At 41.1% G+C, this 576,716-nt stretch overlaps 1 protein-coding gene and 2 long non-coding RNA genes across 3 annotated transcripts; 1 reads left to right on the top strand and 2 right to left on the bottom strand.

Moving 5' to 3' along the window:
• Positions 1-32,180: 32,180 nt before the first annotated feature.
• Positions 32,181-80,260, bottom strand: LOC115654814. Its single transcript, XR_004001272.1, has 5 exons — positions 80,168-80,260; positions 51,764-51,840; positions 50,274-50,550; positions 47,845-47,958; positions 32,181-32,215 (listed from the first exon to the last, which is right to left on the bottom strand). It is a non-coding gene; the product is annotated as an uncharacterized LOC115654814 (long non-coding RNA).
• Positions 80,261-95,957: 15,697 nt separating this feature from the next.
• Positions 95,958-534,888, bottom strand: ATP2B2 (ATPase plasma membrane Ca2+ transporting 2). Its single transcript, XM_030569615.1, is given in 24 exon segments — positions 95,958-96,939; positions 119,582-119,764; positions 124,287-124,394; positions 128,116-128,327; positions 131,935-132,148; positions 139,922-140,113; positions 140,969-141,075; positions 156,326-156,413; positions 157,532-157,711; positions 181,148-181,382; positions 182,119-182,360; positions 221,958-222,012; positions 222,014-222,195; positions 224,203-224,417; positions 228,319-228,483; positions 230,209-230,250; positions 240,988-241,080; positions 245,833-245,958; positions 267,764-267,889; positions 270,246-270,503; positions 315,936-316,133; positions 438,477-438,960; positions 534,442-534,526; positions 534,623-534,888. Coding segments are annotated over 22 exon segments (3,732 nt in total). The 5' UTR covers positions 438,676-438,960; positions 534,442-534,526; positions 534,623-534,888; the 3' UTR covers positions 95,958-96,627.
• LOC115654815 lies at positions 526,235-526,938 on the top strand. Its single transcript, XR_004001273.1, has 2 exons — positions 526,235-526,470; positions 526,791-526,938. It is a non-coding gene; the product is annotated as an uncharacterized LOC115654815 (long non-coding RNA).
• Positions 534,889-576,716: the final 41,828 nt, after the last annotated feature.

The raw sequence follows: 576,716 nt of genomic DNA, 5'->3' as shown, positions 1-576,716 counted from the left end.
TTATTTATATCTGAATGTGTTTAAAAAGAGGAAAATGGTCTTTCTTTTCATGATCAGCTTTTCCTTGTGTTCAGTGGATTAGGAAAGTCACCAGGGCACTGTTACAGGGCAGCTGCTGGGGCCTTTCATTCTGTGGCCTAGGCTGCCCCACAGCATTTCACTCTCTGACTTGGAAATGTGTTCTTGGCATTACCCACAGCTGATAAGGAGTTTCTTTTCATTTAAGTTACAGGTATCTGCAGAGAGTCCCAGCCCAAGTCCTCGGAGGCACAGAAACTTTGAATTGTGTGAGAGGAAGGTTCACGCCATCAGAAAGAGGTAACTTTTCTACTGACGAGCGTGATTTGTAAGTTAGCTGAATCTGCTAACCACATCAGAAACCCTGATTATATTAAATTTAACTTTGTATCAAGTAGCATTTCCCTAAAGTGCTATGATTCAGGAAGCCTATGTTTCTTACTCATACTAGACTGGCCTCTAAGGTAGGGTGACCAGACAGCAAATGTGAAAAATCAGGACGGGGGGTGGGTAATAGGAGCCTATACAAGAAAAAGACCCCAAAATCAGAACTGTCCCTATAAAATCGGGACATCTGGTCACCCTACTCTAAGGGAACAGGCCCGTACTGGCTCTGCTGCAGAGCTGCTCTGCTCCAGAAAGTATAACCCCTATTGGAGCTCCTGGGGAGCAAGGATGCTGTGACAGATGCAGTGTGTACACAACCTTCCACAGCCGCTTTTCTCTGGTGATAGGCATCCTCTTCACCCCTGTTGGGTGACTTGCATCCGTGTGAATGCCAGCAGGGAGCTGGGAACACTAAGGAACACCTGAAATTGGGGGTGGCTCCTACACAGCCTCTTGACCCCCTGCCACCATCCTTGTGTATCCATGCAAGGGCCAGCCACAATCTGCCCTATATTTGGAAGCTGGCTAGTTAGCTATTCAAAGGGTACTATAGTAAGGCCTGTGGCATAAAAACCTAGACAGAATATCTCGGCAAATGTCTAGAGACAAGCTAGAGACCCCTTTGAAAATAGTGCCCGCATGGTGTCATAAACAGATAGCTAAGGGTTAATGTCTCTTTCACCTGAAACACCTGACCAGAGAACCAATCAGGAAACCGGATTTTTTTTCAACTTTGGGTGGAGGGAATTGTGTGTCTGAGTCTTTTGTCTGTCTGCCTGCTGTCTCTGAGCTTTGGAGAAGTAGTTCTGTTTTCTAATCTTCTGTTTCTAAGTGTAAGGACAAAGAGATCAGATAGTAAGTTATATGGTTTCTTTTCTTTGGTATTTACATGAATAAGTGCTGGAGTGCTTTGATTTGTATTCTTTTTGAATAAGGCTGTTTATTCAATATTCTTTTAAGCAATTGACCCTGTTTTGTATCATCTTAATACAGAGAGAACATTTGTATTTTTTCTTTCTTTTTTATATAAAGCTTTCTTTTAAGACCTGTTGGAGTTTTTCTTTACTTCAGGGAAATTGAGTCTGTACTCACCAGGGAATTGGTGGGAGGAAGAAATCAGGGGAGGTCTGTGTGTGTTGAATTGGCTAGCCTGATTTTGCATTCCCTCTGGGGAATAGGAAAGTCCTTTTTTGTTCCCAGGACTGGGGAACGGAGAGGGGGAATCACTCTGTGTAGTTTCACAGAGCTTGTGTCTGTGTATCTCTCCAGGAGCACCTGGAGGGGGGAAGGGAAACAGGATTATTTCCCTTTGTTGTGAGACTCAAGGGATTTGGGTCTTGGGGTCCCCAGGGAAGGTTTTTCAGGGGGACCAGAGTGCCCCAAAACACTCTAATTTTTTGGGTGGTGGCAGCAAGTACCAGGTCCAAGCTGGTAACTAAGCTTGGAGGCTTTCATGCTAACCCCCATATTTTGGACGCTAAGGTCCAAATCTGGGAATAAGGTTATAACACATGGTACTTACTTGGGCTGTGTATGCAGGTTCTGTGGCATCTGTGCTTGCTCTTTCACAGGCAGTTTGCACCAGACAGTGATTTATGAGCTGAACATTTTTTATTATGGTATTTCAATTGGTAGATGCTGGTTCTGCTGGTAGAGCTTTCCTTCAACCTGCAAATGGCTCCTTGAGCAACAGAGCGACACATCAAAGGCCTGATTGAAAAAACAATCAGATGTAAAAAATGGAACCCTGTATGCTCCTATTACTACACATATGAATAAGGGGCCCGATTTTGTTCTTACTGAATTCAGTGGGTGCACGATGACCTAAAGCCATATACCTACAAGTAAAACTTCAACCATTAGGCTAGACACAATTCAATTTTTATTTTTTAAATAACTACAACAGGTAATATCAATACACAATCAAATACACTAAGTAAATATCCTTAAAATCAAACTCTAATAAGTTCCCAAGCAGCATTTTTCTTTCTTTGCCTGTCTCTACATTTTGATTATCCATGGAAATATTTTTCATTGGGATGTGTGTGTGTGTAGTGAAATTAAGATTTACCAACAAAAACTCAAATCCTTCCAAGCCTAGTTATAATCCACTTCACGGGACTAAACTGAATATGCAGCACGGCATGTTGATATGACAAAATCAAGCACTGACCCTACATTACTTGTGTGCTTCTGTACAAACTTGCTCACTGACTTTAATGGGACTGCTCATGTGGTTAACGTTAAATGTGCTGAAGTGCTTTGCTGAATCAGGGCCTCTACCTTCACAGTGAAGACGTTTTGTAGTTATTGTAATACTTCTAACTGCAGAATTACTGTAATACTTCTCCTAACTGCAAAACATTTGTGCAGCATCACTACAGGAAAATTCCTGCTATGGCACCTTTTCTGCACAGGTTTTTGTGTTGAATAAAGAACACATATGGTAAAATCTGGCTCTTTTCATTAGCATTAATGGGCTACAACATGCCTGTTTAGGTGAGAGCAAAAAGTACTTAGGAGTGAGGAGAGTGACCATTTAGACTTGGAGCTTGCTGGGTTAGGGTACCTGTAGTCTCATGAGTAGAATATCATAGCACTACCTGGGGAGTGATCTGTAAATTCTTCTGATATCCCTAGATTTCAGGGAAATCCTGTGGATTATCAAGCTGTTTTCCAGGGCATGCGTATGCTGGGAGTGTCCCTCGGTCATGGATTTGATTTCAGGTCCACAGACTGAGCTGAGGGACACACAATTATTTGAATTCTGTAGTACTCACTATACATAAAGTCTGGTATCTTACATTTTCATTATGTTTTTCTTGCCTTTCTGGGATTCTTTTAGTATGTAACTGAATGGTTGTAAATTTCCTTAGCTGCAAATCAGACAAATTGTGGGCTACTTGATTAAATAATATGAGATAAGAGGCCTGTGAGTTAAAATTGTTTTGCAGCATACCTTTGATTAAAACAAGACCTATCTTTTCCTTGCATGCAAGAATGATTAACTTCTTGCCACAGTTGTTTTTTATCTATAAAATATGATGTCACTTGCTATAAAACATTAAGAAACCTTTTCACTGGAAAAAGTAGACCATAGTAAGAACTTATTTATAATGATTATGAATTAAGGAGTATACTTTGTTTGAAGTCTTTGCTAAATATAATCCAGGTGCTGCTGGAATAGTTGTATGCATTTCTGTGCTGAAATCCAGTTAGCATCAAAGCTGCATGGGAGATGGACTTCCGCTGAATACATCTAGTCTCTGAAGTAGCAGCAAAGCAGTTAATTCACTTTTTAGCCAATATACAAATTGCTGTAGCATGCACAAGCAATGGAGGCTCCCTCTGGTGGCTAATTTGCCTACATGCTGGCTTCATTTTTCAGAAAGATTCATACATTCCAAGGCCATTAGGGATCATTGTGATCTTCTAGTTTGTCCTCCTCTATAACACAGGCCACAGAACTACCCCAAAGTAATTCCTGGAGCATATCTTTGAGAAAAACATCCAATCTTGATTTTAAAATGGCCAGTGATGCAAAAAATCCACTACGACCCTTGGCACATTGTTCCAGTGGCTAATTACTCTCAAATATTAAAAATATATGCCTTATTTTCCAGCTATTGGATTATATTATACCATTCTCTTCTATATTGAAGAGCTCATTATCAAATATTTGTACTTATAAACTGTAATTGAGTCACCTCTTTGCCTTCTCTTTATTAAGTAGACTGAGCCCCATGAGTATATCACTAAAAGGCATAGTGTCTAATCCTTTAATACGGAGGTTCTCAAACTGTGGGTCAGGACCTCCAGTGTGGGTCACGACCTCATTTTAATGAGGTTACCAGGTCTGGCTTAGACTGCCTGGCTTCAGCCCTGAGTAGCAGGGCTCAGGTTACAGGCCCCCTGTCTGGGGCTGAGGCCCTTGGGCTTGGGCTTTGCCCCTCCCGCCACAGGGGGTGGCAGGGCTTGGGCAGGCTCAGTTTTTAGTTCCCCCCCACCCCCCGGGGTCCTGTAGTAATTTTTATTATCATAAAGGGGACACAGTACAATAAAGGTTGAGAACCCCTGTGAACTCCTGCTTTGCTGATCTTACCCTAATATATCAATATCCTTCTTGAATTATGGACACCAGGATTTGACACAATAGCAGTAAATTAGCAATATTCAGCATAGGTTAGTGTATTTGGATAGCTTCTTGAGTAACATTGATATATGGTGCATTTTCCCCCTTACTTTGAGTAATAGATGATTTTTACTTTGAGGGCTGTAGTAAGACTCAAGTGGTCAGATGGCTGGTGTTACCTCTAGTCTCAGGGATGAATTCCCCAATAGAAATGTATTAAGACTTTTAGTTTTAAATGAAAACATAGAATTTTTAAAATGCTAATTAAAGAGAAATTATACAACCTGTCACTTCAAGACTTTCAAAAACTGAACTGGCACTTTAATTCTACCTCATTTGCACATAGAGAGAGAAAAAAGTCAGCTTCCAGCCATTCCCATTTGCAGTTCAGAGTTTTGGAGATGTCCCAGTAAAATGAGATTTGAAAGCCTATTAGAAACACTGCAGGAAAGCTATTCTCAGTCATACAGTCCAGTTAGGCAGATATCCCTATTAAAAGCTCACCATGATGACTCTATGTATTACAACAAAAATGTAACGCAGCACCTAACATCAAATTGCCCTAGAACTGGCTATGCTATTGCATGAGTCTGATCCTGCAGCTTTTTTCTTAGGCAGAAGCTCAGATTAGGAGTGTGCCTGTATAAGCAACAAGACACATTTGTTTTTCACTGTGTATCTAAGTCTGTTTAGTTTTGGTTTAAGTGCTTAGTTAAGATATTGTAAATGGCTAAAAATATCCTGCATCTCATTATGCTGCTTTTGTGTAAGAGACTTGCAGGAGGTCAGAAGCAAACACTCCTAATTCAGATAGGCTGAGGCAATTTTAGTAACTCTGCTGTGTGTTTTGCTTCAGGCTAGAAGTCATGGTGACAGCCTATGAGATGAAGTCAAACTTAGTCTGACAGCACCTAGTGTCTGCACAGCTGGAAATGAGATTTGCAAATAAAACTGTGTGTGTGTAGGTAAGGCCTCTAAGTGTTGGATTATTGATATAAGGCTTATTGGAACCACAAAGATAGACAATCAACACCAAGAGTAATCAAGGCTTTATAGTGCCCGCTTTTGTTTACAAATATCTTTGCAAAGGTGAGTGAACTCTATTGGCTCACCTTTAATTTCTTGTACATTTTCAGTCTTGCCAAATACTTCAGTAAATGGCTTGTCAAAGAATCTTTCTCTGATAAATAATATGCAATGCTTTCTAATTCTGAGATATTAATTTGTGAAGCTTTTCTCCTTATTCAAATAGTTCATAGCCATCCAAATCTGTAAATGATTATTCCACGAGTCATCCTTACCTTCCCCGCCCATGCTGCCCCTGTTAGGAATTGCCAGAATGCAGTTAAAGGAAACCTGCATCTTTAAGAAATGCTCCTCTGTCAGTTTGTTTCATCTCTTAAGCCAGTCTCTACCAGCATCCCTACCTACCCTTTATAGTACAGGAGAAAGGAAAATCAGACATGGTTGCTAGGATACTAACAGAAAAGGTAAGTCAGCAATACTAGGAATAAAACAAAATTAATTAAAGTCACCACAGATTTTGAGTCATGGAACAGAAATTTCTAGAGTGAACAATTGCCACAAACTCATGCATCTTCATTAATAAGAGGAAGAACACACTGAAGCTGCACCTCACACTGGGGAGGAGTGCCTCAACATCTGCAAAGCTACCTCTTTATCCACTTTCAAATTCCTCCTTAAAACTCTTCTTTGCCACAATGCCAAAAAAAATAGATAAAAGAAAAAAGAAAAAAAAATCCTGACAACACCTAGGCAGTTGATGTGCTGAGACCACTGCCTATCATGCTGACTAGTATTGTCTCATTCTCTTCTCATGCTCCCTTGTCTTTCTGTCTGTATCCATCTGTTGTTTCTTGCCTTATATTTCCTGTGATTGATAGAAGGCTTTGGAAGCATGAATCACATCTGCCACGCATCGACTGTAGTCTCCTTGGGGCAGGGGACCATCTGTTTGCTCTGGGTCTCTACAGTGCTTAGCATAATGTGGTCCTTGTCTATAACTAGGGGTCTTCGGTGCTATGGAAAGACAACGTATGAGTTTTTAACACATTACTTGAATGCTTTCATAGCTTGGAAGATTTCAAGGCCAGAAGGGACCATTGTGATAATCTAGTTTGACTTCCTGTCTTAACAGGCCATAGAATTTCTTTAAAAAAGTTTCTAGAGAATAGCTTTTAGAAAAACAGGTAAACTCCATTTAAAAAATGAGTCCTTTAAGATGTCAGATCATACTTTGCTTGTTCAGTAGTTGTTAGGTCATGGGGATGAAAGAAATTACAAAGTTTTGCTGTGGGAGGGAGGGACGGGGGAAAACATAGATTATATAACTGCTCTATGCAGTTAAGAAATAAAGCATTTAAAATGTGTACTGTCTCTAGAAATGGTCTGGAACTGCAAAATTCATATCCAGATTAAGAATTACATCAAGGTCAAGAGTTTTGGTTCAGCTTGTTTTATATTATGATGGGGTCAGCTATGAAATTCGGATCAAAATTTTTGTTTAGAATCTTCAGATCCTAATTCTCATCCCTAAATTGAAGGGTGGACACAGGTTTTACTTTAGCTTTTCTATAGTTCTTACTTTAAGGTAAAGTTTGTGCTGATCTTTGAACTCTTACATTCTTATCAAGTTCTGATCTGTTATAGGACATAGAGAGGAGCCTGTTAGTAGGAGTAAGTTATTCCTAACTGCACAGGTGTGATAGGTTTGCATTTGGCTGCTTTGCTCAAGAAAGTCATGTCATATAATGTGTTGCAGTCAAACAGAGGTATTCAAGTCAAAGGTGGAAGTGCTGAATAATGTGCCAGTTTCTAGCACCTGCCGTCTCACTCATTCACCGGAAAAAAAAATTCAGTAGGGAAAAAATGTTGTGAATGCTTTTTCTTTTTCCATCTGCAACAATTCACACAACTCTGTATGCAAGTTTCCAGTTAAAACCCTGGAGAGAATTCAGCCCTTCTTACATAAGACGTGCAAAAGGTCTTGCCCATTTAAAAGGAAATAAAGCTTTCTGCATGTGAATGTGTGTCTATAATATACAGTAGTTAGGGACAGGTAAGCATTCTATAATTGTCACCACAGCACTTTAGTACTATAGGTGGTGCAAGTACCCACATAATGACCCTAAGTAAGTCTAAAGTGCAGACCTATGTTGGGAGCTCTTGAAGATCACTCTTTAGGAAGGTTACTGTGTGACCACCCCTCTGTAGCCTGCCTTCCTTCCACTGGAGTGGGGACCCTTTTGAGCAGCCTTGTGATTAGGGTAGTTCAAAGACCACAATTGTGGCCATATGTACCCACCCAGAAGCCTGCCACAAGCTGGCCCCTGGGAAACTCATGTGCAGTCATCCTTTGTAAACTATCAGTCTATGACCATTAACAGTTGTTTCTACTATATTTCTTCCTTCTACATAATGTATGAAGTGCAGTCCCTGCTCTAGGGGAATCAAACACAGTAATGGTTCCAAATCCTTTTCTCTGATTTTTCTTTCAGTCTAGCTGTGGAACTGAGCTCTCAAAAGCAAAGGCAATTTGTAGGACTGATCTCCTTGGGAGCTTAGAGGCTCTCCTGAGCTTTTGTTATACTTTTGTTTAAAGAGTCATCCTATACATAGAGGAAACTCTGCAAGAAGTGGCATTCACTGGCTGGGACTTTAGAGAAGAGTTTGCTCACAACAGTGCTCTGAGGATTCTGATAGTCAGTTTTAGTGCAGGAAGGTTGGAGTTAAAGTGGAGTATATTTTTCCTATGAAAATTCATAAAGATCTCTTTCTATTTCAGTCCTGTTATCAAGCTGTAGCTCAGACTGTAGATGGGAGCAGTTGCTGCCCTCAATACGTAAGTTTAAGACTGATGATTGCATGCCAGCTTTCTAAACTGCAGATACTGTAATAGTAGAATACACCTATATGTTTTCCCACATTGCTTGGAATTGTCAGTTTTAATTTTTCTTGCATGGCTGGACATAACCTTAAAAGCTTAGAAGAAAGGGTTATTCTGTGGGGAAGGGATACAGAGGCAAAATCAGTCTTGCTGCTTTGGAGAAAAATAGACTTGCAGTTGGAAAATTATAGACCCGTTTCAGCATGAAACGTCTTTTGGAAGAGAAAATGGAATGGACGCATATCCTAAAACTAAAGAGAGAGAGAGAAAGAGAGCTATAGTAATGTGTCAGGACTGTGGCATCTCCACAAGGCAGACTTTTACAACAATCTTTAGGACTAGATTGTGCCTTTACAGCACAGCCCCTTTTAAGAGGTGGTGTGAATGTGACACCATCTCAGTGGATGTTGGGAAGCATTTTGCCTCTGCAAGGCACCATGCCTCCCAGAACTTCCTGCCTGCCCTGGGAGGAGAGTATTTTGCATGCAGCTGACCAGGGCCAGGATCCCTATGGATTCCCAGCACTCCATTCTGCTTTCCAGTCCCATTCTCTGCCTACCCCACATGCCTGTCGATTCCATGGATCTCAAGCAGGGATGAGAAGAAGGGGATTCTTTGTCTACATGAACAAATTGTACCAATTTAACTAAGTTGAGTTAGAGGCTGGTGAGAAGCCTTATATTGATATAGCTTAAGTTGATTCCAGACTAATTCAAGCTAAGTTAATATAAGGTGCTTTTAAACCAAAATGAATCTCCATACCAGGAAGTTGCTCTGATTTAACTAATCTAGTTAAACAAGACCTGTCACTCCACTTGAGCAAGAGTTGGTCACTGTTATTTCCTTCCATTTGCTCTATGCAAGAGAATGAGTCTATGGTTTATTTATTTTTAACCAAGGGATAACTGCAATAAACACCTCACTTAAGCAGGCAAGCTGCTATCACCACAAAAACAGCTGCACAAAGAAGGCAAAGATGGGTACACAATGGGAAAACATTTGGAAAATTATAAACATGGCAAGACAATGAATGTAAAGATATGCCAGAAATGAAGTGTTCTAATCTTTTTTGACTTCCTGCAATGCCTGATGGATTGGAAGTATAGAGGCTGTAACACTACAAAGCATGAGACCTGAGAAAGAAGAAAAAACTTTGTAGTGGGAAATCAGCAATGTGAGAGGCAGTTAGGTCCAATAGACAGGGCATTGAACTGGGCCTCAGGAGCTCGGGAGTCTGATCCAGGTTTTGCCACTGCCAGATATCACTTCTCTTCTCCGTACCTGTGTTTCTCTCCTGTGTCCATCTTGACCATTTAGACTGTATGCTCTTTGAGGCAGGGTCTCTCTCTTACTATGTGTTTGTACAGTGCCTCTCAAAACAGGGTCCTGATCTTGATTGGTTCCTGTGAGCACCAATGTAATACTGAGAAAAGTAATGTACCAGAAAGAATAAATCAAGTCTGATATAAAACAATAGGTTGGGGCAGAACAACTTTCATGAAGAAATAATCAAAGGCCAAGAGTTATTGATTGAAGGCAGAAGAATTCAGAGCTTGGTTAAACTGACTCTGCAGAAGCAAGATTATCTGCAGAGACTAAGATGGACAACAAAATAAATTACTATGAAGGAATAAGTGATGGGATTTTAATTTAGATAAAACCAAGAAATTTTACAACTTTCATGTTGTCTCATTCGTTCTTACTTGAATCTCATTTGCTTGCATTTCAGATCTGTCTAAAGCGTGGCTCAAGTCTTCAGAAGTATGTGTGCCTGCCCTATGCATGTCCAGAATCCAAGGTTCACACCAGGTTAGGTTTCCATGCAAGAGTAGGCAGGTGTGGGAGTGCACAAATCCCTGGTATCACACTTGTGCCACTGGGTTAAGTGGAGGTCAGGGTTCAAACAGAAAGGTGCTTCACTGTTGTAGGTCTTAACCGGGATTTAACCTCAACTTTTAAAATTGTCAGCTCACAACACTCTACTGCAGGATTGTGCACTTTGGGGCTTGTATTTCTGTAACAGTTTAATAGATTTTACAAGGATGAGGATTCCCCCCACCTCCGCAAGTCCTGCGACTGTTTCCCCTAATCTGAAACAGCCATATATCCAACCCCAAATTTTGTTGTCACCTAAAACCAAGCTCAGTTCTAGAGGTAGAAATTGCCTGTAAAACAAAATTAAAACAAAAATCACTAAAACTAGCAACAATGCAACCTGAATGCCAGTGGGAAACACTGAATGAGTTTGTATATCTAAGTAAAATTTTGGTATAACAGCTGTGGGGACATAACCCTGCTACAACAATGTGGATTACAGATAACTGAGTTTGAAATAAATCAGTGCTGTATTGTATAATCCACCCTCCCCCACCAAAAAAAATTGAATGACATTGTCATGAGAAATTAATTCAGGTATTGAAATTCTTCCATCAGATAGTATAATTTGTTTTTCTACATACAGCTTTCGTTTCGGAGATAGCAGAAGCTATACAAAATGCTGAGGCTGTTGCAGCCTGCAGTATGTGATGGAATGAATGATTGATATAATGTGGCTTTGTGGGGCTTTTTTTTTAAAGCTCAGATAACGTTATTCACTTCCTGTAGAATATACTAAATATACAATGACTCATCAACTCCTCAAAATACAAGGAAAAATAACCAACCCATTTAAAAATACTTACGGGTGAAGCACAATTGTTTATCTTTCAAATTTCTTAAGTGAGAAATCCATGAAATTCATTGTATCTTTATTTAGGAGGCAGAAGTGATATTTTTAAAGAGAAATATGGGATTTGTTGAAATAATTTACTTAATGATCCATGTTTCATTAAATATTCTGTATACACAAGTTTCTCAACTTTTTTTTCGCAAATTACTCTGAATTATTTAATACAGAGATTAGGTAGTTTGATAGTCTATTATCCTCCTTTCGGTTAAGACGTGTAATTTAAGGAGTATTATTAATAACATAACTAAGTGGCTATCGATGTCCAGTCTTTGTTTGGTAACCCTAATAATTCAAGTTTCTGTAATTCTAGATTAAGACTGTAGCAGCATCCCTGCAAGGCCCTCTTGGCTCCTGCCCAGACTGGACTGAGAAAGTCACACAGAAACCTTTTGGTGCAGTACCCACTTGGTGCTTTTATTTACAGGCTGTGCTCCCACCATTTTTCCACCACACAAATAGTCCCCTTCTTGCAGTCAACCAACAGGAGAGGGAGGGCAAGCTATCTCTCTCTGCTTCTCCTCACTGCCTTTCCTCTACTGCAGCTTTCCTCTGTCCAGCTCCCACCTGGCTTCCTTCTCCTGGGGCTCTTATCCAGCCTCAGCCTGATAAGGAAGCAGCTGTTCAAGCTTCCCCAGTCAAGGCCAGGTGGTCTACCCAGCTCCAAGTCACCTCCCTTAATTGGAGCTGGAGTGACAAAGGGTTGGCTAAGCAGTTTTCTGCTTAGCACCCTGTCACATGACTCAAGAAATTTCAAGTAGTTTTTTTGATAAATGTAGTAGGGCTGTCAAGCAATTAAAAATTAATCATGATTAATTGTACTATTAAACAATAATATATCATTTACTTAGATATTTTTGATGTTTTCCATATTTTCAAATATATTGATTTCAATTAAAATACAGAATGCAAAGGCTATAGTGCTCACTTATATTTATTTTTATTACAAATATCTGCATCATGAAAGTTGAACTTACAAATGTAGAATTATGAACAAAAAATCCACTGAAATATAAAACAATGTAAAACTTTAGAGCCTACAAGTCCACTCAGTCCTATTTCTTGTTCTGTCAATCGCTAAGACAAACAAGTTTGTTTACATTTGCGGGAGATACTGCTGCCTGCTTCATGTTTACATCACCTGAATGTGAGAACAGGCATTCGCATGACACTGTTGTAGCCGGCATTGCAAGATATTTATGTGACGGATGTGCTGAAGATTCAAATGTCTTTTTATGCTTTGACCACAATTTCAGAGAAGATGCGTCCATGCTGATGATGGGTTGTGCTTAAAAATGATCTAAAGTAGTGTGGATGGATGAGCATATGTTCATTTTCATCATCTGAGTTGGGTGCCACCAGCAGAAGATTTATTTTCTTTTTTTTAAAGCATGCTCCACATCTCGTCTCTCTCAGATTTTGGAAGGCACTCCAGATTCTCAAACCTTGGGTCTAGTGCTGTAGCTATCTTTAGAAATCTCACATTGATACCTTCTTTATGTTTTGTCAAATCTGCAGTGAAAGTGTTTCTTAAAATGAACATGTGCTGAGTCATCATCCAAGACTGCTATAACATGAAATATAGGGCAGAATGCAGGTAAAACACAGAGCAGGAGACATACAATTCTGCCCCAAGGAATTCAGTCACACATTTATTTACTGCTTTTTTTTTTAGTGAACGGAAGCATGTCCTCTGGAATGGTGACCAAAGCATGAAGGGGCATATGAATGTTTAGCATATCTGTCACATAAATACCACATAACATTGGCTACAAACGTTCCATGTGAATGCTTGTTCCACTTTTAGGTGAAATTGTAAATAAGAAGCGGGCAGAATGATCTCCCATAAATGTAAACAAACTTCTTTGCTTTAGCAATTGGTTGAACAAGAAGTAGGACTGAGTGGACTTGTAGGCTCTAAAGTTTTACATTGTTTTGTTTTTTAGTGCAATTATGTAACAAAAAAATCTACATTTGTAAGTTGCACTTTCACAACAAAGAGATTGCACCACAGTACTTGTCTGAGTGAACTGTGATTGAATTAATTGCATGAGTTAACTGTGATTGACAGTAATTTTTATCCAGAGTATGTTCATAATATATGGTCCTATGGTCCAGATGAGACTTGCCTTGCTCAGTTTAGCATTTGACCAGAAAGCCCTATGTAGGAGTAAAAGAAAATTTAAGTGGTTTAAGCTTATCTAGATAGCTGGGATCTCTTTTGTCTATATAGGTTTGTCTTCCATACTTGTTACAAGTAAATACATTATACAGATTTTAGATTTATTAGCCTGGATAGCACTGAAGCTGCATAAACTGCCGACATAAAATCAGAAAATGAATAAAAACGGTTGCAAAAACACAGGAAGTTTATAGATGAATTTTCATGGATAACTTTTCAGCAATATGATGTCTTGTGGAAGCAAATTCAGACACAACCACTGCTTTTAAATAAACAAACAAACAAAGAGCCGAGCAACCTACCCTATACTCTTAAAGCAGCTCTATAATACTATGGTATACTTAAAGGGATATATCACTACTATAGTCAACTATCAAAATTATTATGTATTGTCATAGACAGATGAACTGACAGAAGGTTTGGGGAAGCTAGGTGTTTGCAGCCATGAAAGGAGAATGTGGTTTCTATAGTTATCAAATCCTTTGAATGTAAAGGACAAATGATAAGGAAAATTAACTCTAACTAGATGTTAAGAAATACAAGTTTTCCTATTGTAATTTCTTCAGTTTTATTGTTTCAAATGATTTTTCCAATGAGTGTGGACAGTGAATGTACAGGCTATTAGGGAAGTGAATTATTATCATGCTAAATATATTATCTGAGGTATGGTGATCACTATTATTGATTCTTATTTTAGACTCAAGGATAAAATTAACAATTGCCATACAAATTTGGATTAATTAATAGAAAATGCAGAAGCACAGTAATTGGCTCCTAAATAGTTTATTATCTTAGAGATGTTTTTAAGGGAGCAGAATACAACAGAAATGTGCAATGTATATTTTGATGGATGAACTGTTTTTGCAAACCAGAGTCTGAGATATTTAAATAGAACCTTGAAAAAACTTTGTTCTGCAATTAAAAACAAAAAACTAAGCAAGAACACCAGCAGCACACAAGTGAAAAACTTCAGCGGTCTCCTAAGTGTAAAACTACAATATTTTGATTTTGACTAAAATCTCAAGGATAATTAAGTAGTATTATTGGAACTGTGTCATATGCATCTCTGAAAGGGATAAAATTATTGCTGGGGGAAGACAAAATACAGAATTACTAAACCATTTTAAATTATTCAGCAAATACCACGACTTTAATCAGTCAGATGCTTTTCAACGGTAATCAAGAGCAGGTCCAAAAAAGCTTAGTGTACTGTTTGCCACATTGATAATGTTGCACAGGGATTCAGTCACTGTTGTCTGACAAGCCCACATAGGACAGGTATAATTGTGTGAATTATTTTTTTCTAGATGCCTTATTAATTTTTTATAAAGTCTAGACTTATTCATGAAATGAGTTGCTGATTTAATGCATAAATCAAACTTTTGGAATGGAGAATCAATTTTTCAAAAGAGTCCCAGGCGAACATTCAATGGTGGTTGGGAATTCCGGCTGAGGCAACTAAAATATTTCCTTGAGCTCCCACTGAAATATGGCCTGTCTTCATCCCACAGAACACAGGTGGGAGTTTAAAGTTACACTATTGAGAGTATAACAACAGTTATAGTAACAGCAATTAAAGACTGTCTGGAAAGCAAAGGTAAAACATTTTCATTAGGAAATGGATATCGTTATTACAAACCAATGTTTGAATTTTGACAAAGTGGGTCTGCAGATGGCCTAACTATGATTTAAAACCATGACTTGTCTGTTTTGGAGCTTTAAAAATAAGTTTTCCCCCTTCTTTTAGGTCCAAATGCTGGTATTCTTCATTGTTTCTCTACTATGGGTGAACATTAACACTGCATCATATCTGAGCGCTAGCTACCCATAATCTCACCTGCTTTACCACCCTGTGGTACAAATTGTTCCCATTTTGGGGAGGCTAGAATCTGGATAGGAAAAAAGGATCAATTTTTCTAGCATGCTCCTTGATGCAGTCTCCAGCCAGAATTTGGTTCCTTAGCAACTCTTCTGGGAAGCACGGTATAGAGCAGCCTTCTCTGCAGAAATAGTCTAGTATATTTAATGTTAAATATCCAGAAGAAAGAAGTAATCTCATCTCAGTTGAAATCAAGAACCTACTTTCAGCTTTGAAAGAAAATAATGTGGAAGGCCAAGATGGAATTTCAAACTTACTCTAACTTAATTATCTTTAATTTATTACAATGTTTGACCCTCTGTATACATCTATATCTCAATGCCTTAAGCCCATTAATAAATTGTTCTCGAACTGTCTGCATATACTGATATTTTAAAAAAATTAACGTAGAAGTACACAAGTGAAGGCTATGTGAAATAAATTGTTCAAGAACATGATGACGAGCCCATGATCCGAAGGACTATGTATGAATTCTTATCAAATCCATTCTGGAGCCATTTAAAAACATTCTGCTAAGAATGCATTCATTCTAATTTTTCCCCAAACTGTATTTGTAGAAGTTTTCACATAGTGGTATTAATAGAAACCATTCTCTAGCTGAATTAAGAATGAGCAAAAATCTCTCTGGAAAGAGGTTTCTGAGAGAGATTGAATGGACTAAGTGTCTAAAACAATACACTTCAAAAAGGGAGAGGAATTGGCCAGGTCCTTTTGGCGGGGAGGAAGTCCTTCAAGTTGCTAGAGGAGCTAGAAGTCATTAAGATCACACAGAAATCCTGCCAGAAATTCAAATGCCACAGTACATCATAAATAAAAGGCTGCAATCTACTTGGAGAACTCTCAGTGCCCTATGTCTGGTATCAGTACTTAGTAGAACCATAATTAAAACCTGGCAGCGGATACATTAGATCAAAGGTTCTCAAACTATGCCCTCCCTGGCAAGACATGGATATGCACCTGGGGAGGTTCCACAATGGCTATGCTCTAGCATTTCAGAAATAAAAATCTGTGCTGGATGCACTCCAGCCACTTTCACAGGCGGTCTTATGCCTGATTGATGCCTGCTGCATTAAATACCCTTTCCACCAGTCACTTAAAATGTTGTGCTCTGGCCCCACCCATTTCATTTTAGTCCCGCCTTCTGTATTAATGAATCACTGCTCATCCCTGGGTTCTCTTTCTGATCTACCACAGCTGTTCATTTCCTGTTAGGTGTCTCTATCATGGCTGGCTCAGAGCTCTGCAGAAGCCCTTGATGCTGCCTTCCTCCCTGTTCCCTGGTGCCAGAGCTTGGATGCTTGCACCAGGTAGGAGCCACTTTGAGCGCATGGTCCCTGTGGCTGGTCAGGTCAGGTCCCAGGGGAATCCAGGCCCTCACATGATTCCTGCCTTTTCTGCCTTCCCCTTCGTGCCCGTGCAGCTGGAGAGGACCAGTAACTTGGTCCCTGGCCAATGGCTATCCAACCTTGGCCTTGGGAACTGCAATAGCCAGTCACGGCTATTGGCTCAGCACCCTCACTGACTTCCTGATGCACTGGATCTATGCTGAGCACTCATTGCTTGCGGACCTGTGAATGCCACATTTTGACCCCATCCTCATTCCCAGGGACCCTATGCCCACCAGACTGCCCTCTTTCTTCCTGTGAGCCCAGCACCATGAACTCCCATCTTGAAGCTCAGTGGAAGATGATTTACATCTCTACCTATCTATACTGCAATGCTGAATTCCACTACAGCAGAACCCTGTTTATCTGATCCACCTGGGACTGGGGCCAGATCAGATAATCAAAAATTTGGATAATCTGGAGAATGGGAAAGTGCAAGGCTGTAGAGCCATCTAGCAGCCACAGCAGAGATCACCCGCTTCTAGATCTGTGTGCACTGATTGTTTGGTTACTAGGGAGAACTGGATAATGGAGGGTCGGATAAAAGGAGTTCTACGTACTTTGTACAGCTAGGAAACAGGCTCACTCCTCCCACTGATAAAGTAAGACTGGTGGATGCTGACACAAAAGAGAGGGGGAGATGGGAAACACCCTTCTTGTCATAAACAAAATTCATTATTCCTAGATTCATAAAGTCTAGGGTCAGAAGGGACCAAATGGATAGTCTATGCCAGAGGAAGCTTGCAGTCTAAAACTGACACAAAGCACTGGACATCTAAGGTAGCGTTTTCAAAAACATTCAGCATTGGCCTAACTTTGCTCCCATTGATGACAATGATTAAACTCCCATGGAGTTAACAGGAGCAGTTAAGACAAGCTCAGCACTTTTTGAAAATCCCACCCCTGGAGCATGGGAATAATTTGATACATGTAATTGTTCAGTGACAGTGCTACTTTGATGAGCTTTGATGTCAGTAGGATTCTCAGATGGGCATTTAATAGAGGCTGGCATTCTTGCAGAGTGAGATATTGTGGAGATTGCCCCAGAGATAAGGAGTGACATGGAAAAAAGACACAGATGAGAGTGGGAGAAGAGAAGAGTGACGAGACTGGCATGTCGCAGAGAGTGATAAGAAACAGCAGATTTGTAGACAGGGATAGAATTACAAAGAGCCTGGAAGGCAAGGACAAGAATTCTGATTCTGTAGGCAAAGTTATGCAGTAAGAGCCTAATTATTTATTAAGTCATTTCCAACTTGTTGCAATTCAGAAGAAATATAGAAATGAGCCTTTCAGTTAAAAATGCCATACACAAATGTGTGTTTATATGTGCCAAATACCACCTGAGGATGTAAAAGAGGGAGCAATTCAGGACTGAGTTCTTTAAAAAAATGGATCCATCCAATTTTTTTTTTCCGGGTAAGACACTCACTTTCTAACAAATGAACATAACAATCCTGATAATACTTTAAGGTGATATTTATAAATGTACATTAACCAGCAAGGAATCAGAGACTAGTATCTTAGAGGTTCAAGCCAAACAAGCTAAACAAAACAATCTTCTTATGTGTTTCTTAATTCTTTTAGATCAGCCATTCACTTCAGTAGCACAGGCATTGTTTAAGAAAGCTGTTCTCTCACTGCTGTCGCCTTATAATTTGCCAGTAACAAGACTTCCCTATTTGCTTACATGCCTATGTTTGATGTCTTTGAAACTAATCAGAATTTGAAACACAGAACACTTCTTGTGTTTACTTGCTTACCAAACCATTGGTTGGGCCTCCTTGCCAAACCCTGGGAGACTGGGATACATAATATGAAACCTTAATCACCAAGTTGATGGGAATTAAACATTTTGAAGTTCATGGAGCCAGGGAAACATGAATTAGAAATCTACCGTGTGTTTAATTGTGCTGCCACTAGGAGTAAATTGTGAGAGACTGAGGGGCACCCCCAGGGCTCTGTCCTTGGCCCTTTGTCATTTTCACTTTCCACCTGTATCTAGACAATCTCACCTACTCCATGAACTTCCATTATCATCTCCACGCTGATGACACAAACTTCTCTGTCCAGCACTAGCCTCTCAGTTCCTATGCAGGCACAAGATTTTCCCAGCAGCTCCCATTGAGATGCCTATGGCTAAATTTTCAAAAAAAAGTGCTGTACCTAGTGTGTTGAGCATTGTAAATCTGACCTCTTATATTGGTGCTCAAATGGGAGCTGAGATCTGCCCCATGAGCAGTAGCTGGTCTCCTGGAGGTATGTTATAGGGGATGGAGATACCGCTAATCTTCAGTAATTAATGTGGAAGATACCACTGATGTGGGAACTCACTGCTGCCTTTCCTTCGTATTTTATTATTCAAGTATTTTTATGGTAAAATTTGTTCTGAGTCTCCAATAATCTATTAACTGTTTCCAAAGCAAAGATGATGACAGTTTTATCTCCAATTATACACATATTAATTCATGCCCAACACTGTAGCATTTAATTTCAGAAAGGGGAACTACAGAAAAATGAGAATGTTATACATATATATATACCTGCCCCTGGAAATTTCCACTACATGCATCCGATGAAGTGGGTATTCACCCACGAAAGCTCATGCTCCAAAACTTCTGTTAGTCTATAAGGTGCCACAGGACTCTTTGCAGCTTTTACAGATCCAGACTAACACGGCTACCCCTCTGATACATGAGAAGGTTAGTTAAACAGAAATTACAAGGTACAGCACCAAAAGTAAAATCCCTGCAAGCTGCATGGAAACTTTTTAAAGACACCATAATAGAGGCTCAACAATATATACCCCAAATTAAAACACATATAAGAGAACCAAAAAAGAGCCACCATGGCTAAACAACAAAGTAAAAGAAGCAGTAAGAGGCAAAAAGGCTTACTGCTTCTGATGTACTTAAAAAAATGCTATTACTTTTTGAGTCTTTGACTAGCTGTACTACAGATTCTTTTTTGGCCTTCTTAATTATATTTTTACACTTCATTTGCCAGAGTTTATGCTCCTTTCTATTTTCCTCACTAGATCTAACTTCCACTTTTTAAAGGATGCCTGCTAAACAACCAGTGGAGCCACTGCACGATCAAGATGCTAAAGGAGCACTCAAGAATGATAAGGCCATTGTAGAGAAACTAAATTAATTCTTTGCATCAGTCTTCACAGTTGAGGATGTGAGGGAGATTCCCAAACCTGAGCCTTTCTTTTTAGGTGACAAATCTGAGGAACTCTCCTCGATTGAGGTGTCACTAGAGGAGGTTTTGGAACAAACTGATAAACTAAACAGTAATAAGTCACCAGGACCAGATGGTATTCACTCAAGAGTTCTGAAGGAACTCAAATGTGAAATTGCAGGACTACTAACTGTAGTCTGTAACCTATCATTTAAATCAGCTTCTGTACCAAATGACTAGAAGATAGCTAATGTGATGCCAATTTTTTTAAAAGAGCTCCAGAGGTGGCCCTGGAAATTACAGGCAGTAAGCCTGATTTCAGGACTGGGGAAACTGGTTGAAACTATAGTAAAGAACAAAATTGTCAGACACATAGGTGAATATAATTTGTTGGGGAATAGTCAACATGTTTTTTGTAAAGGGAAATCATGCCCCACCAATCTACTAGAATTCTTTGAGGGGGTCAACAAGCCTGTGGACAAGAGGGATCCAATGGATATAGTGTATTTAGATTTTCAGAAAGCCTTTGACAAGGTCCCTCACCCAAGGCCCTTAAGCAAAGTAAACAGTCATGGGATAAGAGGGAAGGTTCTCTCATGGATTGGTATCTGGTTAAAAGACAGGAAACAAAAGGTAGGAATAAATGGTCAGTTTTCAAAATGGAGAGAGGTAAATAGTGGTGTCCCCCAGGGGTTTGTACTGGGCTCACAAATGATCTGGAAAAGGAGGTAAAACAGTGAGGTGGCAAAATTTGCATATAATACAAAACTGCTAAAGATAATTAAGTCCCAGACAGACTGTGAAGAGCTACAAAGGGATGTCTCAAAACTGGGTGACCAGGCAACAAAATGGCAGATGAAATTCAATATTGATAAATGCAAAGTAATGCACACTGGAAAACATAATCCCAACTATGCATATAAAATAATGGGGTCTACATTAGCTGTTACCACTCAAGAAAGAGATCTTTGAGTCATTGTGGATAGTTCTCTGAAAACATCCACTCAATGTGCAGAGGCAGCCAAAAAAGCGCTCATAATGATAGAAAATGTTAAGAAAAGGATAGATGATAAGACGGAAAACATCACTTTGCCTCTATATAAATCCATGGTACACCCACATCTTGAATACTCCATGCAGATGTGGTCACCCCATCTCAGAAAAGATACGTTGGAATTGGAAAAAGTTCAGAAAAGGGCAACAAAAAATTTTAGGGGTATGGAATGGCTGCCATATGAAGAGAGATTAATAAGACTGGGACTGTTCAGCCTGGAAAAGAGATGACTAAGGGGGGATATGATTGAGGTCTATAAAATCATGACTGGTGTGGAGAAAGTAAATTAGGAAGTGTTATTTACTCCTTCTCATAACACAAGTACTAGGGGCCACCAAATGAAATTAATAGACAGCAGGTTTGAAATGAACAAAAGGAAATATTTTTTCACAGAATGCACAATCAACCTGTGGAACTCCATGCCAGAGGATGTTGTGAAGGACAAGTCTATAACAGGGTTCAAAAAAGAACTAGATAAAATTAATGGAGGGTAGGTCCATCAATGATGATTAACCACAATGGGCAGGAATAGTGTCTCTAGCCTCTGTTTGTCAGAAGCTTGGAATGGGCGACAGGGGATGGATCACTTGATGATTACCTGTTCTGTTCATTCCCTCTGGGGAACCTGGCATTGGCCACCGTTGGAAGACAGGATACTGGGCTAGATGGACCTTTGGTCTGACCCAGTATGACCACTCTTATGTTCTTATAAAGTTGCATTTTTCCTTAAAACAAAACAAAATAAAACAAACCCCTGTAATACAGTTCTGCCAATAGCCCCAAGTGCTCCAAAAGTAACAAGAAACTAAAGCCATGCAGATGTATTTATGGTGTGTAAAACTTTCTACATCTTCGGTTTTATGGACACTCTTTCTTTAGCTTTTCCAGACTGCCCGTTTAAGTTCTTTATCAAACTGTACAGACATAGCATAAGTTTTAAGGACTGTGGCAGCTGTTTATCAGGAAACCATTCCAGTATCACCCATGGCCATGGTATCAACTGGGCTGTTCTTCCATGAATTATTTGATAGCTAATATACTAAGAACTGATCCATTAGCTGGCCTGATTCTTTTCAGTCCCAGTAATCCCTAGATCTGCTACCATATCAGCATTAGCTCATTTTAATGTCTCTAAACTAGATGTAGTTCAATTGTGTGTGTTTAGGGATGGGGGGCAGCAGTCATGCTTCCAGGGGGCTCTGTGCCTCCCCCAGCGATGTTGCCTCTGAAACTTGCCACAAGGCCATGGCACTTCCACACAACTCCTAACTCAGCGTTGTGCCCTATTCAAAGATTTTAAGTCCAGAAGGCACCATTGTTTAGTGCTCATCTAGTAGGTGGTACACCATATCCCTGGATATCAGTGAAATTCATGGGCATAAGGTGTTTTTCTAGAGCATCTGGTGTATTCAGTAGTACAATTTTTAGGAAGGAAAAAAAGCTGTTTGCATTTCAAGCAGTCACTGGGACACACTATTAGCTGTTTCATACTTAAAGCTGTGTTCAATTTTTCTGTTTAACTAAAAATTGAATTTAAAAATGACAAATGTGAGATGAATATAATCCAAGCTAGCAATGCAAGCCATATGTCTGTTAAATCCAATAAAATGGCTGGTTATGTTTATAAATCAGCATTTGTTTTGGGGGTTTTATTGCTCTACAGTTATAAATAAAAATTCAGTTTCTGCTGGAATATTGTACTGGGAAAAATTGAGTAAACATCAGAGACGAGCTCTTCAAAGAGTTACTGATTACGTTGCAGCACCTGCTCTGCAGCACAAGCTGCCAAATGGCACAGTTAAATTGTATATTATGTTTAAATTATTTCAATCTGGATTTTAAGAGGTCCATTTACTAGTGACGAAAATACCACCAGATAAACAATTGTGATATGTTTTTATGTATCAGTAATGTCTCAGATATACAGACTATTTTATATTAATTAAAAATGTAACTACACTAACTTCACAGAACACAATATTATTACAGCATAATACCTTATCAAGACAAATAGCTGTATCCCTCATCATCTGCACAGTACCTCAATCAAGCATAAGGAACAATCCCAGACATGTCCTGGAATGTAACTGTGTTTATTTCAGCAGTTATATCTGGAAATTTTACCAGAATTAAGAGAGATGCATCTTCTAGGGCTGTAATTTGAATTGTGTATTTACATCACAAGATATTATAAAATAGTTTTTGTTAGGAACAATTAGAAAAGGTATATAAAAAAAGACAGAAAATATAATGCCACTGTATAAATCCATGGTGTGCCTACACCTTGAATACTAATCCAGTTCTGGTCACCTCATCTCAAAAAATGTATAGTATATCTGGAAAAGATTCAGAGAACATCAACAAAGATGACCAAGGGTATGGAATGGCTTCCATGCGAGGAGAGACTAAAAATATTAGGGCTGTTCAGCTTAGAAAAAGAAATGACTAAAGGGGATATGATAGAGGTCTATAAAATCATGAATGGTGTGGAAAAAGTGAATACAGAAGTGTTATTTACCCCCTTTCACACAATACAAAAACCATGGGTCACCTGATCAAACTAATAGGCAGCAGGTTTATTACAAATGAGAGGAAGTACTTTTTCACACAAGGTATGACTAACTTGTGGAACACATTGCCACCGGATGGAGTCATGGTCAAGACTATAACTGGGTTCAATAAAACTAGGTATGTTTATGAAAGATAGGTCCATCAATGGTAATTAGCCAAGATGGTCAGGGATGCAACCCCATGCTTGGAAGAACCCCAAACCTCTGACTTTCAGAAGCCTGGAGTGAAAGAGGGGTGAATCATGCTGTAATTCCTCTGTTCTATACACTCCCCCTGAAGTTCTGGTATGGGCCACTGTCAGAGACAGGATACTGGTCAAGATGGACCATTGGTCTGACCCAGTATGGCAGCTCTTATGCTTATAGACAAAAGGAATGATTATGACCATTCAGGCCATAGACTTTCACCTAGTAATTCTTGCATCAAGCCTAGCATCTTGTGGTTGAGCTACAGTATATTGTTCAGAAAGAAATCCAATTCTGATTAAAGATTGCAAGTGATGGAGAATCCTCTGCTTCCCTGTGGTAACTAGAACTGTGCAAAGTCATATTTTTGTGACACTTCACTGGAAATCTGTCATCCTTGTTTTCATGCCGTTTTGCAACCCAGACGTATAATTTTTCATATCAAAATCATGAGAAATCATTTAGATAATGGTAGCACCTAAAAGGGCACATCACACAGAGAAAGACAGTCCCTGCTGCAAAGGTCAAGGTCAAGGGAAGTGGATGCTCACAAGTGGAAACATCAGACTCTCTGCTGCTGCCTCCCTGGACCTCTTCCTAAGGTAGCAGGTCAGGTGGCCTTTCCCACAGTCCCTCTAAGTTCACCCATCTTTGCAGGACTCTCAGGAGTCCCCCAAGAAACCTGCAAACCAAAAATACCAACTTCTGCCTTCTTTGCGCTTGACCGTCTTCCCGCTTACATTTCCCTTACTCAGTTCTTCAATAGAATGTCTCCTGGAACTTTCTCCCTGGAAGTCCCAATCCCACCTTTTTGTCATTACTCACCGCCAAAGCTTGCTGTACCCCCTCCCCCAAGGGGGTGCTCTGAGTGTCTCCTGGCCTCTTGCCAGACTTCTCTACTTAAGGAAGGATCACCCGACATTCCTCCTTGACTCTCCCAGTCTCTCTAGTTCCTCCCTGCAACCCTCTTCTGTTCCACACTTCCCTTCTTTATAGTCTTCAGTTCCTTCCCCAGGTGGACTTCATCCTTAATTAGGCCTGGGCCACCCTCCATGTACAGCTAGATGGATTAATTGGCATCTCAAGCCTACATTAACCCTTTTCAGTGTCTTTGTGGGGCACAGACCCCATGACGGTATTTACCTTCTTCGCAACTGCATCACAGTGATAGCTCACGTTCAATTTGTGACCCACTATAACCCCCAGATCCATTTCAGCAGTATTGCTGCCTGGTCAGCTTGTCCTCATTTTGTATTTGTGCATTTTATTTTTCCTTCCTTCCTTCATGTAGTACTTTGCACATTTCTTTATTGAATTTCATTTTGTTGATTTCAGACCTATTTCCTGAGGCCATTTTGCATTCTAATCCTCTCCTCCAAAGTGCTAGCAACCTTTCCCATATTGGTGTTGTTTACAAATTTTATAAGTGTACTCTCCACTCTATCATCATTCTACTCTCCTGCACAGGGAGCATGCTTTGTGGTTCTAAATCCCTGCTCCTTAGAACAGGAATGATTTGAAAGCCCTCAAACCTTCAAAATGGCTTCCTAACACTATCTCCATAATGGAGTATCTTCATACTTTAAGAGGTCAGCCAAATCCCATGAGAGGTGTTTTAAATCTCTGCCTTTTCAAAATCTTTTTTTGTGTGTGTGTGCGTGTGCGATATATAGGAAGTTAAGATGAAAGAGCAAACCAGCCTGGTACTTTGCAGGAGTGTTTTGCCATGTCTTGTGAAAAACCTAGGTTAGGAAGGTCTTTTAGACTCCCATTCCCCTGACATTGTTACTGTGGTGAAAGTTTGATCCTGGGGTGATGTGAAGGGGGACTGCCCTAATCTATTTAAGCGGGTATCAACTGATTCATGAAGGGTCTGGGCTCTTGGCTAGAGACAAATCTGCCAGCAGTGGAGGAAAGGGAAGATATGGTCTGGGAAAGATTATCATTGATTACAGTGACCATGTAGATTTTATCTTCACTCCTATATATGTGTATCCCCTTTGCCAGGTGGAGCCAGCAGCAATAAGGCCTGGTTCAATATCTAGGGGTTCCTCTCCATCAATAAAACTCAGAAGTGGCTCTAGCCCCCACCCAGTAACCTGGGAAAATAACACACCATCCCTGGGTGTCTCTAGAGGCAATACTTTCCCACTTGCAAGCACAGAGTTTGAGTATAGAAAAGAAACATTTTAATAAAAGGACGGAAGTAACTCCATGTTAATTTGAGAAAACACTGCAAACAGGGTTTATAGACATAAACCATGTGCAAAAGACCCATCCCTAAGTAAGTTGGGCAGTGTCTTTTTCCATTCAGGTTCTTAAGTCAAGCAACCCAAAAATCCCTTTCGCATGCCTGATCCTTCTCTGCACCCCACTGACAGTTGCTGTCCTTCATCAGTGCAGACCCAGAGTTCAGAGGTGCATCTGCAGAGTTCATCTCCCATGATGGGTGGGAAGGGTGGGGGATAAAGAGGCTCCTTACACATTTCACTGTTTGAGCACTCGCTCACCGCCCTTCTCTGCAGGGCTCTGCTCCGGCCTTCTCCACCAGCCCCCTGCAGGCCACTCACTGCACCTCTCTGCCAGCAATTCTGCTGGTCGCTGGCCATACCTTTCTGCTAGCTTTCCTACTGACTGCTTGTCAGGCCTCTCCACCTCACCAACCAGCTATCAGTCTCCCTTCCTCCCAGCTAGCTGTCAGGGAAGAGTTCATTCAGACCCTACTTACATCTGGGCTTTTCCTAAGATCACACAAAACCCCATGAACAACATAATTAACCATTGGTTAGCCCTAGAAATATGCCCCAAAATGGAAAACTGGGGAAGTTTATATTTTTAACACCAATGAATATTCTTAAATTATTTCAACCAAATAGAAGACATTTAGGGCGTATTTTATTGCTACAACACAGTTAATATGATCAATGCATGTAGTTTTAGGACTATTGTGTCAGGATAGTATAATTTCAGTTTCACAATATTTTTACCTGATGCAAAATGTGTTCTTTTGGGGAAAAAGGGAAAAAAAGTCTCATTCTACTGTAGAAAATGTATCTTCCTATTAACTTTCTGGATCTGCTAAAGGAGAGGAATTATCTCATTGTTTGAAAAAGCTTGACACTGGTTCTTCATTGAATTGGGAAACATTTTCTGTGACTGGCTGCTGGATAGGATTGTTTAAGACTTAAATTAATTGTAGAACACCCTACCAGCCATAGGCAGAAGGTTATGACTCCTCCATTAGTCAAATCCTATTGCTGTTTACTTTAGACAATGTTTAATTTTTCTTGGATTTATTTCATGTTGATGTATTGAAGGTCACAACCTTGAGATATATGCAGTTTAAAATTTTCATTGCTGATGACAATTCCAACCTGAAAAAACATTCTGTATAATTATATGTGGCAATAGTGGTATAATATAACATTGTAATGACCCATGCAGCAAATTAGTTAAGAATTAAAACCGTGGCAAATCAACTGCAAAATTAGCCACGCCTATTGTATTATGCAGGCACCAATAAAGGCTTCATATTTAAGACTGAGCCAGTATTTCATTTTTAGCAAGACCTTCTAGAAATGAAATAAAGACTTTATTTAAGAAAACTAAAAGTGAGAGTATTTTTTTAATAGTCTGTTCATTTTTGACCTGTAAGAAGTATTAATGGAAAAAAGTCAATATACCTTTTTCTGGAATTTTGCATGGTGTTTCTCATCAACTTTCACAGTCCTTTTACACAAAACCTATAACACACAACTTAAATTCTCACATGTCAAAATTCCCTTCTGTTGAACTACAAACCCTCCTCCTGGAATCTCTGTGATGTTCTTTAAAAATAATGGACAGTTTCTACTTTTAAAAAAAGTCTTAACAAAGCTGCCATTTTCCAGTAATATGTTGAAATGCACAAATCAGCAGAACCTGGACTGGTTACATCTCCCATGATTCACTGTGCTTCAGCCAAAGGGTGCATTATGGGAGATGTAGCACAAATAGGGAACCTGACCTAGAGGGGAAAATGGGGCACAAAGCACCCAAACTACAGCTCCCATGAAGCACCACTGCAGCTTAAGGGAGAACAGAATCATGTTGTACTGACCCAAAATGAAACATTTCTACCCCATTTGATAAACGAAAATGTTTTGATTTGGGTTAAGCTGACCCACAACAAAATATTGGCTTTGTTGTTCTCAATGGAAAATCAAAACATTTCAGCAAAATCTACTGTCCCACAGAAAACACAGTTTTTTGTGGAAACTGTATTTTCCATAACCAAATCCAGCGTATAAGTCATTCTATTCAGTAAGAAACTTTTCTATATTATAGAATTTATATATATATATATGGGTGTGTGTGAGATTGACATTTAATCAATGTTTCTATGTTCCTTACAGTGGAACCACACACATATAAGAGTAATTTTTTGTCCACTGTCTCTCTGGTACACAGAACTTGTGTTTGCAAAGCTCTCTATTGATGCACACAAAAATGGAAGCTCTCTGTAAAATTTGGTCCTGGAATGTTACTTTAGGGGAAAATTCTGTAAAAACTTGCATCCCATGCAATCCCATTCCTTACAGGGGGATTTAACAGGATTTAGATTAGTAAAGGATTTGGCCTGTAAATGCTAGTGCAATACAAATGAAAGCAGAATAATGTTTGTACATAAACCAGAGTAGTTTTTTGAAGCATGAAAAATGTCTGAGGAGTGAAACTAGATAGGGAAAAGTTAAAGGCAATTTTTTCCATTCCCCCCTCCCCACACACACACACGAGACAAATAGGAAATGACAGTAGAACTCAATATGCAATGTCGCTACGTATGACTTCTTAAACCTGGTAAAATTCACTAAGGATATGTCTACACTACGAAATTAGGTCGCATTTATATAAGTCAATTTTTAGGAAGTGATTTTATACAGTCGATTGTGTGTGTCCCTGTCGTGGTATAATACCCCACTCTGAACCTTAGCGTCCAAAAGATGGGGTACCAGCATGAATTCCTCTAAGCTCAATTACCAGCTTAGTACTTGTAGCGCTGCCACCAACCAGGAATTCCAGTGCCTGGTACACTCTGGTCCCCCCAAAACCTTGCCCAGGGACCCCCAAGACCCAGTCCCTCTGGATCTTAACACAAGGAAAGTAAACCCTTTCCCTCACCATTGCCTCTCCCAGGCTTCCCCTCCCTGGGTTACCCTGGAAGATTACTGTGATTCAAACTCCTTGAATCTTAAAACAGAGAGGAAAATCCACCTTTCCCCCTCCCAGACTCTCCCTGAGAGAGAAAGTAATCCTAACACAGAGAGAAATTAACCTTTCTCTCCCCTTTCCCTCCTTTCTCCCCCACCAATTCCTTGGTGAATCCAGACCCAGTCCCCTGGGGTCTCACCAGAATAAAAAAACAATCATGTTCTTAAACAAGAAAAAGCTTTTAATTAAAGATGGAAAAATAGTAAAAATTATCTTTGTAAATTTAAGATGGAATATGTTACAGGGTCTTTTAGCTATAGACACTGGGAATACCCTCCCAGCCTAAGTATACAAGTACAAATTAAAATCCTTTCAGCAAAATACAAATTTGAACTCCTTCCAGCCAAATACACATTTGAACTCCTTCCAGCCAAATACACATTTGCAAATAAAGAAAACAAACATAAGCCTACCTCACCATATCTATCTAGTACTCACTATTTTGAACTTATAAGAGCCTGTATCGGAGAGATTGGAGAGAAACCTGGTTGCACGTCTGGTCCCTCTGAGCCCCCAGAGTGAACAACCACCAAAAACTAACAGCACACACAAAACTTCCCTTCCTCAGGATTTGAAAGTATCCTGTCCCCTGATTGGTCCTCTGGTCAGGTGATAGCCAGGCTCACTGAACTTGTTAACCCTTTACAGGTAAAAGAGACATGAAGTACTTCTGTGCTATTAACTCTTACTTATCTGTTTATGACAGTCCCCCCTAAGTGCATTAAGTTGGCAGAGTGCATCACAGTACCGTGGCTAGCATCGACTTCCAGAGCATTGCACTGTGGGTAGCTATCCCACAGTCCCCGCAGTCTCCGCCGCCCATTGTAATTCTGGGTTGAGTGTGCAATGCCTGATGGGGCAAAAACATTATTGTGGGTGGTTCTGGGTACATGTCATCAGTCGCCCCTCCCTCCATGAAAGCAACAGAAATCATTTTGTGCCTTTTTTTCATGGGGCCACCATATTGCTTTCAGCAGATGGTGCAGAAGACTGCTAACTGTTGTCATCAAACAACCACTTCCACTGCCATTCTGCTCTCCTGCTCTGGCGCAGACAGAGCAATAAGTTGGAAAAACTGGCATTCCAACCACTGCTTCCACTGCCACTCTGCTCTTCTGTCTTGATCGATAGCAAATTTCTCCATGTTGGCTGTCATGGGCTCCCGCTTCTGCTGCAGCTCTGCTCTCCTGCTCGCATGAATCCACCTCGCAAGTCCTCTCATCATTCTCTATAAATATCTATTGTCATGGCATCTCTCTATAAATATCTATTCCATCATCCACCGCTTCCTCTGCAACTCTGCTCTCCTGCAGACATCCTACCACAACAAGCATGGAGCCCGCTCAGATCACCGCGGCAGTTATCACTGTTGTAAACACCTCACACATCATCCTGCAATATATACAGAACCAGAACCTGCAGAAGCAGGTGAGGAGGTGATGGCAGCGCAGTGATGAGAGTGGTGAGGATATGGACATAGACTTCTCTCAAAGCACGGTCCCAGGCAATGTGGACATCATGGTGCTAATGGGGCAGGTTCATGCTGTGGAACACCAATTCTGGGCCCAAGAAACAAGCATAAACTGGTGGGACCACATAATGTTGCATGTCTGGGATGAATCCCAGAGGCTGCAAAACCTTTGCATGCGTAAGGGAACTTTCATGGAACTCTGTGACTTGCTTTCCCCTGCCCTGAACCGCAAGAATACCAAGATGAGAGCAACCCTCACAGTTCACAAGTGAGTGGCGATAGCCCTCTGGAAACTTGCAACGCCAGACAGCTACCGGTCAGTCGGGAATCAATTTGGAGTGGGCAAATCTACTGTGAGGGCTGCTGTGATCCAAGTAGCCAACGCAATCACTGAGCTGCTGCTATCAAGGGTAGTGACTCTGGGAAATGTGCAGGCCATAGTGGATGGCTTTGCTGCAGTGGGATTCCCTAACTGTGGTGGGGCGATAGATAGAACACATATCCCTATCTTGGGACTGGAGCACCAAGACAGCCAGTGCATAAACTGCAAGGGGTACTTTTCAATGGTGCTGCAAGCACTGGTGGATCACAAGGGACATTTCACCAACATCAACATGGGATGGCCAGGAAAGGTACATGATGCTCGCATCTTCAGGAACTCTGGTCTGTCTGAATGGCTGCAGCAAGGGACTTGCTTTCCAGACTAGAAAATAACTGTTGAGATGTTGAAATGCCTATAGTTATCCTTGGGGGCCCAGCCTACCCCTTTATGCCATGGTTCATGAAGCCATACACAGGCATGCTGGACAGTAGTCAGGAGTTCTTCAGCTATAGGCTGAGTAAGTGCAGAATGGTGGTAGAATGTGCATTCGGACATTTAAAAGCACGCTGACACAGTTTACTGACTCAGTTAGACCTCAGCAAAATCAATATTCCTATAGCTATTACTGCTTGCTGTGCGCTCCACAATATCTGTGAGAGTAAGGGAGAGACATTTATGGCAGGGTGGGAGGTTGAGGCAAATCACCTGGCAACTGATTATGCGCAGCCAAACACTAGGGCAGTTAGAAGAGCACAGCAGGGCACGCTGTGTATCAGAGAAGCTTCGAAAACCAATTTCATGAGTGGCCAGGCTACGGTGTGAAAGTTCTGTTTGTTTCTCCTTGATGAAAACCCACCCCCTCGGTTCACTCTATTTCTCTGTAAAACAAGCACCCTCCCCTCCCCCGCTTCAATCACCACTTGCAGAGGCAATAAAGTCAGTGTTGTTTCAAATTCATGCATTCTTTATTAATTTGTCACACAAATAGGGGGATAACTGCCAAGGTAGCCCAGGAGGGGTGGAGGAGGAGGGAAGCACTGGGTGGGAAGGGGGAAGGAGGGGAGGAGGGAAGGACAGGACGACACTGCACTTCAAAGCTTATTGAATGCCAGTCTTCTGTTGCTTGGTCAGTCCTCTTAGGTGGAGTGGTTGGGTGCCCGGAGCCCCCCTCCCCGCGTTCTTGGGCATCTGGGTGAGGAAGCTATGAAACTTGGGGAGGTGGGCGATCGGTTACACAGGCTGAAGCAACAGTCTGCGCTCCTGCTGCTTTTCCTGCAGCTCAACTATATGCCAGAGCATATCAGTTTGATCCTCCAGTAGCCTTAGCATGGCAGCGTGATGAGGCAGGAGGCAACCACCTCTCCTCTTGCTCCAGCCTCCTGTCCTTGCATTCATTTTGTGCTTTCCTGGACTCTGACATTGTCTGCCTCCATGCATTTTGCCGAGTTCTTTCAGTGCATGAGCTCAGAGAACATTTCATCGTAAGTGCATTTTTTTCACCTTCTTATCTGCGCTAGCCTCTGGGACGGAGACGATAGGGGAAGCATTGAAACATTTGCAGGTGCTGTAGGAAATAAAAATGGAGACTAGTACTTAAAAAGACACATTTTAGAGTATAAAGTCAACTTTTACCTCTTATATTGAGGGCTTGCTGATTTGGTGTGAGAGATCACACACGCAGGGCCAGGCAACAGAATTCGGCTTGCAGGCAAACATGGTAAGCCACAGTCTTTTGGTTTCTTTAAGTCTTTAGGGCAAATTAAGGATTAAATATGCTTGCTTTTAAACCATGTATTATATTTACAAATGTTCACTTACCAGAGGTCTGGTCTGACCCAGAGCAGCAGTTTGCCTCTTTGGTTTTTTGATAGGCTTACCTCAGCTCCTTAAGTTTCACGAGGCACTGCTGCAGGTGCCTGTTATAGCCTCTGTCATTCATGCCCTTGGAGATTTTTCAAATATTTTGGCATTTTGTGTTTTGGAACGGAATTGGATAGCACAGATTCATCTCCCCATACAGCGATCAGATCCAGTATCTCCCATTAGGTGCATGCAGGAGCTTTTTTGCGATTCTGGTACACCTCTGCTGATGAGATCTGCATGGTCATCTGTGCTGATCACCTTGCCACGCTGACCAAACAAGAAATGAAATTCAGAAGTTCCTGGGGCTATTCCTGTGTACCTGGCCAGCACATCTGAGTTGAAAGTGCTGTCCAAACTGGTTACAACGGAGCACTCTGGGATAGCTCCCTGAAGCCAATACCGTCGAATTGTGTCCACGCTACCCCAAATTCAACCCAGCAATGTCAATTTCAGCGCTAATCCCCTCGTCGGGGAGGAGTACAGAAATCAATTTTAAGCATCCTTTAAGTCAACAAAAATGGCTTTGTCATGTGGACAGGTGCAGGGTTAAATTGATCTAAGGCTGCTAAATTCGACCTAAACTCATAGTGTAGACCAGGACTAAGTAACATCAGCTTTGTATAGCATGCCTGCTTGATGTCATTAAGTACACAAGGTATTTGGTTTAGAATGTCTGAAGTAGAACAGGTTGTTAGAAAGTAAGTGGAGTGGAGAGTTCTAAAGCTAAATTAGGGGAGACGTCAGTTCAACATATTTGAAATCTAATGGATTGCATGGCAAAAATATGTTAGAAGAATGGAATGTGAACCCACAAAAGGTGACATACACGTTTATATTCCTCCTGTTCCATCATGTTGCATTTTTTCATAAAATTTCCCTTACTTCTAATCCTTGATTTGTGATTTTTTTGTTAACTGAATAAGATATTAATGACCTGTGCCCAACTACTCAACAGATAAATAAGGAATATGGGTGTGAAGGCAAGTCTATATTAAGAAAAATCATATTGCCTGAAACTTCATAGTTCCTCTAGTAAATACTTACCAGTAGAAAATAAGCCCTTAAACAGGGAAAGATGGGTTTTGTTTTCATTTGTTTTTTAAGTGCGAGAAAGGTACAGTATGTTAATTTAACATATGGGGAATATTCCTTAGATCAAGAATCAATGCAGATAAAATAAAAAATGATCCTCAATTTCATTCACCTTTCAAACACCACACTCATTCAGCTACTTGGCACCATTTGAGGACAAATCTTCTTGCAGAGTAGGTGGGTAGTTCAACTTCTAATATTCACTAAGGAACAGAACAATGATGCCCTCTTCTCTCCCATCCAAGTTTGCTCCTATCCTGAGGGACCCAACAATAACCACTACAATGAGCCTGTTGATCTCCTCTCTTTTATACTTAAACATTTCTTTAAGCTTTGAGAAAATTATGCTCCAGAATGCATTGCAAATTAGAGGAAAAAAGCCTTTCCTAAAGCTTTCCGAACTGCCTCAAGAGATCACACTCCTCTTGCAACAAATGCTAATCTCACAGGATGGTCTCTCACATGCTTGTTGCCTTTTACCATCTCCTGGTATGCACACTGTGCCTTTTAAACTTTAAGGAAATGAGATCATCAGGCTCAGCTTCCCAGCAGGGTATGTAAACAAGGCTGGAAGAGTGTAGCAGACCATTCCTCCTCAAGTGAAGAAGACAGCAGGTGAATAGAGCAAAGATTAGGGAAGGAGATACCTATAATTTCTGGTAGCTTTAGATAAAATTTTAGCATCCAAACATATGGAAGCTTCTTAAATTGAGTTTCCATTCATTGCAACATTCACCCATCTCTAATCATTGCCCTGTGCTAATTCAATACTAGCAGCAGTGTAGTCTGCAGAAGCATGTGGAGTCTTGCACCACTGTATCAAACAATGTAGACACTCTTTAGTATTCTGAGGTTTTAGTGGTGCAAATTCTCATACTTTGCAAAATGCCATCACACTTCACAGAGTGCTACCAGAGCTTTTCCATGGAAAGGTTTCCTGTTAGCCAGCAGTAAATCAGTTTACAACGTACTGTTGTCTTGCACATTTCACCCCATATTGTATTGTGGTGGATCCCATCACCTGAGGCAGCATTACCCAGTTCACAAAACACATGATGTCATGCAGTCACACACAGGCTCATGCAATGTAGTCTAACTCACATCAATTTATATAGCACACAAGACCTCGTCAGATTAGATGCTAGGGGACAGAAAGGTAGCTGAACCCCACACTGGATTTTCAGAAAGTAGGGGAGATCTGTCCCTAAAATACTGCCAACACAGAGACAGAGAAAGTGTAGGTGTTTCTGAAACAATTTTGGTGGGACATTCCAACTCATCCAGAAATTCCAGGTCTTGGCCAGCTCAGCATAGTTCTCCATCTCCTGTTTACCAAACACAGATTCTAGCCTCATTACTCTCAAAGGATCTGAGTGAATGTGCATGGCTGCATCTTACCATGGATAAGAGTGACATAACTGTTGGCAGGGGGAACTACTGAGGAGTGGGCAGACATCATGTCTGCACCATCTATGGAATTTGAATACTCAAATTTTCTTTAAAAGACTTGCAGTCTCAAATTCCTATTGGATTTAGCAATGCTCCTAGATTCCCAGATCACATGATATCTTTCAGATGGCAGCCATTCCTTTCAAGCATGAATACTGCACAATCATATCCATCCTGGTTAATTCCAGGTTTGATTACTGCCATGTGTTCTAATCAGAGTTAACTCTGGACTCTGCCACTGCCTCCCTCCTTAATAAAGCAGTGCATGCCAGCATGAACACAGCATGTGCACTCAGGTTTGCCCTGTATACCTGTTTATTTCCATTTGGATTTCAAGATGCTGGTAATATTTTTTATAAATGCTGAATACATTGAAACCTGAATAATCTGAAAGGCTGCTTCTTGCCATGTACCCCTGAGCAGCTGTTAAGATTGGCTGGGAAAAGCTTTTCAATAAAGACCTACCTGTTAACACTCCATATCCAGTAGAAGAGTACTTCCACTTGAGGGCCCCATCTTTGGAATTTACTCCACCTGGCAGGTTCTTGGAACCTGGCCCTAACATATCCCAGAGAATAAGGCAAGAGTAATTTGTTTTGTTTGGCATTAGAGTAAATGTTTAGTGTAGGGTTTTGTTTTGGGTGGAGGGGTTGTTTCTAATTAAAGGGTTTAATGCTGTAGATGCTCTAGAAATTAAATAAATAAATATGCCTCTATCCCTGAGTTTTCACAGTCCCACAACCTGGTAAGAAGGGATTTAGAGTTACAGATGCTGTTGTTTATGGAACCTTAATTTTAAATTCAATTCTAAGGGGATTGTTTCCTTTAAAAGGTTAGCCTTGAATTAAAATTTACTACCTTTAAAATGTTCTATGCCTATGACATGCTAACATACATTTTTCAAAAGTGACTAGTGATTTTTGGGTGCCTAGTTTGAGGTGTTAAAAGGGGCCTATTTGTCAGATGCTCAGCATTTTCTGAGAAGCTGGTTCTTTTAAGATGTACTCAAAAAACTTAGGCCCCCAAAATCATGAGTCACTTTTGAAAATCTTGAACATCAGGTTTATTTTTTCTTAATAATTGATTTGTTTACAATATTTTTCCTGAAGTTTCTTGATCCAGGAGTAGAAGAAACTTTTTAGTAAAAATATGGGGATATGTGCACATGCTTTTAGGATTCAGTGCTTTTAATTATTGACTAGAACAGAAACTATTATAATGCAAACTAATTATTTCAGGCAGCATGTGTCAATACAGTGTGAGTATTACATAACCACTGTAGAATTGCACAGAGAAGATGACATAAAAAGGTCTTATTTATACTGGTGGAAGTTATTGTACTGACATTTGAACCAAGCAATTTCCCCTCCAGACAGATGACCCAAGGAGGAGTGGGGAAGGGGAAAAATGGAAATTCTCTCATTCTAAAGCTGCCTCCCATTCACTTTTACCTTGTGCTTATGCCAAGAGCCTGGAGAACTTTTAGATTAGGCTTCTGAACACTGCATTCTATGATTTTCTTCCCAGTGAAGAACGTACTTAAAACTTTTAGTTAACTTTGCCTTCTTGCAATATTTAATTCATGCATGGCAGGCAGGGAGTTGTTCGCTGCATTTGAACATTACATTTTCAAATTTTTTCACTTGCGCTGGCAAGAACAATCTGCTGCAGATGAAGTGGCAACCAGAATTTAAAGAGCACCTTTGGTCCAAGCTAATCCTGTTCTCACAGCTCTTTTGCTGATTCTGGAGTGTAGTGGGAGAGCTTTCTATTCCCACATAAGAAATCCAGCTTTCACAGTGACCTCTTACTTGTGATTAATAGACATAGGGCTAGATTCCCTCTAAACTGCTCTCCATTGAGGGATTTACCCTGGTGCTGCTGCATGCATTCCCCCTGGGATTTGGCCAGCAGAGGCCTGTTGGATCCATAGGAGCTCTGCCAGCAAATGTTCTGAATCATCATGGGTTAGATTTTGAAAAGCACTTAAGTAACTTGGGAGCACAATTTACATTGAAAGCCAATGGGACGTGTGCTTCTAAGTCCCTTAAATGAGTCTGAAAATCCCACTCCACATCCCCCTACTTGTGTTGACTACTCCTCTTCTCAGCATGTTGTCTGCCACTTTAGAGGCACAGCTGACCCATCTGGCAGGCACACATGGGGTAGAAGAGTTATGATGGCTTTTCGCTGCTGCAGCCTCCTCCCCCAGCATACATTCACCTGTCAGAGTTTCTGCCATGATCTACAGTATACCAGATGGCACTGGGTTCCACTCAGAATTAGCGGACTTAATTATATTTGGATAATTGCTGTTCTTTATGGCTCATACAGCACCTCAAGTCCAATCTCTATTGTTCTATTTTCCCACTCTTGCAGGGCTTGGCTCTCTGTTTATAACCATGACAAAACTGTGCTGCTCAGAAGTTTGCCTCTTTCACCAATAGAAGTTGGTCCAATAAAAGATATTACCTCACCCCCACACACACGCACTCTTGTCTGTCCAGGGCTTTCCAGAGGATTCAGGGCAAAGTAATTTTGGGGGCCCCTTACATAAAAAAAAGTTGCAATACTATAGAATACTATATTCTCATGGCAGCCCCCGCAGGGCCCGGGCTTGGGGTAAATTGCCCCCCTCCTGCCCCTGGAGCAGCTCTGTGTCTGTCTGAAGAACTAGGTATGATAAAGGGAAGGAAAATAGGGATGGTGAACCAGGACATAACTGTGGTGAAGATCAAGGGGAATGTAGACAAAGCAACTGTCATGGTATAATTCCCCACTCTGAACCTTAGCATCCAAAAGATGGGGTACCAGCATGAATTCCTCCAAGCTCAATTACCAGCTTAGTACTTGTAGCACTGCCACCAACCAGGAATTCTAGTGCCTGGTACACTCTGGTCCCCCCAAAATCTTGCCCGGGGACCCCCAAGACCCAGTCCCTCTGGATCTTAAAGTAAACACTTCCCCTCACCATTGCCTCTCCCAGGCTTCCCCTCCCTGGGTTACCCTGGAAGATCACTGTGATTCAAACTCCTTGAATCTTAAAACAGAGAGGAAAATCCACCTTCCCCCCTCCTTCTCTCTCCCCCTCCCAGACTCTCCCTGAGAGAGAAAGTAATCCTAACACAGAGAGAAATTAACCTCTCTCTCCCCCTTCCCTCCTTTCTCCCCACCAATTCCCTGGTGAATCCAGACCCCGTCCTCTGGGGTCTCACATCAGAATTAAAAAACAATCAGGTTCTTAAACAAGAAAAGCTTTTAATTAAAGAAAGAAAAAAACAGTAAAAAATTATCTTTGTAAATTTAAGATAGAATATGTTACAGGGTCTTTCAGCTATAGACACTGGGAATACCCTCCCAGCCTAAGTATACAAGTACAAATTAAAATCCTTCCAGCCAAATACACATTTGAACTCCTTCCAGTCAAATACACATTTGCAAATAAAGAAAACAAACATAAGCCTAACTCACCTTATCTACCTAGTACTCACTATTCTGGACATATAAGAGACTGTATCAAAGAGACTGGAGAGAAACCTAGTTGCACGTCTGGTCCCTCTGAGTCCCTAGAGTGAACAACAACCAAAAACTAACATCACACACACAAACTTCCCTCCCTCAAGATTTGAAAGTATCCTGTCCCCTGATTGGTCCTCTGGTCAGGTGACAGCCAGGCTTACTGATCTTGTTAACCCTTTACAGGCAAAAGAGATACGAAGTACTTCTGTTCTATTAACTCTTACTTATCTGTTTATGACAGCAACTGTATCATGATTCTTGCTAGCTCCCTGGCTAATTAAGCACAGGACCTGCTGCCTGACATTACCACACAAGGGGGCTTAGGGAGTTGCTGACATCTATGCAAACAGTGTAAAATGCTACCATCTGTGAGAGCAGAGAGTTCCGACTGAGTAGCAAGTTACACCCACTTAGTGATGTAATTGACTACACGAGGTGTAAGGCAATGTCGATTCAGAGCCAGGGTCTAAATCCTGGAAGAGGTTGCTGACTACACTACAGCTCAATCAAATAAAATCAGAATCACATATTCAACCACGGCTATAAGCACAAAAACAATCATGTTCCCATGTCAGTATTAAAAGCCATGGGGTACAGTGTCCATTTGGGATACTGTAACACCTGGAAGGTCATATTAGGACATAAAGGCCTGGGAAGTAGCACTGTTCCTAAAAGGTTCCATCCAAACTAATGTGTTAAATTTCTGAGTGGAGAGAGCCCTACAGTAGAATACATTTAGAGACAAATACTGAGTCTAAGATAAAGTAGTGTTCAGCGAGATCAAAAAGGCAACCACTAAGTCCAATGGTTATTGGCTCAGCTATCTACATATAAACTGGTCAGGTGTCACAATGGGGGGAAGGCTTAGAGAGGCTGTGTGTCTAAATGTGTCTTCCTTGGAAACAGCTAGCTCTGGAGCAAGCAAGAGGAGAGACTATTCCTGACTCCATCCTTAGTAGCACACAAGAGGGATTTCAAGAAGTAGATGTAGTTGAACCCACTTACTAGCAGTCATCACAGTATAACAAAGTTCAGCATCCTCAGGGGAGGAATCAGATCAAAAACTAGCACTAGATTGGTAATCTGTAAAAGCTATTGGTAATCTGTAAAAAGTTCCCTTAAACAGGACTACAGGTTATTATGGTGGAAACAACATAGCCTTACAGGACAATGAAAACTTCCATTCAGGAGATGAAAACAGAGGAAACTGTGTTTGCCTTGGAAAGTGCAGTGAGCTTGAGTCCCATGGCCTTCCTACATGGTTTGAATTTAAAGAAGTGATACCTAAAGGACAGCCTCAAGTCCAGGCCTCGATCACAGGGGAAGAAGGGCACATGGAATCTCCTCTCCTGTGCCTCCTGTGCAGGAATCTGTGCCTCCTGTGCAGGGATCAGTGCCTGAGCACAGAAACTACTACACCAAAAGAGGCAAAGACAGGGAGAAAGCCTGGCCCCTCCTATTCCCTCATGCGCCTACCTATGGAGATGGCCAGCTGCAAAAGAGACTGCATACTCAAGGAGTGGCAGAGAGCATATGGTCTTTGTGCTGGGGAGCATCAGGAGGGCCTGGGTCTCCCTGCAGCACAAAGCTTTCCTGGTTCATTTTCTGGGTGGCTCAGCTGTGCCTTAATAGCACAGTCTTGCCCTAAATGAATGGACCAGTGTAACAGAGACTTTGAACAGCTCTTCTCTTGCGGCAGAGGATATACCACTGCTACTTAAGCTGGACCGTGACCCTTCATACATGTTTATATAGACCAACATCCCAACAGAAATAATGAATTCAAAATAACTGCTAGTATTTCAGCAGTATTTCTGTATAGGAGCCTGGAGAGGAGGGCACCACTGATCATACGTAACCATCTTCCCCTGTACATCACTACATAGAAAGTGGAGATATCTCAGGCGTTTTCCAAGCAATCAAGCATTTGGCCACTCCAGCAGTGTGGGACTTGAGGGTATGACACCACCAAAGCCATCTCAAAAGAGACAATGTAGGAAATAAATGCTACTTATGTTAGCAGCTCACGGTAATCACTAATACACACTATTGTACTGTAAAGAATAGCAGTAACTGTGGCGTCTGTCATAAAACAGAGACCCTTGTGAAGTAAGGGAATTGATGGACATTTGATGTGTTGTCACAGCACAGACTCCCATAATCTTCTTGCAACACTTTTCTTAGGGCAGCTTCTCCTTTTGCAGATATTACACAATTATATTTACCTCTTTGTCGGTGTGCTTTTAAAGGCTTTTGCATGTGAAAGCCTCCATGGGCTGGCTAACAGGGACAGGAGAAAAAGGCACAAAGAGTTCTCTCTAGTTATTTTCATTCTGACTCCTAGATGATTTATAAAGCTGTACACACTGTGAGTAGTTGGAAAGCATATGCCCAAGCTCTAAGGAAGAGCAAAATAACAAAAAGCAAACCATGCCAGAAAAGGGAGACTTCTTAAGTGAAACAGATTCCTTCTTTAAAGAATACTTCTTTAGTTTCCCATGTCATTGCCACATCTAGTCTGTCCCAACAAGAATTATAGGCATAGTAATCTCATTAGAACAATTAAAAATTGAAGATTAGCAAATATTGTCCTTAAGGACCCTATGGCAATGTAACTTCAGAATCAATCTCTTTATTTATATATAAAATCAGCTCCAGCTTTGGCTATTTTTAAAGGACTGTCAATTATCTCTACCACAAATTAGCAGAGAGAAACCAGCATGATTCAAGTCAGCTTCAACAGAGGTCTTATTCTTCAGGGAGATCAGACTGGGTATGGACTTGAATATATTCAGCTTTAAACTCCACCAGGCTGTGGGAGTCTGTGAAGGACTCATCATGCATTCTAGACACACTGTTGCATGCAAATGCCAACCAGCAGAGCTGCAGCATAGTGATCAGCAGAAGAATTCTTTTGTATCTTAACCAGTCATTTCTTTTCATTTTTTAAACCATACAACAAAAAAGCAAAGTTGAGCAATGCAATTATCTTTTTCTGTGGATTATCCTTCAAGTGTTCGCGTATTTTAACTAGAGGGGAGAAAACAATCAGGACACTGATACTTACCAGCAGGAAAAAAAAGCAATGCACAAGAGGCTTCAAAAGACCAAAACATCTTGTTTAACTATTTTGATAGATGAGAACTTGCTGTTGTGATTTGTAGTTTGGCTAATTTTCCCCCCTGAACAGAAGAAATTACCTTACTGAGATTTTTAGAAGTGTCTGTGTTGGGAGACTGAACTTTCCCACTGAAACAGAGTGCAAATTGTTTTGCTCTATATTAATCTAGGTTTTAGCAGGCCCAATACCCAACATGACCAGTCTCCTGTACCATGTTTTTACATATGACACACACAAAGCATTTGTCTCAGTTGTGGCTACAACAGGAAACCTAAGAGAGATTTCAAAACAAAGGAAGAATAATGGACCTTACTTATTCACTCACTGGGCATGCTCCACTAGCATTTCGTATCATGTGCTTGTTTCCAAGGCAACAGCTATGATGCGGAGTACACAATGTCCCATATTTAAACCAGGGTTTTGATTATGATCATTGTAAAAATGCCCACAAACCTATCATTTTCATTTGTGACTATATACTGATTCATGTACTAATAGCTCATTTTTAGCTCATCCTGAGCACAGTCCAAGATATTACAAATCTAAGTTTTTTGGTACACCAGTTACAAGATATTTAATGAGAACAATGTTCAAAGAGAGTCACCAAATTATATTGAAATGGAATAGTCTCAGGCTGCTAGAGAACAAGGATGCTGCATTATGCTGAATTATGCCTTTATCTTAATTCCCTACACTTTAACAAAGGGATTATTTGCATGATGACTGATTTATTGTTCAATAACATAGAGTGACTATGCAAATCCCTCTTCTCTGATTAGCTACTGCCTATGGCAAATGTGGCTAGAACACCTTCTCACCCCACCTACCCCCAGATATTAAGCACAATATAATAAGGAATTACTCTTGGGAGGAGGGCCCGGAGCAGCAGTAGGGTGATGTTTAGAAGACAGGGGTTAACTTGGACAGGATGGAAAGGAGGGCAGAATTGGAAGAGACCATGTTTATGTTCACATTGGTGGGGAATTCTGAAGGCTGGGGTTTATAGAGGCTAAAGAAGATAGTTGAGTACAGTGATAATTGCAGAGGGCTCCCACTTCACTTCCCTGACCTAATTGACAACTAGGTCTTCAGCCCTGGAGTCAAGATCAGAATGCAGTTTTTGCATTGTGAGCCCCCAAACTTTCTAAGTACTCTACCATAGGTTCTGATGGAGTTGTGGTAAGTTCTTTGCTCAGTTACTGCAGAGGCTACAGTATTTTAAACTTATTTGTTTGTCAACCTGTCAATTATTTTTCTTTGAGCATTACTAATAAAGCCTCATTTCATAATTAAAGCATACCTCAGCAAAGGGACTCCAATAGAAGGCAAAAGCTGAAGTGAAGAAGGCTGCCACAGAACATTAAACTGAAACCTTCAAACCTGATCAAATCTCCTTTCTGTATCTGATCAGACCACACATTTTAGGTTATCTCTAATTTGCATTATTGCAAGCACTTACAGTATGGCCATCACTGTGATATGATTTTATAGAGAGTTCAATTAACAACAAGCAAATATAAGGAGCAAACACACCCCACTCCACTCCAGCACAGTGACAAGGCAGAGATGGAGAATACCCAGAAGACTAACTGCCACTGATGGCAGCATCCACAATTAGCAAAGAGTGAGGATGTATATTGCAACTTATTCTGAGTATAACCATGTTTGGGCTTGGAGAAATTTCTGATGGGAACAAATGCCAGTGGTGAGTGGTTCTCTGCCCAGAAACAATGTCAGCAACTCCATGAGCACCTCTTTGTGCCCTGAGAGCAGAAGTATTTCTAATGAATGCATACGGTGCTTGCGATCTGATAGGCACATTCTATTAGTACCCTGCAGACAGTAAGCAGTACTTTGATGTAACCAGAAGTTGAATGGCAGCCATTGCTGAGTGCAGACATAGGTGTAGTAGCTGAAGCTTCTGACGGGTCTGCAAGGATAAACTATGTATGTGGACTGTGTTGTAGTTTCCCAGTACAGAGGCAACAACAGTGAGGATGATGGTGGTGAGGGCCACATCTGATTGGAAAGGATGTAATCTCCTGGCCAACTCCAGATGGAAAAAAGGCATATCTGGAAGCTAACGCAGTTTGGGAATCTAGGAGCATTAATGAGTCTAAGACCTTGAGACTGCAAATTGCTTAGACAGTAGGTGGGCAAACACCCTCAACTGAGGGAGCAGTTATAGATTCTACCCATTGCTTACAGTGCTTCTCCCAGCCAATCTGCTTCACCTCCACTTAATCTGGGTTAGGTTTAAACCATCTGGTTTTTATCAAAGTTGCAGAAATTGGGACAGCGTGGAGACTCTGGATACCATCTGGAGTGTCCTGTTGACTTCAGTGGGAAATAGATTGAGCCCTCTAAATCTAGGTACAATGAAAATGAGACTATGAGCCTGCTTCTGGTCTCAATTTCATGGGTGTAAATCAGGAGAAAAGACTGGAGTTATGTGGGTATAAAATTATGGTGAAGAGAATTGGACTCAGTTGTAATATCCCCTGTAACAGGGGAGATCCTGGGACTAAAATAACCCTGATTACAGAACAAGCCCCAACAGAGGGAATCAAGTGATTCCAGTATAAAAAGCCCAGGAGACTGCAACTATGCGCGTAGACACTGCAGGGAGTAGTAAGAAGGCCTCATTAGGGCCCAGGCACCAGCTGAGAGAGCCTGAGGAGAAAGGCAAACTCCAGGCAGGAGATGCTGGGAAACAGAAAGACTGACCAACCCTCAGAGAGGAGGGACTGTGCCCAGCTGAAACTGAGATGCAGACTCTGAGTTTGTGTTCTGTTTGAAAGACTCTCTTATTTGGACTTCCAGGAAGGAGACCCTGAACTTGTGTACCCGAGGACTCAATAAATTGGACCATCGGGAGGGTATTGTTTGACCTATCTTGGAACTGAATGAGTTCTTATGGGACCTGCAAAAGGGGGCAAACGGGCTGGGTGACTGTGAAGTGACACCTGGCCATGAGAGGGGACTCAAACAGCTACTCCACTAAGTCCCAGTACAATAATTTGAGAAAATTAGCAATAGATTGGCTTTCCTAAACCAAACTATGGCTTGTCTACACAAGGAGTTATTGTGTGGAGAGCTAGGGTGTGAATTTAAAACATACTAGCTATTCTGCACTAACTCTCTGTGTGGACACACTTCTTGTGTGCTGAGTGCCCTCATGTGGTTTAGCTTAATACACTTCCAAAGTGCAATAAGCTAATGAGCACAAAGGCACTCTAGGAGTGTCCGCAGGGGGACTTAGTACACGTCAACTACTGCAGGTTTTTCCCTTGTGTAGACAAACCCTAAGGTGATCAGAATGTATCAGTGTACTGTATGGCAGGTACAATCTTCTCTATTAGAGAGTAACTTAGCTACACTTTGTCATGTTCCTATACCAGATCTGTACTGGCTAGAGTGCTTACTCATACACACCAGATGTGTTCATCATGAGATCTTTTAATGCTCTGCCAGGCACAGCTGAGGTTTGTTTAAATAAGGTACTGTATATTACACACAGTGCTACTTAATGGCTGAACAGTATAATACAATTTAGCATTCTATTACAGCCTTAAAATCCATGTGCACTAAATATATTCCTCTAAATCCTCAGCTGGTGTTAATTGTCATAGTTCTATCAGTGAATTTACACCAGCTGAGGATTTGACCACTGTGCCCTTGCCTTTTGGTGGCTAACATTGTGGGTAACATTTTCATAGCAGTAGGGATTATACTAGTTTGAATTACTTATAACAACAATCTGGGTCAAAATAAGAGTCAATTTCTCAAAATTAAGAGAATCTATTCAGTTCAGGGCCTAAATTTTTGACACCTATTCTATATCTGTTGTATTTAAAAGTTAGAAGTAGTCTTCCATCTAGACAAGAAGGTCACTGTCAGACAAAAAAAGAAACAATAAAAAATACAAGGTTTAATCAGAAAAGAACTGACTGGTATCATACTTAAACAAGTTAATATGCAGCAGAGAAAAATCCTAGAGTTAATTTCCATTTTTTATAAGCAATACTGCTTGTATTTGTAGATCACATTCAACTGCAAATGCCAACAGCTTCCTGGGCTTATCTCCAATTTTAAAAATACTGTTCATCTGTCTTTGTAAAACAAATTCTGCCTTCCTGGCCTGGCCATCTCAGCCTTTGAGTCTACTAATTTTAAAAGAAAGTCTGCCCTTTGACCATGGATCTTTTCTCTCAATCATTCGTTCTAAGGGTGGAATCTGAGTTCTATTTTCTTTGAGGATATGATCTGATGAGGAACCCCAATCTCAAAGTTTCAGGTACATCCCTGCACACACTAAAGAAAGGTTTATCAGTGACATTCATCCATCTACACCTGGGGCTTCAGGAATGGCTGAAAGGAAGAGTTGCTAAGCAAGACTGTATGAAGAGGACACTCAGAGGATAGGAGTTGACAAGGATGAACCAACTAGCGAATGTGCTAAAATCGACATGGTCTCAAAATCACATTTTAAGATGCAAAAGAAAAATACAGCTTGCAGGAAAGTATAGTTTGTCTGTAAGCTCACTGTCAAAAGTAAAAAGGCCTGAAAAAAAATGACACAGCTCACTTGGCAAATGTACAGGGTTCTCTGGCACCCCATCCTATCAGGAAGACTTTCAGAAACCATTGTAGGCCAGATTTTTAAAAAATGTCACTGTCCAGGGCAACTGCACTTGTATTTCCCCACAGTAGTCCAGCAAGGCACTAGCTGTCAGGCTTCCAGCACCCCATGCTGTTGCCAGGGGCGGCTCTAGACATCTAGACCCAAGCACGGAGGGTCCGCTGGTCCCGCAGCTTCAACAGACCTCCCAAAGGCACGCCACGGGACCAGTGGACCCTCTGCAGGCAAGCCGCCGAAGGCACCCTGCCTGTCACCCTAGCGGCAACCGGCAGAGCGCCCCCCGCAGCTTGCCGCCCCAGGCACATGCTTGGAGCGCTGGTGCCTGGAGCCGCTCCCGGCTGTTGCCTTACTTGGGTGGAGAAGACACACATTCCCCCAACTCCCCCTTCTGAGTTGAGTATCTCCAGGCTGAACCATTATGCCTTTATTGCACTGTTCCCAGCAAAAGACAGACTGCCTAAGCAGACCTGTTTGCTTTCTCTTCAAAGTCTAACAACTGCATAATTGCCCACAATTAAGATACCACACAGCACTTTCTATGAAATTTTATTCTTAGGATAAAAGTATCACAGAGAAAACATCTTAAAAACAATATGAGAGAACCTATGCACTTGCTCATAACCTTCCCAGAGATCACCCCAAATCTCACCTGGGTTCTGACAGGTAAATAGTCCTGCAAACCCCTCAGAGGGGGTCTCTCCTATGGTCACAAGTGCATAACAGCCTCAGCACAGAATTAGAACCCTAATGAGAAGTTTATTCCCACTTTTATACAGTTTTAGGTCTTTGATCTGAAGTTTCCAAGAGCAAGTAATCAGTAGACAATGGGTTTCTCTCCCCAGGTGTAGCTTGTAAAGGCTTTCCAAGTATGTCTTAGGAAATTCACTTCATATGTATTGTCCCAAACAAGTCTTGGAAGTTCCTATCATTTCCCCAAGGCGTTAGACAGTCTCCTAGAAAAGCTACATATAATAACACAAACAATTGCATTTTAATACAATGGACCCAAAGGTATTAAACCTAATTCAATAAATTTTAACTTAATTCAATAAGATTTGTCCAGGAAATTGCTCTTGGTCACACTTAGCATGCACAGTCAAGACTCACTTTTCAAAACAGCTCAGCTACTAGATAGGTACTTTAAATAGAGACCAAAGTTTCAAAAGCATTCAACACCCAGCAGCTTCCATTGCAACACCCATGGCTGGATTTTCAAAAGAGCTCAGCAAACAAGGTCCTGCACCATAGATGTTAATTAACACATCTAATCTAGATGTGCTAAATAAGCTAAATTATTCAAGAAAACAAACAAAAGTATACACAAGTGGCCAGATTTTCAAAGTGCTTATTATTTGTTTTCTGTAATAACTTACTGCAACTAAAACTTTAAATAATCTAAGTGTTCTACAAGCATTAATTAGAGCAGCTAACAACATGCTTCTGGAAAGAAGTCTGTCCGCTGAAAATAAAATAGCACCACCAAGGATATGAAGAAACAAATACTAACTGAAATTTCTGCGTGAACTTTCTTTTGATTTTTTTTTTATCAGTCATTACAAAACACTTGGATGGATTCATTCTTCAGAATCCTCTTTCCTGTCTTCAGCATTCAGTGAAAACCCTTTTGAGAAAAGGAAAGAGAGCTTGAGATTAAATGAAACAGAGATTTGAATCCAGAGTTTTTACTTCCACATCAGTCTGAGGGTGATATTTAGAAATCATATTCCCATATATTTCTATACTTTTAAAAACCAATGCATAGCATTTCTAAATTTGAAAAATCACTAGGACTTAAACTTTCCATTCCTAGGAATTGTCCTTTTGGTGGTTGTGTTTGTCTTGACCTTGAACATTCCAGACTTGATGGAAAAGTCACCCTCATCACAGTCAGTAGGGTTACAGCCTCTTATTAGTGGTATATATGGCTCCATTTGCCTTTCTAATGTTTAGTATATTTACTTTTTCCTGAATAGGAACATTTGGGTCTGATGGAAAATCTTATCCAAGTTTTAGATTGAGTCTAGCAACTTAACACAAAACACAAGGAGACAGAACTAGAAAGCATGTTGTTGGTCATTAACCCACAGTTCTGGTGCTTTTCTTGCTGTACAAATTGAGTCCCTGGTTCTTGACGGTTAATTCTGAACAGGATTTTCTACTGAACCAATCTCTGTTTTAAATGAATGAGATTTTTACTATGTTGTTACAAATTCTACTTCATAACACTTCTCTTATGTTTCACATGTGCTGCTTTATGTTATGTTTACTTCAAAGAAGTACAAAAAGGTATACATATTTTAAGCTTCAATACAGCTACAACTGCATTGGGAACTTTATGCTTCAAAAGACTCAACAAAGTAACTAATTGCTCACTGCTTTATGTAAAGCAAACAAAATATATTCCAAAGATTAAGATAAATCGTCTTGAATTGATTAAAAACCCATCAAACTATCAAGCAGCCATTTTTCAGCAGTAAACAAGGTTCTATTTAAAATTACAATATATGAATGTTTAGTGACAGTAGCTGACTATTTGGGCCTACACTATATTATGTGTTCCATATTGATTTACAGTACTTCCATAATTAAAGTTTGAAAATGTGCTCAACTTTAATAATGTATTACCAAAAAGTTGCTGGTGTTATAAAAATGTATACTTTTGGCTATCCTAGTTTCACTAAATTTTGTATCTCAGGTCTGGTTGCATAAATCATAATAATGATTTCTCTGGGTCAGAACAATGGTCCATCTAGCCCAGTGTACTGTCTTCCAACAGTGGCTGGTGACAGATGCTTCAGAATGAACAGAACAGAACAATTTATCAAGTGATCCATTTCCTGTCAACCAGTCCCACCTTCTGGAAGTCAAAGGTTTAGGGTCACCCAGAACATGGGGTTGCATCTCTGACCATCTTGGCTAATAGCCATTAATGGGCTTATTGCCCATGAATTTATCTCATTCTTTTTTGAACTGAGTTATACTTTTGGCCTTCACAACATCCCCTGGCAATGAATTCCACAGGGTGACAGTGCATGGTGCAAAGAAGTATTTCCTTTTGTTTGTTTTAAATCTGCTGCCTCTTAATTTCATTGAGTGACCCCTAGTTCTTGTGCAAGGGGTAAATAACAATTCCCTACTCACTTTCTCTACATCATTCATGGTTATATAGACCTCTATAACATCCCCCCCTCAGCTGTCTCTTTTCTAAGCTGAACAGTCTCAGTCCTTTGAACCTCTCCTCATATGAAAGCTGTTCCATACCCCTCATCATTTTTGTTACCCTTCTCTGTACCTTTTCAAACTTTCATATATCTTTTTTGAGATGAGGTGACTAGAATTGCACACTCTATTCAAGGCATGGATGTACCATGGATTTTTATAGTGGCATTATATTTACTGCCTTATTATCTATCCCTTTCCCAATGGTTCCTAACATTTTATTAGCTTTTTCTGCCTGATGCAACACATTGAGCTGAGTATGAAAACAGTATTTCAATGCAGCTTGACCTGCAGATCATTTACTACTTTAACTTTTGGACACTGATCTGCAGATGGATCCTATAACCTCACAAGTAATTACAATTTCTTTTGGAGGGATATTAGCAGAAATAAAGTATCGAAGGAAGAAGAGAGACAGATTTTCTTTTCCAGATGCTAGGGAAGTGGTGGTTTGCACCCAAGTGGATGTTAGCAGGGAGCAGTTCCTGTACAGAAGACAGCACAGAGTCTGTCAATGATTTGTCCATTCTGCAGGGGAAGGGTCTCTGGTGCTGTGTGCTCCCAAATGTCCCCCAGTATCCATGTTAAGGCCGGGAAATCTGGTCATGTGTGATTTACATTGGTTATAGACAGGATAAGTAATGCATAATTAGTAGGACTCTCTTCTTGAAGAATCAGAATATCCCTCCCCTTCTTCTGCTCCCTCAGGCATCTTACCAGATTTCTGGGGTTTGTGAAATGTTATCACTAGCATCTCGGCTGTTGGTTCAACATTCTAGGATGCATCCAATCTTAGATTTTGCCAGGTTCTTTCCATCTTTTCGGTTTTTAACTGCTCTCGTGAAACATGCTTTTGGCCTTATGTTTTAGTATATCAGCCTTTGGAGCTTTAATTCCTTAGGACTGAATCAGCCAAGCATTTCCAAAGTGGCGAAACAAATCACATCCAGATTGGTGCTGAGCAAGCTTGAGAAATGCTCACTTGTGAACAAACCTGCATAAAAAAAAGTATTTTGAATTCAGCTCTAGTCTTGTGAGCTTAATTAGATAAACAGATATTCAGAAGCAAAAGTCTCAGGCTGGAAAAGAGCTTGAACACATGAATACAAAACAGCCATAGATACCTGAATATTTCAGTAACAGTTTATTATTCAACCCGTGTTCTCTCTTTTTTTGGCTCCTTTATCTCTCAATGTCTCTGATTCTTTTTCAGGACAAATATACAACAAAAAGTCAGAGCAGGGGAAAATGCACAAGAAGAAAACCCACTGAAGGTAGACTTGCTATTATTATTCAGTGACATCTCCCTTTATAAAACATTTGGAAACTTTCAAGAGTTCTGTGGAGACTTGATTCACCAGTGCATTGTTCCAGTTTTAAACCAATATAATTCCTTGAATTTCAGTGGAGTTACACTGGCATAAAATGGGAGTAACAATAGAAGTGCATCAGATCCTTACTATTCTGTTCAAGTTCTTATACTGTGTCCCTCTCTGTGGTATTTGAGTTCTTACTGTACTAGTCCTAGTAATTCATATATTCTCTATAGCCCTGATTTTACCTCTGGCATTAGGTTTGCTGCATTAAGCCCCGTTTTGGCAAAGCATGTCAACATGAGCATAAATCCATCTCTGTTTGGCAAGTTCGTTAAGTAGGTGTTTAATATGCTTAAGTCCCTTTTCTGACTTCAGTGGGATTTAGGCATGTTGTTAAACTTAAATGCATTGCTATCTTTGAGTAAAGATGGATATAAGTATATAAAGTTTATATGTTATGCTCAATCTGTGCCTTAGTTTTTTCCTTTCACGGATATTAGTGATCACCTTACTGCTATGTGGGTGGTTAAAGTTTGTGGGCACACTGAATGAAGTTTATTTGTACTGAAAGGCATGTGATAAAATTTTTCTTGTACCTCAAGTGAAGATATTATATAAAATATAAAATTCTCTTCAGAACATCTTAAGATGCCTTGATTGTACCACAAAGGGGCACTTAAGAGAGGCATTTAAACTTGTAGGCTGAGATGCTCTATGTATTCATTTTGCAAAGCCAATTATTTTTCTGACTCTGTCTGGTCCAAAGAAGAAAGACTTTGAAATCTATGTACAGGTTTGTCTTAAATAAAAACTAACTTAGTCTTTGCTTGTTTAGAAGAGCTTGGATAACTTAAACTTCCAAAGAACATCCCCAGGCTTTTGTTTACTTACCCCAACATTTATTGCAGTCCGAATTTTGGTTGATATTCCTGGGAAGGGGTCATATTTCCTTTTTTAGCTACTTAGCCCTGAAATAGAAAGGGTATCACATGCAGAGAGGGTATTACAGGTAGTGAAAATAGCTTCAGAGCAGGACCTAGCACACCCAGTAGAAAGATCTGTAGACTTGAAGCGGATGAGATTCACTAAGTGGAAGAACAAAAGACAGTTACCTTTTCTGTAATGGTGTTCTTTGAGATGTCCATTCCACAATAGATGTGCGTGCTCGCCACGTGCAACAGGACCAGAAGTTTTTCCACTAGCAGTACCTGTATGGGAGCACCCCTAGTGACACCTGGAGTGGCGCTGCTATGGCATGGTATAAGGGGCTCTGTGTGCTCCCCGCTCCTTCAGTTCGTTCTCGCCAGACAACTCTGACAGAGGGGAAGGAGGGCAGGATGTGGAATAGACGTGAGCAACACATCTCAAAGAACACCAGTTACGGAAAAGGTAACTGTCTTTTCTTCTTCTAGTGATTGCTCATGTGCATTCCACAATAGGTGATTCCAAGCTATATCTGTTGGAGTTGGGTAGGAGTTCACAGACACTCAGGACGGAGTACAGCCTGCTGAACCCGGCTTCCTCTCTGGTTTGGAAGATGATTGCATAATGTGAGGTGAACTGAAGACCATCTGGCAGCCCTACAAATGTCCTGGATGGGGAGATGGGCCAGAAAGACAGCCAATGAGCCTTGTGCCCTAGTCAAGTGTGCCCTCACAATTGACAGTGGGGGGACTCCTGCCAGGTCATAACAGGTACAAATAGACAAGGTGATCCAGCTGGAGAGCCACTGAGTGCAGATCGGCCGGCCTCTCATGCATTTGGCCAAGGCGATGAACAGCTGCAAGGACTTCCTGAACAGTTTTGTACATTCCAGGTAAAAGCCATAGCTCATCTCACATCCAGCATGTGGAGGCAGCACTCCTCACTAGATGGGTGGGGCTTGAGGCAAAGACCAGCAAGAAAATGTCCTGACCCATATGGTAGACAGAGACCACTTTGGGGAGGAACGAAGGATGTGGTTGGAGCTGGACCTTATCCTTATGTAACGCTGTGTACAGTGGTTCAGAAGTCAGGGCCCGGAGTTCCGAGACCCATCTAGTGTATGTGATCGCCACCAGCAAGGCTACCTTCCACAAGAGGTGCGACCAGGAGCATGTAGCTAGCGGTTTAAATGTGGGACCCGTCAACCATGTCAGCACCAAGTTCAGGTCCCACTACAGGACTTGGGGGCTAACGTATGGGAAGAGACGATCCAACCCTTAAGGAATCAGCCAGTCATGACATGGGAGAGCACCACATGGCCCTGCGTGGGCGAGTGGAAGGCCGATATGGCCGTGAAGTGCACCTTGATGGAGGAGGGTGCTAGGCCTTGGGCTCTAAGGTGAAGGAGGTAATCTAACATGAGCTGAATCAGAGCAGACACAGGCAAAACGCCCCAATCAGTTGCCCACTGAGAAAACCAAGACCCAGGTGGGCCCAAAGTGTGGAAGGCTGTCTGCTTTCCAGGAGGATGCGCTGAACCCCTTCCGAGCAAGTCCTCTCCTCCAGGCCTAACCATTGACCAGCCATGATGTGAAGTGGAGTGCCACAAGGCTGGGGTGGAGGAGGCAGCCATGGTCCTGGGATATCAGGTCCAGGTGGGATGGCAATGGCCATGGCGAGGCAACTGCCAGGCTCATGAGAGTCCCGTACCAATGTTGCCTGGGCCATGGTGGGGCAATCAGGCAGACCCGGACACTCTCCGTTTTTATCTTTTCTAAGACCTTGCTAATCAGCGGGATTGGGGGAAATGCATAGAAAAGCCAGCCTGACTAGGACAGAAGAAAGGCATCAGAGATGACACCTACACCCAGCCGGGCCCTGGAGCAGAAGCGGGGATACCAGCAGTTCTGCTGTGTCACAAACAGGTCCACCTGACGAGTGCCCCACATTTGGAAAATCCTATCCACCACCTCTTCCCCAAGGATCTGCAAATCTTGCAGCGATCACCCAAAACGCGTAAACAGTCCATGTGCGGATCACTCACGGGCATCAGCAGCTTGCAAGTGTGGCACAACTTAAAGCCCAGGGCATGCCCCAACCCAGGCACACTAAACTAACTCTAACTAAACTACTTTTAATTACAGGTACTACTAACTATGAATTAACAGAATCCAAGAGGGAAGCTACAGCAAAGCTGGAGCAGAGCAGTTCTGAAGCACCGTCACTGGAGGCAAGAAGGAACCGAGAGCATGGGGAGCATGCAGCACCCCTTATACCATGCCATAGTGGCACCACTCCAGGGGTTGCTAGGGGCACTCCCTTACCAGTACTGCTAGGGAAAAAAACTTCCAGCACCAGTGCACATGGCGAATACGCACACCTATTATGGAATGCACATGTGCAATCACTCGAAGAAGAAATCTATGCAAGAACTTGAAGTGTGGGAAGGAGATTTTGTGTTGAACATAAATATGGAATAAATTGGGATTTCTCAGAATAGGATAGAACAGTGGGGAAATCTGACTCAAAACCCAGTTTGGCCAACTTCATGCCACGGATGATCAGCTTCTAATGCACCTTGATGTAAGGGGAAATATGTTGGAAACCTCCAAAACCATCCTGTATTCTCTCTCTTTACTTTTAGGCTGAGCTTAGATACATTGGAGATGGTTGCTATCTGTGTGCCATACCGGAAGTGTGTTGGGTGAGTAGATATTAAAAAAAAATGAGTGCTTATGACAGTGAAACTTGTGTTGCTCTGGGGTGTGTTTTTTCACACCCCTGAGCAACATAAGTTTTGTCAAAATAATGGATAGTGTAGATATGGCCTAACCCATTCATGGGCATGCTAGTTCTGCGCTCAGGCTGTTACACGCTTGTAACCACACAAAAAAACCATTTGAAGGACCGACTTCTACCAGAGCCCTTGTTGAAGCTGTGGGATGCTCTCTGGTAAGCTTATTAGCATGTGTGCAGGGTTTTGTTTGTTTGTTTGTTTTTAATATGTGTTTTGTATTGCTTTCACCTTAAGCATAAACGTGCTTGCCTAGAAAGAGCTGTGTAGTAATTTATAACTGGTGGCAATTACAGCTGTTCATAGCCTCTGGGGAGAAAACAAAGCATAGACACTGGCCTGTTTAGTCAGTCTGGCTTGCTGGGAATATCGTAATGTAGGCAGCCTGGAAAGACCCCAGTCAGGAGTGAGAGATGTGGGTCTCTGCTCAAGAGAGGTGACGGCTGAGGAGCTAGGTGCCTAGAAAGGGCGCTCTCAAGGGACCAGGGTGGGGCGGGTGATACAGGTGCAATTGCCCTGAACAGTGGCATAAGATAGGAAAAGGAATTTTCACAGTTACTTACCAGCTCCTAGGGTTTTTAAGTCTAAGCAGTCATAGATATCTCAGAGTTCTGAGCATTGTACCTGTAACTCCTGTGAAAAACCACTACAGCAAATTCCCTCTAGCTCCTCAAGCATCACTTTCAGAGTAGAACATTACAGAACTGTTATTCAGTGGTGGTTTAAATAAGCCACAGCAAGTCCCACTAGGTCTTGAAAACATCCACTAGAAGTTTAAAGTGGGGTCCTTCAGGGATAAATTCTGGGTCTGGTTCTGTTCTATATATTCATCAATGATTTAGATAATGGCATAAAGAGTACACTTATAATGTTTGCAGACAATATCAAGCTGGGAGGGGTTGCAAGTGCTTTGGAGAATAGGATTAAAATTCAAAATGATCTGGACAAACTGGAGAAATGATCTGATGTAAATAGGATTAAATTCAATAAGGAAAAATGCAAAGCACTCCACACATAAAAAATGGGAAATGACTGCCTACGGAGTCCCGTGAAAGGGGACCTTGGGATCAGTGGATCACAAGCTAAATATGAGTCAACACTGTAACACTATTTCAAAAAAAGCAAACATCATTCTGGGATGTTTTAGCAGGGGTGTTGTAAGCAAGACACAAGAAGTAATTCTGCTCTACTCTGCACTGATGAGGCCTCAGCTGGAGTATTATGTCCAGTTCTGGGCACCACATTTCAGGAAAGATGTGGACAAGTTGGAGCCAGTCCAGAGAAAAGTAACAAAAATGATTAAAAGTCTAGATTGAAAAAAATGGATTTGTTTAGTCTGGAGAAGAGAAGCCTGAGAGGGGGACATGATAACAGTTTTCAAGTACATAAAAGGTTATTACAGGAGGAGGGAGAAAAATTGTTCTTTTTAACCTCTGAGGATAGGACAAGAAGATATGGGCTTAAATTGCAGCAAGGTTAAGCAATGGAATAAATTGCCTAAGGAGGTTGTGGAATCTCTGTCATTGGAGATGTTTAAGAGCAGGTTAAACAAACACCTGTCAGGGATGGTCTAGAAAATATTTAGTCCTGCCATGAGTGCAGGGGACTGGATAGGGAAGACCTCTCGAGGTCCTTTCCAGTCCTGTGATTCTATGATATCTTGATTTAAATTGTGTTTGATACGAGTTAATTCACACTGAAAAGCATTTTCTTTGACCTTTAAATAAAGTCTCTGATCTGATAACATATTGTGGAGGACATATAAATGTCACCAACGCAAAAATCAAATCCCAATGCCAGTGATTTATCAACCATCCAGCAAACAAGGAAAACATGGATAATAGGGTAACTAGGAATAAACTACTTCAATATGAACTAGTGATTAACTCAGCTACTACTATTCTATACAGAAAGCCAATAATAAAATCAGCTAGTATTGGGTTACAAAGAAAATTACAACCTTCCTAGGTAAAACTGGGATCAAACATTAAAGCAATCTTGGGGGGGGGGGGACCAAACATTTTTTGTTACAGTGCTAAATAAATAAAATAAATAAATAATTAAATAAATGATCTAGAGGAAAAAGGCCTAGTAATCCTTTAAATAATGAATATTTTTCAACTATTATACAGACAGATTTTCCTGCTGGGTGGCACCGGGTGGTTTAATAAATGTATCATACTGCTAAAATGTGAGTATAACTTGCTATATTCTGAGCTCCTCTGTATGTGTGCAGTACTCCACTGCATGGAACAGATTTACAGCCATGTAACAGAGAGAGAGAGACCTGGACCCAAAAGGTTTGTGCCAGTGCTGTGCATTCCTTTATGATGTGTCAGTAGAGGGAAAAGTTAAACAAGGCTCTCATCACGCTTAATAGGAAGGTATGAAAAGAATGAGGAATTATTTGAAAGAAATTTGTGAGGTTGTCTTGGCACCAGTAATATCTTCTGTGAAAAGTTATTTAGGGATATGTTTTCAGCAGAGGTGAAAAAGATTTGCACAAGGGAATATACAGAGGAAAAATAGGATGAAATTAAGAGAGGAGAATTGAAGGCAGAGCTTAAGGAAAGCAAAGAGATGAATTATGCTGTGGAAAAAATTTCCTAAGGGAAACAGTGTAACCCCTGCCACTTGGAGCAATTTAAATACTAGACTAGAACTCTTCCTTGTAAATGTACAATAGGAAACAATCCTGCTTTGGCAAAAAAACGGACTAGACGACTCTCTGTTCTAGACCCTTCTCATCTCTAAGAACATTCTACCTTCATTACTGTGAATGGCCAAATGTCCTTATTGGCCAAAGTCTGATTTCAAATTTACTGCATGTCTTCCTTGTGCTAGTTTGAGTGCTTCAAATGATTGCAACTGTAGCAGTGGGACAGGCAGGGAGAGATGGTCAAAGACAACACTTGAGATTTTGCATATTATTTAACTGGTAGCCACCAAAACACAAGCATAATGTGCTCTCTATGTGCAGAGTTGGGCCACTGAACACTATACTTCCTGTCATTTCCAAATGTAGGAGATACCATAATATTGAATTGTGAGATGGCCAAGCCAGGGCTAAGTGTGATGAGGTGTGACTCTGAAAGGAAAAAAACAAAAAAAGACTCAGCCTCATTGCCAGGCAGCAGTCATGGCAGCCTCTGATCTGGGTCACCAGGCACAGATGGGGAGCCAATCACAATGAGAACCTTTGAAACAAAAGGCAGATCTATCCCCCCAGTTAGGTGTGCTGCTGTAACCTCTCCCATTTGCGTCCCCAATTATTATGTTGGCCATATATGGGCATGAACAACTTAAATAGAAGTGGGGTTGCAGTTACTGCCACAGGGAAACAGCTAGGCAGTTATTTAGCCGGTGTTTTAATTAAAAAATGAGTGTGTTCAGAAAAAATCGATTTGGCAAAGTAGTTCTTTAAAAGAAAAAAAGTGCTACACCAAAAACTTTGGCCTTCTAAGGAAACTGAGTTATAATCAAAGATCTAGAAAATAGACCCCTTCCATTATGGGATCTGACCTAAAAGCAAAACCCTAGAACAGAGGTTTAAACTTGGGAATGCGCTACCTTTCTTCTCAGAACACCCTCAAAAAGTTGAAGTGCAAGGAGAGGCACATTTCATCTTCTGGCTTGGGCTATCTTTAAGGTACATTTGTGTTCACTAAAAATAGTATCTGCTGCAGCAGCTGCTGCTGAAGAAATGTACCGTACATGCCTTCAAAACTCAAACGTATCTTTCAGAAATTTGCAAAATCTGCACACCAAGCCAGATGTCAAAAAATGCTCTGAAGTTATATAACATGTCAGTGTCAGCAGCTCAAAAATGCAAATGTAGGACCCAAGTTCTCTAAGAGGAACAGAAATGAACGAATAAAATTCCACGATGCTGAAAGTGATTACACTGAGACTCAGATATGGCACATATTCTAAATCAGACCGCTCCGATGAGAATTTGAATGAGGACTGCATCCTGGCTCCCTGTGGTTGACGTAGTATGAAACAGCTTCCTTGATGGAGCTCATTACTTGATTAGGAAGTGGGAAATCCTCTTCCAACAGTATTTTTAATATAACTATTCAAAGATTAGACAAGATACCTTTCATTAGACTTCGTGATGGTCTAGGGTGACACTATGTGGCTAATCCAAGCACTGAAATATCAGCTGCATTTATCTCATGAATTTTTTTATTATGAAGCTGCTAGATCTAATCCCTTTATTTCTAAAATTTAAAAAACGATATAGCACATCAAGCTTTAAGAATAAAAACTATAAAGTAATAAGTTCACCTCATCTTTGCATCCTATCTTAAACCTTCATGCAATTTTCTTCAATGTTAGTGCATAGGGGAAAAATATACATGTGAAAGATGTGATCAGATTGAGAAAGTTAATGTTGTTATCCCTTTTAACCTGAATGGTTAGTAAAGTTCAGAGTTTTGTGGGTTGGTTCTGTTAGGAGAAGATATTGAGGAATGAGTTGAGTATTTCTCTGATGCAATTTTGTGTTTGTTAACAAGGAACAGACATAATGTCCTGCTTCCCTAAACACAGGAGGAATCATTCAGCAGGATACAGTTTCTTTACTCACAGTTCCAAGCATTTTTCCAGCAAGCACTCTCTCCAAAAACTCTCAGCTTTTTCCTAAGGGTCATCTATGCTTTTTTCTCTGGGACTTCCTTGCTGTCTTCTCTGTCTGCTTCTCTAGTGTTTCTGCCCCCTTCTCCCCCACTCCCTCTGTGTGTGTGTGTGTGTGTGTGTGTGTGTGTGTGTGTGTGTGTGTGTGTGTGTGTGTGTGTGTGTGTGTGTGTGTGTGTGTGTGTGTGTCACTACTCACTCTCCCTGCTTCTGTGGTCCTTCTGCTCCTTCTCTCTCTCATGCACAGCTCCCTCAAATAATACCCTGTCCCCTGCATTTGCATTCAGCACTGTGTGAACACACCTCCCCCCCACACACACACACCTCAACTCCATCCATCATCTCAATATAGTCCAGAATGGTAACACCCTCTATGATCCATCCCAAACAGAAAGAAAAATAATTTACAATCACAAATGATACAAGCTTTAACTATTTACGTAGTGTTTTTCTGTCAGGACATTTTCACATTCGTTTTACTTCCATCAAAATCTCCTTGAAGTTCTCCTCTCCCTGCCTTATTTCCTTTCAGCCACCCAAGAAGGGCCTCTTTCAATGAGTCTCTGGAGAATCCATTTTGATTCTGCAAAATCTGCTGGCTGCAACAGACCCTGCCCATTTTGTTCTAATGAAGAACTCTTCTTTGTCACAGACCTTCCAGCCTCATTTTTCTACAGCTAAATCCTCAGGTTCTTGGGACAGCCATGCTGAAACCCTGTCCCCCAGTACCTTTTCAGCTGCTCCTTATGGATAACTCTAGGTTCCGTTCTGGGACACAATTGTATTCTGTACACCACTTCATTTATTCAGGTCAATACTGTATATGGTTCCTATCAAGGTTTATCCAGCTTAGGGATCAGACCGTTCTTTCTCCTAGGATTGGGAGTCAGTTATACATGTATCAAGGTATCTGATCTCACATGAGACTTCTGATTTGGTGACGAATTCATTAACTAGAACCTCTGCTATTGTCGCAGTCTCTTAATTCTATTTTGGGTGAACTTCAGGCCATTTCTTAAAGTAGTTTTTAGCTACCAACAAATATTCATTGCTAAACTCCATCTCAGATTAAGGCCCAAGCATATTAAGCAGCAATGTGTTTCATTTACGCCTCCAGATATACTGCTGCCTATGGGCTTTCCCTGTCTTACAGGGATCCTGCTTTGCAATACAAACATCACATTTCCTGCATCAGTTTTCTATATCCTGCCTGCATTTTACCCCATAGAAATTCTCCCTTATCTTGGCTAAGGTTTTTGCAACTCCAAAATGTCCAGCACCTTTAAGATCGTGATGTAACTCTGAACTTCCTTTTCTCAATGTATGTGGTATAACCAGCTGATACCTGTACCCATCACCTCATCACTCTTTGGTTTTTCCACAACCTCTATACAATATTTCATCCTTAAATTCCAAGTTTTCCAACTGTAAGCAGAAAGCTTTTGCTGTGGTATTCAGTGACGATACTACATACTAAAGGTCGCTGCATTTGCCAAATGATATTCCAGTCACACACTATTCTGATAGGAGGATCCTCTCTTTGGCAAGCTTTTAGCTGCTCTGAACTCCATTCATGCCATCCCACATTCATTGGGATAAACAAAGAACATTTGCACTGATGCGAGTTGTGGGAAGAGAGGAGATAGCCAGTTTTTCCTGAGTACCCTCATTCCCCTCAGCAACCAGTTCCTTGCTGTCCTGCTTAGAGCAGGTTTACAGTTAGCCTCTCAACAAGCATTACTATAAACTGTACCATGCCTGTGCCCAGCCTCTGAAAAATCGTGAAATAGCACTGCAGTTTTTCCAACCACTTGGTAAGTTGCTCCTCAGGATTTCTGAATCTAAAGAACCATTGCAGGAATGAAAGGTCTGTCCTGACCACAAACTCTCCCCCAAACAAATATAGGTGACAACGTTCTATAGATTTAACCACTGCCAGAAGTATTTCAAGTGAGGTATAATGATCTCTCTCCAAAGAACATAGACTTTTGCTGTAATGAACTACCATCTCAAGTCCTGTATGTTCATATCAATACTTCCATCAAACCATAAGTGTTAGAATCTGTCTCTAACATAAAGGTGTTTTGAAACACAGGCTAAGACAGGAGCAGTCATGAGTCCTGCTACATCACACTCTGCTGATCACTGAAATGGTTTCTGTTTCTCATCCAACCTATACAATGGTTTTGCAGTAGTGGCAAACCCACAAATAAACCATCTGTAATAGGAGCAGACCACTACAAAATGCTGCACATCTGAGAGTATCTGGGCAGTTCTTCAAAGTGTCAATTTTCTTTTTGTCTTTGAAAATTCCACCCTCACTGATTGTGTGTCCAAGGTAAATTATCTCTTCATAAACAACTAATTTCTCTGGGTTCAATTTTCAGAGTGGCAGCCTTAAGCTTATCACAGACCATTTGTGAAAGCATCAGTTCCTGTCCATGGGTTTTAGTATGTACCAAGACATTATCTAGGTATAACACACAAGCGAAGGGTGGGAAGCCATGCAATACCCTCTCCATTAGCCTCTCAAAATGTGACAGGTGCATTGCAGAAGCTGAAAGCCATCACATGAAATTGAATGCCTTGTTCTGCGGGGAAAGCAGTCTTTTCCTTGGCCCTTGGGTCCACTTCCACTTGCTGGTACCCACTTTTAAGACTCAGTGTAGTAAACCAGTTTGAACCTCCGTACAGAATCAAGCATGATAATGGATAATAATCCTTGTGACTTCATTTAGTTTTCTGTAGTCCACCCAGATTCTGGTATTGACATGATTTTTCTTAACCAGGACTATGGGTGAGGCCTCACTGAAGGCTCAGTTATGCCTTCCTGATACATTTCTGGAATGGCCAGTAATGCCTCTTCCCTCTTAGCTACAAGTAAAAGCTGAGGTGGCTGTTTAATGGGCCAGTTTCCTTTAGTATCAAGTTTGTGCTGGGCCAATGCAGTCAGTACACACTATACTTTGTTGGATTAGGAGAACAACTGCTGATTCCTAACCAGGAAGTCACTTAAACCATTCTCCTGTTGTTCAGTTAAATTTACAGCACTGTGCCAGAACATGTCCTGGGAATTCACCTTCACAGCATTACCTCTTGTAGTTTTTTTTTGTCTATCAGTATTTAACTAGATCCACTGGTTCATATTTTTGAACCATGATTCTGGTTTTACTATTTGCTCTGTCCCATATTTGGGGGGAAAAACAACACCACACCATGGTTCCTGCTTCAAATCCACAAGGACTTTCGCAGCTAAAATTCCCTTGAGATCCTGGATCTCAAGGCAGGTTTCAACAACTTCTTAACTTTTCTTTGCTGAAAAGCTACCATACAGTATAGCTGTTATAATTTCTGCCCCTGGAGGCAGAATATCTTGTCTACTGCAAACTGTTTGCATACAAACCATGTGTTTCACATGGGCCACATCTTTAAAGGGAATTTCCACAGACTGAATTTGTAGGACAGCATTCCTGTAATTTATTACACAGTTATAAGCAATAATGAAATCCAAACCTATTAGCTTTCCATTATTTCAGCTATCCAGACATCATGCTTGAATTCCAGAGGTCCAATTTTCAAACCCAATTTTGGAGCAGGTATGTTCTGCGGTCACTATCTGAATTTGAGACCAATTAGGTGGTTTAATTTTGGATCCCCTATTCCCTAGCATTTTTGGCATGTCTGGTCTAGCACCTTGTGTTTGAGCTACTGTCCATTATTCCTATGCATTTCATAGATCTTATCACTCACTCAATAGCCAAACTCACGTTACTGTTGCTTAATTGCCCAAATTTAAACAAAATCGGTGGGGATGATCCTCCAAACTTTGCCCCTTCAGCTTGGCGTCCCTCTATTTCCCAAACTGGGTGATGAACTTTCATTAGACACTTGTGATGTTCTGTCCTGTCCTCCTTTTATTGATAAATCCTTTTTGTGGCCTTTTTTTCATGGTACCCGCATTTAAAAGAACTGCCTCCCTTAATTTTTGCATTACAGACAATTTATCTTGTTTTATTAACTGAATTCAGCACTTTTCTTATTCATTCTAAAATGTCGTGAACCAGATTAGAATCCTCTTTTCCATCACATGTATTAGACACAAAAGTACTTCCATCTTCTTCACGAATGGCTGCTTCCTCCTCTGGTGAAATGTGACAAGAGTAGATTTAAATTCCATGTCAAAGTGCACAGCCTCTTGGAGTGTCTTTGGCCTCCTTTTGCTAATCTTGGTTTGTAAATCCAAGTCCAGCTGAGCATCAATAAAGCAGTCCATTGCCAGTTTATCCTGGAAGTCCTCACTGGTATCTGGATATACCAGGAACACGTGTCTTTGCAGGCCCTCTACCACTTCGGGTGGAGTCTCTTTCCCTCTCCTTCTAGTTAGGCAGTGGCCAGCTCAGATTGATGGCTAGCTCTAAACTGCATGTCAAGGCTTGTACCAGGTGTGAATATGTTCGTCTGCAGCACTGTCACAGCTAGGCCCACTCAAGTTGGGTGCTAGAAACCCCAGTCCTGTTCATCTTCCCAGCTATTCATCTGAGTCAAATAAGCCTTTCAGAGAGTTTTCCTTCACAAATAGTGGGGTTGTTTGATTATTTGAGCTGGAATAATCTGCCCCCAGAGTTACAGATGGAGCAAATGTCTGGTCTTACTGCACATCCTCTGGCTGGCTCAATATCTCATCCAGACAGCAGACTTCCACTTTGGTTTTTGTCCCTTTGATTTCCTTCACAGCATGATTTCTCAGTACTTTAAGACCTTCCAATAGCTCATTTCTGTTAGCAAGGTCCAAGTTCACCAAAGCTTTCCTGGCCTACCCTATATTGTGGAAAACCTTCTGGAACATGGCACTAAGTTGTTGGCCATCTCATCGATACGTCTTGCCCTCCAGACTGGAAGTGTTGCACCTCGGCTTCTCGGTCTGTCCAGACACTTTGTAGTTGCTTCCCCAACAAAGATTTCATCTTCACCTGCAGGCATTTCTAGGGCCTTTTCGGGACACCTTCAGATGATATTTGAATTCCTTTTCTGAGGGTTCCACCTCTTGATTTAGATTTCATTCTAACTCCTTTCAACCATTTGTAAATTGTTCCATCTTGGTTCAACAAGAATACTGGCTCAACATCTCTCCTGGAAGTGGAATGCCACAGTTGACATCAGTGCTCCCCTTTTGACTTGAACAGTTAGCCAAAATTCAGGGTCTTGCAGGTTGTTTCCAATAGGAAGTGAAATTGATGAGGAAGGTATGTCTCTGATGCATGCCTGTTTATATATATGTACAAATAATGTACATAAAGTCCTGTTTCTCCAAACACTGTGGGAGTCAGATAGGAGAAAGTTTCACGCCTCTTTCCAGCCAACACTTTTCTTAAATGCACTCTTTTAGCTTTTTCCTCAAAGTTATGCTACCAGTTCTTCTTTGGAGCTTTCTCTTGCCTTCTTTGTCTGCTTCTGTGGTCCTTCTGCTGCTTCTCTCTCTCATGCACAGCTCCCTCAAATAATTCCCTGCCCCCTGTATTTGTATTCACATACTTGAAACCCCTCCTCCCACATTGTTCAGACTCCTGATTGGCCTCATATGTGGCCTGTGGTTTGGGCAGTATTGTTTCAGTTACCTTACTCCCCCAAAAGGAGCATTTATATTTGTCCTGAATGAAGAACAACTATTACACTCAGCTTCAATGAGGTTTCAGCCAAACCCTCAGAAGAATAATACAGCTAAAAATAAAAAGAATGAGGAGTACTTGTATTTTCCACTGCATGTATCCAATGAAGTGGGCTGTAGCCCATGAAAGCTTATGCCCAAATACATTGGTTAGTCTCTAAGGTGCCACAAGTATTCCTCATTCTTTTTGCTGACACAGACAAACATGGCTACCACTTTGACAGCTAAAAATAAAGTTTAAAATAAACAGTGACATGAAATACTAAAGACTGATTTTCATCCATGGTTAAAAAGGTTGTGATAAAATAATGTGAAGTGATTGTCTGTAAATGCAGAATTCTAGCCTGTTTTAAATGATCAGGAATGGCTCTATAATTGTTGAGCAAATGTTTATTCAGCTACCTGGAAAGAATCTAGCAGGGTACTAGAGCTGAAAGCATGGCTCTAATGATTTTATGCTGACATAGGCCCTGCTCCTTCTACTGGGGCTTCACATTGGCAATAGTTTCCAATCACATGGATCCAGTTTGCAATATTGGGGCCTTTATGCACTGAGGAACAATTGAGTAGCTCTTCCTTGACCCCCTCTTCTTTGTTCTTCCTCCACCACCCACCAGCTTTTCCTGGTCCTACATCTTCCCCTCCATAAGTCTGTGGACTGCTCTGCTGCAAATGGCCCATCCCCATTGCCAAGTGAAATAAGAGAAGGACTTTGATTAGTCATTATGTACCATGACTCTTCTCATAAGGTTGGCAGGTCCAGATGATGTATTAGATATATTGTGAATTCACGTGCATGACATTCAATGCTAAAATATAACAAGGTAGACATTAAAATTAATCCTAAAATAGGGTGTGAGAAAAAGACGGTTACTCACCTTTGTAACTGTTGTTCTTCGAGATGTGTTGCTCATATCCATTCCAGTTAGGTGTGTGCGCACGCCGCGTGCACGTTCGTCGGAAGATTTTTACCCTAGCAACACTCGGTGGGTCGGCTGGGCGCCCCCTGGAGTGGTGCCGCTATGGCGCCGGATATATATCCCTGCCGACCCAGCCACCCTTCAGTTCCTTCTTGCCGGCTACTCCGACAGAGGGGAAGGAGGGTGGGTTTGGAATGGATATGAGCAACACATCTCGAAGAACAACAGTTACAAAGGTGAGTAACAGTCTTTTCTTCTTTGAGTGCTTGCTCATATCCATTCCAATTAGGTGATTCCCAAGCCTTACGTAAGCGGTGGGGTCGGAGTGAAATGTGGCAGAATGAAAACTGCTGAGCCAGAGGCTACAGCATCTCTTGACTGTTGAACTAGGGCATACTGCGAAGCAAAGGTATGGACCGAGGACCATGGAGCTGCGCGACAGATCTCGTGGGTAGGTACACGAGCTAGCAAGGCGGCAGATGAAGCCTGAGCCCTGGTAAAATGCACGATGATGTGGCTTGGGGAAATATGAGCCAAATCATAACAAGTGCGGGTGTACGCCATCACCCAAGATGAGATTCTCTGAGAGGAAAACAGGTAAGCCTTTCCTTCGGTCTGCTACCATGACAGAGTTGGGGCATTTTACGAAATGGTTCTGTCCGCGCAATATAAATGCGAGCGCTCTACAGACGTCCAGGGAGTGCAATTGTTGCGCCCATTACGTTGAGTGTGGGTAACATGAAAGGCTGAAACCACCTTAGGGAGGAAAGCTGGGTGCGGTCGTAACTGCACCTTGTCTTTGTGAAACCTAGTGTATGGCGGAACCACTGTAAGAGCTCTGAGCTCGGAGACTCGTCTGGCCGATGTAATGGCTACGAGGAAAACTGTCTTCCAAGACAGGTATAGCAGAGAGCAGGTCTCTAACGGCTCGAATGAGGGAGACATAAGTCTGGTTAAAACTCGGTTGAGGTCCCAGATTGGGGCTGGGCGGCGTATTTGAGGGTGTAAGCGCTCCAAACCCTTGAGGGACCTCGAACCCATAGAGTGTGAGAACACGGAACGACCACCTTAGCCTGGGTGGAAGGTAGAGATGGCTGCCAAGTGTACCCTCAGCGATGACACCGCTAGGTCCTGCTGTTGAAGGCCAGAGGTAGGCCAAATAGAGGGGATCGAGACCTCAGTAGGAGTAAGATCGAGCGTTTTGCCCCTGTAGAAGAAATGCTTCCACTCGGCCAGGTACTTTGACCAGGTGGAAGGCTTCCTGGCACCCCAGTTTAGTCATGCAACAGCCACACTGTGAGGTGAAGAGACTGCAGGTCCGGGTGATGAAGCCTGCCGTGGCCCTGAGTGATGAGGTCTGGGTGGAGTGGCAGGGTAATTGGGTTGGTTATTGACAGGTCGAGCAACGTGGTGTATCCGTGCTGCCTGGACCACGCTGGAGTGATCATGATGGATGTGCGCTTTGCCTCTGCGGAGTTTGAGCAGGACCTAATGAACCAGCGGGAACAATGGGAAGGCATAAAGGAGTTGGCCTTTCCACGGCATCAGGAATGCATCCGAGATCGATCCCGAGAGACCTTGGAAGGAGCAGAACATCTGGCATTTTCTGCTCTCATGGTGAGCAGGATATGTGAGGAAAAATCTCCACTTCTGGAAAACAGAACGCCTCACATGGGGCAGAGTGACCACTCGTAAGACAGGAAAGACCTGCTCAGTCAAAGCGCCAAGGCGTTCCGAACGCCTGGGAGAAAGGACGTCACCAGCTCCATCGAGTGGGCCATGCAAAAGTCCCAGAGATGGATGGCCTCCTGACAAAACGGGGGAGGACCATGTCCCTCCCTGGTTATTTATGAAGCACATGGCCGTTGTGTTGGCTGTAAACACCGAGATACCACGGCCTTGCAGCTGCCGCTGGAACCCCTGGCATGCCAGACGGACTGCTCTCATTTTTGGGGCATTGATGTGGAATGCCAGCTCCCGAGAAGACCAAAGGCCTTAAGCTTGGAGGTAACCATGAGCACTCGAGCAGAGAGATGACGCGTCCATCGTCAGGAGCAGTGAGGGCTGGGGCGGATGGAACCGCATCCCTGCCCACACCAGGGAGGGAGTTAGCCACCACTCTAGGGAGCCTAAGGTGCTCGAGGGAATGGTGATTACCATGACCAGGTTCCTTGTCCGGGCGGTACGCCGAGGTGAGCCAGACTTGGAGAGGACAGAGGCGGAGCTTGGCATGTTTGGTTACAAACTTGCGGGCAGCCATGGACCCAGGAGACTGAGACAAGTGCGAGCCGAGGTCGTTGGGAAAGTCTGCAGACCTCGGATGATTGTTGCCATCGCCTAAAACCGCGGCTGTGGTAAGCAGGCTCCGGTTAGGTCGGAGACCAGGATAGCCTTTAGGAAGTCCAACCTCTGCGTGGGAACCAGAGTGGATTGCTCTATAGTAATCATCAGGCCTAGACCTGTGAATAAGACCGTGACGATGCCCACGTGCTGAGTGGTTTGTGTCTCGGAGTCTCCTTGGATAAGTGAATTGTCCAGATATGGAAAAACGCATATCCGACATCAGCTAAGGTAGGCGGCGACTATGGCCATACACTTGGACAATATCTGTGGGGCTGTAGAAAGGCCAAACAGCAAGACCGTAAACCAGAAGTACTGACGGTTGGCTAAAAAGCGGAGGTATCTCCTGTGTGGAGGGAAGATGGCGATGTGAAAGTACGCGTCCTTCATATCGAGGGTGGCATAGCAGTATCCAGGAGGCAAGGATGGGATAATGGTTCCCAGGGATACCATACGGAACTTCAACCTTATCCTAAACTGGTTGAGTCCACGCAGGACTAGGAAGGTCTGAGACCTCTGTTCGAGTGGAGGACTAGGGCATAACGGGAGTAAACCCCCTTGCCCCTTTCGTCCGTCGGCGTCTGCACCTCTTGTACGAGGAATTGCTCATGAGAGGGGTCCCTGAAGGGGGACAGGGTTAGAACAAATTAGAGGTGGTACCCATGCTCCACCGTGCGCAGGACCCAGCGATCTGAAATTAACTGGGGCCACGCCAGGAGAAAGCGGGATTGGGATCCCGGCCTGTGACTGGTACACCGCCCTCAGGCGCACCTTGGAAGGTTTGTCTTTGGTCCCAGTGGTAATTGCGAGGGACCTTGACCTTGGCTCTTTAGAGGTCCTGACGTTTGTCTGTGACCACCTTGGCCTCGCCGTTTGCCAAAGTCATGTCTCTGGCTAGGCACAGAGTATGGCGGCTGGGGACAGAAAGGCCTGCGTTTGGTCGCTGGCATATGCATGCTGAGAGAGCGCATTAGGACCCTATTGTCCATCAGGCTTCACAGCCTGGGGCTGTCTTTGCCATGAAGAGGCCTTTACCAACAAAGGGTAAGTCCTGAATGGCATACTGCAGCTCTGGCCGGAGGTTTGAAACCTGAAGCCATGAGATGCACCTCATGGCAACAGCAAAGGCCAGAGTCCTGGCTGCTGAGTCTGCTGCGTCCAACGAGGCCTGGAGGGATGCTCTGGGTACCTTTTTCCCCCGTCCTCCAAGACGGCAGCGAACTCTTGGCGGGAGTTTTGAGGGAGAAACTCCATAAACTAAACTACCGTCACCCAGATGCTATAATTATAGCAGCTAAGCAAGGCTTGTTGCTTTGCTACCCAGGCTGCAGGGCCTCTGCAGAGTACACCTGGCGGCCAAGTAGGTTCATTCGCCGAGCCTCCTTCGGTTTCGGCGCTGGCGACCGCTGGCCATGCCAATCCCTCTCCTTAACAGACTGAACGACTAGTGAGCAGAGAGGAGGACGGACAGACGAGTAGTCGTACCCCTTAGAGGGCACCATATCGGGTCCTCTACCTCCGGGACCTCCTCCACCTCAGGTTGTCGGGGGACGTATCAGAATCGTGGTCCTGAGCATAAGAGCTGCGCACATGGGATGACAGGGAAGCGTGTCTGGATGGCCATGGAGGTACTAAAAAAGGCATGGGTAGAGTCTCTGACTCTATCGGACCTTGCCCAACTCGGCACTGGGGACCGGCATCAGGAGGCGTACTGGTACCTGGAACGAGATCCAGACCTGCAACCAGAACGGTGCTGGGAGGTCGACCGAGATCTCGAGGCTCGGGGAGAGGCTACGGGAGTCGCGGTACCTGTCGCAGTGCCGGGAGTCGGAACGGTGCCGATAGTAGCGGGTTGGCAAATGGGATACCGACCGGTGCGGCGAGTGCAACCAGTACCGAGAAGGAAAACAGCACCGGGACTGCAAGTGGTGTCGGGTGTGCCGACGGGACCTGGAGCGTCTGCGGGACCGTGATCATGAACGGTGCCGCTCTGCTGTGCCGACAGAGGACAGTCATATGAAGAGACTGTATTACCCGCACCGGCAGTGCCGGGGTCAGGCAGCATTGACTCTGTCATGGCAATGAGATCCCTCGCCGTTGGTAATGTCTCCGGCGTGGAGGGAACAGCAGGCTCAACCACAGTGCATACTGGGGAGCTATCAGGCACCGGATTCGACGGCCCTCGTGGGACCGGGATCGACGGTACCGAGGTTGTCAGAGCCTCGGGAGGTGTCGGTGCTGGGCGATCTGACTTAGACGAGCTCTCTGGCTGCGGTGCAGTTGGCACGGAAGCAGCAGGAGCAGTAAGCTCAACCACGGCGCGTGCCGGGGAGCCATCAGGCACCGGATTCGACGGCCCTTGTGGGACTGGAATCGATGGTGCCGACGTCGTCGGTGCCTCAGCAGGTGTCGGTGCCGGGCGATCCAACTTAGACGAGCTCTCTCGCTGCGGTGCAGTTGGCACGGAAGCAGCAGGAGCGGTAAGCTCAACCACGGCGCGTGCCAGGGAGCCGTCAGGCACCAGATTCGACGGCCCTTGTGGGACCGGGATCGACAGTGCCGACGTCGTCGGTACCTCAGCAGGTGCCAGTGCCGGGTGATCTGACTTAGACGAGCTCTCTGGCTCCGGTGCAGTTGGCACGGAAGCAGCCGGAGCAGTAAGCTCAACCACGGTGCGTGCCGGGGAGCCAACAGGCACCGGATTCAACAGCCCTTGTGGGACTGGAATCGACGGTGCCGACGTCATCAGTGCCTCAGCAGCTGTCGGTGCCGGGCGATCGGACTTAGACGAGCTCTCTGCCTGTGGTGCAGTTGGCACAGAAGCAGCGGGAGCAGTAAGCTCTACCACGGCGCGTGCCGGGGAGCTGTCAGGCACTGGATTCAATGGCCCTGTGGGACTGGAATCGACGGTGCCGACGTCATCGATGCCTCAGCAGGTGTCGGTGCCGGGCGATCTGACTTAGACGAGCTCTCTGGCTGCGATGCAGGTGGCACGGAAGCAGTAGGAGCAGGGGGCTCAACCACGGCGAGTGCCGGGGAGCCGTCAGGCACCAGCAGGAATTGTAGGCTCTCTCGACCTCGGAGGGAGGGAGCGGTGCCGAGTCGACTTTGATGCCGGCGACAGCCAGTGCCGAAAGGCCTTGGCAGTACCGGCGGGGTCCGGTGCCGTGGAGGCGCTTCTGCCAGCCGCTTGATCATCGCTCGGTGCCAAAGGTGGAGGGGTAAGTGAAAGTCCCGCTCCTTTTTGTTCTCGGCTTAAAAGCCTTGCAAATGGGGCACTTAGCTGTCAAGTGTGATTCTCCGAGGCACTTCAAACAGGAGTCATGTGGATCTCCCGTTGGCATCGGCTTCTGGCAGGCGGAGCTCATTTTAAAACCCGGTGAGCCGTGCATGGGCTCCAGCACCGGGTGCGAGGAAGGGGCTACTTCCTGAACCCCGCTAACTATTACTAAACTAACTAGGTTAGCAAAGAAAAAACATATAACTATACAAATATATATATATAAAAGGATTATAACTGTATACACGAGAACTACGAGTAGCTAGGGAAGTGGAGGTCAGCTAAGCCGCGCTCCACTGTTCCAACAACCGACACGGGCGGTAAGAAGGAACTGAAGGGTGGTTGGGTCGGCAGGGATATATATCCGGCGCCATAGCGGTGCCACTCCAGGGGGCGCCCAGCCGACCCACCGAGTGTTGCTAGGGTAAAAATCTTCCGACGAACGTGCACACGGCGCACGCACACACCTAACTGGAATGGATATGAGCAAGCACTCGAAGAAAAACTAAGGGCTGCTCTACATAGTGGGGTAATGTGGACTACAGGAGAGTGATTTCTAAAGCACACTAACATGCTGCATATTAATTGGCCCACGTAGACCCAGCAGTGTGCAGTGCTTTAGAAATCACACCCCATAGCACATACTAACCTATCATGTTACCCACAGGATAATAATGATGCTAATATTTCACTTCCAATGTAATTAAGGAAGAAAGTAGCATATGTATTTGATTTTTTTTTAATCGTCAAGATGAACAAATTCATGCCTTTTACCTTAAGGAGAGATAACTACTATTCCTAGAGACGTGAAAAAAAATTTGTTCAGTCAGACTACTATTACACTTTCTCTGCAACCATATTTTAGCTGGCTATAATACAAGAATCATGAAAAATGTTGAAATGTACATCATTGTCTACTTTGGTAGTTGGCATGGTTTCAAAACACAAAAATCCTTTAAATTGGAATTTAAGCTAATTTTTTAATATTCAAAGCTGCCAAAAAGAAAAAAAAAACTCAGAAGCTAATAAAATCAGTGAAGGAACAGAACAATCTTAAATGCAAGGATGGAAATAAATGTTTTTATTTCTAACAATTACTGTGAATCTCCATTCTCTGATCCAAACAGATGCAGAGTAGCCTGAAAATCTGCCAGCTCTCAGTACATACTATGACAAGATATTTTACCTACTGGACCATGATTCATTTTAGCAGCCAATAAAGTGGCAATCAGAAGAAAACCAACACTGCACTTGGGGAGTGAAATTCATTTTTATTCTGTTAAGAAAGCTTAAACAAATGGGCCGAAGTACTGCGCGCTTGGATTGGATTTATAATGTTTCAGTTATGTTTGTGCAGTTTCGGATGTCAATTGGGTAGATAAAATTCAAAACTCTAAGCATATAGTAGGAACTATAACCTCCAACAGATTTATATTGGCCTACATTCTGAGGTCAAAGAATGCCATCTGCCATGATTTTTAAAACATTCTTCAACCTGGATTGCTTCAGTATCCTCAGTCGCTGCTTCTCAATTCCACCTAGTTTGTTTTCCTTAAGGGTTTCTTGTTTCTGAGAACTTGAATAGTTTGTAAATAGTCAGTTAGTTTTGGATTGGCTTTCAGCATAAGGCTGAATATCATTCTGTATGCCTAATGTGCCAATTAGCTTAGCTGACCTCCAAGATGATCAGTTTGAACTGCCTTGTTTTTCTAGGTGAATTGCTTTTATCATTATTAGCTGCAGCTCTGCTCATGACACAAACCTCACTGACTAAGCAGAGAAGAGCTTTCTGATGTCTTTCTGCTTGTTCAGTTAAGCTACCACTTGTGTGTTCTGTCTTAATAATAATGATTTATTCCAGAAGATAAAAGTGCAGGGCTAAAGAACATACTGTGCCTTTTCTGCTATTGACTTCTGCTTCTAGAAAGGAGAGAATTGCTAATAGGTCCAGCAACTCTTCCCTTGGTTGTCTACACAGTTTTGAATACTGCTGCTGATGCTTTAAGAACAAATTTGGTTAATGGAAGACACCTATCCCCCTTGTGGCTGTGTAGAATTAATGCATTCTCCCTGCTGGTTAGGGTGACCAGAGAGCAAATGTGAAAAATGGGGACAGGGGTGGGGGGTAATAGGCACTCATAGAAGACAAAGCCTCAAATATCGGGAATGTCCCTATAAAATCAGGACATCTGGTCGCCCTACTGCTGGTACATGCCCCTGCCCCCACATTTTTGAAAAATGATATAGCAAAACAAAGAAACGTTAGGATTCCTATCTCTTTACAAACTGTACCTTGAAAATGCTGCTTGGAGCCATTCCTGTTAGTGAGTTAAAGATGGCTGCTACAGAGTAACAAGCTATCTGATCAGTCTCGGACACATTGGTTCTCCATTTGGTTTTTTGCTTTTCTTAGTTTCAAATAACTCATCCAGACTAAAAATCTGTGTTTTGGTCATTATGTTAGCCATCTAACAATAGTAGTTTTTCCCTTTTTAGTGACACCAATAGTGTTCATGTAATATGTATTGTGACGAAGTTCCTCCTCTACCTTGGTGGGTCCTACGCTTATTGGCGGATTTGCTTGCCTCAGGGTTCTTCCTCTCTGGTGGAACCCACAGTCTGGGTCAACTCCTCCTGTGTCTGATCAGGAGTTGGGAGGTTTGGGGCGAACCCGGGCCCGCCCTCTATTCCAGGTTCCAGCCCATGGCCCTGTGGATTGCAGCAGTCTATAGTGCCTCCTGTAACAGCTGCATGACAGCTACACCTCCCTTTGCTACTTCCCCATAGCCTCCTCCAAACATCTTCTTTATCCTCACCACAGGACCTTCCTCCTGGTGTCTGATAACACTTGTACTCCTTAGTCCTCCAGCAGCATAGCCTCTCACTCTCAGCTCCTTACACCTCTTGTTCCCAGCTCCTCACACGCGCACCACAAACTGAAGTGAGCTCCTTTTTAAACCCAGGTGCCCTGATTAGCCTGCATTAATTGATTCTAGTAGCTTCTGATTGTTCTGAAACCTTCCCTGTTACCTTACCCAGGGAAAGGGGAACCTACTTAACCTGGAGCTAATATATCTGCCTTCTATCACTCTCCTGTAGCCATCTGGCCTGACTCTGTCACAGTATCTATTTTGAATCATTCTCACCCAACGTAGTCATTTAGAGGAAAATTTGCAAAGACACAAATGGATTTAGGTGCCTAACTGGGACTAAAAGTCAATAGGAGTTGGCACCTAATTCCTTTTTGGTCCTTTATTCCTCCTTACCTATATGATGTCCAACATTGATCTGGCTTTTCTTATTCTTTTAGGAACCAAATTAACTTTTTTCTCTCCTAGAACAAAAGCGATGGTCAAACACTATTTTAGGTGACATACCCAGGACCAGGGAACTTTGATGTAGTGAATAAAATACTTGAAATGGAGGTAGTGTCCTTTCAGAATTCTTTAGGGAATCCTGAGACACAATTGATAACTGCTCACTTTTCCAGGGTAGTGGTCTTTAAGTACATTTTAAATGAAATCTGGATATACTTGAAGAATTCTAGAGGAAAGACTCATATCAAGAGTACTGCTACTCTGGGTTTTCTTTTATCAACATAAACATGAAGAGGTCGTGGTCACACATTCACCAAAAAAATAATGGACCTTAAAAGGCAATGACAATGCAATCTAACTTTATAGCATCACAGTTCCATTGTCATTGCACCATTACATTGTTTAAACTATAGAGCCTAGCTCCTTTAGTTATTAAACTGCAAGATTGAAACTCTCAGTTTCCAGGAAGTTTTAATATTTTCTTGAATGCTGGCTGTGGATCAAACTTTAATTCACTAAGCAAGACCATAGTATCTGTTGAGATGCAGAATCAAAAAATAGCAACAGTTAATGCTCCAGCCAAACAACCATATTGCCAGATATGTTGTTTGGAATTCAGTTGGAAGTGCCTCCTTTTTTATTACTTTACTATCAGCTCAGAATGCTGCAAAGACAGAAATAGAGCTGGCTGGGAAAGGTGAGAAAATTTTCCAAATAATTTCTTCAATCTTTTCTCTCCAACTTCCAAAAAAGAAATAAAAAAAATCAAATCCATTCTAAAATTAAGTCCCATTCTCACTGGAAATAACTTAATGAATCCATTCTTCTGTTAGTTCTGCCAAACTCTTCCACAGGCATACATGCCTTTACTGACATTTGGAATATAATACAAATTAAGTGCTCTTTCTCTCTCTTTGATTCTTTATGTCAGTTGTTCCCAATATATTACATACTGTCACCTCATTTTACAACCAACCTCCTCTCCCGTCTTGTCATACAGAAAGGGAGGAAGGGTGATAGAATTGAGAAGCCCAGCTCTGCACTGTTCCAAATGTTTGGGTATGGTTCCTCCTGGCCAGCAGATGGACACAGTACACTGACCCTTATTAAAAATGTCATCACCTGTATATACAGTGCTTGCAAGCTCACCACACTCAGTGGGTGCTCTCTCGAGAAGATGGAGAGATCAGTAACTTCACTGGCTGAGACTTGAGATTGAGGAGAAGAAAAGCTCCCAAAACTATACAGAAACTTCTCTAGGACTGGAATTCCCAATGGCTGTCTTTGAGAGGAGTTACCAACACCCTTTGAGCTATTAGTCACCTTACTCTGTGGATTTCCTGGTGAAGGGTTCAGTGTATCTGACTTCCAAAAGATGCCTAAAAAGACTCCCAGAGGCAGACACTGGGACAGTGATACCTGGCTCCTGCTGGCAGTTGCTGAGGATCCTTCTCCTCAAGGGGTCCAGTGATCATGCCCAAGAAACAAAGGGGAGGAGGACAGGCTTCTTATTAGCAAAGCAATCTGATTAAAGTGTAACCCAGCAGCAGTCCCTTCTACTCCCCGCCACCCACATACAGAACCCCTGGCTGGGCCTCATACTGTTCCCTGCTTTTTGCCTTTGACAAAGCCCCAGGGCCCACTCTTCTAGCCCAGAGATCAGGGTTGCCTCTTCTAGCTACCCTTTTCCCCTCTGCTGCCACATCTCTCTTAGCCCTGGAACCCAGACACACAGCCCCACGCCCTTCTCTTGGTGCAGCGGGAATCTTGGGAGTCATGCCACCATCTTAGGATGGCAACACATCACATGGCCACTTCCTCCTTCCAGGTACACCACTGGCAGCTGGGATCATTTCTTTCCCACTGCCTTACCTCCTACCATGACCCTGTCATCCCCTGTAGAAAGGCCACATCCTCCAGTGGGAACACTCTTGGTCCATCTTTCCTTTCCCCTGTCTGACAAGTGGTTTAAAAGGGGACCAAGAAGCATCAGCTGCTCCTAGCCCACAGTTGCAGGGAGTCCAGCCTAGCCTCTGGCTCTGCATTTACAGATGATATTTCTTGGAAGGCTCTGCACTGACCATGCCTAAGCCATTTGTAGTGTTCTCTCAACAGTTTCTAGCACTAAGAAATCTCAACATTCTGATTTTTTTCTTTGTTGAAGCTTATTCTCTAGTTATCAAGTTTATTTTAATGGCTCTGCGGTGATCAGTCCTTCTACTTCTGTTTAGGTAGCCATAAACTATATGTGCCTTTTCATCCTAGCGTATGACTTCAGTTCAATTATTGACATTTTTTTCATTTAGTGAGCAAACCATATACTCAAGGGTACCCGTTCTGTACTTTATGCAGTTACATTTTGCAATTTTGTCCATGATCCACCAGTAGTTCTCTTCCACTGATAGTTCTGGAGTGAAAACAAACTGAGTAGTTCAGAGACTATTATCAGTCCCTGATTTTCCAGTAGAACTAGGAGTAAAGTGGTGTCTGGACTGGAGTGCTTTAAAGTTTTGACATCTTTAAAACCAACCTACTGACTCACCAGCATATTACCTTAGAAGCCCCATGCAGTTTCCAGAGCCAATTAACTAATAAAACACACCAAGTGAAGAACTCAGTTCAGTGCCGGTCTCAGTTCCTTATGAGTGATTGAGTAGTAGCAACTACTGGAAATACTTTAGTTCAGAGTAGTCTAGAATTGTAAGAATTCTCCTGTGCTCCTATAAAATTGTATCTGAAAATAGAGACACCACCAGAAATCCCAGTGTATCTTGCTCTTAGACCAGCTCACTAGCAAATGCTCTGAAATAGCCTGAATCTGATTACTTTGGTGCATGTTTCAAAGCTCAGAATTTTTCCACTCAGCATTTAAATTGTGAGGGTGATTAAATGGTGGGAGAGGAAGTGCTGTTTCAAATCGTGTTTTGTCTGTTTTGCTGGCTGGGAGCTCCATAGTCAATCCTTGCATTTCTCTTATAATGGAGTCGGTATATTACATTTGTTACACCTAGAACAGATGCCCTTATTTTATTCTGTATAAATAAACTGAAGCCAGTCTGCAGAGGGGATTTTCTGTAACAATCATGCATTACATATTCCCCACAAATAAATACTGCAAAAGATGTGGAAAAGCCCGAAACTTTTATCATCTGCCCAGGAATAGGCAGAGAGAAGAATTGTAATTTGCTTGAAGCTTTTTGCTGATGTCTGCTGTTCTCTCACGCTTACATAGGCTGTAGAGCAGGGGCAGGCAAACTTTTTGGCCTGAGGGCCTGTGATGAAGTGGAACTGTTCTTAATGTTTCCTCTGACTATTGTGTGGGTGCCTCAGTTTCCCCATGCACTTCTTAAGTCTCCAGCATGCATAAATGGCTGATACTCTGTCTCCTGGCAACAAATGTCTGGGGCCCTTCTCCACTGCAAGGGGATGGCTAAAGATGAACAAAGAGATCAGGTGACCTCCTGGCCTGGGAAAGAGACAAAGGCCAGAAAGGAGGGGCTGGAGGGGGTTTCAGTTTGGAGCTGTCTGGGGATGGGAAATGAGAGCAGATGGGATTGTCTGGCTCGCTGGGCCCGAGAATGGACTGGGCTGAGGGGTCCCGTTCTCTGTACCTACAAGCTCTATTTTAGACCATGTTCCTGTCACCTAATAAACCTCTGTTTTGCTGGCTGGCTAAGAGTCACGTCTGACTGCGAAGAGGGGGTGCAGGGCCCTCTGGCTTCCCCAGGACCCTGCCTGGGCGGACTCACTGTGGGAAGCGCACGGAAAGGCATATGCTGAATGCTCCAAGGTCAGACCCAGGAAGGTGAAGTCATGTGAGCTTCTTGCCCTGAAGACAGTCTGCTCCAAGGGAGAGGAGGCTCCCCAAAGTCCTGCCTGGCTTTGTGGGGAGCAGTTCCAGAGCATCGCCCGGGGACTCCGTAACAGGGCTGCATTGGGTTTCGGAAATTGTATGGAGGGCCGGTTAGGGGGAGGGGGTCGTGGCCTGGACCCCACCCCCTATTTGCCCCCCCGGGAATCCTGCCCCACCCATCCCCCCAGCTCCCTGTCCCCTGACTGCCCCCCGCTGGTCCATCCAACCCCCCTCTCATTCCTGACTGCACCCCCAGGACCCTTGCCCCATCCAACCATCTCTTCTCCCTGCCCCCATAATCCCGCCCCCGATTGCCCCCCGCCACCCCATCCCCCCTCTCATTCCTGACTGCCCCCCCGAGACCCCTGCCCTATTCAAGCAACCCTTCTCTGACCACCCCCGGAACCCCTGCCCCTGACTCCCCCCACCACCTCATCCAACCCCTCCCTCATTCCTGACTGTCCCCCCAGGACCCCGCTGTTCCCCAATCTCTGACTGCCCAACCCCTATCCACAACCCTGTCCCCTATCCCACCACTCCACTCCCTGCCCCCTTACCATGCTGTCTGGAGCACCGGTGGCTGGCGGCACTACAGCTGCATCTCTCGGCTGGAGCCAGCCACACTGTCGCCACCGCACAGCGCAGAGCACCAGATCAGGTTGGGCTCTGCAGCTGTGCTGCCCCAGAAGCTCACAGCCCCGCCACCCAGAGCATTGTGCCAGCAGCTGAGTGAGCTGAGACTGTAGGGGTGGGGCCGGGGGCTAGCCTCCCAGGCAGGGAGCTTAGGGGCCGGGCAGAAGGGTCCCATGGGCCGGATGTGGCCCGCGGGCCATAGTTTGCCCACCTCTGCTGTAGAGTCTCAGGCATGAGTTACAACCATACATATTTTACAGCCTTGCCATCTATTGTTATTCATAACAGACAATTTAGCTTGAACCATTTTGATTATCTGTTTTCAAGTTTTATGGAGGACCTCCTGGTTTGGTGAGAGGTCTTTTATGTAACATGGACCATCACCAGCAAGGAGAATACTCATCCTCCCAGAAGCACACAGTGCCAGAGGATTAGGACTACAATATACAAAAGATGAGTCGATTATATTAGAGCATCATATCCGTTTCACCCCTTTAATTGCCATTCTACACAAACGCTGGACCCATGAGGTACTGAGTCCGGTTTGTTACTCTCCCATGCTTAAGAAACATGCCTCACAACTTTCCTACGAGAGTATAAAGTAGCCATAACTCAGGCTGCTTTTAGAGGGCAAGCTCACCAAAATTCACTTCAACAGTTTTTCTTGGGCCAGCTTGATGCTTCTGCCCATAGATGTGGTGGTGTGTTATTAAGGTTAATGAATGGTGTACAAACATCACATCCCTAGAAATCTTTGCAGTGGCAGATAGTGTCTTCCCCTACACTGAGGAAGATGTCAGTAATCAACCCCAAAACTCTGAGGGCTTCTCACAATGTCAGAAGCTCCTGGAGTAACAGTGACCACAACAGCTTCTGGGTTGGAGCACAGCTTTTCTATTCACTTTATAATTTTATATTAAAAGGAACATACCTGTGTACTAGCAGCAAAGAGATGACGAAGTGGGTATTCACCCACGAAAGCTCATGCTCCAATATGTCTGTTAGTCTATACGGTGGCACAGGACTCTTTGCTGCTTTTACAGATCCAGACTAACACGGCTACCCCTCTGATACTTGATACTTATGTACTGTGACCATAAATAGCTTATTTGATGTGAGTGTTTGACAAATATCCCTGGTGCCTGGTATTGTAGTTCTCTGTAACCACTGCCAAAACATATTAGTCTCATTACGGCAATTAATTTCAGGAAACTCAGACTATAGTGTTATGTTAGTTTTAAATGCCACAAGAAGTAATTAACAGAACATGAGTGACATACTTCCTGTCACTGTGAATATTACAGTCTGAAGAATGGGTTGGCATAGCTCCTGCCAAAAAAAGATACTCAACAGAAATAATAAATGTGAGCTGATGCTCTGGAGAGAAGTCTGGTAGCAGTACTCCAGAAGGACAAATAGATCCACTTTGTAAATGGAATGTCTGCAAAACCTCCCTTTGCAGTTATGAAGCTACAACAGCATATCTACAGTACTTTCTTTCACTTATATTGGCAGATTTACTAGGATTAGCTGTCAAAACCAAACACAGATATAGCTATTGGGTGGGGGGGAAGCTCATTTTTATAAAACAGAACACTAAATGGAATATTGTTTGTAAGTCTCCACAGCTATCAAATGCAGGTTGGAGGAAACGGATGTCCTCTTTATTGGGTAATAAGCAAACCACAGTACTGAAAGTCAGGAGGATCTTGCTTTTGCTCCCAGCTCTGGTTTCCATAGATTTGTAGTTTTTAAGATCAGAGGGACCATTATGATCTAGTCTGACCTCTAGCTAACACAACAGTTCCTGCTTCAAGCCCATTTCTTCTTGCTGAACTAGAGTATATCTTTTAGGAAGGTATCCAGTCTTGACGTAAAGACTGCCAATGACAGTGAATCTACCATGTTCTTAAGTAGATTGGTCTGATGATTAATTACCCTCACTGTTAAAAATTCCTTATCTTGGAGTGTGACAGTGGGTAAGCCACTTGGGGCCAGATTCTGATTCAGTTGCTCATGTTAATACCTTACGCTACAAATTATTCCCATTGGAGTTAATTGGAGTATTCACAGAGCAAGATATTACTCAGCTGTACTAAGGGAATAGTCCACTCCCATAAATTCCCTGCATTTTACATTCTCCTTCTATAAAATGGAGATAATGCTTCACTACTGAGCAGGGATTTATATTTAATTCATTAATGTTTCCAATGTACTTTGAGATCCTCAAATTAGAACGTGATGGAAATTCAAGAGTTATTTTCTTTATACTACAATCTAACAATATTACTAACAGGCAAGATGTATAATTATTTTAACTAGATCAAATTTCCAACCTCCAAAGGATCTCATTTACTTATGATATCTTGTCTTGTAGATCGTAAGGTCTTTGAGGCGGAGACTGTCATAGAATTACTTAACCTGCCTTCTCATGGGGGGTGTGGATAGTAGGTGACCTCCTGAGGTCCCTTCCTTCCATACATTTCTATGATTCGCTGTATATTTGTAGAGTGCCTAGCACATTAGGGGGTGGGAATACAACCTGTCCGGCATCTTAGCCTTACAGCAATATAAAATGCTTACAGCACCTAGCACAATGGGCTCCTAGGTGTTACGGTAGTATAAACAATAATTTATAATGCAGCACTGGAAACTGCACCAGGAAAATATTTTTCCCTGAGGCCATACTTGGGGCAGTAATGTTCCTGCATTTCCAGAAGTCTTCTGATGCCAACTGGTAGTAATTTAAATCTGTATTTCTAAGAAGTCCTTTCTCCTTAGCTACTGTGAAATATTCAGGTTTTGGCTGATGCAGGCTACAAGACTGACCTACATGAATGACTTCATAGCTAATATTACATAATATGTTAACTGGCAAGATCATGTGGTTCTACATCAACTGGGAAAATAATGTGCCACCAGTGTGTCACATTCCATCTCTTCCAAAGGTACATCTATACGTATGGCAGTATGTAAAGTACATTTACTGCACACCCAGATAGTATGGGAATAAATAGCAGTATAGATGGTGAGGCACGGCTTAGGCAAGTAAAGTGCATGACATGCCTGATCCCTAGGGGTACGTACTTTACGTGGGTCGCTACATGCCAAGGCAGTGCCTCCCAGGTGTACACTGCTATTTTTAGTAGAGAAGTGTCCCACTGTTTCCTCGCTGCCAGAGCCTTTCCCCACTGCAATGAAAGACTCCAGCAGGGAGGAGGCAGTGGGGAAAGGCTCCCCACTGCTGGAGACTTTCTCTGCTGCCTCCCCCAGCAGAGCCTTTCACTGCCACGTGTAAACATTGCAATGAGTGTGGCTGCAACCTGTCTTTCATTACAGCACGTAGCTACACATATCCTACACATGCATCCAACGAAGAGGATATTCACCCACGAAAGCTCATGCTCCAATACGTCTGTAAGTCTATAAGGTGTCACAGGACTCCTTGCTGCTTTTACAGATCCAGACTAAGACGGCTACCCCTCTGATACTTGACAGCCTACACACTGCTACAAGTGTAGATGAGGTCTAAGAAGCTGCAATATCACATCCCTATATGCTAAGTACCGCAGTGTTATTTTCTTTGCAGCCTTCCACCTCCACATGCAGATTTGGTTATTACCCCACTGCACCAAGATCTCATGCTTCTGCTGGCCAAGAACACCTGACAAGAGCTACAGGAGCAAGCTGTAGCATGTCAGTCTTCCTGAGCTCTGTCTGCTTTGATACTGAATGCAAAAGCTCTTGGGCCAGCCTTTGCAGAGTAACCACAAACACTTATTAACCAATATACTGAGAATCCACAGACTCAATGTGGGGCTCCACCTTACTTCATGAACCTTGTTTCTCTCTCTTGGTCTAACTACCAGTCTCCTCTTTGTACATCCGCATAATCTGGTCCAGAAGGAGCTCTCTCATCTACATCTTCTGCCATTTTGAAAAAAAAAAGCCTTCCTATCTGCTTATATGACCCAATTGCTTGCTGTAGTACTTGAATATCTCACAGACACTAATGAATTCATTTGCAAAACATGCATCTGAGCTGAGGTAGAGAATATTGTCACAGGAAACTGAGTCACAGAGAGAGCAGATGACTTGTCCAGGATCACCCAGTGAGGCTGTGTCCGTTTCCAGTGCCCAGCCTTCATCTCATTTGAAATAATTCTTATTAGTATAACACCAGGGCCCTGTTACTGCAGGCACTGCACACGGACCGTAAAACACAGTCCCTTTCAGTTGATAACATTGTCAACAAGTTCTTAAAATTCAGGAAAGTTTGAAGCCCAGTGACATGCTCATAGAAGAAATAAAGTGGCCATGGCTTCAGGATACTTTATCCCTGTCAACATGTATTCACAATATACACAATTTGGAAGAGAGCTATTAAATAGTAGAAGTTAAACACAATTTATAACTGAGAGGGTCTGCATAACAGACAGAGTTCAAGAAAGTGGCAGTGTTTGTCTGTTGCCAGTTCATTACTTTAAGCTGCTTTGAGAAGTCCATTTACTCCAGTGCCTTCACATGATAGCTTGAGTGTCACAATGCTGCAAATATTGTTTGTCCAAAATCTTGAGCTGCTGGTTCAGTTGTCCACCAAAGCCTCAACAAAGCACTTGTTTCTGTCTGAGGTAGTACACCTCTGTGTGTTCCAGCATAGAGTTTTACAAAAGATATTGCAAACCATCAGTCTGTATTGTAATTGAGAGGGACTGCATATTGGCTGACAAACACCACAGCAGAGGCTGTCAAATCCACTCTGAATAGTGTAATTTTGCAGAGGAGAAAAATGTTGTGTGTCTCAGAGATTCAAAGTGGTCAGTCATACACTCAAATGCTTGAAAAATTCTACTTTCAACATGACTGCTGCTTGTGCAATAGGGTCAATATGAGGAAGGTGCCCAAGAACTCTTCCAAAGCCTTACCAGCCAGCTGTTAGGAAATTCAAATTACCTGAAGTGCAAAAGGCAGCAGTGTCAGTGAAGATAGAAAGCTGTGAAAAGAGAGTAGGCCCCAGGGACAAATTCATCCCTGGTTTGACTCTCTTGAAGTCAATGGAATTACAGCAGGGGGTCAATTTGGACCCGAAGACAAGTCATGGAATAATAAAACTATTACCATCTTGGTTATCAACTGAAACAGGAAACAAGAGTTACAATAAATGCGACAGGTTTCAGAGCGGTAGCTGTGTTAGTCTGGGTCAGCAAAAAGAATGAGGAGAACTTGTGGCACCTCAGAGACTAACAAATTTATTTGGACATAAGCTTTCGTGGGCTAAAAAGTGGGCTTTAGCCCACGAAATCTTATGCCCAAATAAATTTGTTAATAAATGTGAATTATTTCATCCTAGAGAAGATTCTGGTACGAATTGGAGCAGGTTGGGAGCCAGATCATTTGTTCATTATTTATAGAAATAACTTGGATAAACGGTCTTCAGGTGTAATTTCCAAGTGCATAGATAATACAAAATTGGAGCGAATGTGAGGAATAATGAGAACAAATGATATCAGATTCAGAAGGACAGATAATTGTATATGTATCTGGGCTAATAGGCTGTAGCTCTCATTGCCGATGATTGTAAAAATGGTGACTCTTGGATCAAAGAATAAAAGTAGTTGGTATTTCCTCAGTACAGTTTTGCTGCAGAATACTGACCCAGAAAGCTGGAAACTGAGGAGAAAGTTTTTCAAAGCTGTCACTGCCAACCAACAGGAGTTGGTGAAACAAGGTGTATTGCAAAAAGGGACATACTGAAGTGTACGTCAAAAGAGGCAGTGTGGGTGCAATATAGGCCATTGTTGACTTCACCTACCATACTGCCCCCTCCCTCCTAAAAAGCAGTCATTAGGCCCCATTTTCATTGCACCTACAAATCGGGTACTTAGCTAAACGGGAACACATGTACCAACAAAAATAGAGGGTAAGTTGGGGCTTACCAGTCGCCTCCCGAATTATCCAAACCTTTAAGATGTCTGCAAAACAGGCATTTATATCTATTTCCTGCACCTCATGCTTCCAATGGGACTGGAAATACCATGAAAATAGCTTCTGTCATCTAGGGTGACCAGATATTCCAATTGTATAGGTACAGTCCCGATTTTTGGATCTTGTTCTTCTATAGGCTCCTATACCCACCCAACCCCCCCATCCCCATTTTTCTCACTTGCTGTCTGGTCACCCTACTCTTATCTCTGCAGGTCAACATTTCCACTTCTGGGCTTGAACTAAACAGTGACGGAGTGGTTGGCAAGAGATGAGTCCAATTCAACTATCTTTATATTTACAGTATGTTGTTTTCACCTGTTTATTCTTCTCTGAAGATGGTTTGTGCTTTGTGTGTTCCTCATAACCTTTAGTTAACAATTTTTTAAACCTACAACTGATTAGCCCATTGTAGATTTCTGAGGTTGCTTAGCTCTTCAACAGCTCTTCCCCTGGTGGTCACAGTAAAAGCTCCAATCTTATGACAAACGAATGAGGATGCTCCATGCCTTTAAGGTTTATGGCAGAATTCAGCTGAGAGAGAGTCCTTTAAACAAACAACAGGAGGCCAAGTTCAGCCCTTATTTAAACACTGCGTGAGCCTCCTGACTGCAGCAAAGCTGCACATGCTGTAAGATAGGGTGGGGATCAGCCCAGAGAACTTAGCTTTTGAACACCTTTCCCTGTTGGCTTTGTCTTTTAGTGAATTCTAATTGGCTTTGGAAACAATTGCTATTGGGTTTAGGCAATAAGATAAAAGCCAACCCAGACAATCCCTTATCTCTTGAAATAAACTTGTGAGAATGGTTAGGCATTTTTGTTTTTCTTGTCTGGTTTCAGTCAGGCCTAGGAATTAAAGTATGCAGGGCTGTATACACTATGAAAGAGCTATTTATGCAATATTTTCTCAGCAACTCATAACTGGGAATATACGTAAAAAAACCTCACAAGCACCTTTTTCAGGGTATTACTAGAATATAGGTTTTCAAACAAGCATCTATGCCTTACAGGTATAGAATGAAACCTGAACGAAATCTGTGTAATATTTTGGGATTTATCCATAACACTAGAAGTATCTTGGTACTGACACAGATATCACACTCCCAGGGACGATCAACACTCTTTTAGCTCCTAGAAAAGCTGTAATACTCTCCCAAATAGAGAAGAATGCAGTCATACAGAAACCATTCCTAAATTTAATACAAAAATTCCCAAAGATAGAGCACAATCTGTCACAGATACAATCTCTCCTAAACAGCCCTTCTCTAAGCATCATCCTGTCAGATTACCTTGGTATGTATCAAGTGGAAGGACTATATATGCTGGACACTTTCCTCTCATTCTGATGCCAACTGGTTGCAGCAATTGGATATACATTATCCCATGTTGTGGCTGTGATGGAGAGAATAGTAGCATTTTTTTTTCTTCTACCCTGTGAAATAGCATCTGCCAGGTCTCATTCATTAGAACTGTTCTGGGTGGAAGACAACGTGGTGACTGGGCTGCCATTTTCTGGCAACAGGATTAAATATTTCTCATTATGACAAACTTTGTGGCTGAGATTCAGCGGAGACCATTGTCATGGGGATCTGTCTCTGTAGGGTTCAAATACTAGTGTTTGAGATATTTTTCCTCACTGAAATTTTAGAGATGCTGGGGGATTTTTAGGGTGTTACATATGAGCTAGACTTGAACTCCTATCCATGGCTTATATTAAAACATAGCATGGAGGTGTTGATTCCTTTTATTGGTGGAGATGATTCAGTCATCCTTTGGGATGGAAAGATTGCCCGGGTCCCCCAAATAAGCAGTAGTAAGTTATTTGCTCCATCTCTTAGTAATTAATCATCAGCCTGTCTCTAGTCTTTCTAGCAAGGTCACTCCAGTGCTGCTAGCACCAGTGAGGTTATTGTAAGAGGGACCTAGAGTTCTCCAGTTTCACTGATCTCTCTAGTTTCGGGTGTGGATGTAGCAGAGACTGCACTGGACTTGTTTGTTGATGATGTCTCAATAATAAGCAAAAGTCAGTTGTCCATGCTGATTTTTTAAGATGTCTGTAGACTTTAATGTTATTGGCCATGAGGTTTTATTGACTCGACTACAGACATTGGCTGGAATAGAGGGTATCACTCTTAAAAGGCTACTTTCTTTGTTTTCAGAGAGCCCTCTGAGAGAGGTTTTAGGTAGTTACTCAAACCCTTCGAGCTGTCTTGCAATGTTCTTTTTTATCACCTTTGCTTTTCAATATGTACATACTTTATGAAGTGTACTTTACAGAATTGGGGAACTAGTTCTGCAAGCCTCAGGTTCACAGTAACTCCTGCAGTCTTTGTAGGGAATCAGCTGAGCATGAATAATAAGGAGACCATGGCAGCCAACGGCCTAGGAGACATAACTGGAGGGAGGAAGCTTAGGAATTAGCAGAACTTTTACTGCTTCCCACCATAGTGGGAACCAAGCAAGAAGAAAATAGCGAGGGACCCTCTGAAGCTTCCAGGCTTTGAATACTCTCTAGAACATGTGTGGGGCATTATTCTTGTGAATCTCCTGAATTATACAGTTGCCCCTGCACACACACAGAAAGTCTGCAGGAATGCTGAGTAATAAGGGGGGGCAGTAATGCCACAGGGGAGGCAAGGGTGACTGGGGAGCAGAAAGGAGCTAACTTAGGGAAGGCTGCTATGGAGGTAGAGATGGTCCTTTCCATCTTTGCCCTGGTTCACGTTGCCTTTGAAGTTAAGATCTCTGCAGAGGCCCTGCCTTCCCCTGACTCCAGTGCCTACTCCCATGAATTCTCATGCAAAATAGTGCATTCTTCCTGCTTATTTTGTCATGTGAAATATATACACATGATCCTTCAAGCAGCATAAGCAAATTTTGTTTAAATTTCTGCAACAGCTTCAGCCTGCTCCATGAAGCGGGTGTGTGTATACACGTGCATACTTACAAACAGTTAATTGAAAAGTGGCATTTCTTCCTTTATATGCTTCAAGGACAGGGATTCAACCATTCGTTGGGAACATTGTTAATCTTTGATTTACTATTTTCTCTCTAAGAACCTAGCCTATGCATGATGTAAACTAGTGAGCAAGTGAACCAGGTTAAATTTTTCTGGATTTTCACTATATAGAATTACAATGGAACACTACTGACTTCTTAACCACAGAGAGACTATTGATCTCTCCATTTATTAAGAGCATAAATTAGAGTCAATATTTTAAAACATGAGTGCCAAAAATTGGCATGTAAATTCATATTTAGCTCTCTAAACAAAAGTGAACTAATATTCTGTGATGAGGAGCATCTGTGTCTCCAAATGAAGTTAATTGGCATTTTAGGTGCTCAACGCCTCTGCTAATAAGGTCACTTTTATTTAGGTACTCAAGGTTGGCAAATTTGGGTCCAAGTGCCTCCAGGACATGGTCTGTGTGGATGCCTGCAAAGCTGAAGGTTCCTCAAATAATGCAACTTTGGTTGCAACCTTAATTCTTCATAATAAATGAATGCTTAGAACTTGCATAGTATTGCAGACTGGAGCAAAAAAAATTTAGAAGGACTCTAAAATCACATGATCCATAATTTATATTTTCCTTGCTTTTAAATAGTGCCTGAGGTTAATCCAAACTCTCCGCCCTCTCCCTTTTATTGGTGGGATGGGGAATTTCACAGTGTGTCTAAAGAGGTACTTACAATCTTTGTCAAATCAGGTCAGTAGTAGACCTGTAAACCGTAAACAAAAACTAAACACAAATATTTTCATGAATACAAGTACTGTTAAGTTATGTATGATTCTTGGAGTAATATTATTTGAGGGTATTAAGACAACCAGAATGCATTTGTGAACCGTAAAAAGGCTTACAGAGTTTAGTGCCAATGTGTATTATTCTTTTCAATTATTGTTTAAACAATATCAGAAGCCATACCAGGTGATGATGGCGATCACCCAACATACACAATCAACAGTCAAAATAAATATTTCTTGAAGGACACCATAGTATTGAAACTGTCATTTCCAATCACAATTGGATTTACTACCTTCAGGATTGTTTCCCAGACCATTCATTACCAAACAATCAGCTAAAACTCATAAATATTATTCTCAACAAATAGTTTGCCCAGCTCTGCTCAGCAGCAGCCAATGCTGAAAAGATGCCTATTAAGAAATAGTGTTAATTAACTTAAAAGAGTGGTAACCTGAGATATACAATGGTGCTTTTACAAAGCAATCTTATTCATATGGAACATCACACCTGAATATGGAAGATGTATAAAACTGGTGCTGTCAACTTACAGAGTGGAACAGAGCCATGAGAGACATTTACTGTGCAGAATTTGAAAGAACAAGAGACCAAGGAAGCATGCTTTAGGGCACGCAAGGTTTACACCTTCCTTAATCAATATTCTGTTATTAAGATGTCAGGTTCAACAATGTACATTTATCAAAGACTTAGCCAAGATTTCTCTTTCATTCCCTACGCCAAATTGTTGTAATTGTCGATGGTTACATTAGCACATACTCACAATCAGATATTCCAAAGATAAGGAGTAGGATTTTCAAAAGCAGCTCGATGACTTCCCATGGGACTTGTGCTCCTGTCATGTGGATGCTTTTGGAAATTCCACCCTAACAACATAAAAAGTCAGACTGTGGAGGAAGTGGAGACAGGGACAATATCCCAGATTAGATTTTAAAACAAAGGTAGAGCAACCAAAAAGTGTTTCAAGCCTGTTGACTGCAGTCAGGGGAAACATAAGGAGAGCTACAAAAGCAGGATGACACTAGATGTAGTGGCTTAGAGGAACTGAAGTTGTTCTGGGAATGCATGAGTTCTCCAAAGAAGCTATTAGCCTGTCAGTAATTAAATTACTTAGGGAGTTTTCATTTTGAAAGAGTAATTTTCCTCTATAAATTTTTTCAGAACCAAGCATGTGTTTACAGCTTATGGGTAGACATTTGTGAAGTGCCTAATACCCACTGGCTTTCAATGGGAATTGATCTTATAAATCACGTAGATGCTTTCCAAAAAGGTGCTTTGAGACAGCATTGCCAATTTTATTCCCTGCTTTGGTGAGTCTTATTTCAGCCTGCTAATAATGAAAGCCAAAGAAGGCCTTCTCTAGAAAGTGCCCATTATAAAAATGGATAGACTAGCCTAAGAGAGAAAACAGGACACAATTTTTTCAAAGCCTTCTCTTCAAGAGAGAGAGGCACTTTTACATTTCCTCTGTAAAGGGATATATTTTTTCAGCAGCTTGGATGAGAATTATTGTCAAGATACTTGGATAGATTCACTTTCTCTGCTTCTGCCACTTGGAGGGTGCAAAGCAGCAGAGTATTCCTCTGGTGTGAGGGAATTCAAAACTGGTAAAGCCAGCTTCTATATCAGTTGCCCTCTACTACTCCTGACATGGGGTACACCAGGGAGTAATAGTCACCCTCTTGCCCTTAAAGGGACATACATTTTCCAACCAGCCAGACAACATCCCCCACCACTTCATGTGCGGTCACGGTCTTCAGTCAATCACTTGTATTTAAAGTGCTTTGCTGCCTCAGGGCTTTATTCAATTCACCCTTCAGTTTTCCCAAAGTAACAGGGAGTAAGAAAATTGAGAAGTGTTACTGTAAAACCACCCAAATTGGCAAGGAAAGGGTGGTACCTGAACTTAATGTAACTTCCTAACATTGACTAGATTTCCAATTGATAGTATGTCATATATTACTATTCATAGTATATAATCTATACTATAAAAATGCAAAACAGGCAGGTTTGTTTGAAACTAAAATACTTTTCTCAGTTTCCCAAGAGGCATTAACAGCATTGTCAATTTTGAGTGGTGTTTGAATTTTTATAGATCAATTTTGAATATTACTCTGATTATAAAAATAATCAGACTTATCAAAAAAGGTGGCAATCAGGAAAAGGTCAAATACAGGCGCACACTTCAGAAACTGTAATGGAGATTTAAGGCATTTCCTTGAACCTGGGATTGATGTCTGACATTAAAATAATGAGACACTATAACAGCCTGTTTCTTACATGGCCAATTGCAGGATTTATCAGTGGTCACCTAGTCAGTGTCATTACTATTGCATTCCATATTTCAAAATAAAAATATTTGTTTATAATGAACATTATCTGAGCCTTATAATTGCAGTTCCTCTTCTGTCATTCAATACTCCATTTGCAAAGGATAGGGAATTGGTAAAACAATGAGCCGGACTCTTGATTTTACACACACACACACACACACACACACACACACACACACACACACACACACACACACACACATAAAATAAATTTCACATCACACTCTTGAAAATCTGCAACTGATAATGTATGTCCCCCAAGGCAACAGAATGTTAAAACATGCACTACTCTTCAAAACATATTGAGGAATTCTTTGAATGATCTTAAGCGCTGATCTTACAAACACTTAAGCAAATCCATACTTTTGCACACATGATTAATCCTATTGAACTCAATGGGGCTGCCTATTTAAATAAAATTATATTCATTGCTTAAGTGTTTGCAGGACAGGGGGCTGCTAACAGTGACAGAAGGGGATGGGGGGTGGAAATCTTCATCCAGGGTACTGTAAGTTCTCAACACAGAGTCACACCAAAGATTTTTCCCCAAATCAAACCAAAGCTCAGTGAATCCAACAAACCTCTTGCCTAGTGATAAATATGTAACTTACGGTAAAAGAAAACACACCGTTATTTTCAGGTGTTCTGTAAAATTTTCAGAGCTTTATTCATTGTGTTTCCCCTTTCCTCCATCCCATTTTCAGTACTTACTTCTGTTTTACAACTATTGACAAACTTGCCAGAGGTAACTCGTCTTTTCCTAGTATATTTATCAGCTCATAAGAACCTGAGCTCTAGGAAAAGGAGGGGAGGGAAACCTATCACTAGTACTGTACTGCTTTTTTAAAAGTGTGGCTATAGGACAGTTACTTACCTGGAGCTTCCTATATCTAGGGAAGTTTGACACTTGAATTTCCAATGGGATGAGAGGTTAACCTGCATGAATCTGTACCTCAGTGCCAGGTATCTTCCTGTGTCCAATTTGAATGACAAACTCAAGTATTATATTTAATGACAAATCTGGTATCAAAGCTAGTGAAGCTCACGGAGTAGGAAAACATGCAGAACATTAGCAGATGCAGAGAAAGCTTCTACACCAGTGCTTAATTTGTGCCAGGGCTGAGCCTCAAAACATCTAGGCTTGGCAATTCATAGCCCCAGTACCTCTGGTTGCTTGAGCCCCTGCACCCCTTTCATTACAAAGTAAGCACTGTTCTATGCTGTGTCTGCCATGCTAATTTCAATACTTTATTGCTAACAGGGAAAACAACTGTCATAGAGCTTTCTTACAAAGCAACTTATGCTATGACTGTAGCACTCATTAGTTGGAACACCCCTACCCCCACCCCACTCCATAAATTCTGGGCTGGCTCTTACTCCCAGAATGGCCATATCCCAAAAGCTCGAGGGCCTTTCTTCCAAAGGGAGGGATTCAGACTCTAGATTGAACCCGATGGAACAGAAAAAGCATATGATTATTGGGGCCAATATGGAGGTGAAGAGCAATGAAGAAAAAATATCAAGACAGATGTACTAAAGCTACCACCAAGAGTGCAAAAGTGGTAGGAAAATGTACCTAATTTGTATTAAAATGTATACTCAATGCAGGGCTAATGTTAAACTACACAAGCCTCCTACGCAGGGGCTTCATCACTACCCACACACACATAATCAAAATAATAGCCACCTCTTACTTGTGATTCCCAGTACCCCAAGCCACCACGACATGGACAAAATGGTGGAACCAGACTGCAAAAATCTCAGTTAGGAATTGCAATCTCTGTCACTGACTGCTAGCACTACAGTTTGTTAGGAGCAATGATGCTCTGGGCTGGCTTGTCAGGGTGTGTAGTGCAGACCCAAGAGTGTCATTGCAAGCGCTGTATGAGAGGCTTTCACAATCATTTTCATACCACTACTCAAAAAAAAAGCATGCACGCGTGCAAACATCCACCCCCCCTTGCATTAAAATATGCCCATTGGGTTCAAGTTATGTTTTATTGATTTAAAGTTAAAATAAAGAAGGATGTTAAGTTCAGACCATTATCGTTCATGCTGCTTTGTGAATTTATTTTTATTTAATTTTCCACTTGTGCTCCTGCCAGGAGATATCTATTAGACAGTAAGCAGCAAGAATAAAACTTTATCATTTTGTTTCAAACTATAAAATAATTTACATCACATGTTTTACTTACTTTTGTCTTTTTTTTGTTTTGTTTTGTTTTGTTTTTTAAACCACAAACATTCCAGCATCACACTGTAGGAATAAGAATAAACAATAGAAAGCATAACCTTTTGCATAGTATTAAATGAACAGAGACAGTAAGTTCTTTATTTACAATTATTGTCTAGATAAAAAAATTCATAAAAACAGATGAATTAATATATAGTAATAACCCCTAATGGGACGGATTGCCAAATGTACCACTGTATTTTTTTCCACAAATCTCATGCTGCTAAGTACAGTATGTAGAGAGCAAGCATTTATATATTGCAGTGAATTTTAAGAAACTGATCATTTTGGTTTTTTGATCCATTGTTCCCATCAGAGAGAGGTCAAGCAATAAAAGAAATGAATTGTGATGCATGACTTGTTGTTGAAAGGTCATAACTATTCTACTTTTTTTTTTTAAAAAAGTCTATCATTTATCATATACATAAAGCACAGTCTCTGCTCACAGAAGCCCAAGTTTTCTATGCATCTCAGTTTATATATGTTTTTACTATATATACACACACAGAATACTGTGTTCATTTATTTTTAAACAGTTTTTCAAGTCTGCAAATGGTACCCTATTGATATTCTGAATGGGTTCTACTAGAGGAAAATTAAATCGAATGAAAAAAAAAGAATCTGATGAAAAAGACGGCTTGAAAATAAAAGGCAAATCATCATTAAGTTATTGAAAATTACGTTCCAGTACTGACAGATTTTGTAGCTGCTCAAGTCCAATGCAATGACAGAGGCTCTTCCCTATAAATAGAATAGATAACTTTTTTTTCTGAACACGGTATCCCAAATAGGCCATAGAAACCCAATACACGTTATACAAAGGTCAGTCCCTGTATTTACAATCCAAGGAACAATGCTGACTAAGTTTCAATCACTCTGCTACTAAGAATTAGTTAAATTCAATTATGTGTTCATGCCAGCTTTTACTGTTAAGAAACGGGTAACGGTATCTGTTGAAAACAGTTCTGTAAGCCTTGAAAGATCTGCTGTTCAGTGAAAAGTTTGAATCAGACAGTGAGCTATGAGTCTGAGCCAAAAAAACATTCAAGCTTCTGCACAAAAGTCCGGAAGCTGGCAATTCAAGCTGATTAGAGTTTTACCTGGCTGAATAGTCCTGATGCACCCTGAAAACTCTTTTATTCATTTCAATCTGCAGTTTGGCCATGAGTCTAATATTGTTTGGAGAGTTCTCCGGCTTGGAATAGTTCTTGTGACTGCAGAGATGCACCGCTTTCTTAGCCAACTTTCAAACAACATACAATACAACAAATCAATTTTTCAAGCTAGCTTGAAAGTGTTTTTCTGGCATAATTGGTCATGTTATTCAAAATGTCTTTTGCACTGTACAAGATTATGGAAAAGATCATATGCTTGCTGAAAAGTCTTGAAGCAAACTTTGCATTAAATACAAAATTATTTATGAAAAATCTGTGACCCCAAAGTGCTTAGCATTCAAGTGGTTGACATAGCGATTATATAAGCTCATACATTTAAGTTACCAGGGCTGTTACCATCTTGAAAAATATTTCTCATCCATGATACTGCAGGTTTTCAAAACGGCTTCCCTTGTAGAAAGCTCAATACATAGGTAAAACAACATTGTTAATTAGCTACAGTATATTTTGTGACTACAGGAAGACAAGCTTGATTAAAAAAAAATCACACAAAGCACATTTCAATATACACTTCATAAAATTTCATTCAGATCTAAATAGTGCAGAAAATGATTATCTTTTCCTTTTAAAAAGTCAAAGCAACAAACCATAGTGATTTTCCATCCAAAATGCCAACAGCCCCTTCTCTTGTAATTAATAAGGAAATGAATGTCTAAATTACTAATGGAAAAGAATCAACACAATATATCACAATATTTCAACATTAGTTTGATCTCCATACACAAAGCCAAATATAACTTATCTTTGAATTGTTATTCATAAACTAAACTGAGTTTCATATAACAACTTTAAAAAAAATACTTTGAAGAAGCCATTGCAATACACTGAAACAATGAAATGGCCTCCATCATTGAGTGTTGCACCAAAACAAGTTCAAGCAATTTATTAAAAAAAGAAAGAAAAAAAAAAGGGAAGAAAACCTAATCATTTCAACTTTGTATTTGAAACAAAGGAAGCCTGTTCACTGCCCTGTATATAGGATAACAATGCTACATCCAATGTGTTATATTTTGGCTTCTTTTGTTATTTGCTAGCAGTATCTACATTATTTAACCCCCTCCCCCCAAGAAAAAAAAGGCAGGCAAAATCAGAACACGGTTGTAATAAAACATCCAAGGTGCAATATTACAGAAGTTTTCAAAGAGCTGAGCAATTTTTATACTACTTCGGCAGGAAGTGCTTTCTTAACCCTACAAATAGTTAAGGATATTATCTACAGGTTTGTAAACAAATTACATTCTTTTTTTTTTTAGGACATAAATAAGTTATAATAGTCAGAGCAATTTGAGCAGAAACAAGGCAACATGCCAACAAAGAAACTTTATATATAACTAAATATATAGATAGATATATACATATATATGTATATCATTAATTATGTATATATTTATATGTATGTATCTCTATATATAATCTCATAAATGTTTATTAAGTTTCTCTGTCCAACTGGTGCAAATCTACTGTGCAAGTTAAGCTTTGCAACTTCAAAAACGTTATTTAAATTAATCTATACAACTGAATTCATGCCACACAAGCATTTCAAAAAACTCACAGACCAGTGAATTGGATAAATAGCTTCAGAAAAAAGTCCTCTGCATTTACTGCTTAAAAAAAGAGAGAGAGAGACAGCGCGCGTGAGAGAGAGCGGGGTGGGAGCTGGAAGTGCACAGCACATTCATGCAGGAGGGTTCTTTGTTTTTGTTTTTCTGCAAGGGAGCAAAAAGGGGTATGTAAATCAGCCATTCATTCTTTCCCCAAAACCACTGTGGTCAGCAATTCATTCACTTGTCACAAAGTGAATAAGAGTTCAAACAGCTTCTCAGCCAGTACAGTTTTTTATATATCTCTCTCTATATATATACTTCTGTTGCTGTTTTTATTTATATATATTTTTTGCAGTGAACTTTCAGCTAAAGTGATGTCTCCAGGCTATGTATTGGGCTTCCTGGACTAGAAGAGGTAGCTGATTTACTTGTGTCAGTTGTAAGATTTATTCCACTGTCGATAGCACTGTTGTTCTTGTTCAGCGAAGATGGTGGGCTAGAGTTTTGCTTGAGAGCAGGATCTTCCTCTAGGTCTGTGTCATCAATGAGTGGGATGTGGGGTTGGGAATCTTCTATCCTAAATTCAGGATGAGTCATAAAGTTGTGAATGGAGGTTCTAGATTCTGGTTTTTCTAACCCTTCATAGAGAGAGCTACGGAATGCCTTCACGACGCGGATCTGAGGGGAAAAAGAGGAAGGAGATGTCAGAGGTAACAACCTTTAGAGAATAGTGCTAGAGAATACTTTTTGAAAAATGTAGCATATGGTTAGGGCAGTGCAGGCAGCTGAAGTCCATAGTCCCTGGATGTTATATGCATAAACGAGTGGCTCAGTTTTGTGCATTTAGAGTGTCTGTACGAACTGCAATATTAAAACAAATTGAGTTTAAAGCCATCAAAGAACTGATGGGAAGCACTGGTTAAAGAAAGCGAACATCCACTCATGTGGTACATCCCTAGTAAAAGACAAGCCATGTTAATTTTAATGCAAATGTAGAACCATGCATGTTGATAGTTTTGCAGTGAGTAAGTAGAAAGGCTTTTTTTTTTTTTAAAAAAAAGTCTCATTTGTATAATAAAAAACCAACATGTAACATATCACACTTCACAAACGGGAAAGCACAAAACACAGACACAGTCGGATAGGTACGTATGAGACACACACACACACACAAAGAGGAGCCAAATGTACAAACAGAAAAAAAAAATGTTTTCAAAGCAAAATCGAAATGAAGGCAGCCAGGAGCACAAAAAGCCAAGCAGACAAAATACTAGGCAAAACCATGCCACCACAGAAGGGGAAGTCACAGTTACCACATGAACACAGATAACTGGCACACAACAACTACACTTGGAAGCCTGGATAATGTGAACATAGAATTGTTGATCCAACTTTTATTTTTCCTTCATGCATATGTGAAGTAAACACTCGAGTATAGACCCACTGTTTAAGCCGTTTAATTTTTTATTAATATACAAAGACCTTCTATAAAATAATGTATTGATTGTTGGGTTGCATAGAACAGCAAGTTCTTTCTTTTTCTGTGTCTCAGTTGCAAATACCCTTCATAAGGTTAAATTCTGAAAGCTGTACATTTTATGCCATGTCTGCAGTCCTTAAATTATGTCAGTTTATTATGCTAAGATTACTATTATTTTTAGCCTCCTATCAGTAAGAAGACAGGTGAAAGAAAGCTACTGACATCAGCAACTAGGCTTTCACAGTAGCAGTGCTGTCAGTAGGAACTGATAGGAGCAAAAGGAGAGAGCATTGCTGAGGTGGGGCAGTCAGTGGTCTGTGTTTGGGGTGGGGAAGAGGAGGAAGCTAGCTATAGCCTGTTGCCCAATCCATCAGATTAGAAAAAAAGTGAAGGATTGCACTATGTGCTATTAGTGAGAAAACAACTTTTTTGAGGTAAAAAGTCAAAGGAAAAAACAAAATGGCAAGAATATGAACTGTTGGCAATGTTTTATGACTAAGTATGAGTTCTATTTTTTCACTCATCCCTTAACTTATGAGTGAATTTTTAGTGTTTATTAGAGTGAGACACCAATGGCACAGGCAGAAAAGGTGTGAGCAGGCATTGTGAAAGCTTCTCCACACAAGTTTGAAATGTACTGGGTGATACACATGCATATTACTGCCCCATGTTTGATTACCCAATTAGTGTCTGGCCTACAAAGTAGTTATAGATAAACTTAAAAGTTTTTCTTCTAACTGTGGAATGGTTCAATCAACATGCTGGTGTGGTTTAGCTGGCAGTATCTATCTAGGTTCTTATACTATCAACCACCGGAGAGCCTGTCTAAGGTTCAAAGCTCCAACCAGTAGCTTATGAATGTGTGGCAGTACTGGAGAAAGACTGGACAGATTTAGAGGCTGATTTGGATTTGCTTTCTCCTATCTTTTTTCCTTGCTCATGCCCTCCAAAATGATCATTTATCACATATCTAAACTCTTATCAATAGCACGGGGTGATGGACACCTGCAAGTAGATTGCCCTCAGTCAGTCCACACATCACTCCCTGCTTAGCCAAATACACATGGTAACAGCAGGGAAACAAGCACAAAATAGAATGTTAATGTGATCATCTCCTCACCATGGCTATGTGTTTTAGAAGGGAGGAAAATAGACTGGCAGAGTAGCACAGAAGAGCCTAAGCAGTTCTAGGGTGCAGGAAGAGCCAGCCCTCCAAGAGGCTGTCAGGGTGCAGGAGAAAAGCAGATCTTCAGGAGGAAGCATGGCTAACTTGGTCTCTATGTAGGATATTACAACCTCATTATATCTGCCAACATACAATACCTAGATTTTGACCTGTATAGTCCCTGATATTAAAGACATTGGCTTTATTTGAGCAGAATACACGAATTGTGCCATGGTACATGATGGATTTATAATGTGCACAAATGGAGACTAGGCTAAGAAACACATTTGCACTCATAACTTAAGATAGGATTTGAACTACATTTCCAGAGCAGAAAAGCTGGTATGCTAGTTCCCTAAATTATCTCAGCCCTTCTGTCCTTTTCTAAGGTGCAAAGCTGAATGCAAAACCACCACAGACTAACAATAATTAACAACATATTTCTTATGGTGAACTATAAAATGGGAGTCTGGTAAAAATCTTATATTGAGAAATTTTTAAGCATGCCTATTGTACATTGAGTTCAAAAGGTAGTATTTATTTTCAAAAATGCTGTTTATCATTTCTTTCACATTTTCTTGATAAGATACTCCAGCTGAATACAAAATAATCTTTTTATCACTTAATTATGACAGCTTTCCCACCTTATCTATTGGTGTGAAAAATTCACTTTCGTTTTCTTGAACATAGTTCATTCTGATCTAGTAGATTGAACTTCTAGTCTGTCAGGTAGATTTTTTTAAAATGTGAATTAAATTTTTATGTAAACAAAAGTAATCCAAGATTATGCTTGAATTGACCCAGCAACCTTTACTCAGGCAAAGGCTTTATTGCATGGTAATCTGTACTCAAGTCTTTACAGGTTAGCAAAGAAGGAACAGATTTTCAAACTACCGAACTCATATTAAAGTCTTTCACTAGACAAAATGGGAGTTCTGCCGAAGTAAGTACTGCAGGATTGGCCCAAACAGAATACTGTGTGTGTAGACAAAATTACTGAGCAGTTTTAAATTGAAGAGGGTTCAGAGAAGAGCCACAAGAATGATTAAAGGATTAGAAAACATGGTTTATAGTGATAGACTCACCAAGTTCAATTTATTTAGTTTAACAAAGAGAAGGTTAAGGGGTGACTTGATTACAGTCTGTACGTAGGTATAGGAGAAAAAATATGTAATAACAGGCTCTTCAGTCCAGCAGAGAAAGGTATAGCACGGGGGTCAGCAACCTTTCAGAAGTGGTGTGCTGAGTTTTCATTTATTCACTCTGATTTAAGGTTTTGCATGCCAGTAATACATTTAAACGTTTTTAGGTCTCTTTCTATAAGTCTATAATATATAACTAAACTATTGTTGTATGTAAAGTAAATAAGGTTTTTAAAATGTTTAAGAAGCTTCATTTAAAATTAAATTAAAATGCAGAGCCCCCTGGACTGGTGGCCAGGACCCAGGCAGTGTGAGTGCCACTGAAAATCAGCTCACATGCCGCCTTTGGTACACATGCCATACGTTGCCTACCCCTGGTATAGCATGATCCAATGGCTGGAAGCTGAAGCTAGACACATTCAGACTGGAAATAACAGTCAGAGTAATTAACCATTGGAACAATTGTCCAAGCGTCATGATGAATTCTTCATCACTGGCAGTTTTAAAAATCAGGATTGGATATGCTCTAGGAACTATTTGAGGAAGATCTATGGCTTGTTATACATGAGGTCAGACTGGATGTTCATAATGGTCCCTTCTGGCCTTGGAATCTATGAAACAGAATGTGTCCAATCTGCATTCCATACCAAGACTTCGATTTCAATGGGTGTTTTACCTGAGTGTGAGAACTGTAGGATTAAATTTAGTATTTGAAAATCACCATCTGTTTAACTGCCTGTCAAGATCCAAGTTCAAAGTGCAGTGCTAACCCAGCTATGATTGATCTAACACCCACAATATTTCTGGAATGCAGTTCCCTGCTCAACTGCAGATAGTAACATGGTCAACGGCAGCAGAAGAAACACAAAACACTGAACTTGGGTCTTGGCATATTTCTGTAACTTAGATATTTGAATGAAACCCATCAAAGAGGTGTTGAAGCTCAAATACAAAAGAATTTTCTGATAAACATTCCACATGTACCCATAATATACACATTTTAAAAATACTGTTCTCTTCTGAAAGTGACTTGGCATCTTGTGGTTCTGTATGTATCTCCCAATGACTTCTCATGTACAGGATTACTTTTACTCAGTTTAGAAATAGAATTTTTTTTCCTGACTGCAGCCCTGCAGATTCAGCCTGGGATCTGAAAAGCAATATTTGTTCTGTCTGGTATGTGCCTCATAACCAGTAAAATATTCTCCAGTAGAAATATAATTCAAAATCCTGTTAGTTTATGTGAGGCACAACAGAACTCAGCTAATTATCCCAGAGCTATACTGACTCCGGTGCTAGCAAGAGAAAAAATATTTTTAATATCGAAGTCATTGAAAACAAATCTGAATACACACAAGGGGTGGGTCTGCTGAGTTCATAGGTGCCATTTTAATTGCACTTCCGTTTAAACTATCACTAAGCTACTAATTAAAAATGTTTTGTTCAAAATAATATAGTCCCAATTCAACAAAGCTCTTAAGCATGTGCTTAACTTTAAAAATTTGAGTAGTCCAGAGTAATGCTTAAGTTTAAGTGCTTTGCTGAATCAGAGCCCACGTGTAAATATCATCATCTATAATTCTATAACATTTTATTCTTTGAAGTTTAGCATTACACTACAGAGATCTATACAAGCTTGCTTTCATTGTGCAATGTGTGAAAGCTGGTGACATCTGCTGTGGATATCTTGGTATGTTATGAATTGGTACGTAGAATTCATGTCATGATTTTTTTTTTATGATGCAGACAATGCCAAGGGAAGACAAACAATGAGATACAGCCCTCGTCTCTCACATTAATGGAGACAACAGAAAAAATGAACTGCTTTTAACAGAAGACTGTGGGAACAACACTTCTTGACATTTTGACATAGCTATAAGTTTCCACTTCTTTCTTCTCTGTAGCTGTAATAAAAAAAAAGCTCTTCAGTTTCGTCCCACCCTGAAAGTTAGACTTAAAATACTGCATCAGGCAAGAAAAATAAAAGGAATACAATTTTTAAATACTTCAGAGTTTTTCCTCAGAAGAAGAAGAAGATTAAATAGTGGAAATATCACCCCTGCGTACAACAGTATAAAGGTGAAATACATAGGACCTGTTTTAAGATCAACAGGTACAGTACGGTTGGTAGCGCATGGGCTTATACTCGAATGTTTACCCAGCTTCAGATAAGCCAAGTATCTTGAGTTTGGTTCACATTCATTTCAGGCTCAAGGTTAAAGACTCACAACCTCTTTTTATTTCACTCTCTCCTGCTGAACCCTTTTGTCCAGTGATCTCTAGCCCTCTGGGAAAACAAACACATTTAATATTCAGACAGTAGAGAGTAGGATACTGCGAAAGCAAATAAATTCAATTCTACTAAAAGGTCAGTAAGGTGATTAGTATAAAAATGTAAACAAGAGGTCAATTTTGCAAAGAGATGCCAACTCTTAGGTGTACCTGGCAATGTCAAGAATCTGGTTGTGCAAAAGTTACAGTGATGGTGTTTGGTGAAGTACTGTAGCTGGTGTGAAGCTTTGAAACTGAACACGAATTGTGTATGGGACCTTTTGTATGTGTTCTCTTGTGGTTTCTTGCATTTTTAGGTGAGCAAAATCAAAAAGTCCATAAACGGGGATGATGTATGTGCTGAAGTCACCTTGTAAATGCTCTGAATAAGATATTCTGTATTGCAAGCTGCTGAGATTGTGAAAATTAGAAGCTACATGAAAATGCAGTAACTTTTAGGTGGCAATTTTTATGTATTATTTTTTACTTTTTAAAGAATCAAATTAATACAAAGACTATGGGGTCCATCACCTTCTTTCTGCATGCACATACAGTAACGTCAGTTAGAGCTCTTAGAAGTCACACGTGTAGCAGAAAGATGAGATCAGAACAACGGGTGTACTATTATATAAACACAGAGAGGGCCTGATTCTGATCACATTGATGTTACTCTACTGACGTTTATGGTGTGAGACCTGAACCATGCCCAGAGTATCTACTTTCTACAGCATATCACACACTTGTCAACACAACCCTAACATTTTGAAACTTTAGTAGAATATATAAACACGGTTTATATTATAGCTGTCAAATGACCAAAAAAAAATCACAATTAATCGTGAGATTAAAAATAGTTGCAATTAATCGCAGTTTTAATCACATTGTTAAACAATAATAAAATACCAATTGAAATTTATTATAAATATTTGTGGATGTTTTTCTAGATTTTCAAATATATTGATTTCAATTACAGTATAGAATACAAAGTGCACAGGGCTCACTTCATATTTTTATTACAAATATTAGCACTGTAAAAAAGAAAATAAATAGTATTTTTCAATTCACCTCATACAAGTAGTGAAATCTCTATCAAGAAAGTGCAACCTAAAAATATAGATTTTTTTTAATAACTGCACTGAAAACCAAAACAATGTAAAACTTTAGGACCCACAAGTCAAAGCATGAAGGGGCATACGAATGTTTAGCACATCTGGCACATAAATATCTTGCAACACCTGTTTTCAGGTGATATTGTAAATAAGAAGCAGGCAGCATTATCTTCTGTAAATATAAACAAACTTGTTTGCCTTAGTAATTGGCTGAACAAGTAGTAGGACCAAGAGGACTTGTATGAATATATGTGTATCATTATACATTTAAATTGATATTCTATTACTGTTTAAACTCAATTAATCATGACTATTTTAATCTAGTTATCTAGACATGCATCCAACGAACTGGGTATTCACACACGAAAGCTCATGTTACAATACGTCTGTTAGTCTATAAGGTGCGACAGGATTCTTTGCTGCTTTTATCTAGTTAATTTGTTTTGCATTAATTGCATGCATTAACTGTGATTTAATTGACAGCCCTAGTTTATATATTAGTAATTTACCATTTTAAGAAACTTTCTACATTATGGGCCCAAACCTACTGATGTTGACTTCAGTGGAATTACTGTATCTAGATAAATTGAGCAGGATTTGGCTGTATATTTAGTTTTTCAACCTAAATAGTTTCACCATAGGGGAACCACAGAGGGCCAGCTTTTGATCTCAGGTAAACACATGTAAATCTGCAGTAACTTTGTTGGAGTCAGTAGACTACTCCCTCATCTTACAGCAGTGCAACTGAGATCAAACCTGGTATCATCTTTTCCAATAACTAGTTTTTCAAAGGTAAGAAGAATGCATGTAAAGTCAGTAAAGTCACGAGAAATACCTTACACAGGGTGGATTCTAGAATTCTGCAACATTTACACACAAGCTTTGAGATTTTAATTCATTTTAAAATCTAATTCTGCTTATTCTATAAATCATGTTTGCTTTACTCATCTAAATAGCCTTTATATAATTAGCCTTGTACAAATCAAAGGGACTATTTGTCTAAGGCTGGCAATCTCATTGAACTTGTGAGTTAAACGAGCAGGACTTGGTCCATTATCTGAATATGATTTGATACTGATGGCTAATCTCTGCTTTGACATTTAATTTAAAATTAGAAGGTCTTGATGGGGAACATCTCCCTATGGAAACATACTGTAGTTCTATCTATTTTTAGAATATTTTATATTAGATATAAAATGCGCCCACATGTGCACACTTCTCTGTCTGCACAGTGTGTGTAATTACAGAAAGCTCTACGTGCATGGAACAGGTAAGATCAAAGCTGGAAAATGTTAAATAATCACTCTAAACAAAACAGAAGGCCAGATTACACAATTGGTACAGGAGCCATTCTTTATACTACAGATGAAAAATGGCTACCGTAAACTAAAATTAATTCTGTGTCAGAGAAAGAAGACTATTTTTAGCACCAAATGCTGGATGAAAATTTTAAAAAATGAATTAAAATTTATTTTAGAGTTCACTATCGATAAGTTTCCATTATAACCCCTAATATAGTTTGCATACACTCATAACCAGTGGTGAGCTCCAGCCGGTTCTCACCGGTTTGCAGGAACCGGTTGTTAAATTTAGAAGCCTTTTTAGAACTGGTTGTTCCAGGACAACCGGTTATAAAAAAGCTTTTAAATTTAACAAAGGCTCGGGCAGCTGTCCATCCAGCCCCCGGCCCCAGCTCACCTCCCCCGCTCCCCTGAACGCTCCGCCCTCCTTCTCTTCCCCCTCCCCTGCTTCCCACGAATCAAATGTTTGCGGGAAGCCTGAAACAAGCAGCAGACAGGTAAGCCGGTCCGGGGGGAGGGGGACGGCGCATGAGGCCCAGTCCGGCTCCACCTGAGTGGCTCCCTCTGGCCCCGGCCGAGCGCCGCAGCCCGGTCCCAGCCAAGCAGCCCCGGCTCAGGCTGGTCCCAGCCGAGAGGCTCCGACCCGGCCCAGCTCGGGCCCCGTGGCACCGGTCCCGGTGCCGGCCGATCGGCTCTGGCCCGGGGAGTTGGGTCCTGCGGCGCCGGTCCCGGTGCAGGCCGAGTGGCTCCGGCCCAGCCCAGGGAGTCGGGCCCCGTGGCACCAGTCGCGGTCCTGGCAGAGTGGATCCGGTCCTGGCCCCAGGCAGTGTGGTAAGGGGGCAGGGAGGGGGTGTTTGGTGGGTTGTGGGGGGGGGGATTGGGGTTGGGGCAGTCAGAGGGTAGGGAACAGGGGGATTGAATGGGGTCAAGGGTCCCGGGGGCAGTCAGGAAGGAGCAGGGGTTGGATGAGGTGTGGGGGGCAGTCAGGGACAGAAAGAAGGGGTGGCTGGATGGGGCAGGTGTCCTGGGGGGCCATCAAGAATGAGAGGAGGGGTTGGATGGGATGGCAGGGGGCAGTCAGGAGACAGGGAGGGGGGTATGGGTCAGGGGTCTCCGGGGTGTGTGTGTCAATGAACGTGGAGGGGTGGATGTGGCACGACCCCCTCCTGAGGTGAGGAGGAGGGAACCTGTTGTTAATATTTTGGCAGCTCATCACTGATCATAACTCTCTAGAACATTCACCTTTTGGATCAAAAATGATGCATGCATGGTATATATGCCTGTAGATAATTTTTTCTGACAAATCTGATCACAATCTCAGCCATCTTGGAATTATGGGAAAATGACAATTTCCCTCTCCCCAATCAGAATAAAGAAATTTAGCCCCACTTTTGAATAGGACTGCCACAAAGAACAGCTGAAGGTTGAAACTTGGCATGTACTTGGTCTTAAATTGAAGGCTATTGGCCATTAATTTTCTTTTTGAAAATGTAAAAAACTCCAAAGATAGAAGTGTATATTCAATCACTTATAAGCACACTCAATGGCCACCTTTTAAGATTGTAATTAGAAGCTAAATGGTTCTGGTTCGTGATCTCATTGTGGATTTTCCCTGACTGACCTTTATAGTTGATAAAGGCCAGTTGTACACTCCAAAGTTTTGCCATCACAGCTATGTCAGTCTAGAGCGTGAAGAGGTATAATCTCTGACCAGCATAGCTATGCTGGCAAACCCTTAAGATAGATGCATTTATATTGGCAAAACTGTACTTTTGCTAGAATAGCTTATTTTGCTTGGCTGGGTCTGAAATAAGTGATGCCATCAAAGCACAGTTTGGCCAGTCTAAGCTGTGTCCACAATGGGAACACTAAGCCGATAGAGTATACAGGTATAGCTCCACCGGCAAAGTGCTCCTACAGTATACCTGGCTTCAGATGAGGCTGCTGCTAGCATAATTTACATTAGAAATAGTGAAAATATTTCAGTGAAATCTACACAGAAAATTATCCAAAACTTCCAAACAAAGATAATAGCCCTTACGTAACCACCACTGGGAGAAAAAAAACAAACAAACCACAACCTCCTGCAAGCACAGAACCTTCTGCAGATTGCTTGAGCATAGGGTTTTTCAGCAATTTTGCTGCCTTTTAAAGTATTTTGGAAGTTCTAAACTTTCATCAAAGAAAATTTTGTTACCTACAGTCATCATGAACAGAAAACGAGTCTTCACTCAGACAGCAACTTTATGTATCACCTGCCTTATATACACGTTTTTATTTTCTAGGGGTTTTTTTAGGTTGGGCTGGGTTGGGTGTGTGTAAATTATGTCTTAAAGGGAAACTGTCAGCTTAGAAATCACACTTGTGTCAGAAGATTTATCTGCTAATGATATGAGTAATATACAAGTACTATAATTGAAAGAGATGAGAAAAAAAAGCTTGATTAATTTGTGTACAGTTGGATACACTCTTTCCCTCTTCAATTATTCCCTGCTCCGCCTGGTCCAGGTAAAAGGGTTTTTTTCCAGCACTGACTTGGATCTATATGGCCCCTTCTCTCTTCTGGTCACCAGGGATGGGAGTGGGGAGGAATGGGCCAGCGTCCCCACACTGATGTGGTCTGCAGCTGCAGGAGAAAGTCACCCTCTTGCCTTTAAAGGGACACAACTTTTCCAACCAGCCAGACAACAGCCTCCACTACTTCATGTGCGGTCACTGTCTTCAGTCAATTGCATGTATTTAAAGTGCTTTGCTGCCTCAGGGCTTTATTCAGTTCACTCTTCTGTTTTCCCAAAGTAACAGGGAGTAAGAAAATTGAAAAAAGTGTTACTGTAAAACCACCCAAATTGGCAAGGAAAGGCTGGTACCTAAACTTAATGTAACTTCTTAAAATTGACTAGATTTCCAATTGATAGCATGTCATATATTACTATTCATAGTATATAATCTAAACTATAAAAATGCATATAAAGCTTGGAACATGGCCAAGTTAATGCTGCATATAGAACCTTGGCTTGTACATTTCTTTCCTATTTGCAATTTCAAATATGTAAACATTGTGATGCATTTAAATAGCTGTTTATGGGTTTTTTTGTGTGTGGGGGGGTGTTTGCACTGTTATATAAAAGAAAAGGCTTTATCTCCGCTTTAGATTCAGGTTGGTTGGCGTATGTACCCAAGCTATATTATTGTCTCAAGCTAAGATCAAGAGAGGTAAGACACTGGTACTACGGGCCTTCTCTCAATTAATACTAAAACATTGTGATAACAAAAGAGTATCAGTATAATTTGACATCTTGAGAACCAAAATAAAGTATTTTTCCTATAAGATTACTTTTAATGAAAGTACTTTATAACAACTGAAATATTCTTATGTTCCCACATCTATGAGAGGTTGAAAACCCACAGGCTTTCACTTGGAAATGCATCTCACAAAGTATTCTGGGTGTGGCAATATCTGTTTGATCTGAGTAATATAATATAAGTAATTATATGTCATCAGTGAAATAATACATAGCTAAGTGCTAACAGAGAAAAATCTCTCTATGTATTAGAGCATCACTAATAGCATGCACTGTATGTGGAATCATTTCCATCACCATTTGGGCATTTTTAATATGCACAGTCAATTCTGAATGGCTCTTACATTACAGACTTCAAGCCACGCATATATAAAATTGGATAAATAATTTCCCCTCCCGTCTATGTAGTCTAATATATTGGCTGGCCACTATTTGGAAACTAGGGATGCTACTAATCCTACAGTTGTGTGGTTGTTCAGAGCTTTAATGAGTAAAGCACTGTATAAGTGCTTAGTATTAGCTATGCCATATGGTCCCTGATAAAACCTATATCATCATGCTTAAATTTTCAAAGTTTTTAGATTTCTAAATTTTGGAAACCCCAAAATGACATCTATAAAGGATCTGATTTCCAGCGAGTGCTTTAAGGCATCTCATGTTGGCCACCCAAAATCACCAGTGACGTTTTACAATATAGACCTAAAAGCCATGATAAATTGAGCTGCATTAATGGATGAATGGTCAGCCCACTGCTACAACTTCAATACATTTATGTTAAACAGGTGTTTTTTATACTCCTAGGGAACTTAATGTGTAATCCTTACTGAATGTCACAGAAAACATTCTCAAAGAGATTCCCAGAAATTAAAAAAACTGGAAGTTCATCTAAAAATAAACAAGATACCCCCAATACAAAAGTAAGAACTGGGTATTAAAGCCTCTCTCAGACTCAGTTATACCTTTTATAAAGCTATCTCTACAGAACACCCTTAAACATTCCAGTGTCTTGGATGGTTAAAATACGTTACTTCTCAGAGACTGAGGCACCATTCATCCAATCAAAGGAAGAAATTATTTATCTTTTAATTTACCCTAGGTACTCAGTGTGATGGAGGACAATTCTGGAAATCACACTAAGAACCAAGACATTGGGGGCTTATAAGGAAAAGCAAGCAAAACGTAGGATATGTGCTGTGGGAAATATACCTTCCTGCTGAACATTGGTTTTATTCTCTTTGATTTGTTATGCCTTTTTTTTATTTGATTTCATTAAGCCTGAATTGGAGAGGGCTTCTGCAAGGGAGGACAGGAGCATCACAACTGCAAATTTGCATCAAAAAGTGATCTGGTTTAATGAAGCAAAAACAGTTTTATTCAGTTGCTGAAACTAGCTAACAATCCTACACATATAAGGCTTTTCATAACCAATACCTAACCAGAGTGCTTCGCAAGCAGCACCATCTACTATGACTAAAATATTATTTTAAAAAACTAATGTAAACAGATACCCTAATTCAGAAATAAAGCCTTACCAGTCTACACAAACTAGTATCTAAAGACCACACTCTAGTTGCTCTCTGACATGCAGGTGCACATCCACAGTTATCTTGAAACATGAGCCACTCTGTTTTATTTTTTCAAATGAATACAAAGCTAGCTTCATGGCCCTAGAGTCCAACATACTCTATTTATCCACAGAACAGGTACAATTCAGTCAATGACAATCTAAGCTTCTCCATGCTGCCCTGGCCAGGTGCCTCAAGCATGTCATGATGAGAACCATCTGTAGGTGCAAAGGGGGTGTATGAGAATTTAGACTCCCTGCCATCCAACCTTTAGTCTCTCTGCTGAGATTGCCAAGAGGAGGGATGAGGACAAATTGCCAATGCTGATTTTATTGGATCAATTGTTTGAGACCACTGATTATAAGGTACTGTTGAAACATTTGTGACCTACAGCAAGATGGCTTTTTTGTGGCTCTTCTTCTATTTGCCTGAAAGGACCTAGAGGGATATCCCGGGAAATTGTTCATCAGATGAGACAGTTCTTGTATTCTGTTCCCCATCCTGTTCAACACAGATACGCATTGGTTAGGGAGGTTAGTAACTAAACCCTGGATGAGGCACCTTCAGTGTGTTGGCAATATTCAGCTCTATGTCTCCATTTCTACTGCTGATGCAGTGGAACAGATGAGCATTATTTTGAATAGAGCTAGCGGACTAAAGCTCAATGAAGATGAGACACTGGGCTGGGAGAAGCAACTGCAGAAATTGACAAAACTACATCTGCACCCAAGTAAGGGTGCTGCCATTTGTGACACAAATTTGAAATGCAGGAGGTAGTTTACCCCGAAATCAGCTACTGCATGGAAGGGTAGCAGTCTCAGCCAGCAACACCCCTTTTTAACTGTGTGTTGTGAGGCAACTATTCCTTTTGGACACAGATCTTACTGCACTTCTCCATGCCCCTGTTATTTCAAGATTAGGCAACTAATCCACTGTATGTCTTGAGAGCACTCAGAAATTGAAGCTGGTGTAGAATGTGGCTGCCTATTTATTGAGAGCACATACAAGTTTGCTCTGGAATCTTCATGGGTTACTCTGAGCTTCTGGGTGAAATCAAGTTGCTAGTTTTGACCTTTCAAAGCTTTAAATGCTTACCTAAGATTGCATCACTCCTATATTACTACAGATGAGATCACCAGAGGCACTCAAGTTTGAACCCTTCTATAAATAAGGGGGGAGGGTTTTTTGTTTTTTTTTTCCTGTGGGGGCTCACGGCTTTGGAATTTACTTCCCTCTTTGATCTGCCAGATCAATAGATTTATTAAAAAGTCAGACATGCTGCTAGGCCCAACTTTTGTCTCAGGCATTCAGGAAGAAGACTGACAAAGGGAGATTTTTAAAGTATTTCTTTGGAGGTTTATTTTCTATTCAGAATACTGCAGGTATGGAGCTTTAAGGCAGGATAAGACTAATTTTAAGCACTGTAAAGGCAACAAGACTACCTGATGAGTGCCTATTGCATGTGGTTGTAAATATAACAAAAAACAGAGTGACAGAGCCAGTTTGTAAGAGTGATGTTTGGTTCATGTGAAAAGCTGCTCTTCACTAAGAAATGGACTGAGAACGTCACTGAATTAATTTGTAAAATAAGCATTGATGTGCACATGGATTGCTGACAGTAGAATCATTCCCTAAATATTTAAATATTCTTTCTAATCTTTGCTACAATATAAAATGTAGCTTGACATACTTTCTCTTTAAGCAAAAGAGCTGTAATCATTTTTGTTAACATGAGGCAACAACTGAGTGATTTTAAGGAAATCTTTTGTAATACAATTAAATAAATCAAACATGATGAGGAAATATGTTAGAGGAAAAATTCACTGTTAGAGAAATCTGTTTACTGCATAGTGGGTGACCAGAAACTGGTATCCTACTGATATGAATAAGGACATGTAAAAAAAAGGTCAAAGAAGTGTATCTACAGTTTACAAAGTAATTCAGCTATAAAGGTGTATTAGTGGTGGAGTTGTGTGTGGGTTTTTGCTTTGTTTTGCATAAGTTGATAAGTGGGAAAAGGGCAATATAAATAAGTCCTGAATGACTAGGTGAGTTGGCATCTCTGTAGATCTGATGCATTAAGAATACACACTCACGCCCAGCCGCAGCAGCAGATGTGCTGGTAGGAGAGGAAAGAGCATTGGATAACGATACGTGACTAGGGCTAGAAATATTGGTTACATCCTGGTTCTGGCTTGTGACGGAGGACTGTCTCCTTAGAGCCCCCTGAAAGGAAGTGCCACTCTTGAAAGTATTGACTACTTCGATCTGCAACGGAGGAAAGAATGAGACAAGTTGCTTAAGGAATGGACACAGTTGCACAACTGACAGGAATAATAATTAAAAAAAAATACTCAACCATGCATGCAGTTTTACTTCAGTTGAACCAATCTAAGTCATGAATGTTCCCTTTAACAAGCAGAAATAAATATAGCCAAATTCTTTCCTGTGGTAAACTGAAGCAGTTCCATGGAGGTCAGGGAAGCTGCACCAGTTTACACTAACACAGGATTTGGACCATAATTTTTGAAATTTAAACCATCCTACATATATGCACACACCAGCTGACATATTCAGATGGCATTGGTCAATAACACTTAGTCCTGCCTTCAATGAAGGAAACTGGACTAGATGACCTCTCAAGATCCCTTCCAGGCCTACTATTCTATCCTAATAATCTCCATCTTTTCTACTGAAAATAAATATTGTTTGATTACTGCCATCTAGATTTTCTTCCAGAGGGGAAACAAAATTCAGTCACACAACTATCTAGTAATAAAGAAATATTAAAAACTATTCAAAACAATTGGATTTGCTTTTTCAATTTAGAAATTTCAAGGTTGCTAACATAGTAGCTCAATATAATTACAAGATGCTTTGATATTTATTCTGAATTGTATTATTATTAATGAAGGGTCATATAAATTAGGCCCAATGATCAAGAATGATTGTATTTTGTAATTGCTGATTAGAAAATAATTCTCTGAAGCAGAATGTTTTTATTTTCGATGCAGAGCAGATAGGAATTACTCAGAAAATAAAGTTAAGCTACTTTTGAACTACTAGTTACTTGTGTTTCACATTGCAATGTTGAATTTTAAATTACAGGGAAATATAGACATGTTCCCATATGAGCTGGAATACTGCCTGTCAATATTAACCATTGCACACTTTATGAATACTCTTATTGTTGGCCTTAGAGGACAAGCTGATGAAATGTTTAACATTTTATACAGTCAAATTTTCCTTTTCCCTCATGTTTTATATTAGAATACAACTGCTTTTAGATGTGAAATCTGGTGACAAATACAGTCCTATACTTTGCAAGCATTTGTGTCATTAATATAGAAAAGTTTGCAGCAAGGAACTTCCTAGCTAGTTTAACCTACAAAAGAGTGAGCTCTGAGTTTAGAGGGTCTAATCTCCCTCTGACAGCTGATGATAATGAAGGATGAATATTAGAGACAAAGCCCTTTTAGGAATAATGCACCAAATTCTCCTTTCAGTTACACCAGTATAACCACAATGCAATGGGGTAGTATTGGTATACATGACAAGAAAATTCATCCCATCACTTCTTTAAACCCTAGTTTTATATTCCTGAGTCTCCAGTTTCTGGGGACTCCCAAAGCTAGAGTCATGACAGCGGGTCCCCCACACACATTGACACATGTTTTGTCAACCAGTTTTCAGAAAAAAGTATCATTGTTTTAAACCTCATTTTAACATGCAGCATTTTCTTTTTGCTATTTGCTGATAAAATATCTACAAGATCATTGTAACCAAAATTGACTCATTCTGATGTTCTTCTTCCTGTCCAGAGAGAACGCCATAATTTAGGTAAATCAATAATACCATTGTAAAAACAGTTTTAAACAATTATAAACAAAAAAACTATTGTATTTTTTTCAAACCCAAAGAACAAAAAATATCATTGACACTGGAATCCTGATTTCTTGCCTCGCCTAAGTAGACCACACAATGAAGGGCACCATTATTCTAGCTCAGTAATATAAGTTGCTAGTAGTAATGTCACCATTTGAAAACACATCATAAAAGTGGAACTAAAATTATAAAGAAAGCCCTGACATTATCACACCAATGAATATAACCATGCCTCCTCAGCTACAATACGTTTCAGATTCCTCATCATTTAAAGAGTGAGGATGGAACTTCAAAACACTACATCCAAAACGAAACAGCAAGCCTTTTCCTTTTAACTGGAGAGAGCTACATTAATCAGCCAGGATGGTAATGGTGCATCTTTACTGATTAGATATCTGCTATGAATTTAGATGCAAGTCCTCATTGTTTTTCAGAGTCAGAAGTATTAAAATGGTATGGTTAGTCTACAATACCAATTTTAGAAATACCTTCATCCTCTTCAACTCGCTTAGGGTGATAGCTGTTTGTTTATGATTTCTAGTATCACTTTTTACAAGTGGTTTTGAGATGGACATTCTATATAAACATACAGATCTTATGTAATACAGAGAAATAAAGGGTTTTGGTGAAATATCATTGTGTTATAAGTGCAGCACAGTATGCATTTCTATATGCAAATAACCAACAGTTGGTAAGGTCACTGACTCATTGTTTTCCCATATGAATCAGTGTGATAGAGCTAGCCAGGTGTTGGCATGGAATTAAAACGTATAAACTTTCTATTAATTCTTAAAAACTCTGTATTAAGCAAACACAAATCAAGGCATTTTGCTGTGCATATTTTCTTCTGCAGGCAGATTCTGGATTGTAAGCCTGATACAAAGAGCAAAGTTATAGAATAGAGCATCAGGTGAACCAGTAAGTGGAGAAGGGCTGTAGGTGAGTCATTAGCTACAGTACATATTGGCATCTGAAAAGCAATCCATGGTTCAAAACAACATTAATCACACATTAAGGAACATTGAATTACTTACCTCAAAATGTTCATTCTCCAAAGGCAGAATTAAATACAGATCCTGGCTTTCCATGTTGTGACCCAAGGTCATGGAGCACTCTCCAAAAGAGAGAATTCAAAAGGCTTTTAAGACTCCCTACTGACAGCACCAAGTGTAGACCATTGGGGAAGATATTGATGGTAAATTCTAAACCTTCAGATGTCAGTTTCTTTAAACATGCCTGCAATGAGCCTACATAATAAGCCAAAATGAAGATCTCCACTATAAAGACAGGTGGAAAGATGAGGGCAGATCTGTATTTAATATGGTCTCCAGAGAACAAGAATTACAGGTATGTAATTTGCTCTTTCTCCTAAGGAAAGTAACTAAATACAGATCTCTTTTTGTGGAATCTACAGACAGGCACATCTAACAGATGACTATCCCTGCAGAATTCCAAAAGCTGACATATGTGGTCATGTCCTGCCTGAAGTCAATAAGGACTACATGAAATGCAAAACAGGGAGGAATTTGGTCCAGAATGCCTATGGCAAAAAGAGGAAACAACCAAGAATGGAGAGTTACTGTTAAAAAGTGAGTATGTTTCCATCAAGATGCAAAATACTCTACATTGTTAGAGCAAATGAAACTGATAAAAAAGAGAAAGGTAAGTATAAGTAACGTCACTTTTGCATTGTCTTATTTTGTATCCATTCAGTGTTCTCTTTTTAAAACCAAATTCACAGGAGTTGTCTTTGTGAGCTGCACACAATTAATAAAAATATTAAAAAACCAGGTTGAAAGACTTCCACTCTGGAACAGTCCTCACAGGGCTGATAAGCCAAGCTTTTGTGTTCTTATATTTACAATGGAGTACCTTTTCAGCATGGGAATTTAAGCTGGGATGCTGTCATGAATGGTAATGGGTCTCAGGTAGCTTCATCTCTCTGCCAATCGGTGCTTATGGAATTTTGCATAATAAAAGAACATTTTGGCCTTTATGTAGTTACTTTAAGATAATTTCTCTGAGCCTCGCTACCCTCTCTCTTACACAAAAGAATTCTCCATAGCCTTCCAGAGAGCTAAAGAAATAACAAGGACAGTATTTATATTGTACATCGGTCCTAGAGACATAGACTGTCCAAATGTCAAAATAATAAAAAAAAAGTCAGCTAGGTAATCTAAAAGCTTTATTCCGCCTTGAATAAGAATAATCCTGTAGGTTCTACTCAAGTTAGGACCTTGTAAATTTTTGAATTTCTAGTTTATGTTTGGCATAAAATGCTCTGATGGAATGATGTAAGATGAGATGGGCAAACTTATTTTGCTTAAATTTCAAAAATACTTGGAAAGTTTGACTTTCATGCTACTGGATTTGCATTGGCCCTAGGAGAAAATGAAAAAAACCCAGAAAGTAAGAGAATAAGTCTAATGAAAAATGCTGTATACATCCCTTATTCAGATCTGTAATGGCATCTACTTGTTCCAAAACAAGCTTTTTCAGGGGTGGGTTGAACTCTTCTATCCTTACTGTATAGCACAGGCTCCCCACTAACTAGAAAAATGTGGATATTTTTTAGTGTTTTTATTTAGTTATAAGCGTTCCTGTGGCAATCACCATATCAAATGGGCATTTTACACTTGGTTGACATTTATTCTCAAAATGACCTTGTTTGGCAAGAAGTATTACCGTATAACCCCTAGAAAAATTAAACATTGACTTGACTTATGAGGCAGGAAAAAAAATGATACAGATTCCCAGCTTTGGGAACCTGAAAAACAGTTGTAGAGGTTTGGAAAACCTCAGAATCCACAATTTTTGTCCATCCTTTAGTGTGAGAGAACTACAGAAGAACTTTCTCATAAATTAGGTTTTAATTATATTTTTTATCTGACTTGACCTGGATTTTCTACCCGGCAATTTGTCTGAAGACAAACTATTTTAGCTTTTAGAAGGTCACTAAGGCTGCTGCTGCTGTCTGATTACTCCTGTCTTAACTCCATCAGTTCGTCAAAATTAAGATTTCCTGCATTCACATGAGTTGTAAAAGACACTGCAAAAAATATTGCTGAATTATAGATACAGGTGAAAAAACCTGTTTTTATGGAAGTTTGTAATAGTACCTTTTCTTTATGAAATATTATGTAGCTACAGTGGGTCACTTATGAGAGCTTATATGGTATTCATTTTATGATCCAACTATCCCATTAGGAGAATATATTCATTCACAGATAAGTATTCCAATACAAAGGCTAAAAAGCTTAGTGAATATAAGTAGTGAAGACAAGGTCAAGTGCACATAGACTCCTTAACTTAGATTCTTCCTTTCTTTTAAAACAAATTATTGGAGATCTTTGCAAGTATGAACTAAAGATGCCCCTGACTTTTTGGTATGAGGAAGCAACAATACAATTGTTTCCCTTTTGCCCAGGTTTGAATGCTTTATTTTCAGAGAAAGAAATATCTTAGCACTGATGTCTCTGACATGAGTTTGGATGAATATTCTTTGGAGTGATGCAACTAAGATGTCTGCCAGTTATCTGGAAAAAAAATTGGATTCATTGTGAACCTTCTTGGGACTTATAAAGCTTTGTTTGTGCATGTGATGTGATTACTTGTCCGGTAATGACTGGACATAAAATAACCAAAAAATTATTTCACATTGAACACAGAACAAGTGTCAGATGGTGGAAAGTAGCCTGATCCAGATTTGAACCAGCATTCTAGTGGTGAAAGATTCTACATCCATTCCCAATCTCATTGCCATCCTCTTTATATATAAAAGGAGTAGATGCTCTACCTTCTTCTTCTGCATCTCCAGAGTGCATTAGACATCGGAGGATTCCTGCAAATCCTCCAGCTCCACAAGGATGCTAGAGACATCCTCATCTTCTTCCATCAACTCTTCTTTAGATGGCTTCCTGGGAAATGCAGTACAAGTGTATGAATTCATTTGGATGGGGCACAAAAACTTGGTGCATCAAAATGCACCAAATTCAAGGTAACAGAGGCCAACAATGGGTCTTGCACTAATTTGATCTGCATAGTGAAATGAGAAACTCTCCAAGGGACATCTTGTGACTGCATTTTGAGCCCTTTTTTTAATGTGTTGGCCCATTTCCTTTCTCCAATATCATTCCACAGATATCAAATAAATGTAGAATCAGAGTCACTGAATAAACAAAATAAGGAGGAGGAAAAAAAATCATAAAAACCTACTGGTAGGAAAGGAAACAATATATCCTACCAAAGATTGTTCTACAACTAAGAGTAGAAAAGATACTAGGTAGATGGGGGTTAGCAAGAAAACACAATTAATGTTTATTTTGTTTTAAATAGGGAACAAGAAGAATAATTTATCCACGGATTATGAAGGCAAAGATATATAGAACTACAAGATACCTCTCAAACTAGAAGGGGAACTGAAAGGGTATAATTCACTTTTTGTTATTGTTTAAACTCACCACAACCAGAAAGACATCTTGATAGAAATGCCAACAGACAACACTCCTCCTACAGCCACCAGGAAGAAAATAATGCATGTTTAGAGAATAACTCTTGCAATCTATAGACCTCACCTGGGCACATGTCTGTCACTCTTATCTGGAGGATCCTTGCAACAGTTTGGATTTTCTCTCTTGAGGAGTGCTCCTGGGTCAAGGTACTCTGGACACAGAATCCCAAGGCTGGGGATCTGCATTTAATTACTTACCTTGGGAGCTTTGGGATTTAACCTGATCTTTAATCTCTGTAGCAGCAATTGCCACCTTTATTTTTCTGTTTTCCCACAACAGCAACACAATAGTGTCACTGCAGAGACCTGATGCACCAGACATTACTCCTTGTACCTACTAATTCCCTTCTTCCTAAAAATATAACCATTTATCTTTCTTCAGAAGAAAGTTTGTTAACGTTTAAAATGGAAAAAGGGGAAAGCACTGTCTTAACATAAAGCAAATATTTACATTTCAAAAAGCTCAACAAAAGCATCTCAGATGAAAATTCCATTTAAGACCCCTTAAACTAGAAAAAAATGTTCTTAATTATTTGCATATTTTCCTTTAAAGCCCGATATAAACTGACCAATCTGATGTAATGGGGATCACATACTTGTCTTTTCAAAGCGGCTCTCTGTTGTTTTTGAGACTAAGTAAATATGCTATTTTGTTGCAATGAAAATGGCCATGTATGTTGCTAAGAAAAAAATATGGATTCTGCCTTAAGACAAATGTTATTTGCTTGTGGCCATGTTATTTAGTAAATTGGTCTACTTTGCATATTTAGGATGTCAGTATACATATAAACTTAATTTCCTCTATGCACAGAAGTAATTTCTATGTATATTTCTGCATATTTAGTGAAACATTTCTAAAATATGTAAATGATATATTAAAGTTCATAAATAACAGTAAATAAACACATCTCAACTTTTTGATGGATGTTTTAACTTCTTGTTACTTAAAATAAATACAGGATCACATTTTTCGTGAGTGACAGGCAAAGCTGTACATTCCAATTCAGCTAACAATACATGTCTGAATGTTCTGCTGCAAAAAAAGAGTTTAAGGTTTTGCTGAACAGAAAGGGGATTTATTTTTTATCAGAATCAAATCTTGTACTTTACCAATGCCACAATCAATTTAAGTTGTTTTATTATTACAGAAGTAGAGGCCACAAACATAAATCTGAATCAGTGAAAAGCCTACATTTTCCAACAGAATATTTTTTTTAAAAAGAATTTGCATAACATTTTTGCTCACTAATATAACAGTTAACATTCTAAAATAGGAATATTTTACTTTCTTTGTCAGTTGCTGTACCTGTGAAATAGAAAATTCGTATCAGCTCTCAGTCTTCCAGGAGAACCATTCTTAGATCTCTAATTTTATTTGTATGTTACTGTTTTGCTACTAAATCATTTTGACTTTCTCTGATTTATTATTTTATGAATTGTTGTTTAGGAAATGGAAGAGTAGTTACTGGGGTACCTTCCTTGCCATCTCACACATTCTTTATATGGCTCTACTCTGTGGCATTATCTTTTCTGAATGGAAAATCCAGTATATAGTTTTCCAGAGATTCTACATCTGTCCTTTTAACATACCTGAGTTTGGATTCTGTTGAGCCCTCTGAACCAGAGAATTTGTCCACGTCGAAGTTCTCTCTCTGCATGGTCAATTTCTTCAACATCTTCATTCAGGTCTTCTTCAGGTACTTCCTCTTTTTCAGTGAGCCGCCCTGCTTCCTTTAAAAACTTTAGCCTGCTTGTTGGGATGGTAGCAATGACCTGAAAAGTCACATAACAAAAGGGTGCTGAAAATGTAAGCCATATTCATCAGTGATATTATCATAATTTACTCATTGCAATGAAAAATACAAGATTTTTCAGTAAAATGTGTAATCCTCCAGAAATGCCAGGATAAAACACATTTATAACAGTGCTTTATATTTATACAATTCCTTTCAGCCCAGGGAACTTTACATGTTTATTGATATGCAAACTATGGGAAGAGAACAAAGATAATCGTCCAGCTATGTTGGAAAAGGAAAGGACAGATTGGATGTGGTTTAATTAGGCTGCAACTTTATTCTTAAATGTCTGGGAGATAAGTGTACAGTGCAGGTGATTCTATAATCATTTCAATATCTACCAGGGAATCTTCCATCAGCCCTCCCCCTTACCCATTCTGGTCCTCAGCCAACCTGCTGCTGTGACCTCACCACCCTTTCCTACCCCCTTGAATGAGGGTGGAAAGGAGGATGTTTAGCTCCTTGCAGTACCAGTCATAGAAGCCCCAACCCCTCTGTTTCAGCTCCTTTAAAAAATACTTCCTTTAAATCCTTTACCAATCAATCCATTTTATCTGCTCACTGTATCCCCTCCCTATGGAGTACCTGCAATGGACACCGACCCCATATTTACATAATGAGTTGTGACATCATAGCCTAATTCACATTTCATCTTTGCCCCAACTAAGCCCCCCAGAACCTGCTGTGGAGGAAAAAAAAACATTTCACCTTGACCAATCTAGCGGTGAGGGAAACATTCCTTCCCAGCACCCCCCGAGAAAGGTGCGACAAGCACAATACCCCATCCACACTTCCTTGCAGCACCTGTTTCTAGAGGGTGACCATCCAACTTACCCTGGTTATCTAGTAAGATCTGAGGCTTCACAGAACAAGGTGGCAAGGATAACGTTTTCTAGAAATCAGGCACTTAATGACTGAACGACTGTGGCACTATTATCTAGCTTTAATACCTTCCATGATTTCATATCAGCTTGCTGTCTAAAAAGAGCGAATGGTGGTCACATGTTGCATCTAACTGCCCACTGCTGTGGTCATTGAAACTTCTAGTTGGTCTCTATTTCCCATTTAGACTAACCCATTATGTCATTTTTACTAACGCCCCCACTTTGTTCTGCTGCAGAAGTGGCACCTGGAGGGTTTTCAAGCTATGCTGATAAATTTAAAGGTTTTCAAATAGTGTAGTTATACAACATTTTAACAACACTGTTTTAAACATGTATTGCTGAGAATTACCCTATCTCTGGCCAAGCTTTCTTGGCAGTAATCTTCTCTTTATTTTGATTTCTCCTTTCAGACTGAATTGAAATATGGATGCATGGGTATTTAAGCCAAGCATGTCACCTGAGAAGCTAAATATTGAAAATAAGCCATCCTACAGCACTAAATGTCAAACCCATTTAGAATGAAAGTGCTTCAGTGTTCGTGCTGTTTCTGTTTCAGTAGGAGGTGATTAAGTCCTAGAGGTTGAGATGCATGAAAAACAGGGCCTGCCTGAGAAGGGGAAAAAATCATAACTAGGACAATCCTTTGCAGATGCCAAAATTTAGTCTAAAGATGAGATGCCTGTGCTGTGGGAAGCTTTGGCAGCTGAGAAGGTTGCTGACTGGATGCTGAAGGGTATCTCAAGTTTGTGACCATGACCTCCACAGAGATATGTTGCAGGGTCCAGTTCTTCTTTGCTGCTGGATCCTGGGACTCTAGACTCAGTTTCTGGTATTGTGGCATGCATTGCTGCCAAGGACATATCAAGCCACAGTGTATGCCTGGCTGAATAGGATCTGAAAACGGAAGTACCAAAGCCACACAACTGGATGTGTTAAACCGATCTTGAAAGGAAGGAAATTGCCAGAGGTCTGGGGACTCGAGAAATGGGATAAGGTAGAGGCAAAGAGCTGTAGGAAGGTAGGTGGGGAATGAAACAAAATGTTTGTGGGGGTCCCCTCTACAGGTTTGGGTGTGGCAGTGGTAGGGGGAGCTTGATGGATATGGAACAGAGATGATGAATGCTTTCAGGAGGGATGACACAATCTGCCCATGCTTTGTTTTATTTTTCACTTTGGCAGATCCCCACCGAGCCAGCTCATGGCAGTGTCAGGTCCAGGCCACTAGAGCTGGATTCAGGAAACAAATACCTTTTCCCAGGAAACTATGAATTTAACAGTTAGAGCCAAGATTTTTAAAAGTAACTAGTGATTTTGGGAGCCCAACTTGAGACACCTTAAGGGGGCCAAATATTCAGAAAATGCAGAGCACTCACCTTTTGAAAGTCAGGTCTTTTCAAAGTGTTTCAAGTTGCTCTCCCAAAACCTGAAGCACTCAAAATCAATCACTTGGTCTAAATTCCCAAACCAAAAATCCTGACTGGGTGTGGTAGATGCCTGGGGGAGAAAAGTTCCTGAAAACTGGGGTGAAGCAAAGCAAAACATGTGTTCTATGCTGAATCTGAATTAAACAGGGCAGGTGAGAGAGGACTTCTCTAGGGCAAGTGGGGAGAGACAAAAAGCTTCCTATTGAAAGGTTGCAGAGAGAGAGGAGAAGCCTTGCCACAAGTCAAAAAGGCTTGGTATCTATTAAATAAAAGATGCATTCATTTTGTTTGTAATAGTCTGTTTAATGGTTGCCCAAATGTTGAGCACTGTTGTACTTCAGCCCTTGCTTTCTTTGTTTTCCCTCCACACATCTGACACAATAAACTGGTAGTCTGCTAAGTGAACAGATCAGTGGGCCAAAATCAGTACAGTTTTATATTGAAGTTTTAACTCTACAAGTTTAATAAAGTGCTTAACCATTTACAGTGACCTCTGCAACCATTCTCACCTTTGAGTGTAAATCAGACAACTGTTAATCTTCAAAGGGTTATGTTGTAATATTTAGAAGAGAGCACACAGAACAAAATCCAGAAGCAACCCACTGCCCTCTTCTAAATGTTTTAAACCACAAATCAGAACTGAGTGGTTTAATAAATGGCATAATCACCACTACTTTTTCCCCAAAATGAAGATTTTCCAAGCTGCTGAGGAAAAGCCATTTCTTACTAATTGTTGTTCAACTGACATTCAGATTTTCTCAACAACTGTGATTCGGCGCCTCCTGGGGGTAATTTCCTCGGCAAGATCAAGTAACGATGGCACCCAGCTATGATTGCCAGGAGGCATCTGCTGACACCAGATTGAGTTCTTTTCTTCAAAAATACTTGTGGCCCCACTGCCCAAGGTGTCTTGATTAATTTTTTTCAGAATACGATAGTCATCCAACCCAGAAGCTCCATGTCCATAAATACAGTTCAGCCAGAATCACTTTAATGGGTGTCACAATTAATTAACTAATTGCAGGGACAATTTCCCTCTCTCTGCTAAAACTCATGCCCTTCTCTGGATAATGATAAGCCATTCCTGCCTATGATTTACTTTTATTACAGAGTCAGTAAGATACTTTGGGGGACTTTTGTTTGTTTGGGAGGGTGAAAGCTTTGAAATGCATCAGATTAAACCAACTGGCTGATATTTACAAAATATTTTTAGAAGGAAAATACTCTTGCTTCTCCCTTCAAACACTATCTACAAATTACTTAGATTGGTAGTGCACCCTCACCTCCGGACAATACCTATTTGAGTGATATCTACGCCATCACTTCCAGACAGCTAATCATATAATTAATTTATTCTTTTACCTCTAGATTGTTGCAGATGTTTGATGCACTCATCTGCATATAATTCTATTAACTCTTGGCACCAAAGGTTGTAGCAGACCTTATTGCTGGCACCTGCATTAAAATGCATCATGAATTATCAGCTGTTCTGAATGCACTGCAGAAAGCTGCCATTATTCAGCTGCCACTTTTCTTCCTCAGCAAGCTGAAGGGATGGGATGGAAAGTACGGGATCAAAGTCAGCAGTGGGCTACACTATGTGAGCTGGTGGAGCTTAATCTGATTCAGAGTAGAGAAGAGTCCATGTCACAAAGAGTAATTGGCATTAATTGCAGCATTGCTAGCAATCTCAGCTCAGAGAATAAACATGTGCACTGAACTATTCACTCACCTCCTAGTGCTTGTCATTTTGGAACATACTTAAGTGACATTAGTTGGAGACAACGCAGGGAAGCTTATATTACAACTGCTCTTACTACACTTTTCCTGTGACTAGAGGACTACAGTTCTAAGGGCTATAGATCTAGCGTCTTTCACAAACAAATCCCCTCAGGAAGTACTTAGTCATTGTATTACTGCATACTGTTGGAGAAAAAGTCTGAAAATTAACAAAAAGTTAAAAAGAACCATAGTTGCACCTCACTGAAAAACCCTGTATTTTTAAAAGGATCATTTATTTCCCGTGTAATGCCAAATATGATAGAGTGAGAGATGGTTGAGTGGCAATCCTACACATCTTCTTATGAATCAAATTACTTTATGACAAAGTGTTCGCAAAACCAGACCTTCCATCAGTTTGTGAAAACATAATAAATGAGTAGAAAACTATACATTGCTACATGACACTTACCTGACCCCAGACAAGTTCTCCTAGTCCAATAAATACACACCACATCCACTGGTCAAGCTGCAGCGGAGAGCAGCTGAAAGGTTTCCCACCAAACTGCACAATTACTATCTGCAGAGGAAAAATGGGAGGGAGGAAGAAACACTTCATCTCTCTTCTGAAAATATATTTTCCCCACATTTACAAGAGCTTTTGCTCTCTCTTTCGGTACACTTGTTTACATCTCACTTTGATTCAGCAAGTACATTGCTAGGTGGCACATTTAAGCACACTATAGGCATCTGTTTAGCAGATTTTAGTATGGGGCTGAAGTAGGGAGACCTACATTCTGCTACTTGACATCTTATGTGTCACTAGGTCCAAGCCAGCAAAAGTAGCCTCCATTCAAAACACTTTGGGACTCAATTTCAGAAGTGCCGAGCACCTAATCCCTGTTGTGGTCAACGGAGGCTTCAGATGGCAGGAGTTTAGGACCTCAGAAAATCAGACTCAGGCTATTTAAATAGGGTTCCCATAAACTGACATATCCTGAATTAGACACCCAGGGAAAAGTATTATTTTAGTTTGGAATTTATATAGTGGAAGAGACCTTTTTCCAGTGTCAACATTTTAATCCATTGCTGCTATGGTTCAGATTAAATCCCAATCAGTTACAGCTCAGTCCTGAATATATTCATTTATCTATAGTCAAACTAGCCTAAAATCATATTAGTTATCGCACAAATGCCTCTAATCAAATGCAACTTGACATTCACATATTGTATCAAATGACTGATCGAGTTCTAGATCATGTAATGTTAATTTTAGCATTTTTTCTTCAACATCTTTCCACTCAGACTGTCTTTTTAACAGCATCCTAGTGATAAGTGATATGGTCTGAGGCCAGGGCATCTGTAAATGAACACATTCAATAGTAATCTGTGAATGATTGATGGAAATGAAATCTAAAACACAGTACCAATGGATTAAAGTGGTAACACTGGACTAGATTAAGGTTTCTTGCATAATACTGTATGTATTCAAAGGTAAAACAAGGTCATTTATGAAAAAGAAATGTTGACTTGCAGTAGAGGTTGATCTTATGGCAAACGTCTTACCATAACAAGATTTCAATTGTGCCATGTGAATGAAACAGAATAAACCATTACCTAAATGGCATTTGATCTAATGAGATGGAAATGTGCTGACCAGATTCATTCTGACTGATTTAGAAAAAAAATCTTAATTTTCATTAATATGCTACCTTATGAACAGCTTTGCTTGTTTTTAAGTCAGTGTATAATAGTCAGTGCTAGGTACCATAAAAATCTATAAACAAAGACTGTCCCTACACCTCAGAGAACTTACTTTCTTAAGTATAAAATGAGACAATAGGTGGGACAGACATGGGGAGCACACTAAAAACAGTGAGTCAAAACTGGGCAGCAGTCAGTGTCACAGATAAATACATGTACTAGTATAGTAATGCCAATGACACTACAGTACGGGCCAATGCCCTTTCTTCTCCTCGTCTCCCTTGGACCTATGTATAAAATAGCTGTTTCCCAGCAGAACACCATCGTGATTCCCAGCAAACCACTCACTGTGACTTCTATCCCACCGTAGCTGGATTCCTCGTTTTTCACTTTCAAAATTTGGTCACCCTGATGTTATATTTTTAGGACTATTGCACAGAAAATTGAAATACCAGATGCAGTTCTGCTGTACCCAGCAAATATAGCAAATACAGAAGGAGCTACACACATTTTTTTATTGGATAAACCACCCATGAAACATAGATCAGACTAGGGACTGGTTCTGTCATACCCATACCACATCCATCCACAAAGACAGGCTGAGCTCCTGGAAATTATAGCAAAAAATGAAACTCATATAGCTGGGCTAGCTACAGCCAGCCAATTAAGAACAAGTAAATATAATTCAGAGCAGCTTTAGTAGGCTTCATTATGCAAAGTTATAACCTCCCTCATCCCCCTCCCCAAAAAATTAAGCTTATATAACCCCCCTTCCCCTTGCAAAAGTGGACAAATTGGTTGAAGGAGTAACCTGATATTACCTAAGGAAAGATTACCTGGCAGAAAGAGAGACACAGAAAAGCAAGCAGAAGTCAGATTGACTATGCTCTGATCCTTCATTTTTCGGAAATACACAGCTCCTACTGGCCTCAGTGGCAGTTGCATGTGAATACAGTGAGCAAAAGTAGGCTCTTGTTTGTGTACAGAGACTAAGGTTTATATTTATTTTGGAAGAGTTTTTGTTGGTGGGCAGAGAGGATTGGGAGGAGTAGACAGAATCCAGCACATGAATTTAGGTCTATGAATAGCAACTCCCCTCTTTTCTCAGCAAAAAGCCAGGTATGGAAACACCTGGGAATGGAAAAAAATCTTCAAGCCCCTTCCATGGTAAGGGCTTTAGATTTGGTTGTGAATTAAACCCAAGCAGGCCCAGATTTGTAAGTTTATTTGGTGTTGCTCCACTCAGTGTTGCAAGGCCTAAGTGACTTAGGAGGCTAAGTCTCATTTTCAGTAACACACACCGAGGGCTAGATGCACAATGGGATTTAGGTGCCTAAACCCCCACTTTAGTTCTCTTCATCCAAAATTTAGATCTTCAAAACTCCTGTTCAGCTGCTGCCTAAAGTTCCTAGGCAACTCAGTGTTTCCTGGAGAAGTCCTCGTGGTACCTACATGTCTCCTGATGGGCAAGCCTAGTCCTGATGCACAACTCCTCACATGTGCCTATGTCCCAGTGGGATTCACAACCCAGGCTTTCTCCCACCTACCTTACCTGCCAGGCTCAAACAGAGGCCTGCCCAAAACACAACTGGTGTGGTGCTGCTGCCCCCTTTTGCACAAGAGCATTCACCCAAGATGTGGGAGACCTGGATTCAATTCCCTTCTCTAACTGATGTGGAGCAGGGACTTGAAGCCAGGTCTCCCCTCTGCCAGGTGAAGGTCCTAAACATCTCCAGGCTGTAGACTCACTCTCTGGCCCATTGCATATTCAATTATTTTTATAAAAGTGGAAATGCTTCAACAGGAGAGATTGAGAGAGACCTAAAATATTTCACAGTCCAGGGGTTAGAGAGATCTCCGGGAATACAGGGGATTAGGTGCCTAAATATCTTTCAATAGCAGGCCCTTAGTGACTTTGTGGAGCTGCAGCATTCCCCACAAAGGGCTTACCAGGTGATGTTTGGCCTAGGACTGTACAGCAGCACGGCTGATGCGGGACTAAAAGAATGACACCAGGGGATAGAGAAGTTTTCTGCGGAGATAACCAAATCTATTTTATGCTGGGCTATTAGTGAAGAATACTCTAGGGATCTCTGATTGATAGACCTCTGGATCTCAGCGGACATGAAGGAAGTGGGTCAATGCTTGCATTCATTAACAACAAACCAATTTGTTCATCCCTACTATGGACAACAGTAGTAAATAAGTGTAAAAAGTTATTTGCTACCATTGGTTAATGATAATGTTATTAATAATCTCCATGGAAAATAATGAGACTTCTTGTTTCAACAAATCAGTTACTCATTGTAATTAACCATACTTCTTATAAATCTTAACCGTATGTGCTCTTTTGAAAAAGCAACATACTATACTCTGTCTAGCGTGCTTTTGCTAGTTTTGTAAATATTAAGTGTTCTAAATTACCATTACTGATAGAAGCAGTATTTTGATTAAAGCAGAATAGGTCTGATATAGGTCTAATACAGGATGAATAAGCATTTGGATTGGCCAGAAAAACATTTGATTTTCCAAAGAACAAAGACAGAAAAATTGTACGTTTCTGATGAATAGTTGCTATTTCTTGCATGAATGATTACCTGTACAGCAAATGTACCCAGTACAATAGTGCAAAATATAGGGTTTCTAAAAATGCCATCAAAAACATTCCTCTCGCCATGGATTTTGCGTGCGTTGATTTCATTGAATAGCTGCATCATGACGAAGGTATTGAAGATAATGGTATAGTGCTCAGAAGGAGGAGAGTGGAGTGGTGCATTCCGACCACTGTCAATCTTAAACATTTTTTCACCTTAATGCAAAAAAGAATAAAAAACATTTGTTTCTGCTATCAAAAGTTCAGCCTCGACATTGTGTTATATTCCCATTCCCTCTCATGGGCTGCCTCCTCGGTCTTGTGTTATTTTTTAGCAGCATTGCTTCCACAATTACTACACTGCAGGCATAGTTCCCAACTCAGTGAGCAAAGAAATACAGAATTCTCACTGTGAAACTTCATAATGTTGACTATAATTCAGTGACTCAATCTACCAGCTCAAATGATTTTTGATAGGGTTTTTTCTTCCACCAGGTAGGAACGACTCTAAAGAGTCATTTCTTTCGTCTCAGTTATTCAGAGCTGGAGACTTGTTGACACTGCATTTGCCATTTCTAAAATAATTAGCAGCAACCATCCTTCAACAGTCTTTGCATATTACTTCCTAATATGCATTATTCTTGACAAGTAGTCAAGGATATTAACTAAAAAGAACAGCAGCTAACACCACCACCATTGTCTGTAAATCTACTTTGTAAGCACCTAATAGGAGATCATACTGTTATTTAGATAACTGAGAACTGATTGTCAATATTAAAAAAGGCAACATTTTATACAGTATGAACAGTAATTGTAGAGGTTACATAACACTTGGAAATACATCTACACACAGGGCCACTTTACTTATTCACTACACGTACACGTATCAGAATTCTTAACACACGTATACCTATATATAAAGAAAGACCTTTAAAATAAGGGTAGAACATTAATCTGTATGAGTAAAGAACAGAGAGAAAATAAATGTAAAGGGGAAATTTTGCTTGGCAGCAAACCTGAATAAACATTTGTTTATACCAAACATCATTCACTTGGACAATATTTTTCTGGGCTCACGGTGGTGGTACTGTTTGAATGAGAGGCTTCCACCTCACAAACAGTTATAGATCTGAGAGAACTGCCATAAGATCATATTCTGTCAGTAGAGTCATCAGAGAACTGAATTTTGCCTTTCATGTTTGAGCAGCTCCAGTGAAAATCAATGGGAATTGTGCATATGCATCCAAAGGAAGACTTTGGCCTATAATCTTTTGACATAAAAAAGTTGTGATAACATAAATGTAGCATTATAACTTTACTAGAGGTGTGATGCTGAAGATAGAGCTGAGACTTTTAAACACAGATTACATGGATATGGATAATCATTACTAAAGACTTCAAACCAAATAATGAAGCCCATTATGAAAGGCAAATTGATTTATGCTTAAATCTGATTGAAATTTTTCCTTGACATGATTATCCATAATTTAATCTTCAAAAATTCCATTTCACTGCATTACTTCATTCCAAAATCAAGATCTGCTGCTATCATGGAATAGAAGTAGATAAGGTTGCACCCAAGTTCCATTGCCCACTCTTCTCCCAAGGCCATTAGAAACATACCAGTTTAAAATTTGGTAGGTCAGGCCTGGAACCAAGATACAATTTTTCTGTGCAGCAGTTTAATTGAACAGGACAATGGCTTCTAGATTTATGACACTCTAAAAATAGAGGCAATCTGCGTTCAAACATGTGTAACATATTTATTGTGAACTTATAGCAGCAATGGGAAAAGAGGAGGAGAGAGAGAATGAATTTGATTTGCTGAAGACTTGTACAGAAGATCATTGATCAGAATCCAGTTTAAACAGTTAGCTTATGAATCTGGAACTGTGGATTTACTGGCCTTGGGAAATTTAGTATAGCACATCAAATGATTCCTAAGATTTCACTAAAAAAAAGTATCTAACCCTTTACCTTACCTCAACCAAATTGCTAACCTGATTGCTAGGAAGCTTATTGGAAAGGAAAGAAGCACATTTTCTTTTTACCATGTAGGATACAGCTGAGCCTCCTGAAGCTCCCCAGGGAGACTGCTGCTGCATTTCCTAAGGCTGTCAGGAAATGGGGTGGGCTATACGCCTCCTCAGAAATGTGAAGGGGACTGGGGAGCCTCTTGAGGCTCACTATGTGTGGGAGGCAAAGGTTTTTCTCTCCTGCAGGCCTTCAAAAGGGGTCCTTCTCTCGGCCTTGGGAGGCTCACTGGAGGGCCACCTATAACTCCCACAAAACGTACAGGATGTTTGACTTTCATATGCACCTATTATGAAGGCTCATGCGCATAGTTTAGATAGTCATAGGCTGACAAGCTTATTAGGTTTTCTAGGGGTCACCAGAATCCTCCTGCAAACATCTCCCCTTCCCACCCCAACCTCAGAAACGTATCAGGCTCATTATAGGTCCCTTCTTTCTTTGACAGGTTTGTCAGCACCCCTAGCATCCAAAATAGGCTCATAGCTGCAGGGAGGAGCCTGGCCCTCCTAAGGTTTGTACATACATGAATGTACATTCATAACAACTTACTAGGGAGTATATTACATAGCCTGTAAGACACATACTTCAGGCCATCAACAAATGCCAATTTAACATCAGTTAAAAATCAGATAAGTTCATGGAGGATAGGTCCATCAATGGCTATTAGCTAAGAAAGTCAGAGATACAACCTCATGCTCTAGGTGTCCCTAAGTCTCTAACTGCCAGATGCTGGGAGTGGACGACAGAGGATGGATCATTCAATTGCTCTGTTCTGTTCTTTCCCTTTGAAGCATCTGGCATTGGCCACTGTTGGAAGACAGGATACTGGGCTAGACGGACCACTGATCTGACCCAGTATGGCCGTTCTTATGACATATTGTCATGAACACAGTACATGAGCCCCAAGTGCTAATTACCATCATCAGCCTCTTGAGCAAATGCACCAATTGACATAAAACAAGAGTGGCTATTTTTCTTCCTGAGTTATTCCTTGCAATGAGAAACGGTCTTTTTCTTCCCTATATCCCATGTCCCTAAAGACCCCATTATAGAAGAAAAGCATTCATCATCAGTAAAACCTGAATTAGTGTAAGACCACGGGTAGAAGGCTGAAATAATAAATTAGCCCATTTTTTTTCCTTCCAACAGTCACAGGTGCTAAATCCCAGAATGGAGTCTATTGTCTGATCTAAATAGATTCTAATTACTAGCTTGTTTGTCTACATTATCCAGACGATGGCATTTATCATGGAAGAATACTGAACAATATTGTTAGTTCCCAAATTGAAGTGGGTTTTTGTACCAGCATAACTTGAATCTGTACATTTCAGATTAAACAGAAATAAAATATTAAGTTTCCTAGTGAAGAGGACAAGCCTTGAAATTTGAGCTTAGAAACAGACTGACCAGTTTGGTTAACACCCATACTGACCTAAACCTTTGCCAATGCCTTGAACCTACACTTTTCTTAATATTCCAAAAAGCTAGATTAAGCAAATCCCACATTTTTACCAAGAAGATATGAAAGGTTCCAGAAGGATCCCTGACATCCCATCACCTTCCAGTTGGGGCTGTTCCATCTCCCCTTATCTCTTTTGGTCACACTGCATGGCTCAACACCTGGGGCATGTCTCAGGTGAGCCCTGAGTAAATCTTAATGCAAATCTTTGGCATTTTGGAATATGCAGTACATTTTGGGGCACATAGCTAGAAATCAGGCCACTTGCGAATGAAGCAGCAGCTACAGCAGAGACCTAAAGTGAACAAAAATATGTTTTGTTTATCTTACCAACGAAGAGAAGCGTAAAAATGAGAGTTAGCTGGTAGACAGCATGGCCCAGAATGTTCTTCATCATGGTACGTGATATAAGAGGCTTGTTTCTGCCATATGGTCTCCTTAGCAGTAGAGACTCTGTAGGGGGTTCAGTGGCCAGAGCAAGAGAAGCAAAGGTGTCCATAATTAGATTGACCCACAGCATCTGCACAGCTTTCAGTGGAGAGTCCTTAGGAGACAAAATAAAATATAATGTGTTTCTTTGTCTTGGTTTGCTAAAATGATCACTGTCTCCACCATTTCTTCCCTTCACACTCAATGTTTTATTGTGCTATTGCAAGGCAGTAACAGTAGAAATGGTATGGAGCTGAGCAAAGACAAACAATCAGATTTATCACCAATCGTTTCAGCCAGCAGCATTTGCATCCAGACACCTTATTTAGCATCACATTAATCCCATCTGAATAATTTGATTATACAATGTACCATAGCACTTTACCCCATGGATTGTCTTTAAATTTTCTAGAAGTCAGGTTTGGGTGACTAAATATTAAAGACTATCAAAAATATGTATTCCTGGGTGGGATGGAAAAAAATATATTAAAACTTACTTTAAAATATCAAGTTTAATGTGAATTTATATCTAAGTTATGTCTACAATTTGCTGTAGTACACGCATTGTGTTGCCTGAAATTGATCAAAATCCTGGAACAATTCAATGTGAGTTTTTGATAAATTCAAATTTTATAGTTTATTTTATTTTTAAACACAGAAATAAACAATGTTATACAGCTCAGATGTGAACTGAATGTACTCAAATCCTATTAAAAACAAGTAGGGAATAAAAAAAACTGATTCATCTACTAAATCACAGGAAGAGTCATTAGGAACTATGAAGCAGAATGTTCATGCTCTTCATCCAAAAATATTCACAAGACACCCAAACATCAGCACTACTACCAAAGTGTTAATAGATTTTGGTAGGATTAGGTATTTATTTTCCAAACTAGATTAGCAGCCACATGAAGGAGCTATTTGCTCATTAAATCCAAGATGGAGACAGCCTAAAGTCACACCATATAGGGCTTTAGATCACATTACAAACAAACAAACAAAAAACCTAATACTGCTCTCAGGTGAAAAGTAAATGACAAAGAGAAATATATATTAAATTGCAGTTTGGCTAATGATCTGCTCTCAGTAACTGTACCTCACTGGACCAATTGTAATGACATGTAATTGTGTTTGCTTCTAAGAGCCATAGCAAGGAAGAAAGAGGTAGATTTTTTTTTCTTGTAACACACATGAATAATTCTAGTTTCTGTGCCTTTAGTGTGAATCTGAAATAGACAGCATTAGTGAAATCTATTTTCAGACTGAGAGAGAGAGGGGTACTTTATTCGTATCAGGGATGGGTAAGAGAATTCTAAAAAATAATATGAGATAACACTCTGATGTTTTATCACATAACAGGGATAACTTACACAGGGGTTCCAAAACTAGGGGCTGGGACCCCTCAGGGGGTCGGAAGGTTATTACATGGGGGGTTGAGAACTGTCAGCCTCCATCCCCAAAACCCACTTCACCTCCAGCATTTATAATAGTGTTAAATATTTTAAAATGTGTTTTTGAATTTATAAGGGGGGGTGTCACAGTATTGTTGTTTTGCACCAAATATTTTCTACCATAGTGCATAGGTGAGGCAAAGGAGTGTCAGAATAATTTACAGACCAAAATAAATACCATTAAAAACACTTGTTTGAAGGCTGCACTTTTCTTGAGAGATGTAAATGTTTATTTTTAATGAAGCCTTCTCAAGCTTTTATGTCAGTTTCAATACCACGGACCAATTGCTGTTAAGGACAACACTTGGAGACAAACTCTAAATGTTTTGGTCTCTGTGGTGGCTTGAAATTACAGTCCTGATCTCACTAGGGATACAATACATTCATTTTCCTGCAAATAAACAAACTTGCATTTAAAAAAATCATTTGTTGCAGACTATATTTAAAAAGAACAATGTTCAGGTTTGGCCTACTTAGGGCAGGGGGGAGAGGTGGGGAAGGCAATTTACTGCTTTGGCACAAGCTGGGCACGCTAGGGAGCAGAGAAGGATTAACCAAGATTAGTCAAGATTCTTGACTTCCTGGCCATGGGCAGCATTAACTGGGCTTATCAGGAGGAGAAATCAGTTCAGCCATCTGATATGCAGCTCCAGCAAGAGGATGTGCCTGTATTTGTAGGGATGGGGGGAAAAGTTAAAGAAAGGATAAACAGGATTAACTAGGTCCCAGATTTTGTGGTTTTATCAACGTGGAATGTCCCAAAGCAGTGGTGACCTTATGCCAAGGTTTCACCATCGTGGCTTAAAGACTAGCAGTGCTGAGGTACCTAATATACATAGAAAGGGGGAAACAATCAGGTTTTTACTAAAGAATTTGCCTCATCCTATTTTCATATTTTGTATGGTTAACAAGAGTGCTGCACAAGCATTTTCTGTTTGGAGATAACTTTAGAAGCTGGAATTGTTGCCTCAAGTGTTCATCCCCACATCTGTACATTATTTGTAACAAACAGTCATGTGGGCAATAGCCAGGGCCTCAGATATTCCTATGAATAATGTTACAGGAGGTTTCTCTCTCTGACCCATCTTCACACCAGTGTAACCAGAAGTCATCAGCTCGGGCAGCAGCATGTTCTCACCACTCCACTGTGCCAATCACCCTGCCTCTAATAATTACCAGTTATCTGCAGTGCTGCACAGCTCAATCGAGTGTAAAATCTCATTCTAAGCCCAAGCCCAAAGATTAATGCACGTTAGTTTGAGCAGCCAGTGTCATGAAATCTCCACTGCAACTAGTTTCTGATTAGTTAGTGGAAACTAAAGAAAATGTCTATCAGACATGGAGTTTAGTCTTCCATTACAGTTTTCAGTCTTGTTCTGACTCTATGCAGCACAAGAACATGTAAGTGGCATGCAAGCTAAATGTTCTTTTGGCAGTCTCTGGCCACTGACTAAATGGCCAAAGCATCCTTTGATCTCATAGGTGAAGTTCAAAATAATACATCATTATGTAACCTCCAACAACTGTTGGGAGGAATGATGTTCACACTGCGAGCCACCTGAGATCACCACTTACTTGTCAAGTTCTTTTCCATTTAACCTTGGAAAAGGTTACTATTTGCCTAAAGGTAAAAGTCCCTCCTATCCAATGATTTTACACTTTACCTTGGGAAACACTTAAAGTAAAAATCACAAGAGGCTGGCAATAAACCACAAATCTATTGTGACACATACAGCTTCACAAATCTTAGAGCTTGTTATTTTTGAGTTAAGATGACAAGCTGTAAGGGGACAGAAAGGTGTTTTATCCTTATCTTTTAACTCCCATTTGACTCTCAGGACACGCAAACGCTTGCCTACATAAGCCTCTTTAATGGGACAGTGGCTATTCTGCAAAACTTTTGAACCATTCTCTAGGTACAAACATTTTTGCTGCTAGTCCTATTAGATACAAGTTTAACGGAAGCTGCCCAGTCCGTTACATTCTACTTGCACACTTCTTGATATTTACTTCCAACCTTGAGGTGATCAGTACAGTGTAATTCTATTTACTGTGCAGTATTATTAACCAAAAGCACAGAAGACAAGACTCCTAAATTGTTAGGATTTGTCAAATGCTCCTGTTTAGAATCCTAGAGTGTATCAACACTAAGTAACATGCAAAATAATACCTTCTAAATTTCTGAAGTATCTTTCATCCTCATTATACAGGAGTTGAAGTGTATAGTGACAGCTAAAATGCTTTTTCCAAGCACTTTTAATTTTTGCCAAATGTTTAGCATTTTCAGCTAAGACTTTCAACGTCTAGTCACTGCCAAAATATGAACTCTGTTTTAAAATCCAAGAAAAACTCATCAATTTTTGAGTATGAAGTGTTTAAAATATACTTCCTTGCCTTTTTTAAAAAAAATGTGACCTTTTACAAACAACTCCAAAGCCTCAAATATTTGGGGTAGAACTAGAATTTGGCACAGAGATACACCTTAGCTTGGACATTTGCCTTATGTTGCTCCAGTAAAATTCTGTTTTGATTTGCCTGAGCTATGTGTATTTAAAGATTTATTTTGTGCATGAACAGATTTTTTTAATAATTAAAAATAATAATGTTCCAGTGTTTTCTTGCCACTGTGTTTGCCTAGGTAAGTAAGTTGCATGAAATTTTGGGTCTTGGAAGGGATGTATGGAATTCCATGGGATAAATGAGAGTATGGAGTCCTGTCTCATTCAATGCACAACAGTTCACAATGTCTTAGGCAGGGCTTCACAAGAATCTCTTGTTCACTGAGAAAGCTGTACACTGAACGAGCCGAGCCCTCTACACTTGGTGTCCGGAGAATGAGATGAGGACCTATGAGTCTGGACCTCATTAATTTACTGAAATCAGTAGCTTCAGTCTTAATTTACATCTGTTTAACAAAGTAGATCTGGATGCTCACTGCGCAGAAAGGATGGTGTGTAGTAAATTAGCCACGGTGTGTTCAGATGCCAACCACACTTAAAGCGCAGGCTGGACAGTGCACAGTGAATGAGGCAAGGAATAAACAAACTTGAAAAGGGAGGTGTAATAGAGTGGCATGTCCTATATGGACCAGAGGCCTCAAGACAGCTATCCCCGTCCAATTAGCCCTGCCTGCCACTCTTGGGATGGGGTTTGGGGTTTAATTACCAGAACCAGTAAGATACAGAGAATTCAACCTAAGAATACAATTATATTCTGTATGTACAGCAGGGACAAAATATCTGTGGAAAAATAGAGTAAAATGTGTAGGAAATATTTGCTGTATAGGCAAGCCCTTGTCAAGGTCCCTGAAAGCTATGCTTGTGTTTTGGAAACAATGGCTTTCAGTTATCTTTATCTGTTAATAAGAATTTAAATATTTCAGTCAAATTAATATTTTAAGACTAGTGTAAATGTTTAAGACTAGGTATAAAAGTGCAACCTGGCTACTGTACTCAAGATTTTTCAATACAGTCATGCATTTTGTATCAGAGCTATTTTTATAACAACCAGAGGGTACAGTATGTTCCCTAATACAATTTTTGGTAATATTTCAGTTATAAAAGGCAAACATACATAATGCTCTTTCACAGAATAGAAACTTTGAGTCTGAAAGTCAACATAATGCAGCTTCTTCAGGCAAGTTCCTTGTTGCATGAGACGGAAATAAAAGCTGCTTGAGATTGTCAGGAATCAGGAAGTTAACTGTAAACATGGCCTCATCTCAAATCAACTGCAGTATATTTGCAACAATTTCTAATTTATTTTTTTTAATTTCTCTCTCTTGGGGTTTGCTATTTTATTGTAGAACTAAACAATTTCATATAGATTTATTTTGATAAAAATGTATTAACCTTGGGAGATGAGTTAATTTTTAACAGAATGGTTGCACATTCAAAAGCATATAACTGTGGGGAATGAGTAGAAAGGAGCAGGGAAGATTTTAGTTACAGATCACTTGGGCAAAACTGTTCTTCATTATGTACTTTTAGGGTCTGGTTCAATTCCTGTTGAAAGCCAATGAAAACACGCCCAATGTCTTCAATAGAAGTTGAACAGAGTCCTTGGACTGGTAGGGGGAAAAATAATAATCAAGGAGCATGCTCTGTGCACAATTTTCAAACATTAGTAATTTGTTTATTTGAAAAAAACCTATTTTCAAACACAACAAATTAACTACCCACACAATTATGTTTGAGTTCTCCAAGCACAAAAAGGAACAATATTATTTAAGAAGTGGATTACAATTTCTTTCAAGCTCACAAAGTAATTGAAAATTGCTGAAGACCAAATATGAGAAATTTAATCCTACATGAACTGTTTTGGGGAAAGAGGGGTTCATTCAGTAATGTTCGAATGACTGAAAACAGGGATTTAAAAGGAAATGGCCACCTCAACTTCAACCACAGCATCAGCAACATGATGCTATAATCATTTGTTTTCGATAATGTTTGTATTTTTCTCTTCTCTTTAGTTACCAGACATTATCCCTTAATGCTAAATACTCTCTCAAATACTTTGAAATATTCCTGAAGGGAAAAGGCCATCACCTAATCTCTGCCCCTTCCTCTTCCCCATCCACAATATTTCCCTTCCTCCCACCTGTTCAGAGGGTCAGTTGTGCCTATAAGGCATAGCCAAAGTAGAGATTAATATGGAGGTGCACCAGCATTTAGCAGCAGAGCAAGGAGACTGTTGCTACTTTGCTTCCCTTTGACAGGATACAACAGGTATTTCACTTGGCTTCTGTAAACTCATTCCTGCTTCTTCTGGTGAATGGCCCTATGATCACACAGTCCTTGTGCCCAGAGGAGTTAAATGAACACAGCTGTATCCAGTCCCTGTGAAGGTGCTCACCAGGGCCAGTGGGGACTATTTGAGACCTTTCCACACCTTGCCAAGTACAACTGACACCTGAGAATTCAGAAAAATAAATTGAAAGGAGCTTAACTTCTCGGCTTAATGGAGAGACCAGATCTCAAGTTTCACATAATGATTCCATGACTGCAATGTAAGCGTACTCCTGAAGTGTAGCTAATGACTTATTCATTGTTTTGCTCATAGGTGTGTGTGTCAGAGATGGAATTTACCTGTAGTGACAGACATGTACATTTGTGTAATGGACAGTAAGGGGAGCTGCAACGTTCTCACAGGTGTGCATTTCTTCTATCAAGCTTAGGTGTTTGTAACAGCTCCCCTCTCCAGTATATACCCTCTTGAGCATTGTTATTTTGGGGATGTGGTGTAAAGGCTAACAGCAATGTCCTTTGCTTTTTAATATTGGAGGAAGAAAACCCACGTGCTCCACTAGTTATACACATTCCCCTGCCCCTTGGTGAACAAAATGAGATAATCAAAAGGAGGTATGCTTATGAAAAAGTGGTGATGTTGAAGTGAAGCGGTGTTCACTTTGGTTTGGCCTTTTTTGTGTGTTTGGTGAGATAGGTACATAAGTAGGCTTGTATGTTAGTTGTGGCTAGGGCTGCATCGTAGGGTACATCTATGTGGCAAAAAAACCTGAACCCGCAACAGGGTCAACTGACTGTTCCACTTGGGCTGGAGCCCAGGCTTTGAAACCTGATTTTTGCTTAGAGATCTTCCAAACACAGCCATTAACATGCCTATGAATATGTAGATCTCTGCAGTGAGGAGGAGGAGCAGAGGCACAGAAAACAAGCATTTAAAATGCATCAGATGTCTTGATCCTTTTAAAGGGTGAGTAGAAAAGTTAGCCAGGGTATCTGAGCAAGTGACAAGTACTTTGCTGAATAGGGTGACCAGATGTCCCAATGTCATAGGGACAGTCCGAATATTTGGGGTTTTATCTGATATAGGCACCTCTTAACCCCCACCTCCATCCCGATTTTTCACACTTGCTGTCTGGTCACCCTATTGCTGAGTAGCACAAAGCTGTTGATTTTTGCTCAATTTCTTACAATGGATAAGGTTCAACAAGGTTGCTAAAATAAGATGTAAATGAGGATAGTGATATTAGCAATTAGAATGGATTATTCTGGGGAAAAAATTAGTCAGAAAGATATTTCTGTGTATGATGTTTTTCGTTTTTAATTATCTGAATCAGAAAACACAAAGCACCAAAATGTTTTCTTCAATTTTAGTTGAAAGTTTCCCTGCCAGGATTACTTCTAAATGACAGTGCTGCCATCTTGAATGTACCAGTAATCACAGTCCAAACAAACTAATACTTCTGGGAATATATGTATGACTGATACAATGCATGATTCCAGATGTAACTCTGACATGTAACTAATGATTCCCAAACTTATTACCCAGAAAAAAATGCTTGCTAACAATACTGCAGGAATTAAGAATACAATGGTGACCAGTTGAAAGCATCTGTTGAAATTGGGTATTTGGCTGTTTCAATTATCAGGCAGTCCAGTATCCCTGCTTCATATCATGTCTGCGACTCAGCTTACCTGTGTAATACATGCCCCAGTGAAAGCCACAATCACAGCCACAACGTTAACAGTAAGTTGGAACTGTAAGAACTTGGAGATGCTATCATAGACGTTACGGCCCCACATTACAGCCTTCACAATGCTACTGAAATTATCATCTGTCAAGATAATATCTGAGGCTTCCTTTGCAACATCAGTACCTGCAATGCCCTGGAAAAAAATTGCAGAAAATTATGATAAAAATGAGTATGGGAAAGAAAAAGCAATAGTTAGAAAATAGATCTTTGGACATCCCTTCCCACTGCGCAGTTATGCTTTGACCACAGAATGAAATAACAGTATTTGGTGAGTACATGCTGTGTCTTGGACGTGTTGGATAATAGGTTTGGAGGTGTGTGCCGATACAGAGCAAGGGAACGCCTTGTGATGAGCTATTTGAGTATTTTGTGATAGCAACTGATGCTGAATAAGGGAGCGAACATCCATGTGTTGCCGGAGTTCTGATTTTTTTTTAAATATGCATACATAGAATTGCCAGTACAAATTGGAATTGCACAGCTCAAATTGAATTCAGCATCTATTATGCCGTCAATTTCTTATGTTTTCAGATACTGTTGCAGTAGTGCCACAAAATGTTGGGGGACTAGTAAGTTGTATTTGGGGGTGGATTTTTACCAAGTCAAAATAATGTCCTATTAAATTGGAGTGTGCTCTTCCTGTTCCACCTTGCTATCAGGCAGAACACTGAATGCACTTTCCTCTACTAGCATCAACATTCTGCATATTTTCAATATTTATTTTGATAAGATTCTTGCAAAAATCAGCCAGGCAAAACTCCTCTGTTTATCACAATGTGTAATAGTGGATTCTGAAACTGCATTAAAACCTGTGATGTACTGATTACAGCCATTTCCAGAAAACGGAAACTTCTCCATGTGCTTCTTGCTTCACTGAATGAACAATCACTGAACCATTTCACTTCATGTGTTACATAAACAGAAAAACTCCCTTTAAGGAAATCTGTGATGCAAATAAAGTGACAAGTGACTATGTTCAGGGTCATACCATTGCAAAGCCAACATCGGCTTTTTTAAGTGCCGGTCCATCATTGGTTCCATCACCAGTCACTGCAACAACCTGCCTCTGCTCCACCTGCGTGCTGTCAATAATTCCTGCAAAATATATCAACAATACATAGAATATTCACCTTCAGAATAAGAGGCTCCATTCTGAAGTGAAATATCTGGCTGATGTATCATGGGCCCCCACGGAGAATACAGATTTAGTTCCCAGGGAAAATGACGTAGTAAGCCATGTAAGTGACTCCTGCCATCATTACGGAGGATCATACGGGGACCAATCCGGCACCCAATAAAGTCATTGGCAAAACTCTCTTAAGATTCAATAGAAACAGGATCAGCCCATTATGTGCTTCCTTGTGAAAAATGAAGATTTCTACTAATTGAAATCTTATTTCCCAATATAATCCACTGAGGCTCCAATGCACTGAGGCCCCATTGACTGTAATGGGACTTGAGTATGTGTTTAAGTGCCTTGCCGAATGAGGACAGACTTAAGCAACAACTTAAGACAGACATACGTGCTTTCCTAAATCCAAGCCTTCATTAGCACATTTGTTTTTTCCGGATGTCTCCAGGGAAGTTCAGCCTACAGCCCAAAACAGCAGTGATGACTGCTATTTTCTGGAGCTACATTAGGATTTTCCTGAGACATATTCAGCTCTGCCAAGTACCGAAGTGACGAATAAAGCGATATCAACTAAACAAGAAATTCTCAAGTAATATATTTTAATATACTAGAAGTACAAGCAATAATAATGGTTCGTATTTCTCTAGTTACTTCCTTCCAAGGACCTTAAAATGTTTTATAACATGAATTAATTCAGTCTCATCTCACATTGATGAAATAGGAAAGTATTCTCCACACTCTACAGATGGGGAGAGTGAGGGAATTGTATTAAATTACTTGCCCGAGGTCACACAAGAAACACTATACTTTAGTCATAAGATCATCATTACACTAAGTTTCATTTCCAAATTTAATTTGGAGTATATGATTAGTTTTGTTTATTGCCTTTGATACATATGCTGAAAAAAAATGCTATAATTAAGGCCTGCATTGCTATTTAAGCGAAGTCACAGAGTTAAATCTCTTAGATTATAGGATCTAATAATTACAAGTTATTGAACCACGTGTGTATGCTATGTTTATTGTATATAAAGCAAACTTTTCAAATTTTGTTATATTGAATATCAAGATCTTCCTGTAATACAGAACAATATGCTATATCTTTAGTATTAAAGGTGATACTAATTCACTAATAAGGCTTATTATTGCTATTAATCACAGCGGCGGCAGCACCAGAGCTAGCAAACAGAATTGTAAACAGGGGAGTTTGAGTGGGAGTTCTGTTGCAGGGGAGTTTCGGGGCGGAAGACTAGGATAACCAGGCAGAGGAACACACAGGCTAGTGATGGGAGAGTGTGGTGTTCTGGCAGTGTTGTGGTGCTCATTGGGGGTTTGTTTTGTTGTGGGTGATAGTGTTTTGGTTTGGTTCGTGTTTCCCAGACTAACAGGACTTAGGTGGGAAGGCTATGACAGATACAGAGGCAAGCAGTGGAAGACACAATGAAGATGGCTGGATGTGGAAGCTGCAGCATGTACATGATCCTGGAGTGGGTACCTGAAAAGAGTTTTGTCTGCATGAAGTGCCGCCTGATAGAGCTGATGGAAGAAAAGATCTGAGGACTGGAGATGAAGGTGGAAACTCTCGTTGAGTTTAGAAGGGGGTTCGAGCAGCTGATGGAGCAAAGACATGAGGAGGCTGAAGGGAAAAGCTCAGACTTGCAGATGGAAACAGGACCAAAGAACTTTGAGGGGAGACTGCTGGGTGAGGAAAGTGGACAGTGGAGGCATGTGACTAAGAGAACCAGGCAGAGGAAAAGATGGGCTAGTGAAGGAGAAATAGAGCTCAGGAACAGGTTTGCGGAGTTGGAAAATGAAGAAGGGGCACAGTAGGTGGTCACTGAAGGTGGGAGGGCAAGGTAGAAGAGAAGAGCATCTAGTTCTATAGGAAGAGGGGAAGAATCAATGGAGATGATAACACCAAATATGAGCCCCAGGAGGATACAGGATGGGTTGCAGAGGATTACAAGGGAGAATAGGAATCAAGAGGACTTGCAGCCAGAGGGAACAGCGGATAGACCAGAGAATCGCACCATCAGCAGGAAAAGGCACGTCTACACAATTGGGGATTCCTTATTGAGATAATAGACAGGCCTGTAACCAGAGCTGATCCAGAGAACAGAAGGGTGTGCTGGCTGATGGGTGCTAAAATACAGAATGTGGACCTGAGGCTGAAGAGGATCCTAACAGGAGCAGGAAAGAATCCATTGATTGTCCTTCATGTGAGAACAAATGATATGGCTAGATTCTCGTTGGAACGTATCAAGGGAGACTGTGCCAGGCTGGGGAAGATGCTTAAGGAAATTGAGGCTCAGGTGATCTTCAGTGGGATTCTGCATTTCTAGAGAAGGGCAACAAAGGTGTGACAAGATTATGATGATCAACAGATGGCTCAGGCAGTGGTGCTATAAGGAGGGCTTTGGAATGTATGGCCACTGGGAGGCATTCATGGACAGAGGACTGTTCTCTCAGGATGGGCTTCACCTGAGTAGGGAGGGAAACAGACTTCTAGGATGGAGGCTGGCACAAATGATTAAGAGAGCTTTAAACTAGGAATTTGGGAGAGATGATTGGGAGATGTCCAGGTAATCTCCACGCCAGATTTTAACATTGTGAGGGAAGAAAACGAAGTAAGAAAGGATACAGCCATGGGACATAAAGAGGAAGGGTAGTGTGATAATTTGTGATACTGGCAGTAGAATGTCAGTGCCTAATCAGGTAAAGAATGTGAGCAAAGCCAAACAGCAAAAATTAAGATATTTGTACACCAATGTGAGGAGTTTAGGTAACAAAATGGAGGAACTAGAGTTACTGGTGCAGGAAGTGAAAACAGACATAAGGATAACAGAAACAAGGTGGAATAGTAGTCATGACTGGAGTACAGATATTGAAAGGTATGTGCTGTTTTTGAAAGACAGAAATAAAGGCAAAGATGGTGGAGTAGCATTGTATATCAATGATGAGGTAGACTATAAAGAAATAAGATGGGATGGAATAGATAAGACAGAGTCTGTCTGGGCAAAAAATCACATTGAGGAAGAAATCTTAGAGCTTCCCCTGAGATAGTGCTTGGGGTGTGCTATAGACCACGGTGATCTGATTTAGATATGGATAGAGACCTCTTTAATGTTGTTAATGAAGTAAATACTAATGGGAATTGTTTGATCATGGGAGACTTTAACTTCTCAGATATTGACTGGAGGACATGAGCTAGTAATAATAATAGGGCTCAGATTTTCCTGGATGCGAAAGCTGATGTATTCCTTCACCAAGTAGTTGCTGAACCAACAAGAGGAGATGCCATTTTAGATTTGGTTTTTGTGAGTAGTGAAGACCTCATAGAAGAAATGGTTGTAGGGGACAACCTTGGTTCGAGCGATCATGAGCTAATTCAGTTCAAACTAAATGGAAGGATAAACAAAAATAGATCTGTGACTAGGGTTTTTTATTTAAAAAGGCTAACTTTAAAAAAATTAAGGAAATTAGTTAGGGAAGTGGATTGGACTGAAGAACTTGTGGATCTAAAGGCAGGAGGAGGCCTGGAATTACTTCAAGTCAAAGTTGCAGAAACTATCAGAAGCCTGCATCCCAAGAAAGGGGAAAAATTCAGAGGCCAGAGTTGTAGACCAAGCTGGACGAGCAAGCATCTCAGAGAGGTGATTAAGAAAAAGCAGAAAGTCTACAAGGAGTGGAAGATGGGAGTGATCAGCAAGGAAAGCTACCTTATTGACGTCAGAAAATGTAGGGTAAAAGTGAGAAAGGCCAAAAGCCATGCAGAGTTGGACCTTGCAAAGGGAATTAAAACCAACAGTAAAAGTTCTGTAGCCATATAAATAAGAAGAAAACAAAGAAAGAAGAAGTGGGACCGCTAAACACTGAAGATGGAGTGGAGGTTAAGGATAATCTAGGCATGATCCAATATCTAAACAAATACTTTACCTCAGTCTTTAATGAGGCTGAGGAGCTTAGGGATAATCGCAGGATCACAAATGGGAATGAGGATATGGAGGTAGACATTGCCACATCTGAGGTAGAAGCCAAACTCAAACAGCTTAGTGGGACTAAATCAGGGGGCCCAGATAATTTTCATCAAAAATATTAAAGGAACTGGCACATGAAATTGCAAGCCCATTAGCAAGAAGTTTTTAATGAATCTGTAAACTCAGGGGTTGTACCGTATGACTGGAGAATTGCTAAGATAGTTCCTATTTTTAAGAAAGGGGAAAAAGGTTATCCACGTAACTACAGGCCTGTTAGCTTGACATCTGTAGTATGCAAGGTCTTGGAAAACATTTTGAAGGAGAAAGTAGTTAAGGACATTGAGGTCAATGGTAATTGGGACAAAATACAACATGGTTTTACACAAGGTAGATCGTGCCAAACCAACCTGATCTCCTTCTTTGAGAAAGTAACAGATTTTTTTAGACAAAGGAAATGCAGTGGATCTAATTTACTTCGATTTCAGTAAGGCATTTGGTATGGTTCCACATGGGGAATTATTAGTTAATTTGGAAAAAACAGGGATATGAAAATTGAAAGGTGTTAAAGGAATTGGTTAAAGGGGAGACTACAATGGGTCATACTGAAAGGTGAACTGTCAGGCTGGAGGGAGGTTACTAGTGGAGTTCCTCAGGGATAGGTTTTGGGACCAATCTTATTTAATCTTTTTATTACTGACCTTGGCACAAAAAGTAGGAGTGTGCTAATAAAGTTTGCAGATGACACAAAGCTGGGAGGTATTGCCAATACAGAGAAGGACCGGGATATCATACAGAAAGATCTGGATGACCTTGTAAACTAGAATAATAGTCATAAGATGAAATTTAATAGTGAAAAGTGCAAGGTCATGCATTTAGGGATTAATTACAAGAATTTTTTTATAAGCTGGGAACTCATCAGTTGGAAGTAACAGAGGAGGAAGACGACTTCGGAGTATCAGTTGATCACGGGATGACTATGAGCCGCCAATGTCGTATGGCCGTGAAAAAAGCTAACGCGGTCTTGGGATGCATCACGCGAGGTATTTCCAGTAGAGATAAGGAGTTAGTACTGTTATACAAGGCACTAGTGAGACCTCATGTGGAATATTGTGTGCAGTTCTGGTCTCCCATGTTTAAGAAGGATGAATTCAAACTCGAACAGGTACAAAGAAGGGCTACTAGGATGATCCGAGGAATGGAAAACCTGTCTTATTAAAGAAGACTCAAAGAGCTTGGCTTGTTTAGCCTAATCAAAAGAAGGCTGAGGGGAGATATGATTGCTCTCTATAAATATATCAGAGGGATAAATACCAGGGAGGGAGAAGAATTATTTAAGCTTAGTACCAATGTGGACACAAGAACAAATTGATACAAACTAGCCATCCGGAAGTTTAGACGTGAAATTAGACGAAGGTTTCTAACCATCAGAGGAATGAAGTTGTGGAACAGCCTTCCAAGGAGAGCAGTGGGGGCAAAACACATATCTGGCTTCAAGACTAAGCTTGATAAGTTTATGGAGGAGATGGTATGATGGGATAGCCTAATTTTGGCAATTAATCGATCATTGATTATTAGCAATAAATATGCCCAATGGCCTGTGATGTGATGGTCGATGGGGTGTGATCTGAGTTACTACAGAGAATTCTTTCATAGGTGTCTGGCTGGTGAATCTTGCCCACATGCTCAGGATTTAGCTGATCGTCATATTTGGGATTGGGAAGGAATTTTCCTCCAGGGCAGATTGGCAGAGGCGCTGGGGGTTTATCGCCTTCCTCTGCAGCCTGGAGCTTGGGTCACTTGCTAGAGGATTCTCTGCACCTTGAAGTCTTTAAACCATGATTTGAGGATGTTAGTAACTCAGACTAGATTAAGGGTTTATTACAGGAGAGGGTGGGTGAGATTCTGTGGCCTGCATTGTGCAGGAGGTCAGATTAGAGGATCATGATGGTCCCTTCTGACCTTGAAGTCTATGACTCTATGAATATGCTATATCTTTAATATTAAAGGTGATACTAATTCACTAATAAGGCTCACTATTGTTATTAATCATTGAGATATCATTTAAGACAATGTTTTCTTACAGACTGCAAATAGGAATTGCTTCACACTGAGGCATATTGTGCTAGATCAGACACTGAATGAACCTAAAGGAGGTATAATAGCCTGGCGCATAACTATACAAAGATAACCATTCCCCTAAATGACCAAATGAAGGTGGACACTGTCTAGATAAAGGGTAACACTTACAGAAGCATCTGAGTGACTTAGGAGCCTAACTCCCCTTTTCAAAAAACACACTGAGGCAATGAGTCTATTGATTTTCAATGAGATGGAAGCACTTTTGACAATTTTACCCGACATTCTTAGACTGTATTTCAAAACTAGTGTCTTCTCCTCCTCCCATTGAAGAATGGGAGTTTTATCACCAATTTAAATGTAAGAAAAATGAGATGCAAAGTCTTTATTTGTATTAACAACTTCCCAGATTATTAAAACTAGCTTTTATTTTAACTGATTTTACTTTAACCTTTCCACTTAAACCAGCTTGGATGGTGAAACTAGATGAGTCAGTTTAAATCCCTCTGAGAGACCCACTTCTGCCATTCTCCTGCAGTGCTTCTAGTTAGCTTGCACAAGCAATCCCTATTATTTGTTCCCATTTCCCTGGTCTCTGTTGTCACTTCTGTCATCTTAATGTGATGGAAGGGGACTGACCCATCATGTATGCAACCATAAATTAATAAATACAAAGTTTCATTAAGTTTTTTTTAAATAGTTTATTATGTTTCTTTTCTCCTACTCTAGTGTAACGTTTCTCAAAATGCAGTGCACGTCCATAAAGGACTAGCTGGGGGCTGACAGGTAAGGGAGGGCTGAACTCCTCTCTCAGTTGCTGTTCTTTCATTTAAAAAAATAAGTTTCTAGTTACTGTAATTAAATTTTCAAGACATGAAGAGGATTATACCCGAGTTTGCAGAGAGCCTGAAACAAGAACTGGGATGTGAAAAGTCCAGTACATTTCAATGAGAGCTAAGTCAAATGCAAATAATGGTATTTTACATATAAACATTATTAACTGTGCCACTGCCCATCAAAGCATGTGTCATAGTATCTTTCCCCAATCTGAACCTTAGAGTCCAAAAGTTGGGGTACTAGCATGAATTCCTCTAAGCTTAATTACCTGCTTAGATCTGATAAGCTGTCACCAATCAGGAATTCCAGTGCCTGATACACTCTGGTCCCCCCAAAACCTTCCCTGGGGATCCCAAGACCCAAATTCCTTGAGTCTTACAACACAGGGGAATAAACCATTTCCCTCCCCTTCTCCTCCCCTCCAGGTGTTCCCTCCCTGGGCTCCTGGAGAGATATACAGATTCAAGCTCCGTGAATCTAAAACAAAGGGATTCCACCCTTCTCCCTCCCTGTTAAGTACAGACTCAATTCCCTTGAGCCTCAACAAGGGGGGAAAAAATCAGACAGGTCTTAAAAGCAAAACTTTTAATAAAAGAAAAAAGAATAAAGAAAATCACTGTAAATTCAAGATGGAATATTACAGGGTCTGTGAGCTTCTAGAAACTGGAGAAAAAGCCTCCTCCAGCAGAAATACAATTTAAAATACTTCCAGCCAAATACACATTAAATCTCTACCAGCCAGATACACATTTGCAAATAAAGAAAACCAATTAAAAAGACTAAACCGCCTTTCTACTTGCACTTACTACTTGAATAGAAAATTAGAGCCTGTAGTATGTTCAGTCACTCTCAGATCCCAGAGAGAACAAAACCAAACCCAAAAAACACAAACAAAGGCTTCCCTCCACCGAGATTTGAAAGTATCTTGTCTCCTGATTGGTCCCCTGGTCAGGTGTTTGGTCTCCTGTTTGTTAACCCTTTACAGGTAAAAGAGACATTAACCCTTAACTATCTGTTTATGACAGCATGTAACATGAACTTCCAGTGTTATGCTCTGGACAAATGGGCTAATGCGATCCTTGGTTGCATGAATAGAGGATTCTCAAGTAATAGAGAGGTTATTTTACTTCTGTATTTGACACTGTCGTGGCCTCTGTCAGAAAACTGTTTCTAGTTCTGGTGTCCACAATTCAAGGAGGATGTTGAAAAACTGGAGAGGGTTCAGAGAAGAGCCGCAAGAATGATTAAAGGATTAGAAAAGATGCCTTATAGTAACAGATTCAAGGAACAAAATTTAGCAAGTTTAACAAAGAGAAGATTAAGGGGTGACTTGATCACAGTCTATAAGTACCTACATGGGGAACAAATATTTGAAAATGGGCTCTTCAATCTAGCAAAGAAAGGTACAACACAAGGAACTTGAAGTTAGACAAATTCACACTGAAAATAAGATACATTTTTTAACATTGGCAGTAATCAACTACTGGAATAATTTATCAAAGCTCATGGTGTATTCCCCATCACTGGCAATTTTTAAAATCAAGATTGGATTTTTTTTCCTAAAGGATATGCTCTAGGAATTATTTTGGGGAAGTTCAATGGCCTGTGTTATATAAGAGGTTAGACTAGATGATCACAATGGTCCCTTCTGGCTTTGGAATCTATGAATCTGTGAAAAAAGATAACTGTCATAATGTGAAGATCTTACACCTGTGTTTCCCAAAGGGGAGGGAAGCAGAAGCTATATAAATTAAAGAGAAAGGCCCTTACCAACACATGTTGGAATTGTAGGGGGCATGACTGGTTTAATTGTCCTGGACGAAAAACAGCTAGATCAGGCTTAACTCACGTGAGACTAAAGTGATTTAGTAGGAAAATGGAAATACTGTGAGTAGCCTGGCAGGACACTGATTTCTACCTTCATCAAGGGCATCTGCCTACCATTCGACAAATTAGCACCAAATATTGGGGACTTACAGAGCTAATCCTAGTTACTGATAGCAACAGTGGTGAAAAATACTGAGAAACTAAGACTTCCTTTTGGACCAGTGCCTGCCACAGTTATCCCTTTGCTTGTCAATTTCCTTATTAAACCATTAACATTCACTCTACCTGGCACTGAAGGTGGAGACTCCAGCTTCCAAAGCACACAGTAGACCATTTCCCAAACACCCACAGCACTTCAGACCAGTGCTCAGAACCCCTTACTGGTTCATCATTCACTAATAGAGCCAATCAAGGTTCTGGTCTACAGCTTAAAGCTCCCATTGGGCAGGGACCAATTCTCCGTCCACGACCTGTCTGGACAGCTGCACTCATCTAAGACAATGCAGTTGAGGGTGAAGCTCACAAGAGCTGGCAGGCAGGGATCTTTGGTGGAGAGTCAGTGATTGTGAAATGGCCTATAACAGGAGACCAGCATGAACCATTTTCAGTACAAGATCAAAATCGAGTGGTTAGCAAAAGACTCCCTTAATAATTGAAGAAAAAGAATTAATAATAAATATATATGTATAAAGAACATAAGAACAAAAGCAGGCTCGCATCAAGAAAAGGTGATGAGCAAAGGCCACTGTTTGCAAACCTCATTTATGGTACTGTGTTTATAGGGGCTGCTAGAGTGATCAGTGAAGAATATCGATAGGGATGGGACCTGATTCAGAGACTGGGCACTTCATTACAACTCCACTGGTTCCCAGTCGCTATAGGAATGTATTTTAATTTCAAATGCTAACTTTTAAAGTCAGAAAAACAGTTTATGGCAAACAGTTTTAGTCCAGTCAGATGCTTACATAGAGAGTTTTAACACAACTCTCCACAAGATATGGAAGAACTCCAAGAGTCATGTGGTTTCCCAAACTATCTCCTCTTACATATCTCTGATCTGAACCCCTCAACATGATCTGTATATAGCCACAAGCATCTACTACTCCAATACAGGACAACAAGATCTCATATTTGACTTAAAATGAAACATATCAACTCACATGTCTCCCCAGCTCCAAGGAGCTGTTAGATCAAATCCCCTCTGGATCATATTACAGAGATTATTAGTCAGCAAGTGCGTCTTCCATTTCATCTACAAGTAAACCCCTTTCTACCTACTGCTTAGATCAAAGGCATCGACAAATGGAGCTTCAGGTTTCACTTCACTGCAGCATAAATGCCACGTTATTTTAACACACCTCATTAGCAATGCCACCCTTAGAGTTATCTGTAAGATACTGTTTGTTTTAAAAGAATAGAACAGATTGGGATGTAGTTGTCCCTTTCTATGTCTGCTAATAAACTGAAAACAATGAGAGACAAGGAATGCGGGAAATATGAAGATTCAAAGCACACTTACGTTTAGGTACTATTGGTCCAGTATGATGGATCACCCAATACATATTTCTTATATTTTACAAGTTTAATACAAGCAATTGTATTAATATATCTTCTAAAAGTATTTGCTCAGCTCATGTTAACCTTTAAAATTTAGATACATTTCCTAACTTTTAAACTTTAGGCTCTTGGTTAATAAAATAATAATTTAGAGCTTTTACTTAAAAGGAAACTTCAAATAAATTCATTTCAAAATAGTTAAAATTGGTCACAGTTAAAATCCTTTTTCCCACAAGGCCTACTGCCGATTATTGTGGTTTTACAATCACTTTACATTTTTTTCTATTCTGCTGCTATGTGAATGACTCTCAGATGTAACAGGGGAAACTGACTGACTATAGACAGAACAGTGAAACTGATTATTTACAAGAGTACTTTCAAATCCAGAAGTATACTGACAAAAATATAGAAAATAATTTTTCCTCTAGTTTCTTTCAGTTTTGTTTTAGGACCTGGATCCTGCAAATGTCCTAATGTGAGTTGTCCCATGGACTATTCACATGCAAAAAGTTAAGTGTTTAAGTGTGGGCAGAATTAGGCCTTTGGGGCAGGGGGGGGTAACTTGTAACAACAGTGGGTACATTTTCAGACAGAACTGTGATATTTAAGTGGCTGGTGCTCCAATATAAAAAATACATACTATTAGCATGAAACAGAAAAAAATATGACTGCAGACCCTTATTCTGCAATCAGATTAGAAGATGCAGACACCTGAGCCCATGCAGAACCCACTGATTTCAATAGGGCTGGAGTGGACACCCGTTTGAGGACATCCAGTTGCAAGACTGAGGCCTTAAAGGGTAAGCTCAAGGCACCAAGGAGCTGCTACATGTTATATGAAGAATACATATTATAAAATACACACACACACACACACACACACACACACAGAGGATTCATTTCTAGATTGAAAGAAATCTTATCTTCATGTCCAAGAAAAAAATCTTCTCAAACCTATTTTGGAAGCTGAAAACTCTAGTGCCATGAAGCAGTGTCTTCCCAACTTGAATGCTGAATGATGCCTTTCTGAGTCTCAACATTACAAAAGAACAAAAATGTATAATAGAAGTGTCTTATGCTACATACAAATGATTTTTGCTGGGCAGGATTATGGCAGTAAAATAAAAAAGTGCTCCCTCCCTCTGGCAGCTATAAGTTATTAAAAATTAAATATGAAAGTTTGTTTTGTGATGTGTGTTTTTAGCCCTAGAGCGAACCTAATATATAAAAGAGAAAACTCGCTCTATCCCCCAAGTGACTGAGAAACATGTACTTCAGAGCAAGAGGACCAGAACTAGTGAACATTTAAATTATTTCCTGTAACTTTTAAGGGCCCTTAAAGTGTTATAAACCAAAAACATTTCACAGCAACGTAGAGCTGCTCTTAAACTGCATTGGATAATATACTTGTTTTTTCATTTGACCTCATCATCATCTCTAAAATGTTACCAACAATACCAGTTATATAAGGTATTCTGCAATAGAATATCTCTTTCAAAATCTCACACTGCACATACAGTAAATCTTGTTAATATTTTGTTGCTTACTACTCTTCAACTCTTTTGATTTTCCTCTTAGGGGAAAATCCTGCATGATTCATTCACACAGGCAGTCTCCAATGATTTATTTACTTGATTTTATGACACTCCTAATACACACTTCCATTAGAATTTAGAGCCATGCACCTATATTAGGCTGTAGGGTAAGATTCTGTCTTGCATCTTAGAAGTGCAGCACAGAACTTGTGAGGGCTTTAAGCTGCCTTTGCATAGGCTGTTCTGGGGGCCTAAACAACACCTGCCATAATTTAGTCCTGAAAAGCTAAGCTACAGCTGCGTGTATTCATCTTCTGAGAAGCAGCAGTGAAGCCCAGAGTACCCATCATGCTGCATTGCCACCCCCGACACATTCCCTATGCCCTGGTTAGAAGGGGACGAGGGAAGGGTCTTCAGAAGACAGTCTATGGCTATCATCTTCAGTTTCTGTGTCAGGGGAATTCTCTTCTAGCCATAGCCAGGGCTTTAAGAGATCATTTACATCACATTCTGGCTCCTTTACCCAACATACGAGGCTGGAGGGAGGGTGAGCATCATTTTCAAAAGCACTCAAGTGACCTAGTTCATTTACAATGGGGATGTATGCTCCCCAAAGTCATGTACATGCTTTTCAAAATTCCCCTCCAAGTTCCTGTGTCATCAGTTCAATATACAGCATAAAAGGATGGAGTCAGCAGCTATTTCTCACACAGAATGTGAAAACACTTTAACAAAGATTAAATCAGAGCAACCACTAACACCCCATAGTTCATGTACCAGCCTGCTTCACAGCCCTTCATCCCAAAAGCCTGATTGTAGACATAGGCCTTGGAGTATGCCCTCAAGACCAACAGATTCAGATTTCAGGCCACAGAAGGCACTGGCTCCACAGTGGAGGAGCCTCCATGGACAACACCCTGCAAACAGCACCTCTCTTTTCCATGAAAGAGACTCCATCTTGAGTGCCTCCGCTGACTGCAGCTGTGGCAGTGGGATGGAGAGTGCACTTTATAGGTCAAAACCAACTCCTAAATATACAGCTGGAACCTGCAGATAGCCAGTGGGGATCAGGGAATTACATCAGTTTTATGCCAAAATGGAATCTGCTTTTTAAAATATATATCCTTGCATGTAACAGCAAATGTGGCAGAACTCATGTGAATGGAGTCACCACAATGAAAAGACTCTTCCTAGTGCACAGGTTTTCAAACTGTGGGACACCCCTCCCCTCTGGGGGGTCAGGAAAGTTTTGGGGGGGGACAAGCAGCAGCACCAAGTGGCTCGTGTCAGCCCAGGTGGCAGTGGGGCCCAAGTGAGGGAGCACCATCTCCATACCCTCACTCACCTCAGCAAGCCACCCTGCCTGGTGCTGGCTCCTGCCCCCAGAGCCTGTCAAACATGCCTTTCTCCACCCTAGAAATCCGAGGGGGGAGGGGCAGGTATTGGCTCTGCCCTAGCAGTGCAGCCTGGATGCAAGGTAGAAGCAGCCAACTGCTGAGGAAGCCTTTGCTGTGCCATTGGGAAGTATAGGTGTATTTGAAACTTAAAGGTATAGGTAATTTAATTCAAGTTGTGTTAAGGTCTCTGTTAGGTTTATGAGCAAGCTATCAAGCATACTTCTGTATGTGTATTTTTGTCTGGGGCACAACCAAAAATTGTTACTTAAAGCGGGGGCTCAGCTTAAAAAGTTTAAAAACCACTCTCCTAATGAGCAAGAAGAGCTCTTACCCTTGTATTCCTGGTTTTAGCTAAGTTTGAATATATGTATTTTAAATTGTGAGTTGTTTTTAATCAACTCATTTTTGTTTACTTTATGGACAGCTGCATACAAATATAAAAAATCGGTAGCTCCTCTCTCATACTACTTCCTACTTCTTATTAAGTACCTCTGACCTGCATACGTGCTCTTCCACTCCCAGTCAGTGCCACATTCTAATCTAACTGAAAAGCCACAATGAAAATATTGACAAGCAAGCACTACCAAGAAGTCAATGAATCACATTTGTATTTCCACTACTCCTGCGAGAGAAATTTCCTTTTTTATTTCCAGTTAGACTTTTCAGGTAGCCTACAAAGACAGCAGACATGACCACCTGGGAAACCACGTCTGTCACTCTAGAGACGAGGAGGGGTAAGGAGATGGGCAGTAAAAGAGTATGGGTATGCCCAGGCATGGGCAATCACGGCACAGGAACACTAATTCACAGGGAATATGGAGGATGCATTGTATCTGTTTTCATATTCAAAACACTTGTTTATGAAGTAAACAAAAGCTGGTTTAAAATGAAACCACTTTAACATACATGTGTTAAATACATGCTGAAACTCTGCTGACAATCGCATTAGGAAGCAAGTGCTTTTCCTATGAATTCTGCAGCGAACCTGCAAACTCAGCCACAGAAAGAAATGGCAAAACTTGTACAAGTGGCCTTTCAGTAAATTCCCTTGTCCTTTTCATCAACCCTAAATTGTCCACACAACATTTGATAGAATGATTATCCTTAAGGTACTGTATTATTTGATTCATCTTATTGATGACATAAAGGGAAGTTTAATTGACTTCCCCTAGGTCACAGAAGTCATCAGTGGCAGAGCTGGAAAAAGAACACTACCTCACTGCGCAGTGCTCCAATCATTAGACAGCACATCTGTATTATAAAAGAAGACAAACAAAAAACTCTTCATATTTTGTTGAGTTTCCTCTCCCTTCCCTTTCCTTCTCTCCTCTCTCATATGTTTCTCCTCACCTCCCCCATATTTCCCTCTGTTTCTCGAACAAAATAAGCTATCTCCACAAAAACAACAAGCAGTCCGGTGGCACCTTAAAAACTAACAGATTTATTTGGGCATAAGCTTTTGTGGGTAAAAAACCCACTTCTTCAGATGCATGGAGTGAAAATTACAGATATATGCATACATATTGGCACACGAAGAGAAGGGAGTTACCTCACAAGTCGAGAACCAATGCTGAAGACCAATTCAGTTTTTGTGGACATAGACTAACACGGCTACTCCTTTAATACTATCTCCACAAAAACATTTTATTGGACCTGCATAACTGCATCAATGTTAGGGTTTTTGCTAGTAGAGAAATGTTGTTAAACAATCACATCCCTGACCAACACTTGATCTACTAGCAAAAGTTTCTAGCACAGACCTGGCCTAATTCTCTGATGAGTGAAACAATTGTGACATGAGAAATAACAGTTAGCTCTTGCTTCTCCTCTTCCTCCCTCCACTATGCCCTACCAACAGTACATTGCCGTGTGTCTGGATTGTAATATAAAAAACAAGTACAGTAGATGATGCCATTAGACAACTATATAAATTATGGATATTATATAAACTATATAAATAAATGGCTATTATAAATACTCACACACATATGGATTATTTGCACTCACCTTTCACCAAAGTGTGTTTGTCTGTGGGAGATGAGCGAGCAAGTACTCGTAGTTTTGGCCAGATCTTGTCAATACGTTCTTGCTCAATCTGAAAATAATAATTCAATCATCAGTCTGTCGTAAGCAAATCTGGAGCTATGTTTTCCTGCCTAGAAATGTTTTCACCTTTCACACTCAGCACTGGCAGGAAAGGAGAATCAGCCCCTATACTGGTAATCTGGAACCATCGCTCTCCAAAATGATGGGCCAAATGACGGTAGCAGCCAGCACTACTGGTAGAGTAGGTAGGGCCATGAGACACTGAATTCCCCACAGTGTCTTACTGAATTGCCTCGATTGCTGGCTGAAGTAGGTAGGATTCACTGTAGGGACAAAAGTGGCCTTACGGAATCACTTCACCGCAGAATGTCACTCTAAAAGTAACAAGGTGGAGTTCTATATCTGCAGGGTCTCAAGGGCTCCCAGATCGAGTGTGCTCAGTCTACAAGTAGAAAGATGTTTCTGTTTTCTAGCCTTGCCAACTCTAGCTGGGATCTGGAAATCCAGCTGAGTTCTTCATCTCACACATCATCACCAAGAGAAAAGGTTCTGCAGGCCAGATTGTGCCCTCAGTGTCCAACTAGCAAACCTCATTGTCTGACAGTTCTGCCCATGTTGTCTCAGTCAGTTTGCTTGGGTGTAACCACTTATGTAGTCTCATCTGAGAATGGAGCCACATTTTAAATGAGACTCGATGCGAGAAAGAGCTCCAGCTAAAAACAGCATTTAGACGCTGACTCTGTATTGCTGCCAGTTGCTAGTGAGCTCTGAGAGTCCTGCTGTTGGTTTTTTTGGGGGAGTTTTTGGTTTGTTTGTTGGGGAGGAGGGTTAAAGAATTTTTCTGAATTTGTACTTTTTGAAACAGTCCGATATCACGGTTCAGAAAAGAGCTGAATTGGTTTAGCACTAATGTGACAGTGTCACTGATTAGATAACTCTCAGAGAAGTTAAATGTAACATGCTAGTTTATCAGAGGCAATTGAAATAACAAAGGAACAGTGTTGGAAGTGGAACCATCCCTCCGGTCAGGCTGCTGGGCTGGTCGCTGTCTATTGAAGTAAGGGACATCACAATAGAAGAGAAATACAGTGTGTTCCTCCATTCTTCACTGTAGTTTATGAAACATAATGTCAGAAAAAGTTACTTTATATTCAATTCATGAATTACCTCTCCCTTCTCGTTTCGGATCCTCCTGTTAAACTCCTTTCCCTCTATGCAGAGAAAGTCTTCTCCTGGATGAATAATTCCACACTTTATTGCGATGGCACGAGCTGTATTGATGTTGTCCCCAGTGACCATGCGAACTGTAATTCCAGCTCGCTGGCACTTTCTTATGGCTTCTGGGACCTATAAACAGAGTACAATATACATAAGCTGCTACAACTTTTTTAATTGCCATATTTTTTAAAGCGAGCAATTCCTAGAGATAAAAAAAGGATTTATTAAAAACCAAGAAAATCATGGCAAAGATCAGAGCTATCTAAACTGCCAATCAGAAGGTTATTCTCACAACTTGCCCAAAGCCCCATAAGCTACCCCTAGTTTTTACTACAAAGGAGTAGTTTGCAGCTGACTTAAACCTTAGCATGGAGGTGCAGCCTGCTGAGACTACAGGTTTCAGCATGGAATGTTCCATTTGATCCAACAAGAACACAATTCCTTCCTTCTTTTTTCCTTCTGTGTTCTCCTCAGATATGACACATTGGTAAACAGACAATTTTAATAGAAATGTATTGAGTTATAAGGATGAACTAAAGACATTGCAGTTATATTTCTAAAATTATTTACAATAGTGTATCATTCTTCAAAGGAGTGACAATGTTATTATATATATTCTGCCCCAACAAATCTTGGCTATATTGAATTAAAATTGCAAGTACATATCAATGGTTTCAGAGATTGCTATTTTTTTTTCAGACCATTTGAGTTAAAACAAAGTAGAAAACCAAGAAACTCAGAAGTAAGGCTATAGTTTCACATGAAGTAGCCGAATCCTCCCACTTAACTCCTGCCCATAGAGGAGCCTGCCTCCTAGCTTCATTTTTGAATCTGAAATATCCAAATCGAAAACAAAAAAAACCTACATGCACCATCGAAAAGGAGTTTTATAATTTGTTTCATAAATACATGTCTGAGTCTATCACTACCCTAACTTTAAGGCTGGTATGCAAAAATACGCTGCTTCTGTGTCTAATTATACTTGGCAACCAACCACCACATGAAGTGATAGGATTGACTGACTTTGATCTGAGGCTCACAAAGTTTCCCGCCCACCCGTTATCTTGTGGAGGGGAAATCCTGATGCTGCTAAACAGGGAGCCTCACATCTGAAAATCCCTGTGTATGGTTGGGATCAAGGCTCCTCTCCTGCATAGCAGTGTGGTTCTCCGTGTGTACAGGCTTTCTCCAGTCAATCCCCTCTGCTGTGCAAAAATAAGTTTGCATTGAATATCTGGCCTATATATTTTTCCTTCAGTGCTGAAGGCCCACTGTGTACTCAGAAGAAACACAGGGCTATGCACAGAACCCTGTCAGCCACACATCCTCTATTTATGATGTCAAAATAGCTGGAATTTTATGCAAGGGCTTAAAAAGTGTTTAAATGTCATTAAATATACTTTTGGAACAATAGTTTCTGTAATGGTGAAATGACATACAGCTAATTGCTGGCTAGGATATGCAGGAATAGAGAAGCTGACTTGCCCATTCCTTCTGCCTGTGATGACTCTGCACCAGCCTGATAGATCCTGAGGATGTCATGCTATTTCAGAAGCAAACATTTTAGCGGGAGGCATCATAGGGAGAAGTGGAGCTCAACAAAGGGAATGGAGCCCACTTACTACTAAAGATCCCTACCTCTAATCTTGGGGTATTAGGAGAGAGGAGTATAGAATGGTGCCCTACTCTCCCTCCGCCAGATTAGATTTTTGATGCAACATCTTCCTTCTGACAACTCTATTTTGAGTTTTCTGCCAGTACTTTTGCTCCACGTGGACTCTGAGTTCCCATTCGGCTGCATGTCAGTCAGCTGAGGAGGTCAGCCCCTACTGCATGCATTTAGAAGACTCTGTGCATGTTAATGGCCTCTCCATCATCCTTAAAAATCAGGACCTGCACCCCCTGCATCCTGAGGAGGTGGGGCTTAATGGAAGATACATCTAGAGCTCCTTATGCCAGTTCACACAGCATTAAATTTCTTCACAGCAAGGGGAGCTGCAAGACCATGATTTGGCACATAAGGACAGCCAAAACAAAGTACATTGAGCTAAAACAAGATTCCCTGGAAATGAAACGAAAACTGACTTTTTTTCATTGTACATTTCTTCATCTTAGCAGCTATTTTTATTTAGCAAAGAGATAATTCTTTTCTAAAGTCCATGACACATGTTGCAAAAGACTTTCAGTACTTAGGACACAAACATTTTAATTAGGTAATTGCAGTTTTCAGATATTAAACAGCACAAATGTTCTATTACTTTTGATCAGTCTCTTGCTTCTAGTGGAAAATAAATTGACAGGGCTTCAGGAAATGCTGAAGAAGAGCACAGAGAAGCTGCCTAAATATTAATAAATTTGTAAAAATACCCAGTTGTGATGCTCTACTACCAAAATGATATTCAGTATCAAAAACATAGGCAGAAATGCAACTTCATTATTCCAGCTGTGCACAGTGTGCTCCTATATATTATTCATTATTCAATTTATTAATTAAAAGTAAGGGAAATTCTACAAAAATGTATAGGCACTAAACACATCCAAACCTTCCTGGCAATGCATTAGAGCAGAGATGGGCAAACTATGGCCCGGGGGCCACATCTGTCCCTTCAGATGTTTTAATCTGGCCCTGGAATTCCCACCAGGGAGCAGAATCTGGTGCTTGCCCTATTCCGTGTGTGCCATGGCAACACATAGCTCCCGGAAGCAGCGGCACGTTCCCCCTCCGGCTCCTATGTGTAAGGGCAGCCAGTGGCTCCGCACTCTGGCCCCAACCTAAGCACCGCCCCTGTAGCTACCACTGGACCTAAGGTTCAGTATTAGGTAATTAGGTAAAAATCAATATGTTGTAGAGAGATAGGAAAAATATGCAACAGGATTTGTAGTTTGTTTTTTGGAATTATTTTAAATAGTGGATAAACAACATAAGTTAGCACCCTTTTACAGCTAGAGAGAATGAAGATTAACAGGTCAGAGATATTCATTTAAAACACCAACACCGTAGTTTTAATTCCCTGGCCTATCATGTCCTGTACTGTCTTTGCAGGACCATTAATTATGACCTTTAAAGATAAGACAGTTAGGATAGTGGTATCTTAAAAAAATGCTGTTCGGTGTAGACCTACTGAAAATAATGAATGTTCCCACAAAGTCTGCATAGTCTGCTGTAATGGGTAGTGGATATAGGTTGGTCGGAATAACTTATTTCTACAAGGATTATAATTATTCATTGTCATAACCCTGAAGTTAGTGCTGTAAAAACCAGAAGAAAACACAGCCCAGGCTTAAAGAGCTACTCTCAAAGCAAGCATGTTGTTCTTAAAGTTAACCATATAGCATCTGCCCCATTAACGTAGATGCAAGCCAGTGAAACTCAAAACAAAAGCACTTCAGAGCAATCTCAGTAAGCACATCCAGATGTTTTTGCTTCAAGACTCTTAAAAGCAGAAGGAGAATTATCACAAAGTATTAGAAAAAACAATGGCTCTGAATCCCTCAACGTTATCCTTTAAGCTGGTCAATAGGTGGAGAGTTGTCTTTTTAGGAAAATCCTGATTTGATTGTCTGAGTATATTCGGGGCTCATTATGGCAAGGACAGTTTTTCATGAGTGTGCAAACACCAACTCTATACCACTCAGGGAATGATAAAAATAGTATGGACTAATATAGTTCCTTTTTCCCCAGAAGATTCCAAAGTCCTTTACAAATAAGTCACATACCCATGTGGGGTAGGTGAATAATGTAGTATCACAGGAAAACTCATTTCAAGTTCATAGCCATGCTTCTTTATTCTACAGATCTCGGCTAAGCAAGATGGTTAGAAATGTCAAAATAAGCATTCACCTCGTGAATTCAAAGCCCTAGCAAAGTCATTTAGGACAGTGGAGTGATGAAGCCTATGTGTGAGAGGATGTACACCAAATGATTGTAACTGATGATCCCACTATCAAGAACCATCAGATGCATTCAGGTCCTAGAGTGAAGTATTATAAAAATATCTATGGATCTAGAAAGGGAGTGAGCCTTTAAGAAAAAGTGTATTAGGGGCCAAATCCCAAGAGGTACTGAATACCTTCCACTGTGGTTGACATTAATGGGAGCAGAGGGCACTCAGCACTTTGCAGATAGTGATCAGTCAGCGCCTCATAGGATTGGCCCCAACTGTCTTACCACATCCAAATTCTGAGACTTTGCATTCAGACACAATCTAAGCTTAAAACCCCTGAATTCACTGCCTGCTATAAAGATCATTAAAGCCATGGACTGGTTTTGAGTCCAAAGAAAGTATTAGAATCTGCTGGGAGAGCCACTTTTATGTATATCAAGGACATGGGCCATTGAGGGCCATCTTGTTAAATATAATTTATTGTAATAAGCATTTTTGTATATTGCAGTGGTTTTGGTAAACGTGGGGGACAAAGGTTGATTGCTAATATTAGTAAGTGAGAAGCATGTCATTCTTTCTGAAGGGAATACATATTTTCTGTATCCATGTTTAAACGCAGTTGGTCAGCCTAGATAAAAAGAAGTAATCCAGAAATAAAAGTGGAAATGTAACTAATATTAAATTGTATTATACATATTATTTTCAGAAATTATTTTAAAAACACAATTATTTGATTAATATTCCATACTAAATTTGTAATTTTGACAAGATTGTTACACATTTTATCAAATCTAACAAACTACATCATAAAAAATTGTTTCAAAATATAGAATTTTTGTAACTTTTACAACCATAGTGAAACTATTTTGGATGGGATAAACTTTCAACCCAAGGACATTTTTTAAGAATATGTAAAAGTGTGAAAGATCTAAATGATATCGTTGTCTCCTTGATATACATAAAAGTGGCTTTCCCAGCAAATTATAATACTTCCTTTGGACTCAAAACCAGTCCATGGCTCTATTCATAACAATTAACCTTCTCTCTGAGAAGACAATCAAAGAGAAAAGTAACACGTGATATGATCATAGTCTTTAAGTACCTACGCAGGGAGAGTTCATCTAATACTTCAGGGCTCTTTAATCTACCAGACAAAGGCATAAAAAGATCTAATGGTTGGAAGTGGAAGCTAGAAATATTCAGACTGGAAATAAGGGGTAAATGTTTTACCAGCAAGGGTCTCTGTTACTGATCATTGGAATAGCTCAGCCAAGAATGTGGTACACTGAAGTCTTTAAATGAAGATTGGATCTCTTTCTAAAGATGATAGTCTTGTTCAACACCACATTACTGGGCTTGGAACTGGAATTACTGGGTGAAATGCTATGGTCTGTGTTATGTAGGTAGTCAGAATAGGTGATCAGAATTGTTTCTTCTAGCCCTAACAGAAATGGATTTATAGATATTTAATGTTATTTCTGAAGAAAAAGAGTTTTAAACAGTATATTAGGACCCCCAGCTATTCAAACTGGAAATATATATGTACGTGACATTTGCAAGTCCAGTTATCTCATCGACTAAAATCAACTCTGCAACTGTAAATCTGCCCAGATACTAACTTTAAATGCAGTTATTAATTTTTTTAAAATGTATGCATCAAGGTTTTCCTTCCTTTTTTATAATAATTAGGGCTGTCATTAATCACAGTTAACTCACATGATTAACTCAAAAAATTAATTGCATTTAAAAAATTAATCTCAATTAATCCCATTGTTAAACAATTGACATTTATTAAATATTTTGGATGTTTTTCTACATTTTCAAATATATTGATTTCTATTACAACACAGAATACTAACTGTACAGTGCTCACTTTATATTATTTTTATTACAAATATTTGCACTGTAAAAATTATCAACAAAAGAAATAGTATTGTTCAATTCACCTCATACAAGTACTGAAGTGCAATCTCTACTGTGAAAGTGTAACTTACGCAAGTAGTTTTTGTGTGTTATGTAACTGCACGCAAAAACAAAACAATGTAAAACTTTAGAGCCTACGCGTCCACTCAGTCCTACTTCTTGTTCAGCCAGTTGCTAAGACAAACAATTTTGTTTACATTTACAGGAGATACTGCTGCCTGCTTCTTATTACAATGTCACCTGAAAGTGAGAATGGGCATTTGCATGTCACTTTTGTAGCCGACGTTGCAAGGTATTTACGTGCCAGATATGCCAAACATTCATATGTCCCTTCATCCTTTGGCCACCGTTCTAGAGGACATGCTTCCAAGCTGAAGATGCTCATTAAAAAAATAATGAATAGTATGTCTCCTGTTCTGTTTTACCCACATTCTGCCATATATTTCATGTTATAGCAATCTCAGATGATGACCCAGCACGTTTGTTTTAAGAACACTTTCACTGCAGATTTGACAAAATGCAAAGAAGGTACCAATGTGAGATTTCTAAGGATAGATACAGCACTCAACCCAAGGTTTACAAATCTGAAGTGCCTTCCAAAATCTGAGAGGGATGAGGAGTGGAGCATACTTTCAGACATCTGAAAAGGAGCAATACTCGAATGTGGAAACTACAGAACCTGAACCACCAAAAAAGAAAATCAACCTTCTGCTGGTGGCATGAAAATGAACATGTGTCGGTCTGCTTTGCTTTAGATCGTTATTGAGCAGAACCTCTCATCAGCATAGATGCATGTCTTCTGGAATGGTGGTTGAAGCATGAAGGGACATATGAATCTTTAGCGCATCTAGCATGCAAATATCTTGCAATGCCGACTACAACAGTGGAATACAAATGCCTGCTCTCACTCTCAGAGGACACTGAAAACAAGACGTGGGCAGCATTGTCTCCTGCAAACCGTAACCAAACTTGTTTGTCTGAGTGATTGGCGGAAGTAGGACTGAGTGGACTTATAGGTTCTAAAGTTTTGTTTTTGAGTGCAGTGATGTAACAAAAAAATCTACATTTGTAAGTTCCACTTTCATGATAAAAAGATTGCACTACAGTACTTGTATTAGGTGAACTGAAAGATACTGTTTCTTTTGTTTTTTACAATGCAAACATTTGTAATAAAAATAAATATAATGAGAGCACTGTACACTTAGTATCCTGTGTGCTAACTGAAATTAATATATTTGAAAATGTAGAAAATGTCCAAAAATATTTAGATAAGTGGCATTCTATTATTAACAGTGCGATTAATCGTGTAATTAATTTTTTAATCGTTTGACAGCCCTAATAATAATGCAGATGTGGTTTATAATGGTGATATGTCATTCCAGGACACACAGGCTTACCTCAGAATCAAATCTCTCAAGTAGCCAATAGAATATGTATTTTGCTTCCTGTTTCACAGCACAATCAAAATGCCCAACTTCTGGACAACAGTGCACACCCCATGATGCCTTGTTACAATAAAATATGAAAAGACACAGCATAAGCTTTTCCTGCACACCCCAAAATTATCTTCTTTCTGATCTAAATGTTCATTTCAATGAGATTCTCTAAAGGCATCAAGAGTCATTTGGAACTCAAACTGGCATATGCACCCAAATAGATAATACTGTCGATGTAGGAAGAAAAACTTATTTACATCACCTTATAAGCTTCCAGGATATTATAAGTAAATAGGTACCCTATAGCATATCATGTTAATAATTGAGGAATATGCAAAATGGTGAACCAAGTTTCTGGCAAATGGCATTCATTAGCTCACCATGGTTGATTTCAATATTATTAAAAGCACTCTGCCTAATTATTATTTATTAATTGTATTACTATAGTGCTTACAAGACTTAATCATGGACCAGGACCACATTGTGCTAGGTGCTGTATAAACACAGAACAAAAAGAGGAGATTTCACATAAATTCTCCATAGCTCACTATATGATATTGTATTTCAAAAGTTAAAAGGAGCCAAGGAATAAACATTTTGGCCATGCTGTGTTTTATATCATATTGCTTTCTCCTACAATATAGTATGTTTCACTAAGAAGCCATTCAAGGTACAGTTGGGACCGTGAGACAAACAGAACAGCAATTTGTTGAGCTAAGCATCAGAAAAAAAAAGTATTTATAATGTTTCCTCTGTGTCCTGTACTCTCCTGCTATCGTCCTTATTTAAGAATGTGAAAATTTTCTCCAGGATAAATAAGTTCTGAGAAATGAATTCACAGTACTTAAAAGAAAGTTCTGCTGATACTTAAACAGTATATGCTATGACTATCACAAAAGGAAGTGCCTTCAACAGAGCTTTTCCTTCCTTACTAATTCCCATGATTCCCTTAATTTCCCTTAAGACAGAGAAGGGAAATGAGGACCCTGGAGTCCACCTGAATATGGAGACCTACAAGACAGCAATTGACAACTGAACTTCCCGACCCCACAAGCAGATACAACAGGCAGATACAAAACAATGAAGAGACGCCTCATGCTAAACAAAGTGAGACTCATCTGGGTAGAGAGGAAGATAGGTTTGGTAGCTGTAAAGGGAAATCCCAAAAGATGAGCACAACTTTGATGCACATCTGAATTTTTGGGTGCTGATCAAAACTGCACCTACAAACATTTTGAAGGTCACGTAGTTGCCTAAAATAACTATGAATGGCCTGAACTTTCCTGATTGTTATGCTATGTTAGACACTGCATCCATGTTCTCTAACTCCTCCAATCCATACGGCATAACATATAACCTATATTAGAATAAATTATCATAAACACTGATGACTGCTTATTTGTAAACAACTGTCATGCCTCCAGCTGAGCTGCTGATAATGACATTCTGTTGCGACTAAAATTATGTCTAAAATTATTTAGTGAGCAATATTAACAAGCATATCTATATAATCCCACTGCTTTTCTAGTAAAAGAAATACAACAGAAAATGATAGATCAAAGATTGTGAGTTAAAAAAAATTCAGTTTGCATTTCAAGTATTTTGTGTGTTATCGGCACAGATCATTTTAGTCAATAGATAGTGCACTAACATCATTGAGATTGAATACATATCCATCTTCTGATATCTACTGGTTAGTATGCAGGGCATTCATTTTCTATCTGCATTACTATTTATCATTGAAAATCCAATGCTATTTCCTATGCTCTAACTTTACTGTAGAAATAAGAACACCCTAGAAGTCAATGTAAACTAAGAGGATAATCCAATCTCATGCTTCAGTACACAAACCGATAACAAAAGGGGCTGGGAAGGAATTTTTCCATCACATTCAACATTGCACAATTGGTTACGTGCATTGCAAGGGTTTTCACCTTCCTGTATAGCAACAAGTATGGGACACTTTGACATTTACATCATTACAGAGACATTTTTCCTTGCAAAAAAGTAACGACATTCACTAACAAGGTAGAATTAGAAATAAGCCTAATGCTTCTAAAGGAATTCAGAGAGATGATCACTTGGCGGGTGTGACAGCTCATGTGGTCATTTGTGCTGTTCTTCTCTCTTCCATTTACCTGATAAACCAGAGGCCATAACTAGGTGAGCCAAAATGCAGAACACTAAAATAAAAGCTGGGCTATAAGAGTAATGAAACGGAGCTTTTCACGGGCCCTAAGTAAACCAACCCACCTTTAGGATATGACAAGAATATCTGCTGTTTACAGAACAGCTCTCAGTCTGTACAAATAAAGTAATACCATTAACAGGCAAGAAAAAAAGAATGAAGTTTATCTGCCTATGACCTATGTATCTATGACCTACAAGTAGCATTCCCACCTCCCCCTTTGAGTCTGGGCTGGAAACCTCTTTTGGTCAACCTAAAGATACGGTAGCACTGGAAAATAGCGCCAATTAAGCTCATAAGCAATCTGCAACTTGCGTAGGTGGCTCCCAAGTGATTGACTGAGTTGCTAGGTTTTGTTATACTGCATATGTCCTGCTTGTAAATTTAAAATGACCTTAGCAGCAGTTTTGAACAACGTGACTCTCTCACTTACTGGATGTGAGAGATTGAGATGACAGTTTGAAAGCCAGAAGTAGAATATGGGGCACAAAGGAGGAAAAGGATAGTCCCAGTGTGAAGAAGAGAAAATGAAGGATTCTATTTGAAATGCCAGTTCTATTAAGCAAGTTCATGGAGGCAGAACCTAGTTTCATGTGCACATCAAAATAATATCTAAGGAAAGATATAATGCTATTTTCTCAATTCTTATTTTTGGACAGCTGGTGGGCGGTATCTAGTTTAACTCTGTGTAGACTTAAAATACTGCTCATAGTTTATTTATTTATTTATGTAGGTAAGAGACTACGTTGGCAGACTGAGTGGGCAGTAGAAACAGACATCTCCAATTTGTTTCCACAGTACCTAAGCTTACATTTACAAAAAATCAAGTTACTAGCATCTATGAATGTATGGAAAGCTTTCTGGATGTAAGCGTAAAGTAGCCTGATGCAGCAATCTCTATCTGAATCTGTTGACAAACAATGGGCCAAACTGAGATATGACACAAAAGTTGGTAAAAGTTGGGTGAGAAATTGGCGTGTGAATAAGATTCATTAACCATGGCTCAGGGAGGTTGTCTCAAAATTCAGAGACAGCTTTCTACAGGTACAAGACACTGTTTTAGTTGCTTGCCTTCTTGAATATTTCTAAATGTAACATCAAGTACAAAACCTAACCCAAGAATACATAAAAGATGTATGGCACAGCTTGGGGTGAAGATATAGAAGTGTGTGAGAATTAACCAGTATGGGTAAATAAGAGAATTTTCGAGTGGGTGAACCTACATATAAAAGTATAAAACACTCAGAACCAGGTCCCTGCCTACTAGCTCTCAGGCAAGAGAGAAAGACAAAGTTGATCAATAACTAGATTTTATTGCTGCTGAATTCATCCAAACAATTTCTATTTATTATTGAGGGTAATGCAACCACAAGTAGACTTTATATATTTATATATTTATATTTATAATAGGCATAGCTCTCAAACCCTCCAAGAAAGGCGCCAATGGGACACGTTCGGCACTGCAGAGGTTGAACACCACTGTTGCACATGAATAAACTGTAGCAATCCATAAGGTTAGGTCTGCAAAAGTAGTAGAGGCTATTTTTCCACCTGTGCTAACTCCCAGGAGCATCTTAGGCAGGGCTGTCTCTAGGCATCAGCAAAGGAAGCAGGTGGTTGGGGCGGCCAATGGAAAGAGGCAGCATATTTGGGTCTTTGGCAGCAAGTTGGCAGCGGGTCCCTCAGTCCCTCTCGGAGCAAAGGACCCGCCGCTGAATTGCTGCTGAAGAATGAGGCAGCATGGCAGAGCTGCCGCCGAAGTGCCGCCGACTGTGGCTTTATCTCCGTTTTTTTCTTTCCCCTGCTTCGCTGTTTGGAGCGGCAAAAAAGCTGGAGCCAGTTCTGATCTTAGGAAAAGAGGCTTTCCCTCTAAAATGTCATTTAATTTTAAAACAAATACCTGAACAAGTTGCCAGAGTTATGACTTTTCATTATTTTTATCACAGCTCCACGATTTGCCATTTCTTGCAAGATAAATCATGACTTCCACTAATATTAACCTAATTAAAAGGCACATTTATAGTAATATTCTTCACTCTTCTGTCTTTTCCTCCCACAGGATGGTCCTCTAAAATGCTTTAAGGTGCAGTGACAAGGTGGGTGAGGTAATATCTTTTATTGGACCAACTTCTGTTGGTGAGACAGACAAGCTTTCAAGCTTACATAGAGCTCTTCTTGACGGGCAGTGATATCTTTACATGATACTGTCAGTTTTGTTCTGCTAAATTAATGGAGTCCCTGCTAGAAACAACAAATATGGGAATTTGGGGCTGTAATGGCAAATTCTGTCACCTAATTACCCTTTAACTAAAAGTCAGCTATTTCCTTCCTAAGGAGCTATCCCAGAAGAACATGTTTTTTGCAGTTTTGTTTTCCTGAAATACTCTCTGTTCCAAGACATTGTGGCAACTTGTTTTACAATGAGTTATGGACTTCTGAGAGTTTTTAGTTATGGACTTCTGAATGCTGGCTGGTGAGTCTTGCCCACATGCTCAGGGTTTAGCTGATCGCCATATTTGGGGTCAGGAAGGAATTTTCCTCCGGGGCAGATTGGCAGAGGCCCTGGAGGTTTTTCGCCTTTCTCTGCAGCGTGGGGCATGGGTCACTTGCTGGTGGATTCTCTGCAGCTTGAGGTCTTCAAACCACAATTTGAAGACCTCAATAACTCAGACATAGGTTAAGGGTTTGTTATAGAAGTGAATGGGCAGGGTTCTGTGGCCTGCTTTGTGCAGGGGGTCGGACTAGATGATCACATTGATTCCTTCTGACCCTAGAATCTATGAGTCTATGAATACAATTTTTAAATGACTCATTACTCCATTGTTAGTACCATATTAAAATTAAAAAATGGATTGGAAAAAATGGCAAATGCTTTTTTGGCAAATGCTTGGTGAAATTTTGAAAGGACGTAAATTTTACTGAATGCTTTGAAATGAACATATGGAAAATGTTACAACACATTTCAACATTTAATTGTGAGGAATTCAGTTAATTAGTTAAATAATTGTTTGGAAATAACATGTTTTTCTGACTTCATTTTCTTTGATCTGTTAAATAGACATCAGAGTTGACCTCATTGTTAGCATCACTACTCATTTTTTACTTCAGGCTCATAATTCCCCATGAGATAGGAGAGCAGAAACAGTCTTCTCACAAAAACACACTAAGAACAGTCAGATAAAATGAGAGTTTTCAGATCATTTAAAACATAACTGTCAAATCACATTGCAACCCATTCCTTGAGTCCATCATACAATAATAGAATCCTAAAAATGGTTAAACTAACTTAAAATGCTATTTTCTTAACAATATGTTAATAAGACATACTATTTTCATATACTTGCAGATTTATTGGACTTATAATTCATTATAAAATAAAATAATAGTAAAATATGATAGATGTGAAGAGGGTAAATAATCTGCTAGTTTGTTTAGCAAAAGAGGTTTGCTCAATTCTACTCTGCAATATTTCATAGAAAATGACAGACTCATCTAATAAATTATTTTAGATTTTATAGAATTTTATAGAAATGTTATTTTTAATGGACAGGAAATGTTTAATGTCACGATATAGAAGCAATATCACTATGTGCATGACATGGCTTGAAAGATTCACTTACACAGTTGGAGTAGAAGAAAATTTTTCACCATCTGATGCAAGCATATCAGGCTAATTGCATGAATGATAACAGAACTGTTATAGAAATTATATAAAATAGACTATGACAATATAAAGTTTCATGAAGAACATTGCTTTTGTGTTTGGCTTCAAAATTATAAGATGATAGAATTCAAATGAGAAAGAACTATCAGAATATTGTATTGTGCTATGTCAAGTTAAAATTATCTATTCCCCGCCCTTGAAAAGAGCTTGTGTTAGAACCCACTGAGCTAGAACCTGGGACCAAGGGAGTTCTGGGCCACCAATGCCTCCGCATCATCACAGAACATACAGGCTAGGAGGATCAAGGCAGCTAGGAAGATCATGTGAGGCTGTGCTTGGCAGGTAGTACTGCCCAGCAGGACCTGAGTGGGAGCCCCTCACAGTCTCTTGATTGGCTGATGACAGTCAGTGGGGTAGCCATGTGGAGGGAACAGGGGGAGCAACAACAACAAAAAAAAAGGCACCACCTGCTGTGGTGCTTTTACTCACCCGGCGGAGCTCCGGGTCTTCGGCGGCGGGCCCTTCACTCACTCTGGGTGTCTTCGGTGGCACTGAAGGTCCCGCTGCCAAAGACCCGGAGCGAGTGAAGGTCCCACCACAGAAGTGCTGCCGAAGACCCAGAGAGCCACCAAGTGAGTAAAATAAAAGCTTTGCAGTGGGTGGCTTTTTTTTTTTGAATTGATCCCCCGGATGAGTACAAAAGCACCAGGAAATTGACAAGGCACCACTTGCTCAGTCGAGGAGTGGCCGCTCCCCCGAGCTATGCTACTGATGCCAGTACATAAACCAGGAAACCTGGAAGGGGAGCTGTCTGAGGAACACCACCGACTGCCTGCCCATCTTTGCTCCTGACCCTGCTTGCAACAGACTATGGCTTCCAACCCTGGTTTGTCCTCAACTTTGCTATTTGATTGCTGTCTATAACCTAGTACACCACCCTGATCTCCTGGTAGCCTGACCCTTCTTGCCTTCTGATACCTGTTGTGACGCTGCCCTTATAATGCTTTATAGAAATATGCTTATGAGTGTAAATATGACATAACTGAAATATGTTTTATGCTAGATATGCCATGTAACATATCTCTGCAAAGGTTCAGATCTACTAAATATATTCATCCTATTTCTATGCATGTATCATTTATGAGCTTTGGCTCAATGCTTGTATTTAAAGTGTTTGCTGTAGGGAGCACATAAATCAGATTTGGTCAACATAGTATGAAGGGGTGATTCAAGTAATTGGAGTACTTAACTAGCAATGGACTTTGGGAGATACCAATCCACATCTGAGCCTTCCTGGGAATGTTCAAACTAACATGTAAACAATGACGTCGGCCTGCAAAAAAACTGAATCATTCATAGATATGTGACTTGCCAAGGTGACTGCAAACTCCATCTAGCTGAGGGGATTTTATATAGGAGAACAAAGGGGTTTCTACCCACAACAGAGAGACTGGAAGGCCCTTGAAACTCCTCCATTTTGTCTTCAGCTGGCTCAGAAGATGGCATCTCCACCCCAAAGAGATGCCTGAAAGAAACTGGAACAGAGGACAGTAACTATGGGAGTGTGAGTGATTGCTGGACCCAGACTAGAAAGGAGTCTAGTCTGTGAAAGAAGCTTTTTGGAACATCTCTGAGGGTGAGATTTACCTACATTTTGTTTTCTACTGTATTAGGCTTAGACTTGCGTGTTTTTGTTTTATTTTGCTTGGTAACTTACTTTGTTCTGTCTGTTATTACTTGGAGCCTACTTAAATCCTACTTTTATATTTAACAGAATCATTTTTTACTTGACAAGTAACCCAGAACAAGTAATTAATACCTGGGGGAGCGAACAGCTGTGCATCTCTCTCTATCAGTGTTATAGAGGGTAAACAATTTATGAGCTTACCCTGTATAAGCTATAGACAGAGTGTAACAGATTTATTTGGGGTTTAGACTCCATTGGGAACTGGGTATCTGGGTGCTGGAGACTGGAGCACTACTTAAGCTGTTTTCAGTTAAGCCTGCAGCTTTAGGGGGATGTGGTTCAGAGCTGAGTCTGTGTTTTCAGCAGGCTAGTATGTCTGGCTCAATGAGACAGGGCACTGAAGTCCAAAGCTGCCAGGGAAAACGGGCTCAGAGGTAGTCTCAGCACATCAGGTGGCAGTCCCAAGGGGGTCTCTGTGACCTAACTTGTCACATCTGACTCTCTGTTTGCTTTCTGGCCTGTCCTGGACTCTGACCTACTGGTAGCACGACTCCAGTGCTTAATTTGTGCCAGGGCTTGGCAGTTCACAGCCCCAACACCTCTGGGCTTGCCATGTCAGTTATGAAAATAAAAAAATTGTTTGAGCCCCAGCACCTAATTGCAAAATCCCCAGCACCTCTTTCATTACAAATTAAGCCTGCCCCCGGCCTGCTTCACCTCCTGATGCCTGATTCTTGGTTCACCCTCTGGCCCACCTCAGCCCCTGATCTACCAGTAACCTGACTCAGCTTGACTCCCGACTCCTGTTTCAACCAGTAAGTCTGACTGCACTCATCCTAGTCACGACAGCTTGGCCTTGACAGATCAGAATCAAAGCATGTCGAATCATTAGCTCACATTAAATTAGCCTGAGCAAATGGCAAATAGTTACATAAAGCAACAGTGATTATCACAGCTCAACAGACCACCAGAACATGGTGCTTACATCACTATATATAAAGTTCTTCTTTGGGTATCTGTCCACATGGATCGCACTCTCCTGACTCAATGGGTGCACTATACTAAACTGCCACCAACCTGCAAGCAGCACCGTCTGCCATGGCACCACAATCTTAGCTCTGACCTGGTGAGGAAGAGAGACCCGGGGGGCAAGGATGTGCCTTGCAGAGCGAGCCAAGCCCACACTCGCCCTGCAGCAGCAGCTCCTGTCCCACAGGGCTGGACCCGGGTTTTTGCTCCAGGAGTGGCAGCCTGGTGTACAGGGTCACAGCTCCTCTCAGGTTTGGCCCCTCTTTGATGCCTCGTGATACTCTTATGGGTTTCATTCACTGCCATACTGGCCCTTATTCACATTCTGCCCACTATACTATCAGTCACCCTATGTCTATGGGTAAATCTCCACCACCAGGGAACCTCAAAGAGTGGTTCAGTCATCCCAAAGGGAAGATGTGTGGGCACAGGGCCAAGAAATACAAAGTGAGGGGGTGATACTTTGATTAGCAGGGAGATCCTTTGACTCCGTTGGAATTTTCTTCATCTTCAGCAGATGAAGCTGTTACTTCATCAGTGCCATTTATGATAGGTGATTTTAAAGCTTCAAAGATCCTTAAAAGGATGGCAGATACACTAGAAATAATCCAAGAAAAAAAAATCATACAAACTGTTGGATATCTTATACCCAGTTATGTTAGTAATGCCTATTAATGGGGGAATTCTAGACCCAATCAAATATCTTTGGCAGACCCCCACCTTCCATCTCTGCTACATAGAAGCAAGTGGACTGTCAATAACAAGTTCCTCAAAAAAGGTTTTGAGTATTTCTGTATTCACCCAGTTCCAGGATTATTGGTTAATTTATGGCTACAAATGAAAAATCAAGACATCCTGCTCCACCAAAGTCCATCACAAAAGATAAGGAATCAAAAAAGTTTGCTCCTTTTGGAAGGAAGATATACTCCTGGCTAGTTTAAAGGTCAGAATCTCCAACCATCCAGGCTTCTCTAAGCAAGTATGAATACCTTTAATGGGATTACGTTTCCCAGTTCATTAAGTCTTCCCTGTATGCTTTAATTGCTCAAACAACTTTACAAGCAGCACTGGCTGGTGCTGACACAGCCACAAGATCAACGGCTACTGGTGTCACAATGAAGAGAACCCTGTGGTTGGTTGTGCCTGGCATTCCCCAAAAAGTCCAGATGGTGATGGAGAAGTTATCTTTTGAAGGACATGATTTATTTAGCTCAAGTAAATATGTCTATGCATCCAGCTCACAAAAAATATTTATATTTTGTGGTAACAGATATATGTTAACAATTCAACATCCTCCTGTTCAGTCCCTCCACTGCCCCAAAGAACATATGAATGGCCATTCTGGGTCAGACCAAAGGTCCATCCAGCCCAGTATCCTATCTACCAAGAGTGGCTAATGCCAGGTGCCCCAGAGGGAGTGAACCTAACAGGTAATGATCAAGTGATCTCTCTCCTGCCATCTATCTCCACCCTCCAACAAACAGAGACTAGGGACACCATTCCTTACCCATCCTGGCTAATAGCCATTAATAGACTTAACCTCCATTAATTTATCTAGTTCTCTTTTAAACCTTGTTATAATCCTAGCCTTCAGAACCTCCTTCGGCAAGGAGTTCCACAGGTTGACTGTGCACTGTGTGAAGAAAAACTTCCTTTTATTTGTTTTAAACCTGCTGCCCATTAATTTCATTTGGTGGCCCCTAGTTCTTATATTATGGGAACAAGTAAATAACTTTTCCTTATTCACTTTCTCCACACCATTCATGATTTTATATACTTCTATCATATCCTTCCTTAGTCTTCTCTTTTCCAAGGTGAAAAGTCCTAGCCTCTTTAATCTCTCCTCATATGAGACCCTTTCCAAACCCCTAATCATTTTAGTTGCCCTTTTCTGAACCTTTTCTAATGCCAGTACATCTTTTTAGAGATGAGGAAACCACATCTCTACGCAGTATTCAAGATGTGGGCATACCACGGATTTATATAAGGGCAATAAGATATTCTACATTTTATTTTCTATCCCTTTCCCATCCCCCCTTTTTTTTAGCTGCCCATTTAAGGAGACCGTTTGTTCATGTTTACCCTTACCTCAACATTTGTTCAATTTTGGGAAAATCATCTCACCCACTGTGTCTCATGTTACTGGGACCCGTGGCACCATGTATTTTCAGAATATCATATGCCAAACTTTACCTCAGACCCTTTCAGAGGTGGCTGAATTTGCAGGTAACAGATCCCGAACAAGTCCTATCACCTGTTCACTGGCGGGATGATGCAAAAAATGCTTGTCACAGCTTACCTTTCATTTCCCCATCCTTCAGCAAGACACGGATAATAGATGTCTCTAGGAAGCACATCTTGATCATTTTCAGACTCTCAGACTATGTCCCCCTTCAGACTCCCATTAAGAGATAAATGTTTTGGAACTTGGTGCGATAAGTCTGACATACAAATTGTTCCTACCTCTCTTATAAGGAAAAACCACTCGTCATAACAGACATACCACAGCAATGTAAGCAATGTATTTAATAAATAAGCAAGAAGAGGCTAGATCAACTCCTTTTTCTCAAGACTTATTTCTTCTTGGGAGTGGTAAAATCAGAATTCTGAAAAGTCAAAAATCTTGAAATTTTCATGAACTGAAAAATCTGTAAAAATATTTGCATTCGGTCAATTCAAAACATTTCATTTCAATAATTTTGATTTTTTTTATTTTAAACCTCTCTATTTTTAAAATATGTTAACTTATATTTCAAACTGAAAAGTCATTTTGAACGAAAAAATTGAACTGTTTCAACAGGAAATTCATTGAAACAGAACCTTTCCCACTAAAATTTTTGGTTTCGATAAATTGGCATTTTCTGACCCAAAAAACCCCAAACATTTAATCAAAAAAATTGCAACCAGCCTTATTCACAATCTGCCCTCCTTCCCTACTGCAACAGAGTATTTTTATTCAATATTCTGAGTGGCAGCTGGGACCATTTTTATGGGACCACTGTTATGCCCTCGAGGCTCTGCAGAGCATATGCATCAATGGACACTGCTGCTAAAAGATTCCAACCCTGTATGTACGGGGCACATGCACACCAAGAGTGTGATCCACCTGGAGAGAACAACTTGAGGAGCCACCAGTACCGTAAGGTAACCAATCTTTTTTTGCAATTCAGTTGTAAACAGAATTGCCAGAGTTTCACATTCTAAAGAAAAAAAAAACAATAAAAATCCATTTGTAATATGCACTTTGGTAATGAGTAACACTAATGCACAGAACCACTGTAATATTTAAAAATTCATTTATGAAAATATACATTGTTGTCTCCTATTTATAATTTAAGTGTAATAACCCCAGAGCCTATCACAAAGACTATATTATTTTATCGAATTTATAGAAATGGGCCAAACCAAAACCTTTAAAACCAAAATCCTATGAAATTTTGGAGACCAGTGGAGAATCGCAATCCAAGAGCTCAGTACAGTCTCTAAAAAACAAAATGGTTTTGGTCAAGACAAACGACCAAAAAAAAATTCTGTTGAATAGGCTATTTTATTAACATTCAAGAAAATCTTTTTAGCCATTGGATTCAGAAGATCATGCAGTATACAGACTACTTCACACTATTTTTATCCCTATCTTTTAATTGCATAAAGGGAATTAACCTCCAACCTCAGTTAAATAAAAAGTGGTCATAGTAATTTTTTGAAGCAGGCACAGAAAGATTTTCAACAAACACCATCCGGGTGAGCACAATTCTCTTAGCAGAATGGTACAAGGGAGATATTTTAGGAAATGTAAATAATTTTTAAGTTGATGAAATGAGCTCTGTATTACAGTGCCAACTAAATATACCACTAAACAATGAAATTATGGTTTCCAACGTCAGCAGTAATGAGGATAATGAGCAATATTTTTTTAAAGTAAAGTTTTAGCTTGTTATAGATGCGTAGCCGCAGTAATTAAAATCAGAAACAACTCCAATTCATTACAAAATAAATAAGCAATTTGGTGACCGACACTATAAGTCTAATGCTGACTGCACTGCATTTCATCTAAAAGCTGCCAAACCTATAATGGAATGGAAAAAATATGTAATATATCCCTTTGATAATGACCTGCTGTTTCTTTACGGGCTATTTTCAGTAATCAGGTCCTGCATCGTCATCATAACAAGTGGACCCATTCGGATCTTATAATAAACAAGTACCCCAAGGGAACATCAATAAACAATGCATCAAAGCCAGAGTTGTTTGACACTACTTTAGTGCTTGCAGAGATACGAAAAGAAAGCAACACACAAACACTGAATTCACATTTACTCCACACAGTCGGTGAGGGAATTGCCTTTGTTTTTGTCTGGCTCTGAGCAAGAAAGATAAGCTAACAAAATATTAACTAGGCAGAGGTAAACTGCAGTCTCTTTGCAACATTCAAACCCCTTAATACGAGAGGACACAGAAAACAATGGACAGAATGAGTTCCAGGTTAGTTACAAAGTATTAAAAAGAAAGCAATTTTATCACTTTTGGCTACAAAGGAGTTTGATGAAATTACCATGAAGTCAGCATGCCTACAAAAGAGGGACAAACACCTTGAAAGAATATTTAAATAAAATGGAAAATATTTAAGCTATGTGGAAGAAGGGATGAGGCAAATGAATTTGAGGACTGGCAAAGCTCCCCCCTTTATTTACATCAGAGATGTTTCAGTGAGTCATTCGAAAATAGCACCAGATGGTTAGCAGGTATAAACTGGCATAGCTCTGTTGACTTAAATAGAATTATGTTAATTCGGCACAGTTGAGGATCCAACCTATATATTTTGATTTTAAAAATGGTTCATATTAGAATAACACCTATGGGACAGTGTCTGACATAGAATTTATGGCTATTAACTCCAGGGGAGGCAGCTTGTTTTGCCAAAGTTATTTTTAGAAGAAAAAGGAAGATCTGTGTTTCAGTGTAACAAAGATTTCTCTTAAGATATTTAGTCATTTTGGATTCCATTCTGCCAGGACTATTAGGGAAGATGAGGACTACACACCTGCAGGCAGATGTGCTGCCAGAATCTTTTTTGGGGTGGGGTAATGGGATTTACAATCCCAGGCTGAGCACAGGCAGAAAGGAGCGGAAGGCTGATCACACCTCTGTGCAGCTGCCAGGAGTGCCAATCGTGGAGACATGCACCCACAGCTGTGACCAATAAAGAAAACAAGCCCAGCTACAAAGGAGGGAGACAAGAGAGGAAAGAGGAGGCAGCAAGACCTGAGATAGCAGAAGGACAACAGTTCCATGCCAAGCTGCCTCTGAAAACAAGGAGACTGTAAACCCTGAGATTCAGGGGCTGATAGACTTAATATAAATTAAGAGTTTACAATCTGGCCTAGTTGCAGACAAACTGAAGTAGGTAGTGAGGGGAAAGCTGGGACTCCTAGAGAGACTGCAATTTTTATAATTTTTTTACAATTGTAAAAATAACAGAATATACAGAATTATAACAGAATTATAACAAAAGAATTGAAATCATGCATACTCTTCATGGAAATAAACCTGTGCTTAAAACCACTGAGAAACATCTGTATAATGTAAAAACAAACTTTTCAGTTGAATTGAAGCACAGATGATACTGCATATACAAGAAGTAAGGTGAATCAATGCACCTACAAATGCAAGTTCTAATCCCAATGCGACAACTATATCAGGATTTAACATTTCAGCTAAGCAGAAGCTGATCTTCCAGAACACAGAATCCCATTATCTGAAGTAGGGCATATGAATAATTTTCATTATTTGCACTCCATAAATAAGGTGGGGTTTTTTTTGTTATTTTCCCCCCTCAGGGATTCATAAGCTTTTAAAGTGATTAGAACCCAAGATTATAAATAGAATACACATTAGTAGCCATGTTATAGAGGTTTTAAATGTATGACTTTCAGGATTCCTGCATTAACTATAAGTGAGTCATGGAGGTCATCCAAAATGAAACCCAATAAAATCCATTAAACTGTCACAAAAGAACATTTTGACTCCTTGCTTCTACCTAATCCACATTTTATGACAGAACAGGAAGATTTTGTTTTAGTTTTAAAATCAACATTGCTTTAAGTTGGAATCTCAGGTTTAGTTTGGGGACAGAAGAAGGATTAGTGGCCAGAGTTTAGGTGGTATTAGATAAAATAAATGTTCTTTATCACATGAGTGAGTAGTTTATCACATGACTTCAGAAATAGGGCATTTATCACACAGGTGGGTTTTTCTACAGCTTTACTATAGTCAGAAATACAAAATACTGGCTTTATGCAGCATTCAGGGAAACATAGGACTCACACATAGTCCTTCAGAGCAGCCTAATGTGTACAGTTGATGTTATATTAAAAAAAGCACAACACAGTATTTCCTAACATGTACAATGTTGCAGCCAACATGATATCCAGGCAAGGAGGATTCAAACAGAATGATTATGAAACCTACAAAAAAAATCTATCGTGCAAATTAAATGGGATGTAAGAGCAGGAAGGAGAGACATTGCCACCAGACTGCCACAGCCTTCAACACAAAATCCCATTCTCTTTGTAACGGATGCTCAGGTCCCAAAGTGAATTAGAGTTATTCGTTCTATACCACAGAAGTAGTGTGATCTAATGGACTGAGTATGTGACTTGGAGCTGGGAATTCCTTATTTCTACTCCTAGCATTTATAATTTACCTTGGCTTTATCCTCTGTGTTATACTGTTTCCTCAACTGTAAAATGGGAATAATCCTCCCCGCATTTGTTTTAGTGATTAATAATCAAGCACTATATAGAGATATCAGATACAAACCAATGATCCCCTAACCTATCCCCTACATTGTAGTCATAAAGGGAGTGGACACTATTCTCATTATCATGAAATCAGAGTGCCTCTATTTCTTACTGTGTTCTACTATTTTTATATAAAAAGTTATTTTCTTTAAGCTTTCAAATAAAGGCTAAAATCAGCCAAAGACAAAGTATGATTCTGCAGACACTTCACACATACAACACTAATATTGATTTCAACAGGAGTGAAGATTCTAACCAACTTTTTACATATGGTGGCAGAATAACATCTGTGAATTTTAGGTTTGGATTTTTAACTCTTCAGTTGCTAACCTCTCCCTGGCAAAGACACTTGACAAATGTTCTCTTCATCCAAACATAATATTAAAAAAAACTTGCCATCTGGCAACCCAGTATTTGCAACTGTAGTACAGTCACTGATGTGCCAAAGTAATAAAGGGCTATTCATTATTGTTACAGAAAACAGAACTTCCTCCAGAGTAGATTTATTTTATGTTGAAAGCAAATATCAATTCATACTTATGCTTGCAACTTATTTTCTCAAAGGGAACCCATCTCTGTTTCTCGTACAATTTCAATATTGGACCATCACACATTAGCTAACACAAAGTTTCTCCCTTATTTTCTAGGTGACAGTTCACAAGGGGAGCTTTTCTGATCTGACTTCCTCTAAAGTATCCACTGAGACAAAATGAAAACGTTGCCACCTTTTTCTTGCAATAGTTCATAAAACCCTATTTTTGCTATAATTAAATAATGCCAACTGAACAATCAAGGCCTTTTCTCAGTTATAGGGTTTGCACCTAAGTTTTTGTGTCATCCAATTTGACAGTGCTAATTGGAAAATTAAACAAAAATAAACAACTTCAATACAGTTCTTTTAATTGACACTTAAGTATCAGATAGTAGACACTTGAACTTGTAAGTGTGACATACCTCAGGCCTTACTGGATCTTCAATACCAACTACACAAATGCAGGTCAGGTCAGTTAAAATGTCATTTTCACTGTCCCAGTCTGGTTCTGGGTTGCTGCTGAAGTCCCGATATGCAATGCAAATAGTTCTCAGTCCATCGCAGGCCATGGGTTCAATCACTTTCTTCACCATCTCATCCCGGTCACGGGGTCTGAAGACACGAATCTCACCTGTTGCATTAATGATTCTAGAACACCTGTAAGAAAAGAATGTGAATTGCATTTGTTTGGTTACTGGTTTACACTATACCTGATCATTTCATCCAATACCACACTTTTTTTTTTGGTTAGTTTTAATTTCTAGTGCTATCCACAAACAAAATCAACAGATTCATTATTCTAATGCTGGGTAAGAGAATGTACCTATGATTTTAACAATTGTTGGGCAGATATCTGACATTTCAGTTAGACTATGTAATTTCCATTAGGTCCATAATCAGTGAAGAAGTTACAAACAAACTGAAAAAAAAATCTTGCTAATCCAAATGTGTGGTATATGTTCATGTTAACTAACAAGAGGACATTTAGATTTATATCCCTACATAATAAAAGCACATTTCAAAAGTGCATATGTTTACAATCTAATGGGGAGGGAGAAGATGAGAGAGCACAGAAATGCCAACTGCAGTATTCCTGGGCAGCTAACAGAAGACAGGAAAGATGACCATCGACATTGTCCATTCGGACAATTGTGCAAAACTGATTACTTTAAAAAAGGATAAAAGAATAATCACATTAAAATGTATGTTATATGCCTGCAATAAGGTTAGTATCTATTACTTGGAACTATTATTTAGTTTCCAACTTCAAACCAAGACAAGAAGGGCTTGATCCTATTCTCACTGAAGTCCGTGGCAAAATGTCCATATATTTTAGTGCTGTGGGATCACTCCAAGTCACAATAAATAAGGCAAAGAGACACAGTACACTTACTTCTTCAGAACAATTTCAGAAGCACCTTTGCTGTACATTCGGAAACTGCCATCTGGCATTTTAACGACAGTGCTCATTGACTTTCTCACGGAGTTAAACGTGTATACTTTATAGAGTTTCTCCTCGGGGATTAGATTCCGAACAGGCTGGTAATCCTGCTTCAGTTGCAGGACAAATCCCAACAGGCCACATTCTGTCTTGTTGCCAACCTGACGAGGCAGGCCACCTTCCTTTTCTGGTGGCTGAAGGGAAGAAGGCATCAGATTTCAGCCCCTCACTTTCTCACCTTTGACAGTATACTGTACTTTTCAAGCCCAATAAATAATGAGGCCTGAAGCTACTAGTTAAGATCTAAAACCTTTACAGTAAAGTCACAGGTCATGCAATTTTAAAGAGCCAGTGGAAATTTTATAGAATTATAACAGACTGAAAATAATCTAATTGATAATGGAGCAACTTTTTCTTTTTAAATAACCAGTGTAATTCTCTTCCACCTTTTTACCCTCTGGCCATTCAAGATTTTATGATGGCTATGGTATATGTCATTAAAAATAAATGCATTTTCCTCAGAGTCAATATATGTTCAAAAAAGAACAATACTTTTTTTCCTTTGTATTGCTCTGAATCATGTTGCTTTGCTATTTTTCATGGTGTGGTGTTCGTTTTAAGGTAACATTCATCCACTAAAATTTTGAACCTCATTTGTTTTTAAAATAAATCTACATCTAATCAGAAGAAGAAATAACCAATGGTATTTCCAGTGATCCATTAACATAATGTCTGTATCAATAGTTAAGTACTTCTAAATATCTATGAGTTACTACAGTATTTCAGTCTGCTACTTCAGATGGTAAATGCTTTGTATGGAAAAAAGGGGGTTAAGTTATGACAATTACACTAACCCAGCAACTCTAGCCATTCTTAATGGTACTACCCTTAGAAAAAAAATATTAGAAAATATTAATCCTCCCTTGCTAATGTAAAAAAAAAAGTATAAAATAAAAGAAAACATTAGAAAAAATATGGAGTACCAGCTGTAATAAAGCTAAAAAAACCCAATAGTTCTGTCATTAATAATGCTCCAAAAGACTTTAGTGCTCAAGTTTATTAGCTGAAGACTATTGAGGTCTTCAATCATCTTGCACTCAGCAAAGCTTTCAAGTCAAATTCAGCCTTCGCATAAGGAGACAAAACTCCAATGAAATCACTAAGTTGGTGCATTAAATCCATAGGGACTAGAAGTGGGGAAAATCCTTTCACAATTTTGATTTGCAATGTTTTGCAATATTTGAAATAAACACACTTAGGCCCTGATTCAGCAAATAATTTAGGTCATTGTCTTCAATGGGATTTAACGGTTTGCTTAAGTGCTTTGCTGAATCAAAAGTCTGAGTAAGTGCTTTGCTGCATTCAGAAATATGTCCAGACTTAACTTTTTTATCGATTTCTGACACCACTGTTTGGAAACAGCTGTATGCTGAAGAGAGCATCATGGTGAATGATGAAATTGAAATCTCAGACCAACCACTCCACTTTAGTTTTGAAATCCTGTATCCAGCAATGATACAAGTGGAAACACTTGGAGTAGCCATTATTTTTAATGTAATTATCCTGGAGAATCACCTAACATAGTAATGATTGATTTGCAAGACAAGAACAAATAGATAAAGTTAGACTAGACTAGGACTAAAGCAGACTAATACATAAGTGACCTTTACAGAGAAGCTTTCTCCAAGAGTATTTCTTTATATGCTTTAGGAAGAAATGCATCTATGGCCAAGTAAAAAAGTGTTAGGCTAAAAATCTCTATCCCAAAGATATTTCTTTTTTCAAAAATAAACGTAAAATTTCTAACTGAGCAAAACAGCATTCCTTCTGTTGACTGCAAGCCTCATAATTCACTTAATCTTACTGTTTCCTTTACCTTATTCAACATCAACATAAAATGCTAACACATTGTCAAGCACAATATCTGAGTTCTACAATTTGTCCTACTGTAACATCATTATAATGTTGTTGAAAATCCCCTACCAATTCTAAAAATCACTTTTAAAAATCTGCTAGTAAGAAAACTCAACAGTTAATGCTTATGCATGATCCTGCAAATATTTTTGCTCATATTATGCATACAGACAGATCTAGGCCTACAAGTTAATCGACAACACATGCTCAGCGGCGCTGACACTATTGGTAATGCAAATAATATGAACCAGAGTTAGAAGGGCAGGTGGGAAAAGGGGAATATATTAGCTGAAAAACACCGCAACTGGTCAAACAAGAAATATTATTTTTGAGCATCCAAGAGGAAAAAAAGCAAAGCATAAACAAAGCATAAACAAAATTGCTTCATTTTTTAAAATACAGAGTTTTAATAAATAGAAGTTGGTAGATTTAACATTCTGGGCCTACAGTTCTTGGAAAGAGATAGAGACCATTGGTATCTCAAACCAGCATGGTAATCAGCTTTATTCTCTATCAAGAGATGTCAAGGCAGACTGATTCTTACTCTGTTGCCATGGTCAGTCCTCGTTTGTGGCTTGATCTTGCTCCTGCATTGAAACCAATGGGAGTCTCAACACTGACGTCAATGTGAGCCGCATACATTAGAAACCACTGATTACATACACAGTGGTTGTTTTTCAACCATGTGCATCTTTTTGGTGCCATGACCAGTTAGCAAATGGATACTGAGAAAACAAACATCTATTTGCATTTTATAACATCTATAAATGAGTGAAGTGTCTATATTAAGTTTTGATCCATTCATCACCCCCTCCTCCCAATTCTCACTCCCCTTTAAAGTACACTTCTTAGCTGGGATCTGAAATCAGGTTTGATTTTAGTTAATAGCTTGTTTTGAATGTAAATAGGTAAACAAGAAAAATATTACTGGTAACATGAAAATGACTGCTCCTTAAAAGGAGGGGCCATGGTTTGAGTTTCTGGAGGAATGGGTATACCTCTTTAAGAGCAGAGAGGCATGAATGCTGACTCATCCCCCAGGTGACTGGAAGAGAGGGGAGAGGATACAGGTGTAAGTCAGGCAGGAGAAGCCCTCTTTCACTTGGACCAAGGGGAGCAGCAACCACCCTTGAAAGAGGTGAAATACCAGGTTTGGTCAGGATGTGCTGTGGGCACTGTACTAGCCACTCCTTTCTCTGGCAGCTGGGAAAGAATTTATCTCTCACTGCCAGATTGGCCAAAGCGGGGTGGGGGGGAAGGAGGGAAGAGGGATTCGCCTTCCCCGCACCAAATTCGGAGGGGCTTTAGATAAGGTGAACATGGAATGGGAGTTAGACCATGATGTCTCAACTCATTATGTAAGAGTGGGCTGAATGTCCAGTGCCGGTACTCTGTAAGGAAGGGATACAGCGATCAGATAAATGGTTTGGTAAAAGATTTAAAGAAGGTGTTTGTTAAAGCAGCAGAAACAGGGGGGTTCCTATGACTGGCATGGCAGGAAGCCAACACTCCCCCGCCTTTATAGGCCACCTTAATCCTCATTCAAGAGGGTGGGGATGGTAAGGCCCCAGCAGCAGGTTGGGTGGGGACCAGAATAGAAAGGGAGAGGGGCTGACAGAAGCACCCCAGGTAGATATTGAAATGATCTTGGATGTACCTGCACTGTACACTTATCTGCTGGGTATGCCCTCATATTTAATAATAAAGCTGTGGCCTAATTAAACCACATCCAGTGTCTCCTGTCCTTCATTCAGTATAGCCAGACAATGAACTATGCAGAAAGATTTTTAAATCTGCTAGCAAGTGTCCACTTTCCCCTTTAGCAGCTGCTGTCTCCACACTCTCTGCATATTATATTAAAACAAGCATATGGTGGTGAAAGTTGGCAGCAGCACTTCCTTTCCTATACTGTTTCACCACAAAATTTGTATGCCAAACTTGCCTCCTTGCAGATTGCTCTCTACAGTTCATACCAGAAGCTGCTGGATGTTATAACTTCAAACTGTGCCCTCTGTAAATTTATTTCCTGCTTAAGTCTGCAGTTTATAATACTCAGAGCAAAATTAAAAGGAACAAAGGAACTATCTATGAATAATTAACTGGAAATACTCTGTTGATCTTTCGCATTGTATGAAAGATACTAGAAAGTCTTTTAATTATGATTTGTGCATAGAAATCCATTCTTTTGGATTCTCAACCTCTAGAACTCATTACAAGTTATTTTGGTTACTAACAAGAATGTTTACTTATATCTTGCTTGATAAAATCTTGCACTGGAATGGAGATGGGCGAGGTGACCTAATATGTCTGTCTGTCTAATTCTTGTAACCTTTGTTATTCCATATGTACTATAATATCTTCAGTTAGTTCACTTAAGCCTTTATGTAATTTTGTTAATATTAATACTCCAGGTTTAGATATTCACTTGTAAAATGTACTGATCAATTAAAAACAGTATTTTTCACCTTACCCCTCCCCCCTCAAATGTTTCTAGGTCAAAGTACATCTGCATAAAAAGGCTTTTTTCTAAAGCTAGCATTGACACAGGACAGGGTTAGGATGCATGTTGTACATACCTATTCTAAGAGCTTCACAGAAATGATCTGCTACGTATTCTGCAAAGCAAATTATCTTTAATCACATCAGACCACTTTAAATTTCATAATTAGTGCTATCAATAGTGCCTTATCAACACACAAGACAATACTTTTTTTAACTTATAATTTTAATAATTTCTATATAGCACTTATTGAAGGACCAGCACTATATATCATTACAAAAGATACTACCTCCCACTGAGATCATTAACCAGCTTCCGGCACGTGAGAGTATGATATATTAATCTGTTGATGGAAATACAATCACTATGTACTGAATAATGAGAATATCATCAGTGGCAATTTTGTACACATACGGAAGTAGGCAGAGGCTAAATAACTGATTAGGTAGATATGCTACTAAGGATGGGTTAAAGCTAAATATGAAACTCTCTAAAGGTGACTTAAAAATGCTTCCATCTTTTAGACAGACTGGGGAGTTACAAAAGCTTCCTGATTCACTATAGTACTTATTAAACTTTAGTTTTCATGGCTTGCCTGGTCCAATCCTATACTAGTAGCAGTATGGGCAGGATGACATAAGACTTTCCAATTTAAATTTCTATGGGTTCATGCATATTACAGTCTTCAATTGGGTCACCAAATGCTTTTATGTACAGCTGGTTGAGCTACTCAGTTCGAATAATACTGGTTAGGAATGTATCCCCTTTTTTATTATTGCTTCCAATAAACTAATTTTGGCAGCATATTCTATCTATAATGAATGCTCCTGTTAGCTCTACTTGTGATAGAAAAAACAGGAAGACAAACTGAAGAGAAATATTTTTTTTAAAAATCCGTTCATTTTAAATTACAGAATAATTAAAATTCTACATTTTGTGTACTGAGCCAAGGAAATATGGCCAGGATATGCAGGGATTATTTTTTATTTTTTTATTTAAATCTAAATGCACCGAATTTAAAGATAACTTGGGAGAAATAAGACTGTTCAGATGATGTGTTAATTTTTGAATTCCCAATATTGTACAGAAGGAGAGTAATTTCAGACAACTGAATGAATTTATAGCATTGCCAAATCTGGAGATGTTCCATCTTGCTGCATTATTTAATTTAGTGTTTTAAAAGTCTCTGCAATGGAAGTCATCTAAAAAAAGATAAAATAGTCACAAACTAGATTTAAAATCAAAGTGATCAACTTGTCTTAGAGAAATACTCTGGGGTGCAGGTTTATTTCAATAAAGTAAAGATGACAGAAGAATTAGCATTTCCTTTCTAAAACCTTATTTACAAGACATTTCAGCCAGGGTGGAAAATAGGGGGAAAATACTCAAATTCTACTCATGCATAACTCTAAAGGCCAAAATTTTATAGCTTAATTTTATTATTAACCTAATAAGGAGCCACAGTTTATTAGATATGTAATTACGTAATTTACATTTTTCATTTTGTGGAAGTTGCAATAAAGAGAAGGCAAATTAAAATGCTCAAGTACCTATTTACTCAAAAGTCCAGAACAGCCCTAGGTAAGCAAAGTGCACATATTTGATCAGCATCCTTGAAAAAATTCAGGTCTCTCTTTTTATATTAAAAAAAAACAAAACAAAGAAAAACAAGGTCCCATTACAGATAATAAAGGCAACCTCTTGCTTGTTCCTGCCCCATACCCCAGCGTGACCTCTCATGCACAATGCAAGTAAGGTAACACTATATAGAGGACATATACACCAATGGCATCCTTCATGCATAAGGCTACGTTTTAGTCATGGGTATTTTTTGTAAAAGTCATGGACCAGTCACAGGCAGTAAACAAAAATTCATGGCCTGTGACCGGTCCATGACTTTTGCTATGTATCCCTTACTAAAACTTGGGCCAAGGGGCTGCACAGCTTGGGACCCCTGCTGACGCTGGTAGGGCGGGGGTGTGTGATGGCGCATGGCCAGGGACCTCTGCTGGTGCTAGGGGAAGGAGGTTGGTGGGGCTGGCAGGCTCACTACCTAGCTGCAACTGGCATGTTCCTGCAGCTCCAAGGTGGAGGGGCAGCCAGAGGGGCTCCGTGTGCTGCCCCCACCACATGCCACAGCCAATGGGAGCATTTGGGGTGGTGCCTGCGGGTGTGGGCAGCACGTGAAGCCTCCTGGCCCGTCTGCCTAGGAGCTGCAGGGACATGCCAGTGGGAACTGGAGAACCTCCCCTCCCCCAGATAAGCATTGCCCCACACCTCACGTTCCTGCCCCAGCCCTGAGCTCCCTTCCACACACCCTCACTGACTTCCATGACCTTGGTTACAGACATTTAGCCTTATTCATGCATGATACTGGAGAAAACCTCATCTGTTTTATATCAATAACAGACAGGGGATAAGAGGAATATCCAGCTTAAAACTAGATGAATGGCCTGCCTATTCTGCAATGGCTTGTTTAAGGAATGAGCATCAGTATTCTCTATTTCTTGGGACAGATTCTGATCTCAGTTACCCCGGGTATAGATCTAAAGCTACTTCATCGATTTAACTTTTAACAGCGATGTCCCTGGTCTTTCAAGAGTTTTTGGCATGGCACAGTTTAATAAAGGATAATAAACTGCCACTGGGTTTTGTACTTACAGCAAAAAGGGTAACCAGTCAAAATACAGGTAATACTCTTAATAAAGGTGTTGCTTTACACCTCAGAAATAATAGTTTGCAATTCTCACAAGATTATTGACTAACCATCTAAACTGAAATAATCTTACAGCCATAACATAAAAAACTTGTTGTGGAAATTCAGTTAAACTGAAGTCCTAAAAGCCATCTTTTGGGTACCAATCACCACTGTTCTAACTCAGCACAGAAAACATGAGACCATGAACTGAATCCTGAATATCACACAATAATTGGTTAGAAACATTCCAATTGATAAGCATACAGGTCTGCTACCATGTAAGATGTGTTCCTATTTTCCTTGTTATAAATAGTTCTGACACACTGTATCCGTGTGATCATTTAGAGCAATGCCAGGTCACTGATGGGAGCTTCAATGGGCTTGATCTGAACCCAAACCTAAATCAAAAGTTCTTGCCTATGTAGTTCTAATTACATCATGGGAAGTCCCTGGAGCAATAGTGTTTGTTTGCAGCTGCCAAATTACATAAGTTAAAAATAAACAAAACTTTTTTTTTAATTAATCAATATTGTTTTAAAGGTCAGAGGCTGAAATGAAGAAATTACAAAGAGATGCATTTTCTTTTAATATCACATTGCATGTTGAACAAATGACTATTGCCCACATTTTTGACATACTGTTATTTAACTTTCGCTTTGAGGAGTCTTATTTCTCTTTTGGGGGGAAGTATTAGTATCATGCCACAACAATCTGGTGATGCTAATAATCTCCATATAAAGCATTCAAACTAGGGCTTGAAATGAGCCAAGTTGTGCTGGTTGGAAACCCCGGCAGGTTGCTCCCATCGTATACTCCACAATCTCAGATTAAATTTAAAATAGTAAATCTCCAGATATTTTGAGTTTGGGGATAGCCCTGAAAATGTGAGGCAAATATAATCAATGCAGTGATGTCTGCGTAAGTTTGCAGATAGCCTCAAATAACAGCTGTCAGAAATGTGAACTACATCATTTCCCGCCATTAAGGTATTAAATCTAACACTGAATGATGTTGAAATATGTTTCAAGGTCAACATTGTCAACTATTTAAATTCTGAGCAATCTAAAAACAAGCTCTGCATTACCACCCTTCAGAAATGTTAATGAACTGTGATGGGCTGTCCTTTCATTGAAGATTCTATTGTACATCCCACTGCTTATTATATATTGAACATATACAAGCAATCTCACGTTATTTTAGACTGCATGTTAAATTGAAATTGGGGGCTCAAAGTTTGAAGGCGTAAACAACTTTGTCTATACTGTATATTATATTTTTCCAACAAAAGTAATTAGCAGCCTGTGGAATTTAGGGTAGAGATGCTGATTTATTTCATAACTGTTTAAATATCAAATAAGCTCAACTTTATTGTCCACCTGATAACAGCATCACCTTCTCTAATGTTCAGATTACAACAGTTGGTAGAATAAAATAAGATGCAAAACATTAACAACAGCTCAAGCAAATGTAGTTATTTAGGCAGACTTGCAATTGACACAGTTAAATCAATCACTTCAGTTAGATTTCTATTTAAAGTCAGGCTTGCTACTTCATATTAGATCATTAATATTTTTTAATCCTCTGAAAACATTTCTGAAAATTATGTAGTAGTGTTGCTAAATTTAAATGTAATCTCACTGTGTATTGTAATTTCACTACCATGATTTAACAGAGAGAGAGAGAGAGAGAGATTATATGGATTGACCATATCTAAAAATGTACACAATTCGGCATCCATTGTCTCATAAGAAATGGAAGTGCAATCATCATACAAAAAATGTCCCGTTGTAGTTATATAATGAAGCAGTGTGACATTTGCTATCAGCATGGTAAAGTCGAGAGAGCAGCAGTGATGTGGCTCAGTGAGTATGGCCTCATACTTATTTCAACCCACATAATAGCAACAAGAGAGAAAATGATACGGAAATCAGAATTATCCAAAAATCCCAGAAGAATAATGGTTATGAAAGATGATGAAATCATGCATAAAGAACAGACTGAAGAGCTGGTGGAGCTCTACTTCTTGCCTGCTGCACTGTTAAATTTTTAATAAATGCACTACCTTTAATTTTAACAGCAAATGACTAAATCACCAGTTTAGTTTTAAAGACCAGTTTATGTATGATGGCTTTCAGTAATTTAATTATATGTTCAGAAACTCTACAGCAGCACTGAAAGCTGTTTTCCCTCTTTTCCTATTAAGATAAAAGACTTGTATGTCATTATTCTGGTGAGAATTTCCCCAAAGCACAAAAAGCACAGATTTGAAATAAAGTATCTGATTAACACAAAACACCACACACATTGTCCCAATAAATTTTCTCATATATGAAAAATGCAGACATAAAAACTATGTGCAATGTTTATATGAGAATGCTTATTTTTAATGCTATATTTATGTATGAAAAGAACAAATAGCCCAGCAACTAGAGCTATTTCCTATTTCAACCAACTCCATAACTAGGAAGATAATAAATGGAGAGGTTATGGGTTTCAGTGGTAGCTGTGTTAGTCTGTATCAGCAAAAAAAACGAAGAGTCCTTGTGGCACCTTAGAGACTAACATTTATTTGGGCATAACCTTTCATGGGCTAGAACCCACTTCATCAGCTCCATTGGGACGGCAGACTTGCAGGCTGTTTAGATGTTACTTTAAGAGGCTTCTGAATAAACTGTAGACAATATATAGAGCAACTCAACCAGAAAAGCTAAATTTCATAACCAGAATCTACTCTGGACATGAATCTAAGGAGGTTATCAGTAGAGAGCTCAATGATGATTTTCCATAAAGCAGGTTTGAGTTCTTACAGCTCAGCACATAAACATATCCCTTATACGAGACAGAAACTGTTTAAACTCAAAATCTGTACAGCAACAAAAATGTCTGACTACTTAAAAAGCAAGGACTAAGGATGGGAAATTATTGCTACAAATGAAGGTGACATTAAATAGCTGTAAAATAAGGACAGTCATCATGATATGCAGGTGAAAGAAAGATGGACCTGGATAGATGTAAGCAGCAGGCACTATCTACCCACCCTCTCTCACATACCAGGCATTTAAATGCATCCATTGCAGGATTTTCTGAGATCATGACATTTATTTACAATTGACTGATTTGGTTATTTACGCTGATTACTTTTTATACAAGAACAGCCTTTTATGAATTTCCTCATCTAATCTATAATTAATTCCCATTTAAGAAACACTTTATCTGAGTGGTCCAATAGTAATCTTACACAGTAGTAGTAGCTGGCCTGAATAGCAATCTATTTTATGGCAATATTTTAAATAAACCCTAGGAGTTGAGAATGTTTTTTTTTATTGCTGGATTGACATTTACAATGGAGGTGTTTTTAGGTGCCTAGTACTTTAGAATCTAAATGATGATAGTAGTAATGCATTTCTTCTAGACATCTATTAGGAGTATTTTACAGATTTTCCACATCTAGTAAATTCATTCTGAAGGTGAAATTAACTCTTGTTTAGAGGACCAGAACAAGGTTTAAACGCCACTTAAAGTAATCAAATTATGCTTATATTATGCAAAGGATCCAAGTGGTCCACACACCTCGCGTTGGCCCTCTGCAGAGATGTGAATTCCACATTAGATGAAGGAATGATTATATATTCCATTTTGAAAGTATTAACCTTGAAGCTACCAGACATGCATTTGTTCTAAAAATCAAAGACTGTAGGCCATAACCCACATATTCAATAGGTACACTGTGTCTGCGTGTCATAGTCCTTCCTTAATGATTAAAAAAATATGCATTAGTCAGTGCATGTTACTGAGAGCTATGGCATGCAAAACTATTGACCTCTGTTACTCTGAAAACTGCCCGTTTAGGAAGGATTACTAGAGTCACTGCAAAATGCTATAAGAAAACAATATTTGTATTATTTATATTATCATAATACCTAGCAGCCCTAGTCATGGACTAGGACCCTGCTGCGCTAGGCACTGTACAAACAGAACAAAAGGCTGGTACCCTCCCCCAAAAGCTTACAGTGTATACTGTAGAGTATGTGCAATCAGAGGTGTGACTGCAGCACATGCAGACATAGCCACACTAGCTTTGATCAAGATAGGGCAAACAACAATGGCAATGAAGCTGCAGCAGCGTGGCGGGGTGTGTGTGTGGGCAGAACAGGTGTAAAAGCCTTCTCGGGACATTGGATATGTACTCAAGTGGTTACCCCATGCTGCCACCGCTTCATTTCTCTTCTTATTTCAGCTAGCTGGACCAAAGCTAGTTCACATATATCTACATGTGCTGCAGTCACCCCTCTGATTACAGACATACTCAAAGAATAAAGCAAGAGACAACAGATGGATAGACAGACAGACAAGGGAGTAGTACAAGGAAACAAGACGACAATATTGGTCAGCACGATAGGTAGTGGTCTCAGCTCAGCAGCAGTGTAATCATCATGACGTTTTTATAGGCATCACAGAAAAGGAGAGTTTGAAGGAGGATAATGAGGTAGCTTTGCAGATATTTACCTCTCAAACATTTGAGAATGCCTTATTTGCCATTCACTAGGCAACACAGTTAACACATCTATCAAAATGAACTGGCTCAAACTAATTAATGTATAATTGCATGAATTGGATTTGTTATAGAAGCACAGATTCTTACCCAGTCCTTTTACATTAGTAAGAGGGATAAATATTCACTTTGAAAGCTCCCAGTTAGGTTCCTGTCTTATTAGCCAAATCATTGACAATATATTTTTAAATTTACATTTTGCTAATTCTTTATTGAGATAAAGGACAAAGATTTAAGAGCTATACAGTTTTGCAATTCAATTCTAAATCCCCTCTTAAATTCTGTATTACAGAATCAAAGAAGTCAGAGGCCTGGTCTACACTACACGTTTAAACCAATTTTAGCAGCGTTAAACCAATTTAACGCTGCACCCATCCACACAACGAGGCCCTTTATATCGATATAAAGGGCTTTTTAAACCGGTTTCTGTACCCCTCTCTGACAAGAGGAGTAGCGCTGAAATCGGTATTGCCATGTCGGTTTAGGATTAGCGTGGCCACAAATCGACGGTATTGGCCTCCGGGCGGTATCCCACAGTGCACCATTGTGACCGCTCTGGACAGCAATCCGAACTTGGATGCACTGGCCAGGTAGATAGGAAAAGCTCCGCGAACTTTTGAATTTCATTTCCTGTTTGCCCATCATGGAGCTCTAATCAGCACGGGTGGTGATGTAGTCCCAAATCCAAAAAGAGCTCCAGCATGGACCGTACGGGAGATACTGGATCTGATCGCTGTATGGGGAGATAAATCTGTTCTATCACAGCTCCGTTAGAGAAGACAAAATGAGAAAGCATTTGAAAAAAATCTCCAGGCTATGATACAGAGTCCACAGCACAGTGCTGTGTGACAAGCATAACGGAAAGCCAAAGAATCAAATGGATGCTCATGGACGGAGGGAGGGAGGGGGTACTGAGGACTCCAGCTATCCCACAGTCCCCGCAGTCTCCAAAAAGCATTTGCATTCTTGGCTGAGCTCCCAATGCCTGTAGGGTCAAACACATTGTCCGGGGTGTTTCAGGCTATATGTCGTCAATTTACCACTCCTCCCTCCGACGAAAGAAAAGGGAAAAAATTGCTTCTTGACTTTTTTATATGTCACCCTATGTCTATTGCATGCTGCTGGTAGATGCAGTGCTGCGGCACTGAATAGCAGCATCCTCTTCCCTCCCCTCTCCCGTGGCAGACGGTACCGTACAAAAGGACTGATAGCTGTCCTCATCATCCTGTGAGTGCTCCTGCTGGCCTCAGGTGAGGTCGGCCGGGGACGCCTGGGTAAAAATAGGAATGACTCCCGGTCAGTCCTGGTAGATGGTACAGAACGGCTGGTAACCATCCTCATCATAGCAACTGGGGGCTGAGTTCCATCAGCCGCCCACCCTTCATGTCTAAAGAAAAGATTCTGTACTGTCTGTACTATCATAGCAGCGGGATGCTGGGCTCCTCTCCTCCCCCACCGTTTAATGTTCTGCCTGGACTATCATAGCAGCTGGAGACTGCCTCCCCCTCATTTTATCTCACTAAAAACTCAGTGTTTCTTATTCCTGCACTCTTTATTAGTTCATCACACAAATGGGGGGATAACTGCCATAGTAGCCCAGGAAGGTTGGGGGAGGAGGGAAGCAACGGGTGGGGTTGTTGCAGGGGCACCCCCTAGAATGGCATGCAGCTCATCATTTCTGCAGGATCTGACATGGAGCGGCTGTGCTCTCTGGTTCTCTAGTACACTTGTCCCATATTCTAGGCAGGACTGACTCTATTTTTAGATAAACCATAAAGGAGGGATTGACTTGGGGAGTCATTCCCATTTTTGTCTTTGCACCCCCAGCCGACCTCAGTGAAGGTCAGCCAGGAGCACCCATGACAGCAGCAGACGGTACAGAATACTGATAACCGTCATCTCATCGCCAATTTACAGTGGCACAGCAGATGTTACAGAACGACTGGTAACCGTCTCTGCTACCTTGCAAAGGCAAATGAATGCTGCTGTGTAGCTCTGCAATACCGCCTCTGTCAGCAGCATCCAGTACACACACGATGACAGTGACAAAAGGCAAAATGGGCTCCATGGCTACCATGCTATGGTGTCTGCCAGGGCAATCCAGGGATAAAGGACGTGAAATGATTGTCTGCTGTTGCTTTCAAGGAGGAAGGAATGAGTGACGACATTTACCAAGAATCACCCACAACACTGTTTTTGCACCATCATGCACTGGGATCTCAACCCAGAATTCCAATAGGCGGGGGAGACTGCAGGAACCATGGGATAGCTACGGGATAGCTACCCAGAGTGCAACGCTCCAGAAATCGACGCTAGCCTCGGTACATGGATGCACACCACCGAATTATTGTGGTATGTGTGGTCGCGTGCACTTGACTTTATACAATCTGTTTTACAAAGCCGGTTTATGTAAAATCGGAATAATCCTGTAGTGTAGATATACCCAGAGATGGGAAAGACCTCATAGATCCTCCAACTATGAAGTTTTCTAATATTTTGGTCAGTCTAGTTTTAAAAATCAAAGGCAAAAGAGATTCCACTTTCCTTAGGAGACTATTCTCCAAACTAATATTCACTTTCAGAGAAATATTCAAACACAGTTTTCTCTCTTAATTTCACCCTAATGCTCCAACGAAAACACAAGTTCTGCTTCAACTTTGGCGATTATACCTGTCAGTTAGCTGCACTCTCCCCCCAGACAACTTCTTTAATAGTGCCTTATAGGCTACTCCCATCACCCCTGGAAGTTTTTACTGTTCTAATCTGAACTTATTCTAGTTTACAATTAATATTATATATTCCAAAACAAAAAGATGTTAAAACTGAATTAAGGTTGAATGCATCTGTATCTTAAAGCTAAAACAATATTACTGAGATGTTTCTATTTATCCCCAAAACCAAACATAACAAACGCAGGAAATTCAGAGTTTACATTTAACTTAAAGGAAATCACGTAAAGGTATGAAAACACACGGTTGAGGCACCCAAGCAACCTAAATTCTGCCCTGGAGTGATTATGTAATTATGATTAATGTATTTTAGTGTGTTTTGGTTCTAGATTAGATTAAACTAAACTGATTTTTAAAGACATATCAGGTATTTTCTCCATATTTTCTCCTGCATGGTGCCAATACAAGGCATTTATGGTAGTTTGGGTGCTTTAAACATGCACTTCTATATACTAACATGTTTCTTACTGATATTAACTCTCAAACTTAAATTTATTTGAATGTCTTTTTTGTTTGTTTTAGATGGTCTTTTCTCACATTTCTTTATTATTGTTAGCAGCTGGATTTCGTATTACCTATTATTCAAAAAAATTGTCTCTCTCTCCTGTAGAATTGTGGTATAGTAATACATGGACCATCCCTGCACTGGAAAAGCTTTCACACCAAGTACGTACACAAGAGAAGCACCCAAAAGAGGACAGGGTATTTAGAAATTTGGTCACCCTTTTCAGCATACTCAGAGGAGGCTTCTCCAGTCAGCAAGCCGGAATCTTTAGTCAGATTCTCTCAATATTAACCGTATCCTGAATGAGTAATTAGGAATGTACTATGTAGTATGTTAAAGTTTTATCACGATTTGCCTTAATAATGTTTTTAAAAAATTATTAAAAGTTTCATATATGAACACTAAACAAGAGTCCCAAAGAGAATGTTACCTTGCAATATTTCTAAAGATTTGAAGATATGTTACAGCAACCATAATTAAAAATAATAATGGATAAGAACAGATTCAATAGTACACCAACGTAGTACAAAACACCCAGAGCACATTGCCAGTTAAGGTGTTTCCAGCTTCTTTACATCCCTGGAATAGCACAAAGCGGTCAAGGTATCTGGGCCTGGTTTGCAAATGGATTTACTGGTTTGGAGAGCTGTGCTGATGAAACTGCAATTGAGGAGCCCAATTCCAATGTCTGTATTTTAACTGCTCCCTCTATGCTGCCGCCTCACTGAGATAGCAGTGCCATGGGGAGACTTTCAAGCACAAATACTAAGGCCAGGCACCCTTTAAAGAGTTGGGCTAAGTACTCTACCAGTGAAAACTCTGGACACTTGTGTCCAGTCTCTTCCTTCATACCACTCACCCCTTACAACCAATGGATTTGTTGGATGCAAATTAGCTATAGAAGAATGGTGGTGATTGATTGAGTTAACTCTGATGTCACAATGGCTTTATTTAAAAGTTAAAAGAGCTGTTTGACATGTTGCTGCTTGAAGTCAATTCATGTTACCTAAATGGAAAGATTCAGGATGACATTACTCCATTATTAAGAACACTTGAGAAAGGAAAAGGCTGATAGATGTTAAAATTCTGAAAGGAACCCATTTTTAACTTTTTTCTTTAACTCAACATTAACATTTTGCCTTGTTAATTCTCTGAAAATTTATTCCGTAAGTTTGGGGAAGATATGCTGCATTTTTCATACATAACAAAGATGTTGAACCCCTGATTCAAGTGCAAAATGGAACACAACCTTAACTGTGGAGTTGCAACCAGCACCTCTATAGCAAGAAAGATATTAGACAAACACTTGTTGCTTTGTTTTAGATCTGTTAAACTAAGTTTTTGCTAAGTGTTGGTTGGAGACTGGCTTCACTTGTATAGCAGGCACAGAAAGAAATTCTGAGTGGGATGGTCCAGAGGATGATAATTAGATTTTGCAACAACTTTTGAGGTTTCAAAAAACTGGTTTCATTATGCATTCGAAAGAAAACATAAGCTTTTGAATGTATCCATGAAAATAGAACTGTGTCAAAATGTCTATTTCCAGACTGAAACTTGAGCCCTTTGATTTGAGAAGTGGGGAGGGAGGCATGCATCAGCCTGAGTGCTTACAGCAAATGGCCAGAGACATGGGAGACCCTGATTCAAGTCCCTGCACTGCTTGATTCAGAACAGAGTCTTTTATCCCAGATTATTCTGAATCAGGCACAGTAAGGACATGACTCTGGGCATCCCACAGGCCACTGCCCTTACCACTAGGCTATAAAGTGTGAGTCTCTCACGTGCTCTCTTTTTCTCTTTAAAAAAACCCTTTCAGAAGAAAACAATCAAAATCAATGTATCTCCACAAAACACTTTGGCTCTGAGAAAACAGAAAATGTTTGAACCACCTCTAAACTTGAATCTGAACTTAATAAAAGCCTCTGTCTGATGGATTTGGTCTCTTAGAGGAGCGGTCATGGGATACAGAGCTTTTTATCTCTAGGTAACTAGCTCAAATCCAGCCCCAATCAATAGAAACTGAAATATTCTTTCTGGGCTGGAAATGATCCAGGATATCACCTTTGAAGTAAGGTTTGAATAACAACATTTAGTCAATACTAGGAACTGCAATATGCCATATGTCTATATTTTAGATTTGTTGGGTAGGTGACTATTATTGCTAACCAAGAATCCATTTCTTCTGTTACAATTATTCAGATCAGAAAATCATATATAACCTGTAGTATATTTAGTCTTGTATTTGCTTATATTTTAGTCACTTAAAAACTCAATGAAGTTACTGAAAAATCAGATTATCTGAAAAATCAGATAATTTTGTTAATGTGACAAGAAATTTTTTTCACAAAAAAATTGATACATACTTTTGTCATCTGTCTCTTGAAATTTCACGAAGACCAAAACAGGACACCCCCTCCTTTCTTCAAGTGAGCTTGCTTTCAACCCATCGTCACTTTAACTATCTCCTCAAATCACCTGATTAGGTAATGTTTATGTTGGGAAAGTCCTATTGGGTGGTAACTCTTTTTCAGTCCCACTGTTTGAACTAGCCAGTTCTCTGTGGCATCAGTATTTGAACCTTGACATTCTGGCACACTTGACAAGAGAGAATTCTCCTTCTCAGATGAACAGTGCTCACCACAATGATATGCAGTGGGTGCTTTGTCCAGATGACCAGGAGAAAAGGGTCTGTTACCTCTAAAATGTCTCAAGCTGCGACTGATGGCAGAGGGGAAGTTTAGCCTGGATGGGGGTAAGGAGGAACAGGAAACTGCTGGACCGGGTGTGAGTGTGTGGAAACTGTCCTTCCAGGTGACTGGGAGGGGAGGGGTATTTATATTCCAGGCAGTGTTGGTGAAACCCTCTCTCACTGGGATTGGGCTGGTAACACCCATATTCCCATTCATGGTATTGGAGTAGAACCTCTTTTTTTCATGATCTGCTGTGGGCATTATGCTAGTCACCCTTTATTTTGGGGGGCTGAGAAAGAATTTTCTTTCACCACCAGATTGGCCAAGGTGGGGTGTTTTTTTTCCTCTTTCTGACAGTGGGTCATGGAGTGGGCTTGGAGGTTAGGTTAAAACATAGCATCTTAAGAAATAAAAACATGTGGCAGATTCCCAGTGCAGGTACTCATTACAGAAGGGATGTGGTTATTGGATAAAATTGATTTAAAGAGCAACTGGCTGGGACCGGGTTAGAAAGGGGAGGGCTGGTGGCAGCTTCCCAAATAGGTGGAAATGACCTGCAGTGTACAATTTATTGCCAGGTATTCCCAGGTAGTTTAGGTGAATAAATTTGCAGCCTAATTATAATACATCCAGTGCTTCCTGTCTGTCTTCCAGTGTGGCTGGACAATGAGTGTCCCAATTGATTTTGGTCAAGTTCAAGATAATCCATGAAAATCCTGAAGTAGGACGCCCGTTGTGTCACACATCCACCGCTATTATTGCCCCCAAACCAGGACTTACTGCCTCAACGTAGAGGAGTCTCATATTGGCACTATCACACCCTAAATATGGATTTTGGTGCCTCATTTGGGGGCTTTTAATAAACATTTGGTTTTCCTTAGGCATTTCATAAAAGATTCCTCACTAGTGGGAAACTCTGCCTGCAAAAACAAACTTACTTGAGTACAGAATTGCAGTTCCTAGAGAGCGAAAATGAAAACAAGGAGCTGACTGAAACAGAACAGGTTTGATAAGCATTCACCCCAAAACTACTTAATAAACATGCTTTTCCTTGGGAGTGTATGATGTGCCACCATTAGTGACAACAGCACTTTGTAACGTGTCATTTCTTGCCATATTGTAATGCATTATGCTATGTTTATTGACACTTCTACATTTCAAGATGGCACAGAACATTTTAAAATTAAAGTATCAGCTAGAGGCCTACACTGTTATTAAGTGCTGTTATTGAGTGCTGTGCCTTCACTTAGCTGGCTCCTTGATGTCTGCAATATTACATTGGTTTTATCTAGTCTAAGTTTTGGGTCTAACTTGAAATTCTAGGTTATGCCGGAATACCACATATTAGCCTAATACATCATGCTTTATTTTAATTAGTGTTAATCTCCTCAGTGCCTTCTTTCCAGTGTGTCCCCAAAGTGTGAGAGGGGGAGAGAGAACTTGATGAATCTTATAGATATATGTCACCCATCTCAACTAGTCTAATGAAATGAACAAGAACACCGCTACTAGTAAAATGTGCCCTAGGGAATTATGACAATGGTCTTTTGTACAAGCACTGCAGTCATCACTTAAAAGGGGTTTCTTATTTACAAACCTATGCCCTTTACACGTCCACATCAAAACTTCAAGGCCTAACGAATCAAGGAAAGAGCAAAAAATAAATAAATAAAGGTGGTTGGCTTGCCCATTACACTGAGTTTCTGTCTTTGCAAATCTAGTCAGTGTTTAAGAATTTCTATATTTGGTTTGGAAGTATATCTGAAATAGGAATATTAAGTTATTGGAAAGATTTTACTCAAGTAAAGTCAAACAATGCTTACCGCCTTTCTGGTTGCAGCTCAATTACAGACAACCCGTACAGTTTATGGAAATAAATTTAGTAAATGCAAAGCAAAATCTAGCCACATGGAACATCAAAGTAAATTTTATCACTTGAGGTAAGTTACTGATTGTAGCTGAAAATCATTCAGTCTGAATCATAAATCTTCTCTCACTATTACTGATGAGCAGAATAAGGAAAGGGTTTATGAAAAGGCAAGCACTTCTAAACAGTTATAGAAGTATTCACAATAGGTATTTCAATACGTATTGTGCACAATTTATTCTACAAAAAGAACTTGTTTTAAAACCACACGATACCACCTAGAATGTGGTAAGTTTAAATTGTTTTCTTGCTTTTTGTTTGGTTATTTTTGATGTGGATATTTTAAATTTCATTTGAATCAAACTCAGGGACTCAAACATTGAACACGTTAAACTAAACAGATGCTTATATTAATGTTTACTTTTTTTTTTTGGTATGATTACCAGAGCATGAGAGACTTGCTACACAGACGCTATGAACTCACTTCCTGAAATCCATCTGGGTGGCCTCATTCTCACTTCAAGATATTGAGAGCCATAATGCCCTTGTTTGGGATGACTGGGGACTGTAGTGGCACCATGCCTCTGCCAGCCTATCACAGCATCACTATGTTACACTGTTTGAGTGTTCACTCAGAACAAAAAAGGCATAGGATTGGCTGCAAGTCTGGGCAACATGCCACTTTCATAAGGAAGATTCTACAAGAAACCTCTTGCCTCCCGCCTTTTCCAAAGATGTCTGCTTCCCACAGCTTAACAGAGCATCCCTACCAACATACTACTGAACTATGCCATGCAATCCTCCTGCAGGCAGTGAAGAAAGATGTGCAGTGCCACCAACATGTAACATGTAATGTGCCCATCAGAAATGGTGCACCACAGCATCAGAAAGATAGCATAAGAAATGCACAAAAGCACCAGGACACTTTAAAATAATTACTAATGGGTTTAGAAGCCTGAACAACAGGCTGCACAGCAAGACCTGTACATTAGCCATCACTGGTTCACACTTCCAAGCAGCTGAGATGATTCAACTCACTCCACAAATATTCTGAGTGACCAACTATTATCACAGTCTGTGTGCATATTATAGGCTGGGCAAGTAGCACAACCTATTATTAAGGTTGCCTGACTCCCTATCATAGGATTATTTTTTCAGTGGCTTGTAACTTTGGTAAACTTTAATCATTTAGGCTGTAATTTTCCACACTGGGTGCCTCCTCTGCACGAATTCTTCTAGAAAATTTCAGACAAAACAGCCATTTCTAAGAACAAGGTTAGCGAAAAATATATTATTTTGCCCATTTCTGACAACCTTTTGTTTGAAAAGTTATAATGCCCCTATGCTTTGAAGATGGAACTTGAAATTTAGTGGTGGGGTGGCCCTTGGGTCAGGAATGTGTCTTTTGCTGTGCCGGTGAAAATTAGGGTGACTGTATTTCCCTATGCTGAATACAGGACACTTGGTAATATTACTTGTATTCAAGTGAGTTCAATGGCAATCAAGCATACAAATGTTCAAATTAACATCAATTTGACTGAGCCTGTTACAAAGAAATACTGCGTAGTCGGATTCTTTTCATTTACCTTATCTTTAAGGGTTCACACAGAGAGGGGTAACACACACACCTCTACCCCCACACACAGGATGGGGTGACTCACACACACACTCCCGTTCACCTGTCTCACACAGCAGGGATGATTGACTGACCTGACTCTCCCTGCCTGGCATTCTCCGCCCTCCATGCCTGGCTGGACCCCCCAGATGGACCCGCCCCTCCTGGTACCTGGTCTTCCTGAGGCAACACGTGGGGGGCATGCAAGGTCACATGTCCCCACTCCCCAGATTTCTGCCAGGATTCACACCAGAACATGGCCAGCAGCAGCCTTTCTGCACTGTGCGGGAGGGAAGGGACAGGAGCTGCTTCCAGAAGCGGGGGTGGGGAGAGACGTGGCCTGCATCTTTGCAGAGCTCAGCTCTTTGCCTTCCCCCCAGCTCCTCCACTGCTCCCAAAGTGGCTGGAAGCAGCTTGTCCCTTCCTGCCTGCACTATGTCGAAAGGCAGCTAACACCTTCAGGCCTCTGCTGGCCACTGACATAACCCAGTCGCCTCCTGTCCTGTGACTACAGCATAGGCAGGAAGCGGTTAAGCCCTAAGGATGCATTGTGCACCAGGGCCCAGGGAACCTGACTGCAGGGGCTTCAGCTAACTGGGCCAGAGAGGTGGCTCAGCAGGGGAGGGTGTCTAGAGGATGGAGCAGTCCTGTGCTCCCTGGGGGCAGGACCCAGGGCGGACGGGGGCGGGGGGACGGAGAAGGTGCAAAGCCCCTACTAAGGGGCCTGCTGTGGAGCCTGCAGGTTTGGGGCCTGAATGGGCTGGAAATTACTTCTCCCACCCCCACCCCCACCACTGCAGAGCTTAGATGAGGGGCGGAGAGGTTTCCCCATGTCAGCTCTGTGCAGGGCTTTGACACATGCAAGGCTTGGCTCCTCCTGGCCAGCACTCCGGGGGGGGGTCTTTGGCTTTCTGGGGCACCAGGCCAGCTAGAGGCACTAGGGGAAGGAAGGAGCCTGCTGGCCAGGCTGTTGGTAAACTCAGCACTCCGACCAGGGATGCACCCCGCTGGTGGGGATATGGAGGAATAGCGGGGTTGTGCGGGGGTGGAGGCAAAGGGGCAAAGTAGGGAGAGGACAGAGAGAGGGGAAGCATGCAAAGGCCAGTGGGTGGGCAGCAGAGGTGACACGTAACCAGCTGCCACCTGGTGCCTGCCACACTCACCAGCCACTGCAGCTTGCAGGCAGTGCCAGCCGGAAACAGCATGGGGAGTGGGGCCCTGCTAGTCAAAAGCCGGCAAGCAGCAGGGATTGTGCTAACAGACCAGCAGGGGGAGCAGCCGGCCCTGTAACCAGCCTTACACACCTACTGTTGGCCGCTGGACACCCCCTACTCAGGGCTGGTGGGCAGGCAGCTGGTGAGCAGGGATCCGGCCAGCAGCAGGACCCGACAGTATTGATGGGGGAGACAGTAAATATGGGACAATTTGCCCTTTGTTAAGAAAAAGTTGTGACGCCTGCAGGAGGGCTTAAATACAGGACATCTGGTCACCCTAGTGAAAATCCACCCAAATTTGACTAAGTTATATGCCTTTGGGGAAAAAATCAGTTTGCAAATGTTCAGTAGAAGCTTTTTAAAAATTCAGCAGCTATATTCCCTGAATATTCCATCTACATTGGGCATGCTTCTGCCCTGAAACTGCAGCTCTGGGCTGCTGCTGCATGCCAGGTTTGAGCACCTGAACTGAGAATAGGGAGACTGTCTCTCCTGTGCTTTCAGGGACTACCCTGCTGGATCCAGGCAGTATGGAGGAGAAAACTGACCAATTCAGATACAGAGGGAAAATAACTGAACCTGTGGGGCTTGGAGTAGATTGGGACAAGGACTCAGGGGATGGGGGAGACGGAGTCTGAAGGGGAAGAAGAGGAAAACAGGAACTATTAGTTGGAGTGAGGGGAGATTTGCTGGGAGCAAGGAGAAAGACTGGGATAGGGGACTGGGTCTGGTTGGGGAAGATGACTGGAATTTGGAGCCAGCAAATTAAATGAAGTAGGAGACTGGGAGCCAGTAGGTTGGAGGGAAACTGAGGACTGTGAACTGGCTGGGCAGGAAAAGTAGGCAAGGGGAGATAGATGAGATGAGGCAGGGTATGGGGGTGGATCTGGGACTAGCTGGGCAATGGGAGCCACGGAGGTGGTGGTGATAGACACTGGTAAATTGTGCCTTGAGTCCTGTGTAAGAGGACATTGGTTTCTACACCACTGTCACACCTGTCAAGCTATCAGGCTGGAGGCACTAAGAAGCCATAGGGGCCTGGAGCCTCAAACATCTCCCTTCAGAGATGAGGAATGAGGCATGGCAAAGAGTATATCAGGTTACTGAGTGGGACTCCCTGTAACACAGAACACATTGAATACGAGTTATCAGCATCTGGTATGATAGCCATGCAAGAGGCAGCTCTCTTGAAGCCATTACAGTGCTCAGGACCTGACATAATCCCAAGTATGGGGACAAGGGATGAGCTATTTACACTAGATTATCCCATACTACTCAATTTACTAATTACAATAAGGTCTTAAGCTTGGCTATGAGAAGATCTAGTCCAGAAGGCACGAAGATGAGTTCTGTTCACTCTATGACAAGGGAAATGAGGCAGTTGAGGGGAGGGGTGTACTCACTTATAAAGAGCAGGGTGATGATGTCATGCTTGCACACCAGTGGTACCAAAACCCATACATTAGAAAGTAAGAAATATCCCATGGAAAGGAAATTCTGCACCCAAAAAAACAATGGTTTGGGAAATATCAAAACATTTCCATTAAGAAAAAAAAAAAAGAAGTCTTGTGTTGTTCAAAAACAGCACTCTGGTTTGCAGTCAGTTAAGTGTTCAGCCTGTAAGTCTTTGCACTGTGAACAGCAGTGTGCACAAAACTGTTTCATTCCAGCACAAGTGTGAGTGGAAGAAATACCCAATATCCAAGTAAGGCTGAGCACCAGGTATAGTCCTCTATACTGAGTTGTAGTAGGTCTCAAAACTTTCTTTTATCTCCCACGTACAAGGTGAAGACAGGTACATCATCGGCAGAAAGGGGTGAATTCATAAGCACACAACTATATGCTTCTCAGACATAATTCAGATATAGACAGGTGTGGCTATGCAGCAGCACTCTCCAAGTAGAACCAGATTTGCCTACATTTCCTTACCTTATAAGCAAAGCACATTGCAACTCTAACAGTTGCAGCCCTCTGAGAGAGTAGGGGGGAAGCAATTCTTTCAAATAAAAAATATCTAACATCTCTTTCATTTGGAAGGGTACCAAAATGTTGTGGGTGCAACAATGTTTCCCCACCCTAGTATGGATGCACATCATACTTAAAAATAGCCATGGAACAAGGTAGCATCTGGAGATGGCATGGTGGGGAGGAGATAATTAGGGAAGGGAAGCCAGGAAAGAAGAAATGGGTGGCTAGGACCTTGTTTAAAAGCAAAAGTAAAACCCTCAATAAAGTCAGAGTCCCTAGAGTGTACATGCTAAATATGTATCTGTGGAGGAATGAATTAAGGAAAGTTTCCACAGGCTATTACAATGTAAGCAATAAGGCAATTTAAGAAGATTCAGTACTGCCACCCTTTCACAGAAAGATGGAATTTGGGGGCTTAGCTAGACTTCTCTCACGTACCTTATTTAAGGTACGAAAATTAGTTTTGTCTGCTAGTTTATTCATCATTAGTCAGGAAAATAACACACAGAGTGGTGCGTAAACAACAGAAAACAAAGTTCCTAAAACAACGTGCACAACATTTATATTTAACAGAATTAATGTCCAAATTCATCATGCAGTATTCTGGAGTGGATCTGCAGCAGTGTTCTGTCTTTTAATAAGGTTTTTTTTTTTAACCCTGTTTGATTGTAAAGTCACTGTAGTTCTTTGTGTAAAACTGGTATTAAAGTCTCACATCTGAAATGATCATCTCTCTGAACCACACAGGGGACAACGAGAAAGTCCATACTAAAAATAGATATGTCTGAACTCAGCAGTTTACACCCACTCATGGAAAAATAAAAAAACCCTTCCCATCGAGATAATCTGTTTAATGGTAATTTTCTCATATGCTGTACAGAGTCTAAGCTACCCTGCCAATCAACTACATCAACCAAAACAGTGTGCCAGTTTTGGCAAAGTTGAGTATACTATCAAAATACCACAGCAAGTCTTTGGGTACCAGAAAGGATTAATAATATCATGTAATAAATTATATATCATACCAATATTTCTGTATATAAAAAAATATACAACAAATCTTCAAAAAAGCATCATACATAACACATGTTCCAAAACAAAAGCTTAGTTAGATATAGTTAAGGTTGCCAAGTGTAAGCCAAGGGAAGACATACCATTGAACAAATCCATAAATAATAGACATTAAAAGCTATGGAGTTTTCAAGCTAAAGTTTCCTAAACAGTTCTGATTCATTCTTCATATCCCATTCACACACGTTGTCTAAAGTGATAATATAAAAGCTAAACCATGCTAAGATAATGTTATGGAAATCACAAATCAGTTAAAGAAAGGAAATCCAAAATTCAGACTTACCCTGTAATTCATTCCCTTTGCACCTAGTATTTCAAGAACGTATTGAACATATCTGCTGAAAAGGAAATCCTAAAGTACAACTGGTAGGCCTGGTCTACACTACGTGTTTAAACCAATTTTAGCAGTGTTAAACCGATTTAACACTGCAGCCGTCCACACAACAAGGCCCTTTATATCGATATAAAGGGCTCTTTAAACCAGTTTCTGTACTCCTCTCTGACGAGAGGAGTAGCGCTGAAATCGGTATTACCATATCAAATTAGGTTTAGTGTGGCCACAAATCGACGGTATTGGCCTCCGGGTGGTATCCCACAGTGCACCATTGTGACCACTTTGGACAGCAATCTGAACTCGGATGCAGTGGCCAGGTAGACAGGAAAAGCCTCGCGAACTTTTGAATTTCATTTCCTGTTTGCCTAGCGTGGAGCTCTGATCAGCACGGGTGGCGATGCAGTCCCAAATCCAAAAAGAGCTCCAGCGTGGACCGTATGGGAGATACTGGATCTGACCGCGTATGGGGAGACAAATCTGTTCTATCAGAGCTCTGTTACAGAAGACAAAATGCCAAAACATTTGAAAAAAATCTCCAGGCTATGATAGAGTCCACAGCACAGTGCTGCGTGACAAGCGTAATGGAAAGCCAAAGAATCAAATGGATGCTCATGGAGGGAGGGAGGGGGCACTGAGGACTCCAGCTATCCCACAGTCCCTGCAGCTTCCGAAAAGTATTTGCATTCTTGGCTGAGCTCCCAATGCCTGTAGGGTCAAACACATTGCCCAGGGTGGTTCAGGGTATAGCTCGTCGATTTACTCCCCCTCCCTCCTGTGAAAGAAAAGGGGAAAAAATCGTTTGTTCACTTTTTTTCAATGTCACCATATGTCTACTGCATGCTGCTCGTAGACATGGTGCTGGGGCAATGAATAGCAGTATCCTCTCTCCTTCCTTCCCCGGTGGCAGATGGTACAGTGCAGTAAGACTGGTAACCGTCCTTGTCATCAGCCTGTGAGTGCTCCTGGCTGGCCTCAGGTGAGGTCGGCCAGGGGCGCCTGGGTAAAAATAGGAATTACTCCCAGTCATTCCCAGTAGATGGTACAGAGTTCCATCAGCCCGCTCCCTTTCCTGTGTAAAGAAAAGATTCTGTACTGCCTGGACTATCATAGCAGCGGGATGCTGGGCTCCTCTCCCCCCCCCACCGTTTAATGTCCTGCCTGGACTATCATAGCAGCTGGAGGCTGCCTCCCCCTCATTTTATCTCACTAACAACTCAGTGTTTCTTATTTCTGCATTCTTTATTACTTCATCACACAAATGGGGGGACACTGCAATGGTAGCCCAGGAGGGTTGGGGGAGCAGGGAAGCAACGTGTGGGGTTGTTGCAGGGGCACCTCCTAGAATGGCATGTAGCTCATTATTTCTGTGCGATCTGACACAGAGCGCCTGTGCTCTCTGGTTCTCTGGTACACTGGTTCTCTAGTACACTTGCCCCACATTCTAGGCACGACTAACTCTATTTTTAGATACCAAAAAGGAGAGAATGACTCGGGGAGTCATTCCCATTTTTGTCTTTGCGCCCCCGGCCGACCTCAGCCAAAGGCACCCATGACAGCAGCAGATGGTACAGAATGACTGATAACCATCTCTGCTATCTTGCAAAGGCAAATGAATGCTGCTGTACAGCGCTGCAGTACCATGTCTGTTAGCAGCATCCAGCAGATATATGGTGACAGTAAAAAAAAGCTGAACGGACTCCATGGTTGCCGTGCTACGGCGTCTGCCAGGGCAATCCAGGGGAAAAGGGCGTGAAATGATTGTCTGCCGTTGCTTTCATGGAGCAAGGAATGAGTGACGACATTTACCCAGAATCACCCACGACACTGTTTTTGCACCATCATGCATTGGGGTCTCAACCCAGAATTCCAATGGGCGGGGGAGACTGCGGGAACTATGGGATAGCTACCCACCGTGCAACGCTCCAGAAATCGACGCTAGCCTTGGACCATGGATGCACACCACTGAATTAATGTGCTTAGTGTGGCTGCGTGCACTCGACTTTATACAATCTGTTTTACAAAACCGGTTTATGTAAAATCGGAATAATCCCATAGTGTAGACACACCCGTAGAATAGTTTACCGGATCACATATAGTAGCTGAAGGATTCTGCTTTCCCTAACTGACCTAAACTCCATGTAAAGCCTTCTTTCAGAGAACAGGCAGTTCTTAAATCTCAGAAAAGTGGCAGTCAAGACAACCTGATATGGCACGTTTCAGGCTCGTCTTTAAATATGCTCTCAATTCTCCTTGGTTCTTTAATTGTAATGTTTTTGTGCATAGGAAACAGAAGATGCATTCAAACTTGTATACATTATTGATTGATTGATTGATTGAAGTTCCCACATTTGCAGATAAGTCTAAGTTATGAATTATGCATTAATAGTAATCACTGTATGTCAAGGTTTGGAGTAGAGTGCAATACAAAATTAAGCATTATTCAAATTGTAGCGATCTCATCCCCTTGCATATGAAGGCCTTGCAGGATCACAGGGCTCAGATGAATCTTCAAAAGCAGTGAATATAAGATATTCCATAAACTACAATCAGCTGCAAATTTGTAAACTGGGACTGCTAAGCATGAAACGAAGAAATAAAGCCATCAGGAAGGAAAGAGTTCTTACTAGTCCAGACTAGTCCAAAGAAAAATATTAAAAATGCATTCTGGTAGCCTTAAAGACAGAGTCATTGTCTGGACTGGCAGGGCAGATGGAAAAGGGACTCTTTTAAGAGTCCCACTTCTTCCCCCTTCCCCAAGACCCAGATTCCTCCTGAGTTTGAGGGGGATGTGGCATTGACTAAGTGGACTGATTGTCCAAAGGGCCTCAAGCTGCACCCTGTTGACTTCCATTTGCCCAAGAGGAGGGCACACAAGTCCTTTCTGTGTAGCGAGGTGCCACTGAACACCCAGATCAACAGCTCTCACTTGTAGGACTGGGGTTTGGGACATCTGCTGAGAGCATTGTGCCAGTTGCCTTTTTGGGGTCTGGGGAGCAATTTTTCCCTCATTACAAGATGGGCCAGGACAAGGGTGGAGGAGGATTTGCCTTCCTGACAGCAGCTCAAAGACCTGGTGGGTATGTCCACAGGCAAGGTTCAAGTTGTTGCAATTTAGCAGGTGTCCAATGTAACAAACCAGGGTAACTGCACCATTATTTTCCCTCTCAGGCTTCTAGCTGTTATCTCTCTCGAGAAGAAACCCATATCTCACTCCCTTCTTACCAGGATACATCCAGGCTGCATAATTCTCTGCCTTTCCCAACAAAGACAACTGCCTAAACAGACCTGCTTGCTTTCTCATCAGAATGATTGCAACAGACATAAGTTACCACGTAGCTCTTTCTACTCAAGCCTACTTTATTCTTCAGGTACATGCATTGCAGAGAAAACACAAAAACAATAAAAGAACCTACACACGTCTACCGGACATCACTCCACTCCAGAGGTTTCTTTGTAGTTACAAGTTGAGCAGAATTTCCGCTCAGCACAAGCTTACAGTTTTATGATGCCTCAATAGGACAAGTCCTTCTAATACTCCACTAAAGATTTGGGTCATCTGTAGATTAGGAGTCTGTCCATTTGCTGGATTTGGAGGAAGGCCCCGAGTCAGTTTAAAACCCAGGCTTTTATCCAAAATCTTTTCTGTGTCTGTTGGTCTCTGGAGAACCCAATTTGAACTAGTATATGCATATCTCCCTCGGAGGTGTTAAGGCTGATAACAGGAAGTTGATTAACATCCCCCCTCCCACTACAGAAGGTACATACAATGCCTCAACAACACATACACAACTGCACTTTTAGTACTATGTCCCCCAAAAGCACTAACCCTAATTCTGTAAGATTTAACTTAGTTCAATAAAGTTTATCTTAATTCTGTAAAGATTGTTCAGGATATTGGCAGTCTGGTACAGCCAGTACAGGTTATCATTCAGTGAAGTCTAGTTTCCTGATAAACTGGGTTTGGAAGAGGATTTAGAGGAAGGCATCCCCTAAAGAAGCTGGGGGTTGAGGCTTCTAATGTCTGACAGAGCAAGGAGACAGCCCTCTTTCCTCAGCTCCTTAAGTCTCATACAAGTGGACGCATGTAGGGTTCCAGCCTCAGGCTGGGACCAGGTGTGGAGGGCGGAAGGCAGATCAGGAAGGGAAAGATGATTTGCACTGTACAATTTATTGCTGGATAGTTCCTAGTTAAACCACATTGCTTGTGTCTTTTCTTTTTTCCTGTATGTCAGGGACAAACATTAGTTATCTATAATAATCACCTTGCAAGAATGCAATTGGAGAGAACGTACACATGAAAATAAGCACTTCTGTGCAGAGATAAGACTGGCACAAATACACGCACACACAAATGCTGCTATTTCAGCATCAATTAAAAATAGATGGAAACAGAGTAGAGCTCTGCTTAAACAACAAAGCGTGAAAGCTTTTCTCCTTCACCAACAGATTGGTTCAAAAGAAGATATTATTTCACCCACCTTGTATCAACAAATAGAGAATAATTAAGAGAGCTGTAAATTCATTTTGAAAGGAAATGATGTAGGCAGACAGATTTTTTTAAAAAAATCACATAAAAGTAGTAAGAAAAATATCCACCGGACTATAGCAAATAAAAGCTCATTTATTCTATTAAGTTTAACTCAAGCAAAAATAAAAACAAACAATATTTCAGTGCGTGTGTGTCACCCCCTGGAATCCACCATGGCTGAAATAGCAGTTATAGTAATTGAAAAGCTTTCACATGCTTCACAGCCATGGACCCTCACTGGTAGCACCTGGTGGTGGTTTAAGAATGATTGGAGTCTGGAACTACTGAACCGTGTCATGTAAAGGCAGAACGGTTGGATACTGCATAGAAGATTTCACAGCCATTATTGTTGCTAAAGCTGTTGGAATTCAGTGAGTAACTGAGAACTTCATTTTACAACAGTGTCAGTCAAGCACCTTTTCCAAGCACAAATAAAATGAATTGAAACAACACAGGAGTCATGTTTACTCATTGATGCAAACGACTTTATCACATCTTTTTTAACCGTTTCTTTCAATTAGTTTCTCAGTTTGGTTTAATGAGAATTAGTAGCTATATTTATTTCCCTTATTATATAAACTGTAATGGTAAACCATGCAATGAAGTTTCCGATGTTCTGCTAATTATCACTTCTGAAGCAAAGGCAACGACTAAATGACCCATTCTTAATATTATACTTATTATGTATAAAGCACCATATGCCATAATAGGTCATTTTTTCCAGCCTAAATTATTCTGTGAAAAGACTGACTTCATTTTACAAAAAAGCTTTTATGAAAAGCTATTTTACTTCAGTGTTTTGTAGGGAGTGCATTGCTTACAATGAACATATAGAAAATACCTACCAAGTACTGCATAGCATACTCCATCTACATGTACTTTACACTGAGTAATCTGTACAACACTTCTATGAAAAGAAAGTATTTTTTTTTCATTTTTTTTTTACAGATGGAAAGTTGAGGCTGAGAGGTTAAGTGACCTGCCGATAAAGCAAGAACATGCATGAGACAAACAGGATTAGAACTCAGAATTTTCCTTTAGAGTCTTATGTCAGACTACACTTTTCCATCATCCCTCCTATATAAATACTATACTATAACAGAAGAGAAACTTGAACAAGCTACACCTCTACCTTGATATAACGCTATCCCTTGGGAGCCAAAAAATCTTACTGCGTTATAGGTGAACCATGTTATATCGAACTTGCTTTGACCCACCAGAGTGCGCAGCCCTGCTTCCCTGGAGCACTGCTTTACCGTGTTATATCCAAATGTGTATTATAGCGGGTGGTGTCATACTGAGGTAGCGGTGTATTCTCTTTTATAAAGAGAATTTAAAACATTCTGAAGCAACTTGAACCAAGTATTTACTATGTTTTTCCAAAGGAATTTGCATATTTTATTTTTGTCCATTATTTTATTTTCTGTATTACATTGCACTCCAATAATACATTCTACAGATGTTGGAAATAAAGCAAATGATATTTCAATTCAAATTAAGTTATGGTTTTAATGGCTAGTAGGTTTAGAAACAACAATCCATCATTTTAGCACTTTTGGAATAAGTGTAGTCGTGCATCTGGGTTATCAGTGGTTCTATACAAATTTAATCGGTCTCACTGCTTTTTAAAATATAATTTTATTTTAAAATAAGATTTTAAAGGAACAGATTCATTTGTCCCTATTTAATTAGTCAGCAAGCTCTGCATGTAATTCAAGATAGGGAAGAATTTAAGAAAACACAAGAAAGAAATGAATGGTCAAACTGGGTCAGACCAAAGGTCCCTCTAGTCCAGTATCCTGTCTTCCAACAGTGGCCAGTGCCAGGTGCTTCAGAGGGAATGAATAAAAGAGGTAATATAAGAACATAAGAAAACAAAGCTTCACATTACAGAGCATTTGTAAAATACAATCTATTCCTAAAATAGAAATCAAAGAGCAGAGCTGGGGAGATAAGGTTTCATGGTATAAGCAGTAGATCCAAACTACCTACACACACACCCTGGAGCCATAAGCCCAAATCCTAAAAAGTGTAACTTCATACTCCTGCTGCAACCAGAGAACAATACAATTTATCCTTTAAGAGGAGGCTCTAAAAAGTAAAGCCTTCCCTGCTATGTGTGGATAAAGATCTTATGACACTTTTCTTCAGAGCTGCTGCCATATTGACCATTCCCCACATTGAAGTTTCCTCCCTAAAGAGAACCCGCTTACATACAGGGAAGTCAGTTGGCTGACAACTTAATCATCTGCCTCCCAGGTGACTTCTTGGTCTCACAGACCTCCCTCAAAGTCAACCAATGAGATTGCTAGCAATTTTTTCAGCTTATTTTTTAAGTAGGAACCTATGGAAAGAATAAAATAGAATTTAGGCCATGTCATTTACTTGGATGTCAGTTTGGGTTAATATAAGTGAAAGTTTTCCTCAACCTTTCTTCATTCTTTACCATGTCTGTCCCGCTTTTTTATTCATTTATCTATCCCCTCTCAGAACATTGTTAGCAGTGATGGGTGAACTTGTCTTGAAAAAATAAGATGTGGCTGAGCCTTCATGTATATTTGATAAAGAAGGCACCTTCAGCTACATATTAACTTTGGAAGAAATGGCTTGATGTGTGTATGTGTTTGTTTTTTTAAAAGACAAAAATTGAGCAAAAAAAACAACTTCCAATTTCAGGCAATGAAATAACTAGAAATTTCTTTGCAAGAATAAAAAGATATTTTCTTCTGGCTTCTCCTTGATAAAGCACAGTACTCCATTCAGATATATAGGCTGGATTCTTTTTAACACGATTACCCCTGGCAGGCAGTTACAATAAATATAGGATCTTTCTAAGTAATGTGCTGTTGTTTCAGTAAATATTAACTCCAGTTGTTTCTGTTGATAGACCTGGTATAAGCTGATCTATGGTTTGAGCTTTGTATGATAAATGGTCTGACCTGTTAATCACCCTGACCCATTTTACTTGGTGGGAAGAACAATCTTTCTTAAACTCTTAACCCTTCCTGCTCTTATTCAATTTCTAATATAACCCCACTTCATTTTTTAATTAAGGGGAAGGCAGATTCTGTCAGTTACCACAGTTGCATAAACTACAGCCGGATAACGATGGCATTTCCATTGTACACCCACTTTCCACCCACTGAAAACTTTTAAACTAAATGTGAGGAAGTATTTTAAAAACTATTTGTGCAAAGCTTCATGATTGTCAGTTTGAAACTTTTCAATTAACTGACCAATATAAATGAAATGTTCACCTTTTCTAAAAAAATAGTATATTCCTACATATAACTTCATATCTGTTTTAAAGCTTCTATCAAGGTATGCATGTATAAGCAGGATCTGAATTAGCTCTCCTCTGACATCTAGTGGTGAGCTGTGGAAAAAGACTTCAGAAGCTGATCTCGTTTGCATGCATACCCACCCTGCCTAGGTGCTCAGCATGATGGTATTGCTTGCCCAAATGATTACTTGTGGCTAGTGTTGGATCCCCAGTCTCCTTGTTATTGGGGCAGGAGTAATAAAGGGTTTTTATCCTTGCTGTATGAACCAAGGGCAGAAGAACTGTACCTGGCATACCCCAATGGAGAGACTCACCCTCAACTGAACGGCACTGCTAGGCAAGGCACATGGGTTCCAAAGCCCAATGATGTGAAAGAGAGTTGGGACAGGTACTTGTGTCTGGTGGTGTGGGCCCTCTTTAAGGATCCTAGACCCCATTTGACTCTTCCTCTCTGTATGGTATAATAAAAGAGCTAATTTAGATTCAATTGAGAGTCTTGTTACACGCTGCAGAGCTAAAACCATTGATACCTAGGTCTACATATTAGACCTACTTTGGTACAGTGTGCACCAGCAGTGAGACTCTCCCATTAACAGCTGGAATCATTGAGAGGTGGGGGCGGGGAGGGGCTGAAGACACCTTGGCAGGTGGCTAGCTGGACAGCTGCTGGAGAGATGCAGCCAGCAGGAGGACTGGTGGAGAGGTGCAGCAAGAACATTCACAGGCCTAGGTACCTGCAGTAGCCATTGTATGCAGAGCAGGAAAGACTGTGGGACAAGATATACAGGGGGTAGTAAACACTGAGTAATTAATGGGAAGCTTTCCTTGCTGGTTTAATCATGCATCCAAGTGTACTGTTCACAAGCAATAGATATGTGTTTTATTGTTCTCATGACATGTGAGGTTTCTAGTTAACAAAGGATGGAAGTGGTTTGGATTTGGTAATCTTTCGGACAGGAACATCATGTTAGCAAGTTTATATTCCTTCCTAAAAGCTTGAACCTCCAGTACAAGGTGAACATTCAACAGCAAACCTCCTAGGTTGTCACCTGCACAGTGATTAAAACTAACAATGTAACTTGTACAGAAAATATAGAAGTGCATCTTGGACTGATGAAATTATGTGAATGACAGTAAGTTGCTACTGAGAAGCCACTGGTTAGGTCCTTTACATGGAATGGCTATGCTAATCTCAATGTAGCTGCTCTCATCTGATTTTTAAAAAGTTTTTTAGTACTTGAATGACCTTCAAAGTAAAAACAGTATGTAAAAGCAGCATGTTTTGTGTACTTATGTCTCACATAAATTTACTTCTGACAGAAGAACCACCATATTCCCCTACAGATAGCTATTTTTCTATGCAAATATTTTCCTCACAAATAAAAAGATCACTTCAGTTGGATTCCAATTTTATGTTCTCAACATCCACATGCAATTTTTATTTATTCCTGTAATGTAGCTAATTAATTGCTAAAGGCTTTTCTATTATTTACACCTTTCCCAAGTAATCACTTTCTGAGATGCAATTCCTTATGCTAGTTCTCAGCCCAGAGGCAATACGTGCGCACGTGTGCGTGTGTAAAAAGCATGAAGAGTGTCCATTCAGGTATTCTGAACTAGACCTTTCACTAAATGTAGGTGCACTTTCTGATGGAACAACATTCCCTTTTCTATTCCAGTATTTATTTTTTACAAGCAAACCCTAGGCTGAAATCTCTAGAATTCCTTTCAATATCTAGAAAATTAAAATTCAGTTTCTCAGGGCAATTTTTAAGTCTCTCCACATATACATATGTATTTTAATAAGCTCTTTCATTCGAACAATCAAAAAAATCTAAGTTATACCTTCATCTCTCACCCAGATGATCTTATCTTTCATATAAGCCCTTTGGGGGAAGACCTATCTTCATATTATCTCGTACAATGCAAAGCATGCCGTTGGAGCGTAACAAAAAATAAACTACAGCAACAACAATGGACAATGTTACACTATTAGATAGATAGATATAATGAAAAGGAACTATGTTTTTAATCTGTACTGCCGCTCCATTCTGTATTGGTTCTATGTTTCAATTGTACCTTTTTCTGTAACTCACTAGAGATTCCTACCTATACAAATACTTACATGGTAAATACTTGAATTATTGAACTAATGAATGAATTTCTTTTTGGTTGAAATCAATCTTGCATGCCAGTACGTGATTTAAGAAAAGTTGTGGCTCCTAGCTAAGACCAATGTTAGATGCGTGGAGACTATTTCCCAGCAACTCCGTGGTATGTCAGAAGTACAACTACTCAAAGTGCAATCAGAATATTCCCAAAACATAGATTTTGCTTTCAGATTAATAGAATTATTAAACTAAATCCCCTCTACAATTTACAAGCAAAAGTGTATGATCTGTAATCTCTCTGGGAAAATATCTCTCAAAGTTGTCTCACATTTATGCTGGAAAAAGACAACGGAGAATAGCTTGAAAACAACAGTAATCTGTTGATCTGTAGTAAACTGAATGTCAATTTAGTTCATCCTATATCTTGTTTCTTAAAAATATTATAAAGGGCTAGTTTTAATGGTATTGTAACTCTAGTGGAATAATTTGTCTCAAATTTCTCAGGGAAAGAAAAATATTTTATCCCAAGCAGTGACACAGTTTTCTTTTTGTATTTTTATCAATGACTCTATTGCCCCTTTAAGCAAAGATGATGTGAGGAGGAACTCATCATTACTCATTCAGCAGTGTGTCTTGACTAATTTTATGGTCCAATATATGATCACTCAATGTAAGTTCACACAAAATGCAATTTGCAGAGTATATAGATCTGCATAACTATAATAGAACAAGCAAACTTCCATCTTTGAGAAATAAAACATATGCCCTTTGGGTATAGCTGATAGTCACACATCTTAGAGCCTATTTAATGAATTGTGGGTAAGTATGCTATTCTGAACTAGCAGTCCTGAAAACCAACTTCTTTATATATTTAAACTAGACCTAATATGATCTAAATAGATGAGTGCACTGGAACAAGACCTCATGTGTTAAATTTTCTTTATTAGAGCTGAGATCTTTGACACACCTTCCCTTAACACGTCATAAATATAATCAAAACGAAGGTAACTGCTTATAATACAATTGTGATTTCCATTGAAGTCTATATTATAATCGTTGAGCTCATAACACAAATATAAGCCAAGTATCAGAGGGGTAGCCGTGTTAGTCTGGATCTGTAAAAGCAAGCAAGAATCCTGTGGCACCTTATAGACTAACAGACATTTTGGAGCATGAGCTTTTCGTGGGTGAATACCCACTTCCTCAGATGCATGTCAGCATCTGAGGAAGTGGGTATTCACACACGAATGCTCATGCTCCAAAATGTCTGTTAGTCTATAAGGTGCCACAGGATTCTTTGCTGCAAATATAAGCCAGATAATCCTGAATAACATTAAACAGATAAATCCAAATATTGGCTCTATATAATCCCGACAGCAGAGAGACACAATTAAGGATTTCCCTAGGATTTCAACCCATTTATCAATTTTACGGAGAAGTAGAATCTGTGTTCTACCCAAAGCTAAAATGAAGTGAAATGATCATGCATTGTGATTTACCTTTCTCAATGTACACACGATCCACTTTAATCAGGCGCTATGAGGTCAAAACTTGGCCAGTAATACAAAATCATATGGAGACTAACATGTGGATTACTGAATTATACTGATAGGAAATTAATTTTACTCAATGAGGACTGTCACTCCAAGAGGAAAAGGGAAACGTTCATTCAGTTTGTCCTAGGATATTAGAATTATCGCTTTGAAGAAACTTTTGCTGTCCTATACGCAAGTACTCTCACCCAAATGTTATTTAGTATTAAGATGCTGGGAAACTGAACTGGCACAGAATTTTGGCAGTAGAGAGCTTCTTCAACACGTTATAATCTCAGTAATTTAAAATGAACAAAAGTGCATCCAAAACTAAAATTCAAACGATATGAGGTTTGACACTGCTTTCACTCTACACGTAAACACCTAATTCAATTGCCAACCTACTCACATTTCCCACAGCACCTTTGCACACCTCTTCTACACTGCCCTCATCATGGGAAGAGCTTCCCAAATGAAATCATCTTCAGTCCTCACTGAAATGGTGCCACAAACCTCTATTGTCTGGCAGTCACTTCTGACTAGTACAGTGGCTCTCAAACTTTTTTGCTGGTGACTTCTTTCGCATAGCAAGCCTCTGAGTGCGACACTCCCCCCCCCCCTTATAAATTAAAAACACTTTTTATTATATTAACACCATTATAAATGCTGGAGGCAAGCGGGATTTGGGGTGGAGGCTGACAGCTTGCGACCCCCTATGTAATAATCTTGTGACCCCCTGAGGGGTCCCAGCCCCCAGTTTGAGAACTCCTGGACTAGTAGGACCTCTCAAACAATTTATTCAAAATGCATCTTTACTTCTTACAGTTACCTTTTGTCCCCATCCCAGTTTGTCTGTATATTATCTGTTGCATCTTGTCATCATCCTGGTTTGACAGGTCTTTAGGTCAGGGACTGTCTTTGTTCCTCTTGTCTGTATAGTGCCTTGCACAATGAGGGCCTGAATCTAGGCACTACCACAGTATACAAATAATGAAAAAGCCAACCACACACACCACAAGCTAATGGGATGCTAAGGCACTGAAATATATTTTAACTCAGCATATCAGCCTCTTTCTGGGTTCTGAAATCTTTAGCATGCAAGCACTAAAACCACCTCTCAAAACAACCAGACAATCTGCTGTCAATCTCCAGTGATTAAATCACAGAACAAAGACAGGACAAGACACTCCCATTCGTAGAGAATAATAATAATCATATGCCATGTACAAGAGAGATAAAACACGTAAGATGGTGAGATCCCTGTAAAGATAAAACAGAGGCCCAAACTGCGAGATGCTCTCAGTATCTCCCTTTATTGTTATCAAGACTCAGCAACTCTTCAGATTTGGCCCACTGTTAGGAAAAGTTGAGTTAGATCTCCTCAGCTTAGACATGTCTGTTTATTTTTAGTTTTAAGAAAGCCACTGCATTAAAATTCCTGCTATGAGCTGTGACACAGCTGGACTTACATTTACACTAAGCCTGTTGAGAACGGAAGGTTTGAATTAGTCAAGTTAATCTAAAAATTACAGCTCAGAGTAGCAGAATGTAATACTCCCACTGCTCAAGACTCTAAAAGAAGTACAGACAGACAGACCTTTGCTGCAGAAAACATGTTCACTATAAACATACTTGGCAACCATTGAGATTTCTGTCAGGCCTTCTCGACAAAACTCCTTTCCTATAAATGGTTATTACGAACTAATGCCTACATATCATCACTCCTAAAAATCATGCCAGGAATTACAAGAGAGCATTTTGTTAAATTCTTAAACAAAAAAAACCCTTGATTTGGATTTAATAGCTCACCAGAAATTGGACTTACACTCTCTCACGTTTCTGCAAATATACTATCTCTGACTGTATTTTGGCTGACAGCTTTTAAAATCATATTAATGTGTACTTTGGCCACTCCAGGCAGTTCAGTACAAGCGTGCAAATAGACAAAAAAAAAGCGTTTAAAAAGCTTCAGTCTACTCTATAAAAAGTTTCAGGATATAGTATTAAGATTGGACTAAAAAAAGCATTTATTTGCCCTTTCAAATGATAAATGAATTGGGGCAGCAGAAATCAGAATTTTGTAGCCTCTTAATTCTCTGATAGTGGAATCTACAGGCCCCTTTAGAAATCTGCTCTTTCCGGAGTGTCCTCCTTTAACACGTGAGTTAATTCCTCCTCCACTGAATTTGGAATGAATATCCATTAATCCTACCAATCTAATTCTTCATATTTCAAGAATTAAGGTCCTAATCCTGCAAAGTCATATGCACATGAGTAATTTAAACCAAAGTAGTTCACTGAAGCCATTGAAAACTATTGTGCAAGCAAAGTTACAAGTGTACAGCCTGGACCCTGAATCACACAGTGATTCAACAATATCATGGGTTTCAACGTATAATGTGGCCCTTGTTTCTGGGACCAGGCATTGCAGCACTCATCCTTCAATAATCAACTGTATTTTTTCTAAGTTATAGAACAAGACTGATAAAGACTATATGGTAACATTTCCATTCTGAAGAAATAAATAAAATGTGTACATTTCTGTCCATTCTACTCTCATTTCAGGGACCTATTAATATATCATGATCACCGACAGGTTATTAAAGTATTAACAATGCTTCAAAACCCATGCAGCTCTTCTGTCACGTTTCACTTGATTGACCGCAATAAGTCTACTTACCAGAATTTTTGTAGTATAAGCACTGTTGATGGCAATTGCATTAACCAACAATCGGGGTTTTGTTTGGTATAGAATCTGGGTCAGGGATCTCTTTGTAGTGGACATCACCAATGTAGGCTTGCACTACTGTCATCCTGTTGGTTGTAAGTGTCCCTGTTTTGTCAGAGCAGATGGCCGTAGCATTACCATAGTCTCACAAGATCTAAGTGGCGGACCGATTGTTATCCTTCATCATTTTCTGATGGAAAGCAAGTAAGAAGTCCTCAAAATTTGCTTATGATAGATTTTTAAAATCTCTCATCATAGTAACAATGCATAAAGTTAGATGCAACTATTAGAGTGTCGTCACGCTTGCTTACCACACGTCCCAGTGTAGAGAGCACTATCGTAGTCCCCCCCTTAAAATGCTTGCCCATTTTGCTTTTGATGACTAGATTTGCAGTGTAACCATTCTAAGGAATTACTTGAATACTAATATAACATTATTTAGTTTTACAAAACATTAGCTAAGATAACAGGCCATTTTCAAACAGCGATTGCTGTGAGAAATACTAAGTACTCATGTAATTTTATGTATCAGAGGGTAGCCGTGTTAGTCTGGATCTGTAAAAGCAGCAAAGAATCCTGTGGCACCTTATAGACTAACAGACGTTTTGGAGCATGAGCTTTCGTGGGTGAATACCCACTTCCTCAGATTACATGCATCTGAGGAAGTGGGTATTCACCCACGAAAGCTCATGCTCCAAAACGTCTGTTAGTCTATAAGGTGCCACAGGATTCTTTTATGTAATTTTATGTTTCTCCTAAACTTCTAGACAGATTTTTGTTTTCCTTCAGCCAAGCACCCTAATGGTAGAGATTTAAAAATTAGTAATTAACTGTTTAAAAATAAACTTCCTGCCAGATCAAAATTTGCAAATACAAAAGAGTGTAAATAGAAGCTAAATGACAACAGCAAGTGTCAGATGAACCCAAAGCTATCTACCTGTAAATCAATGAATATTGCTTTATTTTAAAGGTCAGCTGAACTGCAGCACTATGAAAATAATCTGTTTTGGTAAACTCTCTTTATTCAGCTGATTTAGACTCTTTTATAGTATTTCAAATCCCAGTATTATTAGATTTGTAAGGTAAAACTATATGCTCTTGCATCATAAAATGCAATATTATCACCAGGGCAATGAACTTTACAAAAATTTGCTACTGTGAGTATTCCAAACTATGGTTGTGATCTTTACCCTTGGGCCAGTCGGTCATACTCTTACTCAGAGTGGTCCCATAATCCAAAGTGAAGTCTCACTGAAATCAGTAAATCTATTCTTGGAGCAAGGTGTTCCCAAATGGAAACAATAGTGTATCACAATCTGGCCCTATGTCTGAGTATGTATTTATGCAACTGATTTAGAAGGTGATTGCAATGTTTAATGGTTAGTACACAGGGCTGTTTGGACACCTGGGTTCTATTTCCAACTTTGTTACTGCCTGCCTGTGTGGCTATGTGCAAATCACTTCATGTTCTCCGTGCCTCAGTTTCTCCCTGTGTAAAATGGAGATAACAGAATTGTCTACCTTTGTAAAGTGTTTTGAGATTCTCAGATGAAAGTTTTATAGAAACACAATGTGTTCTTAGTAGATTAGATTTCTAAAGTAATCTGAGAATATAGACTTTGGTAGGGGAATAATCTACAACTCCAAAAACCATAATCCCAGTTTTAATTCCCTTAAATTTCCTAATGGAATCATTTACATTAGCTATGGGCAACTACAACAGCACTTAATAAAACACACGCAAACACATGTGGAAACCTCATGTCTCAATGTAGAGAGTTTCTGAAGAAAAAAAATCCTTCCCAAAACCTATATTGATGCAGCAGGGAATAGGAAGATAAGCAGATATTATATACAAAAAGACTGTGCTTCTCCCATTAATACATTTTCACAGTGAATTTCTGAGATACTGTCTTCAATAAGTAAATGTCTTTAGTGTTTGTTTAGTATATTTTTCTGCAATGCACATTTACAGAAATGTCAATAAATTTATTTTATTGGAATTTTTTACTTTAAAGTACCTTCAATATGTTTAAAGCAGCTTTTATCAGAGTGTACATTTTGATTATACTGATGTGTGATTCAGCTTTCTACTGGCCACATAAAAATTAACAGCGAGTCAACTACCACACTAAAACATGCTGAGAGTTGGTCAAAAGAGCTCTTTTTTTCCACCACTGCTTAAAGCGCTGCTTACCTTAACAGAATAAGCCAGAGAAATAGTGACAGCAAGTGGAAGTCCTTCAGGAACAGCAACCACGAGCACAGTAACACCAATGATGAAGAACTTGACAAAATATTGAACATAAACAGGAGTGCACTCGGGCAACCACTGCTTCTTGTTGATAACAAAAGTGTCAACAGCGAAGTACAGTACCAAAATTATTACAGTAATGGCAGACATCACCAAACCTGAAAACACAAAAAGTCATTTTTAACTACAGCGAGAAATAGTAACAAATCAAAGCATTTGCAGTTTGAACCCCACACTTTTATCTAATGTGATTTGAACCTATGCTCTTAGACCATGGGGGGTGGGAGAATATTATCAACATTAAGTTATTGTGAACCATATAAATGTAAGATCAGGAGACTGTAGTCCACAGATTAAGTTTTAAAAGAAGCTTTGGGGTTATTTGTTTCATTCATCTGAACTGTATACTACTCCTGTGTGTTATCACATTTATTTTTAAACACCTCTAGCATCAGTGTCTTATTGATCACCCTTGGAAAACTGTACCATCTGCTTAATTTAATAAAAGACTTTCTGTTGTCTAAACTAAGTTTTCCTTTTTCAATTGCAGAACATTATCCTATCTAATACCACCCAAATCTATCCTGTTACAACAGAATTAACCTCCAGCTGTTCTGTGCAATTATCTCTCAGGTATTTATACACCACCTTCATATGCTTTTCTTTTTTTTTTTTTTTTTATAAAAGCACATCTTAATAGATCTTGGGGACAGGAACTGTTATTTTTATTTTTCTACAATTGTGTCAGAAATCAGTTGAAACAGTGGCTGGGCAAGATTGCAAAGGTAAAAGGGCATTTGGCGATAAGGACAAGTATTTACATAGTTTATAAAAAATAATAAAATAACCAGCAATGTTCTCAAAGTGTTCTTTTGTTCCCAAATATGATGCACAGCACTCTGCAGAAACATGTCATTTCATAAGCAGTAGGAAATCTTACCACCAAAAAGCTGCATTCACCCTATCATTCAGATTTATTGGTCATACATTAGTTACTATTTTAAATATGCAAGAACTAGGAAGCAGTCTGGTCATTTGGAATTGTTACAATACTCAAAAGGTAAATGTATTCACAGTTAGTTCATAATCTGTTACTGTTCTTAAACCAGGGCAACTATAATTGGTGCCATATGAACATGTTAACCTTAGATTTAGGAAGGATGGTAAATTGCATTTTTTGTTCACTAATCAGGACTACATGACATGCCAAAGAAACCAAGCAGCATACATTATTCTAACTTGTATCAGGTTGATGCGTTTAATAATATGCAAATATTTAATACTTCAGTTATTGTAATACGTCAATAAATTTTTCAATAACTTAAGAAACAGGTTTAAAATCAAATAAAATATTTTAAAGGAATAGAATATTCCTCTAACTAAGGCACAATACCAAGAATACTTTATGCTCCCTTCTTCTTGCCCCGGCACTGAAAAAAAGTGGGCCACGCCACAGACTTCTAGTCAGCAATTTTATTTGGAGCAAGTGCTTCTTATGTTTTTGAAAATTCAGATTCAGGCCCAGGATATCTGGCTACAGTTGTGATGAGAGAAACTTTTTTTTGTTTTTCATCCCTCCAATGGAGTGGGTGCAATTTCATCAATAGATCTCATTTCCATCAGTGGAAAGAGGCAACCGGAAAATGTTTCTATTTGAATTTTTATCGTGACATTTGGACCTCTTAACTGACACATATTAAGAATGCAGTGTAGCTATAGTCATGTCAGTCTGACGATATTACAGAGACAAAGTGGGTGAGGTAATATTTTTATTATTTATTTAATATTAATTTCATTTATTTAGAATTTATTTATTTATTTCTGTTGGTGACAAAGAGAAGCTTTCAAGTGACACAGAGCTCTTCTTCAGGTCTGGGAAAGGTACTCGGAGCATCATAGCTAATACAAGGTGGAACAGATTGCTTGGCATAAATAGTTAGCACATATTCTAAGAGACCATTCAGGGTAGAGTGGCCTGAAGAAGAACTCTATGGCTTGAAAGCTCAGACTGTTCTACACTACAGACCTATGTTGGCATTACTACGTCGCTCAAGGGTGTGAAAAATCCACACCCTGGAGCGATGTTGTAATACTGACACAACAGCCCACATAGACAGCTTCTCCCATTGACATGGCTACTGCCTTTCAGGGAGGCGGATTAACTACACCGATGGGAGGGCTCTCTCCTGTCAGGTTAGAGCATCTTCATTAAAGTGCTGCAGCTGTGCTGATGCAGCATTGTAAGTGTAGACTTGCTCCTTGTCTCTCTCACCAACAGAAGCTTGTCCAGTAAAAGATATTACCTCACTCACCTTGTTTTCCTATGTATGAAGAAAACCATTTGAGACAATTAATAGTTAATATTACTAATATTAATATTAGCCAGAAGGAATACTGTATCTGAGTTTTACTGTAAACCCAATAACCCTGTGCCTTCTAGAAAATCTTGTTCCTCAGCCTGTTTGCTTCCCTTTTGTTAGCTTGGTGAAGTGGTTGTTTTCCTTTATAACCACAACATTTATTTAAAAATGGGCCATATTTCCAAATGTACCATTACTATCATTTGAAATCTAAATGCCAAGACAGCCTCAATGATCCTCTGGAGTCTCTGTGTTTGAAAGATTTATTCAGCTATCGCCAAATAACTGCAGCCTTCAAAGTTCCATTGTAAAGCATTCCCAAATTTGAATCAGAGAATCTAAAGAGCATCTGCCTCCTATGTATAAGAAATCAAGTCAAAATTGCTCCTACTATGCAAAACTGACAAGAATGATACTCCTGATCATATGAGGGCAGGCTCAACCACTCTAGGAAATGAAATATGATGTGATTGAACTGCTTTATATCACATGACCTATTCCAATAAATCAGGGGGCTCCCATACTTGGTTCACAGCTTGTTTAGAGTAAGTCTTTGGCAGGCCATGAGATGCTTTGTTTACCTGAGCATCCGCAAGTACAGCCACTTGCAGCTCCCAGTGGCTGCGGTTCACCATTCCTGGCCAATGGGAGCTGCGGGAAGTGGCAACCGGCCTGCGCCACTTCCCATAGCTCCCATTGGCCAGGAATGCCTAACCGCAGCCACTGGGAGCTGCAAGCGGCCATACCTGAAGACACTCAGGTAAACAAAGCATCTCGTGGCCTGCCAGGGGCTTACCCTGAACAAGCCACAAACCAAGTTTGGGAACTACTGCAATAAATGAACCTTTACTAGAAATACACATCAGAGAGTAGCAATATAAAGTTTGACTATATCAAGATAGAGCAAGGAAGCTGGTGTAACACCGACAGACCCCGGTCGTTGGCAGGTGGGATAGAACCTGGGACCTCTGGAGCTTAGTACACGATCCTCTACTGGATGAGCTAAAAGGCTAAGGCTATTGAACAAACTCATTAATCTCTTTCTCTCCCTCTCTCTAAGTGGTCTCGGTGCCACAAGATGGGACAGAACAACACACTCAGAAGGTGTGGGCGTTACACTGGCATTTGTGGAAAAAAATTGAGTGAACCACTGATAGACCATCAAGTGCAGCTGAATCCCACAGTAAGGCTGTTTTAAGTACACTATCATCAGCAGATTTATTTTTCATCACACACACTTTTTTTTTGAAGGATGGAATAAAATGGTCAGATTTGGTAAAAAGCTACTGTGGGGGAATGGAGGAGAAGTGGGAAAAAAATTACAGCAGAATCAATGAGAGGGAGAAGAGGATCTGGTTCCAAGCCTGAGACGATATTATAGATTTGAATGCACATTCTCAGGAGTCCTGAGGGGGACAGGAATTAAATATCTTGTAATTACTGCACTTGGGAATACTGGCTAGGAGAAACTGCAGTTCACTTTGATTCAAATATTCACAAACCAAGTTGCTTAGAGCTTCTAGTTTCTCAGTTTCCAAAGCACAAAAATGATCTTTGGTGTACAATTCTAGAGTACTGTGATAATTACGTTCTTCATATTTTTAATAAAACTCTCTCTTTTCACAATAATTTGCTTTGAAATCCTATGATGTGATCCTCACCACAGCATGCTGTTATCTAGTTAGTTACCCATTCATACCTGCTTTGCCTATCTGGACGGCTAGTTTGGTCAGCTTTCCCTGGAGGACAGATTTCTCTTTCTTGTGCATGCTAGACTTCTTCTTTTCTTTTTCATCTCCCTCTCCTCCTTCTGCACTCTTCAGTGGCTGCATCTCCATGGCAGCAGCACCATCCTGCTGCTTGGCTAACAATGCAGAAGAAAACCATTACTCTAGAACTTTTACCCAACATAATTTCTACGCTTTTATTTAAAGAAAAAATCTCTTCAGTTGTTTATTCATACTAAATTCAACTTGTAACAGTCCCACATATGTACTGGTAGTAACATGGATTATTAATTATGAATATACGCTGTCCCCTGATCCTGCATCCGGATGTCCATAAGAGGCTTTGCTCATCTGCACAGAGGTCTGCTCATTTGCAAGATCAAGGTCTGAGACTATAAATTCTTTGGGACATATAACGTGACTTTATAGTGCCATGTACATTTATACCGTTCGATACCTTCTTACTATTAATAAATGTGTGTGTGCGCGAGCGCGACCTTTATAGACATGCCAGTTGTTTTACAAGTAAGAATATTACCTCAGAACTGCAATACTTTTTAGATAATCCCAGAGTCTGAAAACTTTCAACATCACCCTGCTGACTATGCCTTCTAGCATAATTAAAGAGTATCTGTGTAGTCATGCACCCTCAAAATCTTATGAATAAAATTTAAAGGAATAAAATCACTTCCTTCCTTCAGGAGAGATGGACTTCTATGGTACTGGGATTGGATAGGAAGTATAGAGAGTACTGCAGGGAGTAAAGAAACCTTACCTAATATCTAAGGCAACAATAGTGTGTAAGGCAAACCTGTCTTTTTTTTAAGGGCAACCATCTTCCTGAGTGTGGTCAGTGTGGTAGATAGAATAGATTTATGAAACGGAATGAAATGAGACAAGTCGTTCTGCTACGATTCACATACATCATCATTTGTATGAAACCATATTAATTTGACTAGGAGATTGAAAGGCTCTCCCTGGCTTTAAGTCATTATTCATGAACTGTCCTTCTATTTAGTAGTCATCTAGCATAACAGACTGAGTTAATCTCATTGGTTTCTATTCCATCTCATACTCTGCAGGAGTGTATTTAAATAATTATCAGAGAGAAAAAATACATCTTACAGTACTTATTTTGTTTATTTGGCAGGTTCTGAAGTAAACATAGTTAATGATCTCTTTGGTATAATGAAAAAGCAATTAAAACTTTTCCAAAGAGGAAGAAAATTATTTACATTAATTTCTTCCTAAGAATATACAGTATATTAGAAACAGCTAACACTCTAATTTTCTTATTATTTAACAATACCCATGTATTTCTGTTTTTATATTACGATCCAGATCAATTTGCATTAAGATTCACTTTTGCTATTGCTACGTGTAGTGTTATTTACCTTCTCCCTGAAAAGAAAAATATGTTTATACAATGTCATTAGCTAGACAAAGCAGATAAGACTTAAGTAAAAATAGGATTTAGAAATTCATTAGCAAAAAATAGTATGTCTGGTTTTGTAACTTGGGCAATAAAAAAAAAGGAATTCAGAACAAGCTTTGTAACACACACATCTTATATATAAATGGTGTATTTGAAACACCAATTTTGTTAATCTGTTTAAATTCTGATACATGAAATGTCTATAAACTACAATTTATTTTTTCTTGTATTTTCAGTATTTCCCTGATCTAGGTTCACAAAGTGTCTACTATTCATTTCCCCTCACACATTTTGCCATCCCCTTGTATGTTCAAAAAAAATAAATTATTTCCCCCATATATCCTCAAATTATTTTATTTGCCAAACGGAATCTAACTACATGCTAACCATAACAATACACAACCTGCTTAGTATGAAAGAAGATTACCTTTATTCTGGCTGTTCTCCATATTCCCATCCTGCATTTTGCCTATATGATGAAGAATTGTAACAGACAACAAAGAACAGACAATAAACAGTCATCACACTGACAGAACACCACAATGGAATTTAAATAAAACGGGCAGATGAAAATAATGAATGTGTTTCATATACACGTTTATGATCAACAGGTATTATCATCATGTTTTTATTTAGATGCATGAAAAAACTTAGTTGGACAAACTCAAAGAACTGCAGCCAAGTCCAATGTTCTAACAGCTAAAATAATGCCAGTCTTGCTTCCTTATTGAAGTGAAAACAGTGGTGCATATATTTTGAAAAAATGTACTAACTTGGGAAAAAATATAATAAAACATTCAGTATAAGCTGAAACTCAAGTAGTATTCTCAAACTACAGTTTCATCCAGATATGATTTAGTATATGGTTTTACAAATGAATGCTAACATTAATTCTATGATTTAATTTTGATAGAAGCAAATTATATTAATATTTGTAACACCAGCCTTGATCTTAAAATTGACATATTGGAATTACATATCCTGGAAAGGTGATATTACTCAGATAGGAAATGTTTTACCCTCTGTAACTGTAAATGCAAACTGACTAAATCATAACTGGCCAGTTTCAAGTTGCATACAAGTCTTGGAAATGGGAGGCTGTGTGCATCTTCTACAATGATACAACCATTTCTCATATGGAAAAGATTAACATTTGGGTCTATAAATGTTATACCCACATAATGAAATACATTCTCTCATCTTTTGTTAGCTGCTGGGTGTTCACAATGCTTAATATAAAAATTCCACTAAGGAAGCGGAGTAGTTGATACATTTTCATGGCACTTTTGGCCCATTCTTCATATTAACTGGACAGTGAGTTTGGAAAAAAAAATAGCAATTCATTCTTGCTCCTTAGATGTTATATTACAGCTGAAGTCAACACATGGGTGGACATCAAAGAAGCAGAAATTACGCTTCAACTAGTTTAACAACTAACTCTAGGTACTACTGGAACACATGCTTATTATAGTAACATAATTGGATGGCTAAGAAATAGACTGTAGAGGATTACTATTTTAATCCGTCTATTCCTATCTTGTTGGTATTTTCAGTGATTTAGAGGTCAATAAATACTGGCTTCTGTTTAAATAAACCTCAAAGAACAGAAAAGTCAACACAGCTCCTGCATCAGAACTCTGCACTAACCAACTATGTTTTCTGAGAAATATAGAGAGAGATTAAAATACAGAATTATTGAAAGAGAAAGAACACTGCTATGCTTTGATGTTCTTAGGACTCAGAAGGCCCACTGAAGCATAGCCGAGTACACCTACATTTTGGATTTACAACGTAACCACTCTCTCTCAGGTCAGCAATCCTTGCATCAATATTGTGTCTATATTTATGTTAAAACAAAGCAACTATTCCAAATCATAGACTATTCACATTAGTAAACATCAATATTTTGCAAGAGATCATTCAAGTCTATGTTACCAGTTCTATACCACAAACAGCTTTTTCTTTTTGCCAGTAGCAAGAAATGTTTTTAAAATTCAGTAATTATTATTAATTTTGAAAACACAATTTATAAGATCATCGAAATGGACATATGTTGTTCTATTTAATTTAGCAATTTTTTTAAAGATACAACAATCTTTATTCCCACAATCAAAATGATGTGAATTGAATATATTTAAAAGGAATATTTATGTTCAAAAGACCAATGCTTTTGATTAGACATGCTTCAATTGACTTTGAAAATTTTCAAAAAGTCAATTTATTTTTATCTGTACAAAGCTGCTCAAACATTTTAGTATAATGTAAAAATTACAGTAGTGCATTCTTGAATGTAGCATCTGGCTGTTTAAGAAAAGTTTACTACTAGACTGGCTTTTAATATGCATGGCAAAAGACACCAAATATCCCTGGAGATACTGATTTCTGACCTGAGGAAAAGCCTTCTTTGGAGTCAAAGTCTTAATTTATGGCACATACAGTCTATTTCTTTTTGAAAGGTAAAACATTATTGAAAGCCTTCTAAGAGCATAGTTAACATTTCCTCATGCCAAAAGAGCATTAAGGCTTCCAAAAGCAGTAAAAGTGACTAGCACCAAAATACGTTGCTTTTCTGGGTACATCAAAGAACTTAATTCAGCTATATATAGACTATTGTTCTATGCCATGTTGATGTAGCTGTGCTGGTCCCAGGACAATAGAGAGGATAGAAGAAGTCTGCGTAAGCTCAAAAGCTTGTGTCTCTCTCACCAACAGAAGTTGGTCCAATAAAAGATGTTACCTCACCCACCTTGTTTCTCTATTACACACCATACCTATTGCATAGGTAGGAATATAGGAATTGCCACACTGGATCAAACTCACAGTTCATCTAATCTGACACCCTGTTTACAAAAGTGGCCTGTATAAGATGCTTACTATTTATGTAGAATAAATGACTATAATCTTTTTTTGAATTACATTAAGTTCTTTGACTCTAAATTATCATGTGGCAGTGAGTTCCAGAGCTTGAATATGCATTGTATTTAAAAGTTGCTTTTTATCTCTGACATGTGTTGCCTGTGAATTACACTGTTTGACTTTTGCACTCTTGGCATTACAAAAGAGCAAATCAACGTATCTGATTGTCCTTCTCTTTAACATTGATTATTTCATATAATATTTTATATTTATTCATTTATCTTCTATTCACACTCTAAATTAATCCTCTTCAAGTCTCCTCACATGAAAGTTTTTAATGCCACTCAATTTTCATTGCCTCTCTCTATACTCCTCCTACTTCTATTAACCCTTTTTAAGATGAGATGAATAGAGCTGATCACCATATTCTAGGTTAGTTCATTGATTCACATTATGGCTTTTCCAGTATTATTCTCTATCACTTTCTTAATACAACCTAACATACTGTTGGATTTTTTGAACATTATTTAACACCAAGTTGATGTTTTCACTGAGATGGTCAATTATTGCATATGAGTCTTTTTCTTGATTAACTACAGTTAATTTAGGACATACCAATGTGTGAGAGAAGGGAGTGTATCAAATGCCAAAATCAATTGATTAATAATGCCAGTATTTCTTGAATAGTGTATTTGATGAATACATTCAATTGGGCTCCAATTTTTCATTCCCTTGTGCATTAGTCTGCATGCATCAATACTGGATTTAATCTGTCATGTTGCCCATTCACCTAGTTTTACTAGGCTCTTTTGAAGTACTGACCAAGCCTTACTCCTGACTAACTAGACATGTTGTTTCATATACAAGTTTACCCTCTTTTCAAGATTGCTAGCATATCAACCAAAATATGTCCTAAGAACAGATTCATGGAGTGTCCACTACCAATTTTCCATTTTGAAAACTGCTACTTTCACGAGAAAACTTTGCTTTTCTTCCTTGCTCTGACTGCTTAGTTCCCTTAACTCCTTCTTGTGAGGAATTTTATCAAAAGATAAATTATGCCTACTAGTTCTTCCCTTTCCACTATTCTGTTGACTCCTTCAGAATTCTAATAGACTGGAGAGGCACAGTTAGTTATGTTGGGCTTGCCTCTAACCACATCATAATAATCTAGGTATTTAATAACTATCTTCAGTTACTATTTCAACTAATTAAGGTACTCAAGGCTCATTTAACTAACTGATCTAATGAAAAGAGAACTCTGCAGGGGATAATAATATATGAACCAATCTATTACAAATACAATAAAAAAGTCTGATCATGCCTCAAGGTGTAGCTACGTCATTTCCCAGGGTATTAGAATTCATGACTAGATCCCTTGCTGTCCACTACCAGAAGCATCATTGCTCAGTTTTTCAAAGAGAGCACATTCCTTGGCTCTTAGTAACACTGCTAACACTCAAAGGTTCCCAATGAGGCACAACCAGTCTTCCTGGGTCAGAAACAGTGTCAGAAATATTACTGTGAGTAAGAGAGAAATTTGAAGACTGCCGCATAAAATATATATCTCTGCAAAACAATGGCTGATACATACACGTAGCAAGAAAGACTGTCAAGGATATCCTATCACTACAATTTTATCTAGTAACATACACACAAACTCAATGGTTAAATGGTAAATCGATACCAAAAGGCGCCCTAAGGCTCTGAATCTCCAAATGTATTCATATTGCAAATCACTTCTGAAGACTCAGGTAGATAATGTTCCCTTCCAACATGTGCTGATTCTAACCCTTCCCTTCACACGATAGTTCATGTAACCAGCACAAGCAAGAAGAAAGAATTAAAATAAAGTTACTTTACTGTAATTGTTGAGATTGTTTGCAATATGATTCTGTGCTGTTTGTTTCCTGTTCTTTGTGATGGTGATCGGTACCAAATTTCTCCTCCTTGTGTGCATCACTCACTGCCCTAACCTCTCCAGTATCTTCACACTTCGGTTCTGGCTTTCTGTGTGTTTCCCCACATATCAATAAGTTAGATCACAACTGAATTTACACCAAAGAAACATATGAAAGATTAATATAAAGAGTGCACAATAGGAGAATTGTGAGGGTAAAGGCTTTTGGGTTTTTGCTGTTCCAAAAAGCCTCTGGAATCCAGAGGTGAGCCCTGCACTGTACTACAAATTAGCAGGATGCAAGGATTTGGGATATATAGGCCTGGAAATTGAGAGGGACATCCTCTTTCATTTTGTGCTAGGATCAGAAGGACAGGCCCATCTATGTTAATTCTTTAGAACTGTACGGGGGATAAGGAATGGAGTACTGAAAAAATGGTCATGACTTTTTTTATTGGGTCTATTTTTGCTCAAATATCTTCCTGGAAACAAGGTGGAATGGAACAGTGTAGGGGCTCTGAGGGCAGTGGAAGTCAGTTAATTACAATTCCTGTCCCTTTTCCAATCTGGTTGAAAAGTTTAGAGAGAAGCATCATTGCCCACATGACGTGTTGTGCACATTAGAGGCTTGTGACAGCCCCATTAATTGCTTGCTTTGTGAACATGTGGGTGGGCTGCAGGGGTCAGTACCTCTGGCTTTCTGTGTTTTGTTGTATGATTTTTGATGTCTGTTATATTGTGTTGCCTTCACCTTTATTAAGAGTTTTGTCCTTTGCAACAGAATCAGGGCACGGTCACAGTCAAGTTTCTTGTTTCCTTAAAAAATGGTTACTTCATTCAAATCTAATTTAGGACAGTGCTGCAAGATAACTTAATAGTATTGCTGGCATTAGGGTACATAAATCATCACAAGTAATTACAGGAATCCATAAGAATGACCTGGAAACTCAATACTAGGTGGCAATTGCTGTTTTAAAACTTTTTAGCAGAATCTGTTCTAATTACATTCTCCTCTGTTGGAATAGTCCCAGGAAATGTATGGTACAGCATAATGATTTTTCAAACTATCATTTTGCACTGGAAATGAATTATTTCCTCATCCCCAAGCCAATCTAATGCTACAGGTAAACAAGATCAGAGACGTACAGCAAGTCAATATGTAGTCAAAATTATCATGAGAAAAGTGCTTAAACAGAATTACTAGTAGCTCTTTCCTGTCACGTAGTCTCCGATGCAGTCCGTTAGCAAAATTGAGACGAATAGCAATAGAGTATCTCCAGCATCGCTATAATGAGCAGCAACCTTTTCAGAATTATTTTCTGCCACCACTGTCTAATTCAACTTCCCTGCAACTCTGTAAATCCAATATATTAAGGAATTACAACATATTTAATAGGAATCCCAGTGGTAAACACATACAAATGTCTTGGGATTGTCATAGTTAACAGTAGGTTAAACAATGTTTTACCTGATGACATGCCTCTTTCAAACAACTGTGATATTTAAGTATGAAAATATAAGATGAAAATAACATTAAGTCTCTGATCTGAGCCTGTCAAAAGCAAGGACATCCTGAATTAAGAATAAGATAACCTTATGTTAGGCAACCAGAATACTGTGACTTCCAAATTCCAAAAAGCCTACCAGTCATTCCTAACTGCATTTTCTACAAATCGTTCCAAGTAACTGTCCAAGTACAAAACTCATTGTGTTATGTTGGAAAATGACACATAGCTGTGTTTACTCCTTCTGCTGGCCACGTGTAATTCTGATCAATGCTAAAGAAAACTGCATGTTCATCAAGGGAAAATGCATCCCACAGTTTCAACGTAAGAAATGCAGTAACAACCCTGTATTGTCATAGAAGTGCGAGATTGATTCTAGCAACTGAATTTTAATAGATGTTAGAAAGAATGGACAAGTTAACTGCAATTGGGAAAACTGGAACCGTGTTCACTTATTCTGGGTGCTGCAGCTGGCTTACTATATTCTAACCTTTATTCTGAGTACTGAGCTGTCGAGTAACTCTCTTTTACAGTCATATACTTCCCAATAGGATAATATACTTCTAAAGATAATTGGGGTTGAGCAATTTAGCTTCAACTACACAAGACAACGGCATATCTGTAAATGCTATGCAGCTGAACACACAGATACTCAGTGCATAACTGTATTCTGGCTGGGAGCATACAGACAGTGAGCTAGAGCAGCAGACCATTCCAAGGAACACAGGGTTACAGGACAATCAGTGACCCCACCTCTCACTGGTCTGAATTACACCCCAAATTGTTGCACTGGTTTCCTGACAGCTTGCCAGTCCAGCTTCATCACAGCCTGCCTGAATCCTAGCTTTCAAGCTTGAAGGTCCCCTGCAGCCTAGGTTCCACAACTTCCAGGATATCCAGCTCTGGGGCAGCCCACTGGGCTGACTGCCCCAGAGCTGGAGTTTCATTCCCTTTCATGGAGAATTTCAAAACATGTGGTTTTCATTCCAAATCAGAATGAACGCAAATTTCAAAATATCAAAATCCCCTGCAAAATGGAATTACTTTTCTCTATCCAGCTCTACTGTCAACTAACAGCTGGAGATGTAAACATTAAGTGGATCCCTCAGTTAGAAAATGCTTTTAACATGCATTTGCCAGATCACGACTTGAGAACAGAGAGTGGGAGAGCAATAAAAATTAAGTTAATTGGGTTCATTTATTTGAATGAGAAGGAAGAAAAGATTCCTCCTTGCTTTGCTTTCTCCGGTCCTCCTTCCTCTGGACTTCCAGAGATTCCCGTGGCTCTTAGGAGATCTGCAAGAGGTCTGTAGTATGTTTAGGGATGAGAAGGAGAGCATGTGTGGAGAAGTCATGGATCAACATTTAGCTGGCACGGGCAATGGGGAGGGCACGGAGAGTGGGAGACAAGAGGATGAAGGAAGAAGGCAAGCCGTGTGAGGTAAAGTTAGGAGGGTCAACAGGAGAAAGGAGAATTAGATTAGTGGAAAATGGAAACACAGAAACAGCAGAATCAAGGTCATTTCTCTCCTCCTGCAGACCTTAAGAGCTATTGTTGCCCAGCAGCCCCGCCACTTCTGAGCCTTAGAAAACCAATTGCATCTCCTCCTTCCCACAGACCTTTAGTGGGCACTTCTGCTCCACAGCTAGGAGGCTTGACAAAGTCCCATCAGTAGCTCCCCCACTTTCCCCATCAACCCACTGGTCTGAAGCAAGATCCCAGGTAGGATCACTGGGAAGCTAGTAGTCTTATTTAGTTCTGTTGGTGACTGATGATCTAATTTTAATTATCTGGGACAAACAAGTTTCCTAAGGTTTGCAGTCATTGTTGCTCCTCAAGACTTCATAACAAATACTTTGACATTTCAGAATGCTTTCAAAAATATATAATGAAAACTGTTCTCATGAATTACTTTCTGCACAACTTTCATGTTAAGGGTTTTTTGCTTGTTTGTTTCCCCCTCTTTTAATATAGATTGGCAAAAACAAGATACTAAAATGTCATATTTAAAACCTTTTAATAAAAAGTCCATCTGTCTATCTACACTGTTCTGTACTAAAAAAAATAAATGCATGATCCATAAAAACAAATAGCAAGCAATTATCCAGGTTCAGATGCTAACTACTGAAAAGTAGAAAAATGGTTGGAATTTATAGACATAGTTTCTTAACATGCTATACAATTAGAAAAAGCATGCTATGGCAACCATTATTCAAGTATGTCACTACAAATCCAACCAACGAAAAAACATATTTTTGTTTTGAATTTACATTGACAACTGAATAATTATTGGTGTGCCACAGTCTGCTTTTTGTAATTTGTTGATTTACAGTTACTGTGCAAGAGCACTTCCTGTAAGAGCGTTCCACTATATTTGTTAAACAATCAAATATTCACTACTGAGAGTACATTAGATATATATTCATGTCTCTTGAAACTGCTCTTATATACATATGCTGATTATCAAGTCCTAACTAAGGTCTTGTAGTGTTGAACTTTCTTGCTTTAAAACTTCATTTTCTCTTAATTTTCCCCAAAAAAAGGGGTCCATGGTAACTACTCTTGAAAAATGAATCACCATCACTGCTGTCTTGAAAAAGGCATAGTCATAGTGCAGACAGGAGCCAAAACCTTGGAAATTACCCCAGCCAGCCTTACCCAAAACACCCTAGTCCTAACCCGGGGCACACAGCACTACTTCTGCAGTCTTCCTTCTCTTCAGACCACATGCTGCCAGGCATGCTGAATTGTGGGTGGAGGGTTCTCATCCATATGGATCAAAGTTCATGAGAAATTAAGCTGAGAGTATCACAAAAGAAGATGGGAAAACAATTCACAGAATACTATCAAGTGCATGGAATCTGACTTTTTACCTTGAGCATCATACAGAATTGGATTTACAGGTGTGAGAGATTCTGGGAACCAAAATTCTGATGAGCATGGACAGTGACTACCATTTCCGGGAAAAATAATTTAGTATACGCTCCTGATTTGAAATATTGACTTAATATTACTGTAAACTCCATCACATTACCAAGATGAAATGAATAAGGCCAAACACAGCAGTCCTTTATCGGCTGAATGAAAATGACTAGGGTTCAGTCAGGGCCAGCTCCAGCTTTTTTTCCGCCCCAAGCAGCAAAGAAAAAAGAAAAAAATATAAAAGAAAAAGATAAAGCCATGATTGGCGGCACTTCAGTGGCAGCTCTACTGCACCACTTCATGCTTCGGTGGCAATTCGACGGCGGTCCTTTCCTCCGAGAGGGACTGAGGGACCCGCTGCCGAATTGCCATCAAACACCCGGATGTGCCACCCCTTTCTGTTGGCTGCCTCAAGCAACTGCTTCCTGTGCTGGTGCCTGAAGCCAGGCCTGGGTTCAATACAGAGAAACTAAGCTGGAATCACATAGTGCTCAATCGCGCATCATGTTGTACAAGTCTGGCTCTGATCCAGCAAAGCACTTAAGCAGCTGCTTAACTTTATCAGGGCCAGAGTGCTCAGCATCTTGAAGAACTGAGTCCTTAATGTAGTATTGGTCCCTCAGAGTACTGAAGGAGAACATCTATCAAGGCTTTATTGTATACATATGTTTGCCTTATATGAAATGTACAGCAAGTACATTTATTATAGCAATAAAACACATTGGAGTGGGGAGAATGAAATGGTCATTAACTTAATGGTTCTCTGTCTCTAAGGTATTTGTCAACCAATGGAAAAACATGGCTTGGGGGTTCCACTTTTCCAGCAGGAGTGTGTGTGCATATATATATGTATGTGCATGTGTGTGTATATACATACACACACACAAAATGGAAATGATCTTAAGGGTCTGAAGATTGCTACATTTTTATTAATTTTAATACAACTATTTAAAAAATGTGCAGAGGATTTCCCATGCCATTGCTTTGCAGAAAATACCATCCTGTTGGAACAGTAGTGTTTATTGTTATGTCAGATCTCCAGCTTACCTTAATATGCACATTACAATGACTTCTGCAAGGTACAGAATCTACTTACATTACAAATATGATGAATAATTATGAGAAATAATATTGACATTCCACCATGTTATTGGTGTTATAAAGTAGTGCAAAGTGATTAAGATTGAACAATGTAAATGATAATCAAAAATAAAAGCTATTCCAAAAGCCTAAACTAGTATCTATCCAATCAATTTAATACTGTAATTAGACTACCAGAACAGGTATTACTAAAGTATTAGCATGCTAAGAAATGGGGTCAAGAAGCTGTACTAGGTTAAAGTAAAAACTGATGTAATAGTATTTTATAGTACACAAATGCCGCCCTTTAAACAATTTATGCTAATAGGCACAAACTGGTATAAGAGTGTTCCTCTTTTCAATCATAACCTCTATCAAAAGGATGCTATGAATAGTGCTTAGTTAAAAGACGCCACCAAAGTGCTACATGTTGCATTTGAGTCAGATTCCTGACCCCAGTATTATTTCTAAAAGCTACATTGAGACTATGAATGCTTATGAGAGTGCCACTTGGAACAGTAGAATGTAAAATAAATTTATAATAGTGCTCAGTTTCAAATCTGTGTTAAAAAGCATATAAAGAGGAGTTTGACATTGAAAATTTTAAGAAAAGGCAATTTCTTATAAAAGCTTTGGAAACAGGACATACTTGTAAAGTATACTTAATCACCATTTTTAATTAATGGTAAAAGAAATATCAAAATTCCTACTTGTTCCTCTCCCATTCTTAGTTCAGCATAAAGACAAGATGTAAATTGCTAATGAGACACAATATTGTTGTGGCATCTCTTATAAGCTACTGTACAGTATATGGAGTAGGAGCTGTCACAGGGTTATCACATGCACATACAACATCTGTGCAGTTCATAAGAGGAAGAGGAAAGCTTATATAGTTAGGAGAGAAATCCATCAAATAAAACAAGCTAGGTGTTCTTGACATACCATTGACTAAGCTGGCATTTGCATTATCAGTGGCATTTGCACCTGCTGCACCATCTGTAGCTGAAGGAGGGTGGGAGGAGGGATGGGAAGAATCTACTGAGTAATAATGGATAAAAAAGAATAATAAATAATAATATGAACAAATTTACATGATACAAACAATAACATTTATGGACTAGTGTGACTTTGTTTTCTCCAAAAAAGATTTGTTTTAAATTAAGCAACATAATGTCTAAAAACGAATGTAATTACAAAGATGTTACCAAAGTCAGAAATAAAAAGAACCTCATACATGGAATATTTAAAAAAAGAAGAAATATGAAAGACACATTTAACAAAGTTAACAGAGTTGGTGAGAACTGTCTATACACAGTACTTTGTATTACTATACCTCTGCTCCTTTATGCAGATAAAGTTGACTTTAAATAGACTAAAATATAATTTGGCTTGAATAAATGCATTTATAAAACCTGTCAGTATTTTTCAAAATGTACAATATATTGCTACTAAAACAACTAGTACAGAGGTTCTCAAACTGTGGTCCATGGACCACCAGTGGTCCACGAGCTCCATTTGCGTGGTCCGCAGATAGCTCCCTCTAAGGTGCATGCCTGGGTAGCCGCGCACAGAAAATGAAGAGCCACCCACCTAATTAGTGGAGCTGTGCAGGTGTGGCTCCAACCAATTAGGTGCCTGGACTCTGGAGAAGATGCACATGTAAACTGAGGCGGTGGCCTTGGGGGAATCGAGGGTAGATGGGAGGGGGCAGTAGGGTGAGAAGAGGGGGTGGGAGGAATTAGGGATGTGCAGGGCTGTGGCAGCCAGAGAAAGCGGAGACTTTCCCCAGCTCCAGGGCTGTGGCAGCTGGGGAGAGACAGTCCTCCTTCCCAGCCCCAGCACAGGTGCTGCTGCAGTGGGGGAGAGACCCCCTTCTTTCCCAGCCCCAGCTGCTGTGGTGAGGGAGAGAGGACACATCCATCACATTAGAAAGGTAAGACTGATATTAAAATATGAGTTGTGTGCTTTTATTTGTAGAACAAAAAACATTAATTATTATTAAGGTTTTTTTACATAGGGCTTTTTTCTAAAGCACTTTACAATACTTAGCCAATGGTACAAACAGCATTTGGAAAGATCATTAAGTGGTTCGCTGAGACCCTCAGCAATTTTCAAGTGGTCCATGAAAAAAAAGTTTGAGAACCACTGAACTAGTGCACACTACATATAGGTCCAAAATATATGCTACGATAACCCATTTAATATGCTTCATTGATTTCCAATTGATTACATTTTTCAATAGTACATATAGATATTTTGGGAAATACAAAATACAGCAACTTGCCAAATCTGGTCCCTGCATTTTTCAATTTCATCTATGATAAAAATGAATATAATAGAAAACAAAATCCCAGTTTAGATTTCAGCAATCTTATTTTAGGAGAACGGGTCAGACAAGAGGTTCTTTCAAACAGGAGGAGGAAAAGTTCCCTAAAAGTTTTGTTTATTATTGTGAATGCTCATTTGCACTACAGTTGAGAGAACAATTCATAATGAATAACTCATTCAATGAATTTTGCTTTGCTTTCTGTTGGCTAATTGTTCACAACAGAACACAACTTTCACATTTACTCCTTTTTGAAACAAATGAAATTCTTTAGTGACCGATGCTTGACCCACTATTGATAATTTCATGCAGGTTACTTATTCAACTTTCATGCAGGTTAGTTTGCGGATGGACCTAGGGCAAAATGAACACAATAAAATACAGAATTTGAAATTCACTGTGTAGTACATACATGCAAATTTCAAATTGCATATTTGATTACAATACTCATAATTCATAATTGATTACTTACATTTACCAGCACAGCAATTAAATTGCACATTTAAAAATTCAATATACAAAATTTACTTTTCAGGAATAACTGAGCACCCAAGCCTAAAATTATGATTTGCAACACCAGTAATGCTTGAGCACTCAAATGTTTGCTGAAAATAAGCATGGAAGGATCTCAAATGAAGTCAATTGCAATCAGCTTTTGAATTTGAACAGACTATTCAAGGATAATTTTTCCAACCCTGATTTTTTCAGCCCTGATTTGCACCACAATCTGTCAGATGGCAGCAGATAAAAGCCTCATCCTTCTAACTGATCTGATAGATTTCTTACTCTACCTGGAAGCTGATGTCCATCCTCTTTTTTCATACCTGCATGATGATTTTTACAAAATGTTAATGAAGAATAAAAGCCCACATCTAGAGAAAACTGACATGTAAACACAATTGGTAGGATTTCAGAAGACTGCAGGTTTATATAAAGAGAACACATATTTTGGGGAATAAGGCCCTGAACCATACACGTTGCTCCATGCAGGCAGACTCCTGCACCCACACAATGGTGCTTGCAGGAGAAGAGTCTGAATTTTGAAAGCATTTGGTTGGTGTTGTAGGTGTGTGGTTCCAATTAGAGTTAATGTGTGTTATGTGAAATTCTTGTGAATTGATCTGAAAAGCCCTACTCCTCAGTGTTTCTTTAGAATCACTGCTTGTTCCATTAATCTGCAATGGCAGATTTTTTTTTTCTGAGAAGACTACAAACAATAGAGCTTGGGATATACACCAATATACAGACACCAAGCAAGAAGGTATTCAGAGGAGGTACTCCCTGGTCCAAAGCAGACACTCATTGCAGACAAGCTACGCTAGCTCTAAACAAATATTGAAGTTTTAACATCCCTCTCACTCTGCAGATACAGACTGTCAAAACAGAAACTGTTGTTACTGTTAAAGGCCTGATTTTGCACCCCCTGTTTTCAATGAGAACAAGACTGGGCCCTAAAAAGGTGGTAAAAAACATAATGGCATAAAATAGTCTACCTTGGGAAACTGCAAATGTTTTCTTTTTAATGCTCTTAGCCTTTATTAAAAGTAGTGGTTATTGTGTACCTCTCTTTGAAGGTTATGTGGTACAAAGAATAGGTTTTCTTGTAGAAATGTGCAGTTGAGCGCAATCACTTAAGCCTTCCCAACAGTCCATTCTGCTACTCTTCATAAAAATATTAGAGGGCAGAAGCTAGTAAATAGGGAATTTCAGGCCCCGAAAACCAGCTAAGTCTACTCTTTGTGTCTGCAGCCTCAAACATAATAATATGCAATGCAGGAGGAAGATAAATGATAACTCAAAAGAACATGGGTAGTTCAACTAAAACCATTAGGTGAAGTTATAATTGATTTTTTATTACTGACAAGGTATGAATTTTTAGAAAATCTCACATTTTATGTTTCTTAACCCTTAAACACAACTGAATGCTTGAGGAGGATAATTTAAAATAAAAATCCCTTTTACACGCAGGCCAGAAATGCAGCAACCAGACATGAACAGATTACACTGAAGACTGTGTGTACATAAACCTGGACAAAAAAGACAAACCAATTTTCTGCTTACTATTGAGCCCATAAGCTTAGTAAGTTCTTCTGACTTTATCCTACAATAAGGTCAAGATCTAAAGAGACTTCTTGATTTGACTGCCTAGCACTTGAAGTTAAATCATAACCTTCATTCAACACTTGCTGCCACTTAGACTAGTTTTCTTCCAATATTCCAAACCTGACCTGCCAATCTTAGAAAGTTAAAGGGTGTGGAAGAAGGGAAAGAATTGACAAGGATTTGTAGGGGATCTTAATGCATGTCGTTTGTTAACAAGAGTTAGGCTAGCTGTAACCCTAATGACATGAGACTTGTAGAAGCGAGGATTGTGTGAGGCAAGCAGAAAAGAACTGTGTGAGAAGTTATCACGACCTTGCCCTGATAATCAAATATGTAGGCTGGCGCCCAGAAGCTGAGAAAAATAAGATAGCAGGATGGCCTACGCATAAACAAAATGCAGTTGTTGCTCATCATTGTCTGTAATATTGCTTACTATTGTCTGTAACAAAGGTATAAATGCTTGCTGTAATTGTTTTTGTTTACCTGTTGAGAGACTTGTCTGGGACTGGGGCAACCCTGGGTTCTAGGGCACTCCCTCCCTCAATTACAATTGCTTAAGAAATAATAAAGTATTTGATTTTGCTGCACCCAAACTAAAAGCGAGAACTGAGCTTTTCTCCGACAAAGGTGTCTATGAATAAAGCGTACTTAAGTTAGTCTATAACAAGAGCTACAAAGACAGGCACTCACCATTTATATCACCAAAAAGGTACAGTTTTTCCTCATTTCATTTTTCATACTTAAATAAGGGTGTTGTTTCTATGTCTGACTTCTGAAGACTAATATTAATGTAGAGAGAACGAGGAGTACTTGGGCACCTTAGAGACTAACACATTTATTTGGGCACAAGCTTTCATGGGCTAAAACCCATGGTATCTTCCTACTGTATTTTCCACTGCATGCAGCCGATGAAGTGGGTTTCAGCCCATGAAAGCTTGTGCCTAAATAAATGTGTTAGTCTCTAAGGTGCCACAAGTTCTCCTCGTTCTTTTTGCTGATACAGACTAACACGAATACCACTCTGAAACCTACCACCATGCAAGGACTAATGTAGATGTAAATGGACAAAATTTAGGTGACTATAGATTTATATGCCAAAGTAAAATGTTGTGATTGGAATATCTACCCTTATTTTCCCATTCATTTGATCACACACTACAGTCTGCAACTTAAAATGAAAAAAACTTCCAATCATGACTTACATATTAGCAATATATATATCTCTTGCTGTATTCCCTCATATATGTAATGACAAAAAATATACACGAAGACAGTACTTTAGATACTTTTAGTGCTTTACGAATAAAGGGCCTACAAGAATAATTTGAGAGCACTGAGATGTGCTATGAGGGAGTTACCTTTCTTATCTTTTTTTTCCTCCTCTTCTCCACCAGCCCCTAATAGAGTAAAGATGATGCCTGTCTGAGAATTCACTCCCACCGCAGTTACGAGCATTCGCCCAGAGCCCTCCATGACATGAGTACCTGAAACGACAGGATAAAAGAAATTAAAAAATTTGCTAATACTTCATACAAATACTTCCTGAATGTATTTTTTGAAGACTACCACCAGGGTAGACAGTGGGCCAGATTCTGACCTCAGTTACACTAGTTTAAATCCAGAGTGACTCCAGTCATGTCACATGCCAGTGAAACAAGCCCAACCACTGCATAAAATATTTTCAGATAAATATGATTTTGAAGTTGATCATACACCTTCAAATATAGTGAAAAAAGTTGTGAAGTATTGCACAGCTAATTGTGTTTAACAAATTATGATTCAAGGAAATATAAGAAAATGAACTACTTATTGAGATAATCCCATGTTCCCAACACTGAAGAAGTCATGACTCAGACATATTTTCATGGGATTACTAACAGAAGGATAATGTTTTTCAGGGGACAAAGAGAAGTCTGCACCCATATGAAGATGATTCAGTTTGAAAAGGATTTTTTGCTATGGTAGAACAAATTAAATTGATAACAAGGGAGTTTTTTCCCAAAGGGGATAATCTATTTAGTTAACATTTAACTGATAATGCTAACTATGGAATCAAATCCCTTTTGAAAAAACCTTCTGCGTTTTATTGTCTACAGAGGGCCTGTTTTCAGTCCTTATAGCCAAACACTTGGCCCACGTAGACATATCAAATGAGGGATCTACATTACACAAATCTATCAAGCCTGTCTTCATGGTTCGTCAGTCTGCCCCAGCAGGGTGTACATTAAGCTGGCCCATGCGGATGTGCAGGCATGCACTAAAAATTTCCTAGTGTGCAGCACTGTAGTCTCATTTCAAATCGTACTACTTTAATGCACACTAGGGAATTATTTAATGTATGCCAGCGGGGCCCACAAGGGCCAGTCAGCCAAAGCACCACGCAGACAAGCCCTAAATCAAAGGTTCTAACTTTTTCACAAGGTAAGTCACATCTTGAGAAGCTGTCTCAAGAACTTCCATCCCTCCCTGTGTGGAATTTACACAGACCACTTTCCTTTCCCTTTGTGATTATGTAATATTCCTATAGTGACAACTACAAGAATCGCTTAAGTGGAAAAGTAATTTTGGGAATATATTTAATGCATTTTTTGCTGCATTTGAATTCAATGTACTGGAAATCAAAGAGAGAGAGAGTACCCTGTGACAAACCAGAGGACTAGGCACCAAAAACCATAGTCTGAGAATCTTTACTAGAAATTAACTCAGTATTATACGCAACTAAAACTGTAAGCTTCTTAGGAACATTTCTAGATATACATCAGAGGAGGGGGATGCTAGTCATTCTGAAAAGGAAGAAAATGCACAAATAGGGTAGAACTCTCTGGAAAGAGTTAGAAGTAGCCCACTTCCCTAATTTGGGGAGTGAGGAGAGGAGGAAGGGTCAGTATTTTAAAAACAGAGAATTTGAAACAAAGTTTACGCTAGACAGTTTTATACTGAACACTCCATAAAGGTTTTTTAAGAAAAGAACAAGCTTGTGCAATATTGCACTTTTAAGGCAATTTAATAAAAATAATATGAAAAAATGTTGGTCCGTCAACAAAAGATAAGAGCAAATGTGCAAAGGACAGTGCCAAAACTCTGACAATGCTGTCACTTAATTTAGTGATTAAGCCCTAATCTAAAGTCTTTAATAGTCAGATAATGACTGGGTAAAGGGTTTAAAGACCTGACAAAGCTGATACTGATTTACCCACTATCTGTTCATAACCTAAATAGTGAAAGTTAAAGAGTAGGTTGTTGCCTGTACTTTTTTAGCTTTTCCTTTATGAATGCTGAAATATTTAGAAAACAGATGCGAAAAAGGTTGGAGGGTCACTACTCTAAATGTTTTGTATATCATTGTCAGTTTAGTGTGTAGTGCTATAGCTGTGTTGGTCCCAGAATATTAGAGAGAAAATGTGGGTGAAGTAATAAGGATATTACTTCATTCACATATCTATTACCTCACCCACTAAACTACCCTTATAGTTAGAACATCTTGCCTAATATCTAACCTAAATCTCTCGCTTTGTTACTTCTTGTCCTGCCTTCAGTGATCATGGAGAACAATTGATCACTCTTTATAATTGCACTCAACATACTGTATATTTGTTATCAGGTCCCCCTCCCCTCATTCATCTTTCTCAGGACTAAATATACCCAGGTTTATTAAATTCCTCTTATAGGTCAGGTTTTCTAAACTTTTTATCATTTTTGTTCTCCTCTGGATACTCACCAATTTGTCCACAGCTTTCCTAAAGTGTAGTGCCAAGAATAGACACAGTACTCCAGTAGAGTGGGACAATTACCTCCTATGTCTTACTCCTCTTAATACACCCTAGAATGATATTAGCCTTTTTCACAACTGAATCACATTGTTGATTCACATTCAGTTTGTGATTCACGATAACCTTCAGACCCTTTTCAGAAGTAATACTACCCAACCAGTTTCCCCTCATTTTGTAGCTCTGATTTGATTTTTCATCCATAAGTGAAGCACCTTGCACTTGTCTTTATTGAATTTAATCTTGCAGAAATTGGACCAATTCTCTAATGTGTCAAGGTTGTTTTGAATTCTAATCCTGTCCTCCAAAGTGCTTGCATGTGCTCACCATGGATGTGAAGTTAGCAAACCCGAACCAGGGAGTTAGGGGGAGGAAGGGAGCTACCACTTTGAGTTAACCTCAGAGGAAAGATCTCAAGGATCTGAGGTACTAGACTTGCCAGGAGCTGGGGCACAAGTAGGTGAGAACTGTCTAGTAGACATGCATCAGGGAACTGGCACTGTGCAATGGCAGATTAAAATTTTGGCTGTCCAGCCAGAGGAAGGCTGGAATGCTGCCCAAACTTGTTCAACAGACGAACCTGAAATTAATAAATGTCCCCTTTGGTTTCTGGTTGATAGTCCAACTATCTCCTTCTGCAATATTGTCCACTGCTCCTGTGAAAAATTTGAGCTAGTGGTGATGTCATTGTTCTTGTCCACACTGTGAATGCCCTCTTGGTGTTTGCAAACTTGCAAAGTGACGTAACCTATTGCAACTCTTGCATCTTTTTCACATGTTGGGCATCCATTTGGCTTGCGCGGCTGCATATGCTGTTTTTGCTGGACTCTGAGTTATGCATGCCTTTCTGTCTCAAGTCTCTTTTCTGGTAGCATTCTGGATCCTTTATCATGTCTACAGCATCAAAGAACTGTCCACCCTCTATAAGTTTCATTCTGGACTGGGTGATTTCCTTTGCTTGTAAAATTCTAATTGCTTTTTGAAGGGTTAATTCTTGGTTTTACAGTAGTCTCGTTGAGTTTTTTGTTCCAGATCCCAACTGTGATCTGGTCTCTTATCAGGAACTCAGCCTCACAAAATTGCAAAGATAAGCTCTTCAGATTTAGATCAGTCACAAGCTCTTCTATGGTTTCACCTTCTTTGTGTATTTTCTCTCTAAAATAATGTCTTAGATGTTTCTTTTTTGCATGCAGTGCAGTACACCTCACATTTCTATAATTCAGTTTCAGTTAGCCTCCTCTGCCTGAATGAACTGAAAACTGTTAAACCTAAGTGCTTCCGAACCACCTACTGACAGTACCAAGGCTAACGTCTAACTCGGCCTTTCTGCTGGCATCCATTGCTTGCAGATACAGAGTAAAATACTGTTTAAATCTTCTCCAGTGTGCCCACTGCAGCTTGATGTATTGGGTCCTTGTCCAGCTGGCTGGAAGAACAGGAGTATTGTCTCTTTAAGGGCTCCCCCCAATATAGGCGGTTAGATGGGAGAGGGGCAACGTATACAAGGATAGATCAGGGAAGAGCACGAAGCAGCTGGGCCAAGTCTGGGGGCATGAAGGAAAAGGAGGTCACTGCCTTTCATGCTGATCAGAGGTAGGTATTTATATCCCGTGCAGTTCTGGAGAAGTCCTTTTTCACCTGGATTACAGTGGCAGACATCCAGTGCTGGTAACAGTTTTGGAAGGGATACACTGATTGGATAAAATGGATTGGGAAAAGATTTGAAAGAAATCATCCCCTAAAGGAGCTCAGGAAGTCGGGTTTGGGGCTCTGAGTCTGATACAGAAGGGAGCCAACCCTCCTCTTTCTATAGCCCCCTTTACCTCACACGAGGGGAAGGTGGTGGGATCCCAGCAACGAGATGACTGGGATCAGGTTGAGGATAATTTAGAAATGATTAAGGAATGATGATGACCTGCACTATGCGATTGCTATATAATCCCAGTTATTTAAAGGGAATAAAGTTGAAGCCTAATTACACCACATCTATTGACTCCTGTCTTTCTGCTGGCATGGGCGGACAATTGATATTTGGAACAAAAGTAGGCTGAGATTTTAGAAGTTGATATAGTGGTGTCACAAGTTATTAGGTGACAGTGCTGTGATAACTAGAGATGCTATATTGTCTCCATACCATAATGTGTTGTTTTGCAATCACTACAATTAATTTGTGCCACTAATGTCCCTTTGATTGGTTTGGCAAACACAGCATAGTGGGAAGTTCTGTCAACAGCTTGCTGAGGCTGATTTGAGCATAAATCTCATCAGAACCCTAAGACTGTTCCAGCAGACATAATACCAATTAAAATGCATTGATAGACAGAAATGTTAAAAAAAAATTTCTTAGTGCACTGAAGATTGTTCATATTTGGAAATGCTGTTTGTCTTCAATACAATTTGATTCCCTCCAGAATAGTTTGCTCTTTTAGGTTGCGCTCAGCCACATTCTAATTGGTATTCTAGTCTCTGAAATCCATCCCTTGGTATGTTTGGGGCTGGAACAACAAGGCACTCATTGGTACTTGGTAAATAACACCAGTGGTCAAATGCGTTGAATCTTTACTACCTTTAATGAGACCCTGTCTGAATTGGAGAACCAAGCCAAGTTACCCACAAGCATATTTGAAAATAGTTGACAGCTGCAGAACAGAGCACTCACAGTGAAGTTGGTTCAGAACTATGTTCACTATGGAGGTTAGAAGAGAAAAAGGAAGATAGAAAACTGGATTGAGAGCACATTTTCCACATTTTCTGTCATTCATTCTCTTTGTCCCCTGGACTCCCATACAATCTTGATCTCCCCCCTAAACCTCCAGCATCTCCTTTGGTAGTTGTCTCTCCTCCCCTCTTTTTGTTAACATCCCTCAGGCTCTGTCTAAGGTCCTCCTGCTTTCTACATAACAGGACCGCCCAGAGGATTCAGGGGGCCTGGTCTTCGGCGGTGGGGGCCCCCTGCTGCCGAATTGCCGCCGAAGACCCAGCACTTCAGTGGCGGGTCCCAGGGCGGGAAGGACCCCCCGCCGTGGGTCTTCAGGGCACTTTGGTGGCAGGTCCTGGGGTGGAAGGACCCCTCACCGCCGAATTGCTGCTGAAGACCTGGAGTGGAAGAAGTTCCGGGGGCCCAGGACCCGCGAGAGCTTTCCGGGGCCCCCAGAGCAAATGCAGGACCCCACTCCTGGAGCTCCGAAAAACTCTCATGGGGGCCCCTATGGGGCCCGGGGCAAATTGCCCCACATGTCCCACCCTCTGGGCGGCCCTCCTACACAATCTCTCTGCACATTATCCCTGAGTAACTTCATCTGCTCTCACAAAGTCACATGTCTCTGTCAATGACTCAAATCTCTTTCTCTATCATGACCTTCTCTGTGATTGTCCTATCTTGCCTCTTTGATCTTTTGCCTGGCTGTGCCATCGCTATCCCATCTCAACTTCACAAATACAGTGCGCCTCTGCATTTTGCGTATCATCCCTTCTCCACTGCTGTAGACTCTATCATCCTGCTTCTTCTCATCCAGTCTTGGAATCTCAGTATGATTTCACTTCTGTCTCCTTCTTCCCAAATAGTCAAGCTGCCTCCAAATCTCAGGGGCTCAGTTTTTCCACATCTTAAGTCTTTTTCCTCTTTGTTTCTATGGCTACAGTCTTGTCCCTATCTTGATTTGCCAACATCCTCTAAACAAACGTTGCTTCTCTCAGCCCGCTCAAAGCTATGCAACTACAATCCTCTTCCTGGCCCACCACTGGTACTATGGCATTTCCCTATTTCAGATCTCTCCACTGGATTCCTCTCAACTTCCACATCAGATTCAGACTTCTGATCCTCCCCTTTAAGGAAGCTAGTGAGCTCTCCTCCCTCCTCCACCTGAGGCAACAGGAGAGGGAGCAAAGTTCAGTGGCCTTTTCCCTCTTGGAAAACGTGTTCTCAATCCAGTTTTCCATCTTCCCTTTTTCCCCTCCTCACTTCCACAACGAATACAATTCTGAACCCAGTTCTTTCCCAGAAGAATATAATACTGTATTTATTTGTATCTCAGTGGTGCTTGCAATGTGCTAGGTACTGTTCATGGGGTGAGCTGGGACATAAGTAGAATACCAGGTGAAACAGGCATGGAAGAAGAGAGCCTGGGCCTCTGCTGGAGAGAAGATCTTGTGGATCTCTCTCTGCTTCTGAAACCCAGATGCTGGGAGGCAGAGGGGTCTCCCTTCTGCATTTGCACAGGAATGTGGTCCCTGTCTTCCTCCTGTCCCCTTTGTCCAGAGAATTTTCCCCTCCCAATGGACGAGGCTTCCAGGCAACATTCGGCAATATTCTTCCCTATGACTCTGGGGATGGGGACCCCTATTTTCTATCCAATCTCACTACTAGCCTGGGATCCAATAGTTATTATGTTCACAACAGAGGAGTTGTGGGGAGGGGGTTGCCCTGTCTCCAAGCTCAAGGGGTAAAATTTAAAGAGATAAGCAGACTTCCTCTCCTTCAGTGTCTCTGTGCACTGGTTTAACTTCACTTTATGAAAAGGATAGGGTCCCAGCTAAGGGTGATCTCTTCTCTCACACTCAGGGGGAAAGGAGGAATCCAGCTCCGGTTTTCTCCAGTGAAAATGGGCAGTTGCACAAAATGAGCTGAATGTTTAAAGTGAGGGTGAACTAATGACACTGAAACCGACAGAATTTGGGAGGAAAAATCATCAACCTAGAGGTGTGTCAGAGGGATAGAGCAAAAAATATCAAATCACTGACAACTGAGCTGTTGAGCCTCATCCTTTGAGATGACGGGTGAAAATGAAATGGACATAAAAATATGAACAGATGGATAACCTCTGACTCAACACAGATTAACATTTCTTACAAGTGAAGCATTCAAAATTGGCTTCAGTAAGCGGTGTCTTTATTACTACTGCTGGGCTCAGAATCTAACTGAATGCTAAATGAGCCAAGAAAAAAAATTGCTGTTTTTGCCAGTATTGGCCTCAGCTTACTTTGCAGATCCCAGTGCATAGTTTTTCCTGTATACCTGTAAAAGTTGCACCAAGAAAACACTCTTGTACAGTATAAAGGAAGTGTGAGATTATCTGGGCAGACCTGACCCACTTTGAGGTGATGAAGAAAGGCTCAAACTATCTACAAGCTATGCAGGAGTAGCTCAGAAATAAAGCAGGATCACTATGCCCTTTCCTGGATATCATGTTGGTATATATGGTAGCCTTAATGTGATTTTTTCCACCAGCATTTTTAGACACACTTATACATCCTGTTTGGTCATATGGCATGCAAAGAAGGGCATCCAAGCAAAGTTAACTGCACCTCTGTTCCCTTCCTCATCTTCTCCAGGGTGTCCTTTTAAGTTTCAAGTCTCTAATCGTCCATGGGCTGGAACCCACCGTCCTCTCCCTCTGGAGCAGAATTTTAGGGTTACAGTCTTGTGGGGCCGTCCTTAGGATTTATGGTGCCCTAGGTGAGATTATTAAACTGGTGCCCCCGTGCCTGTCTTGCTCTTAGCAACACAAACATAAGCTTACAGTATAGGAAAACTTGCCACATGCATGTTATTAAAACCAGTTAAACTTAATTAAGCACACTGTAATGCTGATGGACTAGCACTAAAGAAGTAGCACTATAGAAAAAATTCTGATTTGACAGAATGATGCAAATGATATCTTTTTTTAATTTGTCAACATTTTATTGGAAATTTATATGAAGAGGTATTGAAACAAAGATTTGTTTTTAATTAAAAGCAATCTTTCTGGCTTTTTTGGCTGCATAATCAGTAATAATGTCATCGTATGACAAAGACAAAGTGATGTCTTGTTCGATTGCAAGAATAGCAAGACCAGTCAAGTGTTCCTGACTCATTGTAGAGCGAAGATAGTTTTTAATGAGCTTTAGTTTTGAAAAACTCCATTCTCCTGATGCTTCTGTTACAGGAATTGTCAGTAGAATATGAGTGGCAATGTACACATTAGGGTATATGTCAACAAGTTTGCTGGTATGAATAAACTGTACAATGTCCATCATCGATTTTGCATGTGGCAACAACTCAATTCTTTGTACAGTTCAAGTCCATTTAATCAAAATGATCACCGTGCTTCAGGAGGCTCTCTAGGTCAGGGGTCCCCAACGCAGTGCCCGCAGGTGCCCCGGTGCCCGCAGGGGCCTCTCAGTGCTCCCACGTACTGGCCGGAGGACAAGCATCTGCCGAAATGCCGCCAAAATTCGGCATCATTTCGGCGGATGCTTGTCCACCACCATGGTTCATCTGGCGCCCGCCAGATGAAAAAGGTTGGGGATCACTGCTCTAGGCTCTTGCACTTTGTCATTAGTTGCTCTTGTTTTCCTATTTTGTTGAATTTAGTCCTGCTCAGCCCACTGCCAGCTGAGTGAATGGAACCCCAGGCTGACAGTGGGTTGAGTGGCTCAGCCGGGGTCTCAGCCACCGGCCTGCTCAGCTGCTGCCAGCCTGGGGTTCCTTGGGGGTCCCCAGGCCAGCAGTGGGTGCTGAGTGGGGCCGGCGGCCGGGACCCTGGGTGCCAATGGGGCAGCAGCCAGAACCCCAGAGCAGTGGTGGGCTGAACCGCTCAGCCCGCCGCTGCGTGCCATCAAAAATCAGCTTGTGTGCCACCTTTGGCACATGTGCTGTAGGTTGCCAACCCCTGCTTTATACACTAGTAAGGAGATGAGCATATTACAGTTGTTGGAGGGCTCTATTTAGCAGTAACAGGGCTTTAGGAAAGTCAGTCAGCATTTTTTGTTTTTCTGATGAAAACTGGCCAACTCCCTTCCCTATACCAAACTTGTCACAAATAATTGTCAACAACTTAATTTTCTGTTTTTGGCTAAGATATCGATTTTTTTAAAAAAGAATTAAAATTGAATTCCGGATTGTTAGCAAGCATTTTTGGTAAACAAAGTTGTTAAATGACACTTTAAATGGCAACACAGTACTGCTTTCATGCTTGGCTCACCCCCCAGCCTGCTGGTCCAACAGCTGCAGTAGAGGAGGAGATAGGTGGAAAAGTGCAGGACCCCAAAATCCATCTCTTGGGGTGCAGAGTGGCAACAGCAGCAGTAAACCCTCAGGTCCGATCACACGCCAATGGGCACCACTGCCAGCCCAACGGACCATGGTGAAGTTAGCACAGCATCTGATCTCAGGGACGGGGCACTCATGGAGCCACAGCAGCTCATCCTGACCTGTGCAGCTCCCCCCAGATGAGATGGATCACTGCCAGCCCAGGGGGGAGATGCACTCCCCAGCTAGGGTGACCAGATCCAGATGTCCTGATTTTATAGGGCCAATCCTGATATTTGGGGCTTTGTTTTATATAGGCACCAATACCCCTATCTAGGGTGACCAGACAGAAAGTGTGAAAAATCAGGATGGGGGTGGTGGGGGAATAGAAACCTATATAAGAAAAAGACCCAAAAATTGGGACTGGCCCTATAAAAGTGGGATATCTGCTCACCTTACCCCAATCCCGTCCTGATTTTTCGCACATGCCATCTAGCTATCCCCAGCCCAGCCCTCCATGACCATTCCAATCCTGGCTGCCAGCCAAGGAAGTTTGTTACTTTCACTTTCATTCCTCAGCAGGCAGCCAGCCAGCCTCCCCTCCCCGCCACCACCTCACCAACCCAGCCCTGATGAAGGGGTGGGTGAAGAGAGAGGTGCTCCATGGGGGGGAGGGAGAAACAGGGGGGTGCTCTGTGGGGCAGAGGGGAGAAGAATGGACGTTATGGGGGACAACAAAGGATACTGCCAGAGCTGCCGAGCCTGCCTCACCTCACACCAGGGGAAAGAGTCACACTCATAAGTGATTTCCTTCCCCCCCCCCTTCCCAGAGACACCAGCAGCCAATCCCCTCCCTCAGACTGTGCTGCATTCGGCTCTCTCTAGGACCCAGCAGCTCTGCTCTTACATGCTCCACTGCTTCCTGTCTGTTCAGGCTCTCGCAGAGCAGTGTCCCCAGACCTAGTGGTGCCCTACGAGGCTGCCTATGGCTAAGGACGGCCCTGCAGCCTTGTGCTTATTCCAACTTGTATATTTTGATGCAATTGTCTGACATTTTCCATGCTTCCAAGGTCATACATCTGTCATATCTCCCCACTGGAAGACAAAGAGGTTAATCCCATTCACCCAGGTAGGAAACAATAGAATGCACGGGTGAAACTGAATCACACATTGTTTCATAATAAATCAAAAAATTCCCAGTTCTCCACACTAGTATTTCAAAAGAAATTGCTTCTAATGGTGGGCATGGGTTCCTCCTTGAGGTGAACTGCCTCAGGAACTGGGATCTGTCAGCAGACAAATGTGTGGTCAAAAAATACAGCAAATAAGAAGGCATTGTACTGTACTGAAGTATGAAAGTTCTTAAAAAACATTCCAACTACCAGTTCTATCAATACTATTGCATTTAACCTATCCTTCCAGTTAGCACAGGTATTACCTTCAAAGTGGATGTTTTCTGCACACATTTACATTGGTTCTTCCCCCTGCTGGCAATTACATACAGTGTATCATAAATCTATGGCAACTACCATTTCCAATATAATGTGCAGACACTATTTTTCAATGTCATTCTAATGCAAAGTTCAAGAGAGTCGCTTCAAAAATGGGCACTAGATATCAACAGCTAAGCGAAGCAGAAAGGAACAGGAGCAGTGCAGCTTTCTTCCAATTTCCATATACATCTATCTCATGTATGGATATGAAAACAAGAGTTTTCAGAGGGATCAGAATTCTGGAGCTAGCCTGTGTATCCAATAATTCAGTAAACCAATAAAAAGAAAAAAATTTACATATGGTAAAGAAGATGCTTGATAGTATATAGAAACCAAAATGTTCATCAAATAGATGAGCAAACCAATGCAATGCAGCTATATTTCCAGGAAATGCTGTATATGATCATTTAAACAACTGGACAGTGTCAAAGAATAAATATAGTTAAAATAGTTAGAAGCTAAAATTATCTCTTGAAATGAAGTAAACAGAAGACAGAAAAAAGACAAGACTATATCTGATCAAAAAAGCTCACAAGAGCAAACACAATAAAGAACATTCAAGTTGATAACAACAAAAAAAACCTACTGATCAAAGCCTAGTCCCTTCAACTGCTTGAATGTTCTTAATTCCACACTGTCAAAGGAGATTGACTTTCAGACTGCATGTGAACAAAAGCCGTTCATTTCATGTCAGTCACCGAAGTGCTCTTAACTGATTAGTGCTACCCCCTTCACCAGCCTCTGATGGCCCCCCACTCTCTCCCATCCCATTCTTGATTACAATTGCTCTTCTCTTTTCCTGCTGGCTAGTGATGCCTTTCCCTAATGGGTCACTGTAACAGGGTTGTACTCACCTCTTGCGAGCACCCCCTAGCCAAGTGTATGTGCCTGCACACTCTCTCTCTAGCTGTTTTTGTGGTGGGTCCTTGCAGACTTAGCTGTCCAGCCAAGTCATACATAGTCTGTCTGTGAGATAAAAGCAAAGCAAACCCCTTTCGGGGTACAAGTCCAACAGGGGCCTCTCTCAGTGCCCTCTGTAACATCTCTCTCAGTTTGTCCCTGCTCCAGAACAGAGCAGTGCCCCAGGGCTCCTTCCTTGGAGGCAATGTCTTGGCCCTCTCAGGGCCTTTCTGGCCCCAGCTCTTCAGCTGGGCCACTAAAAGAGTTTAGTTCCTCCTTTTGGGGTGCCTCAATGTCCAGGCCACTTCCCCCAGTAACTAAAGGGAGGTTGGGGGGGGGGGGCAGGCCTGCCTCTACTCCAGGTCCCAGCCCAGGGACCCTATAAGATAGCATCCATCCGCCATGTCCCTTTAAAAAAAACTGTGCTGCTGCTACAATTCCCTGGGCCACTTCCTCATGGCTCGAGCACATTCTTCACCCTTACCTCAGAGCTTTGTCCTGTTGCAGTCCCAGCAGCCAGCCCAGAACACCATCCACTCTCCTCCAGCTCTAGCAAGGAACTGCTCTGTCTGTGCAGCTCTTCTTATACCAGCCTACTGGGCCCTGATTGGCTGCTTCCCACTCAGCCTCTCTAGGCAGCTTGGAGGATCTCTCTGCTGCCTTTTTCTGGGGCAGGGTTTGGCAGGGCCACAAAACCACCAACAAGGGAATCAGGGCCTAGTCCACCCCATCACAATCACTTAAAAGTCCTGGGGTACACCTAGAACTAACATCATGACGTCAAGAAAAGAAACTCTGTGTTTAGATCTGAAGAATGTGCTTAGATTAATAGATAATTTATTGTATGAATCCATGAGGTCCTTTTAGAAGTTTACTGGAGCAATTTGAATAAACCAGGCACACTCATACTATAAATTAAAGCCTTTACTGAGCTAACCTTTTTGTCAGAGAATTATTGGCTGACATCAAAGTGATTCAGTGTGTAGTTTCCCCAAGGTAACACAGTAAATTAGTCTTGGTTTTACCCAAGACTATGAAGCATTAGTCTTTGGCAGTCTTTGGAAGAGGGCTATTAGAAATAGAAATAGAAAGGATTACTTCCAATTCATCAGGACTGAATTAGTGCTAATAATTAGAGCTGGATGGAACATTTTTGGCGAAACATTAAAACTGAAATGTTGTGTGGAAACATATTGATTTGAATGAAGTTATTGCTGAGAAAGTTTCTGAAATCCGGGGCATACCCTCAGGTCACTTCCACAGATAGATTTTTGATTTAGGACTGTCTAACAATTTTGATCTGAAAGGAGAAGTTCTGACACAATTCGGTTTTGCTAAAGGTTTTGTTTTCATTTTAATGTAGAACAAAAACAAATGCTGGAATCTCAAGAGAAGCCACAAAACAGAACTGTTGTTCTCCAGCCAACGGTACCAACAATCTCATTACCCCTCAGTATGTAAACGATAGCAACGAATGCATGGAATGTCATTGCGCTACTGTGCTTCTGCATTACCTTGGATGCCAATCTACTAAAGCTCAATTCAGTAACTTCATATGTCATTTCTAGACACACCTGCACTAAGCTTGCGGAATGAGAACTGAGGAAATGTGAAGTTCAAGTTAGAAGGAATAGAAAATACTTAGAGAATTCATTACAGGGGTTCAGTTAAACTATAGGTTTCATTAAACAAGAAACAACCTAAAACTTCATGCAAAACAGAATCTTTTCTGAAGCTTTTAACCTGTATTTTAACTTCATGTATTTGTTGTGTATTGTAACATAAATATATCCGTTAAAATACCAAAAGAAAGGTTATTCTTTATGGATCACCGTCTCAGTCAGAAAAAAAGCCACACTCACAAGATTTCAAGCTCAGTCCCACAGACTTAAGGTCATACATCATATCCAGACTTCTAGTTACCAATCTGAACTGAGCCCTACCAAAGCTTTTAGACTCACCCTTCATGTAATTCTAGTAAGTCTGGAGACTATATTTAAAAGTGAATTTAAAGCTTAAAGGGATATTTCTGCGTGGGCAATGGGTACCAGTAGTTCAGTAAGCTGAATCTAACTAGAAACTTTTGAAGAGCTCTTAAATATCTACAGACAGACAAAAGAACTGATTCTTCTTTCACTTTACACTGGTAACTCCACTGGCATCATTTAAGTTATGACTAATATAAACCAGTTTGAGTGAAGAATCAGACTCTAAATCTTTATTAGCTATAAGTATGTACTTGGAACTATGGAAAGAATTCATGTTTCCTCCTAATCTGTGCACTGAATATTAAATCTTAAATCTTGCATGTCAGGTTCATGTGAAATGAATGTGTTTATTTCTTTCATTCGTAAGACTTCTTTCCAATGTGAATAAAATTCATTTTTTCCTACTGTGGGCACCAGAACTTTTGTGATACTTACATAGTTCAGAAAAACTCATATTTTTGAAGCCACTAATAAAGGGTTAGTTTTTCACCACAGATAAGAAAATATTTTAGTGAGGGGAAAATTAATGAAATATATATGGACTAGGAAGTTAGGAAGAGACTATTATGCTCCCACAGACATTTTCTGGACAATCGTGTACCTAAAAGTTAGTGGACCAAAAAGCGTCCAGAAATCCAAATATCAGAGAATGAAACTGGTTAAATATGGAAAAATGGGCATGAAGAAGCAAGTGAACTGTAACATCTCACTTTCAGGACTCAAAGTAACTAATACCAAAACTGTGGTGGATATATAGTATCTATTTGCAAATCCAGGCAACTATTTTAGCCCCTTCCCTGAAACTGCTGAAATAGAGTTGATGTTATCAATAAACTGAAAGATCTATCAAAAATCCCTCTAGAAAAGAACGATAACTTTCCATCAAAGTCATTATAATTGCAGAATAACCAAAATCATTTGGAGCTTTTAAGGTTGGATGCTTTGCTCTGAAGGTTTCTGCTTTGCAAGAAGCCCAGACTGGAATATTTACTGGCAGGGAATCGAGACAAAATCTGAGCTGTTTTTCTCCAGGCAGTTAGTTACCTGATTCCTTAATCCAGCTTCATTTTTTGTTTTCAGAAACTAACAAAGCACCACGGCCAAAAAAATTGTTTTATTTGCTTTTCAACAAACTGACTTCTCTTTGGTTTTGGATCCTTGCTTTGCCTTGATACAAACGTACAGGGAGACACTAAATTAAGTTCAGATAGAATAACACTGTGTCGTTTCCAATTCAATCATTATTTATATAAAATTAGAATGAGCTTAATTCTGCTCTTCTATGCAACTGTCCCATAGCTGTAACTAAATTCACAAACACTGGGACAAAATCAGTAACACTAAGTCTTAGGAGATGTACAGAAAATTAACAATTACATATCACACAATACCCCAGAACACTGATGAGTATAACAGTGAGGTTAGTCTCATTCAAAAGTTCTGTATTTATGAATGTATTCAAAAAAGCAGCTTTCTTGACTAAGACAAGAATTAAACAATGCATCAGCTTCAATCCATGGATTTCCTCTGTGAGCAGTGGACAGTTTGGTTAAACTAAACTGTCTTCATCTCTTAGCTGATGCAAGTCTCTCTCCCCCAGTGCAAAGAAATTTCATGTCACTTTGCAGATTAAATGAGCAGATGCAAGCTGAAGCATCTGATTTTATATATGCAGACTATTTTTCCTTGAGTTTAGGCCAGCTTTGCTCACTTGGGTTCCAAAGATACTTTGTACCACAACCTGCCCTTTGGCTCCATGTTCTACTGAGTGGTGAAGCCAAGTGGGGAAGTACTGGATCCATTTCTGGTTGACACTGTCAAGGATTCCCTTCGGAAGGTAGGTTGCTCACTTCTGTTAAGGGAACTATGATATGGTCACTGCTTAAAAAAACAAAAAACAAAACAAAACCCCACCCCAACCCAGTTATCATCCAGTTTCTAATCTTCCATTTAAGATTGTGAAAGTTGTGGTGAGATAATCTCCCAAGCTGTCTAGTTTCGTCAGGTCTCTGGTAACATGCTGATATTGTTTATCAGGTGTTTTTGATACCACTGACTTGCACGTGAACCCTTGTAGAAAAAAAACAAAGGACTGTCCTTTAGTCACTTTGTTTTCATCTCCTGGAGAGTTCCCAGGAGGACAGTTTGGGGCAATTGCTCTCAAACCTCTAGGGCTTTCAGAATAGCCATGCCTTAAAGTTACAGACTAAAAAGGAAGTCACTAAAAAAGGCATTGCTAATTAGAGCTCTCTCAGGACCAATTACCATTTCTAATTACCTTAGATGGGGCATACAAACAGTATGCACAACATTCATAAGTGTTACATAATTTAACAGGTTTTTATGAACTTAAAGTACTACAATTCTGGATCTTTGTAAAGCTATCTTTTCTTTTCCCCCAAAACATATTAACTTCTCTACATACTGCTCCATCTACTACCTGCCTCTATCTTGTCTTATTAAAACATTATATTATAAGCTTTTATCCTGATACTTTTCAGGTGGCCATTAATTAATGCTAAATCAGAGTGAAATTAAGTATATACAATGCCAGCATTGATAAGAAAAGGTCTCACCCAGATTAATCAATACTGAAAGAAGGAAGCACCTGTTCATAAAGGGCCAGATTCTGCCAATCTTACTCATGTTGACTGGTACCTTTATACAACTGGACCTCAATCAGAGAGTAGAGATCTGCATGGTTCTTGGAAAATAACATCTTAATTATGCCAAACAGGCCCCCTCAGCCTGTATAACAAAAGAAGCTAGGTATGAGTTGGTTAATGTACTACATCCTGGCACTCTAGCTGAGACAATGACATTGATATGCCTATTACATGTTCCCATAAATCTATTTTAACATCCTCAATTTAAAAAAAAATATATTTAATGTCAGTACAATACAACTAGAAAAGAGAAATTGCTTATTTTGGTTTCGGACGTCTTATGAAAATGTGAACTCGTTATGTTTCAAGGTGGTTCTAAATGTGTTAATACAGATGGAAATGAACCATCTGTTTTTGTCAGCACTTGTATGATAAGAACTGTTTCTCAAGTAGAGCAAATGACTGTGTTGGTGATTAAAAAGGATATCAGCAGTGAGACATAGCTTAATTATGTCATTGAAACTCTGAATGATTATTAAAAACACCATTTCAGGTGCCAGAAGGGTGAATTCAATATCAACCTACTTCCTACTTCAGTCTTTCAACAGATTTAGACTGACAATGGCATTGAAATGAGTTTGTGGACTTCAATAATAATGTTTTATAGCTATTCTTTGTGATGACAAGACAGAAGAAATGTTTTTCATCTTCAGTGAATGATTCAGGAGAAGACAATGTCAGACTGCAGTCCAGATGAGCTTTGGTTACCCTAATTTTTAGTCCTAGAGCTGATGGGTTGTTATCATTGAAAACATTTAACTTGACACTCCCAGCATAGTCTGCCTACGTACTTCATATGTAAAAAGAAAAGAAAACTCTAAGATGTTTACAGCACATTTGCCACACAAATTAGTTTAAAACATTGGTCCAGGCTAACATGGTTTGGCCATCGACCAGAGACTAAATTTTAAAACCCAAGTAAAGATTCTGGTTCCCCCTCCACAATAATTGGTCAAAATGTGTATAAAACAAGTTACATCATAAGCACACCGGTTCTCAGCCCAGCATGTATGGAGCTAGCGGCGTCCTTTATTGCACCCCATCCATTCCTCTGTACTTTGAGTATGTACTTTGCACCCACAATAATTTACCGTGTTTAATGCACCGTAACTATGGAAGGGATATGGCTATAATTTTTATTCCCATCAAAATTCAGTTGGTTCATGCATGGTGCTGATAATCCCTCTACACTTATCAACATCGCTGGGATTAGAGAATGCTTAGCCCTTCCCAAGAGATGCTGAGGCCCTGCAGTATGAGGCACCAAATCAGAGAGCACCTAAGAGAGCCAACAGAATTCAGAACTCGTCTAGAATAGTGTCAGTATAAATTAGCCAGTCAATTAATGAACATTATGAAAGCTCACAGAGCACTCATTAAAATATCACATTAATTCTTCACCATCGTTGTAATTACACAATAAAGAGAACTGTAAAAGTGCTTAAACTTTGTGTAATTGTGTCATAAAACTATAAAGTCAAGCTTCTCTCTTTAAGGGTATGTCTACACTACAGGATTATTCTGATTTTACATAAACCAGTTTTGTAAAACAGATTGTATAAAGTTGAGTGCACGCAGCCACACTAAGCACATTAATTCGGCAGTGTGTGTCCATGTACCGAGGCTAGCGTCGATTTCTGGAGCGTTGCACTGTGGGTAGCTATCCTGTAGCTATCCCATAGTTTGTGCAGTCTCCCCCGCCCATTGGAATTCTGGATTTAGATTCCCATGCAAAAACAGTGTCGTGGGTGATTCTGGGTAAATGTCATCACTCAATCCTTCCTCCGTGAAAGCAATAGCAATCATTTCGCGTCTTTTTTCCATGGATTGCCCTGGCAGACGCCATAGCATGGCAACCATGGAGCCCGTTTTGCCTTTTGCCACTGTCACCGTATGTGTACTGGATGCTGCTGACAGACGTGGTACTGCAGTGCTACACAGCAGCATTCATTTGCCTTTGCAAGGTAGCAGAGACCGTTACCATCCCTATTGCACCGTCTGCCATGCCATTGTAAATTGGCGATGAGATGACGGTTATCAGTCGTTCTGTGCCGTCCGCTGCTGTCATGGGTGCTCCTGGCTGGCCTCGCTGAGGTCAGCCGGGGGCACATGGACAAAAATGGGAATGACTCCCCGGGTCATTCCCTTCTTTACGTTTTGTCTAAAAATAGAGTCAATCCTGCCTAGAATATGGGGCAAGTGTACTAGAGAACCAGAAAGCACAGCCGCTCCGTGTCAGAGCCCCAGAGATCCCACAGAAATGATGAGCTGCATGCCATTCTAGGGGGTGCGCCTGCAACAACCCCACTCGTTGCTTCCCTCCTCCCCCAACCCTCCTGAGCTACTGTGGCAGTATCCCCCCATTTGTGTGATGAAGTAATAAAGAATGCAGAAATAAGAAACACTGACTTTTTAGTGAGATAAAATGAGGGAGAGGAAGCCTCCAGCTGCTATGATAGTCCAGGCAGTACAGAATCTTTTCTTTAGACAAGAAAGGGGGGGGCTGATGGAGCTCAGCCTCCAGTTGCTATGATGAAGACGGTTACCAGCCATTCTGTACCATCTGCCAGGAATGACCGTGAGTCATTCCCAATTTTACCCAGGCGCCCCCAGCTGACCTCACCGAGGCCAGCCAGGAGCACTCACGGGCTGATGATGACGATGGATAACAGTCATATTGTACCGTCTGCCACCGGGAAAGGGATGCTCGTGTTCAGCGCTGCAGCACTCCACTTACCAGCAGCATGCAGTAGACACAGGGTGATACTGAAAAAAGGAGAGAAACGTTTTTTTTCCCTTTTCTTTCGGAGGGGGGAAGGGTGTAAATTGACAACATATACCCGGGAAAATGTTTTTGACCCTTCAGGCATTGGGAGCTCAGCCAAGAATGCAAATGCTTTTCGGATACTGCGGGAACTGCGGGATAGCTGGAGTCCTCAGTAATCCCTCCCTCCTTCCATTTGATTCTTTGGCTTTCTGTTACGCTTGTCACACAGCACTGTGCTGTGGCCTCTGTCTATCATAGCCTGGAGATTTTTTCAAATGCTTTCTCATTTCGTCTTCTGTAACAGAGCTCTGACAGAACAGATTTGTCTCCCCATACAGCGATCAGATCCAGTATCTCCCATATGGTCCATGCTGGAGCTTTTTTTGGATTCTGGGACTGCATGATCACCTGTGCTGATCGGTTCTCCACACTGGGGAAAAAGGAAATGAAATTCAAAAGTTCGCAGGGCTTTTCCTATCTACCTGGCCCGTGCATCCACGTTCAGATTGCTTTCCAGAGTGGTCACATTGGTGCACGGTGGGATACCGCCCGGAAGCCAATACTGTCGATTTGCGGCCACACTAACTCTAATCTGACATGGTAATACTGATTTCAATGTTACTCCTCTCGTCAGGGAGGAGTACAGAAATCGGTTTAAAGAGCCCTTTATATCGATATAAAGGGCCTCGTTGTGTGGATGGGTGCAGGGTTAAATCGGTTTAACACTGCTAAATTCAGTTTAAACGCGTAGTGTGGACCAGGCCTAAGTAGGCAGATGTTTGGGGGTTTTGGCAGCAGGAGTGGGGACATCGTGTGCTCTTCCCCTAATTTGACTGCTATTATTTTCCTCTCTATCTTTTCAGGACAGGACATCTGCTAACATTTCCCATGTTTTCTTTCAGTTACCAACTGATAGCTATACACATCCAAATAGCTCTCATAAAATTCACGTATGGGTCGGAGTGTGTGTACTGAATATCAACTGCCATCAAGAATATTATAACAGTGGCTGTTTCAAATTATAAAAGCTCATGATGTTTCATGATAGAAGCTTGTGAAATTAACACATAAGAATTAGATCTACTACAGAAAAATGGTCACATTCTAGCTCATGGCAGCTTATCAATGGCTGTACTTACAATTTCATAAATCATATCCGCTATTAATAGAAAAAAGGATTTTTTGCAAAAATTGAAAAATATAGAATACAGCAAACAGATGGCTATGGATTAAACATGAAACTGCTATTCACCAAAATGATGGTTAGTATCACAAAGAAGACACTAAATAAGAATGTCTTCCAGTTTACACATTAGAACACAGCTCCAAGTGAAATATTTTATCCATACATCAATTTCACATTTAATCTCTGCTCTGTGATATAGGATTTGCCATAGTAAACCATACCACTGATAAATCTAGTTTGGCATCTTACCTCTAGTAATGGCCAGTGCCAGATGCTTAGACCTAACAAGTCCTATACACTGTCTGAGAGCCTGTCAGAAGTGTATTTTGAGAGCCTGAGAGAGGAAGAGAGAGACAGAGACAGAGAGTCTCCCCGGCTCTTCGGTCTTGTGTCTGGTGCCATAACGGCCTGCAGCAGCAATTACAGGGAAACTCCCAGTCGGTCCTTGTAGTGTTGGTCTGAAGCATACTCACAGCATATGGTATCTTGGGAGCATTTAGGTGATGAACTCTAACAAATCTCTACCATGAATGTAGAAACAGAATTTTCAAAGGCTTATAACTTGGCCAAATATTGGGATTTTTTTCACAGAAACAGCAAAAAAAAATGACCTATTCCAGCCTCAGAAGTTAAATGACCAAATAAATTGCTCCAGAATACCATTCATAGGAAGGGGACAGAAACCTCATCAAATATGGTCCCAGACATGTGTAGGTAGAATGGAGAAAACATATATAAAGAAGGTGGTTACCAGACCCTGCTTGGGAATTTCAGGCTTGACAGGACGGTGTAAGCTGAAGTGGCACATTCCACTTACGATATCCCCACTGGCTCCCGGTATTTTCCATAGTCTCTGAAAATCTGAGCGTATGACAACCCTAGAGACTTTTATGCTTTATGTTTCTATCTTTGGGGGAACTTTATTCATTTTGCGCTAATTTGGGTTTTAATGTCCTTATGTATGTGACTCACCAACCTCATCTATTAAAATACATTTTTTGTAGCCTCTGAAATTCATAGCCAGTTATTTGTGACAACTGGACACTGCACCTCAAATTCATTCTGGTTATACAGTGAATAATTCTGCAATCAGTGAAACCTGCAAGTGGAATTTAGATGGCTTGAATGTAATTATTTGATAAGAAATTTACAAGGATGCCGGGGTTGTCTGTTAAATTCATCGTGAGGCCCTAGTTTAGTGAGGAAAAGCACCTTGTAGAATCACCTACCTGTTTAATGAATCCCAACATAAAGATACTATCTGCAAGTAACATCTAGAAGGGATTCTTTCCATGAATAAAAAATTAAGAGTCTATTTTAAAATAAATTCCTAGATTTCTAAAAGACAAAACTCTCCAAGGTTTGTGCCTAAGTCAACCAACAACAGATAAATAGTATTTCTAAAGTTACTGACAACTTTTCAAAACCTAACCATATCAGAGGGGGAAAAAGGAGCATCAAAAGTTTGATGTGCATAAACTACTAATTCAGAAAGAATAAAAAACAGACTCACCCGATAGCAGCATAGGGTCCTTGTCAACAGATTTGCGGACTTGATCCGACTCTCCAGTTAAAGAACTTTCATCAATTTTAAGGTCATTTCCTTGAATGAAAATCCCATCAGAGGGCAGGAGATCACCTATTAGTTAAGACCAAGATAAAAGGAAACCAGAGAGGCTTAATAAGGTAGGTGTGTGGGGGAAGGTTCTATAACGTGATTAATCTTATAAAACATTACTACAACTCAACAACAATTAAAATAACCATTTAACTAAACCAATAGCTCTCAACCTTTTCAGACTATTGTACCCCTTTCAAGTGTCCGATCTGTCTTGCATGCCCACAAGTTTCACCTCACTTAAAAACTACTTGCTTACAAAATCAGACATAAAAATGCAAAAGTGTCATAGCACACTAGTACTGAAAAATTGCTGACTTTCTCATTGTTACCATATAATTAGAAAATAAATCAATTGGAATATAAGTAAGGTACTTACATTTCAGCATGTAGTATACAGAGCAGTATAAAGAAGTCATGGTCTGTATGAAATTTTAGTTTGTACTGACTTCGCTAGTACTTTTTATGTAGTCTGTTGCAAAATTGGCAAATATCTAGATGAGGAGTTGTATCCCCGGAGACCTCTGTGTATCCCTGTTTGAGAACCACTGAACTAAACAACTGATGGAAGACTACACATTACAACAGTTCATGTCAGCCTCTATATTCCTGATCCTCGCAAACCCTATAGATAGGGAGTCTGTGGAAGGGAAGGCCAAGATTTTAAGCCAATGCTATGTCAACAAGAAGAGAACTCCTAACATGGCATATGTTGCACTTTCAAATCCCACAGAAGACAAGTTTAACTTTTTTTTAAACACTTTTTTAGAATGTGACATTTCCCATCCCAGAGGGAAGTAGCAGGTAGCCTCTTCGGCTGCTAGAAGATCAAAGGGAGATGGTGAGTTCCCCTTGCTGAGCACTGACAGGGCTCACGGGATTTCTCACTATGTAGCACTGGTTGACAGGGCTGCCAAGTTTTGTGCCCTTCATGTGACACTCAAGCACCTGATAGATCTATCATGAATTCCCACAGCTTAACTAGATCCTCATTTTCTGACTTGCAGACATGGTCCTGCGGCTGCTCTGCCTACACGCAGAGCCTCTTTTGCAGGCAACTAAGCAACCACTCACAGACTCCCCTCTCGCTACTCCCTCTGCAGCATCCAAGAGAGGAAGAAGCAATTGGCAGGATCAGTGTTAGAGCTCATGAGAAAAGTTCAGACAAAACATCATTTCACTGAAACCTGTGAATTGGGTGAAATCAGAACATTGCGCAGAGGGAGTCTGATTTCACCACAGTACACAGAACCTTGTGTGCCAAGCAGGTTTCCAGCAAGCTCTCTCACAGGCCACTTGGCAGAGCCCAGGCTTCCAGCATCTGCAGCCCCCAGGCAGCCCCCATAGTGGACTGCACCAGGGTTCCATTCTCCTTTGCAGAGAATCTCAACATTGGGGAAGGGAGGAGGTTGTTTCTCACCAGAAAGAATCCAAATATAGAAATATTGAAAACCTCCATAGAACATAATCACCTTTTTCTGTGCAGCTCTAATCAGTAGCAGCATTAGCAACAACTGGAGACATCACAGGCAAACAGCAAAGGGCCTACTATTAGCCTCTGGCTCCCCCACCTTGCCCTGAGAAAACTCCCCCATATACCCTCCCCACCTGCAGCACACACCCTACCACTCTCCAGGCATCCCCTAGCATCCACCTAACTATCCAGCACCCCAGACACCCTCTCACAATTGGGAACCTATATCTTCTGCTGCTCTAAGTCTTACTCCCACCACTGTGGTGTGTTGACCACAAGATGTTATGAAATTTATCTGCAAACATGCAAAGTAGCTCATCAAATAACTTGCCTGGGATAGGAGTCTGACAGCTCCCTGTGCATGAGTAGAATGGCAAGATAGCATCAAGAAGGATCTGCTTTTGTGGTGGGAATAATTAAATTAAATATTCTGAATATCAGAAGCTTAATTTTCAGAAGTGCTGAGCACTTCCAGCTCCTATTTAAGTTAATAGAAGTTGCAGGTGCTCAGCATTTCTGAAACTTGGGCCAGTTTTAGTTAGATGACGAACTGTATGGCATTGAAGTTTGAAGATTGTGTCCACACTTCTTTTCAGTCCTGCTCTCATACTTCTGTTTTCTCACAGGTTTCACTCTAATGAGCTTTCATTAGTACCACTAGAATTAGGCCACAAAATGACAAGCCCACAGGTCAGGTCATGCTCTTTTTTTTACCCTAACAGCATTCACCTTTACCACTGGCAATTTCAACAGTGAATCATTTTTGTCTTTTGTGTCATTTTTAGAGCAGTCAATCCCAAAACTAACTTTCACTCCATTGTATTGTTGATTGAAACATCAGTCTTTCCAAAAGTTACTGGAGACCAGCTAAGTAGTTGTGAAAATATATCTGAGGAAACTTACCATATTTAACCTGTGCAATGTCACCAACTACTATCTCTGCCACTGGGATTTGAATAACTTGTGCACCTCGGACCACAGTAAATTTCTGTTCCTGCTCAATACGACTTTGAAGCCCACGAAATTGCTTCTCCTTGCTCCAGTCATTAAAGGCAGTGACGAGTACAACACAAACAACAGAGAGTAGAATAGCGGCACCTTCAATCCAGCCAGCTTCTGCCTCACCTTCATCTTCAGCTCCTCCTGATACAGTAGCACAACCTGGAAAAACAAAGGCAGAAATAGCCATAAAAAAGAGCTGTTTAGCCAAAGCAAAGTTTAGACTGATTGTATCAGATTACAAAACAAAGAATTAAAACACAGCCAAAGAATCAGTGGAAATATACTCTCTTTAAAATAATAGCTGAAGTACTGAAAGTAGATGTGGTAGAACAGCCATGCTCTGAGAATACAGAAGCAGAAATTCAGAGGGAAACAATGAGGGAAAATAGGAGGAATGTTGATCAGAATCTTTAGCTGTTTTATTATTTCTTCATGAACGTGTACATCTTGGGTAAACAAGAATTAAATAGATGTGAGAAAAGTAGCATCAAAACCAAAAACAATATGTGGATCAATATTCCCAAAGATGGAGAGGATTTATTCAGAGTGTCAACAAGGAATACAACTGTGAGTAATAAGAGGAACCGGGAGCAATGAAATGAAATTAAGAAAAAAATAAAGTAAATATCAGAAAAACAGTGAAATCCATATTGTTGTGGAAAACACTACCACCTAGTTAATTTGAATCAGATAGCCTGAGGCAACCTTTATTGATAAAACAAGATTACAAGTATGCATACAGGGAGAGACAGCGTAACCTTACACAAGAGGTAGGCTGCTTTGCCCTTCACAATTTTCACCAAGCTTATAAAGGTTAAAACCGCAAAATGTCATATTGATTACACAAGTTATTTGCCTTTTTTTGGTAATTAATATTGCAAATCAGCAGGTTATTTACTGTAAGTTTAGCTTGGGGTATTCCCAGTTATTGTTAATTATGCTGACTGTTCTATGACCCCTTGGTTGCAATTACATATTGCAAAAGCATTACCATATAGAATATTGCAAATTAGCAAGCTATTTTAACAGATATCCTGTGTTTTGGGCAGTGTTGAGCTGGTTATCTTGTGACCCCACCTTGTGATCTACCTTATGCAAGCAAAGCTACTATGTTTTCCTATAGCTGAACTGGCCTCCAAGGGACCCCTTGTACCCTCCTAGTTCCTCTTTTGTTAGTGTTCCATACCCTGCTTTCCTCATATCTAGTTTCTCCACACCCAGTGCCACAGTAATACAAGTTTCTTTGAGAACTAAAACCATGGCTTTTATTTTGCATTTATTTAGCTTGCATGGGCCTGTAAACTAATAAAACTAAAAGCATATAATTGTTGCAATATTATATGTTAAAATCACAGATGCTTATATCAATGGCAGGGCTCTGCAGCAGGGACTGACAGTTTACTATTTCAATCAAGGCCCTGGTACAGTATCTGACCAGTGACAGCAACCTCCAAAAGGCTTTGGTGGCAAGACAAGATCCCATATAAACAGTTGCAAAGCTCTATCCAACGAGACGGGGGGGGAGGGTTATGTTCCCTTACAATATATACCGTATATACTCATCATAACCCAGTTCGTTTATAAGCCAACACCCCCAAGATGGAAAAATTTTATAACCCGTTTATAAGCTGACCCTATAATTCAGGGGTCAGCAAACTTTGGCTCCTGGGCCATCAGGATAAGCCACTGATGGGCCAAGATGGTTTGTTTACCTCGAGCATCTGCAGGCACAGAGGTAAACCTAAGTAAACAAAGTGTCCCGGTGCGCCAGCTGCTTACCCTGATGGGCCAGGACAGCAACAGGTGGGGAATTTTTTTTGAGGGGGAGAAGCTGGAGGTCAGGGGAGTAACCCCATATGACCCCACCCCTAGCCCGGGACCACCACATGCTCCCCATCCCAACCTTTCCCACCTTATCTGGGGAGGGCCAGGGCAGGATGTCTCTGACCTGGCTGGAGCTGCTCCAGCAGGCTGGGCAGCACCATCACAGCCTGCTCCAGCAGGCCAGACCGGGCGGTGTGGCTGCAGCATGTTCAGCAGGTGATGCCAGACAGCATGCTCCGGCGCCCAGGTGGCATGGCCACAGCCTGCTCTGGGGGGGCAAGGCTGCAGCTGCTTCAGAGGCTGTGGGGAGAGCAGCGTGGCCAGAAGCTGAGAGACTCTGACCCCCCTCTTCCCTTCTGGCTCTGCTGCCTCTTCTTGCTCCCTCTGTTGTGGGGAAGGACTGTGTCCCACCTCTCCCTCTCTATACCTGTTCATAAGCCGATCCCCTTCTCTGGTGCTTCCCTTTTTAACTAAAAATATTCGGCTTATGAACGAGTATATACGATAATTTGACACTCTGCACTTACTTAACGTTTTCACGAAATCCCAGTTATGAAAACTGGAGACCGAAGAGATATTTACTATGATAAAATACTTAGTTTTACAAGGGTTTGTTACAAATTAACTAATAGTAATTTGTTTAAAACATTAAAAGTGTGGACACTACTGCATCAAACTTACATTTTAAACACATTTACATCCCTGCCACAAGCACTGAAATGTTAAAATAGTTACAAAAGACAAGGTTAGAAACAATATGTATGTTTGATTGAAAAATTAAAGAACTGAATATATAACTTGACAGCTTTTCGTTTATTCAGTTTTAGCAACTAAGGTACCTAGACTGTATATCTTCCAAGATAACTGTATAAAACAATATTTAATATATCTTTGCACTCTTAGGTGAGCTAATTCACCTGAAAGGCGTACATTCAAAGCCTGTTTACCTCAGCTGGCCTTTCTATTAGACAAATTTGTTCTTATTATGAATATGTTAATAGAATAATCAAAAATATAGTTAGGTTCCTTGAAAAAAATTAGATACAAGAAAACTAAAGCATAACACTAAAATGCTAGAGATCACTAAAATGATCTCTCCAGATTAACAGATATTATAAGTAACTTCCTTACAAGGAAACATTTTGTTGCTTTAATAGAATAGTGAATATATAATAAATATTTATAATAAATAATATGAACACTAGACACTCCTCTTTGCACTTCTTTATTCTAAGGAAATCCCAAAGTACTTTATAATTTTTTTGCTAATTAATCCTCCCAAAGTAACATACAACTGATTTGAATAATTTTCTCAGACTGCATTCAGAAAAGGGGGCTAATTTCTCTCACATGTCATTCTGCTTCATAAGGGGCCACATCAAATAGGAGGTGGTTTCCAAAAATTAGGCAGCCACAGGGCCTGCAGATTATTCTGACAACTAATAAAATTGGAGGTCAAGGAGAGGGAGCCTTTTTTCATCTGCAGGAGTCTGACCTTGGCAAAGGAGCCTCCTCAAACCAGTGACAGAGGAGGGGACAGAAGTCCTAGCTCCCCTCACCCAAACAATTAATTATAATAGCTGCATTAAAATGTAGACCTGGAACCAGTTTGTCCCTACTCTAGTGGCCATGCATTGGAATAACTATGGGCTGTACTACTCCCAACAGGGATAAATTGCCAGTGTTTTAATTTGATGGGTTTATAAAATGTGCACCCATCAAAATCTCTGGGTGAATTTACAATTTCAGTGATTTAAATTTAAAAATTAAATGGTGGATCAACAGCTGGAAACAATTGCCATAGTGCCATTGACTTTTTGTCCAGCTAAGGAACTGTGGCTACATATAAATCGTAACATTCGACAAAAATTAATGTATGTGGGGAGGGAGACCCACCGGACCACCAAAAGACTCAACCTTATACCAGCTGAATACAGAAGACGTTTGAATAAATGGATGCCTTACCAATATGCCCTGAAGGTCAAATTCTGACCCTGTCTGAAAATCAGTAAAGCAAATCCCCAAACAGAGAGCCTTCCTGTGAGAATTCCCAGAGTTCAACTTAGCAGACTGCATTAGGTTCCCATTCTCAATGTTGAGCTATTACTTGAGAGGTCATTTTTGAAACAGCTAAGAAAACCACCATTTATGGCTTTACAGATCAAAATTAATCCCTTTAATTATATATAGAAACATACTGATAGCTAATGTAGTAAAAAAAACACAGGTGAAATTTGCTCAACATGCAAAATAATTTACTACATAAATGGACTACTGAACGTTGAGTGATTTTAGATGATTTATGGTGCTACATTGTTTTAGTTGGCTCTTCCAACCTACCAGCTTCACCTCCACCTTGCGAGGACTGAGTTTTCCCTCAACTCAGTGTCATCTCATCTTGGACAAGTACAAGACAAGAATCATCCACCAACTAGATATAGTGAGGACATGATGCATAGCTGAGTGTCATGAACATACTGTTCCTGTTACACTACCTTACAATCTCTCATACTGGTCTCACATACTGATTGACAAAGAGGTGTGTCAGAATAAATCACTGAAGAAACAGAACAAAGGAGACCTTGTGAGGGCACCTAACCAAAATTACCTCCTAGGATCTATCTGAGAGGGCTGAATTAAGCCATTCAACTATGATATATCTATTCCTAATCTTTTCTAAGTCCACAATCTCATGGTCAACAACATCAAACACTATGGAAAGGGAGAAAAATTCTCAGAATCAACAAATTACACTGCTCTACAGCCAAAATGCTTCTGAAATAAATGTAGTCCAACTTAACTAATTCTGGGTCACAGAGAACGAAAATGATGCTTAAAATTGTTGATTGGCTCTAGTTTTCAAGATATGCTATTGGGTCAGTATATACGACCCTTGACTTGGGAATGGCGGAGGATAAGTGAGTTATAAAGGGAAGGGATCTCAATTTAAATCAGAAATGACTAAAATACATCTTTGACTGGATCTATGAATAAATCTATGACTGGGTTTGGACAGTACTTGCTTTTGAGGCAAAACAATGAATGATGCAATCTAACACTGGTATTGCATCATACATGATATGAATTGCATCATGTTATTCCTAGAAGTCATGGATGATGCAATCATAACGAAGCTTACACCACTCTGCTGAACAAATTGCCCTATATCAGCTCAAGAAATCATACAGTGTCGTGCTCTCTTCTTTGTCAGTGTTTGATTTTGCAAAGGGACACATTTCTGTTTAGCCAAAGTGAGCAGAGATGCCTCGTACTTGTGTGAACAGTGCAGATAACTTCTGCTATGTTTGTGGTGAAGTGACTTTTGCATCACAAAAGCGGAATATAACCACTATGGTTAAGAAAGCCTATCACCTTTATTTTGGCTGCAAAACTGGAGATCAGGACAAGAGGTGGGCCCCACACATATGCTGCAACACTTGTGCAACAAATCTTCGCCAGTGGTTGAACAGGAAAAGGAAATCTATGCCTTTTGCAGTGCCAATGATTTGGAGAGCCAACAGATCATACCAGCAATTGTTACTTCTGCATAGTGCCTCCAGTTGGGAAAGGTGTGCCAAAGAAGAAAAAGTGGACTGTGCATTATCCAAACATTCCATCAGCTATACGCCCAGTACCCCACGGAGAAGGACTGCCGGTTCCTGATGCACCAGAATCATTCTCACTTGAGTCAGACGAGGAAGAGGAAGAGAATGAAACTTCTGGTCCTGAACCATCAATGTCACAGGACCCACATTTTCTCCCATCCTCCTCCTCTGAACCACACCTCCTAACACAAGGTGAACTGAATGACCTTGTCAGGGATTTGGAACTACTCAAGAGTAAGGCAGAGCTGTTGGGCTCCAGACTACAGCAGTGGAATCTCCTGGCAGGCTATCGGGGCAAATGGAGCCCATCAATGCCTGCAGATAATTGCTGGACAGTGACAAGAGATGCTCCATTTAATGAATACAAGAGACAAGCCAAGAAGCACCAAGTAGACATTGAATAGGACTAAACTATGTACATAATAGTTTTTTGCCTTTTGTTTCATAATAAATTTTATTTATATAACCCTTTTGCTGATTTTTAAAGTGTTACATAAACAGGACAGGTGAAATATTAACATGTAAAGCAACCATAAACACATGAAAAGACGTAGGTTTACAATTGATGATTAAAACTCTACTATCTACACAATATACATAGACTTAAAATGTAAAAACTTAAATATCTTAGAAACAGTAGCCAATCATTTGTTTTAATTGTCATATTTGAATTCAGCACATCAAAATACATAATAAATATCACATTTTATCTCTGAAGCAGACGACTTCTCAAAAATTGTAGACCAGTGTTATCTATGCCCATCATTAGGAGAAGAACACTGATCAATGAGATTAGAGCAGTGCTTCTGCACTATGCCTCAGTAAAAAAAATGAAGGAATAGGGTGGGAGAATGAGTTGACTCCAAGATGACAACAGAGCTCTTTTACCTGATTTTAGTCTGAAACAGGTCATGATATAAGACAATTGCCTTATTTAATATTCTCTAAACCATCAATCCCAACTCAAATTAAGATCCAAAGTACACCCATAAACCTGTGCTACATCAGAAACCACAAAGAATCAAATGGTTGTGAAAGTGGCCACGGGCTCCCAAGTTAATGTACAAGAATCACACACACAGATGATGTGCAGTGTGAAGGGGACATCTCTCAGGCAGTTCCACATACCTCCTTTGGAATTTTATTAATTATTATTATTGCCTCTCTGGCAGGCCAACTTTTCCTTGAATAGTTTGGGCTTCTGAGGAACAAGCACTCATAATTTGCCTCAAAGTATTTCGTGCTAGACTAACAATAAAGAGACAAAGTCATCAGCTTTCGACCTGAACGTGTACATGAACATAGCTACAAAAGGAAAGTGCTTGAAGCTCAAGTTACAAATATGCTACATCCTTCACCATATGTAGCATTTCTGGATTCTTCTCTTCCAAGAGCATAATACAATAAATGATTTTTAGATGAATAAAATAGCCGCTCACTACAACCGAGGGCTTTATTGCTACTATTATTCCAAATGACTAACAGATTTAATCATTGTTTCTGATATAAGTTGGTGAAGTAGAGTGACAGTTACTTGGTGTATTGCACCCTGCTATTAACTTACTATGCATTGACTGGCTTAAAGAACAAAATTATTGCAATCACTTGAGCCAAACATTTTATCTGTGAAAGTAGTAAAGAAAAACTTTAACTTCCTGGCAAAGACACAAAGTTCCAAACATTCAGTTATTTAAGCACTGAAGTTTCTTTTTGTAGGTTAACACAGAAATCAGTCAATTCTCAAAACATGAATAATATCATACCTACTTTTAGATCATATTAGAACAAAATAACAAAATGAGAAGGCTATTTAAATGGAAATTAAAAGAAATGGTCAGAGTGAAGTGCCTCCAAACTTCATCAAAACTTTTAAAAATCATAACAGAGGCTCAAACTAAAAGAATACCCCAAATAAAAAAGCAACAATAAGAGTACCAAAATACACACCCATAACTAAAACAATAAAGTAAAAGAGGAGGTTAGAAACAAAAATATATTGTTTATAAATTAGAAGTAAAATCCTGTTCAGAAAACTAGAAAGGAACATAAACTCTGGCAAGTCAAGTGTAAAAGTGCAGGCCGAAAAAAAAATGGAAGAGAACTAGCAACAGACACAAAAATAAACAGCAAAAACATTTTAAGTATTCAGAAGCAGGATGCCTGCCAAACAATCAGTGGGGCCTCTGGATGATCAAGGTGCTAAAGGAGCACTCAAGGAAGACAAGGCCATTGTGGATAAGCTAAATGAATCCTTTGCATCCATCTTCACTGCAGAGACTGTGAATGAGATTCCCACACCTGAGCCATTCTTTTTAGGTGGCGTATCTGAGGAACTGTCCCAGCTTGAGGCAATAACAGGGGAGCTTTTGGAAAAAAAATTGATACATTAAACAGTAATAAGTCACCAGGATCAGATGGTATTCACCCAAGAATTCTAAAGGAACTCAAATATGAAATTGCACAACTAATAACTGTGATATGTAGCCTATCATTTAAATCAGTTTCTGCACCAGATGACTGGAAAGTAGTTAATGTGACACTAATATTTTAAAAAGTCTCCAGAGGTGATCCTGGAAACTACATGCAAGTAAACCTAACTTTGGTATCAAACAAAGTGGTTAAAACTACATTAAAGAACAGAATTATCAGATATATAGATGAACACGATATTTGGGGAACAGTTAACAAGGCTTTTGTAAAGGGAAATCACCAACCTATTAGAATTCTTTGAGGGGGTCAACAGACAGACTCAGAGACTTTAAGGCCAGAAGAGACCATTATGATCATCTAGTCTGACCTCCTGTACAACACAGGCCACAGAATCTCCCCCACCCACTCCTGTAACAAACTCCTAATCTATGTCTGAGTTACTGATATCCTCAAATTGTGGTTTAAAGACCTCAGTATGCAGAGAATCCTCCAGCAAGCGAACCGTGCCCCATGCTGCAGAGGAAGGTGAAAAACCTCCAGGGCCTCTGCCAATCTGCCTTGGAGGAAAATTCCTTCCCAACCCCAAATATGATGATCAGCTAAACCCTGAGCATGTGGGCAAGAATCACCAGCCAGCACCCAGGAAAGAATTCTCTGTAGTAACTCAGATCCCACCCTATCTAACATCCCGTCACAGGCCATTGGGCATATTTTCCGCTAATAGTCAAAGATCAATTAATTGCCAAAATTAGGCTATCATATCATACCAACCCCTCTATAAACTTATCAAGCTTAGTCTTGAAGCCAGATATGTCTTTTGACACCACTAGTCCCCTTCGAAGGCTGTTCCACAACTTCACTCCTCTAATGGTTAGAAACCTTCATCTAATTTCAAAATTAAAACTTCCTAGTGTCCGTTTATATCCATTTGTTCTTGTGTCCACATTGGTACTGAACTTAAGTAATTCCTCTTCCTCCCTGATATTTATCCCTTTGATATATTTATAAAGAGCAATCATATTTCCCCTCAGCCTTCTTTTGGATAGGCTAAATAAGCCAAGCTCTTTGAGTCTTCTTTAATAAGACAGGTTTTCCATTCCTCCGATCATCCTAGTAGCCCTTCTCTGTACCTGTTCCAGTTCGAATTCATCCTTCTTAAGCATGGGAGACCAGAATTGCACACAATATTCCAGATGAGGTCTCACCAGTGCCTTGTATAATGGTACTAACACCTCCTTATCTTTACTGGAAATATCTCACCTGATGCATCCCAAGACCACATTAGATTTTTTAACGGCCATATCACATTGGGGGCTCATAGTCATTCTGTGATCAATCAATGCTCCGAGGTCCTTCTCCTTCTCTGTTACTTCCAACTGATGCATCCCCAATTTATAACAAAAATTCTTGTTATTAATCCCTAAGTGCATGACCTTGCACTTTTCACTATTAAATTTCATCCTATTACTATTACTCCAGTTTACAAGGTCATCCAAATCTTCCTGTATGATAACCCAGTCCTTTTCTGTATTAGCAATATCTCCCAGCTTTGTGTCATCTGAAACTTTATTAGCACATTCCCACTTTTTGTGCCACGGTCAGTAATAAAAAGATTAAACAAGATTGGTCCCAAAACCTATCCCTGAGGAACTCCATTAAGTAATCTCCTTCCAGCCTGACAGTTCATCTTTCAGTATGACCCACTGTAGTCTCCCCTGTAACCAGGTCCTTATCAACCCTTCAATTTTCATATTGATCCCCATCTTTTCCAATTTAGCTAAAAATTCCCCATGTGGAACTGTATCAAATGCCTTCCTGAAATTGAGGTAATTTAGATCCTCTGTGTTTCCTTTGTCTAAAAAATCTGTTACCTTCTCAAAGAAGGAGATCATGTTGGGTTGGCATGATCTACCTTTTGTAAAACCATGTTGTATTATGTCCCATTACCATTTACCTCAATGTCCTTAACTACTTTCTCCTTCAAACATTTTTCCAAGACCTTGCATACTACAGATGTCAAACTAAGAGGCCTATAGTTACCCAGATCACTTTTTTTCCTCTCTTAAAAACAGGAACTATATTATCAATTCTCCAGTCATATAGTACAACCCCTGAGTTTACAGATTCATTAAAACTTCTTGCTAATGGGCTTGCAATTTCATGTGCCAGTTCCTTTAATATTCTTGGATGAAGATTATCTGGGCCCTCCAATTTAGCCCCATTAAGCTGTTCGAGTTTGGTTTCTACCTCAGATGTGGTAATATCTATTTTCATAGTCTCATTCCCATTTGTCATCCTACCATTATCTCTAAGCTTCTCTTTAGCCTCACTAAAGACTGAGGCAAAGTATTTGAGACTGATGCAGAGTATTAGTGGACAAGGGTGATTCAGTGGTCATGGTACTTGGATTTTCAGAGCTTCTGATAAGGTCCATCACCAAGGCTGGTAAGCAAACTAAGCAATCATGGGATAAGAGGGAAGGTCCTCTCATGGATCAATAACTGGTAAAAATATAGGAAACAAAAGATAGGAATAAACAGTCAGTTTATATAGCGGAGAGAGGTAAATAGCAGATTCCCCAAGGATCTATACTAGTACCAGTACTATTCAACATATTCATAAATGATCTGGAAAAAGGAGTAAGCAGTGAGGTAGCAAAACTTGCAGAAGATACAAAGTTACTCAAGATAGTTAAATCCAAAGCTGACTGCAAAGAGTTACACAGGGATCTCAATCTGTGGAAATCATTGCCAGGGGATGAATATAAAGGGCAAAATTATAACTGGGTTCAAAAAAAGAATTAGATACATTCATGGAAGATAGGTCCATCAATGGCTATTAGCCAAGATGATCAGGAAAGCAATCCCATGTTCTGGGAGTCTCTAAACCTCTGACTGCCAGAAGCTAGGACTGAACAACAGGGGATAGATCGCTCAATAAAGTGCCCTGTTCTGTTCACTCCCTTTGAAGCATCTGGCATTGTCCACTGTCAGAAGATAGGATACTGGGATAGATGGACCATTGGTTTTACTCAGTATAGCCATACTGATGGTCTAACAGTCAACTTCCATGTAAATGAAATACACCTAAAATGTTATCATTAAGACACAGAAAAGTTGAGGATTGGGTTCAGATGCCTTATACTATGCACAGATAAAGAATGCTATTCATCCTAATACTGCTTATGAGAACTGTGCAAATGTTTGGAACAAAAATGGTGAAAAAAGCCTGATTTTCTTGGAAGCTCAGAACTCAAGAGTAGGTTCATAGAAAGCTCTCAATATCAGAAGTTTTCTGAGTGAACCTGGGATGATTCATGGTTTAGCTCCAAACCAGGTGGAAACATGGACATTTCAACTGACCACTTTTATTTTTAATTCACTGAAATCAAATTGAGCAAAAACTCAGCAGGTGGCAAGCTACATGGATCAAAGCTGAAGAAAAACATGTTCACACAAACCTGAAAGTGAAAGTGCTGAGCTCTGCACAGCTTTAACTCTTGTAAACTTGTGAATGGTGTAATTAATTTCAATTGTGAACCTTTGCAGATAAGCAATTTAGGAAAAAGCATTCTATTAGGTTATAAATGGTTGTTTCTAAGTGAAATCAATGGAAAGCAAAGATAAACTTGCATTCTGATGAACATTAAGGGTCATGTTTCATTTAGGAAATCAGAGTTTGGGAAAGTTTGACTATAACACACTTTTCCTGCAAAAATTGCATGCCTTCATTCAAAAAACAGAGCTGTAGTTGACTGTATAAAAGAATTCTGTCAAGGTCTTCGAAGCTCACAATTTTACTTTGCTAAATCCTTCAACACCATCATTGAAATCATAGAAGCAATATCCCAGTGAGCAATGAGCTTAACATGCAAAGCTGTTCCATTGAGCTGATGGCAATAAAACAAGCACAGAGCTGCTGAAGCATACAGTAGAGCTCAAAATAAGATAACTGCATCTTGATCTGAGGGGAGTGTTTTGCTTTTATTTCTTTGTTTTAAATACAGTAGTGTGTAAAGTAAGCCCAGGGCTTCACTGTTGGTATCAGAAGAGATTAAGATACCGGCAAAAAGCATGGGACATGTCTTCAGCCTGAAAATTCTACTTTTAACTCCTGCACTGTTGTCAGAACGTGCATGTACCTTCAATAGGAAGTTTGCTCTTGTGGTTAAGACATTGGACTGGAACTCAGGAGATACAGGCTCAGTTCTCAGCTCTGTCACAAACCTTGAGCAAGTCAATTTCTCCCTCTATACCTTGGTTCTCCATCTGTAAAGTCTTCATCTTGTCTGTTTAGATTGTAAACTCTTTGGAGTGAGGTTATTACTGTTTGTACTGTGCCTATCGCAATGTGGCCACAATCTCAATTGGGCCTCAAGATGTTACTGTAGTATAAAAAAATAAGAGGAGCTAGCAGAAAACTCCTATGCTTTGATTACTGTAACGTTAGGGAAACATAGATCTTTTCTCCAATGGTATTCGGGTAAAGCAGCTTTCAGTTGTATTTACTGTTCTTTTATAGCACCCATGGGAATACAGTTTTGGTTTTTTCCTCTTTGTTAACTACCCATTATTTAAAATTCCTACCTCAGCCCATCAAACATATATATGTGCAAGCTAATAACATTAGGAAGAGAGTCCTGATCTCATCCAGGTCTGACAAAATGCCAATGAATAGTTGTGATTCTCTCTCTCTCTCTCTCTCTCTTACGGTTAAAATATATATGGTTATTTTGCTTTGGTTTTCCATTATACTCCACTGAATTTATTCTTTTACAAGGCATAAATATTGTTATCTAAATGAAGATATTTTTAAATATAAAAATAATTGAAATCAAAATACTGTACTTGACCTACTGCATTTAAATCTATCTACATATATTTGGTCTAACTGATTGAAATTGCCTGAGTTTGAGTTTGATGTTATTTTGTCAAAAATTACAACTAAGATGAGCTAGGTGTTTTATGAAGCTCCTTAAAACATACACTAACATCTTTCCTTATTTTATTTCTTAGTTTAAGAAATACACGTGGAAGACATTTTAAAGTATTTTCTGGGACTTGGAGATCAAGCATATCTATTGTACTTGACTAGGGAACAAACCCAGGGCTGATGAAACCAGCAAAATTTGGATTCAGACTATATTGGCTACAAAGACCAGTTCTTCTCTCCTTTTCTATATTCCAGTGATGGGGTCTCAAGAGCAGAAGTCTAGCTCTAGTAGACTCTCTTCACTTGGTCCAGATTGCCTCAGATTTCTGCCTGACCCATTTGCCCAATAGATAACAATAACATGAGCTGCTAGTAACAAACAGCATTGCTAGAGTTGTGACAAATTTCTCTTTTGAAACCCAAAATCACATGGAACTTTGATGGCTTGGTGTTTCACTATGTATCTAAAACCAGGGTGAACCTGAAAAGACTTATGATTTCACCTCAAATTAGCTGCTACTCAATTGACTTTCATTAGTTTTCAGGATCTGTGTACAAATCCATATGAAGTGAAACTGGATAAACGGGTTGGATAAATTCCTGTGATATGAATTAACTCCATCTCACATTACTCTAATTATAGCAATAACTGACATTTGGGCAACTTAAATAGAATTATGAACATTAGGTAAAAGTAGGCATTTCACAGGGCATGTATAGATGTTGGGATTTGCAGTCAGTGGCGTTGAAAATCTCACCTGCCCTGCAGGGGATTACCTATCCTGATGGGGGTATTAAGTGAAATTATACTGTGTTCCTGCTTTAAAAAAGGCACATTAGAGGAAGTGGATATTTAAGTCTCCAAGCTTCTATGTTTGCAGAATTCTTATGCACATATCTGGTAAAAGAAAAATCAAATCTTCCCTTTTGTTTTTCCCTTTGCCATTACACTAAACATTTTCCAGCAAGTTTTACAGTACCTGAAGATAGTTAGTTACCTGGGGATTGTAACCATTAGTGTAAAAGTTAATGAAAAATAGCACTTGGTTTCGCAGATTGTCATGGAGAAAATCAGCAATTAGATGACCTAAGGTAGGTAGTATCTTATTCTAAGGAGAGCTGCTGCACAAGATGACATATTAAAGTATTTAATGTCACATAAATCCATCAGTCTAGCAGCTTCTTTTATCCTCCTCAAATAGCATTCTCTGAGATTACACTATGTCAGAATGAAGCAGATATTAACTTAAATTACATCAAATTGCATAATCAAAACAGAAAATTCTGCCAAAGATTATAGTGCCTCTTCTGCCAAGAGATGAAGGGATGACTGCATTTTAAGTGTGATATGTTCAGAAAAGTAAACAGAAGTCTGAACTAAATGGATTTGTAGTCCGTAAAAACGTCATTCACCTTTATGTTTTTTTTCCTGCAGAGTTTATGTTAGGAAGAAATAAACATCTTTGAGATAACATACATGATTTTAGAACTCACTGAACCATTTTTCCCTAGCATGCACAGTGACTATTTCTGCCAGCTACTCTCACAAGAGAACAGCAGAAAAAAAACAAGGCACAGAAAAGAGGAAATACTATATGAACCTAGAATGTGAAACATCATTTAGGACCAATGCTGTGCATTGTGAATATTTACATACATAACAGTGACAACTGTTGTAAAGTATCATGAGATAGCTCTCAGGTTGTTAGAGGGTAGCACCACTTCATGGTGTTGCTACAGAATATATATTATACCCTGGGATTTTATTATTACAAGGATACAGATTGAAATGTATCACCACAATATTTATTTATTACTGTTAATGTGGCCTGTGATCTACAATAGCCTACACACTCAAATAAACAGATTATTATAATAATAAAGGGTAAACTATCAATTTAATTCACAATATTTAGCATATGTCCTATTCAATAGAAAAGTTAACTTCCAAAATGTAGTGTTTTTCTTTTGACAAGTATTTTAAAAAGAAAAATATTACACTTAAGATTTGTAAATATGAATACATGCTATAAAAAGAAAATACAGGTTATAAAAAGAAAATGGTTCCAGTGCCCACAATTCAAGAAGGACATTGATAAATTGGAGAAGGTTCAGAGACAATTCACAAGAAAGATTACAGGATTAAAAACTACACCTTATATGTATAAAATTACACCTTATATCTATGTAGTTTAAGAAAAAGATTAAGGTGTGACTTGATCACACATGGGGCACAACTTTTTAATAATTGGCTCTTCAGTCTAGCAGAGAAAGGTATACCTCTATCCAATGGCTAGTAGTTGAAATTCAGATGGGAAATAAGGCATATGTTTTTAACTCTGAGAGTAGGGTGACCAGATGTCTTGATTTTATACAGACTGTCCCAATATTTAGGTTTTTTTTCTTATATAGGCTCCTATTACCCCCCAACCCATCTCGTTTTTTTTCACATTTGCTGTCTGGTCACCCTATCTGAGAGGAACTGATCATTGGAACAATTTAGCCAGGGTTGCAGTGGATTCACTATCACTGACGATTTTGAAATCAAGATCTAATGTGGGACCATTGTGATCATTTAGTCTGACCTCCTGCACATTACAGGCCATAGACTTCCACCCACACACCCCTGTAACAGACTCCTAACCTCTGGCTAAGTTACTGACATCCTAAAATCATGATTTAATGATTTCCAGTTACAGGAAAGTCACTATTTATACTAGTTTAAACCCACAGTGACCCATGCTGCAGAGGGAGGTGAAACCACCCAGAGTCTCTGCCATTCTGATCTGAGAGAAAATTTATTCCCAATCCCAAATATGGTGATCAGTTAGATCCTGAGCATGTGGATAAGATCCACCAGTCAGACACCTGGGAAAGAATCTCTGTAGTAACTCAGAGCCCTTCCCTTCTTGTGTCCCATCTCCAGCCATTGGGGATTTTTGCTACTGGCAGACTAGATGATCACAATGGTCCCTTCTGGCCTTGGAATCTCTAAATGTTTAGATCACCCCAAAAAAGACTCTCCCTTAACAACTAGAAACAAAGGCACACTCAGGCTGTGACATAAGATTGGATGGAGAGACACAAGTCAATCATTTAGATATCAGAGGGAGAGCCGTGTTAGTCTGGATCTGTAAAAAGCAACAAAAAGTCCTGTGGCACCTTATAGACTAACAGATGTATTGGAGCATAAGCTTTCATGGGTGAACGCCTACTTCATCAGATGCATGTGGTGGAAATTTCCAGAGGCAGGTATAAATATGCAGGCCAGAATCAGTCTAGTGATAACAAGGTCAGTTCAGTCAAGGAGGATGAGGCCCGCTTCTAGCAGTTGAAGTGTGAAAACCAAGAGAGGAGAAACTGCTTTTGTAGTTGGCTAGCCATTCACAGAGAGATCTGTGGGGTGGGGGGCGTGAAAGGTTGGAGAAGGAGAGGGCGTGTCAAGAGACATACTAAAGGAGTGATCTGGGATGCAAAAGAACCATAAGACCATGTCCAAGAAAGCCAGGGGAGGACTTGTCAAGATGTCAAGCAGGATGGTACTTCTGAAAAATAGCAGGGGGTCAAAGGTAATGAGGATGGAGTAAAGGCCTGTGATTGTCCAAAACATTCATTAAAAATTATGAGTGCAGTTTCAGCAGAGGAAAGAAAATACAATTGAAAGAAGAGAAGATTCAGAAGAGAGGTGACAGAGAGGGACTCATAGCAATGACTGTAAACAGTACATTCTAAGACTTCAGGAGGTGAAGAGAAGAAAGGAGAATGGTGATAGGTGCTAACCAAAAGGGCAAGAATAACTGAGCAATAGAGAAGTCCAGAACATGCTTGTACTGTGGTGGGGAAGGAGCAGAGGAGAGATAGATGTAAACGAGGAAGGGGATCTGGTTATAGGAGAAGATGAAAGGGTTTGAGGAAGGAAACAGGCAAGAAACCTCAGTGTCACTAACAGGAGAAGGAAAATTAGTGGCTCTTGTTGAGCCTCTCTTTGAACTTGGCAAGAACCTACAGGAAGAAATGGCAAAACTGTCACACAGAAGAATGTGAATTGTTACAGCTTTAATTCTAGCTATAACAGAAAATGACATCAGAGTTGCAGATAGCACGTTAAATGCAGATGTTTCTAGGGATAATAATTAAAGCACGAGAAATACAGAATATGACATATTAGCAGCATGCTGCCTCAACAGAATGTTTGAAAAGTTTTCCATGAGATATCAGAGGGTTTTTTAAAAGCCATTTTGATTAGGATAACAATTATAATTAGGACTCATCTAATTTCAAGCTGAGGCATGGTAATTTTCAAATCAGAGAAAGCTTTATATTAAAGAATTTGAGAACATCTGTATTCATAACTGATCACCCATCTACAGCATATAAACAACTGTGCCACCTACACATGTCTATTTTTACAGTTCAGAACACCTTGTGGAGTTTAAGTTCCCCAGGAAAATCTCATAACACCCCCAGAAGTAATTTTTGGATCAATCAAGCAGTATGCGTCATCAGAGAGATAAGAGCTCCCATACTTTAAAACATGTATTAAATCATTCTCTCTAAAAAGTCATATTTCCAAAGCTGGGCCTCGAATATGAAACTTGAAAACTAAGACTCCACCCAAAATGAATGAAAGCACTTAAAACAAATTGAGTATCCATAGATTTCTTTTTATTCATCAATAGGGCTCGCATCTGATATTAGGATTATGATGAAAATTACCTCCTTGTGTGACTTAAACATGGACATTTGAGAAGAAAAGAAAAGTACATTAACCAAGGACTTATGATAATGATAGGAAAAAAAACTTCTATCCATTAACAGGATCTCTTACGTGGCAAGAAATGTTGTAATACAGTGTATATTTAAAAAAGAAATTTCAGCTTATTATGATGTCCTTTCCTATGAAGTGACTCATAAGGAATAGTACCACCTGTGCTATAGAGTAATTCCTCCATGAAGTGGAGATGCTACACCTTCTGCACACTGTAGGTTCCATCTTTGGTTTCCTAGGACACTTCCTGCTGGGGACAGAAACAAAGGCACCAAGGACAGGGCAGTTGCTACATAGAGCAGTAGTAAGTTTGTTACCTTACTTCTGGATATAGCACTTGTTTACAGTAAGGGGTTTATCTTGACCAACCATCTGCTCACCACTAAGATACTATAGGGTGCCGGGATTGGGAGCATGCCGGAAGACCCAGTGGAAAGATTACATTGCAATGGCTGCTACAGAGCATGTGCAACTGCACATAACTTCCCTATCAGCCATGAGACTCAAGGGAAATACTGAATATGCCTGAAAAAGGTTCAAATAGCAAATTGAGCTGTATGAAAGTCACACGGGCAAATAAACTGGAAGATGGGCAAAAGATTTCTCTGCTCTTAACAGTGACAGGCACAGCAGCCCTAGGTGTATATAATGCGTTCCGTGCGGATGGTATGGGGGAAAGAAACGAAAGCTTTGCAGAAAAAGAAAATGTTTGAGGATCATTGTGTCACTAGAAAAAAATGTTAGTGATGAGAGATATTTGTTCAGGATGAGAACGCAGAATGAAGGGGAAACAACCGAAGAATTTGTCACAGATTTAAAACTGAAAAGTCAGTCCTGCAAATATGGACTATTAAAGGACTCATTAAAAAACAGATTGTCCTGGAGTCTAACAATAAAAAAGTTTGTGAACAATTACTAAGGGAGGAGGATCTGATACTAGAGAGGACAATATGTATATGCCAAGCAGCAGAACATGCAGAAACACAAACAAAAAGGATGGAGAAAGATACAGAGCCCATGACTGAGTTTCATAGCTAAAGCAGCAAGGGAAAGGTTCACAGAAATTAAATTGGCCAAGGACAGAAACACAGAAAAAAGGAAACCCTACCAGCAGTGTGGCAACCAGCATGAGAATAGGAAACTCCCAGCATTCAGACAAATATGTAGAAATTATAATAAGCAAACCATTATGGTAAAATGTGCAGCGAACGCCAAAAAGGGTACATACCAAGTGCAGAAAGGGATTCCTCAAGTGAAGAGGAAGACCAGTTCGGAAGCACAGTGAAGACTGGCTAATTACCATGTGCACAAATGGCACATATGTGCCATACAAGATGAACACTGGGCACAAGAAAATGTAACAACAGAAATTGAAAGAGAGAGATGTAAGGAGCACATAAAAGTTGAAGACTCAGAAGTATCTGAAAAATTATAATGGAGGAACAGTCCCAGTTTTGGGAGAGTGCACACTGACACTTAAATACAAAGGGAAAAGGATAAAACAAGAGCTGGTGGTGGTACACAGAGGCAAGCAACCAGTCTTGGACCTACACACGTTTGAAGGGCCTGGTCTCATTAGAGGGCATATAACAAAGAGAGAGTGAGAAAGAACACAGAACAAGTATTAATAGCATCCTATGAAGATGTATTAATAGGAAATGGGTGCCTCCCAGTAATATAAAAGGCAAGATTATGAGAAGAAGACACAGAAACTGTGGTACATGCTACATGAAAAGTTCCACAAGCCTTAAGAAAGAGCCTAGAAGAATAGTTGCAAAACTTTACATCGAATGGTATCATCCAGAAAACAGAAAAACAAACATATTGTGTTCGCAACTTCGTAACTGTAGAAGGGAGGGGAGAGAAAAGAGGCTATGGTGGTGTATGGACCCTAACGAGCTGAACGAAAACATAAAAAGAAGACCCTTCCACTTGCCCACAGGAAGCGAACTATTGTCCAAGATGGCAGAAGCCAAATTCTTCAGTGAAACTGATGCACTAGCTGGATTTTGGCATATCCCCTTGGACACCGAGAGCTCCGAATCTGCTCTTTCAACACACCATTTGGCTAGCTAATTAAAGAGACCTCAAAGCAGCCAGCTTGACCATTTTAATTTTAAATATTATTAGTAAACGCATAACAGAAAAGCATATACATACCAATTTTCTTGAGAACCCTCTTTTTAGTCTAACAGCTTGCACAGTTCTCTCATTCGGTTCTAAGGTTAGCTTACAGCTTGGTACAATTATAGGGCTGCATATAGTTTCACCTTCACTTACATCTTCTGTTTCTACGACAGAAATCTTATTTTTACCCATAACATCTGTTATGTACCATCTTAACATAGCAAATCCTGCTATCCTAAGCATCTGTTCTTGTTTGTTAGGCCAATACCAAAATACTTATTCCTTAGTTAACGATTCTTGAGCCAATAATTGGTAACAGGCTAGAATTTTTCTCCTCTTAACAGGACTCCCAAGGCATTAAGGGGAAGTGTGGCTCATAAACACGCTATAGGCCTTTAAAAAAACCTGGCTTATAAATCAACATCACCATACAATAAGCCAGATGTTAGAGGGTCTAGCAGGTGTGAAAGCATACACTGGTGACACAGTAATTTGGGGCACCACTGCCACTGAACCTCCAAAGGACTCTTTCCTAAGGAATCAAAAATTCAAGTAATGCTGAACATGCCAAGACTTGAGATAAATGGGGAATTCAAAGTCTGCTAGTCATGTTGAATTATATCAATAAATTCATACCTAACTATACAGCTTGCACGACTCACCTAACGCATCTCTACCGCAAGATCACTGAACAAGCATGGGCTCCAGAGTATGAAAGAGAGTTCAAAGATTTATAGCCTGACATGAGCTCCAGTGCTGCAATTTTTTGGCCAATTGAAAGACACATCAGTGTCGAAGCTAGCATGGGACATTTGGATGAATCCCAACTTTGGATAAGTAGGCAATGACAGAGGGGGGCAGGGCAGGAGAGATTGGGAGGCCCACTTCTGCTCACCCCCACCAGTCCAGCTGGCATGGGGGGGTGCAACGGAGGCTCTGACCAGGGGCCCCTCCAATATTCCATGTATGCACCCAGCTCCGAGAGGAGACGCAGCTCTCCAGCATGAATGGCTCCTGGCACCCATCCCTGTCACACCACCTCATGCCGGGCCCAGCTCTCCAAGGTGGCAGGCCTACACTTTTTGATGATTGTCGCTGCTGGGGAGGCCAGCTGCCCTTCTGTTGCTGTGGCATGTTCGTCAGGCACTCTGCTGCTGTCAGGCTGGGGGTATGTGTACCTGGTTTGTGGCATCCTCCAGGTCTGGGCAGAGCTAGTGCTGGGGCCAGAGCAGAACCTGGACTGCGGAGATGTGCCGGGATGCTAAGTGCGTGGGCCAAGGCCCACTCATAGCTACGCCCCTGCATTATATCCCCCCCCCCGAAGATGTTTCAAAATGAGCAATGGGAATAGTACTATTACAATGTCATTGAACCGAAGGGCTGCCAGTCTCATATACATGACTGCCACAGAGATGATGTGCCCATAAATTGAAAAAGAGTCACTTTGTCTGGCATATGGATTACAAGATTTCATGACTTTCTCTATGGTCCTATCTTAGCAGCAGAAATTGATCACAAACCACTGACTGCAATACAGAAAGAGAGACATTGAGTAGCACCACCAAGCAAACAGTGATTACTTTTGAAAATACAGAAATGTGATGTGATCCTGGAGATCCAACCTGGATGCTACTTTAATAATGGCAGATACTCACGAGAGCATATGCTCCATCTGTCAGAACACGGCCAGATAACCTGGAATAAGCAGTAAACATACATGTAAAAATGGAAGAAAAAAAAAGACACCTGCTATATCTCCAGACATATGGGATGAATTAGAGACAGAAACATGAAATGCTGCCAGCAGGAAGGGGGAATAAATGCTTCCCACCTGCATATTCCCACTATACAAACAAGCTCTTAGTGAGCTCAAATCAGCTCTTGAAGAGGACACTGGGAAGAAAAATATTAGTACAAATAAATGAAAGTCACATGACCAAATCAAAAAGGAGAGCCAGGGAAGCTGTAAGCTGATCACAGATAAATAGTGATGTCAAAGACATGGTGAGCAGGTGTGGAATATGTCAGATGTATAGATATTCCCTGTAGAAAGAACCAATGATACTGTACAGAAAACTCAGAATTCCATGGGATGAAGTTGGAGTTGACATGTTCTGCATGGGAAGACACGAGCACCTGGTTATAAAGTGACTACTTTACCAATTCCCCAGAAGTTTTCACATTTGAAGATACCACAACTCCAACAGTTGTAAGGCACATTAAATCTGTATTAGCATGTCATGGATTTCCAAGAACAGTAATAACAGACAACGGACCATAGTTCAGGACTAGAGAATTACTGGATTTTGCTAAAATGTCTGGCTTTCATCATGAGGCACACCTAGTCCCAGGTATCCAAGACAATAGATTACCTGAATGCAAAGTACATACAGAAAATAACTTGATCAAAAAAGTAGTGGTTGAAAGAGAAGATCCACATTTAGCACTACTCAGCTACAGAGCTACACTGCTGCAATGTGGGAAATCATCTGCTGAAGTCCTCTATAACAGATGGCCTGCAAGTATTCAATTACCAGATAGTGAACAAAAAGAAAGGATGATTAAGGAATCTGTGATAGTGAGGAAAACACAGGGAAAATAAAATCAGACAAAATATTACATCAAAGGAATAAAACCTCTTCCACAATTAAACCGCCCCCCCCCCCAAAGACTTGGTAAGGTTATGGCCAGTCAAAGCTGCAGCAATCAAAGAAAAGTCACTTCACTAACAGTTTGATCACAGATGAAGGCAAAATCTTACAATGCAATCATAAACATATGCAATCATAAACAACTTGACAACTTGGCCAAGACAAGTGAAATGAGAGCAGGTGCCTAGGCTAAAACAATTCACAGATTGACTCTGTTATTGACCAGGAGACTGAGCAGTCTGTTACAAAGATTTGACTAAATTGGCAATACAGCGGATCGGGAAGATTGCTGAGATACCCTATCAGACTTATTGAAAAACGTTAGATTGTGCTTAAGCAACCCGAAGATTTAAGTCAAGTATTGTTATAGCTTGATAGTTTATGCATTTTAGTTCAGTCAGGAAATTTTTAAAAAGGATCTAAGGCTATGTCTTCACTACCCGCCGTATCGGCGGGTAGCAATCGATCCCCAAACGTGCTTATATCGATTCCGGAACTCCACCAACCTGAACGGAGTTGCGGAGTCGACATGGGGAGCAGCGGACATCGATCCCGCGCCATGAGGACGGTGAGTAATTCGATCTTAGATACTTCGACTTCAGCTACATTATTCACATAGCTGAAGTTGCGTATCTGAGATCGATTTTCCCCCGTAGTGTAGACCAGTCCTAAGTAAGGGAAGATGTGGTATAAAGTAAGTCCTCCAGGAAAGGTAGAGATGCCACACTTCCCATATACTGTAGATTTCCTGTACATTTTGGTATCCTGGGACACTTCATGTTGGGGCAGAAACAATAAAGCCCAGGAGAGGGACGTTGCAGGCTGCAGCTGCACAGATTAGTAGAAAATGTGTCACCTCGTTTCTGTACATAGTTCCTGTTCATATTAAAAGGTTCATCTTGAAATCAGTCTGCTAGTCTGTAAGATACTATGCCACCTACTGAATTACCAACACCATTTCCTGAAGTACCTTGTGTGTTCATCTGGCGTGAGCTTGACGTGCTTTTGATATTTGTTGAGGACACAGGACAAGACAGAATGACAGAAGGTTCACAATGCCAATGACTAGTTCCTACATATTCACATATTTGCAGAGATGTCACAGAAATTACTAGAGGTGAAAACCTCTTCTCATATTCCGTGATACATTCAAATGTGAAAAACACTTTCTAGTTATTTGCATTAAAGTAGTAACCAGACTGAAATTCATTGTGTTGGATTTGAGACACACAGTTGTTTCTGTAACCATTCAAACACTAAAGGTTTACTAACACAAATACACAACATAAATTTAAAGCTTGAATATTCACCAAAAGTGATATTTGTATGTTGATTTCAACGTAACATTGGAAATTCTCAGTTCATACTGTTTCAATTAGTTATATAAGGTACCCAGTGAAGCAAAAGAAAAAGCACTGAAATGTAACATAACTAACCAACAGAGTCATTTTCAAAGTTCAAATATTAAATATTCAGATCAGGAAATAAATTTGAAAAAAAGTTCCAAATAACTAATCTGATATTTAATCATTGGATCACACACCTTTTGTGAACAGAGGAAGAGTTGAAATTCACCTAATACATTTATTGAAACTTATTCTCTCAGCTCTAGAAGTCGTCATAACATTTTCAGTAAGATTCACAGACTGCTGCTTTCGAGAAAACTTCTTTTCTAAAAAGACACTGCTGAAATGCTGGGTTTTTGCCCCCGCTAAAGTCATTAAGAGAAGGATTAGACCCTTACTGTTTCATGATACTTTTTTTAGGATGTAATGGATATATTTATATTCTCTATTTTTCCAATGACTGAGTTCACCCCATTTTCCTATAGTGTCACCAACAATGATGGTTTCAAAAAGGCTGATTGGGAAACTCTAATCAGAACTCCAGGTTTTCTATGTCTGGTTGAGCCAGAAGCCTGAGGGCTGATCTACAGTGAAGCTGTAGGTCGACCTAAGTTATGCTATTTTTCAGTTATGTAAGTTTCGTAACTGAAGTAAACGTAACTTAGGTAGACTTACAGTGGGATCTACGCTGTATGTGTTGAAGGGAGACACTTTCCTGCTGCCTTACATTCCACCTCTCAGCAAGGTGGAGTACAGACATCAATGGGACAGTGCTCTGCCATAGACTTAGCTTGTTTTCACCAGACCTGCTAAATCGACACTGCTGTATCCATTGCAGTGGTGATAACTCACCAATATTATTGACATCCTGTAGTGACCATTTTCCCTGAATATATCTTATGTTTATGAACGAATATAGAAAAAAAATTATTTCAGTTAGTAAAGCAGAATGGGAATCAAGCCATTCCTTCTCAGAAAACTACAGAGCTCTCAGCTATTTTCAACTTCTCTCTCATCCTAATTGTATTTTAACAATGATACATCCAGTTGTCTACCATCCTTCACTCAGTAGAAAAGTTGCAGCAGATGATGCAAACAGCAACATTTTCTGTAAAAACTTATAAGGCATTTGGTCTCATGGCACCACAGATCAATCAGGAAAAGTAATACTCCCTTGACTATTTAAAATATGTTTCTGGTTGTCTTTGGGGGTAGTTTATTTTTCTGCTTTTGCTTCTCATTTATTTCTTACAGGAGAAGCAAATCATATATGATATTTGCAGATTGTGGAAAATTGCAATACAAAAGTCAGTTTACAAGAAAGCAGAATATTGGATGAGCAAAGCCTGACAGATGCTATTATGTTAAAAAGATGATAACTCACAGAGACATTATGCCCAGGTAGGGGGAAAAAAGGTAAGGTGAGACTCAAAGTAGACTAATCTGGCAACTTTAGAAAATGACTGTCTTGTATACAATTCTCCTGGAGCCTTGCATCATCAAGGAGCAGACCATTGATGAACATTTCAGAAAAAATATAGTAAAAACCAAGATAACATACTGTTAATCTACTATACTGTAAACGTGCATAAAAACTTATTTTTAAAATAAAAGCAATTAATTTCACTTATGTTCACAGTAAATCATATGCTTGCTATGCAGCCCAGTCAAAGTTTGCAGTATAAATATTTTCATATATTATTCATTCTGCAATTACAAACAGCCATAAACAGATTTACATAATTACCTAATGTACAAGTTACATATACAAATACAAATGTTGAGTTAGTCAAAATACCTCAGTGAAATAATCAGATGGCTTTTAACTCAGTAAGCATTGAATTATCTAAGTTAGTTATACAAGAAATGAAAAATAACAATCAAGAAGGCAAAGTTCATGTTCAGATTTGATGATGTACAGCACAGTGGAAATGATGAGTACAGGAAAACCTTGTCTACATTACAAAATGTTTTCTGGTATAGCTATGCCACATGGAATCGGGACTTGAACCCAGGTCTCCCACATCCCAAGTGAGTGAAAATCTCAGGCTTTTTCATGAGAAATCTCAAAATGTCTCAGTTTTGTTCCAGTGTGGAATGAACAAAAATGTAAAAAAACCCTTAACAAGGTCTCACGCCACAGTCTCTTAAGCAAAATAAGGAGTCATGAGATAAGAGGGAAGGTTCTCTCATTGATTAGTAAATTTTCAAAAGATAGGAAACAAAGGGTAGCATAAGTTGTCAGTTTTTACAATGGAAAGAGGTGAATAGCAGAGTCCCGCAAGGGTCTGTACTAGGATCAGTGCTGTTCAACGTATTCATAAATGATCTGGAAAAAAGAGTTAAGAGTAAGATGGCAAAATTTGCAGATGATAATAAATTACTCAGTCCAATTAAGTCCAAAGCTGATGCAAAGAGTTGCAAAGAGATCTCAAAAAACTGGGTGATTGGGCAACAAAACAACAGATGAAATCCAATGTTGATAAGTGCAAAGTAATGCACATTGGAAAACATAATCCCAACTGTGTATAAAAAGATGGAGTCTAAATTAGACAAGACTCTTGAAGTCAGTAAAGATAGTCTCTGAAAACATTTGCTCAGTGTGCAGTGGTCAGGAACTATTGGGGAAAGGATAGATAAAAAGTCAGAAAATATCCTAACGCCATTATATAAATCAATGGTACAGCCACGCCTATAATACTGCATGCAGTTCTGGTTGCTCCATCTCAAAAAAAAAAAAATCAGAAATGGAAGAGGTGCAGAAAAGGGCAAAAAAAATGATTAGGGGTATGGAACAGCTTCCATCTAAGGAGAGATTAAAAGACAGACAGAAGAGAGATAACAAAGAGGGTATAAAATAGAGGTCTGTAACATCATGAAAGCTGTAGAAAAAGTCAATAGGGATGTGTTATCTATCCCCTTCACATAACATAAGAGCTAGGGGTCACTCAATGAAATTAACAGGCAGCATATTTAAAACAAACACAAGGAAGTAGTTTGTCACACAATATGCAGTTTACCTTGGCAACTTATTGCTAAGGGACGTTGTTAATGCCAAAAGTATAGCTGGGTTCAAAAATAATTAGATATGTTCCTGGAGGATAGGTCCATCAATGGCTATTATCCAATATGGGCAGGGATGCAACACCATGACTTGTGAGTCCTTAAACCTCTGATTGCTAGAACCTGGGCCTGGACTACAGGGGATGATCACTCAATAATTGCCCTGTTCTGTTCATTCCCTTTGAAGCTTCTAGCACTGGCTACTGTCAGAAGACAAGATAATGGGCTAGATGGACCATTGGTCTTACCCATCATGGCCATTTCTATGTTCTTACACCAAAAAACTCAAATTTTTCATTAAACTGAATTCTAGTTTTCTGGCCAGCCCGAACGTCTGTATTAGGGCTCCTGCCTGCATAGCTACATCATTTATGGGTTTGATTTTCTTCACATTCCTAACCAACGTGGCTATGCTGGCAAATTTCTGGACCATAAAACAGCTGAACAGAATGACATATGTTACATGTATCATATTAAATTAATTATACTGTCAGAAAGTATGATCTCAGAGACCTCCAGGGGTATGAATCACATAACTGGAATGCTAATATAAATGGATACCAGTTGCCTATGAATGAAAAAATAGAAACAGAGGGGATGCCTTTTATATATGAACATATACAAAAAGCAACAGAAATTGTCATCATGATGCCAGTGCAAACAAGATATTATAAATAAAACACAAATGAAGAAATCTAAGGATATTGTAAAGTCAGTGTTTGCATTAAAAGTTGTCAACCTTAGAAATTTGCCAACTTTTCCTAAATATATAAATTCAACTCTGCATTTTCAGTGTTACCCTTCAGGCTGATAGCAAAAAAATGGGCTATACCTGGAACCAGCTAGAGCGAATGGCCCAGGACAGAGGACTCTGGAGATCTGTGGTTGGCGGCCCATACCCCGATTGGGGTGACAGGCATGAGTGAGTGAGTGATATACAGCTCTATACTTGTTATAAAGTATACCTAGGGAATACTGCAATTGCTGAGGTAAGGTTATTTGGGGGTTTTTTTAAGACAACTGGCAAGTTTTTATGCACGAGAATAGTAAATGCATGATCCAGGGGAAGATCTGAATAAAGCACTCTCAGTGAAATGAGATGGATGGTCACAACAAGACTGGGTGCTCGCAGGTACCTCAATTAGCTAGGCCTTTTGGGGGGGAAATATGCAGCAAAGCTAAGCATGTGTGGGTTTTTTTGTAATCTCATGGTGGATCATTTTAACAAATACAGAAAATAAAGTAAAAGGGAAGAGCATTTTATATTTGCTGAATGATTGGGACAACTTAATTCAGAATATTTTCTTTTCAAGATTAAAAAAAAACAATTTAGCTTTTTATAAAATCACTTCAATTCTTCTGTACCTCATTCCAGAAAGGACCAGAAATCAAAATACCAAATTCTGTGAGAACAGCTATATTCAGAGAGTCAAACCCAGAGATACGTAGAATGTCCATTGAATTCAATGAGTATTGTGGATACTCGGCACCTTGGCATGTTATTTCCATACTGGAAGAAGCCAGGAAGGACAGGAAACCTCATGAGAAAGGCACTTGTTAGTCACAATGGAATTTCTATCCCAATTAAGTCTAAATATCTGAACCAAACTACAAAACCTGTAGATGCTTCCCTATCAGACATGATACCACCACGTGCAAAACACAGTCAGAAACCTAGTGGCCAGTGACCCCAAATAAACTGAATTTAACATATGAAAAAGGGATAACATCAAAAGCAACTAAACAAAGGCCAACTAAGAAAAGCAACTATTTCAAAACTTAAGACCTGAATTCACAATCCTTGCTCCGGAAAAATGCTCATTAATTCATTTCAACAATAGGATTTTTGCCAAGGAGAACAGCATCGATGAGCTCATAGTAGGTAAAAAATCACAAGTGGATGTGTTAGAGGCTATTTTTAAATTGTACTTTACATAAAAGGAAAGAGTAGTAAATGCAAAACAATATTATTCTGAGGATCAGGATTCCCTTTAGTGTAAGAGACAGTCAGACTTTTTATTGATTTATACTCAAATAAAAATGTTTTTACTTCAGCAACACGTACTATTTTTAGAAAGGAAAAGCTGAGGTTTTATTTTCATAAACACATTCAGAATTATCTAAATACTAACATGATAAATTTAACAAAATTAAAGTCATTATGATAATAGAAAAACCACTATTTCCTGTCAATCTGACAGACCAAAATTTCTACAGATAGTTGCGAGAACTTAATTTGTGCATTCACAAAGTTGAAAAATGACCAAAAGCAAAAGAGACTGCATAGAATAGTTACAAGAAGACTGAAGATATTAAAAGTAAAAAATTCATTATTATTATTATTTGTATTACCATAGCACCTGGGAGTGCCAGTCATGTTCCAGGATCCATTTCTGCCAGGCAGTGTACAAACATAGAACAAAAAGACACTACCTGCTATAAAGAGCATATTAAGACTGGAATCAGATTCAGGAAATATTATTGTCCTACTAACCAGAGTCAGTAAACTTCACTTCAGCAATGAGAGATGCTTTTTTCTTATCAAAAGTATCTGAGATTTTATACTATGTCCTTCATAGTGCACCTGGATCTGTCCTCAGGTGGCATTAGACAAAAAAATTTGTCAAGGCCTAATGACTGAGGAGATATCTGAGTCATTAGCGATCATCTTTGAAAACTCATGGAAGACAGGAGAGATTCCAGAAGACTGAAAAAGGGCAAATATAGTGCCCATCTATAAAAGGGGGAAATAAGGAAAACCTGGAGAATTACAGACAAGTACCTGGAGAGATAATGGAACAAATAATTAAGCCATCAATTTACAAAAATCTAGAAGATAATAAGGTGAGAAGTAACAGTAGGCATGGATTTGTCAAGAACAAATTGTATCAAACCAAACTGATAGTTTCCCTTGACAGAGTAACAAACCTTGTAGATGGGGGGAAAGTGGTAGATGTGGTATATCTTGACTTTAGTAAAGCTTTTGATATTGTCTTGCATAACTTTCTCATGAACAAACTACGGAAATGCAGGATAATGTGCGTGCTGTTTACAGTGCTCATAACTGCTGCGGTGATCTGAGCAGGCTCCATGCTTGCCGTGCTATGGCATCTGCGCAGAAAAAAAGGCGCAAAACAATTCTCAGCCATTGCTCTCAGTGAGGGAGGGGTGACTGACAACTGTAGCTATCCCACAGTTCCCACAGTCTCTGCCAACCATTTAAATTATGAGTTGAGCTGAAGGGTCTAAAACATTGTCGCAGGTGGTTCTGGATACATGTCATCAGCCCCCCCCCCTGTGAAAGCAACGGCAAAAAATCATTTTTCGCCTTGTTTCACTGTCACCGTATGTCTCCTGAGTGCTGCTGGCAGACGTGGTACCGCAGCGCTACATAGCAGCATCCCCTTGCCTTGCGGACGGCAGATAGTGCAGTATGACTGGTAGCAGCCATCGTCGTCCCATGGGTGCTCCTGGCTGACCTGGGTGAGGTCAGACGGGGGCATCTGGACAAAAATGGGAATGACTCCCCAGGTCATTCTCTTCTTTAAGTTTTGTGTAATGGAGATTCAGTCCTGCCTGGAAGATCATGTCAGCTGGAGGCTTTTGCCTCAGGCTGCTCTCCCAGTTGGCAGCATCATGCAGTCGCATCTTCCCCAGCCTAGCCCCTTGCTCCCATGGCTCATGAAGCCTGGACAGTAGTAAGGAACAGTTCAACAATAGGCTGAGCATGTGCAGGATGGTGGTTCACTCTTCTTCCCCCGAAGCTAACCGCCCTCCCCTCCCCCCTTTGATCTCTGCTTGCAGAGGCAATAAAGTCAGTGTTGTTTCAAATTCATGCATTCTTTATTAATTCATCACACAAATGGGGGGATAACTGCCCAGGCAGCCCAGGAGGGGTAGGGGAGGAGGGAAGCAACGTGTGGGGTAGTTATAGGGGCACCCCCTAGAATGGCGTGCAGCTCATCATTTCTGCAGGATGTCTGGGGCTCTGACCTGGACCGGACGTTTGCTTCTCTGGTTCTTTAGTAGGCTTGCCTGATATTCCAGGCAGGACTGAATCTCCGTTAGAAAAAATTAAAGAAGAGAATGACCTGTGGAGTCATTCCCACTTTTGTCCAGGCACCCCCGAGCACCCTCACCGAGGCCGGCCAGGAGCAACCAAGGAGACAGCAGCAGACGGTACAGTATGACTGCTAACTGTCTTTGCCAACTTGCAAAGGCAAGGAGCTGCTGCTGTGTAGCACTGCAGTACCGAGTCTGTCAGCAGCACGCAGGATATGTACAGTGACAGTGAGCTGAGCGGGCTCCAGGCTTGCTGTGGTATGTCGTCTGCATGGGTAACCCAGGAAAACAGGTGAGAAATGAATTTTTGCAATTTCTTTCATGGGGGGTGGGGAGAGGCTGACGACAGAACCACCCGCAACAATGTTTTTGCCCCATCAGGCATTGGGAGCTCAACCCAGAATTCCAATGGGCGGCGGAGACTGCAGGAACTGTGGGATAGCTACCACAGTGCACTGCTCCGAAAGTCGATGCTAGCCTCAGTACTGTGGATGCACACCGCTGACTTAATGCGCTTACTGGGGACACACACAAACGACAGTATCAAAACAATTTCTAAAAAATTGACTTATTAAATCGACCTAATTTCATAGTGAAGACATACCCTGATAAACAAACCTCGGAGGTGTGCAGAGTCACTGATTAAAATCATCTCTATATTCTCCTTCAAGAGGAGTAACAAATGTTATCTTAGGCACTGAGCCCGGGAGCACTTCCTACAAAGGAGAGAGAGATTGAAGTTCAGAGCATGGTATGTATAATGTATGCAATTCTAGACAGTTTAAGTAACCCTCTGCTGCTCCAAAAAACATAAATCTAGCTCAGTGATGTGTGAATGTCAACATGTTTAAAAAAATTGGGTTTGGAAAGCAGCCAAGATTTTGGATACTTACTGGAATCTCTCAACTCTGCAACACCAAACTGCAGATCACACAAGAACAGCAGGTGAAATCCTATCCCAGCTATAATTAATGGGAGCTTTGCCATTGATTTAAGTAGGGTCAGAATTTCATCAGCATCTTTTGTGAGATTTCCAGTACTTCCTATTTACAGCCAGGTGGTAAATGCCTCGAGACCAATATCACAGGATCACTTCCACTCCTAGTCCCAGTGAGAACCAGGAAGCACAGAGGCTCATGGAAATTGTGACATAGGCCCTTGAAAAAGGGTCTCCTATTCTTTGCAAACAATTCTCACCTCAGACCTGACAAACTCATTTCACCAAACATATGTCTTACAGGATATTATCCATAACATGTGAGCTGCCTACTGAAAACTTGTGACTTCTCAAAATTCATAATCATTGTGAGACATATGTACAGGTAATAGCTAAGGAATCATGTATCTACATTGAAAGTATGTTTATGGATTTGGAGAAGAAATTAGTCACCAGTGGTAATGTGTCTTGGTAATGGCCTATTTAGGCAGGAGAAGGTTGTAATCCTGCCTCATTTAACTGGTCATGCAATGTAAGGCTCAATTGTTCAGCCTTGCTCAGTAACAAGATTCTCAATGGAAACTCGTCAGAGGAAACCAATGGAAACAACTTAAAGATAAAAAGGCTTGTTTCAGTGTAACACAGGAAGAGGAAAAGCACTATGTATCTATTCACTGAGTAAACCCTTTGTGGAGTGGAAGGGATTCATGAAAATCTGGATCCTGGTTCTTGTGAAACCTGCCAGCTCTACAATGAACAAAACTTTGGGCGTGGGTGGGGGGGCTAATTTATTAGATAGGAAAGTTTTTATGATCTTGTGATGTATTGTAGCCATGTTTCCACCACTATCCCCATAAGTGCTGGAACTAGGGATGCTGCCGCAGCCCTTTACTTGAAGTGGTTTCTACTATATACAGGGTTTACAGTTTGGTTCAATGGCTCTCAGCACTCCTACTATAGAAATTGATCCAGCAACCCTGACTCTCTCTTGCTTCTAGTTAAATATGTACTCTCTCGTAAATAAACCTATTTGTTTTCCAAAACAGTGGTTTAAGGTAACACTGGAGTACATTGCACCTTTGGGGGCAGAGGATCTGGGATTTCTCTGAGTAGCTAGTGTTAGCAGTTGGATGTCACGGGAGAATGATTCAAAGAACCGACAGAGAAACTAACCAATTTAAACACAAGCAGCTACTAGCATCAAACCACTTTGACCCCGACAGGAGCCATTCCTAAGTGAGAACTTCATTAAAACATTAAAAACGAATACATAGTTGGTTCAGACCAAATACCTCATCAACACAACCAGATCCTTAGAGTCTGTATAGCAGGGACTTTGCTCCGTAAATCCTTGTAAACAAAGCCCTATTCTCTTCCTCTCTACTTAGAGAACAAAATCATTAACCAGGGTTTACAGGGTGACATTAATTGTCTCTAATAGATGCCCATGTTGCTGTATCACACTGTGGCTTTTTTGACACACAAAATGTGCTTGTTTCCAAATATATTACTTTTTTTAATGTTCCCCTTTAAAACAAGATGTTTTAACAAAGATTATTTTGCAGGGAAGTTGTATATAAAAGAGAAACTGCCAAAGCGGTGCAAAACAATTCTGTAAAAGGTAGCCTCCTCACTCTCCACAGGCGGAACTGATGTTCATTTCAACAAAGCTATTAAAATAAATCAAAGCACAGCATTTGTGATTTGCTGACTGATTTCTCAAGCAATTGTTTTATTATACATCACTAATATTAATAGAATGTGTTTCTTTGGCTGCCCACAGATGCTAAAAAATATTCAACTGACCAAGTATTTGCTGGTTAAGATAGTTTACAATATATTGCAAACCAGAATAATTAAGCCATTGTGCCTCCCCTTCCTGCTGCAGCAAATCAAACAGTGACAAGGAAGCTAAGAGTTTAAACTGGGCTCCTGTTTTGTTTTGATTTCATTATATCTGGCACCTTCAAAGCTCTTCACCCTGAGATGTTGTTAGACTACATGTACTGGAGTCAGTTCCTTAGATTGAAGTTTCCTTATCAGCTTCAGAAAATAATGGCAACAGACCAAATTAATCACTGGTGTAAGTGATTTCAGTGGAATTCTACTGGGGATGAATGTGGCCTAGAATTTTCCTCCAGGATAAAAACAAAGATACAAGCATTTGCTTCTTGTTTTAAGTCCTTTCTGAGGGTCACAAATGCAGGAGGACTTGGAATGCAGTTTCAGTATAACAAAAAGCAAGTTACAGTTCTTAGAATTCATCACTGCCTGCCAATTTCCTTACATTCCAACACTTGTGTTAATGTTGCAGACAGACAGACTGCTGACAGACAGGTTTCAGAGTGGTAGATGTGTTAGTCTGTATCAGCAAAAAGAATGAGGAGTACTTGTGGCACACACAAGACTAACAAATTTATTTGGGCATAAACATTTGTGGGCTAAAACCCACTTCATCGGATGCATGCAGTGGAAAATACAGTAGGAAGATAGATATGCACAGATAGGGTGACCAGACAGCAAATGTGAAAAATCGGGATAAAGTGTGGGGGGTAACAGGAGTCTATATAAGAAAAAGACCCAAAAATTGGGACAGTCCCTATAAAATCGGGGACATCTGGTCTCCCTATACACAGAGAACATGAAAAAACGGATGTTGCCATACCAACTCTAATGAGACTAATCAATTAAGGTGGGTTATTATCAGCAGGAGAAAAAAAACTTTTGTAGTGATAATCAGGTTAGCCCATTTCAAACAATTGACAAGAAGGTGAGACTAACAGCAGGGGAAAAATTAGCATGGGGAAACAGTTTTTCCTTTGTGTAATGACCCATCCACTCCCAGTCTTTATTCAAGCCTAATTTAATGGTGTCCAGTTTGCAAATTAATTCCAGTTCTGCAGTTTCTCATTGGAGTCTGTTTTTGAAGTATTTTTGTTGAAGAATTGTGTCTTTTAGGTCTATAATTGAGTGACCAAGGAGGTTGAAGTGTTCTCCGACTAGTTTTTGAATGTTATAATTCTTGATATCTGATTTGTGTCCATTTATTATTTTGCGTAGAGACTGACCGGTTTGGCCAATATACATGGCAGAAGGGCATTGCTGGCACATGATGGCATATATCACATTGGTAGATCTGCAGGTGAATGAGCCCCTGATGATGTGGCTGATGTGATTAGGTCCTATGATGGCGTCCTTTGAATATACATGTGGACGGAGCTGAACACTATTTATGCCCCCTCCCTCTCCCTGCTACCTTCCAGTTGCGGCAGGGAATTGCTTTTTGGTTTTTTTCTAAACAGGTCTCCAAGCTGAACACATGGGGGCTTCCATGGAGCAGCAAACCAGTGCCTGCTCCCCCCTGCCACCATGGCCCAATTCCTCCCTGTTTCTATGGCCTGAAATGGGGAAGGAGCTGCTCTCCCGCTGATCATTTGGACTGCTTCCATGTGAGGGTTCTATGGAGCAAGAGACCTGTGCCCGCTCCCCTCTGCCATTGTGTCCAATTCCTGCCTGTTTTTATGTCTTGAAATGGGAAAGGGGTTGCCCCCCACCCATCTCCACTCACCATCTGACTGCACGTGGCCCTGCAGCAAGCCATGGATGGAGTCTCTGCTTGCTGCCTAGCCTGCTCCAAGTCCCTCAGTTTAGCTTCCTTCCTCCATAGGCTGGGACTGGCTGAAGCAGGATGTGGTTCTTAGTGACAGCAGCTCAATACATTTCTTTTGTTAAATACAATAAATAAATAAATCGCTTCGAGGATTTGCTTAAGAGTGTAGTTTGCTTTTCAGATCCTGCCTTCACTTCTAGTTGATTGCAGAGTTGTCAGATTTTTTAATCTGAAATGTTTTTGCCACCAAGTTGTTTCAAAAATAGGTGCTGTGTTGTTCAGTATTACCTATGAATTTCAAGTGTACAATGCAGAAAACAAAGCCCCCATACACAGATAATTCATATATATTAGTGTTTCCAGATCAGAACAACAAATTATAAGGGTTCCATCATAGAAAGCAGATAACCCTACGTGCCTAAAAAGGCAGGGGTTTTTTTGTTTTGTTTTTTGTGAGTGACATAACTCTGAAGATGAGACTTTGTCACATCTTCTACAGAGAAACCAACAACAACAACAACAAAAAAAGACCTTTGAGACAAAATGTCTAAAACTAAAAGAATGTACATACATGTTTAAAATTAGGCATTCTATTAGGCCCTTGAGAAAAGAATGCAACAACATTCAACTTTCAATCCATATGGGTACACTTAAGCTTTTAAAAAAAGGATTATCCAGTGGAAGACAGGAGTCCTCACTAGAGAATCCTTATAAAGAGGAGAAATGCATATACATGTGCATGTTTTACTATTTCGTTCCATTGAAAATAGAGTTAATGTGATAAAAAGGGAAAATGCTAGATATTGACCTACTGGTCCCTTGGAATACACCGTCCATTCTATTTCAGTAAGCGTCCATCTGTTCTTAGTTTTTTTAAAAATGAATATAAGATTGCGTGGAGACCACAATTGTACATTACAAACTCAGTCTTTTTTTAGGCAATGATTCTAATTAACTCTGGTTTCAGCCTGATTTGCATTCTGGTCCGAGAGATTAAAGTATAATGTACTAATCTTTTACTAACGCAGTTTTTCGCCTATTATAACTTTATAGCAAAGGGTGGGATTTTAAAAAGTAATTAACTGTGCAGTTCAAGAGCTGATTTTGTAGCTGAGTGATAACTCTTCCCCATCTTTTTCAACACATTCCTCTTTGAGTGACTGCAATAAATTAGTGACAATGCAGTGGTGCTGAAGGAGAAGTGGAACTGTGGAAGAAGACAAAATCCCAAGAAGTGGGAATGGAAACTCAACAAAAAGGCATCCCAAGGGGGCTAATTGAAAAATGCAGTCCAAGTTGGGAGTAGGGAGCCCGGAAAGTCCCTTAGCAGGGAATGGGGAGGAGGGAAGAGATAGATAGGGGGATAGGGGGCCGGGGGACCTCAGGGCTAAGTAAGGGAGAAAGAAAAAGAGCAGACTTAGGTCAAGAAGGACCAAAGGACATATCAGGGAGATAGGAAAAGGCCCATAGGAAAGAGGGAAATAAGAAAGTTGTCAGACCCAGAGAAGTAAACTGGGAGAAGCACCCCAGCATGGACGTGGAGTGAGAGAGGTTTGTGAAAGATCTCCAAATGTGGTAGAGAGAGAGATTCAAGATGGGTGGATGAGAAGGGGACAATGAAGGTTGGAGCTAAGTGAGGGAGATGATAACAATAGGATGGAGAGAGACAACAGAGCAGAAAAGAAAGGAAAATTAAACTGGAAGAGAAGAGAAGAGAGCTAAATATACACAAGCTAGATGGCAAGTTAAGTTTTTCTTTTCAAATTAGGTGTCTAAACCATTATGAACATTATATCTACTTTTTTTAAAAATAATCTAGACATTTTTCTACGGTATGAACGTTCTGTGAAGGGGCACTGGGATGGAAAGGAGATTTGCAGTTCTAGCTATAAAACAAATGAAAAAATATGCTGTTTTGTTTCTGGATTGGGTTCTTGTTTAGTGTTTCTAGCTTTTTGATTATTTTATATGCACAAAGTTTCCATGTGCATCTGATGGGAGATGCACAGGAACGTTTGTTGGGTTTTGGTGCTCATGTATTGATATCATAAAAGAATCTAGCTTGCCCCCTGCAGGCTTCCCTACTGCAGAATTCCAGGCAAATATCAGATGGACATGTAGTTTATTGGGCACAAAATGTTTGTTCTGAAATGTTTTAAAATATTCTAAAATGCATGAAATTGCAGCTGATATCTCCAAATATGTCTGGGAGGACCTCTGGATGTCATCTCTTTACTGTCTTACTATAGCCTCCCAGATCCCCTTCCCTCTTGGCCCTGGCTTGCTATGGACCAGTCTTATCATCTGAAAGCTTATGCATAGAGGTGGTCAGGACTTCTTGATTAAACTTTTTTTTGGTCAGAGAATGCAGATTTGTCAAAACTGAAACTGTTCTCAGAGAAGGGTTGTTTTAGACAAATTACTTGGGTTTTGTTTGTTTTTAAAATGTGTGTGTGGGGGGGGAAGTCCAAGTGGACAAAGTTCTGTTTTTTAGGGCCAAAGTGACTTTTCATTTAAAAATTTAAGTTGTTAATTTACAAATGTCAAAAAAGTTGAAATAAAAATGAAACATTTTGAGTGATCTGATCCAACATTTTGTTCATTTTTTTTTGTTTGTTTGCAATTGTAAACTACAGGCTGTACAAAGCAGAACAGGTCATTCCTTGATATGAGGCAAAATTCTGAAATAATTTTCATAAGAAAGTCATTGAGCAGGGTTGCTGAATTTTAATTTTCCCTGATGTCACTCATAAGACACATTTCTAAGGCTAAAAGTCTAATCACTTAAGGATGAGTTTGTTAAAATAAGGCAATTCTCTACGTTTAATTTAGCAACACTTCATATTTTCCATGAACCCAAGAAATAATTTCTTAGATTATGGGAAGGCCTCTAATTTTACTCCATGCAGTCACCATTTAGTGGATAAGATACTTGAAGCATCTATTGATTTTCAGTGCACAAAAAAAATTATAACTTGCACATTAACAACATAGATGTAGAGTTCCTTCAGTATCTACATAGTCTATAGAGGATTTGTATGCTGTGGAATCAGTAAAATGGGTCCTGAAGTTAGCATCGATACTGGGGGGATTTGGCCAAAGAGTATGATATGAATATATGTATGATTTAGGTGGTATTTTGGAACAACATTAATACTGGCCTTATAAAATAAAGAGTATAAAGTTATTTTTACGCAGTCAATACTTTCAAATGAGAAACAGAAGACTGAAGAGAAGAACAGATTAGAGTTTTATATGAAAGACAGATTTGAAGGTTAATTTCTTCAGTGTACCAATCTTATGTACTCCATATTTGATTCACTCATACACTAATCAATCATTACAGAATCATAGAAATGGGACCTCAAGAGGTCATTTAGTCCATGCCCCCACATGAGGCAGGACTAAGTATACCTAGACTTCCTGACAGATGTTTGTCTAACCTATTCTTAGTCACCTCCAGCAATGGGGATGTGACAAGCTCCCTTGGTAAGTTCCAGTGCTCAGCTGGAGCACTGGAACTTACTTTTTTATTCTTATATTAATAAATATCAGAAATTTGTTTTAATGGATGGAAAACACTAAGTATTTTGCATCAGTCTCTGAAACTTTGGTTCTCTAATCCTAGAATATGAGTTTGATCCCACAAGGTTCTGAGTACTCTGACCTCATTTCAGCAAACACTGAAACACATGTTTAATTTTAAGCATGTAACTAGCCTCCTTTAATTCAAGTGATTTAAAGTTTCCTCATGTTTTGACCACTATGCGATCCTTTTAGTAAAATTAAAATGCTACACACTATGGGAAAACCCTGTATGTTGATTGCCTGTGTGAAGAGAAGGTAATGCTCTATAAATTCGATTACTGTAATTTCAATCTTAATTCACTTAAACACTTTGTGCATCAATTCCAACTACATGAACTGAAATTCCTTAGGGGATGCTCAGAATTCCCAGCTGGTTTATTTATTTGATGTTATTTAATCACAGGCTAAAGAAATGGCTCATTAATTACTGCCTTCACTTTTTTTCCCCTTCAACAACTCTCATTAACTTTTTATCCACTGGGACCTATTTTAACTTGTTTAAGGATGACACAGATGAGGTCTTTATTGATAAAGGGGTCCTGGTTGACAACAAGGGCTCCAAGGTGCTAAGGTAATAAAATATATAATAATGTATTCATGTTGGCCGATACTGCATACATTCTAATACAGTAGTTGGTTTTAATGAGCTTTTTTCTCCCACTGTCTGACTGCATGGTATTGATGTTTAAGTGGTTGCCTAAATCACAAGTATTTGTTTCTTCAAGGCAGACGTGTTAGATTACACGAGAATCTAGTTCAAGACTTCCCCAGCAAGCATTTACACAACTTAAAAATAAGTTGATTACGTCTGAGAAATGAAAACTCACACAAACCGTCAGAGAGAACAGAGTCTACTGAGAGTTTACCTCTTGGAAACTCAATATAAGTTTGTAGTCTTAGCAATAACTATAAGAAAAAGATCAATAAGAATTTGGTACTGGAGAAATGAGAGACTTCAAAAGCCTGTGATGTGCAAGTACTAAAGCAAATATATAACAAATAAAGCAACAGCTGTTAGTTTAAGATTGTTGCTGGTGGTGGGTTTGGGGGAAGGGGAAAGTGGGGGCAACCAAAGATGGGAAAAAATTATACAATTCATGGCCAGATTGTCCCTGGCATTTGTGTAGGTGCATAGTGGAGAGCCTTCTGTTTCCCTCCTCTCTCACACTCGCTTGTCAAGAGCTAGGGATTATCACAGCCTCTGGATTTAGGGGAATGAATGGAAGTGTATGGCTCCCTCTGTAAAGCCTAGGCATAATTCTTCCCTGTGGGGGAGGAAGCCAGATGATGCAGGGCTATTTCCTTCCAAACATAAAGGAGAGAGCACAGGGCCGTTGCAACCATTTAGGCGACCTAGGCAGTTGCCTAGGGTGCTGGCATTTGGGGGGGCACCATTTTCTTCAGCAGTGACCGCGGCAGCTGGATCTTCAGCCGCCCCGGTCGCCACCAGCATTTAGGCGGAGAGAGCTGGGGTAGGGCTTAGGCGCCGCAAGCCTGGGAGATGGGAGAAGTGAAGCGGCCACGGTGTGCTCGGGGTGCTCGTGCACGGAGCAGGGGTGAGCTGGGGCAGGGAGAGGGATGCCTCAGAGCGGAGAGCTGCTGCAAGGGGGGCAACTCAGGGTGGGGGCGCAGGGCGGGGGAGGGTGCAAGGTGGAAGTTTCACCTAGGGCGTGAAACATCTTTGCACTGGCCCCGAGAGAGCAGCCTGCATACATCCCCTGCATGCTGAGTAGTCAGGGAAATGAGCCTCCCAGAGATTTCTCTGGGGCAGAACATTATTAGCACGTGTTGAAGCCATGCTGGGTAATGCTGGCTGTTTCTTGCTGATTCTTTATGACAGGGTCACCTTTTTAACTCCATCTGGATATGAGGGAAGTAGAAGTGACTCTTTAGGCAGAGCGAACTGGGGACTAGGACAGAAATAATTGTTCATGGGACCCCAAGACCAGACAAGATTGATGTGAAAGCGTGTTTGAGTCACCAATATAGCTAAAACCCCCAGAAGTGGGTATATATTTGGACCAAATCTAGCCTGACTGTAGACAGCGCTCAGAGAAGTGTGTGAACTTCATTCCCTTGCACATGTATAAGGCAGAGCAGTGGATAAAAACCTCAGTGTAGTCCCTGGATTTTCATCAGACTGTGTGTCATTGCTGATCTTTCCCTTGATGCCTCTATTCTCCTCTACCTGCCACCCCTTAAATCTCTGAAATGTGCTCTAGTGGTAGAAAACCAGAGCAAAGACCCTTCCCATAAACTAGCTGGCCTGCAAAGGAGAAAATAAAACCACTGACTTCTGAATTAAAGAAACCTAAATGTCAGCCATGAAAAGACACTTCACTAATAGAACTCTGAAATGTCTGGAAGGAATGATGCATCATTGATTTTCTATTGTTCTAAAAATCCTTCTCTTTATATTAGTACCTATAATATGTACAGAGAGGTCCAGGTATCCATTGTACTTCCACTGTATTATACTGTACTTCATGCTCACTGAAGCCCAGCCAAGTGTCTGCCACAGCTGTTACGCCCCTGCAGACCTAGCATCAAAGCTTGAAGGGAGCAGGATTTCATTTACACAAACTGATTCAAACCTATACAAAATGTTGTACTCCAGTACCGCGGAGGAATTGCATGGAGTTTCAGACCTGTCTGAATTTCAGCCCAACACATTCACTCACCCCTAATAAAAGACCATTGTTAGCCCATTGGTTTTTGAATTACTGCCTTGAGCAGACAATTGTACTTGTGGCTGTTCTCTATGACTCCCCATGCTCCTTAATTCCAAGGGAATCATAACATGACAAACACTTTCTAAAACTACCACTGTACCCGTAACTTTACATATAGTGACATGTTCTATTACAAATTCAACAGGAGAGGCAAGGAGCATTAATGCCAGTTACAGCACAGTCATGAGAGCTGGTTGGGTGTTTTCTGGCAGAAATATTTTGACTGAGAATGGAGTTTCCATTAAAAATCAGCATTTTCCTGTGGAAAATTTCAATTTTTCTGAAGTTCTTCAGTTTTCCATCAGGAACCATTAAAAGGAAAAGTATATTGTTTAGATCCAAACAGGAATATTACAGTTTGTTAAACTGATCCAGTACATTTTGTTTTGTGTCAATTCAACATTAAAACTGCATTTTCCTGTGGTGGTGTATTATGGGAGCTGTTTAATGCCTCCATTCTCTCCTACTGGCCATGATCCCTGGCTGGTCTACAACTTCCTTGATGCAACACTGACCGGGCAGTGTGGTGCATCATGGGAGTCATATGCTTACAAGTTCATTATGGGAGATGTAGTCTGGCCAGGGAGCCCAGTCCATAGGGAACAATGTAGGCATCAGGCACCCAAACAACTACTCCCATTTCCAAACCAAATTTTTTTGGAATGTTTCATCCTGTGAAAAATTTAAATTTTTCACTTTTTTTGCCTCAGCGAAGAACAAAAATGAACGTTGAAATAGGATTTACCACTGGACAGAAATTCTGTTTCTCACTCAGCTCTCGTAGTTCCTGTTGCTTTCAGATAATTCCCATTTCAATTACTACATTAAGTTACTGGGAAGGTTCAGTAGAGGAGTAAAACTTTGATCCTTGTTCTGCTCGGGGAAGTCTCATCCATTATCCTAGTCATTGATTATAAAATCCTTATTACACCCACTGATCTTTGGAAAGCATTGCCAAGGAAATCTCGGGAAAATGAGGGCAGGCAATTGACAGAAGACAGGTAAAGGAAACTTCTAAAAACTCCACAAATAAGAACGATGGCGCAATGATGGGCCTGGGAATGTGTCACTGCCTGGAGAGAAGCCCCCCGTCTGCCTCATTTGCCAGTCAGAACCCCTTCCTGTGCCTTGGCTGGGATGCAGGGCCGGCTCTACTGTTTTTGCCGCCCCAAGCAGCACATCGAATTGCTGCCGCGTACGGCGGGGGCAGTCTATGTGCTGTTAGCATTTCCGTGGTGGTGGTAATTCGGAGGCAGCTTCTGTCTTCAGCCGGAAGACAGAAGCTGGGCCGCCGCTGACAGCTGAACATAGAAGCTGCTGCCGAATTGTTGCCGCCGTGGAAACGCAGGTGCCACCCTAATGGCACACGGACTGCCCCCACCATCCACGGCGGCAATTCGGTACACTGCTTGGGGGCAAAAACACACGGACTGCCGCTCCTTGCAGACTGCCACCCAAAGCACCTGCTTGGGATGCTGGTGCCTGGAGCTAGCCCTGCGGGAATGGTCACTCCAATCTGCCAGCAGCTTTGGGGAATGGAGCTGAGTTGCAGGGCGGAAAGTGCCCCTGCTGCGGGCAGGTCTCTGCCTCAGTGACTTGGATCTGCTCTCTCCTGGCTCCCAGCCCATGTGGCCCACCTCTGTGACATGACAGATGATTTGTGGATGGGGGTTCTGTTAAAGCACTATTCCCTGCCTATGCGCCTTGGTCTCTTTCATGTAACAGCAAGCCATCCTTGCATCTGACTGCATTTTTGAACGTAATTGTTTCATAAACAATAAACTCTTACTTTTCTCTTTTGATTTTTTTTCTTCTGTCCTCCTGCTCCCAGTAATAACCCTGATATTACCCTGCAAACTGTGAAGTTAATTTTTTGCACTGATTTTCACCCGTTCTTTAGTTTTTGAAATAAACACTGATAAAATCTTTGGGAAAAAATAAAAGCTGGAAATGAAGGGCCTTAACTAGGTTATAAAAATACATTTTTTTAAAAACCTGAAGTTCTTTTTACTCAACACCTAATATAGACAGAGACATTATGCTTTAAAGATCAAGCTAACATGTTTTTAAATATGGCTGCCCTTGTCCACACTAAGAGAAAAATCATGTTTAACACCTTAATTGTTTATTTAATGACTCTATAGAAGTCCAGTAATTTGAGATATCCCACCCAAAAAAAAATTTCCCCTCATTTTTAAATGTCTGAAGAAAAAAGGGGAGCCTTACAACGTACCTTAATGGTCAGATTAATACACTTTTACTAACATGATACATTTTCCCCATGTAAAGATAGCCAAATCCTCCTAACAAAATGTTACTAATAACCTTGGGAAGGGAAACATGTTAAAGAACATTTAAATGAAATATTGTTACGGTAAAACATGAACCCATTTTCCCATGCTGTGCTGTTGAGTTTTCCAGCATGTCTTCTGTATCTCAGTCGTGTAACTGATTCCCATGGGAAAAGGAACATTTTAAATACAATATCAAAGCAAAATTCATAGCTTGGTAGCACACAACCAAAAAAAAAATAATCAAGCATATACGTATATTTTCAAAGATATTTTTCTTAAAAAATTATTAATAAAAATGGGAGCCTAGTCTGTAAATCCTTACTCAAGCAAGTAAAGACTGCTTGTGCGAGTAAAGAGTTTGGAGGATCAAATCCTAGTTTTATATATACTTCATACAAGCAATATCACAATGTCAAACTATATGACAATAGTATTAAAAATGCAAAAAGCCCTTTAAGATTTGTTTCAGTTGGAAAAGAAATTTATCCAACTTTTCTCTCACCTAGGACCCAAATTGTGCTCCCATTAAAGTCACTGGCAAAACTGCCAAAGATTCCAGTAAGAGCAGGCTATTAGCATGCAACAAGGATATCTAGTTATATATAAAGGAATAATTAATTATAACAATATGTACACAGTGTTAGTACACTGTATATATTACGTATATGTATATGCATGTGCATGGAAAAGAAAGGTAGGTCTTTGGCTACTTTCCTTAAAGGACAGTGAAACAAATGAAAAAGCATTTCTAGACTATATTTGGAGGAAGACATTCTTTATGCTTTTGCCAAATCATTCACATAATTTTGCACAGCATGTCTCGTGCAGCTCCACTGGTCTATAAGAGAAGGGAAAAAAAACCCTGCATCATTTGCCTGGCATGATAGTTTGGAAATGTGGAGAGTACCCACTCTTCCATGTATGTGAATTAGAGAGAATTCTCCAGACACACAAACAATTTAAAACTTTCTACCAATACCACAGTAGGACATTGCAGTACAAGACCTGTAGGTAAAGCATGGGATCATGACCTACTCTCTCTCGTTTCTCTTTGAATTAGGCTTATTGGGAGCTTAATGGCCAAAATATTTTGAAAAATTAGAATTATAGAAAGGCAGTGAGTGATTAATGGGTCAGATCCTCAGCTAGTGAAAATTGTCATAGCTCCATTCACTAGCTGAGGATCTGCCCCTATGGATCTATGCTGGATGATAAGAGATAACTGGCACATAAACTGATTACACACTCCTTCTGTATCATTTGGCAAATGACCTTCCGAGATGAGTAAATGCATAACCAAAAGCTGAGCTCAAATAGCCATGACAGAGAATTTTAAAGACATTTTCAAAGAAGCTTTATACGAAAGTTAGGATTTTTCTTTAAATATTTTAATACATGCCTTGGGATTCAGCAACTTCTTACAGCTCTGCAAGAAAAATGCAAGTTTGTGTATCCTTAGAAAAATGTTAGGTCTCAGATATTAAGTAACAGTCCTAGGAGTTAGAAGAAAACAAAAATGCTGACCTAAAAAACCCTCATGTTAGTACCATAGGAAAACAAACAAAAACCATTTAACTCATCACCAGTGAAATTTACAGATAACTATTATAAAGTGTTTTTACCTTCATTCCCTTCTCCAGGCGGCTGATAAAATGAGAGCCCCAGAGATATGATGGCTGCAATTTCCAAGATTATAAGAGTCACATCCTGTAGTGCTTCCCAAACTAGCTGTAAGAAAGTTTTTGGCTTCTTTGGAGGTATAAAGTTTTTCCCAAAAATAAGCTTTCTTTTTTCTAGATCCGCAGCAGTGCCAGGTAATCCTGTGAACAAATAAAAAACAATTGATTCAAGTACCGTGGAAAGAAAAGCAAATGCCCAAATACATTAGTATTCAAATAAACTGCATTTTCAAAGTAGACTCGCAAGCTTTATCACCTATCTGCCACTTTTAAACTTCTTGTTTACCAAAATAATTATTTTGTGCCTGTATTCTGAGCAGAAGCCTAAAACATGTTTACAGAGACTTTTAAGGACACATTATTTAAATGAAACCCCTTATTGTCAGTTATTAATTATATAGTACCCCAAAGTAGTATGTTTACTTTTTATGAGATCTAATATATGCAATAGTTTGCAACGTGAACAATTTTGGAAAAGGTAGATTGTAGAGTGCCATCAAAATATATTGGGCAAGGCTTGGACATCTAATGGCAACTCTGGGACAGCTACCAAGAGGTACAAATCTTGGTGCTGAGCTCAGGTTCTCACTGCACAGCCCCACAGGAGAAAAGCAATATGCTAAGCTTCTGGAGGAAACTTCTTGCACCATTCTGAGGAACAGTTCTGGCCATGCACTGAGCATTTGGGTTAGCTGTGTCCAGCCCTCCTTGACTGAAAGGAGAGTCACAATGCCACTAGATGATGTGTGTATAGGAAGTAATATTAGCCTAGATTTTCCCAAAAGGAAGGCTTACAAATTCCCTTCCTTATATGTGGCCTTTTATCTAGAATTTAATTATGTACTTTTTAACTTGTCATACAGGAATGTTGGACAATATGTACCAGGGACTTCTATATGAACAGTGGGAAATTTTATTGGAACTGAGTGTTGCTAGAATTTTTAATACAAAAACCATTATTTTCCCCCAAATGCTTGCAAATCTTAGAAATTAAATGCTTTCCCATAAATCCCAGATACTGCTCTCAAAAGCATACTGCACTGTATACTCTGATGGATTTGACACAGTCTGTCAAGAAATTATATGTGATATCAATTGGATTTATCAATACGTTGGAATTTAAATTCAATTGCCATTTTTTAATGCAATCACCAAGATAAACATACAAACAACTTTATTCAGGTTTAACAGTAAGCCAGGACAGCGAAGGTCTAATTAGACTGACAGAGTGGACTACAGGGTATTACTAACCAACCTATAGTAGAAGCCTCAGCAATACAGTGGTTCCAATCATTGCTCTCCAGCAGAACTCAGAACAGCAATGGGTAACTGCTCCTCCTCTCCAAGGCCCTTACCCACAGGGTCTTTTATTTCTGCGTCTCTACAATATTGACATGAGACAATTGGAAGAGATAGTCAGACACCATGGACTTAGCTGCCCACAGTATGCTGATTACTCTCAATTAAATATTTCATGCTCAACTGAAGCAGCCATGGCCACTACTAAAATGTCAAAATGTCTAAATTATCTCTGGGATGAAGAGAAGCTGGAACAAGCCAAATTCAAGCAAGACCAAAGTAATGCTGGTTGGAAAGGGAAAATACTTGGAAGAGCTGGGAAAGATGTCTCCACCTTCTATCAAATGCATATAGCCTCCATTCATCAAAGTGTTGCAAAGCCCCTGGACCTGGCTGGACCCCTCAGTAAGCTCAGATGACCAGGTAACATCAATTTTTAAAAATGCTATCTTTCACCTCAAGCTTACTAGGAAACTTAGTCCCTTCCTCCTGGATGAGAACCTGGCCCCAGTGATCCATGCTTTTGTCACTTCTATGATGGATTACTGTAGTTTATGGTATCTGAAGCTGAATGTGAAAAAAATACACAAGCACCAGCTGGTACAGACTGCAGCTGCCTGCGTTCTCCATGGCTCAGACCCGTGACCACATCACACAATATGCAAGTCTGTCCACCAGCTCCTGGGCTGTTTCTGATGCCAGTTTAAGGCCTTGGTTCTAATTTTCAAAACAATTAATGGATCAAGCCCCTGCTACATCAGAGACCAAACATCAGTCTATGAACCACCATGACAGCTATGCTCCTTTGAGACAATGCAGATCCCAAAGCCCAAGAAGAAGCACATACGAGCAGAGGACAAAGCATCTTCTGTCGAGGGGTCTGGCTATGGAACAATCTTCCAGAGGAGATCAGGTGAATCCAAAGTTTGGCCACCTTTAGGGAATGTTGCACAATCTTCCTCTTTGAGGAAGCCCTTCCACTATAAGTGACACAATTCAAACACCTCTTTTACTCCCAAGAATTTCACATCTCCACACACTCTGCCTCCCCTCCACCCCAAAAAAGCCCTACCCAAAGCAGAATTCTAACCCCATGAAAAGAGAAGTGTCAGAGACTCAATGAAGTCCACCTGGGACCTTGCTGTTGCTTCTGATTTTATGTGGAGAGCTCTCAGATATTATGGTGATGGCAGTAGAAAACTCTAAGATAGACAGACTTTAAAGGGATCCTCAATGAGGAACAGTCACCCTGAATTGGGAAAGGGGATGGTGGTAGTGTCTGATAAAATAATAATTTTGTCCACAATAAGGAGTATTTACAAGCTTAACTTGACCAGCTACAGCAGGATATAAAAAAAAATGAGTGGAGAAGGTAAACAATTATACATTCAACAGGATAAAATGAAAGTTTTAAATACTACAGAAAGTAACTACAGCTCTAGCAAATTAAGCCTTTCCATTAAAGATAGTGTCCAGTGTCAATTATATTGGCACAGAAACAGTGAAGTCATCACTTCCCAGGATAATACACTTGTGTGAACATTATTGTCAAGATTCTCATACCAAAGATACCTGTCTAGCTCATATTTTAATGAGCAGGTTGGCATACAAACACATCATAAGTACCTGGAGTATATAAATGAAGAGCCTTCAAAGTAAAGGGGATCCAGACACTGGGACTGGCCCCTGAGAGGAAAGGGAGCCGTATCTCAGACACAGCAAGGCTAAGAACCAGACCATGGCTGACCACAGGTAGCTCTTTTTACTTCACTCAACTTTATCTTCAAATGTCTATCTTGTCAAACTGAACTGATAGCCAGCGGGAACCTAGAATTATTTTTGATTGCTTTTAAGTGAATCTTGCTTTCTTAAAGATGCATGGGCTTACACTCTGTTCTCAGAGACAAAGAAAACAAATTGTTACTATATTCAGAGAGAAGTTTATGAAGAAGTATTAGAACTCCTTGGTCTAAGGCATAGGGCAATATTCCAAAGAGCTATTACTGCATCCAGGTCAGTAAGGCAAAACAAACAAGCATAATAATGAAAGGAGATAGGAAAAAGGGACTGAAGGTTACAACGGAATGCTAACTGTATTATACTCTACTGCCACTAGGTGGCACAGTGTATAACATACAGTAGAACACCAGTCAGAAGTTAGGAACACCAGAGTTAAGAACTGACCTGGGAACCACACACCTCATTTGAAACTGGAAGTACCCAATCAGGCAGCAGCAGAGACAAAAAGAAAGCAAATACAGTACGGTGTTAAGCATAAAATACTAAAAAAATAAAGGGAAGGTTTAAAGAAAATGATTTGACAAGGTAAGGAAACTTTCTGTGCTTTTTCTTCTGCATAGTAACGTTCTGAAGCTGTATTAAGTCAATGTTCAGCTGTAAACTTTTGAAAGAACCACCATAACGTATTGTTCAGAGTTATGAACATGTTAGAGGTGGCAACAACCTCCACTCCCAAGGAGTTTGTAACTCTGAGGTTATACTGTGCCTTATTTAAGATAACCTCAGCCATACCTGGCAGCACATTAAAGGTTCTTACAGAAGAGTGTATCTCTTTGCCAAGGACACACTCCTTTGTCACTTGCTTTCCCTCACCCTCACTCACTCGCTCATTTTCACCAGGCTGGGTAGGGTCCCTTTTTGACAGGGTGTTCGTTTGAAAAGTGGACACCTGGCAACCCTTGGTACAGGAGCTTGACCTGCTGTTAGCAGCCCTATAATCTGCAGTGTACAACAGGGGTGGGCAAACTACAGCCCGTGGACTGGATTTGGCCTGACAGCTGTTTTAATCTGGCCTTCGAGCTCCCATTGAGGAAAGAGATCTCGCTCTGGCGCTCCAGCAGGGTCAGGAGCTGCTTCACGCGGCTCCCGCAAGTAGTGGCATGTCCATCCCCAGCTCCCACACATGGGGCAGCCAGGGGATCCACTCTGAACACTGCCCTTGCCCCAAGCACCCCCCCCCCGGAGCTCCCATTGGCTGGGACCTGCGGCCAATGGGAGCTGGAGGAGCAGTGCCTGCAGATGGGGCAGCATACAAAGCTGCCCGGCTGCGCCTCCACACAGAGCCGGAAAAGAGACATGCCGCTTTTTCCAGGAGTGCTTGAGGTTATGCGCCATCCAGAGCCTGCACCCCTGAGCCACCTCCTGCACCCCAAAACCCTGCCCCAGCTCTGATCCCCCTCCTGCTCTCCAAACCCCTCGATCCCAGCCCAGAGCACCCTTCTGCACCCCAAACCCATCATCCCCAGCCCCACCCCAGAGCCTGCACACCTCAGCTAGAGAACTCACCTCCCCATGCCCCAACCCCTTGCCCTAACCCTGATCCCCCTTGGTCCCAACACAACGCACCCTCCTCTACCCCAAACCCCTCATTCCCAGCCCCACCCCAGAGCCCACAATTCCAGCCAGAGCCCACACCCCAGACTGGACTTCCCTCCTGCACACTGAGCTCTCATTTCTGATCTCACCCCAGAGCCCGCACCCCAACCCCAATTTGAGCATTCATGGCCCGCCATACAATTTCTATTCCCAGATGTGGCCCTCGGCCCAAAAAGTTTGCCCACCCCTTGTGTACAAGGTGTACACGACAAAGAATTCTGCAATAGAAATAAATTAAATGAGATGTCATTTTTAATAAACCTCATATCTATATGTTATTGGCATAAGAGGAGGGCATTTAATATTATATTCTGTTCTGTAATTTTTTTTACACATATTACATTCACTTGCTTTTATAAGGCATAAAACATGCAGGATAATTTTTGCATTAAACCATTTTTTAAAAATAAAATGTTTTTATCAATAAGTTATTCACTTTTTTATCAATAAGTTACTTTTTCTTCTTCAAAGTGTTTCAGAAAGGAGATTCTTTGGACACCGCACAGTTGTGATTAGGAAATATTGTGACAAATTATCACAATATGATTCTCTGGTGTGACAATATTTTCAGAAGCTTTCAGTCTCTACAAAGTTGTTTTTAATTGATTTGAAACAGTGAGGGGGAAAGGAAATTAAGTGATTGCCTGGAAAACATTAAATTGTTGACTCTCCTTTTGTGCAGTATATTAATGCATTTCTCCCTTCTGTATGCAAACTAGGTGATTCAATAAAGTAATACATTTCTACATATCTATTGCTTTTTGGGTGGTGGGAGGGGGAGGAAAGGAACCAGAAGATCTAATAATTAATCATTTTGCCTGTTCCTAAGCATATTGCACAATTACCGCATACTAGGAAAAAAAATCCACCAGTTAAATAGCCACGAATGTCTCATGGAACAATTTGTTTGTGATAACATCATCTCCACAGCAACCAGCTGAAGCATCACAAACAGAGGATGATTTCTATTTTGGTATAAGTAGCAAAACCAGATCATTGCTAACAATAAAAAGCCAGTAAGAGTAAAAAACAAAATGACTTATCAGACCAGCGATCAGTAAACATAGCATGTTTCACAGCTGTTTACGATGAAGGATATAGAATAATACAGAATCCTCAATGAACTACTGTTGGTATTTTTAATTAAGGGCCATTGCTATTTTTGACTTTACTCCTAATTACAGTAGCTCATGAAATTTCCATTAAAACGGAATGAAGACACAAAAATTGTGAGAATTGCACATTTTTACAGTATCATCTTAGGAATTGTTTTAAATGGAAGGCATAGTCCAGGAAAGATTTTAAAAGCCCAGTGCTGGTGACTGCCTACTATGGTGATGGGTGTGTTATAAATGTATAGACAGATCAGAAGAAAAACATACAATTGTAGGACTGGAAACAACCTCTAGAGGTCTTCCAGTCTAGTCCCCCCGCACTCAAGGCAGGACTAAGTATTATCTAGACTAGGGGTTCTCAAACTTTTTCTTTCTGAGGCCCCCCAACATGCTATAAAAATTAAACAGCCCACATGTGCCACGACAACTGTAGATTAAAAGCCAGGGCAGTGTTAGGGGGTAGTAAGCAGGACAATTGCCCGGGCTTCACAAAACTAAGTTGCTTGGGCTTTGGCTTCAGCTCGGCGTGGCAGGGATTGGGCTTTGGCTTTCTGTCCTGGGTCTGGTGAGTCTAATGCTGGCCCTGATCTCTGATTTATTTTGGCAGACCCCTTGGAACCTGCTTGTGGTCCCCCTGGCGACTCTGGACTCTTGGCTGAGAACCACTGATCTAGACTATCCCTGATAGGTGTTTGTCTAACCTGCTCTTAAAAATCTCCAGTGATGAAGATTCCACAAGCTCCCTGAGCAATTTATTCCAGTGCTTAGCCACCTTGACAGTTAGGAAGTTTTTCCTAATATCCAACCTAAATGGCCCTTGCTGCAGCTTAAGCCCATTGCTTCTTGTCCTATCCTCAGAGGTTAAAGAGAATTTTTTCTCCCTCCTCTTTGTAACAACCTTTTACATACTAGAAAACTGCTCTGTCCTCCCTCAGTCTTCTCTTCTCCGGACGAAACAAACCCAATTTTTTCAATCTTCCTTCATGGATCATATTTTCTAGACCTTTAATCCTTTTTGTTGCTCTTCTCTGGACTTTCTTCAATTTGTCCACATCTTTCCTGAAATGTGGCACCCAGAACTGAACACAATACTCCAGCTGAGGCCTAATCAGCACGAAGTAGAGAGGAAGAATTACTTCTCGTGTCTTGCTTACAACACTCCTGCTAATACATCACAAAATAACAACTTTTTTTTTCAGCAATGTTACACTGTTGACTCATATTTAGCTTGCTATCCCTATGACCCCTAGATCCTTTTCCACAGTACTCTTTCCTAGGCAGTCATTTCCCATTTTGTATGTGTGCAACTGATTGTTCCTTCCTAAGTGGAGTACTTTGCATTCGTCCTTATTGAATTTCATCCTAGTTACTTCAGACCATTTCTCCGGTTTGTCCAGATCATTTGCATTTTAATCCTATCCCCCAAAGCACTTGCAACCCCTCCCAGCTTGATAATGTCTGCAAACTCTTTGCCATTATCTAAATCATTTATGAAGATATTGAACTGAACTGGACCTAGAACTGATGCCTGCAGGACCCCACTCGACATGCCCTTCCAGCTTGGCTGTGAACCACTGATAACTATGCTCTGGCAATGATTTTCCAACCCATTATGCACACCTTATAGTAGCTCCATGTAGACTCTATTTCTCTAGTTTGTTTATGAGAAGGTCATGTGAGACAGTATCAAAAGCCATACTAAAGTAAAGATATACCACATCTACTGCTTCCCCTTGTCCACAAGGCTTGTTACCATGTCAAAGAAAAATATTAGGTTGGTTTGACATGATTTGTTCTTGAAAAACCTATGCGGACTATTACTTATCACCTTAAGTGTCTGCAAATTGATTTGCGTAATTGATTTGCATAATTATCTTTCCAGGTACTGAATTTTAGCTCTCCCATCTTCAATGAACTTTTAAAGATAATTGCTAATGGCTCAGATAGCTCCTCAGTCAGTTCCTTGAGTATTCTAGGATGTATTTCATCAGGCCTTGGTGCCTTGAAGACATCTAACTTGTCTACGTAGTTTTTAACTTCTTTTCCTATTTTAGCCTCTGATCCTACCTCATTTTCACTGGCATTCATGAAGTTAGAGGTCCAGTCATTACAAAACTTTTTGGTGAAAACTGAAACAAAAAAGTGATTTAGCAGCACTACCGTTTCCAAATGTTGTTATTGTTCTCCCTTTGCCCCCCATGAGTAATTGGCCTATCTCACCCTTGGTCTTCCTCTTGCTTTTAATGTATTTGTAGAATGTTTTCTTGTTACCCTTTATGTCTCTAGCTAGTTTAATCTCGTTTTGTGACTTGGCCTTTCTAATTTTGTCTCTACATACCTATGTTATTTGTTTATATTCATCCTTTGTACTTTGACCTAGTTTCCACTTTTTGTAAGACTCTTTTTTGAGTTTCAGATCATTGAAGATCTCCTGGTTAAGCCAGGTGGTCTCTTGCCATACTTTCTATCTTTTCCTACATAGTGGGATAGTTTGCTTTTCTTCCCTTAATAATGTCTCTGAAAAACTGCCAAGTCTCTTGAACTTTTTTCCCCTTACACTTGCTTCCCATGAGATCTTACCTGCCAACTCTCTGAGTTTGCTAAAGTCTGGCTTCTTGAAATCTATTGTCTTTATTCTGCTGTTTTCCCTCCTACACTCTTTCATTTCATGATCACTTAGAATCATGAACTCTTTCATTTCATGATCACTTTCACATAAGCTGCCTTTCACTTTCAAATATTCAGCCAGCTCCTCCCTATTTGTCAAAATCAAATCTAGAACAGCCTCTTCCCTAGTGGCTTTCTCCACCTTCTGAAATAAAAATATTGTCTCCAATACATTTCAAGAATTTGGTGGATAATCTGTGCCCTGCTCTGATATTTTCCCAACAGCTGTCTGGGTAGATAAAATCCCCCATCATCACCAAGTCCTGTGTGCCAGATTGTTTTGTTAATAGTTTATAAAAAAGCTTTTATAAAACCACATTATTAAATAGAAATCTGCAGATGCTCAGCTGATACAAATTGTATTAACTCATGACAATTTATACCAGGTGAGGATCTGCTCCCAATAGGCAACTTTAAAAGGAAGAATTATAGATTAAAAGAAGAAGATTCTTCTGAGAGGTACACCTGCATTTTATCCTTCTTATTTCATCCTTAAACAACTCTCATTTGAGCCTTAAAATCACCAACAGCACAAGCTTCTAAAAATGACCTTAGGTAGAAAATTCACAAACTAAAAACAAAATTCCATAATAATTTCATCTTCTTTGGCCTTTATTTCACCAGGCCTCCATTAGTTTCATATGAAATATGAGTTATTTTTCTCCTCTACTGCCACATGCCATAAACCTGTGGTATAATTTGAACAGGTTTATAGAATTCCACAGATCTTGCATGATTTCTCAGCATTCTAAAGAGTTACATAGTGCCCTTGCTTTAGAAATACTAATCTGCTTGATTTAATTCCAACTCAGGAATAGGGTGACCAGATGTCTCGATTTTATAGGGACAGTTCCAATTTTAGGGGCTTTTTCTTATATAGGCACCTAATACCCCCACCCCCATCCCGATTTTTACACTTGTTATTTGGTCACCCTATTCAGGAAGCAAAGTAACTCACCTTCTCAGAAAATAGGTGAGCTTTTGGCTCTAGTGATGTTACATCAGTGTAACATATTACAAAAGGTCAAAGGCTTAAGAATTGTTTCCAACTGATGCTTCAAAATCTAAAAAGTACCAATATTTCAAGAATGTAATGCATCTTCTGTTGTAGTGTCCTTCCAGCTATTGGTGTCCCGGAGATAGAACTGTAATCTGCTGAAAAGTATCTATTAGATGGCAACATTGCACTGTCAATATTTTTAACCTAGCGTTAAATTTACATATAAACTCTCTTACTAACAAACAAGTTCTTTAAAAGTATTGTCTTTGGGCCTAGACCTACCAGACATACAAATTCTGTTAAATATTTGTTTATGGTAGGGATCCTAAATCTATCTTTTGTGAAACACATCTCGCTCGGCATGCATCTCTTGTGGAACCATAGTATAGTGCTAGCTCTACCTAATCTCAAACAGGATGATGTACATCTTATCACAAAAGCACACCATCTTGCCTGATATACATATCATACAGAAGAGAGAGAGAGAGCAGAACTATTTAAAGTGAAGAGGTAAGAGGTAGGGGCTATCAGCTTGAGTTTCTCAAACTTGCACTGCGTAAGTGTTAAATCCACAGCCAAGAGTAGAAATGAGCAGACGCGAAGTTGTTACACCATGATATGATGAGATCCTTGGTCAGATGGAACCATGAAAGCAGATGGTACATGATGACACTTATCCACAGTGCTATAATGTAGTCAGGCACATACCAATAGAAAACTGCAATGAAATATGACTGCTGGGATACTATGGCTTTTGAGTAATAAAGCTTGAATACCTTTAAGGTCACTTACACTTCTAATCTAATAGGTCAAATCATGATGTGGAAAGACAGAGAGCTTAGTAAGCACATGCTTTAATAGCACGTATGCTAACTAAATATGTGCTGCACTGGACTGTTTTACTCTTGCAGGATGAAATATTGGTTAGAATACAGAAGATATGTGCCTAGACACTGAAGGCCTGATAGACAATCCAAATGTATCTCCCATTGTTGGCTAAACAAGGATCATATCATCCTGCAGTTCTCACTTGGATAATTCCACCTACAAGCCAAATATTTTCACCAGCGAAGCATTAGTGAATCAAGCAAAACTACTGAGCATTAGAATTCATCTATCTATATTTTCTATCAGTGTTAGAAGAAAGGATAGTTATTTTGATTTCAGAGTTGCAAAATCAATATGCATTTTATTAGAAAAGAGATTGCCTGGGAAACTGCACAACAAGAAAGCTTTCAGTAATGTAGAGGAAATTTAAAAATGGCTTCTCTCTCTTACCCAATTTGTTGTTTTAAGTTTTGTTCTTGGAGACATTATCAAGCATTTATCTAAGCCATATAAAAATAGATTGTCTTCTACTAACTCTTATCAGTTTGAAAATCTTTGAAAATAGAGTCTGTTGGTTTCAGCAGGCTAGACTATAACTACAGTATTGAATAATCATTTCCTTTTAATACATGTGCAATCAAATTATATTGTTCAGTAAGGTTCATTACCAGTTTTCATTACTCTAATTTGTTTATATTTTTTCTATAAACTCTTGTAAAAAGCCACTACAGCCTATAAATCTGTTGCAAGGAACTCATTAGTGCATTCTTACAGTCTTTATACTGCTGATGCCTCCCTACTGGGCCAGAGCCCCATTGTGCTAGGCTCTGTACAGATGCATAAGAGATGGTTTCAGCCCCAAAGGCCTACAATCTAAATAATCAACACAAGTGGCACAGCAAAGTGAACTGCACAATGTGTCACAGCAGACTACTGGGAGAAGCAGAAATAGAACTCAGCTCTCCTGACTCCCAGTCCACTGCCCATCTATCCAGTAGACCATGCTGCCTCTTCAAAACTAGTGGTAGGGGCTTAGGCTTTTGTTCCATAACAGCTTCATCTCTGAAGTTTGCAGCTGTGTGCAGCACAGTGACAACTATCACATCATAGGAGGCCACAAAACTGCGAGTATCAGTAATAACAACCACTATATATCTTTGCATAAACGGTTTCCACTTACACATTACAACTGGGGCTCTAACTCTGTCAGCACTGATTTTTTTTTAAACTCTCCCAAAGACTTCACTTTAAAGCATATCTAAATTCACCACTTTAAAAAAAAACACCTGAAATTACTGAATTGCTTAAAATTATTTCTGTTCTGTTTCTGTCCTCTTTCCTTCACCAGTATAACTAGTCAAATGGAAAAAAGAAGGAAAAAAGGAAACTCGTGAATGACCAAATCCTCCTCTCCTTACTCACATTAGAGTCACTGATTTCAAAAGGACTACTTGTGTGCAAGGCAAGGAGGATTTGGCCCCAACTCTGTGCTTTCAAACAAAACAAAAACCTAGATATATTGTAGGATTTAAACTATTTTTGCTCCTCATCTTTTGTCTAAATGTTAAACTATATGTTAGAACAATCAGTCTCTCAGTACTGACAGGGAGTTTCAGTTAACTTACAGATGTTAGTTTTCTCTTCCACTTGCTGCAAAAAGTATTTTAGAAAATAAGGGTTCTGGGATATTATGAAATGACAGCTTCATTTTAATCCTGGTGAGATAAGTAAAATTTTCATAATCATTATTCAATCAGCTTCCACAAAGGAATATTTTAAAGCATATTTTGTTAACAATTAAGCATTGTGTTTTCATGATAATTAAGCATATTATTAAAAAATGGAAATTGGAAAAAGGACTGAATATAGTAAAGTGGCTCAGCATGTAAGGATAGGGGCATCAGCAAAAGAAAAAAGACTTTTCATATTTTAAAAAGAGCAAAGATTATGTAATTTGGGTTTGTTTTCCTAGACTATGAATATAACTAATGTCAATGTTAGAAATACAGATATGTAATAATAATGTGCATATTTACAGTGATTTTCCATCAGGAGCTCCCAGTACCCTTTCAAAACTACATAAGCATTATTATTCACATTATTAGCCCTATTTTACAAAATAGAGAGAGGCTAAACGCATTGCCCATGATAAGTGACAGAATTAGGAATTGGTGGCATATCGGGGCATTTTTAGTAAGGCTGCAATGATTCAATTCTAAACTTGAATACCTTAAGTGGTCCAGACATTTTAGTGACATTCCATCAAACAGCATCCTAAATGCAGTGTGACCTTGCACATACATTCTACAAAATGGCATCCTCCATGCACATTTGGGGGCCAAACAAAATCTTACCATGGGGTAGATCCAGTCCACAGGCCACTAGTTGGAATTCCAGGATATGCAATGCATGCTTTGCATACCTAGACAGCATGCCACTATTAGAATCTCCTTAGATGCAAGCCTATATTCAACCAACTAGACCACAGTTGCCCTGCAAGAAACCACATGGTAGTTCTATTAGTGCCAGGAAGAACTGTTACTCCAATACGGTTGTTTCTTATGTTTCTCCTTGTGACTCTAGGCACACCTGTATTCACACCCTACTCATTACTGCAACAATTTTTGTACAAAATGTGCAAAATAATATCATTATAAAATATACATAACAATGCCGTATGTAGAATTACAGGTACTCACTAATATTATGCTTTCAAGTCTGTGACTAGGAGCTGTTTAATCCAGGCATGTGGGGGAGCTCATCAACAAGTTCTCTCCAGACAAAGGAAGGAGGCCAACACCTCAAACCAGATCTGGCCCAAATTCAATGGACTATTTATTTGTATCGGAGGTTACAGCAACAAGAAATAATTTGCATAGTAGCAACTACCAACAGGGGCAGGAGGACAGGACCAGCATGGAGCTTTATCTTCCAGACCTCACGGTGCTTTTATTCAGCATGAACTAATGAACTGCTGGCAAGCTGTTGAGGTCAGAACAAAACTGACACCCAGGGTTACAAGGCAGATGTTGACTGAACCCCTTAATGGCATGGCTGAACCCCAAAACATTAAATTCCCGCATCTAGTCACCCTATTTTTTTTAATAACGTAAAAATGTACAGAGCAGATACAATCAGCCATCTTAGGTAAATCATTGCTATCAGTTAGTACAGCGGGACCAAAAAAGGGATACTAGTACTATACTTTTGCTATATACATCACTTGATTCCGAGAGCAGGACTTCTCTACAAATGTGAATTTCATTCAGCAAAACAGGAGAAAACCTTTGCCTCAATTTCAGAGTGGTACTACGTGTGCATGTATTGCAGTGATCCAATCTGAAAGCAACAAAGGCATGGGAGATTTTAGTGACATCTACATCCAAAAGGCACAACCTTCTTACCAACTAAAGATGGGGGAAAGCACTCAGAAAATTGCTGCTACCTAAACATCCAGAAACTGTTGTGGGTCCAACATTGCAATAGGCAGCAAGACTACATAACAGCAGACATATTAGCATGAAAAGGAAGAGAGTACTGATATCTCAGCCATTTCCCCAGATCCTTCTCACATACTGTAATCACCATCTCTCAGCTTAGACTGTAAGCTTTTGGGGGAGGGGATGCTCTTTTTGTCTGTGTTTGTGCAGCACATAGCAGAACGGGGTCCTGGTCCACTATCTGCAATACAAATTAACAACAATCTGGAATGAGCCACTAGCAGCTAACCCTCACCCATAACCCACTTGTGACATATTAGGAAAATCACTCAACCATGCTGATTGTATCAGACAGTATCCAAGGCAACAGATTTAAAAGAATCAGCGTGGGTCTCTGCCTATCATCAGGAGATGATGAACCAACAAAACTAGTGAAATTTCCATACAGCACCTAGGCCTAAAACCAGACCAACAGCACATGAATATTCCTGGTGCAGCAGGAGCAGCTGCACACATGTTCTCAGCAATCCTCTTCAAAAAAGAGACAGGCAGATAACTGGAGGGATCATCAATGCCTAGAGATGGTTTCTTAGAGTGCCTGAATTGCTAATAAATAGCAAATTGCCATTGGCTTCTTCCCTCCCTCCCCCCCGGTGAAAGCATTATGATTTAATAAATTTTGCCAGGTACTGTGCAAAATCTCCAGTTAGGACCAAGCCTCCATTATATTAGGTGCTGTGTACACACACACATACACACACGAAGACAGGTGCCCTGTCCCAAAGAGCTTATTTCTAATTCAAAACAAATTTTAAGAAGTGTGACCATATGAACAAAGTGGATAGTGAAGATGAGAGAACCCACACTGGTACAATGGTTAGTTATAACTTGACGGAGCCAAACCATCTGATAAGTGTTTTCCTTGCCCTTTATAAATAAATCAAATCAGCTATCCCTGACTGCAGCTCGGGACAGCCGTCTCTGGCTATTCTGTAGGATCATGCAGTAAAAGCAGCTAACATCTGAGCAGTGTAATAGCACAGAACAAATAGACTCCAAGGTATCATTTTCTTAACGATTCCAGGAAACGGCTGAGAATAAGCAGCCATAAATAGAACTAGAAATGTATGGTAATATATACACCCTGCTATAACTGCTATTCTTCCAGAATCCTATAAAGCAATTTCCCATGTCAAAGGTAGATTTTAATGAAACTGCTGGCAAACTCCATGCCCTCTCTCCCCAAAACACACTCACACACAGCCACAATAAACATTTAACAATTATCCCCATCTTCTGTCTCCTGACAGACTGTCTTCAGGTTCTTAATCAAAAAAGACAAATAAAGTAAGATACAGGGCTGTTAGTCCAGAATTAATCCACTGCCCTGAACCATAACCAGACAGGCAATAAACTGAAAGAAGGTATAAAATCTCAATAGCAATTCCTTGCACAGTCAGCCTCAACGATGGCTCATCTCATCACTAGTATCATGTAGCCAAAAGCAATGTGTATCTACCTTGCAGATTGCTGCCTAGGGACCCCTAAGTAACTCCAGCACTTCTGCTTCTGACAGGTGAAAATCAGGCAGAGTTAAGAATGCTAGCAGAACTAATAAGAAAAGGTGCACGGAAAGAATCCATTGCTCTCAGTAGCTTGCCTACTGACTGTGGTAAGACTTACCTAGAGAGGAAGACAATTGCCAGAGGCTGCCACATTTAGGAAGGAAACATAGTAGGGTGGTTTGGTTTGTGGATTTCGGGTATATTTTATTGATAGCCTTAAGATTTGAAGTCTTCCTTTTTTAAGCCCATAAAAAGACTGAAACACAGATTGAGTTCAATATAGGGTTTTATTCCCTGCTTGTTGTGCATAGATTTTTAAAGGCAGAGCGGGACTGCATATGGAAAAGTGAAGCAATAATGCAGAAACTGATGCACAGCAAAGATAAGCGAATTGTCCAAGGCAATACAGTGAGTCAGTGAATAGAACTACAATCTCCTGACTAGTCCAGTTTGTGCCCTCTCCACTGGACCAATAAAGAAAAGTGCCTGGAAACACTGTTTGAAGTATAAAACTCTTAATTCCCAAAGACCCACCTCTGGTGTGAGCTTTCGGGAATTAAACCACAAGGAACTGAATAGCTTGTCAGAGCCTATTCACCTGAGTTAACCGCATGCCAGAACCTCTGGAGATGGCAGCGATCAAACAATTTTCAACAGAATTTCAATTTTAGATAATTTTGCTCCAGCATATTTCACCATTTTATGTGCTCATAAATCTCTTTAATTTTAAAATTTTGATCCTCTGACTCTGAGTCCCCTGACAGAATGAGGAGTAATGGTCTCAAGTTGCAGTGGGGGAGGTTTAGGTTGGATATTAGGAAAAACTTTTGCACTAGGAGGGTGGTGAAGCACTGGAATGGGTTACCTAGGGAGGTGATGGAATCTCCTTCCTTAGAGGTTTTCAAGGTCAGGCTTGACAAATCCCTGGCTGGGATGATTTAGTTGTGAATTGGTCCTGCTTTGAGCAGGAGGTTGGACTAGATGACCTCCCGATGTTCCCTCCAACCCTGATATTCTCTGATTCTATGTACTGTATCACCAAGGGAACAACCCCCTCTCTTCAACATATTTTCAGCTTGCCTCGGTGCCTTTTTTAAAGATTTTAAATAAAAGGAGACTGCTAAAAAATATTAACTTTCACCTCATATAAAAATTCAATTTGTCTAACTGCAGGCTATTCTAATTAAATGCAGGATTTTTAAAAATATTTGAACCAGAATCATCATGAAAATTATTTGTCTCAGACAAGGTAATTTACTGAGAATTACTGAGAATATAGCAGCATAAAGATGACACTTCAAAAATAAGATCAAATTGTAATGGATAACAGGAAAGAGATAATTCAATCCCCCTCAGGAAAGAATCTAACAGAGCATAAATATGAGTTTATAGAAGTTCTGAATGCACCTAAGATAACAAACTATGTAGATCAAAAACATATCCTCCAAATTAATTTTCATTATTTTAATCTTAAAAGATTTTCTCCTGCGCCTTATAAATAGTTCCATGTGCATTATTTTCAGATTTCAAGATTGCATAACAAAACAAGCTATTTTACTCTTCCTTTTTTTTTTTTTTTTAAAAAGGATTAGGGAAAAATGAGAAAAAATTTAGTACCTCTCAAAATAACTTAACACAAATATAATGTACACAGGTGCACAGCATTCTCCGCATCTCTCAAGGCAGGGAACTGCAGGAGGCAATGCAGTGATCCTAGCAGTTGAAATATATACATTGTCAAGTCCTCATGGGCATCAACAAAAGCTGTTACACAGGCTATACCAAGGGTCCATATATATTAGGGGGCAAGTTCTACATGGATTTATATCCCTTACACACACACTGACTTTAAAGAGGCATTACTTCAATGCAACATGCTTCAACAAGCACCTTCACCTCCACTGTTCTCCCCTATCACCTCTTGCAAAACGATTGACTTTAAAGGGGTTGCAAGGAATATCAGTCAGTACAGAATTTGCCCTTGTGTCTCTAAGAAGCTGAAGGAATATATTAGTTGCCTCTGGTCTTATATATCTAGAGCAGGTCAAAAATAATGAAAATATTTGCAAAAAAATTGTTGCATTTTTGTAAATATTCTAAAAGTTAAATTTTTGACAAGCTCTACTTATAACCTTTATAATGGCCATCCAGTAAAGGACACCAAATATTTCAACAGGGCCAACATTTCAGGCATAACTTTCAAGCAGAAACAGTGAGCCTAATTTGTGTGTGCATTCTACTGCACATGTATGCACAAGCTGGATATTTGCATGTGTGCTGTACATGTGTATCCTCAAGTGAGAAAAATAGCTTTTGTAGGCAGAGACCACCCCATAAAATTTTAAAGCAAATATTTCAAATGTTTTATCTTAAATTCATGAGGATTAAAGTAACATTTCCCTGTTTACATTTAAATTTCCTATAGCCAGTCCCAAATTCCTTTGTTTGGAAGAGTAAGAACATTTGTTTGCTTTTATTAGATTATCAAAGAAGAAAGTGGAGATGAAATTAATCAGAAATCTGAATTTATTTTTTTTTTTGTTGATGAATGTTTGAGCAACTGGCTTTGTTGCAGTGGGGTTTCTCCTATTAGTAATTTAAAAAATATACCCATATGTCAATTCCCTATGGCAAAAATAAAGTGCTTTCAACTTAGATTTACATATTTCTTCTCATTGCAGTGACTGCACTGTATTCCCTGAATGACCTCATGTCACTTGTAGTTTTTTGAGTAAAACATTATGATCTAAACATAGGAAACGAGTGGGGGGGGGGCACGTGAGGTCTCAATCCTCCTGTTCCCCCCCCCCCCGATTTCTGCCAGGATGGGAGTCAGGCTGAGTGCAGCTGAGAGGGTCGTGCCTGGGAAAGGCATTGACACTGTGCCTTTCCACTGACTCTTGCTAGGTGGTGCCCAAAACAGGGAAGCGAGACGCAGCTGGCATCAGGCTCAATAGTAGAGCCTGCGTGGGGTGCGTGTGAGGCACCAGAAGGGAGTTTGGGCAATGAGAATGGGAAAGTAGTGGGGCCTGGGGGTGCTGAGGGAGGGAGCAGGGGACAGGAGCGATGGGGAGAATACAGTTTCAGGGGAACTACACTTGTAACATATTTTATTTCATTTTTTTCGGGCAGAGTATTTAAACATGCTTAAGTCCAAGCACTTGAGCAGTTCCAATGATTTCAGTGGGACTACTCACATACTTAGAATTGAGCATATGCTTAAGAATTTGCAGGATTGGGGCCTTAATGTTAGAATATATTATAATACATAATAATTAAGAACTGGAAAGTCACACTATTAAACTTTGTGACGTTAATAGCAAAAGTTGGTCAGTTGTGAAACTTGCATCCAAATTCAAGTTCCTAAACCTCAGATCTAAACCCAAACTACTTCACAAGAGTGTTGGGATTTGAAGTTCTGAACCAGCCCATCATAAAAATAAACCTGAGCTGTGAAGTTGAAATCTGGACCTAGATCTGATCTTTCTCATATTTCTGAGTGGTTTAGATTCTGTCTCCTAATTTTGGGTCCATCTCTAGTTAAAAGTGAAGTGTAAAGAGAAAATGGAATTGTAGGCAAGCTCAGAAACATGACTGGAATGTCTCAGCTAACTGGGCTATGCACAGGAGATTGAGCACAGAAATCTGTTTCAATTTACTTTCCAAAAATTCTTTCAAACTACTCCTGTCCTGCCATGAAATCTGTTTTTACAGGTTTGCTAATGATGACCATATTCATAATTCTGGTATATTATAGATACCAAAAGATGCCAGAGGACACATCATAGCCACCAGGAGAGTTAGCATGAAATTTCTGGTACTTGTGATGCTCAAGAGACCCTATGTCTCCTTGTAAATCCAGAAGAGACAGCAGATTTCAAATGGAGAGGGAAAATAATTTTATAAGATTATATTAAAAATGATTCCTGACAGAATTATTGGGTGTTGATATCATCACAAGAGCTCTAAAAAGATCATATCAAAGGATTGGTTTGCAAATATCTCTGTTCTTTAAATTGATATAATACATCAGTACAATCCAGAGCTGCTTCATGTGTAGCTCTCTTTTAGAACAGTCTCCACCTGCTATTACATAGTTTCGTAAAACATGACATCAGATGTGGCTCTAGAAATCAAAACTCCTGTGTCTCTTGAGTACCTGCCCTGAACCCTGCTGCATGCCACCAGAATCTTTAAATTGTGACACACACACACTATTAGCAGTTACCAGTCGCCTAAGAAAGGAAAGGTCAGTAGATCAATGAAATGTCCTCAACAAGTTAACAGGATACATGATTGTTTAAATTCAATAGACGCAAATCTATGAATAAGTAAAATCCCAGTTCTTCTTGACTACTAGGTAAGCAAAACATTCTGAATTGATTGTGGAGATAATTTGCCAGTTAACTTAAAACCCCAATAACTGGATTTTAAAAGACCCGTTAACAACTAGATGATCAATGAATAATGCAGTTGCTGGATTCGTTTACTGACTGCCTCTTAATTGTTTTTGAAATAGAGATAAAGAAATAGCTTCTGTTTAAAGAAGATAAAATACAGTGACAGAATTCATTGCTGTGTTAACAATAAAAAAAATGACATACTAAATATTTTCATTCACCTACCACTAAGTCACTCACTTTTAGTGCTACAATTTTTTTTATACCAAGCCCCATTTCTGCAAACACTTACATACTTGCTTAACTTAAAGCATGTGCATGTTTGCAGGGTTGTAGTCTAAATGTAATACATCTCAAAGGTAAGAGGAAACTAAGAGATTTGTTTATTTATATAAATTTAAAAAGACTAAGAAATGAGGGAAAACATACAAAAAATTAGGAACAGTAACACTATACTAGAACAACATTCATCCCATATAAGACAATGTGCAATCTAATATTAAATACATAAAAAATACTTCAAAAGCTATAAAGGAAAGAAAACACAGTCCTCACTTCTCAACACGTACATGAGTTGCCTCAGTGTAACCTTGCTTCTTATAGAACTTCTCTCACGGTTGTACGTTTCAGGACACTATCCCCCTTTAGTGTCTTCTGTAAGACAGATGGGCACAAGAACTGGACTTCTCCGAAGAAGCTCTCTCCTAATGACTCATGTTCCAAGCACAGTTCTACCAGGATCAGTCACCACAAACTTATCTGGAAGATGAGGTTACCTCCAACTGGACTTCTCTATGTAAGATACCAATCCACTAATAAAAATACCAGCATTCAACTGAACTATGTCACTGTTAGAGAATTCTATGGGATGGTCCAAAAATACCTTACAGAAAAGTGATAATTTTCTATTCAATTCCATGGGACTTTTCCATTAAGGATGACAATCAAGATCACTTCAGGAAGACGTCACATGACAAAAGAAATGAAACACTTTTCCAGATGGCTGACTCTACTGGCTGATAAAGACTTCAGTGAGAAAGAGCTTGTGAGGAGATCTATTCCCAGACAGAAGGCAGAAAGTTTAGTCTTAGGAGAGGGGGAAAAAATTTTGCTTTGAGATAGACTGTCCACCTCTTAATCTAAACCCATGGCTTCAGATTGTCACAGGGGAGTCTGAGGATTTAAAATATCCTAAGTTTCAGCCAGGACAAAAAATGTGCAGAAACATTTTTTTAAAGTAATATATGATGACTGAAAGGATCTGCCTGTTGGCATATTTTTTGCTTAATTAAGCTGGTTGATATAGAATATAGATCTGCAGGCTTAGACACAACACAAACCCCTGAACCTTTTCAGAAAACAAAACCCAGAACAACGGCACATTCCCCACAGAGGATACATGCCAGTTGTTAGGTGTTGTAAGAACATTTTTCTGTTAACACTGTTGCAATTTATTACAGCAACCATTGATCTGTTAGTTATTACAGGCATTGGTAAGTCTGCCATTTAAAAGGTTTCTGCAGTATTACCCATATGTAATAAAAGCACTTCCCAGGGACTACTTCTAACATACATTAGGAGAGGGCAGAGGGTTTGCTTCTCAGAACAATGTAAGGATGGAAGAAGCATTTGGTAGATGGCTAGCTGAATTTCTTTGTGAATAATTGTTTTAAATGCTGCTGGGGTATCGTTACCAATATTACCTAACTTTGAGATCTTGTGATGAAAAAAGTGATCTAAATGCACTTTACATAGGAGGACAGTTTCATTATTCTTATTTTATGAAGGGGAAATTGAAGCACTGAGGAGAATGAACTTGCCCAGAGTTCCCTAGCAGATCAATAGCCAGCCCAGGAATAGAACCTTGTTCTCCTAAGTCCTAAGCCAGTGCTCTAGCCACTAGGCCATGCTGTCTCCCCTATTGTACTGTTAGGGCACCTAAACCCCTGTATAGGCATATCTTTGTTACTATTTAAATTAAAATAAACATGGAGGAAGTAATGTTGTTTACTTTCCCAAGGCAAAGAGCAAGTGTTTGTGTGACCACTACATACCAATCAAAATAACCACCCTTCCTGTTTAGTCTGTTTCCATGATATGTTTATTTTCTCTCCTTTCTTTTTTGAGAATTTTGACCTACTAGGAGGCACTACCTCTAAGTGTTGCTACTTTGGCAATACTTTTTAATTGTGTTGGTATTTGCAACTGTTTCATCAGCATTTCTCTGAATAACAGCAGCTTATCTCCACAGCAACTGTACCCATAATGCACTTAAATGTGCATCCTCACAAGAGGCAGATCACTCACCTTGGTACATTTTCAGCTGTTGTGGATTTGGGAAATTACTCGACATATATAAATGTGTGACCAAATTTAAAAGATACCACTACAATTGAGCCATTGGCAAGGGAGATGACAGTACACTAGCAACTCGACCAGTGGCAAACTGCCATCGCACAGAGCAACATTGCTAAACCAGTTGGGAGACAACCAAGAAGTGGACTGAAAGTTGGGTTCCCATTAGGCTGCATCCTACTGCCTAAGGACAGCAAAATAGACTCTCTTAGTCCCCACAGAAACCCAAGCATAAGAGAGAAGGTGCAGTTCACCTACTCCTCCTCCTACCATGCTCCTGTCCCATCATCTCCCACCAATCAGAGCAGTTCCCCCATACTGGACCTGTCTCTGGGGCAGCAAGGAGGCACTGCAAGGGGCAGTAGAACCAGCTTCACATCCCCTAATAGTAGTAGCTGACCTTGCCCAAAAGCTGAGTGTTGTGCAGACAAGAGTAAGATGAGAGGAGGGAGAAGCTTCACCTCTCAAACCATCAGCCCCACAACCCACTCAGCAGCCTAACCCTTAGCCACTCCAGGTATCCCAGCTCCAACCACCACCATCTTCAGGCTATATCTACGCTATGCACCACTCGTGGCAGTGTGTAGCACAGAGGTAGCTACAAAATGCAGCGAAAAGCCTGCTGTGTCCAAACTGCAGTATGTAGCTACCTATGTCAGTAAAAGCCTCTGGCGGAGGGAGGCAGCAGGGAAAGTTGTTACAAGGTATTTTTAAGCCATTTTAGTGATCACAAACAAACAAAAAAGGCTGGGAACCATAGCTCAACAGTAAAAGCAACTATTGCTGAAGAGGCAGAAGGATTGCCTCAGGTTAGCTACAAGAAAAGTAAGAAGTAGGCTTGGCACGGAAATCCAGCACCACTCTTTTAATTACATTCATATTTTTAAAGGTAATATTTATTATCATGGTGTGACCATGATGCCAGCTCCTAGTACTTGCACCGCAGTCCTAATCTGCTTGCCTAAAACTGAGAGCTGTGTGAAAGCCCAGAGTTAGGGGGAGCTGTGGTGACACAGGCAGTGCAACAAATACAGTTATTTGTATTGGGGCAGGGTCAGCACCATTATGCTGAGCACTCTACAAATGAATACAGTGACATGATCCCTATCCCAAAAGGCTTACAGCCTCAGGAGTTTGGCCATGGGTATATTTAGCAGGTATAGAGTGCTCCCCAACTGCTCCATTTTTAAATTTATTTTTCAAAATATTGGGTTTTAAGTGAAGAGAAACAGACCGTAAGCATGGCAGTCCAGTCTCTTCACCAGCATCCAGTTTCCTGGTAGTGGGTTCCTCTTGGGGTCCAACACAGCTGCTTAGGAGTAAAGGGATCAGACTGCAGCAACCACAGCCTGTTTCACGGGGGTGAAGGCACTAATAGTGGGATGCCACAAGAACGAATCTAATTTTGTTTCTCTTGGTTGCATTCAGTTTCGTGCAAGTATGATATTTGCTCAGGGTCAGCACTAAGACTTGGTATCTCATCATAATGTGAAAATAGACAGCCTGTTATTACATGACTACTACACTTAAAATGCTGGACTGAGCAATTACTGAACCTTTTGTGGAATACAGTGTTATTTTACCCATATGCCACAATACAATATAACTTAATAAGAACTGATATCCCAATGGACAGTTTCCATTTTAGCACACTAAAAAGCCGAAAAAGAGAAGGTGGCCTCAGATATTAAGTTCACATTGTCAATTTACTCTGAATGTCCCAGCACAAGTAACCTATTTCCAATAAAATAATCATTAGTTACAGTGCCTCAGACTCTTCATCCATTTTACTGTTCTATTACATAGCAAACTATTAATTCAAAATGGGCAGCAGGCACCTTTAGAAAGGCACCAAAATCACAGTACCCCATAATAGTTGTGTACTATACTGTGTACTATCACTGCACTCTACTTTGAACTTAACTACAGTAGCTGAATAGAACATGTCAAAGGTGGCTTATATGTTTTTCTGCTCATTATATTCTTATTTCTCCTCCAAACTTTAATTTTAACAATAGTTCAAGCATTACAGGACCTGATCCAAAGCTTGTTGAGGTCCTTCCATTGTTTTCTATGGGCTTGGGATCACTAATTAGCAAAAATTAATTCACTACATGAGTACATCCTGTTCATTTTTGAAGTGTCACAGCAGAAAGCTTCTTTAAGCAATGTCAGCAAATAAATAAAAAGACCAAAACATGTTATGGTTTTTTAAACTTTCAAAATAACACCTCTGTATATTAATCACTTTACATTTTTGGAAGCTTTTTAGGCTTTTGCATAAAGCCATCTGTCAAATTAGAACTTATTTAATCAATTTAACGTTTAATAATTTTCCCAGTAAAGTTACTTTCATATTATTCATGCCAGCTACTTGAGTATACTTAGAGCCCATTAATTAATCACTTACTGAACAGACTTAAAGGATATACTGCAAAATGCATAAAAACAGACTTCAGGATCTACAACAGAGGTCCTCAAACTGTGGGTTATGATCACCTATGGGGGTGCAGAGGAATGTCTGGGGGGGATTACGGCAAGCCTGGGCCAGCCTCTTTGGAGCGTGGAGAGAGCACCATCCAGCCCCACTCTGCCCCTAGTTCTGCACTGGCCCTGGCCCCAGTCCCAGCCACCTGGTCACTAAAAGTCCAGTTACCGGCAGTAACTGGCCCTGGCCCTCCACCGCCAGGGAGTGGGAAGAGCAGTAATTGCTGCAGGAGCTTGGAGAAGCACTCAGGGACGGCTCGGGCGAGAGGTGCCAGCGGCTCTTCCATCTTGTCCCGTGCATGACTCCCCCTCCCCCACTCAGCCCCACTAACCCCCCAACCCCTGAGCACAGTTCCCCTGCCCGAGTCACCCCCACACCATGGCTCCCCACCTTCTTCCTGTCCCGCTCACCCCCCCACCCCGGGTGGGGGACAATGTGCAAATGAAAAATTTGGGGACCACTGGTCTACAACAATCTAAACAGATCTAAACATGGCACCTAAGGTCTGACAATAATATTAAGAATGGTTATATAATGTCCACAAAGGACTTCCAACTCTCTATCACTTTTTGTTTTAGGCACTATTTCATTGGTATCCATGCAAATTGTTGCTGGATTATTCATCTACTATATCTTCTTCAACAGGGTAACAAGCCTGGTGGTTAGGAGGAGAAGAGGTAGATCTGGCATATTCTTGAATTTAGTAAGGCTTTTGATACTGTCTTCCATGACCCTCTCATCAACAAACTAGGGAAATACAACCTAAATGGAGCTACTATAAGGTGGGTACATAACTGGTTGGAATACCATTCTCTTGAAAGATAGAAGCAGAAACCATTGGGAATTTTTTTGATTAGCTTTAACATTTTGTAACATAACTAGCTAAACAGCTTCAGACTGAAAATAAGGTGTAAATTTTTAATGGTGATAGTAATTAATCATTGAAACAATATACCTGGGGTCAAAGGGGACTCTGCATCATGGACAACTTTTAAATCAAGATTGGATAGTTTTCTAAAAGATCTACTCTAGGCATTATTTTGGGGAAGTTCCATGGCCTGTGTTATGCAAGAGGTCAGACTAGAAGATTGCAGTGGTCCCTTCTGATCTTGGAATATATGAACAAACATATATGTTGGTATATTTCCAAGCATCCTGTCTAGACCGTTCTTGTAACTATACCTTAATATTTCCTAAAGTTAATATTTGCACATCAGTGTGTAATGACTTAAAAACTAAGTTATAATTATTTTATTAGCATAATTTTTGGGTCAATATTGGGGTCTTTCCCCCACAATGTTTATTATCGCCCACTGTCTCAGCTCATTGTATTCAAGGTGGACAGCTGCAGCTGAAGCAGACCATTATGCAATAGGAGAATAGCATAGTTTTAACAAGAGTGAACACTGCCAAGCAGGAAATGATAAACTCTTGTAAGGGAAGGAAGAGAAGAACAAAAGCAAGAAAAATAGAAAAGAAACATGAAGAAGTGGGAAGAAAAAGTAACTTTAAAAATAATAGGAGTTCTTGTGGCACCTTAGAGACTAACATTTATTTGAGCATAATGAAAATGGCAAAAATTTAAGTGTTCAGAGGTTCTTTTTTATTATTTTGTGATATAGGGCTGTATATTTTGATAACCAATATTTATTAGTCAACTACATTCCATGCACAATTAGTTGGAACTATCTAAATTTACTCTTTGGTGTATGTTTACCAGCATGAGTGACTCAAGTATGGCTTGCTCAGGCAGTTTTTTTATGCATTGACCTTCATATTGATGGGACACTATCTCCTGAATGACACAGTAATTTGAAATTTCTCCTCCTCCAATCTGGAAAGTGACAAACTGATAAACGGCCTCATTCAGTAGGTAATAGACTTAGACAAATACTGTTCCGTTAGCATTAGCTACTCTCTAACCAAACCTGAATGTAAAAGCAGGGCGGAAGACAGAAGATCCCAGACTAACACACTATATAACTCTAAATCATGTTTGATAGCAAAGGACATTAATATGCATGTGAAACACTGTGCTAATTGTTCAGATAGTATGCAAACCTAAGAAACTCTCTTCTCAGCATGATATTTGGGTAAGATTTGAAATATACATTGAGCTGAGGGTAAATGTCTGATCCTCTGGGATTAGTAAGAACCTCACATATGGTGAACTAGGTTTTCAATAACCACTCATTATATTAGACCTGTTTGTCTGGATGGGAGTCAAGTCCTGGAATGCCTAAAGGGGACTGTGTTTGGCTTCTGGTTAGCCAGTGTGGTACTGCAGAAGCTCTTTAGACAATTGACTTGGTGAATCTAGTTATAGAATAAACCATGATCTTGGGGGGATTGTCTGCCCGATTTCTTGCAGTCTGCCCTGAGTGTGGCATTCTCTGTGTGGCCTATCATGAATGCCTGGTCACAGCTACAATTCAATAAACTTTTTTTTGTATATGTATAATTCCTTTATACACCAGATTATTCTCCTTATGTGGTTTCTGCCTCATCCAAAATATATTCAAACTTGAATCATGGTATCCGAAGTTTTATGCATGAGCCTAATAGCTCAAAAGCTACTGCACAGGTCCTAAACTAGAAAGTTTTTACAAATAACATTCATTGGCTATTGAAACATCACACAATAAAGGGCACAGTACTTATATTGTTGTTCAGATTTAGAAGTTTATGGAACACATTTTAACACACTTTACTTGAAAAAAGCTCTGCTGATTCTAAAATATTTACATATTAATAAAAAAGTTCAGTGGAAACTGGAAAGGCACTTCTAGCAACTACAGAAATTTAATTTAGAAATGTTTTATCAAGTGTACCACCAATGCAGCATTTTCTTTAGTATCCAATGCCCAGCTGCCTACCCTCCTCCACTATTATTTATTAAGAAAGAGGCCTAGAGAAGTGTCACTGCAAGGCAAAAATATTTCATTAATGCAGTTCTGTAGGCATGACACTGCTATATCAGCACTGAAGAGGAGGCAAATAAGGACATTTACACTACTGAAACATTTATAGAAAGTTATATGTTAAATAGAATTATTAATAATAAGTAATAGGACATTAAGATTGCCATTAAATAGCAAAACTATGCTCTCTTTCAGCATACTGAGCAACACAGGACACTGCTATAGCTAAAGTAGTCCTTCGAAACACACTTCTGCAGAACATGTATTTGTTGCCTGCATGTTACATACGTGATAGCGAGAGATGAACAGAATGGGCATGCTAATATATTCAAGACATTCTAAAGAAGATTTTTCTATTCTTTCAATTCTGCTATCTTCCTTGCTAAACAGTTTATTGACTAATATGTCTACAGCTCTCACCGAGGATCTTCAACCACCTCTTTAAACCATTTTTCACCCATCCCTTCTACTCCTCTGTACCAAAGAACTTGTCAGTTTTGCCATCTAGAGGGAGCTCTCCTCCTCCCTTTCCTTTCTCTCAGTCTCTTTCCCATTACCCCCTCCTAACTTTCTCCTTGCACCCCAGTACTAACTTTGAGGATTTCTCCTATGATCCTCTAACTCTGCAATTCTGCAAAGGCTTAAGGCACATGCTTACTTAACTTTGCGCACAAGTAGCTGTACTGACTTCAGGGGTATTGCTCACAAGAATAAAATAAAGCACGTTTGTAAATTTTTGTAGGATCAGAGCCTAATTATGCCCATGTATTCTTATTGTGTTGCATCTGTACCATTTTTAAGCTGGTATTTTATTTTGCTTCTCATAAGAAAATGATACACAAGATGTAAGACTTCAAATGACAAAGTACGTGAAAGAAAAATACTACATTCATCTGACTGGTGAAAACCTGTTAGCAACAAAAAACGAAAAAGAATTGCATGCAACTATGATACCGAATATTAAATAAGACTTAATATGGCTGTTCTTTGATGCAGTATTAAGGTTGTGAGAGAAAAAGGAAAAGCCAAAAAATTCAGTGCATGCCATTATGAAAACAGAAGGCACACACACACAGCCTAGGAAGACTCTTAATTCCCTGAGTTCTTTTTGGGCCACAGCCTTTATTTTCAATTAAGTTTAATGCATATGAAAGTCACAGGCTGATAAACCTTTTATTCACACAGGAGCCCTGCGGATAGGCAATTCAGGTGCCCTTTGCACTGACCTGCTAACCCTGACCTATAAGAACCACTTGGTACAAAAGAGAGGTTATTACAACTTTATTCAGTTCTCAATGTCTGAATAATACTTCCAAGAAGGATACCAATTATGTTTACTCTCCATTTTTTCCCCTGCATGTGGGTCCTTAAATACTGGACAGCAACCACCTTCTGATTTGCCATTAAACAGAAACCATATTGAGTCAGACTCGATTTGAATAGTGACCTAAGATGAAAGACTCTGTATCCTAATAATGATTCTCAACACATTCAGCATACTCATTTGCTTCACCCTTTATTGTAATATAAACATAAATTCTTAATTTGTCAATAAGTTTTTCCTCCACTTTATTGTCTTTTTAGATATACTCAGGCTCAGCTAAATAAATATTTAAGACCTAGACATCTAGACGGGAAACAAGAGTACACAGCAGAATGCTAATGTTATCTTAAAATTCTTCTTGTGCTAATCTATGTTAAAGCACCACACTTCGATATAATGTAGTTTAACTTCTCTATATTACATTAGTGAATTGAAGAACACAGGTTATTGACTTAGTCGCTTAAATGTTGCATGTTACTGATTCAGTCTATCTGATCTTCCCACATTATGGACACACAATAAAAATTCTAATGTTCAACTGTAAATAGAAAAAAAAAGTGTGCGTACGTGTGTATATATTCCCTAGCTAAACAACATAGCATCCTGAAAATGCCCCCAATTTGCTGTTCTACATGGCAGACTAATAGCATGTTAAACTTCGGTTAAAAACAATTAAGACATTTCAATTTATGAGAATACAAAAGACAACACAAAATGGTTAAAATCAGGGCTTTGGAGCAGTGCTCCAGCTCCGCTCCAGCTCCAGGCAAAAACCTGCAGCTCCACTGCTCCGGAACTGCTCTGAGCTCCAGCTCCGGGCTCCACTTAAAATATTCATTTACCTTTATGTAATATCAACGGCCAAACTGACAGTATGAAAAGGTCTCCTTAAACGTTACTAATGGCTTGACATCTTACAGAACAGAGCGAGTCCAGAGTGAATTTTTGTGGTTAAGTATGGAAGCCTATAGAAAGGTTATAACAAATATGCTGACAAAATTTTAAGAAGAGCAAAACAATTGTCATTATATCTAGAGCTGACTAGAGAATGATATTTCTGGTTCGCACCAACTTTTGAGATTTTGAAATTTGTTTTCATTTCACATTGGTATGAAAACAAAAACCCTTGGAAAATTTTTGTGAAAATATAATTGCATAAGTGGGATGGGGGTGGGATGTGTGCACCAGTCACACACTATAGCTTGGTGATTAGAGTGCTGGGCTGAGATGTGGGAGACCCAGGGTGAAGTCCCTGCTCTCCCCGTTTCAGATCACAGTTTTTCCATCATAGATCACTCCAAATCAGGCAGAGCAGGGAGTTAATCCTGGATCTTCTATATCCCAGGGTAGCACCCTAACCACCAGGCTATAGTCTCCCTCCCTCCCTCTCTCTCTCTCTCTCTCTGCCCTCTCCCCAGACTGAAAAAAACTTTCCCAACCTAAATTTCATGGAAACAGATACTTCTCCACAAAATGTTTCAGTTTAGATGAAACAACATATTTTGCCAAAATTTCATTTTGGTGAAATGTTTCATCCAGTTCTAATTATAGCCCAACAAATACAATGGGCAAACAAATCTCTGTTACGTATCACAATGTTGTATTGACTATAACACTTAGTAAAACATCTGCTACCGCCTCAGAATAACACAAGTGAAACTAAAAACACTAACCAGCAAAAAAGAAGTGTGACAGCAACCAGCCGCAAATCAGATTCTTTAAGGCTGGAGGTGCTTGACTCTTCCAAATGTAGAGAACCCGTCCCTGAAAGGCATGCTAGGAGAAGGTTCTACAAAAGGTTGGCATTAAAGAGGTGCATAACAGTAGGAAACAAGCAATCAGAAGGAGAGGTCCTGCTGGAAAACAGATAGAATAGCAACTTCTCTGAGGATTATTGGATGGCTGGTTATCATCCAACACTGTCAAAACTAGATTTCGGCATTTGGGAATCTGTCTCTTTGTAACTGAAACAACATGCTTTGCGGAATATTACCAGTTCCTTACAAGTAGTGTATCACCAACCTATCCCTTAATGGTACTGAAACCGAGGCCTGATCAAGGAGCTGCTATGATGGTTGTTGGGGTACCCAGGACTGAGAGACACCTTATTGCCCCTTGCCACCAGTGTGAGGGAGTTTTGCTTGTACTTAGCTGGGTGCCAGCTCCCTGACACCACGAGCCTGTTAGCCATTCAAGCACTCTCTGCTGCAGGTTAACCTGCAAGGCAAAGTAACAACAGTTGCATCTCAGTCCTTGAGTCCTTTGAAGCATTTCCCTGTAGCATACAGCCCTTATTCATTGAATATTCACAGAAATACCAGGTCTGCTGTCCCCAAAGGAACAGTGTACACATCAGCTAGTATAATTCAACTCGAGATCAGCATCTTGCTTAATATCACAGCACTTCGATGTGTATTTATAGTGAAAACAAAAAACAAAATTTATTATCAAATATTCAAAAGATAGCATAATAAAACACAATCACAGCATGCTTTCTAGAGACTAACCTTACCAGCAGGTTGACTTCCTGTCTAAAGAAGTTTATCTCATCCTCAAAGTCCTCTGCAGCATTTCAACCAAGGGTGACTGAGATCCTGTTTTCATGAATGTAAATGCACTGCCCACTTACCTCCCAGATGCAGAGTAAGGGAATGTCTTCTTGCCTTCTACTTATATTCCCCCAAGTTAATTGTCTGTACTCAGAGACAGTATGACCAGCCATGGTATGATTTTCCTGTGTTGCTTCCCTGTTGACTTCACATCTCTGATAACTTCGTATGTAAATGGGCACCCATTGTTTTAGTTTACAATGCTTAATTTACATCTGACACAGAAGTAAGTGAAAATAAAGCTCTTGTCTAACAGAAAACCTGTTTCTTCACCTCTGCTGGTGACTCTCATACACATAACTCCTTGCATAGTACCTCTACATTCATTTCACAACAATATTCATGACTAGTGACACCCTGACTTTCATTTAAGAACTCACATGACCTTCGTTGGTGAACCAGAATGTAACCCAGCAGGTATTAACGGGTTCTGGTGTCATAGCAGCATTTTGTTATGGTTTGTTGTGTCATCTCCTCATCCAGCCGGTGAGTATTCTCTTTTTTCCTCTACTCTTTCTTTCCTGTTCCTGAGGTGAGGGCTTCTTCACTTTTAATTAGTATAACAATGTCCACGCCCATTACACCAATTACTTCAAGATATAAAGATGTTTTGACTACATAATGTTCTACACTAAATATTTGTTTTAAAATGTTTTCTGAGACAAACCCACATAAAGAACCAAAACACTGGTTTTTAAAAAGAGCCTTATACTGCAATCTTAATACTAAGCACAGTACTTGCAGTAACATGCACTATGATTAGTAGTGTTTGCAGGCTGTATGCTTACCATATTAATGATGCGTAATTCATCTTGGGAACTTTTTGCACATTTTTTCCTTAGGTAGCATCTTCCTATTATTAATTTGTACCAAATTGCATCTAAGGTACCTGTGCAGAGTTCCCAGAGATTTTGTGTGTGCGTTATGAAAACTGCAGTTAGGGTCCCTTCCTGCTTCCACTGCAGTCAGCAGAAGGAGGATCAGAACTTTGATGTCTGCTATCCAGCAATTATTCCTGTTAACATGCAATGCGGATGCTGTGCATCGGGTGACTAGATAGTGAGTGAGAGAAATTGGGACAATGGTGGAGGGTTAACAGGCCACGAATATCAGGACTATCCCTATAAAATTGGGACATCTGGTCACCCTCGCTGTATGCACACTTCCACTAGAGAACACTTTTGAGCTTGCTATAATCTGCCCCTCATTGAAAAAGTGGGTGTATTTCCAGTGCTATAAATCTGAAACTGTAAAAAATTTCAAGGACAGACGGAGACAATTTATTTATTAACACTAAGAGTCAGACTTAAAAATATATTGTATTTTGTTACTTACTAATTCTTTCTCCTGGTTCAATATTCTAAAGTAGTTTTTATCTGCTATAGTTTCATCACATTTTCTCTCTTTCTTTGTTGTGCATGCTTTGAATTTGCTGTAGTTGCACTGATTCTGTTGGTAAAGCAAGTATTGCTTTATATAACATTGCTCTGTATAATGTCATAGAAGCGGGCTGCAAAATTTAAATAAAATAGTTGACCAAAGATTAAACAAAACTGACTTCAGTTGATTTTAAAAGAGTCTGGCTTCAGTACTGAAGCTACAACTTCCTAAAGTTGAACACCTCGAGGCTGAAGACTGCTGAACTGTTCCATAAGCTGCCCTGAATCTTAAATTCATCAGGCTATTGCCGTTAGTACCCTTGGCTTGTCCTTGAGATGACTCTCTACACCAATGACTCACCCTGCTGCAGCATTCATTTTACTGTCAGAAAACTGAGCTGAGTGACATGGAATTAATCATGCACAGAACTCTGTGTGTGCTAAAGACAACTTCAAGAATCCTAGGGCAACAGAAAAGAAAACTGAGCAATCAAATTCTGGTTCATACTGCTTTAGAAATGTTATCAGCAATTTAATTTGGCTGCCTTCAAAATGGGTTCTTAACTCACAATTACATTTATCTGTAAGAAAGAAGAAGGAGATCAAGCTTTGCTTTTATAAGCAGTCACTTTAAGAGGAGAAAATACATAACTGGAAAGATTTGAATCAACTGGCCACTACCCTTGTTAATGAATCTGTCAAAAGCAACAGATTGAGTGCAGGGCAACAGTAAAACTGTTGGTGGGCTGCCTTGCTCCTGACACATCACACCACTATTTACAGTCATTGTTTGGATATTTGTGCATGTTGAATCTTTTATGGCTCTTAATGATTTGGCAATACACAAGGACATAGTTTCAGAGTAATATTTTGTCCAGAGCTTCTTATTTGAACATTGTTATCAGATATGCTAAGCCTGATCTATAGGAGAAAAAGTTCACAGAAAGATGACATAGGATGCTTGCTGACATGTGTTTGATTTCCTGTAAACCTAACACATTTGTAGGGGGATTTGCTTCTCAGTGAGCAGGTATAAAAATCTCATTTACAACCAGTGATCTGAACTGAACTGAACTGTATCACCTGTGGGAAAGTATAGGCTCAGATTGTCTAATGCAGAGGCCCATGTTGTATAACTCAGGGTATGTCTACACTACAGGATTATTCCGATTTTACAGAAACTGTTTTTTTAAAACAGATTGTATAAAGTCGAGTGCATGCGGCCACACTACGCACATTAATTCGGCAGTGTGTGTCCAGGTACCGAGGCTAGCGTCGATTTCTGGAGCATTGCACTGTGGGTAGTTATCCTGTAGCTATCCCATAGCTCCCGCAGTCTTCCCCACCCATTGGAATTCTAGGCTGAGATCTCAATGCATGATTGTGCAAAAAACAGTGTCGCAGGTGATTCTGGGTAAATGTCATCACTCAATCCTTCCTCCGTGAAAGCAACGGCAGACAATCATTTCGCGTCCTTTTTCCCTGGATTGCCCTGGCAGACGCCATAGCATGGCAACCATGGAGTCTGTTTTGCCTTTTGTCGCTGTCACTGTATGTGTACTGGATGCTGCTGACAGAGGCGATACTGCAGTGCTACACAGCAGCATTCATTTGCCTTTGCAAGGTAGCAGAGATGGTTACCATCCCTATTGCACCGTCTGCCATTGTAAATTGATGATGAGATGATGGCTATCAGTCATTTTGCACCGTTTGCATTTGGAAATTGGCAATGACGGTTATCAATCCTTTTGTACCGTCTGCTGCTGTCATGGGTGCTCCTGGCTGGCCTCGCTGAGGTCGGCTGGGGGCGCATGGACAAAAATGGGAATGACTCCCCGGGTCATTCCCTTCTTTAAGTTTTGTCTAAAAATAGAGTCAGTCCTGCCTAGAATATGGGGCAAGCGTACTAGAGAACCAGAGAGCACAGCCGCTCCGTGTCAGAGCCCCAGAGATCCCACAGAAATGATGAGCTCCATGCCATTCTAGGGGATGCCCCCGCAACAACCCCACCCATTGCTTCCCTCCTCCCCCAACCTTCCTAGGCTACCGTGGCAGTGTCCCCCCATTTGTGTGATGAAGTAATAAATAATGCAGGAATTAGAAACACTGATTTTTTAGAGAGATAAAATGAGGGAGAGGCAGCCTCCAGCTGCTATGATAGTCCAGGCAGGACATTAAAGAGTGGTGGGGAGAGGAGCGCAGCCTCCCGCTGCTATGATAGTGCAGGGAGTACAGAATCTTTTCTTTAGACATGAAAGAGGGGGTGCTGATGGAGCTCAGCCTCCAGCTGCTATTATGAGGACAGTTACCAAGCCTTTTGTACCATCTGCCGGGAATGACCAGGAGTCATTCTCATTTTTACCCAGGCGCCCCCAGCCAACCCCACCGAGGCCAGCCAGGAGCACTCACGGGATGATGAGAACGGTTTTCCACCATTTTGTACCATCTGCCATCAGGAAAGGAAGGGGAGGGGATGCTGCTGTTCAGCGCCGCAGCACCGCGTCTACCAGCAGCATGCAGTAGACATACGGTGTCATTGAAAAAAGTCAACAAATAATTTTTTTCCCTTTTCTTTCATGGGGGGAGGGAAGGGGTGATAAATTGACGAGATATACCCTGAACCACCCCGGACAATGTTTTTGACCCTTCAGGCATTGGGAGCTCAGCCAAGAATGCAAATACTTTTCGGAGACTGCAGGGACTGTGGGATAGCTGGAGTCCTCACTCCCCCCTCCTTCCCTCCATGAGCGTCCATTTGATTCTTTGGCTTTCCGTTACGCTTGTCAAGCAGCACTGTGCTGAGTCCCTGCTGTGGCCTCTGTCTATCATAGCCTGGAGATTTTTTCAAACACTTTGTCATTTTGTCTTTTGTAACGGAGCTCTGATAGAACATATTTGTCTCCCCATATAGCAATCAGATCCAGTATCTCCCGTACAGTCCATGCTGGAGCTCTTTTTGGATTTGGGACTGCATGGCCACCCATGCTGATCAGAGCCCCACGCTGGACAAACAGGAAATGAAATTCAAAAGTTTGCGGGGCTTTTCCTGCCAACCCGGCCAGTTCATCTGAGTTCAGATTGCTTTCCAGAGCAGTCACAATGGGGCACTGTGGGATACCGCCCAGAGACCAATACCAACGAATTGCGGCCACACTAACCCTAATCCGACATGGCAATACCGATTTCAGAGCTACTCCCCTCGTCAGGGAGGAGTAAGAAATCGGTTTAAAGAGCCCGTTATATTGATATAAAGGGCTTCATTGTGTGGACGGGTGCAGGGTAATTTGATTTAACACTGCTAAATTCGGTTTAAACCGTGTAGTGTAGACCAGGCCTCAGAGGCAGTTGGAATTGCGACACTGATTGAAGCAGATGTCTGCCAAGCACCTTGTCTCCACACAAATATCCTCTCCTGCTGTTATGCTCAATGAATGATGAGTAAATGATGATTGCCTGTACGTTGCCAAGCTTAGTGGGGATCTGAATCATGCTTTGGGTCTGTAGGCACTATGGCAATGCAAATAAAAAATAGTAACAATAAAGTGTTATCCTTCTTAATTTGAAGTGCTCACATCTAAACAAAGGTATGTATTAGTCTACTTTTTCAGAATCTCTACATACAACTGCTTAAAATTAACAAGAACTTGCTCCCACAGAGAGGGCACTAGTTGCACAATGATCACTAATCTAAAGGGCAGATGAGAAGCTAGAACTTGCCAAATGTCCGTGTTTGATTCAGAAGCACAACTACGCAGTAGATGAAGTTTTAAGGCTAAACTCCATTGAGAGTTAAAGGTTTCGGTCTTCTTTGTTTGGATAGCTTATCCTGTAAGCTTTTTTGCTTTGACAATTGCAAAGTTATGCATGATACTAGCTATTGAATACTCCCTTGCAACCTTATTTGCCTATACGTTTCAAAAGGTTGAATTTTCATAATTGTCCATCAGTTTTAGCCCTGCAAAATAAAAGGGACTAAAACATTTTGCACTATATATATCCTATATAACAAATGTCATAACATAAATCAGCAAGCACATTTATTCATATTTTACTCACCTTTACTCCAAACATATATTATGTACACAAGTCAGTGAGACATGAGATAGGTATCAACTATATATGTGAACACTGGATATGGTTCCTGAGCCAGAGTTTTGGTTAGGACGCATAATCAAAAAAAACAACATACACTTAATGTTTCTAAATCATTATATCCAAATCAATACCCCCCACAAAATATCTTTCAAGATCCATGAGTCCTACACACACACCTATCAAAGTATATGGTGTACCCTATCCAGTGCATTAAATGCCCCAACAACAACTATGAGGGTGAAACCAGACAACCACCAGGCTCTTGAATGAATTCACACAGAAAAATTATAAAAAAAGACAGAAACCATATCATCCTCTGGCAATCCCTTTTCACATAACGATAACACCACATCGGACCTCTCAGTCCTCATCCTCAAAGGAAATGCCCTCAAAAGACAACTTCATAATTCATAACTTAACTTCATAATTCTGCTGGACACTAAAACCCAAGGATTTAACAGGGACACTGGTTTTATGGCTCATTACAATAATTTGTAACACATCCTACTGCCTGCTAACCCTTATTTGCCTTCTTTTTGTAATGGTCTCCCACAGCATGTGCGAAACTCATATGCTTAAATCTGTCCCACCTTGTATTTAGCGGACAAACTCTGTTTACTTTCTCCAGACCTCAATAGAGCTTTGTGAAGCTTGAAATCTTGTCTCTTTCACCAACAGAAAGTGGTCTAATAAATGTATTACCTCACCTACCTTGTCTCTCTCAAATCTAATGGATTCTTAATTGGGAGCTAGTAAAGAATAAGAAAAAGAAATTTATTGGGTTTTTAAGTTTCAATTTCTACCATGTAACGCAAAATTGAGATTGACTAAGATACCATTTTCATGGAGTTGCTGGATTCAGTTTGGCACTTTTGCTGTTGCTAGTTTGTTGGAAGGATAGACTTATAAATGTTTTTGTAATTCTCAAAATATTAGATATCATCTACCTTCCTGTTATTTCTAAAATCACATGCAGTTCAAATGTTGCATTTAAGGTCTTGAGTTTTTGATTCTTTCATCCATTTCTGATCTGGAAAAATATGAGACCACTAGGCATGACAAGTATAAAAAGCATTATCTTTATATAAAGGTTTAAAAACAAACAGTGGCAGACTTTTGAATCTTGAAAAGAGTTGAGGAAACAACTTGCATGTAGACAAGGGATCAGCAGATTAGCTAACTGGAAAAAGGCTTCATACAGATTTTTTTATAATATAAGGAAGAAGAATTAATCTTCTGGTAGCTGGTGTAAACCCTAATCACTATAAATAATACATAGAAATTCAGATTATTTCAGTTTAATAGGAACTCAGGATCTGATTTAAGTAAATAAATGAGATCATCTGCATACTTAGTGACTGAAAAAGCCTTATCAATATATTCTGAGTGTCCAAGTACCAGAAGCCACTAGTAATAAAATAACTGATGTGCCTTGAGGTATAGGTGCCTTGAGAGTGTAGGCATGATTATTTTAATTATCTCTTAAGTTCATGTCAAGAGGAACTATAAAGACAACCAAGGAAAAAGCAAGATGCATCTACAAGTTAGCAAATAGTTTTGTATATCAAAACTGATTTTGAAAATGCATAGCAATACATTCTACTTAGGAAAGTATTTCCCATTTTCAATATCTAAATTTAATTTTATAGTTCTTGTAAATAGGTTTTCAATATTGTGGTCAACAAATTTGTTTGACAAAGAAATTACTAGAACTATCCAGAATAGTTGTGTGACATTCACATTACTCCATATGAAGGCATGTACTTAAGAAGTAATGAAAACAAGCCCTACTGATTGGTTCACATGAATTAGAAGTGTCCATCATCTGAATGAATTGATTTAAAGGACTTCCAAACTTAAAGTTTAGTGTAAATGACACAAACTAAACAGTAAGAAATATTTTTTCTCCAAATATTAAGGAGCATTTTTGCAATTAAAAAAAAAAACACATTCAACAGAAGACAGGAACTTTCACACACTATTGGGTTGGGCTAAATCTTATTTCCGAAGACCTTCTTAGAACAAAGCTAGTGTAAGCAGAGTCTGGATGAGCTCTCCCCAACATCTAGTGGTGAGCTGTGGAAAAAGACTTCAGAAGTTGATCTCGTTTGCATGGACACAGCCACCTTACCTAGGTGCTGAGCATGATGGGACTGCTTGCCCAAATGATCACTTTTGGCTGGTGTTGGATCCCCAGTCTCCTTGTTATTAGGGCAGGAATAATACAAGGCTGCTATCCTTGTTGTGTGAACCGAGAGCAGCAGAACTGTACCTGGCAAACCCCAATGGAGGGATTCACCCTCAACTGAATAGCACTCGCCAGGCAGGGGATATGGGTTCCAAACTTCATGAGTGGAGAAATGCTGGATACAGGTACTTGTATCTGGTGGTGGGGGTCCTGTTTAAGGATCCTAGACACCATTTGACCCTTCCTCTCTCCATGGTATAATAAAAGAGCTAATTTAGATTCAGTTGAGAGTCTTGTTACATGCTGCAGAGCTGAAATAACTGATACCTAGATCTAAGTATTAAACCTAGTTTGAGAGAGTGTCTCTATTGCAAGAGACTGTCCATTGTGCACCAGCAGTGAGGGTCCCCCACTAACAGTTGAAATCACTGAGAGCTGTGTTAAGTATGGGGAAGGGGCTGAAGACATCATGGTGAGTGAGCAGCTGCTTGAGAGGTGTGGCAAGCAGGTATCAGGGTGGCTGGCAGAGAGGCGTGGCAAGCAGCTAGCGGGGAGGCTGGTGGAGAGGGCCAGAGCAGAGCCCTGCAGAGGAGTGGCAACTGGCCTTTGGGGCAACGAGCAAGTGCCCGAACAGTGCAGCGTGTAAGGTACCTCCTTCCCACATCTCCCCCCCACCCCCCAGTCTTCCACACAAGGTGGGAGATGAACTCTGTGGATGAACCTATGAACTCTGGGGCTGCACTGGCCAAGGACAGCAACTGTGAGTGGGGTATGGAGAAGGGATGGGCACGTTAAAGAGACTTTTGGGTTGCTGGACTTAAGAACCTGAGGGGAAACAATTTACTTGGGGTGGGTCTTTTGCTCATGGTTAGTGTTTATGAGTCCTAGTTGTGGTGTTTTCCCAAATTATGCCAAGTTAATTCCCTCCTTTTATTAAAAGTTTTGCTACACTCAGACTCTGTGCTTGTAAGAGGGGAAATATTGCCTCTTAGAGGTGCCCAGGGTGATGCGTAATTGTCCCACGTCACTGGGTGGGGGCTCAAGCTGGTTTTGTATTGCAGTGTTGAAAAGGAACTCCTAGATACTGAACCTGGCCTTTGTTGCTGCTGGCTTCACCTGGAAGAAGGGTTACGCTGAGAAAAACAATAAAATCTAATAGTTATTAAAATTGAAGCCAGAGTTCAGCAGGTGTAACCATAAAGCAGTCACCAATACTAATCATTTACAATTTTCCAGTAGATAAAACAATATGATCCAGCTCATTTTATTGCTTTTAAATAAATCAGTGGAAAAGGTCCACTAAGTATGTGGTGTGTGAAAATGAGAACTCTAACAGCCAAGCATTTGGCATTGGGTCATTTGGTGTTCATGCCAATGAAGAGGATTAGGAAAGAAAGGGATATTTTTGTGCAAGCTTAAATCAAGATGACATTAACATGTATTTGGCTTAAGAGCTATAGATGTGTTTTTACCCCTTGAGAGACAAGACAGAGGCCCAATTCTGCAGCTGATCCATAGGTGGAAGTCCTAATGAAGTCCTGAAACTTAATATTTCAGAGGAAATATGACAAGATATGACTGCCAGATTGGCCCCGACGTGCACTAGATTAAAAAAAAGAAACAAATATAACCATGAACAGAGAGAGTGGATTGCTGAGAGAAAATGGGGTGGGATGGGAGCCAATGGGCCGGGGGGGGGGGGGGGGAGAAAGGTGACAGATGTGAAGAAATAGGAAGGAGGGAGGAAAAGAAATTCACTACAAAGGGTGTGAGTAATAAGACCCAGCATAGAGAGTATTAATTATTAACAAGTAGAAGACAGCTGTCAAGTTCAGGATCTATTTGAGCTGTATCTTACCCGTACTGTTGTATGGCTGTGAAACATGGACACTACGCTGCTCAGACTGGAGGCTTTTCCCACACAAAATCCCAACATCGTATATTGGGCATAAAGTGAAATGACCTAATCTGTAACACAGATGTTTATGGTTGCTCCAGTCTACAGACTACTGGGACCATTGTCCACAGACATCACCTTATGCTTTTCCAACAATGTTGCAAGAATGCCACAAGATGTTCCAGCGAACGCCATTCTTGTGACATCTGGCATAAAATTTCACCAACAGAGGGGTGGAGGGAGCCCAGTGGCAGACCCCCTATTACATTGGTTCATCAAGTCTGTTCCAGTGTTGGGCTCTTGAGCCATCAAGCCCTTCTGGTCACACAGGAACGGACCAAATGGCAAACGATCGCAAAGGCTGACTGTACAGCTAAGTGTTGAAGAAGAAAAAGATGACAATAAAAAGGGCCATGTATCCTTATATTCTACCACTATCCTTTTAAGAACTGTAGGATAAAGGAAATCCACCTGCTTTGAGTTATAATCATTATGGGGTCATGTGCCTCACACATACTGCCCTGTTGGGGGCAGTGTAGAGCTACCCCGCCCCAGGGGACAGTCTATTCTCCATTGGTGCGAAGGAAGTGGAGAGAAGTGTAATGTTGTTTGGTTCTTATGTGAGCAGCCCAGGAGAAAAAGATTCCTTGTATGCTCACCGCCATGGGACACTGCTAAAACCTTTACCCAACGTAAATTCCACAATGTCAAAATCTGAAATGATCACAAACAGCCACCAGCAGAAGAAGAATAAAATCACCAGAACAGGCATTTCAGTAATCTCGACCCCGCCTCTTCTCCAAGAACTTGAGAGAAGAGCAATATTGTAGCATGTCTGAAAGATTATTAGAACCAGCCCTGAGCAGACTAAGTGGCAAATTCCAGAGTTGAGGAGCCCTCAAGAAAACAGCCCTGCGAGCTAAAAGTGGTAATGCTCCAGCTCAAGAGCCTCCACTGGCAATAACGTTAGCAGTATAATGCCAGAATATGTCGCACTTACTCCACAGTGAGGATGGCTAGTCATTCACTTCTAAACTATTTCACTTTCTATAAATCTCTTTGGAAACATTCCACTGGGGTAACATTCTAGTGTTTAATCTCTGCTCAGAGGTTAATATGTAAATCAAACTAATTTAATGGCTTTTACTTTTGCACACTTCAGCGCATACATGGGCAAACTTGAGATAAATGTTAGTGTAACATATAAATTTATCTAAACTGTGTATAATACAAGAGATGCATTTTTCAAATTTGAAAAAGTAAATATAAACTTATCAGCTAGAACTGCTTCCCTTATATCCAAATCCTTAGTTCTATAGCATTTTCACATGACCTTTTGATTCTTCACTAAAATCAAGATCCTATACAACTACAGAACAACAAGAGTACCTCCAAATAGTCCTTACTCTCTGAACTAGCCATTCACAAGGAATGTGATCATGCACACTTCGCTAGGTGCTGCAGCAACATAAATGCACTGACCATGTCTTCCATGAGGTACAGCAATGTGGCCTGGCTCAGAAGGGTATACCGACGCTATAGCCCAAATCCCACCCTCTCCTCTGTACAATTCAGCTTTGCACAGTGGAATGTGGATACTACAACTGGTTGAGAAATGGAAATGAGATTCACAAATTAATGTTTTCATTTCTGGCTGAAATTTGTCAGTTTTCTGATTATCTCCCTGGAGTGATCCCAGCAGCTTGTGCAGGGAGTGCACTTTATGCACTCTGGAGCACAGCTCTGAGCACGATCTTGGCATGAAGGGACTTTAGGGGGAGCAAATGTGGCAGGAGGACGTTATCTTAAGCCTCTGGGTCTTCCCCACCCTCCTCAGTATCATAAAGGCGGCTCCAAACCTAGAAAGAGGCAGCAGACCCAGTTTCTCTACCACCCTTTGGGTTAGGAGAGCTAGGATTAAACCCCTCTACTCCTGCAAAGTTAATTGGGCCAGACCCAGGATTTGGGTCTCACTAAAGGAAAACTTCCTTTTATCATGTTGATCTGCCCTACATCTCAGGTCACCTTCTCCAAAATAGGGGGGACATGAGGGGCATTTTAAAAAAACGTATGTTGGCCTATGAATGACAAGAGTTGAGAATGATGATGCAATTCCAATTCGTCAGACCTCCAAACCTTAAGCAACTGCAGCAGCCTCTCTAGGATCTGTCCAGCACTAATCTTGGAGCATTGCCAACCACCACTTATTTCCTCCACTTCATATAACTAATGGCAGATGCCTTGTCAATAACAAGATACTCAAAGCTTGTCTACAACATTTAATAGTTCTTATAACTGCCACATGAACTAAATCTATGGCAAACCATCCCAGAGGCCACACATCTTTTAATGCTAGAGGGAAGTTCCCAAATGTCCTGAATATGCTTTTTCACAGTACATGTGTTTCTGTTCCCCTCAAACAAAAGGTGTGTTCATGGGGGCGTGGCGATACACTTAAGGATGCTGAAGCACATACACCATCAACATGAGCACTAAAAAGGCAAGTAAATGCGCGCTCAGCTCACTTATAAATGTTATAGGCTGAATGTGGGGGTAGTGAGGGTTCTGGGATAAGCGCCTGGGGAGAGGGGTGTGACAGTGGGTGTCAGATGTTAGGGAGAAGCACAGGAGAATTTACACTCTGCACAACAGGAAAGAAGGGTGGGTTGGCTTGTGAGGAGGGAGACCAAAGAGGAGCTTCTCCCAGAGTTCAAGCCTCATTTTCCTCATACTCAGTCCCACCCCTTACTCCTCTACAAGGCTCCTTACCCCCTCCTTGACTCTACATTGTCAGCTGTACCATGGGCCAACAAGGGGGTTGTGCGCGGAATACGGAAGAGGGCTTTGGGTGCTGGAGACCATCAACAATTGACTAACCTGCCAAGTACTGTTGCCCTTGGTAAATAAAGACAAAGCCAGAACTTGAGCTGTTTGAAAGCTTTTGTGTTGGTGTCTGTAGCCGCTTTATTTAACAAAAAAATCTTCTGTTCAGAAGGAAACACAATGATCATGACAGCAGGCAAACTCATATTATCTCCTTTCTTTCTGGATGTTGCATCACAAACGGCATTCAATACTGTACAAGTTATAGAACAGTTATTTAAACTCTGACTGATGTGTTTTAATATACTTGGGATCATCTAAGTTCTCAGAGTGTTTTCTATGCACCACGGCTGCTAAGAACTTTGTGGAAGCAGCAGGGATAGAACATGGATTGTCCTGCTACCATTAAAGCAAAAGAATCTCCATTTGTTTTTTGCAGTATAGGACTTGACACACAATTGCACACTTCTAATTCCAGCCAGTGGAAGGCAGTGGAATGCAACAGAAGGAAGTTAATGGCTACGTCTCATCTGGCAAGCCTTCAGGTTCAGCATGTTGGCAATGCAAGGATATTGTGGTGGTTAGTGAACCCTCAAGTGCATAAGGTGTTTGCAAGAGAGCTTCTTTATTCTGTATTGGGTTGCACCTGACCATGCATAAATAAAAGAGCTTCACAGGACTCTGGGAAGTTGAGCCTTTAAAGGCACAGTCCTCAATACCACATCTTCCCTTCCAAGCCAAAACTTAATAAAAACACCCACCACATTAATAAAATATACACAATTACAAATTACAAACCTAATAACTAAACTTACTCACCCTGTTCAATTAGTCTTTGAAGTTCCCTGCACTCTCACTTGGACCTGGAGAAGTCCCCTGGAAAATGAATGAGATAAATAACCAGAACAAGTGGATGTGCTATCTCTTGCCAGCAGTAGTGCCCCACTACTGCTATCCAGGAGTGGGGTGACCAGATGTCCCGATTTTATAGGGACAGTCCCGATATTTGGGGCTTTTTCTTATATAGTCTCCTATTACCCCCCACCCCCATCCCAAATTTTCACACTTGCTGTCTGGTTACCCTATCCAGAAGTAATCTGTTCACTTGCTCTTGTTGTTTCATGTCCCGAAGCTCCATTATCTCAACTTCCTTTGGTGTTGCCTGTTTGAGACCCTTTTGTGTAAAATAGCAAACTAAGTGCCTCTTATCTTCCTTTCTTCTTGGATTTGGAGAAAGTATCGCTTATTCCTATATAGTATGTGGCCCTCTCAGATGATCCTGGGACAACGTCTAGTGACACCACTTCAGTTTGCAATCATTGTTTTCCACCATAGTGAGAGCATGTCATTTTCGTAGGACCCCAAAACATACTAAATGTTTTGATTGGCCTTGTCTCCAGACACCTGCAGGTCCCCACCGACTCTGACATTAGTTTCTAACAGTGCAGGTATTCTTCTTATCGGTTTTCTATTGACTTAAGATGTCAGCTGGTGACTACCCATGTTTCACTGATGCAGTTATATATTCAACAGTGCTAACTATGGATCAAGGTCACACTCCGCAGCCTTTCACTAGGTGCTTTATTATTTTGACAGTTTTCTACCAATTCATGGATTGGGGATAATAGGGATACTTACTTTACTGCAAACTGCTTAAACTCATGCCCACTAAACTGTGACCTATTGTCAGACATTACCATGTCAGATATACCATATCTAGCAAAAACAGATTTGATATGCATAATCTTTTGCTTAACTGTAGTGTCCTTCTAGTAAGGCTCTCAGGAAAATGAGAAAAATAGTCGAGAACAAGTATATCTCTACCTCGATATAACATGAATTTGGATATAAAGCAGTAAAGCAGTGCTTCAGGGGGGTGGGGCTGCACACTCTGGCAGATCAAAGCAAGTTCGATATAACATGGTTTCACCTATAATGTGGTAAGATTTTTTGGTTCCCAAGGACACTGTTATCGGGGTAGAGGGGTATATTTTTTTTGTCAGACAGCATAAACAAACCTATGCCTACTTTGCTTTGGGAGCCAGTTCTTCCCATGCCACCAAAATAGACTCTGTTGCTTGATTTGACCTGTGTATCTGGCTTAAGCAACAATGTTTCACAGTTTCCTCAACATTGCTTTTCATTTCAGGCCAGTAGAAAACGTCTCTGGTCCTTCTCTTATATTTTTCAATCCCTGAATGACCTTCAACATATTTTTTTTTCTATAGTACCTTAGGAATTACCATGCTGAAACCTTTTAACAGAATCCCATCTACTTCCAATAGCTTCCCTTTAAATGAATAATAGGGGCTGGGAATATGCCATCCTAGCTCCCCTGTGCTAATAGCATCAATTACTTTCTACAGTGTCTAGTTCTGAGCAATAGGTCTGGTAATCACAATCCACATTTCATCTGATGTTGGACAGGTTTTTTTCATCTCAGGTAGCAATGCTGTCACCACCTTCTTTGTGCATGCTGTACACACTCTGTGGTCCTTGCAAAGTGATATAATAAATTCTTGCATCTTTTCCCATGTGCTGGGCATTGACTTGGTTTGTGTTGGTTGCCACAGCGTGCACAGCACCATGTGCTATTTTTGCTGGACTCCAACTTTCTAGCATACCTTTCTGCCTTAGGTCTCTTTTCTTGTGGTATTTTGGATTTTCTATTTTGGGTGCATCTGAAGAAGTAGGGGAAGTTACCCACGAAAGCTTATGCCCACCGGAGTCCTCGTTGTTTTTGTGGATACAGACTAACACAACTACCCCTCTGATACTTAGCTTCTCTATCAATTCTACAGTGTCAGAGCACTGTCCATTCTCCATAATCTTCATTCTGGACTGGGTGACTTCCTTTGCTTGTCAAATTCTAATTGCTTTTTCAAGGGTTAACTCTGGGTCTTATGGCATTCTATGTTTTTTGTTCCAAATCTCAGTCACGATCTGGTCTCTTATCGAGGGCTCAGCCCCACAAAATTTCAGAATTCAGTCTTAGATCAGTCACGAAAACATCCATGGTTTCATCTTTTTGTACTTTCTGTTTAAAAATATTTCTCGGAAGTTTCTTTTCTGCATGCAGTGCAGTACACCTCACATTTCTGTAACACAGTTTCACAGTTAGCTTCCTCTGCCTGAATCAGCTGAAAAAAAGTTAAACACAAAGTGCTTCAGAACCAGCTATTGTCAGAAACAAGGCTACCTTCTCACTCTCTTCTTTTTTGCTGGCACCCATTGCCTACAGATCACTGTTTAAACTTTCTCCAATTGTTTTCCACATTTTCATTAAGCTTCAGCTGTGGTGGGGGCTTTTCACTGCTCCATTCTTCTACTCAGGGTATCATCCTAGTTCCTTTTTACTCCCGGTACCATGTAGTGTTCAGTGATCACTCAGTGCTTAAGGTGTTTGAAAGAAATCTCCTTTACTCTGTGTCTGGTTCTGACTGGCTGTGCATAACACAAGCTTCACAATGCCCACCCACCCCCGCAGACTCTCCATCTAGGAAGCTCAGATTTTAAAGGAACAGTCTCCACTACCACAGATGCATAGGGACTCCAGGTTTTACATATAGTATTGTGTCAAGTCACATCCTGGATTGCTTCAAAAAACCTAACCTGTCTTTGGTATAACAGCACCAATGTTTGTTTAAAATTGAATTGGAGGCTGAAAGCATGTAGGTCTTGTGTTTTCTAGAGGCTATTTAATAGTCAAAATCATAGTACCCTATCACAAGCTAAACTATACAAAGGAGAACAAAAAATTTGGCCAGCATTTAACGACTTTCAAATGATACTGTAGGATTCAAGATCTATATGTTTCATTTTACAATGTAGTGATTTTTCTGGCTGAGTCTCTCACTTTAAAGTCTTGATTTTCATTGGGAACATTTCTTATGTAATATTTAAAATCTGAAATAAAATGCTGAGGCGGCATGGATCTTAATTATTTAGTTTCTGACACATATTCTCCCTTTAAAAAATTCAGTGTGACTGCAGATCTAAAGGATGTCTCTATAAATAAGTTATCATTTTGAAGTTGTAATAAAATTCAGAAAGCATTCCAACAGTTCTCAGCTGATCACATATGTGCAGTACTATTAAAACGCAAAAACACGTGACTGAATAATAGTTTGTGGGACAAAATCATTCTAGAATGTTGGGGGTTTCTTTAAAAATTAGGTTCAAAGTGAGTCCCTTAACAAAAACTGCATGACATTTCCCCCCAAGTATTTTAATTCCTAGTAATTAAAGACAGAATACAACTACACAGTCAGCTTCACGCTTATCACAGAACAGGTATGTGGTATATAAGTGGAAAACATTCCAAATTAATGAAAGACACCTGAAAAGACCATTTGTTAATTATTCTGTGTATACATAAGATGCTATTCAGTTAATCTCTTTGAATACAAGTCAGGCAAGTGTGCATGGACTTACTGGGCCAAATTTTTTGCTGGAATAACTCACTTCAATAGAATCATGCCAGGGTGAATTTTTCTCGTTAAGTACAACTTGAGTGTGTAGATTTATTTTCATCTGGGAAAAAACAGTTTACATTCTAATCCCATAGATGATTTCCCCCAGCACATTAGTTTAACTTGCATGCCCTATTATGCACAGAAGTGTTTTTCCTGTCGACAGATTACACTTGAAAAACAAATCACATTTGAGGTTCATTATTATATGGCCTGTTTATATGGAGTACTGACTTCTGGAGAGGAGAATATAAAGAACAGGGTTTAGGAATTTAAATGGCTTGTTCTAGAAGCTACCAAAAATCCTTTCATGTAATACACAATAGTAAGGCAAAGCAATTAATATACTATGAAGTGTCAGCTAAGAACATAAAAGCATAGCATATTGCTTCCTCCAAGATACAGTAGTTTCCAGTGTTTATTGAAAGTTGTCAATTTGATAATTTTTATAAAATCAAAACTTGCTTTCAGCTGAATATTAGGAGTAACATTGCAGTGCCTGATCTCTTGTGAAACAGTGAGGCAGCAAAGGGATTAAAAGTGAAATTCCATTTGGGGTTTGTCACAATCTTCACCAGCTTGCAGGTGTGGCGTAGCATGGCTTGGCTTGAAATCCGTGTGTCATAGTAATCCCCAGCTGCTTTTTTAAACTATTTATTTCTCTAGGAAGTTTAAATAGGTTTACAAATTGTTGCCATATAAACATCAGAAACAAAACAATAAGTGCGGATTTTGTTTATTTAGAGAAGCGTTATGCAGTAATATAATAATCAAATCACTCTATTTAACAGGATGTTATCATATTAAAGAGTGAGTCTCTCTACACCATCCAGGACATGTTGCTCTGGTAGTTTTATTAAATTGAGTGAAATTGCTAACTCTCTCATATTTATCAAACAATGTGGATCTATCAGATGTTAATACTACAAAAAATTGGACGGGGTGCTGGGTTATAGATGAATGTACTTTGAGTAGTGTATAAGTAGTAGCCAAATATCTAAGTATCTGTTTGGCTTTTGACTGTTTTGCTAAGTATTTGATCCGCTAATTTTTCTGAGAACCTCCCGTGTTTTATTGAGCCATTCCTCCACGTCTGGACATTTTTTCTTTTTCCAATGGCAGGTTGTTATTAGTCCAGCAGCTACTGCAAATGAGCCATTAATTCTTCATTTATTTGACTGTAACTATTTCCAGGAGGATTACCAAAATATCATTCACTGATACATTTGTAACATTTGGTTATGAATTGCATCCCAATACTATTGAATGGCTGGACATGTCCACCATATATGCACAAGCTCTCCTTTTTCACCACAATTTCTCTACTGTTTATCCCTTTCAATTTCTTTCTCTATATCTTTTAACCTGATGGGCAGGAGGCACCACTGAAACAACTTCTTAAAGACATTTTCTTTCATTATGCTACAGACTGAGGCTGCTGATCCTCTTTTCTAGATCAGAGCCCATTCCTCTGGGGTAATTTGTCTATCCAAATCTTTTTCCCACCATCTCATACATACAGAGCAATTTTCGAACTCTTCCAATATACTGAGAGTCCAGACCAGCACAAAGCAACCCCAAGGGAAGGAGGAAAACAAGTCTGTGTGTCCCTGTGACAGCATTAAGTACTCCATTGCTGCAGATGAGGATCTGCCCAGCCCCTCTTCAATTCCTTAATTTTTACTGAAGTTAAGGTAGTAACTTTATTTGAAGGGACCTCTGTCATGGGCCTGAGAATGCCATTCATCATGAGATTCCTTTCTAGCCCCCAAAAGTACCCTGGACAAGTGGCAGGCCCATGCCTCCACTCCTTTTTGGGGTTGGATCCACAATTCACCTACATTCTCAATGGGATTCTGGTGACCAATCATGATACCTGGCAGATATGGATAGAGTTTGGGAGGGGCAAACTCCAAACCACAACCCTTGGGCAAGTGTAGAATTTCCCCCCCCCCACGTGTGTGGCCCTATTGGCGTGACTGAATCTGCCCCCCTAAATAAAGAAGTGAAACTATGCCTATGATGGCAAACCCAGTGGGCTTGACACATGAACAAGTGTCCCTTCAAAAGTTTGTGGCTACAAAAGCAGCTTCAAAAAATGTATGATTTATTTACCCAAAGGGTGCATAGCATTAGGGAAATAGATTTAAAACAACTAAGAGACCTATACACATACTATTTTTCTTACACTTAGTGGTTCCTCTCAAGCCCCTTGGTAAATATGGGTCCGTGTCATCCTGAAGCAGCTGATAAGTCTCCCCTGCTTCTCTGTAAGGCAGATCTTTTAACAGATAAGTTTTGTTTGAGCTCCAGGTTCTCAGCTATGTCACCAGTAATGGGGCTACAAAGTTGCCACTTCACAGCAGTTAACCTGTGCTGGGATGCTCTTTATCTAGGCCATTGTTTACCTTTCCTGATTGGTTTCTCTAACAACATGGTCTGATCTAACTCCACAGCAAGTAACCCATCAAAAACAAATAATTAAGATGTTTCCCTGTTCTTTTCACTCTTCACTGTGCTGACAGTGATACCTAGCTCCCTTTCACTAAAGCCAAGACGGGGATTAATAACTGCATGCTGTAATGAGAATGATAAGGGTGTGATTAACGCTGGTATGTATTGAGTTATGAGGTCCACTATGCATGTCTAAGTCTTTTCTAAGCTTTACTATCTGCCTTGGTACTGTGAGCCCAGATGTCATTGATGTTTTCAAAAACTATCACTACATTCACCAGCAGTGTGTTCCACACAATTATTATACCTTGCATATCAAAGAGGGGACTTTATCCACTTTGAATTTGCCTTTTATTTTCCAGTGCCCTCATGTTCCCACAAATAATCTGCACAGAAGTATATTTTCAGGCATGACCAGAAAAGCACTTATTTGCTAATAGTTGAGGACTGCTAGCTATAAATTGGAATATGCTTTAGATAATCCTCAAAACATCTGAAGTCAAATCCTCAGCTGGTATAAATTGAAGTCAATGAATTTATACCAGCTAAAGATATGGCCTTTGAGTTCTCACCCATACGTAACCATGGAAATTTTTAAGGGTCACTGTCATGATAACCCAGTCCTGGAAAGTTCTTGCCTTACCATGGAAGACAGCTGTTATCATACATTTACATTTATTGCCACCACTACCATTAGGGTTTCAGCTCATCACTGTATGATTCTTCCTTTTACAATATTTTAGTTTTATGGGATTACAGCAACCTGGAAAATGGGGTGAACAGTGTGGAAGTAAAATCTGCAAACAATATAAAATTATGCAAGATAGTTAAGTCCAAAGCAGACTGCAGAGAGTTACAAAGGGATCTCAATAGACTGGCTGACTGAACAAAATGACAAATGAAATTCAGTGGTGATAAGTGCAAATTAATGAACATAGGAAAACATAACTCCAATACATACAAAATTATGTGATCTAAATTAGCTGTTAAAATTCAAGATGATCTTGGAATCGTAGATAGTCTTCTGAAAACATCTGCTCAATGTGCAGTGGCAGTCAAAAAAAAAAGTGAACAATGTTAGGAACCATTAGTAAAAGGACAGGTAATAAAATAGAAAATATAATACCACTATATAAATTCATGGTATGCCCACAACTTGAATATTGCATGTAGCTCTGGTCACCCCATCTCAAAAAAGATAGATTAGAAGTGGTAGAGGTACACAGATGAGCAACAAAAATGATTAGGGGTATGTAATAGCTTCCATAAAAGGAGAAATTAAAAAGACTGGGACTGTTCAGCTTAGAAAAGAGACAACTAAGAGGGGATACAATCAGGGCCGGCTTTAGGAAGTGTGAGGCCCGATTCGAATAGTTTTGACGGGCCCCCAGCAGGGACGACTCACCTGGAGGCGCTCCAGGTCTTCGCTCTGGGTCTTCCATGGCACTGAAGGACCCGCCACCGAAATGCTGCCGAAGACCCAGAGTGAGTGAAGGACCCGGCACTGAAGTGCCACCGAAGACCTGGAGCACCACTGGGTGAGTAAAAATTAAAAAGGCGCCTAAGTTAGGCGCTATTCCTTAGGGTGGGGCCCTCTTAGGCACGGCGCCCGATTCAGGAGAATTGGCCTAAAGCTGGCCCTGGATACAATAGAGGTCTATAAAATCATGAATAGTGTGGAAAAAGTGAATAGGGAAGTGTTATTTACCCCTTCACATAATACAAGAACCAGCATTTAGCTGGTGAAATTAATAGGCAACAGACTGAAAACAACCAAAAGGAAGTACATTTTCACAGAGCACACAATCAGCCGGTAGAACTCATTGTCAGAGCATATTGTGAAGGTTCAAAAAAGAACTAAATAAGTTCATTGAGGATAGGTCCAACAATGGATACTAGCCATGATGGTCAGGGATGAAACCCCCATGCTCTGGGTGTCCCTAATCCTCCAACTGCCAGAAGCTGGGACTGGACAATAGTGGATAGATTGCTCAAAATTGCCTTGTCAGTTCATTCCCTTTGAAGCATTTGGCACCAGCGGCTGTCTGAGACAGGATACTCAGCTAGATATACCAGTGGTCTGGTTGACCCAGAATGAATGTGTTTATGTTCTCAGTATAAAGAATAAATGAGGAATCATCATGACACAGTGCACATCAGGGAAAAGGGAAAACTGTCTCCACTGCAATCCTATTTAGCAGGCAACATTACAGAGAGCAGGAACAGAGGGTCTCATTCCCCTGTCTTAGGACACAGCTGCAAGGATGTGCAGTTTTAACTTCCTTCTCCTGAGTAGGCTTATTCATGAGGCCATCTTTGGTAAATGTAGCCTCTGAGAATGGCTTTAAATACCTCTATGAAAAACAGCAAGTTAAATTACATTAAGGAAATATCCAAAATTACTGGTTTTAACACCTAAACCTCACTGCAAAGTAGTATGGTGATCACTAAGTAAATTGCTATAAAAGCAATAAGGCTGTTTTCTTAGCAATACCAAGAGGATCTTTTCCATTGTTCTGCCAAGATTCACAGCAGTTACAGATATGTTTAGTTCTTTCTGGAATTCATCACTGCAGTACAGCTGTTGTCTCAGCCAGAGAAAAGCATCAGCCTCCTGGAGAGTTTTAATTAAATAAAAGGCAATTTTGCAGGGTGGGGGAAGTATCATTAAGGAGTCAGCCTTACTATTTGTATGCCATTTGCATAAACGGTTTTGCTGTTTGATTACGTTTACAAATTACATCTAAAGAAAAAGCAATAGCAAAATTATGGCTTCACTAAGACATTGCTGGAACTTGGACTGAGGTAGTGACACCCTTCTGCTATTTGTCAATGAGCATTTCATGGCTTAAAATGTTGAGCTTGTTAATCAAAAGTTAAATATGTGAGTGGTTTGATTTTTGCAGGAGCTGAGCATCTGCAGCTCCTGATAAAACAAATGGGAGTTGTTGAGTGCTCAGTGGGGGGAGAACACAGTTCTCTCAAGTGCCCAAATACAGCACAAGGTGCCTAGTTTCAGGCTTCCAAGCTCAGTTCTGGGCTTCAGCACTCACTTGAAAGTTTTGATGTAAAAATGGATCTGCATCAAACAAGGTTTTATTCCTTGTCTCTAGACCAGCTACTCATCTTCCTTAGCAACCACTGCTCTAATCCCCATGATACTATGCAATTCTTCTCCAGTTTGATACTGTGGTTAATCAGCCACAACCCTACAAACCAGGCCACCAGGGGCAGACTGAGGGGATGAGAGAGGGTGCTTAGAAACCTCTTATTTGACGATATGTCCCTTTACACCTATTAGAATTGCAAAAAGGGGTTATCTGCTTGGTGCTAAGTGGGACAGGTTGCAACTTCTCAGCAAATAGTAGATAGTGGGAGAACAGTGTATCCTCAAGATAGGCTATTTCATTCTCTGAGGCTTTATGGCTACTTAAACTGCCCTAAACTCAGTTGAGCATGAGACCACCACAGAGATCAAACAGCTAGAAAACTAAATCATAACATGACTGCTAGTTTCTGGTCTCTTTTCTCCTGTATGTTTATAGGTCTTTTAAAAGCTTAATGTTTAAATCTAACAGCATCCTCTTCATCTAACTCAGGGTTAGGCAACCTGCAGCACGCAGGCTGATTTTCAGTGGCACTCACACTGCCCGGGTCCTGGCCACTGGTCCGGGGGGCTCTGCATTTTAATTCAATTTTAAATTCAGCTTCTTAAACATCTTAAAAGCCTTATTTACTCTGCATATAACAATAGTTTAGTTATATATTATAGACTTATAGAAAGATCTTCTAAAAATGTTAAAATGTATTACCGGCACATGAAACTTTACATTAGAGTGAATAAATGAAGACTTGGCACACCACTTCTGAAAGGTTGCCAACCCCTGATCTAACATTTACTGTAGCTTTCATCTCTTTTCTTCCCCACTATGTTTTTAGTGTGTTTTAGTTCTCTTCTATCTAGCTGAAATTATTCCACTGCCATCTTTTTCTTCTGCTGTTGTAACGTATTAACTCTCCATCCTTGCTTTGTTTCTCCAGTAAATGTTTTGCTTTTTCCCTGTCACTCTCCTAAAGGGTCTCAATTCTTATAGGCTTTCCCTTTACCCACTTCTTTTCCTGTTCTTCCTCTTCAGATTTGATGGCAAAATCCACACAGAACTCTGCCTTTAAGGCCTATCCTACTTCAGCTACCACTACCACCACCATTTGGTGCTCCTTCTCCCCAGACCACTACTGTAATGCTCTGTCATTCATTGCTATTGTGGATATGGCTGACGGTGAGGAAGCAGCACTGCCTGGGGTGGGCCGGTAATCTGTTGCTGTTAGGCAGAAGTAACCAAGACCCAGTAATGGGATTACAAGGAATTGCAGGAATGGTGACTCATAAGTAAAGCAGGAGTAGCCAGAGCTAAATATGATCTCAAGAAATACTCCATACTCAAAACACTGGGGATGTCAATGCTGGAGCTTACCACCCAGCTGCAGCTATTCTAGTTTATGAACACCACTTGACTGCACAAAATGACAACGTACAGGCACATTCTCTGCAATAACTGGTACATGCCTTGGAGTTAATTTACTAGGTTTGAATGACATTAATTAGAAGTAGTTAAAAACAAATGACATCTCAAAGACTTGACACAATAAGCACGCTGTCTAGTGCCAGACATTTGTTCTGCCTATTCAAGTACACATAGTACTTACGATGATTTCAGTGTACACTGGCACCTTTCATAAGGCAAATAAAGTCACTAGACAGACATAAGTGACAAATACATGAAGCACTGCATGGAAGTAGAATGCATACTATGTTATTAAATGCTGTTTAAAGCCCAAGGCCTGAGATTTGATAGGTACCAAAAGCGCTGAATGCTCTTTCTTCCAAGAATGAGGATAAAAAGATGGCCTCCTCATTTAATGTGACATTTCAACGCAGTAGTAAAAGCCCTTCACTGCAAATCTTCAAAAAGCAAGCGACTAACAGAATCTACATAAATGCTCTTAGAATTTCCAAGTTGACTGTGGTTATATGCACAAAATTGTGCTTGCAACAAAACGGCACTATACCATCGGTGTTGGTGTATAGTTAAGAGCAGGATATCTGAGGTTTCCACTAAAGACAATACTCAAGTTTACAATAACTTGCATAGGTTGCCCTTTGTTTTAATCGTTTGTTAGTGTGTGTGAAATACAAACAGCCTTCTAAAGTACAAAGAAGAAATTCTTTTTAGATGGAGACTGGGTATATGTTGGAATCGCTTCATAACCATTTCTGATTACTGTGGCTATACTGTAGACCAGTGGTTCTCAATCAGGGGTATGTGTACCTGAGGTATGAGGTACACAGAGGTCTTCTGGGGGTCCATGAACTCATCAGATAGTTGCCTAGTTTTTACAACAAGCTACATAAAACAGGCTACATACTAGCGAAGTCAGTACAAACAAATTTCATAGACAATGACTTTATATTGCTCTGTATACTATGAACTGAAATGTAAGTAAAATATTTATATTCCAATTGATTTATTTTATAATTAAATGGTAAAAATCAGAAAGTCAGCACTTTTTCAGTAATTGTGTGCGGTGACACTTCTGTATTTTTATGTCTGATTCTGTAAGTTTTTAATTGGGGTGAAACTTGGGGCTACAGTAGTCTGGGAAGGTTGAGAGCCACTGCTATAGACAGAAACCACAACTTCCAGTGTTACATCTCTTCCTGCCTGGCTCCAAAATGTCAGACACACAACAATCAAATGTACCTGGAAGTAAGCAACAAAGCAGCAAATATAGAATCTTGCTTCATCAGGAGACTGGTCTTGAAGAGATGAAAAATGTGGTGAGACACAGAGTGAGCATTTCAGACAGCCTCAATTAAACAAACCTATCGGGAGATGCAGCTCCATTAAAAGTGGCAACAATCAATTAACTAAATCCTTCTTTCACCTATTACCTGTTTCTAGCTCCCCCTTAACCTTTCACATCTCTACTCTTCTGTTCCATTTTAAGGTATCCATTACACCCTGCACCAGTTACCACCCCACCCAGTACTGAAGTATTACTTTTAAAAGCCCCTGATGCTATGGATGAAATAATTATTCTCTATGAAATGTGATTTCAGACATACGACAAAATGCTTCCTGAAGTCTAACTTCAACACCGAGGTTAGGTGGAAGTGAAGATCAGGACTTGTTTCTAGTCAAACTCCCAAGTGAAAATCTATTACTTTACTACAGCCAAAATTTTCTAACAACCTAATAAGTGCTAAAGAAAAGAGTTGGCTAGCAAATGACTGCATACATAGCTAAAGAATTAACCTTTCCCAATGAAGGCTCCTTTGTTGCACAGTGTCTTGAATAAATTATTTCCCATGAGAACACTACAGGAGCAGGTCTACCAACCACCATAAAGATTTTATAAATGGGCGTGAATCTACTAATCACTCTCCATTGTATTAGGTGTGGAAGGTCACTGGATTTCCCATTAGAAAAAGGGAGGGAGTTTGAGTCTCTTGGAAGAGCTTCTCCATGGATCTGCTTCAGGGGTGGCTCCAGGCCCCAGCACGCTAAACACGTGCTTGGGGCGGCATGCCACGGGGGGTGCTCTGCCGGTCCCCGGGAGGGTGGCAGGCAGCTCTGGTGGTCCTCCCGCAGGCACGGAGCATGTCTGCGGGAGGTCCACCGGAGCTGCGGGACCGGCGACCGGCAAAGCGCTCCCCATGGCGTGCCGCCGTGCTTGGGGCGGCAAAATGGCTAGAGCTGCCCCTGATCTGCTTGAGCAGTTGAACTTTGAGGGTCTGTCTTCACTGTGTTAAAAGACCTGCCGCTGGGCTGGGTTAGCTGCCTTGGTTCATGCTGTGGGGCTATCCAATTGCAGTGAGACCCTGTCAGAAGGGAGGTTCTCAGAGCCTGCCAAACCCAAACATCAACACTGTAATTTTATAGTCCTGCTCTGAGACTCGGAGCTGCAGATTTTTTAATCACAGTGCAGATGTACCAATGGATGCTTATCTAAGATAATAATCACAGAATCTTTGAGGTTATTCCATCACTGGCTCTACAGGTACATGTATTTTAACAATACAGACAATAGGGTTTGGGTGCTTTATATACTTTGGTATTTTAGCATCACTGCAAAAAGCTCAACCAGCTGATGCAATGTTACAATGCAATATGAGACAGAGAACATAGTCTGGCCTTTTGAATTTTGTCCTCAGGTCTCAGAGCAAGAAGGTTTTTGTTGAATGCCTGAAAACTGAAGCAGTTTTGCAATCCTAAGTAAAATATTCATATAGAAATAATACAAAATGTGCGTAATGCAACTTTTTGTGGGGTGTCTTTTTCCAGCTGACTGGAAGAAAAGGGGATGCTGCCCCTTTAAGGGTTACTCTTGAAACTGGTAAAGGTGGAGGAAGGGGGAAGTTTACCTCTATGGAGTGGGGAGGAGCAAGAAATGATTGGAGTTCGCTGGGGGTGAGGGCTGGCACTGCCCTTCCACCTGACAAAGCAGGGAGGAGGGATGGGAGGCCCTCTTTCACCTGATACTCGTTATGGAATAGTTATGGTTATCAAATAAAATGGATTGGAAAAGATTGTAAAGAAAAACATCCCTTAAGGGAGCCGAGGAATGAGGCTTTGTGGCTCTCTGTCTGGGAAAATGGGGAGCCAATCACTCTCCATTTCTAGACACCCCAACACTCTTACAAGGGAAAGGGGTGAAATCCCAGCAACAAGGTGGCTGGGACCAGGTTGTGGATGATGAGGAAAGATTTAAGGAAACTTGCACTGTACAAGCCAGGTACTCTCAGACAGTTTCAGTAAATAAAGTTGTGGCCTAATTAAACCACATTCGTTGCCTCCTGTCTTTCTTCCAAGATGGCCAGACCATTCACCAGAACATGCAAAATGAACTTGCAGCCCTCCTGTTTATCTGAGCCCCAGTTCAGCAAAGGATTATTCACATTTTGAAATGCTATCTCTGTTCAGCAAGGCATCTCAGCATATTCTTGGCTTTAAACATAGGCTATGCATGTGCTTTAAGTTAAGCAGATACCCAAGTGCTTTCTCAGAACACAAAGTAAATGCTTCAGCATACACTGAATAAGGATGGGATTATTCCCCTTCTTAATTTTATGCACACACTTAAGTGCTTCGCCAAATGGGCCTTGGAAAAATGATAAATATTAACACTAGTAACATTATCGACATAAAAGTATCCCACATACTATTCCTGTGCAGCAAATGGCATATCTCCTTGAGTACAAATACACTTGAAAGTGCTTGCATTTACTGTAGTAACTTGTAGCAGGAAATGAGTATCAAGTACACAATCTTCTCAAAAAGATGCTTTTCTGTGAAGGAGTACAAATTCAAAACCTTCCTATTGCCAACTTTATCTTATGTAATTGCATCAGTTCACTCACAATGTCTCAGAAACAGAGACATTTCTATCCAACCTACCATTTCACCCTAAAGCTGTAATCTTTTCATAATCTTTAATAAAGCATATAAACAGACAGTAGCACTTCCACATTTTACAGTATAAACATAGATAAGTGGTACCTTGTTATAGTATCAGACTGCTAGACTACCCAATAAATAACCTTTTAATTCAAATGGCACTTTCCCAAGATACTTATAGCTACTGTTATCCTACAGCCCCCTCAAAAATAGTTCTGCTGTGAAAAAGGAGAATGCTGCTGCTTCTGTAGTTTACATAACATAGTGCCAAGAGAGTGCTCTGTGCTCATCTTTTGTTGATGAACCATTTGCTGTTAAAGGACCTTATTTTTTAAATTTGCTATCACAAACATCATCTCCCTTTCAGAGCATAAGAGTTATGGAAAGGGAAAAGAATGTTAAGTTTGCCCAGTTAAAACAAAAAATGTCCACAGAAGTTAGAGACAAAGTTCAACAGCTACACAAGCTAGGCCTCACTGCCCCGCTGTTATAGATTCAGCAATATAAAAGCTGGCATTTTCACATATATTTTTAAGACAACATAGGTTTTATTTATGTGGGCTATGGCCACGGTAATATTGCTGTACAAACCCTTAATTTAGGAATGTTATTGAGTATTGACATTTTAAGGGGCAGAGTCTACTCAGAATTAAACCAAAGTAAATCTTGCGTTATTACATAAATGCTAAGAGAATTACTCCAAGATTGTACAAAGATATCTGAGAAGAGGTATCTTAGTTCATGAAATCTTAAGATTGCAGTGTATTCTTCAACACTGTCTGTTATGGCTTCTGAAATAGTCCCCAGCTCATTAGATCAGAGGGTCTAGTCAGCCTTTGGAAACAAATCTGTAGAATTGCTGATGCATTCACATACCATGATTATATGCAGAAACGGTCAGATGCATTTAACTGGCCCCTCTGTACTCGTACAAACCCTTTGCTGAATCCTTTCTGATTGACTCCATTGAAGTCAATGATATCAAGACAACAGAGAATGAGGCACCCAACCATTGTAATACATGTGCATGCACCAGGCAGGTCCTGTGAATGCTCAAAATGACTTGCATTATTTGCAGGCTTGGCAGACTTCACTTATTATTTTTGTTATAATTTCAATAGAGGATATCATTGTTTATTTTTAAGATTTTTTTTTCAATTTTTATTTAAATTTTCACAGTTGTGGAAAATTATTGGGGGTGGCAAGACAATGGAGGGAACATTAATTACTAATAACAGCAGACATGTAGATTCAAAAAATTAAAGCTTTATAACCAATAAAACACAAATTGTCATCATCACGTCAAAATATGCAAAGTAAATATATCCTTAAATCAAACTGTAATGAGTTCTGAAGCAGCATTTTTCTTATGTTCCCTATCTATAAATTTCAGTCACCATCAATGGAAATATTTTTCATCGATTGGTGTGTGTATGGTGAAATCAATGTTTACCAACAAAAATCTAAGCCTTCCAAACCTAATTATTAGATGTCTTTTGTTTTCAACGTTGAAAGTTCAAAAAGGCATTTTGGAATGTCCAATAACCATATTTCAAATTTCACAAAAACAGAATAATTCAAGAAGAGACCTTTAAAAAGTTCATCTTTTAAATTGTTGTCTTCTGATCAAAATGGTCTTCAGAATAGGATTAGTGTTTCTATTGTGACAAAACAAAACCACAAGTGATGGCATATCACTGTCTCAACATTTTTAAAATAGTTTCAAGACACTGAAAAATTCAACTCTAAACTAGAAATTCTCAGAATTAATGAGCAATGCAAAATTCGGGAGAATGGGAACTCTACTGCTCTCTACAAATTCAAGTGGAGAAGTCAGTACTGGCAATCCCTATAATAAGGCATAACTGCACAATTTAAAGCAATCTAGTATAATCAGTAGAACTTCTGTGCAAGATTGTCATATCATATAATGTTCTATGGTTTGGTTTTAATTGCAATTATCTAATATGAAAATTTCAAGTATTACAAGACAATCACATTAAATTCTTTAAATCAACTGCTGCATAGAGACAATGGATTTCAGGAAGGCGGATTTTGGTAAGCTCAGAGAGCTGATAGGCAAGGTCCCATGGGAATTAAGACTGAGGGGAAAACAACTGAGGAAAGTTGGCAGTTTTTCAAAGGGACGCTATTAAGGGCCCAAAAGCAAGTTATTCCGATGGTTAGGAAAGATAGAAAACGTGGCAAAAGACCACCTTGGCTTACCCTTGAGATCTTGCGTGACCTACAAAATAAAAAGGCGGCATATAAAAAATGGAAACTAGGTCAGATCACGAAGGATGAATATAGGCAAATAACACAGGAATGCAGAGGCAAGATTAGAAAAGCAAAGGCACAAAATGAACTCAAACTAGCTATGGGAATAAAGGGAAACAAGAAGACTTTTTATCAATACATTAGAAGCAAGAGGAAGACTAAGGACAGGGTAGGCCCACTGCTCAATGAGGAGGGGGTAACAGTAACGGGAGACTTGGAAATGGCAGAGATGCTTAATGACTTCTTTGTTTCGGTCTTCACTGAGAAGTATGAAGGAATGTCTAGTATAGTGAATGCTTACGGGAAGAGGGTAGGTTTAGAAGAGAAAATAAGGAAAGAGCAAGTAAAAAATCACTTAGAAAGTTAGATGCCTGCAAGTCACCAGGGCCTGATGAAATGCATCCTAGAATACTCAAGGAGTTAATAGAAGAGGTATCTGAGCCTCTAGCTATTATCTTTGGGAAATCATGGGAGACGGGGGAGATTCCAGAAGACTGGAAGGGGGCAAATATAGTGCCCATCTATAAAAAGGGAAATAAAAACAACCCAGGAAACTACAGACCAGTTAGTTTAACTTCTGTGCCAGGGAAGATAATGGAGCAGGTAATCAAAGAAATCATCTGCAAACACTTGGAAGGTGGTAAGGTGATAGGGAATAGCCAGCATGGATTTGTAAAGAACAAATCGTGTCAAACTAATCTGATAGCGTTCTTTGATAGGATAACGAGCCTTGTGGATAAGGGAGAAGCGGTGGATGTGATATACCTAGACTTTAGTAAGGCATTTGATACAGTCTCGCATGATATTCTTATAGATAAGCTAGGAAAGTACAATTTAGATGGGGCTACTATAAGGTGGGTGCATAACTGGCTGGATAACCGTACTCAGAGAGTAGTTGTTAATGGCTCCCAATCCTGCTGGAAAGGTATAACAAGTGGGGTTCCGCAGGGGTCTGTTTTGGGACCGGTTCTGTTCAATATCTTCATCAACGATTTAGATGTTGGCATAGAAAGTACGCTTATTAAGTTTGCGGACGATACCAAACTGGGAGGGATTGCAACTGCTCTGGAGGACAGGGTCAAAATTCAAAATGATCTGGACAAATTGGAGAAATGGTCTGAGGTAAACAGAATGAAGTTCAATAAAGATAAATGCAAAGTGCTCCACTTAGGAAGGAACAATCAGTTTCACACATACAGAATGGGAAGAGACTGTCTAGGAAGGAGTATGGCAGAAAGAGATCTAGGGGTCATAGTGGACCACAAGCTTAATATGAGTGAACAGTGTGATACTGTTGCAAAAAAAGCAAACATGATTCTGGGATGCATTAACAGGTGTGTTGTAAACAAGACACGAGAAGTCATTCTTCCGCTTTACTCTGCGCTGGTTAGGCCTCAACTGGAGTATTGTGTCCAGTTCTGGGCACCGCATTTCAAGAAAGATGTGGAGAAATTGGAGAGGGTCCAGAGAAGAGCAACAAGAATGATTAAAGGTCTTGAGAACATGACCTATGAAGGAAGGCTGAAGGAATTGGGTTTATTTAGTTTGGAAAAGAGAAGACTGAGAGGGGACCTGATATCAGTTTTCAGGTATCTAAAAGGGTGTCATCAGGAGGAGGGAGAAAACTTGTTCACCTTAGCCTCCAATGATAGAACAAGAAGCAATGGGCTTAAACTGCAGCAAGGGAGATTGAGGTTGGACATTAGGAAAAAGTTCCTAACTGTCAGGGTAGTTAAACACTGGAATAGATTGCCTAGGGAAGTTGTGGAATCTCCATCGCTGGAGATATTTAAGAGTAGGTTAGATAAATGTCTATTAGGGATGGTCTAGACAGTATTTGGTCCTGCCATGAGGGCAGGGGACTGGACTCGATGACCTCTCGAGGTCCCTTCCAGTCCTAGAGTCTATGAGTCTATAAGCCGAATTAGATGGAAAATAAAAATATGCAAGTGAGAACAGGGCCACCCAGAGGATTCAGGCGGCCTGGGGCCTTCAGCAGCAGGGGGCCCCCGCCGCCAAATTGCCGCCGAAGACCTGGCACTTTGGCGGCGAGTCCTGGGATGACAGGATCCCCTGGTGCAGGTCTTCGGGGCACTTCGGCGGTGGGTCCCGGAGCGGAAGCACCCCCCACCGCCAAATTGCCGCCGAAGACCCAAAGCAGAAGAAGCTCTGGGAGCCTGGGCCCCGCGAGAGTTTTCCAAGGCCCCTGGAGCCAGTGAAGGACTGGCTCCAGGGGCCGCAAAAAACTCTTGTGGGGGCCTGTCATAAACAGATAGCTAAGGGTTAATGTCTCTTTCACCTGAAGCACCTGACCAGAGGACCAATCAGGAAACCGGATTTTTTTCAACTCTGGGTGGAGGGAAGTTTGTGTCTGAGTCTTTGTTTTCTGTCTGCCTGCTTTCTCTGAGCTTTGGAGAAGTAGTTTCTGCTTTCTAATCTTCTGTTTCTAAGTGTAAGGACAAAGAAATCAGATAGTAAGTTATATGGTTTCTTTTCTTTGGTATTTGCATAAATATAAGTGCTGGAGTGCTTTGATTTGTATTCTTTTTGAATAAGGCTGTTTATTCAATATTCTTTTAAGCAATTGACCCTGTATTTTGTCACCTTAATACAGAGAGACCATTTGTATGTATTTTTTCTTTCTTTTTACATAAAGCTTTCTTTTTGAGACCTGTTGGAGTTTTCTTTTCTGGGAAATTTCAGGGAAATTGAGTCTGTACTCACCAGGGAATTGGTGGGAGTAAGAAATCAGGGGGAGATCTCTGTGTGTTGGATTTGCTAGCCTGATTTTGCATTCCCTCTGGGTGAAGAGGAAAGTGCTTTTGTTTCCAGGACTGGGAACGGAGAGGGGGAGGCACTCTGTTTGGATTCACAGAGCTTGTGTCTGTGTATCTCTCCAGGAGCACCTGGAGGGGGGAAGGGAAAAAGGATTATTTCCCTTTGTTGTGAGACTCAAGGGATTTGGGTCTTGGGGTCCCCAGGGAAGGTTTTTCAGGGGGACCAGAGTGCCCCAAAACACTCTAATTTTTTGGGTGGTGGCAGCAAGTACCAGGTCCAAGCTGGTAACTAAGCTTGGAGGTTTTCATGCTAACCCCCATATTTTGGACGCTAAGGTCCAAATCTGGGACTAGAGTTATGACAGGGCCCCTGCAGGGCCTGGGGCCTGTAGCAAATTGCCCAACTTGCCCCCGCGCCCCCCCCCAGGTGGCCCTGAGTGAGAAAGGAGACAAGCGGAGGAAAAAGTGTGTGGGTAGACAAAAAAGGAGCAATGGTTCATTGTTTAGAGCAGAAGCCTAGGACTTGGGAGACCCAGTTCAATTTCCTGCTTCATGACAGACTTCCTGTGTGAGCTTGGTCATGTCACTTAGCCTCTTTGTACCTATGTTCCCCATCTATAAAGGAAGGAAATAGCCCTTTCCTAATTCATAAGGTTATTGGGATGATAAATATATGACAGATTGTGAGGTGCTCTGCTCACATAGTATTGCAATGGGGACCATATGACTACATTAAAGAAGAGGTCAGTCCTGGAGTAAACAAAATTCAAACTTTCCTAATGATCATGGAGTTCTGAAGTTGCCATGCAGAAACAGGGAAACATGTGGAAACAGGGTCTTCTGGTCCCATAATATGTGTATATGCAATTATAAGTACTAGGGGCACAATTTGCCCATAACTGCTTAGCCACAGCAGCTGACCTAAGCATTTTCTTCAGCCCTATGCTGATACGCCTGTTCCTCAAAGCAGAGCTCAAATCCTAGGGAACCTTGTTCATCAATTTGCTCCATTTGTGAATTGAGCAGTGGTCCCAGCAAATGGAGCAGGGGCCTGAATAGGACTTCTAATTTTGGTTGGACATATTCCTGGAGATTTCATCACAAGACAATCTTTAAAGATTAATCTTCAGTTCCTGGAGACTCCAGAACAACCCTGGAGGGCTGGCAACTGTAGGCCTGAATGGTAAATGGTCATAGTAATGGAGTTCTGCAGATGAGAAGCAACATTAGGCATTTTAATTTGGAAGAATAAGATCAGGTTTGCCAATTTTGTTCCTAGCTCTGTCTCTAGATCACTCTGTGGTCTTAAAGCCCCTTTATTTTTGTCTGTTTCCCTTATCATAAAATGGGACTATTACTTCTACCCACCTCTCAGAGGTATTACGTGAAGTCACGTTTGTACACTGCTTCTAACGGATGAAAAGCATTATAGCTGTTTCCAATTTCCTATTATAACACAAGTAAAGATATTGGACACTTTTTAAGTAACGATAAACAATTTACTTAACATGTTGCAGAGAACTGTACAGACAAGTATTGCTAAATTGGCTCCCTGGCTCCAAGTTCAATAGAAACCTGCTTCTGCTGATAAGGGTTACTGCATGATGACTCCCTTCCTATAAAACACTATGGGTAACTTTGGTTTGTATAATCATTACCAAGAGCTATAAAATGCTAATTGTTATACGGGAACAAGGGCAGTAGAACCAGGGGAGAGAGGGAATGCAACTGCTGTAGTCCCCGGCCTCAGGCCAGGGAGCAGGATCCAGGTGTGCTGGAACAGGCCCAGGAGCAAGAAGGAATCCCTGGGACCCTCCTTATCAACCTGGAGCTGGCTGCCGCTTCCACACCACCCCCTTCCCTCGCCTAGCTCGGTACATCCCCTCACTCCCACTCCTATTGTTACATACACACACACACCCCTCCATTCACAGGGAGCTTCTGGCCCCAGTTAGGGGACAGTAGGCAACAGACTAAGAAAAATGAATATTTTTGCCTGCAAATGTTCAATCTTAAGTCTATGTACTTTCAATCTTGGGTACAAAAGTGGAACGCTGGAAGGCTTGAGGGTAAATATCTTTTAATTAGTAATTAATTAGTAATGGCTTAAAATATTAAAATACAGTTGCCTTTCACAAGTCTACATTTACCAAGTTTTCATCATACCATAGCAGATGATACATGTCACAATCTTTGGGAAGATTACCCACCCTGAGTTTCCTCCTTGCACCCCTTTTGAGTTACATGCCCTCACCTCCACTTTTCTTTGGGGTGAGACTCATAATATGACCACAATTTGACTGGGTCTCCGGGTTATACCTCCTGGTAACCAACTGTGATACCTAACAGTAACTGCAAGAGTTTTCCTTCATAAACCTGTGAACAGTAAGCGTTTGCAGAGGCACAAAAGCATCTTCAAAGCAAAGTAGGATTTATTTGCTAAAAGCACTCAGAAATGAATTAAAAAAAAGTAGATCAATACGCATGCTGCTACATTCGGCATTTCTCCTTGCTAGACAAAACTTAGCCTTGATGCATCCCCTTTTCTCTTGGGGAGCAAATTATAACCTGCTTGCTGCAGACCCTCACTCAAAGTCAGTCTGTCAACCTGCAACAGCTGACTTTTCTTCTTTCTGCAAGGGAAAATCTATTAACTGATCTGTGCATTTTGAACTGCTGGCTTTCACCCCAACAAAACAGCTACATCACCAGGCTTGGGGCTAAGGAGTTGCCTTTTCACAGCCTCAAGAGTAGCTGTTGTGTTTGAGTGTGTGTTGGGATGCTCTGGATATACTCCATTGTGTTGTCTTTCTTGCTTGGTTTCCCTACCAGTTGTTTGATACAACTCCACAGCAAGTAACCCATCATAAACATAAACAGAGAAGCTTGCCCCACCTTCACAAAAGATGTATATTTTCCAGTTCTGCATACTACATATTAGGGGACGCTGTTGAGCCAGTATCTCCAATGCCAGAATGCTAAACAAACTTTTCAATGGCAACCTACTACAAAGATGGACAACTTGAGACTATTTAAGTGATGGACAGTTATTTCATTTTTAATATATTAAGTCAAAAGATCTAAATCAAGTCAAACTAAGCTCAAAATCTGCTTCTGCTAAGTTTGAGGCTGACAGAACCTGGCAATTAACCTTAAATGCACCTGAGACAGTGTGTTAAAATACTAAACGAAGATAGACATTCTAAGCACACCTACAGAGATATAAAAATGTGTTGTATTAGGGTGAGACAAAACATTTTCCATAACTGATTGGTACAGTAAAGGATCAGCATTCTTTCTATGTCAAATAATTTCCAATCAGTTAAGAGCTACTGCACTCTATTTCATATTGATCATTAACGTAAGTAGAACAGGTGCTAAGGGCTGTCCAAAAGCAAGTGTGATTGAATGTATTTCCCTTTTTAATGAATTTTCATAACACTTGAAATAGTGAGATTTCCATTCTGGAAATTAAAACAGAAGACAGAACATGAAGTTTGAAACAAAGTCAAATGAAACAGAACAGACTGATGGGTTTGGTCACAGAGACGCCCTTGAGACTGTCACCTGATGTGCTGAGAATCCTCTGAACCTGTTTTCTCTGCCAGTTTGGGCCTCCAGAACCCTGCCTTGTTGAGCCAGACATGCCAGTCTACTCCAACACGGACCCAGGGTCTGAACCACGTCCCCAAAAGCTGCAGACTTCACTGAAAACAGCTTAAGAAGTGCTCCAGTCTCCAGTGCCCAGATACCCAGTTCCCAATGGGGTCTAAAACCCAAATAAATCCATTTTACTCTGTATGAAGCTTATACAAGGTAAACTCAAATTGTCCGCCCTCTATAACACTGATAGAGAGCTATGCACAGCTGTTTGTTCCCTAGGTATTAATTACTCTCTCTGGGTTAATTAATAAGCAAAAGGTGATTTTATTAAATATAAAAAGTAGGATTTAAATGGTTCTAAACAATGACAGAACAAAGTAAGTTACCAGGAAAAATAAAGCAAATCATGCAAATCTAAGCCTAATACATTACGAAATTGATTACAGATGAAATCTCACCCTCCGAGATGTCCCAATAAGCTTCTTTAACAGCTTTAAACTCTTTCCTAGTCTGGGCCCAATCCTTTTAACAAAACATTGTACTTTATGGGCTGGGCCAAGCAATCACTCACACCCCCGTAGTTACTGTCTTTTGTTCCAGTTTCTTTCAGGCATCAACTTGAGGTGGTGAGGCTATCTCTTGAGCCAGCTGAAAACAAAATGGAGGGGTTTTCAGGACCTTTTATATTCTCTCTCTTGTGGGCAGAAACCTCTTTGTTCTCCTATGCAAAATCACAGAAACAAGATGGAGTTTGTAGCCAGCTGGGCAAGTCACATGTCCATGAATAATTCAGCTTTTTGCAGGCCAACACCATTGTTTACATGTTAGTTTGAACATTCCCGGGAAAGCTCAGATGTGGATTGGTGTCTCCCAAAATCCATTGTCAGTTAAGTGTTTCTTACTGAGGGTATGGCTACATTTGCAGCTGTAGAGCGCTTTAAGTTAAACCAGCCTTCATAGAGCGCACTTGGCAAAGCGCTCTAGTCTGTCCACACTGAGAGCTGAAAGCACACTGGCGTGGCCACATCTGTAGCACTTGCAGCTGCACTGGGAGCAGTGCATTATGGGCAGCTATCCCAGCCTTCAGGAGGATGCAATGTGCTTTTCAAAAGAAGGGTGGCGTGGAGTGTGACAGGGAGTGTGGGGGGAGATTGAGTGGGGTTTTGGGGTGCTGAGAGTGTGTCAGCACTCTATATTGTAAGTTCAGATCCCCCTCCCTCCCCCACCTCTCTCTCTCTCTCTCACTCAAAGCAAACAGTAGCTGTTTTTCTCCTTGAGCAGCCCGCACTCCAAACGGAGCCCCCCTGCCTCGATCTCACTCACTCAAAGGCAAACAGTAGCTGTTTTTTTTTTCTCAGACCAGATAAGCAGCCTGTCTTGGAACTGGAGCTTTGAAAGGGCACTTCCGCCTCCAGAGTTCACAATAAAGACAAGAGAGACCACTTCAGTTAAGAGGATTATGGAATGCTTCCGGAGGTCAATCAGTGTGTAATAACATTACTCCTCGTTTACACTGGAGCTGCAGCAATTCACCCAATATGCAACAGCTGTTAATCCTTTTAGGAAGGTGGAATACCAAGACTACTCTAGCCAGGGAGTTAGAGCACTCTCCGTGCCTTGCCAGTGTGGACGGGGAGTAAGCTAGAGCACTCTGGGAGGCTTTATTGCGCGATAAAGTGCAAGTGTAGCCAAGTCCATTGATTCACTTACTGAGAATAGTCTTTTCTCAAGAAACTGACCAAATGCTTCACTGAGGCTACTTATAATCAAACACATTGAGAAACTAGTACATAGCCAATATTCATAAATTCAAATACAAAAATGATACACACATACAGACAGCATAATCATAAGCAGCAAACTACAAGCTTTCCATAGACACCCCACTTGATCTCCTTTGTACAAGACCTGGTACAACCATAGGAACCTGGTTGCAACAATGATCTATATGGTCACAGTTCATGTCAATAACATCACACAGACATTCTTAGAAACAATTTCAATATGTTTATGTGATATAACACTGCTTTTCAAAAGACTATATTTTGGTATTCTAGCTTATGCGCACCTACAAAACTTCAGACAACACTACATCTCTTCAGGTAGGTGATTTAATAAGATGACGAGTGCCAGTATAGATCAGAAGTATGTGCAATCACAGGCAAACCCTTTAGCTATTCCGGTACTCAGGGATAGCGGTACCTCTAAACTTGACTTCAAGACTTCCCTCATTCTAAGGCAATGACCATCTTCGCTATGATGAGCTAGAGTTGGAACAAAGCATGATTGCCTTTACCTTTTGTCATTTCCAGGCAGACATATCTGTATTAAACTGTCAGCAATTTTAATCTTTTCCAAAATCTGGGAAACCGGTGTTAGAATACGTATACAAATGTTTTCCCAGAGATCTTGAAAATAACCACTATCTTTTATAGACAGCAACTCTTTTCAGTCAAAGAAATCTGCTCAATTTCCAAGGCCTGTCCTAATTATGTGGCAGCTAGGGGTATGATGAGATTAACTCTGTCACTGAAACTACTGAATACATTCAACTAGTACATACAGTACAGGGTGATCTGCTTTGGAATATCTACATTCTATATATCAGGGGGTTCATGTGCTGATCTTTATATGGCGTAGTAGCAAAACTACAGAAGACTGTATAAAAATTTCATCTGAGTAATCAAACTTGCTTTCCATTAATTGTTAATATATTACATCAAGCTAGGTTGTGCCTTTCGGCATAGTTCCTTCCCTGCTCCCTTCTTTCCCCAGGATGGAAAGAAGCTAGTGTAGACCTTGAAAGGGTTTGCTTACTTCTTTCACTTGCTTAGCTACTCTGGCCAATGAGCTGTGGGAGTAGAGTGCAATCAAGGCTCTTCCGCGTCCCGGCTGGAGAAGGGCCAAAAGAGTAGATGATGTGCTCTGCACCAGACCCGTATCCATGATCTGGGCCTTTCCCCAGCCAGGAGGTGGCAGAACCTTGATTGCATTCTACTCCCACATTAAGAAAGGGATAGATAAGACAGAAAATATCATAATGCATCTCTATCAATCCATGCTACATCCACTTCTTGAATACTGTGTGCAGATATGGTCGCCCCATCTCAAAAAAGGTGTATTGGAATTGGAAAAGGTTCAGAAAGGGGCAACAAAAATTATTAAGGATATGGAACAGCTTCCGTATGTGGAGAGATTAATAAAACTGGGACTTTTCAGCTTGGAAAAGAAATGACTAAGGGGGGGGGATATAATAGAGGTCTATAAAATCATTACTGGTGTGCAGAAAGTAAATTAAGTGTTATTTTCTCCTTCTCATAACACAAGAACTAAGGGTCACCAAATGAAATTAATAGGCAGCAGGTTTAAAACAAACAAAAAGAAAGTATTTCTTCATATAACGCACAGTCAACCTGTGGACCTCCTTACCCGAGGATATTGTGAAGGACAAGACCATAAGAGGATTCAAAAAAGAACTATATAAATTCATGGAGCATAGGCCCATCAATGGCTATTAGCCAGGGTGGGCAGGGATGGTGTCCTTCACTCTGTTTGCCAGACATTGGGAATGGGCAACAGGGAATGAATCACTTGATGATTATCTGTTCTGTTCATTCCCTCTGGGACACCTGGAATTGGCTACTGGGTGTAGACAGAATACTGGGCTAGATGGACCTTTGGTCTCACCCAGTATGGCTGTTCTTATGTATAGCTGGCATGTTTCATAATTTTACCTCTTAAAAGGAAAAAAATCTTTAGTAATCAGGATTTCATAGCTTTGTTCATAGCTTTGAATTCAAATTATAGATCAACCCAATGTGAGAATTTATGGGATTTTGAAACAAATTTTGAAAAATACTATGTGATCTAATCTTCACTATCCTAAGAAACTGATAAATCTCTGAAACTTGGAAAAAAACAGTGTTGCATTCTCACCATAAAAAAGACTAACTTAATTCAGTAAGAATTTTAAACAAAGTGTTAAAAATTAGTTTTTACCCAAGCTGATTAGTTCAAAATGCATTTTGCTGTTATCAGTAAATGATGTGAAGAAATAACTTTTTACGATCAAGTGTTGGAATCATAAGCAACAGTCAATGCATTACTGAAACTACTTCAGAGCCTTAATGCATTTTCAACTTTATAGCAGTTCACTGGCATTTTCTTACATCCCATATCTACAACTAAGCAGGAATTGCGTTGGACTCAGCAAAAAGAGATCTTTAAAATATCCTGAATTGCATTCTATTATGGGAACTGCTAACAGCACTCACTAGAATGTGATATGTAAGAACTGTGCATTGCATGTAACTGTAGAATTAAAAACTGATGAGCAAAATCCATTGTGAAAACTTGAAGGGCAGTTTCACCTTGCTAAGGTAACATTGCTCTACAGCCAAAATGCTTCTGAAATAAATGTAGTCCAACTTTACTAATTCTGGGTCACTGAGAACGAAAATGATGCTTAAAATTGTTGATTGGCTCTAGTTTTCAAGATATGCTATTGGGTCAGTATTTATGACCCTTGACTTGGGAATGGCGGAGGATAAGTGAGTTATAAAGGGAAGGGATCTCAATTTAAACCAGAAATGACTAAAATACATCTTTGACTGGATCTATGAATAAATCTATGACTGGGTTTGGACAGTACTTGCTTTTGAGGCAAAACAATGAATGATGCAATCTGAAGCTGGTATTGCATCATACATGATACGAATTGCATCATGTTATTCCTAGAAGTCATGGATGATGCAATCATAACGAAGCTTACATCACTCTGCTGAACAAATTGCCCTATATCAGCTCTAGAAATCATACAGTGTCGTGCTCTCTTCTTTGTCAGTGTTTGATTTTGCAAAGGGACACATTTCTGTTTAGCCAAAGTGAGCAGAGATGCCTCGTACTTGTGTGAACAGTGCAGATAACTTCTGCTATGTTTGTGGTGAAGTGACTTTTGCATCACAAAAGCGGAGTATAACCACTATGGTTAAGAAAGCCTATCACCTTTATTTTGGCTGCAAAATTGGAGATCAGGACAAGAGGTGGGCCCCACACATATGCTGCAACACTTGTGCAACAAATCTTCGCCAGTGGTTGAACAGGAAAAGGAAATCTATGCCTTTTGCAGTGCCAATGATTTGGAGAGAGCCAATAGATCATACCAGCAATTGTTACTTCTGCATGATGCCTCCATTTGGGAAAGGTGTGTCAAAGAAGAAAAAGTGGACTGTGCATTATCCAAACATTCCATCAGCTATACGCCCAGTACCCCACGGAGAAGGACTGCCAGTTCCTGATGCACCAGAATCATTCTCACTTGAGTCAGACGAGGAAGAGGATGAAACTTCTGGTCCTGAACCATCAATGTCACAGGACCCACATTTTCTCCCATCCTCCTCCTCTGAACCACACCTCCTAACACAAGGTGAACTGAATGACCTTGTCAGGGATTTGGAACTACCCAAGAGTAAGGCAGAGCTGTTGGGCTCCAGACTACAGCAGTGGAATCTCCTAGCAGGCTATCAGGGCAAACGGAGCCCATCAATGCTTGCAGACTATTGCTGGACAGTGACAAGAGATGCTCCATTTAATGAATACAAGAGACAAGCCAAGAAGCGCCGAGTAGACACTGAATAGGACTAAACTATGTACATAATAGTTTTTTTGCCTTTTGTTTCATAATAAATTTTATTTATATAACCCTTTTGCTGATTTTTAAAGTGTTACATAAACAGGACAGGTGAAATATTATCATGTAAAGCAACCATAAACACATGAAAAGACCTAGGTTTACAATTTATGATTAAAACTCTACTATCTACACAATATACCTAGACATAAAATGTAAAAACGTACATATCTTAGAAACAGTAGCCAATCAGTTGTTTCAATTGTCATATTTGAATTCAGCACATCAAAATACATAATAAATAGCACATTTTATCTCTGAAGCAGACGACTTCTCAAAAATTGTAGACCAGTGTAATTAGACCTCATAAGTTGTTTGTAAGAATGTTGACTCTGGGTTGTGTGAAACTTAAAGATCTTTCCTCCACCGACTGTAACTGAGGTAATAATATTAAGATGACAATTCATAAAAAAATTACACTGTAACAATTCTGATTACTACAAGAATTCCATGCATTTACTTGAACACCAGAGTATATCCTCCTTGTCTTTATTCATAGAGACATTTTACTCAAGTATTTTTTCACTAAACATTTTTCCTTAAAAAAAAACAAAATCTGTTCAGTTCATATTTTTTCTTTGTGAAAATCCTACATTTTAAATACTGAGTATCTCATTACTATGAAAATACCTATTGGTCTTTAATACCTCCAGTTTTAATTCTATCAAGTCACTCTCTACAATATGGCATTGAAATAAAAGTGCTCATTTTGATAAAAGCTTTATATCCTCATGGACTACATCCTGAAAGCAAGGTTTTCTGTAGAACTACTCTCAGTTCTAAAACACAGCTTTGTCTCTACCTAAAATGATTGCTAATGCATGTGATACTCCAAAATGTACAAGGACTGACATTTGCTGCTTACTTGCCACACTGTTGCCAGCAGTGTTAAAAGAACCTGACCAAGTAAGCGCTTTGCAGAAAGATGAAAAATTACAGCTGACCAATCACTACTGGACAATGTGAAGAGGTGTGTGTGAACATCTTGCTTTTGAGGGCAATATTTGTTTCATGTATCTAAGAGAATAGTAGCTTTCTTATTTTAATGCAGAAGGGTACACTGCTCTAAACCTGAGTTAAAGGTTTGGGTTTTTTCCTGTATGACTGAACCATCTCAACAACTAAGCACAGTTTTTTTCCAAAGTGAGCAGTGGCGGTTTTCTGGAATATGTAAATTTTTGGTGTCCAGTTTGATTCTTCAAAAGGGCCTGACTTTCAGAAATTGCTGAGCACTCTGCCTTTGTCAGGACTCCTTAAGTTGTGAAGTTGGACACTTAAAAACTAAGGAGCCTGAAATCACTAGTCGCTCCTTTGGTCAGAGTTATTGAACATTCACAATATTTGACTGTTCCCCTTGCTGCTATAAATCATACAGAGTAAATTACAAAACTCAGACCATTTGCTAATATGAGATTCCAACTGCATTACACAATTCGAATTATAAAACAGCCATTTCTATTTAACTCTTGAATATAACATTGAACATTGTGTCTTAGAATAACATTTAGCTCTTATATAGGAATTTTCATCAGCAGATCTCAAAAAACTTTACAAAGGAGATCCTCATTTTACAGATGGAGAAACCGAGGCACAAAGAGAAGTGACTTGACCAAGGTCACCCAGCAAGACAGTGGCAGAGAAAAGAAAAGAAGCCAGTTCTCTGGAGTACCCAGTCATGTTTAATGTAATTCAACCATTGCATCAAAACAGTGTTGATAACCAAATAATATCTGTTGATTTAAAATTACTAGTTGGGGTAAAGGACCAGATTTGCTGATATTGCCTGGCAAGACCAGAAATCTTGATTCTAAAGAAACTTCTGATTTATTCCTGTACACTAACCCATTAACTTGCATGAACTGTTTCCAGCTTCTGAGTGGCAGAAAGCTGTAACACAAAGAGCAGCCTGCACTCAGATAACAAATGCATAGGACAAATCCAGTCACAAGAACATAAGAATAGTCATACTGGATCAGACCACCTTGGCTAGTAACCATTGGTGGACCTATCCTCTCCATGAACATATCTAATTCTTTTCTGAACCCAGTTAATACTTTTGGCCTTCATAACATCCCCTAGCAACAAGTTCCACAGGTTGACTATGCGTTGTGTGAAGAAGTACTTCCTTGTGTTTGCTTTAAACCTGCTGCTTATTAATTTCATTGGGTGACTACAGGTCCTTGTGTGATGTGAAGGGGTAAATAACACTTCCTTCTTTGCTTTCTCCAAACCATTCATGCTTTTATACATCTCTATCATATCCCGTCGTAGTTGTCTGTTTTCTAAGCTGAACAATCCGTGTCTTTTTAATCTCTCCTCTTATAGAAGCTGTTCCATATCATCAATAATTTCCCCCCCTTCTCTGGACTTTTTCCAATTCTAATGTATCTTTTTTGAAATGGGGTGATCAGAACTGCACACGGTATTCAAGTTGTGGGCATACCATGGGTTTATACAGTGGCCCTGTGATATTTTCTATTTTATTATCTATCCCTTTCCTGAACACTGAGTGGATGTCTCCAGAGAACTTTCTATGATGACTCAAAGATCTCTTTCTTTAGACTCCACCATTTTGTATGTATAGTCAGAATTATTTTCAAACGTGCATTACTTTGCACTTATCAATATTGCATTTCATCTGCTATTTTGTTGCCCAGTCACCCAGTTTTGTGAGATCCCTTTGTAACTGTTTGCAGTCAGCTTTAGACCTAGTGATATTGAGCAGTTTTGTATCTGCACATTTTGCCACCTCACTGTTTACTCCTTTTCCTTTTTCCAAATCATTTATGAATATGCTGAATTGCACTGGTCCCAGTACAGATCCTTTGAGGATCCCACTGTTTACCTCCCTCCTCTGTGAAAACTCATCTTTTATTCTTACTCTTTGTTTCCTATCTCTTAACCAGTTATTGGTCCATGAAAGGACCTTCTCTCTTATCCAATGACTGCTTAGTTTGCTTAAACGCCTCTGTCAAAAACCTTGTCAAAGGCTTTCTGAAAGTCCAAGTACACTATATGTACTGGATCACCCTTGTCCACATGCTTGTTGACACCCTCCAAGAATTCTAAGATTGGTGAGGCATGATTTCCCTTTACAAAAGACATGTCAACTCTCACATATTATGTTCCTCTGTGTGTCCGGTAATTCCGCTCTTTACTATAATTTTATCCAATTTGCCCAGGACTGATGTTTGGCTTACTGCCCTGTAATTATCAGGATCGCCTCTGGAGCGTTTTTAAAAAATTGGCATTACATAAGCTATCCTCCAGTCATTTGATTTACAGTGATAGGTTACATACCACAGTTAGTAATTCTGCAATTTCATGTTTGAGTTCTTTCAGAATTCTTGAGTGAATACTCTCTAGTCCTGGAGACTTGTTGTTTAATTTTACCAGTTTATATGTGGGACAGTTCCTCAGATTTGTCACCTAAAAAGAATGGCTCAAGTGGGGGAATCTCCCTCAGATCCTCTGCAATGAAAACAAATGCAAATAATTAATTTAGTTTCTCTGCAACAGCCCTATCTACCTTGAGTGCTCCTTTAGCACCTCAATCGTCCAGTAGCCCCACTGATTGTCTGTCAGGCTTCCTGCTTCTGATGTATTTATGTTTTTAGAGAAGAGCAGTGCAGCCTCCTCTGGTGTATGAGAGCTGAAATTGCCGCTCACTAAACTTTTTTTTGCCATGAAGGAAAAATAGTTACAGTATGTAGGCCAAGGCTACCTCCCCATCTTCTACACAAACTAATTAATTATTAAAGACTTCCTTTTTTTCAGGCATCCCTTTCAAAGTCTAGCATTGCACAGATCTGATAGCAGTCATCTCAGACCCTCAGGTACACTCATCTATAATTTATCATTCAGAATTTCAGTTGACTGCAAATTTGAGCTGACAAAAAAAAAAAAGATTTATCAAATTCTTACATGAGAGTGGAAAGAAATGGCCTATGTTATAACATACAAAAGCACTACTCTTCAAGAGCCTGTACAATAAAGGGTTGAAAGTTGTATATATAAATATAAAATTTCTCAAATACTAGATTTCCTTTAATATGATTAATTATTCAGAACTTCAAACAATGCTGCAACTCAGTTCGTATTTGGACTATATCAGAAGTTAAAATTATTCTTAGAACATACAAACATACAAATACAAACACAAATTCCAATACAAAATTATGGGCCTCATTACAAAACAGCATGTTAACAGTAATATCTAATCATCATGTTACCTGAGTTTGGTCATAGTTGAATTACTGCCTGTGGTACTTGAAGCTGCAACCTACTTTTCCCAGCCCAGACAGCAATTATACTGGATCTCTTCCCTACTCTCAATTGTATCACAAATTGAAGATAGCAATATCTTAGGAAACTGTAATAGATAGCATGCAATCATATCATGCAAATACATAATGTGATTTTTTCCCCCTTCAGCTGCAACACACTCAATTACTGCTGGACAGTTAAGATGGTAAATGGAGTCTTGCTCCCCTACCAGTTTGAGTATTTTGGTGATTTCACAGTTAAGTGTTGCTCTGAGGGGGAAAAAAGGCAGTATGAGCCCATACGGTAAGACTCTGTGGACTAAAACCTGAGTGTGCAGAGCCTGGGATGGCTAATGTTCCCACAGTGCCAATGGGAGGCCAGGAACAGCCACAGCCAGGGAGGACTGTGGAGACTGGAGAGTAGGCACCACAGAAAGTACCACCCAAGGGAGCCAGAGTAACAGTACCCTGAGGCACTCTGATTGGCCAAGTGCCTCTACTTAACGCCAGGAGTTGCCCCACAAAGTTGTCTGAGCAACCACTCAGACTTTGGCCTGTTGCAACTCCAGAATTCACCTTGTCTCCTTTCTCTGACCTGGTATGGTCTCTGGTCTCTGACTCCAGCCTGATTCTGACCCTGATTCTTGCCGCCTGATTCCAGCCTGGTACTACCTCTGGTCCCCAACCATGACCTGACTCTGACCCTTGCTTACTGAACCAGGCTCTTGTGATTCTTCCAATTCCTGCTCAGCGACTATCATCCCTTATGCACAGACCCAAGCCCAGCTGTGACTGCTATTAGACTGCCAAAACCCCTTTCCCTTTCACATCCATTTCTGCAAGTGTCAATTACACAGTATAGGCTAAGTAGAACTAACTTGTATTTTATGATCAATAGACGTGTGAATATAATAAAATAGTCTCAGATGTTAACAATTAAGGTACAATGTAGTACAGAAAAGTTATCAATTAAGCACTGGTCACCCCTTCTCATGGGATCTCTCCCAAGCCACTTCAGCTTCAGACTCAGTCTCATTTATTTACCTTTCAGTTGATTGCTTATGTTAAATGTTAACATACTCAGAACACCTGCAGTTTGAAACTCTTGGTGTCAGTCAGCTCATGGACAATACTGATTCCTTTCTGACCGTGGATATTATAACTATTGAGCCAAGTCAAACCCTCTGGCTTGCATGCAAAAGATTCCCCTCCCCACATGTATCTCACACCCCTCTGGCACTGGTTTGCCACCAGTTCCCCCTCTGGAACTTCAGAAAGGGTATATCCAGGTCTCCTTTGTAGGTCAGACTTGTACTGTAAGGAGACATCTCTGGACAAAGAAGGAACAGTGGGCTTTGGGGAAGAGGATCCTTGTGGAACTTTCTTTCCCTCTCTGTGGGTCTTACCCTGAAAGGAGCCCATTTGGCTCACTGTGATGGCCAACCTGCTATGCTTATAACACACAGGAGATGCAGGTTCTATTCTCAATCAATTCATCTTCCAACATTAAGGGATGCAAGTGAGGCAGAACCATCCCAACTATGCCCAGCTCTGATCCATTAAAGCCAGTTAGAGGAGCAGCAGTATTCAGGATTTGGAAAATGCACAGCTCGAAAGTTCAGGGATGTTCAGATCCAGAATTGGTTTGATCCGTCAGCGGAATAGGAATCATCTGTGAAATACAATCTAAATCCTAACACCAATACTGAATTCCTCTTCACCATAAAAATGCAATGTTTGGATTGCACTAAAGTCTATGAGACTTATAACATGTGTTTCAGTGTTCTGCTGAATTGTGGGCCTAACTTAAATATCCCTGTGATTGGACTTGCCACAACACAGGTCTCTTAAGTATGCAACTACCTGGCACATTACTCAAGGGCCTAAAGTCAGGTAAGTATAGGTAAAAGCCAGTATGACTATGGAACACAACTGCACTAAATGGAGCTAAATATGTAATCTTTTAAAAGCTTTTCTGAAATCTTGCACTGTTCAGGTGAACACAAAATGTGCAAATTTATACAAGCTTAAAGGAAAAACATGTTAAGCTGTGTGAAGTTGAACATCTTTTGTATTTCCTCAGGGTCCAATCCTGCAAAGTAATGAGTGCCTTCAACTGCTAGCAACTTCAATGGGACTACAAGGCATTCAGCACCTTGTTAACAGCTATTAGTTCATCTCAGGGGTAGACACTCTATCCTCTGGGTGAAAAGGAGAAAACTACAACTGCACTAAAATATTTTACCTACTGGAGAGCTGAATAAAAAAAAAAGATATTTAGAGTTAAGTCATTGTTTAGTGTTTCAATTTAGTGGCAAATGTCACATCATATAACAGGACCAACATGACTATTGCATTACATATATATTTGGACTGTGTTAGAGCAGTGGTTCCCAAACTTGTTCCGCCACTTGTGCAGGGAAAGCCCCTGGTGGGCCAGGTCGGTTTGTGTACCTGCCACATCCGCAGGTTTGGCCGATCACAGTTCCCAGTGGCTGCAGTTCGCTGCTCCAGGCCAATGGGAGATGCTGGAAGCGGTAGCCAGTATGTCCTGTGCCACTTCCAGCAGCTCTCATTGGCCTGGAGCAGCGAACTGCGGCCACTGGGAGCTGCAATCGGCCGGACATGGCAGGTACACAAACCAGCCCGGCCCACCAGGGCCTTTCCCTGAACAAGCGGCAGAACAAGTTTGGGAACTACTGGTGTTAGAGGCATTCCCCCAATTCGGAGTCCCAGAGCAGCTGGATATATGTGCAGTACGTGATCTTTGGTTTTAACAAATAACCCTCTGAGATCGTACTAGGAAAGTACTTCCTGAGATAACAAAAATTATATAACTTCCTATACCTGAACATAAGGTCATGGTATGCTTTAAAAACTAGATATTCCTTTGGTGTCATGCCCTCATTTTCAAAGATCTTTCTCTCCCTAAAAGCCGATGTTCCTGCCTATTATGCTCATTTCAGGACCAATAAATTGCTGATACGCACTCCTGAATATCCCATGTCCTTCAAGAGGACTGGCTCATGTTTCTCATCCCAAAATTGTTACCCAAAATTGGCTTTCGTCCTTATCACTGGGCCAGCTGTGAAATCAAACATTGTGGGCTATTTCCAGGTTTTCAGTCAGCTGAAGAGTGTGAAATAGTCTATTTTCTTTTGAGATGATTGCACTGTTTATCTGACTTCAAAGAGTTTCTCTTCAATTCTGTTACCAATTTTGGCCCTCAATAACTTCCACGGTTATTAAGTGATACGATAATTTTATTTTCAAGAATATTATTGCAGCCAGTAAAGACTCTGATGTTTACTATCAGAAGATCAAACACAGAAAAATCTTAGTAGCTTTGATCAAAATTATATAAATACTCATTTGCTGAGCCAACAAATATATTATCACATATTATTTATCACAAGTATCTGAAGAATTTGAAAGTTAACGTTTCATTGGGTGAAGTAAAAAATTGAACTCATGTACATTTTACACTTGAGATGAAATTAATGTAAAATTGTACATGTATTCCAATACATGTGGAACACAAACCATAAAATGCCAGTGAATAAATCCCACAAAAGCAGTCTTATTGGTCAAAAACACAATTAGACCTAGATGATCTCCTCCAGACTGAAATCATCAGAAATTGAGCAAAAGCCATTTCACCACACACTAATGACACTCATGCCTTTGAATGGTGCATTGCAAAGTTCCAGAAAGTTTACCCAGAGACTCTGTTGGCCTAGCAAAGGTTTCATACTTTAAAAAGGCAAATGGGGCATTATGATTCTTTTTTCTTATGATTAAAATAAATAAAGGTGTCAACACTCCAAATGATGTCAGAGTGGCATTTATGACTTCAAAAAAGCCACTTCCATTCTGTGCAAGGGCCAAACCTCAGAATAAGCATTTGTCTGGCATGATGCTTCTTCACACCCTCCTCCAAAAAAGAATAGATTATGTGGAAGAAGGAATATGTGTAGACACTTGGGTGACAAATTTTGATTGCATAGTTGAAAAATAAAATGACCTACTTACAAAAAAGGGATGTCGATAGACTATTTGCTATCTCGGGTACTATTGTGTAATAACAGCTGGCCTTTTTAATGGCAACCACCACTAGATCTAAAAATATGGGCCCAGATCATCTCCTCCCATGAGAAACTCCACAGATAAAGGCTTGGTGGGGAAGAAGCAATTACTACAATACATAAGAAGTTATCAGTGCTACTACCCATTTCAAATCAAACATTTAAAGGGATTCATGCTTTGTCTTATAAACTTGTACTGTTAGTTGCTGTCAGGCTCATCACCAAAAGCTGTCTCAGTAGTTGTGCATGTACAGCATTCCCCGTGGTGATACAATTTTCTCCAAACATCAAGCTAACGCAAGTTCCTTCTACAGAGGAACTAAATCCATTGTACTGCAAGATGAGCTATCAACTTGAACCTTTGTGTAGCTGAGTCCCTTTCCCCTTGTGCAAAACAGAAGCTGAACATAATAATAATTTGCCAACAGCTAAAGTTGCTGCTGTCTTCTCCCGGTAAACATTCCCAGCTCAGTATGAGCTGTATAGTAAGGCTGTAACCTTTGATAAACTGAATGAATGTATTAATTAACTTTGCTTGCCAGCTCACCTTATTAACACATACTGGCTTAATATTAAATATAATGTCAGGCATTTGATTCTCAAAAGATTGGGACATGTTCATTAATTAACTTTGCTTGCCAAGTCACCTTAGTTAGTTGCTGAAATATTAAATACAATATAAAGTGTTTGCCTTTAGAGAAAAATAGCTGAGATCACTTTATACTGACCGTAATAGAGTCATAGATTTTAAGACTAAAATAACCTCCTGCATAATATAGTCCATAAAATTTCACACAGGATTCATATTGAGTAGGTTTTTTAATTCACTGACTACAGACATTCCAGCACTTGTTATATTCTTCTCACTGCATCCTGAGAACAGATGTCCATATAAAATGTTCTTATTGCAGTTCCTGGGTAGATATACATCAAGGGTAGGCAACCTATGGCATGCGTGCCAAAGGCGGCACTCGAGCTGATTTTCAATGGCACTCACACTGCCCAGGTCCTGGCCACCGGTCCAGGGGGCTCTGCATTTTAATTTAATGTTAAATGAAGCTTCTTAAACATTTTAAAAAAACATTTACTTTACATACAACAATAGTTTAGTTATATATTATAGATTTATAGAAAGAGACCTTCTAAAAATGTTAAAATGTATGACTGGTACACAAAACCTTAAATCAGAGTGACTAAATGAAGACTTGGCACACCATTTCTGAAAGGTTGCCGACCCCTGATATACATAAAGTAAAGTTTTTCAGTCTGTTCCTAGTATTATGGATAGGAGTTATTAAGCTCACCTTTCTTAAAATCAACCTCTCTTTTGGTTGCAATTCTACCCTTGTAAACTTTTTTGAGATAATATACAGGAGGTCCATTCTTTGGTCTTAGAGCACATCTTGTAATGGGAGTATGAAGTCTCTCAGTGTAAATATTACTGTGTAAAGAACACGGCAAAAGGTGGTTGCACGATGGTTCCGCACACTCCATTTTGGTGCAACTTGCATCTGCTGCAGTGACTTCTGGCACAGTGAATTCTCTTTCTACAAATTGCTATTCCAGATATTTATTGTGTATCACTCTTAAAAAAAGAGATTCATCTAGAGAGGACTTAATCGTGTTTCCTAATGGCTAAAATGGGAGAAGACAGACTTCAGCTAGTGAGAAGTATGTTAAGTTTTAAAATAAAAATGATGACTACAGTACTTTATCATGCTACCTGCTCCACATTTATCCATCTTCATGTTTTCTTTACCCAGTATCTATAATTTCTTTTAACAAAGTCTATTAATGTAGCATCCTTAACTTTAGTTGAACAATGAATCTCTATGACATAAATGTACACCATGGCTCAAGGCACATTTGGTTTACAGTAAATCCAGACTGAAGTTATTTAACAGAGCTTGAGATAAAGATTCAAACAAAAGCAAGTAAAGGATTTGGAAACCTATGGTTACAGGTAAAAGAGAAATACAAGACACAATCTGTAGCCTATACTTATTAACAAGTTGCTTTCCTGTCTAATAAGGTATTTCTCATCCAAAGGTTATTTCTTACAGTGCTAATATAGTCCTGAAAGCTGGGATCCACGTTTCATGAAACTCACACCTCACTGACATAGAGTCTCATCCTGTAATGGATAATTATTTGGGCCATTTTTTCCTGCTCTTATTTAGTCACAGGCTATTGCCTCTTTTCCCAGACCCTGCCCTCTCCCCCCTCCAAAAACTCTCCTGGAGTTCATTTGTCTTTTGTAACAGTCTCCAGCCTGCATCTAGTTCAGACAATAAACATAGGCTGTCTCCACGGATGTCCATTGTTCTCAGTGAGATAGCTCTGAGGCCCTTCTCATCTCAGGTGACAAGTTTTACTTCAACAATTTTGAAATCCAATATCTCACGTATTACATAATTCTAAAATCATTACTGTACAAACATCTCACAATAACCATAACAGCTAGCTAGTTCTTAGCTTTTGGCAGACACACACACAACCCCTTTTGTAAAATATTAAGAAGGTGGTTTGACACAGGAGTAATATACCTATCTGCGCCATAGATGCTACTAAGTCACTCATATAGACTCATCCATAGACCTCCAAGTGTTTTACAAAGATAGAAGCAGCAAAGAATCCTGTGGCTCCTTATAGACTAACAGACGTTTTGGAGCATGAGCTTTCGTGGGTGAATACCCACTTCATCAGATGCATGTAGTGGAAATTTCCAGGGGCAGGTATACATATGCAGGCAAGCTAGAGATAATGAGGTTAGTTCAGTCAGGGAGGATGAGGCCCTGTTCTAGCAGTTGAGGTGTAAAAACCCAGGGAGGAGAAACTGGTTTTGTAGTTGGCAAGCCATTCACAGTCTTTGTTTAGTCCTGAGCTGATGGTGTCAAATTTGCAGATGAACTGAAGCTCAGCAGTTTCTCTTTGAAGTCTGGTCCTGAAGTTTTTTTGCTGCAGGATGGCCACCTTAAGGTCTGCTATAGTGTGGCCAGGGAGGTTGAAGTGCTCTCCTGCAGGTTTTTGTATATTGCCATTCCTAATATCTGATTTGTGTCCGTTTATCCTTTTCCATAGTGACTGTCCAGTTTGGCCGATGTACATAGCAGAGGGGCACTGCTGGCATATGATGGCATATATTACATTGGTGGATGTGCAGGTGAATGAACTGGTGATGGTATGGCTGATCTGGTTAGGTCCTGTGATGGTGTTGCTGGTGTAGATATGTGGGCAGAGTTGGCATCGAGGTTGAGTGAGTGGGTGAGTCTAAGGTCACACAATGAGCTATTGGCAGAGCTGAGAATAATAGCAAAGTCTGACCCCCTAATCCTACACCCTAAGCCCCTGGATCACACACTTTTTAAACTGACAGAACCTCTCTCCCTCTCAAAGGAAGACAGCGATATCATTTGAAAACTCTGCACTATCCCCTTCTCTGAAGTCTTGAGTAGGAATCACTGACACTGAAAGGTAAACGACTTTTGGAGGTATAGGTGAGAACAATAGAAAAGGTTTTGAACAGATGGCTAATAATGTGCACAACAACAGGCATGCGTAGGATAAGGGCAAACCAGTAGGTCAGTGGTGGTAGTTACCAGGCAAGGTGGACTTAGTATTGTCTTTCAAAGATTCATGAATCCACAGTCTATTCCTTATATTTAAAGAAACTGCATAATGATCTCAGTGTGAAAACTTTTGCTAAAAGCTAATGTTTTATTGTAAATGTTATATATAAAGTCCTTTGGTAAGATACAAAGGCAGAAGTTGGAAAATAAATGCTAGCCTTTTAATAGTATCAGCTGGAAATTGGCAACAAACAGAGACAGGAGACAGTCTAGATGAATGGATTAATTAAATTGTTTTTGTTTAGTGTCTAATGTAAGCTTTACTCATAGTGATGCTGGAGTATTTATCTTTAATCATCAAGATTTAATCTGATCCCAGGATTTTGTATTTAATGAAATCATAATCAACCAGCTGTGCAAATACTGTTAAATTCAGTGCCATCAGTCTGCATGGCAATACGGTTACATCAAGGAAGACAGAGACAGAGAGATTTGGGGCAGAACTAAGACAACTCAAAAAACATTCAACTCAATGTGAGTTGATCAAATAAAAACCTGTCCCAGAGTAATTATAGAATCCCAGAAATGTAGGGCTGACAAGTGGATGTAGACCATCCCTGACTGGTGTTTGTCTAACCCATTATTAAAAACCTTCAGTGATAGCGATGTACAGACATGTTTTTTTAAGGTGACCTTTGAATGAAAAGAGGTGGTGATTCAGTACAAAGGGAACCATGCTCCAAACCTAAGGCCAGCTTGTAGCCCCACAGAGGAAGAGAGATGATAGGAAGACTTGCAGGGAGTAGAAAGAAAGGACAGACATCTAGGCAGCTGCAGTTGAGTAGACATAGCTGATGGCAAGATGCATGAAGCTGAATCAAAAGATGAAGGAAGCCAATGAAGGGATCTGAATAGGGAATTGTGGGGGGATAAGATCTTAGAAGTTAGCATTGACTATTTTGGATTGAGTGTAGGAATAAGCCAAGATGCAGGAAAATCAGGAAGCAAAAGCAGTGTGCTGAATTCTGCATCTGGAATAGAAATGTTCAAATACTCAAAACAATAAAAGCAGGAAACGTTTTCACAACCACATCAAGCTCAGGAAAGGGAAAATACCTTATAGCTCCTTTCAGTTTCATATCTCAGACACAAGAATATGCCAGTGAAAATCTCATTTCATAGATGCTGTAAATGAATACATTGCTTTGCCCCAATCATGCATACATTGTAGGATGCAGAAAAGCTCTGCATTATAAAAAAACATGCTTAATCTATCTGAATCTTTGCATTGAAATTTTAACCCTATACCATGTTGTTATAGAATCACATCTAAATAATTGGCTATTGAAGTATATTTATTGGGCAACTGTTAATAGTAAATGTGAAATATCTTTTACCAATAATCAGCTGATCAATACAAAAAATTATTCAGCACTATGCCAAATTGTGTGGTGTTTTAGAAGCTATGATCAAATATCCACGAGGAATTACAGCTAGATGAGCAAACACATTATACTTGTTATTCATAACGCACTTGAACAGTCCTCTCACAGCACTATATTAAATCATAGCACTCTTCCCACTCCTCAGATGCAGACAAATTTCCACAGCACTAATCAATAGTGAAAATTTAATTGACCTCTCAAGAGAACACCTGTAACTAGCAAGAAGTTTGGGTGCAGCAATATCCTATCCTGAAGTGCACCCTGCAGCAAAAACAATTATTTTAAATTTCCTATATCTATGTAATCTGGAGATAAAGTGGCATGATGCAACTTTCTGGGGGGGAAATTTAGTAGAAAATTATTATTTTTTTTAAACACACAATATAACACTCGAAGAGGGGCAGCACAGAACTTGAAGCCTAAGGGGACCAGGAACCATAGTGGCATTAAAGCAATTTTGCATTCTTCTGGCTCCTTAACTTTTCCAGGAACTTAGAGCCAGCAAACAGAGCTGCCAATGGGAGTTTCAGAGGGAGTTCTGTTGGAGGAGCAGGTTTTTGTAGTTTGTGGATTGTATTGTGTAGTGTGTGTGTGTGGAAGCTGCTAGGGGCAGTGTGCTGGGACAGCAGCGGAGCCCTGATTAGGGGTCCTATAAAAGTAGCCAGCCAGTCAGGCAGCGGCACAGGAGCCAGCAGCAAACAGAGCTGCCAACAGGGGAGTTTCAGAGAGAGTTCTGTTGGAGGAGCAGGTTTTTGTAGTGTGTGTGTGTGTGGAGGCTGCTAGGGGCAGTGTGCTGGGAGAGCAGGGGAGCCCTGATTAGGGGGCAGGGCTTACCTGATTAGGGGTCCTATAAAAGTAGCCAGCCAGTCAGGCAGTGGCTCAGGAGCCAGCAAACAGAGCTGCCAACAGGGGAGTTTCAGAGGTAGTTCTGTTGGAGGAACAGGTTTTTGTAGTTTGTAGATTGTATTGTGTAGTGTGTGTGTGTGTGGGTGGGTGGGTGGAGGCTGCTAGGGGCAGTGTGCTGGGAGAGCAGCGGAGCCCTGATTAGGGGGTGGGGCTTACCTGATTACGGGTCCTATAAAAGTAGCCAGCCAGTCAGGCAGCCGCACAGGAGCCAGCAAACAGAGCTGCCAACAGGGGAGTTTCAGAGGGAGTTTCCAGGGGGAGGTTGCGGGGGAGACTAAGACAGAGGAACTGACAGGCTTGTTAAGGGAGTGGGTGGTGGTCTGGTGCCTGCTGGGGGTTTGTGTTGTGTTCTGTTCCATGCACTACCAGGCTTTAGGTGGGAAGGCTATGACTGATACAGAGGTAGCAGTGAAAGACACAATGAGGATGACTGGATGTGGAAGCTGTGGCATGTACATGATCCGGGAGGGGGTACCTGAAAAGAGTTTTGTCTGCATGAAGTGCCGCCTGATAGAGCTGATGGAAGAAAAGATCCGAGGACTGGAGATGCAGGTGTAAACTCTGGTGGAGTTGAGAAGGGGGTTTGAGCAGATGATAGAGCACAGACACGAGGGGGCTGAAGGGATAAGCTCAGACGTGCAGATGGAAGAAGGACCAAAAAATTCAGAGGAGAGACTGCTGGTGGAGGAAAGTGGATGGTGGAAGCATGTGACTAAGAGAACCAGGCAGAGGAAAAGATGGGCCAGTGAAGGAGAAATATAACTCAGGAACAGGTTTGCAGAGTTGGAAAATGAAGAAGGGGCACAGCAGGTGGTCGCTGAAGGAGAGAGGGGAAGGAGAAAGAGAAGAGCTGATAGTCCTACAAGAGGAGGGGAGGAGTCCATGAAGGCAACACCAAATATAAGCCCCAGGAGGATTGCAAGGGTGAATAGGAATCGAGAGGACTTGCAGCCAGTGGGTGCGGGGCATAGACCGGAGAATCACACTGTCACCAGGAAAAGGCAGGTCTACGTGATTGGAGACTCCTTACTGAGAAGAATAGACAGGCCTGTAACTAGAGCTGATCGGGAGAACAGAAGGGTGTGCTGTCTGCCCAGTGCTAAGATACAGGATGTGGACCTGAGGCTGAAAAGGATCCTAGCGGGAGCGGGAAAGAAGCCGTTGATTGTCCTTCATGTGGGAACGAATGATACGGCTAGATACTCTCTGGAATGTATCAAGGGAGACTATGCAAGACTGGGGAAGACACTTAATGAAATTGAGGCTCAGGTGATCTTCAGTGGGATTCTGCTGGTTCCTAGAGAAGGGCAACAAAGGTGCAACAAGATTATAGTAGTCAACAGATGGCTCAGGCAGTGGTGCTATAAGGAGGGCTTTGGGATGTACGGCCATTGGGAAGCATTTACGGACAGAAGACTGTTCTCTCAGGATGGACTTCACCTGAGTAAGGAGAGAAATAGACTTTTAGGATGGAGGCTCTGTCATAAACAAATAGCTAAGGGTTAATGTCTCTTACACCTGGAAAGAGGTAACCTGAAGCACCTGACCAGAGGACCAATCAGGAAACCAGACTTTTTCAGGTCTGGGTGGAGGGAAGTTTGTGTCTGAGTTCTTTGTCTTGTGCCTATCTCCCTTTCGGCTATGGGAAGGATTTCTCTATTTCCTGCTTTCTAATCTTCTGTTTCCCAGTTGTAAGTACAAAAGATCAGATAGTGATTTATATGTTTTTTTGTATTTTACACGTGTGTAGTTGCTGGAGTGTTTTGAATTGTATTCTTTTTGAATAAGGCTGTTTATTCATATTTCTTTTAAGCAATTGATCCTGTATTTGTCACCTTAATACAGAGAGACCATTTTTATGTATTTTTCTTTCTTTTTAAGACCTGTTGGAGTTTTTCTTTAGTGGGGAACTCCAGGGAATTGAGTCTGTGCTCACCAGGGAATTGGTGGGAGGAAGAAGTCAGGGGGAAATCTGTGTGTGTTAGATTTACTAGCCTGACTTTGCATTCCCTCTGGGTGAGGGGGGAAGAGAGATTAGCTCTCGGTACTTCTGTTTTCCAAGGCTGGAAACGGGGAGGGTGGAATCCCTCTGTTTAGATTCACGGAGTTTGCTTCTGTTTATCTCTCCAGGAACCCAGAGAGGGAATACCTGGAAGGGAGAAGGGAAGGGAAATGGTTTATTCCCCTTTGTTGTGAGACTCAAGGAATTTGGGTCTTGGAGTCCCCAGGGAAGGTTTTTGGGCGGACCAGAGTGCCCCAAAACACTCTAATTTTTTGGGTGGTGGCAGCTTTACCAGGTCCAAGCTGGTAACTAAGCTTGGAGGTTTTCATGCTAACCCCCACATTTTGGACGCTAAGGTCCAAATCTGGGACTAGGTTTATGACATGAGTGGCAGCGTTTGTGGGAAAGATAGAATCCAGAAGCCAGTAGGAATATTATATTTGTCTTTTCTCTGCTAGGGGCTTTTAAGCAGAGAGGAACGGTTTGGTTTTAAAAGGAACCAGAAAGAATTTTTTTTTCTCTGCTCTCTCTTGCAGTTTCTGGCTTGCATATTAAGCAAGGAACCATTAAGCTGTAACAAACAGGTCTTTTGTCAGACAATAGCACTCCCATTAGGAGGCAAATACCAGCACTATACACATGCAAATAAAGTGGTTTTTCTGGTTTACTTTACATTGAAAAGATTAGCTAGAGGAAGAAAGGGAAAAAGGCACTGTTGCTAGGCAGACCCCAGGAGGCAACAGAGCCTGCAGTTCAGACAACAAACACCAGAGGGCACCCCAACACAAGAAAACAGGAACCATGCCTACCAAGACAAAAATGGAGGCCGAAGCACAAATCAAAGACGCCGAGCACAGGCGAGAGATGGAAAAAAACAAAGAGGAACTAGAAATAAAACAAAAAGAGATGGAGATGAAAGAAAGAGAAGAACAAATCAAACAGGCAGCCCATAAAAGAGAACAAGAAGCCAAAAATGCAGCCCACCACAGAAAACTAGAAGAAGAGGTGGCCCACCGCCGAGACATGGAAAAACAACAAAAAGGAAGTGAAGAGAAGGAAAAACAGAGAAAACATGAACTGGACTTAGCGCAAGCTGGGCTGCATGCGCCAGCCAATCCTAACAACCCTTCGCCAATTATGGTTCCACATCACAGGAAATTTCCCACCTACAAGGTAGGTGATGACACCGAGGCCTTCTTGGAAAATTTTGAAAGAGCCTGTCTTGGGTACCGCATCTCTGAAGACCAGTACATGGTAGAATTGAGGCCACAACTCAGTGGACCTTTAGCAGAGGTGGCAGCTGAAATGCCTAAGGAGAACATGAACGACTATAAACTTTTTCAAACCAAGGCCAGATACAGAATGGGGATAACCCGGATCATGCTCGTCGGCGTTTCAGAACCCAAAAGTGGAAACCAGATGTGTCATTTCCCAAACACGCCTACTACGTTGGGAAAAATTATGAGGCCTGGATATCAGGACACAATGTTAAATCCTTGGAAGAACTGCACCTCCTCATACAAATGGAGCAGTTCTTGGATGGTGTTCCTGAGGACATAACATGGTACATACAAGATGGAAAACCCAAAAATCTCACCGAGGCGGGGAAGATTGGAGCCAGATGGATGGAAGTGGCAGAAAGCAAGAAAGCTACTGTCAAGGGGAACGAATACCCCAGGGGGCACACCGACCATAAACCCTACAACCGAGGGCAACCAAAAACCCCACCTACAACCCAAGTAAAGCCCCAGACACACTATTCTTCCACCTCACCAGTCTCCAGTAACTCACCTCGACCCAGTGACCCATCAGATGGAAGATGCTTTAAGTGTAATGAACTGGGACGTATCAAGGCCAACTGTCCAAAGAACGCCATCCGAGTGCAGTTCATTACACCACCATCACACCAAAGATCCCCAGGCCCAGATGCCTCTCAAATACCCTTGGAGCAAAGAGAAAATTTGAGAGTGGGCGGAAAGAAGGTTACTGCGTGGAGAGACACGGGGGCACAAGTGTCAGCTATCCACCAATCCTTCGTAGACCCCAAATTCATCAACCCAAAGGCCCAAGTGACAATTTACCCCTTCATGTCACAAGCTGTAGACTTGCCTACAGCTAAACTGCCTGTCCAGTACAAAGGCTGGTCAGGAATGTGGACTTTTGCAGGTTATGACAACTATCCCATCCCCATGCTACTGGGGGAAGACTTGGCCAACCAGGTGAAGCGGGCCAAGAGAGTGGGAATGGTTACACGCAGCCAAACCAGACAAGCTTCCAAACCCATTCCTGTTCCTGAGCCGTCCACAGAGGCCTCGTCTGTGTTACCAGAGACCCAGACAGAGGTAGTGGACCCGGATTCCATGCCAACCACTGAAACAGCCACAGCGCCTCCAGTCCCAGGCCCAGAACTGGAACAGCAACCAGCACGAGCAATTGCAACCACATCTTCAAACTCAACGCCAGTGGGCGCCAGCGAGCCAGAACTGGCAGAAGCAACAGATACCCATACCCAAAAGGCTCAGCCAGAGCCTGAAATACCCTCAGGTGCACCAGCGGAGAGCGGTTCACCAGCAACGGAAACAACCCCATCAGCTACAGCGCTTCCAGAGGGACCAAGCCCAAGTCCACAGTCTGAGGAAAAACTGGTGACCACAGCCTCAAGGGAACAGTTCCAGACTGAGCAGGAAGCAGATGACAGCCTTCAGAAAGCTTGGGTGGCGGCACGAAGCACCCCACCGCCTCTCAGCTCTTCTAATTGATCCCGGTTTGTTATAGACCAAGGACTTTTATACAAGGAGATTCTTTCTGGTGGACACCGGGAAGAATGGCAGCCACAAAAACAGTTGGTGGTTCCAACTAAGTACCGGGCGAAGCTCTTAAGCTTAGCCCATGATCATCCCAGTGGCCATGCTGGAGTGAATGGAACCAAGGACCGGTTGGGGAAGTCCTTCCATTGGGAGGGGATGGGCAAGGATGTTGCCAAGTATGTCCGGTCTTGTGAGGTATGCCAAAGAGTGGGAAAACCCCAAGACCAGGTCAAGGCCTCTCTCCAGCCACTCCCCATAATTGAGGTCCCATTTCAGCGAGTAGCTGTGGATATTCTGGGTCCTTTCCCAAAAAAGACGCCCAGAGGAAAGCAGTGCGTACTGACTTTCGTGGACTTTGCTACCCGATGGCCGGAAGCAGTAGCTCTAGGCAACACCAAGGCTAACACTGTGTGCCTGGCCCTAACAGACTTTTTTGCCAGGGTAGGTTGGCCCTCCGACATCCTTACAGATTCAGGATCTAATTTCCTGGCAGAGACCATGCAAAAACTGTGGGAAACTCATGGGGTGAACCACTTCGTTGCCACCCCATACCACCATCAAACCAATGGCCTGGTGGAAAGGTTTAATGGAACTTTGGGGGCCATGATATGTAAATTTGTCAACGAACACTCCAGTAATTGGGACCTAGTGTTGCAACAGTTGCTGTTTGCCTACAGGGCTGTACCACATCCCAGTTTAAGGTTTTCACCGTTTGAACTTGTGTATGGTCACGAGGTTAAGGGGCCATTACAGTTGGTGAAGCAGCAATGGGAGGGGTTCACGCCTTCTCCAGGAACTAACATTCTGGATTTTGTAAGCAACCTACAAAACACCCTCCGACACTCTTTAGCCCTTGCTAGAGAAAACCTAAAGGATGCTCAGGAAGAGCAAAAGGCCTGGTATGACAGACATGCCAGAGAACGTTCCTTCAAGGTAGGAGACCAGGTTATGGTCTTGAAGGTGCAACAGGCCCATAAGATGGAAGCATCATGGGAAGGGCCATTCACGGTCCAAGAGCGCCTGGGGACTGTGAACTACCTCATAGCATTTCCCAATTCCTCACTAAAGCCCAGAGTGTACCATGTTAATTCTCTCAAGCCTTTCTATTCCAGAGACTTACAGAGGTTTGTCAGTTTACAGTCCAGGGACTCTGGAACGTCTGCAGCGGCGACAAATCAAGGAGCTGTGCACTAGCTTCGCCCCATTGTTCTCAGCCACCCCAGGACGGACCGAACGGGCATACCACTCCATTGACACAGGTAATGCTCACCCCATTAGAACCCCACCCTACCGGGTGTCTCCTCACGCCCAAGATGCTATAGAACGGGAGATCCAGAACATGCTACAGATGGGTATAATCCGCTCATCTACCAGTGCATGGGCATCTCCAGTGGTTCTGGTACCCAAACCAGATGGAGAAATACGCTTTTGCGTGGACTACCGTAAGCTAAATGCGGTAACTCGTCCGGACAACTATCCAATGCCACGCACCGATGAGCTATTGGAGAAGTTGGGACGTGCCCAGTTCATCTCTACAATAGACTTAACCAAGGGGTACTGGCAAGTACCGCTAGATGAACCTGCCAAGGAGAGGTCAGCATTCGTCACCCATGCAGGGGTGTATGAATTTAATGTCCTTCCTTTCGGCCTTCGAAATGCACCCGCCACCTTCCAGAGGCTGGTAGATGGTCTACTAGCAGGACTGGGAGAATATGCAGTTGCCTACCTCGATGATGTGGCCATTTTTTCAGACTCCTGGCCCGAACACCTACTACATCTGGAAAAGGTCTTTGAGCGCATCAGGCAGGCCGGACTAACTGTTAAGGCCAAAAAGTGTCAAATAGGCCAAAACAGAGTGACTTACCTGGGGCACCAGGTGGGTCGAGGAACCATAAACCCACTACAGGCCAAGGTGCATGCTATCCAAAAGTGGCCTGTCCCAAGGTCAAAGAAACAGGTCCAATCCTTCTTAGGCTTGGCCAGGTACTACAGGCGCTTTGTACCACACTACAGCCAAATTGCTGCCCCACTGACCAACCTGACCAAAAAGACTCAGCCAAATGCAGTTAACTGGACTGATGAGTGTCAAAAGGCCTTTACCCAACTTAAGGAAACGCTCATGTCTGACCCTGTGCTCAGGGCCCCGGACTTTGACAAGCCATTCCTAGTAACCACGGATGCATCTGAGCGTGGTATAGGAGCAGTTCTCATGCAGGAAGGACCGGATCACAACTTCCATCCTGTCGTGTTTCTAAGCAAGAAACTGTCTGAGAGGGAAAGTCACTGGTCAGTCAGTGAAAAGGAATGCTATGCCATTGTGTACGCCCTGGAAAAGCTACGCCCATATGTTTGGGGACGGCGGTTCCAGCTACAAACTGACCATGCTGCACTACAGTGGCTTCATACTGCCAAGGGGAACAACAAGAAACTTCTTCGTTGGAGTTTAGCTCTCCAAGATTTTGATTTTGAAATTCAGCACATCTCAGGAGCTTCTAACAAAGTAGCTGATGCACTCTCCCGTGAGAGTTTCCCAGAATCCAGTAGTTAAAAAGTGTTCTTAAAATGTAGAAGTCTGTTAGTTATATACTTAGTGGTATATGTAAAGGTGCATGTGTTGTATTAATCTGTTTATTTGAAAGTTCTAGGAGGAAATCGCCGCCAGTGAGCTTCCCCACTGTCTGCAATTTGGGGGGCGTGTCATAAACAGATAGCTAAGGGTTAATGTCTCTTACACCTGGAAAGAGGTAACCTGAAGCACCTGACCAGAGGACCAATCAGGAAACCAGACTTTTTCAGGTCTGGGTGGAGGGAAGATTGTGTCTGAGTTCTTTGTCTTGTGCCTATCTCCCTCTCGGCTATGGGAAGGATTTCTCTATTTCCTGCTTTCTAATCTTCTGTTTCCCAGTTGTAAGTACAAAAGATCAGATAGTGATTTATATGTTTTTTTGTATTTTACACGTGTGTAGTTGCTGGAGTGTTTTGAATTGTATTCTTTTTGAATAAGGCTGTTTATTCATATTTCTTTTAAGCAATTGACCCTGTATTTGTCACCTTAATACAGAGAGACCATTTTATGTATTTTATTTCTTTTTACATAAAGCTTTCTTTTTAAGACCTGTTGGAGTTTTTCTTTAGTGGGGAACTCCAGGGAATTGAGTCTGTGCTCACCAGGGAATTGGTGGGAGGAAGAAGTCAGGGGGAAATCTGTGTGTGTTAGATTTACTAGCCTGACTTTGCATTCCCTCTGGGTGAGGGGGGAAGAGAGATTAGCTCTCGGTACTTCTGTTTTCCAAGGATGGAAACGGGGAGGGTGGAATCCCTCTGTTTAGATTCACGGAGTTTGCTTCTGTTTATCTCTCCAGGAACCCAGGGAGGGAATACCTGGAAGGGAGAAGGGAAGGGAAATGGTTTATTCCCCTTTGTTGTGAGACTCAAGGAATTTGGGTCTTGGGGTCCCTAGGGAATGTTTTTGGGGGGACCAGAGTGCCCCAAAACACTCTAATTTTTTTGGGTGGTGGCAGCTTTACCAGGTCCAAGCTGGTAACTAAGCTTGGAGGTTTTCATGCTAACCCCCATATTTTGGATGCTAAGGTCCAAATCTGGGACTAGGTTTATGACAGGCTCGCCGAACTGATTAAGAGAGCTTTAAACTAGAAATTTGGGGGAGATGGTTGGGAGATGTCCAGGAGATCTCCACTCTGGAATTTAACCTTGAGAGGGAAGTAAACAAAGTAAGAGGGGATACAGCCGTGGACAGAAGAATTGACACAAGGAAGAAGGGTAGTGTAGATAGCAGACTAACAGGTGATGCTAGTGGTAGAATGTCTCTGCTAACAGGGTAAAGAATGTCAGTGAAGCCAAACGGCAAAAATTAAGATGTCTACACTAACGCGAGGAGCCAGGGAACAAAATGGAGGAACTAGAGCTACTGGTGCAGGAAGTGAAACCGGATATTATAGGGATAACAAACATGGTGGAATAGTAGTCATGACTGGAGTACAGGTATTGAAGGCTACATGCTGTTTAGGAAAGACAGAAATAAAGGCAAAGGTGGTGGAGTAGCATTGTACATCAATGAAGAGGTTAACTGTAAAGAAATAAGAAGTGATGGAATGGACAAGACAGACTCTGTCTGGGCAAAAATCACACTGGAAAAGAAAGCTACCAGAGCCTCCCCTGAGACAGTGCTTGGGGTGTGCTACAGACCGCCAGGATCTGATTTGGATATGGATAGAGACCTCTTTAATGTTTTTAATGAAGTAAACACTAATGGGACATGTGTGATCATGGGAGACTTTAACTTCCCAGATATAGACTGGAGGATAAGTGCGAGCAAGAATAATAGGGCTCAGATTTTTCTGGATGTGATAGTAGATAGATTTCTTCACCAAGTAGTTGAAGAACCAACAAGAGGGGATGCCATTTTAGATTTGCTTTTGGTGAGTAGTGAGGACTTCATAGAAGAAATGGTTGTAGGGGACGACCTTGGTTCGAGCGATCATGAGCTAATTCAGTTCAAACTAGATGGAAGGATAAACAAAAATAGATCTGGGACAAGGGTTTTTGACTTCAAAAGGGCTAACTTTAAAGAATTAAGGAAATTAGTCAGAGAAGTGGACTGGACTGAAGAACTTGTGGATCTAAATGCAGAGGAGGCCTGGAATTACTTTACGTCGCAGCTGCAGAAACTATCAGAAGCCTGCATCCCAAGAAAGCGGAAAAAAACCATAGGCAGGAGTTGTAGACCAAGCTGGATGAGCAAGCATCTCAGAGAGGTGATTAAGAAAAAGCAGAAAGCCTACAAGGAGTGGAAGAAGGGTGGGATTAGCAAGGAAAGCTACCTTAGTGAGGTCAGAACATGTAGGGATAAAGTGAGAAAGGCTAGAAGCCAAGTAGAGTTGGACCTTGCAAAGGGAATTAAAACCAATAGCAAAAGGTTCTATAGCCATATAAATAAGAAGAAAACAAAGAAAAGTGGGACCGCTAACACTGAGGATGGAAAGGAGGTTAAGGATAACCTAGGCATGGCCCAATATCTAAATAAGTACTTTGCCTCAGTCTTTAATAAGGCTAATGAGGAGCTTAGGGATAATGGAAGGATGACAAATGGGAATGAGGATATGGAGGTGGATATTACCACATCTGAGGTAGAAGCCAAACTTGAACAGCTTAATGGGACAAAATCGGAGGGCCCAGACAATCTTCATCCAAGAATATTAAAGGAACTGGTGCATGAAATTGCAAGCCCATTAGCGAGAATTTTTAATGAATTGGTAAACTCAGAGGTTGTACCGTACGACCGGAGAATTGCTAATGTAATTCCTATCTTTAAGAAAGGGAAAAAACATGATCCGAGTAACTACAGGCCTGTTAGTTTGACATCTGTAGTATGTAAGGTCTTGGAAAAAATTTTGAAGGAGAAAGTAGTTAAGGACATGGAGGTCAATGGCAAGTGGGACAAATTACAACATGGTTTTACTAAGGGTAGATCGTGCCAAACCAATCTGATCTCCTTCTTTGAGAAGGTGACAGATTATTTAGACAAAGGAAATGCAGTAGACCTAATTTACCTCGATTTCAGTAAGGCATTTGTCACGGTTCCACATGGGGAATTATTAGTTAAATTGGAAAAGATGGGGATCAATATGAAAATTGAAAGGTGGATAAGGAACTGGTTAAAGGGGAGACTACAACGGGTCGTACTGAAGGGTGAACTGTCAGGCTGGAAGGAGGTTACTAGTGGAGTTCTTCAAGGATCGGTTTAGGGACCGATCTTATTTAACCTTTTTATTACTGACCTTGGCACCAAAAGCGGGAATGTGCTAATAAAGTTTGCAGATGACACAAAGCTGGTGGGTATTGCTAACACAGAGAAGGACTGGGATATCATACAGGAAGATGTGGATGACCTTGTAAACTGGAGTAATAGTAATAGGATGAAATTTAATAGTGAAAAGTGCAAGGTCATGCACTTAGGGATTAATAATAAGAACTTTAGATATACACTGGGGATGCATCAGTTGGAAGCAACAGAGGAGGAGAAGGACCTTGGAGTATTGGTTGATCGCAGGATGACTATGAGCCACCAAAGTGATATGGCCATTAAAAAAGCTAATGCGGTTTTAGGATGCATCAGGCGAGGTATTTCCAGCAAAAATAAGGAGGTGTTAGTACCATTACATAAGGCACTGGTGAGACCTCACCTGGAATACTGTGTGCAGTTCTGGTCTCCCAGTTTGAATTCATCCTTCTTAAACATGGAACAGGTTCAGAGACGGGCTACTAGGATGATCCAAGGAATAGAAAACCTGTCGTGAAAGGAGACTCAAAGAGCTTGGCTTGTTTAGTCTAGCCAAAAGAAGGCTGAGGGGGATATGCTTGTTCTTTATAAATATATCAGAGGGATTAATATTAGGGAGGGAGAGGAATTATTTAAGCTTAGGACTAATGTAGACACAAGAACAAATGGGTATAAACTGGACACTAGGAAGTTTAGACTAGAAATTAGACGAAGGTTTCTAACCATTAGAGGAGTGAAGTTCTGGAACAGCCTTCCAAGGGGAGTAGTGGAGGCCAAAGACATATCTGGCTTTAAGACTAAGCTTGATAAGTTTATGGAAGGGATGGTATGATGGGATAGCTTAATTTTGGCAATTGATCTTTGATATCAGCAGATAAGTATGCCTAGTGTTCTGTGATGGGATGTTGGATGGGATGGGATCTGAGTTACTGCAGAGGATTATTTCCTGAGTGCTGGCTGGTGAGTCTTGCCCACATTCTCAGGGTTTAGCTGATTGCCATATTTGGGGTCGGGAAGGAATTTTCCTCTGGGGCAGATTGGCAGAGGCCCTGGAGGTTTTTCGCCTTCCTCTGCAGCATGGGGCACGGGTCACTTGATGGTGGATTCTCTGCAGCTTGAGGTCTTCAAACCACAATTTGAAGACTTCAATAACTCGGACATAGCTTAGGGGTTTGTTATAGAAGTGGAGGGGTAGGGTTCTGTGGCCTGCTTTGTGCAGGAGGTCAGACTAGATGATCACATTGCTCCCTTCTGACCTTAAAGTCTATGAGTCTATGACAGCCTGGGAAAATGTCTACGTTATGGCAGCCTCCACAAACTGCCCTATGAGTTGCAGTGCTACATGGAATATCTGCAGTGCAGTCTGCTGCAGCCCTATCACAAGCAAGTCCCCTACAATGGGGCTTGGGAGGGAGTCGTCTTCCAGGGCTGCTGCACTAGAGAAATCCTCATCCAGCCAGATAAAGGGCCCTTTATGCTGACATGGCCCTCTTACCTAGTGTAAAGAGCTGGAGTGGAGATAAAGTTCTCACCCACCATCTGTGTGTACAAATAAATTTGTACATGCAACAACTGTGGTATTGTCAGAGCTGCTTAGGAAGCAAAATTCCGAAGGTTCATTTTCCAATTTCTGCTACAGCAGAAAAACTGAAAGGCATTATTGTAACATTTGTATTTAACAAGGAAAAATTGGCTAAGGATTTATGTAACCAAATGACAAACTCACACAGAATACCTGTGATAGCTAAACCCTGAAATCAGTTCAAACAAAATAAATTGAATTTAAAGACACAGAGGACATCTTCATAAACAAAATTGTTCATAACTGAAAATGACCAAAATAAAGGGCAACTTGCAGAGAATTCTCCTTAGAGAAATTAACACTGCCCCTTCCAAGAGTTGGCAGAGGCGAGACACAGTGACACGTATTAATATCTATCTGAATATCTATTCATAGGAAAATATTCTGCTCATATAAGAAAGTATTGTCTGAGTGTCTTAAGTTCAAAATTATAAAGTGCCTGAGACTGATCAGATGAATGTTATTTAAGTTGCTGGAGATAAAAGTAATAAATAAGCCAGTTTCATCAAATGGTGACAACAAAATGATCCAACCTAAGATTCAGAGTTGGGTTCTAGGTTCAGGTCATGTATTTTAAATCTCCCATTTAGCAACAATTTGTGTTGCCACTGTTTGACGTTGATTGGATAGAAGAGGCCTTGCGAAACTGCTTGATTTATTCTTCAGGAAGGGCTGCCAGACATCACTCTTGTCCAGTACACTAAGCCTAAGAGAGCAGTGCTGGCATCATCCCTGAAGGAACAACTAAATGTGCCTACACAGCAAGGTGAGATGTCCCTTGTAGCAGCTGCAAAGCAGAGGATTCAAAGAAGAAAACAGCCGAACAAGAGACTGCAGGGAGGTTGAGACCCACAATAAATTATTGTTGGTACCACTGTGCAGCAAGCAGAAATAGATTTCTCTCCAATGATTTTAAGCTGCTAGTTGCATCAGCATTAGTGTCAGAAGCAGTACCGTGGGAGAACTGGGACAGTAGAAAGCACTACCAGCATCTCACGGCAATCCATGCCACACATTGCTATCACTGTTACACAGGATTAACATCGGGAATTTAAAATAACATCTATGGTTGCGGTTGGGAGGGAGGAATCTGATTTGGCCTTAACAGCCTTTGTGTGTTGTTACCACTAAAACAGTTTTTAATTATTTCAGACACTTGCTGACATTTCACTATGTGTGTGCGTGTGTGTGTGTGTGTGTGTATGTATATATATATATATATATATATATATATGTATGTATGTATATATTTTGTTTTAAGGAATCCAGGCTAAATCTTTCACTTTCCTAAGATGGTTGTTAATCATTCATCTTCTCTGGAGCTTTAATACCACCTTACTCTTGGCTTTATGCAGCATTTAATAGCAAACATATGAGCATGCATGTGAGTTAAAGAATTATGTTCACTCTGTGTACTCCATTAAAGTAGGTAATTTAAAAGAGGATAAGACAACTTGAGCTTATTGACTTCTGCCATCTGATATTACAAATGTAGGGCCACTCCAGCTACACAGTGACAGTTTAAAAAAAGCACAACTAGAACATTCAAAGAAAACCAGCTAATCTCTCTACAGATATCAAAGTCACTATAGTTACCCCACTAAAACTTGAATGTTACACTATGTATTTCTCTTTGGCTGCAATATGTTATATGAATGATAAAATAGTCTTTCATTGAGGGCATGGATGACATTTCACTTCCATAGTTTGTGGTCTGGGTTCTTAACTCATGTTTTGGTATATTTATGTCAGAACAAAAACTGATACAAATAAGCCTAGCAGCAAAGGGGATATAATGGATAATGTAAAGGAGCTGTAACATTGAGACATATTTAAAGATCATGGATACAAGAACAATTTACTCTTCCTGTACTTATTTTTTCTTACTGCTAATTACTAAATGTTGCTTAAATTCATTTTTATTTGTTGACCACTCCTCTTGGTACATACCTTTAAAATATCAGTGACTGACTAATAGCCAACACCAAATGAAATTCAACCCATGAAAGCCACCACAAAGTACATAGACAAGTCTTGCAGTCTGTTCTGAAGGTCAGTAAAATAGGGACGAGTTCAATCTGAGGACGGTTAGTGAGACCAGTGCAACTGATTTCTGCTGGGTTAACACAAGAGAGAGCTTCTAATATACCCAGTGTTAGGGGGCTTATTCCTTCACCCTCTCACTTCCCTGGTCCTTCTTGCATGAACAGAGAGCAACAATACCCGAAGTCCAAAGCCGCAAACAATTCAATGTTTATTGGGGTGAACTTCCTGCAAGCATGATTCCAGTTTCCCTTGGTTCGTATCCAAGTCACGGCACCAGGTGAAGGAATAAGCCCCCTAACATCTTGGTGCCGGTGATTTGGATGCATCGTATCGGATAGGTGAGTGGCAGCCTGTAAATCACCCTCCCTGACACTCCGTGCAGCTGCTTGGAGGGGGTATAGCGAACTCTCATGATAGTAGTTGCGGGTTCTGGCAAGCCAGGGTAAAGGATTTTTTGGATAAATGGATAAGAAAGAACCAGGGCTCATACCAGGTGCAGGGGTCAGCCTAGGATGAGATTAAAAAGGAAATGGAGGAAGCGTTAGGGGACCCAAAGGAATGGGGGGTGGCTGAGGAGCCCACCCTCCTTTAGTATATGGGTAGTGGAAGAAGGTCCCTGCCCATGGGAACTGGATGCCTTCCAGGGAAAGGAGCCACTTCAGTCCACTTGTGAGAGGTTTGAAGTAAGGGCAGCATTATGGGAAGCTGCCAGTAATCTTTCAAGTTTGGTGCTGTTTCAGCAGGGGCTGCTGAAGTGTTGTAAATTAGTTAGGGTGATTAAAGATGATTTGGCACAACAGGGTTTAGAGTCAGAAGCACAGTTAACAGACGACCTTTAGAGACAGGAGCTGGGACTTGGTCCTGGGGGAATGAAGGAAAAAAGAAAAAAGGTTTCAATGTGGAAAATGGCAGGGTTTGCAGAAGCAGGTAACAACCCCTACTCTTCTCCCAGAGCCAGGATGAGAACCTGGGGGTAAGGGTTCCCAGCTCTTTCAAGCTGAGGAGCCTACTTTTGGTTCAGAGCTAACTAAATCCTTTTCTTCCTTTCCTCCTTCTTTTCCTCAGTTTACTTAATTTGCTGCTGGTAGCCTGTACTTTAAACTGACCTAACAGGCTTAATTGGTTTCTTTCCACCTCTTCCCCCTTTTCTCCCCCTGCCTTTCCACACCTTTGTTTTTCTGAAGTTTTAATGGAGGGTACTCTGGATACTTATGTGAAATGTTTTGGGGTTTTGTTTGTTTGTTTTTGTTTTGTTTTGTTTTGGACAAAGTATGACAGAGGTCTGCTGTATTTCAATGGAATTTTTGAAGTAAAAGATCCATGGGCAACCATGAAGACAAATGTTTTACTGCCTTTTGAACAGTCTCAAGGTAAAGACAGCACAGGTTAAGGCAGCTGTGTGGCAATAATTGTACTTGGTGGCTGAGTTGTTAGAGACAAAGTGCACTATCTTAAAGAACTAAATGTTGGAGCAAGTAATTTAAAGAAGTAAGTTAAAAGTTACAAATATCTTTTGCAAAAATTAATAATACAGGGTTTGGAGGAAAGTAAACATTTGGGAGTTATAAAAATGGTACAGGTAACAGTTGTGAAGATGTTAAAGGTAACAGTTGTGGTGTTAGAAAAAGCAAGTTTTTGGTTTAATAATAAAACCCAGTTATACAAATGTAACCGTATGTGCAACTCTGTGCAGTCACATTGGATGGAAGCTTGGTAATTAAATTATATCAGGGGGTCAGGTAGAGTGGCTACTACCACAACTATGCTTCGGTCACCAGAAGCCTTTACAGCTATTTTGAGGGAAAATGGGCCCTTTTCCCACAGAAATGGTCTACAAGGGACTGCTGCAGGCAGCAGGCGGAGGATTAATCTGATCAAAATTATTTAACTATTGGGTAATGTAATCAAAATCACTAAAGGAATGTCAGGGGTTTCTAATGGATCTTGACCGCCCCTGGCTGGTTGTACAAGATGGGAGCGTAATCGGGGTACACTTGTGTAAAAAAAGTAATCACAGTGCAAGGGATGTTAGACAAAATAGAATTGTGTGTGCATAACAAAAAGAAAAGGGGAGCAATAATGGGAACACTGAGCCTTGGGTGGCTCTGGAACATGGGACTGTCATTTTGGGAGTGCATGAAAACTCTGTGGGCACACGGAGGCAGTTACACCTTGTGTAACATTAATATGGCCAATATAATGTTAAGGAGGTTAAACTATTTCCCAGGACATTTGCACTGTATATTGGAAAAGGGGTAAAAGAAATGCAAACAAAACATGGTACTTAATTAAAAACCTGTTAGGGCTCCAAAAGGAGCCATAGTAGATTGTGCTTTCTTTTTCAGATCTTTGGAGCAGTGTTTTGGAGCAGGAGATGAAAGTGAAAAGTAATCAGAACTCTCAGTAATCAGAGAGAGAGAGAGAGAGAGAGAGAGAGAGAGAGAGAGAGAGAGAGAGAGTGTATACGTACAGAGTAGAAATCTGAAGCTGTCTCTCAGCTATTACCTGAGAATAAACATAAAGCTTGGTACAGCAAGAAACTATTGCAAACCTGGTCTGTTGTACAAGAGGGGACACTGAGGCACACCACCTCATAAATTTTATAAATGACCAGTGAGTGGGGTAATTCGCTAGCCTGACTATAGAACAAAATAAGGACAGCCTGGAGGTAATTCTTCTGTTTTTCCTGCAATTAGCAAGGAAATTTGTAAGAAGGTATTATTATTAAGCAATAATCTGTCCCCACCAGGGGACTGGAAATTGTTTCTTTTGTTTTTCAGACACTCTATAAGTATGCTGGCGCCAGCGGAAGAATAACCCAGAATACCATGGATCTATGTTTTGTGTTGTTTGTCTCTGGTGTTTGTCTTGTTGCTAGCATGACATGGTTGGGGGATGGCTTCAAAAGGCTGACCTGGGGGAGGGGGAGATGTGTATGGGAATGCAAAATGCTCAGCTAGGAGGCTAGCACCTATGTAATGGCTACTATGGTGCCTGGAAATAGAACGACAACTAAGGTGGGTCCCACAAGCCCTATGGGAATAATGAGAAGGGAAGGAGCTCACTGGGAATCAATGGAGGGGTATGTAAAATGGTGTAAATCAAAGATGTTTGGCTGTGCCCCTCTACTGTGACTATGCAGGAGCAGGATCAATGGCCTACGGCAAGGGGTGGACAATTGGGTGTACTGTGTATGAGGTGTTTTGCTGGAAATGTACATATTTCTGGGGGCACAATTACACCAGCCCCCAACCAAATTACACACATCTGTATGCTGCTGTCTGGACTTTGGTGCACAAATGGATCTGTAAATCTTATTGCTTGAATAATCAAACCAGGGCATACTGCCTGATTCCATACCAAGTGGTTAAGCTGGTTTGGACAATAACACATTTCTCTGTGGACATTCAATGGTCTTATAATATGGACAAAAGCATGTAAAACTTGCAGGGCCAGCTTATTACAGTTGCTAGCAACTGGACACATTAAGATCTTAACCCTGTCAAAGGAGGAGAGGCAGTGTTTTGGTGGTGGCTCGGATGCTGGACCACACTGCAGTGGTCAGGACTCGGTGTTGCTGTGCATTGTATATTGTTAAATGTACTTGTGTTACGTTGCATATGGAGATAACCTATAAGTAATATAGTACGACCTTTCCACCCCACAGTGTGCAGGACAACCCAGACCCAACCTTCTCGGGCCCAATATAATGGGAAGTCTGGAACACTAATTGGAAGAGGTGTGGTCTGCCTGTACGAGAGAAGGTGCAGGGCACTGTACTATACAAGGGGCAGTGGGACAAATGCAATATCGACAGCTTCCACCTTGATGCCTGGCCCTATCAGGAAATGTGTCGCCATGTGTCCTATGCTTTTCCAGGGATACCTGGGCAGGAGGATCCCAAAGAAAAAGGAAAAAAAGGGGTGGAGTGTTAAGATATAGATAGTCAGGCCTGTCGACAAAGGCTTATACTTTAAGAATTTAGGTGTATTCTTATCACTTAGCTAGTTACAGAGGTATAAAAGAAAGAATCAAAATCACTGTCTGTAATGGCCTTCTCTTACTGTGACAGGCTAAGGCCTTCAGCTAAGGGTATGGCTACACTCGAAACTTCAAAGCGCTGCCACGGCCACGCTCCCAGCGCTGTGGCACTGTTACACTGGCGCTTTTACAGCACTGTATCTTGCAGCGCTCAGGGGTGTGTTTTTTTTCACACCCCTGAGCGAGGAAAGTTGCAGCGCTGTAAAGCCAAGGCCTAAGATGCAGTTAGGCAGCCATAAGCTGGGAAGTGTATGGTCACATCCACACATTCCAAACTAGTCACATTGAAATAAGGTGCTATTGGGCTGTTAGGAATACAATCCTGCCCTGATACTTCTATCACCTCCAGAGAAACGGAAGAGCCTAGAAGATGTAAAAGGAAACTTAATTTGATAGCATCCTGTCTGGCAAGAATCACTTATCATAGACACAGCTGGAAAACCTTATGTCTGTATAGATGTAGTTGTGAAATCCTCACTTTTTGTATTGTTTTGTATGTTTATTTGCCTAGTCTCTGTTCTGGTTCTGTGATTGTTTCTGTCTGCTGTATAATTAATTTGTCGGGTTGTAAACATGAAGGTGTTGGAATATAATTGGTTAAATAACCATGTTACAATATGTTAGGAATAGTTAGTTAATTTCAGTAAAATAATTGGTTAAGGAATAGCTAAGCAAAACTCAGGTTTTACTATATAGTCTGCAGTCAATCAGAAGTAAGGGGCGGGGAAATGGGAACAGGGTCCGGGGATGGGGGAATAAAATCATGCTTTGCTAAAGGGGAAGATGGGCAACAGGAGATGGGAACAGGGACACAGGCAAGGCTCTCTGGTGTCAGAGCTGGGAAGGAGAACACTGAGGAAGGAAACTGGAATCATGCTTGCTGAAGTTCACCCCAATAACATCGAATTGTTTGCACCTTTGGACTTCAGGTATTGTTTGCTCTCTGTTCATGCGAGAAGGACCAGGGGAGTGAGATGGTGAAGGAATAAGCCCCCTAACACCCAGGTCTTAAAATACATAGGGATTATGGAATCGAGATAAACAACCTGAAATTTATCCCCCTCTTGCTATCCAGACTGAGATTTTCAAACCCAGTTTTATAGCCTCAGGGGGTTCAAGAGAGCTGGGATGGCATTAAACCTTTTTGGTATTAACCCAGCTAGAAAAGTAATCCATTGGTACCTGAGGCGAAGGTTTACTATACCTGAGGTTGAAGGCAACATAATGAGACTCAGACCTCACATACAGCTTAGATTATCTGTGAGAAGTTCCCTTAATGATGTATACAGTTTTATATTTTGAGTCAGATTTATGCATAGTTAAAAACAAACAATACAGCAAATCTAGAATAGGTACAGCATACAAAACACAGACAATACCGAGAACCGTTAGTACAGCTCAACACAGGTGGACTCTGACAAAGGGGATCTGCAGTGACCATAACAATAGTTGCATACAAATGTATAAAGCATTAATATCTTTGAACCCTAAAGATCACTAATTTTAAGGACCTCAGGTATCACAGACATTATATAACATTTTTAAGATTGTTAAAATGAATTAAGTGTTAGTGGTAGTTCCTTTTCCCAGTAAATCTAATTTTATTAGAAAAGTAGGTCTTTCGTATATATCCTTCTTAAAGGAAATAAAATCTTCTGTTTGAAGCCCATTAGTAGTTTGGTTGGAAGCCCATTAGCATTAAGTTTTGCATTCCAGTTAATTTGTCATTTATTAGGAAACTTCATTGTAGAAACAAAACACCAGATGATTCCTTAATCCCTCTCCAAATCAGTCTGATAACAGTAATGTAGAATTCAGATTAAATTTTATTTTGAAGCTCTTGGAGAAATTTAGACCATTTGACGTACTGATAAAACTAGAATCCACTAGCACCTTGTCTTCTGACTGTCCTTCAATGCATTTTTAACTTGAACCTGAAAGTTATTTTCTTGGAACTCAAGAGCTAGGCACACTGTTCCTTGGTCAGGTTCATGTACATGATGAAATAAGAGAAAAGGTCAATTGTGTCAAAATGTCCTTGCACCTGATGAACGCAACTGCTCAAACTCACTGGGTTAAGAAAACAATAGAACAAAGGATTCTGTACTTCATTGTCACCATACAAGGTGTGTACAAAAAGAGCAGGTCACCTCAGCGAATGAATGAATGAGCAGGTCACCTCAGCGAATGAATAATTTTCTAACCTTATCCCATATTTGTGGCTTGCCTTTTTTGTTGTTGTTGCTGTTAAGGAATACATGTAAACATGCAGTAATTGGAATTACTAGTGAAATGTCACAGAGTGGAAGTTAAGAATTCTGACTTCTCTGGATTTGCAAAAAAGGCAAATAAACCACTTTCCCCTCTTCAGTGCTGGTTTTACTTTTTACCTTTCTAAATAAGTCACCTGCCAGTAGAACTGATTTTTGGTTAGACAAAAAAAAGTGTCAACGGCTAAAAGTCAAGAAGTTAAAACCTCATTTGCTGCAATATATGTCCACTGAAAATCAGTCAGATGATCAGTGTTCAAGCTATCCTCGTTACGGGTATCATATCACAGGATGAAGGTTGCCAAACTGGGTAACATTCACCATCCAAACTGAGATCCGCCACAGTGGTGAGTCTCCTGACAAAGCAGAATACATTGCAGCTGCTTTCAGTTTCTTTAGCAGCTAGCATTGCAGCAATAGTACTTCAGAGGCAATACAATTATAAACAACAGCTCTAAACAGTCATCATCATTCCTGTAAATTTCAGAACTTATGCACTGAATAAGGAGTAAATGGGGCAGCCACAGGCAAATTCATGACACTCCATCTGCCACCCCAAATGCTAACTTGTGGAAAATGATTCTAAATTAGGAGAAAACAGAGTACATTTAAAAAAAACTTGATTATAACTGCAGAACTAACTGAATTGCCTAGAAGGGAGTCCATCCTAATCTTAAGAACAAAATCTGATATTTAAGCTTTAATTTTCCAGTCTACAACACCTTGTGGACACACAACTGTCTCCACTACATTAATGCCCCGTAGAACACAGACCCAGTGGTGTTTGGTCTTTAGTAGCTGGAGAGGACAATTCTCATATGAGAGAGTCCAAAGCCAAGAAGTTCAATGCAGGCAGGCCGGACACTGATGCAATGTGGCAAGAGATGAGAAGGCTACTTCTCCCCCTTTCCTGGTTGCTTCACAGCTCTGCAGTGAGGGAATGGGCATAGCCCTTCCTCCTCTGCTCGGCATTTGGGTTTCACTCACATACTAGGTGGGTGAAGAATTGAGGAAGCTCTCATATTGCTAGCTCAGTTTGGTTAGCGCTCTTGTGTTCCTCCTCTCTTGCTGGCTGTGCACAGGAACTACACCCGCCTGCACTGAGATTAGCAAAGACTGTACCTTCTTGAGGTCAGGGCTGCCCGGGGAGGGGCAAGTGCAACAATTTGCCCCAGGCTCTGGGCCCCGCAGGGGCCCCGCGAGCCCTGGCCCTGTGACGGTCTGGGTCTTCGGCTGCCGAAGACGTGGAGCAACTGAAGGGCCCCTGCCGCCGAAGACCCAGATCGCCACCAGGTAAGTACAAGTGCCGCAGCTCCCCCACTTTGCCCTAGGCCCCCTGAATCCTCTGGGTGGGCCTGTCTGAGGTTAGGAGAGGGAGGAATCAGACTACCGTGCAAAAGGCACAATCACAGGAGTGGCACTGCCTCTGGGTCTCAGGACCTTATGATTTGTAACAGCAGCACCTACAGCCAATGACTCAGACTCCCAACCGATAGGAGGAAAAAAACCCTCTGCACTTTTTAACAGAGTTTCATATGAGAGAAGTGGAAGTAAGAGCTGGTAATTTAAAAATTCTATTATTAGAGAAGCAGCAGCAGCAGCTGTAACTAACCAGCTATTCCTATGATACAACAGAGACACACAATGCAGCTAATGTAGCCACAGTTTGGATGGGACTCTGAATTAGAGCTGCTAATAAGGATGGGAGAATCTATACCATTTTCCTGGCCCAGAGGCAAGGACAAGGCAATGGGTTTCTGGAGAGAGGTTCTTTTTTTCCCCCTCAGTCACATTGGTAGCTTAGCAATTTCTGTTTAACAAACTATTTCAGATTGTTTCAATGGCATCAGTGAAAACAGATAAGCTCTTACACAAGTTAGGCCAGATTTTATACCACAGGTAAAGCTGCACCTATCAGTGGGGAGTTGTGCAAGAGAAAGCTCTACCTCCCTCACTCCCTGTGGATTGTGCCACTGGGAAGCTGCTTGAGGCTTTGTGGAAACCATGAAGGCAGAGCATCCCTCGAGGATGTAGTAAAATAGAAATTGCCTGGCCTTTCCTCTCTAGGTCTGCACTTACAAACAGATCTTCTGGTGGACCAACTCCTGTTGGTGAGAGACACAAGCTTTTGAGCTACACAGAGCTCTTCCCCAGGTCCAGGCTTTGCGGCTAAATACAAAATGGAACAGATAGTTTAGCATAAGCAGTTACCATGTCTTTTAAAGGACCATTCAAGGTCAAGCGGCCCATTAAAACCCCTGCAGTCATAAGACAAAAATAGGGGTTACTGGGTTACATATTGCTGCAATGCATTCCAGTTTCCTTGTTAAGTCCATGATTTTCAGTGTGCACTAAATGCCCTAACAACAACTATGTGGGTGAAACCAGACAATCACTATGCTCTTGAAAGAACTCACACAGGAAAATTATAAAAGACAAAACACAGCAATACCTGTGGGTGAACACTTTTCACAAAGCAGTCACTTCATATCTGACCTATCAGTCTTCATCCTCAAAGGAAACCTGCAGAACACTTTCGAAAGACGAGCCGGGGAGTTTAAATTCATAACTTTGCTAGAAGCTAAAAATCATGGTCTTATAAAGACACTGGATTTATGGTTCATTATTTATATATATTCATAGCCATTTATAATGACAAGGAAGAGTCATTTATCCAGAGATAAAATGAGAATGATACTATCCAACCGATGATTAGAGCACTCGCTTCGGGAAAGGGGGACCCAAGTTCAAGTCCCGGTTCTAATTATTAATTATTTATACAAAGTGGAACTGATTCTGCAGGCCAGATTGAGAGAGACACTCACCAGAATATCCCATAGCCTGGTCACTAGAGTGCTCTCCTGCAAGATGTGAGAACAAGTTCAAATCCATGCTCCATATCAGACGGGGGAATTTAACCTGGGTTTCCCACATCCCAGTGTCCTAACCACTAAGCTAAAAACCATAAGGAGACCACCACCATAGTTTGCTGGGCCTGATTATCTACTGGCTTACAGCTCGTGTAGTCATTTAGACCTGTGCAAAATGGGTGTAAAATCCTACATCTACCTAATAATCATTTTGCACAAATCTACAAGCCTACACAAGATTAAAAGTAGCAGAGAATTTGATGTGTCTAGAGTCAGCTTTGTCTGCATATATTTAACATACATGGAATCATCAAAGTAGACAGGCATAAAACAAGACAAAGTCATCAGATACCACCAGCATTCTTTCTGTGAAAAAACAGGGCAGTGATGAACTATGGCATTTATTACAGTGCTGAGCTCACTGCCAAAGCTCAACAATTAATACAACAAATACAATCTTTAGAAACATTTTTGAAATATTGTCTCACATTCATGCTACCTACCATACATGTCCAATTAAAGTTGCTTGAAATTACCTTATTCTTTAAGCACAGAAGCAGTAGCTAACATAGATAATTTGCTCTAAAAGGAACCATGATTCAGTTTTCCTAATATCATCTTCAGTTCAGAGCACACTGCCCATGCATAAGACAGACCAGGAGCAGGTAAGATAATCAGTGAGTGGGAAAAACCAGCCTGAACAATGATATGAATAAATTAACACTAGCCTCAAAGAACTTCTGACATTGTCTCATGTAACAAGCAAGGAGACACCTGCTAGTTTTCTCCTTTACTCAAATTTCATTTAAAGTAATACTCAATTCTAAACAGAACCTTTTAGTAGATAATTTCAAATGTCAAGATAGCAGGTGAGCTGGCTTATATTTACTTTAAAAGCCCCATGGGGAAAGTGCACCTTGCACTATTTGTTTAGTTTCCTACAACAAAGTGAGCAAAGCCAAAGTCAGTCAGCAAATGGCACGACATGCCAAAAACAGACACAAAATGAGCAGTCACATCTTATCACTTTGAAAAAAAAAAAGCCATTCAGCTGAGATGCACATGTTTGGGTAACCTGAAAGAACATTTTCTTTCTGCTAGCTAAATAATACAAGTATATCAAGATAAAGAAAATATCTACAACTGACAAGAATGCATTCACATACCCTGCCAAATCATTAGAAACGCAGATCTCATTTTGTCAATATATGATCGGTATTGTAGACCAATGATGTAGGAGGGTCAATGGAAGACCATTGGATAAATCCTATCCTATGAACCTAGAACATTCCAGGTGCTAATCTCTCATATAGACAAGAGTGCATGGCCTGGATTTACTCCCTGAACCCAAAGCTGTGCAGGGAAGACACCCCCCTATTCTGAGCAAATTACAACCTGGGTGGCACCTTCCCTTCCCCCTCCACCATGTGGCATTGGAGGATAACAGCAAGTAACCAGCAACTTTGTATCCAGTAGGAGCAGAATCTGCCAAAGTAAGGACCTCTGGACATGGAGAGAACTATCTAGTTTTAACTGGACTTACTCTGCCCTGTGCTGACTGGATGTTTGCTCCAACCCTCCCCCACCCTCAACATCTCAGCTTCATTCCAAACCTGCCCCTTGTACCCACTCCTCCCCTGCCCCATCCCCTTTACCTCTTGCCTTCCCTTTTCTTTCCATCTAGCTGATCTCCTCCCAACTACACCCAGGCCCCTCTCTACAAACCACCAAAAAGAACTGAACTAACACAGCGTTTGTCACCACCACATTGTTCAGCCTGCTTGTATGTCCTCCTCTTTCCCTTACCTTGTGTCTGTCTTGTCTGTTTACACTGTAGCTCTTCAGGTTAGGCACTGTCTATTGCTCTCTGTACAGTACCTACCACAATCAGGCCCCACTGCTGGCTGGTCCTTAGGAACTACCATAATAAACATGATTAATCATAATGATGTAGTCACAATCTGAAATGTGTCGTGGACAGGTACTAATTCCTCACTGGTAGAAATTTTGCTGCTTTGGATGCAATAGTGGAGCATGATAACTCAATTCCTATAATATCCAGTGCTCTAATATTTATGTAAAAAAATCATTTATATGGGAGACAATAGCTAATTTATGTGGGTCATAAATGTATTCATGCTGCATGACTCAAAAAGAAATCCACTTATCACATCAACAAAAGAACACTGGATGTCAAATACAATTTTACAAATGCTAATCTCACCAACTCCATACACAACTCAAATTTTAAATTTATCACTGTGATACCTTTTTTGGAGGAACAGGGAGAGAAAACAAGCTTGTACCTGAGCTAGAGATAGAAGCCAAATATACCCTCTCACTTCCTAACTCCAAATTAGGAACTAGATTGCTAGCATAGACCTTCAGTTAATTGGCATCATGAGGTATTTACAATGAGTATATAGATTTCAGTTCAATCTGTAATTAAATTCCACTTTATGGGAATTTTCAAATACTAATTCAGCCTGCTGCAGTTGAATATCTGTGACCCTACTTTTAAATAATGCCAAAGGATAGAAAATCAATGTTGAAATACACTTTCTTGTTCAAATCCCTGTGGGTTATGCAAAATGCATCAGCAATATCTATCCTCCAAACATCAACACATACAAGAGCTTCAACAGGCTATGAGGCTGAGAGATAGTGGTTCCAGTTATTAATCAACTTTGCTGTCCCAAGAGGCAGTGGGCCCTGGGACAGAATACACACTTGAGTGACTGGGATCACAACAAATCATGACCAGTGGAGCGGCCTCTAATTTTGAACTTCTCAGATACCAAAGCCAAAGGTCTGACCAAAGAAAATGCCATGCTGAAATCCAGAAGGGATTCATCGGAGAATAAACAGTGAGTGAGAAAATAGCAGGCATGAGGGTTTCTCAGAATTTTTTTACGTCCGGTTGGGAGGGCTCTGTTCTGGTGCTTGATAAGAACAGTGGGATGCACACAATATATCAGCTCCTTTGCAATATAATGCAATCTCCCTAGTCTAGATCAAGAAAATTGCCAGTCATTAGCCTCCCAAGAATATGTGAGACTGAAATAAGATACTATGTGCTGACAGACTGGCCTGAGACATTACACATAAAAGCAACCCCATGAGACTCATCCTAGACAACACATCATTATCAGTTAAGACTGGGCTGTTTAGGAAATAGAGACAAGTGTAAACAATGAATCGTAACTATGTCCTGTTGGTTTCCTGCTGTGTTCCCTATTTCTGTGTGAAGATGTACTTATATTCTTTGAATTCCTGGGAAAGCCAGCCTTTTTGTATCAGGTTACTGCTGATGCTGAGCTAAGAGATGGATTTAGCTTCTGGAAACAATATTGAAATGGTTTACATGGGCTGTAGAGAAGTTAATTTTCTTCTGCTGTAATGCATGTGTGTTAGGTACAACATTTCTCATACTGCAATTTTAAAATATTCTGTCCTACTAGAGGTGTTAACACTGCCTGAGGAAAGGGTCACTGGGGCAAGTGGCAAGTATAGCACAGTTTGAGAAGTTTTAATTTGCACAAAATACACTCAAGATGCGCTGAGTGTTTAAGGACAGGTTTTACATCTCCAGTGAAGCAGTCACAGTTACTGTAAAGCTCCTACAGATGGTACTAACGGTGCCAATACCCTAAGCAGGGAGTGTCCTTGAGGGAAATGTCATGGGTTCCACTCACTTAGCCCCATTCATACATTTAAGCAAGCACTAATGGTCAGTGGAAATTGAAAGCATGTATATCGGGGTATAATTTGCCCCACAGATTAGATTAAAGAAATGGACTCACAGGGATTCTGGGCAGCATCAAATTCCTACATCATATTCATCCAACTGTGAGCACTACTCACACAAATGCTGTATACTCCTATCCCAGGGGTACCATCTGTGTATTCTAAACAGCATGCACTATGTAAGTTCCCTATGCAGTCTTCTTCCTGAGCATTTCTTTAACTGTTATCAGATGTCATGCAAAATCTACTCTGATACTTCTTTCCCAATATCGCCTTGGGTCAGATCCAAAGTTTCTCCATAGAATGCATGTGGGAAGAGCCAGATGAACAGCAGTAGCCTGATTTCTCCTTTTCAGTGTAATGAATGGAAGGGAAGCACAATCCAATGATCTAGGCTAGGAAGGTACACCAGGATAAGTGGCAACTCCACTGTATACCCCTCTACCCTTTTCTCTTGCCTCCTTCTACAGGTAGCAGGGCTGGAAAAATGGATGCTATACATCTCATCGTTTCTACCCACAATCCCATAGGGAAACCTAGCACATATTAATGCTGCCTGAGTCAATACTATCTTACAAGGGTTCAACTTTTGCAAGGTAGAACCCAGCAGGAAAGTCCATGTCAGCAGAGATCAGGTCTATATTGCCATGAATTCAAAAGGTGGCTGGGAAAAGTCCAGCTGCAGAAAAAAAAACAGGGCATCCAAGCAGATGGCTCTTGCCTCCAGCACCTACGGTGGGTTTTGGGGTCAAACCTTCCACCTTCTGACATAAATAATCTGTAGGCAGCAGTAACCTACATAGGAGAGCACTGGCCCCTATGTTCCCAATGAATTCAGCTCCATTTTCACACTGAAGGATGTTAGGGATTTTCAAAGGAACTTAATTTAGTTTTGGATAACTGAGCGTTAAATGTCCAGACAATTCCAATAGACTTGGGGTAGTAGTCACAAAGGGGGCTTCGGCAACCAACACTCAGCTGTTCCACTGTGTATAGATAATTAAACATTCATTGGCACAGGAAGACTGGAACCTCAGTCTCCCATCTCCTAGGTGAGAGCTCTATAAAGTCATTCTAACCCTCTGTCTGGCCCAATGAATATTTAACTATTTTACAGAGTGGAACAGTTTCAACAGGAGATATTGAGTGACACTCCTGCCCCACCCCAAAAATCCTGTTGGCCTGTGGTTTGGGCACTGTCTGGGGAGATGGGATACCCAAGTTCAACTCCCTGCACCACAAAGGGCAGAGGGAGGAACTGAACCCTGGTCTCCCAATTACTGGATGAATGCTCCAACCATTAAACTAAAGATTATAAGATGGGTGTTGTGTTGGTTTAGATGTGCTCTGAGCACACCTACCAAATCGGGCCCCAAAAGCAGCATGGGGGAACTCCTAGTTTGTGAATCTCACTGGGGCTTTGGAGAGACTTAGGTGCCAAACTGTTGGGCAGTTTCAGGACTCAGTGCACATGCCCAGCTGCCAAAAGTTAGGCACCTAGGGGACTTTAACAAAGGAAACTTAGGAATTCAGGAACTTTAGGCACTTACAACATTAGGTGGCAGATGAGCAGTTGTTCCGTGAATGCAAACAGGGCCTAAATGTTGCAGTTAGTCATCTCCAGTGGTAGTTAAATGCCTATGTGCCCCGGTGAATCCCACCCTTGGGTCTGTGCAGCATTTGAACAAGGAAAAGCAGGAGCAGTAAATGGGCATAGGATATTTTAGTTCTGATGAGCAGAAATGCTCAAATTGGAGTTCCCTCTGTTTAGAAGCGCTGCTGGCAGGACATCCTCCGTGAAGTCCAGTTGCATTGGGACCGTGCTTTCCCCCACTTGCTACACTACAGCTCAGACTTTTAAAACCTTCTGGACATGATGCAAACTACAACTTCTTTCTTAGGTGGGGTAGGAGTAGGGGCCTAAAGAGACTGTTAGAAGATAGTTTCTTATAATTGGAGGTGAAGGGGGGGCAATCAATTTATTTATTAAAGTGGTCACAGAAAAATATGAAGGCAATATGTGCTCTACTTAGGCACAAAAAGTTCTTACATACTGCGTATGATAAAGTGAACAAAGTTAAATGTATTTAAAAGTTAGTTTCTTTCTCTACTTGTCTGAGAAAATAGAAGTTTATTATGTCAAAAGACTAGGACACATGAAGGATCAGACTTTACCTAACTATGGTAGCCGGGAAGGGCTTTGGCAGCAAAAGAGAATGGCTTTCATTGTTTAAAACACTGCTTTTCTTTTAGATACATGTATGTGCATACACAAATCAGGGGTTGGATATGAATATCAAGTCTGAATCCTGCATGTGTGCCGGCAAATAGGCATGAAATAAAAATGTTTTTCTGAAAACACAAAAGAAAGGAATGAGTTAATTAATACAGCAATTTGTAAGGAAAACATGCTTGGGCATATCTTTCACTGTCTTTGAGATGCTACTGTTGGGTTCTCGAGCAAGTACTGTAATTAAAATATCACACAATTTGCAGAAAGTCACCTAGTACTTAAAATTAATCTGGAACAGCTGTGTAAAATGGTCCTCAAAAGTTTAAATATCCAGTAGACTTTTACATTAATCTTAATGTTAAAAAAACCTACAATCCTGCATAGAAACTGTCAAACTTTCAGCCAATTCAAACAAAAAACAGGAACAATTAAAACTCAGTATTTCGTAGGCTAATTTATTTCCTTTCATAATCTTGCATTTGCTCGTTTTTTGTCACCATTTGTGGTGTGTCAGCTTTCACCACAAAAATTTCTCAGCAGCCAACAACATTTGTTTCCCTGACACTAAAAACCAGAACGGTACATATAGTGTTCATTCAAATACTTCACTGTTTTCTTGACTTTTTCTGTTGTATAATCCATCTTCTGTTTTTTGATGCTAACCTTGTTACAGTTATCTCCTTCTCTTTCACTGTTGCCTTATATTTTTCTAACTTTTGCATCAATGCATTTGTAGGAGCATTCCTTCTCATTCTGTGGCAATTTCAATTGCTGTACAAATGTCTAGCTTCCACTTATTTCTCAGTTTGAAGTTTTTTAATTTTTGTAAGTCAGTCTAGTTCAATACTAATCTTCTGCATTAAAATAATTTTTATTTAAATACTTTAACTTACGTTACTGTTCTAACATCTAATTATTTAGAGAACCTTTGAAAGGGTTTAGAACTGATGGAAAACTCATGTGACCATAGTTAAACAGAAACAGGCCGGAGTGTCTCCACTGGATATATATTGTAGGTTTCTGTTCTGGCTTTGCTAGCATTGTTTGTTGGTCTCTCTGTTTTGTGCCACCAAATAACTGGCCCGTTTTGTTATGCTGCTGGTTTTTGCTCCTTAGTGACTCTGTTTGAATATTTTAATAAAATTATGTAAGACTTTATTGGATTGTTATAACTAATAATGAAATGAACCCACACTTGTTCAGCAGCCACTGTCAGTTTATATCTGCCGTATAACAATGACCTATTTGAAAACAAAAACAGTGGGGAGGGAGGTGCAAGACAAACATTATATTATCCCTTAGCAAGAGGGTAGTTACCATAACACGAAAGCAGGCTTCTGAAAATGAATATATGGTTAAAATGCACATTGATTCTTTCTGCTTATCATAGTCTTTTTACAGAAGAGACGCTGCTAGAAAATGGGATGATTTTAGTTTTGATTATTAAATCCAGAGGGAATTAAAATTCAGGTGTCATTGACTCAGTCTTTAAAGTCTGGGTCTTAAATGGGTTCAGTTTGCACCAGCCCCATTTCTAAAAGACTGATACATCAGATAATTACTTTACAGCAGCCGACAAGCTTATTCTCTGGTGCTGTAACACTTCTTGGAGGTGCTGCTTCAGACATGACAGCACAAATATTACCAAGGCAACAGCTGCTTCTCTAGATGGATGTAGAAATGAACAAGGTAACACGCATCAGTATTAAAGACACATTTGCTTTTACATTTCAGGATCTTACCTCTGAAAAACTGTCTCACATGATTTTTCACTTAAATAATTAATATAGTAATTACTATTTTAAATGAATGGATAGTTTTGCTGTTCTCTGAAGAAAAATGTCTTGCATAACTTATATTAGCGCACACTACCTAAAATGATAGATTAAATGCATTTACATATTAATTTCTGGAAGGAATACATTTGATATTCTTCCAGCTAATTCAGCACATGGTAACAGCAGTCTTTCCTCCTGCATAAGGTCTCATTACATTTGAGGTGGCCTCACAGACTCAAATTCCATGGAAAGTTATACAACTATCAACACAGAGCTGTTCAACTGGTTCAAATGGTGTCTTGTACACTGACAGATAGCTGGGCGCTCCTTTATTTTTTTAAACACCATGTTATGAAAATCTATTTAAAATATTTTAATGAAAATTAATTTGAGCTCAAGCAGGACATATTTGTATTTTCCCCACAGAAAGTGTTTTCATAGGCTTTTCAAAAAAGCCTAAATAGTAGCTTTCCAATACAACAAAACCATACTTTATTGCAAGAAATTCCTTAAGAATAATGAGAACAAGGACCAAACACATCTACAGTTAGGAAACCCAAGATCAATGAAAACGTAAAGAAGAGTCTAAAGAAGACATGTAACTGACAAAATATATGTTAACTTGGCAAATCTTACTATATTTATCAGTATGCTCTGTCAAACTCTATTTTAGCATTAATAGATGAGGTTAGATATTTAATAACCTGAATTCAAAAAGCACAAGAAAGGGTATATACAACAGTATTAATAAGGGTTGAGTTTTATTTGCATTGTCTAACGTAGGTGCCATCATTTTAAAGGCTTTAAACCAAGCCTCAAACAGCCACTTTGAGTTTAAGTGGCTCTTCCTAGCAGTGTGTAGGCACTAAATCAAATATCAATAAGGAAAAGGTGTAGCAGACAAAATTCTTCACTAATTACACCTTATAACCTTCCTAATATGATATCATGCAGGCAAATGGACTCAGGTCAGATACATTTTAATATGGTGAAATGTCAAGTGCCAGCTTTCAGGTGACAATTTTCTGCCAGCTCTTACACTTACTCAATACGCCATGAAAATAAATTCAGTGGTGTATAATTGAGGTGGTACTTGCTCCATAGGTCTGTGCATGGAGAGTAACCACCATAGCTCTCACATAGCCATGCACAGGATTCTCATCAACCAAAGTTCATGGATCTTTTAATGGAGTGGAGGTGGCCTGGGGTCATGCATACTGTGTCCTCCCTCACAAGCCCTGCAGGGAATCTGTAGCTTTAGGCAATGTGAAAATGTCCTTTGGGGATTTTGGCGCTGGGGGGAGAGGGCTACTGGTAGAGGAAGCTCATGCAGCATGGTGTCACTGAAGGTAGGTTGGCTGAATCTTTGGGATGCTTCCGTACAGATGGCCCTCAAGGGATCCGTGGCATCCAAGGATGTAAATTGTTACTCACTGCAAGAAAGAAAACTCCATGGGATGGGGTGATTTTACCCTCTGAAAATGTATACAACCATCTTGGCAATATTCTGGGCTCTCAATTCTATTACTATTAAAGGTGTATGCATGTGAAACTCATGTCTATATGAACAAACTCCATTTTGATTGTTTCCTTCATTCCATAGCAAAAGAAGATCCTATAGAATGTCATATTAATAGTGTTGAATGCAAACAACACTGAAGAGGAATACAAGTAAGTTTTAGTAGAATGGATGAGGCTCTATTTTTAAAAATATATTTAAAGTTTGACCTATCACTATCCCTTTGAAGTTTGACTTTTATCTCCAACTAGATAGATTCCCAGTATACAAAGCCCTCTCTGCATGTATTAAATAAATATTTCAATATAGTATACAATCAGTCAGTAGTATTCCCACCTAAAAAGACATGTTTCCAGCAGTGAGTTTAAAAATAAAGATCAAAATTGAGGGCTTGGGAAAAGTTATTTTATATGAAGTATCACATACAGATTAATAGTGAAGTCAGCATACCAGATTACTTGGATCCATGCAGTCTGTCTGGGTATAAGGAATAATGTTCCTTTTGTGTTTCAGACTGTGCAGGAAAAGTAATTAACAATTCCATCGAAGTACACATTAGGCTAGGCTTTCAGCTGGTTAAATTGACAAAGCTCCCTTGAAGTCCATGATGTTCTGCTGACTTACTCAAGCTGCGGATCTGGTCCATAAAGTTCCACAAATATTTAATGGGTGTACTGAGTTATGTATCTCAGAGATATTGCCATATTTATATATTAGCACATACTGTACTACACCAAGATCTTCTCCACAATATTCCTGCTTCATTGTTTCTCCTACAGTACATCATAATATGTGAAGGTTCTGGTACTCCTAAACCTTTTTGCTCATTTTTTGGTAGTTTTGTCTAGTAAATCATTACTAAGAGACTAAATCTTTATCATAGTACCAACACTTGACCAATTCTGATAATAGGTAACTGAAAGGCAGTATGTGTAGGGCTATGAAGAATTTATTTAACACAAACACACATTTATTTTCTGAGGACTCTTTTCCTTATGTAAGGTTATAATATCACATTACATGATATTATAATAAAGTGACAGGCTTATCACTAAACTAATGCTTCAGGAATTTCAGTAATTAGTTCCTTACTCATATGTCTAAATGACTAATTTTAAAAGGTTACTTTAAAAAAAAGAATCAAACATTAAACTAACAGTTCTACCTCTCCGAAAAAGGGGGGAAAACATTAAAATGAATGAGTGGATCTTGGTGGCATTACAAGAGAAGACAAAGACAATGAATATTATAGATTCAAAGACAGTGTTATTAACCTAATGTGTTCCTGTCTCTTTTAGATATGAAAATACATTTAGTGTTAAATGCTATGAGCAATTTACGAGAATAGACTATTGAATGATAATGACTCAGCTTATTAAATGGAGGAAGGCCCACTGTTGTAATTACCAATAGAAAAAGCAAATACTCATATTCAAATAGTAACCTAAGCAAAATTATCTATGGTATTACCAGAAGTCAAGGTTAGTTATAAGAAAATATATACTGTATATCGCTCTATTGACCAATTTAATATCCATAACCTAAAAGTTCTCTTCATACCACTAGATAACCATATAGCATTACAATTCCTTCAAAGTAATTCTCCTCTTACTTCCAAAAACACCATACACAAGTTAAAGCATCCTGTGAATGCAATTTCCTTTTGCTATAAAATTGGAGCTGAATTTCTCATTTAGTTATTTGTGTGCTATTTAAAATGTAATTAGCACATTCACAACTTGAATATGCAGCCCTATTTTTACACACACACACAAGTTTTAACAAGAAGCCATATTTTACAAGCAGGTTGTCTAGGTCTTTCTTTATTCCCCAGAGGTGTTTTTCCTTTGTAGTGGTATACTGTCATTTTTGTGTGAATCCTAGTTCAGAAAGAAAGCAAAATTATCCCCTCCACCATTTACTTTAGGTGGAGGTCCTTTATATGAATCTCATCACCCTGCACAACCCAACGCAAATGAAGAAAGGGAAAAGCATTTACCTTCTGTTGGTGATGTCTTTAAATGCCTGCAGAGGCCCTCTGTGTCCCCATACGTCTCCTTAATTTTCACTACTGCTTCTGTTCCTCTGAGTTCCATGAGGGAGCGCAGCTCCTCCAGTGAGCACCCAAACTCTCCTGCACGGTTGGCCTCATTTCTTTGGTTCTTGGTATAGAAATCGCTGTTAGTCATGTCACCCATTGTTGCTGATTGTATTGCTCCACTCTGTATATTAGACGGAATTTTAAAATTGCTTCAAAATTGCAAAGCGAGGGACTCAAATTCCAACCTAAGGGATTAAGAAGAATCCAGTGAAGTCAGTGGAGAATGCCTCTGATGACTGAGGTGTTCCTGACCAGGTAATAGTCCGCAGGATGGCTGCTTTCAAGGCTGCAGACCAGCTCCATTCCATTCACCATTTCCCATTATGCTGCACTCAGGCTGTAGTATCTGTAGTAAGGAACCTGGTCATCTCTTCCTCTGGACCTTTGGGATCAAAACACAAAGCACATGTTAGAAGAGTGAACCTAAAACCTTCAGAAAGAGCCTTTGAATTTCATTCTCCCAAATGTAGTCCTTGATTTTAAAAAGCTAGATACAAGAGTCAGCACGTTGCTGCAGTTAGTCACAGCTGACACCAAAGACTGATATTGCTAGCTGTGTCATACATAAGGCTCTTTCCAGCTACAGCAGCAATAGCAGCGTTCCTTACTTTAATCAAGTCCCAAGAGCGCCTGCTAAATGAGATGGCTCATGAATATTAATAAGTAAGCCATTAGTCCAACAGTCTAGATGTGCCTCTGGTATGTGCTCTGCTTCATACTGCTATATCAATCTTTCATCTGACAAGAACAAAAAACCCATGAAGGACTACAAAGTAATAAAAATTAATTGAATACTATTACTTATGCCTTCATCTATTACATAAACCATTTTTCAGTGCAAGAAAAGTAAAATGGGGGAAGGAGGAGAAAGAATAGGAACATTTTCATTGCCAATCCAGAATATATTTAAATAAATTAAGCATTGCAGCTTTGTCAGCTAGGAAAATAAACACACACAGGAAAGGAGATAAAGCACCTGCGAGCTTCAAGCTAAACAATAAGCACTGTCTCTCATAGGAATGGGAAGGTTTCAGTTTGCTTTCCTTCAGCACTAACTGCTGACTCACCAACACATTTGATAGCTTTGGCCTGAGAGCTACAAAGCATTCAAATAAAGAAAAGGCTGAACTGATACAGGCTTTTTAACATGCAGACTCCTGAAGAGTCACATTTGGACCATCTGGAAGACCAACTGATTACTTTCTAAGCCAGCCTTTAAAATCTGCTCTCTTTATACATGTAGTCTAATGAACTTGGTTGAAATGCTGTTGAGATGAGCTATTATACTTTGTCACAGAGTTTTAACAGAGATTAAAGGTTTCTTTTTTGCCTGAAGTGGGATAGTGCCTGTTCACTGCCTAATCTGTAGACCCCCTGAATATTTCTCACATGAGAGAAAAGGTTTGAGTATGGTATCAGACTAATGAATGATGGACCTCTGACTGTCAGAGTGGATTTTTTTTTTAAGCAGCATGCCAGTCACAAAGAAAAGGATTGTACAGCAGAGTTAATGCAAAGGGAAGAAAAATGAACCAAATGTTTTTAACCCTCTATCTTGACATTGTCAAGACAACCTTAATTCCATTCCCACATACAGCTAATATTGCTGCTGGGCCCACTGAAAGGAGTGTGTTGCCACTGAGTTCAAGGGGATAATGTTTTTCAGTGTTTAACATTTCCTAATTGTCCACAATTAAATTATCTGTTTTGAGGCTGCTTAACACACCAGCTAAAACATGCAACATGGACCTCCAGCAAAAAGTACATGTCATTCCTTTGAATTCCACAAAATATCAGAGCATCAGAATTTTATTACCACAGCACAGAATCCAGGTATTAGTCAAATGTTAGACGAGAGTAATTCTTCCCCACCCCATGCTCGTTGTGAAATTCCTGGTGGTGATAATTCTGCGACACAGCATTTCATGTATTCTTTTGCCCCTTGCAGGGCATAGAAATTTGATGGGGAAATGTGGTGTATGTTGCACAATAAATACAAAGGTAAAGAGAAATTGGAAGGAATAAAAAAAGACCTTCAAAATGTAATAACTGCACCTTCAGAAGGCAGGAGTATTCTACTTTCTCTTACACACAGGCTGCTACGGTTGAATGCAAAACAGTGATTGCAGTATCAATTTAAATACAGATACCTCAAAACATAGCAAGTTCAAAAATACCTCTCTGTGTATCTAACAGATTTTTTTTCTGAGGGACTGGTAGCCAGATTTAGATAAAATGGGAAGCAGCTCAAAACATTGTTTGGGTTTGATTTTAAAAAGTTTGTAAAATAGAGAGGAAAAGTTGTGCATCCCTGCACAACATGCCTGATCCCAAAAGGCAATGAACCCCAAAACTCCCACTGCCTGGAAACAGCAGATATCAGCACATCTTAGGATATGGCCATTTATGGTTTCATCTATGAAAGGATGAAAGCCAGGAAATCTCACCAGAAAGCATGTTAGTGTTTGAGCTGAAATATCAGCCAAAGACATTGACATGAACCAATCTGGGTTCAGTAATGAAAAAGAATAATTAAAAAGACAGATTGCTTCTTGCTGACAGGCCCAGAAATGCTATTTATAGAATGTATGCGTCTAAAGGATTTGACCACAGGGTATCACAGCACCAGCCGTAATGTAAAGAACTTGGAGTATTTACATAGCAGAAAGCATGTTGCTATTTTTTGTTTGTTTTTCTTTCTTTTTGACCAAGTCCTTAAAAGTGGTTCATGAAACTGCAAGGAAATCAATTATTAGTTCCCTTTGATGAATATCACCTACTTTTTTCATTAGTAATGCAAAGGGTATTAAGGCTGGATGTCAAATGTGTCTGACAGAGGATTTTTCTCTGTGGGATGTTCACAGGAATACTACTGTCAAGCAAAACACACTTTCTTTTAATCATAGCACCATCACTGTGTGTTAATATTTCTTCCTACTCTTAGAAATGCCACTTTGGTCATTTGTCAGCCAACATTAGCCAGAGATGTTGTTCCTTTGCATATGATTGAATCATTTGCCTGTTTAATTTTTTATTTTACTTTCAATTAAATATTAATCAGTAAACCACTAAATTGAGAGGTGTACGTCCATTAGTGCTCAAGCAAAAAGTATTTCAAAGTTCATGTGATCTTTGGGATTCACCCAGTGGCACGACACCAAGGAAATAACATCCCTAGTGTTTTTCAAAGGCAGATGGTAAAATTAATCTAATGTAGCACCTTGTAGTTAAGGTAGCAAAAAGACTTTTCATTCCTACTGTCAATATCCACTAACAAAATTTACATTTAAGTGCAAATAATCATTATTTTACTCATAAAAGAAATGTAAGAAAATACTTTCATTTTGCATTTTGGATTCTTTGTTTTTCAAAGGTAACATAGATTTTTTTTTAATTTTAATGCACTGATTTTTTAAATTCTTATTTGGAAAGGCTTTACCTTGGAACAGCCATTCATTCCTGCAGCACCCCAGTCAAATATTTTTCAGCTTCCAATTGTTTGAAGGCAAAATATACCAATTAAATAAGAAGTGATTTGGATGAACTAACTGCAGGCCTGCTGGGAAACAGGGCCGTAGCAACAAAGAACGTGGCCCCCTCCGAACATATGTCCGGGGCCCCTTACAATGCAGAAACTGGAATGCGGTATTTATTTTATACAATATACAGGGTTCATATTATGTATACATAGGCCTACAGTGTACATGTATTCCGTATTTACGCAAAGAGCTTCTTTCGAGACTTGTTCTCCGCAAATTGGTTAATCAATGCGTCATAGTCCAGAGATCTGGCAATCTTGTTTTCGATTGAGATAACTGCAAGCGCAGAAAACCTGTCATCTGTCCTGGTTGAGCGCAGGACATTCTTGATCAGTTTCATTCTGCTGAAGCTCCTTTCAGCACCAGCGACAGTAACTGTTGTGGTCAGAAGAATTCTGATGCAAATGCAAAGATTCAGATATATCTCCTGAAGGCTGTCCTTGTATATGTACGTTAAAAAATTGTTTGCCGTGACAAGTCCTCTTTCTTTCTCGATGACATAAATAAAACAATTCAATTCCATTATGAGTTCGTTGGCATCAGTGTCTCCCATTTTTCTTTCAACATTTTTGCTGTGATTCTCCAGTTCATTTTCTCTGTGACACTGCTTCAGGCTGTTAGCGTTGTACAGAAATCCAAACAACTTATACCACTCCACGAGTTGGTCAAATCACGACAAAACAGAAGATATGGCCTGATCAGTGAGAACAAGAAAGAACTGCGATTTGAATTTTTCTTCAGCAGAAAGACGACTAGAATTATCAGCACATTCGTAATCAAACATTCTCTTCTTACGTCGCATCCTGGTTTCTGGAAACACCTGCTCACTACCCATATGCTCTGCTATTTCACGTGCATTTGTGACCACAGAGTTATATCCTGTATTTCGATAGTCTTCCAAAAACTTCATTGTAGCACCGACTTCTGCCTGCAGTACGTCAATTGACACATCTGGTGACTGAATTAATTTGCTGGTTTTATTGACGTAAAATAGTATATCGTATCACGTGTACACAGTCAGAGCAAAAGACCATGTAGTAACATGGTCTAAAAGCATACCGGTATCTGTTGCTGTATTGCCATCTTTCTTTTCGAGCGCATATTCTCGCAAAGATGACAAAGCATTGCACAATTCTTCAAGGTGATAATGCAATGGCTTCACAGCATCAATCTCGACGCCCAACGCGTGTCCGATAACCCTTTAACAGATATTGCATATGGTTCTTGAAGTATATCCCAATGTGAAGGTGAAGAAGAAAAGATAACGTATATTCTGTTAATCAGACCGCAAAAGTCAACGGCAATATTTCGATGACTTTGCCGCGTCTGAGATCACCAGAGTCCAAGTGTGAGCTCCACATGGTACATACAAGGCACAGTCCATTTATTCTAGCATGCGGGCTTGAACTCCTTTTATTCTTTCCTCTCATATCTGCGCCGTTATCATAAGCTTGGCCTCTCAGTCAAGCAATGTCTATTCCTAAGTTGTTTGCCTTTTCAAGAAACGCTTCAATAAAGCCTCACCATTTGTATCATGAACATTAAGAAAACCAACAAACGCCTTCACAAATATTGACACCATCTTCACCGTTTGCATTCAACAAAGCGTAACACCACAGACATCTTTTCTTCATGTGACACGTCCGGGAGTACAGTCCAAAATAACTGAATAATATTTTGCTTTTTTAAGCTGCGCTATGGTTGGCCTCTTGAATGTTACTGGCAACAAGTTTAATCAGCTTGTTTTGGATCTGTGGACTGAGGTACTGAACATGTGTCTCTGCCTTCTTAATCCTCTGTAAAAGTTCGCTGAGGACAGTATCATACTTTTGCAAGCAATTCAAACAGTCCCAAAAGTTGCCATTCGAAGGATCGCCGAGCTTTTCATTACTTCCTCAAAATGCCAAGTTTCTTTCGGACAAGAAAATAATGACATCAACCATGCATTTGACAACATTTCTCCAGAAATCTCTTTCTTTCAGAAAAGCCTGCAATTCAAGTTGGTCAATAGATGTACGGTTTACTAGGCCTGACCAAAGGTCAAACCATTTCACCCATACAGTCTTGATGACCTTTGCCTGTTTCATGCTGCTGAAGTCTTTTTGGACAGTGCTTTCCAAGCAGATGTTCCACGACGTAGCGGTATGTCGCCAGTGCCAAATAATTTACCAACAAAAACAAAAAATGGCATCTTTCTGAACTGAGTACATTAACCATGAACGTCTTATTTTCTCGCCCATTTGCCATAGTTCGATAGAAATGAGTACTTGTGAACCTCCGCTTTCCTCGTTAAATGGAAATTCGTAAACTTTTCATTCTGCTGCGGTGGGCCACGTGCAACAATGTCACACACTTGCCTGTCCGATATAGACGGCCAATCTCCTGGATCATCAGTCAGTGGTTCAGATTCAGATACTTCTTTCCTGGCAGCAGCTGGAATATCTGTCACAGTTTGTTTGGTAGAACAACTGGCTTCATCTTCGACCTACTCACTTGAAGCACTTCTGGATACTTCTGGATACAATTCGTCACTGCTAGCGCTGTCCGTTCATGTGCCTGTACCTGTACGTTGGATTGCAGCGCAAAATACGTTGACAATTTTGGAATTTTCTCAAGTTTCTTCTCGGCATCTTTTGCTGCCTTTCGTTTACTAGTTCCGCTCTTATACATTCTCTTAGACATCACAAAGCACGCTTCTGCGTTGGAAACAATAAAAAAACTAAACAACTAAATTAATAATATTTATCCGCCGACCGCCATTATGAACGCAAATACACATTCTTTGAATGGGTCCAACTAAAATTCAAAACTGACCGACAGACAACGGATGTAGCCAATAGCATTATGATGTATCATGATGACTTCACGGTTCTGTCAGTAAAACCGACATGGATTGCGCAATAGCGTCAATAAATGTCACTTACCTAGTTATACCTTACATTTTTTTTGCCACTTTTAGGGGCCCCCTTCCTTGCGGGGCCCCCTCCAGTCAGAGGGTACGGAGGGCGCTCGCTACACCTCTGCTGGGAAAACTATCCTTCTATTTCCTAATCAGTAAAATATCATCCCTGAAAGTTTGTAAATGTTTGATAATGGATTAGAATGATGTCTATGTAGATATCATTGCCAAGAATTTTGGTAGCCTGATTTTAGTGGAGTTCCATTGAAATTAAACTAGTGTAACACAGTGGTAGATCAGCCCTGGGTTTGTCATTTCACTGTACAAGGATCATGAAATCCTTGTACTCGGAGAAGGTTTGGAATAAGCAAGAACAGCATGATCAATCCCGGAACTAGGGATTTATCAAAGATTTGGCTGTATTCACCATAAGATCTAAGCTTTCATCTAAAAAAAAAGGCCCCAGTTCTTCTACTAGTGAATATAACCTTGATAGTTCAGAATGATGGATGTGTTGTCTGACAGAATCCACAGCCAGCCAAACTAACAAAACACTCTGAGAAGTACAAGAACACTCTCATCTTAAAAGGATATTAGCTTTGAAACATAATTATCAGGAGCAAACTATATGCACAGGAAACTAAGGAATAGACTAGTTGAATTGAACTACTTTTTCATGTTCACAAATGTGTATTCCTGTTTGATACCGGTCTGAGGACCCAAGGGTGGATTGCAAAAGAGAAACAGGTCTTTGCAGCTAAATATACTCTGGAAAATATTTCTTCATAATAGCAGTTCTACATAATTTATTTCAAATTGAAATTCATAAACAAACTGGTAAATAATTCATCCATACTGAATACACAATTCGTGGCAAGCATTACAAACAAAAATCTAGTGCAAAAAACTTCACATACCTTTATATCTGAGATGCTGAAACCATTTCTTATTCTGTGTGTATACATATATCTGTATTTTATTCTGGTATTCTTATGTCTACACTACCACTTAAATCGGGCAAAACTTATGTCTCTCAAGGGTGTGAATATTACACACACACACAGACCCAAGCAACATACGTTTCACCAACAGAAGCACTGGTGTGGACAGCATCATTAGTGGAAGAGCTTCTTCTGCCACATAGCTACTACTGCTTGTTGTGGTGGTTTAATTATGTCAATGGGAGCGTTCTCTCCTGTCAGCATAGAGGGGCTATATGAGGATCCTACAGCAGCACAGCTGATTGGTACAGCTGTGTCACTTGTAAGCTCTCTAGTGTAGTCATAGAGTAACATGGAAATATTAAATTTCTTCGTGATAGTATGATGTGGTAAAGTTTGATAAGTATCACTGCTTAAAAAAAAGTTAAATAAAGGTTCTTCAAAACAACAATAAAAAAATCCAAGAAGTAAGGCGGGGGGGGAAATAGTATACTATTAATCCCAGACAACCAGACAAATATTGTTGTAATTTCCAAAGTGATAATTCCTCTGTTCCATTCACCATGAATCAGTGTGTGTGCTCAGTAATATAAAGCTGCTTTACCTAACAAATAAAACTCTGTCAATCTTTGATAGGTATTTTTTGGCCCAGTTATACTCCCCTACCCATGTTTTGTTAGTCATTTTTCTTTTATTCTACAGGCAGATATTGCTGTTTACTAGAACTATGATCCCAAAGAAAATTTTCCTTAGTTAATAGGCCCTACTAAACATGAGCAATTTCCTAGGGACTATTAACCAATGTACTCATCCTCCTTAGCTAGAATGAATATTATATACACAAAAATAAAACTGTCACAGATAAACCGAGACTTTACCCCTTTCTGTAACAATACAGCTGGGGAGAACTAATAATTTAGGAAATGAAAATATCTGTAGTAGCTGATTACACTACGTACCCTTTTGAACCAAATAGGATACAAGGTCTAATCCTGCAACCCTTACTTTCATGAGAGGTCCCAGTGAAGTTAATTGAAGTACTAACTTGACTAAAGACTAAAATAAATGGAGCGTTTTCACTGACTTCAACAGGATCAGATTAGGCTATATAGGTGAAATCTTTGACTTCAATGGGGCCAGGATTTCAATCAATGTACATAAGGTTTGTAAAGGTGAGACATGCAAGACTACTAGTAAGAGACTGAATTTTCTTTCCTGTTGCCAGTCACCTAACATTGGTCAGAATTAAAAAAACATTAGAAACGTTGTCATATGACAGGAGTCAGTTTCCATTGACTCCAGTGACTGTTATAAGTGACTGCAGTATTGGGTGGTAATTTGTGTGTGTTAAATCAGTATAAAGCCAAACATATTTAAGAGAGATTTAACAAAAGGGAAAAAACCCTGTTTTTATACAAAAGCATTTTCCCTAGTAGGATCTGTAGAGGCCATACATTCTAGAAAGCTGCTTTTCCCTCTCTGATTTCTTGTAACCACTTTACTACTACCAAGAACTTATCTCAAATTGTTTGACCTTCATGGATAAATGAGACTATTTTCTATCAGCTTCTCCAGAGACTAAAACCTGCATACATAGCATTAACTGGATTTTTCTTATTCTGTAACCACCTCCACAGATCCATACTTTTTGGAGTTGTACTTTACAACTCATCAAAGAACTGTAAGGCACGGAACAATGACCAGTTCCACACCATATAGCCTTTTATAATTCGTATTGTTTGTAGCTACATCACAAATACCAATACAGATACCAATATAATGCAGATGTCTCAATAAGAGCTCATTTTTGAAGTGTGTGTCTATATAAAGGGTGTTAGCTTCCCAGACTCATTAAATAAGAGATAAATTGATGAAAATAACAATTAAAAAATCACTAAAAATGGTTTCTATACAAAACATAACGCTAAGCTCAAAGGGCCAGATCCCTGAATAAACCCAGGTACAGGGCTCACTGGCACAAACTTCAGCAGTTTTGGAGGTAATGGCACCCAAAAGCCTTCATACCTACCCTCCACTGGGAGACCCACAGGGGGCAGCCTTGGCTAAGAAGGTGATGTGGTCAAGAGACACACTGAGTCAGTGTATCCCCATCAGTAGTATCTGTAGGGGTAGCTTTTTGCAGCCAGAGATACAAACTAAAACTAATTCTCCCTTCCCCATGCCCCTCCTCAACCAAGCAAGGGCCATGAGAGAGGATCAGAGGGAAAACTCCAACTGAGCTCCTTCAGGATGAAACACTAGAGAAGTGTGGGATTAGCTGGCACACACAATGTAATTTGCACATCCCTGTGCCAGTTTGGGTGAAAATAGCCCTCCTGGTCACCCAATTCAAGGGGCAAAATCTCAGATTTTTACATATAAGGTGACATCAGGAAAGATAAGGCTATAAAACAAGGCATTGTAAATCTTCATCCCTCTGATTGTAGTGTTGGACATGTTGTTGCAGATTTGTTGTTTGCCAGTTGGTTTCAACAGATTTCGTACAGATTTCTACAGCACCAAAAAACCCTCACCACCAAGACCATTTTAAAATTTAATTCATTACCAAATTAAATACAAAATTATACCTGCAAATCAGTAAGACCAAACCTCTAGTATGTAAAAAGATTTAAGGAACATATTTCCTCTAGTGGATTTTTCACCCACTGAGATTGATGACAATTCCCTGACTGTAATGGGGCAGCGTCAAGTCCTTTACCTGAAGTTATAGGAACCATATAATTAAATGTACTTGTAGTAACAAGTATGATATTTAACATTTTTATTTGTTTTCTAATAAAAAGTTTAATACGTTGCAGTCCATTACAGGATTAATTTGGACCACAATGATTCAAAAACAATATCAATGGAAAGTTTAGATACTACATGCAGGGCAGGCTCCAGACACCAGCGAAGGAAGCAGGTGCTTGGGGCGGCCAATGGAAAGGGGCAGCATGTCGGGTCGCCTTCGGCAATTCGCTGGAAGGTCCCTCAGTCCCTCTCTTCCTCTTCGAGCTGCCACCGAAGTGCCACCGAAGAGGAAGAGAGGGAGCAAAGGACTCACCGCCAAAGTGCCACAGAAGAATGAAGCAGCGCGACTCAGCTGCCGCCGAAGTGCCGCCAATCAGCTTTATCTCTTTTTTTTTTTCGCTTCGCCGCTTGGGGCAGCAAAAAAGCTGGAGCTGGCCCTGACTACATGCAAAAACCTAAACAAAACAGGTTAATGCCTTGTTATTTTCCTTCACCTTGTTAGAAGTTATTAAACTATAAAATGTCTATTACCCTAATGAATTCAGCATTTCAGAGGAAATTATTTTGCATCTTCATTTCATTGGTCAGATTTCACTAGGTTCTTCTGATTCGCACTGCAGTGTATTTATAATCCACAAGACTGAAATTTTAGTCATCATGTGACCTTTGTGATAAAGAAACCATCACCCTAAAGTGTGCTATTTCAGAGGATTTTGGCAAGGTGCTGTTGTACAGCACATTTTACACTCTGTGTTCCTGACAGCTGATTGCATCTAGTTTTAACGGAGCAAATCCCTAAAGCCTCTTAAAGTGAAGGTTTATCTAGTTACTTGCAACAAGAAGGGTCTTCAACTTCACAGAGTTATTAAAAATGACACAGTCTTCCTTTATCCAATACACTCTAAATATTTTTTGAACTTCTGTTCAGTCACTGTTCACCAGTTAGTTCCCCACCACTAAACTTGTTTCTTAATGTAATTTTTGTCTTACTAATTTTTTTATTACAGAAAGACTGTTAAAGTTGCTATCTACTCTTCATATTTTAAACATAACTCAAGTTTTAATAACTTAGTAAAAATGAACATTTTTTCCTGATAATTAAGTGCAGAGCTTTGCCTCATTTTACCTTCCTTTTTCAGATATTGAAACCTTGGCTAAGTGCATCTATTTTTATTTTTAAAAATTAGAGTTATAAAATATATCTTGTTATGAAATAATGATCCATTAGTTATGATCTAATAAGAAATTGCCAAAGTTTGCCCAGAATCCAAACCAAGTGTTTAAGTTTTGAAACAATTTGGATAATTTTTCTCTTTCTATGTGCATCTGCACTTCCTACACTTATATTTGCAGTTATTTCAATATGTTAATACCACTAAAGAGGCTTTTAGTGTAACTTTAAATGTCACTACTTTAGAGTTATCATACTGGTTATACTTCTGTCATTATGTGAAACCAAAAGGGTTAAAGACATTCCATTTATTTTTAAGTTTACACAAAAAGCATCAGTGAATTTGAGACTATTTTCTATGTTGGATAAAACAGAAGAAACTTCGCTTTGGCATTGGAAAGCAAAGTGGAAGGGACTGAGCCAAGGGGAATTATGATCTGATTCTGATGAACCATTCTTTTATATTCAGAATTTTAAAATTGCCGTGACTTGTGTATTGGGGAGAATGGTAGGATACTAATCTAAGCAGAGAGACTGAAAGCTGAGGAAATCCAAACTTTTACCCAGTAAACTGGACTGGGCCCATCCTGTGTAATTTATGTCTAGCCCATCCACCTGTCAGTGGACAACTGTCTGGTCCAATTTTACATGAATGAAACAATGGCATTTCATTATTTCATATTAATATAATACATTTTGTAAACATCAAAACTACTGACAAAAGTATCAGATATTCATTCTTCATTGTTCTTTTCTTAATATTATTCTATTACTCCTAGTTATATATTCCTTCAGATGAACCTTGTCAATCCTCTTCCTTCCTGCTGTCCATTTTCTACAAAGATCATAGATGTTAACATCCTCTATTTATCATATTCTCTCTCTCGCTCTCCAGAAAGAGAGAGAGAGAGAGATCTTTCTTTCCATAACTGAGTTACTTTAGTTGCCTTTTTTCAGCTTCATCCAATATTGAATTGCCCAAAATTAGAAGCAGTATTATACTATAAGTGAGGACTTATTAGTACTATATATAATTTTCTATGATGTGATGCTGTAAGTAAGCAGCCCAAATTCTCCCATCCACCCTTTTGTGCCAGCATATCACATGCAAGCTCATCTTTAATTTACTGTTCCCTATCACCCACACCTGTTTCTTTACCTTACTGCTTTCTAAGGAATGTTTCTTCTTCCCTTTTAATATCTGAGCATTTCACATATTACACTCCCCGTTACCTCCAAACTTATACTGCAATTGGGGAAAATTCGTTACTGATGCTAAGTAATGCTGCTATATTATTCTCTCCACATTATTTATTTGTTCCAAGTGTCTGGTAATAGAAATAGACCAATACTAACTATTGGTTTAGTTGGAATGATAAATAATAACTGGACCCCTGACTAAGTTACCAAACCAAACTTCTGGGATAAATTTATTATTATTTATCTTTAAAACAGGCCTATCACCAAGTGTGTGTACGTTTCGCATTGGGTGTACTAACCACAGGCACTTGCATATTCTGCTTTATAATACAAGGACACTGATAAAAAGAAAAAGCAACAAGTTTAACAAAGTAAATTATAAATGAGTGAACAATTTTTGCTCAGTAATTTCAGGATATTTCCCATGTGTTTTATCAAAGGGCCTACAAGAATTAGATGCAAATATAGCTTAGTACCTGCTTCGGCCTCATTATGTCAATGAGACTTAAGCATGGAACTAAACTTAAGCACAAACTTCAGAAAGCCATGCTGAATGATAAGGTAATCAGAGGACAATAAATTAAATGTATCTTTATTTTGTTAATAAACAAGACAAAGCAGGCAAACTTACAGTAAACAAAGCTATTCTCTTTCAAAAACAAAGGCTATTTTAACATTAAAAAACTAGCACATAGCTGTACTTGATAAACTTTACAAATAAAGAAAGGATAATATTAAAATATCAGATTTTCTAAGGTTCTCTTATGAGGTAAATTCCTATAATCTGTATTGTATCAGCTCATATTTTAAAATGGTGGTGGACCCAAACTTCTGCAGCTTTGAATTCCAGATCTGACAGTTAACTTTCCCACACCTCAGTGTGCATTGATTTGGCTGGTAACTGGAAGAAGTTAAAACTGCAGATTTTGATCTGAGTCCAGGGTTTGGCTGCAGCTCTCCTCCAATTTTAAAGGTCACACCATCAATCCGCTTATTTTAACCACAGTCATTAAAAACAGTCATGGTTTTTTTTTCTCTATACTCTGATAGGAAAGCTTTTAGCATTTAAGGAACTATCCAATACAATGTTAGAATAAGATGTGATACATGTTTCTGAAGTACATTTAATCTACGAAGAGACCCAAAGCTCTGAACACGCATTTGTCCCTATGAACTTTCTGCTGGAATGATAGAATCAGAGCTACAAGTGAGGTACACACGCATCATGTAAATCATCATGAAAGGATTAGGGAGAAAAACAGGCAACTGGTTATGTGATACCGTCAGTCAAGGTCACTGACAAGAAAATTACAGATGAGGAGGTTTTAATCCTCAATGGGCTTCAACTGTGAAAAACAAAAAATGTTCAGCAGTGATTTTACATAGGACATTCATAGAAGATTGATTTTTTTTTTAAATCTACTATATATTTTTGCTAGATACTTTCACAGCACTAGAATGTGCTCTGCACCAATTGTTCCATCTTACACAGCCTTAAGGTGTTTTGGAAAGAGGTGGAAATAATATAGATTTACAATATCATACACATGCACAGTGTAAATGCACCAACCACAGAAATTATATTCTTCCTGTCTACTGAAAACATATGAGCAAAATCAGATTTTTTTAAACACTGCTGGAAGAAAAATCGAAGGACAAAGAGCTAGAGGACCACCACATTACAGCAGATCACCATTTTATTGCAATTCATTCTAATTGACAGGAAACACCACCACCACCTACCTCAGGGAAAAACACTTTCTGTATATACATACATGTACCAGAGCTGACATCTAGAAAAGCTTCATTAACCCTAAAAATAGTTCAGAAGAAAGGGAAAGGGGAAGCATGGGGAGAGAATTCCAGAGGCAAATGATAATCCATGCTAATATGCAAGTCCCATCCTTGAAAGAGAACATGGACAACAGGATGCAAAAATAAAATTTTCCCCCTTCAAAACTGGTATGTTTCAGACACCACTCATTTTTCTGTTTCACATCAGCAACACTTGGAAAACTACTTAACCTTTCTATTTTTATCTGGGTGCACTCACATTACTAATAATGTACAATGTGCTCTAACAAACCACTGATGTAGGGTATAATTTTCCTTCAAGCACATTATCCTAGCTGGAGGCTCAAAAAAATAAGCTGATAAAACAGCAGCACACATCAATTGGTGGATAAAAAGTTATTTCAGCTCTGTAGGACCTTGCAGCACAGCACCTTAAAATCATACAATTAGATTAAAAAATGTATACAATAAAACAGCATACAAGTAATAAGTAAGCATCACCAATTGGGTCACATGACAAATTTCATCGCGAACAGAGGCTAACCATTTTAAACAGACAAGCAAATCATCACCATCATTACTCAGATGTTAACACTGTGTTTTATTTAAAAGCCATGCTTGGTAGTTGTATTTAATATCTTCTCCCTTGTTGAGTTCAGTTGGGATTTCTTCAGACCATGAGAGTTTGTAATTTTCTTTTGTATTTATAGCCCTTGCTAGGTTAAAAATAAATCTGTTGCTTTTAGAATTACAATATTGTAACGTTTGATTAAAAAAGCCCAGACACAAACATAAGTAACTAGCAGGTAAGAAATGGAGATTCAATGCCAGAGACTGCTCAGAATATTATCTTTATCAGCATCCAGCAATACTGCCATAACAAGAACAGGGGCACACTGAAATACGAGATAAACTGTGAAGAAAAACTATTCTGAACTGTTCTGCAGTCTCTCTAAGGTATCTCAACAGCCCTCTTCCAGTTCATCAGTGGACACTGATGTAATTAATGGTTTAATCAGCAGTAGCACACCTAGCCACCAAATCAACAAAGCACTTCAGCATGTGCGTTATTTTCAGTACATGAGTAGTCTCACTAAATTCAATGTGCTCATGTACTGAAAATTATGCACATGCTGAAGTATTCTGCTAGAGTGAAGCCTTACGAAGTAGCTAGGCAGTTCTGGATCATAATTCAGTTGTAGTTACTATTGTTTCTGTACCTCCTTGCAATTAGAAGTGGAATCTAGTTTTGATGTCCTGTCACTGGGAGTGGGCCTGCACCATGAAAGGAGAGTTCGTGGGGAAGAGGAAGGAGGATGAGGTCAGCGCTGAACCATGAGGGATGGCTGGGAATGCCATGACCCCTTTGCACATGTGAAATACAGTTCACATGGCTACAATTCCCTTAGACAAAGTGCAGGAGAGGGAGTCACAGCATGAGTAGTTCAGAAAGAGCCAAATGCAGCTGGTGTCTGGTTTTAGCACTAATCAATAGTGGCATTGTTACAAGTCTCATGGCTGCAGTACTTACCATGAGCACCCCAGTGCTATGGGCTCACTTCAAAGAAAGTTGTTCTATAACATGACTAGTGATGAATTAGCACAAGATTAGGATAGCCCTGAAATTTGCAGAAAGACACTTAAGCCAGAGGTTGTTTACTATAACCAGCAGGCTGGATTTATCTTCCCTTGTCCAGTGATTCTAGTCCTGATGCAGGATGGGTACAAGACAGCCCATCTATAGGTAGCGTTGAAAGGACCTGAATTTGGAGTAGCAAGATTAGAAAGTGGAGATTACAGAGGTAGAGAGGAGAGGCAACATTACTGGTATGCACCATGTCAGTTCAAGGGCACAAGGTATGCATGATCTCATACTGTTATAAAACAAAAAATTCATGGGACTACATTTTCCTAGTTCATTTTAGTAAAATAGGTCAAAGAGGCTTACTATGTAGATACATGGATCAAAAACCACCTATAAGTATCTGAATAAAATAAGTGCCTCACAAATCCAATTTCCTAGTTTTTGATTGCATAATAGTATGTATTGTATTAGGCAAATACCTACTGAATCACAATAGTTAATATCCTCTGGACCTTCATACACCGTGCTATGACAGTTAGATGGGTAGTGAAGTGCATCCCTCAATAAAAAAAAAAGCTTCTGTAATACCAGATTCAACAACCACAGGAGACGGTGAAGGGAATTCTGCCCTACTGACTGGGTTCGTCTGCCCACCTTTTTTTAATTTGAGTATGGAAACTGGGGTCAAACTGGATCCTTGGCTGCTTCTAGATCTTCGAGTAGAAGCAGTGGAGAAAACAGCTTTTTCTTCTTCCATAACTGATAAGATGATCACTACCTTTCCTTTTGGATGTGGACCTTGCCTATCTCACCTAAAGATGGATTGCTGTCACGTGCTCTAATTAAAGATAAACCGTAAGACCATGCAGAAGTTTCAGCTATTGCAGAATACAGACACTTGCTGAATTGAGCATGCTTTTTGCAAAGAGCATACACCTTTGTTCCACAGATTGCACTGGTTTTCCTTTAATTTCTGGTTGCAATTTAAGGTGTTGAGCTACAAATATCTTTTCAACTAGAAACCTGTGTATTTTAGAGACCACTTCTCTCCTTGTGCCTTACCATGGTATCTGAGATCAGCTGGGACATCTGAGCTGAAACTCCCTAGTATATTTGTTATGGGGCTGGCAGAGGGTTTTCCTTAGTGTATCACCTTCCATTTTAGAATTGGCCTCCCATTTTGGTGCAACAGAGCCCAAGTGTGCTGACCTTCTTGGTGTGTAGTCACTTATTTATCTATGCTTATTGCAAAGTGGCAGGTAATATGAGGATGAAAATATTTGATTTGTGGCTTCAATGTGGTGTTAACATTGGGCCAGTTTTTATTTGGTCACGTACATATTTTTAAAGTATGAATGCACATAGAGCACTAAATAGATGCATCTTTCATAAACCTAAATTTATAATTTCATGGCCCAGGCATACATCTTCAACATATAGGAGAGAGAGTAGCTGGTAAAAATAGAAATGGACTTCTTATATATATTCTTGTCCAAGCACTATACAAGATTTGACAAAATGGCTGACAAGCTATCCTGCTTGTAAGATAAAGAGAGCCTAGGACTAGGGTGACCAGACAGCCACTGTGAAAAATTGGGATGGGGTGGAGGATAATAAGAGCCTATATAAGACAAAGTGCCAAATACTGGGACTGTCCCTATAAAATCAGGACATCTGGTCACCCTAGCCTAGACTCAGAAGGAGGGGAATGGGACAGAAGAGAAGATCAGAAAGAAAACAAGGAAAAATATTTACTGAAACCTAATGTTTTAAAACCCATTGATGTTTGGCTGAACATTTTGTAGTGGGGGAAGATATGGACTTAACTAGATTAAAAATATATGTATATATCCACAGCAGTAGAGTTAAAGACATTCCACAACATTCTCCCATAACCATTTCCTTATATCTAACATCTATCCAATTAATAGAGAAGAAAATAGAATAAACTTTATGTTTCCTCACTATTTTATTTTTCTGATTTTTTTTAAACTGAATCTTAACACTTAAAAAAACAAAAAACAATTCCTATCTGGAGAAACAACACTGTCTCTAGCAGCTTTAGCAATTACAAAAACCGCAGGTAGTTTCAGAACATGAGTTTCAAAGGATCCAATGTCATTCTCAGCTGCAGAGGAAGCTGAAGCATGGCAAAAATAGACACAAAAAGAAGGCTCCTACATGTTACTGAAAGCTGTTTTGAGTTCTATTGATGAAAAGCACCTCCATAGAATAACTCTACAAAGTGGATTTAACTAATCAATTCTGTGGATAATGAATGAGTCAGAAATACCACCACTTTACTTTCAGATGCCAGGTACAGTTTGCAGAGCTGCCAGTTTAAAAATTAATTAAATAAAATTATTTTTAAGTAAAATGAGCACATATGATATGGAGATACTGAAAGAATAAAAAGTAGTCAACATTTTATTTTATAGATGTGAAAACGAACACACACAAAATGTTCTGGGTTGTCTCCTATTAGTAATTACTATTAAGTAGAATCAGAAAACCGTGAGTTTCCATCTAATTTAAAAAAAAAAAAAAAAAGACCACCAGTAGAAAGGTTATTTCAGAAAAAAGAAGCGTGAGACATCCCGCCACAAAAGTGTTTCTTGTTTTAATTTGTCCTATCAACACTAATCGTTGAGGATAAAATAGCATATTTACATTGTTTTGTTGGATTCTGTATTTTCTTGGGGAGGGAAATACTACCACTGCTACTGAAAAAAAAATCAGTCAGTTTCCAAAGATTTCTATCCTCATTTCTAGATCAAAATGATTTGGATAAGCCTCTGAATTTTTTATGCTCATCCAAACTAAACTTTTGAAGTGCACCCATTACTAATGCTCATCAAATGTTTGCTACAAATCTAAGCCTTTGAAGCTGACACCAATGAAAATTTTTTGACTGGAAAAGGATTCCAACAGAAATGTGTTGCAGCATCACAGATGGCGGGCGGGGGAGAGGGAGGGAGGGAGACACATTTTAACTCCACTGACAAAATAAAACCTCTCTCTCTGCAGTTACGTTATTGTGGAATTACCCATACTTTTCCACAGTTAGGCCCTCATTCTGCAAAGGCTCAGATATATACATTTAAGCCAATTCTACTGGGTGCAATAAACTCACATGCTTAAAGTTAAGCACGTGTTCCAGCAGCGGGACCTTTGTCATTAAGCTAGAGGTGCCCTCAGGTTCACAATGCTTGCAGCACTCCTGTAATCACTGGTATATTTTGCCAGCAAACAAATACTCTAACCTCTAACAATTAAAGAAGTCATCATCCAGTCAAAAGAATACCAGAAAGCATAAAGACTTTAACACTCAAGCTGGTTGCAATATTAATATTAAACTTTCTTTTGGTCTGACAATGCCATTTTGTCAAGCCGGAAATGTTTCATGTAGATATATCCATTTCAATTAAATTTTCAGTGGGAAGGGTTCTCAGGTCCAGGGTGGACACTCCGGCCAATTCCCACGGGGGGAGAGAGAGAGAGAGAGAGAGACACCCAGATTGAAAACCTGACCTTTCTGATCTAAAAATAGATGTTTTGATTAACTTCAGAAGTTTTCATGAAACAAAGGTTTGGTTTTTGTTCTAACAAAACAAATTTCAAAACCCCAAAAGTCTTTGTCAAATGGAATTGTTGGTCTCCAGACAGCTCTAACAAACACATGTTGACAGAAAAACCTGATTAATTATACACAAGGGTTACAAACAGAACATTTTCCAATACATTTCTTTCCCATTATGTAGTTTGTCTTGTATAATAGTTTCCATGTTAAGTGACTTATTCTCCTGTAACTCATTTTACACTTTTTAAATATTACTATTTTGTATCTATGGTCCCCCCCCCAACTCTCTCTCTCACTCACACACACACACACACACACACACACACACACACACACAGTAGAGCACTCAGCATAAAAAAAATGGAAACTAGAAATTTCAGATTTAAGGCTCTGTGTACAAGGAAACTCCTTTTCAGTCCAAAGCTCATACAACATCACAAACTAGTTAAATACATATTTTCCAAAGTAGGAATTTATTTATCTTTGAAAGAAGTTTAAAGTCAAGAATAAGACATTAGATACTTGCAAAATCATGAGTGATGGGAACAACATGACTCACTAGCCAGCGCTGCCAGTGATGGTCATGGTTATCTATGGATATATCAAGACTAGGATAAAAGGTGGGGGGAGGGCTGGTCAAAACTTGTTAGCTAACATGTTAGAGGTTTTTTTTAATCTTAGTATAGGCAAAGCCTATGAGGTTAGTACCAATGTTGTACAACATGTACACCTTTACTGCTCCAGGTATAAGTTGTTCAGGATCAAGTCATGTTTTGTTTGGTAGAATCCATCAAACTGGGTGAAACACATTAAATAGATGTATAATTCTGATTGCAAGAGTTCTGCCAAAACTAACCTAATTCATTGTACCAGAAGAACAATTCTTTCTAACACCACCCAACAAACAAGTAGGAGAAACAACTACTACCAATTTTCCAGATTCTACACCATAGCAAAAACATCTAGGTCTGGCTTGTTACACCCAAAACCACAGAACAGCCTGCTCACAAAAGCCCACCAAAATCAGCCCATGTTTATCAAAAGAATCTCTATTTAATCACTTGATGCCCTAAGATTAAAAAAAAAGGTAGAAAGTATAAACCAAAAATCAGCAACCATATTCCTATACCATCCAACCACCACTCCTGCAACCACAACAAACCTCTAAACTCATTTCACAAAAATAAAGTGAAAAAATACAGCCCAACACAACTTATTTATTGTAAGATTTTAGCTTAAGTGACTAAATGAACAAATTTAATTTGCAATTTTAAAGGACAGTGAGTTTGGCTCCCAAATGCCACTGAATTTCAATGGTATTTGGATACCTAACTCCCTCAGTCACCTCTGAAAATCCTAGTTCTACTTTTAGCAGGTTGAATTTTTCCACAATGCTCTATTTGTCTGAGCTCATTAGAAGTTCAGGTATGCCTGGCAGCTTTTGAAATTCCAGTAATTTCTCATGCCGCAATAATACCATTGACTGGGAAATGAACTCTTAGCTATTAAGTTCTTTTCATCTTAAAATTCTTTAAAATAAAGTGTGGTTCATTTAAGTATTAATTAAATCACATGTGAAATAACTGAAAACATTTCGTTTAAAATGTTTCCTTTAAAAGGACTTAGATTTTCTGTGATTTCTAACAGAATCTGAAGTTTCCCCAGTCCTAGGGTAAAATTTTCAAAAGCATCTAAGTCCCATTTTTAATAAGTGACATAGGCACTTACGAGCCTAAATCTTACTGAAAGACAATGGGATTTAGGAGCTTAAGTCTCATTTGAAAATGGGATTTAGTCTCCTAAACCATTCAAGTGCTTTTGAAAACTTTACCCCAAGACTGCATCAGACCCACTCAAATTACTGTTTTTCTTTCTCTGTCCGCACTGTCTCTGTATACAATTTATTTTCTTACCTATTTAAGCTTATAAAAAGTGCACTTCTGTTAAGCTCAGCACACATGTATGTGAGGGGGTTAAAGCACCAGACTGAGACTCAAGAGCTCTGAATTCAAATCTCAGTTCTACCACAGACTTCCCTGTGTCTGTAGGTAAGTAAACATTTTCTCTCTGCCCTCATTCCCCATTTGTAAAATGGAGAAAAGACCACCATTTTCCCTTTCTTTGTCTTTATAGATTAGAAAAGGGGTTGTCTCTTATTACGTGTCTGTTCTGTACATAGCACATTGGGGCCCCAGTCTCAGCTGGAAACTCTAGGCATTACAGGAATACAAACAATAATGTATATGCAGTATGTACATCTGGATTGACCCATCTCTTTCACAGGAGGGAAAAAAAGACCATCTCTGTGCATGAATTCTCCACTGTGCTCTCTCACCCCCAAAACATATCCACTTTACCTACATAATAAAAAGGCTGAAAAATATTCTAGCATTCTGCTCACTGGCTGTCTGCATACATCACAGTCAAAAGGCAATGACACAAGAAAATCTGTATGTATGTGCCTGTTTATCTGTTTCGCCAGTTGACCTGATCTGTCACTTGAGAACACACTGGAAGGACAGCTTATTTGCTGAATTTGTTTACCCCTAACTGTCATTCAAGATATAGTGTTATGCTTAAATTGGTAACAGACAGATTAATATAATCAATTACCCAGTTCAGAGCAGACCAGAATCATGCTGTAATAGCAAAACATTATTCTCCTGTGATTAAAACATCCCCCAGTTAAACTGGTATAAAGAGGCAACCAAATTTGAAATACATAGAAGCCACAGGACTCAGGGACAAGGGCCTTTGCTCTTCTGAATGGCTTACCAGTTTAAAGGAAAAAACATGAATCTGGACAAGAAGTTAAATTAATTAATAAGCAGGCAGATTGGTTTGTCATTGCTTCTTGTCTGTGATATTTTTCACACTGACATTATTAGAAGATAAACATTTCCAGTCCATAAGACACTTCACATGCACTGGACCAGAATGAAGCCCAAACCCTTAAACAATCCATTTTTCTTTGCTTTAAATTATGTGTGACCTAGATATCTTTCTGCCATTCAAGTACAGGTAAAAGGAGGAGCAAATAGAGCTTGATCTAGCAAGGTACTGAGTGTACTTCAATTGTTTTTGAAGTCTATGGGAGTTGTAGAATTGGGAAATAAATTGATTCCCACAAAAGATAAGTTTCTTTTTTACTAACATGGATTTTAAAAGACAAATGTTCACAAAAGCAAAAGGACATGCATTAGCAGGTGGAAGGAATTATATATGTACAGTTTTCAGCACTCTTGTTATTGATGTCACAGTAGAGAAATGTTGCTGATGAATTAAATTCCAATTCTCGTCTTCATGTGACACATTTCAATGCACTTTTCTTTTTGCTAACAAAATGGCAAATTTTCAATTTCAATACTAAAAATGTTCCTTACTGAATCATCTCAATTCATAATACACATAAAGTTGTTGGTGAATGTTTTATAAAGGGGCATTAATTCCAAATAGCATAGCTTAAATGGTTGAAAAAGGCCTACTGAATATTTCACACTAACAATGGCTGCATGCAAAATGGCTGGAGGCAGAAAATGCTGTGCTGTAGATAGGAGTGCTATAGTGATTGCTTCTCACCAATAGACAGCACTAATTCACTTGAACATGGTGGTTTAAGCTGCATTTGGCTTAGAAGTAGGTTCCAGACAGACCACAAGGGAATCACAGCAACAGAGGCAGAAAAGAAGTATTAGGTAACCTTACAGAATTGTTCCCTAAGTCCATTTTCTAGTGATTTCTCTATTCTAGAAATTGCCTAGCATGTGCCTAACTCTACTCTCATTCACATCAGTGGGAGTTTTACCATTTACTTCAATGCAGGGGTGAAAGTAACTTAAAGGACTTGCCGGTACTCCAGAGTCCTGAGGAGGGGCATGGCCTCCACTGGAAGAGGCGGAGCCTTCAAATCCCCAGGCCCTTTACATCAGGATTTAAAGGGTCCGGGGCTAGGACTGTGGTAGCAGCAGCTGGGAGGCCCAAGTCCTTTAAATCACCCCTTGAGCTCCCAGCTGCAGAGGTGCCTGTGAGCCCCGGGGTTCAGGGGTGATTTAAACGGGGCTATTTAAAGTGCCCGGGGCTCTAGTTGCTGCTACTGCAGCAGAACCCCTGGCTCTTTAAATTGCCGATGGAGCCCCAGGGCTCCAGCAGCAGGGTCCAGAGTTTCGGCTGCCGCTACCCTCCAGGGCCCTTTAAATCATCTCCGGCAGGGCTCCGGTGGCTATTTAAAGGGCCTGGGGTGGTAGAGGGAGCTACTCCAGGGCTATGGCAGGCTATGAGGGCTATTTAAAGGGCCCAGGGCTCCCACTGCCTCTATCGTCCCAGGCCCTTTAAATTGTCCCTGGAGTCCTGGGGTAGCAGCAGTGGGGCTCCAGCTGCAATTTAAAGGGCCCAGGGCCGTAGCAGCGGCATGAGCCCTGGACCCTTTAAATTGCCAACCGAGGCCCGCCGCTGCTACCCCAGGGCTCTGGCAGCGGGGCTGTGGCGGCCCTTAAATTGCTGCTTCAGGAAGCCAGTCCACCCCGGTATGGCGCACCAGCTCTTGCCGGCAGAGGTGGTAGGTTTGTAGAAATTTTGGTGGTGCCCAGAACCTGCCCCTGCCTAAACTCTGCCCCCCTCAAAACTCCACTTCCTACCTGCCCAAGGCTCTGGGAAGGAGTTTGGGTGGGGGAGGAGGTCTGGGGTGCAGGCTCTGGGCTGGAGCAGGAGACGGGGGTGCAGGCTCTGGGAGAGAGGTTAGGGATGGGAGGGAGTGTGGAGGGAAGGGATGCAAGTTCTGGGAGGGAGTTTGGGGATAAGAGGAGGGGCGAAGGGAGGGGGTGCAGGGGTGAGGCTGGGGGTGGATTTGGGGTCTGGAGTGTGGGAGGGGACTCAGGGCTGAGGCAGAGGGTTAGGGTACATGGGGATGAGGGCTCTGGCTGGGGCTGGAGATGAGGGGTTTGGGGTGTTGGAGAGGCTGAGGGCTGGAACAGAGGGTTGGGGTGTGGGTGGATGAGGGCTCTGGCTGGGGGTATGGGCTCTGAGTGGGGCAGGGCTGGGGATGAGTTTGGGGTGCAGCCAGGCTGCCCTGGGACTGAAGCCAAAGAGGAGGACTCTCCCCAGCCCTCTCCCTGACAGCAGCAGCAAGCTCTGGGGTAGGAACCCCCTTCTCCCCCCCAGCAGCACACTCACCCCCCGACCCCACTGTCACTGCACGTGCTCCTAGGGCCCCTCTCAGGTCCAGGAATCCCCCTCAAATCACCTATGGCGGGTGCCATGCCAGGGGGGCTGCCATCACATGTGCGCCTCCTCCCTGCTGCTGCCCCTCACTGGAGGTGGGGGAGGGGGCTGCCCCTAGCCCAGCATGGGACAAGAGCAGTGACTGCGGGTGGGAGGGTGCGGCTGTACTGCTGGAGGGTCCCACCAGAAAATGAAAGGGTCTGAGGGGGAAAGCATCCTGCCCTGGCAGTAGTGTGGAGGGGGCGGGGGGGCACTAGAATGCTGTGTCAGCACTTAATGCATGCAGGCAGCATGGAGCTTCAGGGGAGAGGCACGGTCCGGAACCCAGGGAGGTGCAGGAGGGCAGCCAAGTGGGGCCAGTGCACACTCAGGGGAGGCACGGGGGGCAGCTGGGGGGGCCAGGGGAGAGACCCAGCCCCGAACATTCGTGGAGCCGGGCCCCCGGAACCTCAATATTGCTGGAGCCAGGAGGAGGAGTCAGAGAGGGAGAGAATGCTCCATTTTCTTGCCAGTACGCTACTGCACCTTTTCTTACTGGTCTTCTGTACCGGCTTACTTTCACCTCTGCTTCAATGGAAGCAGCATTAAGTCAATGCTAAGTGCTTAGGATACAATTTTCAAAAGTGATGGGCTTCTGCTGCTCCCCCAGGGGTATTATTAAAGATCCTCATAGAGTTCGCTGTAAGCAAGATCATCCTGACACCTCTCCCTTTTAGGAAATAATCCTGTAAGTCATCTAGCTATACTCTATCTACTGATATTCTCTTCCCCCATCACTAGTGTTAACACTCATATAGATACGTCTCATCCATAGTGGTTTCTTATGCAAGCTATACATAGTTCCTTTAATATTTCTTCATAAATCAATCCTGACATCTTCCTATTGTCTTTCCTAATGTATACTTGCCTTTGCTCATTGATTCAACCTGCCATCCCTGTAAACAAGAGATGCTAGTCCTGAATTTACTCATAGGCTAATCCTAGCTAAGGGTGTAAAAATACAAAAGCATTCAAGACAATTTCAGGCAGCATACTGTTTTCTTGGGAGGAACTGTTATGAAGGCACACTTCCTGGGGAGCCACCAGAGGAAGCCTATTGTAGAGAACTGCAATAAAGCTGGAGTTTGTTAATTAACCTTGTGTCAGAATGAGATCTTATGTGGCAGATGATCCAGACACAGAGCATAAAACATGGTGGCAGTGATAACTGAGTCCTAGACAGCAGGAGAGACCATTCACAGCTGCACTGCAGGTATCAGAATACTTCTGTGAGTATATTATGTGAATATAAGGCTGATAACAGAAAATGAAGGGGCTGAAGCTTCCAGGAATGTTAAACCTGCAAACTAAGAATTTACCGCAAGCATGGAAGAGTTGAAAAGAGGAATTTAATATGTGGATATTGCTATGGAAGATAAAGAGGATACTGTGAAAATAAAACTATTTTGTTAGAAAGGGAGGGTGGATAGATAAGTGAGACTGTGTGTGAAAATTCCCTTAGCTCATCAGATATCAGAAACAATAATGGGCTGTCCTGATACTCACTGTAACCCCAAGAAAAATGAAACAATAGAAAGATGTAATTTTTTTATTTGGGATTGAGTAGCTAGGGAGGGTATAGATGAGTATACCTCTGATTTTAAAATGCTAGCACCTGGCTGCAGATTTGGAAATACTGGAGACCAGATAGTGTGTGGGATATTAGACTCAAGAACAAGAGAAGTTGTGGAGGGAAAATGACTTAACTTTGGAAAAAAGTTTGGAGATACACAGGGTTGAAGAGCTACCCAAAAAGAGGGGATTATAACCCTGAAAAGGGCAGACAGCCGAAACTACCACACACTACATAAGAAAGAGAAAGTAAACCCAAATACAACATTAGCAGATAACAGTACAAACACATGCAAGTACTGTGTGGAAAGAAGAGGGGAAAAAAGCAACCATGTGAGACAAAAAGAAACGTGTCCAGCTTATGGGCAAAAAATGTGACAGATTTAAATCATTTTGCAGTCAAGTGTTTGTCCAGAGAGAAGAAAAACAAATCTAAGGTACACATAGTAATTCAAGAGCACAACAGTGAGTATGAGGACATCATGTGAGTGAAAGAACAGCTAGTAAACACAGTGCAAGACAATCCTATTAAGCATCAGAAACTGTTGCAAGCAGACATGTTACTTGGAAAGAAATTGATACAATTTCAATTAAATCTGGGCAAAAGTTTTAACAGTATCCCTATCAGGCATTATAGCCCATGGGGAAATGTAAAATCAAAGAAACACATAAGAAATACAGACTGGATTTTCTGATCACAGATGATGAGACAGCACTCTACCACTTCTGGGCAGTAGGACCATCCAAACCATGAACCTGATAAAACCACATTTTCAGAACATAAAGAAACTGGATAGTGGGGTGACTAAATATATGTTTGACGGTATTATCTAGGACCAGGAGATGATGCAGAGGAAGTATAGAGATGTATTTGAGGGAAACCGATGGCTAGATAGTGTTCAAAAAATAAAGACTGGCACCAATGGTGAAGACAGTTAAATATCTAAAATGAAAAGTATCCATTGCATTACTATTGCCACTGAAAGGTGAACTGCATAGCTTACAGAAATGTGGAGTTATATAGCCGGTAGAGAAGAGCACACACTGAATAAACAGTTTTATGGTGGTAAAAAAAAAAAAGCATCCAAAAACTGAGAATATGCACAGACCCAAAGCTTTTAAACAAAGTCTTGAAACTGAACCATTTCCCTCTACATACAACTGAGAACTTATTACAAGATCTGTCTTAAACAGCAGTTCTCAGATGTGGGTTGGGACCCCAAAGTGAGCCAGGGCTGACTTAGACTTGCTGGGGCTGAAGCCCGAGTCCCACCACACAGAGCTGAAGCTGAAGCCCAAGCCCAAGAGCTTCAGCCATGGGCACTGGGGCTCAGGTTACAGGCCCCCTATCTTGGGCTGAAGCTCTGGACTATTTCCTCCCCCATCCCACCCCGGCCCATAACCCAGGGTGCTGGGACTCGAGCAGGCTCAGGCTTTGGTCCCCTGCCCTGGGATCATGTAGTAATTTTTGTTGTTGGGGGGGTGGGGGGTCACAGTGCAATGAAGTTTGAGAACCTCTGGTCTAAAGCAAGACTTTTTACACTACATAATGTAAAAAATGGATTCTGACTCAAACTGAATGAAGAATCCAGTTACTTGACAACCTTCACAACTCCATCTGGGAGATACTGATAGCCAAGGATGTCAATGGGAATCAGTTCAGCACCAGAGAGATTTCAGAGTAGAATGACCAAAGCACTGGAAGGCTTGACATGAATCCAAACAATATGATGATAGTGGGAGACGGTGATAATCCAGAACAAGCACAGTGAGAACACAACTACAAATTACTACATTTTTTATAGAGATGCTGAGAAAATAATCTGAAATTGAACCCTAATGCTGCAATGGGATGTACCAGAGAGGTGAGTGTAGGGGCTACTATGCTGAAATGGGGACATGTTGAGTTAAAAAAACAAACTTTGCCTGTGATAAAGAAGGGCTATGCTCAAACTGAAAAAGAGTTTAGCAATACACTTTGGAATGGAAAAATTTCACCAATGCACTTATGATCACATTGTGGATATACATTCTGAGCATAAACCCCCCAAAGGTATTTGAGAAAGCCATTATTCAGTGCTCCAATGCACTTACAGTGGATGATGATGCAACTCCAGAGGTACGATGTACAGCTCACATATTGCCTAGGAAGAGACTTGGTATTGGCAGACACCTTGAGCCATGCATACCTCCCAGACCCCAACAAGGAGGAATCTGTAGAGGCCAAGGTGGAGACAATAAATATGGTACAGTACTTACCTATCTCAGAAGAAAGGCTGAGAGAGATACAGAGAAATAAAGAGCAAGATAGAATGCTGTAGACACTGAAACTCATGATCCTACAAGGATGGCAAGCTACAAAAGACCAAGTACCAAAGAAGATAACACCATTCTTTCAGAAAAGAGATGAGCCGTGTGACCCAATGTCATTATGTGGAATGCTAGGAGAAAACAATGGTTATTCCAGCAGCTTTTAGGAATGAAATTATGCACAAAGTCCATTCATCACATCTGAGAACTGGAGGTAATTTAAGGCAAGCAAAGAGCCTATATACTGGCCAGGAATGAACCAGCAGTTACAAACATTCATGGAAAAGTGTGATGTTAGCAGATCCTGGGAAGCCCATCAACCAAGAGAGACCCTGTGGCAAGACTAAGTTACAGAAAGAGCAGAGGCAAAGGTGGATATGCATTTGTTTACATTTGCAGACAAGGGATACATGATCATTGCAAACTATTTTCCAATTCTGGGAGATGACTGTTTACCAGACACAAAATTCAGAACAGTCATACGGAAGTTAAAGCCACACTTCGAATGGTACAGGATCTTGGATACTGTGTGTTCCAACAACATACCACAGTTTCAGGAGAGTTCCAGAAGTTCACTAAGGACTGGGATTTTGATCCCATATCATCATCACCTGGCTATCCTCAAAGCAACGGCAAAGTGGAATCAGCAGTTAAAACTGCTAAGAAACTGTTGGGAAAAAAATGAAAACTGCAGATGCCAATCCATACATAGCAGTACTAGATCATCGAAATACTCCTAAATACAAGGCCTAAATTCTATTCCTGCCCAAAGATTGATGAGTCAAAAATTAAGACACCGTTGCCGACAAAAAGAAGATTGTTATAGCCTGAGTATTTGGGAGCTTTCCTTGGTGAATTACAGAGAAACAAAAACAAAAACAAAAGGCATTTTATTACAACAGATCCACAAGAGTATGTACAAGATCTGGAGCCAGATGATAAAATGCATATACAACCATGGACAAACAAGATAAGTTCTGGCACAAAGCTACAGTGTGCAATCAGGAAACCAAAGGGACAGACAGTGAGAAGAAACCATAGGCACCTCAGGGGAAAAAAAAATCTCTAAGGACAGTATGGGTAACTCAGACTTTGGGGTTCTACAGCAGGAAAAATCTGAGCTGGGGTCATTAGAAACAAACAACATGAGGGGCATACCAGAGGAAAGACAGGAGGAAGAATGTTTTGATAGAGACTCCAGCAGCACCAAGCCTAGAGACTGTGGTTGACCCGAGGGGAGGAAGAGGCACAAGTGAACCTCACTGTTCTGTAGGAGGGTGGACCTGCTCATCTGAGGGATTTCATGTGATGGATTTCCAAGTTGTACAGGCGTACAGCCAGACAAACAGATAAGGTGGTGAATGCAATAACTGCAACAACAGTCAGCATTTGGAAGGGATATTTTCAATTATGTTATTGGTTACTGTTAGGTGTTAGTTTTCTTTAGAAGAGAATGGATGTAACAATATGAAAGTACTAGCAGACGCTTTCAGGCACCATACTGTTTCCTGTTGGAAAACTGTTTGGAAGGAATGCCTCCTCATGAACTACCAGAGAAGCCATGCTGTAGACAGTCACAGTAAAGCTAGAGTCCGTTAATTAACCTTATGTCAGAGTGAGATCTTATTCAGCAGATGATTTGGACATAACAGAGCATAAAACAAAGGGCTTATTGCCTGACTCAGTAAAACAAACATTTCAGTTTATCCAGTGGATCAGGGTTACCCAGCCTCTTATTGTTTGAAGTTCTCCGTCAAACGCAACCTTTCACTAAACAAACAGAACAAGCTTAGCCAAGGGAGACTGGCCATTTTGCAATAACAATAACTGGCTATTTTGCATTAACTAAAATCCTAAATGTAAATAACTGAGTTAACTCTAACCTCTGTCACAGTTTATGTCTGACGTACATACAGTAGCAGTGACCTGACATCATGCCTCTGTCAAACTGTGAGCTATCTTGGAATCCAATATAGTTTCTGGTAATGAATTTTAATATACTAGCAGAATTTGCATTGGCTTCTAACACAACTACTTAGACATAGATGTTCATTTCCTCTTATAGAATCAGACTTGGATCTCATCAATCAGCTACTAAAGAATCAGTTGTTTAGCAAGAGTATGTAACTGATGTTTATACTTAATAAAGAATGTGATTGTTTAATCTAATAAAATATACACTGAAATTAAAAGTGATGCACAGAATTAGGCTCAAAATCAAATCAGATCAAGACTAAAGACTATTTGATTTATTAATATTTTACAAAAGATCCATTATGTAATTTATGAGCAGGGTGAAATCTTGTTAAATTGGATATGTGATTATGCCCTTCAGTTAACAGTTACAAGAGACATTTAATGGTCCACACCTAAAATACAGCCTAGTGCAGTCTGGAAACTAGTACCATGTGGGTAGAGGGTTCAACTAAGTATTGTTTTGGGTAAATGTGCATATGTGAGGGAAGGCAGAACACAGAACAAAGGCAAAATAAGAAAGAAAGCCAAGCCTCTAAGCACAGTGTGATCTGGGGAAAAGCTAGAGAGAGTTTTAGGCTTGGTTTTGGCTAAAGAGGCTTGGGACTGTAAGTTAAGAAACCTCTCTTTTTGTTCTTGGTTCCTTCTGCCTTTGAAGTATATTCCTTGTAAATAAACAAGAGCACAAAGACAATATCAGACTCCATCCATTTCTACTTCAATTAGAACCTTCCCAGTGCCCCAAACTATCACTAGCTTCTCAGATTGAAAAAAGGAAGCATAACATATGCTTGCAAACACTATAAAGGTGATAAAAGGTGCGATATTTATACCCTTGTATAAAAGTACCATGCTGTAGAAAGTTAGTTGCAAATGAAATATTCTCAAAATGAACACAGATACTGAAAAAGAGGCTAGTTTGACAATTAATGTTAACGTAAGACAAATCTTTTACACTTCACTGTGAGAACAACCTGCTTAACAGCTATGCATTATATAGCCAGGACCTTGCAACTTGAAGGAACACCTCCCTCACCATTCCATATTGCTGCTGCTATAATCAGTGGCGACACTTGAGTCCTTCACCTCTGGATTTAAGAAAGCTGGAGTAGTGATAGAGCTCAGTCTTGGAACCTACTCCCACCCTATCCCCAGTGTGAAATAGGCTTTCAGAGTGCACTGAAGGTCAGCAGACATAGATTACCTATTGCATTTGCCATTAAAATTTAGCCTGACATAGCTACAGTGCTCAGAAGTGTAAAAACTCGACATCCCTGAGCACCATCTCAATGTCAGCCTAACCCCAGATATAGACACAGCTAGGTCAATAGAAGAATACTTTAGCTGACCTACTTACCATCACCTGAGGACGTGATGTTTCTACAGCAATGGAAAATATCCTTTGTCACAGTAGGCTAAGGATTCTGCTGATGTAGCTATGGTGCAACATTATGCCACTGTAGTCCCTGTAGAGTAAACGTGAACTAAGGCTTTTAGAGAAGGAGGGCTGATGCTGGTGTGAGGACACAGAATTTGAGAGAGATTGTGGTGACTGACTTTAATTGGGTAGCAGGGACTAGCAGTTAGCAGCTAGTTTTAATTGTCTCTGTAACCAGTACTGGACACCAACTTTTTTTGTTTTGTTTTTGTTTTTATTTTTAAAGAAGCAACTTTTTTGTTAATAACTAGCATAAGCATATTACTATGAGTAAGTGACCTCCTTTCTGTGGTACTTTTTTTTAGACATGATGCATTCAAAGCTAGAATGCAGGGCATATATTTTCCTGTATATTGCACATCCCTCACTAATTCCACTGTATCTTTCATCTAATGGAAGGCGAAACTTCCAAGCAGGATGTTTTATCATCATCAGATTAAGAGCTCCTGGTAAAACATAACAGCAAGAACATGGATAACATGGAAATAGATCCAAGATGATGGTAAAAAAATTTTCCACCTATCTCTCTCTCTATTAAATGAACACCAACTGAATGAAGTTTTTTTTTTAATCTGCCATTGTTACAAAGTAACTCCTACGATATGCTTTAAATAGAAGAGATTAGATAAATCTTTTTTATTTTTCTGAACTTTGTACTTTTGACAGCACTTTGCCACTTTCATTGTCTTCCCCTGCCTAGTTTCCTGTCTTGTTCATGCGGCCCTTCTGCAAAGCAGCAAGGGAAAGAAAAATCTTTCAAAACAATACAAACCTGCAAAATTAGATTCTGAAACCACAGAGTCTGAAGACAGATGTAAGTTCTGAAGACTATTTTTCACTTTTTGAAAACTGATTGAATTTTAATTTAATTGGAGTGGATGACAATGCCTGTTTGATGTTCTAGACCGTGCCTAAATTGTGTTACAACTGATCTTTCAACCCTGTTATTACAATTCTATAACGCATTCATTTAGTAATATTCTTTGAGATTTGAGATTATAAAAAACTTTTATTAATTTTATTAGCATTATCAGTGTTACTCATTTAGCCTGGAATTTTCAAATGAACCCAAGGGAGTTAGGTACCCAAATCCTAGTGCATCCTATCTGCATGGGAGTTGGGCATCTAATTCCATTAGGTTCCTTAGCAAGTTCCAGACTAAATATTTATTTCTGTGCCCTAAACACATTAAATATTAATCTTTTAGAAAACCAAAGGCTAGATTCATACAGGTCTGGTGTCATAAAACACTCAAAGGAGTTACTTCACTGGCCTGGAAGACTATGTGAATAAAAATGCGGTGGTTCCACTAACCCAACATTCTACCTCCAATGAAGCGTTCCTGTGAAGCATCCTACGGTGATGAAAACTACCTTATCCCTATAAACTCTCAGTTACAGCAGTACCTGACTCTTTTAGGAGAATGTCCTCTTCTCCCTATAATAGGAGGCATCTTAAGCGTCTCCCTAGCAGTTGAGAGCTGTATACAAGTCCTTTTCTTGCCTCAGGTGTCCCCTACAGCCAAGTCACAAAGTCCAAATGAACCCCTTCCAGGCTAGACAAGAGTCCAATAACTGAACAGTCTCTTTGCCCTCATTAGGGTGTTTGGCTCTGGGTTCAGGCTCTCAAATAAGCCCTGTTCTGTTCTCGAGGTTTATATCACTTTACCTGTAGCTGGTAGGAGAATGCAGACCCACTCACTACTCCAGGATGCAACAAGGGACCCTATAATCAGCAGCTATGTACTGCTCAATTTCAATTTGTTCTTGCTTCTTCCCCAGGCCTCTTCCTTCCTGACTCCTCTGACTTTCACCTCTATCTCAGGGTTAAGGTCCTTAGGTCCCCTCTCTCACTGCAAACCAACTAAGCAAAAAACAGCCAGAAACAACCTTTGGCTATACCTCGAGCTCCTTTACCCAGACAGCAGCATTCTGTTCGCCCTTCTGGTTCCAGACAGGATCTGACCTGATAAGGCCTTGCAGCTCCTTTTACACCTGAGCCTGCTAGGCTGCCTACATGAGGCCTCTCTAGGCAGGCCTGGAGAAACCAATTTCACTGCTCCTTTCCTGTCACTTCACGGCTTTCTGGGGTGTAATGTAGTAAGACTGCCGAGCCTTCTGTAGGGAGCCACAAAGGCCAGGTACACCCCACCACATTCCCCAACTTTACCCACACTGTTCCAGAGAAATGCAATGCACCAGTTTGGATCGTCCAGCCATTTACATACATATAAAGATGGCTGATGCTTAATCCAGGTACTGGTTGCTTGAAAGATGATCTAAAGAGTATAGTGTGGATGGTGCTCGCTCCCCAACTCTCTTATTAAAGGGTTGTGTCCACCATTCTTCAGTATGGCCCACCATTTAAATGCTTCTTAATTACTGGCAGCTTCTGAAGTCCCAAATGACTTGCAGGCTATAGCCAACTCAGGTACTGAAGAGCTGAATCATCATATTTTGGATCAGATATCAACAAAATATTTAAATTTCCAACTGTGGGGCCAAAACTGAGTCCTGTTTCCCGTGTACAATTTTATTGAAAGCAGAACTGTAAATGGGACCAAGACTTTCCACAATCCAGGGAGAACACAATTTGACTTTCAGAGTAAAGGGCAAGTTTGCACTACTAATCATTAGAAAAAAGCTTCTTTACTTGTAACAAAGCAAATTGGATAAGGAAACCAATGAAACACAAATGTGGGAGTCATTTCAATGACAGTTTTAGAATCAGTTTTCAGAACATAAGTGAACTTCAAGGTCAGATGGTTGCAAATGAGGATTAACTAGACTCAAGATATTACTAGGCCATCTTATAGATGTAGAATTGCTGTTACTATGTAAAAACAGTCCCTTAAAAGTGGTCTTACTTCAATCAAATATATTTTTAAAGTGACTTGAATATCACTAAAGCAAGATTTGTTCATATTTCCAGCTGTAATACCTATTCACATAACTATCAAGACAGTTTTTCTAAAACTAATATTTTCTAATGCCACAAAATGGTATAAAATCACACTACTTTCAACAGATGGTATAGTTCTAAAAATAATGCATAGAACTGATTTCAGCTCTTTTACATTTTTACAATGTGCAAAAAAATAGTGCAATACTTGAATTCTAAAATAATGTACATGATATATTTCTTAACACTAGATAGATATAACACAAGAAAATTCCTTGAGAATTTACATTGCTAACATAAAGATGTTTCGGGCAGTTTAAAAAGGAAGCTACCATCTACACTTGTCCACATGCTTAATTTTAATAATATGAAACCATTTCTACAATCGAACTACTTATGTGCTTAAAAGTAAGTGCATGGGTATGCACAACTGTTCTCAAGATCAGAGTCAAAATGTGGTACATCAAAAAATATTCCAATGACCTGTGAACAGCAAAGTAGGAAATTTTACCCAGCTGCAGCTTAGTTACCAATGTAAGCTTGCCTCAGTGTTTTTGAGCCTTCATCATATGGATATAGACTGGGCAATCAAGTTATATTAGCTGCTAAAAACAGATACATACAAACAAGTAGCATTCAGTGATATGGAGGAAATAAGCCTACTATTCCCTAGAGACTGAAGTGAACTGAATTGATCCTAAGAGGGGAAGGGATGTGATTTTTAATTAGGGAGAGAGTGGTGGTCACGTAGGACAGCCAAAAAAAAATAAAATAAAACAAGCCATTCAGCAAATCTACAATAATAATGAAGAAAATCAGTACATTGAAGCAGGATGATGGGTTCTGTCACAGAGACCCCTTTGGGACTGTCACCTGATGTGCCGAAGTTACCTCTGAGACCATTTTCCTTGCCAGCTTTGGACTTTCAGAACCCTGCCTTATTGAGCCAGACATGCTAGCCTGCTGCAACACAGACCCAGGGTCTGGGCCATGCCGCCAAAGCTGCAAGCTTTAAGTGAAAACAGCTCTGCAGGTTACCTGACTGTCATAAACAGATAGCTAAGGGTTAATGTCTCTTTCACCTGAAACACCTGACCAGAGAACCAATCAGGAAACCGGATTTTTTCAACCTTGGGTGGAGGGAAGTGTGTCTCTGAGTCTTTTGTCTGTCTGCCTGTTTCCTCTGAGCTTTGGAGAAGTAGTTCTATTTTCTAGTCTTCTGTTTCTAAGTGTAAGGACAAAGAGATCAGATAGTAAGTTCTATGGTTTCTTTTCTTTGGTATTTGCATGAATATAAGTGCTGGAAATGTTTTGATTTGTATTCTTTTTGAATAAGGCTGTTTATTCAATATTCTTTTAAGCAATTGACCCTGTGTTGTATCATCTTAATACAGAGAGAACATTTGTATTTTTTCTTTCTTTTTATATAAAGTTTTCTTTTAAGACCTGTTGGAGTTTTTCTTTACTTCAGGGAAATTAAGTCTGTACTCACCAGGGAGTTGGTGGGAGGAAGAAATCAAGGGGAGAGCTGTGTGTTGGATTGCTAGCCTGATTTTGCATTTCCTCTGGGTGAAGAGGAAAGTGCTTTTGTTCCAGGATTGGGAACGGAGAGGGGGACTCACTCTGCGTAGTTTCACAGAGCTTGTGTCTGTGTATCTCTCCAGGAGCACCTGGAGGGGGGAAGGGAATCAGGATTATTTCCCTTCCCCCCTCCAGGTGCTCCTGGAGAGATACACAGACACAAGCTCTGTGAAACTACGCAGAGTGAGTCCCCCTCTCCGTTCCCAATCCTGGAACAAAAGCACTTTCCTCTTCACCCAGAGGAAATGCAAAATCAGGCTAGCAATCCAACACACAGCTCTCCCCTTGATTTCTTCCTCCCACCAACTCCCTGGTGAGTACAGACTTAATTTCCCTGAAGTAAAGAAAAACTCCAACAGGTCTTAAAAGAAAACTTTATATAAAAAAGAAAGAAAAAATACAAATGTTCTCTCTGTATTAAGATGATACAACACAGGGTCAATTGCTTAAAAGAATATTGAATAAACAGCCTTATTCAAAAAGAATACAAATCAAAACATTTCCAGCACTTATATTCATGCAAATACCAAAGAAAAGAAACCATAGAACTTACTATCTGATCTCTTTGTCCTTACACTTAGAAACAGAAGACTAGAAAATAGAACTACTTCTCCAAAGCTCAGAGGAAACAGGCAGACAGACAAAAGACTCAGAGACACACTTCCCTCCACCCAAGGTTGAAAAAATCCGGTTTCCTGATTGGTTCTCTGGTCAGGTGTTTCAGGTGAAAGAGACATTAACCCTTAGCTATCTGTTTATGACACTGACTCCAGCACCCAGACACTCAGCTCCCAATGGGATCCAAACCCCAAATAAATCCATTATACTTTGTATAAAACTTTTACAGAGTAAACTCATAAATTGTCCTCCCTTTATAACACTGATAGAGAGATATGCACAGCTGTTTTCTCCCCCAGGTATTAATCACTTACTCTAGGTATATTAATAAAAAAAGTAATTTTATTAAGTATAAAAAGTAGGATTTAAATGGTTCCAAGTAATAACAGAGAGAACAAAGTAAGTTATCCAGTAAAATAAAGCAAGAACACCCAAGTCTAAGCCTAATACATTAAGAAACTGATTACAGGTAATCTCTCACCCTCAGAGATGTTCCAATAAGCTTCTTTCAGAGACTAGACTCCATCCTAGTCTGGGCCCAATCCTTTCCCCTGGTACAGTCCTTGTTAGTTCCAACAGACATCTTAGGTGTTAAGCAAGGGCTCTCTCATAACTGGCTGGCTCTTTGTCCTGCTCCACCCCCTTTTATAGCTTTGGCACAAGACGTGAAGCTTTTGTCTCTCTGGGTCAATGCATCTGATGAAGTGGGGTTTTTACCCACGAAAGCTTATGCCCAAATAAATCTGTTAGTCTTTAAGGTGCCACTGGACTCCTCGTTTATCAAGATTCTAAACCACCATTAATGGCCCACACTTTGCATAATTAAAATAGGACCTCGGAGTTATATTTCATATTTCTAGCTTCAGATACAAGAATGATACATGCATACAAATAGGATAAACACACTCAGTAGATTATAAGCTTTGTAATGATACCTTAGAAGAGACCTTTTGCATAAAGCATATTCCAGCTACATTATATTCACATTCATAAGCATATTTTCATAAAGCATATGGACTGCAATGTCACAGGAATTTTCTTTTGTTAAAATATTAAAAAAAGAAAACATGCAGGCAGGCAGCAGGGCTTATCCTAGAGTCCAACATGCCAGGCTTTATCATCTCTGTAAGGGATATGGTGTTAATTTAGACCTCAGAAAGATGCTGTTACATTCTGTCTCTCACAGTCTCAGTGCACCAAGGGTAACACTAAAACTTGTATTGGCATGTAAAACCTATGGTGGGGAAGTGAGAACAAGTATGTAACAGGGTATGCTTGTCCTTTAAGACATGTTACAGGCCCAGCATTTCCCTGTTACTGTAGTTCCCAAAAGAACATGAGAACTGTAAGCTAGAGGGGAAAGCATGCTGGGAAAGAGGGCACACATATAACTAACCTCTCTTTCCTCACTATGAGACAGAACAGGGGAGGGAGTAAGACCTATGGCAGGTGTGTCTGCTGAAGACAGTCAAGAAAGGAGTCGACTGTAGACCCCTCTACTGCAAGAGGAGACTGAGAAAGGACAAGAGCTTCAGGTTTCTCCCTAGAAGTGGAGGAAGCAAGAGAGCAGCAAGAGAGACCTGGGTGCCAGCTAGTAAGGGTTTTGTTGAATATGCACTGAGGAGGACAAGAGGAAGGTACCTCCAGTGGGAGAGGGGGAATGAAGCAAGGATGGGTTGGAGAAGCCTCTTCATTGAGGAGGCCTCTTCATTATTAAGAGTCCCAGAGCTGGAGCTCATGTAAAAGGAAGACAACAACTCCTCTACACCTCTGAGCTATGGGAGAGTCTGGAAAAAGATTGGCAGATGCCCCCTTCCCTCCCATATAGCCAGGGAGAAAGAATCTACAAAGTGCCCGTGATCCAGGGCGAGAGACTGGAGAAAGTCTGATACAAGTCCAGGGGCTCAGAGAAGAGAACAGCTATTGGTACTGTTTGGTTTGGATTTCCACTGCTATGGCTTAAGTCACCAACAGCCACTCTCCATGGCAGTAATAATCTTGTACTTTTCAGATGCTTGTTACGAATATTAGTACTTGCCATGGACAGTATATACTGTCCAAGTATTTGTACAAGATGAACATGACCTATTTGTCTGAACATGCCCAGCACTTAGTGACGTGAAGTACTGTATTAGCTGACGTAAAGCCAATTGTGGCTGATAACAAGACCTTTGAAGTTGCCCAAGTGAAGTTTCAAAAATGAGATGACAATAATTTTCTATATCATACGGAAATAAAATTTCTTTGATGATGCCTATGGACCTTGCCACATGCACAAATCCCATTAGCAATAATGGAGCAGTGAGACTTAATCCACATGATGCATTAACATTGAAAACATATGCCACTTAGCTAATAAAGAAAAAGCAAACATTTTTCACTTGATTTTCACAGCATTCAGTTGCTTACAAATTATTCTACAGATGCTTCTATCATTACACATAGCCTCAGATGCTTTAAGTGATTTAATTATTTCATCTTATGTTAAATCTTGGCCTTTAATTACAAAATCACTAATTGTCAACACCACTATTAAGAGCTGACATTTGTCTTGATAATAGCAACGTATCTTTTCTATAGAAGATTTTTCATTCTTTTGGGATTTTACATCTCCAGTTAGTAAAGATGGCACTGACAGCATATTCATATTTCATTTGGGGGGGGGTTATACTAGTTTCCTTAATTACAAGAGAATTTCGTATAGCTATTCTAATCACGATTTGTGGGCGTATGTGAAACCTTTCCAATAAAGAAAAGAAATTGACATGGCAGATACATGAAATCTTAGCTCTGTCATTTACTGAGGCCCTAGTATTAAATGAGCTGTTGTACAAGAAATTACATTTCTTGAAACCCACACTAACACTGATAAGGTCAACAGCAAAAATTCATATTATTAATCACATTAAGTACTTTTTTCCTAAAAATAGGTTATCTATAATATAGTCACTATAATGCATACAATGTATCTCCAAGAGACACTGTAAAAATCCAAACACAGAACGACAAGATAGGTGAGTTAATATCTTTTATTGGACCAACTTCTGTTCATAAAAGAAAAGTTTTTGAGCTTACACAGAGCTCTTCTTCTGATTGGACCAGCCTCCAGATGCCTCAGGGAAAGCAAATGTGACATCTCCCTACCCCCTCAGTCCCAGCTGAGTCATGCATCTTACAGAGCTTAGCTGGACCTCAGAATCAGGCTCACAATGTTGATTAGTGTATCTGGAAAATAGTGAAGTAATTGTATGCTCAACCTACAGCGTTGACTCTATTTTCTGTAATTTGTATCTGATATTAATGCTTACTTAATGTCTCACAGCTTACAGAGAGTTTGTGCTTTACTCATCCGTTTCTTGCATGTTGTGTTGCTTATTTATGTAAATCTGTCACTCTGTGTGCGATTTGTATATATAAAACTTTTCTTTTTGCATTAAAATATCTCCTTGATTTCCTAAAAAGAAAAACCTGATACTATATTTCTAGATATGCTATAGAACAGCCAGATCAATGTTCGAAATATTTAGAAAACCTCCAGACTACAGTGTCGTAACTCACTGTGTCTCAAACTCTAGGTGAAAGTAAAGCAGAGCCTCCAGTTTTGCAGAAGGCTTCAGCAGGATAGACTGCTGTGAGCACCTTACCTTGTACATAAAAAGCTCCACTGCCTACTGATATATTTCTTATGCCAATTCAATGCCTTGGTCCCAAATTTTCAAAGTCATCAGTGGATGAAGATACAGCATCATCAGTAAGCACATCACCAGCCAAAGTAACGGCACTCCTCTGGGCCATTGCAACTGAGAAAACTAAGACCATTAGAGTTGGAGAGAGAGAGGGTGAAATCTTGGCTCTGTTGAAGTCAACAGATGTTTTATCAGTGAATTCTGGCAAGGACAGGAGTTCACTCTAAGCCAGCCTAGTTGAGGGGGGTGAGTTGTGAAATGAGCCATTAGAGGATATTAGAACAACCCAAAGTCTGACTGCTTGCAGAACACACTGCAGTACCCCACTTTTGATAAAGTCTTCCCACCACAGTTGGAAGGCTCTGATTGAAGGTAAAATAAAACCCAGACTGGAAGCTTCGTGGAGCTTCCTCGTGCATGGGAAGGGTCCTCTATTAAGTCCAATATGGACCTAGTAATAAAGCTGTAATTTACCTGGGCAGCACTTAGATACAACAGGGATCAGTGTTACAGAAAACCTTAGCTATGAACCTGCTTAGCATGAAACTGAGTGCATTGAAAATGTGAGCCATAATTCTATTCTTCTTTCTCGGATTAAAAATCTTTGCCCAAATACTCAAGAAAGTAGCGATTGCCTTCGGCTGTAATAGTGTACAGCCGCTGAGATGATCCAGCTGGACATTTAAAGGATTTTCTTATTAGAAAATACGTATGTGAAATGTGTTCAGCTGTCAGTGGAGTAAAACGCATGTAGTGGGACAAATCTGAGAGCTTTCTAAGACCACTCTTCTCCTGCCAAGGGCACTCCATTTTGAGCATTTCTCTGAGTAGAGACAGCTCACTGAGCTGCTTCTCCTTCCATTTACACTAGCTTGTGCCCCTAGGAGAGTTATTTTATAAACCTCAGCACTGCCTGCCCATATTTCTCATTTAAGTAGAAGCTTTATGCCTTGGGCTGTCTGCCCAAGTTGTTAAGTGTGACAGTTAACCTGAAATCCCTTTTTTGCATGGATGGCTCCTCATTCTCAGTCTCTTCGTTGAATCTGGGCTTTGTGGTTATGTGAAAGTCACAGGAGTAAGCTGAATGCATTTCTAAACTAATAAAACAAATTTCATTTTCCCTTTGTTCCCTTTCCATGAGTATATAAAGATCATTGACCCCGCTGTAAAAGGACTAAAGGTCCTCCTCCAAAGTGAGGCTATCATTGTTATGGCACCTCCAGATTTCACACCTCTTTGCTAATAAGCAAAGAGGAATCCAAAGCAATGAAGAGAGCAACTGCCTGGCAATACCACAGAGGAGGTGCTACAGTGCTCAGAGAGCTCTTTCATTGTCGTCAGGCAGTGCTGGGGTAACCAGATGCCATGGGATTTTACTGAAACTAGAACAAAGCTCCATTTTCAATAAAATAAAATTCTGAATAAACTAGGACATCTGATGACCCTAAGGAAGGAGGGTAATTAGTCACATCCCTGTAATCCTTTCTCCTTGAACTATCAGTGGTAATAGTGAACTAATATTGGAGTATCTGAAGACATCTTATTATATCATATCAGTTGCAGCACAAAACTATGCTTTATCAATTTTGTCTTTTCAGACAGAATTCCATATTGCTAAAGGGGAACTTGTGTCTCTCTTACTGGGTTGGAATTCATGATTCATACTAGAAAATGCTTCATTTTCAAATGCATTTCCAACATGTATGGGAGACTGACATGTCCTCTCCTTCCACTCTGAGACTCCCTAAACCTTCCCCCTAGCCCCACGGGCCTCCAAATTTTCTGATTTAAAGCAGAACTGATATACATTTCAGATTTGCTTCTGCAAACTCATAGCTATATATTTCATTAGTCTAACTATGTGTTCATATCTCCATTAAAAACACAGCATGACTATATTTGGAATTCAGATATAATTGAAATCTGGCCACATGAAACAGAAAATACTAAAATCTTGTAAAGTGCTACTGAATTTAATCCAAATGGATGTAATCCAACAAGGAGCAGAAGTCATGACACATACCAGGAGACAGCCTGGTTTTAAGATGTATCCAGTCCAATTTTACTGATTCAAGTGGTTTGGGTCATTCAGGAGGCATGATTATAGCCTTCAAAAATGAACTTCTGACTTTTGTGGTTTACCACCTCTAGTTTCAAGATAAATAATTGAAATTCATAACCTCTATGATCCAGAGTAAAAGAAGGAAAGCTCACAGCACTGGAGCCTATGGAGTCCCGCCAGGGTAGAATTTGGCACTGAATGCATTTCAAAAGCACTCACTTAAAGGAACTTCAGCTTTTGCTTTGAAACACAAAGCACTTTTATGAGGAACTCCTGAAAAGCATAATTTTGAACTGTCAGTATAAATCTGCACAAAACACAATTATTATTTCCTAAAGTTTCATAAGGCTGTCTTACTATTTCCTACCCCCCTTCCAAATTTCCCCTCCAACAATTTTTGGATCAAAGCATATATCTCACTTAATCAATTCCCTGCCATTGTAGAGGTCTCAGGCACTGGCACACCTTAGTCCCTTCTGTTTTCTTTCTGTAGCACATATTTTTTAGTCTCCTGAGGGTTGTAATACTTTTGGTCTAATTATGGTTGTTGAGGTTAGACTAGGGGGTGGCTGGGTGTTGTTTAGCGGCCTGTGAGACACAGGAGGTCAGACTAGATAATCTGGTGGTCACTTCTGGCCTTTAAACTCTGTGAATCTGTTATTTTTGTCCATGAAATTCAGCTAAATCAGTTTCCATTTTCATCAGGGTGTAATGCATGTTAAATCACAATGTATATTAAAAGTAATATTATAATACAAAAAAAATCACAAAATATCACTAGCAAATAAATTCTGCTTCAATGTGAGTTCAGTTTTTCTTTTAAATTAACTGATTATCATTGCAGAATAAAGTATTTAAAATTTGCACTTTTAAAAATATGTAAAATTTAGGAGACAAAAACATTTTCATAGCAACCCCCATCTGCACTGCTAGCTCTGCAAACAGACAATGGATCTTCTCGCTGTTACAGACCCTCATCTCTGGCTCAGGGTTTATAGTCATTGAAGTTCTTGTCCATTATATGCACTACTGGTGTAACCCACATGGACATGGAATGTTCTTTAGCCTGCATATACAGTTGCCCTGGTGGATAGCAATACTTAGTTACCATTAAAGCATTAGTTGCATGTACCTGAAGTTCTCAGAAGAACACATTGTATTCCTGAAGTGAGAGAAATTATAAAAGTATGTGAGAGCCAGACATTACAGTTAGATTGCATAAATAGCCCTAGTAATATGAACTTACCTTAGTCTGTAACTCCTGAATGCTGTGAATGTGTGTGTGGAAGAGGCGCACCTTGCTTACTTGTAAAGGGAGTGCTTCTTCTCCACCCCCTGTGGATTTTTTTTTTAAAGTACACTGCTGCTCTGAAGAACAAAAGCAAATGAGGCAGCTGTTCACAGAGAAAGAGGACTTTCTTGAATGTAACACACACTTGGAATGGGGCAACATGGAGAGATTGGGGTGGGGGAGTTTGGTGGAAGAGAGATGTTCATTGGTTTGTTTTTAAAATAAACCTTGTCAATGAATAACAATTCCACAATGTTCCATTCTGGGTATTTTACACCTTCATTTGTAGCATCCAGTTCTTACTACTTTTGGGGACAGGGCAGCAAACAATACAGACTACTGTTTGCATTTGTTATGGCAGTTCCTGTGTTTCTTACTCCTTAGTGTATTCTAGTGAAAGTAGCCTCCACACTTTGTGGATACTTCTGGCTGTATGGTCACATAGACAGAAATCAGTGGGATTACTCACTGGGCATATAGTTAAGCATGCATGTAAATCTAAGCAAAATCAAGACCTTAAGCATGCTCCTAAATTCTACTGAAGTCAAAGGGACTTAAGCACGTGCTTAAAAGTTAAGCTCGTGCTTAAGTGATCTCCTGATTCAGTTTTTCTTACACTCTATGTTTATCAAATACATATGCTCAAAGACGTTCATCAGTTATAGGGGGTTATGATGGAAGAATATTTGGAGATTAAACAGTTTCTATGCTTCCTAATTCTATGCTTCCACTGGATCAGTGTTTAATACCTTGCCTGTTGAGTTTAGCACTAATATTTCTTCCCAGCTCTTTATAGCTAATATTAATAAACAGTTGTTTGACCACATTCTAACATATCTTTCACACCAATCATTGTATGCCATGAACAAAGCATTTTGGTATAATTAATCCATGCATGAAATTAGCCATGCCTCCTGACAAGAGATATTATATATTACTTTTATTGGCTATACTTTCCTTCACAACTTCCATTGTTTGGCTCTGTTGTTTTTCCTTACATTAGGATGCATTAGCTTTATAGATCATAAACATCAAACTGAAAAGTACAGCTACCTAAGAAGCCAAGAGTGGATTCAGTAATAGTGTGATTGGATAATACTGTTTTAACATTAAAATATTAAGCTTTCAAAAAATAATTTTCCACAGATAAACATTTTTCAACATCACTTTAAAACAGCAAATTTTTAACAGGAAAAAAAAGGGATTATAAAGTAGCAAAGAAAAAAGCTTTTATTGATGCATTTTTATTTATCCTGAAATTATCCTAACAAAAAAGTTATGATGCTTTAATGGATGCATTCTATGTTTATCATTGTCACTCTACAAAACAGTAGCTATCAGTGAAATGAACCATTGAATTCCATTATATTACAGCACTCATCTGTACAGTTTAACACTTTCTCCAACAGATCCATTCAATGTTATAGCTGTGCCTATAAGCAGTTAACATAAGTGATGCTGGAACAACTTTTATAGTGGGGTTTCTTAGGGCAGAAACCATGTATTTGAGTTATTACTAGCATACTTAAAGACGGGGGTGCAGTAGCACCCCAGCATGCATAGTTCCAGCAACTATAGTTAAGATTGTATCTGAATACATCATATAAACTCTAAGTTAATGGTTCCTCTCAGCATAAGTTTACATTTCCGAGCCTTTAAAATTTTAGAGCAGTTATTCATACTTCACATTAAGATTCTTTAAAGGTATGTATGAATTCTAGATGGAGTCCAAAGCTCTGAGTTTTGTGAGTTTAAAAACTGACAACATTGCTATGGGTGGTTTCATTCAATTATTAAATATAAATGTTTACAATTGTATATGTAGACTTAAAAAATGCCTACACTTCTGAAAAGAATATAAATACAAAATATGACACTAAACCCAAAAAACACCAAATTCAGGATATTTTAACAACAGAGAGATTATAAAGATGCACAAGAATAATAAATATATAAATTTATACACAATATTTTTCCATTAGTAGTAATATTGCCAATACTTTGGGTTTGGTGCATTAAACATGCACACAAGTTATAAAAGTCATCCCAAGTGGATATACTTTCTAGAAGACAAGGCAAGTGTTTATCCAGCAGTGATGGATTTTGTTTAAGCTACAAAGTTATGCAAGAACATTTTTATAGTTGTATTCATTGCTCTGCTTTTTTACACATGTATCTTTAAATTCAGATTACCTAAACTAACATGTATAGGCTTTTGAGTGATGACAAAATTTAGCATACACTTAAAACCATTTTTAAAGGAAGAACATGAAAGTGATATTGCTTATTTCATCTCTTACTGATCTCAAGCAATCAAAATGGGACCTATAAAATCATTTAAAAAACAGAAGTGTATTTTGAAATGTACTTAGATGCAGAGAACTCACAGCCCAATGGATAACTCACAAGCTTAAAGGTAAGCTCCTGCTTTGATCAACTGGAATCAAGTGCTCAGTACCTTGGCAAATTGAGCCCCTTAAAGGCCTTTCTTAGAACAGATCTAGCTCCCATTGACTTGCATGGTGCAGTACCAGCCAGTCATTTTTCCAAAAGAGACAACAACTGATTTTCACTTTGCAAGGAGCTGTACATGATTGTACAGTATGCTACGGAATTTAGAAAAAGACTTAAAGTAACCCATAAATATATTACATAGTTACTCAAAGTCCAAATGTCACTGTGACCTTCAAAAGTGCTTAGTACACTAAGCACAGAGTCAGCCAAAATGCAACTGTGTCCTGTACATGTGAACAATGGGTACTTGGGAGAAAAATATCAAAAGCTACTCCAGGAAAGAGGTAAGCAAAAGCCAAATTTCACTTGAACGCAAATCTAGCTCAATCTCATGTTTACTCAAAGCTAAACTATTGTTTACTCCATTATTTTAAAAGGGGGGGTTAAGTCTCTGAGAAAAGCATTTAAGCACATGCTTACGTACAACCATGCAATTAAAAGTGCTGTACTGAATCAAGATGCTTTCTTGAACTGAGGGTCTAAAAAGTTGGTATTTAAAATTAAAAGGGAGCAGTAATAGCAATGATGATTCTTGACCTTTTTGGTGCTTGGTATCATGGAGGACCCTCAAAATGCTTTTTTTTCTTCAGATGAGTCTCCTTTAAAGAAAAACATTTGAAATAAATTTGAAATATTTAACAAATTTGAAGCTTAAAAAAAACACAACAAGTAATCCTAGAGTTAAGAAAGTATTGGCTTTCTGTTTCACATACTTTGTGAATCTATTTCAAATTTCAGAGTAGCAGCCGTGTTAGTCTGTATCCACAACAAGAACAGGAGTACTTGTGGCACCTTAGAGACTAACAAATTTATTTGAGCATAAGCTTTCGTGGGCTACAGCCCACTTCATTGGATGCATGCAGTGGAAAATACAGTAGGAAGATAGATAGATACACACAAAGAACACGAAACAATGGGTGTTACCATACACACTCTAACAAGAGTGATCAGTTAAGGTGAGCTATTACCAGCAGGAGAGAAAAAAACTTTCTGTAGTGGTAATCAGAATGGTCCATTTGCAGCAGCTGATAAGAAGTTGGGAGGAACCCGTATGTGTCTGGGGGGAAATAAACATGGGGAAATAGTTTTACTTTGTGTAATGACCCATCCACTCCCAGTCTTTTTTCAAGCCTAATTTAATGGTGTCCATTTTGCAAATTAATTCCAATTCAGCAGTCTCTCATTGGAGTCTGTTTTTGAAGTTTTTTTGTTGTAATATTGCGACTTTTAGGTCTGTAATTGAGTGACCAGGGAGACTGAAGCATTCTCCAACTGGTTTTTGAATGTTATAATTCTTGACGTCTGATTTGTGTCCATTTATTTTTTTATGTAGAGACTGTCCGGTTTGGCCAATGTACATGGCAGAGGGACATTGCTGGCACATGATGGCATATATCACACTGGTAGATGTGCAGGTGAACAAGCCTCTGATAGTGTGGCTGATGTGATTAGGTCCTATGATGGTGTCCCCTCAATAGATATGTGGAAAGAGTTGGCAGTGGGCTTTGCTGCAAGGATTGGTTCCTGAGTTAGCGTTTTTGTTGTGTGGTCTGTGGTTGCTGGTGAGTATTTGCTTCAGGTCGGGGGGCTGTCTGTAAGCAAGAACTGGCCTGTCTCCCAAGATCTGAGAGAGTGATGGATTGTCCTTCAGGATAGATTGGAGGGGTTTTAGTTGGGGGCTGAAGGTGATGGCTAGAGAGCTGAGGAAGCGTTGTTCTAAGTCAGCCATAAAAATGTTGGCATACTGTGGGGCCATGTGGGTACCCAGAGCAGTGCCGTTGCTTTTTCTCTCCTGCTAGTAATAACTCACCTTAACTGATCACTCTCGTTAGAGTGTGTATAGTAACACCTATTGTTTCATGGGGGGTGTGTGTGTCTTCCTACTGTATTTTCCACTGCATGCCTCCGATGAAGTGGGCTGTAGCCGACGAAAGCTTATGCTCAAATAAATATGTTGGTCTCTAAGATGCCACAAGTACTCCTGTTCTTATTTCAAATTTGTTACCTTTGAAGAGCCAGCACATTATTTGACACTGTTCTGATATTTGTGTGTCGCTCAGCATCATTGGATCATTACTGTCCTGTAAGATTATAACCATTATCTTCCTTAGACAGCTGTATAGAATGTTTCTTGGAATAGTTTAATTTCCTGGTCCAAATAATTAGATACTCAACAGTATTTTATCTGGAATCAAACAGTTTGTGTTAAAAATCACAAGTATTCATCTCTCTCGCTCTCTCTCTCTCTCTTTCTCTCACTCACATACACAAAATAATTGTCTATGAAGACCATGATTTCAGGTGAAGAATAAGCATCAGGAGCAGAGCATAACAGTCAATTATCCTTCTCCTGTAATGAGGGAAGGCCTCCTACCCCCCAAACAAAGCTAGTTCTCAAACAAAATATTCCTTTGTTCTTGAACTTTCTCTGTGTGACATCTCAGCAGCATGTTGAAAACTACAATGAGGGAATAAAATAGGAACAATCAAAGAATGGCTGGAGCAGAAGAAATTAAACCCCGGCTTCAAAAACAAATAAAAACCACAGAGGTGAAGCCAGAGAAATAAGGAACTGGGGGGTAGACAGAGATAAAATAGAACTTTAACTGTGTTCTAATAAATGTAGTATTTGAAAAGACAGTTTAATAATTTAATTTCATCTTTAAGAAAAGCACCTCATTTAAAATATTTAATAGAAATTTGGTCGTTGTTTTTTTAAGTATGCACCAGGAGTCTTCAATACTTCAAAGGTTTTTCTGAAACCTACTTAATTGTGCATGAATGCATCTGTTACAGAGTTTCAGAAGTGACCTTTACAGGAGATCTTTAATTTCACATCATCTGGGACCTTTTTACTTAGGGTTTGTCTTCACTATGGGAGTAAGCTGACCTAAGTTACGCTATTTGAGCTACATGAATAACGTAGCTGATGTTGACATAGCTTAGGTCAACTTACCCCGGAGTCTTCACAGCGCTGAGTCAATGAGAGATGCTCTCTGGTCAACTTCCCTTATTCTTCTTGGAGAGCTGGAGTGAATCAGCAGAACAGAGACAATGGATTTCAGGAAGGCGGATTTTGGTAAGCTCAGAGAGCTGATAGGCAAGGTCCCATGGGAATTAAGACTGAGGGGAAAAACAACTGAGGAGAGCTGGCAGTTTTTCAAAGGGACGCTATTAAGGGCCCAAAAGCAAGTTATTCCGATGGTTAGGAAAGATAGAAAATGTGGCAAAAGACCACCTTGGCTTACCCTTGAGATCTTGCGTGACCTACAAAATAAAAAGGTGTCATATAAAAAATGGAAACTAGGTCAGATCACGAAGGATGAATATAGGCAAATAACACAGGAATGCAGAGGCAAGATTAGAAAAGCAAAGGCACAAAATGAACTCAAACTAGCTATGGGAATAAAGGGAAACAAGAAGACTTTTTATCAATACATTAGAAGCAAGAGGAAGACTAAGGACAGGGTAGGCCCACTGCTCAATGAGGAGGGGGTAACAGTAATGGGAGACTTGGAAATGGCAGAGATGCTTAATGACTTCTTTGTTTCGGTCTTCACTGAGAAGTCTGAAGGAATGTCTAGTATAGTGAATGCTTACGGGAAGAGGGTAGGTTTAGAAGAGAAAATAAGGAAAGAGCAAGTAAAAAATCACTTAGAAAAGTTAGATGCCTGCAAGTCACCAGGGCCTGATGAAATGCATCCTAGAATACTCAAGGAGTTAATAGAAGAGGTATCTGAGCCTCTAGCTATTATCTTTGGGAAATCATGGGAGACGGGGGAGATTCCAGAAGACTGGAAGGGGGCAAATATAGTGCCCATCTATAAAAAGGGAAATAAAAACAACCCAGGAAACTACAGACCAGTTAGTTTAACTTCTGTGCCAGGGAAGATAATGGAGCAGGTAATCAAAGAAATCATCTGCAAACACTTGGAAGGTGGTAAGGTGATAGGGAATAGCCAGCATGGATTTGTAAAGAACAAATCGTGTCAAACTAATCTGATAGCGTTCTTTGATAGGATAACGAGCCTTGTGGATAAGGGAGAAGCGGTGGATGTGATATACCTAGACTTTAGTAAGGCATTTGATACAGTCTCGCATGATATTCTTATAGATAAGCTAGGAAAGTACAATTTAGATGGGGCTACTATAAGGTGGGTGCATAACTGGCTGGATAACCGTACTCAGAGAGTAGTTGTTAATGGCTCCCAATCCTGCTGGAAAGGTATAACAAGTGGGGTTCCGCAGGGGTCTGTTTTGGGACCGGTTCTGTTCAATATCTTCATCAACGATTTAGATGTTGGCATAGAAAGTACGCTTATTAAGTTTGCAGACGATACCAAACTGGGAGGGATTGCAACTGCTTTGGAGGACAGGGTCAAAATTCAAAATGATCTGGACAAGTTGGAGAAATGGTCTGAGGTAAACAGGATGAAGTTCAATAAAGATAAATGCAAAGTGCTCCACTTAGGAAGGAACAATCAGTTTCACACATACAGAATGGGAAGAGACTGTCTAGGAAGGAGTATGGCAGAAAGAGATCTAGGGGTCATAGTAGACCACAAGCTTAATATGAGTCAACAGTGTGATACTGTTGCAAAAAAAGCAAACGTGATTCTGGGATGCATTAACAGGTGTGTTGTAAACAAGACACGAGAAGTCATTCTTCCGCTTTACTCTGCGCTGGTTAGGCCTCAACTGGAGTATTGTGTCCAGTTCTGGGCACCGCATTTCAAGAAAGATGTGGAGAAATTGGAGAGGGTCCAGAGAAGAGCAACAAGAATGATTAAAGGTCTTGAGAACATGACCTATGAAGGAAGGCTGAAGGAATTGGGTTTGTTTAGTTTGGAAAAGAGAAGACTGAGAGGGGACATGATAACAGTTTTCAGGTATCTAAAAGGATGTCATCAGGAGGAGGGAGAAAACTTGTTCACCTTAGCCTCCAATGATAGAACAAGAAGCAATGGCCTTAAACTGCAGCAAGGGAGATTTAGGTTGGACATTAGGAAAAAGTTCCTAACTGTCAGGGTAGTTAAACACTGGAATAGATTGCCTAGGGAAGTTGTGGAATCTCCATCGCTGGAGATATTTAAGAGTAGGTTAGATAAATGTCTATCAGGGATGGTCTAGACAGTATTTGGTCCTGCCATGAGGGCAGGGGACTGGACTCGATGACCTCTCGAGGTCCCTTCCAGTCCTAGAGTCTATGAGTCTATGAGTGCTGGGGTCAACTGGAGAGCGCTCTGCCATCCATTTAGTGGGTCTTCCCTAGACCTGCTAAATCAATCCCTGCTGCATCGATTGCAGCAGCAATCTTTCCGTAGTGGAGACCAGCCCTTATACCCATTTCCCAGTAAGCTAGGCATTGATATTGGAGAGAGAGAGAGAGAGAGAGCATGCAAGTGCATGCACTATGAAAAGTAAGAGTTACTAGGATGTCACCACACCATACTGGCATTAGGATTACCTACAAGCTCTGCACCTAGTAAAAAGAGAACCCATTGTACCCTACTCCCCTGTTTAAATGTGTGTTGAAAAATCTGCACAAATACATTAAGAGGAAATCCAACCTTAGATGCTTAACCCCAGAGATTTTTTGTGCTATTGCAGCATTATTTAAGCATAATGCTGCAGCACAGATTTTAGATATCTAGATAGTTACTCGTCAGTAATATTTCATTAAGGTGTCAGCTTACAGCCCATCAGAAGTAACTCATAACAGCAAGACAACTATTATGTTCTGTGTCTACATTTTAACTGTCTGCATGAGTCATTTTACTAAACACAGGTTACCTTTTATTTGAATGTGAACCCTATAATGCTTTGTTAAATATGCTTGGGAGGAATATTTTAAAAATCATGTAAAAGCAGCAAAGAATCCTGTGGCACCTTATAGACTAACAGATGTTTTGGAGCATGAGCTTTCCTGGGTGAATACTGCAGCCGACGAAGTGGGTATTCACCCAGGAAAGCTCATGCTCCAAAACGTCTGTTAGTCTATAAGGTGCCACAGGACTCTTTGCCGCTTTTACAGATCCAGACTAACACAGCTACCCCTCTGATACTTTACAAATCATGTTAACCCATCATCTCAGTGCCATATTCTAATACCTTAAACTCATGCTGAATGAATAATTCCAGTGAAGAAAGGTACTATATAAGTCATAGTTCAGGGCAAGGACACCTATTCTTAGGCTTCCAGATCTCCGGCTATCACCTCTCTTGGCTGGACACTTGTATCTTTCTCCTTGCTTATTGTGCTTATTGGGGCATTTTTCAGGCTGCACAGCTTCCTGCCTACTTTGAATTTCCCAGTAAAGTAGACTGCCTAAACAGACTAGTGCCTCTGCTTTGCTTTCTCTTTGAAAGCTAAGAGCAGTGTAATCGCTCAGGATTTTAAGTTACCACACAGTTCTTTCTAAGCAAGTACATTTAATCTTAAGGTAAAAACATTACTGAGAGAACATTTTAAAAAACAACAGACTCTACACACGAGCTCTGCCTCTGTGGTCAAAAGTTCCTAACAATTGTTACCTCAGAACCGGCACCCCCTTGAATCTCACAGTTCCTTCTTTATCCCATTTGGGTGTTGGATCTGTCCTCACGAAAGAGGTGATCAGCAAAGACAAGGCCACCCCTCCTCATTCCAAAGCTTCAAGGGCTGAGTTCTTACATACCATGAAGAGTACATATTTGCACACACTTTCTCCATGAGAATTCCTGGGAAATCCACTTAACTTTCAAAAATTTACATTGTCTTAAATCAGCCTTTGAAGCTCATAACACTGCCCAAGGTTTACATTAATCAGTTTTCCTCCCTAGAGATGTTACATACAATTCCACAACTCGTCTGCATTTTTAATAAAATGAACTCCTTAGCAGAGCCATCCTGTCCATAGGGCAGACCAGGGAACCTCTCTGGGCCCCGTGCTTTGGTGGGCCCCCCACACTTCAGGAGGACGTGGTGAGCAGGGTGGCCCCAAGAGCTAACAGGGGGCCTGGTGCCAGCAGCAGGTGTCGAACCCATGCCCCGCACTCACCGGCCTAGGCATTTATTTCTTTTTCTTGTCTGCCACCCCTGGGGATCAGTCTGGGGGTTGGGTTCAGGTTCAGTCTCTGTGGTAGCATCAGCAGTGAGCAACCTAGTCCCAGCCTGCTCTGCTGGCTACGGGCGTCACCTGCCACCACAGGATCCTAACTCCCCCCAATCACCAGTGACAGGGCAGACTTATCCGGGCTTACCCTGACCCTGACCCTGCACTTCCGCCTTGGAAAGACACTTCCTTTTTCTGGCAGGACCCTCCATCAGCACAGGGGGGCCCCTCACACAGGTGAGTGCCATCCAGGAGTCTCCATCATCCCTTGCCCACCACCCAGCACTGGTGTCCCTCCCACCCCAGTTCCTCACACCTCCCCCTTCCACTGCCCTTTCTCCCCTCTCCCAGCATTGGGTGTGGTCCTCCAATGCCAACTCCAGGCCAGGACCATCCCTTACCACTGCCATGCCTCAGGGTCCTCCTTGCCTTTCAGTTCTCCAGCCTTGGGGTTCCCCTCCCGGCAGTACCAGGACCTGGGGTCCCACAACTCTGCTCTCTCCACCACCCATCAGGATCATCTTCCATTCATCTGCTTTTCCGCCTCCCCTCCTAGCCGCCAGAGAAAACAGATCTTAGAGTTCCTCCTCCATCTTGGAGGGTCCTGGGGACCCCCAGCACCAGGGCACATGTAGGCTCTCCCAGAGCCACAGTTCCTGAGACATAGACTCTCAGTGTTGCACATGTGTAATTACATTTAAAAACAAATCCACTGAAGGCAGTAGGACCATATGCACTTGGGAAGTGAGTTTGCTGCAAGTAAGTCCAGGAAGGTGGATTTCAGAATGTAAGCAGTGCGACACTGATCATGATTGGTGAGGGTTTTTTTTGTTTTAGTCATATGAACTTCATTATAATTATAAAAAAAGAACTAAAATATAATGACATTATCATTATACAGCTGAGTGCTATCAATATTTAACCTGCAGACAGCAGCTGATCTTGCAGTTCACTGTAACCAGATTTCACCTGTATAAAAAATGTTAAAGGGGGCCCATACAGGCTAATTTGCCCCGGGCCCTGCATCCCCCTAGAGACGCCCCTGCTCCTTAGATACTGAAACTTAATTCAATAGGGTTTAACTTGATTCAGTAAGGTTAATTGCCAAATCTGTCACACTACTCATTTATTGGACTATCACAATGTAGTCATTATTATGGAAATTTGCTACAGTCTGCAAACATGTACAAATACATGAGGCAATACACGCCAGTCCACTTTTTTGCCATGTAAGCATTAGTGGGTACATAGTGGACTTAAAAAGCTGGAGACGGACAGTGGAGAACTCTATTTGGATAAGGGAGCTCTCCACTGGCAGAAAGCTGATGAAGGCAGTTCCCTTCCGTCCTGCACCAGCCATGCTCTCCAACCCTCATGTAGCAGGGAAGGAAGTATGCCTGGGAGACATGGCAGAGAAGACCTGCACACCTAGTATAAGGTACTACTGAACATGAGTAAGGCTATCACCATCTGGCCCTACATATGTTATATCCCATCGGTAAAGTACAGGCTCTTAACAGAGTGAGTACCACTACAACAGATTTCCTTGAAATCAAGCATTTGCCAGTAAAATGAATAGATCATACATCAGAAAGATAATGGGTCAAATTTTCTCCATAGCTGTGCCATTTACACCACTAAAGATTTTGATCCAATATATTTTACTGTAAAATAGGCTTTAAAATTAACATGAGCTAAAAAAAGGGAATTGTCCCAAACCTTTGATGAAAACATGAAAACAGTTTGATAATCATAAAAAAAAAAAGAAAAAAAAAAAGCAGCAACTAGTCTGTTTTAAGATGGGACAGAAAGAAGAACCGTCAGTCCCATTTTATAAACTCGACTCAAAGGGTTACAAATTCACATAAACAATTTAGTGCAAAAATCCTTACAAACAAATCCCAGCCATTATAAAGCCCTAAAGTTACATGCTAACAGTAGTTTACAAGAAACCAAAACAGAAGGGCTCATCCAGGATAAATGCATCAGAATGCAGGGACCTTTGAGGAGGTAATTTGGAAACCTTCCAATCCCATTCCAACAGAGTTTGGAGGCTCATCAGGGCATGCGCTCAGCCCCATCACATCCAGCCTTATAAGACTTCTTAGAGGCAGACAAGTAGTAAGACTTTTGGTTTCCCTCATGAGATTTAAGAGGCTAATGGAAGGAACCCAACCCCAATACTATGACAGCCTTAAAATGCTCTTTACAATCAACTGTAGCCTTTAGGGTGCTTGCTAATCAGCTAATTAGCCATGACGGGTAAGGAATTGTGTCCCTAGACTCTGTTTGTCAGAGGGTGGTGATGGACAGCAGGAGAGAGATCACTTGATCATTACCTGTTAGGTTCACTCCCTCTGAGGCACCTGGCATTGGCCACTGTTGGTCTGACCCAGTATGGCCATTCTTATGTTCTTATAGTCATTGATCCTGTGCATCTAGGTTTCAGCTAAATGAACCCAGTAAAGTATATTTTATCTGTTGTCATCTTCACATTTTTTGCCACAAAGCACAATGCCTGACCCAATACAAGAAAATATCCTGATGGTTTCTATCTGAGGAAGATCGCAGCAAATGTCAGTCTCTAATAAATAAAACAAGCAGCAAAGGAATTTTTAAACCAATAATTTTCAGAGGAGGTTTTTTCAAGTGATTACAAAAACATCTCAGCATTTTGAACTAGTGGCTGAGTATGTACTGTAGCCAATTTGAGAGATGCAGCTGTTCTAATAAAAATATTTGCAGCATTTAATTGGCTACAAAGTCCAATCCTTGTTTACCTTGCAGTAATGTCAGAACAGCTGCTGATTTGAGCATATTACATATTTATCAAGAAATTGCCAATACAGCTATAACTAAGCTGGGTAATGACCCTACGAAGGTCCTTACCATCTTCTGGCTTTTCAGTTACCGCTTCGAAATAAGCTGGCATAATTCCCATAGTTGTACTCATATAACAAACTATAATCAAAATAGGAACCCTTTTTTGCTGCCTCAGCAGAGAGGTCATATGCTGGATAAACCATGAAGACCAGATTAGCCTCCCACACCAATTATTCCAGTTCAGGTAAGAGGCACAGTGGAAGGATAACAAGGCTGGCAGAAGCCTGCATTGCCACTGCTCATATTGTGCTTAAATGTCAGCTGTGGGGCTGTCAATCCAATAGGTGGATGCAACAGACAGGAAAACACAAAGAAATAACAAGACAATACCACCTTCTAAGCTACCTGTTTGTCAAATAATATCTGTGACCTTATTTTTCAGTCTGTCAAGGGATACATTTTTAAAGCACTGGCTTACTTTTAACAGCACAAAATAAGGAAAGAAATAACTTAAGTGTTTTGGGGTTTTTTTGTTTTTAAAGAAATACACTCATGGAGAATAAAGAAATGCACACTATTTACCCTACAGAAATAAAAGCCTAATTCAAATGATGCAGTCTCTTGGGTATAAAATATATTGAGGCAGGGTTTGTTTTATATATTATAAATATTTATTAATTTTTTTTAAGTGAAAAATATTCTCCAGTCATCCAGACCACAAGAACTGAGTTTGTGTGTTGTCAAGAATCACTGTCTGGAGGACTTAATTCTTCCAGATTCAAAAAAAGTGATTCAACCACTAAGACCTAAAGGGGGGGGGTCTCTTCTGCCATCGATACATGCACCTGCCTCACACTAGTGCAGTGGTTCTCAACTTTTCCAGACTACTGTACCCCTTTCAAGAGTCTGATTTGTCTTACGTACCACCAAGTTTCATTTCATTTAAAAACTAGTTGCTTACAAAATCAGACATAAAAATACAGAAATATTACAGGACACGAGCACTTTATTGAGCACACTAGCGCTTGCTTTATCATTTTTGCCATATAATTATAAAATAAATTAATTAGAATATAAATATTGTACTTACATTTCAGCGTATAGTATGTTGAGCAGTATAAACAAGTCATTGTCTGTCTGCAATTTTAGTTTGCACTGACTTCGCTAGTGCTTTATATAGCCTGTTGTAAAACTAGGCAAATATCTAGATGAGCTGATGTACGCCTAGAAGACCTCTGAGTACCCCCAGGGGTACACATACCCCTGGCTGAGAAACATTGCACTAGTGCGACTGAGTGTTAGAGATACAGTCTTCAATCAATATACATCCTAACTGCTCGCCACTGGCCTAATCCTGCAAGGAGCAAAGAACCCTCAACCCAGTTTGCATCAAAGAAAATTGAGGCCTCTCACCATTCTGAAGGAATAGGACATTTTTGCAGGATGGGATCACATTGCTCCTAGTATTATTTAAACGAGTATCAGTCATAAAATGTAGTTTCTCTACTTCTTACAGGACCAGTAAAAAAAATTTTTCACTGTTTAGATTTAAATAGGTCTGTATAGAAACTTGCACCCTCAGTGTGATTACTGGTATAGTAAACGTGCTATGATTGTGGAAATCCCTGCACCTTAGTTTGCTGAACCAATCAGAGTCCAGGTATGTGCATATTATATGATTATATTTCAGTGAATGTGCTCTGAATGCCTGAGTTAATTTCCACTTCATTACATTAATTTTCACAGCATTATCTCTTTCTACAGTTTCCTATTGAGTTTTGGATCAAATTTTAATCCAGCCACTTTATTACTGACCTAAAAAACGTCATGGATATTATTCTGCTCCTGATTTTCCATTCCGACTTAAAAATTTCTTCTGTATTTGCCTCATTGTTGTGTTATCTCTTCTTAATAAAATTTATGAACAGAAAAAGAATATGGGACTAAATATCAAAACATAGCATTAAAAATTTTCAAAAATTCAGTCCCAATAAAAAAATTTAAGACCATTGATACACCATTGAGACACCAATCTGAAAAATAAAGGGTAACGTTTCTCCAAAGTGCTTATGCTCACTTTTATCATGAATATTGTATTTTTGGCACATGTGTGGTAATGATTTGTAGAATTACTTATAATTTAAGAGCGTATAAAGTGGAAGTGATAAACTTAGCTTACACCGTATATAATGGACAATAACACTATAAGGTAGTATCTATAGTATTGTTACCAAGAACAATTTAGCACAGCATTTACAGTATATCTGTAATTTAGTTATAAGCACTGAATGAAAATAATGATTTACATAAGGAAAGATTTGACAAAAACTGAAGCATTGTGTGAACATTTCTTATCCCTAATCTTATGCATAGCATGGGGAACAATGAGAGGAGACCTCTGTGTTGGCTACGAGAGTATTCCTCATGAGAGTCTCACCTGGAACTAGAAATTCAACATTCGATAAAAGGCAGGAGAACTCTCACAGGCCTGTATCAATTGACCAAAGGGATACTTGACATGTCTTTTCCTGTAATAGCTGCCTGAAAGAATTCCCTTCACAGTTCTAAAAGTTGTGGCTTTGTATTTTTCTCCATAGATTGTAATAACATCTCAGTAGTGAAAAGGGCATATTTTGTCTTTAATTCTACTTCTTGAAATGAAAGTCAACTACTATTTTGCAAGCATATCGAGGTATATGTGCAAACTGATTATTTAAATACAGGTAGGTTTGTTTTTTTTTCTTAATGTTAAAGTTGTGACATCAAATAAATCACTTGAAGTCGGAGATGTTAGTGATAGGATACAGAATTTTTTCCTACTTAGGTCTCACTCTTGCAATCACCTTTGCCTTGTGCTAAATTGGGACTTAATTAACTCCAGAGGTCTCAATAGAGGCCTGTGGAGATCAGGCCCCACCAGTCTCAGTCATGTCTAGTACACTAGACTGCAGTCTTGTTATGTGCCAAATTCACTATGCAGGACTGGACTGGTGTCCACTTCGCTTAAAAAAATTGCTGTCACCACTGGCACTTTTGTTGAAGTCTTGTCAGAGAGACAATATTTAAGGAGGCTGTAGTGTTACTTTACCATTAAAAACGATCTTTGGGTCATTAAAATTGCACTTTTTAGGAAGATAAAAATAATTTTAGAAAGAAATCAAAATTAGCATGAACTATCAAAAGCAAGGTTATTTAAAAAAAATCAAGGTCAGCTCTTCTTCCCCTTGTACCTCTCTTATTACATGCACACTGCAGTGCAAACTTTTGGCAACTATCTCAAATATTCCATCACAGTCACAATTATTATTAAACATTGTGCGACTGGTTTTTGTGGCCCACCATGTTATATTAACTGTTGGTTTATAGCTGCATTATGGATGATATTATGCTCACTGGAAATTATATCGTACTCTGAATTAAAAATAGTGCTTTTATTTAGGCTATTTACATGGACAACAACTAAGATGCTTGCTGACATCATGGACCATTGGCAATCTTTTCAAGGCTGTTCTAAAGACATGCACAGTTGAAACATCTAAAGTTCCTTCACTTCAATCTTTTAAACTGACTTGCTTAATAACGGTGTGATGCTAGCAAACCAGGTGCTGACTCTTGCCAAGGCTTTAGGCCTCAGCCAAGCTCTGACAAATTCATTGCAAGAAACCAGCCCAGCTCACTTATTCATAGATTCATAGACTACAGGACTGGAAGGGACCTCGACAGGTCATCGAGTACAGTCCCCTGCCCTCATGGCAGGACCAAATACTGTGCAGACCATCCCTGATAGACATTTATCTAACCTATTCTTAAATATCTCTAGAGATGGAGATTCCACAACCTCCCTAGGCAGTTTATTCCAATGTTTAACCACCCTGACAGTTAGGAACTTTTTCCTAATATCCAACCTAAACCTCCCTTGCTGCAGTTTAAGCCCATGGCTTCTTGTTCTATCTTTAGAGGGTAAGATGAACAAGCTTTCTCCCACCTCCTGATGACACCCTTTTAAATACCTGACAACTGCTATCATGTCCCCTCTCAGTCTTCTCTTTTCCAAACTAAACAAACCCAATTCTTTCAGCCTTCCTTCGTAGGTCATGTTCTCTAGACCTTTAATCATTCTTGTTGCTCTTCTCTGGACCCTCTCCAATTTCTCCACATCTTTCTTGAAATGCGATGCCCAGAACTGGACACAATACTCCAGCTGAAGCCTGACCAGCGCAGAGAAGAGCGGAAGAATGACTTCTCGTGTCTTGTTCTCCACACACCTGTTAATGCATCCCAGAATCACATTTGCTTTTTTCTGCAACAGCATCACACTGTTGACTCATATGTGTGTGTTAGTATGGTTAAGATGGGTATTGAACTTATAACAAGTTGTTTAGACTTTATGAAATGCTTGTAAATTGCTGCATGCATTAATCTCACTTATATAACTTTATCATACTTCATACAATAATATTTAAGTTTCTGCTTTATAGCAGTAAAAAATGTTAGCCCTGAAACTGTCAAAAGGGATTGTCTCCTGCTCAGTAGGGTGGCTATCAAAACTAAATGCATAATTGTTGGACATCATAGTACATTGATGCTTCATACTCAGGAAAAGGCTACATGCAAAAGGGCTCATCCCATCAGCTGCAATTCTGGAAGAAGGAAGTGAAGGACATTTTATCTCTTTTTCAGTTTGGATTCAAAGGGCTGGAGCTGTGAAACAAAAACAGAGATCCCCAGGTTCAGCCCGGGTTAGTCCTATAAGACATTACAGTACTGACAGGTTAGTACAACTCTGTCACTTTTTAAAACGATAACCTGTAACTCATTTGTGTGTATATATGTTTGCCTGCTTTAACTTGCCAATAAGTCTCTCCGTTCTTTCTCTTAAATAATAAATCTTCAGTTAGTTTACTATATGACTGGCTACAAGCCTTGTCTTTGGTGTAAGATCAGAGGTACAGATTGACCTAGGGTAAGACGCTGGTCTTTTGGGAAGCAACCTGAATCTTTTGTGATCTCTGGTGTGTGGCAACTAGCTACTACTATGTCCAGCTTGCCTGGGTAGCGAGATAAACTGGCATGCCCCAGAGGGCTGTCCATGACTCCACGGTAAGATGTTTATAGTGCTTCAGGAGTTCACGCTTGTTACTGGATTGGTGAAATGTAATTACAGAACATACAATCATTTTGCGGTGTCTGCCCTGCTTTTGACAGTCTGCACTGAGGTTGGAATTCATGGTTGTGAACCACTCCAGACAGCATGACAAACAGTCTCTACAAACTATAACGCAGACTCTGAGTTTGCAGTCTAGGAAGGGGCACTGTGTTCTTCCATTGCCCCTAGAGCAATGTGGGAGGGAGGCAGACACAAATCACCCTTCCAGTCTCCTTGCTGCTTCAGGGAAGGAGTAAATTAACCAGTTGTATACCTGTCACTGCGTACTCTCCCTAGCAAACCAGTGTAACTACACTGCCAAGCGCACTAGGGAACTGCCTGCATTCACCTCCTCTCTCCACATGCTCAAGTTACGGATGTAGCAGCTCAACAGAACATTCTTCCCCTGCACACAGAGGGCGTGGTGGTACGGAATATGGACACTGAGGGATAAAGACATCCCCTGTTCTCTCTTCCACTCTCTTGCACTGATGACCCTCTGGTTAACACCTTCTGGATTGGACAACTGTAAACTTTTCTCTCTCCTATTGCTTGCCTGGAAACATTATTCTGCACTGTAGTATAACACTACTAATGTATGGAAAACTATGAAACAGTAAAGGAGTCTGTATAGGCCAGTGCTCAGCAGTGCTTGAATTAGGTGTACAATCTGCATGTCTGTATTCACTGGCATGAGGAAAGACTTTTTTGGAAAGAAAGGAGAGTTGCTGCGATTGGTGGGATGGGTGTCATTGCCTTTGTTCTTTTTTCAAGATTCCTTTGGATTTGTTAGTAATGATAAGACAGGTGATACAGGAGATCATTTCATTTGTATAAGATGAGAACAGTTCAAGGGCTAGATGAAATGCATTTCTCAAAGGAAACCCTTTCACAGTCATGCATCTTCGACTAGAGTGTCACTAGTACTTGTCAGTGAAGGAGGCATTGTCAATAGGAGTATGCTGTTCATTGAGAGAACAATGGAAAGGTGGCAGAGGCATTTGTGTATGTTTTGAAAAATAAACCTGTTGGCCAGCATTAAGGGAAAATACTAGTACAGATTTATAGTAATTCTTAACAAAGTTTATGATGCAGAAAATTTGGTGCTGTGTTTGACATTTTCTTGGCATTATATCTATCCTCAGAAAAGAAATATAAATGCTGAATTGAATGTGAATATTTATATTTCACCTTCTGGCTTTTCTGCTCTGGACTGTAACAGATCTCCACGAACTGAATTCCTGATAGGAATCCAAGTCTTTCTGAATTTGCCTATCTATAGGTAGGGCCCTACCAAACACATGGTCATGAAAAAGTGTCACGGACCATGAAATCTGGTCTTTTGTGTGCTTTTACCCTATACTATACAGATTTCATGGGGGAGGTCAGCATTTCTCAAATTGGAGGTCCTGACCCAAAAGGGATTTGCAGGAAGGTCACAAGGTTATTTTAGGGGGGTTGCAGTATTGCCACCCTTACTTCTGCACTGTCTTCAGAGCTGGGTGGCTGGAGAGCAGTCGCTGTTGGCCGGGTGCCCAGATCTGACTCTAGAACCCCGCCAGCAGCAGCACAGAAGTAAGGGCAACAATACCATACCATGGCACCCTTTACTTCTGCACTGCTGTCTTCAGAACTGGGCGGCAGGAGAGTGGCAGCTGCTGACTGAGGGCCTGTCATAAACAGATAGCTAAGGGTTAATGTCTCTTTCACCTGGAAAGGAGTAACCTGAAACACCTGACCAGAGGACCAATCAGGAAACAAGATTTTTTCAAATCTGGGTGGAGGGAAGTTTTGGGTGTGAGTTCTTTGTTCTTGGTCTTGGGTCTGACCCTCTCGGCTATGAGAGTGATTTTTCTACCTCCAGGCTTTCTAATCTTCTGTTTCCAAGCTGTAAGTACAAAGATAGTACGACCATAGGTTTATATTGTTTTCTTTTGTATTTACATGTGTGTAGTTGCTGGAACGTGTTAAATTGTATTCTTTTTGGATAAGGCTGTTTATTCTTTTTTTTTCTTTTAAGCAAATGACCCTGTATTTGTCACCTTAATACAGAGAGACCATTTTTATGTCCTTTTTCTTTCTTTTTATGTAAAGCTTTCTATTTAAGACCTGTTGGAGTTTTTCTTTAGTGGGGACTCCATGGAATTGAGTCTGCAGCTCACCAGGGAATTGGTGGGAGGAAGAAGTCAGGGGGAAAATCTCTGTGTTAGATTTACTAGCCTGACTTTGCATACCCTCTGGGTGAGGGGGAGAAGAGAGATTAGTTCTCTTGGTACTTGTGTTTTCCAGGACTGGAAACAGGGAGGGTGGAGTCCCTCTGTTTAGATTCACGGAGCTTGCTTCTGTATCTCTCTCCAGGAACCCAGGAAGGGAACACCTGGAGGGGAGGAGGCGGAAGGGAAATGGTTTATTCCCCTTTGTTATGAGACTCAAGGAATCTGAGTCTTGGGGTCCCCCAGGGAAGGTTTTGGGGAGACCACAGTGAGCTAGGCACTGTATAAATCCCTGGCTGGTGGCAGCTTTACCAGGTCCAAGCTGGTAACTAAGCTTGGAGGTTTTCATGCTAACACCCATATTTTGGACGCTAAGGTCCAAATCTGGGAAAAAATGTTATGACAGGGCCAAGCTCTGCAGACAGCAGCGCAGAAGTAAGGACAGAAATACCACACCATGCCATCCTTAACTTATGCACTGTTGCTGGCAGCAGTTCTGCCTATAGAGCTGAGTTCTTGGAGAACAGAAGTAAGGGCAGAAGTACTGCAACCCTCCCCCTACAATAACCTTGCGACCACATGCAGCAGAAGTAAGGGCAGAAGTACTGCAACCCTCCCCCTACAATAACCTTGCGACCACCCTACAACTCCTTTTTTGTGTCAGGACTCCTACAATTACAACACCATGACATTTCAGATTTAAATAGCTGAAATCATGAAACTTGCTATTTTTAAAATCCTATGACCATGAAATTTACCAAAATGGACTGTGAATTTGCTAGGGCCCTAGGCATGAGGCTACCCCAGAGCTATCAAATAGATTAAAAAAGAAAACTTTCACAGAGTAGTAAAGGTGGAAACAATGTGAAAGATTAACAAGGGCTTTTCTTTTTTCTGTCTCTCGTGCTCTGCCTGTTTTAAGACAAACAAAAGTTGTGAATTAGGTACAAGGAACCGTGTTACATTTACTCAATCTACTTGGTTTGCTATACTTGCATAAAATGTCTCCTTGCTGGACTGCTCTGAGCACTGCGGTGACACAACCCTTTATGAACACCTTTAAATGTGCCAGGTGAGCAGTGAGCTCTGTGGCAATCACTGGAGGGATTTCAAACAGCTGGTGGTTTTCCCATCCAAAAAGAAGCCACCCCACCCACATACACACAGCAGAAAAAGCAAACTTCACTGGGGCTGTGGGAGAAAAAGTTGCAGAGAGAGAAACATGTTATACTTGTTTTTCAAGAGAAAGATCAACAATTGTAACACTAGCTACAGACATTTATATTGCAGCCTATCAGTATAGTGTAAGGATCAAATGGCCTGATTCCCTGTCTTGGGTCATTGAGGAAAACATGTCCTGCTTAGGATACCCTTCTGCCCCACCTCCCTGCTCAGTTATCTTATCAGTATTTCCACACAAGGGCCTCATCTATGGGGAATGATGGGGACGTCTAACCAGTTGCTGGGTAACAACCTTTGCATTCTTCCTCGCTGTTAGTGGCCTCAGCTGTTGGTCCAGGATAACCATTCAGGTCAGTCATGGAGATCCGGCTAGTTGCTGAGAATGTATGTCATCTGGGGACACATCCCTAGAGGATTTCAGAGAGTCTGCCTACCTGACATTCTCTTGGACCCAGTGGCTGACCTCATGTGGGGGGGGGTTGGCCAGGAATGAGCCAATTAAGCTCTTTACAATATCACTGTCAATCTCAAAGAGAAACTGCCAAGTCTAGCTAATCTTTGATGCTGAAAACACACTTTCCAAACTGAAAGCATATTTACCCCAATCTTATTTAAGCAGAAATAACTAGTTCAGTGTTTTCAATTCCCATTGTAGAAATCCACTAAATTATTGCACATGTAACCTGAGCCTTATTCTTGACTTTAGCACTCCATGGAAACTCTCAGGTTTGTACCAGACTTGTGACACACTAGCTCACTATTTCTTTACTTCCTGTTTCAGAATAAGTTACCAGAAAAACAGTTGTAATCTCTTTACAATAGACTGCTTAACCAGTTAAATTATACTAAACTCCTCTAATATATGCAAACAGCGTAGAAGTCCTCCACACAAGATTTATACACTGAGTACATAAAAACTTGAAACCCATATTCCAAAATTCATCATATCCCCTTTGAGTTTGATTCACATTTTCAATACAATTTCTGTTCATTCCCCTCTCAGAGTTAAACTGTGCATACCCATATGCATATTCAAACAAATATGTGAAGATATAGACACTCTGTTTTTCAAGTACAAGGGCACAATCCTTCTAGGAAGAAATATAAAATGCAGCAAAAATCTTTTCATTCAATTTTTGTACCTTAACAAAGTTTTGAGTCTCCTCATTTCTCTTTAGTAATGCTTGGATGTGGGTAACAACTTAAACAGGAAAAGGCATGCAAAATAATATATCTGGTACACTTGCCCTCTTGGTGGGGTAGGCATTGAGTTACCATTTTATGAAGAAATGGAAAGCAGGCATCTATAAAAGTTACAATCATGGAACCCATGACTCCAAGGAATAGTTTCCAAAATGAAGAGGAAGACCTATGGAAAGAACAAGCAAATAACAGGTTTCATGCTTGTATTTTCCACCCAATATTTTGATTATTTACAATGTCCTCCAATAAGTACAGTAGAGAAACTACTGTGATGCATGATGAAAAATAGCTAGCCCCTTTTTACAATAAGGGTGTACAGGTTTTACCTGTGAATCGTGTATCTGCATCTCAGATACACCAACCCAAGCTGCAGGTCTTATTACCTATATGACAGGCTGTAGCACAAAAGAACTGACACAATTTTTAGTGCCAAGAATCTTTTTCTCCCGCAGTCTCACACCTCTGTCCCCAGATGAGATTTCTATATCATTCAGAGACGAAGATCTTAACAATAAAAACATCATAAACTAACTTTGTAAAATGATCTCTGAAACTAGAATATAAAATTCAGTCCCCAAATGAAACAAAATACATAGGGTCATACCATAGATCTAATCAGGGAAAGACATTCTGGATATATATAACTTCACACTGCTGCAGATGCAGTACAATGTTATAGGTTAAGAAATTTGGGCTGAAGGGATCAGACTATAAGTCTCTTACAAAGAGAAAAAGGGTTACTTTTGGAGGAGGGATACTGTTCTGAAATGCAGCAACCACTTCACTTGTAGAGGTGAAAGCATCCTGCCTATAGTGTCTAGTAAAAGAAGGCAAGTTCTTGCAAAAGTCTCCTACCAAGGGGCTCGTGAAGAGGTCCATGTCTCTTCAATAGAAAAATCAGTAATGCTGTCTCTAAACCATATCACTAGGCTTAGCAGAATTCTCAGAGAATTTAAACTTAACCCTAAGTCCTTACCTGTGATATATTTTGAACAGACCATTTACAATCTATAAAGAGTGCCAAGTACACTCCTAGTCATAGAACATGTGGGCAAATGGTTAGAGAACAGATATGAGAGTCAGGTTGCTGAGTTCTGTTCCATTCTCTGCCACTGATTTGTATGTGACCATGGTGAAATCACGTAACTGCTGTGTGTGTCAGCTTTCTGTATCTGTGGAGTGTGTATAATAAAAAACTTACTTTCCATTGTAGTTCATTAATTAAATGTTTATGATGCACTTGGAGATTCTTACAGAAGAGCAAAGTACTGGTATCATTTTCATCACCATTATTAGAAAATGTGGGGCAAAAAAGTACCAATAGGAATCTCTTGGGATTCCCCTCTTTGCCAAGGAGGGCAGCCAGATAGCTGGCGGATTGAGGTGGGAGAAAGCACCTTGTTAGTTAGGAGATAAAGCCTTTCAAACAGACTCCGAGAGGGAACACTAAAACTAACAGGGAAACAATAAGGTGGCAACTTGGAGGAAATCAATAACAGGTGGTTACCCATCTGATCTTGTTCTTATTACACTACTGTGAATGCTAAGCACTGAAATCAATAGGCCATCTTTTGTTTAGGCTTACTGAAAAAAAGTAGCACATCACCTGCAGACTCATGTGATTAAAAACCCTCAACTACACTAAGAAGAATTTCTGCCTAACTGGCAATACAGATAGAGGTAGTTTCTAGAAAATGGCAAATTTCAAGACATCTGAATCTGGCTACATCTCAAGTGACTTTTCAGTCCACCAAAAGCAGAAACATAATCCCATGTAGTATGTAACTACTCCTAATTCTGACCCCAACTAGTATGGAGACATGCAGGTATATGCAAAAATAATGGAAAATAGTTAACTAAATATTTTAAAAGCCTTCAAAAGGTATTGAAGATTCTTCTGAAATAAGCAAAAGCAGGGGAAGAGAAGGTTGGTTTTTTTAATCCAGTTTGTCCATTGCAAATATTTGCTCTTTTAGACTTTCATAACTTGTTTTTTGGGACCACACCCACTCACAAAGCAACCCGTCAGTATAAGATGGTCCTGGAAACAAGAGATCAGAGATTTGTGGCAAGTTTTGCCATTGACAACTTGAGCAGGTTTGTGATCCAAACTCTTTGAATCCAAGCTGTGGTTAAAAGTGTGCACCTCCAGTCTTATGTTTCTGGACTTTGAGAGTCATCTAGTTTATATGTACCTGTGACCGACAGGGAGAACATATAATCCCCCTTTGGACCAAGATGAAGAGATCATCCATTAAGAATGCATCTGGCACCCAACAGAATGTCAGGATCACTAGTCACAGCTGAAATTACTGGAACTACACCAATTTATACCAGCTGAGGATCAGACCCATTAAGTCTACTTTGAACCATTTGAGTAAATGACATTATTTCAACTTTTTAAGTCTATGATGATATACCTATGAGGACTCCCTCCCCAAAATGTGCCACTGAAATTTGGCCAATGATAGCTTTACAGAAGGAAGACTGACTGTAGGCCTTTCTGAGGACCTGGGTAATTGCAACCTCCAAACCCAGCAAAAATTATGACTAGAGTAAAATGACCTCACCCTCCAAGGCATCAGAAACACTCACAGTGGGAGACAATCTAAACATACCCACCATCTGGTTTGCATCTAAGTGTTTTTCTCTAGCTGGCGAAAACTTTCCTCAGACCAATGAGTTGTCAAAGAGATTGAATTGCACTCTGGTTCCAAGAAATAGGACCTTGCGCCAGTACAGGCACCACTACTATAGGAAGCTTCAGTAAAATTCCAATAAATAAGTACAGTATTTCTTGCCTTTTAAAATTTTTACAGAAGCCTGAAGTTAGCTACTGTAGAGTAGGAGCATGATGCTGCTGCTGCTGCACTCTGCAGTCTACCAAAGACTTGGGAAGAGATGGCAGAGAATGGGGCAAATTGATCTTTGGTACCAAAAATTGGTCCATCGGTATTACATCTAGTGTTCACTGTAGATCACTCATGTAGGAGGATTTTCAACTAAGCAGTCTGGATTAGTAGACCTAAAGAATATGTAAATCTTAACTTTAACCACAATCCGGACATTTTCAGAAATTCTGAATTATTATGTTAATGTATCTATTGAAAATACACATTACTTCTTGTGGGCTCCCTTATTAGCAAAATTCACTGCTTGAGAGTTCACTTCTCAGCTACACATTCCACCATCAAAATAAAATCTTTCAAAATTCAGGAAGTTACACTTCCATTTAGTTTCATTCTTTTACGCTACACTGAATTTCAAGCATAAAGCAAACTCTATTAATACCATCGCCTCACACTGACACAGCAATTTCATATCCAAGTGTTGTGCTAACTACTAAATATAAGCATAATTTCAGTGACCACTGATATGCATGCAGCTACCTCTAGGTGATAAAGATTAGTCTTTCCAAACTAGTTAATTCATGACTCTCCCTTTTTCCAAAGAAAGCTCATTCAAAACAATTTCTGCAAGCATACAAGAAAAGAGTTAAATCAGGCTTTGTAACCATATGAGGAAATATTTTCAGCAGAACTGATTTAGCTGGATAATTTCTACATGCAGATGGTGCCCATATCACCCATGCTGAAAATTTACCCTATATATTTACATGCTATCTTCCTCCCCTCCTCCCAACGTGGGTACAAGCTTGACTGTGTGGAAAATCATTATTAGTTAACACATTTAGCAGAAATCTTAGAGGACATAATAAGCATCAGATTTATTAATTAAATCTTACCATAGTTAAACCGGCCTTTTCCAGGTGCAGCCTACTATCAGGCATATTTCACTAAGTTCTTTCAAAATGAAAGCCTGCCTCACACAATGCTATTTGCCTTGACTCTTCTACTTTTGGCTACAAAAATATTTACCAGTTGCACCAATATTTGAGTGCTAATTTGTCATTTCAGAGTTTAGAACGAACTGAAGTTCCAGCCACGACTCTCAGTTTCTTGCTAAACATAGGTAAAAGTGAAGTAATTTGATTTACCTTCAGTAATTTTACACGGCTCTCTTATTAGATTAATGTACAAATAACCAGCATTACAATGTCTTGCCAGCAAGACAATTCAAAGGCTTCTAATGGCACCTGTATACCAATTGGAGAGTCAAACTGCCAATGACAGATATAAAAGTATAGGCAAAAAAAGTGGCATTGTCTGTATTAAGAACAGAGAGTGATTGTATTCAATGTAAAGTAACTTGCTAATTTAAATACATAATCTTTCATTTTTTGAAGCTATTATTTTGAGATTATAGAAATTTCCCTTACAACACACACAGCCTTAATCTTCCTTTTTCCTTCAAGATCATTCTTCATTGGATATTCAGGACACTGTCAACATCAGCCTAGACATACTTTTAATCTGTTCAGATAAAGCACTTCCATACAGCCCAAATCTTTGTTTTATACTCAGCAAGCTTATTTATTAAGTTATTCCAAATTGTACAAAGGAGTAAGATTGGAAAAATGTCTTACAAGCATATGTATAGTACATACGAACAGCGGATATTAAGATAAAATATTAGCAAAGCACAAATCTTGCATGACTATTTCTTAAACTGTTGCAGATGAGTGAAATCAAGTAGATACTGACGGAAGTCAGACCACTCAGTTTTTAATTCTCTACTGTCAGTGCTTTTAAGCACTCCCAATATTCACAAATGTTGTCCAATTTTGCTTATTTAGTGTTTCACAGCGTGCAATAAAACATCCCAGTCATCTGCTGCAAGCATGTTATATAATCAGTTATTTTAGACACAGAACTTGCATTAGTAATACTAAATCTGCAATCAAAGAAAAAAAACATTTTATCCTGAGTACCACTAACATCAGTTGGAATGTCTCATCTCAGAGATACACACTGATAAAAATCATACAATATACGGTATTGTTATATATGAAATATATAGTATTTATGTCAACATAGGTGAACCTTGCTGAATGGTGGTTTTACCAATGACATTTACCAGAAGACATTCGTTTTTATTACTATTTTTATAAGGATAAAACCTAGAGGCCCAAATCAGAGACCAGGGTCCCACTCCCACTGTGATAGGCAGTGCAAAATAAAAAAGAAAAGAAAAGAAAAGATGTATTCCCAAAGAGCTTTCAATCTTTATAAGATTTCTCTTGCTTTAAAAAGAAAAGCATAGTAGCATGCTATATGTTAGATTTCAAACGTAACACATAGGAAACAAACCCCTTGATAAAGAAATGAGATTTTACAATTTCCTAGTAATGTATTATTCTTAACTTTACACATATCTACCTATACTGTAAGGGCAGGATGCTGAAATTGGGAGGTGCGTTCATGATCAAAATGTTTGCCTAAGTAACCTTATTCCTGTACTGAGTAACATGGGTTATGCTGCATACACAAGACTAAATTTGTGAGAAATACGTAAGATGATCAGCGCTCCAGTACAAATCAGTTGCATTACTGTTTTCATCCCTTGTAAACTGTAATGATATACATGAGCACCACTGTTTTCAACTGAAGCCTGACATGAATTGTTAAAAACATTGCTCATAAGGATACGGAGAAGAAGAAAAATGCTGAGCAGCAGCTGTCACAGTGTGGGAGGACATAGATAGAAACCAGAGGGAAAAAAAGGGCAATGATTTTTAAAATGTTTTGTCCAGATAAATGAAATTCAAACCAAATCATTCTTTTCAAAGTAGGACTCTTTTCTAGGTTTATTTACATTATTCTGACTAATTTTATGACTCACTCTCTTATTTTATTATGTTTATTCTTTTCTTAGACAGCTTGTATAAAAGTTTTGATGAAAAACTTCTCCCCCACTGCAGAAAAAGCAATCACGTGGCTATTTTGAAGAACATACTGACATCTGTTTATGCAAGTATATTAAATGTTAAATACTAAATAAGTTGCAAGTTTACTCACCAATCTTCCATGCACTGGTAGCCCTCAGCACCTATTAAGAACCAGTTTCAGGTCTAAAACTTAGTACATTGTGCCTGAACTGCTCCCCTTTGTAATCCTGAAAAATTTATTGAAAGGGTGGCATTAAAGCCAATCTTGGAAGCCTCTTGGCTATATCCATTCTGTTGCCAGAGAAAATTGTATTTGGCAGGGGAAGGGGCAAAGTGCAAAATTTTAAACAAAGAATGTAATTTAATACAGCATGGTTTCAAATTAAATTCTGCTTAAAATGAGTTGCAGAGCTTCATTGTCTAGATTTACTGTACCAATCCATTTTATTTTGGTTAGTGTCATTTGTTTTACATGTACAGACACATTTCCCTGCCAACGTGCCTCAACCCTGATCTGGGGAGGAGGAGGAGGAGGAATCTTCCTCTAGCGACAACAAGGGTAGTTCACTCTCCATTGTCCATGCAAAACTTGGCCTCTGCTAAGTCTGCCACTTAGTGCATATCATGGTGCTCAATTTATGATGTGGGAGCACTAGCTGAAACTCACCAAATTAATCTCATAGAGGGGCCAACATTTATTATATCAGAACAACTTTTAATTCCCACTGAGGTGGGCAGAATTCAAACTGATGGCGTATGTAGCTCATTAGAGAGGGGATGCAATAGATATGTTGCATTATGTACACAAAATTATGTTACAAGAATATTAAGGTTGCAATGTTAAGTGTTCAAAAGTCAAGAAGTGCCAAAATTACGGTTGCCCATGAAACCTTATAGCTGGCTCCTTGTGTGTGTATGTAGTGCAATAATGACTTTAATTACATGATCAACCACTTTTTTCTTTCCTAGGTCATTCAGAAGGTTTGAATTCAGGACCTTTAGATCCACTTACCTCAGTAACATCTACAGGAGGACACAGAGATTACACAACTATTTGTGAAACAGAAGTGGAATGTTAGGTATCAGGATTCCTAGGTTCTTCTGCTAGCTCTGAGAGCAGTGCGTTGGTTGAGGAATACAGAAAGAATAACACCACATACATTTCGCACAATCAATCTGAAAGGCAACATGCTTCAGTGGACGAGCCTCGTGTCTGTCAAAACAAAGACTTGGATTCTATTCCCTGCTCTGCCTGAAATAAACTTTGGTAAAATCTCAGTTACTCTATTTATAAAATAATGGAACCATGCTTACCACAGCAGTCCTAAGGAAGGAAAATAAGGCCTTGGTCTATAAAAGAGTTGTGAACTACTCAAAAATATTAACACCTATCCATGGAAGAAAACCCACCATCTACTAGCTCCCATCCCAATGTACCTTCCTTAGGCCAAATGGTATTCTGAATTCAGTGTCTCCCCCTTTCCCACACCCACCAACCAGTGGCAGGCATTATAAAATTTTCTGTTGCACCGAACTTAGCTAGTCTGACATTTTTGTATTCATAAATTTCACTGTAATCCTCATTTCATGGGCCTGTGGAGTTCACCTTGGAAAAGCGAGTCCCAATTTACACAAATTGAGCTAACGTACATTTAGCGACAACACACATTATTCCCAATTAGTGTGTTGGAGCACAGATACCTAGGCCAAGAGACGGAGGGAGAGATGCTAATGTAACACATCAACAAGCACCAATAATCTGCTGCAGGAATTTGGAGGAAACAAATTAGGAAAAATAATCAGACCTTGGCTATCATGACATGAAATATAGTTAATACATGTTAATTTATTTATTTTACCAATTAAAATTGCCTCATGTCTTGTGCATATGCTGACAAACTATAGCTTGCATTAGCCAGAAATCCTCTCAGCTTCTTTTTCTACTTGGGCAAGAATTTCAATAGAAACTTGTTTAACTCCGTGCAACATCCATTTATTCTTGAATAGACGTTCTGGGTCATTCCAACCCTCTATCCTCTACTGGCCAGTGAGATACATTGCAAGGATGGTCTTCCTAAGTAACTCCTCCACCTGCCAGTATATTAAAAATATATCACATTTTCTAACATTTACTCCTTTTTACAATTGGTGACAAGTAAACTCCTAGCCCAAAATTTCCACAAAAATGGAAAGGAAAGGGAACTTTTAAGGAAACACTATTATACAACTGGAAGGATACATTTTACTGAGCTACTCTCATCCATAATTGAGTTTGCCTGGTTTACCTGAGGAAACCAGCTTTCCACAAAGCTTAAATGAATTCAAGGTCATTGAGAAATAAAAAAAGATTAATCTGCTGCTCTCATAGCAGACTATGTTCTCAGCATGAAGCCAACAGGGACCAAAAGTGCTAACTGTAACCTGCAAACAGCCTCTGTGTTTCATGGACCGAGTGATAAAGACAAATGAGAATGGTGCTTTGAAAGTATGCACCTGTGCAGGCAAGCACTATTGCTGAATATTCAAGTGAAAGGATAAAAGAGGAAGAATACTAGCTGCATTTCAAAGCATTAAAAAAACCCGCACGAGCCTTTTACATCACAACAGTATTACACATAACAGACAAATGAATGACATATTATATGCACTTTGGCTGCATATTTAAAAACAACTGGAATCCTGATTTTATATGAAATTCATGTCTCATTTAAAGAGTTAACAGACTAACGGTTCCATTACGATTTGTGTGTGTGTGTTTTTCTAACCCTGGAGATCTTTCGCATCACAATCACAGTGGCTACTCCATATTTTGCCCAAAAAATACTAAAAATGAATTTATTAATGTAAAAATGAATGTAAACTAGGATTTATCCAATCATGAATTTAATGCCTATTTCAAACATGGACATGAAGATTATGATTCTTCACTTGATGGGAAGGCAGCATCCAAAACTAGTGCAAAGAAAATGTTTGGATTTATTGGAAATGGCATTCAAAATCTAGAATCTGTTTCAATCTAGGAAGATTATCCGGCCTACCATGGACCTAAATCTCTTACCCTGGGTACACTTTTGATTGTCATGGATAAAAAGTGTTCACTAATTGCACTAAAGGAAAGAGTAGACAGAGGAGCCCCTCAGTCAGCGTCTCACTAGTTCAGGATTAAGCCAAACCATCCAGTGTGAGACAAACCCAGATAAATCCTAAAACATCAACTCTACTTTTTCCAGCAGGTAGAACTCTCTCAGCCTAGTATGTGCCCCATGTCAATGCTCTAAAAACTGGCATTTCTGATTCCTAACACAGCTTCCTCTACATCATCTACTGCTGGCAGTCTCTACTTTGTTTTACATTAATACCATCTGTTCAAATTCCCTCTAAACACTGCATTTCACACCCATGCCTAAAGCATACTTGCTATACTACAGAATGTATATTATACATCTCAAAGACTGCCTGGTAGAGACTCTAATAATACTTTGCATGTATACAGCACCTTCCATTTGAAATCTTCAAAGCACTTTACATAGATTAATGAATTAAGCCTCACAGCAGCCCAGCAAGATGGAGTACTCCCGGGTTTGACTCCTCGAGCCCAGGGGCACCAGGAACTGCCATTCATACCCTTCTCGTTCCTGAGTTCACGGAGTATTTACCCCCGAAGGAGAGTTTACAGCAGAACTACCCCCTCCCCTCGCTGGGGGGCACTCCATCAAGTAGACGTATCATTAAATTCTGGCCAGCACAGACTGCCAAGGAGATGTGATAAATTAGACCTCCTGTTGGACCAAAGTTTGTGTGCAAGCACATTGCCTCCTCACTCCAAGTGGACTTCCCTCTACTAGGACCGTGTAGCCTAGGTAGCACTAGTGGAAGCCAGGATATCAACTGAACCCATTATTTCCAGATGAGGAAACAGACAGAAAATAAGCAACGCATTCAAGAAAAACTGTGTGAAATATAACCCAGTTCTGCATTTTAAGCAAAAACCTCGTCCTTCCTCTTTTAGGCCAGAGATGTGCCTGACAGGTAATGAAAAGTGGTTTATTTTTTAGCATTTGGTGCAAAGTCCATGTCTTCATCCAAACGTTGAAGTGTGAAGTCTCTATATAAAATATGGAAAATGTTTTGACTGGTCTTGACATAAATGGCTAGCATATTTATCTATCAGTTGCAAAAAAAAGATGTTGCTAAGAACTAGATAACGGTCCTAAAAATCAATGTCCTCCAGTGGAAGACCCAAACCCTTTAAAAAGACATGGACAGTCTTCCAAAAAATGTATTAATTAATGGTGAATGATGGGTAATTAATACAGATATATATTTTAAGTTCTAAATACATTTTCAATCATGATCCTCATCACCATAAAAGACATCATTAACTGATCTGCCAATCCGCCTTATATGTACCATATAAAACAATCTAGAAGGTATATTAAGTTGTTTTTTTTAAATCAAAGTTTCCCATTAGACCTTTACAGCAACTACCTCCCATTCCCCATTTTAGGGAGGAATACAAAGAGTGGTGGATTTGGCAAGGGTTCCTAATGAAGTCTGGTAGTTAGTTACTATGAATCTTCTTCTATCCTGGAGTATTTCAACTCTCACATTTTTTTCTCTAGCACCTCTTTCGACAACTTTTGAAACATTTTCTCTGGAGAGCAAACAGGCAAATCAGACATCCTCCTAAGGGCTGCAATTAAATATTTCTCCCTGTGAAGATCCACTGGAGCTGGAGGGGTTTCTGTAGTCACTGGATCAGAAGTCGTCACAGGATATTTTTTTTTAAGCACATTCCCACCAGCACCCAATCTCTTGCAGTCCCAAAAGGACTCCTAGAATTACCTGTCTTTTAGTTTTTCACATAAACTTATCCCAGTAAAGGCCACCATGGAAGCCTCACTTTAAAAAACAAAAACATGCATGCTAATGTATCGGTTAGTTTACAGAGAACAGAGATGGGACTAATAGCTGTGCCCCTGTGGATGCTCCCCTGTGGGTGCTCTGCTAGCTTAACTAGAAGACGAAGCTCATGCCAACTGAGACAGAGAGTTATACATATTCTTTGCAGCACATTAGCAGCACAACATGCTTTCAGCATGAGACCAGACTATTGTGCTTTTTATTAGAAATAACTTTAATAGAATGGAAATATTTTGTTGGAGTTGAATCCAACCACAGTACCTTGTGTGACTAATTACTGTAAATTATACAAGAACTTAAAGTTAAGATTTTTAACAAAGATCGCGTATGTCTCCTGTATTATACAGGAGGGTCATAATGCTCTAGCCAGAACATTGCTTTAGTCCTAGCACTACACAAGACTGATTTGAGGAAAACTGAAACATAACATTTTAAACTAAATCTGGTCAAATATCAAAATTAGTACTCATTGAACTAACTAAAGTTTAATATTACCATAACGCAATAAATATTACATTTGCTACATAGGCTGGCCATCTATGGAGGTGGTTGACTATTGGAAAAAAACACATTAGTCAAAAAAATTGTAAAAGTCAATGAATATTTGCTTATTGAATACTATCCAGCCAATTTTAATATGAACAATGGCTAATATAATCAGAGACAAGGGCATTTTGATTTTCAGTATGTATATTACTGTTCACCAGATATTTCTCAATATTAAACTGTGGATTTAGAAAATCTAAGTACATGAACTTAAGCTAAATACAAGCGGAAAATGGCAAATATTAAATAGGAGATGGTACCTATTTTATCACATCGTTTCCCCAGATTAAAGGCCAATTCTGGTAATTCCCCTATAGATAGGGTCCTACCAAATTCACAGTCCATTTTGGTCAATTTCATGGTCATAGGATTTTTAAAACTGTTAATGTCATGATGTCAGCTATTTAAATCTGAAACTTCACAATGTTGTAATTGCAGGGGTCCTGATGCAAAAAGGAGTTGGGGGATGGTCTCAAGGTTATTGTAAGGGGGGGAGGGTGTGCATTATTGCTACCCTTATTTCTGCACAGCTGCGGGTAGTGGTAGCACTGCCTTCAGAGCTGGGGAGTGGCGGCTGCTGGCCACGAGCCCAGCTCTGTAGACAGAGCCGCTGCCAGCAGCAGTGCAGAAGTAAGGATGGCAGGGTATGGTATTGCCACCCTTACTTCTGTGCTGATGCTGGCAGGGCTCTGCCTTCAGATCTGGACACCTAGCTAACAGCCAATGCTCTCCAACTGCCCAGCTCTTCAGGCAGCGCAGAAGTAAGAGTGGCAATACTGTGACCCTCTAAAATAACCTTGTGACCCCACTGCAAATCCCTTTTGGGTCAGGACTCCCAATTTTAGAAATGCTGACCTCCCCCATGAAATCTGTATAGTATAGAGTAAAAGCACACAAAAAAAACAGATTTCATGGTCCGTGACACTTTTTCATAACCATGTATTTGGTAGGGCTCTACCTATAGATAGGAATTCAAGTCTTTCTGACTTTGCCTACCAGGAGTTCAGCGCCTGGAGCTCTGTTACAGTCCAGAGCAGAAAGCCAGAAGGTGAAGTATGAATATTCACATTCAATTCAGCATTTATATTTCTTTTCTGAGGATAGATATAATGCCAAGAAAATGTCAAACACTTAACACCAAATTTTCTGCATCATAAACTTTCTGTTAAGAATTACTTTAAATCTGTACTAGTATTTTCCCCTAATGCCAGCAAAGAGGTTTTTTTTTCAAAATATACACAAATGCCTCTGCCACCTTTCCATTGTTCTCTCATTAAACAGCATACTCCTATTGACAATGCCTCCTTCATTGACAAGTACTAGTGACACTCTAGTCGAAGATGCATGACTATGAAAGTGTTTCCTTTGAGAAATGCATTTTATCTAGCCCTTGAACTGTTCTCATCTTACCCAAATGAAATTATCTCCAGTATCGCCTGTCTTATCATTACTAACAAATCCAAAGGAATCTTGAAAAAAGAACAACGGCAATGACACCCATCCCACTAATCGCAGCAACTCTCCTTTCTTTCCAAAAAAGCCTTTCTTCATGCCAGTGAATAAGACACGCAGACTGTACACCTGATTCAAGCACTGCTGAGCACTGGCAACTAACTCCTATTGACTTAAATGGGAATTGCACATGCTCAGTAGCTACCAGATCAAATTCTATGGTTGGCTTATGACTCCCATTTCTCAGACTAGGGTCCCCTCCCAGAGCTCCCATTTCTGGAAAAAAAAAGAAAAGAAAAGAAAAGAAAAGAAAAACAAAACAAAAAACATATGAACTAGGGACATCTTTCTTCTCCTGTGGAATAGCATGGGTCGCGCAACTTGGCCTCAAGCTCTCACATCCTTCAGACTTCTGCTACACAGGTTGCTGATGCCACAGCACTGTCCAAGGCTTCTACTTTCTTTTGGCAGTGTTCATATATCTGCAGTAACACTTGAAAAAGAATTCTGTTTGTGTCCACCTTGCACAAAGAGAATGGAAACAACACTACTGCTGGTTTGTAACTACTATCTAATCTCACTTTACCAACATATTAAATCCCGTGTAACTTTGGGAAATGACAACAAATTGGGAAATGGTCACTTCTTTATACACCAACATCCCTTACAATGATAGCATCATTGCCTGCCTCAAATGTTTACAGGATAATGGACAACACCAAGATATTCACCCCAGACATCACCAAACTCATCCATTTCACCCTCACCCATAACAATTTTTACTGTTAACAAGAAACACTTAGCCCCAAGCACAGGAACAGCCATGCATATTAGGATATCTCCTCAATATGTCAACATCTTTATGGGTCATTTGAAGATGAATTTCTGGACAAGTGCACCACAAAACCAACGATCTACCTCAGATGCATCAATTTTATTTTCATACCCTGGATGTACAATCTAAACTCCCTCATAGATTTTCACCACAACTTCAACAACCATCACACATTCATTGAACTCTCTCCATAACATTCCCACACTAGCATCAACCTCCTAGGTACCACAATCAACTTCAGCTGTGGAACCCTACAGACAACTATACACAAGAAACCCATGGATCACCACACCTACCTTCACAGATCCAGTAACCACCCCAAAAACACCAAGAAATGTGTTATCTACAGCCAAGCACTCAGATACCATAAAATATGCTATGAGGAAAAAGTCTAGGATATATACATTTTAACACACTTAAAACCACCTTCACAGAACAACGCACTCCACCAAAGAAGTAGATCACATCATGGAATAGGCCACCCATATCCACTGAGGAAACCTGCTTCAATACAAAAATAAACTCCCCTACGATTTCACACCCTTAGTTGCCACCCCTCACTCCACACTGGAACCCAAATGGGGTATCAAACCATTACAACCCATACTTGATGGGAACCCCTTCCTGAAAAATAATCTTTTCTGAACCTCATCTTCTGGTCTTTAAACAACGCCCCAATCTCTCCAAGCTCATCATCAGAAGCAAACTCCCAACAGTAACCAGGACACACCAACTCAAAGCTTGCACCAGACTCTGCCAGAACAACGAGTGCAAAACCTGTAGCTCTATCTCCACTGTTACAATGATTAACACTTCCCACGATATACCTTTCAAGATCCATGAGTCCTACACATATCTATCATAACATGTAGTGTTCGTCATCCAGTGCCAACAAATGTCCCAACAAATATGTGGGTGAAACCAAACAATCACTATGCTCTCAAATGAGCTTAGACAGAAAAATTATCACGTGTGAGTGAACATTTACACAAGGTTATCACTCCATATCTGATCTCTCAGTTCTCATACTCAAAGGAAACCTCCTCAAACAACGAGCCTAGGAACATAAATTTATCACTTTACTAGACACTAAAAATCATGGGCTGAATATAGACACTGGATTTATGGGTTACTACAACACTCAGTAACTCACTAACTTCCCGTCCCAGCATTTCTCCTCCACTCTCATGACTAAAGAGATGTAAATGGGCCACTTGACCTTGAATGGCCCCTTGAAATGTGTGTTAACTACTTATGCTAAACAATCTGTTCCACCTTGTATTTAGCTGTAACTCTGGCCTGGTCTACAATACGAGTTTATCTCAGGGTATGGCTACATTTGGAATTTCAAAGCGCTGCCCCGGCACTGCCCCGGCTCTCCCAGCACTGCATGTAAACCACATCCCTTACGGGTGTAGCGTGCAGCGCTGGGAGCCGCACTCCCAGCGCTGCTGCCCTGATTACACTGACGCTTTACAGCGCTGTATCTTGCAGCGCTCAGGGAAGTGTTTTTTCACACCCCAGTTGCAGCGCTGTAAAGTGTGAGTGTAGCCAAGGCCTCAAATTTAGCAGCATTAAATCGAACTAACTCTGCACCCGTCCACACAACAAAGCCCTTTACTTCGATATATAGGGCTCTTAAAATTGATTTCTGTACTCCTCCCCGATGAGGCGAGTAGCGCTGAAATTGACATTGCCATTTCGAATTAGGGTTAGTGTGGCCGCAATTCGACAGTATTGGCCTCAAGGAGCTATCCCACAGTGCACCACTGTGACCACTCTGGACAGCAATCTGAACTCAGATGCACTGGCCAGGTAGACAGGAAAAGCCCTGCGAACTTTTGCATTTTATTTCCTGTTTGCCCAGCGTGGAGCGCTGATCAGCACAGGTGACCATGCAGTCCCAGAATCAAAAAAGAGCTCCCACATGGACCGTACGGGAGATACTGAATCTGATCTCTGTATGGGGAGATGAATCTGTTCTATCAGAACTCCGTTCCAAAAGACAAAATGCCAAAACATTTGAAAAAATCGCCAAGGTCATGATGGACAGAGGCCAAAACAGGGACTCAACACAGTGCTGAAACTTAAGGAGCTGAGACAAGTGTACCAGAAAACCAAAGAATCAAATGGACACTCACGGAGGGAGGGGCTATTGACGACTGTAGCTATCCCACAGTTCCCGCACTCTCCAAAAACCATTTGAATTCTGGGCTGAGCTCCCAAAGCCTGAAGGGTCAAAAACATTGTCGCAGGTGGTTCAGGGTATATGTCGTCAGGCCCCCACCCCACCCCCCGTGAAAGCAAAGGGAAAAAAATAGTTTCTCGCCTTTTTTCAATGTCACCGTATGTCTACTGGATGCTGCTGGCAGACGTGGTGCTGCAAAGCTACACAGCAGCATCCCCTTGCCTTGCCTTGCGGATGGCAGATGGTACAGTAGGACTGGTATCCATCATCATCGCCCCGTGGGTGCTCCTGGCTGGCCATGGTGAGGTCGACCAGGGGCACCTGGCAAAAATGGGAATGACTCCAGGTCATTCTCTTCTTTAAGTTTTGTCTAATGGAGATTCAGTCCTGCCTGGAATGTCATGGCAGCTGGAGGCTTCTGCCTCAGGCTGCTCTCCCAGTCAGCAGCACCACATGGTCGCACCAACCCCAGCCTACTGCTTGCTACCAGGGCTCACAGTCAGATACTTAGATCTCTACATTTTGCTGCAAATGAAAAAAATTAAGCTGCCGTTTAGAACTGTCCCCTAACATACATATCCTGGGACATTTTGTGTTTTACTAGTGTCATCCAAAGGCCTACCCACAAATGGAGATTCAGTCCTGCCTGTGCTTCTATCCTAGTGCTTATAATAGAGTCCCATTTTCAGCTATAGGCTGAGCAAGTACAAAATGGTGGTTCACTCTACTTCACTGTGAACCAACTGCCCTCCCCTCCCCCCTTTGATCTCTGCTTGCAGAGGCAATAAAGTCAATGTTGTTTCTTATTCATGCATTCTTTATTACTTCATCACACAAATGTGGGGATAACTGCCACGGTAGCCCAGGAGGGGTGGGGGGAGAAGGGAAGCAAAGGGGGGGGTTGTTGCAGGGGCACCCCCTAGAATGTCATGCAGCTCATCATTTCTGCAGGATGTCTGGGGCTCTGACCTGGAACGGCTGTTTGCCTCTGGTTCTTTAGTAGGCTTGCCTGATATTCTAGGCAGGACTGACCCTCCATTAGACAAAACTTAAAGAAGAGAATGACCTGGGGAGTCATTCCCATTTTTGTCCAGGTGCCCCCAACCGACCTCACTGAGGCCAGCCAGGAGCACCCATGACAGCAGCAGATGGTACAGTGTGACTGGTAGCCGTCATTGCCAACTTGCAAAGCAGCGGACGGTATAGTAGGGCTGGTAACCGTCTTTGCTAACTTGCAAAGGCAAGGGGATGCTGCTGTGTAGTGCTGCAGTATTGCATCCAGTAGACTTACGGTGACAGTGAAAAAAGGCTGAACTGGCTCCATGGTTGCCCAGCTATTGCGTCTGCCAGGGCAATCCAGGGAAAAGGGGAAGAAATGATTGTCTGCAGTTGCTTTCACGGAGGGAGGATTGACTGATGACATTTACCCATAACCACCCGCGACAATGTTTTTTGCCCCATCAGGCATTGGGAACTCAACTCAGAATTTCAATGAGCAAGGGAGACTGAGGGAACTATGGGATAGCTACCCACAGTGCAACACTCTGGAAGTTGACGCTAGCCTTGGTACATGGATGCACACCGCCGAATTAATGTGCTTAGTGTGGCCGTGTGCACTTGACTTTATACAATCTGTTTCCAAAAATCGATTTCTGTAAAATCGAAATAATTCTGTAGTGTAGACATACCCGCTGAGTATATTTCCCAGACCTGTAGAAGAGCTTGTCTCTATCACAACAGAAGTCCAATAAAAGATATTGCCTCACTCAGCTTGTCTCTCTAATAAATTAGGAAACAACACTTAGTGGTCACATTGTCCTTAATATTTACCAGTTTTAAGGAATGGCTTTGCCTTTTTAAATTATAACAGAAGCGATTTGCCCCACTAAAAACCCTAGACTTCATCATTAAATGTCATTTCCATTACTGTTGAAATAAAAGCTAAAGAAGGGAACAAGGCGTTATAATTGCACTGATTATTTTGGGGACTATATTAACCCAGTAATGTTCTGTATTGCAAGTATTTACGCCTAACAATCTGACAAAATTATATGGACTTATTTATAGCTTGGGGAGATGTTTTTGTGGTTTTATTTAAAATATGGATGAATATCACAATGTGCATAATATCCTGAAAAAACTGTCGAAGGACAGGAATTGGGGCATGAAAGGCAAGTCTGTGGGGTTCTACCCCTAAATCTACCACAAACCTCTTCTGTAGCTCAGAGGAACTGACTTGTCAGATAAATTCCTCAGTTTAATCGTCCATAAAATAGGTATATTACCTCTAGTAAAACAGGATTGTTCTCAGGCTTCAATATTTTTGTTCACTATATTTACAATAAATCCTCATCTTAAAGGAACTGTGCAAGTACATAGTACAGTTGAATCTCTTCAACGTGCACTTCAATAAAAATCAGAAAAATCGTGCCTATTTTTCTGCAAATATTTAATAGAGGCCCTAATTCAGCAAGGTACTTAACCACATGCCAAAATCTGAAGACTTCAAAATTAGGCATGTATGAGTACCTTGCATAATCGAGATCAAAGAGTTGTAGTAAGGCCTCATATTACTAAGGCTTCATTGCCTTTATGAATATAGATGTATGCTACGGAACACTTACTAGTTTTCTAAAGAGTAATATCTTAAATAATTAAAACTAAGCTACCTTTGCTAAATGAACAAATTACTGTGTATCTCAATCATTAATTCTATTTATTTTCCTCCTTTTTAATCCACATAAATTCAGTAATTCATATCTCCAAGTCATTAGTGTGAATTAGCAGTGTTCTACTGTATTATTAATTACACCAAACAGCAAAGTCTGAATTCAAGTAATGGAAAAAGTTAAGTGTATTAGGCTATAGATATGGCAATCAAAACACTAAGTAGCAGGAGTTTAAATATGTTTTTGAATATAAATATAATTTTACATGCACTGTTAATGGTGCTAATTTAATAAGATTAAAAAGAAATGTTATGAGTAAGATGTTGCATGACTATTCCTGTATTTCATAGCACCTAAATAAGGTCAATATTAATCCTGAAATAAGTTGTAAGGAATTTTATGAATTTTGAAATAGCTATGTGCAATCTTGCTACATTAAAAAAAAACTGTTATGAACCCAAAACATACAAATTCTTTGGCAATCTTAAATCCTATTTGGGAGTAACAAACTGTGTTTGAAAATGGCATTCAAGGATGATTCTTTTATGTTAAGCAGAGCTGTGCTTGACAGCAAATTTCAGTCACAGTAGTAGTATTCAACACCTTACTACTGGTGTGCCTCCCAAATACTTAAAAACCACAACAGCATACACTCTATCTTCCTTCCTTCCTTCCTTCCCAGACTTGAAAAGAAGTGGCTCAATTAATGTACAGAGTCTGTGATGTGATGTGTGTCTGTGTCCCCAATTTCATGCTCATTCTTATATCTTGCAGACATGAGTTCCATAGCTCCCAAGAAGTCTATCTCTTGTACTCACAAGCCTCCTTTCCATTGTTCAATTGGAACATAACTGTCACGGAAGGTCATGGTCACAGGGAGAGAAGAGATATCTCAGAGCTCACTCAAACCTATGTAGACTTTTGAATATAAGGACAGAGACCTTGAAATGGACTCTATATTGACAGGGAAGCCACTGCAGCAAGCAGAACAGGAAAGGGTGTTGCTAACCCTCCTCAGTGTATGATTAACCTAAAAAGAAAAATCATCTGGCAGCTGGCATTAAGGTTTCTAGGGTACTAATTATGAAGCTCAAAAAAACCAAAAAAAAAAAAAAAAGACAGCGAGGAAGGGAGTGGATATGGCCTGTGTGATAGGGAGTTTGTTATTGTTTACACATGAACCATTGAAAGAGTAACGTTGACTGGAGCTAAGCTACACAGTAAAGTAAAACGAGTATTTTATATTAAACTGCCAGTTCTTTTGTGTCTGTGGTGTGTATAAACAAACATTTCAAATGCTGAATATTAAAGAAACTAAACAGAAATTTGAACAGAAGAAGAGTATGAGTACCTTCACCTGTCCAGGATGTCTATGGCTGCTATTGCTCTTTGGGTTTTAGTGCATGGTGACCAAAACAATGAAAGGAGTACCATGAGGAATGAGGAAACAGCTTTAGCCTTCACAGGTAGCTTGAATGGTAACAGATGGTTTTGCAGCCATTTCTATTGTCTCTTGCCTTTTGGCCCAAGCTCATTATAGGATATTCCCCTCACCACAGCACATTCATTTCTTCTCCTTCCTTTATTTATCACATTGTCAGCGACCTTTTCCTCCCCTTACCCTTAGTTCAGCAATGCCAAAAAGTTTGCTCATCCAAGGGCCTGGAAATGCCCTGAGTAGCATAAAATGTTTAGCATAGTGGTACAGTCTATGAACATTACAAGTCTTGATCCTAATGCCACTATCGTTACCTGTGGGCTGTACCTTGGTACTAAAGGAAGTGATGGTTGTGGGCTGTATTTTACAGTGCAATACACTCTATTTGACCCACAGGCTTCATGATTTATGACTTGATCTTCATGGATCCTAATTCCTCCTGCAAAGTGCTGAGTCCATTTGGTTCCCACGGAGCTGTTTCTATACTGCAGAGCAGACTCTCAGAACCTTGCAGGCATACTATTTTCTCCCACCCTAAACTCAAAGTACCACAAACTCTCCTACCAGAGGAGAAAATAGAGCTATATTTCTGGGTAAATTTATTTTTTAGTTCATTGACAGCCTTTCTGGCTAATTTTTTTTAAGTTGTATTAGATATCCTCTCCTTCCAGGGTCTGACAACTAAGATTCTGAAAGCATACTGCTGACCTGATGATGTGGAAAAAGCTGAAGTACTCAATGCTTTTTTGGCCTTGGTCTTCAGACAAAGTCAGCTCCCAGACTGCTGCACTGGGCAGCACAGTATGGGGAAGAGGTGAGCAGCCCTCAGTGGTGAAAGTACAGATTAAGAACTATTTAGAAAAACTGGACATGCACAAGTACATTGGTCTGGAACTAATGCATCTGAGGGTGCTGAGGGACTTGGCTGATGTGATTGCAGAGCCATTGGCCATTATCTTTGAAAACTCGTGGCGAAGGGGAGAGGTCCCAGACAATTGGAAAAAGGCAAATATAGTGCCCATCTTTAAAAAAATAAAAAAAATTAAAAGGGAAGAAGGAGAATCCAGGGAACTACAGACCAGTCAGTCACACCTCAGTCCCTGGAAAAATCATGTAACAGGTCCTCAATGAATCCATTTTGAAGCACTTGGAGGAGAGGCAGGTGATCAGGAACAGTCAACATGGATTCACCAAGGGCAAGTTATGTCTAACCAACTTGATTGCCTTCTATGATGAGTAATTGGCTCTGTGGATACAGGAAAGTGATGGACATGATATATCTTGACTTTAGCACAGCTTTTGATACGGTCTCGCACAGTATTCTTGCCAGCAAGTTAAAAGAGTATGGATTGGACAAATGCACTATAAAGTTGATAGAAAGCTGGCTAGATTGTCGGGCTCAATGGGGAGTGATCAATGACTCCATGTCAAGTTGGCAGACAGTATCAAGTGGAGTGCCCGAGGGGTCTGTCCTAGGACTGGTTTTGTTCAACATCTTCATTAATGATCTGGATGATGGGATGGATTGCAGCCTCAGCAAGTTCACAGAAGACACTAAACTGGCGGGAGAGGTAGATTTGCTGGAGGGTAGAGATTGGGTCCAGAGTGACCTAGACAAATCAGAGGATTAGGCTAAAAAAAATCTGATGAGGTTCAACAAGGATAACTGAAGAGTCCTGCACTTAAGACAGACGAAGCCCATGCACTGCCACAGACTGAGGACCGACTGGTTAAGCAGCAGTTTCACAGAAAATGACCTGGAGATTACAATGGATGAGAAGCTGGATATGAGTCAACTGTAGGTCCCTGTTGCCAAGAAGGCTAATGGTATTGAGCTGCATTAATAGGGGTGATTATTCCTCTCTATTCGGCATTGGTGAGGCCACAACTGGAGTACAGTGTGCAGTTTGAGGCCCCCCACTACATAAAGGATGTGGACAAATTGGAGAGAGTCCAGCGGAGGGCAATGAAAATAATTATAAGGCTGGAGCACATGACTTAGGAGGAAAGGCTGAGGGAACTGGGCTAATATAGTCTGCAGAAGAGAAGAGTGAGGGGGGATTCGATAGCAGCCTTCATCTATCTGAAGGGGGAGGTTCAAAGAGGACAGAGCTACACTGTTCTCTGTGGTGGCAGGTGACAGAACAAGGAGCAACAGTCTCATGTTGCAGTGGGGGAGGTCTAGGTTGGATAATAGGAAACATTATTCCACTAGGAGAGTGGTGAAGCACTGGAATGGGTTACCTAGGAAAATGGTGGAATCTCCATCCTTAAAGGTTTTTAAGACCTGGGTTGACAAAGCCTTGGCTGGGATGATTTAGTTGGGGTTTGTTCTGCTTTGAGCAGGGTGTTGGACTACATGACTTCCTGAGGTCTCTTCCAACCCTAATCTTCTATTTTTCTATGACCTGGTTATGACTCAGATTAAGACCAGAAATGGAAAAAGTTGAGTTTATCCTCTTATATTTAACTTTCACTTTCTCTAAGTGAAAGCTAAGGAGGAAATAAAATGTGCTTAAAGAGAAAATACACATCGTGAAAGGGTGACATTTTATTTTATTTGCATTCTTTATATCCAAACAATAAATAAAACCAAAAACCAAAAATGCTTCACCCTATCCTTAAAATTCTTATTTCTAGCAATAGCTGTAATAATACCCTCCTAACCCATAAGAGACCAGTAAAAGAGGATTGGATGTCAAAACCTTATGCACTGAATAGTAATGCTTCAAAAGACTGTTGGAAAAAATAATTTGAATTATTTCCCATTTTCCTACCATCTTTTCTGATATCATGTAATTGTGTTTTGGATTAAATATTTTCAATATGTTTTAAAAAGGCAGCAAGAGGACTCCTAATTTATTTTCATTTTATATAGTAAAGTTAAGGATAAGAAACTTCCAGTGTCAATTCAGGAAAACTCCCAGCAAACCCAGCCCAGCTGGCCACTGTCCTGCAAGTGCGTGTGGAAGGGATGCCTTATTCGCTTGGCATTCTCACTGCTTCTATTAAATAATGCTGATTTAGCACAACCATCTCAACCTGCAGCTGTCTGCATAATAATAATTCACCATTACAGAAGCAACTAGTCATAGCACAATGCACATGCACTATTTGGTTTTTCTGGAATGAAGTCAGAACCAGAATCTTAACCAACGGCTAACGATTCTGCATACAGTGCAAGAAACTGCACACAGTTCTCTTCGGCATTTCATAGGCTGTATCTTGTGAGCTGTTCATAAACTAATGTCCCTTTAAGCATTAGAGAAAAATAAAGTGGCAATTCCATTTCATTATGAGTGCCAACATGGAATCATTGTCTCATTGCAACTGTATGCTATTGGTCCCTTAGCATCAAACATCAATAGGGATATTTTTAGAACAATGTGCAGAATCATTCATTATAATTCAAGCAGCGAAAAGAAATGTAGTAAACACGCAGTGTAAAATTAAATGCCTCTCTTCAGTCAGGACAGTAATTTCTTCCAAAGCTGACTTACAAATGCTACAAATCAATGTTTTTTCCTGACATTTTTGGACTGCATGCTTCCCCAGCAAGTTGGAATAGCTTACTGGAAACACCATTATTTTCTAATTATGTACAGTAAAGGAAGGTTACATTTCTAAACAGCAAAGATGACAGGATGGTGGTAGCATATTATTACACTAACATGAGCATCTAAGGTTATATCACTGAGTACACTCATTACAATCTATTCATCCATCCTGTAAGATGAACTCCATTCACCAAATACTACACATGCCAAAATAAACAGATTCTGTATATCTGAACAATGTAACTTTTCTTCTTTTTTTTTTTACTGAATGTCTGTGGATGGTATCTATGGCTGTCACAGATATGGATACCTGCATTCAACCAGCTTTCATAGGCCCTGGAGAAGGAAGAGAGCAGGAATTCAGGTGATCATGAGACCTAAATCTCTGCAACTGGGAAGAGAGTTTGAAGCAATCAGCTTTCTGATTGGCTCATCTCTCCTTTGCACAGAAGGTATTAGCTGTGTTGGCAGGTGGTGGGAACACTGGTACTCCCAGAGAGTATGAGGGGAAACATGGATCACTGTTTATGTCGCACTCTGTCAGTACCCAGCCCAAGGAAGCTAATGATCCAATTAGCAGACCGAATGCAGTGATGAATCCTGGTCACATGCCACATGAGGCACATAGTGTCTCCTCTTCTTCTTAGCATATGTGCAATGAGAACACCTACATAATACCGTGGTTGCTTTAGTTATAGGCTTCCCAGCATGCTATGGATTGTGCTTGACCTCAGATGCGGAGATGAGCAATGAATTTTTCTCCCACTGTAGATCAGTGGTACCAAGGTGGTATGTGGAGGAATTTAGTCTTCACCTAGAATATTCAGTAAGCTGGAATAGTTGTTTTTAAACACTATTTTAAACAAGATAACTGAGTGCTGTCATCAATAACATGGCTATTGCGTCAGCTTCTAACTTGAGTTGGGGAATATTAATGGGTTTGTCAACTCAAGAGTAGCAGAAGTCATTTAGCATTGTGATGCATTGTGGCCCTGAAGCTTATTCCAACCTAAGCCCAAAGCTAGGAATTGAGTTGCACCATGGGGCACAATAAGAGTGAGAACAAGAACAAGGGCTTTCAATACTGAAGATACGTCTTGTATGGTACAAATCTTCCCACGGGGACAGAGGGCTTGTTGGGGAATACCATTTGGACTGGTGGACTGGGGTTTGAAGGGCCAATGAGTGGAACAAAAAATGATTGTACTGGGCTGTTTTCTTTTTCTTCCTTCATAGTTTCATAGAATCATAGGACTGGAAGCAACCTTGAGAGGTCATCTAGTCCAGTCCCATGCACTCATGGCAAGACTAAGTATTATCTAGATTTTTTGCTCATTTGTTTAATACATCTTCAGCAGCATTCAAACCAAACTGAACTTTGTAGAGGTTTTTACTGACCTCTCACCTCACTGGTAAATTTTAATGCCTACTGGAGCAATATTAGTCAAATATTTAGTTTTTTAAAAATAACCCATCTAAGTTTTCATTGAACATATGCTTAATAAACATCTCAAAAGAAAATAAAGTTTAATGGGTATTTTCATTATATCTGAAATAATTTACTCAACATTATTTGCCATCATGTAAATACAATGATTTCTCTTACTATATACTGAAGGCATTTCTATCTAATATTTTATGTCATGCCAACCACCATAGTACTGGCGCATTACAAATGGATCTGAATATTGTAGTTTGTGCACTATGAGTGGAACACACATCCAGGGTAATGAATAGATTTTTTACTTTAGAAACACAAGAAAATGTGATGAATCATTTTGATGCAAGTTGGTTGCTATGGACTAAGTCCTATAGTCTAAACTCAGTCTGTAATCAAGGACTGAAATCAAAGAGAGTTTGCCTAAATAAACATTTGGCCCCATGTGGATTTACATCTGCTACTGCTATATATTTTAGCAGCCAATATTCCAAAAACTATTGTAACTGGTGTTAATTCAGTGATACTATTAGTGAGAGGTCTTAGAGGTAACATGCTCTAGTAGATTGAGCACACAAGTGGGAGTTCTAATCCTGACATTGCCACTGAGCGTCTGTGATACTTTGGGCAGGTCACTTAGGACTGTTCTACACTGGAAACTTACATCAGCACAGCTACGTCTCTCAGGGGTGTGAAAAATCCATACCCCTAAGTGATGTAGCTATGCCAGCCTAACCCCCGGTGTAGAAAACATTCTTCCATTGGCCTAGCTACCATCTCTCGTGGAGGTGGATTACCTATGCTAATGAAAGAACCACTCTCAGTGGCATAGGAGGAATCCACACTGAAGCACTAGAGCACCACAGCTTCAGCTGTGCCACTAACATTTTCAGTGTAGACATACACAGAGAAATGAAGGATCTGTCACTGTCCCCATCTGTGAAATGGAAAAAATTCTTAGCTCCCAGTGTTAAATTACAATTGCCTCAGTTGATCCTTTAACCTGCTTTCTCACGACTGCTCCCAGGATTGCTGTTGCAGCCCAGTGGTACAATGCTTTTGCTCCTTTTCTGGGTAATAGGCACTTTGAAGTAGGGTACATACTGGTTAGAGAGAAGCTTACTTACCTGAAGTGTGATAAAACAGAACAGTATTTTGCAATTTGGTTACCATTTCTCAATCATGCTGTCTTGGATACCCAGGTGGCCAAGCCATATAAATTAGGGTTCTTAGCTCACTGACCCATTGTTTCATACTGAAGTTTATTTTATCTTTTCTGTTGGTACACTTTTGTAACTAGCCTTCTACTGCTATTTTAAATGATATATTGCTGCTGTTCATTGACTATCTTTGCAACTATATACCCCATTTCTTTTTCATCTATTATTAATTTTAAAAAACCTAATATAAAAACTGAAATATGACTATTGCTGAAGAACTTCCCTCTTACATCCATGTGACTGTTACCAGCCTAATTTTGCAGACAACAAAATTAGAAATTATGTGTACTTATGCATGTTTGGCACCAATCGCTTTACATAACAAAAATAACAGTAAAATACCCATTGTTCATAATTATTACTATATGTATAAAAATACAAAGTGAAATGTATATATGAGTAGTTATAATAGATAACTTAAGTAGGAATAATGTAAAATAAGTAAAAGAGAGCCTAACATAATATTTCAAATAGCTATGTTGAGCAATACTTTATCTGTGAGCAAGACACACACACAGACAATCTCACAGTATATACCTCTGCATCCCATTTACAGTATAGAGTGCAACTGCTGTACATTTTAAGGCTTTAGCAAATGGAGTCTAAAGTAAGATTGGCTAATTGCTAGCACAATGCCTGGCAAGGAGGTGCTGCAAAGGCAGCACAGGTATACTAATCAGATAGACAGATTTCTGTTTCTTGATTAGCAGCCAGACCATGGTGAAGCCTCCATTAAAAGTAGATTGATTGCTACCTTATTGGCTTAAGGAAAAAAGAATCCTATTGAAAGCACAAAGGATTCCGACATTAACTTTACCACCAAACTCTGAACTATGAATTAACCAAATCAAGCTAAAATGAGATGTTTTAAAAATAATTATTTCACTCATTTTTCTTTTATTCAATTGACTCAAAACCTAGTCATTTAAATGATGAATGTTTTTAAACCTGACCAGATAATACAGGATATTAATATAACTAACAAACATTTTTCCCAAGCAAATCTGAAAAGCACAGCAGTATGAGCTAAGTAAAAGTATGGTGCAAATCCTTCCTTGCTTCTGAAAATATTTGCTTTAAAACTTATTGGATATAGCAATATATTAAAGGCAGAGTTGATACACTTCAGTACAAGGTCCCCTTGTAGGGTAAATCAGCTGTCATCCACTCTCAAAGCATTGCTGTAAGCTACACTTAGGTAAATGTATTTGAATGTATTAAGGAAGTCAGGTGCAATTTAAATACATAAAAGAAGTATGGAATGTAGTTACAAGGTCATGTCTTTTTAATAATTTTTTGTGGAATTTGAAATGATTATATCCATGCCTACAGAAAGTGAAACTACAGGCATTTGGAATTATTAATTTAAAGTGAGATCTGAATAAAATATTAACACACTTCTTTTACTAATTATTCAAAAATAAACAGCAGAACATGTCATCACACTTTCAGAAACCAAAATGTAGGAGCATAAAAATCAGTCAAAATTCTACAGCATCTGAAAAGGCGTATGGAATATTTTAAACGTGGGATGGGGGGAGAAATAAAATTAACTCTCTGAGACTGTTTCCAAGATACATGGTGAGAAATTCAAAGAGAGGTGCTCTTACAAAAGTCACTATGAAAGCACTTAACCATATGATGTCCAGCTCAATATTACCATGTTTTCCCTAACCTGTAATTAATGAAAATTTGAAACTGTCCTCAAAAGCTCTATCAATATGCACCCATAAACCCTTTTAATATGTGCATAAAATATGGGAGATATCAGCCACTGTCCATGTGCAATAGGAAAAAAATTGACCTTTCCAGTGGAAACGTAAGTATATTTAACTCTTATGTGCTGGGCCAAAATCAATTCTCTATAGGAATTCAGGAGAAAAAAAATAAGTCATGCAGCATTACAATGTACAACTTTTCCAGAACCCATATTCGCATGCGTTCTTTGCAAACCTATTTGTTTTACCAGCACTCCAGTGCAAATATGAAAACACCTTCTTCACAGGTAGCAATTTCCACCAAAATGAGAAGAACATGAAGTAAAAGCTGTATGTGATCAAAGATCTGCTAGATACCTGAGTCAAGCAGTTCTCATGAGCAAGGTAGGAGAGCTAGTCATGCAAACGACCTTTCACAAAATTACATTCTAGTAAAACACATCTTGCAATATAAGGTATTATGAAGCAGATCTCTTAGCTCTCTTTCCAGGTAAAAAAGAAAAAACGTTATTTTAAAGCACCATTCATCAATCTCCTACTTCATATATCCACTATTAACCAAATATTCTAGAAGTGGAGGTACTATTTTCCCACACTGAGCACATCTGCTATCTTACAAACAGCCTAATCATTACAATGCCTTCTTTATCCTTTAATATAATCAGTAAAGGGATGTAATCAAAAGGTTGAACAATCATAAGTCAGGATAAATACACAGTCCTTCTTGTGTAAGTGTGCATGGTGAAATGAATAGTTTCATTATGAAAGAACAATCCTTTTTGGCAACTTCATAACTTACCTTCCAGAAGGTAAAGAAAATACTGCGCTAAGCATCTGCTTCTGACAGTTCAACGCTTCCAAGACTGCCTAAAGTAATCATCTCATTAGTCAAAGGTAGCAATGTGCATTTTAAAGGCCACTGGCTAAGCTTGTATAGGACAACTTAAAGTCACGAAATCAAAGGCTGGAGAACAGATTGACTGCTTCCTAGTCCAAGTGAGACAAATGAACTGTCAGTTCCACAACCAGAGATCAAACAGGCAGACTCTCCCCTTACATAATGGACAAAGACTCCAGTAATCTTACTTTTTTTTTTGTTAAAGCATTATCCTTATGATATGTAAAAAGCTTTTCCATGCAGCATTCATTAAGGATTTTTTTTTAATTTTTCTTTAAAAAGCTGATCTGTGTATAGAATAATAGCTATTACATCATATACCACAGAACAGCTTTTTTGGGGAAACACTATGCCATACTCTAAAAATTACCATGAAATTCACTACCTTTATATGTAGCAGTATACTCTAATCCATCATAATGTAAAGAAGCTATGATGTTTATGTCAACATTTCTCTTCTTTCAAAAGTGCACCTTGAAAATTTATGATAAGCTGTGAAAAATAAATTCATTTCAGATTTGAGTCTTTTAAAATAAAAATATATACACACTTTGTCTAGCATAAGGTCATACATATTATGGTCAAATTAACATTAGCCAAAAAGTCTCTCTGTACTTCTTATGTTTTAGAATGTATTCTTTGCACTCTGTTTAAAAAAATCACTAACATTTGAATACCAATAATGAAAAAAAATCCACATGTTTTCTCATCATTAAATAACTGGTTTAAGCAAAACCTTTACCACTTTGACTTTTAAAAAAAAGAAAAAAAATCTATACTCTATTTTTAGCCTCCAAAATCTCATTAGATTATTTCTGCCAAGCAGTTTCTGGTTTTTCTTATATAATATTCTATAGAAGTTGAATTACCTTTCCAGAGATTCATAGGACATGAACTAAAATCTAATGCATCACTCAAACCAAGTCTCCATATCATTTTCTCATCAGCTTCTGCCTCCAAGAAAAAAAAGAATTGACAAATAAACAAGCACAGAACAGACAGGGGAATGCTCTTATTTTTTATTTTCATGCTGTGGATGTCGCTACTTACTTGGCTAAGATATCATCACAAATCCAAAATGATTTCAATTACACAGCGGAGTAATCACTGTTCGGCATCTGTAAGGGATTGATAAACTGAGCTACATTACAGGAGTCTCTCTGCAGACTGTACCATTCCTGACCAAGCAGGTGGGGGAGAGAGCTGATATTTCTGTCGGAGCATCTTGCTAGCAGAGTGCAAGCACAGAGTACATTTATTGCCTGCGGTTTAAGATTGCTGAAGAAGGAAGGCGAAAAGCAGATACACTAAGGAAAGAAAATGTTGCTCTGTAAGGAAAATGGACTGAACCACCATGTTGTTGTTTGTGGTTTTAATACTTCCTTTGGGATAATGACAAAAACGGAAGATGGCAAACTACCAGGAATATGCCACTTATTCCGAAATGGGAGAAACCTTCAAGGACAAGGACTGTCAAGTTCTATCACTATCATTTGAGAAGAAGGAGGGGGAAAAGATTCTGTATGGAGGGGACTAGAGGAGGTGAGGGAAAGCAACAAATTCACTTCATCTTTACAGTGATCAGACACAGGCTGCAGAGTTATTTTCTGAATTTCAGGTTATAGTACCAAGTGCTTTCCAATTTATTTTTTTTAATTTAGTGACAAATTCAACAGTCAACAGAATAAAAATTTCTGTATTTCAAATTATGTTACCTAGAATTATATTTTGCCAATAATAAATGTTTGCAAGCAAAGATAAAAAACAAAAACAGCACAACACAAACATATACTGTATATTCCTATTATTCCAGAAAAAATATGTTGTGCTTCTCAGTCTGCAGTATTCATACAATATTTGTCTTTATTTCACAGTATTATGCTCTTACACAAATTTAACAGACAATACAGTACAAGCACATAGCCAGCACTAAATTTAATTTAAATTGATCTCATTAGCATATATTATAAAAGCAAATAGACATATGGTAGTAATGTTCAGCATTTTTTACCGATTAGGACATAGGAACCCTTTTAATGCTTCATGCTAAAAATATCAGGTTTTTGTTATTGGAGAGAGCCATCCTTTTAGGGGGAGGGGGAGGGATGGGCACAGTTTTCTTCAAACTGTAACATCTAAAATGTTAACTTTTCACTTTGAGGAATTATTGCATATTATTTTGAGGCAGTTACTTTCTACGTAATATTTTTAGAAAGTTACAACTTCATATCTGGAATTAACACATTAATGTATTGGGCTGGAGATGTGGGGGTATAAACTAGAGGACATACCATGCCACAGATGTACAATAAGTATTTAAAGCACCTATTGTGAAAAAAAAATAATTCAACTGCTACAGGGCAAAAGGAGAGCCACCTGTCCTTTCAAAACATTAAATTCTGCATATAATAGCATAGTTAATTACTGTCAACATTTTCCCCAAAGCATATATATGGTGTAAGCATATTTACAAATATCTTTTAAACATGCAAAATATTCACATTGTCCTAGTCACTGTATTTTACAAACTACAAGCTCAGATTCTGCACGTGAAACAACACATTTTATAGAGAAACTAACTAACTAAAGAGAAAAAGCATCTGCTTCTTAAAGCATATATAAAACATTATGCCTCAAAGTTGAAAGCTTTTGTAGAGTATCCTAAGGACAGCAGTGATTCGTGACTGTGCTGCCTCTTAGACAAGAGAGGGCAATTACAACTAAGCATACCTCCCTGAGCACTAATAGGAGTAGCTGTACTGATGCTCTGTCATCCTTGCTTACTTGCTGCTCAGAATATCAATTCAGTCGGTTAAACCAAAAGTCTGCACTGCACCAAAATGGAAGCTATTTAAAAAAAAAACTGCTAAGATTACTGATCAGAAAATTTTAATCTTTGTTGATCAATGGAAAAAAAGATGAAAGTTAAAATGGGATTGGCACTAATACAGATTTTTCTAAAATGAAGCTGCCATTATGACTGGAGAGCTTCAATCAATACAAGCATGTCATGACATCTTATGCAGTGACATTGAGTTGCATTCAACACAGTTCTGCATACTGTTTTAATGAGCAAGTCTTTGTTTCTAACTGTGTCTTTAAGGAACTCTGAACCCAGTTTCACATTTTAAATCAAACTAAACGAAGCAACCACAGGGGGGAAAATGTTACAGTTTAAGATGTGTTCCACTTAGGTTCAAGAATTGTAACTGCTGGTGCTCTCTATTGCTCTGCTAGAGTGCCGGTTCTGTATACTGGACATTTTCAGTTATTAGAAGCCAAATTTTTTCATGTATCTGAATACAAGGTCTAAATCTATTTTTAAAACCTGATGATATAACTGAAGCCAAAAGTTAATAAACAAGGAAGGTTAAACAACAAAGTATTTGTTTTAGGTGGGTTTTGAGGTTTAGGGTTTTTGTTTGTTTGTTTTTGGGGGGATAATCAAAAGAAAGCTCTAACAAAATTTAATAGCCTCTAGCTGTTGCAGACTTGCATATTTATCCCGAAGATTCTGTGTCATTGATGTACCGTAACTATAAAGAAACCATTGAGTCAAACCTTTAGAAAATGCTTTTATCCTTTTTGTTGTGCAGATTAAACAGGGGAAAAGAAGGAAGGAAGAAAAATAAGTACATATTCTAGAAGGAAATATCCTAGCTATTTTTGTATGATGTAAATGAATTACTGAAGAACCATTCCGAGAAAACAAGTTTGCACATAAGTATTCCCAATGCTCGTTTTATATAGGGCCTCAAAAGTGCTGTACCAGGTAACATGATGATCAAGCTATTAACCTTGTTGCTAGTCTCATCAGTTAGGGGCCTATCTCCCAGTGCTGTGTGCATGTTACCGCCAGTATTGGTATTACCTTCATCGTAATGCTATGAGTCATCTTGCTGTCACCTGGGCAACAAGGGCCAGCTAACATTACTGAGCAGAAATCCCACAAGATGTGCCTCCTGGAATAAGAATGGAGCGGCTAGATTCAGAGACTGCGCCCTGCACTGCAATTGGGAGCGCACTGTAGTTTTGTTAGTTATGTTTAGCTTTCTTTGGGGCTCATAAATACAAAATTTTCAGAAATGCCATAGATCCTTTCATCGAACAAAACAAAGCTGCTGCAAAAAGCCAGCACTACTACAAAATCTGCACCAGGCAGTAGTCTGAATCCTCAAAGAAGAATGAAGATTTACTTGCTGAAAGACTCAGACTCTAGACTTTAAGGTCAGAAGAGACCATTATGATCATCTAGTCTGACCTCCTGCACAATGCAGGCCACAGAATCTCACCCACCCACTCCTGTAACAACCCCCTAACCTTTTTCTGAGTTATTGAAGTCCTCAAAGTGTGGTCTGAAGACCTCAAGCTGCAGAGAATCCCAGGGCCGCCCAGAGGATTCAGGGGGCCTGTGGCAAAGCAATTTTGGGGGCCCCTTCTATAAAAAAAATTGCAATACTATATTCTCATGGGGGCCCCTGCAGGGCCCAGGCAAATTGCCCCACTTGCTCCCTGCCAGGGGCAGCCCTGGGAAAAATAAACCTTCCGCATCTCGGCACAAATCCAGCTTTGAGAAAACTTCTTTACAAGTTATCACTGGTTCTCAGCATCAGTTAGTGCTAAAAGGCACTAAAGCTCATTAAAAGGGCTGGACAAATATTTTCCGTCAAAACTTTTTTTGGATCGAAAACTAGGGGCTTTTAAAAAGCAAAAAAAAATCACGGACAATGTCTGCTTTCCTTCAAAATTTGTTGTGGTTTTTTTTAATTTAAAAGCTGAAATTAGTCTGCCAAAACCTGAATATGGTTTGGGGTTTCAGAAGTATGTGGCCAAATGTTTGCTGCTTGCTGTATTTGATTGTTTAAAGAAACACTCAAAAATTCTGCTTAAAAATATCCAAAACTTTTGAACCACCTCAGTTTGTGACCAAACGCCTGAGCCCATCCAGTCAGAGATTTTTCCAGGTTCCTCATACTCTGCTGTCTTCCTTGACTCATATCTGTCTCCATAACTTTGGGTTCATTTAGATTAGAACATAAGAACAGCCATACTGGGTCAAACCAAAGGTCCATCCAGCCCAGTATCCTGTCTACCGACAATGGCCAATGCCAAGTGCCCCAGAGGGAGTGTACCTACAGGTAATGATCAAGTGATCTCTCCCCTGCTATCCATCTCCACCCTCTGACAAACCGAGGCTAGGGACACCATTCGTTACCCATCCTGGCTAATAGCCATTAATGGACTTAACCACCATGCATGTATCTGTTTCCTAGAGACTGGCTCCATGGGGTCCCTCACAAACTGGAGACGGTTACTGTGGGTTTGTCTTTAGTATAGCTTATGTACATACTCCACAAACTGAGCATTTGAGTTTGTTCCAGAATCTGGGATGAGCCTATATTGTGAAAACTGACATGATAAAAATAGCATATGCATGTGAATGGACACAGGGTGCTAAAATTAAATTAACCCAGGGGTTCTCAAACTGGGGGTCGGGACCCCTCAAGGGGTCACAAGGTTATTACTGGAGGTCACGAGCTGTCAACCTCCACCTCAAACCCCGCTTTGCCTCCAGCATTTATAATAGTGTTAAATATATTAAAAAGTGTTTTCAATGTATGGAGAGGGGGTCGCACTCAGAGGTTTGCTAAAAAGTTTGAGAACCACTGAATTAAATCATCTGAAGCCTCAGGGAATGCTGGGGGGGGGGGCGGGGGAGGTGTCTCCCTTGGTAGGGTCGGGAAGGAGGTAGGTGGTGCTCTTCTCATGTGATCCCTCCCCCAGTGGCTAATTTTAAATGAAGGTACTCTCCCCTGACATGAATCTCCCTATGGCACTGAAATTAAATATAGACTATAATTTGGCATTTGAGAAGTAAAACGGATGGTAGCCGTAATGGAAAAGCTAACAGCTTGGCTCTTCTGCAAGCCTCAAACTGCTGAATGAGCTTTAGAGTAGGGAAGGCTGTGCCTTCCCAACAGCCTGGCCCTGCCCCCTATCTGACCCCCCTACTTCCTGCCCCCCAATTGCCCACCCCCCTCAGAATCCCCGACCTATCCTGTTCCTTGCCCCCTCACCATCCCCCAGAGACCCACCACCACCACCCCGGGACCCCACCCCTGCTCCCTGTCCCCTGACTGCCCCAACCCCTATCCACCTCCCCACTGAGTCTTGACAAACCCCCGGAATGCCCACAATCCAACCCCCCCATTCCCTGTCCCCTGACCGCCCCCCTCACCTCTGCCCCCTCCCTGTGCCCTGACTGTCTCCAGGAATTCCTGCCCCTTAGTCAACCCCTCCGGCCCCGGCCCCTTACCTCTGGCGCCCTGCTCACCTGGAGCCTTAGTGCGTTGTATCCAACAGTGTCCCTGAACAACAGTGTGGCATGCTCCGGCGGGGCTCCTGAGCTCCGCCCTGCTCAGAACCACATGGTAAGGGGGCGGGGCTGGGAGCTCAGGAGTCCCGCCGGAGCCACGGTGCACTGCTGTTCAGGGATGCTGGTGGATCCGTGGAGGCTCCGGGTGAGAGGCAGAGGCAGGGTCGGGCTAGGGCAGAAGCCTAGCCCGTTCTCTTGGGGGCCCCTGCGGAGCCCGGGGCCTGGGGCAAATTGCCCCACTTGCCCCCACCTCTGGGCGGCCCTGGAGAATCCTCCAGCAAGTGACCCGTGCCCCATGCTGCAGAGGAAGGTGAAAAACCTCCAGGGCCTCTGCCAATCTGCCCCGGAGGAAAATTCCTTCCCAACCCCAAATATGGTGATCAGTTAAACCCTGAGCATGTGGGCAAGACTCACTAGCCAGCACCCAGGAAAGAATTCTCTGTAGTAACTCAGATCCCACCCCATCTAACATCTCATCACAGACCACTGGGCATACTTACCTGCTGATAATCAAAGATCAATTGCCAAATTCATTGCCAAAATTAGGCTATCCCATCATACCATCCCCTCCATAAACTTATCAAGCTTAGTCTTGAAGCCAGATATGTCTTTTGCCCCCACTACTCCCCTTGGAAGGCTGTTCCAGAATTTCACTCCTCTAATGGTTAGAAACCTTCATCTAATTTCAAGTCTAAACTTCCTAGTATCCAGTTTATATCCATTTGTTCTTGTGTCCACATTGGTACTAAGCTTAAACAATTCCTCTTCCTCCCTAATATTTATCCCTCTGATATATTTATAAAGAGCAATCATATCCCCCCTCAACCTTCTTTTGGTTAGGCTAAACAGCCAAGCTCTTTGAGTCTCCTTTCATAAGATAGGTTTTCCATTCCTCGGATCATCCTAGTAGCCCTTAGTACATTATTACACTAGTCAAATTTCCTGATAGACTCCTTGCAAAACTGCCTAGCACAGGGAGTACTGTACCTAGTATACATATCGTGCAGATTCTATAGTACTTGGGGAGACATCTTGTGGTTTACAAAGACACCCATCAGTACTACTTTTGCGTCTAACATTTACAGCCCAAAATAGTGTATGTTTGTTCCCCAGAATATACCGCATCCACTTTGCATATTACTACTACCAACAAAGTTCGGGATAACCTAGTCTTTCCTGGAACTAAGAAACCTCAGCATGTTTTATTGATTTTGAAAGGGGTTCTGAGGAATATTGTTTAGCTCCAAGCAACAACAACTTAACACCTGAATTCTTTGAAGCGAAAAATGAAATTAATGATCCTTCTAGATATGTGATCAGCCACTTAAAACTACACAGCATGTAGAAGTATTAAAATGGTAGTTACTGTGACAGACCCAGACCAGTGGTGTACAGGAGTCTGGTCCTATTGGCATCCAGCGGGGGTGGGCGGGCGAAGCCCGCCCACTTCTAAAGGGCCTCCCCCCAGCCTAAGGGGAGGACCCGCAGGTCTGGGACACCAAGTAATTACAGGGGACAACTAATGAAAAAAAACAGTATCGGGAGTGAGGTCATAGGGCTAAACGAAGGGAACCTGATGGGGACACCGAGCAGAGAATCCCGGACAACGCCCACTGCTCCTTGAAGGCGTCAAGGGAGCCAGTGGACGCCGCCCAGAGGAACTCTGCCCGGATGCGTGAGCAGACGGAGGAACAGAAATAGGCCCTACAGTCGCAGGAAACCCCGTCGGCCAACCTCCTCTCCCTGGTGTTGTAGATGGCCAGTTTGGCCAGGGCCAAGAGGAGGTTGAGAAGGAGATCCCACGACTTCGTGGGGCCACGGATGGGGAGCGTGTAGATAAAAAGGTGAGGGGAAAAGTGCAACCAAAAACGCAGGAAAATATTCAGGAGGAGCCGGAACAGGGGCTGCAAACTGGCACACTCCAAATAAACGTGCGCCAAGGTCTCCTTCTCACCACAGAAAGGGCAGGTGCTAGGGACAGACGTGAACCGCGCCAAGTACACGCCCATGCTCACGGCTCCGTGAAGGAGCTGCCAACTGATATCCCCGGCGGGCCTCGGGACCAGGGCAGAGTACAAGCTGGCCCACCGGGGCTCCTCACCCTCGAGAGGCGGCAGGAGGTCCCACCATTTGGTATCGGGGCAGGACGCGAGGGTGAGGTAGTGAAGGGTATGGAGCACGAGCGAGTACAGATGTTTCCGTGGCGCGGTCTGGAACAAAACTGGCTGCAGATCATGCAGCCGGCTGGCAGTGAAAAGGGCAGGGGCCCGATAAAAATGTCCATGGAGCCTGGGGTGGAGGGTGGGCGGGGCGTGCCCTCTCGCAGGACCCGGTCGAAGTAAGCCCGAGCAGCAGGCAGTAAAGCGGCCTTCACCTCCTGAAGTACGCGCTGGGGAGTATGAGGTCTGGAGAGCCCCATGCGCTGAGCGAGCGTCAGGGGATCCAGCCAGTCTCCCCGGTCGTAGTCCAGGAGGTCTCCGACCCTGGTGACTCCCACCGAGACCAGCCTCTGGCACACCGTGGGGGACTCCGCCACCTGCACACGAAGCTGGGGATTGTGTAGCAGGGGCTCCGCGAGGAGGTCAACCCCCACGGTGGCCGCCATGGACCTGGTCGTTGAAAAGAGCTTCCAGGTCCGGAGGAGGTCTTGGTAGAAGACCGGCAGCCCGGAGAGGTCTCGCGGAAGACTTCTCGGATGGAGGTAAAAGAGCTGCCGGTCGTATCGGAGCCCTCGGAAGCGGCGGAGGAAGGCGTGTGCCAATACGCTCCACGCCGGACTACCCGCACCAAACAGGAGCCTCTGCAGGGCCTGGAGGCGGAAGACATGGACCTGAGCGTGTAAGCACTTCAGGCCCTGCCCCCCCTCCTCCAGGGGCAGGTGGAGGACCCCTGCAGAGACCCAGTGCGTCCCTGGCCAAAAGAACTCCAGAATCGCCGTCCGGAGGTTGGCCAGGAAACCCGGGGCCGGGACCAGGGTGTTGAGCCGGTACCAGAGCATGGACAGGACCAGTTGATTAAGCACCAGTGCCCTCCCCCGAAGGGAGAGGCACCGGAGTAGTCCTGTCCATTTCCGGAGCCGCTCCGTCACCCTGCCCTGCAAATCCTGCCAGTTCTCCGGCGGAGACGGATGCGTGGCAGAAAGGTAAACGCCGAGATAGAGCAGCGGACCCGCGCTCCACCGAATGGCCTGAAGCGCGGGTGGGAGGGAGCTCGCCTGCCACCCGTCCCCGACCACCAGGCCAGAGCTCTTGACCCAGTTGACCCGGGCGGAGGAGGCCGCCGAGTACAAAGCCTGGCAAGCCTCCACCCGCGCCAAGTCGCCCGGGTCCTGGACCACGAGGAGCACATCGTCAGCGTACGCCGACAGGACCAACCGTAGCCCCAGCTCCCGAAGCACCAACCCCGTCAACCTCTTGCGGAGGAGACAGAGGAAGGGCTCGATCGCCAGAGCGTACAGCTGGCCCAAGAGGGGGCACCCCTGCCACACTCCCCGCCCGAAGCTGACCGGCTCGGTCAGGGTCCAGTTGAGCCTGACCAGACACTCCGCAGAAGCGTACAGCACCTGGAGAAAACCCACAAACAGGGGCCCGAAGCCGAACGGTCGCAGAGTGCCCAGGAGATACCCGTGATCCATCCGGTCGAACGCCTTCTCCTGATCCAGGGACAAGAGAGCGAATGACAGACCATCCCTACACCCCAATTCCAGAAGGTCCCGGACCAGATACAAGTTATCAAAGATGGTGCAGCCCGAGACGGTATAGGTCTGGTCTGGATGGACCACGTCTGCCAGCACGGACCCTAGCCGCATCGAGATGGCCTTCGCAACAATTTTGTAGTCCGTGCTGAGGAGCGAGACGGGACGCCAATTCCGTAAGTCGCGGAGGTCCCCCCCTCTTCGGCAATAAGGCCAGCACGGCTCGCCTGCATGAGAGAGGGAGGACCCCGCTCTGCAAAGCCTCGGCCCAGACTGTGACCAGGTCTGGGCCAAGGACGTCCCAGAACACGCGGTAGAACTCCACGGTCAGCCCGTCCAAGCCCGGAGATTTATTGGTGGGCATGCGACGGAGGGCCTCCGAGAACTCGGCCAGAGTGAGAGGCAGCTCTAGCCGGTCCCGGTCGCCCGTGTTGACCGTCGGGAGCCCATCCCAGAGCACTCTGCAAGCGTTAGGATCGGTCGGATCCTGGGAGAAAAGAGTAGTGTAGAAGGCCCTGGCCCTCTGGCACATCTCCGCCGGATCCATGAGGGGGGTGCCGTCCTCCGCCAGGTGACGTGCTTCTTGGCCCCCCTCCTTTTCTCCAGGGCGTAGAAGAAGCGGGAGCCGCGATCCATCTCCCGAAGGAGGTGGATGCGGGATCGAACAAAAGCACCCCGGGCCCGATGGTCTTCGAGGGCCCGGAGCTCCTCCCGCTTCTCCCGGCACGCTCCGCAGAGGGATGGATCCTCGGGGTTCGCGGCCGGACGCCTCTCCAGCTCCAAGACCTCCCGCTCCAACTGCCCTATCGCCGCATCCCGCCGTCGGCTGGCACCCCGAGTGTAGTCACGGCAGAAGAGCCAGGCGCGCACCTTCCCCAGATCCCACCACTGCCGCGCTGAGGAAAAGGCACGCCTCTGCCCCTGCCAGGCCAGCCAGAACTCCCGGAAGGACGCCACGAAGCCCGCATCCTCCAGCAAACTATTATTAAAGTGCCAATAGGCCGGCCCCGGCCTCTCCGCGCAGAGAGAGGCCGTCATGGTGGCAAGGTGGTGATCCGAAAAGGGGGCCGGCCGAACGCTGGAGGAGTGGGCCCGTGAAAGGTGGAAACGTGACAGGTAAATACGGTCCAGCCGGGAGTGGCGCGACCGATGGGCCTCCACCTGGACAAAGGTGAACGTCGAGACATTGTCAGGGTGGTGGTCGCGCCAGACGTCCACCAGGGAGTGGCGGTCAACAATCTCCCGGAGGACGTCCGCAGCTGCTGGGCACTGCTCGGTCCCCGAGCGGTCCCGTTCCTCGAGGGTGGTGTTAAAATCCCCTCCCAGGACCAGGCACTCACGAGGATCCAGGGAGCCGAGGAAGGCGGACGCCTGTTGATAAAAACGTAGCTTCTCTGGGCCCGATGTTGGGGCATAAACATTGACGAGATTAACCACAAGCCCCTCCATGCGGACCCGGACGTGCAGCAGGCGACCCGGCACAGCCTCGGCAATCCCCAGCACCTCGGGCCGTAGGTCAGGGGAGAACAGGGTCGCCACTCCAGCCGCGCAGACTGAAAAGTGGCTAAAGTAGGCCCCGTCCCCCCACTCCAGCCGCCAGCTAGCTTCAGCGGCCGGATCCGTATGGGTCTCCTGCAGGAAAACCACAGAGTACCCCCCCTCCCGGAGGAAGGAAAGCACCTGGCTCCTGCGGAGACCCATCCTACAGCCCCGGGTGTTTAAGGTGGCAAGGACGATCGGCGCCATGAGGAGGGCTGGGGGGGATCCTCGCCGGCAGACAAGCCCACGGCCTCCGGCAGGCCGCGCAGCAATCCGTGACCAACCCTGAAGGTGAGTAAAGAGTCACGGAAGACACGGACCCGCCGGTAGGCCGCGGTGGCCTGCTTCCCGGTCCTCTTACCCTCCCCCATGAGGGCCCTCGCGGCCCGGAGGACCTGATGGAAATCCCCCCACCGCTGGAGCGCAAGATGGACTTTGTTCCGGGAGCCACGGACGTCCTCAAGGAACTCCCGCAGCTCCTCCCTCAGCGCATGGGGGGGTGGGGTCACTGATCGATGACTGGCCCCCAGTGGGGCCCCCGTCACAGCCCCGTGGCCCACCGAGGCGGGTAGGCAGGGGGCAGATCCCCAACGTGGCAGCAGATGGACCGACGCCACACGACCCGCCCCGCTCCCAGATTCAAGAAGGGGCGGTGGAAGGAGAACAGCAGCCCCTGGGGGGTCGGGACAGGAAAGAACTAGTGAATCCGCTCCCTGGGAGTTATGCCCAGGGGCAGCACTGGCATCACAGGAAGTGGGGGGGACAAGGACAGAGCCAACAGGAGTAGGGCGGGGATCAGGGAGAGAATCCGGGAAGGAGGTAGAGGCAGGATCCGGAGCCTCTATAGTTGAGACGCCGGACAGTGGCTCCTCCTGGCCAGGCTCAAGGATCTGGGAAGTGGGCAGGGGACCCCTAACGATGCCGGGCTCAGCCTCTGTGGCACGTGCGGCAGCCTCGGCATCCAGAGAGAGATGGTGGTCAATGGGGTCCCCGCTGAGGAAGGAGGGCGGGTCCTCCACACCCAAGAGGGACACCCCCTGGGAAGCGGGTCTCGGCAGCGGGGCACTGGCCGTCGCCCCAAGAGGCTCGGCGGCCGTCAACAGAGTGCCACACGCAGCCAGGTCGATAGAACATTCCAGGGGACCCTCAGAGGTGGGAGCAGAAACAGCGGGTAGGGGAAGGGAACCCGGGGACAGGGGGGATGTAATGAGGTCGCCCAGATCGAGGCCCGCCGGCAGAGGGTCGTCCTCCCCCTGCGTTACTGGGGTCAAACCCAGGGCCTCGATCTCCACGTAGATGGGAGGGAGATCACCGTCCACCACCCCAGGGCCCTCCCCGCCAGCACCAGAGGTGATACCCACTGCAGCGCTCGCAGAGGCGTCGAGTGGGAAGGGGGTGAGAGAAGCTCCCTCGGGGGCTTCCACGGGGAAGGGACCCCGGAGGAGGGGCGGTGTCACCTTCCGGTGCTGCCACGGCGTCCCCAGCCGGCACCACAAAACAGGAGTCATCAGGGGGCAAGGCGGAAGACTCGTCATCGGTGCCCCCCTTTCTGCTCTTCCAGGGGGCCTCCGAATCCAAAGGATGTAAGGAGACTCGAGCCTTCCGCTTGCCCCGCTTCCCCTGCACTAAGGACCAGCCCTCCATGGCATCATCCGGGGGCTGGCTAACAGGGGTCGGCTCGGGGGGCAAGGGCAATGGCTCAAGGACTCGGGGAGGCAGTGGTGGAATAGCAGAAACCAGGGAGGACTCCCCCTGGGACGAGCCCTCTCCCACGTCCGGCGGTAGCCCCGCCACACCCTCCTCCACAGAGGTGGACCGAGAAGGAGGAGGAGGGGCAGCTTCGGGTGCCGGGCAACCAGGGGGACCGGCGATGACAGGGCCGGTGCCTTGCCGGGGCTCGGGGGTCCCGGACGCTCCTCCGTGCTGGGCCAAGGGACAGTCCCTCCGGACGTGCCCCATCGCCCGGCAGAGGTAGCACCGGGCCTCCCCCATTGAGTAATGCACCCGGTAGTGGGCTCCCTGGTAAGGGACCATAAAGGACCCCTCAAGCGCCTCTCCGCCACGCGCCGCCGGCGGCAGTTGAAGCTGCACTTGCCGGCGGAACGAGAGAACATGACGGAGGGCAGGGTCCTTGCAGCCCAAGGGGAGAGGGCTGATGACGGAGATAGGGCGTCCCAGGGCAGAAAGGGCGGGCAGCAGGGCGGCATTGGGCAGGAAGGGAGGGACGGAGGTCAAGATTAAGCGGACCCCCAGGTCTTCCAACGGCTCCAGGGGGACGAACACGCCCCCCACCGCCAGGCCCATCTCTACCGCCTCCTGGGCAGTGGCCTCTGATGCCAGGAAGAAGACCACCTTTCCGTACATATTGGAGGCTGCCACGATGGCCGTGGGCCCCACCAGCCTCACCAACGCCTGCACGTAGGTCTCCACGTTGGGCGAGGCGGGCACCAGGAGGCAACGGATGCCGTGCTTCCTGGTCAAAGTGGGAAAGGGGCCCCGGCTGCTGTAGATTTTGGCGGAAGTGGCAGTCGGAGGAGCAGCAGCAGGCGGGGGGGCCGCCGCCACCTGGGCGTATGCCCTGGGGCCCGGGGGAGGGACACCTGCAGCGCTGGTGGAGGGAATAGTGGGGAGGGAAGCCGCAGCTGGTAGCGGGGCTGCGGCAGCGGGGGCAGTCTCCGCCATGGAGGGCCTGGCCTTTCTAGCGGGGCCCTTACCCTTCTTCCCACCCCGACCCTTCCCACCGGCTGGGGGGGCTCCCCCCGAATCAGAAGGGGCGAGAGACATGGCAGCAACGGAGGTCTCCCCAGTACTCACCGCCGCCGGTGCCCCAGCAGGGGCGGTGGTAGGTGGATCGGCAGCGGCGGTCGAGGTAGAGGCTTGGGCAGTGGACACGGGGGCATGTGGAGGAGGGGCAGTGGGAGTATCGCGAGGGGTCTTCCCCGCCGCGTCCCCCGCCATAACGAGAGCGGGGAGGGGGACAAACAGCGAGGGGAGGGGAAAGAGAGGAGGCGGCCACCCCTCCCCGCTAGGCTGCAGGCAGGGGAGTAGGGCGCCAGAAGGGGAAGGCTAAAGGGGCGTAGGGAGCAACCAAGGACCTAAGGGTGGGATTGTTTCAGGGCACCAACGCAGAGGGGGGTTCCGGCTCCTCCAGTTGCACTAGGGGAGCGGGGGGGCAACGGTAGAGGGGAGAGTGCAGTGAACAAGGGGAAACCAAATGGGGAAGGGCACAAGCGGCTGGGAGGGGGCGTGAGTGCATGGGGGGGGACCAATCAGGGCTGGGGGAGCACAGGGTGGGGAGAAAGGGCGAGCTGAGATTGGGGTAGAGGGACCACGGGGACAGCTACAGGGCCGGGGCAGAACTATGAGGCGGCAGAGGGAAATAGGTGGGGTGGACAAATGTGGCAAAGGGGAGGGGGTCAGTCCAGGAGGAGGGGGGAGGTGGTGCACCCACAGGCACTTGTGCCAAAAAGTCAATGGTTGGCTGCTGCTGCTGCAGGCCCAAATGGTGGAAGTGGGTGTGGTGAGCCAGGCGAGCAGCTCAGACCCAGAGGCAGGAGTCCAAAGCAGAAGGAAAACAGCCAGCGGGGGTGGTGGAGGGGGCAACGATGGTGTTGGGGGCGAAGGAGGACACGGATGGACCGGGGGCAGGCTCCACGCCACACCCCCAGTGCCCCAGCAGACACAGTCCAAACCCCCACCACAAGAGCACAGTCCGAAAAAGACTCAGTCCAGAAAAGCCCCCTCCACAGTGGTCTTTACGTAGTCTCCCAGCAGCAGGCGGTCCTCTTCTCCTTCCTCTCCTCCTCCAGGCACCAACAGCTCCCCAGCAACAGCCCCAGCAGCTCCAGGTGGTGGTGGTCTGGCATGCAGGCAGGAGGGACCCTGCTCAGATGGTGGTGTCCTCAGCAACAAAAGCTGGGGTCCCTCACTCCCCTCCTCTCTGGGAAGCAGGCCAGCCGCCTCCACCCCCCCAAGGGGCTGTAGGTGGAGTAACAGCAGTAACTGAGGTGGGGGGGAACCACTAGCCAGCCAGCAAACAGACAGCAGAGAAAGGGGTGGGTGGTGGTGTCTAGCCCAGCCAGAGGAGCAGCAGGAACAGCAGCAGCAGCAGCGGCAGCGAAGGCCCAGTGTCCAGCAGGAGCAGTAGCAGCTGCCCTCTCCCTTCTTCCTCTGCAGCAGAGCAGTTGAAGGGAGATCTGCTACTGGCCTATTGGTATCCAGTGGGGGTGGGCGGGCAAAGCCCGCCCACTTCTAAAGGGCCTCCCCCTAGCCTAAGGGGAGGACCCACAGGTCTGGGACACCAAATAATTACGGGGGACAACTAATGAAAAAAAACAGGATCGGGAGTGAGGTCATAGGGCTAAACGAAGGGAACCCGATGGGGACACCGAGCAGAGAACCCCGGACAACGCCCACTGCTCCTCGAAGGCGTCAAGGGAGCCAGTGGACGCCGCCCAGAGGAACTCTGCCCGGATGCGTGAGCAGACGGAGGAACGGAAATACGCCCTACAGTCGCAGGAAATCCCGTCAGCCAACCTCCTCTCCCTGGTGTTGTAAATGGCCAGTTTGGCCAGGGCCAAGAGGAGGTTGAGAAGGAGATCCCGCGACTTCGTGGGGCCACGGATGGGGAGCGTGTAGATAAAAAGGTGAGGGGAAAAGTGCAACCAAAAACGCAGGAAAATATTCAGGAGGAGCCGGAACAGGGGCTGCAACCTGGCGCACTCCAAATAAACGTGCGCCAAGGTCTCCTTCTCACCACAGAAAGGGCAGGTGCTAGGGACAGATGTGAACCGCGCCAGGTACACGCCCGTGCTCACGGCTCCGTGAAGGAGCCTCCAACTGATATCCCCGGCAGGCCTCGGGACCAGGGCAGAGTACAAGCTGGCCCACCGGGGCTCCTCACCCTCGAGAGGCGGCAGGAGGTCTCGCCATTTGGTATCGGGGCGGGATGCGAGGGTGAGGTAGTGAAGGGTATGGAGCACGAGCGAGTACAGATGTTTTCGTGGCGCGGTCTGGAACAAAACCGGCTGCAGATCATGCAGCCGGCTGGCAGTGAAAGGGTGAGGGGGCCGATTGGGTCCACGGGGCAGGGGCCCGATAAAAATGTCCACGGGGCCTGGGGTGGAGGGTGGGCGGGGCGTGCCCTCTCGCAGGACCCGGTCGAGGTAAGTCCGAGCAGCGGGCAGTAAAGCGGCCTTCACCTCCTGAAGTACGCGCTGGGGAGTACGAGGTCTGGAGAGCCCCATGCGTTGAGCGAGCGTCAGGGGATCCAGCCAGTCTCCCCGGTCGTAGTCCAGGAGGTCTCCGACCCTGGTGACTCCCGCCGAGACCAACCTCTGGCACACCGTGGGGGACTCCGCCACCTGCACACGAAGCTGGGGATTGTGTAGCAGGGGCTCCGCGAGGAGGTCGACCCCCACGGTGGCCGCCACGGACCTGGTCGTTGAAAAGAGCTTCCAGGTCCGGAGGAGGTCTTGGTAGAAGACCGGCAGCCCAGAGAGGTCTCGCGGAAGACCTCTCGGATGGAGGTAAAAGAGCTGCCGGTCGTATCGGAGCCCTCGAAAGCGGCGGAGGAAGGCGTGCGCCAATACGCTCCACGCCGGACTACCCGCACCAAACAGGAGCCTCTGCAGGGCCTGGAGGCGGAAGACATGGACCTGAGCGCGTAAGCACTTCAGGCCCTGCCCCCCCTCCTCCAGGGGCAGGTGGAGGACCCCTGCAGAGACCCAGTGCGTCCCTGGCCAAAAGAACTCCAGAATCACAGTCCGGAGGTTGGCCAGGAAACCCGGGGCCGGGACCAGGGTGTTGAGTCGGTACCAGAGCATGGACAGGACCAGTTGATTAAGCACCAGTGCCCTCCCCCGAAGGGAGAGGCACCGGAGTAGTCCTGTCCATTTCCGGAGCCGCTCCGTCACCCTGCCCTGCAAATCCTGCCAGTTCTCCGGCGGAGACGGATGCGTGGCAGAAAGGTAAACGCCGAGATAGAGCAGCGGACCCGCGCTCCACCTGATGGCCTGAAGCGCAGGTGGAAGGGAGCTCGCCTGCCACCCGTCCCCGACCACCAGGCCAGAGCTCTTGACCCAGTTGACCCGGGCAGAGGAGGCCGCCGAGTACACAGCCTGGCAAGCCTCCACCCGCGCCAAGTCGCCCGGGTCCTGGACCACGAGGAGCACATCGTCGGCGTATGCCGACAGGACCAGCCGCAGCCCCAGCTCCCGAAGCACCAACCCCGTCAACCTCTTGCGGAGGAGACAGAGGAAGGGCTCGATCGCCAGAGCGTACAGCTGGCCCGAGAGGGGGCACCCCTGCCGCACTCCCCGCCCGAAGCTGACCGGCTCGGTCAGGGTCCAGTTGAGCCTGACCAGACACTCCGCGGAAGCGTACAGCACCTGGAGAAAACCCACAAACAGGGGTCCGAAGCCGAACGCTCGCAGAGCGCCCAGGAGATACCCGTGATCCATCCGGTCGAACGCCTTCTCCTGATCCAGGGACAGGAGGGCGAACGACAGACCATCCCTACACCCCAATTCCAGAAGGTCCCGGACCAGATACAAGTTATCAAAGATGGTGCGGCCCGGGACGGTGTAGGTCTGGTCTGGATGGACCACGTCCGCCAGCACGGACCCTAGCCGCATCGAGATGGCCTTCGCAACAATTTTGTAGTCCGTGCTGAGGAGCGAGACGGGACGCCAATTCCGTAAGTCGCGGAGGTCTCCCCTCTTCGGCAATAAGGCCAGCACGGCTCGCCTGCACGAGAGAGGGAGGACCCCGCTCTGCAAAGCCTCGGCCCAGACAGTGACCAGATCTGGGCCGAGGACGTCCCAGAACACGCGGTAGAACTCCACGGTCAGCCCGTCCAAGCCCGGAGATTTATTGGTGGGCATGCGACGGAGGGCCTCCGAGAACTCGGCCAGAGTGAGAGGCAGCTCTAGCCGGTCCCGGTCGCCCGTGCTGACCGTCGGGAGCCCGTCCCAGAGCATTCTGCAAGCGTTAGGATCGGTCGGATCCGGGGAGAAAAGAGTGGCGTAGAAGGCCCTGGCCCTCTGGCACATCTCCGCCGGATCCGTGAGGGGGGTGCCGTCCTCCGCCAGGAGGCAGGTGACGTGCTTCTCGGCCCCCCTCCTTTTCTCCAGGGCGTAGAAGAAGCGGGAGCCGCGATCCATCTTCCGAAGGAGGTGGATGCGGGATCGAACAAAAGCACCCCGGGCCCGATGGTCTTCGAGGGCCCGGAGCTCCTCCCGCTTCTCCCGGCACGCTCCGCAGAGGGATGGATCCTCGGGGCTGGCGGCCAGGCGCCTCTCCAGCTCCAAGACCTCCCGCTCCAACTGCCCTATCGCCGCATCCCTCCGTCGGCTGGCACCCCGAGCGTAGTCACGGCAGAAGAGCCGGGCGCGCACCTTCCCCAGATCCCACCACCGCCGCGCCGAGGAAAAGGCGCGCCTCTGCCCTCGCCAGGCCAGCCAGAACTCCCGGAAGGACGCCACAAAGCCCGCATCCTCCAGCAAACTATTATTAAAGTGCCAATAGGCCGGCCCCGGCGTCTCCGCGCAGAGAGAGGCCGTCACGGTGGCAAGATGGTGATCCGAAAAGGGGGCCGGCCGAACGCTGGAGGAGTGGGCCCGTGAAAGGTGGAAACGTGAAAGGTAAATACGGTCCAGCCGGGAGTGGCACGACCGATGGGCCTCCACCCGGACGAAGGTGAACGTCGAGACGTCGTCTGGGTGGTGGTCGCGCCAGACGTCCACCAGGGAGTGGCGGTCGACAATCTCCCGGAGGACGTCCGCAGCTGCCGGGCACTGCTCGGTCCCCGAGCGGTCCCGTTCCTCGAGGGTGGTGTTAAAATCCCCTCCCAGGACCAGGCACTCACGAGGGTCCAGGGAGCCAAGGAAGGCAGATGCCTGCTGATAAAAACGTAGTCTCTCCGGGCCCGATGTCGGGGCGTAAACGTTGACGAGATGAACCACAAGCCCCTCCATGCGGACCCGGATGTGCAGCAGGCGACCCGGCACAGCCTCGGCGACCCCTAGCACCTCGTGCCGTAGGTCGGGGGAGAACAGGGTCGCCACTCCAGCCGCGCAGACAGAGAAATGGCTAAAGTAGGCCCCATCCCCCCACTCCAGCCGCCAGCTAGCTTCAGCGGCCGGATCCGTATGGGTCTCCTGCAGGAAAACCACAGAGTACCCCCCCTCCCGGAGGAAGGAGAGCACCTGGCTCCTGCGGAGACCCATCCTACAGCCTCGGGTGTTCAAGGTGGCAAGGACGATCGGCGCCATGAGGAGGGCTGGGGGGGATCCTCGCTGGCAGACACGCCCACGGCCTCCGGCAGGCCGCGCAGCAATCCGTGACCAACCCCGAAGGTGAGCAAGGAGTCACGGAAGGCACGGACCCGCCGGTAGACCACGGCGGCCTGCTTCCCGGTCCTCCTACCCTCCCCCATGAGGGCCCTTGCGGCCCGGAGGACCTGATGGAAATCCCCCCACCGCTGGAGCGCAAGATGGACTTTGTTCCGGGAGCCACGGACGTCCTCAAGGAACTCCCGCAGCTCCTCCCTCAGCACATGGGGGGGTGGGGTCACTGATCGAGGACTGGCCCCCAGTGGGGCCCCCGTCACAGCCCCGTGGCCCACCAAGGCGGGTAGGCAGGGGGCAGACCCCCAACGTGGCAGCAGATGGACCGACGCCACACGACCCGCTCCGCTCTCAGATTCAAGAAGGGGTGGTGGAAGGAGAACAGCAGCCCCTGGGGGGTCGGGACAGGAAAGAGCTAGTGAACCCGCTCCCTGGGAGGTATTGCCAGGGGCGGCACTGGCATCACAGGAAGTGGGGGGGACAAGGACAGGGCCAACAGGAGTAGGGCGGGGATCAGGGAGAGAATCCGGGAAGGAGGTAGAGGCAGGATCTGGAGCCTCCACAGGTGAGACGCCGGACAGTGGCTCCTCCTGGCCAGGCTCAAGGATCTGGGAAGCTGGCAGGGGACCCCTAACGATGCCGGGCTCAGCCACTGTGGCACGTGCGGCAGCCTCGGCACCCAGAGAGAGATGGTGGTCAATGGGGTCCCCGCTGGGGAAGGAGGGCGGGTCCTCCACACCAAAGAGGGACACCCCCTGGGAAGCGGGTCTCGGCAGCGGGGCACTGGCCGTCGCCCCGAGGGGCTCGGCAGCTGCCAACAGAGTGCCACTCACAGCCGAGTCGAGGGAATATTCCAGGGGACCCTCAGAGGTGGGAGCAGAAACAGCGGGTAGGGGAAGGGAACCCAGGGACAGGGGGGATGTAGTGAGGTCACCCAGATCGAGGCCCGCCGGCAGAGGGTCGTCCTCCCCCTGCGTGACCGGGGTCAAGCCCAGGGCCTCGATTTCTGCGTAAATGGGAGGGAGATCACAGTCCACCACCCCAGGGCCCTCCCCGCCAGCACCCGAGGCGATACCCACCGCGGCGCTCTCAGAGGCGCCAAGTGAGAAGGGGGCGAGAGAGGCTCCCTCGGGGGCTTCCACGGGAAGGGACCCCGGAGGAGGGGCGGTCTCACCTTCCGGTGCTGCCACGGCATCCCCAGCCGGCACCACAAACTGGGAGTCATCAGGGGACAAGGCGGAAGGCTCGACATCGGCGCCCCCCTTTCTGCTCTTCCGGGGGGCCTCCGAATCCGAAGCATGGAAAGAAACTCGAGCCTTCCGCTTGCCCCGCTTCCCCTCCACTAAGGACCAGCCCTCCATGGCATCATCCGGGGGCTGGCTAACAGGGGTCGGCTCGGGGGGCAAGGGCAATGGCTCGGGGACTCGAGGAGGCAGTGGTGGGACAGCAGAAACCGGGGAGGATTCCCCCTGGGACGAGCCCTCTCCCACGGCCGGCGATAGCCCCGCCACACCCTCCTCCACAGAGGTGGACCGAGAAGAAGGAGGAGGGGCAGCTTCGGGTGCTAGGCAGCCAGGGGCACCGGCGATGACAGGGCCGGCGCCTCGCCGGGGCTCGGGGGTCCCGGACACTCCTCCGTGCTGGGCCAAGGGACAGTCCCTCCGGACGTGCCCCATCGCCCGGCAGAGGTAGCACCGGGCCTCCCCCGTCGAGTAATGCACCCGGTAGTGGGCTCCCTGGTAAGGGACCAGAAAGGACCCCTCGAGCGCCTCTCCGCCACGCGCCGCCGGCGGCAGTTGAAGCTGCACTTGCCGGCGGAACGAGAGAACATGACGGAGGGCGGGGTCCTTGCAGCCCAAGGGGAGAGGGCTGATGACAGAGATGGGGCGTCCCAGGGCAGAAAGGGCGGGCAGCAGGGCGGCATTGGGCAGGAAGGGAGGGACGGAGGTCAAGATCAAGCGGACCCCCAGGTCTTCTAACGGCTCCAGGGGGACGAACACGCCCCCCACCGCCAGGCCCGTCTCTACCGCCTCCTGGGCGGCAGCCTCCGATGCCAGGAAGAAGACCACCTTCCCGTACATTTTGGAGGCCGCCACGATGGCCGTGGGCCCCACTACCCTGGCCAACGCCCGCACGTAGGTCTCCACGTGGGGCGAGGCGGGCACCAGGAGGCAACGGACGCCGTGCTTCCTGGTCAAAGTGGGAAAGGGGCCCCGGCCGCTGTAGATGGTGGCAGAAGCAGCGGGCGGAGGAGCAGCGGCAGGCGGGGGGGCCGCCGCCACCTGGGCGTAAGCCCTGGGGGCCGGGGGAGGGACACCTGCAGAGCTGGTGGAGGGAACAGCGGGGAGGGACGCCGCAGCCGGTAGTGGGGCTGCGGCAACGGGGGCAGTCTCCGCCATGGAGGGCCTGGCCTTTCTAGCGGGGCCCTTATCCTTCTTCCCACCCCGACCCTTCCCACCGGCTGGGGGGGCTCCCCCCGAATCAGAAGGGGCGAGAGACGTGGCAGCAACGGAGGTCTCCCCAGTACTCGCCGCCGCCGGTGCCCCAGCAGGGGCGGTGGTAGGTGGATCGGCAGCGGCGGTCGAGGTAGAGGCTTGGGCAGTGGACACGGGGGCAGGTGGAGGAGGGGTAGTGGGAGCATCGCGAGGGGTCTCCCCCGCCGCGTCCCCCGCCATAACGAGAGCGGGGAGGGGGACAAACAGCGAGGGGAGGGGAAGGAGAGGAGGCGGCCACCCCTCCCCGCTAGGCTACAGGCAGGGGAGGAGGGCGCCAGAAGGGGAAGGCTAAAGGGGCGTAGGGAGCAAGCAAGGACTACGGGTGGGATTGGTGCAGGGCACCAACGCAGAGGGGGGTTCCGGCTCCTCCAGTTGCACTAGGGGAGCGGGGGGGCAACGGTAGAGGGGAGAGTGCAGTGAACAAGGGGAAACCAAATGGGGAAGGGCACAAGCGGCTGGGAGGGGGCGTGAGTGCATGGGGGGGGACCAATCAGGGCTGGGGGAGCACAGGGTGGGGAGAAAGGGCGAGCTGAGATTGGGGTAGAGGGACCACGGGGACAGCTACAGGGCCGGGGCAGAACTATGAGGCGGCAGAGGGAAATAGGTGGGGTGGACAAATGTGGCAAAGGGGAGGGGGTCAGTCCAGGAGGAGGGGGGAGGTGGTGCACCCACAGGCACTTGTGCCAAAAAGTCAATGGTTGGCTGCTGCTGCTGCAGGCCCAAATGGTGGAAGTGGGTGTGGTGAGCCAGGCGAGCAGCTCAGACCCAGAGGCAGGAGTCCAAAGCAGAAGGAAAACAGCCAGCGGGGGTGGTGGAGGGGGCAACGATGGTGTTGGGGGCGAAGGAGGACACGGATGGACCGGGGGCAGGCTCCACGCCACACCCCCAGTGCCCCAGCAGACACAGTCCAAACCCCCACCACAAGAGCACAGTCCGAAAAAGACTCAGTCCAGAAAAGCCCCCTCCACAGTGGTCTTTACGTAGTCTCCCAGCAGCAGGCGGTCCTCTTCTCCTTCCTCTCCTCCTCCAGGCACCAACAGCTCCCCAGCAACAGCCCCAGCAGCTCCAGGTGGTGGTGGTCTGGCATGCAGGCAGGAGGGACCCTGCTCAGATGGTGGTGTCCTCAGCAACAAAAGCTGGGGTCCCTCACTCCCCTCCTCTCTGGGAAGCAGGCCAGCCGCCTCCACCCCCCCAAGGGGCTGTAGGTGGAGTAACAGCAGTAACTGAGGTGGGGGGGAACCACTAGCCAGCCAGCAAACAGACAGCAGAGAAAGGGGTGGGTGGTGGTGTCTAGCCCAGCCAGAGGAGCAGCAGGAACAGCAGCAGCAGCAGCGGCAGCGAAGGCCCAGTGTCCAGCAGGAGCAGTAGCAGCTGCCCTCTCCCTTCTTCCTCTGCAGCAGAGCAGTTGAAGGGAGATCTGCTACTGGCCTCAGGAGAAGCAGGCTTCTGCTCCCTGAGGGACCAGAGCAGGGGCTGCACTAGAGTAATCAGGAACCTGCTAGAACCAATTAAGGCAGACAGGCTGATTAGAACACCTGCAGCCAATCAAGGCAGGCTAATCAGGGCACCTGGGTTTAAAAAGGAGCTCACTCCAGTCAGGGTGGGGGGAGCCAGAGGAGAGGAAGTGTGTGAGAGGAGCTGGGAGCAAGAGGCACAAGGAGCTGAGAGTGAGAGGCTATGCTGCTGGAGGACTAAGGAGTACAAGTGTTATCAGACACCAGGAGGAAGATCCTGTGGTGAGGATAAAGAAGGTGTTTGGAGGAGGCCATAGGGAAGTAGCCCAGGGAGTTGTAGCTGTAGTTGTAGCAAGCAAGGGCACTCACTCTCAGCTTCTATCTTCCCTCACATTGCCTCTCTGGAGTGAAGACCTACATTTCACTCCCTTCTGAGCAGGATAGGGTCAGACTGCACAGTTCCCTGCCTTCCCAGAGTACTTCCCAGCAAAGACAGTCTGCCTAAACGGATCTGCTTGCTTTCTTGTCAGAGACTGATAATGGAGTGATTGCTACAGGTATAAGTTACCACACAACTCTTTCTACACAAGTGTACTTTATTCTTAAGATTAAGAGCATTAGAAAGCATATTAAAAACAATAAAAGAACCTGTACATACTAATACATTTGCCAGAGTTCACCCCAACTCCAAAGCGGGCTTTGACAGGAAAAGTCTTTCAACGCCCTATCGTCAGGGTTTCCTTGTAGCTACAAGTTTCTCCCAGCTTTAGCTCAGAAAAATGAGTTATGAGGCCCAGTCTTATGAGGCCTCAGTTGGCCAAGTCCTTCCAATCTTTCCCTAAGGATTGGGACCCTCCATGGACCAGATGTCCTGGATCAGAAAGACCACCCCAAATCTGGAGAATGCATTTTGAACTAGTGTAGGTGTTTCTCTCCAGGAGAGATGGCTACAAAGGTTGCTAATGGAGGAAGTTCATTAGCATCCCTCCTCCTACTAAAGAGGATACATAGTGCCACATTTACTCATACGCAAGTGCATTTTTAATACAATGTACCACAAAGGTATTAACCCTAATTCAATAAAGGGTAACAATTCAAAAAGAAGGGTAGGATGACCATACAAATAAGCATCATCCTAATAGGTGAATCTATTACCCAAAATTACTCCCACTTTGGCCATATAACAATCAGCAACTTCAGCACTTAAATTAATAAAATCTAATTTCAATTACTGAAATTTAGTTCCTCGTAATCTGAATGGCCTACGGTACATCTGGATATTTTGAAACACCAATAACCTGACACTCATTCTTTTTAATTAAAGATGCAATCCTCTCCATCACTTGAGGCTCAGAAAGACTTAGAAGAAACCTTAACCAACAAATAAGGACCCAAAACATAGGTGCTGGAACTAGGAGTGGCTTGAAGTAAGTAGTTTCCATCACAAACAGGATTTATAGTTAGGTTCAACGGCTGTCAGCACCCACACTATACAAATTGTTCCAGCACCCCTGACCTAAAGAGTTTTTATGAAGAATCCTCCAAGGATGAGACCAGTTTGGAGATGTGACACCTAGATATATACTGAATATGCTTAGGAATAATCCATTTCTTTCAATGTGTCTTCCATTTTCACTTCTCTGTGTGTCTTTTGCTGAAATAGGAGTACCAAATATCTAGTGGCATATTAATCTGTTTACTCAATGTCATATACTGTTGCTACTGGGGCCCTCAGCAGTAGATACTGGCTTTCTACTCCACTCTAACCACGCTCTATTCTAGCTGCTGGATAAGTTTGGGATATTTTTTCTCTCTTAATATAATTGTTTTACTTGGGTAGATGGAGATCCTGGCTCCTGCTGAACTACTCTTAGGATACTGGCATTTCCAATCTCAAGTGAGGATTTCTGTTCTAATTAAAGAAAGTAGATGTAAATGTATATTTCAAACAATCCAAAACTTGCAAACTGATTGGGACTAGAGTTATCATTTATCAAACTGTAGATTGTGAAATGGAGATTTGGGTTACAATTCCAAAGTACATCCTCTCAAAGTTCAAGGATGTTAGGAACCAGAGTTTTGGTTCAACTCCATCTACTGTCACTAGAGCAAAGTACTGTCAGGAAAGCACAAGTGTTTACTGCCCTCTCTTCTCTGAAAATATTGTTCTCGTAAAGTGAATTAAGCTATTTTGGAAAAAGGAACTCTGATTCCTAACAGCATCCACACACTGAGTTATTCTTGAACAGTTCCAGAGTTACTCCATGTGTAGACAAGCCCTGAGATGCTTGTCACATGCTTGCTTTTCAAGTGTGACGAACACCCAAACTGCACCATGTCTCTCACCACAAAAATGCTACATCCTTTCAATGTTTTCTTAGAAACCCTATACAAACAGGGGTTGGCAACCTTTGTCACGTGTGCCAAAGATGGGATGCAAGCCAATTTTTAATGGCACGCTGCGGCCGCCGCTGGTCCCGCTCAGCCCGTTGCTGAACCCTGGCAGCGGGCTGAACAGGGCCAACGGCTGGGACCCAAGCAGGCAGCAGCGTGCCATTAAAAATCCTGCCCAGCCCAGCCCACTCTTCTCCACCCCCTGCCTCCTGCTCTCTCTGGCAGGGGCAGGGGGCAGAAGCAAGCTTGGTCCTGGCAGCTGCTGCTGTAGGGCAGGCTCTGCTGGCAGCCAAGCTTCCCCCTCCCCGGCCTCTTCTCCCAGTGTGTTGTGAGTCATGCCCCACCTCCTCTCCCTCCCTGCCACCAATGGCCCTTGAGAGGGAGGGGAGAAGAGGAGACCCAGCGCCCTCGCTGCTCAGACTGGGAAGGAGGTGGAGAAGAGGCAGGAGTGGGGCCTTGGGGAAGGCGGGTGGACTCAGGTTATATCCCTCCATCCCCCTGCCATAAGCCACTCAGGACAGGAGGCTGGGATCATTCCCTGATCCCAGCCCACCCCCCAGCCCTCTGCCCTGACCCCTAACCCCCCCTCAAACCCCAGCCTCCTGCACCTACCCCCCTGACCCCAGCCCTGACTCTGGCACCTCCCACACATACCCAGCCCCCCCACGCCCCATGCCCTGACTCCTGCACTCCCCACACATACCTAGCCCCACCACACCCCATGCCCTGATTCTTGCACCCCTCACATCCCCACCCTGAGCACCAAACAGGAGCTCCTGCATACACACCCCACGTTCCCTTCTCCACCCCTCGCACGAAATGGGAGCTGCCCAGGTAAGCTCTCTACACCCAAGCCTCCTGCCCAAATCCTGAGCCCCTTCCCTCATTCTAGCTCCTAGCCAGACCCTGCACACTAACCCCCAGCCTGCTCCTTCACCCCAGCCCTGTGCTCAGTGCACCCCCACCCTCAGCTCAGTGCAGAGAGAGAGGGGAAGAGAATGAGCCAGAACGAGGGAGAAGGTAGGTACTCACTCTATGTGGGCAGGGCCGGGACCCCAGACCAGCAGCAGACTGAGCAGGGCCGGCAGCCCACTGCCGTTCTGGGGTTCTGGCTGCCAGCCCCTTGCCAACTGGGGTCCTGGCCACTGGCCCTGCTCAGCCCGCTGCCGTTCTGGGGTTCTGACTGCCGGCCCCTTGCCAGCTGGGGTCCCAGCCGCCAGCCCCGCTCAGCCCACTGCCATTCTGGGGTTCTGGCTGTCAGCCCCTTGCCAACTGGGGTCCCAGCCGCAGGCCCCGCTCAGCCCGCTGCCAGCCTAGGTGAATGGAACCCAGGCCAGCAGCGGGCTGAGCAGGCCAGCGGCATAAGATCAGCATTTTAATTGAATTTAAAATGAAACTTCTTAAACATTTTGAAAACCTTGTTTACTTTACATACAACAGTAGTTTAGTTATATAATATATAGACTTATAGAGAGAGACCTTCTAAAAAAACATTAAAATGTATTACTGGCACACAAAACCTTAAATTAGAGTGAATAAATGAAGACACGGCACACCACTTCTGAAAGGTTGCTGACCCCTCCTATACACTATCCTAGGAACATATGCTGGAGAATCATTCTGCATTAATAAACCCAAATGAGTGACAACACCGTGCCTGAGTGTAGCCAAGGACAGATTAAGGTAGGATTCATAGACAAAGTTTGGATCCAAGTGTATACAGTGGAGTCCCTGCCACCACAGATGCTTAGAGACTAATGGAAAAGCACAAGTTTGCCTCAGCAAGGAGCCAGGACAATGCTGGCTTGTTGTGAGGTGGGGTCCTTTGACTGGAAAGAATCTAGATCACATGAAGGCTTAACCCACCACTGACCACACATACTGAATATGTGCCAGTCACTGATTAAATTTTAATGATGTGTTTCTCAGATACAGATTTGTAGCTCTTGCCCATGGCCCAACAATACCCAGATTCACATGCTCAGAATATGTTTGTAATGGGGCAAAAAAACAGTAAAGGTTTTGCAGCGCTGCTTTTGAGCACCATGAATCGTGAGTTAAGCATGACAATGTCTCAGAAAATACGATTTTGCTCTAAAAACAATTCTGACACATCTAATTGAGAGACATCTGGCAGCTCACTGCATTACCACACAGGAAAATCCAATTTGGGAGCATCCCAGAGGGGTGGGGAGTGCTTGCTTTCTCTTCAGAATCTGATAACAGTGCAATTGCTACAAGGGGGTGCAGAGCTTGTCACAGCACCTACAGTATTCACCCTTTTTTCAGTGCTAATACCAATAAATGTTCTGGCATCAAGGTTTATGCGATGATTAAATCTCTTGAATGACTTGATGTTCAGCAATAAAACTATATATCATCATGATTATATCCCCACAGTCCCTGCTTACTCTTAGATTGGCACATACTACAACAATTCTCTTCTGGCATGTGCCCTTGCCAACTGCGTAGGCAAAGAACACTCTGGGCTCTAACTCCTGAGACTCCACACCACATAAAAACTGGTCAAAAACCCCTAAGAAAGCGGAAGTGAATAAATACTGATGTCTCATAGAAAAGCCAAGAGAGGAAAGACTAATTTACAACAGCAAACTAGGAAGAGAATTGTAAAGCAATTGCAGAGCTAGCAAACAAAAACATTACTCTTCCATCTCCCTATTAAACTGTTGCAATGTGTAGCATGCACTGTCCATTAAGGGGCTGATATAGCAAGCTGCTGAGTAGTCTCACCTTCCATTGCAGCTAATGGAGCTGAAAAGGTTCAGCACTTGGTGGATCTGACATTAAGGGAATAAACTACTAACATTGTCAATTAAAAAAACATCTAGATGAGGAGAATCCTGGGGATACGATGAATAACTGATCTGTATATAAATAGAATAATATTAAAGTCCCATAAGAATACTAAAAATGAACAAAATACCATACATGGAAGAGGTAATATATCATGCTGGCAGCCATTTTAACTATGCAGCAGCTATTCAAATTCTAATTTGAACAGCATCACTTCTTAAAAATATATTCTGATAGGATGCCTCATCTTTGCTATAGGTATATGATGATTTATTTTACCACAACACTGGTTTACAAGAACTTCAATAATAAAATTTGTGAGTTTTTTTACAATGGGGCTATCTTTGCAATTATTCACATTTTGCATACAATCAGATTGTTATAAATTTACTGTCACAAGGCTAGAAACTACTGCAGATATGTAGCCTCTAAAACTGTGGGCTTTTTTCCCAAAAGCTCAAAGGAAAAGGAGGTAATTTAAGCCCCAATCCTGCAAACACTTATGCATACAGACTTCAGTGTGACTACGTGTGCGCTTAAATTTGTACCCCTGCCTAAGTTATGACTGAGGCCCAAATTGGCAGAAAATGATGTTTTTCTGCATTCAAAGATGCTAGTTGACCTTGAGGATAAGAATAAAATTTGACATCCTCCAATATGTTCTCAGTTCCATTCAATGAAGATATTTGAATTCTCTACGCAGAGTTAAAACACAGACAGTCCATACTAACCTCATTTAATACTTCTGACTTCAACTTGAAGAGGAAAATTAGATTTCTCAATAGCTATTACTGGTTCAATCACTAAGAACCTAGAACTGTTTAGAGAGAACGGAAACAAATATATGCACACTTCCACTAATAGTTGTGGCAATGTACCTTAGTTCTGACTTACAATCATCCAACTGACTACAGAAACATCTAAAACACAACTCTACTATTCTAAAAATATATACAGCAATTCCTCATTAATAATTAAAAATGTTCTAAAAGGCTGAAGGTTAACTATTTTCCCCAACAATTTTATGAAAATTCTAAGAGAACCTGGATGCTTCCTGACTAAATGATCATGTACAGTATTTTCTGTACCCAACTTCTGTCCAGAGTGCCACCTGAAGTGTTTGCTTCCTTTACTAATTTATTTGGCTGTCATGTTTTAGCTGACCTCATAGATCCAGTCTACTAAAAAGCTCTAAATTGCTAGAGAGCAACCCCTTTGACAATTTTAAAGATATCTAATCAGTCTTTCATTTTGTATACTCAGCAGTGAAAATGCCACTGCTTTCGACTCCTAATGGCAATTTCATTTGATTTAAAAGGAGGAAACCAACTGTGTGTTCACAGACAAAAAACCCCACCCACACCACACACAAAATTTCACAAAACTATGATACAAACCAGAGCTGTGATTCACTCCTGATAACTGTTAGTCATACAAATATAATTCAGTCTATATTTTTAACAAATCATTTATTACCACCTGTAGCTGGCCTAAGGAATTCCTATCACCCTGGAAATAAACAGTGTTCCCCTGAATCAACAGGACCATTTGACTAGCAAAGAAGCAGAACTGACTGGCTCAACATAAAGCCCCATCCTCTTGGCCGGAAGGATAATGAGAAAATTGGGAAATGCTCATGCTAACAATGGAAAGGCAAGAAGCTTCCCTTGTGTATGTTAGAGCCACGACTGCCCATTCTGTATGTAAAGTTATAGGGGCCAATCATACTCCCAATAAAGTCCATTGGAATCTTTCCACTGACTTCAATGGAAGCTGGATTAGGCACACAGAAAACAGTCACTCATTCATAGAAAGTAGAAATAACTATTTGTGACTAACTAGAAAACTTCCCTAATTTTTGTTCTTTAAATTAGTTTTGACAGGCAATTCTGCAGGAAGGAACCCCACAATACAGTGCACAATACAGCTTACTGCTTCGTGTTTCTTCCTTATTTTTCTCTGTTGAAAATAAAAATAATTGAGTACAACTCAACATCAGAACATAAGAATGGCCATACTAGGGCAGACCATTGGTCCATCTAGTCCAGTGGTTCTCAACCTGTTTATTATCATGGGCTGCAAATGTGGCCGAGAAAGTGTTACCTGGACACAGATTGAGAACCACAGTGCCCTCCACCTAACCCCCCCCCAAACCCCTATCCCCAAAGCCCTCCGCCCAGAGACACTTCCACAGAGAGGGGCCAGGAGCAGATACCTGTGTGCAGGACAGGCAGCAGGGACCCTGACCCCCGGTGTGCGGGGATCCCGGACCCTGCTGCGTGGGGCCAGGGTCAGCCGGGACCCCAACCCTGCCACTGCACAGGGCCGGTGCAGCCGGACCCCAGCCCTCCAGCTGTGTGTGGCTGGGAGACAGCTGACAGGCCGGACACACACCCTGCCGCTGCGTGGAGCCAGTGGCGGTGGGGGGAAGCAGCAGGACCCCAGACCCGACCCTGCTAGTAGTGTTGTGAGGCGTGAACAGCAGCTCTGAGCCTGGACCCTGAGCCCACCATGCAGGGCTGGGAGGCAGCCAATGGACCAGCCCATGGCCTTTAGCACACAGCTGAGCTGGGCCATAGCTGTATGCTAACTGGGCCGTGGGTTGAGAACTGCTGATCTAGTCCAATATTCTGTCTTCCAACAGTGGCCAATGCCAGATGCTTCAGAGGGAATGAACAGAACAGGCAATCAAGTGATCCACCCCAGTCATCCAATCCCTTCTTCTGGCAATAAGAGCCTAAGGACACTCAGGGTTATATTTCCCTGACCATCCTGGCTAATAGCCATTGATGGACCTATCCTCCATGAACTTATCTAGTCCTTTTTCAACCTGTTATAGTCTTGGTCTTCCCAACATCTTCTGGCAAAGAGTTCCACACGTTAACTGTGTGTTATGTGAAGAAATACTTCATTTTGTTTTAAACCTGCTGCCTATTAATTTCATTTGGTGACCCCTAGTTCTTCTATTATGAAAAAGAGTAAATAATTCCTTATTTACTTTCTCCTCACCAATCACGATTTTATAGGCTTCTATCATATGCACCCCTCAGTCGTCTCTTTTCCAAGCTAAAAAGTCCCAGTCTTGTTAATTTCTCATTTGGAAGCTGTTCCATATCTCTTATTTTTGTTGCCCTTTTCTGTACCTTTTCCAACTTCAATTTGTCTTTTTGGAGATGGGGCGACCACATCTGCATGCAGTATTTAAGATGTGGGCGAACCATGAATTTATATAGAGGCATGATATTTTCTGTCTTATTATTTATCCCTTTCCTAATGATACCTAACAGTCTGTTAGGTTTTTTGACTGCCACTGCACATTGAGTGGATGTTTTGAGAGAACTATCCACAATGACTCCAAGATCTCTTTATTGAGTGGTAAAAGCTAATTTAGAGCCCATCATTTTGTATGTATAGTTGGGATTATGTTTTCCAATGTGCATTACTTTGCATTTATAATTTCATCTGCCATTTTGTTGCCCTGAAGTTCAAATAATGTCCACTACTTCATTGGGTATCAGAATAAGTTCATTCCACTTTAAAAAAAATTATAAAAACATAGTTTAACAATTTTAATGAGAAATTTGAGTAAGCCTCAAGCACCTTATGAAAAGGTATTTCACAAACACATGGGGTGTGCTATTCACAAGCAGAAAAAAAGTATACCCTTGCCAGTTTTGCATTTGTGCCATTTAGCTCTTTCTTTGGTCTAATCCTTTGTCCAGGTATTATTCTACATAGGGTTTCAGCCTTGACTCTACAGTAAAACAACCAGTGGGCGCTAAATCAAACTATTTGCAGTAAGCATCAGAATGTGATGTAAGCAGAGTCAAGATGAGCTCTACCCTGACATCTGGTGGTGAGTTGTGGTGAGTTGTGGAAAAGAACTTCAGGGGCTGTCTTGTTTGTATAGGCACACCCTCCCTGCCTAGCATGAGCCCACACCTGCCCAAATGGTCACTTCCTCTGTTTCTCTGTTATTGAGGCAGGAAGAACAAAGTGTTGTTACCCTGATTACGTGAATCAAGGCCAGTGGAACTGTTTTTGTGACAGAGGGAGTCCCCATGAACTAAGTAGCACTCGCTAGACAAGGGACATGGTTCCGAAACCCAGAGAATTGAGAGAGGCTGGGGATAGGTATTTGTAAATGATGGTATGGGCCCCTTCTGCTGGCCTGAAACACCAGTTGCACCTCCTCCTCTGTCCACTGTTGAATAGCAGAGCTAATTTTGATTCCATTAACAGTCTATTTACAGGCTGCTGTGCTGAAATTCACTTTGGGCCAATGGTGCACCAGCACTGGGGCTCCCCTACTACAAGCTGAAAACACTAAAGAACTAAAAATTACTAAGAGTTGAGATTGCTGAGTGCTGCGTTAATTAGTGGGGGAGCCTGAAGATATAGTGCTAAGCAGCTGACAGAGTGGAGCAGTTTGTGGGATGGTTGGAGTGGCCTTTGGGACAGTGAGTGGAATGAAGTGGAGCAGAGCAGAGCAGTTTGTGGGATGATTGGAGCTGCCCACGGGATGACGAGTGGAGTGAAGCAGAGCAGAGCAGTTTCAGAGACGGATGGAGCAGAGCGGGGCAGAGTGGAGCAGTTCGTGGGATGGCTGGAGTGGCTCATGGAACAGCTGGTGGAGTGAAGCCACTCATGGTGAAGGCTGCAGCAGAACTCCACACAGAGGTGGGGCAGTCGGCCTCGGACCACGTAAGGTGCCTCTTAACACCCCACGTGCCCCTTCCCCCCCCTCAATTCCACCCAGGCTGGAGGGGGTAAAACTCTGTAGACAAACTTTTGATCTCTGGGGCTTCACTGACCAAGGACAGAGACTTTTGCGGTGTTGGACTTTTGGGTGATCTTTTGGATTGTTGGACTTAAGACCCCGAGGGGAAAAGGATACTGCCAAAACTTACTTGGGGGTGAGTCTTTTGCTCCTGGTTTGTGTTATGAATCCTGTTTGTGGTGTTTCCCCAACATGCTGCCACATTGTTTCCCTCCTTTATTAAAAGGATTTTGCTACACTCAGACTCTGTGCTTCTGAGAGGGGAAGTATTGCCTCTTAGGGGCGGCCAGCGGGTGGTATGTAATTGTCCCATGTCACTGGGTGGGGGCTTGCGCCAGTTTTGCATTGTGTTATTGAAATGGAACCCCTAGGTACTGAACCCAGCCCTTGTTGCTGCCAACTCAGACAGGCAGAAGGGTTACAGTAATATATGCATAAAACTTTTACACTGTATTTTAAAATTGTAAAATGAACACTCTTCCTAAATAAATTGACTATACTACTACTGTAATCAGTTATCTTCAATCAATAATTAATTTACACTTGTTTTCACAGGCAGTTAAGTGCCATAGGACAGCAACTGTTCTATGTGAAAGCACATGGAGGATCTACAGTTTGTTCAGAAAAGACTTTGGGGGAAAAACGGTGGTTGTCACATAGCTGGCAGAAGGAAGCAGTAAGAATGGTAGCTACACAGAGTACAAGCTAGTCTCTTACAGCTCAATATATTACCCTTTCATTCTGCTCTGTGCTAGGAGCTAGGCCAGCCTGCACCCACCTCTTCACTTCTTAGCTAGAGAGCTATGAAAAGATGCTTGCAGTCTGTGGAGGACAATCTGGGAGGCTACCTACAAGCCTCCTGGTATATGGTATTTAAGGAGTCAAGTGGAAGAACAAAGGACGACAACTCAGGACTGACAATGGGAAGAAAATGATTTCCCCACTATCCATTTAGAGAGGTTTCTGTCCCACATTATTTGTATTGGGGAGCTAAGACAAATAATTAACTCAAACAAAACAGAGCCATTCTGAAATCAATGCTTTGCACACGAAAAAAAGTATTCTTTGCCATAACAAAATCTGGCTTTTTTCCTGAATAAAGGTTCTATTCCAGGAAAGCACTTAAGCATGTGATTAACTTTGGCAATGTGAGCAGTTTCATTGATCTCTGTGGGACTAAATCATGTGAGTAATGGTACATGTGATTAAGTGTTTGCAATATTGGTCCAAAAGAAAATTATTCAATTATTCAATTTTAATGAGGACATAAACCCCAAATACATGAGCCTATAATCTGGCAGTGAAGTGTTTACATTTTAACAGCACAGATCTATGTAATTCTGTTAAACTGATTAATGATATATACAGTACTCTTCCCCTCACCATTACGCAACAAGAAGCTAATATGAAAGGCGTGGCAATGGATGTACAAAGGGTATCAAATTAGCAACAAGCTCAATTAATAAGATTCTACAAAGATTAAGTGCTACATTGAATTAGCTCTGTTTTGGCTTTTTTCTTCTTTTTAAACGTTTCAGACTTCAAGATAGTAAAATGTCAATGCATTGATGCTTCTGATAAATGTCTGTCAGGAATTCCAAACTAATACAACAAGCATGATTGTATAGCTTCACCTTATAGTGAAATCAGAATTATCGTCTTCTATTAGTTAATGGTCAGGATTATTCTAGAATGAATTTAACACAAGATGGATCCAATGTCAGTTTATACAGAGTAAAACAGGACACAGGCTTGACAGTACAATATGCCATTGACTGCCACTGAGTACATGCCCTCAGCACCTTGCAGGGGTATTAAACCATCTTCCAGGATTGGGCCCTATATTTATATACATTTGTTCATGATCATAGAATCATAGAAGATTAGGGTTGGAAGAGACATCAGGAGATCATCTAGTCCAACCCCCTGTCTAAAGCAGGACAAGCTTCACCTAAATCATTCCAGCCAGGGCTTTGTCAAGCCAGGCCTTAAAAACCTCTAAGGATGGAGATTCCACCACCTCCCTAGGTAACCCATTCCAGTGCTTCATCACTCTCCTAGTGGAATAGTGTTTCCTAATATCCAACCTAGGCCTCCCCCACTGCAACTTGAGACCATTGCTTCTTGTTCTGTCAACTGCCACCACTGAAACCAACCGAGCTCCAACCTCTTTGGAACCCTTCTTCAGGTAATTGAAGGCTGCTATCAAATCCCCCTTCACTCTTCTCTTTTGCAGACTAAATAAGCCCAGTTCCCTCAACCTGTGCTCATAAGTCATGTGCCCCAGTCCCCTGATCATTTTCATTGCCCTCAGCTGGACTCTCTCCAATTTGTCCACATCCTTTCTGTAGTGGAGGTCCCAAAACTGGACACAATACTCCAGATGTGGCCTCACCGGTGCCGAATAGAAGGGAATAATCACTTCCCTCGATCTCCTGGCAATGCTCCTACCAATGCAGCCCAATATATCGTTAGCCTTCTTGGCAACAAGGGCACACTGTTGACTCATATCTAGCTTCTCATCCACTGTAATCCCCAGGTCCTCTTCTGCAGAACTGTCACTTGGCCAGTCAGTCCCCAGCTTTATCAGTGCACGAGATTCTTCTGTTCTAAGTGCAGGACTCTGCACTTGTCCTTGTTGAACCTCATCAGATTTCTTTTGGCCCAATCTGCCAATTTGTCTAGATCACTCTGGACCCTATCCCTACCCTCCAGCATATCTACCTCTCCCCTCAACTTAATGTCATCTGCAGACTTGCTGAGGGTGCAAACCATCCCAACATCCAGATCATTAAAGAAGATGTTGAAAAAAAGCAGCCCCAGGACTGGGCACTCTGCTTGATACTAGCTGCCAACTAGACATCGAGCCGTTGATCACTACCTGTTGAGCCCGATAATCTAGTCAGCTTTCTATCAATCCAATGCATATTTTTTTAACTTGCCGGCAAGAATACTGCGGGAGACCGTATCAAAATCTGTGCTAAAGTCAAGATATACAACATCCACCACTTTCCCCATATCCACAGAGCCAGTTAACTCATCATTGAAGGCAATTAGATTGGTCAGGTATGACTTGCTGTCATAAACAGATAGTTAAGGGTTCATGTCTCTTTTACCTGTAAAGGGTTAAGAAGCTCAGTAAACCTGGCTGACACCTGACCAGAGGACCAATAGAGGGACAAGATACTTTCAAATCTTGGTGGAGGGAAGTCTTTGTTTGTGCTTTTTGTTTTGGGGGTTGTTCACTCTTGGGACTAAGAGGGACCAGACGTACATCTAGGCTCTCCAAATCTTTCTAAATCAGTCTTTAATGTGTCAAAATTGTAAGTAATAGCCAGGCAAGGTGGATTAGTCTTATGTTTGTTTTCTCAACTTGTGAATGTTTCTTTTTGCTGGAAGGATTTTTACTTCTGTTTGCTGTAACTTTGAATCTAAGGCTGGGGGAGTCCCTCTGGTCTATATGAATCTGAGTACCCTGTAAAGCATTTTCCATCCTGATTTTACAGAGATAATTTTTACCTTTCCTTACTAAAGAATCTGATTGATTTTCCTTGTTTTAAGATCCAAGGGGATTGGGTCTGAACTCACCAGGGATTGGTGGGGGGGGGAGGGGAAGGCGGGGGTGGGGATGGTTAATTCCTCCTTGTTTTAAGATACAAGGAGTTTAAATCTGTGTTCACCAGGGAATTGGTGAAGCCTCTCAAGGCAACCGAGGGAGGGGAAAGTCGGTGGGGGGGGGACAGGGAGTTCGCCAGACACTGAATTTCTGGCTGGTGGCAGCGTTAACAGATCTAAGCTAGTAATTAAGCTTAGAAGTGTTCATGCAGGTTCCCACTTTTGCACTCCAAAGTTCAAAGTGGGGAAAGAAACCTTGACATGCTGAGCAGCGGTGTGGGATTTTTAGGAACCAAAAGCCAGTGGGATTTTTTTTCTCTCCTTTCTAGCTGCTTGGAAAGCAACCTGAAGGCAGAGGTGTTAAGTTTTTTAACAAGGGTCTTTGTTAAGAGGAGGCTTCAAGTTGTGAGCAAGCAGACAGCAAAAAGGAATTTACAAGTGAATTGTTTTCTCTCTTTCTACCTCTCGGGTATAGCTAGTTAGAAAATCTCTGTTAAACAAGCAGCCCTGAGTACATCCCAGGTTTCAGTGAGCTGCAGAGGGGGGTGTGGCCAGCACAAGAAAGCAGGAAAATGAGTAGCAGTGAAACAGTTAAACTAGAAAGGCTAGGCTGGACGTAGAAGAGAAAGCCAAAGAGGCTGACCACAGGAGAACTATGGAGATGAAACAAAAAGAGATAGAGATGAAAGAAAAAAAGATGGAGATGAAAGAGAGAGAGAGAAAGAGAAGAAAAAGCCAAAGAGGCTGACCACCGGAGGGCTTTGGAACTCCAGAGGGAGGCCCACCAGCAGGCCCTGGAATTTGAAAAGGCTAACCAGGATGGAACAGCCAACCCTAACAACCCTTCTCCAGGTACTGTTCCCCATCCCAGGAAATTCCCCACCTAAAAGGCAGGTGATAATACTGAGGCCTTCTTAGAAAATTTTGAAAGGGCCTGCCTTGGGTACAACAGCTCTACAGACCAGTACATGATAGAGCTGAGGCCATAGCTCAGTGGACCCTTAGCAGAGGTGGCGGCTGAAATGCCTAAGGAACGCATGAATGATTATGATCTTTTTTAAACCAGGGCCAGAATCAGAATGAGACTAACACCTGAGCATGCCCACCGGCGGTTCAGAGCCCTAAGGTGGAAACCAGATGTGTCATTTACCTGACATACCTACCACATTGGAAATAATTGGGATGCCTGGATATCAGGAGCAAATGCTAAATCGCTGGAAGAGCTGTCCTTTCTAATGCAAATGGAGCAGTTCTTAGAGGGTGTTCCTGAGGAAATAGAAAGGTACATCCGAGATGGGAAACCCAAAACTGTAACCGAGGCGGGGGAGATTAGAGCCAGATGGGTGGAAGTGGCAGAAAAGAAAAACGCTACTAGCAAGGGGAGCAAATATCAGAGGGTGCAAACCGAAAATAAACCCTATCACTGGGGGCAACCCATGACCCCACCTACAACCCAAGAAAAGCCCCAGACACCCTATTGTCCCACCTCACCAGTCTCCAGCAACCCAGCTCGGCCCAGTGACCAGTCAGCTGGGCGATGTTTTAAATGTAATCAACTGGGACATATAAAGGCCACCTGCCCCAAGAACTCCAACCGAGTACAGTTCATTACACCAGCATCACACCAAAAATCCTCAGGCCCAGATGCCTCTCAAATACCCTCGGAGCGAAGGGAAACCTTGAGAGTGGGCGAAAAGAAAGTTATCACGTGGAGAGACAGCAGGGCACAAGTGTCAGCTATTCACCAATCCTTAGTGAACTCCAAATTCATCAACCCAGAGGCCCAAGTGACAATTCACTCATTCATGTCAAAATCGTTAAACTTGCCTACAGCTAAATTGCCTGTCCAGTACAAGGGCTGGTCAGGAACGTGGACTTTTGCAGTCTATGACAATTATCCCATCCCCATGCTACTGGGGGAAGACTTGGCCAACCAGGTGAAGCTGGCCAAGAGGGTGGGGATGGTCACACACAGCCAAGCCAAGCAAGCTTCCACACCCATCCCTGTTCCTGAGCCACCCACAAGGGCCCCGTCTGTGTTACCATAGACCCAGACAGAGGTGGTGGAACCGGATCCCCTGCCAATGACTGCAACAGCCATAGTGCATCCAGTCCCAGAACCGGAACTGGAAAAGCAACCAGCACCAGAACCGTTGCCAGCACTGACGCCAACGCTTGCAAACCCATCTACCACTCCAACACCAGAGGACACCAGCGGGCCTGAGCTGGCAGAAGCAGCAGACAACAACACCCAAGAGTCTCAGCCAGAGCCTGAAATATCACCTAGTGCACCAGCGGACAGTGGTTCACAATCAACGAAAACAAACCCATCACCTACATCGCTTCCAGAGGGACCAAGCCCAAGTCCACCGTCTAAGGAGGAACTGACATCTCCAGCCTCAAGGGAACAGTTCCAGGCTGAGCAGGAAGCAGATGACAGCCTTCAAAAAGTTTGGGCGGCGGCACGGAGCACCCCACCGCCTCTCAACTCTTCTAACCGATCCTGGTTTGTTGTAGAACGAGGACTTTTATACAAGGAGACTCTTTCTGGTGGACACCAGGAAGACTGGTATCCTCAAAAACAGTTGATAGTTCCAACTAAGTACCGGGTAAAGCTCTTAAGCTTAGCCCATGATCATCCCAGTGATCATTCTGGGGTGAACAGAACCAAAGACAGGTTGGGGAAGTCCTTCCACTGGGAGGGGATGGGCATGGACATTGCTAATTATGTCCGGTCTTGTGAGGTGTGCCGAAGAGTGAGAAAGCCCCAAGACCAGGTCAAAGCCCCTCTCCTGCCACTCCCCATAATTGAGGTCCCATTTCAGCAAGTAGCTGTGGATATTCTGGGTCCTTTCCCAAAAAAGACCCCCAGGGGAAAGCAGTACATACTGACTTTCATGGATTTTGCTACCCGATGGTCGGAAGCAGTAGCTCTAAGCAACACCAGGGCTAAAACTGTGTGCCAGGCCTTAGCAGACATTTTTGCCAGGGTAGGTTGGCCCTCCGACATCCTTACAGATTTGGGAATTAATTTCCTGGCAGGGACCATGAAAAATCTGTGGGAAGCTCATGGTGTGAATCACTTGGTTGCCACCCCTTACCACCATCAAACCAATGGCCTGGTGGAGAGGTTTAATGGAACTTTGGGGGCCATGATACGTAAATTCGTAAATGAACACTCCAATGATTGGGATCTAGTGTTGCAGCATTTGCTTTTTGCCTACAGGGCTGTACCGCATCCCATTTGGGGGTTTTCACCATTCAAACTTGTGTATGGCCACGAGGTTAAGGGCCATTATAGCTGGTGAAGCAGCAATGGGAGGGGTTTACACCTTCTCCAGGAACTAACATTCTGGGCTTTGTAAGCAGCCTACAAAGCACCCTCCGACACTCTTTAGCCCTTGCTAAAGAAAACCTAAAGGATGCTCAGGAAGAGCAAAAGGCCTGGTATGATAAACATACCAGAGAGCGTTTCTTCAAAGTAGGGGACCAGGTCATGGTCTTAAAGGTGCAACAGGCCTATAAGATGGAAGCGTCATGGGAAGGGCCATTCATGGTCCAAGAGCGCCTAGGAGCTGTTAACTATCTCATAGCATTTCCCACCTCCACCCTAAAGCCTGAAGTGTACCAGGCTTTTATTCCAGAGAATTAAAGGTTTGTCAGTTTACAGCCCAGGGAGGAGAGGACGCTGAGTGGCCTGAAGGTGTCTACTACGAAGGAAAAAGTGATGGTGGCGTGGAAAAGGTGAACCTCTCCACAGCCCTGGAATGTCTGCAGCGGCAACAGATCAAGGAGCTGTGCACTAGCTTCGCCCCAATGTTCTCAGCCACCCCAGGATGGACTGAACGGGCATACCACTCCATTGACACAGGTAATGCTCACCCAATTAGAACCCCACCCTACTGGGTATCTCCTCATGCCCAAGCTGCTATAGAATGGGAGATCCAAAACATGCTACACATGGGTATAATCCACCCCTCCAACAGTGCATGGGCATCGCCAGTGGTTCTAGTTCCCAAACCAGATGGGGAAATACGCTTTTGCGTGGACTACCATAAGCTAAATGCTGTAACTCGTCCCGACAATTATCCAATGCCACGCACTGATGAGCTATTGGAGACATTGGGACAGGCCCAGTTCACATCTACAATAGACTTAACCAAGGGGTACTGGCAAGTACTGCTAGATGAACCCGCCAAAGAAAGGTCAGTCTTCATCACCCATGCAGGGGTGTATGAATTTAATGTGCTTCCTTTCGGGCTGTGAATGCACCTACCACCTTCCAAAGACTTGTAGATTGTCTCCTAGCAGGATTGTGGACATTTTTTCTGATTCATAGGCAGAACACCTGGAACACCTGGAAAAAGTCTTTGAGTGCATCAGGCAGGCAGGATTAACTGTTAAGGCTAAAAAGTGTCAAATAGGCCAAAGCAGAGTGACTTACCTTGGACACCAGGTTGGTCAAGGAACGATAACTCCCCTACAGGCCAAGGTGGATGCTATCCAAAAGTGGCCTGTCCCAAAGTCAAAGAAACAGGTCCAATCCTTCTTAGGCTTGGCCAGATATTACAGGCGATTTGAACAACACTACAGCCAAATCGCTGCCCTACTAACAGACCTGACCAAAAAGACCCAGCCAAATGCAGTTAAGTGGACTTACGAGTGTCAGAAGGCCTTTACCCAGCTTAAGGCAACACTCATGTCTGACCCTGTCCTAAGGGCCTTGTAGGGAGGCGCCCTGGCTTCCTGCTGCGCCTGAGAGGGACGAGCCAGAACAGGTGCCTCAGTGGGCGGAGCCACACTACCTGTCCCCGCCCCCCGAAGTCAAGGGGCAGGACAGGAAGTATAAAAGCCCGGCCTCAGCGCTCAGTTGGCCACAGACTGCCGGAGAGGACAGACGCTGGTGCCCGAGCTCCCGCCAGGCACAGCCTGCCCCATGCTCACTACCCGGAGGAGCGCTGGCCTGACCTGCCTCGTACCTGGTACCCAGAGGAGCTGCCTGAGCTTCCCTGCACCCGGTACCCAGAGGAGCTGCCTGAGCTTCCCTACGCCTGGTATCCTGAGGAACCCATGGTCTGGGACCTGCCGGACGACACCGGCGAAGGACAGGTACCTAGAGTGGGGGAGACTGGAAGTGGCCCGGGGGAAGCCAACCCCAGTCTGGCTCCAGGGGACCTTGAACCAATGTCAGTGTGTTGCGGCCAGGATTCCCCACTGAGTGCAGCGAACCCTTGCCGCTGCTAGGGCCCCGGGCTGGGACGCAGTGGAGTGGGAGGGCCTGCATCCCCCCTGCCACCCTTCCAAGGATGGCAGACTCCCCCCTCCTCCCTGGCCTGAGGAGGTCTCTTGTGCTGTAACTCATTGTTCAGTCCCTGCTTGAGGGTCTGACCTACCTGGGTTTGTTGCCCCGCCCTGAGCCAGGGCTTGGGCTTGCAGACTGTACTGTTGACTTGCTGTTCAGCCCCTGCTGAAAGGCCTGAGCTTGAACTGCTATAGACCTCTGTACTTGCTCAGCTCTTGCTGAAGGGCCCTGAGCCTGAAATGCTTGTTGCCCGCCCATGCTCTCAGGCGGGCTTATAGACCCTGTGTCAGCTTAGCCCCCTGCTGAAGTGCTAGGGCTTTGAATTGCTAAGAG

The sequence above is a fragment of the Gopherus evgoodei genome, chromosome 7, assembly GCF_007399415.2.
Source record: "Gopherus evgoodei ecotype Sinaloan lineage chromosome 7, rGopEvg1_v1.p, whole genome shotgun sequence".
NCBI classification, from domain to species: domain Eukaryota; kingdom Metazoa; phylum Chordata; order Testudines; family Testudinidae; genus Gopherus; species Gopherus evgoodei.
Note: the sequence above shows the minus strand (reverse complement) of the source record. Positions and strands in the feature narration are given on the sequence as shown.